This window comes from Bombus vosnesenskii, unplaced genomic scaffold, assembly GCF_011952255.1.
Source record: "Bombus vosnesenskii isolate JDL3184/JDL3185 unplaced genomic scaffold, Bvos_JDL3184-5_v1.1 scf7180000014105, whole genome shotgun sequence".
Classification (NCBI taxonomy): Eukaryota; Metazoa; Arthropoda; class Insecta; order Hymenoptera; family Apidae; genus Bombus; species Bombus vosnesenskii.
The window spans coordinates 4,967,343-5,468,876 of NW_022883371.1; the positions used below are offsets into that span (position 1 = coordinate 4,967,343).

At 36.1% G+C, this 501,534-nt stretch overlaps 15 protein-coding genes, 2 long non-coding RNA genes and 1 pseudogene across 25 annotated transcripts; 4 read left to right on the forward strand and 14 right to left on the reverse strand.

Annotated features, from left to right (window-relative positions):
- The first annotated feature begins 17,374 nt into the window (after positions 1 to 17,374).
- On the forward strand, positions 17,375 to 318,132 carry LOC117239573 (monocarboxylate transporter 10-like). Of its 5 annotated transcripts, XM_033505258.1 has the most exons (13): positions 17,375 to 17,547; positions 17,818 to 18,032; positions 22,270 to 22,538; positions 216,024 to 216,523; positions 218,030 to 218,195; positions 228,289 to 228,411; positions 229,429 to 229,602; positions 288,848 to 289,016; positions 292,276 to 292,440; positions 305,551 to 305,836; positions 307,756 to 307,930; positions 315,427 to 315,633; positions 316,526 to 316,944. In XM_033505258.1, exons 4-13 carry the CDS (start codon positions 216,353 to 216,355, stop codon positions 316,942 to 316,944), a joined length of 2,055 nt encoding a protein of 684 aa, XP_033361149.1. In that variant the 5' UTR covers positions 17,375 to 17,547; positions 17,818 to 18,032; positions 22,270 to 22,538; positions 216,024 to 216,352. The 5 variants fall into 5 exon arrangements, with proteins under 5 accessions (XP_033361149.1, XP_033361148.1, XP_033361152.1 ...); XM_033505257.1 differs by lacking the exon at positions 17,818 to 18,032 and having other exon boundaries at positions 316,526 to 318,132; XM_033505260.1 differs by lacking the exons at positions 17,375 to 17,547; positions 17,818 to 18,032 and adding an exon at positions 17,608 to 17,632.
- LOC117239576 (nose resistant to fluoxetine protein 6-like) lies at positions 94,133 to 100,426 on the reverse strand. Its single transcript, XM_033505263.1, has 13 exons — positions 100,201 to 100,426; positions 97,412 to 97,656; positions 97,016 to 97,209; positions 96,278 to 96,399; positions 95,891 to 96,133; positions 95,585 to 95,789; positions 95,343 to 95,508; positions 95,177 to 95,256; positions 95,009 to 95,104; positions 94,805 to 94,934; positions 94,555 to 94,729; positions 94,329 to 94,471; positions 94,133 to 94,258 (listed from the first exon to the last, which is right to left on the reverse strand). Exons 1-13 carry the CDS (start codon positions 100,424 to 100,426, stop codon positions 94,133 to 94,135), a joined length of 2,151 nt encoding a protein of 716 aa, XP_033361154.1.
- On the reverse strand, positions 103,822 to 107,763 carry LOC117239715 (nose resistant to fluoxetine protein 6-like). The gene is made up of 13 exons (XM_033505513.1): positions 107,468 to 107,763; positions 106,705 to 106,949; positions 106,275 to 106,468; positions 106,031 to 106,152; positions 105,643 to 105,885; positions 105,339 to 105,546; positions 105,097 to 105,262; positions 104,931 to 105,010; positions 104,763 to 104,858; positions 104,559 to 104,688; positions 104,309 to 104,483; positions 104,044 to 104,186; positions 103,822 to 103,965 (listed from the first exon to the last, which is right to left on the reverse strand). The coding sequence occupies exons 1-13, from the start codon at positions 107,688 to 107,690 to the stop codon at positions 103,822 to 103,824; spliced, it is 2,169 nt and encodes a 722-aa protein (XP_033361404.1). The 5' UTR covers positions 107,691 to 107,763.
- Positions 124,383 to 128,369, reverse strand: LOC117239578 (nose resistant to fluoxetine protein 6-like). Its single transcript, XM_033505266.1, has 13 exons — positions 128,066 to 128,369; positions 127,303 to 127,547; positions 126,873 to 127,066; positions 126,629 to 126,750; positions 126,247 to 126,489; positions 125,943 to 126,150; positions 125,698 to 125,863; positions 125,532 to 125,611; positions 125,364 to 125,459; positions 125,161 to 125,290; positions 124,912 to 125,086; positions 124,637 to 124,779; positions 124,383 to 124,553 (listed from the first exon to the last, which is right to left on the reverse strand). Exons 1-13 carry the CDS (start codon positions 128,286 to 128,288, stop codon positions 124,431 to 124,433), a joined length of 2,148 nt encoding a protein of 715 aa, XP_033361157.1. The 5' UTR covers positions 128,289 to 128,369; the 3' UTR covers positions 124,383 to 124,430.
- LOC117239575 (nose resistant to fluoxetine protein 6-like) lies at positions 132,828 to 137,857 on the reverse strand. The gene is made up of 14 exons (XM_033505262.1): positions 137,804 to 137,857; positions 136,484 to 136,712; positions 135,670 to 135,914; positions 135,385 to 135,578; positions 135,141 to 135,262; positions 134,792 to 135,034; positions 134,484 to 134,691; positions 134,231 to 134,396; positions 134,065 to 134,144; positions 133,897 to 133,992; positions 133,694 to 133,823; positions 133,434 to 133,608; positions 133,200 to 133,342; positions 132,828 to 133,116 (listed from the first exon to the last, which is right to left on the reverse strand). The coding sequence occupies exons 2-14, from the start codon at positions 136,707 to 136,709 to the stop codon at positions 132,985 to 132,987; spliced, it is 2,160 nt and encodes a 719-aa protein (XP_033361153.1). The 5' UTR covers positions 136,710 to 136,712; positions 137,804 to 137,857; the 3' UTR covers positions 132,828 to 132,984.
- LOC117239716 (nose resistant to fluoxetine protein 6-like) lies at positions 140,201 to 145,191 on the reverse strand. Its single transcript, XM_033505514.1, has 14 exons — positions 145,102 to 145,191; positions 143,844 to 144,072; positions 143,081 to 143,325; positions 142,651 to 142,844; positions 142,422 to 142,543; positions 142,034 to 142,276; positions 141,731 to 141,938; positions 141,486 to 141,651; positions 141,320 to 141,399; positions 141,152 to 141,247; positions 140,948 to 141,077; positions 140,698 to 140,872; positions 140,423 to 140,565; positions 140,201 to 140,344 (listed from the first exon to the last, which is right to left on the reverse strand). Exons 2-14 carry the CDS (start codon positions 144,067 to 144,069, stop codon positions 140,201 to 140,203), a joined length of 2,172 nt encoding a protein of 723 aa, XP_033361405.1. The 5' UTR covers positions 144,070 to 144,072; positions 145,102 to 145,191.
- Positions 151,165 to 154,782, reverse strand: LOC117239717 (annotated as a pseudogene).
- Positions 157,279 to 161,192, reverse strand: LOC117239577 (nose resistant to fluoxetine protein 6-like). Its single transcript, XM_033505264.1, has 13 exons — positions 160,952 to 161,192; positions 160,212 to 160,456; positions 159,782 to 159,975; positions 159,538 to 159,659; positions 159,150 to 159,392; positions 158,846 to 159,053; positions 158,601 to 158,766; positions 158,435 to 158,514; positions 158,267 to 158,362; positions 158,064 to 158,193; positions 157,812 to 157,986; positions 157,537 to 157,679; positions 157,279 to 157,453 (listed from the first exon to the last, which is right to left on the reverse strand). The coding sequence occupies exons 1-13, from the start codon at positions 161,172 to 161,174 to the stop codon at positions 157,331 to 157,333; spliced, it is 2,148 nt and encodes a 715-aa protein (XP_033361155.1). The 5' UTR covers positions 161,175 to 161,192; the 3' UTR covers positions 157,279 to 157,330.
- On the reverse strand, positions 170,093 to 171,360 carry LOC117239718. The gene is made up of 4 exons (XM_033505515.1): positions 171,307 to 171,360; positions 171,047 to 171,221; positions 170,813 to 170,985; positions 170,093 to 170,729 (listed from the first exon to the last, which is right to left on the reverse strand). Exons 1-4 carry the CDS (start codon positions 171,358 to 171,360, stop codon positions 170,598 to 170,600), a joined length of 534 nt encoding a protein of 177 aa, XP_033361406.1. The 3' UTR covers positions 170,093 to 170,597.
- LOC117239719 (nose resistant to fluoxetine protein 6-like) lies at positions 171,841 to 174,309 on the reverse strand (the record flags this gene model as incomplete). The annotated part of the gene is made up of 7 exons (XM_033505517.1): positions 174,084 to 174,309; positions 173,271 to 173,515; positions 172,986 to 173,179; positions 172,742 to 172,863; positions 172,393 to 172,635; positions 172,090 to 172,297; positions 171,841 to 172,009 (listed from the first exon to the last, which is right to left on the reverse strand). Coding segments are annotated over exons 1-7 (1,407 nt in total), but the record flags the coding sequence as incomplete, so codon positions are not given.
- On the reverse strand, positions 180,297 to 184,227 carry LOC117239572 (nose resistant to fluoxetine protein 6-like). Its single transcript, XM_033505256.1, has 13 exons — positions 183,852 to 184,227; positions 183,099 to 183,343; positions 182,818 to 183,011; positions 182,580 to 182,701; positions 182,231 to 182,473; positions 181,928 to 182,135; positions 181,677 to 181,842; positions 181,511 to 181,590; positions 181,343 to 181,438; positions 181,140 to 181,269; positions 180,890 to 181,064; positions 180,615 to 180,757; positions 180,297 to 180,526 (listed from the first exon to the last, which is right to left on the reverse strand). The coding sequence occupies exons 1-13, from the start codon at positions 184,075 to 184,077 to the stop codon at positions 180,377 to 180,379; spliced, it is 2,178 nt and encodes a 725-aa protein (XP_033361147.1). The 5' UTR covers positions 184,078 to 184,227; the 3' UTR covers positions 180,297 to 180,376.
- Positions 318,133 to 329,266: 11,134 nt separating the features above from the next.
- LOC117239524 lies at positions 329,267 to 330,536 on the reverse strand. The gene is made up of 2 exons (XR_004494472.1): positions 330,384 to 330,536; positions 329,267 to 330,311 (listed from the first exon to the last, which is right to left on the reverse strand). It is a non-coding gene; the product is annotated as an uncharacterized LOC117239524 (long non-coding RNA).
- Positions 330,192 to 370,416, forward strand: LOC117239522 (polypeptide N-acetylgalactosaminyltransferase 5). 3 transcript variants are annotated; one of them, XM_033505155.1, is made up of 8 exons: positions 330,192 to 330,325; positions 362,178 to 363,007; positions 363,709 to 364,027; positions 364,575 to 364,752; positions 365,787 to 365,967; positions 367,865 to 368,103; positions 368,186 to 368,320; positions 368,398 to 370,416. In XM_033505155.1, the coding sequence occupies exons 2-8, from the start codon at positions 362,389 to 362,391 to the stop codon at positions 368,545 to 368,547; spliced, it is 1,821 nt and encodes a 606-aa protein (XP_033361046.1). In that variant the 5' UTR covers positions 330,192 to 330,325; positions 362,178 to 362,388; the 3' UTR covers positions 368,548 to 370,416. The 3 variants fall into 3 exon arrangements, with proteins under 3 accessions (XP_033361046.1, XP_033361048.1, XP_033361047.1); XM_033505157.1 differs by lacking the exon at positions 365,787 to 365,967 and adding an exon at positions 367,050 to 367,230; XM_033505156.1 differs by lacking the exon at positions 330,192 to 330,325 and adding an exon at positions 330,769 to 330,900.
- On the reverse strand, positions 366,016 to 367,856 carry LOC117239525. Its single transcript, XR_004494473.1, has 2 exons — positions 367,629 to 367,856; positions 366,016 to 366,132 (listed from the first exon to the last, which is right to left on the reverse strand). It is a non-coding gene; the product is annotated as an uncharacterized LOC117239525 (long non-coding RNA).
- A 681-nt stretch (positions 370,417 to 371,097) lies between the features above and the next one.
- Positions 371,098 to 372,061, reverse strand: LOC117239523 (60S ribosomal protein L37a). The gene is made up of 3 exons (XM_033505159.1): positions 371,925 to 372,061; positions 371,350 to 371,478; positions 371,098 to 371,273 (listed from the first exon to the last, which is right to left on the reverse strand). The coding sequence occupies exons 1-3, from the start codon at positions 371,925 to 371,927 to the stop codon at positions 371,127 to 371,129; spliced, it is 279 nt and encodes a 92-aa protein (XP_033361050.1). The 5' UTR covers positions 371,928 to 372,061; the 3' UTR covers positions 371,098 to 371,126.
- A 1,459-nt stretch (positions 372,062 to 373,520) lies between these two features.
- Positions 373,521 to 377,582, forward strand: LOC117239557 (SH3 domain-binding glutamic acid-rich protein homolog). Its single transcript, XM_033505224.1, has 5 exons — positions 373,521 to 373,956; positions 375,600 to 375,782; positions 375,970 to 376,116; positions 376,329 to 376,369; positions 376,554 to 377,582. The coding sequence occupies exons 1-5, from the start codon at positions 373,912 to 373,914 to the stop codon at positions 376,717 to 376,719; spliced, it is 582 nt and encodes a 193-aa protein (XP_033361115.1). The 5' UTR covers positions 373,521 to 373,911; the 3' UTR covers positions 376,720 to 377,582.
- Positions 377,583 to 378,269: 687 nt separating this feature from the next.
- Positions 378,270 to 384,158, reverse strand: LOC117239556 (uracil phosphoribosyltransferase homolog). 3 transcript variants are annotated; one of them, XM_033505223.1, is made up of 8 exons: positions 383,932 to 384,158; positions 383,734 to 383,776; positions 383,371 to 383,415; positions 383,140 to 383,289; positions 382,940 to 383,084; positions 382,727 to 382,857; positions 382,359 to 382,422; positions 378,270 to 379,047 (listed from the first exon to the last, which is right to left on the reverse strand). In XM_033505223.1, exons 1-8 carry the CDS (start codon positions 384,066 to 384,068, stop codon positions 378,992 to 378,994), a joined length of 771 nt encoding a protein of 256 aa, XP_033361114.1. In that variant the 5' UTR covers positions 384,069 to 384,158; the 3' UTR covers positions 378,270 to 378,991. The 3 variants fall into 3 exon arrangements, with proteins under 3 accessions (XP_033361114.1, XP_033361112.1, XP_033361113.1); XM_033505221.1 differs by lacking the exon at positions 383,371 to 383,415 and having other exon boundaries at positions 383,932 to 384,154; XM_033505222.1 differs by lacking the exons at positions 378,270 to 379,047; positions 383,371 to 383,415 and having other exon boundaries at positions 382,050 to 382,422; positions 383,932 to 384,068.
- Positions 384,159 to 384,846: 688 nt separating this feature from the next.
- On the forward strand, positions 384,847 to 389,495 carry LOC117239606 (ATP-dependent DNA/RNA helicase DHX36). Its single transcript, XM_033505320.1, has 14 exons — positions 384,847 to 385,044; positions 385,352 to 385,918; positions 386,058 to 386,247; positions 386,319 to 386,493; positions 386,565 to 386,713; positions 386,792 to 386,924; positions 387,000 to 387,195; positions 387,280 to 387,544; positions 387,634 to 387,926; positions 388,033 to 388,459; positions 388,534 to 388,742; positions 388,861 to 388,943; positions 389,020 to 389,111; positions 389,188 to 389,495. The coding sequence occupies exons 1-14, from the start codon at positions 384,987 to 384,989 to the stop codon at positions 389,282 to 389,284; spliced, it is 2,934 nt and encodes a 977-aa protein (XP_033361211.1). The 5' UTR covers positions 384,847 to 384,986; the 3' UTR covers positions 389,285 to 389,495.
- Positions 389,496 to 501,534: the final 112,039 nt, after the last annotated feature.

Below are 501,534 nucleotides of genomic sequence, written 5' to 3' on the forward strand. Positions count from 1 at the left end.
AATAGTGTCTTCCGTTTCAATAATTCACTCGATTTGACCGCAATACGCAAAAGCAAACACCTGTATATTTGTACTTACTATGAGTAAGTAGACGCGCATACTTTGTACCATATCTACGAATTTCGAAAAAAAAAGAACAAGAAAAGAAAAAAAGAAACAATAGGAGTAAGGGTCATGGATGAAAGTCTTTGAAATCTACGGGACGAGCCATAGATGTAATTCCTATATGGTTCGCGAATAACAAATTATTTTTACAAACGTCGTCTTTTAATCTATCATCCAGAGAGTTGTATTTTGAACAATTTATCCGGGAACATTAACAAGTATTTTCAGACGTAGGTCAATTCGAAACGATCATGGTGCTATTTCTTAAAACGAACCGAAACAAACATCTCACAACCATAATTTTTAAATTCCCAGTCTGCATTTTATATAGAAACATTTTAACCAGATTTTTATTTCCACATAATAAACTGCAGTCCCCTGTGTCTATCGAATTAGAATCCCTTGCGAGATTTGAATATTTTTTACTTGTTAGTAATAAATTAAATAAATTAAATAGTTGACAGGCTTTCTGCAAAAAGCTATATATATATATATATATATAACTTTTATTACACAAGATGATAAATTGAGTAAATCGTGGCAGAATTTTAGTCCTAAAATTTGAATATTATCTACGTTTGAATTAATAATTACAATTCTTAATAAATCTTCTACGTAGAGTACCATTTGCATATGTTTATAGATGTTTTCTTTAGGAAGTTGTTCAATTGTTATGTATACAGAATCGTCCACGTATTTAGTAATAATTATTTGGACAAACAAAAATAATCTGTTTATTTATCCTGCACAGTGTGCATACGATACGATATATCGTTTGACGAGTGGAATAATTTGCGTACGTAGTTCTAATTCGATAGCCAGGTACTGTGAAGTGATTAAAGCATCATGTTGGGCTTTCCTTTGGAAATAAAACACGTGGCAGATAGGGGCCTTAGAACTCTGGGTGAAAACTCTAGAATCGTTACCAATAAAATGGCCTAATCGCAGAAACGTTTTAAAATTAACAGCATAACGCAAAAGTACCAGAACCATAGTTCTTCGATTTTTCATAAAACTGAAGAAGATTTACGATAAGTGAGTGGATTGGAAAGATGGGGAAGATCGAAGAACTTTTGCAAGTAATTTTTACCGATCACGTGTTTTCAGATTCGAGCGTGTACGATTGTTTCATTCGAAGTTGGCCGTGTTTGAAAGAGGAAAGTATAGTGTCTCGTAGTTTGCTGAACGACACGGATAGTTTTATTCAAAACATACTCGAGTACGGACCATTTTCTGCATTTACGTACATGTTAAATACGCCTATGTGTATGTATATGTGTGTATGTACATAGTTGTTACCAGAAATAAATGAATATTTGATGGCTCCTTGTCTTGTCGTGTTCCTCTTTTCTTTTCATATTTTTCTCCGCTTTCTTTTATCCTTTGAAACTTCTGTCATAGCTTCAGCAGTCTTTCTACTTGGCAGACGAACAGAGGAATACCATGTTCTTTTATCTCTGGAAGTTCTACGACAGCTTTCTTTGTCTTTTCATTCAGAAATTGAACTGACGAATCTGTTGGTATTTGAAGATTTGAATGTAGGAAATTTCATTTTAAATGCAACTCGATGTCATAAAGATTCAATGTGAATAAATTTTAGCTTAAATAATGATAGATGAAGCTTCAGCAATTTTAGAATTTACCATATATTTATTATATCCTAGAGAATACTTGGTGGAAAGAAGAATCTTCAAATTTCTGCAAATTCTACTATTGTGAATTATACTCCAATTATATAAATTGCTTGCTCCTTGACATTTTCGCATAAATGAAATTTTACTATCCTACAATACTCCAGAAATTATATATTTAACACGAATCCCTCGCTATTAATTATCATCTCTGCATCCAAATTCATTTGATCTTCTAATTGCTTCAAATAATAAAGTACCAACAATTCCATTAAACATAAACATCAGCAGATTGATCTACCACCAAAAGCAAAATATAATTGACACTATCACCATGAATGTACTCAAGAGAATTGATAGAAAAGAATACCATTTTTGTTAATAAAAGAATGAACTAACTACTTAACGGATATGTTAGGCAAAGAGTATCATTTTTGCATTTCATAAAAATGAATATTTTATATTAACCACGAGGGAAATAAATATCTAAACAGAGTATCATTCTTCAAGAGATTCATTTCATAAAAATTTATATTTTATATTAACCACAAGTAAAACAAATACCTAAAAAGAATATCATTTTTATATAATTTATACTGTACTTTGTGTTGAACAAAAGTAGAACAAATACTTCTATAAATAAATATTAAAAATAGTTCAATATTAAGACAGTAAATAAATGTGGGGGTGGGGGTGGGAGAGAGGAATTTAAAACTTTCCAAAATGCGTCCTCGCATCTCGCCAAGCCTTTCCACACTCCAATTGTAATTTACAATAACATGTCTTGCACAAAGCAAAGAGTGTTCACTATTGATCGTGCAAAGTTTTTCGCTGCAACGTGACGTAACTGCATCGGCGAACGAGTGAAACTTTTTGGCCACAAAAAATGTGTCGCGGCTGATTTTTGGCTTCCAAAGCACCTGACCTTGGTAAGTCGCACTGCGAATTTCTCGCGCCATATATCGATGTTCGTGGTCGGGAGCCTACCTCGTGCTTGCCAAGCACATTCTTCCGTTTGTAGGATCGATCAATCTTGGAGAAGAAATTTTCGATAACGAAATTTTTAATTATTTGACAAACTGACGGTAGAAAGTTCAGTGGAAAGCATAGAAGTTATTATTCTCCTCTGCGACGATTATATTCCCAATTATAATTATTGACTATAACATAAACTATAATTATTCCCAAATTTCTGACTTTTCGGCAGGTAGGCAGAAAAATACAAGGAAAGAACGGCAACACATCCAAACCAGGTGGCTGCTGAAGCGAGTAAAACTCTCATAGAAAAAAGAAAACACCCCATTGACCTCGCTAAAGAAATAAAATAGTCAAACTCAAAGATGGTATCCCGCTGGGGGTAGCCATCCGCATTTTATTTAGCAATTAAGTTAGAAAAATTGACCAAATGTCCAGCTGAACAAAATTGTAAATTACAAATTAAATAATAAAAAAAAAATTTTTTTTAACTCGAAAAAAAAATTTGTATTTATTTGACTTTCGTATGGAATTATAACAAATTGTTCTTAAGCTATAAAAAATATAATTAAAGTGAAGAAGGGAAAGTGTTTCCAGTGTCAAGTCTCTTAGTAGACATTACCCTTTAGATTTAAGCACTAGATTCAACTACAATCAAACATATTAAACACGACATAGTACCATGCGAGAAAAATTTACGTATAATTCTCAATGAGGATTGATTGCAAAATTCATCCAAATAAATAAAAAAAAAAGTCTCCTAGTGTTTTTAGTTGCCTTCTTTTAATAGAAACATTTTTAGTTGGCTTTTCGATTAAATTCTCTCGCGTCATCTTAAGGATACCAAACATTGGATCATTCAAGTCGAAAGATATTATGGTTCTTCGATGTTCAACTATACTTGTTATCGAACGAGACAGATAACTTTAGAAAATATGGTGAAATATCCGAAAAGAATATTCTATGTAAATATTAAATTGTACATCGTATATCTAAAAATAATTCTTTCTGAAAATGACATTTTATAAATAAATAGCATACACTCCGCGCGATTGTAACATATTTTCAGAAGAAAAGTTACGTGACGCGAGTCATATAAAACTCGTGCACAGATATTCTATTATTTTTGTTGCTTTCGACAATTCAGTTAAATATAATTCCTATGTATGTTTGTCGTAATAAATCGCAGATGACGTTGGAAATACTAACTTTTTCGGGGTCGGTATTTTAGAACGTGAGACACAAAATCCCATATAGTGTCATGCCCATCCTGTCTTTAAATCAATGAGGATAACGTAATTATCAACATGATAGTTAATGGAAGGTGATTAGCTAAAAGGCCTATTAAACATGGTTTTGGAATAATGTTGTACCGTAGAGGATGCCATAACGTGGAATGACATAAATCTAACAACCGAAGGAACTTCATTGTCACGAGAATTGAAATAGCGTCGCCACTTTGTGAAATCACCTTCTTCTTTTTTAACTTTCAAACAGACGAATTCGTTGCACGTTTGACGATTAACATCGATGAAATTAATGCAACTAGAAATCTAATTTTCTTCTCTTCCCATAAAATAAATATTTCAATTAATTAACATTTTTAGTTGATTGTTAGTTCTCATTCCATAGAAATTTAACACGACATATAATATAACAGAATTATATGCTTGAACATGATCGTCAGTATATTATTATAGGAATATTAGTCATTTTAGCTTAAATTTATATTTAATTTTATTTAATCTCTCGATGAATCGGCTCAAATTTCCAGCTTTAACGGGAAACAAGAATATTTCTGCTTGTTCTCGGAATAGAATATTTATCCTACGTTGACATGCTTCAAACGATAGATTGTACTTTAAACATTATTTTCCAGCTATAACAAGAGTATACTCGAGAGAAATATCAGAAAAACAGACCCTGATATTTGTAGTATTAAGCGATCGATTGCAGCTAATAAAACAGGGCTGGTATTTACTGGTTGGTTTTATCCGATGGAAACGAGCACAATGAAGTAAAAGCAAGTTCAAAGCTTCGACGGAACATCAACCGGTCTCATCCCCTTTCTTCAGAACCGATCGAAGCTTGGCGAAATTTCGTACCAACCTATCGGTTAAGAAAAAAGGGAAAACGAACATTGAAATAGATCGGAGTTTCCGATCGATTTTTGGCTGCATGCCTCGCGTCTCGCATAGACGTTCTGAAGGCTGAAAATTTGTTCAACGATGCGACAAAAATGAAAGAGAACTGTTAAGAAATATTAATTGAATTAATAAACCTTTTCCTTTGCCTTTTTTGTTTTCTTTTTGTTTTTTTTTGGAAGTTTATGGAATTTTTACTTTTTTCGTATTAAAGTGTTTTGTTCCAATATTATATTATTCTACGAATCTTCCCTTTTTTTTTTTAATGTCCGATACGAATGGACTTTTTATTCGATAAAAATCGTTTCGAGAAATATTTGATTTGATATTCTCCGGTTTCCCAGAGATTAAAAACAAAATGCAGTTTCAATACACATTTTTCGGCAATTGCTCGCACCATTTAAATATTGATGATTGCAAATAAAAAATAATATGTGTGAAATATTCTTTTAAGAACTTTACTTGATAGATGTATTTCTTAGATATTATAAAATTATTCAATTATTCTATTACGTTCCATACTCTATTATAAATTGTTAAGATTAATTTTGCATTATTTTTCCTGCAATTTTAAAATAAAGTATAAGAATTTCCTCGTGTTACGCACTTTAAGAATAGAAAATTTAGAGAAAATTATAAATTGTTTTCTGATTTAGAGATTAACAATTTCCGAGATGTATTGGGTTGGCAACTAAGTGATTGCGGATTTTGTCATTAGGTGGTATTGACAAAATCCGTAATTACTTAGTTGCCAGCTCAATAATTATTTCTGAGATCATAAATGAATTATCTTAATGTTCAAAGTTTAGATGGTTTATTTTCCATCTATCGTCTAAACAGTAACCGACATGTTACCGCCTCAAAAGAGTAATTAAACTCAAAGTGGAACCTACAACTTCACGGATGAAACTCATAGTCGAAGTTTCCGGATGCAAAATTAAGTGAATCAGGCAAAAAACAATCGTTAGTCCCTAAGTTCACCTATACAATGCCGCGAAGATCCATAATTTCGGAACTCTGAAACTCTATTCTAAACAATTTGCAAATTTTAAAGAAACCTAAAGCCTGAAGCAATAAATCAAACGTTAAAAATAGGTGCAGTAGTGTTTCCATCGTCAGAACATTTCTTACGTTTCAGGAAATTATGCAAAAAAATTGCGACAAACGTTGCATTTCTGTCTCTGTATTTTATATTTCCAATATAAAACAGTTTCAACTTTATTAACTTTTATCTTTATTTATTTTCAAATAGTCCATGTCTTTCGAATTTGTAGGAAATTCCGGTTTTACAATATACGTATACTGCGATATTTACCTTTCACTCGAACTCTTTGAATTTCACTTCAAAATCTACATTTTCCACTTGGCAAACGCCGATACGTGAAATATAAATCTTTCACTTCATAAACTGTATACATACGTTTATGATATAATTTGTCCCGAATTAGAATGTTCTAAAACAGCGTTTTTTTGTGATTTTTTTTAGAAGGGAAAGAAAGAAATGAAGTTATTGAATTTTGAGATATGGTTTTATATATATTTAAGGAATACAAAAAATTTTTTTCTAAAGTAAAAAAGAAAATTATCACAGATTTCTAAGCCTCTTGACTGGAACAAAAAACCAAAAAAGGATTAAATTATTATATATTTTTCTTCTGGGTGAACTAAACAAAGGCAGAAAAAAAGTTTATTTAAATAATTATTATAGCACCTTAAAGTTTATTGTTTTTTTGTTAAAACACATTTGTTTTTAAACCCGTCAAAATTTTTAATTTCACATTTTTTTCTGCCGTTGTTTAGTTCACCCAGAAGAAAAATATATGATATTTTAATCCTTTTTTGGTTTTTTGTTTCAGCCAAGAATTACGAGGTGGATCTTTCCCGCCGATTGAAGACTGCAGCGACAAGACGCCCATGAAATAGGCTTACTTTTATGCTTTTACTTTAAAAACAATTTGTTTATATTTGTCAAATATACAGGGTGGTTGGTAACTAGTGGTACAAGCGGGAAGGGGATGATTCTACGCGAAAAAAGAAGTCGAAAATATAGAATACAAATTTTTCGTTTGAGGCTTTGTTTTCGAGAAAATCGACTTTGAATTTTCGCTCGGTACACGAACAGTGAGATCCGTTATAACGTACCGCACGCGTACCGAGCGAAAATTCAAAGTCGATTTTCTCGAAAACAAAGCCTCAAACGAAAAATTTGTATTCTATATTTTCGACTTCTTTTTTCGCGTAGAATCACCCCCTTCCGGCTTGTACCAACCACCCCGTATATAAAACCATACCTGAAAATTCAATAACTTCATTTCTTTCTTTCCCTTCTAAAAGATATCACAAAGAAACGCTGTTTTAGAACATTCCAATTCAGGACACCCCCATGAAGCAACCATAAACATGTACAGCGAGAGAGAAAGCAAAAATGTTGCACTTTTCTATTCACCTGTAGCAAAGTGACATCGTCAAAAAACATATCTGATGTTACGATAAAATGTTGGGGTATCGACTCAAACATCACGCGACAAAATCTCACGAAGTTTAACTTAACCCGGGTACTCTGGTTCCACTGAGAATCGAAACGCCATAAGTTTCTATCGAAAATTCTATAAATTTCGTCCGAATGCAGGCGTTTAATCGTGCGAGAAGGCCAAGCAGAAAACGGCGGTGAAAACCACGTTGAAAGGAAATTCTGCCGCAACGGTTAGAGGAGAACGTTAAAAGCGGGATTTCCTCGAGAAACCGTTGCGACGATCGATGGGATTTCTATCCCATAATAGAAACTAGGAAAGAAACCGCGAAGCATAATGGCCACGGATTTTTCGAATGGACGATACGCGAGCGCGTACTTTGTGCGAAACTTTTCTTTGTTCGTTGTTGCAAGGGCATTCATCGAACCGCTATCGTTCGTGGAACGAACGGTGCTTCGCTGAAATTGTGACTTTCCACGACACGCCAACGACTTTCCTCACAAAAGCCAACTTCTCCGTGAAGTTGTGTCTTGAAACATCTATAACTTGTTTCATGGCGTAGGAAGCATTTGTTTTCTGCAACTCGATCGCAAAGTTACATTCTTTCTTGCGTAGCAAGGGAAATACGTAAGAAGAAATACCATAAAAAAATTTCACAGCGTTTAAAATTAATCTGGTGGAAATTGAAGAAAACCTTTTGTTTATTCCAACGCAGACGTGTTCAGTATGTAGACGATTTGTAATGAAAATCCTCATTCGATTATCGTGAGACACGCAACGTAATACCAAAGATATCGGAAAGGGGCAAATAAATTTTTCTATCACTTTCTCATTCAATACAAGGAAAGAACAACATTCAAACCAGCTGGCTGCTGAAGCGAGTAAAACTCTCATAGAAAGAAGACCGAGAAGAAAACACCCCACTGACCTCACTAAAGAAATAAAATAGTCAAACCCGAAGATGGTATCCCCCTGGGGGTAGCCATCCACATGTTATCTAGCAATTAAGTTAGGAAAATTTACCAAATGTCCAGCTGGATAAATTGTAAGGTAAAAATTAAATAAAAAAGAAAAACTTTCTCGTTCGATCTTACCTCTTCGAGAATTTTTGAGAATCTTCAGAAATGTGGCAATAACGAATTATTTATTATTATTTGTTGCTTCCTCGCCAGTCAAGGTACACAATATTATAATCCGAAAATAAGAAAATCACGCTCAAGTCGAGATTCTTTATCAGTGAAAATAAAAACTTGCGTAGAATTTACAAAAATCCTCAGTCTGGTTATAGTCGTACACGCTTACGTACCAGCGAATATGTTGATGTAAAAATCGTATAACGAGATTGCAAATTTCTACGGTATCGATCGATAAGAAAATGCAACAACCTTATCAAGATATCGGCGTTCAGCACGAACGAACCGAGTCTACCGTCGATATCGTTTTCTTCGAGCGTGCAATTAATCGTTCTCGATGGCCGCAATATCCGAGCATTTAATTGGTGGCCCACGAGCCACGAATTCAGGCCGACTCGAGCGATTGTTCGCCCTACAATGGTTAAAACATAATGATATTTGCTCGGCGATTAATCGCCGACTGGCCCGTTTCTCGAACAATGTTTCCGAAGGGAACGCGCTGTGCGAACAATGCACAGCCACGCAGAAAATGGACGTATTGTTCGATACTAGTATTCTTCCATCCAACGATCAACATGCTGATGACTTGTCACGTGGCAAGAAGCTTTCGTCCTTTCGATCGATTTCGCATCTAATAATTGAATTTTAAAAAGTAATTCATCAGAGAAACATGATAATCGTCTGTAAATATATGGTACGTAGATAATTGTAATTGTAGCGGAATAGAACTTTCCGACAGCTTCGCGACACAAAGCGCTATATCATCAAAGCGTAAGGCTGACATGCTCAATGTACTGTCACGTAGAATAAAAAAGAAGAAATCGAAGATGAAAATAAAAAAGAGAGAATTTATTTCCTGACACTTTGTTTACACTAATCACAGTTTTACTTTCAAGCTCCAGCCGTGACTTTCCAAGGCTGAAGCTCTTACAACTTGACTTTCGATCGGATCCGTTTGTTTTTCCTTTGTCACACCTCAATATCTCCACTATCCAAGGGCGTTTGTTAGGCGTCCGCAACATATCGATGGCTCATTAGGCACTTCAATCCTGCCCACAGGTGACCATAAATAATATTCCAATTCCGAACAAAGATACAGTCATATATCTGAGCATGATTGTGGACAGAAGAATGACATGGAAACGGCACATAGTAGATGAATCTAAACAACTGAAATGAAAAATAAAAAAATTCTACTGGCTCATTTGCAGACGCTCCAACTTAAACACGCAGAGTAAAATAATGCTATAGCATACTAAATGCTAAAGCCATATTAAAACCTGTTTGGACCTATGGGATCCAACTATGAGAAACAGCGAGTAATTCCAACATAACTGGAATGTTGGAAATTCTGATAACTGATATCATCATATTGAATGATAAGCAGTAAAAATTTGAAAAACGTATGGGAAGTTGTACGAAACGAGGAAACTGGTTAAATTGAGGTTCGATAAACAGATTGCAAGACCCTTTTACACTGTGATAAGTACCAGTCATTGTGACTGGTATTGATACAAGTAGCCTTGATACAAAATTATTTTCAGCTTGAATACATAAAAAGGAAAATAAAATTCATTATATTATTCTTTTAGTTATCGTTGTGAAAGTCAATATATCATTGCGGAAAAAAATATAACATGAAGTAGAAATTTGAAAATAAAATTGTAGAATCGATCAATTTGATTGGTTTGATAGATCTGGTGTTAAATTACGATTGATAGCGAATCAGATATTAGTATTTCGAGGACAGATTGAAAAGGTGAAACGTGGCTTTGTATGTAAATTCGATCGCAGTCTATAGTAATCTACGTATTGAGGGTGAATAGTAATTTCATATAGATTTCGATACACTTCCGTCTAAATAATTCCCCTAAATAACACAATTTTTTAAACAAATTTATTCTCTAATTTTCGAACGCTATAGAACACGTAACGATCCTATCAACACACGGTAATATAATTTCCTTTACTTTAATAGATGTCCGATTGAACGATTTTCGAACGTAACACGATTCTAAACCACTTTCCTCTGATTCTCGTATTTTATAAAACGCACAACGACGTTCTTATCGTACTGCAATATAATTTACTATACCGTACTGTGTATAATTACCACGTATAATTTAATATAATTAATGTACTTTACCTCGATAGATTTTTGATCACGCGATCTCACGAACATCACGATCTCATTTCCAATTTAATCTTAATTTAATTGCTCTAATTTTTCTACCATCGTATCTAATTTTCATATATTGCAGAGTAAAATAATGCTATACAAAGTCATATTAAAACTTGTTTGGACCTATGGGATCCAACTATGGGAAACAGCGAGTAATTCCAATATAGAAATTCTTCAACGATTCCAATCAAAAACTCTAAGATCCTTAATAGATGCACCTTGGTATGTTACCAACGAAACAATCCATCGCGACCTCAAGATACCTACAGTTAAAGAAGAAATATCCAAATTCAGCAATAGATATAACATAAGAATTAACGACCACCAAAACCCATTAGTTACCCAATTACTTGACACGATAGTTCAGATTCGCAGACTAAAAAGACCTTCAGATTGAAGAATTAGATTCAACTAGAATCAAACATACTATAAACTCTTGTAATCCAAGTTAAAGTACCACGCCAAAATAATTTACTTATAATTCTCAATGAGAATTGATTGTAAATAGTCTCCCAAATAAAAAAAGAAAAAAAAGAGTGACGCCACATCTTTATCTCCGTCATCGCCCCATTGGTTTTGAAACGTGACAGTACCATCAATATCCCTACGGTCCTTTCGCCGAATATTCCGAAGAATGCATACGCGGCAACCGTCACGGACGTCTAAGAAACGTGTGCGTAGTGGAGATATCGAGGGGCAACAAAGAAAAGAATCCGTTTGGTTCTGAACAAAAGATTCATTCCGTTTCGAACAGCCAAGTGCGAAAGGTCCAGCGTAACAGCGAAGCAAACACATTCGAGAAGCGTGATTGTTGATTGTTGATGGTTGATTGTTGACTGTTGATGGTTCAATAAACTTTTTTGTTGAATATCGAGAGTATTTCTTGGCCACTTACATCTAACGCCACCTCATAATTAATCTCTCGAGCATTATGCTTCGTTACTGAAGCTGTAATGTTGAACAGTGACACGAATTTTCAGTCATCAGCGTACGTGTGCTTACGTGGTAATTAATACGCTATCTCGAGGACTGAATTTGCTATGGAGCAGGGGAAGGTAAGATCGAACGGAGGATCGGTCGGTGCGACGAGATATTTCAAGATGCAGCCCGGTACAGTGCCATAAATCAACGTATGTCGACATAAACATCGAGACGCGCAACAATTTTCATAATCCGATTACATTGTTCCATTGCTGTGAATTTATTTTGCTCTTGATGCATACGTATAGTGTAGGTATACGACATAAACGTTCTAGGGGTTCAAAAAGTGGAATGAAAATAGACAAGCATACGTATGTAACATGATCTTTAAATTTTTCAAGTAAAATATTATAGGATTTATTCATTCAGAAATATTAGAAATTAGAGTTTCCAATGATTCCTATTCTATATGATAAATTTATTGATAGATGGATCTATTTCGTCATTAGGTGGTAATGACAAAATCCTCAATCCCTTATTATGCCAACCCAATATTTACAATGGATTAAACAGGAAACGATGGTTATTTAACGTAAACTAAATACAATAATGTGATAGAACTAGGGCAACTAAATTGATAATTCACAACTCACAACTAACAGTTTACAACTCATAACAACTCGACAACTCAACCCTCGACTCCTCACAACTCGACTTTCAATTCGCAACTCCTCACAATTCGACTCTTAGTTAACGACTGACTATTAATTCGTCTTTCTCCATTAAGCATCCTTTTGTCTTTTCTCATACCCCCACCACGTATGTTTTTGGTAATCATCATGATCATGTACGCCTTCTTCCGCGTAACTTTTCGACTGAAAGACCAACGACACATTTGTCACGACTGGCATACTTCAAATCCGATGGACTGACGATGGAGATAAAGATGTGGCGGCACTTGGCGACGATGTATATCGCTGAAGTGCCTAATGAACCATCAACATCCCAATGGTCCTTCCACCGAAGGTTCTAGAAGAAAGAGCACGTGGCAACGGTCGCGGACGCCTAGCAAATGCATGGACGGTGGGGATGTTGAGGGATGACAAAAGAAAGTAATCGGATCCGATCGAAAGTCAAATCATAAGCGTCTCAGTCTTAAAAAGTCACGCCAGAGTTCGGAAGTGGATTGTAAAGTGGATTGTTGTTAGAAAAAAAAAATAAAGTTTTCTTTTTTTTATTTTTCACCTCAAATTTCTTTTTTTATTTTGTTATTTTACGTGACACATTGATGGACCGCTTGGCCCATTGAAGTTTCCCGACCCTTTCGGCCTGTCGGTACTTAGGTTTTCTCGCAACATTGTTTATAGTTTTTTTTTTATTTGGTAGACTTTTTACGATCAATTCTCATTGAGAATTATAAGTAAATTATTTCGGCGTGGTACTGTAACTTGGATTATAAGAGTTTATAGTATGTTTGATTCTAGTTGAATCCAATGCTTCAATCTTTATCTTGGGTATTGTCTTTTTAGTCTGCGGAATTGTTTATAGTTCACCCGATATTTTTTAGGCAATCTGTTCACGATCATTAGATTCAGCTAGAATCAAACATACGATAATCACTTATTATTCACGTTATAATACCACGCCAGAATAATTTACTTATAATTCTCAATGAGAATTGATTGTAAAATTCTTCCAAATAAAAAAAAAAAAAAAAGATCTGTCCACGATACTATTGAGTTGGCAATTAAGTGATCACTTAGATCACTAATATCACTAGTTAGCTTAGATCACTTAGATCGCTAATTAAACAATCACTTAGTTGCCAACCCAATACACTATTATGCGAAAGGTGGAAAGAAACGTGGGTTCCTTGTACCATTACTATGAATTTGTTGCAAGAAAGCTCATTACGGAGTCAATAGATTAGACCTACGTTACGTATGCTGTTTTTGTCGTTTTTCTTACAGTACTAATTGCGTTAGGTATATTTTGTAGAGATCATTTCGTTGGATAGGAAGGAACGTTTATTTTCTAAAAAATTTTTAATTTTATCTTCACGAAAACCAGTGTCGTTATGATCGTATACGTACTTTCTGAACAATCGTATAAAATAAGAAATTTGAAATCTATCAGTTCGACGAACCGATAGTTACGATATTTAGAGCTTTTCTCGGAGAGACGTGAACGAACGTTGAGCGGTTGCAGCACTTAAGAGGATGCTTTCGTTCTTATTAATATTCCGGTCTTGTTTGTTGATGAAACTTTACAAGTTACCGCTACTAATGTAGTTTCTTGCGCGTTAACGATAAGTTTGATAAGAAGGAAAGTCGATTGGCGCAAGTGAACCTTACAAATTACGAGTCAACGATGTTTCCATCGATATCGTTAAATAATTATGATTGAAACGGTACGATCAAAGAACATTGGCGAAAGAAACTTCTCATGAAATTCACGTGAAATTTTAGATATTTCCAGGTTGCAGCAGTGCGTTTTACGTATATTTCGTTGAAACGAGCGCCGACAGTGTATAATGTTGAACACGTTGAATGTTGCGACGATGAATTCTACAATTTTGAAAAATGATACACGCAACGCGGCCCAGTTTCGCGTAGAATTCATCTCCTATCAGGTTGAAACTTTCGATATCAGCCTGATGACGAACGAAATTCTCGTTCGTACGAGAACCGCTCTCGATTCCAATGGAAACTATACGCAAGCGTCGATAACATTTGAAATTCACAAGTACGCACTGAACTCGATACCGGGATATTCCTAATTACGCCAGTTTTCCAAACAAAACTACTCTACTTAGTAGCGATTCGATTTTCATCAAACCACGCACGTCCATCGAATCGATCGTTCGTCTAATTAGGGGATGAACACGAAGGCCACAAAACGTGAACAGTAATTCCGATGGGTGAAATATACCGGAGATGGATTAATAAAATGTAACGATTTTAATACGAATGTAATAATAATATCAAATTTATAAATTATCGACACCGAATGTTATAAAATATACGAGCCGAAGAACATGATACCTCACGTTCTTCATTCGAAATTTTATTGTCGATTCTATATCGAAACTATCTTTTCAGTTGATTTTGTGATCAAATATATATTTTGCGATCCACTTGAACATTTAAAAAATATTCGTAATGTTAGTCACGTAGACTAATTCCTCGTTTCTTCCAACTATTATTATTATTATTATTTTATTTATTTATTTTCGGTTTCACTTAGCTTGGGAAAAGGACTTGGCTTACATAGTTTCAACTCTCACTCATTCCCATACTTCGTTTCTTTCAGATATTTCATATTGAGGTATTTCTATTTTTTCGCCAAGTGATATAAAATTGAGAAAATCAATAAAAATGGATTTACTTCTATAAGAAGAGAATGGAAATACGAGTATCGGGAAGAAAGAACGAGATTATGTGTGAAAAAGTTTATACTATTAACCCTTTGCACTCGGAATTTTATTTCAATTTCGTTACCAGCAGCACCCAACGGTTTTTAGTGTTTTATTTGAAATTTACTTTAACTAAAATATGAAACAATTTAAATAAATAAATGAAGAAAGAAATTCACTGAAACACCAGTTTTATTCACACTATTGTTGTATTTTGTAATTTTTAAGCGTATGATATATCTTGAAACAATTTCCAGGATGCAATCCTGATTTTCTTTGGCACGTTTCACAAAAAAAGGTGGAACTGAAAGAATGTCGAGTGGGACTCGATAAAGCAGCTCCTGAGATAAAAACTGATATCGAGTCACACTCGACATAGGAGTGAAAAGGGTTAAATGGTAATTAGTATCAATTAATAATGACTAGTGTAACACACAACTTTTGTAAGGCAGTTTCTGATAACTTCAACCCCAAGTGAGATATTCCACCGTTTCCAGTTAAATGGAACACCTGTATACATAAATAAAACTATTTAAATTAGATTGGACAGGAGATGGTAATTTAGTGTAACACTATTCGGGACTGCACAGATTTTAATGCGATGAAATTTATAAGTGGTCTTCAGGTACAAACTTGTCGATGCATAAAAATGAGAGGCTTTAACGTAATAGCGTTTCATGGCTATAAAATTTTTATACCGCGAGATTTATGAATAGTTTTCAGAAACGAACTAGACAACGTATAAAAATGAAAATCGCGGTTCTGATGAATCAGGTATACCGCAGGCTGATTATTAACGCGTAATGATTTCAATACAAATATAATTTCTATTTATTAAATTAAAAATTTAAAGTTAATTAAAAGATAAATTTAAAGTTAATTAAAAAAATTACAAAATTAATTCTCACTAATTCCAGAACCATCCTGGAAGAAACTCTCAGAAACCAACCACTTCCAAATCCTAATTTTAAAAATATAACTTCCCGTCACATTCTTTCCTTGATCGCCGCCCATTAGATCACACGAATTAAAGAATCACAAAATCGATTCCCACCAACCATAAAACTACTTCAAAAGAAGCTCTAAATAAAAAATCATCCACGTTCAATTGCTAATTCCAGAGGTCTAACTCACCTGCCACATTCTTTCATCAATCGTCCCCTTCATCATACCATAAGAACTAGAAAGTGTTACTGAAACCTTAAAAACCCACTCCAAAAAAAGCTCTAAATAAAAAATCATCCACGTTCGACTGCTAATTCCAAAGGTCTAACTCACCTGTCACATTCTTCCATCAATTGTCCCCTTAATCATACCACAAGAACTAGAAAGTGTTACTGAAACCTTAAAAACCCACTCCAAAAGGAGCTCTAAATAAAAAATCATCCACGTTCGATTGCTAATTCCAAAGGTCTAACTCACCTGCCACATTCTTCCATCAATCGTCCCCTTAATCATACCACAAGAACTAGAAAATGTTACTGAAACCTTAAAAACCCACTCCAAAAAAAGCTCTAAATAAAAAATCATCCACGTTCGATTGCTAATTCCAGAGGTCTAACTCACCTGCCACATTCTTCCATCAATCGTCCCCTTAATCATACCATAAGAACTAGAAAGTGTTACTGAAACCTTAAAAACCCACTCCAAAAGAAGCTCTAAATAAAAAATCATCCACGTTCGATTGCTAATTCCAAAGGTCTAACTCACCTGCCACATTCTTCCATCAATCGTCCCCTTAATCGTACCACAAGAACTAGAAAGTGAAGAAGTCCATTGCCACTAATTCCGAAACCATCCCGAAAGAAACTGAAAAATCAATTCCTCCATTACTTTGCTTCCTGGATGCCATCAACGCACTAATTAAAAGAACAAAAACGGATTGCCTACTAATCTTCGAATCAGTCAGAAAGAAACTTCGAAAAATCTCCCATTTCCAACTGCAAATTCCAAGAACCTAACCCCCTGCCACATTCTTCCCTGAAACATTGCTGAACCATCAAGACCACGCAAGTCGAAGAATCGCGAAATCAATTCCCAGTAACCTTAAAACCACCGGAAAAATAGCGTTCCTGCACAGTCTAGCCGACGATCTTGAGAAACCTTAACCCATCGCTATACGTTTCTCTTAATTATTTCTCTCGAAAGCCACCTACGCGCGGATTCAAAGCCACGATCAGAGCGTCACCTCTGCGTACTTTTCCTTCGAATCCACCCCCGCGTAATCCCACGCAGCATTGAATACGTCCAACAAAGAGGGAGATGGGGAGAGGGTTGACCGAGAGAGGGTGTTGTCGGTGAAATAAGAGGGAATCGCGCGTGCACGCTGGAAGAGGCTGAAAGAGCGGGACACGTCGACGAACGAAGGGGTGGAAAGGACAGGGATGCTGTGGGCAGAGAGCGGTTTCAGTCGCGCGACGGCTTTCGCCCAGGCCAGTCGATCGAGCTCCTCTCCACAGGAAGAGCTATCTCGTGCTGCACACCATGAGATCGTCGGCAGATTGCGTCGATCCAACGGCTCGCGACTCGCGACGTACGCCATCGATGTGATCGCGACCAGTGCGCATTCGGTTGGTGTCTCCGATTTCAGCAATTTGTTTCTCCTCTATCGAAAATATTTCATTCGAATGGGAAAAAGAGCAGTGGTCAATCCAAGTTGGTATTCTGGCTTGCCGTGGCTGGGTGACACTTGGGTGCCCGCAACCACCTGTGCTAGACAGCCTTGGGTTCTCTCGGTTAAATAATTTGTATCGCGTGGTTCACGAAGTTCGGAGTCTAAGGTCTTTTTTCTTTGGTTCTTCCGAGGCGGGTGATGTTTGTAATTAGATATTTTTTAGCAGATCGGATGTTTTTCAGGGGGATGCGTGGGACGAGTTTCTTTCACCAAGGCTGACGCAAGGGGATAAATGAATTTTCGCGCTTTTTCTATGGTATTCTTTCGTTATGGGTGATACCAGGGCGCTCGTAATTAGTTATTTTCGATGCATTAGACGTTTTTTGGGGGTTGTACGGAACGACGAGTTTGACGTTCGTTGCTTGAGATTCTTCGTTGAGGGTAACGCACGAGGTAGATAAATTTTGTCGTTTTTTGTTCGAGATTCCTTTGTAACAGGCGATGTTACAGTGCATATAATTAGTCACTTTTTATGGCTATTCTGCTGTTACATGGAATTATGAAATTCGTCGTTTTGTTCAAGAATCTTTTCTAACGAATGACACTAGGCTTCCCAGGACGAAATATTTCTGATAAATTGTTCTATTTGGAATAATAAAGCTTGCAATTCGATATTTACGATACTTTTGCAGTACATGACGCTTGACTAGGGTGCTTTCTTGGTGTTGCACGAAATTACGAAATTCGTCGTCCGTTTCTCAAATTTCTTTTCCAACGGGTAATAGTACAATTCCAAGGATTAATTATTTTTCATATGTTCAAATTTCTTACTATGTTATGTGGAATAACGGTGCGAGAAAAATTGCTATCGTTTAGTCGCTTTTAAAAAAGACGACGTTAAGATGCCGATAAAAATTGCAAATAATCTTTTAAATGTATGACTTTGAATTTCTTATTGCATAATTCCGATCTCTTTCTTGCGTTACGCTGCAAAATAAATTTTCCCGTTTCTTGTTTAACATTCTTCCATATTTTTGACAGATTTACTCCACGTTGAATAATAAATGCCGGCGTTGTTTAGTGGTCTTCCATAATGAGATATCACAAGTGCTGATGCTCGATAATTTCTTTCGGTATAATGGTGTTACGTGACGCGATGCAGCTTGCCATTCAACATTTATTATTCTTCTGCAATGTGTGACAGTAGGCTACATATAATCCCTTAATCTCGATAGCTCGGGCTTCCTTTGCTGAACGTAGAGAACGTAGATGGAGTTTGACGTTTGTCATTTACTATTCTTCTCTGAAGAAATACGACGAGCCACTTATGTTTATCCTCGATCATTGACGTTAGAGAGCATAACAGAACAGAATTTACCGTTCGCTCTTTAATATTACAAGCAGCAAGATCTTGAGATAAAAAATATGCCAAGGTCTTTAATCCCAACATTTCCTCGTATCTATTTCTGTCGTATATGTCTAATTTTAGTCATCCATGTATATTTATCATCTGTGTATAATATATTTGGATACGTTAGATTCACAATTATCATTTCGTTGAACGTTCTTCAACTCTGTGAGATATAAATAGCATTTTATTTAGCATTTCCTACTAATTGATCCGTATTTAAATAAACTTCTCTCCGAACTTATTCATTAATTCAATTAATTTTCATATCATTCATATTCAGTGTTTTACGTAACCAGTAACGTATTTACACCCATTCCTACTATTCAACTAACTAGTATTCCTACTAACACAAAGGCGAATTCGATGAAATACGGTATACAGTCTAACTCGATATAGAGTCACACAAGGCTAATTATAGCTACCTACATGCGATATAGATTGGCGGATATACAAATAGCAAGAATTCTTACTTACCATATTTCGCTTAACTTGGTTTCTAATTATCACCGAAAATGAAACTTTGTAAATCATCGCGCGTTTATAATTCTTCAAAGTGCGAGAAATATATTCGTAAATCCCGTATCAGATATACAGGATGGTTGGTAACTGGTGGTACAACCAGAAAGGGGGTGATTCTACGTGAAAAAAGAAGTCGAAAATATAGAATAAAAATTTTTCTTTTTAATTTTTCCATCGAGACAACGATCTACAGTGAGATACGTTATAACGAGATGCGATAAAGTGCACGCGTACCGAGCGAAAGTTCAAAGTCGATTTTCTCGAAAACAAAGCCTCGAACGAAAAATTTGTATTGTATATTTTCGACTTCTTTTTTCGTGTAGAATCATCCCCTTTCCGCTTGCACCACCAGTTACCAACCACCCTGTAGAAACGAAACTTCTCATGAAACGATTAATTGAATTTACAAGCAACAGTGGTACTTTTCAAATTATTGCAATTATATTCGAGTTTGAATTACAAATTCTACTGTTTTAATATTCCTTTAATATTCCTGCACCGATTTAACGACACAACCTGTCGACCTTTAATGTCCAACATACACTCAAATATATTCTACACTGAACCACGTAATGGTTAAGTAGAATTACAGTTAGTCGGAGATAAATAAGTACGTATATGTATCTAATCATACGTTTGTTCGAATAAAAGTTAACGTTAATATTACAAGAAATCCTATAGCGATAATTTTGACTGGTTCTATCGTCGAATAAAAGAATTCTACGTTCGTTAGCCAGCACTGTGGGTTGCACAACCACCTGTGCCCACGAACTTAACCTCTCGCAACAGGGACCTAGCTGCGTGGGTAGATAAACCGATGAAGGTTGCCACTCAGCCTTACGTTCTCCAGGGATTTCTTCGTTGCTTGTCTTTCCTCTCTCTTTCTCTTTCTATCCATCGACCATCCCAGCTGTGTAGAAAATTGACTAGCGGGATAAAACTCGTCGCTGGTCAAGGCTAGCTCGTTTCAACCTGTTCACAAGATTCTTCAGAATCCGATTGTCTCTAATTAAGGCCATTGACACGCGGAGTCAGACAAACGCGGCGTCTCACGGGGACGAATTGCGCGCGAAGAGGAAAGGAAGCATCGTGAATTAATCGGCGAGCATTAACGATTGAGCGGAGAGATGAGCCGGGGAATTCTTCAGCGAACGAGCAGCCAGGTCAAGGCCAGGGCTTCGAACGCATGCGAAACGCCAGGCTTTGTTCTCTTGAATTTATTCCCTCCATCGCCACATTTTTTCCCCTTTTCTTCTCGCTGTGGAACAGCTTCCACCAAGGGTAATGCCTTTCTTTGAGAAATGCGCCGTCTTCCGGGAATTCAAGGCCCTCCGCGTCATTCTACGGTCGCCAACCGTACGACCGGAAATTCGTAAAAAGACGGAGAACCAGGTCTGCAGTTGGTCTCGGTGACGCATTGGAATTTCGTGGTGTTTTGGTTTTTCTGTCGTTCTGTAAATTACCATTCGTTGTTCGTGTCGTTGGTAATTTTTGGAAATTGTTGCAAACTTGTGGCTTGCATCGGCGATTTCCAATCAGCCAGGATTTTTGAAAAATGACAACAGCTAGAACAACAATAGCCGTGCGGTATGAATGTCCTGTTTCGAATCAAATACGCGATACGTTTCTCCATGTGCCATAGAATTTTTACGATTACGTAGTTTGCGTATATTGCGAGAATAAAAAATGTTGGAAATCGCTATACATTACGACCATACGATTGAAATTCGCAAAAGGAGGTAGAAGATGAGTCGAACTAGAAGAATTCGGTTGAAATTAGCGACGTGCCGGAATTTCCAGATACAATTTATCTTTTGTATAATATACGTCATAATTAGCACGTCGTTCAGTATCTGCTGCTCGTTTATAACGTAGTTAATTATGGAAATTTTCGGAATTATAGCTGTGGGAATTACTGGAGGTCTTTTCATTTCTGTTTGTTTTAATACCGGCAAGATCGTTGTAGGAGAAGATGGAAACATTTTTCTACAGTTGGATGATTCTTCGTTAGCAATATGTATTATGTAGTTACAATACATAGACGTTGGATAAATAATTATAGTTAGAATAGCACAATGAAGATAAACGTTACTGTCGTAATAAAAGTCATCGTTATATTTCTCAAAAATATCTGCATCTCTTTAATAATCATTGCAAGAAGTTCCTAATTTTCGTCAACTTATTAATTCCAATATTATCTACGAGAGAAAATCTGTCGGTTCAAAACGAACAAAAATTTTTGTCCTAATCAAATACCTAATATAAGCGATAATTTGTAGCAATTATTACAAATTCTTTCTTACATAAACTAAGAAACGTTCTGATTCGAAGTTAAAGTCAAGTGTTAGCAAAAGAGAAGACAAATGTTTCTTCATGCTTTTCCCGTTTGATCTTCAATTATCTATCTGATATCGGGAACTTCCTGATTCGAGATTAAACACTATCAGAAAATGAGGAAAGAGATTATTCCTGTCTAATAGAAATTTTTACCATAAGTTGACTTGAAATTAGTGATCTATCTAACATGAAAATTAAGGTCATCGCAAACCTCACAGCAATCAATTCTAATCCTTATGATTCCGCTGCCAATTGCGTTTCTCCATGAAAACCAATTTTCAATATCGCTTTATAACATTTTCAAAATCGCTTTATAGTACGATTGCATAAAAAAACAAATATTTGTTCCACTGCATGAATCGTGTCTACCATCGTGCACTTGAAAGATCTCGATCGCCGGATTTTCCCCAGTGTATCCAGTTTCCGGCAGAAGTGTGAAACACCGTGTCGTGTCGTTTAAACGTGCGTCGAGCAAACATGATTAAATTGATGGTCCAGCGATCGTGCGCCAAGATGGACGAGTTGATTTCGATTGAACTGGAAATCGTGTTGCCGTTTTAGCGACGTGAAAGCATTCGAACAAGCTGTATTCATCGAAACTGGACGCGTCGTTCAAGGAGATCGCACAACGTCGACAGGATTCTTTTCCGGAAATGATCGCTTCCTCGGAGCAGTACGAGGTTGGTATTTTAATTAAGTTTAATCGAATTTTATTATTATTTGGCAATTGTTTTAGTAAGTTTTCAGAGTTACTTATTATGTATTTAGTTAATTCTCAATATTTATTGGATTTTTGTCGATTTCAATAAATGTCAACTGTGGAATATTTGTTGCCTCGGAATACACGAAAATTATACTGAAAATTAGCAGCCGATTACCATGATGTTAATGAGAAGGGTTATAGATAACACAAATTGTCAAGGACGAATATTTATGCAACGATACGAATTAATCCTCTCTACAGAGAATATTTCCACGAAGGACAATACACGTACACTAGAAAATAAACTAAACAGTATGAATCACTTTTGTGTAGAAAAATATCCTCTATAAAATAATAAACTATTCTAAATAACACGATAAACCTAGCTAACTTAAATAAATCAACTTAGATAACAGTCAATTTGATCTTCTTCGAGTAGAACATATTATCCCAGATTATTTCTACGTTAAAACACTGGAACATTAAAAAGCTAGTATAATAAATAAAATACGATTAAAGCAGTAACTAGCTAAAACGTAAATTAAATAAACTCCCTGAAAACTTAATGATGTCTTTCTCCCAATACAATTTCAGACATTACAAATTTATACTCTTCGATAAACGTGACAATTTACGATTTATCGTTAATTTAAGTTTAATCTTGAGAAGTGGACCGTTTCTCGATAAAAATAGAAAGTAGACGCTGCATGTACAGTGTGCTTCCAAACTAAACGATTAAATTGTACCGTCTCGAAGGCAATATTGGATGGACGAAGGTTTAAAATCGTCTCGCTGAGCAATTATAGAATAAAAATATTGAACGAAGGAAATATTATGATAGAGGGAGAGAGGTGGATGATATTTATTTGGTCTGTTTGCTCTCCACTTGCACGTTATTCGATATTATTGAAGTCGATGGATGTAGCTCGTATCGGTAATAACGAGACATATAACCTTTGACTTTTTGATTGATGAAAGGTTCTTTGAGATGGAAAATTGCTGTAAATCAGTTTGTTACTTTGTTCTAGGTATTAGCCCTTGGCAAAGGACTTGTTAATACTTTCCATTTCTTTTTAGCCTTTCTACGACGATATTAGAATATTTTCAGTTTTAATTTACTTCTACTCTACATGTAACAAGAGCCTTTTCTTAGAAATTTTCTCACGAGAGAAATCTTTTCCTTGTAGCGTCTGAACGATTTTCAAACTATCGAATGTTTTATTTTAAAAGGCTCTTAATTATTCCAAGCGAAATATCCTATCATTATAAATAGTGCAGGTAGCGGCCTAAGCAAGCGTAGTATAGGGTCCAATAAGTATAAATAATGTCCCAGCTAATAACGTTGCGTTATCAATAATGCTTTCACGAGGAACAAACCTAAACGTTCAAGACTGAATGAAAAAATTTCAATACTTAAAACGACAACTTTTATATTACATACACGATGGAGCTGAAATTTCATTTATTTCACGTTGCAAGTGTGACCATTGCATCGCGTTAAGTGGATCGTCAATGAGTCACTATGAAACACACGCGCATTAGATCCGTTAAATACATTTAACTGCACATTAACTGTGCATTAACGAACGATATTATGCCATAGATATTCTTTAATATCGTACTCAACAAAAGTACCTGCGTTTTCACGAAACAATCTTTTCTATGACTCACTTATGGTTCACAAACATCGAGCAAAATGAAACCTGTCAGAGTTTCTCAATGAACATTAGAAGTAGCTTTCCAAATGCTCAAAGCTATTGATGTGTACTTTTATTAAAATTTACTATGAATATCAAATAATGCAAGTAATCGAGCGAAGTGAAACTTGCCAGAGTTTCTCAATGAACATAACAAGTAGCTTTCCAAATGCTCAAAGCTATTGATGTGTACTTTTATTAAAATTTACTATGAATATCAAATATTTCAAGTAATCGAGCGAAGTGAAACTTGCCAGAGTTTCTCAATGAACATTAGAAGTAGCTTTCCAAATGCTCAAAGCTATTGATGTATACTTTTATTAAAATTTACTATGAATATCAAATATTTCAAGTAATCGAGCGAAGTGAAACTTGCCAGAGTTTCTCAATGAACATTAGAAGTAGCTTTCCAAATGCTCAAAGCTATTGATGTGTACTTTTATTAAAATTTACTATGAATATCAAATATTGCAAGTAATCGAGCGAAGTGAAACTTGCCAGAGTTTCTCAATGAACATTAGAAGTAGCTTTCCAAATGCTCAAAGCTATTGATGTATACTTTTATTAAAATTTACTATGAATATCAAATATTCCAAGCAAGGACAAAATAAAATAAAATATCTAAGGATAAGAAATTTTAAAGTTAAAGGTGAAGTATAAAGAAAATTGCTATATACGAAATATAGAAAAAAGAAAAAAAACGCAAGGGTGTCCCATGCATCGCGAATGACCCATAAGCCACAATAAACTTCGACGGAGTAAATTAATTTTGTCAGATGGGGCGCGCGACTTTTCGAAGGGAAGAAACCCACGGGGTAAAAGGGACAAAATTTCCCAGAGGGTGGCAGGGGAGGGAGAAAAAGAGCACGGAGGCTCGCCGGATATTAAAGCACGTGTACCTTTTACGTCTTCGTGTTGTATAGCGGTTCGCTGTTGTAATACGAAGACTTAAAAGTGCTCGTGGCTTTAATATTGGCTTTGTTTCCGATTTCTGCCTCGCTATCTTTCGCGAAATCCTTTCGCCCGAGCGTATTCCAACGGGCAGAAAAAATACATAAAAAATAGATAATAAAAGAAGCAGAAAAGCTTCGGTCGTTATTGCAAAAATAAAAGAGACAGGAGAAGACAGAAGGAAATATCGATTAATGGAGCGAACCGTGAACGTATATCGATACAAAGATCGATACAATCGTGTCCCTCGTTTGCTCGTCAATTTTTCTTCTTTTTCGCACTGTTTTCTTTCGTTTATTTGATGTACTTTTAACAAAAATAGGATCTTAATTTCCAGTGACACGGAACAAGCGGTATCATCGCGTTGATATTCAATTGATAGCGTGTATTTTAATTAAACATTGACGAACGATTCGCGAGTTGCAGATTGATTCGTGTGATTCGTTTATCGATTTCAATTTTTGTTTTCTAGCGATTGTTTGTTTGATACGCATTTGATATTGTTGTTATTCGCGGTGTTTCACATTCGCTTGCACGTAGTTTAATTGGATTAGAGAAGATATTCTGAGAAGCAACGCACCTCGTTTGTTTTGAGGTGATTCGTTATCATAACAAGATCTTCGATGACGGATTGATAACGATACTTCGGTGACCTGTTGTCGGTGTCGTTTATCGAATCGATCGACTGGATTATCGCCCTTTTTTTTTTCGACGGTGAATTTTCGTTTGGGAAAAACAAATATCGCTGAAAATGTTTCCGCGAATTCAAACAGATGGAAAACAACGGAATGTAACTGTTACGATGAAACGTTGCACAAAATATTGCGTATGATAAACTGGCCAAAATGGTATTAACGAAAAGGTACGGGAAATAAGAAAATGGCAACAAGAGTGTCATGATTTTATAATTGCACTTTTTTATAAGCAACCAAGGTCACGTGTCAAATCGTAAACAACAGAAAATCGTAAACCTGCATAAAACCATAAAACTACAGAAACGTCGCGGATTATCTTGCAAATGAAACAGAAATTTTCAAATTACGAAGCACAGGGTTGGCTAGAAAAATTTAACAAACAGCGAGCAGATACGCGCAACACTTTTTCCTCGAGTTTCAAACCTTCGCTTTACATTAATTGTTCTATCTTAAACCCGGCGACAGGTTCAAACCTATTCTAAACAAATGACAATCGTCATTAGTAGAAAGCCGCGAAACAAACGCTTACATGGAAACTCGACAACAGGTGGCAGGTTTTTTTTAAATTTTAATTCTTTACAATCATTTGGATTCGTTATTTCTCAGTTTAAATCTTCCAATAGATTTCCGATGAACGTCATTAAGGAAAATTATAAAGCAAGTCAAACCTGGACAAAAATCGCAGAAATTTCATAGTGTACATGGTAGAAATGTTCAAATCCTTTAGAATTACAAGCGGCCAGTTCCAAAATTTTAAACACCCGACAAACTAACATACAACAGAACCTGCTCTCATCCGAGTTTCCATGCTTTGCATTACGTTAATTAGCCCACCTTGAATCTGCTGCTAAATTTGAAACAAATCACAATCGTAATTAGTAGAGTAATTAGTAGAAAATCGCAGAACGAACACTTAAATGGAAACACGACATTAAGAGATGCATCGACGAATTACGACATTAACAGACAAAATTTTCTTTTCTTTCTTTCTTTTTAATGCGATCCTTTAAAATTTTCTCCAGCTGCAAACTCTGACGAAAACTCGACGGCAAAACAGAACCGTTTCTCCTCGAGTTTCAATCCTTCGCTTTGCGTTAATTACATCGCCTTTTTGGCGATAGTGTCGGGACAAACGTCATTAACAGAAAATCGCAAAGCAAACATTTATTGTAAATGCGAGCAGAACAGGCCGGAAACTCGACAATAGATCACCCCAGCGAAGCAGAAACTTTTTCCAAGCGATGGTTCCCACCGATAAAACAATAGACCGCGTGTGGCCGGGGTCATTAGCGAAACTGGGTTGCGTGGATTCGCGTGGTGTTGCGTGCCTCGAGCGCTACTCGCTCTCGCGTCCATTCCTCCCTCTTTATTTTTTCCCACTCTATGCACTTTCTACTCACCCCTTTCCTCTCGCTTCGACGATTCCGCAAGCCCAGCCGCACCCTATTCCACCCCTGGCGTTTCGTAGGTACGAAAAGTTGGCACAGTGTCTCTAGTGCACCTTGACACCACTCGCCCCTTGTTGCAGCCGCTGGGGTTTGCCAGCCAGGAAATTAGATTTCCTAATTTTTGCGCCACACTCAAGCACGGTGGAGGTTTTGTTAGGAAATTTCGGAGGAACTGGCTGTATTCTATAAACAGGACATTTTTGAATATATATATCTTAATATCTGTAATCTCTAATATTCTATTTTTATATGATTTAATATTATACTTGTTTATGAATATTCTTTTTTTTTTGAAAAATTTGTTTATTGATTTATTGGTTTCTCCTTGACTCGCAGAGGACGTTCAATGAATCAACTAATGTACTAATAATAATAATAAATCAAGTATAGGATTGGCAACTAAGTGAATGCGGGTTTTATCATTAGGTGGCATTGACAAAATCCGCAATCACTTAGTTGCCAAATAATATCGTTCTTTTGGTCTTTTCTATGAATCGAAGAATATTTCTCTGGCGCTTCGACGCTCAATAAGTTCGTTTTATGTAATTTTAATGGTAAAATTTCGTGAGGAAATTTTCGTAAAACAGACGATATTCTGCGAATAGCAGTGTATATCTTATCCGGTCTTTTTATTCACTCGGAGAATTGTTAAAGATTTTTCTTTTATACTCTTAAACTCGTAAGACTCGATGAATTAGATTTTCGAATAATAGTCGACATTTCACCTGGGGTTTTCCTATGAATTTTTGGCGAATCTCTTTGCGTTCTATACATAGCATACATTTTCACATCTTGTTTATTCTCTTAAGGTTTCTAACACTCGATGAATTACATAGTTTCGTGCAGTAACGATTTTGGGATAATAGTATTTCGTATTTAATATAAATCTTTACTTATACTCCGTTTGTTAGTAAGACAAACCGAAGGAATTTTATTTTTCCCTTCGTGATATTCGCCGTTTGGTTTTTAAAGCGTGTCTTTAACAAAGAAAATTGAAGCAACTAGTTGGAGGAGTTGGTCGGCCTTGCGAGAAGACGCGGAGTTTCATTGTTGTAGACTTTGAAGAGCATGGTACAGCGGTCGCGATAAAATTTTGATAAACAAACCGCGTTCCTTTGTGTATTTTATTCTTCCTGTTTTATCCTAGTTTTTACCGACTCTCTAGAGTACGATAATCAAGACAGCTCGATAAAAGAGTCAAGCTACTTTCACGCGTAAACGACTCTTCTAATTGTTTCAAAGGCATCTGTTTTTTCGAATAAGCCAAGTATGATTCAGTTGTTCTCCTATTTTAATAAAGATATTCCTTTACTTACGTCAACTTTTAAACGTTATTGTGGTTCTATAAATTTCTTAACGCTGATAGATCAGAGTAGTTGATTGATTTTCACGATGTAATTCGCGAGAGAAGAGAATCTTCACTTTGAGAAAATACATTTTTTAACCGCTACAATGACATAGGAGGAAAAGTTATCGCGTTTCCTTTTTCGTTATCAAAGGGACTAGAGTCTCTTAGGAAACTTTTATTGCATGAATCTTTTATCGCTTGAAACGCTGACAGATTTAAAGTTGAAAGCAACAGAGTTTTATTCTATTTCGTTTCTCGGTGTTTCTGGTGATCAATGTATCAAGCTTTCTATATTAGAAGATTTTTAATTTATACAAATATAAATTTTTAACATTTATATATAAAGATGGACAGATCTATTACACATGAAATATTTATGTGATTTAATGCGCGAGACCTAGTACAACTCATCACGAGTCAAAATTCGCCGTTCAGACTTTCACATTTGTTTCGAAGACCACGTGTTGGATCGATACATTCCATTCGATTAACACGAACATAAACATATTAATGTCTGTCTGCATAATTTGGTAATAATTGGTTGTCGTTAATACGTCGTAATTGGAGCTTAATGATGCGTTGCTGTCGATAAGATCACGTCGACAACATTCCACATTACGTGCTACAAAATAGAATTACTACAGCAATAAATATGTAAATCACTAGAAATCATACAATATTCGTGAAATTTCTAAAATTTATTCCCCTACAGTTCAGATGAAATCGTCGCTTAGATATGTCACCAGTTTGACAAAATTTATTAGCAGAAATTCAAAACTCATAGGACATAAAGAAATTTATTAAGTTGTGTGATACCTTATTACCTCGAACGATGATACTATTAAATTCCATCGACTAATTGAGTTTTAAGTAATAAAGTGTTAAAATCTCCGAGAGACACAATGTACAGTGACTCACGAAGGTATTAAAAAACTTTTATAGTTAGCAACTCTTTATGTTGTACAAAACGTTTGAAATTTCGTTAAGACTGTAACGAGGCACCGCTATCGCGATTATGTTGATCAAATTTCCAACGAATTTGAAAATCTATATACGCAAGTTACAAGATATTTATTGGATGCATAAGCTTTGCACGCAATTTGCACGCAAAGTTGCACGCAAAAATCACCGAAATATTTGAACAGTCAATTGTTCGCTATATTAATAAGCCACGATGTACAGTGAGATTAGTTTTAGCACTAATATTTATTGATACTTTATTTTAACACTTTAATACTTTATTTACTAATATTTATTTTAAGCCTAAGTTATCATATAAGTTATTATGAGTACAAGTTATGTCTAAGTCTAATTATATGTTTGCAATAAGTGTCTTACAACTTCTAAATACATTTCCTGATTGGTTGCAAATTTTATTATTATAACTACGATAATTATGCTTCATTGCTACCGAAATGTTAAGAAATTCCGTGTAATTCACGTGATACGTTTATAAAAAAATGTCTATGGTGAGTGTTGGAATATTTTCAGCAACAACGAATACTTAAAGCATCTGACTGGTGAATATTTATTTTGCTGATAAATCTAGATATCACGTCGTACGCTTTAAATTCGTCTTGTTTGGCGTTTTTATAAAACTTATTAGACGATACGAAGATACACCGGAAATATCCTGTCGAGGCTGGCTTCCGCATGTCAGGAGACTGTCGTTGCGTGAAACTCGTCACCGGTTTTCCTTCGCGCCCTTGGGGAGTTTTCCAAATTCGTTCCACTTTCTAAAGATATTTCTGAAACACGACGCGATGGACGTGTTCCTCGAACGCATTAAGGATATTAAATATCGAATATTCTACGAGTGCTGGAGAAGAAAAAAAAAAAAAAAAGAAACAAAAAGGAAAGAAGGAAACACGTATTCCGCCCTATTTTCGAGTTTACAGCGCATCTTCTATTCCCCGCGGTGCGTTTTCTTCTTTATTTCGTCGCGGTTGACGTTACACGTTGAAAATGCCTCCAAAGTAATACGTATATTAACATTAGAACTACCGATAGTTAACACGAAGCTTTCTGCCGAAAAGCAGTCAAAATGACTGGTTTTTAAAAAATACGTAATAATAGAACATTTTTATATTTATTGATTTATTACTTTCTTACAGAAGAGATTTAATGTTATGTAGTACATTTTTGGTATTATTAATCCATCTGGGACCATGGTCCCTAAACGAGGGTTGACACATTTGTAAAATTGTAGAACCAGTCATTTTAACCACTGTGGTATTTCTAGTGTTAGCATCTAGCGATCCAACGATCGATCCGGAATTTTCCTGATAACTGATATCATCATATCGAATGATAAGCAGTAAAAATTTGAAAAACGTATAGGAAATTGTACGAAACGAGGAAACTGGTTAAATTGAGGTTCGATAAACAGATTGCAGGACCCTTTTACATTTTGATAAGTACCAGTCATTGCGACTGGTATTGGTACAAGTAACCTTGATACAAAATTATTTTCAGCTTGAATACATAAAAAAGAAAATACAATTTATTATATTATTCTTTTAGTTATCGTTGCGAAAGTCAATACATCATTGCGGAAAAAAATATAACATGAAGTAGAAATGTGAAAATAAAATTGTAGAACCGATCAATTTGATTGATTTGATAGATCTGGTGTTAAATCACGATTGATAGCGAATCAGATATTAGTATTTCGAAGACAGATTGAAAAGGTGAAATGTGGCTTTGTATGTAAATGCGATCGCAGTCTATAGTAATCTACGTATTAAGGGTGAATAGTAATTTCATATAGATTTCGATACACTTCCGTCTAAATAATTCCCCTAAATAACACAATTTTTTAAACAAATTTATTCTCTAATTTTCGAACGCTATAGAACACGTAACGATCCTATCAACACACGGTAATATAATTTCCTTTACTTTAATAGATGTCCGATTGAACGATTTTCGAACGTAACACGATTCTAAACCACTTTCCTCTGATTCTCGTATTTTATAAAACGAACAACGACGTTCTTATCGTACTGCAATATAATTTACTATACCGTACTGTGTATAATTACCACGTATAATTTAATATAATTAATGTACTTTACCTCGATAGATTTTTGATCACACGATCTCACGAACACCACGATCTCATTTCCAATTTAATCCTAATTTAATTGCTCAAATTTTTCTACGATCGTATCTAATTTTCATATATTGCAGAGTAAAATAATGCTATACAAAGCCATATTAAAACCTGTTTGGATTTATGGGATCCAACTATAGGAAACAGCGAGTAATTCCAATATAGAAATTCTTCAACGATTCCGATCAAAAACTCTAAGATCCTTACTAGATGCACCTTGGTATGTTACCAACGAAACAATACATCGCGACCTTAAGATACCTACAGTTAAAGTAGAAATATCAAAATTCAGCAATAGATATAACATAAGAATTAACGACCACCAAAACCCACTAGTTACTCAATTACTTGACACGACGAATCAGATCTGCAGGCTAAAAAGACATTACCCTCTATATTTAAACATTAGATTCAGCTAGAATCAAACATACGACATTTTTTTTAATTTTTTAAAATTTTTTAAAAATTATTTTTCAAATTTTTTAAAATAATTTTTTTTAATTTAAAAAATTTTTTTTTAATTTTTCCATCGAGACAACGATTTACAGTGAGATCTGTTATAACGTACAGCACGCGTACCGAGCGAAAATTCAAAGTCAATTTTCTCGAAAACAAAGCCTCAAACGAAAAATTTTTATTGTATATTCTCGACTTCTTTTTTCGCGTAGAATCACCCCCTTTCCGCTTGTACCACCAGTTACCAACCACCCTGTATAAAATACACAATATCTCCATTATCACAGAGTAGTAATTTTCGTATCAAAAGTTTCTATGATTTCAAATAAAAAATTCTCGAAATTCCAATGTAATGATCGAATATATACCCACGATGATTCCAAGCTTCCCGCCAAACGTATACTTTTATCGTCGGTTATTTCGAATCATTTGTCTTGCAGCCTCTAAATTACGCAGGGCCGGTGCAAGGCAGGTTCAGCGCGTTCACCGGAATCCGACCTCGCGGTCTACGAAAATTTTCCAATTAAAAAACAGCGATTTTGATTAACTTCGTACAGAATGCTGATACCATTGACAGACATTTTTTTTTATGCAAGACATTTTTTTTAGTGACGATGATTCAGTTAGAAGGAGTGACAAGAATAATCAAAGTTCAGTGTAACTCCCTAAAATCCTCATATCCTGGAAACTACTTCAGATAAAAAAATCCAAGCGCTTCCGGAGAAATGTACTTTTTAGAGAAATTAAACTACATCAATAGTTTTTTTTTTTTTCAAAAGTCACACATGATTACAGATTTTCTACTTTCATTAAATTTTTTGCCCCTTGAAAGCGAATTATGGATGCGAAAAAATATTACTTGGATCTGTTTAAAAAAACTGCTTAGAAAAAATACATAATATGTAACAGCATTTGTAAATAAATAATTCCTCGTTGTAAAATTTAAGTGTAGGTCTTGAATGTGTATTCAGGCACCGCAAAAGCTCAAAAGCCGGCCCTGAAATTACGTTCAATTTTACGAATGATCAACAACGAATCGTTGCTCGGATTTCGCCAACTGATTGACAATGACAGGCAACGATCGAGGAAGATTCCTTGGATCACGTAACACCACGTGTCACACACGTATATCAACAAGAAGCTTCACGGTGAAGGGTAATCTTTCCGCTGCACTGCCTCGTTTATCGGCTGGATTACGGCGTATTTATTCGAGGCGCGAAGGAAGACGACTTTCTCGATAGCTTCTCTCTCTCGATATTTTCATCGGCCAGGGAAACTTACTACCCCCTTTCAATTTCCCTCCGTATTCCTCGAGCATCCGCTCGCTGCATCAGGAATTTCGATAATTCGTTCCCTCGTTTGTGAAATATATACACGCCCTTCTCTACGATTCTCCACTTTTCTTTTTCTTTCATTCTGCTGCAGCATCTCCTCTCTAGCATCTCATTTGTTTAGATTTATTTGCGTTCTCTGATAATTTAGCGAGATAGATGATCGTATATTTCAAATATTTTAGTAACGACGGAGAAATTTTGCGATTAAATCGGTGATAATTGATATCCTTTTTTTTTTCTTTTAATTAGAATTCTATACACAATATGCTATGTATAATACCGAAAAAAGCAAGTTTAAAACTGATACTTGCTTGGATCAGCATACGTGGAATTTGTATTAAACGTTTCTTCTGTACCTGACAATTGTCTGTTACAGGACAATTATATCACAATTATATTGTACGATTGTTTCTCTTGTCAGTCATAATTCAGTTTTGTACAATTACAGTGTTATTTCCTCCCGTTTCTCCTCTTGAAACTTTCTTTCGCTCGTTACCGTAGATATGAAGGTACGTAATTGAAATTGTTTCGTTGCACGACGCATTATAATCATTCCATTGTGAAACTTTAACTCTCTCATTGATCGACTCTTTTATCGACTCTTTAATAAGACTTCGCCTAAGAAATAAGAAGTAAAAACATTCGAGGTAAAAGAGAAGCTAATTTTAATCGACAAGAAGAAAAAAGATAATCGCAAAGTTCCAAAAATAAATAAAATATTCCTGATGCGATCTATCAATTTACGATGAACATAAACAACGATATAAAGTAAATTGCAATTCTTACAAGAGAAAGGGTTAATATTAGAATGATTCGCGAGCATCCACATTCGTTGCGCAAACAAAGCAACCGCTGGAAACAATGGAACGAGGTGACGACGTTATAATGGGAAAAGTCCAATCGATCTTCGAACACTCCGTTTCTCCTCGTTCCCGATTATTTCCAGCTACCTCTTTATTTCGCCTCGATTGCAGTGCAAACGATCCGTTCTGTTTTCGCAGGAACTTCGCGATTGTCCTTTGTTCATCCGTTCGAATGGTTTGCAGTATGAATAAAGCCCCGTTTACATTAGGCAACTTTTGGTCCGACGACTAAATAGATCGACCTTAACTCGTTCAATTAAAAGGTTTACGCTACCACATCGTTATTCGACATTTTGTTGTTTAATCATGGATTAGTGCAGTGCGTAAAAAGGTTGTACGCGTATTCTCGACAATTGCGTTAACACTAGAACTACCGATAGTTAAGCAATTTGCATCATGGCTCTACTTAAGAGAACTGGTCCCAATCACCGCGAGCAGTCGGTCGTAGGTGAAATAAATGACGTCCGAATTCTCCATGGAGTTTATCGAAAATTTACTGTTCAAAACGATTGATAGACAATGTTACTTCGCAAACATCGCATCTTACGTTCTTGACAACAGAGGAAAAAAGACAAAATTGTTTATTTAAAAAAAACAGAAATAAGGAATTAAATCATATTATTTCTCGTGGAATTCTTTAAAATGGTCAACGCAATAAACTGATATAGGCGAGATGCTGACAAACGGGTCAAATGTGATCTCTCACATCTGAAGAATACTTAGCGACTGAAATAAAAAGCATTCGCAGCGCGCGTAACAATCCGCGCTTGGTGATAGAAAACAGTCGTCCGATTGCGTAATAATCCGCGCTTGGATGCAAATGGTTTAACACGAAGTTATTTCTACCAAACCAGTCAAAATGACTGGTCTTTAAAAAATACGTAATAATAGAATATTTTTATATTTATTGATTTATTATTTTCTTACAGAAGCAATTCCGTTGCAATTCCGAAGCAATATCGTTGGTTTGTACAATCGGAACGAAGTTAGAAATAAACATATGGTTTTTTCTAGTTGATTTTTTCACGACGTGAAATGTGGGTGAAAAAATTGGTGGTTTAAAGAAATACGAAACAGTATCATATTTGTTTTTAATACAAACACAAGTTATAATTGTTTTCATCGAAAATCGAGGATCTTCCGGATCTTACGCGAACAAATGAATTGCGTCCGACCGAAAGTTACCTAAAATAAACGGAAGTTAAAGGAGACACGTGTTTTACCAACGAACGACTCTGCGTTCTGTTGAAATTGCGATCGAAACACGTTGTCTATGAGCGTCGATTTTAGCACTTTGCCCGTCGAGCACTTTTCATGTTTGTTTTCCTTTTTGCCATTTTTATTTTCATGGATAAATAAATATTAATCCACTAAAAGCCAACGCTGCGCTAACAAGTTAACTGTCACGAATTTTATATATTTTGCCCTGGAAGCTGCAACAGCTTGAAATATATTGCACCGTAACATTTATTCTTTGCTAAATACTATACTGCATTTACGTATTCTTTTTCACAATGTTGCGTAAATCATTCACATTGCTGAAAATTTCTTAGTCCATAAACATTATCTTATCTTATTATTATTATCCATAAACATTATCCGAAAAAAATGTTGTAACACGTTACACACACTAGTAGCACGATATTCCATTTTCGAATTTCTGATTCTCAGATCTTCGGAAGATTTTCAAATCCGTTATCGTGCGACAATATTACGTCAAAGAAAGGCTAATCCGTAATTAAATGTTGGAAGCGTAGGAGAGTGTATTTCTGTGTTTCTACGCTATCAATCTCACTACGATTGTGTAAACTTTCGAATAGAACGTCCTACTTGTTGTTAGAACTTCGCTTGCACTCCGGATCACCATGTCTTTCGAACTTTTCCAATTACAACACCTTCTAAATTCTAAGCCAACATTCGAGATTCAAAGCTAATCAACGCTTCAACGTTGTATGTATTTCGTGCAACAGCACAACCGTATTGCACCGTAGTTGAATAGCATTTTGCAAACCTGAAAGTTAGAAATAGAAATTAGAAATTATGAAAAATATTTTGACAATATTCCATGCAAAGAACGTAGGTGAAAAGTTTTAGAACCTGCAAACATCTGAAGTTGTTAAAATTATTCCACATAATATGAAAATTATTCGTTACTGCATAAGTATCGGATTGGCAACTAAGTGACTGCGGATTTCGTCATTAGCTGGTATTGACAAAATCCGCAATCACTTAGTTGCCAATCCAATATATCAATACACTGAGTCTATCATCGCGTATTACTGATCTGATCATTTTTTGAAAAATATTTGTTGCGTCCATGTATGCTGTACACAACGATAGTAATATGGAAATAAAAGCTATCAGCATAGCTTACTAAAAATATTTGTGTTGTCTCTTCATTTAATTTTATCACTCTCGATTGCAAAGAACTGATGATTTTTAAAGCGGTTACTGATTTGGAACGAGCATAGTGTAAAAGGACAGAGAAAAGAAGAAGGAGAAGATAAAAGTTTGCAGTATGAAAGAAATTAGAAATAAGCGAAATAGTAAAAATCGTAAAATGGTTGGAAGCAGACGAATATGAAAGGGAAGATAAATTGATACAGAGAGTATAGAGTGGAAAAATGGTGCTTTTATCTTTGATATTGTATAAAAAGTGACGAATGTCGAACAATCGGCGAATTCGACTGGTTTATTTGATATTTTTTCGAAATGGTATTTGGCTTCTGTTTTCGATTTGACGTGCAGTCAAAGGTAATTGCTTTGGGGGCTAGCAACAAGTGTAGAACGAGAACTTACCTACGAGAATTTAGGATAGAAATTATTTTATTCGCAAAATTTAAGCAAGATAACATGTACAGACGAAATAATATTCTCTCTACTATATAATCTACCAATTTATTCCTTGTAAATGAAAAACCAACATTTTTAATTCTAAGAGCTACAATAAAACTGTAGCTTAATATTACGTAGATTTCTCATATGAAAAATACAATTACAAGAATGAAAAATTCCCATATATATATATATATGTAATATTTTAAAAATACTAAAAAGTTTTAGAGTCGTGACATACAATTTCTAAACAAAACACATAGATAAAAATACCGGAATACGATAGATTTCGGATAAAAATTCAGAAAAGTTGCAAAATTTTTCAATTCAATACTAGGTTTCTAAGCAATAGTCATCTAATAAAAATGATTTCTCTGTTCCATTTTTCCATTCCACGTTTCATTTACTCTAGCAGTGAGACGCGAAGTCCTGCTCGTGGAAACTGACTTGCAACGTCGTTCATCTCACAGTTAAGTCTCTCTCCCTTTTAAGAAACTAGGCGAGGCGAATTGCAAATACCTTCATTATTCCGCGTTTTCTTTTATTCATCGAGGACAGCTAATTTTTCCAAGAGAGTCGTTCGTCCTGTGAATCGATCGAAGCATTCGCTTTTTCAACGCTCGACAGGCCACAAAGAATCCACTCGATCTCCCGTTACGTATTATTATTATTATTAAATTAACCATTTATCATATTCGAAATATTCCACTGTTCACGGTTAATAGATTCACGATAGATAAAGAAACAAGAATGTTAATGGAATCTGAAAAATTTCATGAATTTTATTGGATTAATAGAAAAGTAATGATTCTGTGTTAAATGGTTCATTTAATCGATCATATGATATCTGCTTCTTCTGATTGTATCATCGCTTTTGATATCTTCGTACAAGCTTCGTAAAAAGAAGCTGATTTCCATTTTAAAAGCATTGTACGTATGCTGTCCGATTTTAATCGATTTATTAACCCTTCGACTTTTGTAAAAATATTATTTTCTTAACATTAACTTTACCAGGCCTGGTCAAAATTTAATTAAAAATTCTACATTCGTTGTTATTTATTTTGTTCGTCTAACTTCATGTAAATCTTTATATTAAGAAAAATTAAGAAATTGATTAATCGGATAATATAAGAATGTACATGAAGTTAGACGAACAAAAGAAATAACAACGAATGTACAATTTTAACCAAAATTTCGAAGCCGTACACTTGACGGGGCCTGGTAAGGTTAGTGTTAAGAATAGTTATTTAAAAAACACATCAGAACAGATGTAAAAAATTACGAAGAAAATTCTCCTCCTCTTCAATTCTTTCATAAGGTTATCCCTCATCTAAGACACGTCAGGATAAAGGTAAAAAGTTACACAGAAAACTTGTTGCCCCTTCAACCCTCACAGAAACTTATTTCTTACTTAAAACACACGAGCATTTGAAAAAAGTTACAAACAAAATCTTCCACTCCCTTAATTCTCTCATAAGGTTGTTTCTCGTCTAAAATAAGTCAGGGCAAACGTAGAAAATATAAAGAAATCCTGTAGAATATTCTATCAACTCGTTGAAAAAATGATTTCTTATTCAAAACACGTCACGACGGTGGTGTTGTTAAAAAATTAACTACGTTGTACACAAGTTCGCGCGAGCACGTGCGCGGAAAGAAGACGAGGAAACGTGTCACATCGCGGCTATTTTCTTGGCTCGACGACCTTTAACGGCGGCAACAAGCGACGTCTTGAGGGCTTGTCGGCTGTTTAAAAGTCACGAAGGCTAGCCAGCATCCCCCGTGCGGCTTTGCTTCGCGTGTTTACCCTATACGAGAATCGTTATACGCGAAGAACGTGTGTTCTTTACACTCTTGATAGCCTCCGAACGAGTATTTTCTTTCGCTTTGTACTTCAGAATGAGTCGAGTGAAAGAAGCGTGCGCTTGAAACCTGCATAAGATTTGAGAAATATTCCGATACAAAGAGTGAATCGTTAAATATAGAAATGAAAGTTGAAGGGATGAAAACGGGATAGTTTCTTATTTTATTTTTTACTTTTGTCGAAATATACACCCCTCGTAAAAAAGATAACCCAGGTGTGTTATCTTTAATTTCTCAAAGTTTTGCAAAGTTTTTCGTCTGTAACGTGTAATATCAAAACATTATGAGTTAAGAATATGCAGTTCGTTGAAAATAATTAAAAATGTTATGAGGTTTAGTATGTAAGAAAAAAAATTGTTTTATTTTAAGAACGAAATGATAACACATGTACAATAAGAAAATAATAATCAACATAAATTGTAACTAACAATAATTACTTATCAAACATATATACTTATTTAGTAATAGGTACATTTAATAATAGGTCCTGAGAGTGTGCAGGCTACAGATGCATTATCTTGTTGAAAGATTTGGTCAGTTCCAGAAATACGTTCTGCATGATTATTTATTTGTTCTTTGATTACATTTATGTATCGGACACTATTCATTCTCCCATCGATGAACTTGATACTTGTCTTACCGAAATAACCATCATGCTAATAATAAACCATCACGCTGCCTCCTCCTATTTGTCGTTGAATTACTGACATTGTCTCTTTTCTTACGTCATGAAAATAATATTGGAACCCATCAGGACCATGCAACTGAATCTTCTTCGTCTGAAAATAGTACTCTTCTCCATTTCTTTTTCGAATGCATTCTTTCTTTTGCAAAGCGTAAACGTTCTGCTTTGTGTTTCGTTGTTAACGAAGGTTTCTTTTTCAATTCTAGCTTCTTGATATTTTTGCAGGATAGTAGAACTCGACGAACACTTGAAACACTGGCACTAACACTAGATTTTTCAATTATTTGCTTCGTTGTTAACTGCGAGTTGGAAGCTACACGCAAAATTGCCATAATCTTCAACATTTTTTAAGAAATTGTGTATTACTTTACGACATCTTTTTATTACTTTCGATATTTTTGCTACTGATAACTGTTGCTGTTTTAGTTTAAGAATTTGCTTTTTTTCAGACTCGTTTAACTTTTTTCCGCGTCCCATACTTATAAAGTTATATAATATTGCACTGTAATCTTTACTCGTTGATAGATCATGAACTACTGAGCAATTTCTAAACATATTAACAGAGGGTGTTATCATTTCGACCTTAGTATGGAATAGTTTTTCTTTGTTACACACTAAACCTCATAATATTTTTAATTATTTTCAACGAACAGCATATGCTGAGCTCATAATGATTTAATATTGTACGTTGCAGACGAAAAACTTTACATGCGTCATTGAGAAATTAAAGATAACACACCTGGATTATCTTTTTGACGAGGAGTGTATATATTTACACCGTTAAATATTTTATGTTTCCTTGGGAAAATTATAGAAATATTGGTTGGAAATTTTGTTTCTTAGTTGAGCTAAAGAAGACCATTTTCCTCAATTTCTACGTTTGACTGAAAGAAGAGATTGTGGACAATTTTTTACTGAGAAATGTATATATTTACGTGTATCCTGTTGAATATGTATGTGATATATTTTGTACAAATTTTGTGGAATTTCTCTTAGTATCAAGTTAAAGAAAGGTAGTTTTCCTAATTTTCATATTTGGTGAATAATAAAATTCTGAAGAGATTGTGAATAGAAAATGTTTTTGTAGCGTTAAAGAACGGTAATTATTTTATTCGCGTCCGAAGAGGACGATGAAATGGACAAATTTCCTGAAATCCGACAATTTGTTCTAGCGGAAAATATATTTACAAAGTTAGGTAAACAATATGAGAAACATATGCCGCATAATAGTGAGAAATTCCTAGTTCCTTTCATTGTAATAGGGGCAATTCGCCTGGCGGCATGCGATCAAAGGCAAATTCTAATTCGCAAATTACAGGCGCCTAAAGGTATTCGTTTTAAAGCAGCTCAAGGAATTAATCCGTTAAACCGACGGAACGGGGCTAACGAAATTAGACGGAATTAATTTAACGACTTACGCTTCTCCTTCGGTTAGTCGCCAAAGTAAATCGATATTCGCAAATTTTACCTCCACTTTCTCAACGCCAAACGGACCAAATTCTCTTTTGTTTCTATTGTGTCATAGTAAATCGATGAAACAGCAACGTCCGTTTTTGATCGTAAGAAGAAAACCGCTTTCATACAGACTTCTGCACTTCTGTTTGTAAATATTGCAACTCTTATAGAAACTGAAATAAACATGAAAAATCATTAGACTTAATAGACTTATCTTTATAAATATCAATTAATATTTATGAAAACATGATTCTCTTTACGTCTTAAAGCGTAAGCTGTGAAGAATTCATATTTTCTATGTTATAATTAGCTTCCAGTAAATGATAAAGTTGAACTCTTCTCTCGTTTATATCTCTCGTTTTTTTCTCATTCATTGTGCTTGCACCGAATTTTTTCGCATTCGTACTATTGGATTTTTTACTATGCTTATTATTCTCTACTTCCCTACAATCCTCTAGTATCCTACAAATGATTTCACGAGTCATATTTAAATTTCTGTAGATTTTATTGAATTCGTCGATTCTGTCAATCGGGCTCAGATGAAAAAAATCGTACGCCTCAACTTTTCCGTCCGAATACTTCCGTAAACTGATATATATATATATAGATAATCTAAGAAGACGAATAAATTATTATTGTCACTTCGTTCATAACATTTAGACATCGCTAATTTTAATTAGGCGCAATTGATTCGATTGTAATTAAATTACATTGAAAATATGTGAGCGAGTGTGGTATATATATTTTAAATTTATCATACAGAGAACAAACGAGTTTCTCCTCGCAAACTCAACAGCTAGAAAATTCGATAGCATCCTAGAAAATGCACGTTTCCGCGCCAAACGTTGTTTCACAATTAAAACTTGTCTCGTTCGTGGGACCCGTTAAAACCCAACCTAATTAACGATCGAAACTTTCCATAATTTCGAACGATCACCGTGAAATCAGTTGTTTTCAAGCGTTGTATTATATCGTAGCAACGTTTCTGCTGATTTCTTACTTTGGAATCAATTCCAGTTACTTTTCCAAAATCTAAAAAAAAAAAAAAAAGAAAAAGGAAGAAGAAAAGAAGAGTAAGGAAAAAGAAAAAGAAGAATAAGAGGAAGAGGAAACGTGGAATCGGAAGAGCCTATGGGGAGAGCGAGTTGTTTCGGCGAAAATTAAAAAAAGGAGGGAAAGAGAAAAAAGGGAAATAGACGAAACGTTCCTCGACGAAGCCACGCGGGACAAAAGTATTGCACTGACCCGATTCAATCGTCGATGTTCTCGTTCGAGACGAGCTTAGGCTACGTATCCTATGAAACAATGGACGATTCTTCAACCTGTTAACCGGGCAAAACGAGGTACAGATCGTTATTTGTTTTTACGTATCGTTTTGTTTCTCTTCAAAATAATTAGTATTATGTCCGACGCTTTTATCACCGTGTGGTACATCAAAGTCAACGTCCATAGCAAAAATTAAGAAACACTCGATTTTTATCGACGTTAGGAATTTCTATTATACGAATTTAGATATTTAGACAGCTGTTTTCAAAAGTTGAAATATTCCATATCCATATTTTACAGCTTGGTTTTTCATCCATTTATGAAAAATTGAAAGCTGCACAGACGAACGGAATACATATAATACAGAAATTATCTTTATAGTATTTAGTAAAATAAAGCTGTGAGTATATTCAATTTCTTTCATTCTATTCCAGTTTATTCGTAAAAATGTACATCGGCGTGAACATGCTATTCATACTACGTATGATTGGATTAACCGATCGAGTAATAGTACAAATCTAGAAAAATAGCATTTTCATGTATATATCGAAGAAGTAACTTTAATTCTTTAACTCAAATCGTACTAAAACATTTCCTTTCAGCCATCAAATAAAAGCAGAAAATATACAAAGATTGATATTGTAAAATATACATCGTAGAATAGCGTTTGTATATAATGGAAATGAATTGAGATTTTACAAAGATTGTGTGCGCTTAATCAATTTCTTCCTAAAGACTTCACATTGGATAGAGATTCTAGGCAAATGTAACGAAGCTGACGAAGTTTCTTGCTGATGTTTCCTTTCAATCCCTAGACAATTCCGAAGGACCAAATTAACCAAAGTTCAAGCTGGCGAAAGTTAACATTTGGCCAGCGAGAAATACGAAGAAACTTCAAGAAGGAGAGCTTAATTTTTGCTTAAAGATATTATTCATGCAAGTTGCAGAATAAATTTAGAGAAATCGTGAAGTATCCTAGACAGATCAGGATTGTTTAAAAGCTAAATTCGTAGGTTTAAAGCATCGCCCGATGGCACGCGAATCGGGAAAATATTCTGCTGCATTATACTTTACAAACGTATACTATTTAGCAAGTGAAATAGCTTGCCACGTAAAATTTCCGATTTGAATAGACGCAAAATTGCATAAAGCTGTGACCTGAATTTGCCAAAATGGCGTGTTGTTTCCCTATACGCTGCTGATATACTGATACATTCTATACCGAATCTCTAATTTTGTTATTGTCTACGAATACAATAATCTGATTTACCACGTTTACGTTGATAATTTATAACGGAATTGAACTTAATTCTACATTAATCGAAATTTAATGAAAATTATGTAGAGATTGTTTATATCAGAGTACGTTATGGGAAATCAATTTATGCTACGAATGTATTCAACTGGATGTTTTGAAGAAGAGCATTAAAAATATTCGATTATCATCAAAATATCAGCGTCGCTGAATTTCTTACTTTGTATCGATATCAACTGATTGCGTCGATCGATTATGCAAACGAACCTACGATTAATCGATATCACGAGAACGTGTTGGATTATTTCGAACCAAATTATTCTATCATCTGTTAAACAGAAACTTTTCTAATCTTAAAATTGTAAGTTAATAAAACCAAGTCAGTTTTAGTTCAATCGTTTTTAATTCTTTCACGTGTATATATTGTGAAATTATCATTTCTTCTTCATCTACAACATCGCTGTATAATATTCGTTGAAAGAAATTGAGTCGAAGAACAGCATGAATCCAACGGTTTTGATCTTATGTATTGAAAATTTACGGGACAAGATCAACCATAAAATTAATCCTTCCTTAATCCTTGAATTGGAAATTTCTATTGCAAATTCGCATTTTTATGAATCCGAATCTAAAGATAGAATTAAAACAGATATTTATAGAATATTTTATATATTTTTGCACATTACATTGTGAATTCTATGCATCTTGAACTACCGTTTTTCTTCTTAAATCACAGACAATTTTTAAATTCCAATTTTAGCATTCAACACAATTTTACTACTTTTTCTGTATCGCATTCTTTTTATCAATAAAGTTTTTCAAAAAATATATATGTGAAGAGACACAAACGTGAAGAAGAATCGAAGAGAGTAACAAGGTTCAATTTATTAATCATCATTTTCTCTCGCTAATTATCACCTCTGTCGTCACATTCCTGTTCTCGGATTTATCAGCGGTGCACAAAATGTTCAAACAGAAATTACACACACAAAAACGTCCAAGAATGTCCATAGCGTATCTCGAAAGTCCCCGAGAGCTTGTTCAGCGAGGGTCAAAGGAGAGATTCGTAAGCTTAGCGACGCGAAGAAGCTGTTCCCGTAAGATAAAGCGATTTAAGTTCGTCAGACGACGGCCCGCGTTTAGGTTAGCGTTTCTCACGCTCGTTAAAACTTGCTAACGGAGCTTGAAGGACTCACGAATCGCGTGCACGCGGTCGAACGGTGAAAATCGAGGGAAAAATCGTCGAACGACCGAGTAAGTCACGGTACGTTGACTTTTTCCAGGTGAAGCTCTGGCTTCCGTCAAAGATCTCTACGCTCGTTAGGTCTACGTTTAGTATATTACTACGAATATTTCTTGGCAATGTATCATAAACTTTTCGACGTAAACATCGAAATAAAATTTATGAACGTGTGATATATTCTTGGCCCGTTGGCGACGAACGATCTATTTGAATGACACGGTGAGACATTTTGTTTTGGTATCATCTTATCTTTCATTTGATATTCACTGTTAGTTATCAAGATAATAATTTACAGAATTAGCTCAACTTATTATTGATTTTTCTATCGAATGAAGAATCTGAGTTACGTAAATACAGTTTCTCGAATTCTGTTACTCGTAAATTTATTAGTAATGGCGATCTCGTGTTTTAAGGATTTTTCATTTAGATTTTAACGAAAATCTGGAATTTTCACGAATTGCGTATGCATGTCTTTAACAAAATTCCAACTTGCTTCCTGTAGCTTTATAAATATGCGATGCGTGCGGTACACAAATAAACTCAACTCGAATTGCTGCATGGGAAAGTTGGCGATGTAAAATTTTACCCTTTTATCGCGTTCCATTATCTCACATATCGTGATATTACGCTACATCGTCGATCTACAAACATCGTTTTTATTTATCTAACGAGGTAACTGTGATAAACTTGATGTAATTATCCGCCTCTTTCGTTAAATTCTTCCAAAGCATACTCATAACAAATTATAATAAAATACTCTTGATTTTCAACAATAACGTTTGTTAAACTCTTAACAATTAACAACAAATAACGATTAATCACGATTAACGATTAATAACAAATAACAATTAACACTGACTATCAAGAGTCAATAACCCGTTTCTCTGATTGTATTGGCTTCGCTTAACCTTTCGCACTTTGCAGCTCGGGGCAGAATGAATCTTTTGGTTCAGAACCAAACAGTTTCTTTCCTTTGTTGTTCCTCAATATCCCCACTACGCGCGCGTTTATTAGAAGTCCGCGACGGTTGCCGCGTATGCATTCTTCCGAATAGTCGGCGAAAGAACCGTAGGAATATCGATGATACATTAGGCCTTTCGGCCTTACGCTTTGAAGGTATAGCGCTTTGTGTCGCGAAACCGTTGGATATTTCCGTGGTCGAGTGCCGCCACATACGCAATACAAACCATTCTACATGCAATTATTTCCTTAACTTTATCGTTTGTTTCAACTTCATATTGGGTTGGCAACTAAGTGATTGCGGATTTTGTTAATATTACCAAATGACAAAATCCGCAATCACTTAGTTGCCAACCCAATATACAGGGTGGTTGGTAACTGGTGGTACAAGCGGAAAGGGGGTGATACTACGCGAAAAAAGAAGTCGAAAATATAGAATAAAAATTTTTCGTTCGAGGCTTTGTTTTCGAGAAAATCGACTTTGTATTTTTCGCTCTTTCGACTTTGTATTATCTCTGTCTACATAAAAGAGAATGTTCGAAGGACGCAAATGAAATTCGTCGAATGAAATTTCTGCTCTCTATTTTCAACTTGGTGGAATAGATCTTTCGCTATCTTTCTGTTTACAAACAGTAAAATATACACATTTTTACATATAATTTTTCAACACTCTTGTTGCTCTATAGAAACTCTATAAAATAGTTCTGAAATGGATCTATAAAAGAGTTCCAAGTGTACACAAGTCATAGATAGAGTTACTACTCTTTTATACTTAAGAGAATTTCCGGAAGAAAATCTGCGAATAAAACAACCAAGTTCGAATTTACCAGTTTCACTGTTTATCACCGATTCTTTATTCACCGTGTCATCTCTTAGCCGGAAACTGATCACAGACAGTCGGTTTCTTGCAACGAAAAATCAGAAAGTCGTAACGCGCCTAAATTCGCGCGTGTTCTACAGTGGCGAGATGGAAGGGAATAAAAAAAAAAAAAAAAAAGGGAAGGAAGGGAAAAGAGCGGGTGTCCAACGAACGCAACGCGCTCATATTTCATCATCGATACGCAAGCGACAAAAGCCTGGCTCCGTGATCTGTCACGGATAAGAAGACTATTGAGAATCGAAGCGAGCGGCATTTCTATGCGAGCTGCTCCCTTTTGTATCGTCATCCTTCAATGTGCACGCTCGATAATAGGATTTTTCTCTTCCTTCTCTTTTTTACACCCTTTTCGAAGGCACACCAGAGAAGGCAAGGCCAGAGAATACAATTTCTAAGAGAGGGTTCAATGTTTTTTCGAAAGAGTGCATTTTTATATTTTTGTTTAAAGCACGCACGACCGTGTCCCTCGCTAGAAGGAGGTGGACACCGCTGATTTCTTTTTTTAAGCCTGCTGTTCCTCTTGAGTTTCCACGACTCGAAGTGAAAATTGCGCTATAGTAATTACACGGTGTATGCTTCACGAATTTTTTGTTTCGCGCCTTCTTGTGCAGGATACAAGGAATTTCGTTGAATTCTTCGTGCAATTACGAAGAGCGTAGAGATTTGAGAAAAAGAATTCTAGCGATAAAAAGGGAATAGCCCATATAGTTGCAACTACGTTCGTCGCGTGCACGTGTACACAAACATAGAAATATTTTTAATATTTCCGCATTGCAAAAATTACTTTGCGAATGGAACAAGAAATTTTATCAAAGAGGATCATCCTTTACGATTAAAACTAAAAGTAAGCGAAACTCGTATGCTCATAATGCAATACTTTCGCAGAAGTAAAAAATTCTTTGTTAGTGCTATGAGGTTTTTGTAAAAGCCGGCGAAAACTGACAGTTTTTACAGCCAGTGGAACGACGATTGAAACTTTCCTCAGTTTTATATGAATCGCCATTTGAATTTGCATAAGATCCCAGATATACGTACAATAGTATAGCGCACAATAGCGATCGATTTCACTTGCAACAGAATATACGTATTAATGTAATTCAGTTTTCAGATTTCGTTTCATATATAGTGGCTAAAAAAATATTTGCACACCGTTGTCTTATCATAGCGTCTATTAGGTTGTCCGAAAAGTTTCTTTCGTTTTATGAGGAAGTAATAGACGCACAATGTTTTTTGTTTTATATTATTTTGTCGAATTACGTACGATCCATTTTGTTCTGTTGAGATAAACACCGCGACATTTCACACACTTGGTTTCACGTTTGTATGAAGGTGCACCGTTGTAAAAAACACGTTTGCGAAAGAAGGACACTTTTCGGACAATCTAACACATACTAATTAATTAGATCTAATTATATAAGTATAATAACTTCCGTATGAAAGTTCCCTATGATTCCTTTTTCCTACGAAAATATACTGTAGAAGCTAAAAAATAAATAAACTGTAGATTTTTAGGATTTTTATGCAATCTCATATTTTTATTTGCTATATTAAGGAACTAAAGAAATAGAAGCTACATAAAAATTTGTTTCCTTAACTGATAGTTACAAGAAGTATTCCTCTTTGAATATTTTATGTATTTATTATACTACATGCAATCTGTGAAACTTTGCACGTTTAAATTTATTATGGATGCATACAAATACGCAATCTACTGACAAAAGATGTTCTATTAGAAATGAATGACACCTATGTGCAAGTGCATTTTGCAGCCATTGTAAGTTTTTGCCAATTTTTTTGTTTGAATAGTCGATCATGCAAATTTTTATATGTAACCGACTTTACGATCTCATTACACCGTGGAAACTACTATAAAAATGGTCTTTCGAATAAGAATCGGAAGGGTCGTGTGCGCTTGACAGGCTGATTTTATCGCGCATCGATCTTAATGTTTGATACTGGCTTATTATCGGGCTGCACAAGCCACTTTTACCGGCAATGCTGAAAGTAACGAGGATTTGTGGAGATGATGATGGCGGGCTCGCGATATTGGGATACTAACACGCCTTTTGTGATTTATTGCGTTTGTAATATGGAAGTTTCTTGTTTTTGTATCGTTTCTAGCCAATGATTCTCTAACCAATGGCATAAAACTGTCGTATAAATAGGAAATGTAGTGTTTTGGCTATTTTTCTCGCCGATTGCAATCGACCGTTGGGTTTCGATTCTGGAGTTTCAAAGATTTATTCAGATTTTACGGTCCAAAATATTTTCTGTATTTGTCGGCAATGTACGAATATAATAATATTATAATATGAAAAATAAGTTTTATCTAAAATTGACTTTTCCATTATTAACATGAAAATGATACAAAGATAGGAGAACAATTGAATACTTTTAGTACGACAAGTACATGGACAATGAAACTCTTATTTTAGTTACAATGATCTAACCATCATCGCTAATCACTATCATTGTATTACAGTTAATAATCGAATTTACATTTTATTTCATAATCTCGCAATTAGATTTATTATCTTAAAATCATTTCTAATTTCGTGGTCTATAATTTACATGTACATTCTTTATGATTCTTTTATATAATACAAAATTTCTTTTATACTATAACTCTTCGAACCTTTCCCAACTGAATTCTCACCATAACACTAGATTTAACCACTAAAGTATAAAGCTTCTATCAAAGGGATGAAAATAAGAGACATATGAAAAAATATATAATGCAACGAAGAAAACGACCCTGCAGCCATACACTCTGCAAATAATCATTCGAGTCCCAAGGATCTCTAAACTCGCTACGAACCGCGCAGGAATCTACAAAATTACTATAAAAATTCCGGAAATCTCTACGAAAATTTCGACGTAAAATTTCAAAAATCTAAAATCCCTAGAAAACTCCGGTGAAATGTATGAAATTTCTATGGAAAAGCGGAAAAATCTAAAATTTCTATGAAATTCCTTCCTTCTAGGAATCTATAAAATTTCTACGAGAACACGAAAAATCTAAAATCTCCACGAAACTCGCGAGAAATCTACGAGATATCCATGCAGAAGCCAAAAAATCTAAAACTTGTCTGAAAAACAACGACATGTTAACCATTTTATTCGCTGTGACAGCGGCGATATTAAAAAATCTCCAATGTTGAAAAGAAATTTTTCATTAAAACGCTACATTATATCCTCCGTCGTGCGAAGATACCACAGATATTTGTAATCAAAAGATGTCTCTCGCTAATAACTACTATCCGTTTCCCTCGAAGCGATCGCGCAAGTCGTCTGAAATCCAAGTGCACGGTAAAATTAAACGCGCGACACTCGCCGAAGCAAAACACGTTATTACCCTGGGAGCCATCAGCATCATACTCCTCTAATTGCCTCCGCCTTGTGAACATCCTCAACCGGAACGTGCATCCGCATGTACTATGCACGAGCATCGATGTCGATATCGCGACGATGAAGGTGGCTCGTGCACCATAATTGGCCCGCTAACTCACACGGTGTTTGCTCATAAAGGAGTCACGAGGGCTGAAGTTAGGTGTATTCCAGGGCTCTCGTTGGTGCATCGCGTTAATTATGGTGGAACGTGCAACTTGCATCGATCCGACGATTTCAAGGGAGTTGGCCAACTGAATTCGACGGATTGATGATCTCCCTTCCCGTTCAAATCGATTCATTAAGGACGCTGATTTTAGAAGAGAAGAGACGAAGAGGGGGTCCCCGATGCTTAATCGACCGTAATTAATACGTTTGACTGACACGTGAATTTTACATACGATTACTCGCGTTAATATTCGCACACGGCACTATCTCTGCATTTGTTGCTTACGAAAGGGGATGATTTATATACATCGTGTTGATCATTCTATGAGAACATGAATCGTTTATCTTGCATTCAAAATATATGAACAGTATCTTTCTAACAATAACGTTTGATTGAAGGGAAGATTGTAACCTTTGATACAAAAATATTATTTTAATCGTTCTAAGAAATTTAGTGAAAGACGAATGATTAGCGTGATAGTGAACGTGTTAAACAATGCATCACGCGTCACGTGTTCCTGACCCCAATATATCGAGAGCGCTGCATCGACTCTTTCTTTGAGACCGTAGTCCAAGGGGGAAAACAACGATGTTTCGGCCTTTTACGTTTGAGAGCGCCGTTTGGTAAAGGGGAACGTTCGATTGGTGTACGCTAGAGTGCTCGGTAATTACCTGTGTAGGGTGAAAGTTGGTTTCGATAATGGAGAGATTCGCGCTTCGAACTAGAAAATATGTGCGGCGAATACATTGATTCACGAAAGTATTCGTATCCTTGTAGGCAGCTTTTACGAATATTATATTACTTGTATATATTTATGAAAAATTTAAAGGTACAAAAATGTACGAAATACACATAATATTACGTAATAGTATAAAAATACTTATATGAGATATGCAAAACGTACTCTACTCGTTACAGTACTTAGTAGGTAAAATTTTCCAAGTTACATTTTTAAAATTATTTTTATAAATATACAAGGTTGCATAAGTATATGTGTCTAATTATATGTGTTATGAATTTGGAATTTTAAAACGTCACTAGCACTGTGTCGTGACTTGTTTAAAGTTAAAAAAATGGTCATTTCGAAATGGAAATATGTACATATATTAAGAGATTTAAAATTGCTTTGTTTTTAACATCGTCAAATAATTTTATCATTATTTAGCACAAATAACCAAATGAAATTGATTGCTAAACTTTCTAAAAAATATCTTCTTTTTTGCAATCGCATTGCATCTTATGAACTAATGATATACATACACACATGTGTTTCTATACTTTTTCTATTCTATTCTAATATATCTATTCTAACGTACTACGTATATCTACTTTTTGGAAGGTTGGCTGGACTCGACTTAGAGCAGACTGGCTCTCTACAAACTTGACTCAATGGATAGTTAGCTACAGAATTTGATTTACTGTCAGATTTTGTGCAAGTTAAACTTGGCAGAGACTAATAACAAAGTGTACTGTAAACTAGTATGGTAAACTTAGAAGCTAATCTCTTTTAAATCCTTTGTACACCTATGTATCTTTATAAATAGAAAATTATAAAAAAGAAGAAGTAATAAATGATTATTTCGTTTGAAGTTTTTCTTTCATGCCTCTGCTTTGGATCATTTATAATTTTCGTGTTATATCACTGAATTGTTTCTTCGCGAATATCATTAACTTTCAACGAGAACAATGATCTATCTGATTTCCTGTTAATTATACATACAATTATACATACTTCTCCTCTACTTCTCTTTTCATTACAAATAGACATAATCTTTGCGAAAATATTTTCAACAAAAACAAGTAATACGTATAATCTCGTGCTACTCGTTTTCTTCTTTTACGTTTGATTAAAAACTCAAACGACTGTTTCGTTTTAAGCGACATCGACAATTAGACTACTATTTTGCCCCAAAGTACCGCACATATGTTATCAAATATCTTGTACAGCAATGTATAAATTACATATGCATTTCGTAATTAAATTCACGCAAACCACAAATTATCAAAACTCTCCGTTTATTGGGAAACCTACCGACAGAATCCCCAGAGACAATCCTAAAAATATTCCAATATTTACCACTGTGAAGGTATCAAAAGCTTCTATCGAAGAAGCCAACTCTAAACTATATTACAATCGACTGTTCTTCAATTTCCTGAGGATCGTGGCAGAACCAAAAAAACAAAAAAAAAAAAAAAAAAAGAAAAAACAAAAAGAAAAGGAAAAAGAAAAAGAGAATCTCCACCCTTCCTTCCCTAGAGGAAAAAGCAACGAAAAGGGACCTTCAACAAGTCGCGAAGAACCGGTGGAGTGGTCCCGGAAAAGGAAACACTCGACTCGCGAGTATTTTGTTAATTAACATCGAAGCGACGACAGGGTTGGAAAGCAACGTCGAACGAGAGGCAGAAATCCAACGTTAGGGATGGGATCCAAGGGAGAGGATCCAACGGACTAATCCACTTGGCCGATGGAAAAGCGAGCAAGGGAAAAGCCGGACCAGCAATTTACCGTATTCACCGTGTATAACGTAATAGCTTGGCCTGACTCCAATAAATGAATACGAGCGAAGCTACGCGCGAGCAAAACACGTGATAGAATAAAAAGCGAAACGTTATTTCTACGCGTCGGTCGATGAAAGTCTCGTCTCCACCGTACCGTTCTTTTCTATTCTTTTCATGCTTCTCTGTTCTTTTATTCTCATAATACCCTAACACGGGATACTGTAGTTCATTTCGTCACCATAGAAGGATGCGTTACGCGATACAGATAAATTTTGGTATCTTTCGATGGGAGGTAGCTTTCTCGTTTGGACATTTTCTGGCTTCGGGTATTCGCGCAATTTATCGCCACCGGAGATGTATGGCGTAAAAACAGATCATTGCTGCAAGGGTTTTTGTTCGATAGTATAAACGAACGATATATAGTCTACACGGGGAAACTGAAAATTGCATGATGGGAATATTTTTTGCTGGTGTTTGAGGTTTTGTTCCATTTCGTGAATGGAGATGGTGATTTCACGTTAGTTGTGGGATGTGGATGTTATACTAAAGTAAGTAGCCAATCTTTTGAGTGCTCACTAAAGTAACCAAATACGGTCGAAAAAGATCTTTACCCTTTTCATAATTGGAACTCCGACATTTGTATTTCACGTATATTGAAGGTGATGGTAACGACTTTACGTTAGTTACGCGATATGGATGTTATACCGAATAAACAATTGATTCTTTGAGTGCTCCTCTGAGGTAACCAAATGTAATCGAAGAAAATTTTCTAATTTTGTCTTTTTATAATTTCCACTCCAATGTATCTATTTCATATACATGGAAGATGTTGGTGGTGGTTTTAGGTTAATTATGATGGTTAAATATAGATAATTAAAGTAACCAAATATAGTGGAAGAAAAAGCTTTTTTTTAACTTCCTTACCCTGAAAACCTTCTTTCAATAATTTCCACAAATAGGTCGACAAAATCGTAAAATTCACCCCGTGAAGTATTATATAACTAAAGCAACAGAAAACGGTAGAATTTTCGCGAGTCGAATACGTAATCAGAAATCGATAAATAATATTCAAAGGTGTGAAATGGAAGGTTTTAGGGAAAATTAGACGCCATTATCGAAGGAACTGGAATTTGCCCGACGAAAGAATTGTTGCGGCATTTTCGTTGAACACGTTTCATCGCTACTCGCTCGTCGAATAGATCAGAACGCAGCGCATCAGGAATTTCAAATGGTTCGCGGTGAGAAATTCATCTTGCGCAGTCTGTTAGAGATGATGAGTTCTAGATGGAGGATTTTCGATACCAGTCAGCTTCCATTTGGACTAGTTCAGGTAGACGATTAGAAGGTAGTCTATCAAATATGAACCATACTAATTGTCGTATTGTAGATTCAGTTCAGAAGATCATCCTGAACGTTCAGTTTATTCTGTCCTATAATACTATTCTACTATCTGGAAATTATATCTAGATTAGGATTCTGTCCTCTTGTTGCGTATCAAACGATCCCAGATGAAAATCTAATTGTTCGATGAGACTTAATTTAGATTAGATTATTACGTTTTTCTATTCTGTAATTTTTCTGTCTCATTTCTGGATCGTAAATTCTTCGTTTTTCTTTCATTCTGTAATCTTGTAACATACGCTTCACCAAAATACCTATTTTTATTCTGTCGAATTGTGACTCCATACACAACATTTACATCCAAGTTCGTATCGTATCGTTTTTGCATTTTTAGCCAACAATTTTATTAGATATTACATTTTTATATAATTTATAAGATATTAAAATCTACTTTTTAATATTTTATCCTATCCGAGGTTTCGTTACCTATACACGTATTGTTATTCTTGACAGAATAAAATAAAATTTTGCTTAATGTATATGGTACTTAGTTTCTACGAAAAATCTTGATTTCTTAAAACAGATGTCGATCGAGAAGAGCTTCGAAGCTGTCGTTCTATGCAAAGGTAGCACGGAAAGATATGACAAATCCGATTTTATCGATTTCCTGACTCTTATGTCATTTGATAGTTAACACAAAATATTTTAATACAAAGTAGTTGGAAAAGGATATAATTTGACACTTTCCAAGATGTAAGACTTTCGAAACGAATAACATTATGTCAGTTTATCTCGGTTAGACTAGTCTATGTATTCTAATCTGTTCATATATATTTTAAACGTTCAAGAGAATGACATAAACACGTACATATTTATTTCTCAAAATCAAGCGGAAAGACAGCTTTAATATGCAATTGGTTAACGATATATTGAATTTTAATATTGCTCTTCTATAAAAGACGAGAAATGACTTATCATAGTTTTAACATCTTTATAATCATACAACAGATTTATATATATATATATATATATATATACATACATCTTCAAAGTTTTCATCATATAATCTCATCATCCAAAACAAATACACGAAATGTAGAATTCGTGGCATTATCAGACTCTGCAGTACCCAACTCGCGTGTTTCTCACGGCAAATGGAACGAATATTAATATTTCAGAAACTGTTGTCCAATTTGCGGACTAGCGTTACGGAAGCACGCGAAATACACCTGGAAGATTTGTTTAAAAATGTAAACGAGCTTTGCATACCAAAACGTTACGATTAGCGCGCGATAGAATTTTCTAGGGAACTACGTGTTGCATTAGAAAAGATATTGCCGTAAATGATCGTGCAGAAAACGCGACCTAAATCTTCCCCTAAATGATCTATGCTCGTTCTGAACGAAATGACACACGTTGAACAGTTGAACAAATGATGGATGGTGAGTTTAATGCGTTAAAATGATTAGATCAATGTCCGATAGATATTAAACAAGTGACTCAATGTCTGTCTTTTGTCTTCTATTGCAGTGTTCATTTTTACGAGCATATTTCATATTTGTCGCGTTGAGAGAGATCTTAAAATTTTTATTTAAGTTTACTTTAAAATAGAATAAGTTTTAATTTAAAATAGTTTTAAAAACACGTATTATCTTTCTAGAAGAACGATTATAAGATAATTTTTGTATTATAATATTCTTTAATATTCTAATTAGAATAATAAATGAAACAGAAATGCAAGAAATTAATCGATTTAGATTTCGAATAGACTAAGTTTCGAAAAACATTGTGCAAGAAAATTTCACGAATATAGGAGTTAAATTGAAAAAGTGACACTGAAAGTTTGTATAACAGAATAGTATTATAATTTTATTCATTTAAGAATTCCTCATTTCTGACGCCTTTTAAGAACGTTTTCGTTAAAGATATATTCGAAAATATTTCTGATTAACAAGATCTACGAGTCGTAACCACATTAACACTGTTGTTTTACAACAATTTGTACAATCTTCACTTATTGCGAATATGCAAGAGACATGTAAAAATCAAGTGAAATCGATTTCTATTTTAATCTGAACTTCCTTCGCCAATTATTCCAAGCATCGCACGTTCCACAATTCTTTTATCTCTTGTGTGAGAGCAAAACTCCCTAAACAACCTCGATCTTACCATCGTAAGAAGGTCATTAAATTAGATTCACCTCGATAACGAAAACTCTCCGATCCATTCACGAAATCGGATTCGACGAAAGTTTCGTAGCACGAAGTTCCTTTAGTACTTTTCGACTCTGCACGAGTCTCACACGTAATCGTTCGTAATCGTTTCCCGGCCGAACTCGAAGGGACGTGTGTTGACCAGGCGGAACTTCGTTGCTGTTGTACCGTTTTCCATCTCCCGCCGTCTCTCTGGAGACTTTTCTTCTAATAGCATCGGCTACTACTACTAGTCAATCACTACATTTCCAAGATAGAAAACTTTTATGTTATATCAAACTCTATGTTTTACATAATATAAAACATATATTATTTTATATGTTTTATATAACAAAACATTTTGAAATTTCATTAGCATCGCATGAAACCGAGACTGTTACGGTTATATCGATCAAATTTGAAAGCAATCTGAAAATGTATATAGAAGTTACGAAATATTCATTGCAAACACATACCTGGTAATTAATTAACGATATAAATGGCCATAATTAGGAACATAATAAATGTTAAGTACGATCGCACTGAAAGTTAAGGTTTATTAACATAATGACTGATGTTTATTGAAGTAATTGATCGTTTAAATACTTCTGTGCTCGCTGCGAAATATCTATGCGTATACATGTGTGAAATATCCTGCAATTTCCAGACTAGTTGCAAACTGTGATAATATAATCGTGATGCCTCATACAACACGTTTGACATATTCACAAAAGATTTCTAGAAGCGATCGAATATTATTGTGAGCTATTAGTGTGTGCTTCTGATTCTCTGTGAGACGAGTAATTGTAACGGCGAGATATTAACATGTATGCAATTGGTAATTTCACCGAAATCTTAGAACATAAAACACGAGACTGTGTTTGAACTAAAGCGACGAATAAATTCCGACAAATATCATTAGTCATTCCGTTTGTACATTCGTAATGCAACAAAACATGATTTAAACATGTCTGGATAACCACTTAATGGTTAGGAAGATGAGTTTTCTTGCGAGATCAAAAACGTTCCCACGACAGCGTTTGGAAAGCTGCCAAAAGGTTTTCAAAAGCTGTAAATTTCTTCGCGTCTAATGCATCTCTGACATAGGAATTCACGTCTAAAAACAATCGTCGGTATTTCAACTACCAAATATATTTTAGTCTTCGCGTGTACTTTCTAGAATAATAGCAATGTTTTTGAAGTCGTCGATGAGGTCACGAAATTGATCATTAGGCTAGTTCGACTATTTACTCATTGATTATTTCTAATAGCAAAATTATTTCTCTCAATTATTTTCCTATATATATATATGTATAGTATCAGCCATAAGCTGACAGAATATAGCGAGGAAACTAATTAATCTAGATCTGAATACAAAGTTTACAAATTAAATGAATTAATTGCCTATACACATTCTTGCACTTGTATTAAAATTATCTCATTTAAATCATCGTATTAGATAGGAATTTTGCTTTTCATTGTAGATTTGCAACAGATTATTCCTAAACACATATAATACGATGCCGACCATAATCATTAGGCTGTGACGTTAACTTAAATCGTATACCTTCCACTGCTTTCGCTTCTCAATTATTTTAGTATTAATTTTTATTCATATTGCCTTACGATGTAAAATACTAAACGAAGAAAAATTTGTTAGAATTTTGCTACAACTGTAACGAGTAAATAGGTAATCCTAATACTTACCAATAGCCGGCAGTATGTACGTGTGTGTGTGTGCATTTTAATGTAACTTAGAACGAACTAATGTTACAATTTAAAAATTTTAAAAATTTAAAATTTAAAAATTTAAAAATTGTTTTAGCATATCCTACTATATTCGTCATCCCCTAAAAACGACAAGAATATTCGACGTTGAAGGGGCTTTGCACTCGTAAAAATCACTTTTTCAAAACTAGTCCACCATCGTAAAAGTCCATAATGTCTTCCTGAGCGAGCGTGCTAGAGGTTTATCTCGAGTACAAGATCGCGTGGCACAGCTCCCAGGAAACCAATAGCAAACGTTAAACGGGATGGGTTACAACCCTCGTTCGAGCCGAATCGTGATCAAATACATCTCGAGCAAAGGCGCCCGTTCAAAGGGGCGATTTCGCTCGCCGTAACCTCCGTGGAATCTCTGCGGTTAACGAGCCCGGAAACCGATGACACGAACATCCCCACGGAAGACGCGTTAATTAATCGATGTAATTGAATATTGTTCGCCGCAATCCCCTAACGTGTTCCACAGACGTTTTACACTTATCGTGTAAACCTGATTGCACACGTGACCGATGAGTTTGTTTGTCTTCGTTGATAAAGAAGAAAGGAGAGAGAAACGAGAAAAAGGAACGGGGTGGTATACGGATAAATAAAAAGTCGATTGAAGAAAGGGAGAACATTTAATTGGACTAATTGGTGTTATGTAATTTTCTATTGTATTATTTAATACTGTAATATTATATTAGTATCATAACAAAGATTGGGAAGAAAAGAAACTTAAAGGGTAAAAAGGAAAGGGAAGAGAAGGAAGCAAAGGAAGATTTCCTCCATGTTTCATATACTAATATTATAATAAAACTTGGGAGGAAAAAGTTTAAGGAGGAAACGGGTGGAAAGCAAAGAATGCAAAAGGAGATCTTCTGCATATTTCGTATGTTAATATTACGATAAGAATTGGGGGGGGGGGGGCAAATTCAGTGATGAAAAGGGAGGAGACTACTTCTAATTATTAGTTTGTCATCAATTTGTACACTTTGGTAATATTCCTATACTGTTACTGTACATCGACCAAAATATTAAGTTGTCCGAAAAGTTTCTTTCGTTTTATGAGGAAATAATAGACGTACAACGTTTTCAGTTTTATATTATTTTGTTCTGTTGAGATAAACATCGTGACATTTCACAGGCTTGGTTTCACGTGTTGTAAAAAACACGTTTGCGAAAGAAAGACCATTTCGAACAACCTAATACATGCTACAATACTTGAGGATCCAGCAGCAGCAAGCAAAGAAGTTTCCAAGACAACGAAAATTAGCGAGATCCGTTCGATTTCACTCGAAAGTAGGAAATCCACGAGGCGTAATCCACGGCGATTATCAAAGTCAATTAGCGCCAACGGCAAGAGTCCATCAATAAGCGAGAAAGAATCGGGCCGTGTAATCCTTGACACCGTGCACCAGCTTAATGGTTTAATTTATAACCCTAACTATTCACCAGAAATTTCCACCCCTTCGCTGTGAAACATCCCAAGAGCGATATTTTAACGTGAGGACGCGATTCACCGCAAGAAATCTTCCCCTTTTTCGTGCTAAAGATTAAAAAGAGAAGGAGAAATATACGTCTTCTTGAATCATTGTCTTTGACGTGAATTTATCGGCGAGGCTGAATGGTGAATTCACTTTTCAGCAAGCTAGGTTTTGGTGTTTAAAATCTGCGAGCTTCGTTTGCATCGAATGGAAATTAAAGGCGTTACATATTCATGCCCTGTTCGCTGCTTCTCTTGTAAATACGCACCCTCTTTCGCTGTACTTTGTACGTGATTTTTTTTCTCTTCCGGTTCCTCCTTTTTCTCTTTGTTTGTTGGCTTTTAGTAGATTTCTTTTAGAAAGTAGAATAGCAGGGGTAGATAGACGTTTCGCGGTTCTTGCTTCTAATTGGCAGTACTGGCGAGCTTTTTGAATGTAGATTGCGAAATTGTATTCTGCTTTTCTGCTTTTGCTTATTTCTTCACTTAAGTCAATTCGTTTCGTTTGGCAAAGTTATGATTATTTTATGGAATAGATAAAGAAGAAGACTAAATCGAGAAGAATTTACAAAGAGCTTTCAGTTATGATTCTTCTACATTATACTTATATGTATAGTTCTGTATACTTATATGATGTTCTGCACGAGAATATTCTGTAATTTTGAGTTATAATAGAATGTATGAAAAGCATCGTTATTGCTTTCAAGGGTTTATATGAAAACACTGAAATTTTAGTACTGTGTAATTGATTAATCTATTTTATGCAACTATATTGATCATAATCGATTAATTTATTTCACATGTAGATATGCATGGCTAGTCTATGGTAAATCATATTGTAGCTAGAGAAAATAATTTTGGCAAACTGAAGAATCCAAAGGAATCTAATAGATATTGACTCATAATCCAGATCTAATATATCAACAAGCGATGATTAAATAATTTTCTGCTAAAGATAAAGAATTCCAACAAGAAAAAAAAAAGGGAAAAAATGCAACTATAACGAAAACACTGGAGTTTTAGCAATTCGAAAGTTTTGAGAACTGGTCCCTAATCCTATTTGGTGGAACCAGAAAGTGACGCTAGAACGTTTTAGGTCCATCGTATGTAAGTTCCAAGCACAATGCACGTACCAGTTGGAAAAGGCAATATTATTCCGTGAGAAACGTCGCGGTAACAAAATACCGACCCATTCGACTGAAAAACCAATTCGTACTCCGTTTCTACACATGGTCCACGGTCAGTTGTGTTTTATCTTGGACGTTGGAAAATGCTTCATTCCAAGATAGCCGCGTGTACGGCGAAAGAAAGAAAAATAGCAATTGCCTGGTGTCCACGTTTCCTATCCAGCGATTCCGGAATCTGATCTCGCGCTACAATGCGCTTTAAGCTCGTTTCAAAAGCTTAACAGCTAGCTTCATAATTCTTCTCTTTTGATAACTACAACCGACGTTCAAGAGTTTCCAGTCGGATAAAATTTCGTGTAACTGGTTTAAAAAAGTGGCTGAATGTATATTATATTTAAGAATTCTTTATATCTGAATTCAGAGATAGAATTATACAAATATTCTAAATGAGCGTGATAAATAAATAAATATTCAGCGTGATAAAATCATGCATTTCTTCCAATAAAAAAGAATACTATTGCAGTATCGGGGGAAAACCCTGGGTAATTAAGAAGGTCTATTTAACCATGGAACATGTGCGTGCCAGGTATACAGTGTAGTATCGGGGAAAAACCTTGGGTAATTAAGAAGGTCAACTTGACATGGGACATGTGTGGGTCAGGTATGCCGGAGCCAGGGTATAAAAGGCAGCCGTGAATGAATTGGGAAGCTTTAGTGTTGCCAATGTGGTAGGAGAATGTTGTTCGCATTGGGAGTGGTGTTGTTAGCGTTGTCGAGTGTGGTCGGCGTGAAAGAGAGCAGTTGTAACGAGAGGAATTAGTGACAAACGATGACTGCGTGCATATAAACTGACGAAGCATCATGCTTGATTTTGTGTTGGCGTGAACGATATTGAAATAAATCTGAGGTGTAAAAGTATTGTCCGTAATAATTGTAGCTGCTAGCTGTAGATGTCGCTGATAGGGTACTGCTGATTTTCTTCCGTTTTTGATGCGTAGAAGAAAAATCGGACTCCGGTCGCCGGGATTTGAACCCGGGTCCCGAACGTTCGTAGTAACCTAAGACGCTAACTACTGCGCTGCTGTCGTCTGACATTAGTGTCGAGTGGTGGTATTTGCTGTTGAGAGCCGCCACAAGTCATACCGTTAGCAAACCTATTAGCACCCTAATTAGTTTTTCCCACACTACTGCTAATGTGACTCTTGTGACGAAGGTAAAGTATCAAATTTAACGCGATCCAGTCGTCGCTTCCTGTACAAGATACGAGGATCATTTCTGAGGAAACTGCCCTACATAAAAGATGTATGCTCATAAAAAGCGGCATTATATATCCTTCCAGGTCTCTTTAGTAAGCGAGGAAGAAAGAAATCTGAGATTAAGTCTCTGTATAAGTTAGTTACGCGATCTCCATAGAATTCAAATCTTTCACAGTCTTAGTGGATTTCGAGTCATCAATGCTCGATTATATTATACATTTAAATTTCAACGATGTTGGCTGTCGAGCCGCTCGCAAAGACGTCAGGCATCCTCCTGATAGATCTCATAAGGATCGTCTGGTAATGCACTATCAACGATAATCAATCGATAAACGAATTTCCAGCCTAGCTAACGAGCGTATTTTACTTAACGAATAGGTGTAGATAGCGAACTAAGAACCCTGAGCCACGTGGCATCAAAGTGATTAATTAATGGAACGTGATGGATTAATGAAACATGTCAGAGGCACTTTTGTTCTTCACTCATTACAGGAAATATTGAATTATGGGAAATTAGTTGTCCTCGGTATCGGGGAGATCCGATAATTAAGGATTTAGGTAATTCTTCGTTAGTGATGAATTGTTTTCTGATCAAAGGGAGGATTAATAATTAAAGATTAAAAGAAGATTAAACGTTATTTTTGTTTCATGATAAGGACAATAACAATTGCTCACTTTTAGGAGCTAATCATTGAAGAAGTTATTTAACGCGTATGTGGTGTAACTGTGTGTTTTTCAAAAAGGAAATATTGTACCATCAGTCTCATATGGATTAAAAAATACCTCCCATTTTCTTCTATTTATTAAAAAATCTCATAGCTTGAATTTGATAAAATTGTTAACCAGGTATCAAATATAATACCATTCTTTAGAGTGTTTATGAATACAAGAAAATGGTACCAGCGCGGAAATTTCAAATCCGATTACGCTATTTAATTGCATCAGGCTAATTATCATTGTCTTAACAATGTTGCTTTTGTAATTCAAGAGCAACACGCGCGTGGATTAATCGTGCGAGTATATCAGTTACGTGTTGCAATAACTCTCCAGTAAAATGTTCCACGGGTGGCGTTCTGCTGAGTAATTACGTGCGGTCCAACACTATTGTTCTCCTTTTCATGCTTTCTTTCTCTCTATTCATTGGTGGTATGAATTTGTTTTATTTACAGCGGAACGTTAAATATCGAGTTATAATTAAAGAACGTAATTAAGCAATCCGCGTGTTATAAATATTCGTCTGGTCAAATAAAAGTGGTAGATACAAATTTGTGGACTGGAAGATAATACGTTGAAATTAGGATTTATTTCTGTAAATTTTTAAATCATTATTTATATGCGTGTATCTGAAATGAAATTTTCTTCTATCGAGTAAACTATACGAAAAATAGTAAATCAGAAGACTTTCGAGATGAGAATGAAATATCAGCTAATTTAATTAGTATGAAGAATTTCAATGTAAAATTAGTACAAGTCGATATTTAAATTGCAATATTTAATCGTTATAGATAATATTTAATATAAAATGTTATTTTCCAAATATGCATTAAATCAATTTATACAAAAATGAAATGAAGAAATTTGCTCGTTTTAATATATCTGAGTGTCAAACTAAAATGGACAATATGAATTTATAAATTAGAGGATACTACAGCACGTAGAAATTATTTTCTTATTGTAATATATTTTATATATCTCTGTAGATAAACAATTTTATATCTTAAACACTATTTGCTACCATTAACGAGAAACAGTAAAAAATGATATATTTCTTCCTTACTGCGGACTATTTTCCAAAGAAAGAATGAAAATGTTAATTTGCAACGATGCAGGGACGTGAAAACATAAGTGTACCTTTATACGGCACAATTTGGCAGGAAGCGTGTGCTTCCGGTCGAATTAATCAAAGGCAAGAATCAATGACATTTATATACCTATGGTTCCTCTAGTTAATTATATACGTACGCAGGTCAATTAGTTGGGACAATGTATATTTAATTGAATTAGGATGCTGGAAGCGTTAACATGATGTTGACTAATTAACTGAAACAAAGTAACGCGACCTTAATTGTTCAAAGAGTAATTAGACATACTAGCAAATCACGTTGTCCTATTTTGATATCATCTTTCCGAATGTTCGAAAAATATACATGTAGAATGATATAATTATTATTTTGCTAAATCGAATCTTTCATAACATAATTAACTTGTCGACTACACAGAGTCACTATAATAGCAGTTTATGAATTCTTTTCTGTATACGAATGATTATTATGTATTATGAATTTACATGGAGAAGAATTAAAATATATTAGTTTATACCAGTGTATTTCATTACTATAGTTTACTAATAAGCAAAGTATTTAATTTTTTACTCGATAAGATCATTCTTGCATCCAAGAATACAAGCTTTCAATAATCAGACCTAATAAAATTTAACTAATTGTAATAAAAAATATTCAATACATGAATAATATGCTATATATAATGTATATATGGTTGCAATAATAGAATTAACTAATTAAATTTTGTCATCCACTTTGTAGAGTTTGCAGAAAATTAAAATATATTAGTTTATACCAGTGTATTTTATTACTATAGTTTACTAATATGTGAAGTATTTAATTTTTTACTCGATAAGATCATTCTTGCATCCAAGAATACAAGCTTTCAATAACCAGTCCTAATAAAATTTAACTAATTGTGATAAAAAATATCCAATACATGAATAATATACTATATATAATGTATATATGGTTGCAATAATAGAATTAACTAATTAAATTTTGTCATCCACTTTGTAGAGTTTGCAGAAAATTAAAATATATTAGTTTATACCAGTGTATTTTATTACTATAGTTTACTAATATGTGAAGTATTTAATTTTTTACTCGATAAGATCATTCTTGCATCCAAGAATACATGCTTTCAATAACCAGACTTAATAAAATTTAACTAATTTTGATAAAAAATATCCAACACATGAATAATATATTAAGTATAATGTATATATGACTGCAATAATAAAATGAACTAATTAAATGTTGTCATCCACTTTGCAGAGTAAATAACACAGTCATGATAGCACTTTTTGATCACTTTCACCATAGTGCAATGGTTAAGACGCGCTTTGATTGCCAACATTTCAATGTGCCGATACGAATTTAGCTATGCCCGATAGCGGAACGCGTTTCGATAAATCCATCAACGAGCTTTTATCCGTGGGATCTCTGCCTGCCCGGCAATCCTCGTAAAGCACACTGCGTATTCAATGCGAAAACGCTCTCGCGCGAATAGAACGAAACGAATTTCGAAAATCGTTTTAAACGTGACACTATAGGACAAACAAAAAGTCGACCAGCGAAATCTCTGTACTCGATAATAGAAGAAAAACAGATCACAAAACAATGACTCAGCAGTCTGAATAAATTTTTGAAAGTATGCAGAAATATATAAGATATAAAACTGTACACGATATTTGAAACGATCTACGATGAGATTGCACAGAGATGAACATTTTGATTATTACTTGGTGAAAATGATTAGATATTCAGATTATCAGTACATTCTGTTTCTATGCGTTTCAGCAAAATCATTTAGGAAAGCAAAACGTGCAATGTGTTCGTGCAAATCATATTCATTTATTATATATATATGTCGTATGTATGATCATTAATTTTATTATTAAAATAAAGCTACTTTCTATTTAAAAATTGTTAATTCCATATGTGAACACATAGTAACATTTTCTAGTAATAAATGTATTAAACGATGTAAATTTCCGAGTGGAATTTTCTGGTTTCTGTTGCTAAGGATACAAGGAGCTAACTTTTAGCACACGAGTGAATTTTTACGATATCGGCGCGAATAATAATCCCGAATTTCTGAGTATTTTTACATAGAATTGCTTTTGGAAATTATCACGTGGCGAAGCGTAGCTCCACTTTCGGTTACTGATAACTGAAAACGTTGAAATAATTAACAAATCCGATATCCAATATCTGTGGTAATATTCGCACACCCTCTTGCGGTTAAAACGCGGGTCACGGTTAAACAAGTTTCCGAACTTGAAATGGAATTTCCGTTAATTCTTAATTTTTGGTCATTTGATCTTCCGACATTTAATATTAGCAAAACGACCGCTTCATCTAGTAAACGTACTTCATGTTGAAAATTTCAAATATTACAAATACTTATATAAATTGCGAAGAAGCGATTTAATTTCCATACAGTTGCGTTTCTCGACATGACTTACTTTTATTACAGGAAAATGATCTACTCACAGTTGTGTAAACAGACATTTGCAATACGATAAGAATGGTGAAATTGTTTCTAATAATTATACATAAATAGAGCTAAAAAAAATCATTTGGAACGTCAGAAAATACAATATTTTGCAACATTGTTAAGAATCGCTACAGGTTTGGAATTCTGTTGGCCTTGATATATTAACATTTTGCAATATAAGTTGAAACTCTCTCTAACTGATTCACATTGGATAAATTGCTTCTAGAATTTGATAATTTAATTGTATTTTCGTATTTTAGTAACCGAAAGCAAATACACAGTTTCAATTAATCTAAGTTTTCATGCAAAATAGTTGCCTGTCTTATGAAATCATACCATAAATTATTTGATAATCGATGAATTTCTAGTTGACCTTTACCCTTATGCAAATACCAATACCGAATATCACAAACTGTCTGATAACAGCCAGATGAACTCCTAATTAATTTCCAACTATATTTAAATGCCAATATTGAATCCAATTTGGGGTTTCTGTTAATGTGTACGTATTAGAGAAATTACAAAGATCGACGTGAAGGACTTAAGAAAATTGAAGCAGCTTCCTATTCTAAAAAGTTACATGATTAATTTTCTGGTAATAGATGAATACGTAATTAATCTTCAATATGGAATGCCGATACTGAATCCAATCTTGGGTTTCTATTAATGTCTAGTTATTTTGAAAATTATTATTGAATCAATGTTTAATTATTGTGAATATCAACCTAAGATATTTCTCTTATTCTAAAAAACGCATTCCATGTACGGTAAAAATGAAACAAAATTAATTGAGGTAGCATGTCGAGTTCTCAGACATAGGACGGCAAAACGACCATGACGGAGAGGAAACGCGTGCATCTAGCAATCCGATCTACCAATTAAACTATCTCTTCTGAAAAATGGCCAACGTCTACAGTTGCTGGATTGCCAGAGAAACCAACTATTAATCTTCATCGGTGTAGCGACAACTAATTCGCTTCTGAAAAGTAACGCTTGAAAGAAACATGTGCTGGTGGTACTATTGGGTTGACAACTAAGTGATTGCGGATTTTGTCAATACCACCTAATGACAAAATCCGCAATCATTTAGTTGCCAACTCAATAGAAAGAGAAAAGCATCTAAAGCGTCAGTTGTAGAAACTAATTTCTGGAATGTGTCGGGGTATCTTAAACCTGTTTGCCGATATGTGGGCGGCGTTGCGATTCGTGGTAGTTGTCGTCGCGATATTTGACCAAAAGTCAGCGGCCTTTAATACTAAATCGTGTCCATTGTGCGACTCAGCGTTGAAAGACGGCACAGGGACCATAGATGACACCTGGAACAATACAGAGATTGAATTATGTACCGGAAGAGCCCTTTTCATGGGCTCGTATGCGAACACGTTCCTTTTGTTTGACCATAATCGTAGAACAGCTTTTAAAGACTTTGATCTGAAGTTTAGTAATTTATAATTTGTACCGTGTCATTTGTTAATAACAGAAATAATTCTGTTTAGTAATAAAAGTCATTTGACGTACGGTAAGAACAGTCAGAAGTATCAGTGGTTTATTTCCGACAGGGTATAATTCAATCAGAATTTCTTCATGGAAAAGAAAATTTGCAATTATTTTATAGCGCATCATAGTTATTGCTGGAATATTATAACACGTTGAAATTGATTTCTAAAACTTAATACGATTAGACTTGCCCCAAGTTTAGATTTGCTCCAATTCAATTGACAAATATCACAATTAAAATAAAATTTTCAAGAATTGAAAATTCAATTTTCACGTTATCTGTTTAGATAGTAAATTTTAAAATTAAAGTTTTGAATATAATGAAGTAACTACAAATTGCAATTATTCTGGATTATAAGATAAAAATTCAGAAAGTATTATTTAGATCAATTAAAGTTATCTTATAAATAAATTCTCATTTTAATGTAAAAGTTAAAAATAATGGGTTTTTTGTATTTTTATACAAATTCAAATGAACAATAGATATAGTTAAAAAAGATACAGACTCGGTAGAAAGTTGTTATGCCTGCTAAGTATTATAGAAAGCCTCAAATTTTGATTTTATTTTTCATACTTATACTTTTTCATATTATGTGCATTCTGTGCAATTTTGCACTTTCAAATTTCCTATAAATGTATAAAAATCGCAAATTGGTACTTTTAATTGCTCAAATCCTTATCCGATAATTATTAATTTGTCATTTAATTTAAGAAGTTGATAGTTACGAGATAGCTGTTATCATGGGACTGCATGAAATAGATTTTATGAAAATTATCTCCGGGTGTAAAGATTAAAGTTTCTTTTGGGATGGAAACAGATATCCGAATTTTTGGACGGTTTGAAAAAGTAACGTCACTGGTGAGCAGAAAGATCGTAGAGATATTGGATATTCAGGGGATCCCAGTTAAATGTAACTCGAGGACTCTTGAGAAATTTCTCAACTTAATTCAACGTGTCACATGCAACTGGCGGCACGGGATCATTTTCCTTTGAAATTTTAGGTCATATACCGTGATGGAATTAATAAAACTCGGACATTTGTAACTAGCTGCCCGGAAGGAAACATTATGAGGAGGAAATATGCGAAAGAACCTCGAACCAAGGACTCATTTTTTTAAATGACGCAATTTTTCTTATTCTTGTCAGAACTGACAGCTTTAAATTATAAATCACGTAACCTAGAATCGAGGATGAGAATATTTAATAAGAATAGGAAGAAAAGCGATGAACATGAAAGTTAATAGTGATAATTAGACTATGAATGTTTATATAAATTCATATTTTATACTATGTTGCAAAATGTTTTCATATAATAGATACCTGTTAAAAACATGGCAGATTTTATTATTTATTATACAATTTAATATTCTATTACACGTAGTTATAATAATTGAATCATTTTATTTGGAAAATTATGTAAGAAAGATTAATTAAGTGTCTCGGTATTAAAATTCAAAAAATTTTACAAGCTGGAGTTGGCCTGGAAACGGCTCGCTTATAAAGAATGAAATCGTTATAATTGGATTGGATCGTAACTTTGTAATTAAAAAAATTAAAGAACATTTTGTCAGAAGTAAATGAAAACGTCTTTGCGCCTTTAAATTTTTCACCTGTAACATTTTCATAGTTTCTCGCGTTAAAAAAGACAATCCATTCAAAGAAGAGCTAATATTTATCTCTATCGAAGGATAATCGATGAAAAATCCAATACGATATCCTTTCTCTTCATCTGGATTCGCTCATAATCGATCATATCGACAGTCACGTCGTTTTAATTCCACCGTGTGCGAGGATCGACCAATGCAATCTCGTTGTCGTGCCGCGGTATTAATCACTGTGCAGGAGTTGCGAAAGGTTAATATTCCATTCGGGGTATTACCGGAGAAGTTTCAAGTTACAAATTGTAATGGAAATCCAGAGAGCCATGGATTCTCGGAAACCCTGAACAGGCTGGTTGCGGTTGCCTTGCACCAGAGATTCTCGAATAAAGACCGAAGTTCGATGGCGGTGCTTGTTAACGATATTGTTACCGATATACATATGTTGTTACTATTGGATCACCGATAAACGCGATTCTTATAATTATTTACATAATTAGAAAAAGGACATATTAAATCCAAAGGTGTACGAGTCTTTTAGAAATAGATATCTATGAATTTTATTAATAATCAATATATTGATGAAGCTATATATGTAAAAATATATGTCCAAAATCAAATAAAAGGAAAGTAAGATAAAGCATAAAAAATGTGAATTATTATACTTTTTCCTGTGATTTTTAAATATTAAGAATGTTAGAGAACATTTTTGCTGTGTAACGTTCTCCACAATAATCCATTACAATTTTTACATTTCTTCAATATACATATGCAAGTATTTGAATATTTCTTCAAGAAATAGTTAATAGAATATTACAGTAAATATTATTGTGGACTTATCCTTAACCATGGATATGATTAACAATAAGGTTAAACTTGGAGTAAGACGTCTTATACTATGTTACATAGAAACAATAGAAATAAAAAGCAAATAAGCAGTAATACATTTACAATTATTTATAAAAAAAAAATTAAGAAAGCTACGATTGTGGCACCCTGATGAATATTAACTTTGTTAACACGGACTCAGAAATAACTCTATTCACTTGGTAAATGCTATTCTAATAAAAATTAGCTTTAACAAAAATTACTTTTATAGAAGCAGTAAGTTAACAATAAGCTACGATATCGGTAGAAACTCATATTGTCATAGATTGTTTTCTATGATTCCACTGAATGCTAAATGTGAATTTGGCTTCCGATTACCAAAATACTTACATATATTGTTACCTAGAAGATCGAAAAATTTTACTAGAGTTAATTTTATTCCGAACTTCCCGAATAACAAGACGTTGCTTATCATTCTAACTATCATCTACTTCTTTTCTAACTTCAAACTTCCTTGCTTCGTTTTATAAATCCTAAATTTAATGTTTTTTAATTTAGTACAAAGAAAACGAACGCTTCTTACTAAATTTGGCCAATTTACCAATTGAAAAGTGAGTTATATTATATAATCAATAATAAAAGAAAAAAAAATTAGTGCAGAGAGTGCAAAAAAAAAAAAAGAATTCAACCCAATTAAATTTATGCAATACGTTGAACATTTCTAATTATACTCTTGGGAAGACAACCTTCAATGGAAAAGTAATTACTGTGTTAAATTAAAAGAACTCGAGCAACGTTATACTTCGTGTACGTTAATCGATAACCAATCGATGATCAGTGCCATTAACAACGCCAATGGCGTACGATGTCTCTGTATTCGCGTGGCAGAATACACAGCAGTGAATTTGGTCTATGGATTGTACGGTCATGACACTACCGATAAACTCCATCCATTATTGGCCTTTTAAAAAATTTATTTTAAAATACTTTGCGTACAAATCATGTTGCCATAAATAAAATGACTATTGAATTCAACAGTCCCGGGCCATTGTATTTTCGTACTGCAAAAATTTACAGAGAATGCGATTAATTCCATTGGTGAACGTATAGGAACACGAATGGAAAATTAATAAATCCCTAACATGATCAATGAAATTCGTGTTCAAATTTGTTCAATCGTTTCTTCTATCAGTTACTTGTACAAGAAATAAGAACGAATAAAAAAGAATGGAAAAATAGGATTAATATGATTTCAGATTCATCAAAAAATATTATGGTAATATTTCTATTTGAAATACGACGAACGTGTATATTCCACGAATCACAAGTCACAATTTATTTCGAACGTATCTCAGGAACGTAACTCGTAACGAACTAAAAAAAACAGGTTAGAAAAATACGATCACGTTTTATCGTAGTTTATTCGTGATCACGTGAATGATATTCGGTATCGACATCGCGTTTCCGACTCGCATTTCGCAGAGTAACTAATTACGACAAAGGGTGACTTATTCCGAGAGAGGGCCAAAGAAAATAAAAAAAAATACGCGCGTCGTTTCGGCGACAGTTTCAGAAGCAAAAGTCAGCACAACGGGTAAATGGTAACAGATGCCATTTCTCCCGGCTATACCTCCGGAAATGTGAGTGCTTGTGTACGTATGTAGGTATAAATCACGGATGCAGCAGTGGCATACACATTACCCGGCTGATGCTTTATGCATCTTGCTTTATTCAACAGGCAACGCTGGGATAATATCAGGGTGTTACGCAATTCTGATTGAAGTCGATATTCTCCACAAATCACAGTCGCCAGCGAATGATCTATGTGTAAATACCCAAACCACTCGTTAAAAAGACCAAGCTACGACGTTAATAATGTTATAAAATATTGCAATGAAATTATATCAAGGAGAGAAATATCGCGAGGTTAGGTTAAAGAGAATCGCAAAAACATCATCATAAATCGCAATAGACGCTAATGCAAGTGAAAGAGGGCGCGATATTACCTACTGTGGTTAACCTCACAAGCACAGGGGAAACATTAATCGTCTTGCAAGTGAGTGACCCAAAGAGGTTGAAATGGTTCGAAAGAAGTCTCAGTAGAATGGTTGTCGTTTTTCATCCGTGAATATTAAAGAAGAGCGAGAAAAGTGAGATTCTGAGGAAGATAACCTCAATTGCGACAGGTTACTGGTCTGATTAACACCCGTAGGAATATCGATGAGTCTTTTCAAATCTAAAAGTTAATTTTCTTTACTGATAACTGCCGATTTTCATTTCGTAAAAAGAGACTGGAGTGCAATAGATGATATTGGGAAAAATCCTGCATTGCATAATTAATCTCTTCTAAAATATGAATCGCAGATTAACAGATACGACAAGTCAATACACAACTCATAAATCGATCTATAAAATTCAATAAATTGCACGCGAGATGAAAACTGATTCTTTCCCTTGCGTTACAGATATCTTCATACATCATTCATCTTAAATTCATTACCCTATATGTATAGTGTATGTAGAGGTGGGAGCTACAGTCTATAGACTATAAATCCTCCATGAAAAGTACATTCTATTTTACGAGTATACCGACTGAATTATCTTAAGAAAGATTAAAAACAAAATAGCTGTGTTGTAAAAAACATAACAAGACATTTAGATATAATTGATCAGAGAATATATTCCATTTTTTATTTACGTAGATTCATTTCACTTCCTTCCTTATTTTATGAAGGGAGCCTCCGCTCGTCGATAGTCCCATGCTTCAATAGCTTTAATCCAGCACTGGCTACTGTATATTGGATTGAGTTAACAAATACGTAATGCAAAAATTTTTACGTAAGAAATCGTTTCTGTTCTTAAAGCAAGAGATTGTTCGTAACGTACAAAACGCACGCACAGTTTACAATCTGAGATTTTAACGCGCAATTTAAGAAGGTGTTCAATGTATTTCGTTAAATCTTTTTAGTTATTTTGATTTGAACATGAACAATGAGAAGACGTATTTTCGTACAGTTATAACTTTTTACTGTCGAAAAGATACAAACCGATAAGATGAAGGTAAAATAGTAAAAAAAACAGTAAAAAAGATTTGTGATGTGTATGTGTATCCAAAGGTCCTTCAAAACGTTCTATGATTTTAGTTTTACCGATCGTAAACATTAAACATTCTGGCGGATTTATTGAGATTAATAACGATCAAATTTCCAGTCTATACCACACGAGAAAATGTTGAAATGTTAGCAGTATCTAATCTTTAGCGTTGAGAATCGTTTGCATCAGTTTGGTATAGTTTCATATCGATATTATTTTTTGGCCAACTCAATATAATTTTTATACTTTCATTGGCGTCAGCAGTTGTATTAAATGACTACGACACTACGAACGAATAGCGTCATGGAAACCATATTCTTTTAGTGACTTACCTGCACAGTCGAAGTTGAATAATTATCATTAGTAGCGATAGAATGGTAGATGAACGTTATTACTTCGAAAGATTAATTTCCACGCTGCACTGGCTGCGCTAGATGGACGGAGTACCCGGTACATACTGCATACACATTATCATGAACTGAAGCCACGTCCTGTATTTCCAAGTCGACCTCTTTTGGTTATATTTCCGGTATCGAAAAATGATTTGATATCTTCTTCAAACAGGACTTCAAATAATTAATGAAATTCTAGATGAAACGAGCTGAACTGTGAATTAACGCGAAAAAATCATGACACAGTGTGGCAAATGGCATGCTGGGAAATTATTAATTACGACGCGACACAACGCGGGGAAATTAACCACATAGAAAATTGCTTTTACATACCTGTATGTTAAGTTTCTGGTTTGCTTATTATCCTTGTCAACTTGTGCTCGATCGTGCTTTTATTTTATGGAACTACATTTCACTGTGAAACACGTTAAAGAATTACTCGATCAAAAGTGCAAAATTGATACTATTACGATGATTAGAAAGTTCCGATAACTGACGCCATTATGAAACGAAATTACGAAACACTGTAACACTACGGTAAACAGCAATCTAATTATATTCAATAAAACTATTTATTGAATTTTAATCAAGCAATTTAAAAATTATATTGATAATTAATATAAATATTTTTAAAGTGACTGAAGATGATTATTATATTTAAATCGCGATTTGTAATATATAGACAGGAAGTTTTAAACTAACCAAGTGTTACAAATTCAGTTCGTCTCGCGGAATTACGTCGTTCGTAGCGTCTTTCAGTCTTTCCAGACAGTTTTGCAACTTCTTAGGTGTTGTTAATAGTGTTGTGATAAAAATTAATATGTGATGTATAGATATTGACAGCGAAACAAATGTGTGATAGGTTATAGTGCTAATTGTGAAGTGTATTGTTAAATTAAGTCAATTCCTGTGATGATTGCTGTATACAGACTGGATGCTGCCATTTTTGCGATTCAAGTCGAACAGGTAAATTCTTAATTTTTTATATATATAAAAATACTTAAAGTTAAGCTGACATTAGCGTTTGTTTACCATTTCTCTTTGTTTTTAAAGCTTTTGTTTCGAAATCCACTGTAATTCGATATAACTGTACATATTTCGTTATGATTTATTTGTCACTTTCTAATTGTCCACGAATATTTCATTTATAGAGAAATATTTGTTTTTCAGAGCAAAAATTCATTTTATATAATATAATTATGCTTATTTTATATAATATAATATAGCATAATTATGCTATAATTATGCTATATAATATAATTATGGAATAATTGAATGTCGGATAACGAAATTTCACAGGGTACTCCTTAGATATATTTTAAATTTAAAATGCATATAAAATTAAATTTGAAACATTTAAAATATTCATGAAAGTATTTTAATAAATAATCAATATATTTTACATATATATGTGCTTCTACAATTTTAATACGATTGTTAGAACCTATAACTCATAGGTATCATTATTTTATTAATACAATACTAGGTTAGGATTAGGCTTATGTTTTACTAGGTTCTTGTCTTATTGCCTTCAATCATACAATTCTAAATCAATTTAACTCGAATAGTATAATAAATAAATTGCGGATTTTTATGGACTAATGAAAAATTTGAAGGTATAAAATGAAGATATAAAAGCTATAAAGAAAATATATAAAATGTCTAAAGTATAATATCCCTTATAGTATTTAATAGTTCAAACAATATATATTATTTTAAAAGATCAGAGAAATTGTCTATTATTAACCAAATCAATCATCTAATATCTATTATCAATAATGGTTTTATTATGTTATTTCTATTATCAATAATAATATTAATTAATATACTAAATATTGGACGATATTATATATTGTCTAATATTTACTAAATATATAGTAACTATTAGTAATAATTGAAAAAAAAGTTATTTTTACGTTCCAAAAATATTTTGTTGCGAAAACATTAACTAAATTATGTGTATGTCTGTACATAGCTGTAGCATTGCTGATTTAAAATTATGGAAATTATCAATGTGTATACACATATTCGCCGTGATCCAGGTTTATCTCACATCGATACATATTTCAAAATTACAAGTGCCTAGCTCTATCAATGCGTTCGTAACTCTTGTATAGCGATAGTCATAAAGTGAAACACTCGAAAGACAAGCATATCCAGGTCTGGCACATTGAATATCCTCCACTTCCCGTGTATTTCTCCAGGGTTTACTGGCTCGAATTTTTTACTAGCTCAATACGAATATTTCGGCCGTCTTTTTACGATGTAACACGGAGTACTTCCTCATAAACTAGAAGTACCAACGAACCCCAAACGTTGAGCACTCTTCAAAGCTCGCTAGCTTAGACGTCCAGCCTGTTCCATCAGTAAAATCTGAGACTTTTCAGAAAGATGGTATGCAAGTAAAGGATCTTGATTTCCAATTTCAAGTACACCCTTCAACACTTTAATTTCGAAGCTTTGAAAGGTCTTTTAAGAAATTCAGATCCTCTGTCCTCGGGTCAATACACTTTAACTTTAGTAACACGGGACGATGTTAACTATGACTTTTGCTTTTTTTTCTGAGGCCACGTTAGTCTGTTAACTGGGTCATCAATTGAGCCCAAAATGTCTATACTCTTATTTTAAGAAATATTTTAAATATTTATAAATTTTAAATGTAAGAAATATTTTAAGAATTATTTTAAAAAGTTAAAGAATTTCAAAGTTTGAGTATTGATTCCTTCAATCTTTTTTCGTATCTAGCTCTATAGTATGCAAATGATAAGAAATAGTATTTTTTGAAAATTCTGGTTCATAGATACACCATACTAATCAAGACGTATTTTCAGTTTTCCTTTAAAATAAACAGAATAATGAAAACTGCGTCAGTCATTAGAACAATTTTTTAAGAAGACTCTACGTAATACAACTCACATGCTTTTCATTATTTTCACTTGAAAAGAATGGTCAATATTTTCCAATCATTGACAGATATGTACGCAAGAAAACCGACTGCAAATGTCCTATGATTCCTTTGAAAGAGAATCTCAAAGGTATCTGAAAAGTAACATTTTAAAGCAGAATGGCCCTTAAAAGACGAAGTCAAGGGAAAAGTGGCAATGTTAGTCGGTCAATAGCTGTCAGAACGCATTTCCAGTTGAATTAGGCGAACGCGTGGCGAATCGTTGATCCGTAAAAAAAATTCTTCGGTTCTCGTGATCGCAACGCGCCGCCGACGACGACGACGACGAGCAGATCTTTCCAGTCGATAGAGCAAAGATTTAGGTGAACCGGAACAGCGCCTCTGAAACCGCCGCTGCTAAAGGTCTTTAAAAGCTTGCACTCGCGCGAAAGCCTTGCAAAAAAACGAAGACGGGAAGAGAAAACGACAGAAAGGGAATTGAGAAGAAAAAAAAAGATAGAAAAAATAAAAGCGTGGAACCAAACCGGAGACAGAATGCAATGGCATCAGTAGCTGAAAGAGCCCGTTGCTCGGTTCGTGAAAATGCTCTCTGAGCCCTCTCGAACTTGGTTTGAAATTAAGATAAGCCGACTCAAAGTGATACTCGGGTCTATTGAAAAGTAATCCCGTTAAAACTTCATCTGTCTTGGAAAAAATGCGTCGCTTGACGACGGAAGATTCTCAGTTGAATAACTTCGTATTAAATAAGTTTTCACTGGTTGAAAATTCTACACTAGCGTCCGTAAGTATTTTTAAACACGTGGTGCAATTCGATCAAAATGTTTCATTGTCAGATGTTTATTACGTTAAATTGTTACATATGAAACGGTCGATTTTACAAACTGTGTAAAAAATTATTCAGAATTTAGCGACTGGAGGTGATGTTAAATAGCATTTGTTAAAGGCCAATTCAAAGCTTGAAGCTAACCGTATATATGTTTATAACATTAACATGTATACGTTCTAGAAAAGCTACATGAAAAGGAAAATACAAATGTGAAAAATGGATCGAGAAACTATCTACAAAGAACAATTAAACGTTTCAATTTTAACGATTGTCATTTTGTTTTACAATGGTCAATATGTTTTGAATCTGTCGTAATTGGATCGAGAACATTCGTTTGAAGTTTATTTTACACATTTACAATAATTTGGAACTGTCCAAATATGTACTTATGGAAGGTCGTATAGATTTGATTGAATAAATGAGTCTTCCGTAAAGTTTGATATGAGCCACTGTTAATGTTAGTAATTTAATTCAATAAAGCATTTAGGGGCACGTTATCAGAAGTTTGTTGTTAACTGTGTCGGAATGGCGATTGAACTTGCAGAGGGTTTGGCTGTGAACAGATAAATTTATGTCTTTGAAACGATCAAAGTTTAGTTTCGAGTGATCATGTATAACTGTAGATATGCATAGTACCTATACGACGTTATTTAGCACTGGTAAGTCTGAGTTTCCATTTGGTCCCTTTAGGCAGAGATATATTTCTAACGTGACAAAACGTTCAGAAGAAATAAGTCGAGGAGATTGCAAGTTAGAATATATTTCATTGAAACAAATCAAACAGAACAAAATTTATCATTTCAATTGAGATGAAACTGTAGCTTCAAATTAATCTGATTTAAATCAACTTTATGTTAATCCCGAATTCTCGAAGACTCAGATATTTAATACTTTAGCATAAATGATAAAGTTTCAGTTATCTTCAATTTCGAAATAATAGATAGAGCATTTTAAATCAGCATATTTAACGTGTAAAAGATCTGCTCAATTTAAATCCTATTTCTTCATTTCTTGTATTTATGAAAATACAAATTTACATGAACAGCATATTGTAATCATCATATTACTGGGAATCATGCTGAACACACATGTGCCAGTATCCCTAGAGAAATTAATGTGGTATCCAATTTTCAACTCAAATTGATAAGCTCATTCTTATAATTGAATTTCAGAAAACGAAATGCAAGGGGAATTGAAATTTTATTTAATTAAAAGCTGTCATAAACGTATGAAGAAACACGTGTCTCTCGTTTCGCGTGGATAGCAATTGCATTTAAATAGTGGGAATTTTCGATGACAAGTATCAGAATCATGATTTTGGCAGTCAGGCGAAAACACGTAAATGTGCTTGGACGCTAATCTCTATTTCCCGTTGATCTGCAGCTGATCAAATACACGATCAATCGGAAGCACGGCTAAGTACCGAAAGCCGACGAAATGAGTTGATTGCCGTACTACAAACGTTTCGAGGCCGATTCTATGTATCGATTAACGTCGGCTCCGCGATCATCGCATATTTACACGAGAAAATTATAGGCTACTATAATCGGCTCAATTAACTCTTTTCGATTTAGTGAAACGCTGCCTCACACATTCGCCTATGACACACCGTCACAGGAATTTCTCTTCTTCTTCTGCTTCTTTTCGTCTCATTCGCGACTGAAATTCCCAGAGTGGAGAAAATTAGAAATTTCCCTGTGCCTATCCGAGCTACTTCAGAAGTCTTCTGGAGATTTTCTTTTGGACGTAAAATTATTAAAACTAGGTGAGGCTTTTTATTTAAGTGGAAGGGAATTAGAAGAACCCGCATTAGAATTACCTAATGGAAGTTGCGTTTCACAGTGAATGATCACGTTTCATGATCGAGCTGTTCGTAAGATAGTTGCAACGATCAATTTTACAAGTTGAAAAGAGGAACGTGTTGAAGTAAATCATTCGTTTTTTGAAATATTGAACACTAATCCCGCGATAAATTACTTTCGTCTTCGTTTTTTATTCGCCCAACAGTTTGTTCGATCAATCCTTCAAGGGATTGATAAATTGCTCAGTAAAACAATTGAAAAATGTAAGAAAGCTTAAAAATTTATCGGTGTATCCCGCGATAAGCTTAATTATTGAAAGTTGAAATTTAGGATACAAAGCTTGATTAGATTGACTACTACGCTGCAGACTTGTTATGCAAATTCATACTTTTGAAAATGCAATTAAAAAAAAACAGATAATTGTCTCATCTTATGTTGTTAACTTATCACCTAAAAAATTTTGCATGAAAATCCCGAGTCTATCGATTAGTCGTAGATATATTTCTCGTTTCAATTTCTTCGATACAAATTTTATACAACCAACGTCGAACAGTTAGGAACATCCGAGAAGCACGTTTGAAAATCTTCTATCAGAATCAAAAGATCATTTGATCGTATAAGGCTATTAAATTAAACACGTGGATAAAAAACAAGGTGATCGATTGATCGCGTGCAGGTGGAAGCATTGGATAACGTTCTCGAGCGGATTACAGCCGAAGGATTGCATTCGCGAATTTCCCTGTGTTTACGAAACGTTCGATCGCCCATCCGCAAACAAGATGCAGATCGCGGGGTTGTGAACGAGCCCTGTTCCCTCTGTTAATTCCCCTCGTTCCCTTGATTGCACCCGCTCAAGAGAACCTACAGGAAGCTGTTAGCCCTGTGTTGTTATGCGCCAGACATAGTGCACACTGTGACGGACGGCAAATATTCTGCTTCTCCCGAGACGCCAACGCGTGTTTGATGCCTCAGCTTCTCTACACACAATGAGAAATTCCGGTGTTTCGGGTTGATGATGGTCAGAATACATGAAAGTTGGAAAGAATTGAGCGTACGATCAAGCAGATGAAGGTTGAAGTCCAGATGTGCTCAGATTTTAACATCGTTTTGTTGTGAAATTTTCTTTGGAGGTTTCTTAAATTGTTGAATACAAATATTGTATGGAATTGTATAGCATGTGCAAGTATATATCATAAAATATTAGAATTTAGGTATTGTTAGATAAGATGGTAAATGGATTTTTGGCGATGCTCCTTGGGAAGTTGTTAAATCGTAAAATGTAAATGGTATATTTTAGTAATGGTAATTTGTGAAAGTCAGCGCATACGGTTGATTAAGAATATGAAGATTGGATTGTAGGTGTCGAGGTTGGTAAAGTTTATTGGGAAGTTATTAAATTATGGCTATGTGAACAATGTGTTTTCGTTTCTGTGGAAGTTAAGATGTTTGATTAATTCAGCAGACGAATGTTGTCTTTTAGGTATAAGAGTGTAGTATGAAGTTATGATTGAGTTTTTGCCGAAGATATTTTTTCTTGTAAATAATGAAATAGTGAGATGTGAAAATTACAAATTCTGCTTATGTATGATATATATTCTTTTCAACAGTTTTCTTTGAAAACTGTTAAACGTTAAAATGTGAATTCTATATTTTCATAATGGTAATTGCTGGACCTTTAATATCATTATATCATATTACTATTACCATTGCTTTCTCTCATCATTTAATTATTTATATCATAAATTTCTCACTTCATAATAAACTCACTTCATAATCAATTCCATGGCCACGAAGATTACCAACCGTTCAAAGTGAAGCTCGTGAGATAAATTTCAGTGCTTGGAAATGCATCCTGCAAGGGCAAAAACCGAAGATCGTTTCGTGCAACAGTTCTCTTGTTCGCAGTTTCCGTTCGATTCCAGTCGCGTCCGACTAGATTCCATCGTAACGAGGAGTCGGACGAGCCATTAGGTCGACGTCGCGACCGACGACGTCTCCGGAAATTGGTTGTTTCGATCGGAGTTCGGGTGGCGCGCGTGCGGCAACTCATCGAGTACCGGGTGTCTCGTTCCTCGGCCGTTTTTACCGGTGCACCGATCACCGGGGAATCGTTGGAACGCCGGACGACCGAGAAAACGATATCTGTCAGAGGCACGTGCGACGTGACGTCGTTTCGACGACCAGGTCGCTGTTCCACGCTCGTTCGTTAGAATTTCGACGCCTCTGCCGTCCTACGATTGAATCGTCAGTCGTCCTGTCCTCTTAATATTTAGGAACGTCGTTTAGTTTCATTCGACATATCTATTATTTTTATTCTTAAAGCAGAATTTGGTTTCTTAGTTTCTTTTATTTATTTATTGGCGAGAGATGCTTCGAATTTTCCTTTTAATTTAATACAAGGATGCTTTTCAGTAAAATTTTCCCTTCTTCAATTTTCTTTCATCCTCTGCTTGCCTCTATATAATCTAATCGCGTATCTTATTCGTTTCAATCAATCAATTTATATCAAACAAACATACATATCCCTAAATAGCTTCGTTTCGAGCATTTTTAAGATTGTTCAAATAACAGGCTAGTATTTTCTCCGTACTAGAATATTTAATAAAAAGATACTTTATAACGAAATCTTTCACTTAACATTCTTACTCTTATTGCAGTTATATGAAATAAATATAGGCATTTCCACAATCTGCGCTATGAGAATCGTCGGCTCGTAAAACAAAAGAAAAAAAAAAAAAGAAAATAGCAATTATTTTTTTTTATAGGAATTAAACAATAATACAACAATATACAAATAAACAATATACAATAATATAATAGTTATATGTATAATAATAGTGTTGAGAATTGTGGATCTTAATTGCCGAAATAAAAGTAAAGGAACACTAAGGTTACACTTAGAATTCATATTAAAATAGTTATAGATTTATTTAATAAATGATTTCCAGGATCTTCGTCGATATATATTTGCACGCGTCTCAGCATTCTTTTTGTCTCGCCATCCTCCATACCACACTGCCAACGGAACAGTTACATTCATCCGTTTTTCATACACATATTTCCACACACTCATATTCACATACGTGTGTCACTACTACGCGGCCAATCTAGTCTAGCACACAAAATTATACATATCTCAATCAATAGTGTATAATTATAAACGTAATATACAATATTTTCTTTAATAAGAAACAACCTCCTATTCTAATGATAATTACGATGATAATAACGAATGATATTGCGTTGGCAACTGATTGCGGATTTTGTCATTAGGTGGTAATGACAAATAGCTCGTGTAAGCTTCATCTTCATCTTTCTCGATAAATGCGGATTGAAGAGCTTACAATCTACGTGGACTAATCGTGGAAACAGAAATTGTGTAGCTAAACCAACATTGTTCTATTTGGATCGTTCGAATCGCATTGTGTGGTCGTCGTTGTCGAACGATAATGAGCACGCGCCCTAGGGAATAATGCGATCTCCTCTGTTTCTATCGCGACGAATTTCGGTAATCCGTGGCGTTTGACGTTCAAGATATCGCGATTGGTCGGGGCTCCAGTTTACCAGCTAATTAGCGATTTCCGGAAGGACGACGCGTGCGTGTCGCAGCTGAATGCGCATTTCAATGCGTGCTGTTCCAATTAACCGGTGGCCCGGCCTACCGGGTTAATTGGCCACTGATGATCGATAGACGCGTTAAAAACGCGCCATGCTTCGACTCTGTAGAAACAGCGGATGCTAGAGAAGTTCACCGTGGAATAGAAAAATTGATTCACGGTGTCGTTTAGAATCATTCGAGCGGTTTTATTTAATATTTGTTGCTCGAATCTTGAACATTATTTCGTCGATTTTGTATTGAATTTTAATTTTATTCGCATTAATTAAATTGTAAGTTACAGGTTGGATATAGTTCGCTTTTATAGTTAACTTTTGTATATTTCTAAAAATGAAAACTCGCTATGGATTTGTGAAGACAGTTCACGTTGTTATTTGAATACGTTTAAAGTAGCTTTGTTTGATATTTGTTACTTTAATCTTGAATGTTATATTGTTTAGTTTTTGCTGGATATTTAACGACGAACTACATTTTTCAACTATGGACGATCAATTGCAAATTTTTTGCCGATAATCTGTGTAAACTTTTACGAGGTAGAGGTAGTGGATTTTAGATGGAAGATATTTAGTATATGTACAGTATATAGTATAAGGAAGATACGATTATCTGTGTATGTAGCAGTGAGAAAATTTTTCTTTCATTTTTTAATCTTGCTAATATTATTTAGATCTTTATCGTCTTTATTAAAATTTTGTAAAATGTTGCAGCGTGTAGCGTTTACTATTTAAAAAAGGGAAACAGTTTTTTATAAACACATTTTTATAAAATAATATTATTATAAAATAATTTCATGGAATAGTAGAACCTTCATTTTTGAAAACAGTTTACTTGTAAAATTAATTTTGGAGAATATCTAGATATTGTTCTTCTGATAAACGATAATATGATCTTGTCATAAATTAATCTATTTTTATAATTTAAATGTACTAGAATAATTAATACTTCTATATCATTTCCTTTATTACTATAAAAAATCGAAAATTTAAATGAATTAATCGATTAATTCTTATAAAAAGAGCTAATTGCTATTTTCTTTTTTTCTGTTTTACGGGTTGACGATTCTCATAGCGCAGATCGTTCTCAATTATATACCAATGGTTTCACGATGCTGTTTTATATGAAATTATTAACCTTCGTTTCCTCGTTGCTCTTGTTAGGGGAAAAGGAAGTAAGATGGAACTCTGTCGGGAATTAAATGATTTCTTTAATTCGCTATTTCGAGGAGCGCCTGGAGCAGTTGATGAGAAAAATACTTAATTTTCTGGTCGGAATTGAAGGAATGGGAATCACTTAGGCTATTATAAATTTGCAGTCTGATAACTAGTTTCTTTTTTGGTGGAAGATAATTCGAGAATTTATAAAATGATGCAAAGAAATAGTCAAATAAGTCACACTGTAATTCAATTAATTATTCATTCATATAAATTAAACTCAAATAGAGTAACAATTTAACCAAAGAAGTTTAGCAGCTGCTAGATGTATTGGTAGGTAAATATTAAAAATTGGCAATTTAACAAAGTGGCGAAAAAGTGGTAAACAACATTGATCAATCTCATAAATTGATTTCATATTTATGTCATCGTCTTACAACAAACCGATTTAAATAAACTATTTATTTCTTGACAATCGAATATTAATCGTATGCTTGCTTTGATTTTTGAGAGTGTTCTTCATAGATGACAGCTTAAGAGAGCTTAATGAGAATAATTCGTACACGAAAAAGTTATACAAAGTTTATATTTTAAACTATAAACGATTTGATAATATTTAAGACCATTATTTAAGAATCAAATGTAAGATTTCAATTTAGGAGTTTTTTCAATTTTTTGAGATATAATACGCATGATGTAGAAAGTTAAAACGCAACATTTCCAGGGACTGAAACTCCATTTCTTGAGATTTAAAATACTAAAAATTCGGATTAAGTTCTAACGTTCTGAGGCTGAAGATTAAATTGTATTAAGATCCAATTCCCAGAGATTTTAAAGCTACAACATAGAGATTCCAAATCCCTTTTACAAGTCTCTTTCCCATGTTGCTACTGCAATCCATCGATCACATCCTAGTTCTGTTCTTCTGCTATCCTCTTTACGAGAGTCTCAGATTCAACAATTTCGAACAACAGGCACGCAAACACGATAAAACAGTCTTCCTAGCAGTGAAACGCTTTTGAAATAACTCCATTCTCGATATCAGCATCCGCTGTGATAAGTTGAAAATGGATTTGACCGGTTAATCCAAATGTCCAAATTGTCTATTTCCAAATACACATTATCATCTTGCTTTAGTATCATATTGTTTTACAAGTTTAGTCAAAAGGTTGGCATGAAATTGTAGGAGAAGTATTATGAATTCAATCATCTATGTATTTTTCTTTGTTTCTTTATTATGTTTTTTCCTACGTAAAACTAATTCACCAACATGGTACTTTATTAAACTCTACTAACATTATAGTGTCGTATTAACAAGCTTTTTATATTTCTTCTTTTTCGTATTTTATATATTTTTGCACATTGGATATACAATTTTGTATCCTTTAATTTTACGTAAATACATCAAAATTCATACTTTCGATCGTAATATTGTACTGGGATTTTATGCGGCTCGTGTACAATTGAAATACTAGGTTGTCCGAAAAGAATCTTTCTTTCGCAAACGTGTTTTTTACAACAGTGCACCTTCATATAAACGTGAAACCAAGCCTGTGAAATGTCGCGGTTTTTATCTCAACAGAACAAAATGGATCGTACGTAATTCGACAAAATAATATAAAACAAAAAACATTGTGCGTCTATTATTTCCTCATAAAACGAAAGAAACTTTTCGGACAACCTAATAGACGCTATGATAAGACAACGGTGTGCAAATATTTTTTTAGCCACTATATATGAAACGAAATCAGAAAACTGAATTACATTCATACGTATATTCTGTTGCAAGTGAAATCGATCGCTATTGTACGCTATACTATTGTACGTATATCTGGGATCTTATGCAAATTCAAATGGCGATTCATATAAAACTGAGGGAGGTTTCAATCGTCGTTCCACTGGCCGTAAAAACTGTCAGTTTTCGCCGTCTTTTATAAAAACTTCATAGCACTAACAAAGAAGATTTTACCTCTGCGAAAGTATTGCATTATGAGCATACAAGCTTCACTTCCTTTTAGTTTTAATCGTAAAGGATGATTCTCTTTACTAAAATTTCTTGTTCCATTTGTAAAGTAATTTTTGCAATGCGGAAATATTAAAAATATTTCTATGTTTGTGTACACGTGCACGCGACGAACGTAGTTGCAACTGTATGGGCTATTCCCTTTTTATCGCTAGAATTCTGTTTCTCAAATCTAATACTACAACCTAATACTTAGATGGAGTTCGCGTGAACGTTGATTCGACGATATGTGATTTCAATAAACATATTCTTTGTTAAGAGCATTTAATTTAGTTGTTGAATTGAACACATTAAGAGTCGATGGTGCTTTGATAGAATACTTGATTTGAAATTCTTTCCAATCAATTTATGTTATTGTGTCGTGCTTTTCAACACTACGGTTATACAAGCAGAGACAAAATATTCAATTAATATCTTTTTCATCGCTGTTCTTTCTTCTAATTTAGATTCTATTGGGTTGGCAACTAAGTGATTGCGATTGTGATCATTCCTTAGGTGGTAATGACAAAATCCGCAATCACTTAGTTGCCAACCCAACATAATTTTACACGGCTCATGGTATCAAATATCTTTTGCATTCTGCAAATCTTTATTTTGTCGCCGATTTGTGCAATGTTTTTCTGCTGGAATATTTATTATTTTGATACGAGTTTTGTTCCTTTGTAAGACAATATACATAGAAGTTCTTTAATGACATCATATCTACGCTAGTTCTAAATTGAGTTAGTAGTGGACTAGCGATAAACTCCAGTTACAGCAAAGAAATGTATCTTCAAGAATCGACAATTATACAATATTAGTTATATTTGTAAATACCGTGATCACTTAGTTTACCACGTTATTATTGGTAGCTTTATTTAAACTATTAATTCGTATTTCAAAACAATAAACTATTCGCACGTAACTCGGTCAACTGAGAGGAATGCTGCAAAATTCACCTCTTATTTTCTAACATTACACGTTCCTATCTCGAAACATCCATCCGTTGGCAAATATTTCCAATATTTCCTGGAATACAATCACAGTCATCGCAAAACGATTCTATATTCCATTCGATCTCTGACTGGCATTTCGCATGGAAGAGGCAAGAAAACCGGCAGACATTCATCGTTATTACCGTGATTGTTGACGCGTGGTAATTTACACGGCATCGAAACGAAGATTTTAATTAGAAAGTGAACGAGAGCGAATAAATAATATAACGTCGTTGAACAACGAGGCTCTGATTATCGATTGACATTGGAAATATCGATGCTTCTGTTTACGTGCCCCTTTCGTTGCTATGTCATTAAAATAATGTCTGATAGCTGAGAGAAGGTTTAAGAAAAAAAAAAAGAAAAAGAAATATAAAAGAAAATATAATTCTAAAATGTTGAGATCAAATTTTAAAAGAATGTACTATTTGTCAGAGCAAGCAAAAATATTAATAAATATGTGGATATAAATATCGTTAGATTTGGAGCTATAACAGGTTCTTATGAGTAAAGTTTTACTTTCTTGAGAATGTTATATAAGTAGACTGCGATTGCTTACGAGTATATGAGAAATTTTAATGCGGAAGGATGTATAAAACTCATATAATATGCAAGAATGTAAGAGTAGAATATGTTAAGCGAAGAAGCAGCTATTTTAAATATAGAAAGATGAATGAAAGAAATTATAAATTCATGTAGTATCGGAATACTTAGACTGTAGTAGAAGATGCTGGGTACGGCCTATTTTTCTTCTCACTTTTATATTGTAGTATCGTGGAAATTAAAATATAAATTTTTCTTACAATTACTTACAATTTATTAACAATGAATTGAATATACAGGTATTAATTGGACAGAAAACGATGTTTGTTTAACTGAAACTAAATGCGATACTCGTATTTATCTCAAATAACTTTACAGTTATTTGGCAACTCTCGTCACAACGAATCTAACACTCTTTTCTCTCTCTCTCTCTCTCACTAGCACAACTCTCTAACACCTCTATAACACTGACACAACTCGATCAATTCTCTCAACCCTACTTCTCTTCGATGTCTCGATCAACTCTGACTCTTGCAACACACTCAACTTTTCGACACGCATACTCTGACCTCTCAGTGACCTCCTTGAAACACATCCCGTCCTTCTGCTCTAACGTTGTTTGTTGTTTTTCTCATATCTCTGTAAGAACTAGGTGATTTTAGACACATAGGCGCTCTTAAATGTAAACGAACCTCAGAAGGACGACGTACACGGTTTTTTCTATTTTCAACCGATCTCTAATTCAAATTACTTTACGATATTACAGTATCGTGAAAGAAAAATCGGACTCCGGCGCCGGGATTCGAACCCGGGATCCGAACGTTCGTAACCTAGGGCGTTAACCACTGCGCTGCCGTCGTCCGACACTAATTAGTGTCGAGTGGTGGTATTTGCTATCGAGTGCCGCCACAGGCCTTTTTTTTGCACGATACTACATTCATTTCTACGCTGATGGAATTAATTAACATAATAAATAGTGATAATAATATGCAAGAATGTCTGGAAGCTCGAAGGTATTTATTGTATTTGCCATAGTATTTAAAGAACGAGACGAATCTCTATTTTTACGTTTGCACAGATTTGAAGATAAAGAAACAGCAATTGGTTCATACGGTAACATAGCTAATTTTCTTCGACAATTTGTATTTGATTTGTCACCAATCCTTTGCAGAACTCTTTCTTCTAAGTGAATGCTATAATTATCGATCTTTAATGTAAACCTAGATATATTATACATAATAAATTAGAATTAAAGCTATGACAAAATGAAACATAAGAAAACAAAAATATCTTGCTATTTCAATAAAAGTAAACAACTGTACTATGGAAAACATTCGCGTACTTTTACTAATTGAAAAAGCAAACAGTCTGATATCAGTGTCTGATGAACGATAGAATTGGTTTATTAGAAAGCATTGAAATCGATTATTCCGAGCGCGATCGGTAGATGTACAAGATAGAAAAAGAGAGAAGGAAAGAGGACGCGTGCAAATCGACGGATCTATCTCGATTTTAATTAAAATGGATTCACGCTGCAATCAACCGTTTATTTATTAATTAACATCGTCGATGTTTCGGTGGTTGCGTGGTATACCGTCAGGGATCGATCGTGATTTCCAGGAGGCAAAAATAATTGAAAATTATGCGCGGTCGTGGTAACAAATTGAAATTGTGAAAAACGGAAACGATTAAACGGCGAAGATCGGAAAAAATCGGTGACCCGAACGTCGCTCAAAATACAACCTCGATACAGTTTCCAGCTATTTCGTCGATAAAAAATATGGATTATATTGGATGGGTTCTCAGAAAGTAAAACTTGATAGTATTTGAAATTTTTAATATTATTGTTCGATAGTTTGAAGGTATTTTCTGATCGCGTTTTGGATATTTCCACCGATTTGAATCAGAATATTAATCATATATAGAAAATAAAACTTGACGATGTTTGACATTTCTTGTGCCATTCTACAATTCGAATTTGAAACAGCTGTAGTTCGTAAGATCGATATTAATCGCATACGCACCTAGTTATGTGGCAATAAGTATAGAATGTTTATGTATTCACGTAAAATTTGAAGGTGAAAAAATGCACAGTACACGTGTACCTAAAGATGTTCAAAGTATTTTTGTACGATCTTCCATGTTTTGGAGTAAATTAATATAAATCGAAACAAGAATATAAATAAATCAGAATTGTAATTTATACTATTTTCTATGCAAAAATATATTATTACGATGTCGAATATCGCACTAAACTATCGTGCAACCCCTTCTCAGACACAATATCCAATATCGTCCGCGATATCCAAGAACAATATTCAATATTTCTTGGAAAGATCGCAATACATCCATACAATCGTCTCGTCTTCTCTTCATAGTGCTCACGCTTGTATATAACAAATTTCGGATTTGCTAGTTTATACTTTTCTGCGTGTTCTGTACGAAGAAGAAAAGAAGTGGAAGGGAGAGAATGGAGAGAGAAAAGTTCGAGGATGTCGATACAAGAGTCACTCGCACGCAGACGGCGATGACTTGGGGACGGGCAAGAGTCTCGACAAAGTAATTCCCATTGTACGCGAGCAAATACACGGGGAGGGCCACTTAACATCGCCACTTTTCAGCGACCCTTTCATCGCGCATTGTATCAGAAAACCGGCGCCGGATATACTCGTACGATATCCACCCTGACGCTTCCTGTTTCCGTTGGGTTTCCTCCCTTTTTTCGAACTTCCTAGGTTAGAACGCTTCAAGTAACTTTATTCAAGCTATTTCACGCTTTACGACGCGTTACGAATCAGATTCTGCTTTTTTGAAAATTTCTACTGGTAGGAAGTTTTATGGATTTATTTGGTTCGTTTTTTTCTAATTACGTGTATCTCGTTTTCTACGTAGTTCTATCTATTTCCATGTCATTTACGATTTTACGAAATTTACAGAATAATTTAATACGACAAATTTTTCTATATTTCTAATTCGATAAGTATAAAATATCTACTTCTTTTTTTTTGTATTCTGATATGTTTCTATAGCGCGATATAATGACGTGCAAGTTATTCTATTTCTCGCTACGATTCGTTGGTTCGAGTTGAGTCTGAAGCAGAGCAAGGGTAGAAGCAAAATTTTGCAACAAATTGCTCGTTGATTATGGAAATTGCTTTCCTAGCCGGCCACCACTACGCTTTCGCACGAGTTTATGTTGATAGAAGACGGAGAATCAATATTTTGTCACGCGTTGCTTCAACCTCTGAGAAATCTCGATTTTAAGGTAAACTAACAAACATTTTGCGTACGCGATGAGGAACGTGGGAGTATTTTCTGAAGTTTACTTGTGGTCAGCGAGTGAAATGGTAAAAAGATGTTTCTCATAAATGCGTTGTACATTAAGGAAAATTTGCATGCCAGATAAATTAAGATTTTAACTTTTATTAGTCATTTTTCTTGTAATTATAATTAATCTAAATTAAAAAAAAAAAAATAGAAACGAAACGACATAAGATAAAAAGATAATTCTGTCAAATATAGATTTATAAAATGTACCAATAATTTCTTCACGCGGATATATGCAAAAATTTATCACAATTCTTTCTTTTTTTTTCATAATTACAAACCGTAAATTTTCTCCTACGTATCTTTTATTATTTTATTACTCTTCGGATCCTTAACTACGTATCCGTATTCCGACTAAAAAAATATAAAAAATTTCTTTATTTCCTTCTTGCTTCGTTCCTTTCTTATCATATATTCGTTTGCGTGAATAATTTTATGACTCTAACTTAATGATATAATTTTCAAACTGAAATAGCGTCTTTTCAACTGTTAATTTCCACTAAGATCAATTTGATCCATCGAAAGCGAAATTTTAAAAGGAGATGGAATTTATATAGATATCTAAGTTTGAAGTGAATTCGTCTTGTCGATAATTTGATCAAAGATGCACGTGCTTTCCCAGGAATGTTGCAACAGAATTATGTACGATATATAGTTGGAAGTTGAAATATACAGTCGTGTCGGATTCACATATCATTTCCTGTCACGTTTATCTGGTTGAGAGTGTATTCTCGAGTTGACAAATTAACAGAAGCAGGATCACGGTGCGAAGTTATTCGATGATTCGACGAGTTAAGCAAAGTTTCGTCTCGCTTGAGACGCTTCGTTTTCCTGTTCAGAGTTACGAACGTATTTGACTGTCACGTTAAATGTCAAGACACGTAGTTCGTACCTTAGTATTCTCTCTCGATATCTCGTGAAAATTTGAAATAGATGCTTCTACGGTTAAGTGTAAAGGATTTTACAAATTTCGTGTATACGCGTTGCTATTCGAGGAAATTTCAAGGTGTTGAATGGAAAATTGTAAGTCTAAATTTTAGAAGATGCAAGTCTTTAAATTTCTTATTTCTCGATATTTCAAATCTTCCAAATCTTCGCATTTTTAAATTCCCGAATTTCCAAAATTGCTAGTACTCGAAGTTCTGTTACTTTCAAATTTTCGCAATTCTAAATGTCAACTCTTCAAATCCCGAAAATATCAATTTTCGTCACAAATGTCAAGTCCGACGTATGTTAAATTTATTTCTATTTTCCCGACTCTGATAGAAAAAATTCTTCTTCAGACAAACCTTCTTTCGTTTTGATTTTTCACCGATTATATGTGTCTCGAACTTTTAACTTCTCGTCCTATGTGGCTCATCAGCTTCGATAGCTGAATCAATTTGGTCAGCTAGGAAGTTGCAAAGACTCGCAAAACTCGGGACGTCACGTCGTGCGAACAATTGGGACGTGATGCACACCGATAAGCGTATTATCGAATTAATTCGACGCGGTCAACTTTCTTGTCGATGGTTTTGTTTTCTAATTTCTTCCAGTTTCGAAACGAAGCACGTGTCTCTGTGAAATTAGCCGCGCTAATTTCCAGAATAATTGACCAAAGCTCCGATCCTTTCTCCGACTCTTTTTATTACAACGAATTAAATTGATTCTTGATCTCGCTATTTAATTATCGAATTTTCATTAAAAGGAAGAAACGTAAAAAGAAAGAGCATAATAAAGCAAAAGGAAAATAAATTATGGAGGATTCTGTATCATATTTCCATGCTGCTCACCTTCTTCCCAATTCTACTTTTCCAATTTAATTTAACGAAATGTATCTACCGATTGGTCATTGCTAATTTTATAGATAAATATTCACAGTGCTGATTGATTAAAGTTGAGAATCATAAAAGTTCAGTGCATTATTATTGCAATAGAACAGTATAGGTATTTGACAGAAAATAATACGTTTCTTAAACTTGAAGTATCTTTACTATTCATAACTTTTTACAGTTACCAGTTCTAGCCATGCTAATATTATATCCATATTAGAGAATCATCAAAGGCTTATAAAAATAAATAAATTAATAGCATAGACACACGATTATATTAAGTATTATATATGTCCAACAAAAGTGATATGTAAGCCTAAGGACATATTTTGAAGAAGCGGCCATTCTGACCAACATCACAGTAACTTGGATAGATACCCAGCATATTTGCAGTTCATCGACTGCGTGTGTCAAATAAGTCGACAGGTTCCCATTGCGTTTAACGCACACTTTCTATCGATATCACGGTTTTTCGTTACTTATACCTTTGTACATTTAGCATATTTTCATTTAGCGGGTATATGAAACATCGTTGTACGTTTATTATAATCATCGCAGTCATAGATACAGAGAGATGTGGAATAAAAAACTGTCTAGTTATGATTCTACGTGAGTAGAGCCAGTTTTTATCGTACCAGTCTGTTTGCAGATTGTTCTAATGCAACTCGTTAGCATGAGATGTATCAAAGCATGGAAAAGTTTGTATCGTAGATATTCACACTCATTGCAGTATGCGACAGTTGGTATGCAAAACATTGTTGTGACTTGTTTTTCACGGGTGAACTTGAATCGTTGTTTATGCGTTTTTTAAATTGTCTTCTCCAAAAGTTTTGTTTATTTACGAACAAGAAAACTGTTAGTTTCAGGAATATCTCGAAAAACAACTCGAAGGAGGTCGCCGTGAACAGGCTACTCGTGGAAATCGATCAATGACGTTGCTGGCACTGCGTAGGACATATTGCTTCCTTTGCTCATAGCACAACAAACATTTTTTCGTATCTTTCAGTGATGTGAAATTATTTGTATATAAGCTTGGTGTTTTCGCTCGAATTACTTCGCTACGTACAAAACGATAGTTGATAAACAAAAACATTTGCATCTTTTGTGCGAATGATTTTATAAATTGATCCTCCTCCCCAAGTTTTTATTATGAAATATTGAATAAAATTGTGAATGTTTCCTGAAGCAACGAATCACATTACGCGCACAGAGTATCGTATTAGAACGAAATGTTTGGAAATTCCGACTGCTTGTGTAATGTGTGCGGTCGCACGAAAGAGCGACTTCTTTTCATTAGTTTACTAATTAGAAAGCTTGGAAATATTTATCACTATATATTTATTTATTTCGTTCTTTTCTGCGAATGATTGTACAGTCGAAGGAGCGACATAAACGGTATTTCCGTTGCTGCGGTTAACGGAATAGAGATGATGAAACTAATAAGAACTATCATAGAAAACATAGCGCCCTGAAAAATAAAGGACACGTTATTACGTCATGCTAACACGTGTTCGAATGATATTAGTGTATGTACTTACAAACAGGATCTCATCAGCGAGTAAAGGATAATTACGTACGGAATATATCGACATTACTAGAACAGGATGTATGAGATAAATAGTATACGATAATTTACTCAAACGAGAGAAGATATCTAGCGATAAGATCTTGTTCACGATACCTGCAAACATAAAGAATATATTTTTACAATACGAACAATGACATTATTGCATTAGATGGCTGACTTAAAAAATATCTACTTACCGCCATTATTCGTAGTGCATGCAACTACAAGCCAAGCAATACCTAATGCCCAGCATGTTCTACTGAGGGCCAAATAAAGAACGGAGAGACCAAAGGATATGTTCCTGTTCGCGAGTCCGAAGAGAATCGAACAATTACATAAAATTGCCACGGACCAACCAACGATTAAGGTTATCTGAAACATAAATTTAATCACGCTATTGAAAGATGCAGAAAAATATAGGTCTAACGAACAAACAGTATACATTACTTTTGAAAAATGCAATTTGTAATTCCATTTTGTAAGAAGGTGGCATGTGGCCATTCCTATGAGATATGGCGGTATTCTACACCACGGTCGTATATAAATCTCTGACATCGTTCTATATTGTCCGTCTAGTCTACGAAAGTTAATGTAACGTATATTTACAAATTCCTTATGTTATAAAGAATGTTAAACATTTTGTATGCTTACGTAGGCTGGTAATTAAGAGTGTATCCCGTGTAAACGAGTGATCCTATCGATGAGAGTAGCGTAACAATGCCTATGCCCATGGCGATATTGTAATGCCTGAAATAATTGATTTTAGAGACCAGGTACGACTAGACACTGAAGGATTAAAAATCGAAATTAGAAACTCACGTGATCGATAACATTAGGAGAAAAGTACCAAATACGAAGAACTGCATATCATTGGGCAAGTACCAACTCCATGTGAGACACTGCAAACAGTATTTCTCTCCGAAACGATTCTTTCGTAGTAACGCGAACGATGTTTGCAATAAATTATCTAAGAAAGTATACGTACTAGCTCATTCCACCTGTAGAAGTTGTTGAAGTAAAGTATGTTAGTCCACCAATATTTGGAACACTTAGCATTTGGATACTCAGTGGAAAGAAGTATGGAGACATGATCATGCCAGGTAAAATTCAATATCACTATTAGTATAACGACGAAATATACAGGTGTAAGCCTTCCAAGTTAATGTATTTATTTTATCATCAAAATCTCATCGATAGAACAAATTTAGCATTGATACTATACTTTACCTTATATATCGTTTGACAATCTTTTGAATAAATTCATTTATCCTTCCTGCCATAGGCGGGGTTCCCTTTTGTTTTCGTTGTCCGTTCAGAAATGTATATGACAATAGAAAACCACTGATGAAGAAAAACGTATCCACCACAAATACGAGGTTTGTTATGACATGCCCGAATAAATCATCTTTTGATGCAATGCGCGCTTTGTTACCTGTGCACGTGATTGTATGAAATGGATAAAAAACAAACTTGTTAGATTAGAAGCCGGATCGGGTTAGCAGAATTAAGGAACGATTAAAATTCATTTCTTACCCAAAACATGACCTGAATAGGTGGCTGTGTGGTACAGAATAAGTATCAAGGTTCCTAATATTTTCATTCCGTGGAAAATACGGAAACCATCTGCACCCTTTTGCTGTTTAAATATTTGCTTTACATTGGCGGTGAATGAAAAACACAGAAGATATTGGCCGATACCGTTCTGTTGCTTCGACTTTTCGGTTGCCGGTTCTTCGTCAACGGTTTCGCATTTATCTCCTATTTCGTTTTTCACCTCTGTTCGAAGTTAATCATACGTTACATAGATTATTATGAAATAGGCTGGAGGCGATAAGGATCAATAAGATTGGTTATTTGAGCGAAATTATTTGTTAAATAATATTTTAATACCACGTATCGATGTATGTATGTGTGGCTTACCGTGCATGATGTTATTTGCGACCGTAAGGCATATCCTTTCGTTCTTTGAACGCTTTCGATGGACGAAGACGTCGTATATTGTGGCTGCTACCACGATAACACATAACAATAGCAAAACTCCTCTGTAATAATTATTAAAATTATTTTATTAAATGTTTAAAGAGTTTTCCATCCACCTCCAGACACACATTTATTCTTGCGATAATAGCTTTGTTAACATTTCATAACATTGCTAGAGTTAGTTAGTTGGTGTCATTGACATCGCTTTTGCCCTTACGTAGCCCCATGAAACAGATCGACTAGTATTACATCAGGTGGCCTATCTAAAACCTAATTTTCAGTGCATAATACGTTTCTTTTAATATCTTTCAACACTTTCACGAAGCTAACTCCCCTTGCTTAAGGTATTTCCTCTTATAACTACTTAACTGTGCAAACTAAAAAAATATTTCAGACAAAGCTTGTAAAAATGAATTGATATAAAAGATTAGGTTGTTCGCGAACCACGGTTCCTTGCAGGTTTTTCATCTTCGTAATGAGTAACAATAAAAAGATGTTGACCTCAACAAACATTGCCACTCAATTTTACAAGAACATTCTTTTACAAATCTCCACCAATCCTGAGATGTAGAATCACGCTGCGGTAGCTTTACGCTTACTTTTTATACACCCTGTACATAGTACTTGAATCGTCAACAAAAATTCGAATTTGTAATTACTCGGTTGGAATTTACATACAGGATGGAGATGATCTTCGCAGAGAGAAGCCATTGATAATCATTCGTCAAGTCGGAGACTTCGATGAGCCTGAAGTGTATAGCAAAAAGTTTGCCGATGAGAAGAGTCTTGTCGTGCAATATTTTATCCACCATCGTGGCTACATCGCGTTTACTGCAGGATGCTGGTAAACAAAGTCCAAGCGTGATCAAATCCTAAAAAAACGCAATCTCTTAAATCTCTGATGGTCCATTAGGATTGTAAAGGGCTGTACGTGAATCTTATGGACTCTGTTAATCGAGTGCATCCTTAATCTGCTGTCTAAATGGGCTATATACTGATTGCAAGTAGCGTTACAGCTTGAATCATTGGAAATATAAATTTGAGATGCAACCTGTAAAATAAGAATGTGCTTACTTCGTCTTCTATTCCTACATGATATTGCACAGTGCTATAGTGCCGCATGCGTGCAATAAAAAAACGAAACTCAAAGGGTGGATACTCCTCGTTCGGGTTCTGGTATATCGAATCGTTCTTTTGTTTTTCCTCCGAGATAAGCAGCGTGCGATTTACAGAGAGGTTGGTGCAAACTAGACGATCTCCTAACCAATAATTGTTTCCGTTGATAAATCCCTCAGATGGCATGCCACTGGTGTCCAATGCTTAAAAAGACACATGCTACCATAATATACTCGAAACAGTTTGTGATAAAATTGGTGACAAGAATCTGAAGCGATGGGAGAATTAAGCTCACCGTTTGGACTTGCGTATTTAAAGCCATCAGTTGCAGTTGATCGGTAAAAGAACAACAACGGCGATCGCCGCTTCTACGCGCTTCGAACAAACAAATTAATTTGTTCTCAATCAAACTCAATTTTTCGCTTTGTTTTTGTGACACATCACCGATCCAAAACTATAATTTTCTACAGTTAAGACCTTTGTCGATCAAATACTCATAAGACTAAAATTTCAAAACCGCTTATTTTTGTTTTCTGGTCAAACTTAAAGATGGTATCTCGCTAGGAGTAGCCGTCCACATTTTATTTAGCAATTAAGTTAGGAAAATTTACCAAATGTCCAGTTGGACAAATTGTAAAATACAAATTAAACAATAAAAAAAGAAAGAAAATGTTTGTCTCTAATGATGGCAAGAGTTTTGCAGTCCGAATACTATACTTTATTCAAACTTAATTACAAACTTGGAATAATTACGAACAGGAATATACGCAGATAATTTCAACTGTCCATAATTATGAGATGCGCAGTAAGAGACTCAGTAAAAGCGATGACAGTTGACAATAAGATCTACGTCAAAAGTGTTAAAAATTCTGCATTCGATTAATACTCATTATTCTATACAATTCTATCAGTATACTATACGAGAAACGTTTTTGCAGGTGGGAAAATACGATTTTACATAATCGGAAATCGAGATTCGCTTCGCGAATACAATTCAGATTGATTCTTTATACTATTAAATTCGGAATATTCATTGAATAAATGAAACGTGAAAAGGACGAGTATAAAGCGAAGAGTTATATATATTATATATTATTATTTATATATTTCCATACATATATGCATGCTGTTTACCTAACATTCCAATTTTGTATTTTAAATTAATTTAATAAAACCTTCCTCGTGATTAGTCATCGTCGATATTCTAGATGAATATTAAAAGTGCTGATCAATTAAAGTTGAAAATCACAAAACATTGCTGCATTATTCAGACGATTGGGATAGAACAGAACGGATAGAATGAAAAAGCAACGAAGTGTGTTATTCGAAGTTAACCCTACGTCACATAAAAGATTCCCACGAAATAAACTCGAGGCGATAAAAATTAGTAACATCGGTTGCTCGAACGTGTTTAAATAATACTAAATACCAAGTACGTATCGTTTATCCTTCGTATTTTCATTCAGAAGCGCAACGATTTCATTTTCGTTGTTTACACGGGTTCGATGGCCAAAAATATCGTATGCTATGGCCGCTGTCACGGTAGTACACAACAATAACAAAACTCCTCTGTAATCAAAGTTTTAAGGTTTCTACTCGATGTTACTGTAAGATGTCTACTATCGATTAGGAGCTTGAAATTTACGTACATGATGGAGATGATCTTTAAAGAGAGGAACCATTGATAATCATTCACCAAATCAGTGACTTCGAGGAGTCTGAAGTTTATGGCAAAAAGTTTTCCAATGAAAAGCGTTTCATTATGGATGACTTTAGCTAGCATTATAGCTACATCGTGTTTGGTGCAGGATGCCGGTAAACAAAGTCCAAGTGTAATTAAATCCTTACAAAAACGTTCGTCGCAGACGTAAAATTCTGCACTATATATCTGATTCGTTATGCTAATCTGGTACATGAGATATGTACGTGCTTACTTCGTCCGGAATTTCTTGGTGATATTGCTCAGTGCTATAGTGTCGCATGCATCCAATAAAAAGAACGGAACGTAAAGGGTGGATGCTCCTCGTTCGGGTTGCGATATATCGTATTGTTCTTCTGTTTCCCCTCCGAGACAAACAGCGTGCGATTTTGAGAGAGAATGGTGTAACCTATACGATCTCCTAACAAATAATTGTGCCCTTTCACAAATCCCCCGGGTGGTACGCCACTGGTGTCCAAAGCTTAAAGAATATATGATACTGCGTTGGAAACATCTGATGATACAATTGGCGATAAGAATTTTAGGCGGTTAGGAAGTTGAATGCAGAACTTGGCGTTTCGTGTTTAAAGTCAGAAAATTCTGTTCGTTAGAATAAGAAAAACAGCTACTACTATGGCCGTCACCTTTCCGCACTTCAAACGAAGGAATAAGTTTCTTGCGCAAGGTGCGAAGAAAGTCTAAGGGTCGAGGTTCAACTTGACTTAAAATTATGCAGCTGATACAACCGCGACATAATCGTCGCTAGAAGAATTCTGGCGGTTGCATAAGAGTTGTTTTTACTGTTATTAATTTTTCACGGTGTAAATGCGTCTTAAATGCAAACAAGGGATGCGACATGTCACGAAACACAGCCACAAGCACGATGTATAGTTATTCGAATTCTATATCCGTTTATGTTTGTACGTTGGTATGTTATGGTTATACGATTATGTGTTATATATTTAATGTGATTTGTTTTATCCTTCCTTTTGTACGCAATTGGCCGGCAGTAGAAATTCATTCACACTACCTTAAAAGTTCTGTTTACCTCTTAGACCCCAAAATATCTGGTTGTCAACAGCATTACGAAATTCATCAAGCTCCGTCCGACATCTGCTGGAATTTAGAAGATCCACATTTTCCAAAACCGCGTACGCTGGAAGTACCTGCCTCATGGTCACTGGATCTAGCGTGGTCGCTTGTATTGACACGTGAAAGCTTGTTAAAGATAAAAGGGATAACCATATCCACGACGATAGTTTTCCGTACTGCATGATCTGGAATAGGATTTGCACTCGGATCATTGAAAATCTCTAATGAAAAAAATGGTCAACCATACAAATGACCATTATTCTCTCTTATACGATGAACTACATTGTAGCACTTTCGATACTATGGTCGATAATATGAATGAAAAGTTCAGTTTATCTATTGGGTACCAACATTTTTTAGGAAGATCGCGGAATAAGTAGCTGTATTCATCAAGGAACGCACAATTTATGACGTAGGACGCTGACAATCATTTCAATTATTTCATCTTCTTGATTATCGCCCAGTTACGGAACCCCAATTAAATTATTGCAGTACTGTTGTCGGCACGTGGCTTACCGAAATTATTAGCACGCCGATACTCTGTTGGGCAAATTTTCATTTTTTTCGGTTTTTCTCGGTCAGTATTTGATCGTTGTAGATATTTGTGACACAATACCGAACCTGCCAAACTTTTCTTTCTAGAACTAACGGTTCCCGAAATGCACCAATTTTGAAAAAAATTGTGGGGTGTCAACTTTACGGATGTTTTGTGCTCTTACAGTACCAGTTACCTCATTGCAGGAGTAGAATGGTATGTATTGTCGCTAATATTATAAATATTGATATGTGTGTGAATTGGAACCAAGGTGAGAAGAACAGCAAAGTGGGGCCATTTTCTACTTACATATTTAATTCATTTAAAAAATTAATACTCTAACAGAAAGTGTAACGACGGCGCGCGATACTGCAGACGTTTGTGCTAAGAGTTGCATCAAAAGAAACTTGGAAGTCGTGTTTTGTTTGCAATGTGAAGGAGAAAAACTTTGGCGAATTGAGCGATGGGGATGACATATACAACTTTATCAACAATATAAATTGAAAAAAGCATGATTTTCTAGTTTTCCTTGACGATATTCTCTGCAAAAATGTCTGCTTTTTTACTCCATGTCTGGTGGAGAGGATGTTATCGTAATAAGTAGTTTCAGTGAGACTCTATCTGTGAAAGTGAACTGTTCTTACGCAAAGTCTGGTGGAGAAGTTGACGATTCGAAGTCACGAACGAAACTGAATTAACCGTCTCTAATGTCGACACTAATCCTCCCATCGACGTTTCCATTTGATCGATACGAGGCTGCCGAATCTACTTACGCGGCATCCGTGCGCTGATTGGTTTCACACCGAATGCAAAAACTTCACAATTAGCATTTTATGATAAATTCATTCCTCAGTGTTCTTAGTCAGAATCACGATACTAAGTTCGATGGAACCGTCATACTCCGCTAAATTGAAAAATTACAAGATTGAAAAGAAAATTCGTCATAATGATGCATTTCGCTATTGAAACGACGATGCGCATAGAAATGCAAAATACTGCTATGAATGTTCAATGGAATGATTTTGGGTGTTACCGTGTCGTTCTCGCAAAGTTTTGTTTCTTCGGACGGAACAAGTTATTTCGGCCCATTTATTCTTGTAATGTTGGCTAATTCGAAGTGAAATTGTAACGCATAACTATTTAGGTGATACAGTCAGAGGTACAGACGGTAATTGAATCTTTTAAGAGACGCTACGAGAAAGATTTATTGCGATGTATATTATTATCCACTAATTGCTGGCGATAATGGTGTGGGAGTTTTACGATTTTATATAAGATTCAGTTTAAAAGATTGTATTTCTTTGTTGTGCAAAACGTGAAAAGTCGTACCACACAAACCACACCTAATCCGCGCTGAGAGTATGTCATGTAACCATCTAAATGAAAATGCGAGCCAAATTAGTTTTATGTATTCTTTCTGCAGACAATATTGACACGAATGAAGATATGCAGATACGTTGGGTTGGAATGATAGCACAAAACGTGACAGATGGAATACAATCATTTATTTTAGTAGGGATCATTTCGTTATATCTATGACGGATTGTGTTATTCTCTATATCTCCCGTAATTTTGATTCTTCTCGAATCAATTATCTGAAAAACAGCTTATAGAAACTTTTTTATCTCTCAATTAGTTGGGATAATTGACGTTCTCAAACTCCTGTATTGCAAGTAGTTATTCGTGACATTCATTTCCTTTCACCTCATATCTATTGAGAATCGCTTCTTACGAAAATAAGTTGCGAAGAGTTCCGATTGGATACCTGTTGATCCGTGACGTTATTGAAATTTGGTATTTTTACCTACCGTTGTATTGCTCAGTCTGTGTTCCATACTAATGTCCTGCATACTTTATTGTAGACCAAATTTAATACACCGAGGCAGAATTTCATCGTATACTTTATTTCATATTCTATATTTATATTACTATATTATTATATTATATTATTATATTATATGTTATATATTATTATTATATTATTATCCATTTATATAGATACATTTTTGCAATTTTTTATAGTTGAACCCACAAAATTCTGTCTCTCCTAGCATTAATAACGTTATGAAGCCATTGAACACTTATTCTATAGCTTAAAAAATTAACAGTTTTCTGCAATGATCAGCGATTTGTGACTCTTCTCTCTTTCTCTCACTTCTTATTTTGGCATGAATTTTTCGAGTCGCTACGTAACCCAGGTGCCAGTAGTAGTGGTCTCATCACTTGTAAAAAGAGAATGACTAATGACATTGAATCGAACATCCTCGCAAATTCCAAAACATTTAAATAACCAATCAGCGTGTCTTATCGTTGCCAACATGTCTCGTCCGAGATGTTATCGGACTTCTTTTTCGGATAAGTCTGCGCTTACGTTCAAATTGACATACCACATCAAACACTTAATATACCGTCCGCTTAAATTAAGTGTGACAGTTATTCGTACTGATAAATAATGTTTGTCAGCCTCCCTTCTTTGCAGCAAATAATCTTTGCTGCTACATCACTTTCTCGTCTCGAACACTATGTGCATTTAAATCCTGAATAATGGATTAGGTTTCGATCATTTTTTACTCATCTCATGGTTTTGTAATGTAATCTTGTATCATTATCCACGCGTTTTTTATTATGTTCTCTAAGGCTTTTGTTTTTAACACGCAAGGCAACTGGCAGTGTTAGGAACGAAAAACAACTGCGAGAAGGTCACCTGTGTACTGCACGGCAATGACTTTTTCTCCTTTTTCAATGATCTATATTTATTTGTATATGAGCTTATTTTTTCGTCAAAATCACTTTCCTATGTACAATATCCTCGTCAATAAAGAAGAACGTGTAAGATTTTGCCGCAAGTGATTCCCTTAATTAATTCTTCTTCCCAGTCATTTTAATAAATTAAACAACATTGTGAATAATGAGCCAGAAAACGTTATGAAACATTCAATTACATTAGGTTCAGAGATCACTGTCATAAAGATATGTTTTTCAATATTTCGACACATGAAAGGCTAAGTTCTTGTCATAAGTTTGATAATTGGACGACTGAGACTAATTTTTGCTACCAACTTCATTCGTTCTTCTTCGTGCACTAATATTCAATCGCAGAAGTGATATAAACGGCATTTCGATTGTTGCGGATAACAGAATAGAAGCACTGAAACTACAAGTAATCATTGCAATGGAGTAAATGCCCTGAAAAGCAGAAACGTTATTTCGTGATACTAACATTACGTCGAAATTACCGGAATGAAATAGTTTCATTATACTTACAAAGGTGACGATATTAATGTATAAAACATAATAATTTAAAGAGTAAGCCAAAAGTATAGTAACAGGGTTAAGGAGATAAGCACCATACGTTAATTTACCCAAAATAATGAAAATATCCAGCGATAAGATTTTGTTCACGATACCTGCAAACGTAACAAATATACTTGGGTGTAGTTCATAAAACGTTAAATAATTCGCATTATTCAAAGGGTGACAATGAATGACATTAACGTATTACTGAGTGACATGAAAAATATCTACTTACCGCCATTATTCGTAGTGCATGCAACTACAAGCCAGGCAATACCTAGTGCCCAGCATGTTCTACTGAGGGCCAAATAAAGAATGGAGAGACCAAAGGATATGTTCCTGTTCGCGAGTCCGAAGAGAATCGAACAGTTACATAAAATTGCCAAGGACCAACCAACGATTAAGCTTTTCTGAAACATAAATTTAATCACGCTATTGAAAGATGCAGAAAAATATAAGTCTAACGAACAAACAGTATACATTACTTTTGAAAAATGCAATTTGTAATTCCATTTTGTAAGAAGGTGGCATGTGGCCATTCCTATGAGATATGGCGGTATTCTACACCATGGTCGTATATAAATCTCTGACATCGTTCTATATTGTCCGTCTAGTCTACGAAAGTTAATGTAACGTATATTTACAAATTCCTTATGTTATAAAGAATGTTAAACATTTTGTATGCTTACGTAGGCTGGTAATTAAGAGTGTATCCCGTGTAAACTAGTGATCCTATCGATGAGAGTAGCGTTACAATGCCTATGCCCATGGCGATATTGTAATGCCTGAAATAATTGATTTTAGAGACCAGGTACGACTAGACACTGAAGGATTAAAAATCGAAATTAGAAACTCACGTGACCGATAACATTAGGAGAAAAGTACCAAATACGAAGAACTGCATATCATTGGGCAAGTACCAACTCCATGTGAGACACTGCAAACAGTATTTCTCTCCGAAACGATTCTTTTGTAATAACGCGAACGATGTTTGCAATAGATTATCTGAGAAAGTATACGTACTAGCTCATCCCATCTATAGAAGTTGTTGATGTAAAGTATGTTAGTCCACCAATATTTGGAACACTTTGTATGTGGATGCTCAATGGGAAGAAGTACTGAGACATGATCGTCCCAGGTAAAATTCAATATCGTTATCAGTATGACAACGAAATATGCAGGTGTAAGCCTTCCAAGTTAATGTATTTATTTTATCATCAAAATCTCATCGATAGAATCAATTAAGCACTGATACTATACTTTACCTTATATATCGTTTGACAATCTTTTGAAAAAATTCATTCATCCTTTTTGTTATAGGCGGAATCCCCTGATATTTTCGTCTTTCCTTCAGAAATGTATATGATAACAGAAAACCACTCATAAAGAAAAACGTATCAACCGATAATGTGAAGTTGCTTATGATTTGCAACAGTATAAGGTCGTCCATTGTATATACAAGCCATGTGTTACCTGTGTACATGAGTGACTGTATTAAAAAAATACATGATAGATCAGAAATCGGATCGGAGTAGTAAAATTAAAACATCGTTAAAATTCGTTTCTTACTCATAACATGAAATCCGAAGAATAATATGTGCCCCAGAATAATCCATACCATAGTCACCGTTTTCAAACCGTAGAATAAGCGTAGTTTATCTTCACTCTTTTCCAGCTTAAATATTTCCTCTACATTAGTAAGAAATGAAAAGCACAGAAGGCGTTGGCTGAAACGATTCAGCTGCTCCGACTCGCGGGGTGCCGATTCCTCATTGTCGGTTTCGCGTTTCTCATCTATTCCGTTGTTCAATGCTGTTGGAAGTTAGTCGTACGTTACATAGATTCCCATGAAATAAACTCGAGGCGATAATAGTCAGTAAGATTGGTAACGTGAGCGCAGTTTTAAGTAATAGTTAAATAATAGTTAATATAAAGTATCAATGTATGTGTAGCTTACGTATCGCGTTGTTACTTTCGAATGTAAGCTTTCCCCCTTCGTTATTCAAACGCTTTCGATATACGAAAACGTCGTACACTGTGGCCGCTATTACGGTAACACACAACGATAGCAAAACTCCTCTGTAATCATAATTTTAACGTTTCTAGGTGATATTTTATCGGATGCAGATCTTGACCTATGTAATATATATCTGAAGTGACAAAAATTCAAGTTTCAAATTGCGAGTTTGAAGTGTACGTACATGATGCAGATCATTTCCGCAGAGAGTAGCCATTGACCATCATCCACCAAATCGGAGACTTCGATCAGCTTGAGGTGTATGTTAAAAAGTTTTCCAATGAAAAGTGTCTCATTACGAAATACTTTATCGAGCATAGTGGTAACATCGCCTATGCTGCAGGATGCCGGTAAGCAAAGTCCAAGCGTGATCAAATCCTAAAATGGATGCAGTTTCTCAATTTTCTGATCGTCCGTCGTGACCGTAAAAATTCGCACGTAAATTTCATGAAATATTTTAATATTAATGATATCATCTATCAATATTATTTTAATGCGATAAATGCTTAATTGACTGCAGAAACTGGCTACATACTGATTGTAATTCGCATTGCAACTTGAATCGTTAGAGATATACAATCGAGATACTAATTCTAAAATATCCATTTGCTTACTTCGTCTTCTACTTCTATATGATATTGCACAGTGCTATTGTGCCGCGCACGTGCAATAAAAAAACGAAACTCAAAAGGTGAATACTCCTCATTCGGGTTCCGGTATATGGAATTGTTCTTTCGTATTTTCTCCGATAGAAATACCGTGCGATTTTCAGAGAAAAGCTTGCAACCTAGTCGGTCTCCTAACCAATGGTTGTTTCCGACGACAAATCCTCCGGATGGTACGCCACTGGTATCCAATGCTTAAAAAACACATGATCTCTCATTGGAAACTGCTCGTGATACAATTGGTAATAAGGATCTGATGCGGTGTTAAAATTAATCGCACCGTTTGAAGCCAACAGCATCAGCTGATCGGAAAAACTATGACAACGACGATCGCAGCTTTTACACGCCCTGTACGAAGGAACTAGTTTCTTATGCAACGTATGAGGGAAGTCGCAATGTCGGGAAATGGCTCGATAAAAAATTACGCATCTTACACAATCACAACGTAGCGTGATGGTACCGTGATCAGAAGAATCTTCGCGGTTGCACAGGAGTTGTTTCTATTGTTTTTGATTTGAATTTTCCGCGGTATAAGCATGTTCATCGAGAACATGTCACGAAACACAATCGCAAACACGATATACATTTTTTTGAATCACGGTCGGTTATACGTATTTCGTTTGGTTTGCCTCCTTCTTTCTTTTTGCTGTAATTGACTGGCGGTAGCTTCGCGGAATCGAATTCGGCTATATATCTTAAAAGTTCTATTAACCTCTTAGAGCCCAAAGTATCTGGTTATCCACTGCATTCCGAAATTCGTCTATCTCCGTCCGACATCTGCTGGAATTTAGAAGATCAGCATTTTCCAGAACCGCGTACACTGGAAGTATCTTCCTTGTGGCCATCGGGTCTAGTTCGGTCGCTTTTATTGACACGTAAAAGCTTGTTAAAGATAGCAGGGATAACCATGTCCACGAAATTCTTCCGCACTTCATACTTTGAAATGAGATTTACACTTGAATTATTATAATTGACTATCGAGGAATATCGGCAGCCACGCGAATGTATTTTGTTTTCTTTTTTGCAATAAAACAGGTTGCTGCTCTTTCGGTACTATGTGCGATTGCATATGCTGCTGTGTCGAACGGGGCTCGAATGTCAAATGAAACTAGAGAGGTTTCCGATAAGATTGCAGCCGACAATGCATAGTCGCTACAGGACACACCATTTATGATGTAAAATATCACAATTATTTTAATTGCTTTAGTTTTTCATGTTATTTCGTCTGATCCAATTTTGTAATCCAGTATTAGTTATTTGAAACGTTTGCCTCCGATGTTCGTTTCTTTTTACCTTATATTTCATTTTCCAAGTGAGGTTCCGGAACTGTCAGCCAACTAGGTTCGGCCGATATAATTACTAATATGTTTATGATTAAAGCTTTTGACGCGGAAGTCTGAGCTAGCCTCCTTCTTGGAATTTCCATAATTTTATTGCTCATTGCTGCTATTATAATGCGAGTGTGTTTAAATATATCGCTTTAAAATGCTTATTTCTTTCCTGGAGCCGCGGTAACTGAAGATCATCAATCTATTGCTTTATCTCGCGCCTTACATTTTTTTTTGGCCGCGGTCAGAAAGTTATAGATTAGTTTTCCAGCTTAGATATCGGCTTTGTATGTATGGCGTTGTATTCGATCAAAAAAAATCATAATTATAATAAATTCAATAATTACGCAATAATCTACTCCTTCTTTGACCAACTCTGTAGAGCATTAACTGAGCTGTTAAATTATATTACAAAATTATTTCAATTCCGATAGTCTGACTATTCATTTCCAAGTGAACAGTATGTTGCAAACCGTTAAATATGATAACATAGTAGCAATTAAAAACAACGTTACGAAATAGCATGAATATACGTCAGTGATAACCAGTATCGGGAATAAACATTTCTGGAATTTAAGACAATAGTAGCACAATGTATAAAGGTAACTCTACATTTAATTCACTTCCTTTTTCTGTGGGATTCTATCATCGAAGTGCAAATTTTTATAAAATACACACAGTACACCTTCCACGATTTATCCAATCAAAATTTCGCCTGCATAATGTCCAAAAGAAAGTAACGATTGTCCCGTTCGAAACGACCAAAACGTAGGAATCTTCCTAAGCAATTTTATGACGTCAGTTTCAGTGGGAAAGTTCCTTTTAGCAATAGTGACAACGTTTTTAATTTTCCATGTCTATCGTGTTCTCAATACCCAAGCGTATCGTAAACACGGCTACTTCCGAATAGTAATTTACCTAATCGAAACGTGGCTGCTATGATGGCAGCACATGAAAGTAATGAAACTCCTCTGTAACCAAAATTTTTAAGTTTCTAGTCGATTTTTCATTGGACGCAGATCGCGATATATAGCGTGTATGCCAATTAGTGACAAGAATTCGAACTTTCAATAACGAGCTTAGAATTTCGTAGGGAGAAGCCATTGTTGACCGTCCGTCAAATCGGAGACTTCGATCAGCCTCAAGTCTGTAAAAAACGTTTTCCGATTAAAGAGTTTCATTATGGAATATTCCATCCATCATAGTGACGACATAGCGTTTGATATAGAACGCAAATAAGCAAACTCCAAAAGTCATCAAATCATGATAAAAGCACAATGTCTCGAACCTCTGATAGTTCGTTGCAATCGTGAAAGGTCGTACATAAATGTCATGGGTTGTTTTAATGAGGTAAATTTGCTGTACAGATCATACTGATGATTACATATTGATTACAAGTAGCATTGCGACTCGAATAGTTGGATATATAGATTCGAGATGTAAACACTGAAACATCCATGTACCTACTTCGTTTTTTGATTTTATGCGATATTGCACAGCGCTATTGTGCCGCATGCGTCCAATAAAAAGTCGAAACTCAAAAGGCGGATGTTCCTCGTTGGAGTTCCTGTATATCGAATTGTTCTTTCGTACTTTCTGTCAGAGAAATGGCATGCGATTTTTAGAGATCTTGGAACAAGTCTGACGATCTCCTATAACGCCCATTTAAAACCATGTAAAGCTACAAAATCCTTATCCTTACGAATTAGAAACTATTATTTTATATAAAAAGAGACTATAATTATATGTTTACTCTGGATGCAACTACTGTAGGTAATATATAACAAAAATATATGTCGGAGATGAAAGGACATCGGGACTTCCCGTTTGGAATGGTAGGAAAACGCCTAATACCCTCGTACAGACTTTTACTATAGTTAGACTTAAGCAATAAAAATAAGAAATAGTTTTAATGTTCCAATCTGGCTTTATGACGATGTGTTTGGGCTCGAAGTGACATAGCGGGTCACTGGACGTAGCCACGGTCACGGGAGGGACGTGTACCTGACAGAGGCATGGAATGATTACACGGTTCTCCTTAAAAACAAAGATTGGCCCGAAAAGTGGGGACAGGAATATATAAGGGCAGTTCTACTTGGATTTGGGGTTGTTGTAGTTCATGAAGATAAGTTTACTTGTACGTGGAGTCATACGTGTATCACGTCGCATTCGTCATCCCGTGGACCATGGATTAGTTATCGAACCTGAATTCGTTGTCATCAACATCTCGACCATCCGATCGCCGCTATTACTTACAGCCTCTTGTAGTGCCCACATTTGTACCAATAAATATCAGCTATATCCGCGATGGTAAATTTGAGTGAAGGTTCATCGAACGCCCAATACTCCAACCCTAATCCGACATATATATTATGTAACGTGAAATTTGTTGAGGATACCCAGATAGAGATATAAAACTACAAGTAAAAAGTATAAATTAAATTAAATTTGATATGGTGGTTTGTTATTTCATGAACAAAAGTCATAGATAAATATACCATTCTCTTTGACATTCCATGCATTATATCTAGTTTCCCTTCTATATGAAATATACGTTGATTTCTACATCTGTATTAAACAATTATGCTATTATGCTAACAATTATGATTGCAAGAAATATACGCGTATACTACGAGATGTTTCCATTTTTTCCTAAATGTAGATAGATGTTCCATTTTACCTTATGTTACGGCTGGCGTCGCATAAACATTCAAATGACAGACGTTACGACGGACGTTGCAACGCTCATCTGGTCGCAGACGAGTGTTCGTTACGTTTATGGTCCACATAAGATACTTTAGTAAACGTTTAATGTTTACACCTCGACGTGAGACGAGGCAGCAGGTGAAACGGCCAAGTATAATGTATACAATCCACATGCTGTATCTATCGTTATAAATTTTCTAAATAAAAGTTTAAAAAATGGTGAAGACTCTAATGCATTATCCGAACTTCGACACTGTTAAAGTTTCTCAAAAATTTTTTTCTAATTTTGTGAAAAAGGTGACATGTTCACAGATTTATAGTTGATCATAAATTGTTATGAGTTGTGAGGATCGTTTGGTCATTGATCTCTCGTCACGTGACAGCAGCTCATTCCGGCATCGCGGAGGGCAGGGACGCGGCGTAGCACGTGCTGGAATTTTGTCCGGCGTGGGAGCGGTCCCGCTACATCCTGCGGCACGTCATAGGCGTGAGATTGACCCCGTCGGCGATCGTAGAAGCGATGCTGAGCAGGCCACGGGAATATGAGGCTGTCCGCCTCTTCTGCGAGCGAGTTATGCTCGCAAAGGAGCGAGCAGAAAGGGAAAGAAAGAGAAACTCTCTCTCTCTTGCAGGATAACGCGATGGTGAGGGATGGCGATCAGGGGGCCTAGAGCCGCTTCATCGCCGTCCCAACGGACCACGACTAGAAGGGGCAATGGCCCCACGTAGCGCCAAATTCAACAGTCAGGGAATTTTTAGGACTGACTCAATCAAGAGGACGCGGGAGGGGGGGGGGCCAACAGAAAGTTGCACTGCTGTCACACGCGTAGGATGGTCATCGTGGAATTTCAGTCGGTAAGAGTCCGACATTACTCTGCTATTGTCGATTATTAGCAGCAGCGGAGTGTCCATGAAGATTTCTGCACCTGCAAAAAAAAGCTCATTCGGAGCATATATCTAAGAAAACGTTGTTCCGTTTTGCCTTGCTTTCTCTGCTCGCTCCTACCGCATATTTCCTTATATCTGTTAATATACATATAATAACATATTTTGATGTGTGATGTAGAAGGGGCTTTCAGAGCGTATTTTATACTTGGAAACTATCTTCGTCGATATAGTACTATATAGATATGTTTGGTTTCAAGGAGGATACTATTGACTTTGCATGCACGATGTACCCCTGTAATTATCCCTTGTTTTATTACCTTTAATGTAATGTGGTTTGGCAGGGCTGTAGATTGTTGAGTCGTAGTCTACTTTAGGTCAAATTATGTAGTGCTTGGTATGTTTTTAAGGATCGATACAACTGCTCTCCTTCAGCTGTTGACAAAAAACATACGCATTTAAATATATTAAGCAGATGGTTCGTTCCAGATTTATGGAATTGTTTTAAAATATCAAATCACTTTTTGAACTTTTTCCGGCAAATGTGTCTGCACGTGCGAAGGCGGCGAAGAAGAGAAAGTAACCCGAAGGACGTACAAAATGTCATGCACGTGTTCTTTATGTTTGTTCCAAAGGACGTACCACTTCGTCACCACATGATGTTGCAGGTTGAAAGGTTAATAGCATGATGGGTAATATCAATTTTCGATTTGTTTTATGGATCCAAGCATAGCAAATAGATATAAATAGTCGGTTACATGAATGACGCAGCGGCGTTAACAGCGATAAATTTACCGATTTTATAAATTTCGATATCCCAAATTTTCTAATTTCCAGTTTCCGAATTTCCGAACTTCCGGGCTTATTAATTCTCAAAATATCAAACTTTTGAGTTATGAAAGTTGCAAATATTCATAAGCCCAAATTTACGAATCTTCGAATTTAGAAAACAAAATTCATCCCTGTTTTCACAACTTTGATGGAAATCACTCTTTTCCTAAAATTCCCGATATCCATCTTGTTCTTGGCATATTTTCACTTATTTGGATACTTCATTTAACTAACGTACGTATCTCGAACTTCTAATTTCTCATCGTAGCAGTCTTCGTACTCAGTCATTGTCGATTTTATTGATTTTTTTTTAAGATAAATTTTTACAACTCACAGTTTTTGCCATGATAATATTACATCCATATTACAAAATGATGAACAGTTTTTCAGTACTTATATAAGTGCTTACGTAAAGAAGAAATAGCTTAGCTTTACCTATAAATTTAATGCGTGGCGACCAAAATGATATGTAACTCTAAAAACGCATTTTAAAGAAACGATCATACTCACGAACATTACAGCGACGCGAATAAATACCCGTTATCCTTGTAGTTCATCGACTGCGTGTGTCGAATAAGTCGACAGGTTCTCAATGCGTTTGAGTTTAACGCACACTGTCTAATCACGATTTTCGTTTCACTTATACTTTTGTATATTTAAAAAATCTTTATATTTAACAGGTATTTGGAACATTTCCCGTAGATTGTTATACGTTTGCCATAATAATCACCATCATAAATACATCTACTACGAACGCGAAGAATTCAGGAAGAATTATGTCGCTTCGCTTTTCTTCGTGCACTATTATACAATCGCATAAACGGCATTTCGATTGTTGCGCATAAGAGAATAGAAGCACTAAAACTACAAACAGCCATTGTAACGAACAGGGTACCCTGGAAAACAGAATTGTTATTATTTTATTTTATATCCTATATTTATATTTTTATCCATTTATATCGATACGTTTTTACAAATTTTTATAGTTGAACCCAAAAAATTCTGACTATCCTAACAATAATAACGTTATGAGGCCATTGAACACTTATTCTATCGCTTAAAAAATTAACAGCTTTCTGCAATGATCAGCTATCTGCAATTTTCCTTTTTTTTTTTCACTTCTTATTCCGATATGAATCGACATCTCACATCAAATACGTAAATTTATATACCATCCATTTAAACTATGTGTTGTGTTGTATATCCGGTGTTGCAAATCTATGAAGTCATCGCCTTGAACTACAATAAACAAGTTCTTTTATATCCTGTGCAATCAATTACGTGTACCTTTCTTTCTCAAGTTTCACAAATTCGAACGACTCTAGAATTACCAAAAGAATCAAAATAATCATTTCACGTAATATATACTTGTATAAAAATATATATGTAAACACCACAGATAGTGCAGTTTATTTCTGTGTTCATTGTAAACGAAGGAATCTAATTATTTTTTATTTTTACGACTTAATACAGAACATGCGAAAAAGCCAAAGTTTTATTTCATATACAGAGTAAATCAAAAGTCAGAACCATCCCGAAATATTTCCACCAGTTTTTATCCAAACGATTTAGATTTGCAACTTGAAGGAAATGCAGTCAAATTTTTTCATAAATATTATTATTCGATTCTTTTAGTTTCTTTATAACTCTCTTTTACAGGGTAGGCAAACGAAAATTTTCGTTGGCTAAATGTGCACCAATTTTGGATAAACGAATGTCGTTTGTATGTTATAAAAATTTGCACTTGGAGCTGCCAGTTTCACAGGCTTAAAACCATCGTAGAAATAAAAAATATCTATCGGGTGATAGGTTAGTTCTCTTTCAGTTTAATTTAATTCAAGAACATTTATCCATATGGAATAGGTAGAAAAAAGTTTCTCTTTGCATGCAAAAATCCAATCTGCCAACAGTGTTGTCATTGTTGTATAACGAATACACATGGAATATTATCTAATAAATATGTATAGCATCATGTTAATGTAGTTTCTTATGTGTGTACATGAATTTGCGCGATGATATAAATAGTAAATTCCTATTGTGTTGTCAAACAAATTTTGTTACATAACACAGTCTTGTTAACATAAATAAGAAAATAAATTTTTATAATGGTTCTTGTCGTTTAAAGGCGAGGATAAATGTCACAGACAAAAATCATTCGTGGAATGTTGTCGAAAAAAGGTTTTTCATACAACGTAAACATATTAAATGTAACATATTAAATGTAATACACATTGAATGTAAACATATTAAAACCCAAGATCTTTTAGAAAGAAACTCTTACATCAGAAGTTTTTCCAACTCTGTCAAGTTTAAAACGACGACCGCCTAGTCTTTGCACTTAGGTTACCCTATTCTTCTCCATTCGCTTTTGTTTCATTAAATACTCATGCTCATATAGTTTGGTTAAGTAGTGGCTAGTTGGTTAAGTAGTACTTTTACAGCCTATTAAATGCTTCGGAAATTTCTTTTCTTGGTCTAGTGACATATCACTAGCTTCAAGTAGAATATCGTTGGTCATGCACGTGCGTATTCTATACATCTAAAAGCAGCGTTAATGCCGTGTTATGAATACAGGGTTTGGCAAAGATGGAACCGGTGCTTGGTGTGTTTCTAGAAGGATTTTTTAGCCTGCTCCACAGTTATTGTTGGTGAGTAATTCGATGACGTTCACCCTTTTCCTGCAAGATTCTCCTAAGTATTTAATACGGCGAATCCACATTAATTCACTCTGATGGATGCATCCAAGGAGTTTAACGTTACTTGCATATTTTATTTTTGTGCTTCCTAGATGTAGCCCTGGAGATGTTTGACAAAAGCCTTTGCTAGACTCCAATTTTACATTTTCCGTTCCATTAGAGTATCATTCACTCTCTGGTTTTCTTAGCTCTGGTTGATTCGGCAACTCTCTCTGTCCCAGTGTTGGCGATTGTTTGCCTAATCGTATCTGGTTTTATTTCATAATCTGTTCATTTTTTTAGACCTTCTACTATGCTTTTCTTGTGGCAAGGCTAATTTATTTTATTGATATCCTATTGTAGGATCTTTACCTTTTTTTTTCGTGGAGGGAACCTTCATAGACGCCTCGCGCCCTCCGAGGAGAGGACGCCGGGTAGAACCGGATTCGTACCGGTTAAGACCTCTACGGTGATCATCCTGACGATTAGTAGGAGAACTCCAGGGGCCATCTTTTCGTATTGCTGCTTGGGCACTCCTTCGTCTTCTCCCTGATGGTGTAATCGGGAGTCATCCTTGGTTGATTGGACCGTTAGGAGGGACCACTCCTCCTGACGCCAAGCTGCCTGGGCCGTCGTGCAAGTCCGAAGGAGAGACCAAACCCTCTTTGGCGTGACGGCACTCTCGATGGGTGTTGTCCTCTCGCCCTTTCTCTCTCGGCGCACTCCTTTGCGAGCATGACTTGCTCGCAGTAGGAGCGGACAGCGATGTACTCCTGTTGCTCCTTCAGTATGGCTTCTACGATCGCTTCGGAGGCCAAACTCTCGCCGATGGCTAGTCGTAGGGCACGGCGCGGTTCCTCCCACGCCGGGCAGAACTCCAGCGTGTGCTGTGCCGTGTCTTCCTCTTCCTCGCAGTGGTGGCATGTACTAGTCACCCCCCGCTGAATCCTTAGCAGGAACTCCCCGAACGCTCCGTGTCCGGTGAGCACTTGCGTCATCCTATGCGCCAGCGGGAGCCCGCCACGATCTCTCCAGGTCTCCTAGTTCGGTAGGACCGCTCCAACGGCCCGATGAGGCCGTACCGTATCCTCGGCGGCGAGCTGACTGCGCCACCTTTCCCAAGTCTCGAACCTTGCCTCCCCCCGGATGTCGCGGACCGACTGGCTGGCAGAGGGCGTATCTCCGTCCGAGCACAGGCCCTGCACCCGTCGGAACGCTAGGGCCTGGAGCTCGAACGGAGGGGACGCCGCCAGGACAGTCGCCGACGCATATGATATCGTCCGGTATCCCCTTACGATTCTGATGGCGGTCGTCCTATGAAGCCTCTTCATCAAGAGTAGACTGCGTCAACTTTTCATCAGATCCTCTGTCCACACCGGTGCCCCGTACAGGACCCGAGAACGGATGACTCCCTCATACAGTCGGCGTACTCCGACTTCTGCCCCACCGATATTCGGCAGCAGCCCACGACGTTGGCTGTCGTCATCACTTTGGGAACCAGGAACTTGAAGTGCGGCCCGAACGTCCATCGACTGTCGATGGTGAGGCCCAAGTATTTCATCTAAGGTTCTACCTCAACCTCCTCTCCGCTTATGTCCAAACACAGGTCGGGCGAAGGAGTCCCTCTACGTCGGTAGTCATGAAACCATATGGCCTCCGACTTGGCTGGGGACACCTTCAGGCCCAGCCTTCATATAGTCCGTATCACGCAAGAGGCGGCAAGCTCTCCGTGGCGCAGCGTCTCGTGCCATCAGCGTCCTCCGACCAAGACCAATGTGTCGTCCGCGTAACACACCATGCCCGAGTCTGAGGGCATGGGGCAACAAAGAACCGCGTCTTATCCGATGATCCACAGAATCGGACCCAAAACCGAACTCTGTGGAACCCCACGTTCAACGGGCCACCGCTCTTGTAGGATCTTTACTACAATTAATTTATTTATAATAAATGGATTAAACAGGTTGGTGTTGGTTAAACTAAATAGCTAATTTACAACTCTCGTCACCACGGATCCAACGCTCTCTCTTACGCGGATCACACTCTCTCGACAACGCTGGCAATACTATCTCCCTGACTTCTTGATTCACACTCTCTGGCTTCTCAACTCACAATCTGACTTCTCAACTAACACTCTGACTGTTAATTCGTCTTTCCCCCTTAGCATCCCTTTGTCTTAGCCCCACCACGCATGCGTTTCGCAACCGCTCGTGACCAGGGTCACGCAGGCCTTTTCCGCGAAACTATTCGATTGAAGAACCGACGATACATTGTTGGGCCTATTTAGGTGAAAGTAAGATTTCAGCGGAGATGCTTCTGTCTACATGGGTTATGTTTCAATGGTGAACTGATCAGCATAGTGTAAATTATTTGAGGCTTTCTATTTCATGCGTTCAGATAATATCGCACTGAGTATTGCTAATTCTATAGCGCGCTGCAGATTTAACGTTTGAAAATGTTAAGTTTGAACTTTTTTATTGGTCCGGTTATTTTACCTCTGGCATCAGCGGATTTGGATGATCTCCAAAGATTATAGCGATTATTGAAGTACTCGGCCAACAGCAGCGGTTTTGCGATTTGTTCACTGAGTTTTTCTAGTTCTTCAAGTTGTAAGCTGTAGCTTATTGTATATATGTTTACATTACAAATATGGATTTTCTGTGGAACCGTAGTTATTGCTACGCTTTTGACCTATTGACACACTTTTTATACGTGTCTGAAACTAGTAATTTTTCGTCATAGCCTTCACACTAGCTTGGTGGATCAATTGGTCGGCTAAGAAGCTCGAAAAGCGCAGAAAACTCGAGACGTCACGTCGTTCGAGGAATTGGGACGTGATGCGCGATGATCGGCGTATTATCGAATTAATTCAACCTCGCCAACTTTCCTGTCGATCGCTCTGTTCCCCCAATTTCTTCCAGTTTCTAAACGAGGGCCTGCTTCTATGGAATTAACCGCGCTAATTTCCTGGAAATTTCACCAAGATACCAAACCTTTCTTTTCCTCTCTTCATTCCAGCGAATTAAATTGATTCTTGATCTTATTAATTATCGAATTTTCGTTAAATGGATAAAAGGTAGAAAGGATAAGTCGTAATAAAGCAAAGAGGAAATAAATGATAGAGGATTCTGTATCATATCTCCATACTGTTCATCTTCTTTCCAATTTTACCTTTTCCATTTAATTTAATAAAATGTATCTAGCGATTAGTTATTGTCAATTTTATAAATAAATATTAAGAGTGTTGATTGGTTAATGTTGAAAATCATGAAAGTTTAGTACATTACAAGCAAATAAAATTAATGGTACAATAAATAACAAAAAAAAATAACATAGAAGATATGCTACAAGCAGTAAAATACAAATTAGAAGAATTAGATAAAATGTTAAACTTCCAACTTGAAAAATAAATCGTAAAAGATTTTTTGAAAAGTCGTTTGGATCTTCCAACGCCTAAAGAAATTGCCACAGAATATATAGAGGAAAAGAATCTCTAACAATTTTCATGAAAGGACCTTGTCCCTATTTCACAGATCGTATCGTCAAAAATCAATTGGTGAGTCTTTTCAACATTATTGAACACCCAACTTCAACCGATTTATGTAACAACGATCATTGTCCCATTTTTATGCAAATGACAAGAAGAAATACTTGCGCTTGAAGAATTAACCCCTTAACCTACGATTTACGTTCGAGAATTTACGTTTGGTCCGATCATCTACTACGCGCTATGCCCGTAATATTTACACTTGGCCCGATCATCGTACTACGGGCTATGCACGTAGTTGTAGGTTAAGGGGTTAATAACCGACACTGCAACAAAATTTATTACGAACGAACGAAAAATTCCAACACGCACAAAGGATAAGAAACACGCTTTCAAGGTATGTAAAAAGTGTAATTACAAAAAATGTAAGAAGTGTAATTACAAAAAATTAAAAAACTTTTTTAACAATATATTAGACTAGCTTCTTATGCGTGTACATAAATTTATTGTAATATCGGGAATATATATATTCTCGATTATTATTTATTGATGATTGATGATGATTTATTTGCAATAAATGGATTGTACAGATGTTGATTAAACAGAAGAACGATGGTTGTTTAACGTGAACTAATCACAATAACGTGCTATAACCTAGACAACTCAATAGTTAATTCGCAACTCCCGTCACAACGGATCCAACGCTCTCTCTCACGCGGACCACACTCTCACGACAACGCTAGTGTCACGTAAAATTAAGGCTTAGGATTTAAATACAAGAAGGTTGAGCCGTAACTCCACTTTATGTTTCTTTATTAAATAACACAAGTACAGTTTACCCGAATGATCGGAGAGATGTTGACTGATGAGAGTTTGTAGTTTCAGTGTCGAGGTGTTTTCGTATTATTACAGAGGAAAGTTCGGCGTGGGTGTGTCCCTCTGAACTAACAATGCGGATTCGTTGTTCACACTTTACGTTAGGAGAAGTGAGGGTAACGATCCGCGATGCCAATTGGTTATAGCTCACGTTAATAAATGAAGATAGGATGAGGAAGCCTCCTAACCAACGTGGCTCGTAGGTGACATTGTTTATGTGAAAAACAATTCATTTCCGTTAGCCAAATATTCGGTTTTCCCATTAGGTAACTACCTGCTTTCTCCGTAATTTGTAGGAACGTACAATAAATCTAAGGACTGTTCAAGAACCATTCATAAACCGACAAAACTTACAGGAATAAACTAAAAGTTTAAGTTTATGGTGGGTCCTTGAGGTTATTGAGGTTAAACACCCAGCAAACCTCACAAAGGACACAACTTAACAAACACGAAGATGGTATCCCACTGGGGGTAACCACCCACATGATAATCAAACAGCTAAAAAATTCTACCAAATGTCCAAACTGGACAAACTGTGAATGTAAAGAATTAAATAAAAAAAAAAAAAAAAAAAAAAAGAAACTAGCAACACTATCTCGACAACGCAACTCGCACTCTCTCTGACTTCTCGATTTACACTCTCTGGCTTCTCCACTGACACTGACTGTTCTAACATCCCTTTGTCTTTTCTTAGGCCCACCACGACGTATTTGGCAAATACTCGTGGCCAGGATCACGTAGGTCTTTTCTACGAAAGTATTTAATTGAAGGACCGACGACGCATTGATGGACCCGACGACGCCTCGGCTCTCACGACATTGTTTATGGTTTACCCGATATCTCTTAACCCTTTTTGTTTACGATACTACATTATATTGTCGCGATTTTACATAAATTTCCACTTCGATGTCACACAATTCATTACAGTCGTGTTAAAGTAAATAAAAAAAGTAATGATCTTCGTTTTTTATTCGAAAACATGAAACTGCCATTGAACGAACAAAAAACATGTTTAAATGCGTGACTTTGTATCTTAAAGGCATCGCATTGTCGATATCAATCATTGGTGACCTTCAATTTTCTTCTAAATATTCATTCCTTTTTGCGATCTTTGTAAAAAGTTGTAAACTTTTATAATGATCGTTTAAAAGAAATGAACGGACAATGTCATAGTCAAAGATAGGGGAGCAAAAAGTCAGCCACAGAGATATCGCAAATAACTTATGATAATCATTAGCAAGACAGGTTGCAGTTTTTCATACCACCAGTGCAACTATATTACAACTCGGGATCTTTCGTCTTTCTTCGTTCGAAGAATTTACCTGCGAAAGAAAATAACTTTTCCTGAAAATATCGATTTTGTAGAGGGGAGGTTAAAATGGAGCACGTATTTAAAACCATGTAAAAGTACAAAATCATTATGCTTATGAATTAGAAACTATTGATTTGTATACAAATATATGTTTGCTCTGGATATACACAGAAAAATACAAGGAAAGAACACATCCAAACCAGCTGAAGCGAACAAAACTCTCATAGAAAGAAGACTGAAATGGAAACACCCCACTAAACTCACTAAAGAAATAAAATAGTCAATAGAAGATGATATCCCGCTGGGGGTAGCCATTCACATGTTATTTAGCAATTAAGTTAGAAAAATTTACCAAATGTCCAGTTGGACAAATTGTAAAGTACAAATTAAATAATAAAATATATATATATATATGTTCCGTTTTACTTCACGTTGAGGTTGAAGTCGCACGAGCAAACGTTACGACGAACGTTGGAATGCTCGTGTGACCACAGCTTAAAGTGTACTGTTTTAAATATCAAACATTTAGCAGCGTGAGGTAAAAAATCACTTTGTCGCTATGAATCTTCTAAATGTAAATAATCCGATATGAGGTAGGTATGGTCAAAACGTCAATACAATATAGAGAAACTTCGACACTAGAAATTTTGCCAACTCTGTTAATCAAAAACTAACGCGTGATTTTCTTTGGCACTGTGCTATTTAGATAAAAATGAGATTCGGGAATAACTGTTTCCGTCTACGTAGATTATGTTTTAATGGGCAAATGATCAATATAATGTAAATTATGTAAAGCTCTCCATTTCGTATGTTTAACTAATTTTTTACTGAATATTGTTATGTCTGTTGCACCGAGAGATTTCTTCTGAGAGATTTCTCAGAAGAAGAGATTTCTTCTCTTTCTAAGAGATTGCACTGATCATTTCTTATATTGAAGTGGGTGCATGATTTAATGTTTATGAGTATTAAGTTAAGATTTTTATTTGTGGTTAGCAGCTTGTAGATTGTTTTATCGCTATTTTATTACATTATTATTTATCAGACATGTGAAGCGTTCCACATGGATCGTTGTATGTTCGTTATAATCATCGCCGTCATAAATACAGCAAAAGCGAAAGAGTTCAGGCAGATGTGGAACGCACAACTGTCTTGTTATAGTCCTACGCTAATAGCCTGTTATCATTGTATCAATGTATTTTACACCAGATTGCTTCCAATTACCAGATTGTTCAAATACCAATCGCTAACATGAGATGTATCAAACCGTGGAAAATCGTGTGATCGTAAATGGAATTCCAGTTTGCGACAGTTGGTAAGCAAAGTATTGTAATGATCTATTTTTTACGGGTGAATTTGAATTATTGTTTACTCGTTTTTTTAATCGTGTTTTCTAAGAATTCTATTTATCAACGAACAGGAGAACTGCTAGTCTTAGAGACAGTTCGAAACACTCACACATCCCTCGGTTTACTCATAGCACGGGAATGAGTCTTTTCCATCTTCCAGTGATGTGTAATCATATGTACGCGAGCTTCCGTTTTTCTCCCGAGTCAACCATCTACGTAGAAAATGCTGGTTAATGAAGAACAATGTTTACAACTATTCCGTAAATGATTCTACATCAAAATTGATTCACCTTTCTAAGTATTATGAGATATTTAATGTAATTACGAATGTTTCCTGAAACATTGAATGCCATTCCTCAACAGAGATTATCGTAACAAAATGAAAAGTTTGAAAATTTCGAACACGCGTGTGTATGTGCGCCCGCACACACAGTAATTACTTCTGTTCATTGGTTTACTAATCGAGAAACTAGTATTCTACAAAATAGAATAAGAATGAATAATCTATTCTGAGAAAGTAAATATACATACATTTACATATTCCTAAGGCTATAAATAGTACTAAATATATTCTATGCTTACGTTAGATGGTAATTAGGAGTGTATCCCATGTAAATGAGTGACACTTTCGATGAAACTGTCGTAACGACGCTTATCCCCACGGCGATATTCTAATGATTGAAATAATCGATTTTATAGATCGGGAAAAACTAAACACTAAAGCGTTAGAAAACGAAATTGCAAACTCACGTGATCGATAATGTTATTGTAGGAGAAAACCGCCAAATACAAAGAACTGCATTTCATTGTATCATGAAAAATCGTAAATTTCACGGGTTATTTTAATGAGGTAAATTCTTAATTCGCGGTATAAACGGGCTACATACTGATTGTAACTCGCACTACGACTTGAATCGTTAGAGGTATACATTCGAGGTACAAGTAGCAAAATATCCATCTGCTTACCTTGTCTTCGATTTCTACAGGATGTTGCACAGTGCTATTGTGCCGCGCACGTACAATAAAAAAACAAAATTCAAAAGATGAATATTCCTCGTTCGGGGAAGCTTGCAATCTTGTGGGCCTCCTAACCAATGATTGTTCCCGATGACAAATCCTCTGGATGGCACTCCACTGTAATCCAACGCTTAAAAAACACATGATATCTCATTGGAAACAATTCGCGATGCAATTAGCGATAAGGATCTGAAGCGGTGTGAAAATTAAGCGCACCGTTTGAAGCCAACAGCATCAGCTGATCGGCAAAACTATGACGACGGCGATCGTAACTCTTACACGCACCGTACGAAGGAACTAGTTTCTTATGCAACGCATTAAGGAAGTTTCAAGGTCGAGGTTTATACGCGGGCTAGGTAAAGTCTTGACCGGTTTGTTACTTTATCGACTTTTACCGTCACGTACTTCACGCGTAAAAAGTAAAAATCTTTTCCTGAAACGATGTACTTCTTCGACGAAAGGGCTTTCATCCTATAACGAACGACCGTTTCTTAGATTTGCATTCGTCTAACTAGATTCTGAGAGGGACATAAAAATTACTCGTGAATGAGTTTTATTTGACGCGAACAAAATCGTATTGTTCACTAATTGTAAAGTAGGCTTCTAAGGTCGTTCACATTTTACGTCGTTTTCCCCATTTTTGACAAACATCCGAACTTGTTTGAAATTTCGCCACCACTAAAACGAAAAATTTTTATTTTATATCTTCGACTTCTTTTTTCGCGTAGAATCACCCCCTTTCCGCTTGTACCACCAGTTACCAACCACCCTGTATAATTACCAGATCTGGTTCGTCTATAGCCCGGTACAGCATCCGTGCATGACATGTGCCTAGAAAAGGCTTTGAAGTTGAGATTCAAATTAATTTTCAATGGCTTGGTGGACTAAGATAATTAAATACTAGAGAAGATGTAGAGTTTTTCTAGAAGTGAGAATCACTTCAACAAAATAGACAGGAAGAGAAATGGGGAAAAAGGGGAAAGAAAGGAAGAAAGATAGATATGTAATATACTATTCGATATAGCATAATGCTGGACATCTACGTTAAACAACAGACGCTGTTTTCTCAATTGTGGTTCCAGAGAACATCATAATAAATAGAAATGTTTCAAGATTGAGGGAGAGAGACAAACAGACAGATAAAGAGCATATATCGAGAGAGAAATTTCATCAGTTTATTAACTGAGCGGCTTAGAAATATGTATTAGTATATGTTTATTTCATACTTGGCGGATTATTGTACAATCGGACGAGTGATATAAACGGCATTTCTACTGTTGCGGACAGAACAATAGCGGCAGTGAAACTACAAATAATCACTGTAATGGCAGTATAGGTCTGAAAAAACATAATATGTTATTATTACATAGGATTCATATTACTTTGAAATTGTTCGAATAAAACTACCTTATCATACTTACAATATTGGTGTAATAGAGAAAGAGAGAATAATTATCTAACGAATATAACGAAAGAATAATAATACAATTTATGAGATAAACGCCATACGTTAATTTACTGAAAGGGACGAAAATATCCAGCGATAAGATTTTGTTCACGATACCTGCAAACGTAACAAATATACTTGGGTGTAGTTCACAAAACGTTAAATAATTCGCATTACTCAAAGAGTATCTTTACGATAACTAGAATGACATTAACGTATTATTGAGTGACATGAAAAATATCGACTTACCGCCATTATTCGTAGTGCATGCAACTACGAGCCAGGCGATACCTAATGCCCAGCATGTTCTACTGAGGGCCAAATAAAGAACGGAGAGACCTAAGGATATATTCTTGTTCGCGAGTCCGAAGAGAATCGAACAATTACATAATATTGCAGAGGACCAACCAACGATTAAGCTTTTCTGAAGCATAAATTTAATCACGCTATTGAAAGATGCAGAAAAATATAAGTCTACGAACAAACAGTATACATTACTTTTGATAAGTGCAATTTGAAATTCCATTTTGTAAGAAGGTGACATGTGGCCATTCCTATGAGGTATGACGGTATTCTACACCACGGTCGTATATAAAAGTATGTCAGTGTCTTATATTGTTCGTCCAACCTAGGAAAGTGAATATAAGTATATTTACAAATTCCCTATTTTATAAAGAGTGTTAAACATTTTGTATGCTTACGTAGGCTGGTAATTCAGAGTGTACCCCGTGTAAACTAGTGATCCTATCGATGAAACTAGTGCAACAACACCTATACCCACGGCAATATTGTAATGCCTGAAACAGTCGATTTTAGAGCCCAGGTAAAACTGGGTTCTAAGGGATCAAAGAACGAAATTATAAACTCACGTGATCGATAAAGTTAAGAGAAAACTGCCAAATACGAAGAACTGCATATCGTTGGGCAGGTACCAACTCCATGTGAGACACTGCAAACAGTACTTCTCTCCGAAACGATTCTTTTGTAATAACGCGAACGATGTTTGCAATAGATTATCTGAGAAAGTATACGTACTAGCTCATCCCATCTGTAGAAGTTGTTGATGTAAAGTATGTTAGTCCACCAATATTTGGAACACTTATCATTTGGATGCTCAACGGGAAGAAGCTCTGAGACATGATGATGCCAGGTAAAATTCAGTATCGCGATTAATATAACGACGAAATATGCAGGTGTAAGCCTTCGAAATTAATATATTTATTTTATTATCATAGAAATCTCATCGACAGTACCTTTGAAGCATTGATACTATACTATACCTTATATATCGTTTGACAATCTTTTGAAAAAATTCGTTTATCCTCTTTGCTATAGGCGGAATTCCCTGATATTTTCGCCGTTCCTTCAGAAATGAATGTGATAACAGAAAACCACTCATAAAGAAAAATGCATCCACCGATAATGTGAAGTTGCTTATGATTTGAAGGAGTAAAGTTTCAGCCATTGTAAATACAAGCCATTTGTTACCTGTATACATGAGTGACTGTATTAAAAAAATACATGGTAGATCAGAAATTGGATCGGAGTAGTAACGTTAAAAGATCGTTAAAATTAATTTCTCACTCAAAACATGAAATGCGTAGATCAATATGTGCCCCATAATAATCCATACTATTGTCAACGTTCTCAAGCCGTAGAATACTCGCAGATTATTACCACCCTTTTCCGGTTTAAATATTTCCTCTACATTGGTGAGAAATGAAAAACACAGAAGATGTTGGCTGATAGGATGCTGCTGCCTCGACTCGGGGGGTGCCGGTTTCTCGTAGTTGGGTCCGCATTTCTCATCTATTCCGTTGTTCAATGCTGTTGGAAGTTAGTCGTACGTTTCATAGATTCCCACGAAATAAACTCGAGGCGATAAAGATCAGTAAGATTGGTAACGTGAACGTAGTTTTGTGTTAAGTAATAGTTAATATCAAGTATCAATGTATGTGTAGCTTACCTATCGCGTTGTTGCTTTCGGACATAAGCTTTCCCCTTTCGTTATTCAAACGCTTTCGATATACGAAAACGTCGTAAACTGTGGCCGCTATTACGGTAACACACAACGATAGCAAAACTCCTCTGTAATCATAATTTTAAAGTTCGTAGGTGGTATTTTATCGGATGCAGATCTTGACCTATGTAATATATATCTGAAGTGACAAAAATTCAAGGTTCAAATTACGAGTTTGAAATGTACGTACATGATGGAGATCATTTTCGCAGAGAGTAGCCATTGACCATCATCCACCAAATCGGAGACTTCGATCAGCTTGAGGTGTATATTAAAAAGTTTTCCAATGAAAAGTGTCTCATTACGAAATACTTTATCGAGCATAGTGGTAACATCGCCTATGTTGCAGGATGCCGGTAAGCAAAGTCCAAGCGTGATCAAATCCTAAAATAGATGCAGTTTCTCAATTTTCTGATCGTCCGTCGTGACCGTAAAAATTCGCACGTAAATTTCATGAAATATTTTAATATTAATGATATCATCTATCAATATTATTTTAATGCGATAAATGCTTAATTGACTGCAGAAACTGGCTACATACTGATTGCAATTCGCTTTGCAACTTGAATCGTTAGAGATATACAATCGAGATACTAATTCTAAAATATTCATTTGCTTACTTCGTCTTCTATTTCTATATGATATTGCACAGTGCTATTGTGCCGCGCACGTGCAATAAAAAAACGAAACTCAAAAGGTGAATACTCTTCATTCGGGTTCCGGTATATGGAATTGTTCTTTCGTATTTTCTCCGATAGAAATACCGTGCGATTTTCAGAGAAAAGCTTGCAACCTATTCGGTCTCCTAACCAATGGTTGTTTCCGACGACAAATCCTCCGGATGGTACGCCACTGGTATCCAATGCTTAAAAAACACATGATCTCTCATTGGAAACTGCTCGTGATACAATTGGCAATAAGGATCTGATGCGGTGTTAAAATTAATCGCACCGTTTGAAGCCAACAGCATCAGCTGATCGGAAAAACTATGACGACGACGATCGCAGCTTTTACACGCCCTGTACGAAGGAACTAGTTTCTTATACAACGTATGAGGAAAGTCGCAAGGTCGGGAGATGGCTCGGTAAAAAATTACGCATCTTTCACAATCACAACGTAGCGTGATGGTACCGTGATCAGAAGAATCTTCGCGGTTGCACAGGAGTTGTTTCTATCGTTTTTGAGTCGAATTTTCCGCGGTATAAGCATGTTCATCGAGAACATGTCACGAAACACAATCGCAAACACGATATACATTTTTTTGAATCACGGTCGGTTATACGTATTTCGTTTGGTTTGCCTCCTTCTTTCTTTTCGCTGTAATTGACTGGTGGTAGCTTCGCGGAACCGAATTCGGCTATATATCTTAAAAGTTCTATTAACCTCTTAGAGCCCAAAGTATCTGGTTATCCACCGCGTTCCGAAATTCATCTATCTCCGTCCGACATCTGCTGGAATTTAGAAGATCAGCATTTTCCAGAACCGCGTACACTGGAAGTATCTTCCTTGTGGCCATCGGGTCTAGTTCGGTCGCTTGTATTAACACGTAAAAGCTTGTTAAAGATAGAAAGGATAACCATGTCCACGAAATTCTTCCGCACTTCATACTTCGAAATGAGATTTACACTTGGATTATTAAAATTGACTATCGAGGAATATCGGCAGCCACGCGAATGTATTTTGTTCTCTTGTTGGTAGTAATGCACGTTGCTGCTCTTTCGGTACTATGTTCGAAAATGCGACTGCGTCGAACGGGTTTCGAATGGCGAATGGAGCTCGAGAGACTCAAGGGTTTCCGATAAAATTGAAGCGCGATAATGCGTATTCGTAACAGGACATATCATTGATAATGTATAACATCGCAATCATTTTAATTGCTAATAAGTTTGTCATGTTATTTCTACCGATCCAATTATGTAATCCGGTATTAGTTTTTTAAAACCCTTGTCTTTGACGTTCGTTACTTTTTACCTTATATTTTAATTTTGAAGCAAGTTTTTTAGGACATCCAGCCAATTAATATCGTTCGATATAATTTTTAATATGCTTATAATTAAGAGTTTTGACGCGAAAGCGTGAGCTGGCCTTCATCTTGCAATTTCCATAAAATTATTGCTCGCTGCTGCCATTAAAATGCGAGTCAATTTTAATATATCGCTCTGAAATGCTCATTGAATGCATCATGCATTATAAAAACCATCAATCCATTACTTTATTTCGCGCGTTAGATTCTTTTGGACCGCGGTCAAGAAGCTGCAGATTATTTTTCCTGCTCATATATCGTTTTCACATATATGGCGTTGTATTCAAACAAAAAAAAACAAAAAAGGAAAAAAGATTATAATTATAGTAAATTCGATAAATTAATGATTAACGTGCATTTTTTGACCAACTCTATAGAACATTATCTGAACTATAAAATTACAGGCGACAGTATTCAAAACCGTTAAATATGAATGTACATTAATGATAAGCAAAATCGGAATTAAACATTTCGCGAATTTAAATCAGCAGTAGCACAATGTATAATGATAATTCTACATTTAATTCACTTCCTTTTTCTGTGTGATTCTATCACTGACAGTGAAGGGGATACGTAAGGAATTGTAAGATACAGACCTACTCTCGTTTCCAGCTTATGTCATTTTGCCGATCGAAAATAGGTCAAGCACCTTCGCGATCTATTTTCGTTTAAAAACTTCTATTCTTGGTCGCGGCCTCGCGTTTAACGCTTCTTCGCTAGATTTTATGTTCGCTGGTTGCGGCCAATTAACATTCCACTTTCATATGCGTGGCTGGGTAAAGTCTTGACCGGTTTGTTATTCCATCGACTTTTACCGCCACGTAATTCACGCGTAACAAATAAAAATCTTTTCCTTCGTCGACGTACTCCTTCGGCGCAAGAGCCTTTACCCGTAACGAACGCTTGTTTCTTAGATTCGTATTCATCGAGCTGGTTCCTCAAACGGACATGAAAAAATGAACCGTGGGTGCGTTTTATTTGATCGACAAGACCGCGCTGTTTTCTAATTGCCAAGAATGCTTTTAGGATCCTTCAAATTCCTCGTCGTCTTTTGCATTTTCGACGAACATCCACAGAGCTTGATTGAAATCTTGTCGACTCGATCTCTACTCGATTTTTCATCTTTTTTCCTTTGTTTTGCACCCTTGCATCTTGTCGATCAAGATGTTAAGATGGCACGCCGAAGTGCACATTTTTATAAAATACACACAGTACACCTTCCACGATTTATTCAATCAAAATTTCGCCTGTTCAATGTCCAAAAGAAAGTAACAATTGTTCCTTTCGAAACGACCAAAACGTAAGAATCTTCCTAAGCAATTTTATGACGCCAGCTTCCGTGGGAAAGTTCCTTTTAGCAATAGAGACAACGTTTTTAATTCTCCATGTCTATCGTGTTCTCAATACCCAAGCGTATCGTAAACACGGCTACTTCCGAATAGTAATTTAACTAATCGAAACGTGGCTGCTATGATGGCAGCACATGAAAGTAATGAAACTCCTCTGTAACAAAAATTTTTAAGTTTCTAGTCGATTTTTCATCGGACGCAGATCGCGATATATAGCGTATATGTCAATGGGTGACAAGGATTCGAACTTTCAATAACGAGCTTAGAATTTCGTAAGGAGGAGCCATTGTTGATCGTCCGTCCAATCAGAGACTTCGATCAGCCTCAAGTTCGTGAAAAAGATTTCCGACGAAAAGAGGTTTATTATTGAATACACTATCCATCATAGTGACGGCATCGCGTTTGATATACAATGCAAATAAGCAAACTTCAAGCGTCATCAAATCCTGAAAAAAAAGCGCAATGTCGCGAACCTCTGATAGTTCGTTGCAATCGTGAAAGGTCGTACATAAATGTCATGGGTTGTTTTAATGAGGTAAATTTGCTGTACAGATCATAATGATGATTACATATTGATTACAAGTAGCATTGCGACTCGAATAGTTGGATATATGGATTCGAGATGTAAACACTGAAATATCCATGTACCTACTTCGTTTTTTGATTTTATGCGCTATTGCAGAGCGCTATTGTGCCGCATGCGTCCAATAAAAGGTAGAAACTCAAAAGGCGGATGTTCCTCGTTCGAGTTCCTGTATATCGAATTGTTCTTTCGTACTTTCTGTCAGAGAAATGGCATGCAATTTTTAGAGATCTTGGAGCAAGTCAGACGATCTCCTATAAAATAATGGTGCTCGTTGACAAATCCCCTGGGTGGCTCGCCGCTAGTGTCCAACGCTTGAGAAACGCATGATTCTGTAATGGTAGCAGCTGATCTGCAAAAGGGATACACTTGGGCGACAAAGGTCATCATTTTTATGGAGCCCATGCTTCTGTTTCGGCGGTTGATTCGATGAAAAATTATGCATGTGACACAATCGCGACGTAACGCGACGTAATTGCCTCCAGGAAAACTGCCGCGGTTGCACTAGAATTATTTTCATGTATCTTGAGTTTAACTGACTGTTTAATTTGTTGAATCGTGATAGATTGTGCGTATTTCGATTGATTTGCCTCCTTTTTCTTTTCACAATCGTAATCTACTTTCAATAACTTCGTCGAGCGAAGTTTGTCCAGGTATCTTGAAATTTACCTCTTAGTCCGCAAAGTATCTCCGATGTCAACTCGAATTTAGAAGAATGATGTTTTACAAATGGAATGTTGATTGTATAATTATTAGCATAACGGATTTCTGTTTTTCATACAACGTGTGTAACCATCACGCGATAGCAATTCATTCGGAGCATATATCTAAGAAAACGTTGTTCCGTCTTGCCTTGCTTTGTCTGCTCGCTCCTATGGCATAGTTCCTTATATCTGTTAATATACATATAATAACATATTTTGATGTGTGATGTAGAAGGGGCTTTCAGAGCGTATTTTATACTTGGAAACTATCTTCGTCGATATAATACGTACCATATGTTTGGTTCCAAAGAGGATACTATTGACTTTGCATGCACGATGTACCCCTGTAATAACCCTTGTTTTATTTCCTTTAATGTAGGTGGTTTGGCAGGGCTATAGATTGTTGAGTCGTAGTCTACCTTAGGTCAAATTATGTAGTGCTTGGTATGTTTTTAAGGATCGATACAACTGCTCTCCTTCAGCTATTGACAAAAACCACGTGGGCCCATACGCATTTAAATATATTAAGCAGATGGTTCGTTCCAGATTTATGGAATAGTTTTAAAATATCAAATCACTTTTTGAACTTTTCCAAAAAGTGCGTCTGCGCGTGCGAATGCGGCGAAGAAGAGAAAGTGTCGCTTATAAACCGAAGGACGTACAAAATTTCATGCACGTGTTCTTTATGTTTGTTCCAAAGAACTTCGTCACCACATGACGTTGCAGCTTGAAAGGTTAATAGCATGATGGGTAATATCAATTTTCGATTTGTTTTATTGATCCAAGCATAGCAAATAGATATAAATAGTCGGTTACATGAATGACGCAGCGGCGTTAACAGCGATAAATTTACCGATTTTATAAATTTCGATATCCCAAATTTTCCAATATCCAGTTTCCGAATTTCCTAGTTTGTCAATTCTCAAAATATCATACTTTTGAGTTATGAAAATTGAAAATTTTCATAAGCCCAAATTTACGAATATTCAAATTGAGAAAACAAAATTCATCTCCGTTTTCACAACTTTGATGAAAATGACTCTTTTCCTAAAATTCCTGATATCCATCTTGTTCTTGGCATATTTTCACTTATTTGGATACTTCATTTAACTAACGTACGTATCTCGAACTTCTAATTTCTCATCGTAGCAGTCTTCGTACTCAGTAATTGTCGATTTTATTGATTTTTTTTTAAGATAAATTTTTACAACTCACAGTTTTTGCCATGATAATATTACATCCATATTACAAAATGATGAAAAGTTTTTCAGTACTTATATAAGTGCTTACGTAAAGAAGAAATAGCTTAGCTTTACATATAAATTTAATGCATGGCGACCAAAATGATATGTAACTCTAAAAACGCATTTTAAAGAAACGATCATACGCACGAACATTACACCGACGCGAATAAATACCCGTTATCTTTCTAGTTCATCGACTGCGTGTGTCGAATAAGTCGACAGGTTCTCAATGCGCTTGAGTTTAACACACACTGTCTAATCACGATTTTCGTTTCACATATACTTTAGTATATTTAACATATTTTTATTTAACAGGTATTTGGAACATTTCCCGTAGATTGTTATACGTTTGTTATAATAATCACCATCATAAATACATCTACAACGAACGCGAAGAATTCAGGAAGAATTATGTCGCTTCGCTTTTCTTCGTGCACTATTATACAATCGCATAAACGGCATTTCGATTGTTGCGCATAAGAGAATAGAAGCACTAAAACTACAAACAGTCATTGTAACGAACAGGGTAACCTGGAAAACAGAATTGTTATTTCATTATACAATAGTAATATTACATCGAAATTTTCCGAATGAAATAGTTTCATTATACTTACAATGGTGACGTTATCAGCGTAGAAAGGATAATAACTTGAAGAAAAAGCCGAAAGTATCAGAATAGGATTTAGAAGATAAACACCATACGTCAATTTACTCAAAACAACAAAAATATCTAGCGATAAGATTTTCTTCACGATACCTGCAAACGTAACAAATATATTTGGGTGTAATTTACAATAAGAAGAATGCCATTAACGCATTATTGAGTGACATGAAAAATATCGAATTACCAGCATGGTTCGTAGTGCATACAACTACCAGCCAGGCTATACCCAGTGCCCAGCCCGTTCTACTGAGGGCCAAATAAAGAACGACTAAGTTTAAGGACGTGTTATGGTTCACGGGTGTAAATAGAATCGAGCAATTACATAGAATTGCCAAAGTCCAACCAAGGACTAAGAATTTCTAAAAGATTGGATTAATTACGTTATTGATAGATGCACAGAAATGTAGGTGTAACGACAAAACTGATAGAAACAGAATATGTTACTTTTGATAACCGTAATTCGTAGTTGCATTTGCTAAGAAGGTGACATGTAGCCATTCCTATGAGATAAGGAGATATTCTACACCACGGTCGTATATAAACGTATGTCAGTGTCTTATATTGCTCATCCAACCTAGGAAAGATAATATAAGTACATTTACAAATTCCCTATGTTACAAAGAGTGTTAAACATTTTGTATACTAACGTAGGCTCGTAATTAAGAGTGTACCCCACGTAAGCGACTGACTCTATCGATGAAACTAAGCTAAAAACGCCTAAGCCAATGGCAATATTGTAATGCCTGAAACAGTCTATTTTAGTGTCCGGGTAAAACTGGCCAATGAATGACTACAAAACCAAATTTCAAACTCACGTGCTCGATAATATTAGGAGAAAATTACCAAATACGAAGAACTGCATATCATTGGGCAAGTACCAACTCCATGTGAGACACTGCAAACAGTATTTCTCTCCGAAACGATTCTTTCGCAGTAACGCGAACGATATTTACAATGAATTGCCATAGAAAGTATACGTACTAGGTCATCCCAATGGTAGAAGTTGTTTATGTAAAGTATATTTGTCCACCAATATTTGGAACACTTAGCACTTGGATGCTCAAAGGGGAGAAGTGCTGAGACATGATCATGCCAGGTGAAATTTAATATCGCTATCAGTATAACGACGAAATATGCAGGTGTAAGCCTACAAAATTAATGTATTTATTTGAGTAGCACCGTATTTGCATCGCGCATAAATTAAAACACAAAGACATATTAAAATCATCTATACCTAATATATCGCTTCATAATTATTTGGAGGAACATATTCACTCTTTCTATTATAGACGGTACTCTCTCCATTTTTTGATGTTTCTTGAGAAAAATATACGACGTCAGAAAACCGCTCATAAAGAAAAACGTGTCCACCAAGAATGTCGTATTGAATATCATTCGCGCGGGCACTTCATCGATCATCAGGTACAAATGCGATTTGTTAGCTAAACACATGATTGGTGTCGTTAAAAAAGTTGAGCTATCATATATCAGAAATCGGAATGGGCTATTGAAATTAAAACGCAATTGAAATTCATTTTTTACCCATAGTATTCAATCCGTACATGATCAGATGTGCCAGTATAATCCATAGCATTCCCAACACTTTTATACCGTGGAATATACGCAAATTCTCTACATCCTCTTTTACTTTAAATATTTGCCGTACATTTCTGAGCAACGAAAAACAGAGCAAATATTGGTTCATGCGATTTTGTTCCCTCGACTCTGAAGGTGTCGATCCAGTGTGATCGGTTTTGCGTTCCCCTTGTGTTCCGTTCTCCAATTCTATTCAAAGTTAACCATACGTTACACAGATTCCCGTGAAATAAACTCGTGGCGATCAGAATCATTAACATCCGGAATACCAGGTATTATCGTATGTATCGCTTACCTTCCGTATTTCCACCTTGAAGTGCTATGATTTCATTTTTGCTGTTTACACGGGTTCGATGGCCGAAAATATCATATACTGTGGCCGCTGTCACGGTAGTACACAACAATAGTAAAATTCCTCTGTAATCACAGTTTTAAGGTTTCTACTCGATATTTAGTCGAACGCCGATCGTGATACTTCTATTTATGTCGACTGAGAATTGAAATTTGGACTGTCGATTAGGAGCTTAAAATTTACGTACATGATGGAGATCATCTTCGCAGAGAGTAGCCATTGATAATCATTTACCAAATCAGTGACTTCGATGAGCCTGAAGTGTACAGCAAAAAGTTTGCCGATGAGAAGAATCTTATCATGCAATGTTTTATCTAGCATCGTGGCTACATCTCGTTTGGTGCAGGATGCCGGTAAACAAAGTCCAAGCGTAATCAAATCCTTACAAAAACGTTCGTCACAGTCCAGAAACTCCACATTATAAATCTGATTCATTATGCTAATCATGTACATGAGATATGTACGTGCTTACTTCGTCCGGCATTTCTTGATGATACTGCATAGTGCTATTGTGCCGCATGCGCCCAATAAAAAAACGGAACTCAAAAGGTGGATGCTCCTCGTTCGGGTTGCGATATATCGTATTGTTCTTTCGTTTCCCCTCCGAGACAAACAGCGTGCGATTTTGAGAGAGAATGGTGCAACCCATACGATCTCCTAACCAATAATTGTGTCCGCTTATAAATCCCCCGGGTGGCACGCCACTGGTGTCCAAAGCTTAAAGAATATATGATACTGCGTTGGAAACATCTGATGATACTATTGGCAATAAGGATTTTAAGCGGTAAGGAAGTTGAATGCAGAACTTGGCGTTTCGTGTTTAAAGTCAGAAAATTCAGTTCGTTAGAATAAGAAAAACAGCTACGACTATGACCGTCGCCTTTCCGCACCTCAAACGAAGAAAGTAGTTTCTTGCGCAATGTGCGAAGGAAGTCTAAGGGTCCAGGTTCAACTCGACTAAAAATTGTGCAGTTGATACAACCGCGACATAATCGTCGCTAGAAGAATTCTGGCGGTTGCATAAAAGTTACTTTTACGGTTATTAATTTTTTCACGGTGTAAATGCGTTTTAAATGCAAACAAGGGATGCGATATGTTACGAAATGCAGCCGCAAGCACGGTGTATAGTTATTCGAATTCTATATCCGTTTATGTTTTGTACGTTGGTATATAATGGTTAGACGATTATGTGTTATATATTTAATGTGATTTGTTTTATCCTTCCTTTTGTACGCAATTGGCCGGCAGTAGAAATTCATTCACAGTACCTTAAAAGTTCTGTTTACCTCTTAGACCCCAAAATATCTGGTTGTCAACAGCATTACGAAATTCATCAACCTCCATCCGACATTTGCTGGAATTTAGAAGATCCACATTTTCCAAAACCGCGTACGCGGGAAGTACCTGCCTCATGGTCACTGGGTCTAGCGCGGTCGCTTGGGTCGACACGTAAATCATTGTTAATGATAAAAGGGATAGCCATATCCACGAGGAAACTTTTCCGTACTGCATGCTCTGGAATACGATTTGCACTCGGATTATTCAAATTCTCTATTGAAAAAAATGGTCAACCATACAAATGACCATTATTCTTTCTTATACGATGAAGTACGTTGTCACTCTTTTGATACTATGGTCGATCAAGAGTATGACTACTATAATATGAATGAAATGTTCAGTACATCTATTGGGTACCAACATTTTCTAGGAAGATCGCGTCAAGACTAGTCGTATCCAACAAGGAACGCACAATTTATGACGTAGGACGCTGACAATCATTGTAAATATTTCATCTTCTTGATTATCGCCCAGTTACAGAATCCCAATTAGATTATTGCAGTACTGTTGTCGGCACGTGGCTTACCGAAATCGTTAATTATCAGCACGCCGACACTCTGTTGAGCAAATTTTTATCTTTTTCGGTTTTTCTCGGTCAGTATTTGATCGTAGTAGATATTTGTGACACAATACCTAACCTACTAAGCATTTGTTCCTAGTAATAACGATTCCCGAAATGCACCAATTTTGGAAAAAACTGTGGGGTGTCAACTTTACGGATGTTTTGTGCTTTTACAATAGCAGTTACCTCATTGCAGGAGTAGAATGATATGTATTGTCGTTAATATTATAAAATTTGAACTATGTGTGAATTTGAACCAAGATGAGAAGGACAGCTAAATGGGGCCATTCTCTACTTACATTTTTTAATTCATTTAAAAAACTGAGACTCTAAGAGAAAATGAAACGACAGCACGCGATACTGTAGACGTTTGTGTCCAGAGTTGCGTCAAAAGATACTTGGATGTTGTGTTTTGTTTACAATTTAAAGGAGGAAAACTTTGGCGAAATACACTATGTGGATGGTATATATAACAATATCGACAATATAAATTGGACAAAACATGATTTTCTAGTTTTCCTTGTCGATTTTCTCGGCAAAAATGTCTGCTTTCTTCGAATACGCAAACTTTACTCCACGTTTGGTGGAGAAGATGGTATCGTAAAAATGAGCTTCAGTGAGTCTTTATTCTCTAAAGGTGAACTGTTCTTACGCAAAGTCTGGTGGATAAGTTGATGATTCGAGGCACGAACGATACTGAACTAACCGTTTCTAATGTCGACACTAATGCTCCGATCGACGTTTCCGTTTGAACGATTACACGAGACTGCCGAAACTGCTTACACGGCATCCGTGCGCCGATTGGTTTCACAATGAATGCAAAGAATTCACAATTAGCATTTTATGAGTAAATCTGTCCTCAGTGTTCTGAGTCAGAATCCCGATACTAAGTCCAATCGAACCGTTATACTCCGCTAAATTGGAAAATTACAAGATTGAAAAGAAAACTCGTCATAATGATGCATTTCGCTATTGAAACGACGATGCGCATAGAAATGCAAAACACTGCTACGAATGTTCAATGGAATGATTTTGGCTGTTACTGTGTCGTTTTCGCAAAGTTTTGTTTCTTCGGACGGAACAAGTTATTTCGGCCCAATTATTCTTGTAATGTTGGCTAATTCGAAATTGTGACGCATAACTATTTAGGTGATACAGTCAGTGGTGCAGACGGTAATTGAATATTTTAAGAGACGTTACGAGAAAAATTTATTGCGTCGTTTATTAGTATTAATTAATTGCTGGCGATAATGGTGTGGGAGTTTTACGATTTTATAAAAGATTCAGTTTAAAAGATTGTATTTCTTTGTTGTGCAAAACGTGAAAAGTCGTACCACACAAACCACACCTAATCCGCGCTGAGAGTATGTCATGTAACCATCTAAATGAAAATGCGAGCCAAATTAGTTTCAGGTATTCTTTCTGCAGACAATATTGACAGGAATGAAGACATGCAGATACGTTGGATTGGAATGATAACACAAAACGTGACAGATGGAATACAATCATTTATTTTAGTAGGGATCATTTCGTTATATCTATGACGGATTGTGTTATTCTCTATATCTCCCGTAATTTTGATTCTTCTCGAATCGATTATCTGAAAAACAGCTTATAGAAACTTTTTTATCTCTCAATTAGTTGGGATAATTGACGTTCTCAAACTCCTGTATTGCAAGTAGTTATCCGTGACATTCATTTCCTTTCACCGCATATCATTTATTATCTTTTCGACGGTTGTCCCCATGTCTCGTCAAGTAGAATATGCTCGCCTGCTACGAATGACGCCCTGTTTCGTCAAGTAGTACAGAGCATTTAAAACAGGATTTAAATATTTGTTGTACAGTACTATGTAAAATAAAGGTCAAATTCTGCGTTTTGCGTAGTATCCGGGTAACAAAATATTATGGAACAACGACGCTTTGATGTCTCTAACCGAAATTGAGGATCGCTTCTTACGGAAAGAAGCTGCGAAGAGTTTCGGTTAAATACCTGTGTATCCCTGACATTTTCGAAATTTGGTATTTCTAACTTACTGTACTGCTCAGTCTGTGACTTAATGTCCTTTATTCTTTATTGTAGATAAAATTCAATACACCGAAGCAGAATTTCTTCGTATGCTTTGTGTTATATTCTATATTTATATTATTATTCATTTACATAAATACGCTTTTGCAACTTTTTATAATTGATCCCATAAAATTCTGTCCCTCCTAACAATAATAACGTTATGAAGTCATTGAACACGTATTTTATCGCTTAAGAAATTAACAGTTTTCTGCGTTGACCAGCAACTTGTGACTCTTCTCTCTTCTCTCTTTCCCTCACATTTCCCTCATTTCGACATGAATTTTTCGAGTCGCTGCGCAACCCAGATGCCCGGAGCAGCGGTCTCATCACTTGTGAAAGGAGAATGACCAGTGACATTAAATCAACCATCCTCACGAATTCGAAAATACTTAATTAAGGAGTCAGTTTGTCTTATCCGTGCCAACATGTCTCGTCCGAGATGTTATCAAATGTTTTTTTGGATAAGTCTGATCTTACATTTAAATTAACATATTACATCAAGCACACAATGTATATACCATCTGTTTAAATTAACTCTGACAATTATTCATAGTAATAAATAATCTTTGTCAGCCTTTCTTCTTTGCGACAAATAATTATTGCTGCTACATCACTTTCCAGCTTGGTGTCTCGAACATTCTATGTGCCTTTGAATCCTGAATAATGGATTAGGTTTCGATCATTCTGTGCTTACCTTATGGTCTTGTGACGTGAACTTGCAACATTGTCTACGCGTTTTTTATCATGTTCTCCAAGTCTCTTTTTTTTTAAACATGCAAGGCAAATGTCAGTGTTAGGAACGAAAAACAACTGCGAGAAAGTCGCCGTGAACTGCGCGGCAAATACTTTTTCTCTTCCTTCAGTGATCTATATTTATTTGTATATAACCTTATTTACGTCATCCAAATTACAATATCCTCGTCTATAAAGATGAGAGAGTTCAGAGATCACTGCCATAAAGATATGTTTTTCAATACTTCGACGCATGAAATGCTGAGTTCTTGTCATAAGTTTGATAATTGGAAGACTGAGACTAATTTTTGCTACCAACTTCATTTGTTCTTCTTGGTGCACTAATATTCAATCGCAGAAGTGATATAAACGGCATTTCAGTTGTTGCGGATAACAGAATAGAAGCACTGAAACTACAAGTAATCATTGTAATGGAGTAAATGCCCTGAAAAGCAGAAACGTTATTTCGTGATATTAATATTACGTCGAAATTGCCGAAATGAAATAGTTTCATTATACTTACAAAGGTGACGATATTAATGTATAAAACATAAAAATTTAAAGAGTAAGCCAAAAGTATAGTAACAGGATTAAGGAGATAAGCACCATACGTTAATTTACTGAAAGGGACGAAAATATCCAGCGATAAGATTTTGTTCACGATACCTGCAAACGTAACAAATATACTTGGGTGTAGTTCACAAAACGTTAAATAATTCGCATTACTCAAAGAGTATCTTTACGATAACTAGAATGACATTAACGTATTACTGAGTGACATGAAAAATATCTACTTACCGCCATTATTCGTAGTGCATGCAACTACAAGCCAGGCAATACCTAGTGCCCAGCATGTTCTACTGAGGGCCAAATAAAGAATGGAGAGACCAAAGGATATGTTCCTGTTCGCGAGTCCGAAGAGAATCGAACAGTTACATAAAATTGCCAAGGACCAACCAACGATTAAGCTTTTCTGAAACATAAATTTAATCACGCTATTGAAAGATGCAGAAAAATATAAGTCTAACGAACAAACAGTATACATTACTTTTGAGAAATGCAATTTGTAATTCCATTTTGTAAGAAGGTGGCATGTGGCCATTCCTATGAGATATGGCGGTATTCTACACCATGGTCGTATATAAATCTCTGACATCGTTCTATATTGTCCGTCTAGTCTACGAAAGTTAATGTAACGTATATTTACAAATTCCTTATGTTATAAAGAATGTTAAACATTTTGTACGCTTACGTAGGCTGGTAATTAATAGTGTACCCCGTGTAAACGAGTGATCCTATCGATGAGAGTAGCGTAAAGATGCCTATGCCCACGGCAATATTGTAATGCCTGAAACAGTCGATTTTAGAGCCCAGGTTAAATTGGGTTCTAAGAAATGAAACAACGAAATTATAAACTCACGTGATCGATAAAGTTAAGAGAAAACTGCCAAATACGAAGAACTGCATATCGTTGGGCAGGTACCAACTCCATGTGAGACACTGCAAACAGTACTTCTCTCCGAAACGATTCTTTTGCAATAACGCGAACGATATTTGCAATAAATTATCTGAGAAAGTATACGTACTAGCTCGTCCCATCTATAGAAGTTGTTGATGTAAAGTATGTTAGTCCACCAATATTTGGAACACTTATCATTTGGATGCTCAACGGGAAGAAGCTCTGAGACATGATGATGCCAGGTAAAATTCAGTATCGCGATTAATATAACGACGAAATATGCAGGTGTAAGCCTTCGAAATTAATACATTTATTTTATTATCATCGAAATCTCATCGATAGAATTAATCATGCATTGATACTATACTATACCTTATATATCGTTTGACAATCTTTTGAAAAAATTCGTTCATCCTCTTTGCTATAGGCGGGATTCCCTGATATTTTCGTCGTTCCTTCAGAAATGAATATGATAACAGATAACCACTCATAAAGAAAAATGCATCCACCGATAATGTGAAGTTGCGTATGATTTGAAAGTGTAAACTCTCAGCCTGTATAAATACAAGCCAATTGTTACCTGTGTACATGAGTGATTGAATTATAAAAAACATGGTAGGTCAGAAATCGGATCGGAGTAGTATACTTAAAACATCGTTAAAATTCGTTTCTTACTCGCAACATGAAATGCGTAGAACACTACGTGCCCCAGAATAATCCATACCATTGTCAATGTTTTCAAGCCGTAGAATACTCGCAGATTATTACCACCCTTTTCCGGTTTAAATATTTCTTTTACATTGGTGAGAAATGAAAAACACAGAAGATGTTTGCTGATACGATTCAGCTGCTCCGACTCGCGGGGTGCCGGTTCCTCATTGTCGGTTTCGCGTTTCTCTTTTTTTATGTTCTCCAATTCTATTCAAAGTTAACCGTACGTTATATGCATTTCCGTGATTCCCATTCCATCGCGAGGCGATAAAAGTAATTAAAATTGGTTACGTGAGCGCAGTTTCGTGTTAAGTAATAGTTAATATCAAGTATCAATGTATGTGTGGCTTACCTATCCCGTTGGTACTTTCGAACGTCAGCTTCCCCCTTTTTTTAATTAAACGCTTTCGATGGAGGAAAACGTCGTATATTGTGGCCGCTATTACGGTAGCATACAACGATAACAAAACTCCTCTGTAATCAGAATTTTAAAGTTCTTACACGGTATTTTATCGGATGCAGATCTTGACCTATGTAATATATATCTGAAGTTTCAAATTGCGAGTTTGAAGCGTACGTACATGATGCAGATCATTTCCGCAGAGAGTAGCCATTGACCATCATCCACCAAATCGGAGACTTCGATCAGCTTGAGGTGTATATTAAAAAGTTTTCCAATGAAAAGTGTCTCATTACGAAATACTTTATCCAGCATAGTGGCAACATCGCCTATGCTGCAGGATGCCGGTAAGCAAAGTCCAAGCGTGATCAAATCCTAAAATAGATGCAGTTTCTCAATTTTCTGATCGTCCGTCGTGACCGTAAAAATTCGCACGTAAATTTCATGAAATATTTTAATATTAATGATATCATCTATCAATATTATTTTAATGCGATAAATTCTTAATTGACTGCACAAACTGACTACATACTGATTGCAATTCGCATTGCAACTTGAATCGTTAGAGATATACAATCGAGATACTAATTCTAAAATATCCATTTGCTTACTTCGTCTTCTACTTCTATATGATATTGGACAGTGCTATTGTGCCGCGCACGTGCAATAAAAAAACGAAACTCAAAAGGTGAATATTCTTCATTCGGGTTCCGGTATATGGAATTGTTCTTTCGTACTTTCTCCGATAGAAATACCGTGCGATTTTCAGAGAAAAACTTGCAACCTCCTTGGTCTCCTAACCAATGGTTGTTCCCGACGACAAATCCTCCGGATGGTACGCCACTGGTATCCAATGCTTAAAAAACACATGATCTCTCATTGGAAACTGCTCGTGATATAATTAGCGACAAGGATCTGATGCGGTGAGAAAATTAAGCGCTCCGTTTGAAACCAACAGCATGAGCTGATCAGGAAAATAGTGACGACGACGATCATAGCTTTTACACGCCGCGTACGAAGGAGCTAGTTTCTGGTACAACGTACGAAGAAAGTCTCAAGGTCAGGAAATGGCTCGATAAAAAATTACACATCTTACACAATCACAACGTAGCGTGATGGTACCGTGATCAGAAGAATCTTCGCGGTTGCACAGAAGTTGTTTCTATTGTTTTTGAGTCGAATTTTGCGTGTTATAAGCGTGTTCATCGAGAACATGTCACGAAACACAATCGCAAACACGGTGTACATCTTTTTGAATCACGGTCGGTTATACGTATTTTGTTTGGTTTGCCTCCTTCTTCCTTTTCGCTGTAATGGACTGGTGGTAGCTTCGCGGAATCGAATTCGGCTATATATCTTAAAAGTTCTATTAACCTCTTAGAGCCCAAAGTATCTGGTTATCCACCGCATTCCGAAATTCATCTATCTCCGTTCGACATCTGCTGGAATTTAGAAGATCAGCATTTTCCAGAACCGCGTACACTGGAAGTATCTTCCTTGAGATCATCGGGTCTAGTTCGGTCGCTTGCATTGACACGTGAAAGCTTGTTAAAGATAAAAGGGATAACCATATCCACGACGAAAGTTTTCCGTACTGCATGCTCTGGAATAGGATTTGCACTCGGATCATTGAAAATCTCTAATGAAAAAAATGGTCAACCATACAAATGACCATTATTCTCTCTTATACGATGAACTACATTGTAGCACTTTCGATACTATGGTCGATAATATGAATGAAACGTTCAGTTTATCTATTGGGTACCAACATTTTTTAGGAAGATCACGGAAAGAGTAGCTGTATTCATCAAGGAACGCACAATTTATGACGTAGGACGCTGACAATCATTTCAATTATTTCATCTTCTTGATTATCGCCCAGTTACGGAACCCCAATTAAATTATTGCAGTACTGTTGTCGGCACGTGGCTTACCGAAATCGTTAATTATCACCACGCCGATACTCTGTTGGGCAAATTTTTATTTTTTTCGGTTTTTCTCGGTCAGTATTTGATCGTTGTAGATATTTGTGACACAATACCGAACCTGCCAAACTTTTCTTCCTAGAACTAACGGTTTCCGAAATGCACCAATTTTGAAAAAAATTGTGGGTGTCAACTTTACGGATGTTTTGTGCTTTTACATTACCAGTTACCTCATTGCAGGAGTAGAATGATATGTATTGTCGCTAATATTATAAATATTGATATGTGTGTGAATTGGAACCAAGGTGAGAAGAACAGCAAAGTGGGGCCATTTTCTACTTACATATTTAATTCATTTAAAAAAATAACACTCTAACAGAAAATGTAACGACGGCGCGCGATACTGCAGACGTTTGTGCTAAGAGTTGCATCAAAAGAAACTTGGAAGTCGTGTTTTGTTTGCAATGTGAAGGAGAAAAACTTTGGCGAATTGAGCGATGGGGATGACATATACAACTTTATCAACAATATAAATTGGAAAAAGCATGATTTTCTAGTTTTCCTTGACGATATTCTCTGCAAAAATGTCTGCTTTCTTCGAATACGCAAAAATTGAACAGCTTTTTTACTCCATGTCTGGTGGAGAGGATGGTATCGTAATAAGGAGTTTCAGTGAAACTCTATCTGTGAAAGTGAACTGTTCTTACGCAAAGTCTGGTGGAGAAGTTGACGATTCGAAGTCACGAACGAAACTGAATTAACCGTCTCTAATGTCGACACTAATCCTCCCATCGACGTTTTCATTTGATCGATTATACGAGGCTGCCGAATCTACTTACGCGGCATCCGTGCGCTGATTGGTTTCACACCGAATGCAAAAACTTCACAATTAGCATTTTATGATAAATTCATTCCTCAGTGTTCTTAGTCAGAATCACGATACTAAGTCCGATGGAACCGTCATACTCCGCCAAATTGAAAAATTACAAGATTGAAAAGAAAATTCGTCATAATGATGCATTTCGCTATTGAAACGACGATGCGCATAGAATTGCAAAACACTGCTACGAATGTTCAATGTCAATGGGTGTTACCGTGTCGTTCTCGCAAAGTTTTGTTTCTTCGGACGGAACAAGTTATTTCGGCCCATTTATTCTTGTAATGTTGGCTAATTCGAAGTGAAATTGTAACGCATAACTATTTAGGTGATACAGTCAGAGGTACAGACGGTAATTGAATCTTTTAAGAGACGCTACGAGAAAGATTTATTGCGATGTATATTATTATCCACTAATTGCTGGCGATAATGGTGTGGGAGTTTTACGATTTTATATAAGATTCAGTTTAAAAGATTGTATTTCTTTGTTGTGCAAAACGTGAAAAGTCGTACCACACAAACCACACCTAATCCGCGCTGAGAGTATGTCATGTAACCATCTAAATGAAAATGCGAGCCAAATTAGTTTTATGTATTCTTTCTGCAGACAATATTGACACGAATGAAGATATGCAGATACGTTGGGTTGGAATGATAGCACAAAACGTGACAGATGGAATACAATCATTTATTTTAGTAGGGATCATTTTGTTATATCTATGACGGATTGTGTTATTCTCTATATCTCCCGTAATTTTGATTCTTCTCGAATCAATTATCTGAAAAACAGCTTATAGAAACTTTTTTATCTCTCAATTAGTTGGGATAATTGACGTTCTCAAACTCCTGTATTGCAAGTAGTTATTCGTGACATTCATTTCCTTTCACCTCATATCTATTGAGAATCGCTTCTTACGAAAATAAGTTGCGAAGAGTTCCGATTGGATACCTGTTGATCCGTGACGTTATTGGAATTTGGTATTTTTACCTACCGTTGTATTGCTCAGTCTGTGTTCCATACTAATGTCCTGCATACTTTATTGTAGACCAAATTTAATACACCGAGGCAGAATTCCATCGTATACTTTATTTCATATTCTATATTTATATTACTATATTATTATATTATATTATTATATTATATGTTATATATTATTATTATATTATTATCCATTTACATAAATACGCTTTTGCAACTTTTTATAATTGAACCCATAAAATTCTGCCTCTCCTAACAATAATAATGTTATGAAGTCATTGAACACGTATTTTTTCGCTTAAGAAATTAACAGTTTTCTGCGTTGACCAGCAACTTGTGACTCTTCTCTCCTCTCTTTTCCTCATTTCTTATTTCGACATGAATTTTTCGAGTCGCTGCGCAATCCAGATGCCCGGAGCAGTGGTCTCATCACTTGTGAAAGGAGAATGACCAGTGACATTAAATCAACCATCCTCACGAATTCGAAAATACTTAATGAAACAGTCAGTTTGTCTTATCCGTGCCAACATGTCTCGTCCGAGATATTATCAAATGTTTTTTTGGATAAGTCTGATCTTACATTCCAATTGACATATTACATCAAGCACACAATGTATGTACCATCTGCTTAAAATAACTCTGTCAATTATTCATAATAATAATTAATCTTTGCCAGCTTCTCATCCTTGCAGCAAATAATCATTGCTGCTACACCACTTTCCAGCTTGGTGTCTCGAACATTCTATGTGCATTTGAATCCTGAATAATGGATTAGATTTTGATCATTCTTTTTTTTTTTTATTATTATTATTAACGTGGAGGAAATCCGCACGGACACCAAGTCGCTTCTGGGGAAAAGCGGCGTGGCAGTGCCGGACTCCAACCGACTAAAACCTCCACGATGACCGTCCCGGCTGCGATCGAAAGGGGCCGGGAACCGGTGTGAACGATACACCCCCCCCCCGCTTGATGGAGCGGTGTGTGGCCATTGTCACACCGCCCCTCGTCGCCGGAGCCGCCGTGCCAGACAGTCCGGTTCCCCTACTGGGCTGGTTTGGGGCCCCGGAGCGCTGAGCTGCCAGCGCCTAAGTTTGCACCCCACCGCGGCGGACCTAGCGTACCTCACTGAAGCGCATCCATGGCCTTTGCCGCGCCCTCGCCGGTCAATCCTCTCAGGGTGAGAGTACCGCACCCTCACCCTCTCCGCGGCCTCTTTTCGAAGCATAACTTGCTCACAGAAGGAGGTCACGGCCCTCCTCCTTCTCTTGCTTACCAACAATGCCTCGAGGATCGTCAGCGGCGAGAGGTCCCATCCGATTTCCGCGATGAGGTCGTGGTGCGGCCGCGCCCACGTCTGGCAGTATTCCAGCGTGTGCTGCGCTGAATCCACGCTCGCATCGCAGTGGTGGCAGCGCGCGGTCGCCTCCTTCCCGATTCGGTGCAGATACTCACCGAAGCAGTCGTGTCCGGTGAGCACCTGCGTCACCCTGTACGTCAGAGGAGGTCCGCCGCCGTCCAACCAAACGTCCCAGTTTGGAAGGATGGCCCCGAAGACCCTTATCCCCGGTGCACCCGCTCTCGTGTCGAGGTTGGCGCGCCATCTGTCGAGCAAAGCTCGCTGAGCCCGAACCCTGACGTCGGCGCCCGCTGGGCCCACCCCGCCCGACACACCCCGAATGTGGAGGTAAATCTCGCGGCACCTCAGGGTCCTGCAATTCGAACGGGGGAAACCCGGCTAGCACCGCCGTTACCGCCGCAGAAATGGTGCGGAAGCCCCTCACTACCCTGATGGCCACCGTCCTGTGCAGCCTCCTGATCGCTAGGAGACTGCGACGGTTGGTCATCAGGTCCTCTGCCCAGATCGGAGCTCCGCAGAGGAGCTTCGATTGCACCACGCCGGCGTACAGCCGGTGCACTCCGACGTCGGGCCCGCCCAGCCGAGGCAGCAAACGTCCTAAGGTCGCCTCAACAGACGGCACCAGGCGCTCGAAGTGAGCGCTGAAGGTCCAGTGGCTGTCGAGGGTTAGGCCCAGATACTTCATGCTGGTTCCGACTCCGATCTCAGCCCCCTCCAACCTCAGGCGATAACCCGCTGGAGGCGTCCCGTGATCGGGCTTACGGCAAAACCACATTACCTCGGACTTCTCTGGGGACACCCTCAGTCCCAATCCCTTGATCTCGGCGACCACGCAGGCCACCGCCAACTCCGCCAGACGGACGGTTCTACCCCATGCCGTGCCCCAGACCAGCACCAACGTGTCGTCGGCGTAGCACGTCAGTGTCGAGTTCGGAGGCATCGGCGTTCGAAGCACTGCGTCGTACGCGATGTTCCACAGCAACGGACCCAACACCGAACCTTGCGGGACCCCGCGGTGTACAGCCCTCCCGGTCACCCCTCCGCCCCGAACGGTATAGACGATACTCCGGTCCCGGAGGGATGCCCGGATCACACCTCGCAGGTACGCGGGCACCCGATGGAATTCGAGGGCCCGGCATATCCTGTCCCAGGGGATGCTGTTAAAGGCGTTGACCACGTCCAGGGACACGGCCAGCGCCACGTAACCACGCCGCTCGGCCCCCTCGACAACAGAGCGGACGCGGGTGATAGCGTCGGTCGTAGACCGCCCTCTCAGGAAACCGAACTGGCCGTCGTGCAGTCCGGGCACACTCCGGGACAGATGCGACTCCAGGCCGGCAGCCACCACTCTCTCCAGCAGCTTGCCCGCCTCGTCCAAAAGGCACACCGGCCGAAAGGCGGAGGGCGAGTCCGGGGAGCGCCCCGGCTTCGGCAGCAGGACCATCCGCCCCTCCTTTCACGACGCGGGAATCCACCCCGAGACAGGCATCCGTCGAACAGACGCATTAGTCTCGGGGCCAAGACGCCGGCGACGTCCTTCCACAGGCGGACCGGGACTCCATCGGGACCCGGTGCTTTCCGCGCTCCGATCCTCCCGATGGTTCCGGCCAGTTCTTTCTCGGTGACCCTCGATTCCGGGCTCCACCTTCCCGCGGAGACACGTGGTTCTTCTTCTGGCGGTTGAGGCTCCTGCTCCTCCTCTTCGGTAGGGTTGCCATCTCCCTCGTTCGCTGCTCCCGGGAACAAGGTGCCGACGACCTCGTCCAGGAATCGAGGGTCCATGCTCTCCGTTAAAGGAGGTGACCATGGATGGAGTTTGTTCAATACCATTTTGTAAGGGCGCCCCCTGGGGTCAGAGTCGAGGCTAGCCAGAAGCTCGTCTCAGGTCCGCCTCTTCGCCTCCTTGATGGCTCGTTGCAGGAGCCTTCGCGTTTCGCTGTAGGCCTCTTACAGACGAGCCACCGTGTCTTCGTCCACCCGCCGCCTGCGGCGGGATCTGGTGTACTGGCGCCGGGCGCGGATGCATGTCTCGCGGAGACGAGCTATCTCCTCGGACCACCAGTACACAGCGCCGGCGCGGCGAGCGGCTCCAGACCGCGGCATACACGAATCGCGGATCGCGTGCATGTCGCGCCTCAGCCGGGTCGCTCCCGCTTCCGCGTCCTCGTCGGACCTGGATTCTTCCAACCAAGCGACGGCTATAGCGGCCGCCGCCATGGGTCATCGCCCACCGCGGGAATCTTCTTCTCCTTCCTGGTGGGCTGATGGGCCCGGGCGCACCCAACGAACGGTCGCCCATCGCGCTGCTAACCGGCACCTCCATCAAGATGTAGAGGTGGTCCGAGAGGGTCTCCTCCGGGAAAACCTCCCAACCGGAAACACGGATGCGGCAGGGTTTGCCCATGTGAGGTCCACTATGGACTCTCCCCGCCACGCCACGCACGTGCTGGACGACCCCCGGTTCATAAGCCGCAGGTCGAGTGCGGCCGCCCAGTCCTGTACGTCGCGCCCCTTTCCGTTGGTCCTGCGAGAGCCCCACGCCGTTGAGTGGGCGTTGAAGTCCCCGAGAACCAGTGACGGACAGGCGCCCAAACGCCTTGCGCAAGCTGCGAGCCCGTCCAGGAAGGAGGCGTATTCTGTCCGGCTGATGTTGGGCGACACGTAGACGGCCACCATTGCCAGGTCGCCCCATTTCACGGCCACAAAGCCCCGTCCCCGCTCGATCACCGAGCAAGAGGGGCTCCCTGCGATCCTGGTCCAGAACACGGCGACCGAACCGTTCAGATCCCCAGCGCCTCGTGACGCGTCGGGAATGCTGTACGGCTCGGCCACTGCCGTCGGAGCAATCCGCCGCTCCGTCAGGCTCTGGAACATTAAGTCCTGAGCCCGGCGGTTAAGATTGCACTGCAGGAGCAGCGGTCCTTCTCCTCTTCTTCCGCTCAGGTCGGGGAAGGCTCCGTCTTCATAGCCTCTTCCGGGCCGTTCTCCTCACAGTCGTTGTGTCGGACTTCTCTGTCTTCTCTTCTGTCCTTCATGGGGTCAGTTGACGGCGGTATCGTTTCCTTGGTTTCGATCATTCTGTGCTTACCTTATGGTCTTGTGACGTGAACTTGCAACATTGTCTACGTGTTTTTTGTCATGTTCTCCAAGTCTCTTTTTTTTTAAACATGCAAGGCAAATGACAGTGTTAGGAACGAAAAACAACTACGAGAAAGTCGCCGTGTACTGCGCGGCAAATACTTTTTCTCTTCCTTCAGTGATCTATATTTATTTGTATATAACCTTATTTACGTCGTCCAAATTACTTTCCTATGTACAATATCCTCATCAATAAAGATGAGCGTGTAAAACTTTTCCGCAAGTGATTCTCTTAATTAATTCGTCTTCCCAGGTATTTTAATAAATTAAACAACATTATGAATAACGAACCAGGAGATTTTATGAAACAATCACTTACATGCAGTTAAGAGATCACTGCGATAAAGATATATTTTTCAATATTTCGACACATGAAAGACTAACTTCCTGCCATAAGTTTACTAATTGGAAGACTGAGACTAATTTTTGCTACCAACTTCATTTGTTCTTCTTCGTGCACTAATATTCAATCGCAGAAGTGATATAAACGGCATTTCAGTTGTTGCGGATAACAGAATAGAAGCACTGAAACTACAAGTAATCATTGTAATGGAGTAAATGCCCTGAAAAGCAGAAACGTTATTTCCTGATACTAATATTACGTCGAAATTACCGGAATGAAATAGTTTCATTATACTTACAAAGGTGACGATATTAACGTATAAAACATAATAATTTAAAGAGTAAGCCAAAAGTACAGTAATAGGGTTAAGGAGATAAGGACCATACGTTAATTTAGCGAAAGAGACGAAAATATCCAGCAATAAGATTTTGTTCACGAAACCTGCAAACGTAACAAATAAACTTGAGTGTAGTGTGCAAAACGTTAAATTCTTCACATTACACAAAGAGTATTTTTATAGTATGGAGAATGACATTAACGCATTACTGAGTGACATGAAAAATATCGACTTACCACTATTATTCGTAGTGCATGCAACTACTAGCCAGGCAATGCCTAATGCTCAGCCTGTTCTACTGAGGGTCCAATAAATAATGGATAGACCTAAGGATATGTAAGGAAGGTGTGTTGGAGCTAGCTGAAAACGGAATGAGCGTTTCGTCCCGGGACTACCGGTGGACTCGTCAGTAAGACTATGCCCGGTAGTCGCTGCCTTAGACATAGAGGGAGTCTCGCTATGTGCGGTATTTATATCGTGCGCCCGTATATTCGACCGTGAACGAGACAGACAGACTCGTCATCGTAGTAACCCTCTGGTTTTGGCGGCTGGTACCCGCGGATCGCCCGGGAGGTGTTGCGCCGCGTTGATGCCTCGACCTGTCGGCGTCCTGTTGATACCGATCCGCCACAGATATGTTCTTGTTCACGAGTTAAGAGAATCGAACAATTGCATAAAGTTTTCAAGGACCAACCAACGATTAAGCTTTTCTAAAACATAAATTTAATCACGCTATTGAAAGATGCAGAAAAATATAAGTCTAACGAACAAACAATATACATTATTGAAAAATGCAATTTGTAATTCCATTTTGTAAGAAGGTGACATGTGGCCATTCCGATGAGGTATGGCGGTATTCTACACCACGGTCTTATATACCAGTATGTCGCTGTCTTATATTGTTCGTCCAACCTAGAAAAGTGAATATAAGTATAGTTACAAATTCCTTATGTTATAAAGAATGTTAAACATTTTGTATGCTTACGTAGGCTGGTAAATAAGGGTGTATCCCGTGTAAGCGTGTGATCCTATCGATGAGAGTAACAAAACAATGCCTATGCCCATGGCAATGCCTGAAATAATTGATATTAGAGATCAGGTACGACTAGGCACTAAAGGATTAAAAATCGGAAGTAGAAACTCACGTGATCGATAAAATTAAAAGAAAACTGCCAAATACGAAGAACTGCATGCCATTGGACAAGTACCAACTCCATGTGAGACACTGCAAACAGTATTTTTCACCGAAACGAATTCTTTTGTAGTAACGTGAACGATGTTTGCAATAAATTATCTAAGAAAGTATACGTACTAGCTCATCCCATCTATAGAAGTTGTTGATGTAAAGTATGTTAGTCCACCAATATTTGGAACACTTAGCATTTGGATGCTCAACAGGAAGAAGCTCTGAGACATGATGATGCCAGGTAAAATTCAATATCGCGATTAATATAACGACGAAATATGCAGGTGTAAGCCTTCGAAGTTAATATATTTATTTTATTATCATCGAAATCTCATCGGTAGAATTAATCATGCATTGATACTATACTATACCGTATATATCGTTTGACAATCTTTTGAAAAAAATCGTTCATCCTCTTTGCTATAGGCGGAATTCCCTGATATTTTCGTCTTTCCTTCAGAAATGTATATGATAACAGAAAACCACTCATAAAGAAAAACGTATCGACCGATAATGTGAAGTTGCTTATGATTTGCGACAGTATAAGGTCGTCCATTGTATATGCAAGCCATGTGTTACCTGTGTACATGAGCGACTGTATTAAAAAAATACATGGTAGATCAGAAATCGGATCGGAGTGGTAAAATTAAAATATCGTTAAAATTCGTTTCTTACTCAGAACATGAAATCCAAAGAATACGATGTGCCTCAGAATAATCCATACCATTGTTAACGTTTTCGAACCGTAGAATAAACGTAGTTTATCTTCACTGTTTTCCATCTTAAATATTTCCTCTACGTTGGTTAGAACTGAAAAGCACAGAAGATGTTGGCTGATGCGATTCTGCTTTGCTGACTCGGCGAGTGCCGATTCCTTGTTGTCGGTTTCGCGTTTCTGTTCTCTTACGTTCTCCAATTTTATTCAAAGTAATCCGTACGTCACATACATTGCCATGTAATAAACTTGAAGCGGTAAAAATCAGTAAGATTGGTAACGTGAGCATAGTTTTGTGATAAGTGATAGTCAATATCAAGTACCAATGTATGTGCAGCTTACCTATCGCATTGTTACTTTCGAACGTAATCTTTCCCCTTTCTTTATTTAAACGCTTTCGATGGGCGAAAACGTCGTATACTGTGGCCGCTTTTACGGTAGCACACAACGATAGCAAAACTCCTCTGTAATCATAATTTTAACGTTCCTAGGCGGTATTTTATCGGATGCAGATCTCGACGTATGTAATATAAATCTGAAGTTTCAAATTGCGAGTTTGAAGCGTACGTACATGATGCAGATCATTTTCGCAGAGAGTCGTCATTGATGATCATCCGCCAAATTGGAGACTTCGATCAGCTTGAGATGTATATTAAAAAGTTTTCCAATGAAAACTTGCAATCTTGTGGGTCTCCTAACCAATGATTATTATTATTATTATTATTTTATTTTAGTCCGTGCCTTTCGGCGTTGGACTACTTCCAGATTACATCTCTTACATTGTCTTTACTTATATTTAACGCTTATCCTTCTTTGGCCTTTGCTTCCTTGCTGTGCTCCCTCTCTGTCGTTCCTCTTCTGCTGCTCTTCTCTTCACTATTATCGCTTTCAACCAACGATTGTTCCCGATGACAAATCCTCTGGATGGCACTCCACTGTAATCCAACGCTTAAAAAACACGTGAACTCCCATTGGAAACTGCTCGTGATACAATTAGCGATAAGGATTTGAAGCGGTGTGAAAATTAAGCGCACCGTTTGAAACCAACAGCATCAACTGATCGGGAAAACTATGACGACGACGATAGTAACTCTTACTCGCGCCGTACGAAGGAACTAGTTTCTTGTGCAACGCATTAAAGAAGTTTCAAGGTCGAGGTTTATACGCGGGCTAGGTGAAGTCTTGACCGGTTTGTTACTTTATCGACTTTTACCGTCACGTACTTCACGCGTAAAAAGTAAAAATCTTTTCCTGAAACGATGTACTTCTTCGACGAAAGGGCTTTCATCCTGTAACGAACGACCGTTTCTTAGATTTGCATTCGTCTAACTAGATTCTGAGAGGGACATAAAAATTACTCGTGAATGCGTTTTATTTGACGCGAACAAAATCGTATTGTTCATGAATTGTAAAGTAGGCTTCTAAGATCGTTTAAATTTTACGTCGTTTTCCCCATTTTTGACTAACATCCGAGCTTGTTTGAAATTTCGTCGACTCGATACTTTGCCCCATCGTTTTATTTTCTTCCCATTATTTTTTTCTTTCTTAATTAAAGTGGCGAGTCGCGGGGTTTTCACGATCAAATTCTTTTTTATTGTTTTTCTTTTGTTATTAATAATATCGTATTGTATTCATTGTGGAGATAATAGATCTCAAGGGAACTGGGTCGTAGCAACTCAGCTGTTCCCTTGGAAAGAATTGTTAAAGTTTTAATTATTCTTAAATCGAATATAATTTATACATCGTGTTTTTACGTGTATGCTCACATTTAATAAAAAAGTATAGCGTTATATACGAAGCAACATAAAATCAGGATTTCAAGATTAGCTCGTAAAATATATCAGGATATAGGAATAATGGAAGAAGTGTAGAAAACAGTGCAATTTTGAGCGGCTGTGTTAATAATTCGGTGATCAAGGATTAGTACTGTGACACTTCGAATGCGAGCTTGTTTTGGAATATGTTGAGGTTTATCTCGGAATTGAATAAAGAGGAATGCGTGAATGAATAAATAATAGAAATATATTTGAATAAGTATAAATAGAAGTATAAGTACAGTGTATACTATTCCAGATTCGCACGCTACTAACGTTAGTTTACAATAGAGTTTCGAAGCCATGAACCTGTAACATCAATCCACATCAGTGACCAGCCCACACACAGTGACAGCGGGCAAGATGGCAGCCAGATATCTGCACATCCTTGGCGCGTATGTTCAATAGTCTTAAGGACCCACCATGGGTCTTGGCATTTTCATAATTAAGGTCCTTCGGACTAAACAAGTGTCTTTTTTGTACAAGTATCACCGCCCTTCTTATTATCCAATTAGAAGCGGTGTCTACTGCCCTCACTTTCCTAACCGAAATTGTCAACAAATCCGATGGTCCCGTGTCCTTAGACACACCCATCTCCAGATTTCCTCAGACACAGTATCGTCAGTAAAACTTCATTTATACTGTGTCCTTGGAATAGTCAACATATCTTTACCGGTTTCTACCCTCAGACCAGTCGCGTACTTGATCAGTGTATACTCAATTGTGAATATTATGAGAAAAATAGAGTTTAATAAAAAAAAGCAAAGTGTATAGATAAAAAAAATCCCGAAATAATTTGAATTATTGAAAATATTCCAAGAATTGATCCAAAATTTCATAAATAATTAATGTTAATTGGGGAACGTAAATTAATAAATAATAAAGGTGAATTAAATATATGAGTTTTATAAATTATTGAAATTACTTTTTTCATTTTATTGCTCGAAGATTTTTATCTTTAATATAACAAATTTTTGTTATAATTAGTAATATTATAATTAAAAAAATAATAAACATTAATAAAATACAATAATTAGGTTTTCAATATAATTTTTTAATAATATTTATTTTATTATTTTTAGAAAAATTTAAATTTTGTAATATTATTTTAATTTGTTTTATTTGAATAATTATAATAAGTAATATAAATAAGATTAATATTAATTTTAAATAATTATTTTTTTTTATATTTTATTAACTAAGCAAATAAAGTAAGAAAATATAATTAGAGAAACAATAATAAAAAGAATTAATAAAATAAATAAAGTTAATGTAATTATTTGTTTTAATGTTAAAATATTTATTATTATAAAAAGAATATAAGAAATTAGGTATATTAATTTTTTTTAATGGGGAAAAATATTTAAATAAAAATAATTTATAATTAGTATTAAATTAATATTTAGGTTTATGAATATTAAATAATTTAAAATCAGTAAAGTTTTCATTGTAGTGTATATAAATGTTTAAAAAGTTTAAATATAAATAATTTTTTGGAATATATAATATATATTAAATATGCATATATAAATAAATATTAAGTTTGTTATATTAATGAATTTGTTAAATTTTTAATTTACAAAGTTAGTGTTCTTTTAAACTATGTAACAAATATAATTAGATTTTTTAATATCAAGATATCAAAAAGTAGTTTAAATTAAAAACGTTACGGCTTAGCTATCTTGTTTTCATCATATAACTTTCAAGTTTACGTGACAGCTCTATGGGTATTTATATAATTACGAGAACTGGTTTGTCTATAGCCCGGTACATCTTCCGTGCATGACATGTTCCTATGTTCCTAGAAAAGGCTATGAGGCCGAGAGGCCCTTCAAATTGATTTTCAATGGCTTGGTGGACTAAGATAACTAAATACTAGAGAAGATGTAGAGTTTTCCTAGAAGTGAGAATCACTTCAACAAAATAGGCAGGAAGAGAAATGGGAAAAAAGGGGAAAGAAAGCAAGAAAGATATGTAATACACTATACGATACAATATAATGCTGGACATCTACGTTAAACAACAGACGCTATTTTCCCAATTGTGGTTCCAGAAAACATCATAATAAATAGAAATGTTTCAAGATTGAGAGAGACAGGCAGACGGACACACAGACAAAGTGCATATATCGAGAGAGTAATTTCATCACTTTATTAACTGAGGGGCTTAAAAATATGTATTAGTATATGATTATTTCATACTTGCCGGATTACTATACAGTCGAACGAGTGATATAAACGGCATTTCTACTGTTGCGGACAGAATAATAGCGGCAATGAAACTACCAATAATCACTGTAATGGCAGTATAGGTCTGAAAAAACATAATATATTATTATTACATAGGATTCATATTACTTTGAAATTGTTCGAATGAAACTACCTTATCATACTTACAATATTGGTGTAATAGAGAAAGAGAGGATAATTATCTAACGAATATAACGAAAGAATAATAATACAATTTATGAGATAAACGCCATACGTTAATTTACTGAAAGGGACGAAAATATCCAGCGATAAGATTTTGTTCACGATACCTGCAAACGTAACAAATATACTTGAGTGTAGTTCACAAAATGTTAAATAATTCGCATTACTCAAAAAGTATCTTTACGATAACTAGAATGACATTAACGTATTATTGAGTGACATGAAAAATATCGACTTACCGCCATTATTCGTAGTGCATGCAACTACAAGCCAGGCAATACCTAATGACCAGCATGTTCTACTGAGGGCCAGATAAAGAACGGAGAGACCTAAAGATATGTTCTTGTTCGCGAGTCCGAAGAGAATCGAACAATTACATAAAATTGCCACGGACCAACCAACGATTAAGGTTATCTGAAACATAAAATTAATCACATTATTGAAAGATGCAGAAAAATATAAGTATAACGAACAAACAAAGTATACATTACTTTTGAAAAATGCAATTTGTAATTCCATTTTGTAAGAAGGTGACATGTGGCCATTCCGATGAGGTATGGCGGTATTCTACACCACGGTTTTATATACCAGTATGTCGTTGTCTTATATTGTTCGTCCAACCTAGAAAAGTGAATATAAGTATAGTTACAAATTCCTTATGTTATAAAGAATGTTAAACATTTTGTATGCTTACGTAGGCTGGTAATTCAGAGTGTACCCCGTGTAAACTAGTGATCCTATCGATGAAACTAGCGCAACAACACCTATACCCACGGCAATATTGTAATGCCTGAAACAGTCGATTTTAGAGCCCAGGTAAAACTGGGTTCTAAGGGATCAAAGAACGAAATTAAAAACTCACGTGATCGATAAAGTTAGAAGAAAGCTTCCAAATACGAAGAACTGCATGTCGTTGGGCAGGTACCAACTCCATGTGAGACACTGCAAACAGTACTTCTCTCCGAAACGATTCTTTTGCAATAACGCGACCGATATTTGCAATAGATCATCTGAGAAAGTATACGTACTAGCTCATCCCATCTATAGAAGTTGTTGATGTAAAGTATGTTAGTCCACCAATATTTGGAACACTTAGCATTTGGATGCTCAACGGGAAGAAGCGCTGAGACATGATGATGCCAGGTAAAATTCAATATCGCGATTAATATAACGACGAAATATGCAGGTGTAAGCCTTCGAAGTTAATATATTTATTTTATTATCATCGAAATCTCATCGATAGAATTAATCAAGCATTGATACTATACTATACCTTATATATCGTTTGACAATCTTTTGAAAAAATTCGTTCATCCTCTTTGCTATAGGCGGAATTCCCTGATATTTTCGTCGTTCCTTCAGAAATGAATATGATAACAGAAAACCACTCATAAAGAAAAATGCATCCACCGATAATGTGAAGTTGCTTATGATTTGAAAGAGTAAACTTTCAGCCAGTATATATACAAGCCATTTGTTACCTGTATACATAAGTGATTGTATTAAAAAAATACATGGTAGATCAGAAATCGGATCGGAGTATTAAAATTAAAACATCGTTAAAATTCGTTTCTTACTCATAACGTGAAATGCGTAGAACACTACGTGCCCCAGAATAATCCACACCATTGTCAATGTTTTCAAGCCGTAGAATACTCGCAGATTATTACCACCCTTTTCCGGCTTAAATATTTCTTTTACATTGGTGAGAAATGAAAAACACAGAAGATGTTTGCTGATACGATTTAGCTGCTCCGACTCGTGGGGTGCCGGTTCCTCATTGCCGGTTTCGCGTTTCTCTTCTTTTATGTTCTCCAATTCTATTCAAAGTTAACCTTACGTTATATGCATTCCCGTGATTCCCATTCCATCTCGAGGCGATAAAAATAATTAAAATTGGTCACGTGAGCGCAGTTTCGTGTTAAGTAATAGTTAATATCAAGTATCAATGTATGTGTGGCTTACCTATCCCGTTGGTACTTTCGAACGTCAGCTTCCCCCTTTCTTTATTTAAACGCTTTCGATGGAGGAAAACGTCGTATATTGTGGCCGCTATTACGATAGCACACAACGATAACAAAACTCCTCTGTAATCAGAATTTTAAAGTTCTTACATGGCATTTTATCGGATGCAGATCTTGACATATGTAATATATATCAGAAGTGACAAAAATTCAAGTTTCAAATTACGAGTTTGAAATGTACGTACATGATGGAGATCATTTTCGCAGAGAGTAGCCATTGACGATTATCCATCAAATCGGAGACTTCGATGAGCTTGAGATGTATATTAAAAAGTTTTCCAATGAAAAGTGTCTCATTACGAAATACTTTATCGATCATAGTGGCAACATCGCCTATGCTGCAGGATGCCGGTAAGCAAAGTCCAAGCGTGATCAAATCCTAAAATGAATGCAGTTTCTCAAATTTCTGATCTTCCATCGTGACCGTAAAAATTCGCACGTAAATTTCATGAAATATTTTAATATTAATGATATCATCTATTAGTATTATTTTAATGCGATAAATTCTTAATAGACTGCACAAACTGGCTACATACTGATTGTAATTCGCATTGGAACTTGAATCGTTAGAGATATACAATTGAGATACTAATTCTAGAATATCCATTTGCTTACTTCGTCTTCTACTTCTATATGATATTGCACAGTGCTATTGTGCCGCGCACGTGCAATAAAAAAACGAAACTCAAAAGGTGAGTACTCTTCATTCGGGTTCCGGTATATTGAATTGTTCTTTCGTACTTTCTCTGATAGTAATAGCGTGCGATTTTCAGAGAAATGCTTGCAATCTTGTGGGTCTCCTAACCAATGATTGTTCCCGATGACAAATCCTCTGGATGGCACTCCACTGATATCCAACGCTTAAAAAACACATGATATCTCATTGGTAACAACTCGGGCTGCAATTTACGATAAGGATCTGGAGCGGTGTGAAAATTAATCGCATCGTTTGAAGCCAACAGCATCGGCTGATTGAAAAAACTATGACGACGACGACCGCAGCTTTTACACGCCCTATACGAAGGAACTAGTTTCTTATGCAACGTAGGAGGAAAATCGCAAAGTCGGGAGTTGGCTCGATAAAACACGTAGCGTGATGGTACCGTAATCAGAAGAATCTTCGCGGTTGCACAAGAATTGTTTCTATCGCTTTTGATTCGAATTTTCCGCGGTATAAACGTGTTCACCGAGAACATGTCACTAAACACAATCGCAAACACGGTATACATCTTTTTGAATCATGATCGGTTGTACGTATTTCGTTTAGTTTGCTTCCTTCTTTTCTTTCGCTGTGATTGACTGGTGGTAGCTTCGCGAAACCGAATTCGGCTATATATCTCAAAAGTTCTATTAACCTCTTAGAGCCCAAAGTATCTGGTTATTCACCGCATTTCGAAATACATCTATCTGGGTCCGACAGCTGCTGGAATTTAGAAGATCAGCATTTTCCAAAACCGCGTACACTGGAAGTAGCTTCTTCGTGATCATGGGGTCTAGTTCGGTCGCTTGTATTGACACGTAAAAGTTTGTTAAAGATAGAAGGGATAACCATGTCCACGAAATTCTTCCGCACTTCATACTTTGAAATGAGATTTACACTTGGTTATTAGAATTGATTATAGAGGAATATCGGCAGCCACGCGAATATATTTTGTTCTCTTATTCGGAATAATGTACTATGTCGGTACTATGTTCGAAAATACGACTGCGTCGAACGGGTTTCGAATGGCGAATGGAGCTCGAGAGACTCCACGGTTTCCGATGAAATTGAAGCATGATAATGCGTGTTCGATACAGGACACATCATTGATGATGTAAAATATCGCTATCATTTTACTTGTGACACTCCTTTCCAAAAGAATAGCGGAGGTGTGCTATCTTTAATTTCTCAATAACGCGTGTAAAATTTTTCGTCTGTAACGTGTAATATTAAAACATTATGAGTTAAGAATATGCAGTTCGTTGAAAATAATTAAAAATGTTATGAGGTTTAGTATGTAAGCAAAAAAATTGTTTTATTTTAAGAACGAAATGATAGCACATGTACAGTAAAAAAATAATAAACAACATAAATTGTAACTGACAATAATTACTTATCAAACATATATACTTATTTAGTAATAGGTACGTTTAATAATAGGCCCTCAGAGTGTGCAGACTACAGATGCATTATCTTGTTGAAAGATTTGGTCAGTTCCAGAAATACGTTCTGCATGATTATTTATTTGTTCTTTGATTACATTTATGTATCGGACACTATTCATTCTCCCATCGATGAACTTGATACTTGTCTTACCGAAATAACCATCATGCTAATAATAAACCATCACGCTGCCTCCTCCTATTTGTCGTTGAATTACTGACATTGTCTCTTTTCTTACGTCATGAAAATAATATTGGAACCCATCAGGACCATGCAACTGAATCTTTTTCGTCTGAAAATAGTACTCTTCTCCATTTCTTTTTCGAATGCATTCTTTCTTTTACAAAGCGTAAACGTTCTGCTTTGTGTTTCGTTGTTAACGAAGGTTTCTTTTTCAATTCTAGCTTCTTGATATTTTTGCAGGATAGTAGAACTCGACGAACACTTGAAACACTGGCACTAACACTAGATTTTTCAATTATTTGCTTCGTTGTTAACTCGATTTGGAAGCTACACGCAAAATTGCCATAATCTTCAACATTTTTTAAGAAATTGTGTATTACTTTACGACATCTTTTTATCACTTTCGATATTTCTGCTACTGATAATTGTTGCTGTTTTAGTTTAAGAATTTGCTTTTTTTCAGACTCGTTTAATGTTTCTCCGCGTCCTATTCTTATAGAGTTATATAATATTGCACTGTAATCTTTACTCGTTGATAGATCATGAACTACTGAGCAATTTTTAAACATACTAACAGAGTGTGCTATTATTTCGTTCTTAAAATAAAACAATTTTTTTTTTATTACACACTAAATCTCATAATGTTTTTAATTATTTTCAACAAACGTTATATATTATACGTTACAGACGAAAAACTTTACACTTGTCGTTGAGAAATTAAAGATAGCACACCTCGACTATCTTTTTGGCGAGGAGTGTACGTTCGCTGGTTGCGACCAATTAACATTCCACTTTCATATGCGTGGCTGGATAAAATCTTGACCGGTTTGTTATTTCATCGACTTTTACCGCTACGTGATTCACGCGTTACACATTTTTTTTTATTTGGGAGACTTTTTACAATCAATTGTTATTGAGAATTACAAGTAAATTATTTTGGCGTGATACTGTAACTTGGATTATAAGAGTTTAGAGTATGTTTGATTCTAGTTGAATCTAATGCTTAAATCTAAAGGGTATTGTCTTTTTAATCTGCGGATCTGGTCCGTCGTGTCAAGTAATTGGGTAACTAATGGGTTTTGGTGGTTGTTAACTCTTATATTATATCTGTTGCTAAGTTTGGATATTTCTTCTTTAACTGTGGATATCTTAAGGTCGCGATGTATTGTTTCCTTGGTAACATACCAAGGTGCATCTATTAAGAACCTTAGAGTTTTTGATTGGAATTGTTGGAGAAGTACTCGCTGTTTCCCGTAGTTGGATCCCGTAGGTCCAAACAGGTTTTAATATAGTGTTTATATAGCATCATTTTACTCTGCGCGCTTCAGATGGAAAGTCTACTAATGAGCCAGTAGAATTTTTTAAATTTTTATTTAAATTGCTTGGATTTATTTACGATATGTCGTTTCCATGTTATTTTTCTGTCCAGTATCATGCCTAGATATCTGATTGTATCTTTATTTGGAATTGGAATGGTCGCCTGCGGGCAGAATTATTTTTGCAGCGTGAAGATTATATAACTGAATTTATTTTTATTTATTTTGAAGCGCCATTCGTAGAACCATTTTCCCACAGAGTCGAGACCTTGGAATTATCGAATCTACGTGAGACGGCAATAAACCTATATCATCAGCAAATATCGCCGTGGTTATCTCTGTTAAAGTTGGAAATCGGCATTGTAGATGGTGAACGAAGGTCCAAGGATATTGCCTTGGGCTATGTCAGTTTCTATTGGAAATGTTGTGGTTGTAGCGTCTAAGTATCTCATCATGAACAGCCTATTGATATGATATTAAGATGGAGTAGCAGATGTGTGGTAGGATTTTCTTTAGTTTCAGCGAAATTTCTTCATGCCACACTTTGTCGAACGCCTGCTGAATGTCCAGGAATACCGCAGAGTAATATTTTTTCTTTTCTAAATCTTGGCTAATTTTACGAGTTCAATAGGAGGAGACATCTGGAAGGGAGAGTGCAAGTGAAGAGTCACATTAGTTAAGTGACTTGCAAATAAATTGGCTTTTTGCATAGGGCTACGCGCCCATCCACCTTGCGAACAGCGAATTGGAGGGATACGCATAATAAATAAAAATCTTTTCCTTCGTCGATATACTCCTTCGGCGCAAGAGTCTTTACCCGTAACGAACGCTTGTTTCTTAGATCCGTATTCATCAAGCTGGTTCCTCAAACGGACATGAAAAAATTAACCGTGGGTGCGTTTTATTTGATCGACAAGACCGCGCTGTTTTCTAATTGCCAAGAATGCTTTTAGGATCGTTCAAATTCCTCGTCGTCTTTTGCATTTTCGACGAACATCCACAGAGCTTGATTGAAATCTTGTCGACTCGATCTCTGCTCGATTTTTCATCTTTTTTCCTTTGTTTTACACCCTTGAATCTTGTCGAGCAAGGTGTTAAGATGGCACACCGAAGTGCAAATTTTTATAAAATACACACAGTACACCTTCCACGATTTATTCAATCAAAATTTCGCCTGTTCAATGTCCAAAAAAAAAGTAACAATTGTTCCTTTCGAAACGACCAAAACGTAGGAATCTTCGTAAGCAATTTTATGACGCCAGCTTCCGTGGGAAAGTTCCTTTTAGCAATGGTGACAACGTTTTTAATTTTCCATGTCTATCGTGTTCTCAATACCCAAGCGTATCGTAAGTTTAGTCGATTTTTCATCGGACGCAGATCGCGATATACAGTTACAGGTTGGTAACTGGTGGTACAAGTGGAAAGGGGGTGATTCTACGCGAAGAAAGAAGTCGAAAATATGGAATAAAAATTTTTTTTTAATTTTTCCATCGAGACAACGACCTACAGTGAGATCCGTTATAACGAGACGCGATAAAGTGCACGCGTACCGAGCGAAAATTCAAAGTCGATTTTCTCGAAAACAAAGCCTCGAACGAACAATTTTTATTCTATATTTTCGACTTCTTTTTTCGCGTAGAATCACCACCTTTCCGCTTGTACCACCAGTTACCAACCACCCTGTATAACATGTATCCCAATCGGTGACAAGAATTCGAACTTCCAATAACGAGCGTGGAATTTCGTAGCGAGAAATCATTGTTGATTGTCCGTCAAATCGAAGACTTTGATCAGTCTCAAGTCCATATAAGAAAGATTTTCGGCGAAAAGAATTTCATTATGAAATACTCCATCCATCATAATGATGACTTCGCGTTTGGTATAGGATCACATCCTGAAAAAGTGCAAAATATCTCAAATTTCTGGTAGTTCGTTGAAATCATAAGAAGTCGTACGTAAATTTCATGAGTTGTCTTAATGAGGTACATTACTTACTATACGCCGTGTTCCTAATCGTCGCTCGTGGTATTCAGTGCACAGATTATCATACATGACCGACAAAATATATACAAAGTAGCGACAAGCACATAGTTGTCGTCAAGCAACGAGTTCTAGAAACATCGATTCGCCTTTGATCCGTTAGTTTATGTACACAAAGAAGGTGGTATATGTGGTCATATGCGCGAACAGTTGCGAGACCCGAACGTGGTGGGGGTCGTCTCCTAGAGAAGACAAAGGAAAAAATCGAAGGGCAATCAGTATCATTTGAGGATTGGAATGCATTGAGAGCTTCAGACGAATAAGTCAAAGTTGCTTAGTCAAACGAATACATCGAGAAATATCATAAAGACGGGTCGAATTACAGTAACAAACTAATTGTATCATTGTTAAATCATTTGTGACGTGTTCATTATAATTCTAAATATTGTTGGAAATAGAAGCTTATATTAATCCTGTTAATTCAGCGTAACAATCATTTGAACTACCTCTGTTATCCTAATCGAAACAAGGGAACGACTGATTCGTGGCGTCGATTATCAGAATCGTAACGAGAATTTATGCCTCTCACAGACGCGTTTTCCTTGCGATCGCGTTTCTCCGCGAACGGTCGTAACATACATCGTTAATTTGCTGTATAAATCATACTGATGACTACATATTGATTGCAAGTAGCATTGCGACTCGAATCGTTGGATATGTGGATTCCAGATGCAAACATTGAAATATCCGTATACTTACTTCGTTTTCTGATTTTATGCGATATTGCAGAGCGCTATTGTGCCGCATGCGTCCAATAAAAAGTCGAAACTCAAAAGGCGGATGTTCCTCGTTCGGGTTCCGGTATATCGAATTGTCCTTTTGTACTTTCTGTCACAGAAATGTCGTGCGATTTTTAGAGAGCTTGGAGCAAGTCAGACGACCTCCTATCCAATAATTGTTCTCGTTGACAAATCTCCTCGGTCGTACGCCACTAGTGTCCAAAAACGACTTCAAAAACACATAATTCTGTAATGCAAGCAGATGATCGTGAAAAGAGATACACTTCGGCGACAACTGTCGTCATTTTTACGCAGCTTATGCTTCTGTTTCGACGGTTGATTCGATGAAAAATTATGCATGTGACACAATCGCGACGTAACGCGACGTAATTGCCCCCAGGAAAACTGTCGCGGTTGCACAAGAATTATTTTTATGTTTTTTGAGTTTAACCGACTGTATAATTTGTTGAATCGTAATTGATTATGCGTATTTTGATTGATTTGTCTCCTTTCTCTTTACGCAATCGTAATCGACTTTCAGTAGTTTCGTCAAACGAAGTTTGTCAAGATATCTTAAAAATTCTTTTTACCTCATAGTCCCCAAAGTATCTGGTTATTCGCAGAATTACGAAATTTAACTATCTCTGTACGACATCAGCTCGAATTTAGAAGAATGATGTTCTTGTATGTGGAAGAATGATGTTGGTTGTATGATCATTAGCATAACAGATTTCTACTTTTGTACGTGTGTAATCATACCAGAAAACGAGATGTCTTGTTTTTCTTCGTTCGAAGCGAATAGTAATGTATTCAAGTATTTGATTCCGAAGAAAAATATTCATTTGGTCAAAGTAGTGGAATAAAACTGAACGCCCATTTAAAATCATGTAAAGCTACAAAATCCTTATCCTTACGAATTAGGAACTATTATTTTATATAAAAAGAGACTATAATTATATGTTTACTCTGGATGCAACTACTATAGGTAATATATAACAAAAATATATGTCGGAGATGAAAGGACATCGGGACTTCCCGTCTGAAATGGTGGGAAAACGCCCAATACCCTCGTCCAGACTTTTACTATAGTTAGACTTAAGCAATAAAAATAAGAAATAGTTTTAATGTTCCAATCTGGCTTTATGACGATGTGTTTGGGCTCGAAGTGACATAGCGGGTCACTGGACGTAGCCACGGCCACAGGAGGGACGTGTACCTGACAGAGGCATGGAATGATTATATGGCTCTCCTTAAAAACATTGATTGATCCGAGAGATGGGGACAGGAATATATAAGGGCAGTTCTACTTGGATTTGGGGTTGTTGTAGTTCATGCAGATAAGTTTACTTGTACGTGGAGTCATACGTGTATCACGTCGCATTCGTCATCCCGTGGACCGTGAATTAGTTATCGAACCTGAATTCGTTGTCATCAACATCTCGACCATCCGATCGCCGCTATTACTTACAGCCTCTTGTAGTACCCACATTTGTACCAATAAATATCAGCTATATCCGCGATGGTAAATTTGAGTGAAGGTTCATCGAACGCCCAATATTCCAACCTTAATCCGACATATATATTATGTAACGTGAAATTTGTTGAGGATATCCAGATAGAGATATAAAACTACAAGTAGAAAGTATAAATTAAATTAAATTTGATATGGTGATTTGTTATTTCATGAACAAAAGTCATAGATAAATATACCATTCTCTTTGACATTCCATGCATTATATCTAGTTTCCCTTCTATACGAAATACACGTTGATTTCTACATCTGTATTAAACAATTATGCTATTTATCACAATTGATCGAATAATTGAAACAACGGTAGTAACTAAAATTGTATTTTACAATCTAATGATTGCAAGAAATATACGCGTATACTACGAGGTGTTTCCATTTTTTCTTAAATGTAGATAGATGTTCCATTTTACCTTATGTTACGGCTGGCGTCACATAAACATTCAAATGACAGACGTTACGACGGACGTTGCAACGCTCATCTGGCCGCAGACGAGTGTTCGTTACGTTTATGGTCCACATAAGATACTTTAGTAAACGTGAGACGAGGCAGCAGGTGAAACGACCAAGTATAATGTATACAATCCACATGCTGTATCTACCGTTATAAATTTTCTAAATAAAAGTTTAAGAAATGGTGAAGACTCCAATGCATTATCGGAACTTCGACACTGTTGAAGTTTCTCAAAAAACTTTTTCCAATTTTGTGAAAAAGGTGACATGTTCACAGATTTATAGTTGATCATAAATTGTTATGAGTTGTGAGGATCGTTTGGTCGTCGGTCTCTTGTCACGTGACAATAGCTCATTCCGGCATCGGGGAGGGCAGGGACGCGGCGCAGCACGTGCTGGAATATTGTCCGGCGTGGGAGCGGTCCCGCTGCATCCTGCGTCACGTCATTGGCGAGAGATTGACCCCCTCGGCGTCGTAGAAGCGATGCTGAGGGGGCTACAGGAATATGAGACTGTCTGCCTCTTCTGCGAGCGAGTTAAGCTCGCAAAGGGGCGAGCAGAAAAGGGGAGAATGAGAAACTCTCTCTCTTGTTGGATAACGCGATGGTGGGGGATGGCGATCAGGGGGCCTAGAGCCGCTTCATCGCCGTCCCAACGGACCCCGACTAGAAGGGGCAATGGCCCCACGTAGCGCCAAATTCAACAGTCAGAGAATTTTTAGGACTGACTCAATCAAGAGGACGCGGGAGGGGGGGCAACAGAAAGTTGCACTGCTGTCACACGCGTAGGATGGTCATCGTGGAGTTTCAGTCGGTAAGACACTACTCTGCTATTGCCGATTATTAGCAGCAGCGGAGTGTCCATGAGGATTTCTGCACCTGCAAAAAAAAAGCTCATTCGGAGCTATATATCTAAGAAAACGTTGTTCCGTTTTGCCTTGCTTTGTCTGTTCGCCCCTATCGCATATTTCCTTGTATCTGTTAATATACATATAATTATATATTTTGTTGTGTGATGTAGAGGAGGCTTTCAGAGCGTATTTTATACTTGGAAACTATCTTCGTCGATATAGTACCATATGTTTGGTTTCAAAGAGGATACTATTGACTTTGCATGCACGATGTACCCCTGTAATTATCCCTTGTTTTATTACCTTTAATGTAGGTGGTTTGACAGGGCTGTAGATTGTTTAGTCGTAGTCTACCTTGGGTCAACTTATGCAGTGCTTATTATGCTTGGTATGTTTTTAAGAATCGATACAACTGCTCTCCTTCAGCTGTTGACAAAGAGTACGTAGGCCCATACGCATTTAAATATATTAAGCAGATGGTTCGTTCCAGATTTATGGAATTGTTTTAAAATATCAAATCACTTTTTGAACTTTTTCCAGAAAATGTGTCTGCACATGCGAATGTTGCGAAGAAAAGAAAGTGTCGCTTATAACCCGAAGGACGTACATAATTTCATGCACGTGTTCTTTATGTTTGTTCCAAAGGACGTACCACTTCGTCACCACATGACGTTGCAGGTTGAAAGGTTAATAGCATGATGAGTAATATCAATTTTCGATTTGTTTTATTGATCCAAGCATAGCAAATAGATATAAATAGTCGGTTACATGAATGACGCAGCGGCGATAACAGCGATACAGCAACGATAAATTTTCCGATTTTATAAATTTCAATATCTCAAATTTTCCAATATCCAGTTTCCGAATTTCCTAGATTGTCAATTCTCAAAATATCATACTTTTGAGTTATAAATGTTGCAAACTTTCATAAGCCTAAATTTGCGAATCTTCGAATTCGGGAAATAAAATTTATCTCTGTTGTCATAACTTTGATGGAAATTATTCTTTTTCTAAAATTCCTGATATCCATCTTGTACTTGGCATATTTTCACTCGTCTTGATGCTTCACCTAACGTACGTACGTGCCTCGAATGTCTAATTTCTCATCGTAGCGGTCTTCGTACTCAGTCGATTGTCGATTTTATAGATGAATATTAATAGTGCTGATTAATTAAAGCTAAAAATCACAAAACTTTAGTACATTATTCAGGCGCTTGGAATAGAACAGGACGGATAATTAAAAAACTACGAATTGTGCTTTACTCTTAAAATTCCTTTAATATTCATAACATTTTACAACTCATAGTTCTTGCCATGCCAATGTTACATCCATATTACAAAATCATCAAAAATTCTTTAGTGCTTATATAATTGCTTATGTAAAGAAGGAATAGCTTAGCTTTACCCATAAATTTCAGTAGATATGCGACGAAACATGGTCAAATTAAGTATTATGCATGGCAATGATCGTGATGCGTAAATCTAATAATGCATTTTAAAGGAACGATCATACTGACGAACATTACAGCGACGCGAATTGATACCCGGTATTTTTGTAGTTCATCAACTGCGTGAGTCGAATAAGTCGACAGGTTCTCAATGCGTTTGAGTTTAACGCACACTGTCTAATCACGATTTTCGTTTCACATATACTTTAGCATATTTAACATATTTTTATTTAACAGGTATTTGGAACATTTCCCGTAGATTGTTATACGTTTGTTATAATAATCACCATCATAAATACATCTACAACGAACGCGAAGAATTCAGGAAGAATTATGTCGCTTCGCTTTTCTTCGTGCACTATTATACAATCGCATAAACGGCATTTCGATTGTTGCGCATAAGAGAATAGAAGCACTAAAACTACAAACAGCCATTGTAACGAACAGGGTACCCTGGAAAACAGAATTGTTATTTCATAATACAATAGTAATATTACATCGAAATTTTCCGAATGAAATAGTTTCATTATACTTACAATGGTGACGTTATCAACGTAGAAAGGATAATAAGTTGAAGAAAAAGCCGAAAGTATAAGAATAGGATTTAGAAGATAAACACCATACGCCAATTTACTCAAAACAACAAAAATATCTAGCGATAAGATTTTCTTCACGATACCTGCAAACGTATCAAATATATTTGGGTGTAATTTACAATAAGAAGAATGACATTAACGCATTACTGAGTGACATGAAAAATATCGAATTACCAGCATGGTTCGTAGTGCATACAACTACCAGCCAGGCTATACCCAGTGCCCAGCCCGTTCTACTGAGGGCCAAATAAAGAACGGCTAAGTTTAAGGACGTGTTATGGTTCACGGGTGTAAATAGAATCGAGCAATTACATAGAATTGCCAAAGTCCAACCAAGGACTAAGAATTTCTAAAAGATTGGATTAATCACGTTATTGATGGATGCACAGAAATGTAGATGTAACGATAAAACTGATAGAAACAGAATATGTTACTTTTGATAACCGTAATTCGTAGTTGCATTTGCTAAGAAGGTGACATGTAGCCATTCCTATGAGATAAGGAGATATTCTACACCACGGTCGTATATAAAAGTATGTCAGTGTCTTATATTGCTCATCCAACCTAGGAAAGATAATATAAGTATATTTACAAATTCCCTATGTTACAAAGAGTGTTAAACATTTTGTATACTAACGTAGGCTCGTAATTAAGAGTGTACCCCATATAAGCGACTGATCCTATCGATGAAACTAAGCTAAAAACGCCTAAGCCAATGGCAATATTGTAATGTCTGAAACAGTCTATTTTAGTGTCCGGATAAAACTGGCCAATGAATGACTACAAAACCAAATTTCAAACTCACGTGATCGATAATATTAGGAGAAAATTACCAAATATGAAGAACTGCATATCATTGGGCAAGTACCAACTCCATGCGAGACACTGCAAGCAGTATTTCTCTCCGAAACGATTCTTTCGTAGTAACGCGAACGATATTTACAATGAATTGCCATAGAAAGTATACGTACTAAGTCATCCCAATGGTAGAAGTTGTTTATGTAAAGTATATTTGTCCACCAATATTTGGAACACTTAGCACTTGGATGCTCAAAGGGGAGAAGTGCTGAGACATGATCATGCCAGGTAAAATTTAATATCGCTATCAGTATAACGACGAAATATGCAGGTGTAAGCCTACAAAATTAATGTATTTATTTGATTAGCATCTTATTTGCATCGCATATAAATTACAAAGACATTAAAATCATCTATACCTAATATATCGTTTGATGATTATTTGAACGAACATTTTCGTCTTTCCTGTTGTAGACAGTGTTCCCTTCATTTTTTGTTGTTCCTTGAGAAAAATATAAGACGACAGAAAACCACTCAGAAAGAAAAACGTGTCCACCGAAAATGTCGGATTATTTATGATTTCCATGAGTATTTCATCGCCCATCATGTAGTAAAGCGATTTGTTAGCTGCACACACGATTGGTGTCGTTAAATGAGTCGTGCTATATCAAAAATCGGAATGTACTAATGAAATTCAAGCGTGATTGTAGCCCATTTCTTACCCATAACATGAAACCCGAACATGAACAAATGCACGAGAATAATCCATAGCATTCCCAACACTTTTATACCGTGGAATATACGCAAATTCTCTACATCCTCTTTTACTTTAAATATTTGCCGTACATTTCTGAGCAACGAAAAACAGAGCAAATATTGGTTCATGCGATTTTGTTCCCCCGACTTTGAAAGTGTCGATCCATTGTGATCGGTTCTGCGTTTCCCTCGTGTTCCGTTCTCCAATTCTATTCAAAGTTAACCATACGTTACACAGATTCCCGTGAAATAAACTCGTGGTGATCAGAATCATTAACATCCGGAATACCAGGTATTATCGTATGTATCGCTTACCCTCTGTATTTCCACCTTGAAGCGCTATGATTTCATTTTCGCTGTTTACACGGGTTCGATGGCCGAAAATATCATATGCTGTGGCCGCTGCCGCGGTAGTACACAACAATAACAAAATTCCTCTGTAATCAAAGTTTTAAGGTTTCTACTCCATATTTAGTGGAACGGCGATCGTGATACTTGTATTTATGTCGACTGAGAATTGAAATTTGGACTGTCGATTAGGAGCTTGAAATTTACGTACATGATGGAGATCATCTTTAAAGAGAGGAGCCATTGATAATCATTCACCAAATCAGTGACTTGGAGGAGTCTGAAGTTTATGGCAAAAAGTTTTCCAATGAAAAGCGTTTCATTATGGATGACTTTAGCTAGCATTATAGCTACATCGTGTTTGGTGCAGGATGCCGGTAAACAAAGTCCAAGCGTAATCAAATCCTTACAAAAACGTTCGTCACAGTCGTAAAACTCTGCATTATATATCTGATTCGTTATGCTAATCTGGTACATGAGATATGTACGTGCTTACTTCGTCCGGTATTTCTTGGTGATATTGCATAGTGCTATTGTGCCGCACGCGCCCAATAAAAAAACGGAACTCAAAAGGTGGATGCTCCTCGTTCGGGTTGCGATATATCGTATTGTTCTTTCGTTTCCCCTCCGAGACAAACAGCGTGCGATTTTGAGAGAGAATGGTGCAACCCATACGATCTCCTAACCAATAATTGTGTCCGCTTATAAATCCCCCGGGTGGCACGCCACTGGTGTCCAAAGCTTAAAGAATATATGATACTGCTTTGGAAACATCTGATGATACAATTGGCGATAAGAATTTTAAGCGGTAAGGAAGTTGAATGCAGAACTTGGCGTTTCGTGTTTAAAGTCAGAAAATTCTGTTCTTTAGAATAAGAAAAACAGCTACTACTATGGCCGTCACCTTTCCGCACTTCAAACGAAGGAATAAGTTTCTTGCGCAAGGTGCGAAGAAAGTCTAAGGGTCGAGGTTTAACTCGGCTTAAAATTATGCAGCTGATACAACCGCGACATAATCGTCACTAGAAGAATTCTGGCGGTTGCATAAGAATTGCTTTTACTGTTATTAATTTTTCACGGTGTAAATGCGTTGTAAATGCAAACAAGGGATGCGACATGTCACGAAACACAGCCGCAAGTACGGTGTATAGTTATTCGAATTCTATGTCCGTTTATATTTGTACGTTGGTATGTTATGGTTATACGATTATGTGATATATATTTAATGTGATTTGTTTTATCCTTCCTTTTGTACGCAATTGGCCGGCAGTAGAAATTCATTCACACTACCTAAAAACATTCTGTTTACCTCTTAGACCCCAAAGTATGTGGTTGTCAACAGCATTACGAAATTCATCAACCTCCGTCCGACATCTGCTGGAATTCAGAAGATCCACATTTTTCAAAACCGCGTACGCTGGAAGTATGTGCCTCATGGTCACTGGGTCCAGCGTGGTCGCTTGGGTCGACACGTAAATCATTGTTAATGATAAAAGGGATAGCCATATCCACGAGGTAACTTTTCCGTTCTGCATGCTCTGGAATAGGATTTGCACTCGGATTATTCAAATTCTCTATTGAAAAAAATGGTCAACCATACAAATAACCATTATTTTCTCTTATACGATGAGGTAGGTTGTCGCTCTTTCGATATTATGGTCGATCAAGAGTATGACTACTATAATATGAACGAAATGTTCAATTCATCTATTGGGTACCAACATTTTCTAGGAAGATCGCGTCAAGATTAGTCGTATCCAACAAGAAACGCACAATTTATGACGTAGGACGCCGATAATCATTTCGAATATTTCATCTTCTTGATTATCGCCCAGTTACGGAACCCCAATTAAATTATGTCAGTATTGTTGTCGGCATGTGGCTTACCGAAAACATCAATCAGCACGCCGATACACTGTTGAACAAATTTAAAATTTTTTCGATTTTTATCGCTTCTTTAGATCGTAGTAGGTTCCTACGGCGTAATACCGAATTTGCTAACCGTTTCTCTCGAGAACTAAGGATTCTCGAAATAAACCAATTTTGAAAAAGATTGCGAGGTTTCAACTTTACGGATGTTTTCTGTTTTTACAATAGCAGTTGCCTTATTGCAGGAGTAGAATGGTATGTATTGTCGTTAATATTATAAATATTGAAATTGAGTGAATTGGAACCAAGGTGAGAAGGATAGCAAAATAGGGCCACTTTCTACTTACATTTTTTAATTCATTTAAAAAAGTAAAACTCTAACAGAAAATGTAACGATGGCACGCGATGCTGCAGACGTTTGTGCCTAGAGTTGCGTCAAAAGATACTTGGACGTTGTGTGTTGTTTACAATTTGAAGGAGGAAAACTTTGGCGAAATACGCTATGGAAATGATATATACAACAATATCGGCAGACGACTGCTACGCGCGTTCTGGTGATCAATCGTTCAACCATTGTATCGAGCATTAAACAAAGCCACCACCCGCATAGAATACCACTGGCGTTATTTAGTTTTGTTCTTAAATTGGAAAAAGACATGATTTTCTAGGTTTTCTTGACGATTTCCTCAGCAAAAATGTCTGCTTTCTTCGAATACGCAAAAATTGAACAGCTTCTTTACTCCACGTCTGGTGGAGAAGATGGTATCGTAAAAATGAGCTTCAGTGAGACTCTATTCTCTAAAGGTGAACTGTTCTTACGCCAAGTCTGGTAGAGAAGTTGATGATTCGAAGTCACGAACGATACTGAACTAACCGTTTCTAATGTCGACGATAATCCTCCGATCAACGTTTCCGTTTGAACGATTATACGAGGCTGCCGAATCTACTTACGCGGCATTCGTGAGCTGTTTCCACACCGAACGGAAAAAATTCACAATTAGCATTTTACGAGCAAATCTTTGCTCAGTGTTCTTAGTCAGGATCCCGATACTAAGTCCGATCGAACCGTTATACTAAATTGAAAAATTACAAGATTAGGAAAATCTCCTATTTAAACTACGATGTGCATAGAAATTTAAAAATATTGCCATGAATGTTCAGTGGAATGATTTTGGGTGTTACTGTGTCGTTCTCGCAAAGTTTTGTTTCTTCGGATGAAACAAGTTATTTCAGTCCAATTATTCTTGTAATGTTGGCTTATGCGCCATCACATCCACAGTCAGAGGTGCAGACGGTAATTGAATCTTTTAAGAGACGCTACGAGAAAAATTTATTCCTATGTGTATTATTATGTATTAATTGCGGGCGATAATAGTATGGGAGTTTTACGATTTTATAAAAGATTTAGTTTAAAAGATTGTATTCCTTTGTTGTGCGAAACGTGAAAAATCGTACCACACCAACCACACTTAATCGCGCTGAGAATATGTCATGTGACCATCTAAATGACAATACGAGCCAAATTAGTTTCATGCATTCTTTCTGCAGAAAATATTGACACGAATGAAGACATGCAGATACGTTGGATTGGAATGATAGCACAAAACGAGACAGATGGTATACAATCATTTATTTTAGAAGGAATCATTTCGTTATATCTAAAATGGATTGTGTTATTTTCTATATCTCCTGTAGTTTTGATTCTTCTCGAATCAATTATCTGAAACACAGCTTATAGGAACTCTCAATTAGTTTGGATAATTGACGTTCTAAAATTCCTGTATTGCAAATAGTTACCATGACATGTATTTCCTTTCACTCCATATCATTTATTATCTTTTCGACTGTTGACCTCATGTCGCGTCAACTAGATCATGCTCGCGTTTACGAATGATACCGTATTTCTTCATATAGTACACGACGTTTGTACTTTTCGTACTTAAATTTAGTTGAAATCCTTGTTATTTATAATTGTCGTAAATTGTAGGACGTGAAGGGTGCCAAAGGCGTATTAATTTAACAGTGCATTTATTAATGTTACTAGCGGGTGTTACCTGGACTGTATTCAGACTGTGGCTCCGAACTCGCTATCGAGTCAACCGATCACTTGCAACTACTGAACTCCTTGCAACTCGACTCTTTACTAACAACCGACTGTTGGCTGAGGTACTGAATGCACATTGATGGGCCATTAGTCCTATTGAAGCTTCTCGACCCTTTCGGCCTGTCGGCGCTTACACTTTGTCGCAACACTGTATATATTTCGTCAGTATTTTTTTAAGCAATTTTTCCGCGATACTACAGTATGGACCAAAAAAGCCGCTGAGAAGTGAAACGTTGTGTTAGTGCCGCGATACACGTCGCGTTCGTCGTTAGTTGTAATTTCAGCAAGATGATGGTTCCTTGGGATTATTGCGGGTCCCGGAACGCAACGAAGGCCTTGTATGGCTACAGTCTTTATCACAGGCGTCTCTAATTTGTCGTTTTACTGACAGCTAACTGTTCGGGATTTGGGTGACCGTCTGTTACGTGCTGTGACTCTCTACTTAAATCAGCCTCTATCCTTAAGCAAGATGTTCACCAGATGTTTAAACACCCTTATTGCGGATCCTCAAGAATCGTAAGAAGATTAGGGCCATCATAAATTTTAGCATTTTTTATAGTTAAGATCCTTAAGAACACACAAATATCTTTTAAAGTTGAAGAATTCCTTTGAGTTATTGTCTATTCCGAGAAAACACGGGAAAGCGGGGTTTCCATGTACAACGCCACCCGCAACCAACCGTTGATTGGCGGAAGCCAACACCCATCAGTTCATCTGTCTTTTCCCTATTCAATTAGTAGCAATGATCGTTGCTCTTGTCACGTCGAAGACACGAGGAGCGATGAAATTAAGAAATCACTGATCGTTTCCTCGCGTCGTTCGAATGATTTCACGTAGTTTCATGAGCAAGGTAAGAAAATTTCAGACTTTAGATATGCCGGCAGAGTTTATTATGTAAATTCAACAGAGTGACGGTTAAGAATGTTAGAACAGAGAGTGTCGAGAACTGATCTAGACTATGGGTTTGACCCTTTATGGAGGAGGTGTCGCCGGCTTTCATGTCAGAGGTGGCCATGCCGTTACTGTTTTCTGACCCTGGGATACTGTCTGCGTTGTTGTTTCGATGGCCTGTAGGATGTTCTTTAGGTCCCCCTGGGGTAATTTTCTATTGGTAATATATGGCTCTGTGACATTCCCACATTCCTAACCAAAATTGCTATCAACGAATCCGCTGGTTCCGTGTTTTAGACACACCCATTACTAATTTTCATCCGCGACAACATCATCATCGAACGATAGTAGCTTTCCAATCTTCAATCGGTCAATCTTAACTTGCTAGTGTATACTAAACGGTGCAAATAAATCAAGTAAGCATACCCTGCATCTTTAATTTACCTCTACCTTGAGTGTTAATAGCGTTCACGGATCGCGATATCAACCGATCAGTTGCAAACCTGACTTGATCGCTAATTAGTTGAGAATTCGCAACAGCTAACTACTCTGCTGTTTCGATGATTTTTGCACGTGTTGTAAAAATTGATGTTTTGAATAATTTTTCCGTATACATATAAGGAGAAAAACAATGAAAAGTTTCTTGGTATTCCACAAGTAAATGCTACTGGTTGTCACCAAAATGTTGTTTAATCATTTTCCATTGGGGGTGACATATTTCAAATGAATGTTACAATTACTGTTGGAATACAACGATATCACTCGCATGCGGATAGAGTGTTTGATCGTACAGATTCTTCCATTCGTTGCCTAGCGCCATTCCCACCAGCGTGCGTTCGTGAGATGCACCACGGCAGTTAGCACGTGCATGCTTTTTCAAAAGACGCCGGAAGAAGCGTGAGGATATGGATGGAACATTCTAGATGGGCACGTCGAGAAGCTACTAGAAGGTTCTGTGGTACATGTGACGCCACACAGACACCCACACAGGTCACACTCATTACTGCATAGAGAGTGGGGATCTAAACCTTTTCAAGGGCCATGGGTCACTAAGCCAGTCTGTGAATAACTAGCCAACTGTCTACATTCCAGAACGCACATTTATAGCTCTCGAAATAATTGTTTAATAAATATCACATTGTATTATTTCAACATAAACATTGTGTCTTCCACAGAATATTAATCCTAATTCCAAGATTAAATTCTAACAATTACCAAATTCTCAAATTTACTGTATAGTTTCGTCAAATATAGAGAATGAATCAACATATCTTTTAACTTCAAATTATGGACTTTGGCTTAATTATATGGACAATTTTTACAGTAGCGCCAGAATTTCCGAAATTCTGCTCCAGTTCAAAACTCATATGTGTGGGACTATACAATGTAATCGGGAATTAGTAGAGCGTGTGAAAAGTCTAAATCCTAAATCAGAGAAACTGATGTATTGTCGTATAGGTTAAACTGTAGCGAAATATTACGCTAAAACGACACTTTGTAAAGCTCTTTGAAGTCACTGACCAAAATTGACGATCGCTTCTTACGGAAATTAGCTGAAAATGGTTTCGGTTTTCTTGCTGATCTGTAACGTTTTTAACATTTGGTACACTTAATGTGTTGTATGACTTAGCCTTAGGCTTAGTTCCGTGCTAATGTCCTTCGAACATTATTGTATACAAAATTTTATACACCGAGTTAGAATTTCTTAATATATTTTATTTCACATTCTATATTTATATTATTATCCATTTACATAAGTACGATTTTACAACTTTTTATAATTGAACCCATAAAATTCTGTCTCTATTGCCTAGCAATAATAACGTTATAATGAAGTCTTTGAATACTTATTCTATCACTTAAGAAATTAACAGTTTTCTGCAATGATCAGCAACTTGTGACTCTTCTCTCTTCTCTCTTTCTCCCACTTCTTATTCCAGCATGAATTTTTTGAGTCGCTCCGTAACCCAGGTGCCAGTAGCAGTGGTCTCACCACTTGTAAAAAGAGAATGACTAATGACATTGAATCGAACATCCTCGCAAATTCCAAAACATTTAAATAACCAATCAGCGTGTCTTCCTGCCAACATGTCTCGTACGAGATTGACATATTACATCAAGCACATAATCTATATACCATCTGTTCAAATTAACTCTGACAATTATTCATAGTAATAAATAATCTTTGTCAGCCTCTCTTCCTTGCGACAAATAATCATTGCTGCTACATCACTTTCCAGCTTGGTGTCTCGAACATTCATGTGTATTTGAATCCTGAATAATGGATTAGGTTTCGATCATTCTGTGCTTACCTTATGGTCTTGTGACGTGAACTTGCAACATTGTCTACGCGTTTTTTATCATGTGCTCCAAGTCTCTTTTTTTTTAAACATGCAAGGCAAATGACAGTGTTAGGAAGGAAAAGCAACTGCGAGAAGGTCGCCGTGTACTGCACGGTAAAGACTTTTTCTCCTCCTTGAGTGATTCATATTTATTTACATATGAGCTTCTTTTCGTCGTCCAAATCACTTTCTTAGAAGTAATTCTCTTAATTAATTCCCCTTCTTAGATATTTGAAAATATTAAACAACATTGTCGCAAACATATATATTTTTCTATATTTTGACAAATGAAAGGTTAACTTTCTGTTGCTAGTTTAATAATTTAATAAAGACTCAGAGGAATTTAGCACCACCAACTTCCTGCTATTAGTTTAATAATTTAGTAATTTAATACACTCAGTGGAATTTATCACCACCAACTTCTTTCCTTTTTTTTGGTGCACCAGTACGCAATTTCAGAAGTGATGCAAACGGTATTTCGACTGTTAAAAATAAGAAAATAGAAGCAATGAAGCTACAAACAACGATTGCAATGAACAGAATACCCTGAAAAATAGAAACGTTATTTCATTTCATTTCATAGTACTAATACTACGTCGAAATTGTCCAAATGAAATAATTTCTTTATACTTACAATGGTGACTTTATCAAAGTAGAAAGGATAATAACTCGAAGAAAGAACCGAAAGTATGAAAATAGGGTTTAGAAGATAAGCACCATACGTAAATTTACTCAAAATAACGAAAATATCCAGTGATAAGATTTTGTTCACGATACCTGCAAACGTATCAAATGTACTTGTGTGTAATTTACAAGACGTTAAATACTTCGCATTACACAAAGAGTATTTTTACAATAAGAAGAATAACATTAACGCATTAATGAGTGACATGAAAAATATCGAATTACCAGCATGGTTCGTAGTGCATGCAACTACCACCCAGGCAGTGCTCAAGGCCCAGCCTGTTCTGCTCAGGGACAAATAAAGAATGGATAGACTTAAGGGTATGCTCTTGTTATCAAGCCCGAAGAGAATCGTACCATTAACTAGAGTTGCCAAAATCCATCCAATGATTAAGGTTTTCTGTAAGATAAATTTAATTGCATTATTGAAAGATGTACAGGAATACAGTTGTGACGAATAAACGGTATACATTACTTTTGATAAATGTAATTTGAAATTGTATTTTGTAAGAAGCAGACATGTAGCCATTCCTATGAGGTATGGCGGTATTCTACACCATGGTCGTATATAAAGGTCTGTCCACGAGTTATATAATTCGTCAATCCTAGGAAAGAAAATATTCATATATTTACATATTCCCTATGTTATAAAGAGTGTTAAACATTTTGTATGCTTACGATGGCTGGTAGTTAATGATGTATCCATTGTAAGCGACTGATACTATCGAGAAAACTATGCTAAAAACGCCTAAGCCAGTGGCAATATTGCGATGCCTGAAACAGTCGATTTTAGTGGCCGGGTAAAACTGGCCAATGAATGACTACAAAACCAAATTTCAAACTCACGTGCTCGATAATATTAGGAGAAAAGTACCAAATATGAAGAACTGCATATCATTGGGTAGATACCAACTCCAAATGAGACACTGCAAACAGTACTTTTCTTCGAAACGATTCTTTTCTAGTAATGTGAAACATGTTTACAATGAATTATCTCAGAAAATATACGTACTACGTCATTCCAATGGTAGAAGTTGTTGATGTAAAGTAGATTAGTCCACCAATATTTGGAACACTTAGCACTTGGATGCTCAAAGGGGAGAAGTGCTGAGACGTGATCATGCCAGGTGAAATTTAATATCGCTATCAGTATAACGACGAAATATGCAGGTGTAAGCCTACAAAATTAACGTATTTATTTGATTAGCGTCGTATTTGCATCGCGCATAAATTACAACATAAAGACATTAAAATCATCTATACCTAATATATCGTTTGATGATTATTTGAATGAACATTTTCATCTTTTCTGTTGTAGACAGTGTTCCCTTCATTTTTTGTTGTTCCTTGAGAAAAATATAACACGACAGAAAACCACTCATAAAGAAAAACGTGTCCACCGGAAACGTCGGATTATTTATGATTTCCATGAGTATCTCACCGCCCATCATGTAGTAAAGCGATTTGTTAGCTGCACACACGAGTGGTGTCGTTAAATAAGTCGTGCTATATCAAAAATCGGAATGTACTAATGAAATTCAAGCGTGATTGTAGCCCATTTCTTACCCATAACATGAAACCCGAACATGAGCAAATGCCCGAGAATAATCCATAGCATTCCCAACACTCTCATACCGTAGAATACACGCAAAGTCTCTGTACCCTCTTGTATTTTAAATAGTGGCCGTACATTTCTGAGCAGCGAAAAACAGAGCAGATATTGGTTCATGTGATTTTGTTGCCTTGATTCTAAGAGTGCCGATTCATCGTCACTGGCTTTGCATTTTACTTTTCTCGCGTCCTCCAATTCTATTCAAAGTTAACCGTACGTTATATAGATTCCCGTGAAATAAACTCGAGGCGATCAGAATCCTTAACATGCAGAATACCAGATATCATTGTATGTATCGCTTACCCTTCGTATTTCCATTTTTAAGCGCAACGATTTCCTTTTCGCTGATTACACGGTTTCGACGGGCGGAAATATCGTATACTGTGGCCCCTATAACGATAGTACACAACAACACCAAAACACCTCTGTAATCAAAGTTTTAAAGTTTCTACTTGATATTCACGCCGATCGTGATACTTGTATTTATGTCTACTGAGAATAGAAATTCGGACTGTCGATTAAGAGCTTGAAATTTACGTACATGATGGAGATTATCTTTAAAGAGAGAAGCCATTGATAATCATTCACCAAATCAGTGACTTCGAGGAGTCTGAAGTTTATGGCAAAAAGTTTTCCAATGAAAAGAGTTTCATTATGGATGACTTTATCTAGCATTGTAGCTACATCGTGTTTGGTGCAGGAAGCCGGTAGACAAAGTCCAAGTGTCACCAAATCCTAAAAAAAGTGTTCATCACAATCATAAAAACCGATAATGGAAATCTGATTCCATATGTCAATTGCGGATGATATCCACGTGCTTACGTCATGTGGCAATTCTTGGTGATATTGCATAGTGCTATTGTGCTGCATGCGTCCAATAAAAAAGTGAAACTTAAAAGGTGGATGCTCCTCGTTCGGATTGCGGTATATCGTATTGTTCTCTCGTTTCTTCTCCGCGACAAACAGCGTGAGATTTTGGGAGAGGCCGGTGCAAGCTAGACCATCTCCTAACCAATAATTGTGCCCGTTCAGAAATCCCCCGGGTGGCACTCCACTGGTGTCCAACGCTTAAAGAATATATAATATTTCATTAGAAACAACTCATGATACAATTGGCGATATGGATTTGAAGCGGTAAGGAAGTTGAATGCAGAATTTGTCGTTTTATGTTTAAAGCCAGAAGATGCAATTAGTTGAGAGAACCCACTTTCGCACTTCAAACGAAGGAACTAGTTTCTCGCGTAAGCTGCAAAGAAACTCTCGGGGATCGGAATTGATTCGATGAGAAATTATGCAGTTTATATAATCGCGACGTGATCAGGGCTAGAAAAAATTCTGGCGGTTACACACAAGTTGTTTCTGTTGTTATTGCGGTGAATTGAGGTGTACCACATGTGAACAACTGTGTGTCACGAAACACAATCGCAATCACAGTGTATAATTATTCGAATTGTACACCGTTATAGCCTTACACATATTTCGTTCGGTCTATTTCCTTCCTTCCTTTGCTGGCAATGGACTGGCAGTAGCTTTGTCGAACGAAATTCGTCAAAATATCTTAAAAGTTATATTTACCTCTTAGACCCCAAAGTATCTGGTTGTCAACAGCATTACGAAATTGATCAATCTCCGTCCGACATCTACTGGAATTTAGAAAATCAGCATTTTCCAAAATCGCGTACGCCGGAAGTACCTTCCTCATGGTCACTGGGTCTAGCGTGGTCGCTTGGGTCGATACATAAATCGTTGTTAATGATAAAAGGGATAACCATATCCACGACGAAATATTTCCGTACTGCATACTTCGGAGTAAACTTTACACTCGGATTATTGAAAATCTCTATTGAAAAAAAAAAATGGTTAGAAACTCAAATGTCCATTATTTTCTTTTATACGATGAAATGCGTTGTCGCACGCTTTTTACTATGGTCGATCAAGAATATGACTACTATGATAATATAACAATGTGAATTGAATGTTCAACTCAACTATAAGGAACCAACTTCCTCTAGGAAGATCGCCGGTAGACTAACCGTGTCCAGCAAGGAACGCACAATTTATGACGTAGGATGCCGAGAGTGATTTCACATGTTTCATCTTCCTTTTGATCTCCCAGTTACAAACTCCGGTTAAATTAACGTAGTAACCGCGTATGTTCTTATCACGTGGTTGTTCACGAATGTGAATTAGCATATAAATATTCTGCTGAGAAAATTTTTAATTTCTTCAGTTTTTTACGGTTCAATATTTGATCGTACTAGAGTCTTATGACGTAATGCCGAATCTGCTAAGCGTCCCCCCCCCTCCCCCCTCCCCCCCCAGAATTAACGATCCCCGAAATGAACCAATTTCGAAAATAATTGCGGGGTTTCAACTTTACGGGTGTTTTGTGCTTTTACAATAGCAGTTAGCTCATTGCAGGAGTAGAATGATATGTATTGTCGTTAATATTGTAAATACATAAATACGTGTGAATTAGAATCAAAGTGAAAAGGACCGCTAAGGGCCATTTTCTACTTACATTTTTTAATTCATTTAAGAAACTAAAAGTCTAACAGAAAATGTAACGATGGCGGGCGATACTGCAGAAAAAATTGCAGTTAAGATACTGCAGTCAAAAGAAACTTGCAAGTCCTGTTTTGTTTACAATTTGAAGGAGGAAAACTTTGGCGAAATACGCTGTCGGGATGATATATGTAACAATATCGGCAGGCGACAACTGCCCACGTTCTGGCGTTCAATCTTTACTCGATTTTTTTCGTTTCTGTTCTTTCTCTCTCATCTTCTTTCTTTTCGTAAAAAATCAGTAAAAAAATTTATCATCTGCGCGTGCCAGGCCAGTTCTTACCTAAACATGTACGAACTGTATTTTCTTGAAAACGAGACTTGAAACAAAAATATTTAGTTGTTCATTTTTTACTTATTTTGGCATGTCGAATAACCTTCTGTTAATTGTTTGCGATATAAAATTGATGTTATCTATAATATATTTACGTTTTGCAGTTAGATGTAGAGGAAGTAGACTATTTCTTCTTCTCTTTCTTTCTAGATCGATGTAATAGTCGTGCCAACTTCTAAGTGGAAGCAACGCTTTCACTTCAGCGAAAAATGAGTTAAAGGTTCAATGAGAAATATTATTGCAATTTCTTTGGCATCCATGCGCCTCAATAATATATTTTCATTTATTAAAGTCGTGTCATACGACTTGCAAACTTATTAACATAAGCAAAACGTAACGACCTTTGTCTCCTGTTCGAATGTAAATGTAATTGCATATTTATTCCTTTTCTCGATATTCACGAACGCTTATTTGTATAATAGTTCGGATCGTGCAGAGGATGTACGCTGTCAAAATGGGATCCCATTTCCTCTAATATACAATGAATTTTTTGCATTAATCTCATCTCTTGTATAATACACGTGGACGATTTATGGGAAACTTTCTCTAGCGATACTGATAATCCACTCGTTCAAGGAAAGACTTTGAAACTTCTCGTTAAAGAGATTTCGCAACAGGAATAATCAACATTTTATTAGCGCTTTAATGAGTACGGACGTCTTAAAATGTCATCTGTAAACATATTTGTTATAGACAATTTATTATTATTTTATATTAATATTAATTATTATTGTTATAGATGTATTTGTCTAGACGTCTATAGAATGTTATGTAATTAAAATTCCAGTGAAGTATTTTACAGGGTTTGATCAATAAAGTATACATTCTAAAATATTTTCTGAGGCACAACTAGAATAATTATACCATATAAGTCGTACAGCAATAACAATCAATTATATCGTAACGTATGTAACTTAGCAAAAATATAAGAAAAGTTTACGAATGCTAGTAGTATCGCTTTAGATCGTTCGGTCGCGGTTTCCATTTAAACGTTAAGAACAACATTCCGTTTTCTCGCACCAAAGAAATATTGTAATGCACTATTGAAATTAGTAAAACATTTGAGATATATCATATATGATTCACGGAATAATTATTAAAAGATTTATTCACGTTCGAATATTTCAATATTAATGAACATTTGCTAACTACGCACGTTCGTTCATGAATAAATATATTGATCATTAAAATGTTTCTTTTATTATTTACATGTGCGTACACACAGTGATATTTCATTCCATTTTTTGTTTGGTAATGTAGCGTTAACACCTCCGTCAGGTAGATCGAACGATTTAAATAAAAAAATCCAACTAGAGACTAGACGAAATTCTTTGACCGCAGTTTATTCTAACACTTAACTGAAATTAACAAAGTGCAGAGCTCAAGACTCGATATAAGAAATAACAAATTAGAAGGAAGGGTTGCACTCGTAAAAGATGGGCGCGACGACGACGTACAAGGTCGTACGGTTCGCAGCGAGTTAAAGACGAACACGATGAACCTGTAAATGACGAAAATGTTTGAGTTGTACGGCGAGAGTTGATTTATGTCGCTGCGTGCTCTTATCTCGTTGAATAATTTACGTCGTTGAACACGCAGCAGTTGAAAGCGCTACATCGTTTAAACTTGAAGCCAACAACATTGACCGTGAAAAGTAAAAAGTTTACTTACCAGCCTTGACGATTCGACAGGCAAAGCCCTCGAGCTATCTAACGTTTTCGAAAACATCACTGTCGTTGGAACCTCAGAATTCGCAAAACAACGATTTATGCCTCGACGTTGATATAAAAATAGACACGACGACGTAGACGACCGGGATGCAACAGTAAGTTGTTGACCAAGACGTAAAAGCTAAGTTTTACGCCAGAATATAGAAAGTAAGTTATAGCCCGAACGCTGTAATTAGCGAGGCAGAAATAGTCGCTGGAGATCTCATCTTCTGATTAGAATAGCTCGAAGCATAGTTTTTTTAAAACGTGTCGGCGGTTTTTATTTATAAAGATACATATGCATAACCGCGTTAACACGAGCAACGTCCAACCGGCGATTTTGCAAAAATTTTTATAGTAATAATAATAATAATAATAATAATAATAATAATAATAATAATAATAATAATAAGGATAATTAAAAGTAAGAGCGTTGTGACAACTTCTCCCTTAGATCGCCGAATAAAGCCAAAAATAGCCGTCTAATGTGAATGGTCTGTATCGAAGCAAACACAACGTATCGTTTCACGTGTTGCAGAGTTTTAATGTAAATTAGTTTGCGTATTTCTCAAGGTGAACAAATTTGATCTGTGCGCGTTCGTAACTCATCCAGGGCGATGGCAATTTTAAATAAAATTCCTATGCAACTGGAGTTCTGTTTTGTCTTAAAATGCTGTACTTCGAAGAGATAATTTCAGATTTCATAGAAGACGCAGCATGTTATTACCAAAATAATAGAAGTTCTTCCATCATTGTGTCTAACGTTACAGTGTCAATAAACTGTATAACACGACATAAATCTTCCTTATAAGTTATTCGTGTATTTCTCTCTCCTTCCTGGTACAAGAGATCATCTTCTTCTCGTTTGATCCTATAAATCCTTAGAATTTTTGCAATATTTGTCTGATTACGTTGGTTACGATATTGACTATTGACTTTCCGACCTCTTCATATCTGTCTGTACTTTACATCGACTGGTGCTACTATAAATACAAACTAATACGATAAACGGTGGGTAGTTTGCATAAATAATGGATCTTTGACATACTGCAACATTTTATGTAATAATTGTACTACTCTCTATTTGATTTCCGCTTAATATATTCAATTCAGTGAAAAGCTTTTTCACGAGACTGATATCCAAAAGTTATTTGCAACGCTTTACGTTTTTCGATAAAGTATTATCATATGCCCTTCGTAGAATTTTGACTGAGATTTTCGACCTGTCCTACTGGACAAATTGTAAAATCCAAATAAATAAATAAAAAAGAAAAAAAAAAAGAAAAAATTTTTCGACTTTACTCACTTTCTGTCAATTCGCCTTAACTCCTTAAACTATGATTTACGTTCGAGAATGCCCGTAATATTTACGTTTGGTCCGATCACCGTACTACGGACTATGCCCGTAGTTTTAGGTCAAGGGGTTAAGGTTACTTTGATATCGACGGATAAAATTTCTATTTTATATCCGTTTTACGCATATAAAACATCGCATAAAAAGTATAAAATGTTATTTGTAAATTAATTTTCGACGTAACAGCGAAATTAATGCACGATAAACATCGCGTGTAACCGGACCTGGATATAATGTACCATAATTATAGCAGCCTTTTTAAATGAGATTGTCTGTAAATGCTTGTAGTCGGCTCTTTAATCAGGCAGCTATTAACTCCTCGAATTTCCAACAAGAAAACGGATATTGTTGATTCAATCCATTTACCAACTACTTTATTACACATCTGTTGTTGTGTTTTGTCGGGAGACTACTTGAAACATCATTTGTCATTATTTCATTGTACTACATATGTTTTGAAGGATTACGCTTTATTCGTTGTAAGTAGCAAAAAAGGAGGATTTAATGGCTGCTACTTGATGCAAATTAAATGTACAGAAATATGAATTGTAAATTTAATGTAGAAGATTATCATTTTCCTGTCTCATTTTGAAGAAAATCTCAATGTTCGATGAATAAAATTTCTAGAAAGAAATACATCGCATTTCAGCAATTTTCTCCATTTTTCCTTCACCGACTTTACTTTTCTCAAACAAGGTCGATGGGATAGTTAGAATTAAACTTACAAATTTCAAATCTTTCTGGTTTCATGATTTTGAGCTGTTAGATTTACGAATCGCCGTTATTTTAAATCTTCGCAACTCTGAACTGTCGAACGATTCAATTCTCGTTTTTGTTTATTTCTTTACAAGTTCTTCTAAATCCAGAGTTTCGACCTTTCAAATTCTAAAATTAAATTTCATGTTTACAATCTAGTAGGAAGTTTTATATTTGCGACGAGCCGGGTAGTTTTTCAATATATCACGTTTCTCTTTTTTTAGATCTTTTATTATCCTTCCATCTCATTCCAACGAAAATATTCATTGAAATTTTACAACCTCGAATACTTCGTCCATTAATATTCATTTGCTAAAAAAAGAAAAAGAAAATGACCGGAAGGAGAATTTCATGCAAATTAAATGTAAAAAAAACTTCTTATCAAAATAAAATCGTTAAGCGGTAAATTTACTGTTAGTACAAGTCGGGGAATAAATTCGCATGTCCATAGTTTAGATAAGAAAACACTCGCAGCTATTAAGCGAATCTGTCCTCAAAGAAGGTCACTGGTCAACGTGTTTGTGACAGACGACTGCTCGAGCCAGGAACTGCTTTTCAGAATATCGAGAAAGGGGCGCACAAAGAATAAAGAAAGTTGCAATTTTTCTACGACACATGTTAGCGCATTTTGTTTCGTTCTCAACGGTTGCAGTCGCAGAATACGTTTCCAGTTCGCTAGGGACCAACTCGAAGCTGATAAGCCTCTTCTAACAATGTCTAAACTGTCTGGAACATCTTGCCTGTTCGATTAAAAATAAATGGCGATCTGTTATCAATTTTCTCGATATCGAACAGTGCACAGTGTGCTCTTGAGACGAGGTGTAGGATTTTAGGTTGAATGGTGTCTTGTTGAGCTGATTGGTTCCTTGAAAGGAGGACTTGCTTCTTCGTGTAGAATGACTTTGGAGGGACGAAAATATCGATTATTACTCGATATTGTATAAGTCGATGATTAATTCCATCTTGTTTATAATAGTTTTCGTCAGTGAATAGAGAACGAGCTGCGATTTATCAAATATTTAATAAACTGTGTTCATTATTTTATATATATTTCTTTACAAATGATAGAACAGAGAAACTATAACTAATTAACTAAAACTGTTTCGTAATAAACTAATAAATTACAAGTAGAGCAACTAAATCAATACAAGTAATTAACTCGTAACGACTAACGACGACACTTTCCCATCATACGCGCGTTTTTGTACTCGTCCATGACTAAATATGGTCGTGTTCGCGTTTCACCTTCCCAGGCACCTTTTCTTTGCAAAAGGACCATCGACGCGCTGGACCCTATGACTCATGGAGATTTGCTGTTCCTTTTGGTCCGTCAGCACTTTCACTTTTGCCTTAATTATACAATAATTAAAAACAACAGTTAAAAAACAATAATCATATTTATAATTAATTATTGTTTTCGTACTCCTTAAAAATTCATTGAGTTCTATACGATTATTTTACGATACTACAGTGATGGTTCAGCATTTTGTAAAGATGATTCTTGTGGTAGATGTGGATAAAATTTGCGTTATTTATTTAATATGTTATTCTCAAATTTCGTTTAATATATATACAAATTATAGATACGATTTCATTTATTATATATCGTTCTTTCGATATTGGGACACTTGACAATTGTATTATTAATTTGAAATTACCGCTACAAGTGTCAATAATAATAGCTTTTTCTTCGATAACATTTCTTAACAAATAGTTTTCTAAAATTGGATTAAATTTTATTGCAAACCATCTATCGGTAGTGTATAAATAAATTAAGACAAGAAAGCACAGTTTGAAACTAAAATTGATCAAACTACGAGCAATTTTGTAAAATATAATTGATCGCGAAATAATTATTTTAAAACATTTTTAAATGTGTATATAAATAATATTTCAAAAGAAATTGATGCAGGCTAACTAAAGTTATTAACTAAATTATTCTTTCTACGAAATTATCGTTGTCACGATTAGTTCTATGATACCGAAAGAATTTGAACAGTCTTCTTACATAAAGAATTTTGAAATAACTTACAAATTTCAGATCTTCCTGATTTCATGGTTTTGAGATTTTGGATTTTGAGAATCGCCGATATTTCAAATCTTCGTAGCTCTGAACTCAAACGATTCTCGAATTTGTTCACTTTACGAGTTCTCCTAAATCCAGAGTTTCGAACTTTTAAATTCTAAAACCAAATATTTTGAAATAACTAACGTTTAACAAGATGGAATAGTTTATTCGCCCATCAAAGTTTGATTTTTTTCTTTGAAAGATTTATTTACTCGTGTTTTCATTTATTCGACACATCCTTCGTGTATGATAAAATAAAATTGTGCGCATTAAATATCGAGATATCTATAAGGCAAATACACTATCTAAGTATTAGGTTGTCCGGAAAGTGTCTTTCTTTTACAGACACGTGTTTTACAACAACGTATCTCTTTGTACGAACATGAAACCTAATCTGTCGAACGTTACGATCTTTAATTTGATAGAACAAAGTGGATCATACGTAATTGGATAAAATAATATAAAACGGAAAATGTTTGTGCATTCATTATTTCCTTATAAAACGAGAGAAACTTTTCGCACGACCTAATATTTCACAGGTATGTAAGTAAGTAATTTACTTAGCTGTTATACTAAATTAACGTCTCGCGATTACCGAGATACATGCACGCTGGAAATTGTAATTAATTATGTTAGACACGAGCACCTTGCGATTTTCAACGACTAAAATCTTCACCCTTTGAAACCTGTCAAACGAAGCTTGTCTTTAATGCATCAATCTTCCAAGAGTAGGCACTTAGAATTTCATCATCAATTATTGTAAAAATTGAATATTTATACGATGGTAATAGCTTTATTACATTTCTGTATTTGATTAAACGACTTAGGATTAGATATTATCATCGAATCGTTTTATACAATATAGTAACTGTTTATTCATCCATGAAACTAGAAACTACTAGTTTTTGATATTACGTGATATTATTTTATACCACTTCATCCTGAGTATATATGATTTGCAATCCCGGAGAAATCATTTGTACTAAAAATATCAAATATAGTGAAACAATATCAATAATACTCGGTTTTACTTGAAAAGCTGAATACCTTGCAGCTTTTCGTGGTCTGTTGTATGAAGGAAGATAACGTCTAATTGGGTCTAATTCATTAATATGTAATATACCAGCAGTGAGTAGTTGAGCAATTATAAACATAGCTTGATTCCACAAATACATGGGTCCAAGTTCTGTATCTGTAGAACTTTTCAGTCCTCTTCCTTCAGCACTTGGTACTCGATATATACTACCAGGATCATTTCTTTCTGGTTCTAACCTATCCTCAGGTACATAGTAATACATAGGTATTACAGGATCTCCATTAATATCTTTGCACATTCGTTCTTTTAATAATTTTTTATGTTCTTCCACTTGTTCTAGCAAAGTCTTAAAAACGCCGTCGATGACCATAAATATGTAAAATAGTGGCCATTCACATTCTATATCATCAAATTCAATCAAATACATCAGAGACCTTGATTTCACCAGATTTGTAATATCGTCGATATTATTTTATGAGATAATTCCGTATTTCAGAAATTGTACTACACAATTATCAAGATGAATAATGTATCGTGTGCTCAGGATAATTAATCCTGTAGATGTACACAGTCATTTGCCAACAAATTCTTCTTCCAGATGAGAAATAAAAATAACACAAGACAATGAGGCGGATTTAAAAAATTACCTCCCTGCGATCTTGCAGCACGCAAATCAGTATTTCGAAAATGTTTTAATTTACATGCAAAAAATTTATACGTTTCTAAATTATCTCTTTACGACTTTGTGATTCGTAGATAATTAATCCATAATTGTTTAATCTACATGTATATGTCGGGTTAGCGTTAGATTTAGGGGCGTGTAACGAATCTTCATTCGGACTAGCCATCGTTGTTGTACGATAGAGGTTATATTTACTGGCATAAATATGATTTTTACAGAGTTTGACAAATAACCGTGGTGATTGGACACTCGAGATGTTAATGTCAATGTTCTTAGGTTCAATAACGAATCCACGGTCAACGAGGTAACTCTTTGTTAAACGTAGCATATATTTTGAAGCACAAAGTAACGTTTGCTGTGATGCCCGGTATAATACTGCACGTAAAGACTATGTGAAAACTCTCCAAGGTGGTCGCAAGAATAAAAGACTGATGGAAACTTTCCTCTACTTACGATCGCGTTTGTTCGTTGCATATTGGCCGGGGATGCCAAAATTCCAACCGCCGTTGCTAGGCAGCCCCCCCGCTTAGCGGCTTCTGTCCGGGGTTTGATTGTTAATACAACGTGTGTCCCATAATATTGGCACTTCTCTGTTAGGTTTGTGGCGGATGAAAAGAGAGTTTGCGTTTCGTCCCGGGACTACCGGTGGACTCGTCAGTAAGGCTATGCCCGGTAGTCCCTGCCTTAGACGTAAAGGGAGTCTCGCTAGGTGCGGTATTTGTATCAATCGCTCGTATATTCGACCGCTAGCGAGTTAGACAGACTCGTTGTCGTCGTAACCCTCTAGTGTTGGCGGTTGGTACCAGCGGATCGCCCGGGAGGTGTTGATGCCTCGACTTGTCGGCGTCCTGTTGATACCGATCCGCCACAGGTAAAAACGTCCATCCCGTGACCATGGCTACGTTCAGCGACCAGTCGTGTCATCCGAGCCCAAGACCACTGTCACAAATCTCGGGCAAACATAATCGGATTGAATCATAACAACTACTTCTAAGTTTTATTATTTAAGTACAGCTATAATAAATAGTCTAGGCTAAAGTATTGGGGATCTTCCCAAAAATTCCAAGAGAAAGGCCCCCATGCCCTTTTGTCTCCGACACGTATATATATGTCGGAGTTAGGTTGGCATTTTGGGGCGTTCTATGAACCTTTACTTACTTTACCGTCGCGAATGTAGCTAATATCTATGAGTACGAATGTGGACACTACAAGAGGCTATGAGTAATGGCAATAGGATGTTCGAGATGATGGTAACAACGAATTCAGGTTCGATAACGAATCCACGGTCCACGGGAGGACAAGTATCAACGTATTACTCGATTCGGGTAACTTCTCGACAACTCAATCAGTAATTCGTCCTACGATTAACTAACAAACTAACTCTCTCCTCATCCAAAAGAAACTGCCCTTATATACTCCTGTCCCCGCTTCTCGGGTGAATCTTTGTTTTTAAGGAGAGCCATATAATACGTCTAGTGACCCGCTATGTCACTTCGAGCCCGAACCCATCGTCATAAAGCCAGATTGGAACATTAAAACTATTCCTTATTTTTATTACTTAAGTGCAGCTATAGTAAAAGTCTGGACTAGGGTATTGGCGTTTTTCCCAACATTCCGGACGGGAAATCCCGCTGTCTTTCGATCTCCGACATATACATAAAATATGCATAATTTTTCAGGGACGTATGTAAATTAAAAAATTGTCGAACAAACATCGTAAAATCTTAAGGAAATAACTTAATACGAATGTAAAATAATATTTTGCATGCAGATTAAAACATTCTCGAATTATTGATTTGCGTGCTGAAGTTCGTAGAGAAATGTTTTGTTAACTTTGCTTCATCGTCTCGTGTTATTTTTAGTTTTCACCTGTTGACAAATAACTGTGTATATCTACGTATATTTACGAATATATTAATATATTATACAGAATATAAATAAGTTTGATTTACGTCTGTTGTTCCATTACACGATCCACTCATCGCACACTCGTCCATATCATCATCCATAATGATCTTTCGATGATTTTTAACTTTCTACAGCTGTCATACGACTATTTCTAGTTTGATTTGTTTGTTTACACTTTCCTTAACAGATCCATCGGAACAGCAATAATCTCCAAAGAGTTGTTACGTCAAGTGTGTTCTAAAAGAAGCTGAAGCTGAAGACGCGAGTTGTTTGCTCGCTGAGCGAGTTAACGGCGTAACAAGTACACGTCGTAAGGTCTTGATGATTTCACTTGGTGGTGTGTTATTGATCTCATCCACCGTGCACGCACGGGTAAAGGCTGAAAAGGAGAGAAAATTTTCCCTTCCACGGCAGCTTTCGCGCCTTTCCCTCCCCTCTGCCCGTTTCAACGGCGCCGCTGAAAGCACAGAACATTGTTACGCGGGCCGCTTTTCATTGCGACGTCGATGCAGCATCGCGGTGTATGCACCGCACACGTTTTACAACAGAGAATGGATACGCTGCGAGCGACACGCTCGCGAATCCACGACTAATCGTTCTACACTCTGCAAAACTACGTGCGCTCGCCGATGGCTGACTGAAATTTTCGAATTTCCTGCCAGCGACTGCACACCAGTTGTTTAGGGCTGTCGCTCCGGCGACAGCACGGTTTCCAATGTTGTTCAGAGAGAGACGAATAAATGAAACTTGGCAGGCTGGTTTGCGACATACTGAGTTCCTTGTTTCCCACTTCATTCTATTTCTTAATCGTTAATGTTATGCGAGATGAGCCAATAACAAATTCTATCTAAAAGCTAGTATTTTGTTAGCTATTGGTTTTACCAAACAACAATTTAAATAAATTATATGTCGCGTTTTAAGAAACTCGTCGAATGCGTCTAATTTTATCTTCAAATATCTTACATATTCTGAGATATCAAGGTAGCTTTTAATTTTTTAAATGGCGCCGTATATTGTTTACAACATTAGTCCAGCCGGGTATCATCAAAGCGATAAAGAATATAGCTAGCTCTTCTCTGCTGGTATATGTAGATTAGCTACAAAATAGCTGATTGGTTATTGGTTTTATCCACCACGGATCGAACGCTCTCTCTCACGCGGACCACACTCTCTCGACCACGCAACTCGCACTCTCTGACTTCGCGATTCACACACTCTGGCTTCTCCACTGACGCTGACTGTTAATTCGTCTTTTTCCCTTAGCACCCCTTTGTCTTTCCCTTTGTTCTAGTATCTACTAATAACGATTCAAGACACTGAAAACTTTATACATTAAATCGACAGTTACCGTGTCAAGGAATCAATGAAGAATCGCCAATACCCTAGACAAGTCACACGTTCGATGAAACTGTGTTCCTTTATCCTCAGCAAATAACTCGGCCATTTAAATCACTGTCGGCAAGTTTGCCGGGTAATTCGTGAGCGAACTTGCTTTTAATGCCGCAAAGTACCTTCATAACAGGGGTACAACTCGAACGGTCCATCATTTTGCCCAACCGCCTTTTTTTCGTGGAGGAAACCTCTCGGGTGAATTCTGTCGCGAAACAAATTTCACTTTCGATAGAAGAAAAAGAAGAACGATCGAGGTAAGTTTCCGGTACTTTAACCGATTCGCTGTGTTCGACGCGGAATAATTGTCGCGACGATAAAGTGAAGCAACATTCAACGATGGAGGAAGAAGGTGACGAGTGGTTCAATCCCCTAAACTCTGAGAACTTTTTTTACACGATCAATTGGCGACATCTTTTTGTGTTCAAGTTTTTAAGAATGTGAAGCTATATTTTGAAAGTGTGAAAATTATGTTAGGATTTTTATGCTTTACTTTCTTACGACACTGTTATGCAAACGAGGAAGTGAGAGTTTAATAGAGATCTCTTCTGTATATTAATTTTGCGTAATAATTTACATAATTTAATATTGGATATGTACACGTAGTTTACATGTTTTCATGTATTATTGTATGCTTTTATCCAAGAAACATTACCGTTAACGCTATCATCGCGTTAGATACAACACCGCAAATGAAATACGACACTTGACAAATAAATATTCCGCTGCAGCGATACCAGTTGAGCTATGAAAACGTAAGCTAAAGTGATAACAACTGGGTATTTTATAATATAATTTTCCATATTAAATACATTCTGTGCGTTTTTGCAATTTTAAAGTTTCTCATAAATACATACATCAAACTCCACAGTATAACGTCTATTTTGACGTCTCTTTTTCCACTTTTCCATCTTATTTCTCAATGAAAAAAGAATCGAGCAACTTATCAACCTCGTGAAAATGTAGTAAAAACGGTTAATGAGAAACAACGATGTCGGACAAACAACAATAAAGCATTGCTTCAAACTGTCGTGTGAATTAATTTAACGAACGAAACAACAGCGAGTCGCGGTTCTCCGGTATTCATCGTTCGACCATTTAAACTTCTCCGGCTGACAGTTTCGAAGCGAGCTGCCGTGAGACCTAAAACCCGTCTGCCTCGTCCATTTCTCTCGATGGACGTTTATTCTCGGTTGTTGACACTGTCGTTTATCCGTAGTTTTTTCCGCCAATTAACAGTGACCTTATCTGCTAAATGGACGTTATTATGTAATTGTTTCTGGGCTCACGAAATATCACGAATTATCCGAAGATTTATTTGATTATGATACGCGTATATATAACGTTAGTTTAGAAGGAAACTACAAAAAAAAAAAAGACTCGACAGTGTTGGAATTAAATTGCGCAAAAATTAAATTATGTTTGTTTGCTCCAAATAAAAATTATACGCTGAGAATAATAATTCTCTAACTCTATGACTCACTCTGTCGTACAGATCTCTCTAATCCAAATATTGATAATGCGGAAGCGATAGAATTTGTATGAATAGTAAAGTGATCGATAAACCATGGAATATACGAGTCGCGATAGCTGTGGTAAATCGTCGTGGTAGGAGTCGTTGGAGAATATATGCGGAATATTTTCACTGAGAATTATTATTATTATTATTATCAATTTATCTTCAATCCACTATTTCTACCGTGACCTGCACGTAAGTAACCAAGTACCCAAGCGAAAAGAACCCGAGCTTTATGTTTATTTCTATGGATTATTCTGTGCGGTCCTGTGCAGGCCTCGTCATTTTCTGAAATTTCTGAAACTATGGATTGGCAACTAAGTGATTGCGGATTTTGTCATTAGATGGTATTGACAAAATCCGCAATCACTTAGTTGCCAACCCAATATAATCGTCGCTGGAATCTCTACTTTCTTCCAAACTTATTCGTTTGGTTTAGTGGTATCTATTTCTTATTCTTTTTCTTTTTAATTATTTAATTTGTACTTTACAATTTGTCCTGTGCTGGACATTCGGTAAATTTTTCTAGCTTCTTATTCTTTCCATAGGAAATTATAATGTATACTCGTACGTCATTGTTGAAAAGTACGAGGAAACTTGTCTGACTATAACAAATGTCTAGAGAAATTTACAAGACCATTCGTCATGAATTTCATTAGATTTTGTACATTTTTATATTTACAATGAATAATTCGTTAAATAAATTATATATTTCTTTCATCGTTTACAATTTTCGCATCTTTTAACATACGAAAACGATACGTTTCGAATAAGTTTCGAAACAACGTAAAAATCCCACTAACAATTCTACTTTATTTAAACCTGTTGGAATACAACGGATTCGTACGGATTCTTCCGTTCGTTGCCCAGCGCCATCCCCACTAGCGTGCGTTCGTGAGATGCACCACGGCAGTTAGCAGGTGCATGCTTTTTCAAAAAACGCCGGAAGAAACGTGAGGATATGGATGGAACATTCTAGATGGGCACGTCGAGAAGCTACTAGAAGGTTCTGTGCCACATGTGACGCCACACAGACACCCACACAGGTCACACTCATTACTGCATAGAGAGTGGGGCTCTAAACCTTTTCAAGGGCCATGGGTCACTAAGCCAGTTAGTCTGTGAATAACTAGCCAACTGTCTACATTCCAGAACGCACATTTATAACTCTTGAAATAATTGTTTAATAAATATCACATTGTATTATTTCAACACAAACATTGTGTCTTCCACAGATTACTAATCCTAATTCCAAGATTAAATTCTAACAAAACCGATTATTCCAAACACGTTATAACACCATAAATCATTTCGCCAGATTGTTTTTCCTCGTTTTATGACACTTACAAAGTCGTATCACTATCACAAGTCCTCCAATCGCGGTTTCGATCGTTCTCCCTTTTACTTTTCCATTTCAACTACCGCAATCACTTAGTTGCCAACCAAATAGAAAAATAGGGAAAGACAAAGACCAATGTCTTGAACTCTATGACTCAAGATTATTCACGAACGAAAAGATCTAAGTTAGCATATGTGTCCAGTTCGCTGTGGAGTGCCGAAGCGTGCAGACGTGTCTCTAGTGCCCAGCGTAGTTCGAAAACAACACGTGTCGCCCAAACGTCGAAAGAGAACACAGCTAAGTGCCCCTTACCCCCTAGGGAGAAGAAAATCCCACGCACCTAACCCCAACACGAATACTAGCCTCACAGCCTCACGACTAGTTGTTCATTCCGAATTAACTAGCTCGATGATGGCCCAGCAACCGCGACCAGGCTCTCCGGAGCAGACTCGCAGCTACCCCGAGCTACCCCCCCCGTGGCAGAAGTGTAGCAGAACTTTCCGCACTAACGACGCCAACACTACAAAGAAGAGGAAAATAGAACCAGCAACGCAAATAAACACACACAACAGGTTCGCCGTATTGGAATCCTCAAACGACGCCATGGAAATCGTAGAACCGCCATCAAACCAACACGCACAGAGAATCCCCCCTCCCCCACCAATTTTTGTGGACGACGTCATTGACATACAGACAATGACCAAGTCCCTAGAGAGAGATACCAGCAAGGAGGAATATAACCTTAAGATAAGCAACAACAAGGTGAAAATACTACCGACGAACCCAGAAGCGTACAGAAAACTCACCAAGACACTCAGGACCCTGAACGCCAACTTCCACACCTACCAACTTAAACAGGAAAGGCCTTTCCGGGTGGTCCTACGAAACATACACCACTCAGCAGATATAGACGAACTAAAATACGAACTCTCAAAACTCGGCCACGAAGTCGTCAACGTAAGTAATATAAGGCATAGAGTCTCGAAAGACCCGTTATCCTTATTCTTCCTAGACATTAAACAAAAACCGAACAATAAGGAAATATATAACATCAGTCGCCTAATGAACGCGATAGTTAAGATCGAACCGCCGCTCGTGAAAAAAGAAATAGTGCAGTGCAAAAGGTGCCAAAGGTACGGTCATACGCAGAAATACTGCAACCATACTTTCCGCTGCGTTAAATGCGCAGGCTCTCACTCCACTGACCAGTGCGCCAAATCACCGGAAACCCCAGCGAAATGCATCCACTGCCAAGGGGACCACCCTGCCAACTACAAAGGCTGCCCAGCATATAAAACACTATACACGAACAGGTACCCTAAGCCCAGAGCAAAAGAGGTATCCAACCAAACACCCAGCCCGCCGAAATTCACGACTACCCCAACCCCCTCAACCAACCAAACGCACAGTCCTACCAAATTCATCTCCACCTCAACCTCCTTTGCCCAAGCAGTACAAGGCATCCAAAATAACCCGAACAGCCAAAGGAACCTTCCCCAAAACAGTGACCCCAACCCACCAAACACAGACAACTCCTCAAGGCTTGAAAAGCTAATAGAGAAACAATCGGAGCAAATAAATCACTTGCTATCGCTACTAACACTCATCGTGGAAAAATTAGCACGCCCCGACTCAAAATAAAATCAAGGCGCATAGCACTCTGGAACGCCAACGGTCTAGCGCAACACAAACTTGAACTAGAACTCTTCTTAAAACACCAGCAAATCGACGTAATGCTCGTGTCGGAAACCCACTTCACCGACAAGAGCTACCTGAAAATAAATGGTTACAAATTCTACCATACCCAACACCCCAGCGGAAAGGCCCACGGTGGCACCGGAATAATAATCAAAGCAAGTATTAAGCACTACGAACTCCCATCATTCCAGAAAGACTACCTCCAAGCAACAAACGTAGCAATAGAAGACTGTCATGGCTCAATCACCACCTCAGCAGTATACTGCCCTCCCAGACACTCCATCGCCAAAGAAGACTTTGATAACTTCCTGGACACCCTGGGCAACAGATTCATAGTTGGAGGAGACTATAACGCCAAGCACATCCAATGGGGCAGCAGACTGGTTACAGCAAGAGGCAAAAACCTCTTAAACAGCATAACAAACAACAACCTCAACTACCTCACCACATACGAACCCACATACTGGCCCACTGACACCAACAAAATACCCGACCTTCTCGACTTCTTCATAACTAAAAATATCCCATCAAGACACGTCCAGATCAACTCCTCGGCTGATCTCTCCTCTGATCATTCTCCCGTGATAGCAACAGTCAGTTCAACAATCATCGAGAATACACCTAATGGCACCATTCACAACCAACACACCAACTGGCAGCTCTTCAGAGAAGTCTTTACACACTCAACCTCAGCCTTCACCCCACTAAAAACAAAGGAAGATATCGAAGCAGCCACGGAATACTTAAACACGAGCATAATAAACGCAATCCGCCTCTCCACACCGACAAAGCCATCTAACAGCAAACAGGAATACCCCCATTACATACTAAAAAAATAGCAGAAAAACGAAGACTAAGAAGAGTATGGCAGACCCATAGAACACCGGAGGACAAACGCAAACTTAACAACGCAACTAGAAAGCTATCCAGAACCCTAAGAAACTATAAAAACGACTGTTTCCATAAATACCTCGCCAGCTTGTCCCCCACAGCCGACGCCAACTACTCACTATGGAAGGCCTCCAGGAAACTCACACGCCCCCCACAAATAATCCCACCTATCCGCCGTCCGCAAGGTGGATGGGCGCGAAGCCCCATAGAAAAAGCCGACCTGTTTGCAAAACACTTGTCAAAAGTATTCAAACCCCATTCCCCCCAAACCGCCGCGGACGTTACTGAATACCTGCACACCCCCTTCCAAATGTCCCCTCCTATCGAACCCTTCTCCTCTGCTGAGACTATAGAAACAATCAGTCGCCTAAACCCCAAGAAAGCAGCAGGACACGACCTAATAGGCAATAGAGCAATCAAGGAACTTCCCACAAAAGGGATAGCACTCATCACATCGATTTTTAATGCTATCCTTCGCCTGGAACACTATCCTAAGGCTTGGAAAATCTCATTGATTACCCTCATCCCCAAACCCGGTAAACCGATATACGAAACCTGCTCCTATCGCCCAATCAGTCTTTTACCTACCCTGTCCAAACTATTCGAGAAGATGCTCACGAACCGACTCCTTCCAATCCTGGAGAACTTGAAAACACTCCCAGATCACCAATTCGGCTTCCGAAAACATCATTCTACAGTAGAGCAAATCCACCGCCTAACGCATACGATCAGCCAAACACTCGAAAAGAAAAAATATTGCTCAGCGGTCTTCCTAGACATCCAACAGGCATTCGATAAAGTATGGCATGAAGGGCTACTATACAAACTTAAAAAGATCCTACCCCACCCCTACTACTCCATCCTAAAATCTTACCTAACCAATAGACAATTCATGGTTAAATACCTAGACGCCACTTCCGCAACATTCCCAATAGAAGCCGGCATACCCCAAGGTAGTGTCCTCGGACCCCTACTGTACTCCATCTACACTGCCGACCTACCCATATCAAATGATATAACAATAGCGACATTTGCAGACGACACAGCGCTATTAGCTTCCCACGCTGACCCGGTAATAGCCTCATCCACTCTCCAGCGAAGTCTCGACTCCATGGAAAAGTGGTTTCACAAATGGGGCTTCAAAGTCAACGAAAAGAAATCCACACATGTAACCTTCACGCTCCGAAAACAAACCTGCCCCCAGGTCACCATCAACAATGCAACAGTTCCTAGCAGGGACACAGTCCGATACCTGGGCATGACCCTGGACAGGAGACTAACGTGGAAGACACACATCTCAGATAAAAGGAAGCAACTAAAGGACAAACTAAAAAAACTCTATTGGCTCACGGGCCGACGCTCCAAACTAAATATACAGAATAAAATTACCCTCTACAAGACCGTAATAAAACCTGTCTGGACCTACGGAATCCAACTATGGGGAACAGCAAGCAACTCCAACATAGAAATACTCCAACGCTTTCAATCAAAAACGCTAAGATCCCTAATTGACGCACCTTGGTATGTAACTAATGAAACGATACACCGCGACCTCAAGATACCCACCGTCAAAGAGGAAATAGCAAAATATAGCAACAGATACAGCAAAAGAATCAACAAACACCAAAACCCCCTAATCACTGGACTACTCCACACGACGGACCAGACTCGCAGGCTGAAGAGGCACTACCCGCTAGATCTAAACGTCAGATTCACTTAATTATCCAAATTAAGCATATGCACTTACTTATAATACTTATAAATTATATCTAGCTATAATAGTATTAACTCATTGTAAATAAATAGCCATGTCACTGCGCCACGCCAGAAAAATTACTGAAAATTCTCAACGCGAGAATTGATTGTAATTTCAACAAATAAATAAAAGCATATGTGTCATAGGATTTGCTGATGATCGACGTTAGATTTGCCTAATCCTGGTTTTCGCCGGAGGCTTTGGATAAGGCACATGCTGAAATCCGTAAAATGCGAAGATAAATGTGAAAGAAATCGCAGTATAAAAGAGAATTTAGTTGGCAAGATCTAGTTTCCTATTTTTCAGTGTCGACTCTCGTGAACTCCAATTGAATAAAACATAAAAAATATGAAATATAATAAAGAGAAGTAACGTCATCAGGTAAGAAAAAATCAATGGATGCTGCGTTTGGAATAGTATAGTATCTGTGTATAGAAGTATCCGGATGAATCTCGTTAGAGTCCGGAGATGTCTGAAATAATTAAGTCGCATGATTGTGCATCGCGGTACGTTGAATAGAGACGTTGCTTAGCACTGAAAATTGTTCGAGGCTCGAGTCTCGTTACAGAGTTAGCATTTGTCCACGATTACAGTGAATTTCAATGAACTTCCGTTGCAAAAGGGGAAACCTTTTGATTGCTTGCCTTCGTGTTGTAAAAAAAGGAAGCTCAAAGGAAGCTTTTTACAACGCGTTTAAAATCGAAACAGACGCAGATGTAATAAAAATCTGATAAAAAACCTCATGCATATAATGATACGTTTCCTAAAGAAATGTATTTATCTTTTAACTATAATTAAACGCATTAAAGAACTAGAAAGACAAGTGATAAAATATTTGTTAATATTAAATGCAACATAATATCAGTTCGTTTGTCATTCGAATATTATACAAATTTACGCGCGATAGCTACAGTACGTAGACATACGAAATTCTTGAAAAATTGTAACATTCTATATACTTTCCTTTGCTTTTCACTGTCGATCAGTATGGCTTTTGAATGGTTCAAATTGGAGTTAGAGAAATCTGAACGAGCTTATTACACAGTCCAACAGCATAAATGAGCAATAAAAACCAGCTGTTTGTGTTTCAATTTGAATTTCTTTGAAGCTACTGCAGTGTTTCGTATGGCTATCGTTTCGCTGCTAACTGCAGCGATCGAATAGCCGCCATCAAGGTCGATTGGTGATAATTATCGACCTACGAATGGTGGAAAAAGGACCAAGAAACCATCGAAACTCCGCTGAAAAAAGAAGAAAGAAAGAAAAAGGAAAGAAACGCTCGTTAAGCCGGAATCCAATCTGACTAGGGAAGAAATTGAAATGGAATCTCTTTTATTTCTGGATTTAGAGGGATTCTGGAAGACAAAAATGGAGAATGCTTCGAACGGAAGTTCGAGGCACGATGCTGATACCGCGATTTCGGTATTTCATCCTTCGATCGACGAGGGATATTTAACTTTGTTTGACGTTTTGCCGATAAATCGATCACTGTTCTCTATAATACACTTCACCGCGAGATATTGCGCACAGATTAGAGAAGTTTATGGGCCAAATAATACGAACAGAATATTCTTCTTCTCAATGATGAATGTATTTCGCATACTCGGATATTGAATAAGACGATACGAAATTTTTATCATATACATCCTTTACAAACACGAAATAAGTAACCTACGTATACGACCTTTCAACGGTGTTCTACATTTGGTAATTTTTGTAATTTCTAAAAGAACTTCTCATCTAGGATTTTGTGTTGGAATACAACGATATCAATCGCATGCAGATAAGGCGTTGCATGAAGATCGTACAGATTCTTCCGTTCGTTGCCCAGCGCCATCCCCACTAGCGTGCGTTCGTGAAATGCACCACGGCAGTTAGCACGTGCATGCTTTTTCAAAAAACGCCGGAAGAAGCGTGAGGATATGGATGGAACATTCTAGATGGGCACGTCGAGAAGCTACTAGAAGGTTCTGTGCCACATGTGACGCCACACAGACACCCACACAGGTCACACTCATTACTGCATAGAGAGTGGGGCTCTAAACCTTTTCAAGGTTTACTAAACCTTTTCATGGGTCACTAAGCCAGTTAGTCTGTGAATAACTAGCCAACTGTCTACATTCCAGAACGCACATTTATAACTCTTGAAATAATTGTTTAATAAATATCACATTGTATTATTTCAACACAAACATTGTGTCTTCCACGGATTATTAATCCTAATTCCAAGATTAAATTCTAACATTTTGTAAGTCGAATAGTTCGAACGAGATTTATTATTCCTTTTAATGAAACATTGAAATATGATATTAAAGAAATAAATACGAAATTCGTGCTGTATATTTCGCAAACGAAATAAATAATCTGCATGTTCGATCTTCTAACGTAGCAATTTTCACAAGGAAATTAAAATTCACAAGGAAATAGCAAGGAGAGGAATTAAAATTTCTCTCATCTAACAGCGCAATTTTTTAAAGCTCGATATGTAGAAAAAGATTTTCTCCGGACAAGAATTGCTTTGAATTTTGCTTGGAATAACATTAAAAAGAAATTGTTCCTCCAGATTTTCTTCTACAAGAAAAACAACACCGAAAAAGTTTGCGAGGACAATGAACAATCTATGTATAGAATTTTTGATATTTATTGTATTTCACAATTGAACGAGTGATCTACGCGATTTGTCGGTTTTCGAACGTAGCAATCCTCACAAAGTAGCCGCACAAAAATCTCTCATCCCTGAATTTTCCAAATTCTACTCCGAAACGCTTTCAAAGAAAACCTTTCAAGAAGCGCAATCATCAACTTGCCAAATTCACCGTAAAAAATGTCCAGTAGCAACGCTTCCAAACTCGCAGCTTTAGTCAACGTTCTTGCAATTTCCGCTCGGACAACCACCAGCACGCCTCGACATTTGCAACGATTTGCAAAACAATCACGCGAGAAGCGTCTCCGCACGAAGCGTGGCGACGCGTGACCGACGGAAGCACGGGTTGTTGCTGCAAGCTGTTTGAAGCTGTTCGAAGCACGTAGCTTTCGCTTCAACTTCCTGTCTGACACTCGCCTCCACCCTCATCCCCAATGGAAGGTCACCAAGAGGTTTGTTAGTAACGATAAAACGTGTCTTGTTCGACGTTCGGCAGTCGGCGCACGCTTGCGAAGAAAGTTTCCCTGTAGAATCGGATATGGCCAGCTCCTACACAAGGAGTTATCCTTCGATGGCCAAGCGCCGAAATTGTTGTCTAAAAATAAAGTTGGTACACAATGGCGCATAAGAGAAATCTGAGTATTGACACATTATGAATTTTAATAATTTTTCTATTGATAATGGTGTATATCAGGTTGTGGCATAAATTTGTTCACATTTCGTTAAATAAATGTGATAAAATCTGCGTAATCGAGAAGTAACCTATGTCTGTTCTATCGAAAAGAACGAATAAAGAAATTCATCAAATAACTTTTATAACATTTCACGGAGTGCATACGCTAGCGAAAGACAAACGAATTTAATGACCAATCCAATTTTATATTTATTCGTTGCTCTTATTAAATATAAATCCGCTTTGTTAGATGAAAGCTTCTTTTTATACTTCTTATTTTACAAGCTTCTTTTGTTTCTTTTTTTTTTTTTTTTGTTACTATACACGTTGTGTATTTCGTTATCTCGAGATCAAAGATACGAATGTTGAACTGGTCCGTACGTTATTCGCAACAGAAGATTTTCATTTATGGCAAAGTAGGATTACTTGGACGAGCTAAGCTTCAACATCTTAAAATTCAATCATGAATTTCCCCTCAACTTTGGGCCGTTTTTATCTGCATTGTATTTCTCTGTCGTTAAAATCAATCTCTATCGAAAGTAAGCAAATATCGTAATCGATGTACGATTTTTCAGTTCACCTTTATGCTAAAAATTTTCCCGGATCTTTGTAAGCCTCTTAACCGACTAAAGCGAAAGTGAGATTAAAATATTGGCTCGTCGGATAAGACTTAAACCCTTCTGCAGTCACGTTTCTGCACGGAAACAATTTTACATACGCTAAACGCCACACACTAACTGACAGGAGATTATCGAACAGAACACCCTACGTTTTGTTTAATTGTATCATCGCAAGGTGTTGGAATAAAGTTTGTAATTGGTGGAAGAAAAGACCGAAGACCTACTCGACGATCCAACATAAGTTTTTCCTGTGACGTCACGTTTGGTCATTGGTGACCGGAGCGCTTCAACTTCTTACAATTGTAAAAATTGTATGAAAATTGACAATTTTGAATGTAACCGATAAATAGAAGATACTTTGAAATAAAAAGCGCCCCATTGAACAATTAGACATTTTTATTAGAACACCAATAAAAAAAAAAAAAGAACGAGGGCAAATCTTGCATCTAACGGTGCACTGTGTTTGATCCATATCTTAATCTACGAATATTATTATAAACACAGTTTAGAAAATAATCGTAAATGCTGCTTTATAATCATATAATTGAAGCTAGAAGTGTGAACATACCTTACTATTATATATAGAATGAGCAAATACTGTTTACTAAAATCTTCTACACGTTTCAACAATATACTCTGCACGTTCTGCTTACGACGAAATAACAAATGCGACTGGTTTGTTGAAATAAGCGAAGCCTCGTTATAATATGTTGCTATCAACTGTTACCAAGGCGCCACGGTGATCACCCGTGATCACCAATAAGATAAACGGTCCATTGGGCAAGAATGTTGTCTTACATCATCAATTTATTATTATTTTGCCATTATATGCTTTGTATAATAAAAATCCTGATGTCCTGAGCGAAACATGTGATTTCGACGTGGCAGTCAGAGTGGCAAACTAGTTGCGACTAAAATAAGCATCGGCGCAACGTCGGTACTTTAAGGGTTAAAATGGCGCGCACAGACGATTGCACGAGCTTGGTGACACGTTCGACAACGATGGATTCAATCTAGTCGGATTATCCGGCCCTACGACTGGCCATCCACGTTCCACGATCCCAAGTCCCAAGCCTGTGTCAACTTACCTCTTTCTAGCTGGTCTCTGGACCACTCTAATACCCGACTTCCGGTTGCTATAGGAGTAATGAACACCGATGGCGGTGTACGCTGGCTCGTCGAAATGAATGCCGCAGCTGTTTGATGCTCTTTGATATAAACTTTATGGGTATATTTTATGATTCTCTCGGGTTTCTATTGTCAGAGTTACGTCTGAGGAAATGTGGACTGTACTGGAAGAAAATGTGAAAAATAAGCTACTTAGGATTGTTCGTGATCGTGTGGGATGTGTAGATTGGTTGAGATTGCTTCTAATAGTATAAATGATGTTTATTTTGCATATTTACTGTTTATTCGACCATTCGACCATAATCGACGCCACGAACTGATCGATCCCCTGATTTCTGTTACGACAATAAGAGTGGTTCAATTGAGCTTACACTGAATTAACAGGTATAAATTAATGTTTATTCCGTCAACTTTGTAAGGAAGATAATTACACCGATGCGTATCTATAAACTAAGTAAGTGATTGATTTAAGGATAGAAACCCGGTAATGACATGTTGGCTATTCTAACGATGAAGAATAAGTAAAGTAAAGTGGCGATGCTGTGTCGGAGGAAAGCTAGCGATGGGTGTGTCTAACGCAAGGGACCATCGGATTTGTTGATGACAATTTTGGTTAGGAAAGTGAGGGCAGTAGACATTGCTTCTGATTGGATGAAAGAAGTTGCTAGTGTGAAGTATCATACGTAAGAAAAACAAACTTTCCCGTATCGTCCCGTAGTAAACAATAAGCTTCAGAAACGATTCAGTAAAGAGATGCTTGTTCGATCTGAAGGACCTTAGCTAGAAAATTCCTGAGATTTTTAATGGGTCCTTAAGACTATTGAGGGTACGCAGTAATGGGTCCTTCAATCGAATAGTTTCGCGGCAAAGGTCTGCGTGATCCTGGCCACGAGCGTTTGTGCAACACGTGCGTGGTGGAGCTAAGACAAGAGACAGAGAGATGTTAAGGGAAAAAGTCGAATTAACAGTCAGTGTTAGTTGAGAAGTCAGAGAGTGCGAATTAAGTTGTCGAGAGAATGTGAGAGAGAGAGCTTTGGATCCGTGGTGACGATAGTTGCAAATTAACTACCTAGTTGTCTTAATTATAATACGTTATTGTGATTAGTTCACATTAAACAACCATCGATTCCTGTTTAATCAACATCTGTGCAATCCATTTGTTGTAAATAAACTAATTGTAGTAAAGATCCTACACTATATACCATACTATTATGAATTTAGGTGGCGAAGTATTTAACCGGTTACGAACTGCTTCTGTGTGAAATTGTGGGTTACCTTAAATATTAAACTATGAGAGTGGATTACCTATTCATTAGGATAGTTTTGCTCATCGTGAATCGTCGGATGTACAGTACAAAGTAGATTTGGTTAGAATTTACGTGAGAGTTACTATTTTTGTCTGGCTTCGTTCTCTCAGCTCTCGTACCTATATCGAGTCAAATTTTGAAATGCTTGTCAATCAATCCTCGACAGCAATTAGCAATCGAGCAATTAGCAAACAGCAATCGAGTGATTCGTGTAAACTTACTATCTTCAAAAGTGAGTCGCGCTAAAAATAAAGGTTTGTGAGAGCTGTATTGCAGGCTATGTTATCTTAAATAAATAAATAAAATTGAAACGATACGTCAATTACAGTTTAATTACACGAGAAATGAAAGAAACATGAAAAGGCATTAGAAAGTTATCAAAACGTTCCTTCTACCGGTTTCTACATGCGTGTACGATCTGAATAGAAATTCACTGATTCTCTATCGCTATCTATAATTTCTTGTTTGTCCATTTAATAGAAACTCGCGTTAACATTCAGTGGTTTCCGTTTAACACATCGATTGCCACGATGTGGGTCGATGACACGAGTCTTACTGAATTTCTTAAATACGATTAAAATACGATAAACTTGATGAATTAAACAATTATCAACGACGTGAATGATTTAGATAACATCGCTGAAGAAGAAATGCGCGAACACGATATGAGATGCGACAAAAATGAAGTGTCATACCGTAGCGTATTTTATAGCAGTTCACGTGTCCATCGGACAGCAACTGAAATTTCGCTTCAATATTCTTTTTTTAATATTCAACGATATATTTTCGCACTTTCTTACAACGTCAGCGAAATTTATTTCACCAGGCAGGTGTACGTAGCGAAATGGTTCGGTGAGATGTGAGCTACGTTACAAGGTTTTGTCAGGTTCATGGCCAGGCGAAACATTCGCCTCAGCCTCAGAGTGTTAACGCAGTTTTCTTCGAGAAAAAGGACGATCTTGGGAAAATGTGCGATGTGGTTGGTTTTTTGTTAGTGGGGAAAAAGATGGTCTTTCTCTCGAAGAAAGGAATGTAAATGATGATTTGCATGGAACAGGGATTGTTTGCCTTGCTGGGGAAAGGTTCAGCCGGAGGATATAAGTGGAAGAAGGATTAGAAGGGATTTCTCGTGGGAGAGACATAAGTGTGGCGTTACAGAACGATGTTTCCATAGAGAATATGCAAATGTGGAATCACTAAGCGCAACTTTTTAAGAGACGTGCGTACTCTGGATATTCCGCTCTTGTAAGAAGAAGTTTATTATTTATTAGCAGGTTACGCGTGAAAATCATAGGAAAAGAACGTGATGAGCAAAGTTTCGTTGATATTCTACATTTCTCTGTCGCTTTATGTTAACTGGAATCAACGTCGAATTCGAATTATCTTTTTCTTTTTTTAAACAAAGCTATAAACTTTTCTATTCGACGCAGTAAAAGTGTGCGGAAGTTGTGATGTTAATTTAGCTTTCGAAAAATTATACTTCGGAAAAGCGATTAGGTGTGAACAATTTCAATGGAGGAATACGTACAGTGAATATTATTGTTTTAACGATTAAAACTTTTTCATTGAAAGTACCATTGAGATTTTGATCATTTCGTTTCGTGAAGATCTGATACGAATGATGTAAAAGTGGTATTCAGAAAGAAAACTTTAATCAACACGAATGTAAGTTTTGACATTAACTTTGGAAACTCTTTTACGAAATGCAGACTGGAATTTTAATCAAAGATTCGTATTTCTGGATGGGAATTGAAATGTAAATTTAAGAAGACGTACATTACAGGGAATTTTCCGAGCTTTGATCTACGAGTGAAAATCTTCTTGAAATGAGAAATGAGATTCGAACGTCTGAGTTTTCCCCCGCGTGTCGCAGATGTTTTCTTAAATTAAATTTATATTTAACTAACTTGTGACGGAAAGATTTATGAATAACAAGTTTAATCATCATTCGCGACAGAAGAGTTTTCTGAGACAATTTCCCCTTCCTTCGAATTTTTATGGTCCAATCTTTCTCGCGTTTCAGCAAGCAACACGACTTTTATCGTTTCAAGAGAAACTTTAACATAAAATTAAAACGAGAAAACGCGTATACAATGGCTCTTTTATATTTCCCTCGGACTTAAGAAACTTTCTTACAACGTAAAAACATGATTGAGTTGAAAACAAGTCAAAGACGTAACAGGATTAACGTTTAATCAATCTAACTCTCACAAGCAGGAATTTTTATGATAGGAGAAGGTAACATGTTTCTTTGCTCACACATTTACTGCAACTTGGATGTATCAATTTATTATTATTATTATTATTTATTATTATTATTATTATTAACTTTTATTAATTAGGTAGTTACCACGTAAATCTCAGAATAAGATTAACTAACAAATTGACTAACTAAATTAACTTAATATAACCTTAAGAAACATATTCTTGTAATATTTTTAACGCAAAGAATGAATCGAACATATTTCAGTAATTAACACACCAAGTGTATAATAATAAATATGAAACATAAATTTCAGTGTCACAAAGTCACCTTTTTCCAACCAGACTACGATTGCTCATATATTATCACAAGGAATGTACATAAATGTACAAATCGTTCGAAATAATTTATCTAAAGAGCAAAACAGATCTTTAATATATTAATAATTATAATAAATTTGCATAAACATCTGCAATTTACAACGCCTGCAGCGCGGAGAATTAATTAAACAATTTTCGATATCCGAACAGACTAAACATTTAGCAAAGATTAAACCGTAGACTTTCATACATTTTTATATCTCTGTGAACATAACTAAATTATGTACTAAATATTGTAATAAATATTTTAGGAACATTTTACTTATGTTAGGTCGTCCGAAAAGTTTCGCACAATGTTTTTTTGTTTTACATTTGTTTATTGAATTATGCACGAACGTAATAATAGAAATAGAACGAAACGGATCATACCTAATTCAATAAAATAATATAAAATTCTTGTTCATCGAAAATTTGCTAGAGAAATTATTTATACAATCTGATAAAAATATTTCATAATCGTAAGTATAATTCTTAATTAGAATACTCTATCTAATCCTCGCTATCTAAAATTTTCCGTTTTATATTATTTTATCCAATTACGTATAATCCATTTTGTTCTATCGAACTAAAGATCACAACGTTCGATAGATTAGGTTACACGTTTGTATAAAGACGCGTTGTTGTAAAAGACGTGTCCGTAAAAGAAAAACACTTTCCGGACAACCCAATATTCGCATATTAGATGCACGGTACGCATGTTGCGTAAAAATCTACAGTCTGTTAATAACAAATTCGTGCTAAATTTCTGCCCGATCACGTGCCGCGTTTAAAAACTTGGTCCCAACAATTCTTACCGCCGGAAAGCTAACTTCCGGCACGGGCGAGGCTGGCGGGTTTGCGCAAAGTGTTTCGATTAAAAAGCGTTTTGTAAAAAGATTTACGGCCCCGGCATGCTTTTGCATTCCGCAACGAGGTTCCTCCGCAACGTAGCGCCGCTAAAATTGAAATATATAGATTGTAGCGCTGGTGGTGCATACAAATCCGCCATTTGTTTCCGGTACGGTCCTTCTTATTGCGGAAGTTGCGCACACAGTCGCGACCGTGAAACCGCGCGAGTATCGAGTTTACGAAACGGCCGGTCATCGGATCAACGTCGGAAGTCGTAAATTTTCGGCCTGGAAAAAGGATGGATCGATAAAGAAACTTTCGTGAAATAATACGAAATGGCTGACTCTCGTGTGTATTACAACGGTATTGTTTCCAACTAGTATAAAACCTTAATTATTCCAACTATTCGTGGTACACGCTGGTCGGGTAATCGCATAACTTTGTTCTCGTATTCGTAAGCGAAGATCATTTATGTTAAACTACGTATTTTGTGTATGCTAACGAGGAAAAGCATCGGGCAGAGACCAAATTTCCCTGTAAAATCCTGTTATATCTGTTGGAATAAACTTTCCATTTGCGTGTTAATTCGCAGCGCGTTAATGGAAAAACTGGAGGTATGTAACTTGAACTTCCGTACGAACGTGATCCATTGCATACACATATCGATGTATAATAAATTTATTGAATTATATTTGTATGGAAAAGAAGCATCCAGGACTTGTCAAGTTTGAATTTTGATCAAAATCTTTGAAACTTATTGAACTGTTCGGTGAAATGATGTATTTGAACGTTAGGCTCGAACATTATATCTTAATTGTCATTCAGTAGCTATAAAATAAAAATAAATAATGAAAAACATACAATGAATCGTTTTCATTGAAACTTGAGGTTTCTATTGTTATAAAACTGGTACAAGAGTCGATTCTAAATAACTATTCCGAGAATTTGTTATAGTAATTTCTTTCAATTTTTATCCTCTTATAGTTTACGAAAACTCTGTATGAAGAATCGTGTTTCTTTTTTACAAATTCATAACAGAATTTCACAAAGAAAAATCGGTGTTTCTACCGATAGTTTGATCCATCGTCCTAAACTGCTGAAAAGAATCAAGGGACTGCGTTGACATTCTTTATATTTCTGTGTCTAAACATTATTTATTAACGATTGCCTTAAATATAACTCGTCTCACGCTGTAATAACATTATATATTATTATATTTTACGTTCCATATAAATAAACGGAATATTTCACGTTCGATATACGTATGTTGTAGTTTACCATAAAAAAATCAACTCAACTTGTTAAAAGGGTTCTGTAACCGTAATTTTTATATTCACCTAGGATATCAATATTCAACATTTTCAATTCACCTTCCATAAACACATGAACACGTCCAATCCCTTCTTTTCACGAACCTCGTTCGCTTTTTGAATATTCAGCGAATGACCGGTTAATGTGTCATTCATTTTTATAAAAAAAACCTGAAGTAATCTTTGTACCTATTGATAAAAAAAACAATTTAAATGCTGGTGATAGTTTGGCTTGGCTGGATAAGTACGCAACGATTGCGTAATAAATTACCGCGCCCTGAACAGACAGGTCAAACCGGATTCATATCGTCGGTCCGCTTACTTATGCATATGACGCGGATTAAACTTTTTAACCCATTTGCATCGTGGCCCTACTTAAGAGGACAGTTGAATACATCAGCGGCATTCAACTAACGTCTGGTCCCTACCACCGCGCGCGGTCTGTCGTAGATACAGTAAATGACATCCGATTTCTTCATGGAGTTTATTGAAAATTTACTGTTCAAAACGATTGGTAGACAATGTTACTTCGCAAACATCGCATCTTACGTTCTTTATAACAGTGGAAAAAAGTAAAAATTATTTATTTAAAAGAAAATTATTTAGATTAAAATGGAAATAAAAAAAAGCAGTCGCAGCGCGCGTAATAATCCGCGTTTGGTGACAGAAGGCAGTCGTAGCACGCGGATTAATCCGCGTTTGGATGCCAATCGGTTAACCATGACGACGGGCATTCCAGATGTAAATCACAGTTCGTTTCGTCTCTAGACCGGCGAGGAAACTCATTCCGCGAATTGTTTTATTCGCGGTCTACGCTTTGCTTTACTTTTTTCCACCACTCTGCCCCGTTGTCCAGTAGTTGAGATTATTTGCACGGGACACGGGATTAATTGCAGATTAATTCTGATTATGAGAACGTAAATTGCGGTGATATTGAAGTGGAGAGTGCTTTTAGTAAAGTTGTTCCGCTCGCTTGGACACTTGGTAATTCATCTTGGCTGGCGTTTAATAGCTTCAGCTTCTTTCTTGTCAGCGTAAACTCTCTTCTTCCGTGTTGGTCAAGATTGTTTTATTATTTTAAACAAACTGAGATCATCTAAAATCTTCTCTCAAGTCAAATTGACAAATGTGGTATAACGTTCTACAGGAAAGGAGAATCTTAAATGTTGTCTATGTGTATCTCTGTCGTAACATATAACGTCATTCGAATCATGCCATAAAAAGATAAAATTACTTCATCCCTAATACACACTTCTTCTTAATATCCTACAAAAAAAAAATGATCCTTAAATAGCCCCTTTATTCCTACCATAATGCGTAGCGTAATTTGGTGATTTCGTGAAACAATAAACCGTAGATGAGAAAAATAATATACGCGAATCTTGAATATTCTATTCTATATGTGCTATAGAATATCTTTAACGTAGCACGAAAATCTCAACGATATATAGAAAAAGAAATCGAACATAGTAAAATTCTTATCTCTCATCGTTCCGTTGGAATCCTCATCGAGTAAAGTACAGTTTTAATCCGCGTCCCATTTCACCTCTGCTACCTCTCTCGCCATTCCCATCCGCTTAATTACAGTTCTAATCGACAGCCAGCGCTCGCCAATTCTCTATTTCACCCACGTTTCATATTTTCTGCTTGCAGATCCACGCCTGAATCGAGACGATTGAATCCTCAGCAACGAAAGATGAGTTTCGCCAACAGCCACCGTACCACCGTCGTTCTTCGACCAATCTCAATTTCAATCTCAATCTCCACGTGGTCGATCACCAGCGTCCCTCAGATTAACGACAATCACAGGAAAATAGGAATTACCTTGAAGAATAATATCGAGGACAATCATTTCGAAGAATAGTTTTAGAACTACGCAAGCTTCCGCCGATAGAGCAGCAAGACGACGAGTGAAATCCAGGGAATTGCAGGTCGTCGAGTCGACGAAAGAGGATCAGTGAGATGTCCGGTCCGCTGTGAAAATGCTGGTGGACGATTGCGGTAGCACTATGGGGTGGACTTCGGCCAGCGTGCGCGGGGGTTGGTCCACCCCAGGCGGCTGTAGGAATTCCGCGATGAACTTCGGTGGTAGCGTGCCCTCCCTTCACCCAGCTGGCTCGATAAGATCGCTCCGATCACAGCATTCTATGCAGGTATTTAAAAAAAAAAAAAAAAAAAAAAAAGAAAAATCCCGTCGTTTTCGTGTCGTTGGATTATCATCGTTAGGGTGATCGTATCCGGAGAACGCGTCGGGTTATAAGCAAATTCGTGGATTAAGTCCGACATTAAAGTTTTAGTGGACCGTTTTGCAAGCTCTACCCCTTTTTCAGCTATCGGTTTTCGACCAGCTATCTTTTGTTTTATTTGTCCAAGGAACAATCGTTTTTCAATAGCTGGCTATTAGTTGAGCAATTGGCATTTCGATGTAGAATCTGTAATAATCGTGGAAATGTTCAGAAGATTTTCAGGTTGCTGAATAATGAAAGATGGATGCGAAAATCTGCCAAAGACGATTTCTTATTCGTTAAAAACGCGTTTCATTGAAACAAAACGTTTTTCAATAGTTGAATGTTTCCTTTTCATTAGTAGTTAACCCCTTAACCTACAATTACGGGCATAGCCCGTAGTACGATGATCGGGCCAAACGTAAATATTCGGGCATATCCCGTAGTAAATGATCGGACCAAATGTAAATCGGCCCAAAATTCTCGAACGTAAATCGTAGGTTAAGTGATTAATCTGTAACAATAGGTGGAAATTTTAGGATGATTGACAGAATGGTAAAGAAGAAGATGAAGGGTAGGTGTGAGGATGTGCCAAAGACGGTCTTTTGTTTATCGAAAGCGTATTGTTTTGCAGTGATTGATTATCGACTGATTAATATCTCGTCGAGTAGCAAGTGCAAATTTTAAAAAGATTGACAGGGTGGTAGCTGATTTAACCAAATTCTGAACCACAGGAATCGTACAAGTTAGGGATAGAAGAAAGATTAATTGTTAAATGGAAACGAATGATAGAGTTTGATCTTTGATGTTTTAAAGTCACAGAAAAGAGGATGATCTAACGATCACATTTTTTTAAATTCACATTGAAATTCCTTATCACTTAGGACATCCTCTTCATAAATATTTATCCAAGTACGTTGTTTGTTTCCCCAAAAGTTCAATACTAATCACGCACTCCTCCAATAAAATTAACAAATCGACAAAAAATAAAATTCGTCAATTTACCTTTTAATTCTCCTCTCATTAAAAAAAAAAAGAATATTTATACTACGTTTCCGTTAAGAATCTAATTAGCCTATGTCATGATCGTCTTATCTATCCTCTTATCCACTCATACAAAAGAAAATCATAAAGATCCTATCCTAATGTTCCACGAATCAGATACGATAGATTGATTCGATTATCGACACAGAAATCGCGCATTTTACAGGTAAATGTAGAAGGTAGGCGTCGTCGATCAGTTTGCGAGAATTGCGTGGGGCGTTCATCCCCTAATTGGTATTCGGCCAGCGACACTTTCACCCTGTCGGCGGATATCCAGCGACGTTTAATTCTCAGGCTGCGTCGTCGATCGTCGCGATTTATCATTGGTTCTCGCGTGCCCGATCGCTATTGCCTTTCTCGATGCATTGCAGACATGTTTCTTTTGTCCAGGGCGTGCCGGAGACACCGCGAAGATGTATGCACTGCCATCCGGTACACGTGCCGAGCACCCCGAACAATTACGTGCATCATCCAATGCAGTATTACACGCCGAGCCACTGTCCCGAGCCCAGGAACGGTATCTACACTCCTCATCGGGGCAGTTCCTATCACGGTGGTGAGTACACCTTTATAAAAAATGAATTCTTCCTGTCGGCTATGAAAAAAGACTGCTTTCATCGACTATGAATAAATATGATAAACATAAAATATGTTTTATCAAAATATCGGGAAAAAGTTTAGAAGAAGTTTGTAAAATAAGAAACATAAGGTGACACCATGATTTTTTAACGTGGATTTATACTTGTTAAGAGCAGCGAATAAGCGTAATATACGTACAACGTAGCATGCTGTGGATGATTGTTATCGATATGTGAAAAATGTGTAGCATAAAGGTTACTAACATACACAGCGTATCAATTTTTAACATTTTTTACGTTATATATCCTTCACTGTATGATATTCCACATAACTCTATAGATATACATCGACTACTGCTACGTGCTTTCGATCATCTTCCACCCAATGATCTTTTCCTAGCGCTGAAGAATATCTTCGGTTAGAGGGCGAAATATGAAAAATGTCTTGTTGTTACGCATGCTTTTTCGTTCCAATTTTACCTTGCAGTCTCTCACGAAACATTAGGAATCCTGTTTGTTCGCTAAAATGTAGCAGGATCGAGCACGATTAAATTGTTTCGTTGTTCAAAGTTTGTAAGGATCAGCATTTCTAAAACTGAGATAATCTTGGAATGAAATTAGAACGAAATTTTGTATTTACAATTGAGGATAACGTATACTATAAAATTGTTTAAGCGAAACAGAAGAGATTTTTCATCTTCTGCAAATGCTGAATTCATGTTTCGAGCAACTTTCACGACACTATGTGGAAAGGATATTTCCAAAGTTGAAATACGGTGTCCTCTCGTCACACACATACGACGATTCTCAATCTGACGCGTTGAAAAAGTCTCTCTGGTCCTCCCTTTTTCTTCCTCTCTCGGCATTCACCTGCTGTTGAATATTGAACGTAGTCGCGAAACTTGACGGAAACGGATTAGGCCGGTGTCCTGGCAAGCAACGTCGCGCCGTGAGAACGAAAACAGAAGCATTCTGAGATTATGAGCAAGTTTACCAAGAGGGCCGAGTGGATAGAGTCGTTCTTATACCGACTTTACGAGAAAACTTGCGCAATCTCGCTGAAAGATGCCCCCGAGAAATCGAATAAAATGCAAAACGCGTTAAATGAAACAGTACTTCCTCGTATACAAAACAAGTGGAAATATCTCAGAGTTTTTAAATCGTTTAACTTTATAGGCCTTTGTTCGTACTAGAGTAAGATGATCCAGCATTGTATACAGAGTGGCGGACAAAAGAAAGTTTAAAGAGCTAAAATTAAGAAAGTATCATGAATTATAATTATTAAAAACAATGAATGTGTAATATGATATATTATACAGGGTAGTTGGTAACTGATGGTACAAGCGGAAAGAAGTCGAAAATATCTTTTTTTAAAAATCTTTTTTTAAATTTTGTCTTTTTTTTTTAATTTTTCCATCGAGACAACGATCTACGGCGTGCGGTACGCGTACCGAGCGAAAATTCAAAGTCGATTTTCTCGAAAACAAAGCCTCGAACGAAAAATTTTTATTTTATATTTTCGACTTCTTTTTTCGCGTAGAATCATCTCCTTTCTGCTTGTACCACCAGTTACCAACCACCCTGTATATTTTAGAATACACGGTTGTTAGCAAGGTGTTTGGTACAGACAAAATTTAATACAAAATTTATTCTCACTTATACATACAAATATCAATTTTAATTTTTCTATTGTTCTCTACTGTAAACTGTCTAAAAGATTTTCCTGCTATTATTCGCATTTTTCTAAGAAATATCGGCGATTCGTTGCGAGGAATCTTCGCATCGTCGGACCCTAAATCAGCTGAGAAGCCACGACGAAACGGTACAGGTCATAAAATTAAATTAGTCGAGCAACGTGTATCGACTTCGACAGTCGCGTAAACTCCAACAATTACGAAGCGCAGTATAAATAAAAATATATTCGCGTTTCCCAGTGCAATATATCTACTGTGACGAAAGGTGTAAAAATTCTACGTATTGTTCTCCATATAATCCAAAAGAATAACAGTAAAATTCTATCGGAATTTTCATCGTCGCTGTCACAGTGAACAACGAAATCGCATACGTTTTAATGAAAAATATCGCAGGAATTTCGCAAGTGGCCTGTCAGCTGGCAGAGGCGCGTGAAAAAGGGAAACAATTCAACAAGTTGACAGTGGCGAATGTCAACCGAACCGCACGTGTGTTTCACAAGGAAAAGGTGGGAAAAATCAAATTGACGAAATGAACGAGAGAAGGAGAGAAAGGTTCACGGTACAGTTACGATTTTGCTGAAACGATGAAATTCGCGCACGGCCACGTTGACTCGTGTTAATTTGTCGTGTCATTTACAAGCTTCGAAGCTGACCACGACGCGCGACCCACTCATAGTTTTCGAACGAATTCGCGTTACGGTTAAACACGGTGGACACTTGCGATTGGACAAACCGACCCTTTCCAATTGTATTTGCATGGTAAACCCTCTTTCGCCCTCTGCGAAAGAATCGATTTCGAATCAGTTGCAGGCATCGCCACGCTCGCCTTGTATTATGCAGATGACCCGCGTGCACGCAATCCCAACCGAAATATCCGTGGCGATACGAAATTTCCCGATTTTTCGCTCGATTTACCGATATCGCAGCTTTTCCCAGTTGTTTTATTTCTATTGTTTTCGATAAGCTGGTTCATTCGTTTTTTTCTTTTTTCTTTTCTTTTTCTCTTTTCTTGTTGACGATATAATGCTAACGCGACAGGTTGAATGGTAATTTTGGGGGCAGATGTTAAAGATGATTTAGGTAGTTAGGATTTATCAAGGGAGAAATTTATGATAGTGGATATTACTGAAGATATATTGTGTGTATAAATGGGTTTATGTGGAATATGGTAGTGTCTGCTGGGGTTATGGGATGTTAAGATATTTTTTCAGAATTTAAATTTGATAGCATAAAAGAAATTTGTATAATAGAAAAAGAGGGAAAAGATCAAAGTTGAGAAGAATATTTACGATATTGCTATGTTTATTAACGATAGGAATGGAATAGTTAAACAATTCAAATTTTTACTAATTTCCCAAGTGTGACTTTTTATTTTAATAATTACAAAATAAATAATTCAACAATTTTCAAATAATTGTTTCATTGATGTTATTATTAAATAACTGCGTATACGATATACTATGAGATATTGATCACTGTATCGAGTGCAAGATATTGTCTGACCACAGGTAGATCATTACTACTTACTCTACTTCTCGCTTTCTTTCTAATTAATATCAAAAAATATATTGATTGCGACGTGCTGAACGAGATGTCTGACCATAGACGAACTTTTACTACTTGTACTGTTTCTCGCTCTTTCTCTAACTTCTAATTAATAGTATTCTTTTATAGTTCTTTATGAACATTCCATTTTATGATAGTCATTTTATATTCAGTTTAATAAAACGTCAAATTGATTTGCAAACCTATAATTATTGTACACAGAGTATTTAAATAAACAATTCCACTTCTACCTCCATTGGTACTTCCATTGGATATTTTCAGACAATGCAACTTGATAAAACAATAATCTCTTAATAAGCTGTTTTTCGTACACCGTTCCACTTTTCGACAACAATGTAACAGTACATTCCATTAATTTCCCTCTACGTTTATTTTATCGAAAAGCGAGAAACCAAACTACAAATCTTCACTGAGACATTTCGTCAGTCGTTTTACTGGGATCGATACTATTTTAACTGCAGTGAGAACACATCGAAACTCTCAGTACAAAAGTGCCACTAAACCGCACAATCATAAAAATGAAACTCGAACCGCAGTTAAAAAAACCGCTGCTTGTTTTCTATCGAAGAAAATTACTCGGGCTCGCGGTTTTCTTCGGAAAACAATTATTACAGGAAGCGACGCAATTGCTGATATCGTTTCACGGATCGGCAACAACGTCTCGATCTACTTTCCGGGACAATTAAATCGTCGGACTCTTTTAAAATCCTTCGACTTTTTGCTATTCGTTCGAAGAGACGCGTGTTTGTATCTCGCCCACGATCGATTTTTGACAAATCTCCCGTGTAACCGGCACATATATCAACCAGAAGCTTCAATCGGGACGAGTGTTTTTCTTTGTTCCACCATGGCTGCCACAGAATAGAAACGGAAATATGTCGCTGGATTTTCTTTATTGTGGTCAGTGTTTTGTGACTTCGTTGCCGGGTAGAAGTAGATACTGTAGTTCCTGAAATAGGAAACTTGTTTTGGAAGAGAATGTTTAGGAAAAAGAATGTTCTGCTATTTTTTTTTATGATTCAAACTGATATTTTTTATATATGCTTTTTTATATAGTTTACTATATTGTGTTACAATAATAAAAATTTAGAAAAGAATCTTGAGGAAGGAAATTGTTTTGCGAAATTTTTAAATGAGATTGGTATTTAAGGTCTTGATACGTTGATATACTTTTTCATAATTTATTAATACACATTAATATACAGTAATAAAAATAATATTCTATTATACTTTATATTTTAAGAAATATAATAGATAATAAAATATCCTGAAATATAATACTTGTTCATAATGCCACTTTGTATAGCTTTTTAAGAGCTCAACTGACGCCATACATTTTTCATAAGGCTCGCAACTTCATTACTTAGGCTTCACCCACTACTTGATTAATTAATATTAGATAATGTAGGTAAATTTCACTATCAACGTAATTAGTATACATCTCAGGAAGCAAACCACTTTCGAAAATCTTCTCAAGCAATCCTCTAATTAAACTCACTCTAATCAGACCATATACCTCAATCACGTCTGACCGAGACCGTCTCATTTTACTTTCATCCATTTCAAGATGTCCTATTAATATTCTTCCTCCTAGTTTCCGTACAAGAAAACCTTTTGGAAAATTGAAAGAACAACCTTACCGCATGAAACATAACCCGTTCCTCTACTCTACATATTTTATCCGACAAAGTAAGAAAAAAAAAAAAAGAAATAGAAGGAAGAGAAATTCGGAAATTCACGGCACAAGATCCTCATAAGTTTTGCATCAAAGCGGTAAGTTACGATGGCGGCGAGATCTTAGCAAAGCGGAGGAAGCGTCGTAATTCCTTTTCATGGCAATTTCGTCGTCCGCAGTTTTTGTTTTTCAACCTGGTTCCGATCCATTTTTCACGAGCAGCCTCATTTTTCGGCCGACCCACGCGCCTATCTCCTTCGTTGGCTCACGTTCGTTCTCACTGTAATTAAGAATATTTCGTCCCTTTGATTTCTCGCCTTTGCGTCCGATCTCCGGCTATTGTGCACTATCAGCCAATGGAAAGAGAAGTTCCTTTTGCAGCTTTTCCTTGCTCGTCAGAACTCGGTGCGTTAATGAGTGTTCCGTTTCGTATCTCAACCGCTTGTCGTGGAATAGAGGAAAGAGAGATTATTCATGGTAGAATCGATGGAAATTTAAAAGGAAAATAGCGAATCTTCGTTCTCGTCGACGGAGAAAAGAATATCGAAGGGAAATATAAAATTGTCTCTTTGATCGCCGAGACAGAGAGGATTTTAAATTACACGTGAACGAACGTTGAAACGTTCTCTGCAAGAGACGAGTTTTGTTCTGCCAGTCGACTGTGGAGAAAATTAACCGTAATGTGCCTAACTCGTGCGATCCGGTAATTAATTATGAAGGTAAACTAGTTTTGGATATCCTGGCTTTGTCCTTTTCAAATGGAATCGAGAGAAGAACAGGATGATAAATTGGAAAGACATTTGACGTGGAAATTAATTCCGTTTCATTTCCACACCAAGTTATAATACCATTTATTAGCTTTACTTTTGAATCAGCCTTAGTTCAGTCATTATTTGTTTGGATTGTTCCAATTTCTTGTATTTCCAGGAGACTCTAACTTGACAATCGTTCAAGTTGTCTGTTAAAAATTTTCTGCCCGTCGTCCAGCAACCAATAGGATTTTGTTCCCAAACAAAATCACTTCGAAATGAAAATTATTAAAAACATTTTCGTCATTTTAGTCTGCCACCGTTGAAGATCTACGAACACGGGACAAGCACCGTACGATTACAATCCAACACTATACAATAATTAATAATAATTAAGTTCTACTTATACAATAGCTGCAAAAAGTATTTTGCACGCGTTATATCTGTTATAGCACTTGAATACCAATCTCTTAAACTGTATTAAATTTCCTACCATTTAGTAGTATGATTTCACGTGACTACAGAAATTGAAAGGTGCATCCATGTTTTTCTTATTTCGAGAAAAAAATATATTTAACTTGACCACATTAGATCTAATTGCGTTCTTTCGAGTAACAGAGAGAATTGAAATATCTGCAACGACGTGTCATCGCTGCTCTTTATTTTTACGCGGTGGGAAAGCTTTCGATGGGTCCAGGAGGAAAGGTCATTTTCCAACAGTGACCAGAAGAGCGTAATAAAAATGCAAACAGCGAGCGTCGCTGAAATTCTACTTTAAATTGCTTAAAACTTCATTAGCCCTGTAAAGACGAATTTTACGAGGAACTTTTGCTGTTTGCGGAAACTTTGCCGTTGTACGTTGTAATTAAGAGGCGAAAAGAAGAGAAAGGAAAAGAAGCGGAAAGGAACGTTCAGCGATGCCGGCACGAACGGTCATGCCACAATTAAAAATACGTGTCACGCCCATTCCTGTTCTTTTTTTTTTTTTTACTTGCTCTTGCTTTGGTTCGCGCTACTTAACTTTTTCTTTCTACTATTTATGTTTCTACAATTTTTTCCATCCTTTTTCCTTGCAAGCTGTGCTCACGCGAGCTCGTTTGCGAATCTACGTTAAGAAATTGGTTCCCGTGGCCGAAAGACAGATGGAAATTCAAATTGCGCGCTTCTGCTTCCTGTGGCTTCTGAAAATTTCTCTTGCTTCCGAAAATGTTCATCGAAGAGTATTATAGAAGAATATTATATAAAACAATTAATAAAAACGTTTTGACTTGTGACGTTTTCACGTCTCACACTACGTCAGTTGATTCGCTAATTAAATTTTCTATACGAATTATTTTCCAGGTTTAATCGCACGTTTCATTAGCAAGAAACGTGTTTATCGCACACATATCGCCTGTCCACGTTTTTTGAAATTTGAATTTCTCCGCATGGATGATAGTTCTCCGGTTAACAGTTACTTTTTGCGCCATAAAAGTCATATTTATGTCTACTTCGTAAATTTGTCAAAAGTAATATTTTTGTATTTCGTATGTACAAAGATATATTCAAGAACCATGATCCACCATCGTCATTTTGTGTTTCTAAAAAAGGACAAATGCACAATTTCTAGCCAATTTTATAATAGCATCGATAAATGCAATGTAAAATGTTTTTATTTAATTATAAACTACCATCGAACTTTCAGAGCTGTTTTTCTCGAGAATGCAAAACGTGGACGAACAATATGTGTGCTGTAAGTCATCGATAGATGCGAAATTACGGAGGAACACTATTTTTCCAAGATTTTTTCTGTACATTTCTTCGGTTGAAAATCATCGACCCGCTTTCGTGAACCCTCGACCACAAGACTGCTGGCCCTCGTTCTCACCCCATAGCAACTAGCATCTCCTTTTCATGAGCACTTTTATCTAACCCACTTGACTCTCCTTTTTCCTCTTCATTTCTTTCAACTCGTTTCATCCCCGGTCCGTGGCACAGGGTTGCGATGTTGCAAGATGGAAACATCGTTGATATACTGAATACTTGTCTCTCTCTCTCTCTCTCTCTCTCTCTCTCTCTTTGTCCGGAATCAATTTTGTAACACGTTGAAAAATTTTCCATTAACCTCGAATTAAATATTTCGCGCGCTGTAATGGAAATTCTGATGGAAAATAGAAAATATAGAACGGATGATGAATATTCGTGTATGGAGGTTGTATAACAATAAAAAGTCGAGAATTAATGAAGTTTATTACGTACAGTGATAACAGAAAAATTGGAGAATTGTCAGAATAAATAGGAATTAAATTTCATGTTATTGGGCTTTGTATGCGTATCACAGAATTTATTTATTATTTGTTTTACATTGTTACGATTCAGCATGTGTAGTTTGCAGGATATACAGTAAAGCTCCATAGGTATAGGAAATACGAAAATTTTATACTACGTAGAAGCTATATACCCACAACATTTAATTTCTTCAATTAAAGCTCCTTTTTCAATGTAATCATTTTAACAAGACTGTGCTTGTGAACTTGGCAGAATCTACAGTATAAGTTCTGTGTCGTAGCCTTAACAGGCTACTTAAGAGAAACAGAAATTAGTATTTTGAATATTCTTGAATATCGAGATATCGTGACTGGTATCAATAAACGTTGGTTACAAAATCCGTGATTGTAATAGAAATATCATAATGGAAACAATATAAATGAGGAATAAGATATAGAAATGGTAGAGATTTTTGGGAGCTAAGCAAATAGTATAACAAGGAAAGCAAAATTTGTATTTTCATGCTGTGAAATTTAGAAAGACTTTGCAAAATTGTAGAAAACGATGGAAAACAACTATAACGATAACATTGTTTGACAGTGGAAATTTCAAACTAGTAGAAATTCGTGACATTTAATATCGAAATGACAGTAGATTCGGAAGACGTAGGTTCCAGTAGCAACAATTCAAGCTTATAGGATTTTCCAGTGATAATTTCGCGAATGTTGGACTAGATAGCGATAATTCTAGGATCAGGGAACTCGGTAATGACAGTCGTGGGGTCGTACAATTGGATAATGCTAATTTTGAGATCACGGAGCCTAACATAAATCAATACTATTAATAATTATTTCAAAAGCAAAAATAGAGCATAAAATTAAATATCGCTAATTATTAAATTAGCTAATAATTAGATATTATTAATTATTTCACAGTTATTTTAACGCGTTGTAACTTTCACGCATTAAACTATCACGCGTCACTATCACCTAAAATATAACAATCTCTTAAATTCCAATTTAAAATACTAAAAAAACTCTTCTATAATTCCTAAGAGATAATCGCAATTCATAGTACAATTTCAGATACAAAAATGAAATAGAAAGTCGAGTAACAGGGATCCACATAATTATTCAAAAAAATAGAAATAAAATGCACGAAGCAAGTAACATTAACTTCGCTGCAATAGTTCTAAATCTATTCAAAAGCTGTGAAACGAAATTCTAATTGAATTAAATCCTCTTAAATTCTAATTTAGAATATTAACAAAGCCTTCCCTATTTCCTAGACACGTTACGCACAATAAAATACCGCAATTCGCTATATTAAGTTCACGAAACGTAATTTTAATCAAACTTAATTTCAATTTGCCTCTTTTTCGTGGAGAGTTCGTCTTCGACGATACCGAACTCACAATAAACAGCGTTTATCTTTATCGCCCGGCTTAGCCAGCGCACAAAACGGGTCGTGCCACGTAAATTCATTGGACGCATCTGCGAGCCAGTTCTCGGTGTAATTAAGTCCTGCAAATATATCGTCGAATTACGCAAAAACAGTGGTGCCTAATCCGCCAGGGGTTAATCCGCGCATAGCCTTCTTAATTTACATTCAAGCGAACGTAGCGTCGATTGCGAAAGTCACGCCATTTCGTATACACATAGAGCTTAGATGCCAATCAGTGTAAGACGATTAGCACCGAAATCGAGATAAATATGGTTTTTACAGATTGGTTTTGAACAAAATTTACGACGCCAGTGAAGATGCGAAGAACGATTTTTATTACGATTTTTATTATGACGTACAGATGAACTTAACTGCAAGAGACACAAAAGAAAATCACCATTGTTCTTTAAAAGAAATCAGATCGAATTAAAAAATTGTGTCTTGTGTCAAATGTCAATTGAAAAATTTGAATATATCGACCTATGCATTTTGATTTCCCTTTGAGGTTGACGCTCGTGTTTGTTGATTTATTGCTGGTAAAAGTTTTAATTGGAAACAGTTTAACAATAAATTAGTTTTTAAATTGTCACGTTCATCCCCAAGGCAAGTTAAATTTACGCTGATTCGTTTCTCAATCTGTCATATATATATGTAAAGTATTTCTGTTCTTTAATTGTTGTTTCTCTTCTGATTTTAGATACTCGAATGCGTTACATGGACACAGAGGGAAGCCTGCATGATGGCATAATCGGAAATAGTAATTGGGTGCTCGGTGATTTGAGAAGTCTTCATCGTTGTGTGCCAGCCTTTCGTCGTCCAGGTAATTAAATTCATATCTTTCATGCTAGAAGGTATTTCGATATTAAATACAAATTCAATACTATTTCAATACCAAATCGGGCTAAAATACTATCGTTAGATCGCGGATATTTGTGCAACTTTTTTTTTTGATTTCACTATTGCTTATCCGTGAAAATCAATATGAAAACAATCTCATATCTATATCAATGTATTTAAACAGTAGAACGTAGTAGTGGCGAGCGTTTCTCTTTGGATACTTGAGGTATTCTTCCTGCGTATTACATGCATTCTATACATTTTTACAATTTCAAATTTCATATATAAATGCACAAGCATCGACCATGCAATGATCATAATTAATAAATATCGGTGCAAAGACTTTCTCTAAGGAAAAAAATTATCTGCAACATGTTAATCTCGGAAGATCAAAAATCTTTTTATTCGTTCAATAGTAAAATTTCATAATGAAATTTCTCCCAATTAATTTTTAAAATCAATTTTTAACTTACGAGACTTTCTAATTCAAATGGACATTCTAACTCATATATTATCGAAATACACGTACTTTCTAGATATCAGATTTTAATATAAAATATTACGAGATTGGATGTAACAGGGTTACGATAGTGTCTCGCTCTTGCGCTACAGACGAATCGAACTTTTGTACCCTTTATTCACAATTCTCATCCAACACACACACACACACATGCATGTACCTATGTGCGCAGTTTGAATTTGGCACAACAGTCGGTTCGATCCAGATAAAACCCGACACAAAAGATAATACGCGCACGTATCCTTTTCCGTGCACGCTATAGTATAATTTTATTATCCTTTGTGTATATCATGCTTTTTACGGATAAGGTATTAAAAAGAAAAAAATATTTAAAAATATAGAAAACCGAGAAAAAATCGAAAAGAATAATAGAATTAATTCGTTAATTAATTACTGTGCTCATGGCCAAACGAACGAAAAAATTCGCTCACACGATCCATGTAAAAAGCAATCGTAATTAAGGCTAATCTTTCTCTTCAGGCATAGACGTCGCCGCCATGCGAACGCATTTCTATCCAGAGGGTGGCTGGGGGTGGCTGGTTTGCGCAGCCGGGTTCCTCGCCCTGTTGCTCACCACTGGAATGCAGCTCGCTTTCGGGCTTCTTCATGTTCACGCTGTGCGACGATTCGGCGAGGAACATCTCATGGATCTGGGTACGTTTTCATACATCTTACACTTTCTCCGTCGGACAATATTTCCTCCTTCGTGGACCCGTGACAACCAGAGGAAACTTCATCCTGATAATTTTCCTCGGTGAAACTTTTGGCTTTCGAATAGTACGTTCTAAATTATGCTTCTTTCTAAAGTCCTTTTATTGTTTGCGGCTTATGAATTTCTGCGGGAAGAGGAAGAAAATATTGTTGCGACGTTGATCCTGGGAATTCTTGGGGATCTCGTTTTGTAAGTGGGAAGCCTAAAGTGGGAAAAATCTATCCGCTAAAAATAGAAATATTTTTCAAAATGTCAAAAGGTATTTATCTTCTTAACCGATGCTAATTATACGCTGCTTATTTATTACGATGAAACATAAGTGTAGCATACGTAAACGCTCATAAAAGTACTTGAATTTTTATTATAGAAATCTTTTTGTGGATATATTGGGTTGGCAACTAAGTGATTGCAGATTTTGTCATTATCATCTAATCCGCAATCACTTAGTTGCCAACCCAATATTACGTGCGTTGTACGAAACCTTTCGAAATTTTGTTAACACTATAATGAAACACGTATGGTGATTGTAATAGTAAAATTTGAAACCAATGCTATCTTTCAACTTGTACAGATACTTGCAGATCCGTTTCAAAATTTATCAACATAACCACGATATTATAATATTTTTAAATGTTCGAATGAGCGTAGATCGATTGTACCCGAAATTATCCTAAAATCGAAACGCAAAGGTATACTATAAAAGTAGCGAATGAAAAAATTCGCACAAGTATATTTATGAGCAGAACGTTTCTTGAAAAGTTAGACAGCTTACAGCGCAGCGGGTGGATACTTTCTTTGAAGCAACTGTGAAAACTCCGATCGTAAGGTTACAAACTCATGAAAAATTCATACGTAGCGACAAGCGTTAAGTGCTGTCTGCTGTTCCACCGTGGGATTGATTCGATGATTCTTTCGTAATCGCGACGGATCGCATGAAACTTTCATTTCGCTAGAATCGAGTCGAGCTCGGATGATATCGTCCGTTTAAGTTTCTTTGTAGATGTTACAATGTACACATATACATACAGTCTATTATCAAATTGATTTTCTATTCAGTCGATTAATCCTCTCTGTAATCGACATAATAATTCAACGAAATACCTGTTACAAGAATGGCTTTTTAATTAAACTTCTCGAGTAGTGTTTGGTTCGAAACAGTTTGTTAACCAAATTAACTCTGCTCTCATTTTGAAAACAAAACAGATTTGTGATGTTTTAAGAAAATGTTTTTCTCGTCCAAATTAAAACGAGAAGTCGACAATTGGATAACAGCTTTTTTAAAATTCCATTCGCATTTATAATATCTGTAGCATTTGGGCGAAAAAGTATAGAAAATGAAATATAAATCTTGTAGGGATACGCTCATAATATGTAGAACAAAATATAATGTAAGATCAGGTGTTGAACTTTGAATATACTATGCGAATCTTAGGTAAAAGAGCGAGCAAGAAATGAAATCGACTTGTCTATTGGAATCATAAGCAAAAGGCAACAATGTAGAAAATATTAAGAGGGAAAATTTACGACGAAAATTCTATCGATGTTATTCTATTGACCAAAATGTCGCTTACATATTGAAGAATAACATCTGATGAAAAATGACGCAACAGAGTTAGCCTAATCGACCGCAATAAACCGTTCCGCTCTGCTTTCAATTTATCGCAGAATAGAACGAACCTTTCGATACACCATATTTCTCAATTTACCGCCAAAGACGTCAGAAAGTATCAGGCATCGGTATTCGTATTGGCCCGCTTTTCCGCTTCCTTTCACTGAAATCGACGTAACAGTCTCTCGAAATTTGCCTTTCGTTCAACGCGATGAATTATTTTGTCAAAATGCCGCGCGAAATAAAGCCGGCGTCCCATCGACGGGGATCTCGCCGTTGCTCCAGGGATTTCCAGCACGTCTCGCCGAACACCGTCGAGGAAGGATCCTTTCTTCGGAATATTTCAAACGTAAGAGCCGGTGCTCAGCTCCGAAACGAAGATCTGCCGAGGATTTATTCCCGTGGAATCGTGCGTTTCTCTCCGCCCAGTTATTTCATAATGACAGCCAACTTGAATTTAAAATAATCCCTCTGTTCCCGTTCTGCTCTTATTCTTTCGCTAGCCGAGGGAAACCGAGAAGGTAATCAAAGAAGGAAACACGAGATGAATTTCCTAGTTCGTTTTCGAGGCTCAGTTAGTCTGTATCAAAGGAATTTTACATCTTTTTGGGGAGGTTGATGAATAGCGTCGAGAATTCTTGCAGATACTTCCAGGAAAATTCGTTGGGGAAAATTTGGAGGGAAGCTATGATCGGTGTAAGCCTCGGATTCTCTCGCGATGGCTTTGTTTTGCAAATTGCTCGACAAGTTTCTTGAAGAGGGCTATTTGCAAGCAATTCGATGGACTTTCAGAGATTTATCATAGCATCTCACGTTTATTATCGCAGTACAGTGATATGAGATAAATACTAGATTGCAACATATGAAATTCTCAATTTTCAATCTGTATTCAACGATTTAATCAAGATGTATGATGTTGATTTGCACTTAATATCATGTTGATTTAATACCAATAGTAGATTTACCATAATATTCCAATCTCCAGAGTATATACAATATTGACATTACATATATTTGATGTAATATTTATTATCGAGCAATACTACGTATAATGTAGTATTGCTCTCTCTCTATATGTATATATATATATAACATAACTCCAACCACATATTTCAAACATCAAAAAATATTCCTCATCGATACACACTGCTGACCGTTGGTATTATTGCTCGTTACAGTTATTGCAAAAATTCAACAAATTTTACCGTATTTAGTATTTTACATTGTGAGGCACGTATGATACGAACGATTCAACAGATTTATAAAATAATAAAAAAGAAAAGCCATAGGAAACATTCGATTCAGGTTAACATAACAAAGTATTTATATATATATATACTTATGAGCTGCAGTGTATTTTCAAAAATTTCCTCAATCACGAACCACGTGTTAGAAATGCAACATACGTCGTTAGATTGCCGTGTCAAGTCAAAAGAACGTGATCTTCTGCTTCAATCCAGTCACCGCTACCAGATAACCGAAAAATAATTTGTCTACGTATACGTTAAATAAAAAATCTGTATCTACATTGAAACAGAAAATATAACAGTGACCTGATCGTTAAATACTAAAAGTCGTTTCTCTCGAAACCACCTTTTGACTGGATACGCCTATTTGAATCAACACGGCGATATATTAAACCATAATAATTTTTATATCACATTTCTGTGATAAACCGTTATCCCTCTCGTGGCTTATAGCAAACAGTATCACTGTTGGAAAGAAAAAGGTATTAGAGTGAAACGTTAAAAGTAACCCTGACAAACACGAGGCCTACCGAGGGGAAAAGAGGCTTTCCCTTGCGGCGCGACATGAAATACGGAAGTCCCCGATAAGTCGAGGTTTATTTAAAGTCTGTGGGAAAATAATGGCCGCCGAGAGGCTCGCGAGAAAACGATTTGATCGAAGACTGAAGAAGCTCCGTGGACGGGCTGATAGATACTGGCGTTGCGGCAGCGGCGGTCGGGCTTATCGTTGACCTACTCTACTTAGTTATCTAGTATACATCATAGGCGGCGATGTGGTTGAAAAGTTCGATCGATCGATCGGTATATTTACGTGGTTTCCGCGTCCGTGGACTGACGACGGTGTAATTTATGGCGACCAGCACCGCAAAAATTACGATATTTTCAATACACTGCGCCAGCAGCTAATCTATCGTGACGTCTCGGTCGCCGCGCCAGTCGCCGATCAATCTTCAAAAGGTGTCGCGTAGAAGATATATCGTAACATCTGGTGGCGGTGGATATTTTATGTCGGCGAGTTTCGGTCTCTTGATCTGTCGATTTGCACGCTAACGCTCATAAATATCTGAACACTTTAGTTGATTTATAGCAACAGTATACGAATGTTATTGTATTGTATGAAAGACGAACGGGTAATTGGAAGCAACAGTTACTACTTTTTTATGGAATCGTCAGACTGTAACGTTGGATGAATTATTAATGAACGTGGCAATAATATATTTTATTGTTTACCATATATACTGCTACACGCAGACAATAGACATGGAACAGTAAAGTAAAGATAGAATAAGATTGTGTGTACAGATGATTAAGCGAGAGTGCAAGGCAATAGGGAAAATAATTGTAAACCGAGTTCCTCTTATGCTCGGGAAGCTAAAAATAAATTCTACCTACTACTACTACTACTATTACACACATTTACTACTTAAATATATAATAAATATAAAGTGATTCTACCGATATTAGAAGTCTTTCCATCAGCATAGACGACCATTCATAATCTGATTTCTAATTGAAAGATTAAAGAATCTGAAGATAAAGAATTTATCCAGTGACAGAATAATTCCGTGAGATTTGACATTTATAAATACCAGTTTCATTGCTACATATAGGCGTGCAAAGATCACTTTAGATTAGACGCGTCTATAATGATTATAAAGAATAAAATTATCACAGTTTTATTTATTCGTGCTCATATTAAATACCGCATTTTTATCCGAAAAGACATTTTTATACGTCCTAAAAATTCTATTTGACGAATCGAATTAATTGTTGAAGCGTTAATTTCGTTAGATTAGAATCATTGAACTAATTTTGGTAAAACTGGAAGCAGAGTATTAGAGTCTCGTTTACGAAATATGTTTTAGTCAACAGACGCAATGCCAACACGACGAAAGATGAAATTTAGATGGAGCAAATCGAACTAGGTTTCAGAGCGGCTCGTTTCAGGTATCATTTTCTAATATTTACGACTTGCCTGGCGCTTGATACGTACGTGACTTTGAATACTCGTAGTTTGCTTTAATGCAGACCTAACCATCGTCATTTAACCACGCGTCCCACATGGAACTACCACTTGTTCAACCCCCTGGAAAGTCATAAATTTTGCGAAAGTCAAATAACATCGAGCTTCGTGTTGCTCGAACGAACGAACGCTTCATGAACGCTAGCTGTGAATGAACTTTCTATTGAATGTTTCCGCGCGTCTGTTTTAATTCGTTTTTAGTGAGATTTCGGAAAACCAACGCTTTCGATCGATTTATTTAAACCGAAGTTTTATCGAAGTTTCAAACAGTTCGACTCGAATTCTCTTTTTCATTCTCCGCGTTACCGATAGATTTTATATGGTGGAAATAACAACTTCCGAATAGAAACAGAGACTCGAAGCAACGATGTTCAAAAACAAATCTCAAATTAATGAGAGAAAAATGAGTTTGAAAGATTGACGAACGATCTCAAACAACAACTCAAATTGTTGATAGGGAGACAAGTTTGAAATGTTGGCAAATGGTCCCAAACAACAGTCTCTAAACAAGAGATTACCAACTAGAACTTGGAAAAAAAGATCTGAAACTAATCCCTCCGCAATTTTCTTCTGGAACAAATAATTCCCGGGACATTCTCGGGTTGCGCAACCTACAAAACTGCGAGAGCAAGAAGCGTGTGTCGTAGGGTCTGTGAGAACACGTATCTCGATTCCACGTCTCTCCAGACGTAGACAAGAAAAGTCTGGCGGGTCCCAGAGCGTACCGTTTTCGCGGCATTGAGTGGAAAGTTGGACGCGGTATCCGCGTTTCTCGATACCCTTTGGGCAAAGTTTAGAAGATGAAACAAGGAAAACGAACGAAAAGATTCGCGAGCCTGATGCACGTTGACATTTTTCAGACTGGCGCCGATTGGTTCTATATTTTAAGCGGCGACCTTTGTGTCTGACGTTGTTGTACAGGTTCAGTTGCTTTTATTTTTCCATGGTTTATTTTTCTCGCACTCTTGCCACTCTTGCCACGCTCGTCTCTCGCGGTACAGTGCAGCTTCGATCACGCTGAACGAGCCACGCGTCGTTGAATGTTGATATAAAATCGGTATCCATCAGAGTACCACGGTCATTGCTTTCTTAATTAAATGTTTTATAGATAATTTTAAACATTTTGATCGTTATCGGGCTTATTATTATGCGTGTTATTTCTACATAATCTAATCTGAAATCTTATCATTTAATATTAAATATAATCAGATATATCTGCGATATAATCATAAGTAGTATCCAAGTTAATATTCCACTCATTTTTACGTCTAGAATAATCCCCTGTCGATTATTTAGTCCTGTCTAGTCCAAAATTGGCCATGTTCAAGTATACTTGATAAATGTTGAAACTTGATTTTCTCGTAAACTTAAATGACAAAATTCTATTTTTTCATAAACAATCAGCTCGTGCCTGCTTGTACATGTTATTCGACCGCACGATTAAACAACATTAAATTTTTGCAGAATATTATATTGCACTTGCACGCATATGCTTCACGATGTTTTCGAAATTATTCACATTGTTGAAAATCGTTTAATCCGTGAAATTTATTATATTCTAATTGTCCTAAGAAACGTGGGGAGAAAACGTACTGACAGCCAACGCGTTTAGAAAGAGAACGATCTTGATAGTTACACGTCTAGTTGAGTTGAAGAAGGTTGGCGAGTTTTCAGTATATGGTGAGAAATAAGAGAACCCTTTGATGGATATATAGTGCACGGATATTGTGATACAGGTAGTTTAGCGAGGTGTTGGCGCTTTACTTTCGAGATGGTTGCCTTGAACTTTCTTCCTGTTAAGGGCTGCAATATGGAGTCGTTGGGGTTTATGGGACTACGTGGTTGCGATCTAAGCGATAGTGGATTGCGAGCGTATTTGCGATATTATTTGAGAATTGCAGCGGTCTGTACTACATACTTTATGTACATATATTGGATTTTGAAATAAATTCGTCTTGTTTCTCCTGTATATATTACACATATCGTATATTAGATACAACAAATATATACAGGGTGGTTGGTAACTGGTGGTACAAGCGGAAAGGGGATGATTCTACGCGATATTATTCTATATTTTCGACTTCCTTTTTCGCGTGATGATGAATGATGAGGATGAATTTACGTCCCAATTTAATATTCTTTATATACAGGGTGGCTGGTAACTGATGGTACAAGCGGAAAGCGAGTGATTCTACGCGAAATTATTTTATATTTTCGACTTCTTTTTTCGCTTAGAATCACCCCCTTTCCGCTTGTACTACCAGTTACCAACCACCCTGTATATAAAGAATATTAAATTGGGGCGTAAACTCATCCTGTTTCTATACGTGCATTACGTACATTGTAACAAATATGAATGAAAAGAAAATATAAAGACAGGACGAATTTATGTTACAATGCAATGCAGTATACAAAGCCAACAAAACAACCTAACTGCTTTCTAATGAAAAATTTGACGTTTTCTTCCCGTTCACATCAAACGTCGGAAATTAAATCAGTCACAGTAGAAAGGAAACGTTTCTTAATTAATGCACGCGTCGTTAGAAGCCACTTGGGCATCAAGCGTGATCTTTTCGGGGCAATTTTCCTAAGCAGCTGAGTGTTAAATGCTGCTTAATTTGCACGACAGTCAGGAGTGAAAGGTGAAAGAGCGGGCCACAGAGAACTAGCGTGATTACCGTGTCGCCAGAAAAGTGAAAGCCTTTCATCACCACAGGCGTGACATTTTCACGATCCTGAAACTGGACGTACCTCTCGTCATACAGATGCAAACACGCATAAGCATAACCTACGCGTTATGTCCTCGTATCGATCGTCTTTTTCTTCCCTCTTCACGCTGCTCTTGGCTCACCATCGAAGAAACCACGCGGAAGTGAATGGAACTTTGTCGTTTATAACGTGTAAAAAAATTGCAGACTCCAAGTTCTTTGTGAATTTCCTTTCGTATAAAGATGGCCTTGATTTTTCTTCTTTCCTCCTATTTCTTCTTTTTTTTTTTTTTTTTTTTAAGAGAGGAAGGGGTTTTTTTTGTCGCGTTGCGAAGATCGTTTGATGGGATTTGTTTGTTCTTGGTTTTACTTTCAAAGTAAATGTTACACGCGAAGGAAGGTTTAGTTTCTTAATGCGGTGTCTTCTTTCTTTACACTTTCGCACAAACCAACAATTTTCACAACGTTCGTTGGAGCGATGCGATGAGAATAAATTAATTTTTTTCCCCGCGTGGTTTTCCAAAGAACATAGCACCTGCATATTTTTAAAACATAACGGAAATTATAAAAATGATGAATCTGGAGTTCTGTTATTTTTTATTATTAATCTTTATTACTACTATTTATATTTTACGTAATTTTTCATTCGTAAAAGTTCGATTACAAAAGATTGAATTATTAATTCCTGTTTTATATATTTGACAGATTATTTTGTAATATTTCGTATCGACGTTTCCGTGAACATCGGAATATAAAATTTTAACTTATTATATCGAATGAGTGATCGTCTTGTAAACTCCGATATATCGCGCGGTGAGCTTCTGTAATGTCAATAGCGTCTAATCTGTAATCTTTAATTAAAATCTACGGGAAACTAGAACGTGCAAAAACATTACAAAATATAGTATAAAATGTATAATACACTACTTATTCCAACATTTGGCAGATATAACAACTTTCTATCCCTGGATTTCATTTTTTAATTATTAATTTTTTTTCGTACAGACATTTTTTAATTCGCACAGATATAAATTTTCATAAATATCTGAAATCTAGCTATAACATAACTTCACTAAAATTCCTTAATCTTCAATAATACATCATTGACGAGAATATCTACGATATTTAATGCATAGGTGCAAAAACATATATGAAATGTCTAAGTTTCACTTATTACAATATTCGATAAACGAAACAAGCTTCTGTGCCTGGATTCAATTTTTTTTTTCATTACATTCATAAAAATATAAATTTGCATGAATTTACAATTGAAAGAAGCTTCTGTGCCTGGATTCCATTTTTCTTTACATTCATAAAAATATAAATTTGCATAAATATCTGCAATCAAACTTAACTTCATTAAAATTTCTCATCATGCCCGATAACAAACATTCGACGAATGAAAAGAATACAATATTCTTTCAATTTGCGATTCTTTCAAAACTGTTTGAAAGACCCGGCTTTTAATTTCAACTTCTCTTCGGTGAAATCAACAGAACCGATGGAGAACGATTTCCAATACGATTTATAAAAATTTCCATTTCTCGTGGCGGATCTTGCGAAACGGGGTCGCCTGTATCGTCGAATCGAAATGGCGCGACACGCTGTCGTAATTCACAGTATGGAGACCTGGTTGCAGCTGGAAGTCGAGGCTGCATGCTCGCTAGTTTTCATTAAAGTATGACGAACGCGACTCTGTGCTCGCTTTTAAATATCGCGTGCCGATTGTTCGCGCCGCGGCGTGCTTTTGTTGCCCGATAGCTGCGGTTACATTTTTCCACCGATGTTAATGGCGTTTCCTGATCACTTGCCTTCCCCCGTGTACCTGTACGTGTATCCTTTTTCTCCTCCGATTACGAAAAAAACGACACGCGACGAATGTCGAGTTTGCTCAACACTTGTCAAGTTTGCGGAAAACTCGTAACGAAATGAAATCAGCTACGCGCTTCAGTTGTGTGTAAACTACTCTGTTTCTTTTTTGTTAATCCTTCTTCTCGGTTACGCGTGTTTTTTGCGCCTGGAAAAAAAAGTATAAAGCTTCTGCGGTGCACAGCACGAAAGTGGAACGAGAGGATTTTTCGAGAGGCTGTAGAAAAATGAATTTAAAAAATTTTTCTAGGAATTCATAATTAAGGAAATAACATGGTTTCTAAAACATGGTCCTATTGGTTCGTGTGTAAACAGCCACATAATTGTATTATTATTGAATTATGTATGTACCAATTACGTATTATTGTCCGAAAACATACAGATGGTGCAATAAATACTATTATATATATATCAATTATTGAATTATATATACGATTGAATGATTATGGAATTATATTGCTGGCAAATAATTAAATTATTATGAAATTTTTATTCGTTTTAGAAATATATGAAGAACGAAGCTTTTTCACACTCGTTATAGTTGTCAATTTAGATGTAGCTTCATTAACGTTAAATTAATTCTTAATTATTCTTACTTTGTTACGTAATATTTTCATCACATTCTCCAATTGCTTACCTACAGAAATACAAAGGAAAATTTTTATTCCCAACACATCGTTATATAATACATTAAATTTCATAGTAATATCATGACACGTTTGTTCACAACTTTCTAATAAATCTGTTCCTTTGCATTTTTCATTCGTCAAAGAATCACCTCCGCGTATTCGCTGATTTATCTACTGAATTTGCAAATTTGTCTAATTTGCCACTCTCATAGATTATCGTACAATGTTATATTTCTATTCGCGAGCTTTATCTGAAAACACCGTATTAAATATCGCGATTTGAAATATTGTCAAGCACTTCCCTTCTTCCTTTTCTTTCACCCCAGACGTTCTCATTATTGAAAGCAACCTGCAAGCTGAAACTTAACTCACGTGCATCCTCGTTGTGTCTTCTCGGTATTCTCGGAATCTCGTGCCACGAGCAAGAAATTCCAAGTTCAATTCGCTCGACAACTCGGGGAAGAAGACGTCACACGGCTTCGCTACGTTTATTATTTATACATCGCCGTGGTGCTCGTTCTCCGTTCGTCACGAGGTATCCCAGCAGCGACTCGTGACATTCAATTTCCACCACGTCCCCTGGTAAATGAGATTTCCCTCTTCGACCCTTCGATCGCGGATCCCTGAGAAGCTGTCTTCGTAATCTCCAAGCGGCGAGAACTCGACAAAATCGAACGATTTTATTTTTCAGTTCAGTTTCTTTCGAGTTTTCGATTCGACGGTTTTTTAATTTGAAGCTCGGGCGCTAGTGAAAAAGAATAATTCGCTGGAGTTTTCTATCGAAATTGCGAAACTTTCTGCAGAGTGACGTTGCGCAGAAAAAATGGTTGGCAATTGAAAAAGGATTTTGGGAAAATTTCACGATTTTTCTGACCGGATAGAGAGTTTCAAGGTTTTAGAAAGTTTTATAGAAGAGAGGGATGAAGAAATTCTTAAAGGCCACATCGAAGAGGCTGATGAAACAAATTTTCTCTGATAATAATAATTGAACTCCAATTCGTTCAATTATTGAACTATTTAGCACTTTGAAAATTCAACGTTTAATCCTCCCGCAAATTGTTCGAATAAACTAAATAGAACAATTTGTAACTTTTATCGTATCATTGAATTATCAAATTCCTTACTAAATTCTAAAAACAATAAAATACTGAAACACTAAATTATATTTTACACTGTTCAAATATTCAAATTCACTTGTCAATTCAATTGTGAAAAACTGCATAAATACTATATAATAATTATTTACTAACTGTTTATTAACTGACTATTGACTAGTACTATTTAATAATTACTTATTAATTTAATAAAAATTTAATTTAATAAAAAAATTGCCTAATATATATTCTGTTTCTACTAACAAGTACGAAATCCAATGTTTTTCTACTGAAATTCGCGCAGATCCACAGTTTCGGAGAACAAACAGAGAATATCGTGTTCAAAGGCGTAGTTCAAACAAGAGAGTCAAAGAAGCGGAGCGTGTGGCTTATTACAGCGGCTGAAACTCGGCTCTCGAATAAGTTTTCTACCAGCAGCCAGCATCCTTAATGACGTTCTACAGCTGAATGAATATCCTGATCGCGTGAACCGCATATTCAATCTTCGCACATTGATTAAGGATGCAATACACGGCGTATCTCTGCCTGCGCATATTGAACTGAACGTAAAGCGTCGCGATTCGATGAACGTCGCAACATTTTTTTTCTGTTAAATTATAGCCACTGGGGTTTATAATGGGTGCAGCTGTGTGGCGCTACGCATTGTCCATGCTTTGGAAATTAGTCGGATATTATATTCAGAGGTACACAAACGTAATTAATATGTGAAATCCTTTGCGTGGTTAGTCTCATAATCATTTCATTGTAAAGGACGCACAGGCTAAGTTAATTAATTAATTACTGACTGTTACGTACCGAACACTCTGTTTATGTGTATACAAATAACTTTTATAGATTAGATACAAATATTCCAAGTAAGAATTAGAAATTTTGAAAAAGCACAAAAATTAGGTAATGGCGAAATTTATAATTAGACAGCGGATTCGTCAGCATTTGTACGAAATTTAAAGACGTAAGAAAACGCAGAGAACGCGTACGATATACAGAAATATATAAAATCCCCTAAAGCATTATTCTTTACATTGTTCGATCGATAAAACGAATCTCTGTTCGACGCTAGAACTGGCGAACTGCGAAAATGATTGTTTTCGAAAAATTGCTTCCCTTTCTTACAAATCGCTGGGAAAATACTGGTATTCCTGACAGAATTAATATCGATTTTTATCTCGATAGAAACACGGTTGTATCGATCTATTTATTTCGAATTACTGATACCTTAATATCCTTGAAATTATATCAATTTATATGGAAATTCACAGATCGCTAATTGTATTGTCAAGTTCCATTTTCTTAACACTAGAACTTGACACGAAGCTATTTCTACCACAACCAGTCAAAATGACTGGTATTTAAAAAATACATAATAATAGAATATTTTTATATTTTTCGATTTATTGTTTTCTTACTGAAGGAATTCCATATTATGTAGTACATTTTTGGTATTATTAATCCATCTGCGACCATGATCGACCTAAACGAGGGTTGACACATTTATAAAATTGTAGAACCACTCATTTCCCGGAATTTTCCTGATAACTGATATCATCATATCGAATGATACGCAGTAAAAATTTGAAGAACGTGTGGCAAGTTGTAGAAAACGAGGAAACTGGTTAATTGGGGTTCGATAAACAGATTGCAGAACCCTTTTACATTTTGACAAGTATCGGTCATTTTGACTGGTATTGGTATAAGTAGCCTTGATACAAAGTTATTTTGAATTTGAATATATAAAAAACAAAATAAAATTCATTATATGATTCTTTTAGTTATCGTTGCAAAAGTCATTACATCATTGCGGAAAAAGAGGTAACATGAAGTCGGAATTTTAAAATAAAATTGTAAAACCAGTCGATTTGATTGGTGTGGCAGTTCTGGTGTTAATTAACTACAGCCAGCGAAATATAAATTTTCGTAAAAATCCGCGATCCAGTTACGAACATCTGCCGCTTAGACAGTGGTTCTAACACACTGCGAAATGGTTTCCCATCGAGTGCATGCGTGTCGATAATCAAACGCGAAAGGCCTTTCTGGAGGAATCGATGCACGCGCGTTTCGCGACCTCGATCAATGACGAGATGCGGAAGAAGCTCCATTGTGTGCGAGGAGTTCGCGACGTCGTTGTCGTTTATCGCCTGGCGAATATCGCGTCTGCTAGACGGACAATGGCAGCGGGTACGTGGTCTTGCTAAACGAGACACGCCACGAAGATCGTTGAATGGCGTGTACGCCGTTGATCGAGGTTCGTAAGCCGCGCTGACGTTCGTATCTTTATCGCGAGCTAACGCGATAAAGGCAAACGTGAAAGCTGGTTACCAGCTGGAAGATTGAATTTGCGGAGATCGGGAAGTTTATTGTGAAAATTGCAGGCGAAGGAGAAGGAAGTTTCCGGTGGCTGTTGCTTGGCTGATTGGAGTCGAAGGGCAACGTTTCAGCGCAGGGAAAGATGCTTTCTGAATGTTTTATTTTGTAAGATATGGTTGTGGGATTTTATGATTGATGGTCTTCAATAATGGAAATGTTGCAAAAACGTTGGCAGATTGAGAAGCTGTTTGGGGAAGTCTAAAGAATGGAACTTTGAAGTATCGAGAAAGCTACTTGTTGCAGTAATTGGAGAAGACTTTGTTATTCTGTGTTATTATTATATTGTTCTATCGAGTATTATAAGTTAGGATATTAATTTTCAATTCAATTCGAGTCGGATCGAAATTTCAAGGAATTTGTTACGTGGCAATGTAGCTTTTAATTCTCCGTCATATTTATGTTATATATATGTTTGGGAATATTTAGAAAATGAAATCCTAGGTATCAGGGAAATTACTTGTTCTAATTCCTTAAATATAAGATAGCGAGCATTAGATAGAATATTCTAATTAAGAATTATACTTAGGATTATGACATTTTTTTATCAAACTGTATAAATAATTTCTCTAGCTAAATATTAGATGAACAATTATTTTATATTATTTTATTGAATTAGGTATGATCCATTTCGTTCTATTCCTATTATTACGTTCGTGCATGATTCAATAAACTAATATAAAACAAAAAACATTTTGTGTCTATTATTTCCATATGAAACGAAAGGAACTAATAATATTCTAATTAAGAATCCTTAAGGATTCACAAACCTAAAATATCTTACAATTGAGACTTTTTCTCGGTTGAGACACTCTTTCTTTAATATGATGTGACGTTTATTATGCAGCTTCTTCCACGTCTCGTGGTTGATCGAGTTCCAAACGCATATGCTTCATCGATTCCAAGAGAAAGGCCTTTCAGATTCGATTATCAGCACACACGTACTCGCATACCGTGGGAAACCGTTTGCGAATCGCGGATTCCACGCAGTTACGTGGATAAATTATCGATGTAGACTGCGGTTAAAGTCTGCTCGACGGTGAGTTTCCGCTGATTGGGCGAACAGGAACCGAATGGATTGAACGCTGATCGAAGCGGATGATGTGATTGATTTCTGGGGTTTGAGATTTCAGGGGCGGGGGATTTTTGGTGATTGTTTAAGCTTGTTTGATTATTTGCTTCGTGGATATAGCGTGAATTGTGGTCTTGTATTGGTTTGGATCGTTAAATGTTCCAGAGACTCTTCAGGTAATTTGTTTTATTGGAATTTAAATGGGATTAAGGATTTTAAGTTTATTTAACCATTTTTTAATGAAGAGCAGAATATACGAGAATTTCAGTGGAAGATTGGTAAAGATAATTTCTCTCTCTTTTTTTTTAATTAAGATCAAATAATAATGTAAATATAATATACTTATAGTGTAACGTCAAAATACTTAAAGTTCAGAAACATTATATCCAAGTACATAATCATTGCCATTTTCATTCATCGATTAATCAACCCTCTGACTCAATCACCAACGAATATCTCCAATTACTCAAAATAACAATTACTCAATCATTGAAACAATATACGGATATTGAATTAAATTGCTTTTATTCATCGATGAAACAATCAACTCTGTTTTCTGCCAATCGCGCCAAAATACTGAAATTTCTGGAAAAATAGATACACAATGATTCAACAAGTTGTTTTAATCTGTCAGTCAAATCCATCGACTGTCTATTAATCGAAACGAAAAACATTAAATCATAACAAAACATTTTTTTCTCCTAAGACAATCAATCTTTTAATTCGCTACCAATCGCCAGGTAATATAAATCTCGAAAACAGGAAGAAAATTTATTTGATCACGTATCTTGCAATAGAATTACGATTACAAAATCAAAATAAAAAGTCTCCTAATATTTCCACACAATATACTCTCCCTACTAACAATACAAATACACAACGAGAACATATTTTCTCGTAAGATAATCGATCTTTTAACACCCTACCAACCATCAGAAAACGTAAATCACGAGAACACGAAGAAAATTTATTTGATCATAGTTCTTTTACGTATTACCACCGTCACTGGTTCAATATTGTCCCGAAGAACAGGTCGCATCCACGAAAGTCTTATCGCCTTTGTGATCCTCCCGATGCTTGATACTTGCCGGGTAGCAAGCATAGTATATGTATGTATATATAACCGATGGCTAGGTAAGAAATCCGAAGCTTTAGGGATTTATTTTCAGAGACGTGCAACGATACGCCATTGGCCACGCGTGTAACTCGTATTCACGGGATTCATGGAATAGACCCAGTTTCCATTACGGTTCCACGTTGGCCAAAATTAGGGAAACTGTACGTTGTATTTGCTGTACTCTCGTTTGATAAATCGTGTAGCTTGTTGTATTCAGGATTTATCGTAGTTTTGAAATTATTTCCTGTGGTTTCATGGTTGCAGTACGAGGTTGTTAGCTCGAATGTTAACGGGTTGTTGTAGCTTTCTGATATTACACGGAATTTTGTTGGCTTCGATAACTTTTGTATCGTTCAATTATGATTCCTTTATACTAATAGGTGTTTATTTACGAGTATACTGCAGATTTTTATGCATTTATACAAATTTTCTGATTGCATAGAATACACCTAACAATTTTCAAAACAATTTTCTACTAACGTTTCGTTTCTTTTAATTACATTCACAAGAATTTGAATTTTCATAAAAATTCCTAGTCAACTCGCGAGACGTTATGAACTGATGGATACCGTGATTCTGGTACAGTGAAGCAATTAGCGCCAGGTATTTAACGCTAGATCTATAAATCATGAAATATTACGTTACTAAATTTACTACATTATCACTCAAAGTTTTTCATTTAAACGTTTGCTTCGTTAACCAGTTCGTTAACCAGAGGGATATAATTTAACGACTATTTCGTCCCAATTACTTTACCAACACTAGAACTACTGTGTATTTCCATAAAATGCGAAGGTGGACGAGCAAACAACACGAGCGAGGGAAACAGGAAAGGGACGAGATCGAAAAACTGTGTTTCCAGCTTGCCCTAATAAGAAATTAAAAACTTTCCGGTCGCTTGGTTCCTCGCGCGAAAACTTGTTCGCTGTTGCAAGTTAACAACGTTGTCTAACGTCGTCTATCGATTACGCGCCGCCTCTTGCTACGCTTCTGCCATTATTACTCGAGCTCTGAAAGTTTCGTTTCTTTACGGCTCCTTTCTCCTCGTTCTCCCCCATTTTTCCTTTTCTCACTTTTTCCTTTTACACGTATACATGTACAAGGCGACCAAAAAGACAATTCAGGACTTCGAAGATACATTATGCAGTTGACTGGTGGTACAACCAAGCGAGATACGATTCCTCATAAAAAAAAAGTCGAAAATGTAGAATAAAATTTTTGCATATGAAGCCTCGTTTTCGAAGAAAACGATTTTGAAAATCTACTTGGTATACGCGTACGTATTAATTCCAAGTTTAAACTTGACGATGACTGTTTATGATGTTCTATCAAGCCAAAGGTGTAGGTTAGAAATAACAGGAGTATCGAACAGCTAAAATTAATCCTTGTTTTCAAAAAATTACAAAATACAAATAATACGTTGTACAGGGACCGTACGATGGTCATTTAGTTCAAAAGGTACATTTTTATCTATAAAATAATATGCACATCTCGAACGGTTTCTACATCGACGAAATTATTTTTAAAAACTAATACATAGTTCTATCCTCGTCTGTAAAACCTTCTGAATCAAATTCAACTGGAGAAACATATAGTACCAATCGACAGAAAGTATAACGATACTTTATGATAATCGTAAGAAGTAAATAATTATATTGCCCGTTTATATTAGTGCAAGCACACCCGTTGCTCCATTGTGTCATCAATTATCCAACATCCGCACCGTACGCCGAGTAATTACGTAGAAACTTACTTCTGTCACTTGTAAAATATGAATAATAAAATAGTTGAAGCAATTATTTATCTTCATTTCAACTGAGATCTGTCCAAGACTGCGGTATCTATCAAAACTTTCTTCCTCCATATAGCCGATGCTATCTTCTTTCAAAGCTAACATAAAAGTTTTCAATTTTTTTTCACCACCCTGTACATCCATACAAAACAACAAGGCTCTGCTACTGCTCGTCCACTTCCGTACGCTATATAAATGGCGATCGTTTCAAGCTGCTACGGCGAACATCGTAAATTATACAAGGCGCGTGTTTCATCGTTGTAAGGAACGTACTTAGTTAGAAAAAATAGTAGGTTGGAAAATAGACTGGTAGCTCGTTAAATATTTGGTAAGAGCAAAGGAGCGTAGTCGGTCGTAAATTGAAAATCACACCAGGGCTTTGAAGTTCGTATCGAACTGGGAGTCCTTTCGTCCAGTGAAATATGAAAATTCCATAAATGGACCTTGCCAGTAGAAAACTGGTTAATCCGGAAGTCGAGTTTAAATTAGGTTTAGTTCGAGACTCCTGACCTCCTCACTGAATTAATTAGTATTAACGGAGTTTTCCTGTATTTTTCAAGCCCTCCCCCGCCCCCCCCCCCTAACGATGCTTCTTGTTTGAAAACCTCCATGTTCGTTTGGATCAAAGCTTCAACAAATATTTAAACATCGTAGAAGAAAAGACACGATAAAATAGATTTTTATTTGATATTTGATTACAATGTTAAGCGCATGATTCGAGACTAGGAGGATTTTCTAATCGCCTTTGATCTTATGATTCCATCACACTCTACTTGATAATTTTACTAGACTCACTTGCTGTTACATATAGCATCATGAATTTCCAAACGAGCGTAGATCTTTAACTAAATCTTTAATGTCCAGTGGCATGGAAACGTCTCACTTAGAATTTAAATACGATCTATCTCTGTTGAATTTTAACTGTGATCCGTACATCTGTTACGATCAATTGAATTATTTTACAGGGGAACAGCGTTTGTTCTTCGAAATTATTTAATTTCAATCGCTGTCGGATGATAACGTGTATGAAACGTTGCGAGGAAATTTCTGTTTCTGATAACAGGCTAGAAAATATTTGAGATATTATTTCAGAAAACACCTATTCCAGAATAAAATGTCAAGTAATGTAAAAAAAATGATTTCGTTTCGCGGCTAAATGGTCAAACAATTCGGAGAGAAATGATTTTCTTATGTAAACGAACTAATTATTTCGAAATATAAATAAAATTCAGTTAAATAACATAATCATTGTTAGCTAGACGATCACTTTCTTTTTTTAATGTTCTATTTAACTAGTTCCCAAGTTTAGCTTGCGCATTCCCCCTCCCCTCTCCCCCTTATTTACTTTTTAATTAAATTTCGTCGGTGTTTTGTTTGGACGAAATTTCCAACGCTGGAAATTAGTTTGTACAAGTTATTCAAGTTGGGATTAAAAAATTCATTATCGGAGATTTTCTGGGAAACAGGGTGTGTTTAGATTTTGCTGTTCGAGCTAAAAACAGGAATATCCAGTTTTCAAGAGCTGCTTATAGTAAGCGCCTGGTTACAGGGATATATAAAATGGATATATAAAATTGCAAATAGGTAATGGTGCGGTATCAAAGGTGTATTTATGTATAATAGATTGGCAATGAGTATGCATATGGGATAATATATGCTATCTGGTAAGCATGAAAATGCTAGGAAAATTTCCTGTTACGATATAGGTATTCTCCATTGAACGTTGACTGGTTATTTTAATACGAACTTTTATTTTAGTCACGTGCAAGAAATACTGTGTTGAACGTGACGTACACTTACATTTGCTTTCAAATGCTTTTATATTTGATTATTTTTACCAATGTAGCTAGTCGAATAAATCTCTCATTTTTGTCTTTTATAAAATATTCATTTACTTGGTTTAATTTATTGAGAAGAAGGCGTGTAAACGCAACATTGCTGAAAAACGTAGATTATGTAACTTACATATTATTTTGTTACAATACAAAAAATATGCGAAAGAAGTTTACTGGTCTAATCAAAAAGGAAAAAAGAATCGCCATAATTGAACTCTGATACGTCCTCGAATCTTTATGTTTCCAATCTCATACTTTGACAAATTCCACGAGGAATTCCAGTTTTCTTCATCTCGTTCATCTTCCGTATTTTCTATCGCATGTTTCGACGTATTCTCATAATTCAGCCCGTAAATTTTTATAAAATAATATCTCCGTTTTAAAGAAAATGTCGCAAATCAAAAGTAACGCCATAGGAGGAATTCCATTGTAGATTTCTTCATATCCTTCGTTGTTTTTCAACTAAATTCCATGAATCTATCCCCTAAGACTTCATAAAATAATATTTTCATCTAATGGAAAATATCGTAAACATAAAATAATCACTTTGACAGGGAAGGAAATCCAATTTTCTGTCCTCCGTTATCTGATTTATCACAATTTTTCGCTCCGAGAATTCACTCCCTAAAATTGCAGGATAATTATTTACAGACAAATCCTCTGTAGGATAAATCCCACTACTTTCGAATTACTGAAAATTCAGAATTGCAAAAGATATTTTTATCTCGCACAGAATATTGCAACTATTCTAAAATAACGTCCTTGGGCAAATTTTCTCTCCGAGGAGTATCGTTTTTCCTTACCTCGTTCATCTTCATTCCTTTATCGTATTCATCATCATTTTTCAACTGTACCATGAGAATCCAGCCATATCGTTACGAGCCACCCAGTATAACTTCAGACACGCACGAGCTAAAGACGAGAATAATCTGTCGCAAAGCTGGAAGGTTAAAGATTCAAGGGCGGCTATAATGTGCCCGATGACCATTACAATTTTACTATCGGGACGCATAATCCGCAGTGCACCGCTTTTGAAGGGTAAAAAGGCGGAAGCACCTAGCTCATCCCGACGACCCCTCGAACGTCGACGACGTTCCACGGCTTCCTGTAATTGCCTCGCGTTCTTTAATCGCCCATCCATTCCGTTCACCCATTCAAAAAAATCGATGAACCCTTTATCATCGTTGGCAAGCTCTAATATTCAACAAATTTTCCTACTACCTTCCCTCGAGTTTAAGCGAGAAATCGTTCTATTGGAAAAAAAAGTATAAGTGTTTCGATGGAGTGTGGGTAAATGGAGCAAGATAAAAATGGCATAAACCTTGTCTCATCGATATAGTGGTGAATATATAGCCTGAACTTTGCCAAATGGATGATAAATATGTTGCAAATTATCGACTAAAGAGCAACCGGTCAGGTCAAATCGATCGGTCGATATCGCGTTCCTCGAATAAATTAACGCTCAAGGTGGAGGAGGTTTAATAGATCGAGTGTTAGAGTAATCCAGCATTGTATTTGCACTTGTTGTATAAACGTAAAGTGTGATGTTAGGAACACAGCGGTGGTAAGATCTTGTTGAAAGTGAAATATTTCATCCGTACGGTACGATGTCTGATGATGAACTGGCCTCGTACGTCAATTATCCGCGGTAGACAAAATTAGAGATATCCTATCCTTCGTTTGTTCAGATTCCTTCCGTTCGATCGGATGCAGTGGATTAGGATTTACAGTTACATGCGTATGTAGCCATCCTGCTTCATTGTGTCGATCTTTATCCAATGCTGTATCGTTCCGAAGTTGTCCTGTTGATATTGTCGCCGCCTTGTGGGTGATAGCGTCCGCTGGTTCCGCGTAACTCGGACTGTTATGCCTAGACTCTGGTTTCAGGGGCCAGTTGCGCTCTGAATTACCCAGCATTAGGCCTCGTTGCTTCCCGGGAGGTGTCACCTTGCTGGGTGTCACCTTGCCAGCCTGAGCGGCGCACCCACTTATTTGCCAGCCTGAGCGGCGCACGACTTAGTTGTCAGCCTGAGTGATTTTTTTATTTACTTTATCTCTGTTGAAGTTATTTGATGTGTAAACAGAGAAACTCGTGGATAAATTGTAAGGTAGAAAGTATATTTCAATAGAAGTGTAATTATAAGTAAGAATACAATTTGAACTGGTCCAGATCCGCACGCTAGCTGCGTTACCCAATAACTGAAAACCCCGAAGCCAACGTCGCCTGTCTACTGTTTATGGTCTGTCTTGGTCGCAGTCGTTTGTCTATACGCTATCGATGGGTTCAGTGCTTGAGAAAACTAAAAAGACCAGATGTAGAGTTTTCTTAGAAGTGGTGACCACTTCAACAATCTCTTTATTACCTTTCGTTCAGAAGTTTCGTCAGTATTTAAATAAGAAGACACTAATGGCAATTGTAATTCTTTTTTTCATAATTTTCTGGCCATAGAGAGTGAACATGATGATCTTATACGGAAAACTTTTCTTTTGCGAGAAATCTATATATTAATCTTCAGTTTTTTTTATTTAAATTTACAGTTCTAACGAGATTACAATAAGCTTGAGGTTACTAAAAGAATATCGATCGATTTATATTAATGAAACGTGTGAATGTTACTAAAGTGTACGTACAAAGAGGATGAATGATAACATGAAATATAAATTGTTTATTCGAAACCTTATTAATGGTATATTAAAATTAAATATACCATTTTTCGAGGTGTTAGATGATTTTAAACATTGTTAATATATTAACTAAAATTCAAATTAATTGCGAATTACGTGTACATCGACGTTTCTATGAACACAACTATAAAAGATAAGATCTACATAATGATTTCACATTCCAGATATTATAATGAATATTGTATATCATTATACATATTATAATGAACGTTGTCCTTTCAATATTTTATATCTGTTTGCATATTATATGCGTTCTTACATCCCCGGATACTCCATAAATGCATAAACATCAACAATCTATTTATAATATTTCGCTAACTATGACAAAGAATAAAATCACCGTAAATCTATTTCTAATTCTACGACTAAATAACATTCTTCTTCGAACTATTCTACCATGTCTCCACGTATTTCTGAGTACTGCCGCACGTTACAGACCGGTAGTTCTAGTGTTAAATCTTCAAACTTCCCCTATATCGTTTTCCGGGGCAATGAAACCCTTAACCTCTAAACCGCAGTGCACAATGCGCGACGAAACTTCCTTCTCCTCGGTTTCTTGGCCACTTCCGGCGCAAATGCATCGAACAGGAGGGACGAGGATCTCCGGTATCGGAAGAAACATGGTCAGTAGCCCGATGAGGTCGCGAGGAGCTGCGAAAAGAAGCTTTTCCATCGTCCGACTCGTTACGCCGGCATTCAACGGGATCTGGGTCAAAGATTCTGAAACGACCGGGTGCACCGAGGCGCGGCACGATGTTACGATAATTAAAACAATGCGACGAGAAAGTTGTTGAAATCGTTTTGTGCGCCGGCAACGACAATGGCCGGCACAACCGCTCTGTGCCTTGCTAGACTGGAATACGAAGTTTAGGATGAATTTCAAAGAATGGACGAAACGAGATAAAGAACGAGAGAATACAATCATAATGAAAAATAGAATAAAGTTACGATGAGGAATAAGATAAAATTGTAATAAGAAAATATACATTTTAAACAATCTATTTTTATTTCGGCTGGCTCAGCCTACAGTAGAAATGGATCGGGCTTACAATTCTTTTCACACATCTCTCCGTGCTTTTTTACAGTCTGAAACAGCTGCATTGGTCACAAATTTATTTAACACGCTTTAACCATAACTATGCTTTTATCTTATTGACCCCGTTTTTCTTTTTTTATTGCGGCTGAGAAACTATACAAAGAAATAATAAAGGAGACAAAGGGTGAATAGAAAGAAGAAGTTCCTACCACGAGCAAGCTATCTTCGATTTATTGTTCGCGATGAGCAGAAAGAATGTAGGAAAGTGAACGTTCCATTTTATCCTCTCGGAAGCTAAATTAATCAACACTGCTTTTCGTAAATTTGTCAATTTTATTGTTCAAATGTAGAACTAGTACTTCGATTCGAATAAAATGAAGGATTTATTTCTTTCAGATTATTTATCACGTGACGATGGCGTAAATAATATCGAGTTACAAGGCGAATTTTAAAAAATAATGGTTACAGTTGTCATTCATCGTGGTTTTCAATTGACGAACTTGATCGCTACTTCAGACGGTTCATTTATCGATTGTAATTCACTATTGGATTTCTAAACAACATAAGTGGATGGTGAATATTTTTATGGAAATTCAGATTAATTATTTTACTTGATACGTTTTATGTATTCTCGTAATCAATAACATCGTTGTATCTACGCATTTACGTTGTTATACTTTTATCGAATTCGAGTTTTCTGAAAAACTTGAGATTAAAAATTGAAAAATCCGTGTCTAATACAATGAGAGATATGAGTATACATACACTTGGAATATAGAAATATAAAAAGCATTATTTCCTATAATATTCGACATACTCACAGAAACTTACGATAATAAACATTCATAAATAAAAGTTAACGACACTTATTAATACAAATATCTGTGAATAGTATACTATTACATATATTTGAATATTATTAATAACATACAAAAATTGTTTCTTCTTTTATTTCTACGTTCCAAATATACGAATACTTTTGTCCGTCACTGTGCGTTTAAAGATACAAAGATATAGAACGAAATATATTTTTTGTTTGCCAAAAAATGTTCGAGGTTTGATCGTAGTAACAGTTTCGAATTATTATTTTATCTTTACGACACCAAATACCAACGAGGGAAAAGAGATCGCTTTTAAAAGGAATCCTACGTTGTCCAGGAACGATTTTAGCAATTTCTTGAACAAAATTAATGGAACTCGTGCATCGGACAGCCGCAGATAATGACGGACATTTCGTAGCGAAAAATTAGATGACGGTGATTAAAGGAAAGTAATCTGGTAAATGTATAGCGCTCCTTTTATTTTCCTTTTCTTTTTTCCCCTCGTGTTATTTCGTGTTACGTTATTTTTCTTCGCTTGTTCCAGTTATCCTTCTGTCGGTATCTTTTTGTTCCATTTCTTGCGCGTTATCTTTCTCTGGGGTTTTCTCGATCTTTTAGCGTGTACCTTTTGTTCCTTCTCCTGGCTTTTCACTCGGTTTCTTCCGTGTATATTTCGCATCCACTGTTGCTTTCTTACCTGTTTTTCTGCTTTTGTCCCACGATGGGACTTCTTTGTGCTTCTTCTGTATGCATACCACTGTTACTGATTTTTCTTTCGGATCTGCTCGTTGCTTCTCGATGAACAATAACCTTTCTTCGTGAGCTTTCTTTTCCACAGACAGTGTAATTAAATGTTCCTCGAATTTATTCCTAGTTTTACGATGGTGCTTTTAGTGCTTTGAGGAAGATTTCGTGTAATTAAATTGAGTGAATGATTGGAAATTGTGGGAAATCGTATTTGAGAACATTAGAACGTCTTTCCACCTTAAACATTTGAATTTAAATGTTGCAGTTCGAGCTTTTTAATACAAACTTTTTAATTCGTACATGCAATCCCGAAAAATATATAAAGTAAAGAATGGGAATACACATTGCTGATCAAAATGATCCGACGTTAATTAGCAAAAGCTAATTCAATTAGTTGCGGATGAAAAGTTTATACGATGTATATGTACTTTTTCTTATATTAACGATACTATGATAATTTTTATAAGAGATCATCGTTCGAAATCTTATCGTTAAAAATGTAAGAAAATTGCAATTATTTGGGGAAATATTGCATTGATACGAAATTTCTCGCGAAATGTGCGAATTACAAATCAGGGATTATCGATGTGTTGGAAATGATGTACGAAAAGAATACCATGAATTATCAATAATTTATGAAAATTCATAAGAGACATAGGTCTCAGTTATGATCGATACAAGCATACTTTCTTTATTCAATTACATTTAATTCGAACCGCGAACAAAGACACAAAGAATAGCAACGTTCTCGACACTCGATCGTATTTCAACTTCAGCCAATGCTGCAGGCTGTCTTCTTTGAAATATATCTCTCCTTACTTTCTGGCGGAACTAAGAGAATAGATGGACGTAAAAAGCCTGTCATCGAACCTCTGTCTAGCAACGAAACATGTCCAAAGATAGACAAAGTCAGGCGTCCGTTCGTGTTACTTTCGTAGCCTCCTGTGCCTATTAAGACGACTTTTTCGTCTGTTACACCGAACTGAGCAATATCGTCGCAGCTGAAGTTATCTCTCCTTTCACTTTTTCTTTTCTTTTTTTTTTTTTTTTCTTGAAGAGGGAGCAGAAAATTATAATATAGACATCTTCAAAACCATATAAATTTTTGTTCAACTGTATTCGAAATAAATCCACAGAATCCAATTAATTAATTTAAATAGAATCAGAATAAATTTAGCAGTAAAAATGATCTTTATCTATGAATTATATAACTAAAATCATCATTAAATATTATTTGACTAATTTTATTTTGAAATATCGGGGAGCCAAATTTTCGATCATTATTCTACATTAAAATCTACCATTAAATCTAATTTCTTGACCATTATTCCACATCAAAAAAATGCCATTAAATTCAATTTCTCCACCATTAATCTACATTTAAAAAGTACCATCAGCTTCAATTTCAAGATCATTATTCTACATTACAAACTACCATCAGATCCGCTGCGTTTTTTACGCTTCCCTTTGAACGTTATTCTACAAACCACTGAAATCCTCGAACGAAGCTTCCAATTGGAAAAAAGGAAAAAAGGTGGACGAGTGAAATTGTCGATAATCAATTTCCAAATGAGTATCCAACAGGGTCTACACGATTCCTGGAACACGCTAAACTAATCAAATTAAGCACGCTGGAAAACTCTCAAAAAAATCTTCGCTTGAATCTCGGCATATTACCAACGTTACGCTAGAAATCAATCACTTTTACGCTCTCTTATCGCCATAAAGTGAGTGAATGTCGGTCGTTATCGCCGCGTGAAACGGTGCTTCTTACTTTGAAAAAGAATCCTTGCCTGGCTTCGGCATCGAGTAGGGTAACTCAAAGAGGTCCATCCGAAAGGACCGCACGTTCTCGATGATTGGAAAAACGCCGCTTGGGAAATACTCTTTTCACTTCATCGAGCAACGTTCCGTTTCCCTCGTGTTCCATCGGCGAATCTGAAACACGCGAGTCGACGATAAACGGCGACACGGTGCGTCACCTTTGCCTCGCTAACAGATGACCAGGTACTAAATGTCATTAAAAATACTTTTCATCGATTGGTCGTGAAAGTTGCATCGTGAAAGGCTGAACAAATTACTGTGGATACTTGATACTGTGAAATTCATGCTGGTTTTTATTGTATTAGGTTGTCCGGAAAGTGTCTTTCTTTCGCAAACGTGTTTTTTACAACAGTGCACCTTCGTACAAACGTGAAACTGAGTCTGTGAAATGTCACGATGTTATATTTCCTCATAAAACGAAAGAAACTTTTCGGACAACCTAATACGTGGATTTCTTTGCAAATATCGTAAAGTGATGTGTAAATTTGGATAAAAATGGATCACAGGATATTAAACTTATCGTTAAAATACGCTTTATCATCTAAGCATCCGGTGGTCCTTAGTTTTTGTGGAAAGTGGAACCCAGAACAGTGGAAGTCGTTACTATCGAAGTTTCTATACAATTGGAATAGGAAATTTAGTTAGGGAAAAGGCAAAGAATTGCAAAATATAGGAGAAAAATGTGTGAATTAGTTCACTTTTTTTGAAGCAAAATTAGCATTTTATCCATCGATAGAAAAATATTGAACGTTTTGTCAAAGTAGATTTCGTCATCTAATTATCGAGTCATTCACATGAGTAAATAACGTAATTTGTCTGAAAAGTTAAACTTAAAACAATGAACTATGCACGATGTTACTATCGAAACATTATAAAATTGTAATACAGCGAACCTGACAGAAAAACGGAAAGAATTATATAAAGAGAAAAGGGGAAAAATTAGAAAGTAAAAATTAAACATTATTTAAAGGAACAGAAGAACTGTGATGAAAATGTAGATATTATGAAAAACGTATTGTTAAATCGCGTTGATTAATTAAGAATTTCCAGGAACTTTCATTCACTGTATTTCAACCTTCAAAGTGAATTGCATTTATCATCGGAAATTCCCATTTCTAAGGGATCTCTTTCAAAAGAATTTCACGAAAAAACGAATCGCACGTATGAAGCGCATATGACGAAGGAAAACGTTGCAACATTTCTCTCTGTTTCACGGCTGAATCTTTATTCTGGTTACATCGGCGATGAAACTTTATCGTTAATTGAGTTACGAAATCAAACTGAACTGGGAAGACGATCAGTCAAGATGATGTATGGCTTCTGTCAAACGAAATCCACGTTTATTCGCCATTTTTCATATCGTCGAGGAATATGTATTTCCATCCTTTTCGCAATATTCAAACGTAGATATCTCAGCGTATAGTAAAATTACGCGCGATCTTCAATACCTTCGGGAAACTATGCAAAAATCGTGACGAGATTAAAAAGATTTGTCGAATAAATTTCTGTAATGATCCAAGCGACTGTGCATCGCCAGCAGCACTTTAATGAATTCGTTTCTATGCATGAATTCATAAAAGAAATATCAAACTGAATGAATAGAAGATTCAAACTGTATTTGTTTAATATGACCGGAATTTTAATTACGCGAATATAAAGTAGCATGCAAATGAAGCTGCTATCGCTTTTTACAGTTGAGATTTGGCATGAAATCGTAATGTACATGTCAGAATTTTGCTTGCGCCGATTAACATCGAATTGACCACTTTTTATTGCTTTCAGATTACGAATAATCCTTCGATCTCTGCCGTAAAAAAGCGTATTACATTTTGCGACCAATCTTCATATTTTTTCTCCAAACGTACGGTACAAGTAATACGATAAAGATAATTAGGTAAAACACGTAATACAATAAAGCATTTTACATGCACAAAAATTTTGCAATTTCTACTCCAAGAAAAAGGAAAGAATACGAATTGCGCTACATTTGACGATATTCTAATCCCGTAAAAAACACAAAAGACACCAAATTTTAAAAAGACAAGCAAGATATTCTTCGATCGCTTCTCTGATAAATACAAGCTTACAAAATTTACTATTAGGTTGTCCGAAAACTGTCTTTCTTTTACAGTGACGCATCTTTATACAAATACGAAACCTAATCTGTCGAACATTGTGATCTTTAGTTTGATAGAACAGAATGGATCATACGTAATTCGATAAAATAATATAAAGCAGAAAATATCGCGCATCCATTATTTTCTTATAAAACGAAATAAACTTTTCAGACGACCTAGTACTTTTCACGAACGCCATAATTTCCAATTTATCAATTAATAATCGTCATGCTGGCCAATCAACCAACCGAGAAACACGACCGGCCTCTCATAAACGCTTCAACTTGCCCGCCCCATTCCGCATCTCCACAGCCCACAAATGCAAATTTCATTCATGGCGTATCTGAGCAGCGTTCGGAAACGTCATGCATAAGCTAATCAGTGCAAGCCAGCGAAACTAGAACCGCAGCAGCCTCGATAGCCGCGTTGTTCAGCAAGTAACATTTCCGGTCGCGGTGTTCATACCTATATTCGATATTTTATGCGACGCTGCCAGCAACAAGTGTCCTCTCTGTTTAGACATACTCTTTGCTTAGCGAAGACAGGGCGTAAAATCGAACGTTTTCGATGCAAATATTGCGGGCTTCCGCGATGATGATCGATCCCCTTGTGTCGAGCAGAGGGTTGTTTCCGCTGGTAAACAAGCTTCGTTGATTTTGGACGGGCCACTGAGCCTCTGATGGATCGATGGGTTTAAGAACCATCGCCATGGAACGATGGGAATCTGGGACGATGAAGAGCGAAAGGGTTGAAAAGTGATGGCACGTCGCGCACTGTACACTTAGTTTCCTGATAACGCGGTTGCTTGCTTTTTCAGTGGATATGGAACTTTCGACGAAATAATGGAATGTAAAAATATCGAGGAATTAGAGGACGTTGTTCGTTTTATCTACAATTGAAAGTTTAATTGTTCGCTCTGCAGAGAATTGTTTCGGGTTTTCTGTCTGTGTATATCGCATTTTTACGAAATGAGGGTGAATAGTAAAATATCGAGGAATTTCCTTCTATGTCTTCTCAAATAAAATTACTCTCTTCCTACTTGCATCATCAATTATGGTACACCTTGTATATTTGCGTATAAATCGTTAATGGAATATTTAGTAGAAATTTAGATGAATGTGCAATGAAATACTAAATTCGATGGTTAACGAACGCTAATTATTTTTAGCGTTACAGAGAATAGCTTGCTCATATAGAAATTAGATTTTTATTTCCACTCTAATTACTGTTTGGTATAGATTTTTCTAATTTAACGATCACCGGGTCTATAATTGGCCAGAGCTCCAATTCGGTTGTACTCGAAATTATTTCGTTGATTTCTATTTTCTACAATATTCCAGTATTAATTAGCAAAGTAGAAATCTCCACAGACGAAAAACCTGCTTCTTCCATCGTAAACTGTGTTTCTAATTAAACGATCAACGACACGACTCGTCACACGCCACATCAATAGAACCTTGAACATAAAATCAAACATATCTAAGATGATCACTGGTACTCGAATATCATGCAACACTGAACTAACTGGAACTTTCGTGAGCTAACTGGATTTTTAAAACGACAAGAGCGGCTGGCATATTGTGCTAAATTGCACAAAGAGGGATTCTTCAATCCCATTCGAATATTAATAAAGCTCACGCGAAATTCAATTTAGCCGATAAAAACGTTCCTCGGATAAAAGTTCCTAGGAAAGTTAGTTACTGGCGCTTTCAAAGAAACCAGCACGCCTCGTTAACAGCAAATCTATCCACCTTTTGTCTCGTCCACCTTGCCCCAGAAAAACGAGAACAGTGAAACCCATCAGCTTCCAATCAGAAGCATCGCACGACACACAACAAAGCAAGAAATAAAGTAGCAACATCCCGCAAGACACACCACTCGATCTCTCTTTTATCCTCGCACGAGTGCAACCCGCCAGTCGATGTTCATCTATCGTGGATCTTTACTGGAACGTGGAACGAAGTTTTTCCTTGACCCAGCTACGTCCCCGTTCGAGATCAAAGACTTCACCCACGACAACTCTGCCTATTCCATCGTCTGCTAAACATTTTCTCTCTCCCTCTCCCTCTCTCTCTCTCTTTCTCTCTTTCTCTTCCTCGATTCGTACTCCATCCAGACATCGAGAACGAATGGATTAAACGAGGCCGAAGGAACGGAATTCAACCACCCCTTGCGACTCTCTAGTTTTGTTTCCTTTTTCCTCTTTTTCTATTTTTTTTTCTTTTTTTTTTGCGGCCCAATTTTCATCTCCATTATCGTGAAAACTTCGCAGAAGTCAGATAACGTGCAATTATTGGAGCTTTCGCGATTTCGAAGTGTGCCAACAATTTAGAGAACTTTTTTTTCTGTGATATTTCAGGTGGGAAATTTCGACGAACTGTTGGAAATAATAAGAAAGCATCGAATATTAATAAAGCTCACGCGAAAGCAATTTTTGTTCGTGGAAATACGACAGTTATTAGCTTCTCGTTGGAAATAATGAAAATTCCGTTTCTTTTCTATCTTGAGAATTGTCTTTCATTTGTTGGAAATTATGGGAATTATTTTCTCACAGATTATGGATCGTGTAGGTTATTTTGCTCCTTTTCTTCGAAATCTCTCGAGTAAAATGTTTAGTAACGTAATTTATGGTATTCGAACTATCGAACACTGATTTATAGGCTGTGCACGCATCGGATCGAACTGCATGGAATATCAAAATTAATTACCGATAAATTATCGTGGATCGAACAATACTGTGTTTATGAATAGATTATTCTGTTGGAGAGCCGAAACTTGTATGGGGCTCGTGCATCGTTTGGTGAATTTATTTGGTAAATTCACTCGCGCCTATTTAGCCATAATATTCTCTCGGGTATTATATCGCACGAAAATGCAAATTTTTATGTAAAGAAACCAATTTTTATCGATTTGTGGAATTCTCTATTGCTTTTTTTATTGTTTCTAATGCTATGTCGAAAAGTATATGTAATACTATTCGTATAATGGCAATCACAATATTAAATTAGTGCAATTTGCTATAAATTTGTTATAGATAAAAAAATATGATGTAAATTATAGGAGTGAAATAACATTGTGTCTCGTAATAGCCTAAACGTACATTATACTTTATAATTCGATTCTAAAGTGTCTAAAATTGTGCAAAGAAAGGAAGTATGTTTGTAGCTCTTGTAAGAATGAAAACACAGATATCCATAGGGCATGTACGTGTCGTAAATTTCGTGTTACAAAAGTGTAATGTTTCTTTAATGGGAACGAAATCAGGTGGGATTCCAAATTACCGTAAAATTACAGAGCGATAGTTTCTGTTTAGTAACGAGAATCGAACGAGCCAGATGTTTCGAAGTAACATTCGCGTATTTCGAGGAAATTTATTCCGGGCAAATTGGACAATTGGAAAATTAACAGATAATCTCTCTTTTAATTTGTATCGTGATGATGATCGAAAGATTGAGAAATCTTGTAATCTTAATATATTACATTTGTAATTTTACAATCTTTTATTTCGCTAGATCTTTTTATTGCTAGAAAGCAAGTGCCTACAAATTTAGAAATAATTCTTGTTAGAATTTAATCTTAAAGTTAAGATAAATAATCTGTGGAAGACAATGTTTATGTTGAAATAATATTAGGTGATATTTATTAAACAGAATTACAGAACCAAATGTATTTAAAATATAAGTGAATGATATGGTATAATTAACAAAGTGTGAAGGTAAAGAATTTATGGATTGTTAACAGTTGGCCAGTTACTCTCAGACTGACAGTGACCCATGGTCCCTTAAAAGATTTTGAACCCCACTCTCTGTACGGTAGTGAGTATGACTTGTGTAAGTGTTCTGTTCAAATGCCTGTGTAGGTGTCTGTATAAGATTATCTGTGTCCATGTGTGTAATATCGTTGTATTCCAACAATTCTAAATTAAAGTGTTTTTGAATAAACGTCTACGACGTATAAAAATTTATCTATGCAACTCGATGCTTAAATTAGGTGAAAATCTACGTTAACAAAGCGAGTTTACAAAGCCGAAATAAAATTAGTTTAAATCGTAAACCAAATCGATAAAATCAGAAGTCTAACTCCAGACTGTAAATATTCTACAAAATAAAGTAATATCGACGGAGTCTAAAATGTAGGCAAGATCAGACACCATAAATCACTGCAAAATAAAACGATACCGACAAAGTGTAAAACTGCTACACAGGCGAAATTTCTAAATACACCATAAATCACGTGAAAATAAAATAACGTCGACGAAATCTAATATCTCAGTATTATCAGCAACCCTTACAAGCGCGTCCATAAAACACTTACAAATCGCTAGCATCGTAATTTATGGAACCTTCCATAGCAATCATAAATCGCTCCAAAATAGAATAATACCGACAGAATCTAAACCTTAAACACCATCAACAACCTTTGGTCCCTTGGACCAAATTATTTTGCAAGAATCTGTCGAAGATTCCCGAATTTTCTTACCGTGAGTGTAACAAGTTCTAACAAGTTATTTTGTTCAATAACGTATCATGATTAAATTACAAAAAGAAAAACGATTTCAAAAAATATCGCTCCTCTGAAAACAGGAAAATCCCACAAACCGTGTTAATTCGTTCGTAGGACAAACGATAAGATGGGAAATTGTGAGACAAATATTCCAACGTAAACTTTATTGCAACCTGATGTTTATGAAGCCTGTTGTATATTTAGATTTTCGCGATTAGCGTTTATATTTGATTTATGCCGTGATATAAACGGAAATGCGATGCACAAAGCTGCGCTACGATCTTTGCAACGATACCACAATTCTTTTCATTATAGCGGTAAAACCGAAAGAGTAATATTTAATCGATACGAGTATACTTAATTTCGCATAAATTCAAACGATAAGACAAGGGGTTAAACAGTCGAAGGAGCATCCATAAAATACAAATCACTACCGCCGTAATTTACAAAACCCTGTCTGGTATGCGAGGTTCGCGGAGGATGCAAGCTCTAAAAGTTAAGCTGCTGGCGTATCACGGAGGCCATTTAAGCTGCACTGTCCTATACACAGAGCAACGATGCCAGCACGAGACAGATAATTATCCAGGCAGACGAGACCTGGTATCCACGTCATGGACTGCGGATAATTCTCTGGGAACAGTCAGACGGCAATCCGTGCGCGGTTAGCCTGTTCTCGAAAGTTGGCATTGCTGGGATTCGACGTGTCGTCGTTAGAATTTCCGAAACTCGCCCAAGCTGACTGTCCCGTTGTTTTCGTTCCCTTTGAACGACACGTGAAATGCCGAAGGGCTTGCAGCTCCTCCCGGAACCTGGTTAAAGCCGAGGGATGAAGAGATCGAAACGAGATAATGGGAACCGACGCTGGTCCGTACAGTTGCTTGATAATTTAAGAGCCACGATAATCGGTTGAAAATGACACAACGTGGACCATAAGGTGGTTTAGAGTCCTATGACCACTCTAATACTGTGTATGACTTCCAACGATGCAAGTTGGGGCTTGAGTTTAAGAATACGTGTAACTGGAGCAGATTAGAAGTACACTGCGGTTTGGTATTTTGTTAAGTGTGTTAGATCTATGGATGATACATATTGCGTGGTGTTAAAGAAACGAATGATTTTTTATAATTATTATAATTACTGTGATGTAGTTTTGATGATTTTTTAATTATTCAACGATTAGTCGGCAGTGAATTATTTCAATGATGTTTCTTGAAATTTGAGAAATCAAGATTGCAAATAAATTCTTTGACATTTATATGGAAATTTAAATAAATCTGCATAGTTAGGTGAATAATTCTTCGTTCGTTGCTTGATTGTGAATTAACCGTTTCCCGATTATCCTTCGATTATTCTCAATCAATCTTAAATTATTTCTCTTAATTATATTTTTCTTATGTTAGGGTCGTCGAATTAAACTGAACAATGAAAACGCAAAAAAAGAATATGGAATAAAAATGAATAATATGAATGATAAATAAAATGAACGATAAAAATATATCGACATAGCAATAAACGAAAAAGACTAATGAAAGGAGGCAAGAACAAGGATCAATTTCTAAGTCGTACAAAGTAGTACAGAATAATAAAACCTTGGTATAAGTCCAATACTTCGATAAGATACACGTTATCTTCGAAGAAGCTTATGTCCGCCACGCTCGTAAAATGAAAGCCTAAGCTGAACTTCCATTTATGTCGTGCAATAAGCCTGTAAGACCCTCGTTAATCTAATCTAGTCAGGCAGAGATACGTTTGAATTAAACGAAAGTGTAACTTCACGACGTTTCAAGCTTGTGAAACTTCATGCTTACTAAGACGAACAAAAACATGGTTGAGTCCGTTACATAAACCATGAAATCTCGCAAACAGATCTTCTTACCGATCTGTGAACTATTTTTTAATAGAAAAATAATCGCTGTAATTACAACGAGATTATGGGATATAAGAAATAAGAAAGAACTTGTCGATATTTGGTTTGATTCGTTTGCAATGTTCGTTGTGAAATAATTTGTTGACACACGTATAAATAAAGAAATACCAGATTTGATTAATCGTATTACGAAAAAATTTCATTTCTATCTTCGTTCTCTATACTTGAGATGCGTAGAACTTAAGATCCTGGCATTTTCGAATATCTAACCTTTGAACATAACTTTCGAATGCTCAAAATACGAATGTGATAATTTTGAAATATTCGAAATTCAAATATAGTAACTCTGCAATTCGTAGAACTTGAGTTTCATATTTTTCCGATATAATAATGCCGGATTCTCGACGACTATAATAATCTACATAAAATTCTACATTATAAGATTTACAAATTTCTTGTACCTTAAAGCGATGTAGTCCAATTTTGAATTTTTCCTCTACGATAACAAAATTCAAAAATTCTTTATATAGAAAAGTTTTCTATATTTGTAATATTTATTCGCATTATTAAGAAACGATTAGAAACCAAATTAAGTTAAATCCATTATTAGAACTTTCCCTATTATCCTATATGCACAATCGTATAGTGAAAGAAATTAATATACTAAAATTTGTATCTGTAGCAAACCTAAAAAGACAGCTTTTCTTCTGGCAATGTAATTTCCAAACACGATGTATTTATAACATCTTTGAGGAAGGGAAGAGAATGTCAGGCGTCTAATTTGCGGAAAAGTCTCTTGCTAGGAAATTTAAAACGCGCAAGGGTAGTTTCGCGGACGAGAAAGCAAGGGAGAAAGGAGACGCGAGCATGATCAACATGAACCAGAGAAAACCCAGCGAATTGGGGTTGGCGGTTGAATATGAGGATAGGAAAAACAGCAACAGGAGCTGGAGAAAGAGGAATGCTTCAAAGTATCCTACAAATTCAGCGGAAATGCGTCCTCAGGGCCGCCGCGAGACTTGCTTTTTTCCACCGATGAAACTTACGAAAATGAACGTTCGCAGATGCAACCGAGCAGAAAATTTAAGATATGAAATGTCGTTATAGAAGCGATATTTCGAGTGGAGTTTAAAGCAGTGATTTTATAAGGTGATTTTATGAGATGGTTTTGTGGTGGAAGGATAAAATGATATAACAGTTGGAAATGGAGAATTTCCTGTAAGATTTCGTTCGAGGAAAGCGGTGACTTAATATAAAATGCAACAGAACAAATCGTTTAAGAAAAATTCCCTCGGTTCTAAATGAAGTCCGATATTTATTCCAATATTCGATATCCAAAAATCCAATATTTATTCGAATATTTGATCGCGCATGATGGTGGCAAATATTTTTCGAAACTTTCTATAATCGTACAAATTCTCCAATCCTATAATGAATAGCGTAGCAATGAAACACCGGTGGGGCAAAGTTTTAATTCGAGGATTGACAAACAGAAAAATTATATTTTGTTAAACAACCAGAAACAGGCAGCGTACGTGGCCGGACAAAGAGAATGGAAATGGTGCATTGTTCAGTGACCGGAAATGGCAACCGTATAGGGTCGGACAAGTAGAATAGGAGGCCATACATATTCACGGGAGTAGAACGGAATTATGTATGGCTAAGTAAAAACTACGATACAAACTTATTGCAGTTAAAACCAAAAAGCTCAAAAGGTTACCTACATTGTTATCTGAATATTACGAAGCTCTGTTTTTGTATAAAAGACAAGAGACAGTTCCTATATCCAGGTGGATTTTTATCGAAAAAAAAAAAAAAATTAAATGAAAACAAGACAAACGTTGCAAAGCAAACATTTTATCTACAACGTTCCTTTTGTTCCTTTTATATCGATTCGAAAGTATGTCATGCAATTTCGCGTTGATTAAATTCACAAAAACATTCGATTATTTGGTCGTTCGAGCGTTTAACGAGCGGACATTTTCTTCTCGCTGCTCTTTTTCCGCCAGGATTTGTAGCAAAACTGATTCCTATTAGCGACATAAATTTTTGATATCAATTTCAGGCTTGACCAGAATTCGAATTTATACGAAACGTTCTAAATTCTGATTTTTTTACAATTATATAACGTCCATGAAATATCTGAAACATGAACCGGATAAAATTATTCACGCTTGTGTTCGCGTATTTTAATGATGACGATTGATTTCCGAATGTTATAGCGCGTTGATATCTCTACATCACCGAACCTCTGGTTACGTATTTTTATCTCGTTATAGGGAGGCGGTTTTTTGTTAGTCAGCAAACATTTCCTCGTTTCATTCATTTGCTGTAGATTCAGACAGTTGCGAAGCTAATATCAGGGAAAAAGTTTTCAGCAACTACGTAAAACTGAAATTATTATCTTCTTTTGTATGGATTTAATTAACGACCACTTATCTCTGTACAATGGTTACCTAGATAGGTAAGGAATTATTATTACCTGTTTTGTTGAACAGTAAAAGTATTAGGTTGTCATAAGGTGATAACAGATGAACAACAATTTCTGTTTTATATTATTTTATTGAATTAAGTATGATCCATTTCTATTTCTATTAAAAAACATCGTGCGTCTATTATTTCCTTATAAAACGAAAGAAACTTTTCGGACAACCTAACATATACAGAGATATCGCTTCCAATGTGATAAACTGAAGATTTTAATTTTAAAATAGGGAGAAGAAAAAGCTAATAAAACGATTATTATCTCGAAAGATCATTTGATCTCTGACATTTAGATGTTTAGATATCATAGCTAATTTAATTCTATAAATACATATTTAAAAATTAATGATGTAAGGTTTTATCATCAACGATTTAATTCTTGAAAAATGTAAAATAAAGGAAAAATTCTTTATAAAAATAAAACGTCCAAATTTTTGGTAATCGCTAAATGTATATATTTCATTTGTAGCTTCGAACTTATATATCTACTCATATACATATATATATTTCTCTGCTTTATTTTAGTTACTCGTCGCTATATTGTTGTATTTTATTGGTATTTTATATCCATTGCGTCAGAATAAAATCATCTTTGGTGTTTCTTTCGTGAGCAAATCAAATTCTACTTTACTTCTTACCCTCGTTTTTCCTCACAACAATCTCTTCTTTCATTTAATCATTACACATGTTTTCATACTTAATTCGTTCGCAGTTAAAGCGTGTATTAACACTTTATACTACACTAGAACCAAACAATCCTTTCAATAATTATCATCTCTCAGAAATTTCATATTATAAAAATTCTCTCGTGAAGAAATCTCGTAAAATTTGCTTTGCAAAGCAAACAGAATTCTGTTCCAATTCTAATATACCTTTATCCCAATTCTCCATTCCAATTTCTCTTCGCAATTATTTCTTCTCTTATATAATATTATACAAACATGTCACAAAAGATAGATTGAAAATTAAGATTTGGAGAATTTTGATATTAATCGTGTATTTCAATTTCTAGGTGTATCGGCCCTTAAAACAACGATCAATTGTGTTTTAACTTTGTTCTCTGCTGCGACAGGTTTGCATGGCTTGAAAAAACATAATGAATTTTCCATAACAACGAACTTAGAACGCCGCTTTATAAGAAGACAGCTGAGAGCTCACTTACGTAATTATGATTCTCAGCTCGCCGAAATAATCGTCGATAGAATTATTGAACTTTAGACGATAACAAACTACAAGATCCAGCATTTTCTGCTGTTAAACCATAACCGTTGCGCTAGCTATGAATCTTGCAGGCTAACACGCATGTATAGTATAACTCGCAGCGCGGAACAACGTCTAGGCCATAAATTTTAACTGTTTCTTCATTGAATTATACGTGGAGGCTACCGCACCGCTCACGACAACCCTGGGAAACGCTGTTAATTTGCAATTTAAAACCTGCAGTTCGTGGCGATCCCTAATTTTTCCCGTTACTCCGTCCGTGTTCGTTACGTCCAAGCAAGAATATGAAACTCGACGTTGAGAACGCGAATTTTGCAGACGTGTCTCTAATTTTACTGGCTTTCCGTTTTCGCAATTTCCTTTCTGCTCTGCTTTGCATTTTACTGGCTTATTTGTTATTTTATTCATGGCATACGTATATTATTAATATATAATATAATACTAGGTATATTATTATACTAGATGTATTATTACGTTAATTATTTTGTTTTACAATTAGTACACATTGGTATTACAATTTTCATTGGCAATGAATTTGTTAGTTATTTATGTATTTCATTATCCATTATTTGTTTCAGTATCACCCTATGAATGTTTCATTTTTGGCGCGAAGAGATATCATCCGCTGAATCTTCAATTGGAAACATTGTCAAATATTTTTGTTAACTTCTTTATGCAGATACTGTATCGTTGATATTATTATTACTCATTCGATCATGCTTGACATAATTATGAGGATAATTCTTTGATATAATTGGAGACGAGGGTTTGTTGTTTATTTTCGATGATGTCTTTCTTTCTGATATTTTATCGTTCAAGTCGTTGAATTACATATTGAATTATTTCATTGTTCAAATTATTGGGTTCTCGTTTCGTTATAAACTTTCCAAAAAGAAGTTGAACATGAGATTCTATTGTCGACGACAAACGAAAGACAAATTTCTCTACAACTCCAAAGACAGTCAAATCAGTGCGAGCCTTGTTACAAACACTTGTTTCTTCTAAACATTTCTTTCTCTTTCTAATGACGGTTGTTTTGTTAGTCCATTTATTCTAATAAATAGATTGTTGATCGTAATAATATATATTAGAAAGCCTATAAAAATTCTGGTTTCGAGGAGAAGGGAGGAATTTTTCTTGATAATGGAATTAAGATATTTCTCTCCTTTTGTCAATCAAAACTGATCAATGATTTTTTGAACTGATTAATTCCTGAATATTTCGAATGTATGAATCTTGTGTATCGAAACATATCTCAAGTCAATAAATTTGTCATTTCTAACTATTTTGAACTACATGTTCTTTGATTTCAAAATATATTAAATCTACGGCTTTTCGATAATGTTCGAACAAACCAAGCTTCGAATTTCATTTTATATGAAATTCTGTTAGTTACGCGCGTTTAAGCACTGAATCTTGTAGATAAAGAGCCAGGGGTTGGAGACTTCAGGGACTTTTGGAGAACGGCCAGAATAATTTTCCAGGTGCACGATATTCAGTGAAATTGAAATTGTTTAAACGAGAGACATCGAATCGACCAATCTTGGAAATATTATTAAGCAGGGAATGAAATTGTCGTTAAATTTGTTGAGGAAAACTCGTAACTGTGTTTCCACGACAAAAGTAAACTCATAGATTTGTTCTGAGAAGCTGGCTAAAGTAACCAAAAGCTTATAATACCTTTTCTCGTTTCATTTGCTTATTTTATTCTATTAAAACTCCAACAAACTTATACTTAAACTCCAACTTTCTTTTCTAAATTATTAATAACGAGTTTCGTATCGATTCACATGTATGCGTTCCTTTATATATTTATATATTACTTTGTTCTCTTCTATATTTTTATTTCAGCTGTTTCTTCTGTACTTTTACTTTACTCTATATTTTCACTGCAATATTCCCTGCATGCTCGATATTTTCATATCAATTGTCAGTCGAGCAATTAAACATGGAGAAACGTTTTTTTACATAATTGTTTTTACATAAATGGATGTCACGAAATTCCTTTAAATTGTGTATTTTGTAAAATACAAAATTGGATTTTATTCCCTGCATAATCGATAAATATCTTCCGTACATCGAGCCTCTACGTAATCTCCAAGTAAACCCGTACAATAGAAAATTTACTCTGATATCGAAGACAAACAAACAAATGTTATTTTCACTAAAAAAAAAAGTAATCTTATATCGAGGAAACCAAACGAATATTAATATTTCAGTAGAAAATCTAATCTTATATCAGATGGCGTCAAAAACCAATTCTTGGTCAGCAAAACCAACTTTCCAAGCAAAGAATTATAATTTCATATCGACAACGAACAAACACATACGCAATTTTAAGTATAGAAAATCTAATCTTACGTCGATAAACAAATAACAATTTTTGAAATTTAATCAAACAAACAAATGAACAAAGATTTCAAAAAATAGTGTTCCAAGCTATTTTTCAAATAGAATCCAAAGTTTCACCAAACTTTTTTCAAGCACACCGGAAGTTCAACGTATCGTGATTAGGTTCATATGTCCTCTTCGGCATCTCGTTATCGAAGTATCGTGCCACGAATCCCGAGGCCGGTTTTCTATGCAATCTGGCCAGGCCGCGAAACAATAGCCACGAGCGATCGTCGAAAGTTGCCACGACCGAAGAACATAGCGGTCAGTAAATCTTGTTCCACTTCCGGGAAAGCTTTGCCGACTGTGAGCCGCGTGTTGGCCGTGCACGAGGCGTGAATACGGCCAGGCCGCAATCAAAACTTTCAACTAATGGCCCATGTTGGAAAGTACCGTTGAATAAGCGTTATTTTCCGCGTCGTTTCAAATATTTTTCATTATCGAGCTTATTCGTACGCCGTGATATCGATTACTGTGGATGGAAGGGGCAAATACAGATTCGTGAATTCTGTGAAGTATCGAAGTTTGTGAAATCTTTCTTCAATAGGAGAATTAAATTAGAATTCTATCAGATGGCATAAGTGGTCGACGAAAGAAAGTTCGAAATTGGTACGTTACAAGTATTGGGTTCGATAATAAATTCGTTCAGCTCTCGTCGGTGAGGTACACTGAGAAGAGCGTTATAAAACTATTTGAAGAATGTAAAGATATAGCTGTTTGAATTTTTTTTATGCAAGACAAACGTATATTTATCGCTGTTAGCGTAGCGCGTTAGGCGACTAGATTTTAAGGATATAGACTTTAGATTTAAATAATTTGGAATTTGTAAACTTAATTGTTTTATCACGAACGATGGCCATATTGAAAAATCGCATGTTATGGATGGAGAAGACAAATAATTTTAATATGCATTTTTATAAAGAAATAAATTACTAGAGAAATTTTATATGAAAGACATAACGCTTTGTATATTATTTGAAGAAAACGTGAACGAGCTTACTACTCAACCTAAATAAATAACTTCCACGCTGCTATTAAACAATTTTCATGTCTCTGATAATCGCTTATTTTGGGATATTATACTCGTCGATTGCTCTTGTCAAATATAATTCCATTTCGTAGAATCATGGTACATTGTCATATCGCTCATCTTCTCAACTTTCTTCTGACCGACACTGTATTTGTGGTTGTCAGATTTAAAATTGTTTCCAATATGCCCCGAAGAAACAAAGTTTAATTTAAAATATTCACGCAACACCGAAACAAAACACAAGTATTAAGTTGTCGGAGAAGTTTCTTTCGTTTTATGAGGAAATAACAGACGCACGACGTTTTTTGTTTTATATTATTTTTTCGAATTACGTACGATCCATTTTGTTCTGTTGAGATAAACACCGCGACATTTCACTGACTTGGTTTCACGTTTGTACGAAGGTGCACTGTTGTAAAAAACACGTTTGCGAAAGAAAGACACTTTCCGGACAACCTAATAGAATATCCGCGTAACGTAGGCGCAAATATCGCTTAATTTACGATTCTAATAAATCTACAATTAGAATAGAACAGAATATAAAAATATAAAAAATGTGCAAATAGAATATGAGGATAGTTTTCGAATTGTTAAAAATCAAATATACTAACTCTAGAATGCATAAGTCATCCGAATATTTATTATTATCAATCTGAATAATTATCAACTGTAAAGTTAAAACAAGCAACTCTTTAAAATCATAAAGGTCAAACACGTTGGTCTTCGAGTTAGCTGAACTCGATTATCTTCGTGACCCTTCACTTTGTAGACCCCAATTACGATGATCGATGGTCTCGTAGAATTCAATTACATCGTCCCACAAATTACCAAAACTCGATTACAATAATCTCTTAATTCCTACATCTCGCTGAGTTTCCTCGCGTTTTGTCTCTTCTACGAAACCATCGACAATTTTTTAAATCTTATCTATAGAGCTACTACCAATACTTACTCTTGTAATATTATAACGTTCTTCTGATAAATTTGTTCATTACGCAAATCTATGAGTACGATACGAATATTTTAATTGATTTAATCTATAAAATTAATTAAAAATAATAAAACACTGGCATTGTAAGAATTTAGTAATTTAACGATTACACAAAACCACGATATAAATATTGTAATTGTTTGATCTATAACATTAATGAAAAATAATAAAATAATTATGACAATTTTCTAATTTAACGATTACACAAATCCCGATAGAAGTATCCTAATTTTTCAACCGCGATAGAGCTAATGGAAAATACTAAAATATTAAAATTACAAGAAATTGGCAGAATCTCGTTCATCGTTCATTTACTTTTCATTATATCTCGTAAAATCATGACAGTTCTTTTAAAGCGACGAAGGAACCAATGTCCGATCAGACTAATTGAAGTAACAGCTACGGATGGTTCGAGGGTGGCGATCGATTTACGAAGAAAAACTACACGGAAAATGAATATGTATTGGCCGGGTTTACGATTCGAAAGCGTTTCCTGGGCGACTTCACCGATCGTCCGTTTCAGCTTCAACAGGTAACCAAGCCCGGTGGTTCGATCGGCCGAGAATAATTCAACGTGCGGACATTTTTAGCGCCATCGGCGAATTGGAGCAACCAGTCCACTTCGTGGGATGCCTTGTTCTCACGAAACGATCTCGTATCTATGAAATACATCTACGTGGAAATGTCACAGTGATAAAAGTAATTTATAGGAATCTTTTTTATCAGCAACGGTAAGTGAATTTGTGCTTGGAAAAGAAGTCTCTGTGATATAATGAAGCGAAAAACAAGACGATCGAAATGAAACATCGAAGGATCCTAAGGAAACATCCGAAACGAACGCCGATGAATCTGTCGATCTGCTTCATAGATTTTAACGCAGCATCTTCTAATTATTTTTTCCTGGTGTGCATATTGCGATAAATGCTATTGCCATAAGTGCAAATTACGTATAACGAGAAATGTAATAAAAACAGGCGGCCTGAGAAGAATTAAATAGATTTAAAAAAATGGCGAGAACGTTTCCGCGTGTGTACCGATATGAACCGCGAGGAGGTTGTCTGCTGCATATTGTATTTACGTCAATGAATTCGGCGAAAATTATTTGCCACCAGCGTGATCGACTGGGAAATAAAATATTGGCTTGCCAACTAAGTAATTGCGGATTCTGTCATTACCACCTAATCAGTTAGTTGCCAACCCTATATATCCAGCTCAGACAACGTAACACGCGTTGTGTCTTGTGATCTGTTACTTCGTTCACAATATGTCCAATGTGTAAAAAATTAAAACTGACTTTTCCGTGGAAGCTGCTTCAATTAACAATCATCCAATTTATATCCATTTTATATCATCGCCAATGAATCTGAATCGCCATGATAAGAACCATATCGTGGACGATATTTTACTTTTTCAAAGTCGTTGGGGTCTGACCGTTAGAACCCGTTACATAGTTCATAATAAATTGTGTAAAAAATTAAAATTTACTTCTTCATAGAAGCTGCTTCAATTAACAACGTTCCAATTTTTATCCATTTTATATCGTCGCCAATAAATCTGAATCCCAACGATAAGAATCATATCGTGAACGATATTTTACTTTTCCAAGGTCGTTGGGATCTGACCGTCCGTTTTTATTGCCTTTCTTGTTACATGCACGTCGTAACAAAGTTATTAAAAAAGGTCTCGTTAAAACCCACAAGGTCCAGACCGATAAAGTTGACCCAAACGCTACAGTGTGTCGAGCATATGGGATGAAATTCATAACATGTAAACTAATCAATTTTCGACCTAAGACCCTTAACATCATTTTAAAGAGAATGTAAAGATGCGTCGATTGATACATCGAAAGAGGTACAATTTCATTTTAAAAGAAGAGGTGATATTTGTTTTTCGTTTAATAAGAATTTCTCGGTCAATTTTTCTTACTGCAATTTGATCTCAAATGAATAAGTTTCGTTTGAAAGATTTGCTTACTAGTTTAGCGAAAACGCTTTAAAAATAGTAGCCATCATTTCGATTGTCTGGGTTTCAGACAAAAAGATCATAAATTTGCATCTGTATAATTTACGAAGTTTCTTATAGTTTTTTTCAACTAGTCACGTGTTATTGTCTTTTTTTAAATATAAAAATATGTAAACATATTTATGTAAATATGAAGACTGTACTAAAGGTCTGAATAATGACTTGCACCGCGATGCGGTAAATGGATTGACAATGATTTTCACTATTCTCTCTGGTTTGGCCAGCTAAATTTTGATATTAATATATAATGTTTAACGTGTCCTTGATTAGTATTCGAAAAATCACGGACGTACTTGCTGGTACTTTCCTAAAAACTCAATTCGAACTTGATAAACGTTTAACATAAAAATTACGACGAATAGTTAATTTCGTAAAAAAATTACTCGCCAGTATGAAAGATAGTATAATATTAAACGTAACTTGTAAAAATCAAATTAAACGTATAAAAAATCGGCGAATGGCGACGCGTTCAAAAAAAGGGGCCGAAAATTCCAATAAATTTCAAGCGTCGCTTTCTATAACAAAATTGGTAAAAAATTTAACAAACATTATACACAAAAATATAAAAAGTTATTCGTAAACTTCATTTTTTTTTTTTTTTTTTACTTTTGTCCATCGCTCGACACACTATGAAGCGTCTGAAATGTCACTTCGTGTTATTTAACTATCTTCAGTGGATACTCGGTCTAAAAGTTATTCGATCCGCGAATCGACGTAATTAGAACAAAACGTTTTAATCGAAGAGCCTTCGATCAACTCTCTCTCTCGCTCTCTCTCTCTCTCTCTCTCTCTCCCTCTCTAGAGGATATTCTACAGGGAAAGAAGACATCTGTTTCGAGGTAAAACGAGAAATACGAGCTGCTGGTATCTCGTTTAATCGACGCAAATATTTTCCATCGATTTCATGTTGTTTGCCCAACAGCAGCAAGAAACGAAAGAGGTGGTGGAGAGGCCGGGCGGTCATTGGTCCGACAAAACCAACGAACGCGATAGGAAAACAAAGGGGCTTGAAACGGTCGACAAGAACGAACAGATTAATTAATCGCGCAATCACGTAATTAATCCAAAAACGCCACAATGCCTTACAATATACCGAAGAAGAGCAGTCGATGGAACTGACGTTTTCGACTTGTTTCTCTTGAGGCAAGTTCGTAGAATGAAAAAGAAATAGAGTACAATTTGCCTCGTCGTGAAGTAATGTAAAGTCTTCAGGGCAATTAGGTAGATTGTGTAGAACTGATTCGAAAATTAAATGAAAATTTTTCCTGTTTTATTCAACTGTGTTACCAGATATCGTTATTTATTTATTTTTGAACATCAGGTAGATCTTAATAGCGTAGAAATGGCATTTGATAAGAAATTCGATTTCTCTTAGTTCTATAGTTTATAATCATGATTTTCTAATAAGAGAAATTAAATCTTTAAAAATATGTCAATTCTATTCCCTTGATAATCGATTAAGCTTGTTAATGGAATGTTATAATCAATAAAAACTTTATTCTCTCGATACTCGATTAAATAAATAAAGTGTAAATTGCTCGGAAATTTAAATTCCATCCTATTGCGATCTATTATTCTATTCAATCTGTAAACCTGTTTAATCTATTTTAATCCGTAAATTCTATTAAAATCAGTCATTTAAACAAATATCTCAGAAAGATAAAATTAATCGAATGCACACGAATGGCGCGTGCAATTCCAACCCTGTGTCATTCATCTGCAAAAGAATCAGCGTTCATTCGACTTCGTAAACTCGCCATTCCCGTCTCACACCGCCACGTCGAGGTGACATAATGAGCGTGCCGTCTCGCTGACGAAGCAGGAATATCGAAAGCCATCGATTGGGTCGCTCCATCGATTCAAACCCTGCTTTTCTCAAACTTACTCGCTTTCCCATTGCTGAATTTTCCACTGTAAATCAAGCACCTTGCCTCGTCGACTGTTATTCCCCGAGGGTAACTCGACGTCGAAATAAAAGCCGCCATTTTATCAGGAAAGAAGAGGAAAAAATAGTCGGCAAACAATTCCTCGAGAAGCGTTCGTTCGCGATAATAATCATCCCCGTGGCGAAGTCGCCGCCGGAAACAGCAGTAATATTCAGACCGCATTGTCCGAAAGTTCGAGTGCCGCGAGAAATTCTTCGCCTGCCAGATATTTCCCGGTTTCCACCGGTGCAGAATGTTCGATTTTCGATTTTCGCGGCGGAAGCTTCGAACCAGCGAGAACGATGTTCCGCATGGAACTGCGTTCGTGTATCGAGTTTGCGGTTCCTGAAACCATACACGAGGTTCATGGGCGATCTAAATGATTGTTGCCTGTAGGGAGTGAATGAATTTTGGTACCTGGTGCGGTGGTTAAATGTTACAACTTTCCAATTACGATCGACCAAATTGTATCTGCTGAAATTTCAGAAGAACGTAGATTTTTAATTGTTTGAGTTTAGATTCTTTACATTGAAATAGAAATTTTAATAAATCCAGTGATCTTCCTAATCTTCCGAAATTTCAGGAAAATTTCGATTTTTCATTCTTCGCGTTTAGAAATTGCGTGTTTGAATTCAGTTTTTCAAGTTAAATTAACACGCTAAGATGGAAATCGATATTTCAGCAAAATTTACTTCTAATTATTAATCGAACAAAATTCTGTCGGCAAAGGGGAATTTTTGTGGTTCTATTAAAATATCAATTACGGAATCGTAGACACGTGTAACGCTGAGATATTTTCCGCTTTCCACCGGTGCAAAATGTTCGATTTTCGATCGTCGCGGCGAAACCTCTAAACTGGTGAGAACCATGTTTCGTATCGAACTGCGTCTGCGGTTCATGGAATGGTAAAAGATCCACGGAAGGATGAAATGACTATTCTTTTTTAGATAGCGAGTTGATTGAATTTTTGTGGCTTTTGTGGTGGTCACAGTTCTACCTTTGAATGTATAGTTAGTGAAAAGTGGAGATACGAGGATGCAATATGAGTTTACATGTACGCAGTGTTTATGTAATGTAAGACGTTTATGTAATGCAAGAGATATACTGAGCAATATAGCTGTTGAAAAATAAAGAATGTGAGGATGAAAAAGTTTTCAATTAATAATAACGTTTAAACAACACAGGTAAAGGTTAAATAAATGTAGAAATAAATAATAAAAATTTCTCTGACTTGTTCCTTAGATAATATAGATATTAAAAAACAAGTTGCATGTAAAGGTTGGATGAATTTTGAATGTGTAACAATCGTAAATAAAACCCTTTTCATAAAGATGATCTTCTTACAAACTTACAATCATTTTGTAGACGTACCTCGAAACTTGTCGTTTTTACTCCCGTCATTTTATGTTTTAGGACAATTTCTTTCATTTATTACTTTTATTCTCTATTAAATTCAAAAGAAATTTTTTCCTTGGTTTTCTAATTATACTTAATTGTACCTATGATCGTTACACTGAAGTAAAATATTCGCTGTGTGTTCCATCAGAGACAACCAAGGAACCACGCGAGGTATTCATCGGTGAAATTTACAGTACGAAAGAGAGCTACTTTTGAGTTGGAATCTTAAGATTTATCAAGGGGACGTGAGCAATTGCATTTGAGATTTTTAGTTTGTTTCGCACTCAATAGCCTGGAACGTGTTATGAGCTTTATATCTTCGAAAGATACTTTAAAACCAGGAGAAGGAGCTGTCGATTGAAAAACTAATTTTTAACAACAACCAATCGCCAGCACGTGTTCTGTACAAACTTAAGAGCTCAGATACTCCGAATATTATTATAATACATATTCTAGCTTTTTATCGGTATACATATTTTTATCAGATATGGCTTTCCATCAGAGCACATCTTCGAGCCTTCAATCAGTTTAAACATATTCTGACATTCAATCAGTATACATATTCTAACAGTCTGTCAACACAGACGTCATAGTATACTTTTTATTTGGTGTACATTTTAACACATGTTTTTCATGCGTTTAAAACTACCGCGTTTAAAAGAGCGTTAACTTCAGTTTCTCTCAGCCAATCTCTCCCGTGGTCTGATAACCATAGTTATGTCAGCACGTAACATTCGCGTGCGAGTCGATGATCCATCGGAGACAGACGCGTCCGTGCACTTTAATCATCAAACGAGTCGCTCATGTCGTGCAACTGGATAAATTGAAAAGTCGAAAAAAGTGATATTTTTGTTATCTGTTTTAATAATAAATAAATTCGTGGAAGTTATATACAATCAGCTGTCGCGCCTTAAATTTTTGTTTTAAAAATTCTATTCTAATCGCGGATACAAGTAAAAAGATCGACAAATTTCCGAGAAATGGAGTTGATCGGTTTGGCTTCTGAAAAGTCAAGTGATAGTCAGATGTGTTAAAAATGGGATTCAAACGTTACACGAACGAAATTTCATATGCGGCAATCTCGCATTTCCGAGAAATTTCAAGGTACGAAAACGCATAGAATGCACATGATACGAGAAAATATATAAAATATTCGGCTCGTGTTACTTTTAACGATACTTAATGGATAAAACAAATTTCCATCAAAGTGCTACTCCTGCGATCGTATTCCTCAAGATACTGTTCAGCTTTGGAGTGGCCGTCAGTTTATGACTCGGACAACATATCTCTGTTTTTTGGGAAGTCCGAATTGCCTATCTCCCCAAGCTGTAAACCTTACGATGTTGACATCATTAAGAAGCTAAAAAACACCCTAAAAGCAAAGGTAAACAATACCAAGGTGGCAATACCAGAGAGTACAATTAGACCAGAGAAAACCCAGAGACGGAAAGTCAGGATGTAAGGACGAGACGAAGCTTCTGATGAGGGTAGCAACAACATCCCACCACAGTCTTCATCAGAGCGTCGTACTGTTCGTATTCAATCTCAACCAGACCGTACAATCGTCCGCATCAGAACGTCAAACTCTACGTGTATACTAAAAAGTGCAAATAAAAAATTTGCATTTTGAATGCACGTTAAATGGCCAAACCGTACTAATACTCGATATATTTAATTTACCTCCACTTTGAGCGTTAATCTCATTCAAGGTTCGCTATATCAAGCGATCGGTTGAATCTGACCGATCGCCATTTAGTTGAGAATTCGCAGCAGATACGAATTTGCATAAAAATTCGCAGTCTACTAATCAAGATTGCAGAGCATAGTGCGAATGAGATGTTTAAAGAATAAGGATTCGAGGGTGGGAAATAAGGACAAGTAACTTCTTCCGAGCAAAGTGTCTGCATGTATCTACGGACGAGTGAATCCTCTTAAGCGCGCAGCGAGGAAAGTTGAGAGTAGAGGAAAGAAAGTTGCGGAAAAAGAGTCCGATGGGAGACAGACTCGCCTGTCATGGACCTGTGAAAGAGTTTAATGAGTGCATTCAGAATACTCGTTTCTCTGCTTCTACTCTTATCCCCGTTTATTTAATACGATACAGCCTACACGAGTTTCCAGAACTGTCGTTCGAGATAACAAAGCACCGACGAGAGATTCTCCACTCGTAAATCATCTGTAATCCTCCGTTGCAGCGCTATTACGCCTCTCGTCACATTTCTGTCCTTCGTCCTCGATATGCAGGTCGATAATACTGGATCGCCAAGATCCTGAGGTCCTTGGAATTTGATTACAAAGTGTCGTTACATTCGACGATATACAATTGTCGCTGGAATTTCTACTTTCTTCCAAACTTATTCGTTTGGTTTAGTAGTATCTATTTCTTATTCCTTTTTTTTTTTTTTTTTTAATTATTTAATTTGTACTTTACAATTTGTCTTGTGCTGGACATTCGGTAAATTTCTCTAGCTTCTTATTCTTTCCATGGAAAATTATATTCACGAATTAGTCACATACATTTAGTATATTCTACGTTGTAATTTATTTTGGAATAAATATTATTCCAAACGAATGTATACTCGTACGTCACTGTTGAAAAGTACGAGGAAACTTGTCTGACTATAACAAATGTCTAGAGAAATTTACAAGACCATTCGTCATGAATTTCATTAGATTTTGTACATTTTTATATTTACAATGAATAATTCATTAAATAAATAGTAATTATATATTTCTTTCATCGTTTACAATTTTCGCATCTTTCAACATACGAAAACGATACGTTTCGAATAAGTTTCGAAACAACGTAAAAATCCCACTAACAATTCTACTTTATTTAAACCGATTATTCCAAACACGTTATAACACCATAAATCATGTCGCCGGATTGTTTTTCCTCGTTTTATGACACTTGCAAAGTCGTATCGCTATCGGAAGACTTTCTCCAATCGCGGTTTCGATCGTTCTCCCTTTTACTTTTCCATTTCAACTGGAAGCCGCAAGGAACTCGAAATCAGCAGGTAGAAAAGTTACGAGGACGGCGACTTTTTAATAGAAAACTCGGAGGAAGAGTCGAAGGAGTAATCTTATCGGAATTATCACCGTGATATTTCACGTTCCAAGCGACTATGGCCGTTCATTGACGAAACTTTGCTGTTCGTCGGTCGATTTAATGGCCTGCGAGCTTTCGTTCCGAAATTCACGAAGACAGACGATCCGCTTCGATGATCGGATTCAACATTTTGTGTACTTACCTCTCAAACGCTTCTCTCTGTAATCTTATTAAATGCTGTTGCGGTACTTTTGGAAAGTACATCGGATTTTGTATCTATCGAATAAAGGAACGTAAGGAATATAAAAATGTTATTTTATCGAAAAAACAGAATTTTTAATTTCAGATTTATTGGAAATTTTCATCGTAGACGAAGCGTGTAACAGAGTGTAAGCGAATTTTTGTTGCTTTAATTGCTTGTTAAGTTATTAGATTTTACATTTTCATTATTTTGTTACTTGTATGTATTGGCTTGGCAACTAAGTGATTGCGGATTTTGTCATTAGGTGGTATTGATAAAATCCGTAATCACTTACTTGCCAACCTAATTGAATGATTCTATAGTACTGGTTTTATTGATCTTCGCTGGAACTTTACGAAGCTTCAATTCAAATTGTATCAATACTAAGATTTTTATTCTTCTATTCAGTGTTCCACGTGATTTTGTTTCGATGATTTCTAACTTGCAATTATCATTTATATAATTCGTAACATTATCCAAATTCGAAGAGGTCATAAAGTAGCACAGAGCGGTAAATCTGTTCCAGGAGAAGCTTCTTAGAAGATTGCGAACACAGGTGGAAAACAGATTCTCGAATAACTTCCTGAGTTCTATATTTTTAAGTGATATATGTAGGGACATAATGCTATTACGTGTCCTTAATTTCAGGGGCGGCGGGCTGAAATTCAGTAATCCAGCTCTAAGCACCAGAGCTGGCACCAGATGCGTTCTCGGATTTGCACCTGCCTGTACATTTCGATAAAAAATGTCTGCTTTCAGTTCGCATCTAATTTCGAATTAATTTCAGTGAAATATCGATTTTAATCAGGTTTGCTCGTTTTACGTTAATTTCGATAAAAAGATTCTAAACCTAATTAATTCCAGAATTTGTGAACACTGAACGAAGCTAACCGATTTAGTAAAATTTGATTTTTATTGCGTCGATTTCAGTTTTAAAGGTTTAAATTAAAGGATTTAAATATAAGAAATTTAAGGATCGAAATTTCCGTGAAATTTCTACAAATTAGGAAGATCGCTGGATTTAATCAAATCTCCACTTTACTACGTTCGTTCTAATCTTAAAATTTTAATCCAAAGTAATAAAAATTAACGTACAAAATTTAGGAGTCTAACTTCCGAAAATCTAAATTTCTAGAGATAAGAAAATTTATAAAGTCGATTTCAAGGCTTCTAAAGGTGTCGTTTATGCTTTCTACGCTACTCCATATTATTTTGATTGAAATTCGTTTGCGTATCGGCGTTACATCCAACGTTTTATCACTTAAAGAACTTCAATGACGATGTGTTTGAGTTCGATAAGCACGCTCTCGTGTTTTCCGCTCTATTAATCGGTCGTTTTTGAAAAATCTTGTAACAAATTCGACAACCCTGTTCATGGGATTAAACGAAGGGAAACTCGGTGTACGTGACCAATCCACCTTTCCTTGGCTGATTGATTAAAATCTCGAGATTAGACACTTGTCGATGTAAAGGGTTCAAGATCGATATACACCACGATATTCCTTTTGAAAATACCGTGGCCAGTTTCAAACTCTCACGCAACTTTTAATTGATAATTATTTAAAATTCTGGAGAATATAACATATATATATTTAAAAAAATATTATAGAATATTTATAATAAATAAAAATAAAAGTAATATAGAATATTTAAAAAACCGTGCGTTAAACAAAAATTTCTGTTTTAAATTCCAATTTTCAAACTTTCATGCAATCTTTAATTGTTACTTAACTATATACTGGAATTTTCATGGGCTTTTTCCTTACTTAGTAGCATAAAGGTTTGCTAAAAAAATATCTTTAATATATCTTTCACCTCAATCCGATATGCAATAAGGAAAATACATCAGAAAGCTTTCAAATTTCATGCAACATCTAACTGTCGTTTACGTACCAATATGTTCGAGAATATTACAATTTTGCAGAGTATAGTAATTACGAAGAGTACTGGAATATTCGAGAATGCTCTAAATCTCAAGCATTTCCCGAGAATATTTTCATTTTTAAGAACGTTATTCTCACTTGTATTGTCCAAAGGATGACAAGAAGATGTTCCTAGAATTATTCCATTCGAGCCAGTAATTTTACTCGTGAAATTCTCACAGACGAAAACAAACACTTGAAATTCCATTTTACATGCGCTCCAAACGCTCCAAAGTGCCTGTAGTTCCTCTTTTAATCTACTCATTATTAATTACAACGAATCATTAATTACACGCAAGCGAACAGTTGCGTGTTCCGGATTCCAACAACGTGGTTCATCGAAATCGAATAATTACGAGCGAATCCGCGTGTTGTTATTCGTTGGACGCTAAATGGAAGTTTTATCAGAGGCCGGTGGTTTCCTGTTAGTGAAATCTTCCATTTACACGACCGTCCGAGCGTAAAGTGCGCGAATCGAAAATTATTGGAAGGCGATGCACGTGTTACGTCGATTTAGCAGGTTTGCACCGCGAAATACGTTTGTTAGCTGATGACTCAGGATGGTTCGGCCCCTCTTCCGGTCCCTTCTCCAACCTCACCTTTGCACGACTGGAGACGACGCTTTTTAACTTTGTTGGCTGGCAAAATTTCAAACAGAATGCGAATCGTGCGTCATTGGTGTAAACGTGCTGTTCATACGGCAAACAGTATGTGTTACTGCGGAAAGATTTTTACTAAGTGAAATTGTGGAGGGCGTTTGAGGAATATTTTACTTGAAACGCAATTAACAGTATTTATTTAGTTATTCGTTTATTTATTTGTTGATAGGACGTGTACAAACCCAATTTACAGGATATGGCCGGTATAAGTTTCAAAAGTTCTTAACGTTCTTAAACTTAACAATAAGAAAAAGAGAGTTTTTAAAAGTTTATTCGATTTTGCTGCATTTTGAAGAAACAACAAAGTTCTAGTTCTTATGCTTATTTGTTATTTATATTTATGCTTATTTATTTATGTTGTCATGGATTTAATGAAGATACTGTTAAAAAGGCTGTTGAAACAGTGACCACTCCAGTTGCAGTTAGACATCGCTCCGGTGATATTTTATACACTGCAGCTACGATTCAGTGTCACCTTCGTTAAAGAAGTGTAAATAAATACACATGAAAATGAAGAAGTTTCTGTTTCTTCTCTAAAATACAGCAAAAACGAGTAAATCCCTAAAAGACATTTTTTTTTTAGTTTATCAGTCCCCTATATGTTCCCGAAATTTTGACGTTTAAATTGGAACACCCTGTATATACGCAATTATATATATATCCATACGTACAGTGTAAAAGGTAAAGGACAAAAGATAAAAAGAGAAATCTAATCGATAATATTCCATATAAATAAAGATTACTTGAAACAATGAATAGAATAACAAAAAAATTATTCGATTGATTATTAAAAGTAAGAGGGTGTTTAATTGAATTATTTAGATGTTAAATCGTATAATTTTATGTTTAAATACTAATCTCTCAATGTAGTTCGATTTGTCAAAATAACATGCAATACCAACTATTTGTTGTTCATCTTCTTACGTATACAAGAGGACTAATAATTCTAAATGTTCTGATAAAAAAGAAGAAATATAAGAATTGTATGAAAGAAGTGCTCAGTCTTATCTTTCTCCTTATTAATATTAGAACTAATGAACTATACGAATAAGTAGAATTGCGCGAGACGATAGCGAAGGCGACGAGAATAGTTAGTTGGCCAGGAAATAGGAGCAAACAATGTATTATGACACCGCAAAGTACAGAGAAAAGTGTAACATTGTAAAAAGCTCCTGAGCTGTACATGTAACCTCTATTAACTAAATAAATACCAGAACTATCAGCAATTAAAATATGAAATTTGTACGAACGGAATTAAGTAGCGAAGGATGAAACAAGAAATAGAGCAAACCTAAAGAAAAGTAAACATTTCTAAATCTAACAATAAACTAAATGTATTCTATAAAAAAAAATCGTTGTAAAATATTCGTATACTACAAGAAGCCGACCAAGCAAGAAATATGTGACTGACAGAGGAGAAATAGGAAAACCTTTAAAAAGGATAAAAAAAAATCGTAAACCTAATAATAAACTCGATGAAACCTATGCTTCCACCAGGAATTCAAAAGCAAATCCTAGTTCAAAATCCCTCGAGACGAACAGCCATTCGATTCTCCGACCTCGATCAATTTGATCGCAGAAGAAAAATTCAAAAATTCCAAGATGCTCGACAGTGTTGCAAGCACAAAGAACAGAAGCGAAGGAAGGACCGGGCTTCTTGCATTATTCATCAAGCGGACTCGAACGTGCTCCCTTTGTTCACGGCGTGCCTCCGTTAAAGTCCTATCCCGCCATTTTTCTTTCAACGAACCGTGGAACCCGAACGGCCATAACTTGAACAATAATTTTCGTTGGTATTAAACCGGCGCGGACTCCGCGACGTGTCCCTATCGATTTCTAGTTAGACGGTGAGATATGACACTCTGCCTGATAACGGTGATAAGCGAGTGGCCTCGATGAAGTTGGAAAGTTAATGAGCATCCCTGCGACCTCGTCTTTGTTCAGCACCTATTTTCGACGGTTGCACGGCTGCATACCTTGAATTATAGTAGCTAAAAATGCCACTGGCACATACCTTTATCTTCCATTGAAGCACTTTTCTTTAGCATATTCTATATATCAGTTTAAATATAATAGTATCGAATTTTTGCAGTGATACGAAAACACTATTAAATGATATGAAACTTCGTATACTTATACTTGGACCTAATTAATTGGCACATATGTGTTGCAATAGGTACAATGATATGCAAATAATTTTTGTAGTAACTGTATATAATTTGATCTAACTTACTGTCGATATGCATAGCGACGTATGATGCTTTCTTCATCGGTGTATATCTTCAGGTACAAGTTCCAAACTTTACCGATGTAATCGTGATAATCGAGACTTATTGCTAGAGTACAGAGTTTTATGTATTTACAGAAGCTTCGAGAGTGCAAAATTGCATTTGCAACTGCAGAATACGCATAATACGAACATATGAAAAGCCACTTTTCTATTCAAACTTATATACTTAACGTGCGTTTGCACTCCCATAACGAAGCTCGTCGAACTAATCCCGCAAGAATCTTTCCATTTATGTACCAATGTAATCTTCCTTCGAGAAACAAAATAAAAATCCACCTACGGCTTTAATAAAAGCCACCTAACTACAAAACGAAATCACAAACTTCCTCCGTTCCCCTATTTCTCTTAAGACATTCTGATTCAACAGCAAATGCTAGGAAACAAGCTAAAAGTCAACTTCTAACATGCTCCTACGAGTGTCACCTAACTGCATCGTGAAATTTAACGCTATCTCAACTTCACTGGCATCCATAGGATTCGCAAGCTTCGTCGAAACGTTAAGTCCTTACTACGGTTAATTAAGAAGCCGACGGCCTGACCCAGACGGTTAATTCGAGTAATTAAGAACGGTCCAAGCTCGTTCGTGTTACGCTCTCCTTATTAATTAAAAAGGCTCGCGAGCAGCTGTATCTCCTCATCGTGGCAATTCCTCTCGGTTATTTCGCACGGCGATCGTTCCGCCAAGTGGGCAAACAGAGTGCTGGAACGTCGAGGAGGATCATGGCAGGACAACAGGGACCATTTGGAATTTTATTGTTCGATGTCCGCCCCTTCTATTCGCCCGACAGAATGGGGGTTGCTGTTTCGGAGATTTCTTGGTATTTCGTGTCTAATAGCGCTGAAATCGACGACTCATGGATTTTTATTATAGCGATGAACCGATATTATTAAATCGTCCAGGATCATATAGTTGTTGGTTAATAGACTGCCGATATTTATGCAAATATTTATGCATATTTTTACGAAGATAATTAAAAAAGTGGAATCTAGATATTGCGTGTTAAATATTACAATGAATACTATGCTTTGGTATTTGATATATTTTTACGTGTTATATATATGTCGGAGATGAAAGGACACCGAAGCCTTCCCTTTGGAACTTTGGGAAAATCCCCTAACATTGTAATCTAGATTCTAATCACAGCCGTAATTAAGCAATTGTCGTCATTCGATCCGATTGTATTTGTTCGAGATTTGTGATATTGAGCTTAGGCTCGAGGCGACAACCTTCGAGACTAGCATCCTTCTCTAACCACCAACATGGAATTTGACCAATTAACAGCAATGTCAATTTCCCTCACTTTCCGAACGAAGGCTTTTCTTGACGAATCCGATGATCTGGTATTCTTAGACACACCCCATCATAGTTTTCCTCTGCAGCATCATCGTGACGGAAAGTCATTCTCTCGTGAGGTCTCATTAGCGAGTTACATAGCGTCTTTACGCTTGGTGAATATTTTGCGTTTTAACAAAGAGCTAGTTTAGTAATACCTGTACCGTAAACAAGTAGATCGAGTCCGACTTAGACTTTGGAAGAAAGTACATTTGTTATCCCGTTGTCCGCGAATTCGTTATCAAACCTAAGACCATTGTCATTAGTGTCTAATCATCGTGGTTACCTGTCAATTCTGCAATTATGACTCTTGTACTAATAATCATATTTGTACTAGTAAATATCTTCTCTATTGCATAACAACAATGTCTAATCCAAATGAAGATTCGTTACACGCCCTTAACCCTAATCATAATGTGAATCCGACTTGTATATACATTCCGTGCATTTATATAGGAAATTTAAAAGTGCAAGATTGCACAGGATGTAGATAATACAATATAAAAGAAATATGTAAAATATCTGGTAAGTGGAACAATTTTGTACCCAGCTCCTATCTTTTTAATTATATTGGGAAAAATATGAATTCGCATAAAAGTCCGTAGCCTGGTTATTATTTATTAATATAATCGCCCTACGATTTATTTCAAAGCAAACGTGGCTGTTTGGATTATTTAATTTTACAATGAGCTAGCAATTAACGCTTGACGAATGTTCATTGCCTTATGAATTTTTATTGATGATTTCTATTCTTACGATTAATAACCATCGAAACGGTATTAATTGTTAGTCGATTCTTTGTCCTACGATTTATTTTAAAACACACGTGCCTGTTCAGATTATTTAATTTTATAATACTACGTCGATCGATAACTGACGCACTTTTCTTTCGCTTAATCGCGAATAGCAAGCAACGTGTCGAGCTAACAAAGCTCCAAGTAACATGTCGTTAATCCTTCTAAAACCAAATATTTGTCCATTGAAAGGAGTTCTCTTCGTCATCTTAAAATCTCGTTACCTCAACGATACAATAAACCTTTGCCGTAACTAAAAACTCTCAACAGTTGATATATTATCTTATGGAAAAATAAAAAATTGTCCGGTAATAAGAACTCGAGTCGATGGAAAAGCATGGTTTCCAGGAAATAGAAGAGCAACGTTTGTCCTTCGTGATAAATACACTGGAGAGAAGAACTCCAGCAAGCAGTCCACGTGTTTGGCCTTTTCCAAGTAACCATCGAATTAACGTTTCAGCGTGGGTTGGCGCATTGAGCACTGCGGTCTCCCGTGGATCGGCACCCTTGGTCGTTGGCGCGTGTCGCCGTGGAAGTACAAGGCTTACAGCGGTGATCGGCGGTCTCGTGCTGGCATTGGCCTCGCTCTTCACCTCGTTCGCCGCGGAATTGCACCAGGTCCTCCTCAGGTGAGTGACAAACTGCCTCGTTCTTTCAAAGATACAAGATGCAAGATTCAAAGTTCGTATTCGTCCAATTTACTTAAGAAACACGTTGCTATCGGAGTAAGACAAGCTTGGACAGATGTTTTGCGTTAGGTTATTTATAGATTGCATAATATCGTAAATAAGCTGCGTATGTTCAGAGCCAAGAAATAAATCAGATAAGAGGAATAAACGATACTTTGAAAAAATTCTGAAATTGATTTTTAAGCTTTATAATTTTCTGCAATTTTGTAATTATTTCTTTCAACTTTTTAAGTTGCTTAAAGTAGATTTTCCAAATCAATAAGTCACAATTCAAAATCATAGTTAGGAATTTCCTTGTTGCTTCTGAATTTTCAAAACTTGACGTTGAAAAGTGACGCTTTACTATAGAATACATAAAAAGAAACGTAACATTAGTATAACGTGAAAACGATAGTAAGATATTTATGGAATATTGTTAAAGAATTAAGAAACGAAATATAACATTTGAAAATGATCAAATACATTCATTGCTGGTTGAATTATTTATACCTCTGTCATTTCTTTTCATATTAAATTTACATAAAGTATGTGTTTTATATTATGCGAATTATTTCTATTATATTACTGTGTTGGTGAAAACTACAATGCTTCCTTGAAACAAAAATTCAGATGATCTTTAGACTTTGGAAACGATTGAATTAATTCAAACTATTATACTTATTAATTCCAATAGCATTTGAAACGACTTTCTTCGTCGTAAACAGGAGATAATCATGAAAAATGACGATTATTTTATGTCCTCGTTCTACTTCAAAGAATTTTTTGAAACGTACATTTAATTAAAAACTTTTTGCCGAGTCTCAAAGATAATTAATTCGCGGATCTCCGGTTTTTATTTTCTTTTTTCTCTGTATTCCGCTTTAACTTTTAAAGTTTATGCGATTCCAGCTACTTGAACTTCCACTGAGAACCATCCAAGAGTTACTACGCACTCTTGTAAAGAATTAATAATTCAGTGGAAACGCAACAAACGCTCGCGATATCTCGCTTTAAGTCGCTGGAGAACACAACCACGTTCTCATACTAACTCTCATCAACTCTCTTTCAAATAATCAGAAACTCTGAAACGCATATCACGAATTTACTCATATTTTATTTAATCTTCTTATATTAAGCTTAAAAGCTATCATTAGATTGCCGACTTTTATGCATTTGTGGGAAACTTAAAAGTGTAAACATTCATAGAAAGCTCATGACACATCGTCTAAGTCACACAATATATAAAACACTTCAAAGTATAGTGCTTTTTATAAAATTCGAAAACAATCTTTTAATAAATAAAACAATACAACAATCTTTTACTTACAATTATGTTCATAAAAGTATATATTTGTATAAATATTCGCAGTCTGATTATCATCAAACAAAATCATGTTTGTATTTTTAATATTATTTATTTTGTTTATGATATTGTTAGTGAAATTTCTTCCAAGTACATATTTTTTATTTGTCTTACAGATTAATAAAATCAAGTAAATGTAATGTTTTATTTTTATTTTTATTATTATTCAGTGTTAGGTGAAAAGTAGAAAAGTTACTATTTTTAATGATAACGTACAACGTCATGATAGTGTCATCAGAGGATGATTACATGAAGCCGAAATCCGTAAGAAACTCATGATTCCTTCTAAAGATTAATTCAAATGATTTCAATTTTATACAACATTTCCTCGAATCCTTAAACCATTCGCGTTTCCTCATATTCTGACGAATTAATTCACGTTTCCTCGAATTCTGGCAAATTTGTTCCAATTTTCTTAACAATTCCTTCTGAGTTAATTCGTATTTCCTGGAATCGTATTTCGCTGATTACGAAATTCCCGTTTTCCACGATTCTGTGCGAATTACGTAGTGCGGCATAACGAACAATTAATTTACCTTTCTTTCCAGTTTTAATAAATCAGTAACTTAACGAAAAATTAATGTACGTTTTGTCCAATTTTAACAAGTTTGTATTTTGCTGAAACGTTGTGCGATTTTCTTTTGAAGAGCGATGAAGACACAGATTTTGTTTAATGTTTGAAGCGAAAGTAAAAGAGATTAAAATTGTGACATATTTTTTTCCTTGTACGAAACGCAAAACTGAGCTTTTCCAGGAAGTGAAAAATGATAGGGGATAGGCGGAAACTAGCAAGGTTGGACCTGTGGCTCCCTTGAGATACGACCCTTCGATGTCCGAATCGAAGACGATCAGTCTTCGTTGAAAGCTTAGATCCTGAACTCTGCAGGAAAAGAAAAAATTAACAGGATTTGTTCGAAGAAATATATGGGACATATAGCGTTAACAAATGATGCAACGTGATTAAAGCAGAAAGCGGAAATGTGAAAGTTTTGATAGATGATTCTCTTTGATCGTATAAAATTTTTATTCAATGAAATATCAATTTTTTTCAAGAAATATCAAGAGTCAACTTTGTGTCGTTTGTATGATCTAGCATTTTATGTTGTATTAAAAACTAATTTATTTTTTATTGTTATTGGAATAGTTATTGGAATAAAGAAAAGATTTCTCGAGATTTAGTTTCCATTTTTTATTTTGTTTTCCTTCAATAGTATTAATTTGCCTTGAAAATGGCATAAAGAGACAGTGACATTTGCTCTAACACAAATTTAAATCGTATTAAAAAATTCCTTTTTCTTTATTAATTGTATACAAATTTTAATTAATTAGTTAATCTAGTTGAATTAAAAATTCCTTCGACCCTTGAAAGAAATCGGACAAACAGCGTTACCAAATTACTAACACCTCAAACAAAATTTAAAACAATCTTAACAAAAGTTCTAAAAAATCTCGAAAAATCCGTAAAATATAAAAAAACATTCTAATAGAATCTTGCAAAATCCTACAAGTTGCAAAAAGATCTGACTCTGCCTCCTCGTAATCCTACCCACTGCAGCTGGAAAATCTCGAAATCTCTAGTTTCTTTCCCCCTAAACTATGATAACATCTCTCAATCTTTTACGATCAATCAGCAGCTTCAAATTTGCCAATATCTCAAGGAAACTCGCCAACATTTGTAAATCTCAATTGGCTCGAAACTTGGCTCTGATTCGCGTATTTCGCGTATGCCCTCGAAAACGTATCTAACGCTTTTCCTCTTTCATCCTGCCCACTCTCGCTCTTCTAACAAATCGTTAAGCTATTCCCAGTGCTCGCTACTGCGAAGTGAAACGATTCACCGTTTGCAAAATGTAACAGCTACGGCGTGGTACTGGGCACCGGTGCTGGCCTCGTGAGAGAAACTGCCGACCTGGTGCTGGGCCATTACTTCAGAAAACGGCGGGAGTTCGTCGAGATGGTCGTGCAAGCCGGCACGGGGGTGGGAATAGTGCTCTTCAGCGTCTTCTACAGGGAAGCTGTCGGGTAAGTTATTTCCGCTAGCAGATAAGAATAGCGTCGTCTACCTCGAACACGAGACAAACAGAATATTGGCATAGTTTTAATTTTCAAATTTCATGAAGATTTAATCGACGCGCGATGGATGCTTTGGAGGATGCTTTTCAGCATTTTTAATTTGGAATTATTATATATATTTGTTTTTTGGCGTCTTTGATTATAAGAGGAAGCTTGGAATTATAAATATCTTGCAATACTCATCGTCTACTTCGAAAGTGATGCAAGTGAAATATTGACATAATTTGAACTTGGTAGAAATTTAATTGGCGCGCTGTATCTTTGATTACGAGGGAAAATTTAGAATTATAAATTTTATAATGTTGTACCTATAAGTCGACATTTTGTTGGTAGCAATATGTTTGGAATTTCGTCGAAGACAAACAGATCGTTTAAGTAAACATTGAATATTTACGATATTTACAATGTAATTAATTTTGATTTCATTAAAATCAAAATATTAAAAAAGCAAGTATTGGATTGTATCATAAATTTGTTCTGTTTCTATATCTACTGCGTAAACGAAGAACAGAACGTTGAACAAATACGTTGAACGAATAGTGTTAGAAGCTGACAGAATAACTGAGACAAGATACAAAGTAGTATATGGAATAATAATCAATTATGATACATAGTAATTACGCGTATAGACACGCAGGTAGAATACATCATTGTTGAAACAGGAAAATGGAATTTGGACGCGTATGATCAGACAAGTAGAACAGTCGCGTATCAGATCTGACGGGGCCAACTGAATAACTACGTTAGCCCAATAAGTAGGATAGATACATATCTGGACGGGCAAATAGAACACCTCCGTGTCTGGTCGTCCAAGTAGAATGGGATTGAATGTAATCAGACAAGTAGAGCAGTTCGCTATAACACGTGTGACAATATTCGTATCTGATCAAACAAATATACAATATTATCATATTTAAAAGTAAACTGATATCAAACAATTTCATATTTGATCAAGGAATTAACAATTCTCTTTGTTTAATTAAACATTACCTTCATATAATTTAAAAAATAGAAAGCGTAATATCATCTGATATGAATAAATTATCGAATGATATAATTTCATATTTGTTTAACAAATTAACAATTTTTATATTGAATTAAATATTGAAATTAATTCCACTTAATTAAACGAATGATAAATAAAATAATCAGTGTAACAAATCCGCATTTATTCATCAAATGAACAATTTTCTGTATAATTAAGCATTAAGTCTCTATTTAATTAAACAAATAAGGAACGAATATATAACGTATGTTTAATTAGCCATAAAGACACACACATAAAGATTGTCAAAATAATTTCACATTCATTCGTTAAATCAATAATTTTTCTCAAAATAATAAGGATAATATCTAGACTATATATATAGCTATGCAAATTCAAATTTTTTTGCGATCATAAGTGAAAATCTGACTGAAACCTCGGCAAAGATTTCTTTTACCTATTAAATGTATTATAACGAATTATCTAATATTTTATATATTTTTGCTTATTATGCACGTTCTGCGTATTTTTCCACCTTTAGATTATTAATAATAAAAATAATTAATAATGAAATAACAAAATTCACATGCAGTAAAGCGTAAAGGAACGCAAGAAAATTATAATAGGAACGCAATTATCACTCCATCAAGTATTTCAATACCGATCATCTCGCTCCAATAGCTCCAATACAATCGAACGAGACAAATCAATCGATTTAAAACGAGACTACCAATCTTATTGCGTGATATCACATTTCCATTTGGCGAACAGTTTGAGCATTTTATCGGCAACGAATAATTTTTCCATCGACTATGACCGATTATTATTCAAACGATTTTCTGCTGCGTGCTATTGAAACGAAGGAAACACGAAAATCGTACAGAGGTGTCTATTAAGTATCGACACGCAACGACGAACAACGTAAATTGCAGCCAATAAAATTCTTCTGAAGATCGTATAAAGGTTTTTTGCGATGTCCATCTGTTGAAAACGCCAGACAGATTGGAATCTAGGTGGACGTAGAGATAATTGCACGTCCAATTTTCTCGATGCTGGTATAGTCTCGAACAAATGGAATAGTTCGTTCATTCGAACGTCGATCACAACTGTATAACATATCCTCTAATCTTTTCAATTTGTTTAGATATTCCACGATCGACGAATGGATTGATTTCGAATAGTGTTATAATTGATATATACCTTTGTCTCTATACGTTTGAACTTTTTGAAATTAATTTTATTTTAAAGTTACATTCATCTCGATCGAAAGGTATTTATTGAAATCCATGAAATACAAGGCTATAGAATTATTTATTCTATATTTTAATAAAATTCGGTATTCACCAATTTTGTGAAAATTTCGATTATTGGTTCATTCGATCGAATCTCTTCCAATGTTAAACTTTTTCGTAACAATGTATTATATATTTCTAAAAACGATTAAAAAATATTTATATTTTTCGAATTGAAAGGATTTTATAGTTATTTAAGAATTTATTTAAAAATATGAAAGGTGTCAGGCATAATTTATATTATAATATTACTCGTAGTTGTTTGAAAATTGTTAAAAAATTCAGGAATATTTATTATAGTTCATCGTTGTAGAATAAGTCAAACATTTGTACGTATAATGTTTGTAAATGCTGGTGAATAGAAGGGAATTCCGAGTGTCTGAGCTTGAAGTGGTCTCACTATGCTTAAAAACCATGTTCATTTGCCATAATTAAAGCAATACTACTCTCTGAATCAAATATGATCGTGTTCTACTTTTGTAACCGTGTAATTTTCTCGTTATATCAAGAATTTCGCTGACCTGGCTAGATACGAACCTTTTTCACTTCCTCGAACACCCTAATCACGTATGCGTGCACATGCATATTTTCTCGTTTTCAAATATGAAAAATTCTCTCCTCGTAATATTTTATAAACAAAATACCGGGTAATGTTTTTTCCCGTGTTTGGTGGTAATGTTTTACCGTGTATTGTATTTTCAGGTTTTTATCAAAATTGAGTTCTCTTCGTAAAATAATAATAATTCAACTTCAAAATTAGATTTTTGTAAAATTCTGATATGATTTTTCATTGAACGCGCTCCAATTTCATTCAAATTCTGAACTCCTTTCTTATTCTTTATTTATTTTTTTCCTAATTGTTTTGGACAATATTGTCACGGTTGTCGTTAAAATATTATTTTCATTAAGATTCTCAAGAGTCCCACATTTTTCCTTTTCCACTTCTATTTTCCTAATGTAGTTGTTCTATCTTTAATTAAATCAAATTAATTACTCTCGGTAATATTCAATATCTTAAATAAACCAAAATTAATTACCTTGCATAATATTGCCACAAACGTCTTCAAAATTTTAATTTCACTGAAATTACTCGAATTCCGAAAATTTCGAATTGAACAAGTTCCGAATTTGGTAAGTCACAGGATTTTCTAAACAGTTTTCTAAATAATCAGAATTCAGAGAACAAGCAGTTAAGATGATACATCCTGATTCGACTGAACCGCAAGCATGGATTGTGCTTAATCTCGAAAACCCAAGAAGGAAAGTTGGTCGGAACGCGAATTACTTTTCCCACTGTTCTTAATTGTGTTAATGGATCGATCACACTTTCCGGCCGAATATTAAGCGGCGATGACGAACGAAGAAATAGCCCGTTTGGAATGCTTTTAATTAAACGAACGAAGGAGAAGATCGTAAATTCAGCGTGGGACAGTGCTCATAATTAAATCTCGAGCGGAGTAATTCGAGGGTAAAAGTCGAAGTTGGGAACGCCAGAATCTAGTTTGGCAGATAAATTCATTTCGAAGGATTTGCTTTGACGTTCAAACGCTCTTAACTTGGCCTCTGTCTTTTCATTCTTCATTCCTCAAATACAAACACTTGCACACAGGTTTTCGTGTGCTTTATGAGATATCTTCTGAAAAGAAATCAATTAATATATTAGATTGTCTGAAATGTTTCTTTCGTTTTATGAGGAAATAATAAATGCACCATGTTTTTTGTTTTATATTAGTTTATTGAATTATGCACGAATATAATAATAGAAATAGAACGAAATGGATCACACATAATTCGATAAAATAATATAAAACAGAAATTGTTGTTCATCTATTATCACCTTATGATGCGAAAGAAACATTTCGGACAAGCTAATGCATGTAAGTTTACAATACATAAGTTTTTAATTACAATAATAATTTTTAAGACGATATTATAATTGTGAGACAATTGTTCAAGAAGAGAAATTTGGAATTTAATTTTTTATGTTTTAAGCTACTTTCTAAAAAAAGGTAAATCCATGTAGGTTCATAATTGGTTTTATAAATAATGTTGTAGGAGTTGAAATTGGAAGAGAATTTTTTTCAGATTTGGCAAGATCGATTTTCATCAATCTACGTTTCCAGCTTTTAATTCCCAAAATATAAATAGTTCGATGATTTTCGTTTAATGGGTATTCAAGTGTTTTATAAATGACACCCACCAGCGATTGAAACAGGTCGAGATAAGCGAACTCATATATTACGCGCTATATTACTTTGTGGTGGTATGAAAAAAATATTTACCGAAAACATATAAATGAAAATTCTTCATTCACGATGATACGAAAAATATTTTTCAATCGAGAAAATTGAATCCTCCCGTCGAGTTGAAATTTTGATAAAACAGTGTGCACATGGTTTCGATGCAGTAAAATTTTCACTCAAGTAACAAAAGCTCAATAGAATTTTTATTACTCGTAATAACTGCACGTGATAATTTTCGAGAAATAAAATTCTCGACAAATTTTCAGCGCAGAAGTTCGCTAATCCCTAAAAAAATTCTCACTGAGAATTCAAAAGCAATGAGAATTTTATCAAGAGAAAGGAAAATGAGTGAACAGCTGACGGAAATCCTGGAATCAGCAAATGACTTGTTGCATCGTTAAGATAGCCTAATCGTCAGAGATGAGACGCGACTCCTCGCCATTTGCCAGCGGACTAATGCTTTTCCCGGATCCAGACAAGTGATCCATGGATCGCAGGTGAATCCACTGCATTGCAGGTGCGTCGTACCGAGTACCTTCATGCGAAAATAATCCAGATACAAACTCGATTTCGAAACTACTACTACTTTTTTTCAATTATTTATTAATAACCTTTTTAGCAAGCAAACAATACTAATCTTACTACGACTTTACTACAACTATTCTTTCAATTATTTAGTAATAACCCTTTGCAAGCAAATAATACTAATCTTGTTAAAAGAGACAGAAACTACAGAAGAGAAGCTACATGTTTATGTACTGATGGAAATTAATTATGTCAATAATATTTGTATCAAATTTATGTGAAACATATTTTTTTAATTATTTTGAAACTACGTTGTTTCTAACAGCACGTAATTTAATCACAAAATTACGAATGAAATTATATTCGTTATGATCATTGCGACCATATAGATGCAACAAAACATGATAATGATAAGATCAGTTTTAGAAGCTAGTATGTAGTATTTAGAAAATATAGGTCATGTTGCAAACCTTGACGTTATGTATTTATATATTAATATAACGTAACGTTATATTTAAATAGAAAGTTGGTAATCAATTGAATTGTATTAACTATATTGTACATAGTGCACGTACACTAATCTTTGTTAAGGAACTTAGGAAAGATTCAAAAATTTTGAAAGTAATTGCAAAAACGAATTAAAAGTGTACGATTGATATGGAATAATTGAAAAAATATATAATTAATGTAAAAGTAATTTATAGATAATTTGATATGATAATATACCAAAACCTATAGTCCATATAAAATAATAAAAGGAAACATATCATTGATATAAAAATTAAATAGAAAACATAATTAAATAGAATATAATTAAATAGAATAAGTGAATAATTTTATACAATGTTGTATAGAAACGTGAAATCGCTCGATAAATTTATTCATAGTGAGTCTATTATGCCACTTTACGAACTATAGATTTAGCCAGCGCTTTGTCTGTAGAAATTTCAGAAGTCTATTAGAAATTTTTCCATAGTGCGGGCACACTTGTACGATCATTAAATAAATGATAACAGAGTATCGAACGAACTCGAAATTACGAAATTAGAGACGAAACTCGATTGTTATTAGCTCGCGTACCACGAACCAAGCAGGCCAAACGTTCGTTCTGTTTAGGAAATTGTAGGAAATGAAATCGTATCGTTCGTAGCCTGTACGCTCTGCTTGCCGCTAATTGAACGAATTCGCATTCGCCTCGTTGTCAGAATATTTAGGGAACCGTGTAACCTACGCGAGATTGCACGGTTACCAGTGAATTTTATTTCGCGAAGCTTGTTCGAATATTAAAAAGCCTGGTGAACATACCACTGCAATAATTAATACCCGTAACTCGTTCATCATTTTCATTTTTCTTTTGCAAGTTTTTTTCTAAAACTTTTGTACGGTTGAACGTAGGTAATGCAATTAATTTCATTATCAAGTTGTTAATTAAATTAATATAATGGTATTCATAATGGTCTAATGATATTAAATTATAATAATATTTATTAACTTTTAAATTGGAAAACAACGTAATCTATATTTATTAGTATAACGTGTTTTATTCAGAAATAAATTATTTTTCTGTTTTATTATTATCTCTGTGGTCAGTTTGAATGTCTCGATATTATTCATAATTATTAACTTCTTTTATGTTTAGAGTTATCTTCTTGTTTTATCGTCGCAACAATTAGTTTGCCACATAATTTTTTTATGTTCTTCATTACGGCAATTCAGCAACTGATTTCTCTTCCAAATAAGAAAAAAAACATAAAACAAATGTGGTGGATATTTTGAATTATTTTACTAAATTTTTATGGTACATAAATTAACATTCTTTAAATGTTACATTATATTTGTAATATTTATTACACTAGCGTAAAATCATTTATTTGTAATAATTATTATCAAATATTCGTACTCAGTAATCAAAAAAAATGAAATAAAAAATAAAAATGACTAATCTCCAATCTTCGAATCCAATTGAAAATCTTCTACCCCTTACACTTTCCTTCGGAAATAAAATTTCGATTACAGAAGATCAGTAAAAAATATCCATACTTAATAGCCGAAAAACAATTTATAAAAATTACCATTTTCAAATCTGCGAATCAAAGCAAAAGCTTCTTACCGCCTATGTTTCCCTTCATCCTGAAAACATAAAATTCCATTTATAGGGGACAAATTACATTCCCATGAGAAACACCCGAACCAATTTTCTCCGGAAAAAGATCATTTTTTCCATGAGCCATTCTCGCGATATCCAGCCGTAAGCTGCCTTGAACGAGATTTCATCGATCGGCTAACACCGTGATTGGTTCGATCATTGATTGATGGACTGTCGAATGGCGATTGATTGATGGCGGCTGGCCTTTCGCTAGAGTCTCTGTATCATTTGGACGTTTGGTAACTTGTGCGTGGTTTCAGACGCGCAATACATCGATTAATGTTCTTTTTTTCTTCTTTTTTTTTTCTTGGTACAGTAACACGTTGAATAGTAGCCAGCGGAGTTATAGGCCAGAGAGTTAGATTTATCGGATGCGTGGGACTATTGCGCGAAAAATCGCGTGGGCGTGTTGCCCTTGGTTACATGAAAATGCGTGGGCGTCGAAGTCCACGCGCGTTCCGTGGAAACATCTGCGTAACTCTTACAGACGTAACGTTTTATTGTACCGTTGACTCGCGCGATGCAATTCTCTAACAGAATTTTCCTATTGGCAAAGCTTATTATTTATTGGTAGTTTAGAGGAAGTTTTGTTCCCATTTTGCGAAAACTATTTCATTGTGTCGAGAAACGGTTGCTTTGGAATTTTGTAAGTCCAAATTAGGTTAATGATTATGAATATAAAGTGTTATTCTTTGTTAGAAGTTTGTAAGATGAACAGAAGAAAGTTGGTTCCTTTTTCGCGAAAAGCGTTTTATTCTTTCGAGTTCGTAATTCTTACTTGGTTCCTTCTTGTTAGTAATTTGGCAAGTAAGCAGAAGTAACCTGGTTTCCTTTCTGCGGAAAGTATTTTATTCTATCCTTGTTAACATTATTATTCTTGTCCTAGGTTGCTTCTCAAACTTAATTATTTCGTCTTAAATGTCACAGATAGTTAAACATGTACATCCTAGTTATAACTTAGGGGATTATTATCGAAACAACATCTTAGTATGTTGATAGTAGAAAAGAATGTACAATAAAAATAGTACGAAAGAAACTCATCCTGCAATTGAAACAGCTACAGAATTAATTACCAGTCATTGTAACAGAATGTTAATCAGAGTGAAACAAATATTCCAAAGTACCAAATAATCCCATTTCCGTGTATTTCCACTGTACGGCATTCCGACTTTTCACCCTCAAATACTCAAATAACCAAATCAAAAGGACTGCAATCTACCTGAACAAAAACCTCCCTTAACCACAGTAGCCACCTTCAGTGAAACATTTCCAAGAACAGACATTAAAGCAGGATTTAGTGACATGATTCGTTAGCAGGTATAAAAAAGGAGAAACAAGGGGAGAGTTTAATTGCGTTCCGTGTAACCGAGATGATGAAACCATTAAACAGGCGAGCATGTACACGTGCTTGAGACCAGGCTGCATCGTCAGCCAGTGGTATAAGCACGGTATTAACGCGACACGTGTTACGCGTACGGAGTACAGTCAGCCGTGTTTGCCAGGCGATCGTAATACCTCGTCACCTGTTATTTATTGTGCCTGTAACAAAGCAGTAAGGCGATACGTTCTCTTCGTATGAGGAAATACGCGTGCCAGAGAGAGAATAAAGGGGTTCGTATTCGACGAAACGTGTAGGAACGTCGTAAACGTCGGCTGACGGTTAGCCTGCGACTTTCACTCGGCAATAAGCGACGAATAAAGATGGTTATTGTTCGTGGCTGACATGCAAGAACGCGTCGAAGGAACGACAGTGAACATCGCGTTCCTTTAAAACGTTTCTCCGTCATGCACGAGGATTTTATTCTCAAAGAGGTTTTTATTTGTGCGCGATGTTATGTGGACGTTGGAAAATTTGCTTATTGGAATTGCAGGTAAATAAATTACATTTTATTATTTCGTATTAATTTATTTTATTATCGATTAGGTTTCAGAGATATGAATTTTAACGTAAATTCGAATGTTTCGCCGGGAAGGCTGCGTGAAATAATCCCTTTGGCATTTTAAATTCCCGTGCGAGTTTTGACATTTCACTCGTGAATCTGTTTAAGCCTGTGAATTTTAAAATACGAATCTTTCAGTTGTTTAAATTGATATTTCCAATATTACAAATTCGTGTATGTATCTCGCGGTATACACGTTCGTACGAGTTTCGAAGAATCGCTCAAGGGAACTATTTTGAAAGCATATCTTTGTATCTACAAATATATCTTTTTCATCGTTTGAATGGAAAATTCCGATACTACAAGCTTACGTACGTGTTCCGAAATTTCGTTTTAATTGATTGCTTTGCAATTCTACACGTTCGCGTATGTTTCGTAAAATTGTTCGAGTAAAATTATTAAATAACTGTTTCGACGTTATAAATCCAAATGTGAATTCTTTTATCGCTACATAATCAAAATTGATTCGCATACACTAACGAACAAATACCAAAATAATTAACTGGAAAAGAAACTGGCACAACATCGTAAATCTGCTCTTATTTGTCCGATAAAGTAGAAAGGATGTGCAATTACAGGACGTCTGAGTAATTAAACGAAACGAAGACATGCGCCAATAAGCAGTTTCATTTAAAATTCAAGAGCGCGTTTTCCCTACCGTATCTAATACGGATAAGTATACCGGATAAGTAGTACAGGTACACCTGTATACGGGCAAGTAGAAGAGGTCAACATCTGTGCAAGTAAAGCGGTAATGTACCGACAGGCGAAGAGAATAATCCCGTATCGAGTCAAACACGATCTACATCCACCTGACCTGGCAGGATATAGTCTCGCATGGGGTTCTATGACGCTTGTAGATTGTACATATGTACATATGTACGTATTCAAACGACGTTCTAGACTTTGTAAACAGAATATTCGCGTATTTCGACGAGCAAGTAGAATAAGTTCGCCCGTGGACGGATAAATATGTATCAGGTCTTATCAAATTATTAGAATCTTTCAGATATTATTCAAATATCTTTATTTTAATATTAATATATTAATATCGATGAAAGATTCGTCGTAAGACTATTTACAATTGTTATTTTTCATTGTTTACATTATTACATTGAAATTTGGTTTTTCGTAGATTTTTAAGATTAGAACTTTTATATTTTTTGTTTTTTATAGTTTACATCAGTATTCTTTATAATAATGTTATTATGATAATTAATACGCTAAAGATTCGTCATAATTAGACTGAGGGCTTTCATGCATTTATGGGAAATTAGGAAATGGAAAATTATGTAGACTGTACGTTATATAAAAAAATATACATTTCATGTAATATAAATATACATATCATAAAGATAATATGTGATACATGAAACAATTTTCACGTTGTATGAAAATATACAAGATATCCAAAATATAATATGTGGCAGGTAGAACCATTTTCTATTATATTTTCGAAACTATAAATTTCCATAAAAATCCGTCATTTTAGTCATAAGATTTTTTATATTCTATGTTTCATTATTTACATTATTATTTTTTGTAATAATACATTATCTTCCTAACTGAATCTAAATTTTTATATATTTTGTTCCTTTATTATTTATGAAAACGACGAACAATAATAAATAATTTATTTTTATGAACGATCATGTTGAAAACTTAAGTTTCCAAGTTTACATTTCGGAGATCAATTCTTTACGAAAACGTCCAAACAAGAGCTTTATTCGATCAGAACTTTTGATCGGAGTAAACTTTCCAAGAAAAGTGCCCCTATTCTTCTTTCCCCATTGAGGAATAACTTTCTTCTTAACGTATTGGGAACTTCTTCTTAATCTAAATTTTTGTACCACTCTACCGTAAAAGTCATCGATAACAACCTGATTGGTTTATTAAGAGCGAAAACTTATCTGCGATTCTTAAAAACTATATTTTAATTAGAAAATACCATCACGTTGAGAATTATCGTCGTTATTTTGCAAAATACGTAAAAATTCCCAAAATTCCAAGAATTCTCCAAATAATTAGAAGAAAAAGATGAATTAACACCGAGAGAAATGGGCGGTTCGTTGTATCCTATTAATGAATCTGTAAATTATTCTCATTAACAAATATAATTACTTGCGATGTTTTGATTCTTTTTAATTTAATCCCAAAACTTTTCTAAAATATATTTAAAACGAATATTAGCAAACAGGAACTCTAATATTCGCAGCATTTAAAATGAAGATATTAAATGTCTAGTGGCTAAAAATACACTTTAGAAAAATAGCAATACAACAAGTCAATAAATTCATATGACCTAATCGTTAGAAGTTTACTTAAAAAAAATAATCTACAAGATAATAAATTCATATTGTCTAATCGTTAAAAATATACTCTGCATTCTTTAATTACAAACGTACATTTAATGAAACAAGTAGAGCAATTAATTTGCAAACCGAATAAATTGCACATCTTCACGCGCAAGTAGTACGAGTCCATACATCATCGGACAAGTACAAAATTCTGTTTCTCGTTTAAGTAACACGTCTATCGAGTCAAACAGACATCACAAGTGCCATTATTTATCGTAACGTGTTCGAAAAACGCGAAAGTCACTGCGAAAAAGACGATCGAAAACGTTTCTTCCGTTTAAAAAGAAAAGAAAGAAACGAAGAGATCTCCCTTGTCATAAAATTACAAAAGATTCACGGTTTAATGTCTCGCTGAAACAAAAGCGTGTAAGACTCGCTGAAGTTGGATTTTACAGGCGCCAGTTGCGGCGAAACGTCGCGTTATGAAGTTTGCGGTCGCTTTCAGTGAACGACGAAACAGAAACTTTCTCTGTTCGGTGAATGTTGAGAGTCTGCGAATCCATCGTGCGTAATTTCGCCTTTTCTTAATTAAGGATTCCTCTTTCACTGGCCACACTCTAACGAATTCACGCTCCCGAGAGTGAGAATATGAAACTATGAACAATTTTCTCTCTCTGGGTATAATGAAATTTATTCCCTTTTTATGTGGCTTTTTATTTAGTAAGAGCCTTTGAATATATCAGGTGTATACGAAAGTAATGACCGTGTTTCTTGTTGCTACCGACTTAAAGTTAGCGGCTGTTACTTTCGTATACGCTTAATATGTAGCTATTGGGTTGGCAACTAAGTGATTGCGGATTTTGTCATTAGATGGTATTGACAAAATCCGCAATCACTCAGTTGTCAACACAATAGAACCATCGGTGTGACTTTATTAAACTTATTGCGAGTAGAATTTATTGAATGAATATCGTGGTACATCGTTGTGAATAGACTGCAGATTTTGACGCCTTTACGAAAAATTAATAATTGCGAGAATGTGCAAAATGTATGATACGAATGTTACAATATTTAATGGATCGAATAAATCTTCACGCAGATTGCGTTTTAACAGTTCCGTTAATAAAAATATGAGTTTGTGGAAAAAACCGCAGTCAAGTGATCAATAATTAAAAATATTTATGGCATCGTTGCAATTATCACTTTACGAATGTACATCAAAAGATAGAATTTCAACTCCCCTGTGTCCGTTTTAATTAACAAACAAAGTATTCAGAAAGTTCGTAACAAAGTTTAGAAAAACAGATTGAAGATCTTATATGTTCGTAAGAAAAGTGAGATTACACGACAAGTATAATACAGTGGAATGAATCAACTGGCAAAAACGTTGCGAATTTTTTCCAACAGTCCGATATTTACGAACAGAGGTATATAAGAATGGAATTACACGAACAAACGTTTTTGACCGATACAAAAAATTGACAGTTACGATAGAAATACAAATAGAAGGAGGGAAAAAAGTAATGGAAGGATTTGATGGCGAAAGGAGGAAAGTTGCGTAAGAGTGGATCGTAAGCAGAGAAAAGAAAAAAATTCTATTCTGTAACCATAACGACACGGTGTTTCCGCAGAAAGCTGGGCTGGGAGCGTGGCATGCAGTCGGTAACCGGAGCTCTGTCGTTGGCCTTCTTCCTGGGCTTGATTTACAGAAGCGCCTCTCTCTATCATCCGCAACGACGGGCCATGTTACACGTGAAGAATCAACGAGGTGGCAAGTTGAAAGAGAAGAAGACCGCATCGAAGCCACCAAGACAGCCATGGGTGGATCTCAGCCCTCTAGGTAGTCGGCCTGTCAGGATGTTGATGCTGGCCGCTGGAGCAGCCGGTTTCGGCCTTTATACGCCCGCCTTTTACATCGTGAGTACCTTAATTACTCTACCAAGCAACTGCCTTTAGGCTGGTTCCTGTTCTTGGCTCTCAGAGTTGAGAAGTTTGATATTGCAACGTTTCTCGGCTGTATATAGGCTGGCGATAGTATTCGAACGCCTGTAATTTTGCCAATGCATTACGTTGTTAAACGAAAATTCAGGTTTTTCGTTGTTCAGCAATTCGACGAGAAAAGAGACGATAGCAACAATTACGTCGCGAAATATTCTAATTTACCTGTCGTTACGATGGATCGTTCGTTTCTTTTAATTTTATATCGCGTGTGTTGCGCGAAACATTTTCAAGTTTCATTAGCCCTGTTGCGAAACTCGACTGTTAATCAAGCCTCTGAAAAAACCAAATTGATCATGTTAAGGTATAGAGAGAATTTGGAAAGGTATTACAAAGAACTTTACTTGGTGTTTCGTACCAGGGAGAGGATACATACTTGTGTGTGTTTTCGCTCTACGTTCCCTCACTCTCGCATGTACAATACGAATGTACTATATATTCGACAGATCAATTTCACTCTTTGTAAATTTTTCAATTTTATTACATACATAGCGTAACTGATGTTCATTTCCTAAGAAATATGTGATTTATTTTCATAAATCCATTTATAGCAAATGCCAAAGTCAATTTAACGTTGTACTAAAGTTTGTAACATCAATTTTCCCTATTTCTCGACTTATGCATTTGAGTCAGTGTGGCTTCTGAGTGCTTCGATTGCCGAAATTCTTTAAACATTAAACACCTACAAACATTATCTTCATATTTCGCATCTGTATAGGCTTTAGAAATCGAGAAATAATGGAATCATGAATTAATAGAAGCATCGCAGGTTTTATTTGTCACCATAAAATAGATAGTAACTGATGATACGAGACATACAACGATTCAGCGGAGTTAACTTTTCAACAAAAGGCTAACTAACCGATCACTGGCCAGTTTGTAATACCATGGCCGGACCATCCGAAAGGCTGAATCGTCAAACTGCCAGAAACACGCGTATTACTCGGTAGCAGCAATCAGAGAACGGGCCACAGTTGGCAACTTCATTCTCGAGTGAAGTTTCGGCAAAGTTAGGCGGTTTACACGTTCATAATCGCGGTTGACCTCGCTTCTGCGCGCCCTGTCTCAATTTCTGCACGCCTACACGCGTCAGTTAGTATTTCTGATCTGATAGGAGTTCATGAAACTGCTTCCAACGTGATATTCTTCGCAGTGGATGACGTTGAAAATCGATGTGAACAGAAATTTAATTCACAGATCGTAGAACTGTGAAAACTGTATATTTGAAAGCATACACGACGTAGAATTATTAGAATCGAGACAGGAAAACGTAATACAGCTAACAGACTTATCTTTCACACAGAATAATTATAATCCCCTTTGAGTTCTCTCACTTTGTATGATACTAACAATAACTTTCTCCCTTTGTCGATTCCGTAAATCTAAAATCCGATCTAAATCCTGAAAGATCTTCCTAGCCTTGGATTCATTTCTCTTCCGATTTTTCTTCCACGTTATCAAAAGTCTTGGTCAGATCGTATAGGTGATAGGAAAAATATATAAAATATCCAAAACACGGTTCTATTTATAATGTTTAGCAGATAAAACAATATTCCACCTAAATTCTATTTTTGAATTACCTTCATAAAAATATGAATTTGCACGAACATCCGCAACTTACTGACCCACCATGACGATATTAAACGAAAAACCTCGTAATTAAACACGTACCATCACCTTTCTTTCTGCAACAAACTAGACCAAACCTATTCGTCAAACGTCTCTCAACACTATCGATCCGACAGACCCCTCTTCAATTAACCACTTATTCAATCTATTGTACGTTCAGATCTGTCTCTGTCGTAGCAATCAGCTAATGAAAAATACATCGGTTTCAGGCTATCCAGGGCCACAAAGATGGTTTGGAGGCGAGCGCAGTGGTGCTTTTGCAGACTTGCCTGGGTTTGGCAGCGGCACTCGGCTGCGCAGCTTGTGGTGTCGTTACCGCGAGACCATCTGCCCAATGCCTAGTGTCCAGGCAATGTCTCTGTCAGGCAGCACTACTCGGAGTTGGTCAGTATACAACGCGTTACGCTGTTGTGGCGAGGGTGCTCGAACCGCGTTGCGGATCGCGAGGGAAGGTAGTTTGGTCGAGAGACAGAGAGAGAGAAAGAGACAGAGAGAATGGAGGATCGCGTGACTGAGGAGCGTTCTGCGGTGTCGAGGAGTTTGCTTTGGTTTGAGCGAGACGACGTTACCTACAAATCCGCCTTGGATGGAGAATATCGAGCTTTTAATGAAAATCGAGGGAATTTTGGAGGAACGTGAAACGAAGTGTAATTTCGTTGGAAGTTTCGAGAGATTCGAGGAGAGCGTGACTCTGAAGCCGTTTTGTACAGTGGTTTAACGATTAATAATATCGATTAACGAATCACAAGTTTTAGATTATGGAATTCTGTTGTATAATTTTATCATCCTTTCGGGGAACAATCATATTATTTGGAGTTTGTAGAATTTACTTGTGAATTTCATGCGTTTCCTTATCAAATTTTGTCGGTATTGTGCAAGAGTATTAGAATGTGTAGCCTGTGACTCGTAAAACTTTGCTGATATTACTTTAATCGTGCGACAAAGCGCAGGTGTGAATTTTAGAGATTCGTAAGAATTTTCTTGAAATTAGATAATTTTGTAGTATCGCAAGGAATTTGCGAAAATTTAGAGGAAATGTATTTTGAGGAACTTTAAAACCGTAGCACGCCAAATTCTATATCGCTTGTTAAGTTCATGAATTTATTTCTAAAATTGTTTCGCAACAAAAGTGGAAAGCAATTCGAGCCATTCGCGTGATATTACATTGTAGGTTTTTGAACGTGTATCTATTACGTTTTATCAACGATTATAACAACCTAGGAAGCTTAATCAGATGGCAGCTTGTATTCAGATGGTTTCTAGTACCGAACCTCGCAACATTGCTACGTTATTCGCGAAACGACGAAGCTCTATCCCAAAAGGGCAGGAGTTAAGCGCGCAACCTCAAACAGTATCAACTGTAATTTCGGTGTTTCGCTAGGTTTGACGTTGCTACACCTGAAGGTATGCTCGGAAGAGGATATATACGAAATGTGATATACATTGTACTACAGCGAGCAATATCCTGCAATTACTCTCTTAAAGCATATAATTTGATTACTGTATTATAGTCGCGTTCTCAAAGAACGTCATTTTCCTACCTTGTAATTCGATTTTGTAATTCTAACATGTATACGGTTATAGTATAATATATTACAAATTACGATCTTCTTACCCGCATCAAACATACCTTGTGTACATTATACATCAAGCAAACTTCGGCTAATCCTTTGCAATATTCTAGATTTGATTATCTCATAGACAGAAACGATCCATCGATAAAATCTCTATATGAGACGCAAAACTTCCCTAAAAATTCCCATAACTCTGTACAACTCACTGACAATCTCTAAATCCGATTCAAATAAGAAGAATAAAATTTAAACTAGAACCGATCTATCGATAGAATCTCCATATCAAAATCTCTCTAGAAATGTCCATAATTTATGCAACTCACCGACAAACTCTAAATCTAATCCAAACAAGAAACAGAAAATTAAGCATCAATCAGGGAAGATCCATTCTTCCACGATCAGAACGAACTTGAAATCCGATCCAAATAAGAAGAAGAAAATTAAATATAATTGTAGAGAAATTATCCATCTTCCCACGATGAAAAATATTTTCGAGCACCCAGTAAGTAGAAAGGGTAACCACGGTCGTTGGTGACCGTCGTGTGTGTTATGCTTTCGTCCAGAAGGTTCGTCGTCCGGAGGTTTCTAAACGTATAGCCCCCATTCAGTCCTGGGGTAGACTTCAACCCCCGTCCACCTTCCCTTTACCGGTTGTGTGCACCCTTTTGAAGCGGCCTGGGCTCTTCGAGTGTCAGCCGCATACACGTCTTTGCCCCTCATTCAGCCGGCTTACCCTCGACTCGAGTTCTCGACACAAAGTATTTTCCATTCTGTTCTCGAGTCACCCCCTCGATGGCTTCGCCACTCTCCTCTCTCCTCCTCTCTCTCTCTCTCTCTGTTACATATACATGCGCGCACATTTTCTCTCTCTCGTCCCTTCCTTCCTTTCTTTCCTTTGGCCACGCGGAGACGAATATCGCTGCGACAGAGAAAGAGAGAGAAAGAGGATCGTTGCAATCGTTAATGGGGTTGCTCCTGGACAGAGGAAGCGCATTTAAAACGCAACGTTAAGCCCAGGCTCGCAGTGATTTCGTTAACGAAGGAGAAACTAATCTACCAATGCTGTGCAGGTTCCACCACAAGGGATATTTCTGTCGATTTTCGATCCGAGCTTCTAATTGGCTGGATAATGGGATGGTAGTAAAATAGGGGTTTAATTCAGCTTGAGGTTCTCTTTTGGTACTTGGTATGCTGTTTCATTGACTTCTATTGTAGTGTTTTATTTTAATTTTCGTGAGGTGTACGTAAACGAGGCTTGGATTGGTTTGCGTGATTTTAACTCATTCTTAAAGCGATAGAGATAAATTTTGATGGGAAAGTCAGTTAGAATTTTTATGTGTATTTCTGGGTTTTCTAATCGATCAACCTTGGACCGTATTATTAATTTTGAGAAAAATATAATTCCTAAAAATAGAAAATTTTGGAATGGATATTTTGGAAAGAAGAAAATTCGTTGTATATATGGTGCTCGATACTCTTCTACAACCAGGATGAAAAAATGGTAACTTTAAAGCTTTGAAATACCAAAATACACAGCCCGCTTCATAAATTGAAAAATAGAGAAAGGTAGTAATATTAAAAACATTCTGTTTTTAAATTTACCTTGAAATTTACGATTATTTATACTATCTTGTTGCAATAAACGCATCTACATAAGCAAGACATATGTCTCTTTTTTTTTTTTTTTAATCGAACACCAATCATAAATTACAAAAAAACACACTTAGTCAATCTGTCTTTTGACGGGAGCGATAAATTTCACGAGTGAATTTTATCAACTACTATCGAAGTTGATAGCCTAATTAATTAGTTAGTAATAATAATCATTGTGCAAGAGAATCTAAAAAATAAATCACAGTAATTCGTAATAGAATAATTTCTCCTCTCGCGAGCAAAAAAATTGTTTAAATAAACAACTAAAACAACTAAACACAGTCGTTTCGAAAGAGGATAATAATTTCTTTCCAGATAAATATTCCAAAATATTCAGATAACCGAACCGAAAGTCGTTTCATAACAAAATTCACTTGCCATTGATTCAGTTCGATATTCGTCACTCGCTCGTTCACAAGTGGAAAATTACGTAAAAAAAATTGAGCTGAAAAAAATGGGAAAAAGTGAGCTTTGAAAAAACTACTTGCATTTAATCGCACTATGTACAGTTTAAGAGACGAAATACGTGGAATTGGTTGGAATCGCGGTTATCTCCGAGAAAAAACGAAACCCCCGCGTTCGTCGAATCGTTCGGTGGATGTTTGAGAAGCGCGGAATATTTCATCGCGGCCGCGCGCTCGAACGTGAAATTTTAATCCCACGCTGGGCGAACAGTCGATTGACCGAGCCGGTTCTACCAGAATCCGGATCGTTCCCAGGAATCTGAGAATCGCGACGAGACGCAGAGACGAATCCAACCTGAGGCTCGAAACTCATTGTTCGAGGAAATTATGGTAAAAAAGAAGACGACTGCTGTAATTTCAGTCGACCGTTGGTTTTAATTGGGATGAGATCGATCGTGGACGAATATGTTTTATTGTCAGAAGACGGTTTATTGTTACCAATTATCTAGAAACGACGATTATCGTGAAGCGATTATTTCGTATCCGATGAAATGTTTCAGTAGCGATGAGGTTTCTGAAAGGAAGAAAAAAACGATTTGGAACATTTTTTATTCGCTGTGATGTTATCTGGGTATTATAATTGTTTCGGAACGACTTTGGATCGTAATTGGATAATTACGGGTTATAAACTTCAACAATAATTTGTAAAATAGTTTCTGAATTGTGACATTCTTCTTGTTAAATAGCGTAATTTTATTAGGTAAAATACAGTGACTTTGATGTTAAACAATAACTCACTGTTAGAATTAATGGAAGAAATAAAATGAACAAACATTTAATTGTTAATATAATGAAATATCTTTTTCCTTTCTTTGATTGCTTTTTAAAGATCTTTTAGATAAATCTCGCTTCGTGAGCAATTATGTGCATAATTTAGATACACGAAATATTTAACATATAATTACCGATTTTATATAGAATAGCGGTTTCATTTATTGGAGCCAGAACGCGTAAATTTCATAGCAATCGCACGGAGACATTGGCGCAGAACATTAAACAAATCGTGCTCAATTAACGACCAATGAAAATTAATATAACATTTATTCTCTATAGAGTCATCAATTACCTGGTAACTTCGAGACAGACCCAATCATTATAGAAATTAATATTTCCAATATCTTTGTAAAATTTCACTTTTTAATTAAATATTAAAATTTAGCCGTACAGAAGATATTTCAGAAACGCAACGATGATACAAATATTAATTTTAGCTACAATTTTACATTGGAAAGGATATTCTTTGGAATCAATTCGTTATTATTGGAAAGTTTATTTAACTATAGTAATTAAACATACGTAAATTGGTAAACGATAATTAACGGTATAAACGTTATTTTACACGCAGGTTGCTACGAAAAAATTGTCCGAAATTAATCACCGCGTGTCGAATTCAATATTCATCACCGAAATGTTGCCAAAAAATAAACGAGCAGAGCGAGAAGCCAAATATTCATTAACTTTGGTTGTAAGCTTCGATTCACGGAACGTTCGAAATTAATCACTTTCTGCCACACGAATCCGAGTTCCATCTTTAAAACAGCTGCCCTAAAAAATATCCTAAAATATGGAATATGATACGATGTAACAAATTATAGAAGGGCTCAAACAAAGTTGATATAAATATCGATCATAATAAATAACGAAAGGATGATATTACGATTGCCTTGAAACGACAGAATCTGTAAAACAATGTAACTATACTACTGGTTGAAAAATTATGTTCTTAATTACGTATAGATATATTGAATTTTCTACTAGTTTTATTATTACTTAATTGGAAATTAACGCTATAAACATAAATAAGAATTTCCCACAGGTGTTTTGATAGAGTTTTAAGGAAATCGTTTTCTAAGCCAACAGATTGCTTTAAATCTACTTTTTCATATTTCCATAAGAATTTAGATTGGGTCGCTTGATTTCAGAATATTTTATTTCATTTCTATCTTATGTTCTATCTAATAAGAAGAAATCAATATTAGATATCCTACAATATAATTTATCAATACCAGTTAAGAATTAAGATATTTATAAAAGCAGAAATCATGGTATTCGGAATAATCCACGCCTCTAAATTTTCCCAAAAATGAACCACCCTCGACCACTTAAATTTCAATTACAACTTTAAAACACGTATGACCAATAAAGCGTCAAAAGATACTTCACGCCACTAACATTAACGTAAATATCGTCCACGAGGGAAATAAAACCGGGTAAACTCGGGCTGGGAGCCGTACTAATTCCTGGACGAGCATCACGACGCACATGAACGGGAACAAGGGTTGAAACGTGGGGCGTAGCAGCAAAAATTCCTGAAAACGTAACTCGTAATCAACGAAGAACCATATTTTCAGTCGACGACCCTAACGCATACAGTGGCTGCAACAAATATCTCTACACTGTACACGCTCTTATTTTCTCATGAAGAATTTATTTATTACCATTCATTTTTTTTTATTTTACACTTAATTTTCATAATAACAAATTTTTGTAATCGCATGAAAGTACTGCTAAATGACACGAAATTTATTACTGTTGGCTCTAATTAACACATTGACTGTCGTTTTTTGTCGGTTTTTGGTGATCCACGTTCTACTAAATTTCTTGAAACGCTTGAAATAAAATAAATTTCATGGACCGAAAAATATTGAACAATATGTATGGCTTCGATAATATTGTCAAATAGAATGTCCGTAAATACGATATTTTGCAAAGATTGAACATTATGGCGCAGTAAGTGATAACAGTTCAAATGAAATATTCAAACGTGTACTATAACGAATATGACGCTTGATGTAAAATATGATATGAAATGTGATATTCGCGTGGCAGCCAACGTGTTAGCTACAATTACAGTTCAATTAACTAATGTACTCAAAGTTGCTAACGTTTAATAGTAGTTTTTACATTACATATTTTTCACCACATCGCTAACATCTATTACAGCGTTCTACATATATTAAATTTATCCAATGCTTTGATCAGATACAATCACACATGTTTCATAAAAGTATAGTACTTTTTGTACCAAATTCTCCTATTTAAACCTTCTTTTGCCATATAACTCAGTAGTAAACGCATTGGTGGGCGCAAATACTTTTTGCAAGCCAGTGTAGCTCGGGCGTGCACACGTGTACGCGAAAACGTCCTTTTTTCAACTCCGTGGAAACGGCTAGAGGAGATGACAAGCGAGAGCTAAATATACAAGCGCGACCAGGAAGAGTTGCAACCCACCAAAAAAGCGGCTTATCCCGGTGGCTGCTGTTGGATCGAGTTTGTTGCCAACGTTGCTGCTATTCACTCGCGACAGATAAACCATCCGACGAAAAGAATTTGCAATTTCCTCCGAACGACACGAAGAGGACAGGCAAGGAATGTGCCAGCTTCGTCGCGTCGCGTCTTTATCCTCTTCCCGTGTGGGAGTGACGTGCATGGACGTGGAATGTTACGATAGTTAAAAATATGACGATTTACAGATGGTTTAGATTGGTACTGATCGAAGAGGGTGGGAGGAATTTATGTTCACTCCTGTGTTGTTTATTTATGTCTGAAGAAACATCGTTGGAAGAGGATACACGCGGAGGTGGGAAAGAAACGTTAAAAGGGGAGAACAAGGAGAAGATTATGAAAAAAGGGAAATATTAATGAGATAAGAGATTATACAGTAAATTTCGAAGCAGTTATATGTGGATTATCAGGTGCTTTCAGGAAACTTCAGGACAGTTTTGAGGAAAAATCGAATGTTGCTATAGCCATTTCTCTTGACGAAATTTGCCAACATGTATGTCTTCTGCGATGACATTTATTTTGCCTGGTGATATTAAAAATTGATGAGTTTCTTTACGGTGGAAATTAGGCGAATAGGTGTACAGTTCAATTTCAAATTATATAAAACTCGCAGATATTCCAAATGTTAATTTAAAATTCAGGTGTATGTGTGTGATGAAGACACGTTTCATGAATTTGCAGTGTGTATCTTATACGTGTTTGTAAGTTCTATTAAAATATTTTTCTTATGATTTTCATTTTCTCGAATGAACATTAAACAATAGAATATTTTAAAATTCAATTAGATATTCCGCAACTAATGGCCAAAAAGATATTCCGAATTCCTCGACTCAATAATCATCAAAGAAAATACTCTCTGTTTTCTTCAAGATCAATGACTGAAGATACATCGCTCATTTTTCAGCCATAACTCAGGTGGCTTTGGGCAGCGTGCAAGGTTACCACGGGCTGATTCTGGCTTCCGGTTTGTACGGCGCATCCCTCGGCGGTGCACTTTACTCCCTGAAAATGCTGGCCCTCGAAAGACTGAGGGCAAAACACTTTGCACGCTCCTGGGCACTCGTGCAGGCCGCAGAAGCTTTACCTATTCTTCTCGGAGTTCCTCTTACTGGTAAACCGCGTTTCTTTCAGATTTATTTCGTTTATTTACTTTCGTATCTTTTTGTCAAATGCTATTATTCACTTTATTCGAATCTTCCAATTATTATAATTCATACGCATATATGTATTTTTCGTAAAATGGAAATCGAGCATTTCTCAATAATCGTACAAAATGATTCATTCTACATTCTAAAAAGAATCGTAGTGCTCTTAAATAAATATATTTTATCAAATAATCGTTAAGAGACACGCTCGATGAATTCTCTTTATTCACGTACAAAATTCATATTTCTTTCCATCGATCACCTCCCATCGACGATATTCAATTCCTAGATTACGGATTTAAACGGAGAAATTTGATTGATGGAATTTTCCAGTTAAATAATTCTCACGAAAAGACCTGTTTTTCAAAGCAGAACTTGAAACTCCACTCTAATGCATTCTCTTTGCTCGCATACATAATTCATGCTTCTTTTCGCTGACCGATAACGAGACATACTCATTTTTTAGATTAATATTTCATGGACGAAGCTTTCAAATTTCATGATCCTCTTTAGGAATCTTTGTGCCTGAAAATAGAACTTGAAACCGTGTTCTAATGGATTCTCTTTACTCCCATACAAAATTCATGTGTTCCTTCATTGGCCAATTCCCATAACGATACTCATCTGGAAAATCACGGATCAAGAAATAAAATTCCAGACCAAAATTCCTGTTTATAGATTAAAACAGAACATTTTTATCGACCATACTTGTAAATTTCATGATATCCTTTGAGGAACACTATTTTTCAAAACGGAACACGAAACTCATCTCCAGTGCGTTTCTTTGCTCACGTACGAAATTCGTGTTTTCTTTCGTTGATCAACCTCCGCTAAAAGCACCTAATTTCTAAATTTCAGGTTACATGAACGCGAACAGCTCGAGGGTGGGTTACTACGCGTGCACGTTAAGTTCCTTGTGCGGTGCAGCGTTGCTCTTCCTGGTTGGCTGGGGTCGCCAGCCGGCGTCTCCTCTACTTCCTGGCTCGCACCTCTCCAACGTGACCATACCTCCGCCGTGTGCCTGTCCTCCGCCGCCAAGGCCAAGGTTGCCAAAATCACAATCGTTACACGTGCCCTTGGACATGGAGGAGAATCTTCGCGACAGAGAAATGGAGAGGATGCACACTGCCGAACATTACTATCAACCGCAATTCTACGGGCCTCTGAGACCTAGCAAGAGCGTTCCAGAGGGTCTGAGTCATCAGGATTCCTACAGGAGTCGGCCAAGACGGCACAGAGACGTCACGGTGATCGAACAAATCACCACAAGCGTTTGAATCAATTAAAAATTGGAAAAACCAGGAGAAGGAACGAATATAGTTGATTGGTTGTTGGAGACAGTTGGATACGACGATGATCAAGCTTGGAGCTGTGATGGAGAATTCTTGGGATTTGTTGATTGTTAGTTGTTTGAAGTTAGGTCTGGTTAACCGTTAGGATGTTGTACGTGACGAGAGAAATTTTTCATTTAAAGTGTGCGAATTTCGTTCAAACGTAGTTCTTAGCTTTTTAGTTTAAAATTTAAATGAAATGTAAATTTGTATATAACAAATTTGCCATCACTTTTTTATTTGTATCATCTACACACAAAATTGTCTAGTTTTAGAAGATTTAAGTACAATTTTTTAAATGATTAAAACTAAGTTTATTATTAATGTGGAATTGTGCCAGAAATGTCATATATCAGTATTATTGTATTAATATTAAACAAGTTTCTTACGTCTTGACATATAGCTGAATGACCAAAGGATTTTTTAAGTTATAATAGAATTCTAAACTAACTCTAATCTTTTTATGTCCATACATTTTATAGAGCACACAACGATTTCAAACTTTTGATTAAAAATATTGAAATAAACTAACAAAAATTAAAGAAATAACAAATCTCCTACTGACACAAGTTTGCAATTCGTTTACGTATAAAATAGATTCTTATGATATTCGTTTCTAAAGAACACTTTTAACTTTTAAAGAATATTATCGTTGTTACATTCTTGGTCTATGGAACAATTTGGGTTAACCAGATCTATCTTAAGTGGTCGAAAACGGTTCGAGTAAGAAGGATATTGTCGAGGATATAATTATCGCGGAATTTTTGATCGTTATTTACGTGAATCTGTACGTGCTCTGCTCAGTTGCTTTCACGAAGAAGGAAAGAAAAAGAGAAAGACTCGCAACAGCTTGCCTTAAAGACTATAATCTAAGACAGTGAAGGATTTCACGATAAAGGAAAGATCTTTACGACCGCTGTGAATCCGAGATTGTACCGTTTTCTGTAAGATTTGAGAATCGCAGAGTGGAGAGCACGTTCTTTTCCTGGGAATTTTTCACGCCTTCCGGTGAATAATCGTACAGAGTTTGAGCGTGTTAAAGAGCGACCCTTTTACCAGTTTTAAAGTTACTGACTCTACTACCGTTTCTATTTCATTGAACCATAAAATTGATTTTCTTTAATCGAACTATAAGTTTGTTGAAAACTAGATATTACAACTTCCCTAAATCTAATTGATTATTCGAGATCACAAAGAAATGGCCAAATTTTTACTTGATTTTAGAGCAATTAAAAGAACTCAGGAAAATATTAATATATATATTAGAATTTACAATACTTAAATCAAATAATTTCTTATAACATAACGTTATTTAAAAATCACGCACCATATCCATATTTTTTTGAGTTTCCTTTTTGTACTGTTATTATTATTTGATGTTTTATATTAATTTATACTACTTCATTATTAACTAAATATTCTATTTATGGCAATTATTAATATACTTTCAAAATTAAAAATACAAACTTATTTTCCCGTATAGTTAAAGACGTTAAAAATTAAATGACGTTAATCAAATTCGTCTTAAACAACTTCACAGCTTTTTTTTTTATCTTTACTTTTCCTTTGAAGGTAGGCACAAAGGGGAGACTCTATCCTCTGTCTATTCAACTTTCTCTTTTACTTAACTTTTAACCCCCGTATTTCTTTAAACCTCTCCCATTCGTCGGCAAACAAAAGCCAGATTACGCGTAGGCTTTGAAACGCCAGAAAACGTCGTTCCCTAAACCACTTATCCCACCTTTTCGTTCAATATCCGAATTACGTGCCCGCAAACAAATGCGCCAAATGATTCTCAATCGTTCATTATACAGGGTGTTTTCAAACTGGTGATTCAATTCGAAAAAAGATGAATTTACGTGAGAGAAGAAATCACCGGATTCATGAAAAATCGTATTTGAAGTACTCCATTACACAAACTTAAACTATTATATTAAAAACGAAGTACAAATGTTTTTCGTTTTGTCTTGTTTTTATCCTATACACTTCTCTTTCCTTATCTTTCTTTTCTTGTTTCGTTCCTTAGATGATTTTAGTTCGAATAGCAAAATCTCCTGTAGTAACTGTCTTATTACGAATATTTAACGCGAAGAATTTTGCACAGGCATATCCTTACAAATTTAATTAAAAAACTGAAACTTAGGTAGACGATTGTTCATTTACCAAATACTATGACGAATGCTAAATCTCAACTTATTTATACTTTTCCGCTTATCACGTGCATTTTGTACATTTTGCTGCCTTCGAATCTCCCACAAATGCATAAAAATCTAACAACGAAATTATAAATCTTCTCGAAGGTGAAGTTGCGTGATCATTTTAGCCTACGAGAAGCTCATATTATTTATTTAATTATCTACTTTCCCACGAACGCATTCAATCGCATTTCTCCTTTCTATTTTCCCAACGCCCAAGCTTCTCATCTCTCGTACTTAGCTCCTACTTAAATCCCACAACTTAAACTTCACCTCGCAACATCTACCTCTTACGTTGCTTATTCTCTACATGTCTTCGCTGCTCGTATTCTCGCAGCGTCTACACTTCGATAACATACGAATCCGGACAGAAACGTATCTTTTGAGTTTGCTTTTTGTACTGCTACTATTATTTGATGTTTTATATTAATTTATACTACTCCATTATTAACTAAATATTCTATTTATAGCAATTATTAATATACCTTCAGAATTAAAAATACAAACTTATTCAAACAAACAAATATTCTATTTATAGCAATTATTAATATACCTTCAGAATTAAAAATACAAACTTAAAAAACGTCGTTAAATACAAAGTATGAAACTCCAACGATTCTGAGATTGTATCACCGTTTGGGTAACACCCTGTACATCATCATCCTCCCAAGCCACCCCCACCGCATATTTCCATAAATTTAGCAGCGAAGCCACGTGGAAACACGAGCCCTCATCGTTGCTCTTTAAAATCTGACAATTATTGGCCGTTGTTGCGCGCGGCCGGAAAGCGGAAGAGCAGAGCGCGGACCGGCGCGGAGGGAAACGCGTAATCCGGCCTCGGTTCGGTTAATCGAAACGATCTTTTGTGCGCGCAATATCCGTGAACAATACGAGCGGCTATTATCGCGACGTCGTCCCCGGGTATATATGCTTGACAACGCGCGCCTCGGCTGACATCGAAATCTCGTTGTCATCGGAAATTCTATTCAGCCGGGCCCGATTGGCAGATGCCAGGCAAACGATGCGTGTCGACAACACGATGGCCCGCGTTCAAGACCGCCCACGGCCGAATTACGCCCGCAACGTTCCATCGCCGATCACTAAATTTTCGAGTTTACATCGATTATGCCAGCGATCGACGCTTAAGTGGATGATTACCGGGATCGGAACGCTTCTGGCGAACGCGAGTCACCGATCAAGGCGGAGAAAGCTCGAAGTGACTTCTTTCGGTGGTTTGCTTTGTTAAGCGTCAATTTCTTATTTTTGCCACATTGACGTTCTGCGTTCTTTTAACAACTTGTCCATCTTAACTTTTTTTTAATTGTCCATTTTAATTTATCGACGGTAGAACGCGAGGATTTTTAAAAAATTTCACTTTTGTAGGGATACCTGGTGTTTTTCTTTTAGTTCGTTGAACATCGAGGGGAAATACGACGATGCAGAGTTGGATTTCTATGGTCGTATTTATCGAAGGACGATTTCAGCTTCTTTTAGTTTCTCGAGTATTGGAGGAAACGTAGGGTAACGAGAACTGGAGTTTTGTTTCTCAGTTGTTGAAATATTTGGACATTTATTGGGTACTGAGCAAGGACAAGATGATAGACAGAGGTCTTTTAATTGGATCTTTGTTTCATCGAACTATAACGCGATATTAGAGAATCTATCGAGCGTGGCGGAAAGACAGGATGATTGAGATGTGAATCATTGATTGAATTTGTATGGTTTAGTAGACTGTTGCCACGTTAGAGTATTTATCGCGCATTGGTGAAACGCAGGATAATAGAAAGTGGACTTCTGCTTGTTAGATGTGGTTAAAATATTATAGAATTTATGGAATATCGAGGAGAGATAGGATAACAGAAAATGGGTTTTTAGTTGGATTCTTATTGATTAGTAGCTGTTGAAACATTAGAGAAAGTTACTTTTAAAAATTGTAGCTTCGACTGAAGTAACAATACCAGCTGTATCTTGAAGAATTGAATTGTTACTTAACTTTTGTAATAATGATAGTAATATGAACTTCTCAAGGAATTTTTTTAAAACTACTTTAACTATAATTTTTTTCTTTATTATTGGTAAATGGTCGATTTACCTGAAATAATAAATTTATTCGATATTGAAGCACGATTCGTACAAGATTGTCAGAGTCGATTGTGTGAATAAATTGTTAATTGTTGGCTAATAGTTAAATAAATAATCTAGATGATCATTGAACCAATAACATGATGTAGCTATTTTAATCATTATGATAGTAATCGTTAATACACATAATAATATTTAATAATAATAGGTAAATATGTTTAGTTAACGAATTACTAAAACCATATTCTCCTTATTTATACTATCGATCGTTGAATTCAATTATTTCATTAATAAGAATTCTATCCAATTATTGTTTAACAAATTATTAAATTATTCAATATTCTATATACAGGCATAGAAAACGTAAAAATTATCATCTGGTGAAAGGAAACAAAAATCAAAAGAAGACACTTCGAGTTCCTCTAATAAAAAGAAAAATACGACCGATTATTTGGAAAAGATAACTTCGTTGACTCGAAAACGCGAGATAAGCGTGAATGTTAATAAAAACGACTGGTAGAATGAAACGTGAATGCAAAGAGTGATTATGGGTGTTCAGAGAAACGAATCTTAAAATGCACTATGAAGAGGTTTTATGCCACTCGTTTTATCGATGGTAGAAAGTGAAATGTGTTAAAATGTATGATGTATGTAAATGGAATTTATATAGTCTATCTGATCTATAATTGAAGTATCAAAGTAAGTTAGGGAAATACTTATTCGTGTTAATGGTTTCTTAGTTACGATGTTACTGTGAGAGAAGTATCTGTCTATATATTTCCTTATTTAATCATCGTCCTACTATTTCAAATTCCTCAATTTTCGATATCGAAAAACATTGTTATGCAATTAAGTTATCTTCTCGTTGTAATTTTTTAACAAGTTCCAAACATCCAAATACTTCGATGCAGAGGTTACAATTTGTCTTTCCTCGTGACTTGAAAGAATTCTAAACTCCCAAACGTTTACACCTGAATTATAAAAAAAGGAAAAGAATTATTCAAATTGTTTTATGCTTTCGATATTAATAAAACAGAGTTACCCCTGTTCGTAGCTTTAAGAAATAGCAAACTCGTAAACGTCTCAATGGAAAATATTCCAAAAATGTCTAAATATAGAGAGATAGGTCATATGTTTTCTCGTTTGTGTCGTTTAAAAGGCACTCGCCCATTAACAAATGGATCGATACTTCCCTCCCGTGTGTGTTCACGAAATAACATTTAGAGACTTAAAAGGAAGAGAAGCACAGAAGGGCGAAAGCAAAAGGAAAGTGGAATGCAGAACAAAGTAACAGAAATATCGTGGCAGCATGAGAAAAAGAGATTCGAATTTCTAGAGATATAAAATATAGAGGATGGAGCTGGTCTCCAGGATCGTCACATTACAATCGTTAGAAACTTTGCTTATGTTTTAATATACAGTATCGTAGAAACCTGGGAAAGTAAGTACAATTTAGGAACAATTGAAATGTACGTATACCTACGATGTTAACGATTTAACGAAAAAAAAAAAAAAGAGTCAGAAAAGGCACACTCATGATCGAATATGTCGACGAATCTTGTGTAATTCGTGTATAATATATCCAAAAGCTCAATTATTGTCTCTGTTAGAGAGACGATCGTTGTTTCCTTTCGAGTTTCTAAGTAAGATGAAAGAGTAACAGAGGAAGAATAGACTTTTAATGAAAGAAAAGCTTGTACAGCCTGCAAACAAGTATTCAACTTTAGCAGTTCACTAAACTTTTCATTCAGATTGTAGTAGAAATTCCTATTAAAAGGGAATCCTTTATTTGAGGATCCAGGACGAACAATCGAGAAACACGTGAAGTCAATATTAATCTTCGGCTGATGTCACTCACTCTTTTATTTCATGATAGCGAATAGCATGCTTTGTCTGGTAACAAAATTTATGGTGTTATTGAAATCTTCTTTTGCACGCTATGGTAGTGTTTTAAAAGTTTCAACGTGCCAAGTAGAAGATTTAAGAGTGAGTAAATGCTGCAAGAAGGTTGCAACAATGATTAGAAAATCATATTTTATAAGATTAAAAAGGAAGATAAGTTCGTTCATACAATTCTGTTATAAGAGTTAAATTTAATTCCTACACTTAATTGCTAAATAAATACAGCTATTTCGGATTTTATCTTGCACCTTGTGGACGCTCAATCTGGAAATTAAACGATCTTTAGAAATTTATATTGAGAAATGTTCATTTAAGTTAAGTGAAACGCATACGAACGAGTTTTGCGAATTCAAAAAAACAAATAGCTGTTATAAAACTGCTACGAAGCTTTTAATTTACTACACTGAATCTGATTCTGAATTTTCCACGCTATTCGCCTTTAAATGGCCACGATTTAGAAACGTAACCGATTCTATTAAGAAATATAACTCGTTTTGTATCGAATCAGAACTATGTAAATTAATTTGTTGGATCCTAAAGAACGGTAAAACTACTCTAAGACACAAAGAAGAATGAAAAATCCAGAAGAACGTGTACGATGTTTCGTGAAAATAATTTCTCTCTCAGTTGATTTTTTCACCTAACTCGTGCGCGATTCGAGGGGATCTTCGTTGTGATAGGATCTCGAGACGACAGGAATCAAAACTAGATTACAGCAAAGTAATTGCGCGATCGAATCGACGAGAATCAAAACTAGATTAGGAGAAAATTGTCGCAGCAATCTGTTCGCAATGTCTGACGACATCAGCCAAAGGTTCAACCATTCAATTCCTACTAGCTCTTAAATAAAAACAACTCATCTCGAAGACTTTGATACACAGCAAACGAGTCACCGAATGATAAAGTGATTAGTACCTGAATATTAAGTGTTCTAGGTTTACGCGACGATTCAGCCACGCGAACATCGTTTGTTTATCGCGAATCAAACAAAAATATCAACTCCCTTTTACGCGATAGACTTTACTGTGGGTTTTTTCGGGATCGGCTCTTCTGAGACCATCGCAGTACAAGCTTGTGAGATGGAAAATTGGGAAGAAAAAAGGGAATTAAAAAACGCCACGAAAACGATTACAAAGTTGAGAAGAACGATTCGCTTTGCTAATTAGATTAGATAATCCCGTAAAAGGGACACAATATCGTCACGCTTCCGCTTCTTGCTGTCACTTGTCGCGCTTAAATCGCTGTCCAAGTCCTTTCGAAAGTCGCCTCGTTACTTGAACGTTGCTAATTGTAAGTAAAATAAGTAGACTGTGGATAGAACTACCAGACGCGTGTAAATTACGCAGGATGTGCATATTACGTAAAAATAATATGCCAATTTTTTCGGACAAACATCGTGAGGACGTTGGATGGACATAAACGAAGGAAAAATGTTCATTCGAAGGTTGGATAAAATGTTACGAGAAAGCTCGAAAATATCAAGAGAATAATACGCTTGAGTTTTCGATATTGCTCGATCAAACAGTAAACTTTTACGTTGAATGAGAAAATATATTCGATAAGAGACAGAACGCACGATGAACAGGATACGAAGAATATGAGAGAAGATGAAATGAGTTGAGATGAAATACAATTGAAATGAATTTTATAAAACGATAAATTCAATTATTTCCTTTTTGTCGCTGATACTCTTGTATCTATCGACAGAAACGATAAAAACTTCCGTATTTTCGTATTTCTTATCTAAACTAGGACAAAATTTGCCCGGAAAAATTGGACATACTATTTGTTGTAATGTTCAATAAATAAAACGAAGCTGTACTTAAATTATATTATTTCAGTTATCTTAAAAATTTTATGAATCTACGTAATCGTCCACAGTCTACTAACGAAGAAAGTGGAAAATATTTGGTGCGACTAACGACGTGAAAAATCGGAGGATCATCGGCGAACTTGCAAAGCTTCAGATTTTTCAACTGTATCGTAATTTTGGTAACTCAAAGCGTAAAACGTTCCGCTGTATTTAAGATACCTTGCGTTTGGGAAATGATCGTCTTATAATCGCGGAAGACACTTTACGTTGTTGTAAAAGCAAACTTATCGTATCGTAAAAGCAAATGAATATTTTACTGCGATTGTTAACGAAGTACGTTGAACAGCCATAGACTGATGAAACTTTCAACGACCAATTACTGCAATCAGCGAGATGTGTAACGTGAAATTTTGTTTGAAGGAAGAGATGAACGAAAGCATCACAATTCATCGAAGCGCAAAATCAGTAGAAATTTATATCTACTGCAGCTTCTTCGAGTAACATAACAAACGTGGTATCTTTATTAGAAAAACAAAACAGATAATTCATAAGTACCAACGATATAAAAAGTTTAACGAGTCGTTTAAGAACGTGTCGTATAGTTTTTAATGTACGAAGTTTCGCCTAGTTAGATGAACGATATACGAAAATTTCCGAGTGAAGAAAAAAGAAAAAAAAAGAAAAGACGAAAGGTCGATGTATCGTTCTTTTTAAACGATCCCTGTTCCAAGATGTTCATACTCTTCGTTCATTCTCTTTGTGGTGAATTGTTTGTATACTGCCAATTTTTATAGAACACTGTTCGCATTATAATTCTTCGACACACTTGTATCTTCTTGAACGATCAAGCGTTTGAAGTGTAATATCCAAGAGTGAGAAGAGCGAATTAATTAACCAAGCAAAAAGAACTCACTCGTCGTAGCATTAATTGTCTTTATCGAACACTTTGCCGTGTGTTTTTTCCACGACTTATTGTATTTCGATCAATCGCGACGAACGTTGATTGGAAAGCCGGAGATGCGAATTCTCAACTCTTTAAAGCCGCAACTTCTTTCTGTTAAGGCTCAACATTCTGTTGATACAACGTTGTTTAATATTCGAGTTTGATATAATATTAGGTAAATATTTGAAATAGCAAATTTTGTTTAGCACCTTAAGGTTTATGTAGATGCTTCGTTGATCCAATTGCTTTTCACAGATAGAAATTGCTATTTCGTCTTCCACATAGACCGCAGAATTTCATGGAGTACGAAATATTGAATTTGATCAATTTTGATGAATTTGATAAATTACGTTTCTTAAATTATTGAAACGTTTTCGTATTTCTAATCTTTCGAATGAACTTCAGTGAAGCATTTATTAATCTAATGAGTTTTCATAATTTAATGAAACAAATTACTTTGTTTTTCGATAATATTCTATCGTACTGGATCGTTAACGAACCAAAAGAAAACCATTCTCGTGTTATGTTCCATATGCTTCACAGCGCTTTTTTATTCCCCGTAAGGAATTTTTAAAAGTTTTTAAACATTTTCGAGAAATTTCACGTAGGTTTAATCGAACCGAACGAGGAGTTTGAAATTTGTATCTTCGAAATCGAACGATCAAACGACAAACGCAAATTAACGAAACATAAATGATAGGAAGGAAGGTTCGCAGAGACCTTTTAACAAGCATCGTACGACAGTTCCTCCCTTCTCATTGTCCACGAGTATCTCGAGTGTTTTTTCTACAATACAATCGTAGCTTTCTATCCACGAAGAAACATAGAAGACCAGAGTCTTTTTCTAATCTTTACGGTCCATCAGATCTTTGTTATAGCAAATGTATCAATTCAGCAGACATGTACACTAACTGGTCAATGTATGCACATATTGATTTGATAAGTTTACATGTATTGACAAATTTTTATATATGCATAAACAAAAATGCATTAATTTGAAAAAGGATATATATTTATTTTATTTCAAGTAACTGAATATTCATAGATTTATCAAATAAAATGTTATTAAGTTTTCATTTTCATTCTATTGGTATTGTTACAACAAAATGTGATCAAGGCATCGGCAATCTATTTCCACAGAAATTTTCTACGTTTGCAGTGCTATGTTTTAAGGATTTGGATGATTTTTTTTATAAAATATACGAGTAAATAATTCTATTCTTTTCTCTATATACAGGGTGGTTGGTAACTGGTGGTACAAGCGGAAAGGGGGCGATTCTACGCGAAAAAACAAGTCGAAAATATAGAATAAAAATTTTTTCTTTTTTTTTAATTTTTTTAAAAATCTACAGTGAGAACCGTTATAACGAAACGTGATAAAGTGCACGCGTACCGAGCGAAAATTCAAAGTCGATTTTCTCGAAAACAAAGCCTGAAACGAAAAATTTTTGTTCTATATTTTCGACTCCTTTTTTCACGTAGAATCACCAGTTACCAACCACCCTGTATACGTTTTTTCATATACTTTGCATTTCCATTCGCCCGACACAGTTTCTATACTTGTCACGCTGTTATTATACCGCTACTAATGTGTCGTACTAAGTAAATATATTTATTAATTGTTAATTAATACTAATTACAGGCATTCGTGTGTTTAATTCCTTTTATAATTACTTGCTATCGACTACTGATAATAGAAACATATTATCGTTAATATCTTCGCAGAGAAGATAGCAAATTTAACTTTACGGAAAATAAATAAATTTATCGTTTGGTTAGTTAACAATCGACGCGCATATAAAATCAAACGATAATTGCATACATTAATTACCAGTGTTAGGTGTAGTATATAGGTTCACCGAATTTCACAATTTTATTACGACAAATCAAACATAATCCTCCCACGATATTGAACGAACAGTCTCGAGCGCGAAATTCAAAATGCAGCAGCGTGAAATCGAGTTTTATACCTCGTACCAATTTTAGCGAAACGTCGTAAGAACTAAGAACGTAGAGACCAGATTTTTCGATTTCTATTCGTGTACCATTTTCCATTCGTTCGTAACTACTAAATGTACGCTTAAAGGGGAAAAAGAAAAAAAGAAAAAAAAAAAAAAAAAGAAAGAGATTCTGCGTGTAAAGCGAGGCTACGAACAAACCTATAGATATTCGAGCGATTCTCGGCGCTCTCGAGATATCGTCGTCGATGGCCGTTTAAAGGGAACTTTTTCGATCCGAACGGCAAATTTTCGCACGAAAGTTTCATAGAGGAACAGAGGCTGGGATATAGCGGAAAGTATTTGCGCAATCACGATAGACTTGGAGGCGGCAAATTGCTTTCAAAAATCCGCTATCCGCGAAACTCTGTTCGTAGATGTATCTCGAGGAATTCTCTGATAACCTGTTGTACATACGCATACATACACGTACACGTACACGTACACGCGTAAAGACACGTATACGGACACACGTAAAATGTAATACTTGATCCTTGTGAAAGCTTCTTGTAAACCGACATTTACGGGAAATCGTAACTTCTTTACTTTTTAAAATACGAGACGATTGAAGAGGAAGAGGGGAAGAGAGAAGGAAATACGCAAGGTCTCCCATTACGAAGCGTTGAGCATTTTGTAAAAGTTTTATAAATAGTTCTATGTAGTTGAACAGCTGGACCAATAAAATGTATATCCGATTGTACGAGTCAATTATTTTTACTCGTGCAAACCTGTCACGCCGTTCCAACGAATATTTTGCGGTTCGCAAACCGCTTCATTTCGCATGCTATCGAACAAGTTCGATCTACGATGTTAGAAATCAATGGTAGTTTCACGAACGGCTTAATAAGTTTCTTATAATCGACTATATAAAATGTCACGGAATAAATAGTTCATATGACTGAAATTCATATAATAAGATCTCATTGATTCTCTTTATTACTTACGATTTCTCGTTCATAAAATGGTACTTCACATTCAGATACATGAATTTAACCACTAGAAACTAACTTAATCGAGCATTAATTAAAATTTTATTTAAATAAATGGTCTGCGTTTAAATAGGCTAATTACACCCGACGCTATGTCATAAATTATAGAGAGCGTAGTAATACCTCTGAATGGTCGGTATTACAGAACGTGATGCGATGCTCTGTAAGCGCCAAGTCCATATTTATCGCTTTCTTTATTCTTTATTCTATATAGAATTGCGAGTTTTCGACTCGTACCTCATTTTACTAACATGCATTTTATTTCTTTCATTGATTGCATTAAATATAATTCCTATATTCGTCGTAGCAATTCACAGAGGGCATAAGAAACACTCCGATTTTCTAGATCGGTATTTCAGAACGCGACATATGATTTATTTTTTATTTTTATCTATGTACATGCTTAGTAAATGGTTATATCCAAAATAATAACGTAATTACATGTTTAAAAAAGATACTATAATTTCTATACAGTGTCTTCTGTTTATGGTAAGATAGATATTGAAAGAAAAATCATACTTTACCTTCAGACGATAAGATAGTTGCGAAAAAATTACATATATAATAAAATATAAAGCGTACATCGTGCTTGAATGTATCACAATTAAAACTAAAAGAAAGATCAAGTGACAGAATTTTTATACATACAAAATTGTATTTCTACTACCACTAATTAAATTTTCCATTAATTCTATATATAGACATTGACCATAGATATGTACATATATCTAAACGAAATGCATACTAAAAATAACGAAAAATGGAGAAAGAAATAATTTCAGAATTATCTTTGTAATACGTTTAATCCTATCCAGCGTTTAAAAACTGCTATATAAACGATGAAACGAAAATTTCGTCAATATGCGATATTAAAATCTTAACCAAATTTGAGACGTAGAAATCCCTTATTGGCAACCCCATCTGGTATTATATGTACAATTTATCTTTTTCATTTTTTTATGTTCGAAAGAATCGATTTATAAAAATGTATCCATGCCTGAATGTTTCAAACTTCGTTACTGACCCACATACGATTACAGAAACGACTACAGTAATTCCTGTAGCAGTCACAAGAGGTGCGCCGATCGTCTTAGTGGAATCAATGAGAACGAGTCGAGCGTGAATGGAGTCGAAGACTTCAATTGTTCGCGTCCGATAAATCTCGATTCGGTCGACGGAAGCTCTCGATAGTGCGTATATCGGCGATCGTGGCCACTATCGATATCGGGAAGCCACGCACCGTCGTCAGAGCGTAGAAAGTGCTGCTACGGATGTCGAACAGGTGTCCCCACTACGATAGCCTAACCTCGGCGCTGCTTTCAGTGGCTCTGCAGTGTCGGATGTACACGTATGTGCGATGTACGGCATGTGCACCTGGAGGCGTTCTTGTTACTAGGTCATAAGAGGTGTGTATCAATGAAATTCGTGCTAATCAGTCGTTGCTTACGAAAAGTAGATATTTACAGTCATGAGAACCGCGTGTGTCATGTAGAACGCCGTCGTGTGAAGTGCATTCATCGCCGTCGTCATCTCGAGAGAGAAGTTTGACCGATCGTTTGCTTCTAGCACCTGGCGTCTCTCGCCAGTCTGATCCATCACTACGTCGTGTGTGTTGCATTCCTCGTCCCGCTTTCTTTTCGTGTTGCCACAAACAGTCCGGTGCTCCATGAAACGTTTCATTCGCGTGTATAGCATTACAAAAAAAGATCGCGTGAATATACCTATACGTGCGTCCGGGATCGCAGTGACGTATCGATACCTCGTTACGTGCCGAGATGACTTCCACGCCGGCTATTTCCACTATGGGCTTCTAATAACAGACTTTTATGTGGTGCCTCGTAGAGCACGAAGTTCGACGGTCGTTTATTTCACCAAGTAATATCACGTAGTGTTGCCCGGGACGAAAACGAGACCGAGGGCGAAACGGAGGCTAGCCAAACAGCGATCGAAAGAGCGCGGTCTCGACCGAGGATAAAACTGGGTAATATCTTTTTAGCTCGTGTCACGCGACCGATACTCGACCATGTGGTGTTGCAATGTAACGGTGCTGCGTGGATAGGTATATATAGGTATAGACGGGACAGTTTCTTCGCGTAGACGCGACTACGCAACTAATTATGCGACTTTTGCAATGATGTGTGTTGGCTATTTGGTGGATACAATAGATATACGGAAATTGTATATCAAAGCATTTACGGAACATCCATTGATACAACCGCAAGTAATATACACATTTTCTTGAACCATTTTAGATCTTGTGGGTTGATGTTTATCTCACAATCTTTTACTAAAATCGTTCCGTATTACGTTGTCGTTGTCGCTTAATAATAGTGATTGTATTAATGAAAATTAGCTTGTACGTTTTAAACTTATTATAGCATACTATCACGCTATGTACTTTATTCGACTTTTGAAAGAGACAAGAAGAAATAGTACTTCAGATTTGCATCTCTGCCAGTCCTGATAGGGTCTCGTGGCCCGTATCTTCTCAAATACATCTCAAATTACACATTTCGAAACAGTCGAAACGTATAAACCTTCGATTTCCCACTGATTTTACGGCCTCTCTATATCGTTTTCACCTATTAAGTACACATATATCGTTTTAGTGCGGCGTGCGTTACGCATTTCCGATTCACCGTAGAACCGTACCGCGCGGATTCCATCTCGTTCTTGCCAGTCCGGTCGTGAAGCGAGTAATCTTATTCTACCGGCTATGTCGGTATTCCGTTTAAAGGAATGCGGCACACCTGCTCGTCTTTTACTGTATTCCCAAGGTCTTTCATCGAATCCCCATAATGTATTAACCCTTGCCCCTTGACTCATTTTCAACCTAATTATTCTTTTTTTCTTTTTTTGTCATTAACAAATTCTCTAATCTTATCTAAGATCAAAAAGAAACATTAATACACACGATTTCTTATTTTTCTTTTTAAGAATCTTTATCTATTGAGACGAGAGCAAAATTGAGATATAAAAATTCGTAGACAATATATTTGATGGATGGACGAAAGGGTACATACGTTATGTAAGTCAGATTTTGATCAACGGAATAAATACGCTAATATCGTCCGTATTGTTGTCTTTTGGTCTTTTGGTACAGGTCAGTTTCATTTCTTTCTCGCTCTTTTACCTGATATTCTAATTATATATCCTGTAAATCTAACACCTAACCTTACTTTGGACTTTAAACTGTAAAACTAATACTTCTGACACTTACACTCTTTTGCCCGCCCACCAGAGATATAAGAGCTTCGAAGCACGCGTGAAAATGTCGAACAATAATAATTTCTTTTTCCTGTCCTTACGTGGAATAACGTACGATCTATACCGCGGCGGTTCGCCGCGAATAACCTTCATTAACGGATGGATAAATAATTCATGAAGACAAAGCCGGTTCTTTCCATCGAAGAACGTTAAATAGGTAAATGCAGCATACCTCGGTGGTGATTAATAAAACGAGTGAAAGGTCTGGCCGTGTAAAGTTCTCTCTCGTCGGTTGATGAGTGAATTGGCCAGTTCAAGACGATACGTTATTCGACCTGCAAGGACACGTGTACCGATCGGCCGGACCCCTATGTGCAGTTAGAACAAACGATTGCCATTGCGGTAATAGTCTTGGAAAACGTGATCGCGGGGCTAACGTGTTAAAATCACGTTTTGTCGTTCCGAGATGGCATTCACGGAATCCCATACACCTGATAATGCCAATGATTAGCATATTTTACTTTGAAGCAGCGCTTTGTAATGCTAACGATAAATACACGAACGATTTGCGTTTGGCTAATCACGTTATGATGAAATTTCCTGCCGGCATAGCGTGCAGTTCAGGAATTTGGAAAATTGGGGGCGCATCGTGCGCAGCGGCTCGGTAAATCTCGTTTATCTCAGAGGTTAGAATAACAGCATTATCTTTTTAGAACATAGTATCGGCATTTATAGTAGCTCGCGGAAGTACATATTCGAAAATTTTGTAAGGGAAACTTGCGGATAGGTATATCATGTGCGTTATGGGAAACTTTTTAAAACTTCATTGGTACTATAATGAGGCATGGCTCAAAATTACAAAATATTTATTTCAAACATATATTTTGTTGAAAATTAATATACAGTGTGAACAGCCATCTGAAACACATAATAGGAAATGAAGATAGTCAAATTGAATACTATAGCTTACTAATATAGTGGATAAATTGGATGTACAAATAATTTGTCTACTTTTGTTAAGTATCTATATGTTTGCAACAAATATCTTGTAATTTCTATATACATTTTCAGATTCATTTCAAATTTCACCAATATAATCACGGTAGTCGTGTCTCATTATAGTACTAATACAATTTTTTAATGTTTTGCATAATATATTTGTAAAAAGCTTCCATAAATGTTCAAATACTTTCTTGAATCACTATATATATATTGCTTTCGTAACTGAATATATATATTGCTTTTAGACGATCCAGTTACAAAAAAAGACCCTGATTTTGGTAACATAAAAAACGAAGAATATTTTTGGGAAAGATGCACTGATTAATTTTTAATATTTGATAAGATAAGATCCATTAATAGATACTAATTTCTACAACTATCACGATCTTCGATAATTTTATATCAGGCAATAGATAAGGTTAATATCTGCCATTTATACCGAAATGAATATTTCATTGTCGTCTATTTGGAAATGGGACATCCTGACTCAATTCAAGCTTGCTGTATAATTGGTTCTAAAAGGATTTTTCTTTTTATGGACGCCAGGAAGAATATAGTTATTAAACGTTGCTAATTAATCCGTTTTAAACCCGGCTGTAGCATCGCGCGATGAGATTAAATGGTTCCAAGCAATTGCGGTAAGATTTTATTGTTAGAACGTATTCCCTTCTCTGTTTCTCGCCTTAATTATGCACGAAACGGTGAAATGTCGACTAACCTCATATTTTATGCACTACATCCCCCTCGTTTTTGAATTCGATACGTGTCGAACGATATTCGTCGCAGGGTATTTCGATTGCAGGTGCTAGCTAGTGAAAAATATTTTGTGATAATTTATTGAAAACAAATGTGATTTAAAAAATTGAATATACGTGTTTCGTTTTATTTTTTCAATATTTATTAACTATTTTTCATTTATAACTGAAAATAAAATTCTATCAAACAGTTTCATACATTTAATTTATTACGGTTAACAAAAAGTTACTTCGACTCCACAATTTAAATACGGAAGATAAAAGAGGAATTTAGATAATAAAAAATAAATCCAACGATACAAAGAATGGAAAACAATATCATAAAAATATTTTTATTTCCCGTTGAGCTCACGCCTTCATAAAGATGTAGAGAATATTATCCAAATATTGACACAAAAAGGAATACTACAAATAATTACCTTAATTAACCTAAAAAAAATGTCATCTCAAATTATCAGTATAAATCATAAGCTTAAGGTGAAACACACCGAATTCACAACCTAATTTAATAGGATTTGTTTCTGCTAACATCTAAGTAGTAACAAGAACTCTTGAAGGGTGTTCCACCTAAACCTATTATTCCATGTATACTAATACTACATAATTCTGAAGAAAAAGCTTGTTAAAAAATATTAAAGTTAAATTTGTCAAAATATCAACACATTTCGTATGCTTTTCAATTCAAGCCACGTGTATTAACTATTAATGATCCATGTAGCATAGATTGTGTTCGATACATTAGTACCTTAAGTACGAAATACAATTTTTCTTACAAAATTGAATTATTCTTTTTATGAAACTAACTTTGCTTTGTCCAGCAAATTATCCTTTAACAAAGCAATGAGTAATGTAGTTTAATTCACGCGAAGGGCTCTCGAACGTGAAACATTAACGCTAAGGTAAGCCGGTGTGTCGCGACAGTCGCAAGTGCTGTGATGCATTCGACAAAGAAAAACGATGGGAGGGAGTGAACGAAACGGGCCGCGAGACGACGACGATGACGACTTTCATGAGTGAAATAAACCGTGAACAAAACGTGCATTGAGTGAAAAGAGTAATTTGTAAATTCACGAAGTCTTTTACGTGGACGTGCACGCACAGGTCTTTCGTAATCGGCGGATAAGCGGCGCGTATTATTTTTTATTTGAAACAAGCGATTTCACTGGAAGCCTCTTAGAAACCTGTGCTACGCCGCTGGTAGTGCGTCGTAAAATTCGCGACCACGATGACAATTAACCATTTACAGATATACGCGCAATAACTAACTTGGCACGAATAACCTCCAATTTTTCTATTTATTTTTCATGTCTTTATCATACAATAGGCCGGGGATAATACATATTTATCTGTTACTATAAAGAGATTTTATAAATATAGAGGTTATGTATTATGCAAAAGATCTTGAAGCTTGATTAGTACATTTCGCTTTTGTTTCTTTGGTACGTTATACTAAAGATTTTGAGACTTGACTAGCTCATCATTATTATGGTTTAGAATTATGGAGTTTAGAAGAAATGTGTAGGTACGGAGAAGTTGTAAAACATTTATTGCAGGCGTACATTTGGTAAACGTCACAGAAGTATTTGATCAGCTAATCAGACATTTTATTAAATAAGTATTATATCATATATATTCGTGAGACCGTTCTGGTACCAATGGATGATGCATAAATTACTTTTGTGACTTACACGAAATACATGTAATAGAATAACATTTATATACATTTTTATATTTGTTTCATACTTTAGCAACATAACTAGGATAATCGTATCTCATTACGATGTTAACGAACTTTCGAAAAATTGTATTAATACGCATAAGATAAGTAAAAATGTTCTTCGATGAATATTCATAAACTTTCATAAATCAGTCTGATATGGTAATCCAGAAATGCATCGTTAGCCTCGGCGTTAAAATCCCTAGAATGTCGTACTCTGGAAGATTCGACGACGATTTGATCAAATTTCGATCTCATGTTTCAAAGCAAAAAACGAAGATAATGGACCGATACGTTTGAACTATAAGGCATGTTTGCAAAAGCAAATACGCCTAAGCGAGCTTTATGAAAACATGGTTCGCATGTACATATGTGCAGTTTATCGATGCTCGCACGAGAAGCCTTTAAAGACTGCTCGTTGTACTGTAACGAGAATTGTTCACGACACTCGACCCACACGATCGCGGCTTTCAACGAGTCACGCGGACCTCTTGTGATTGGATTTGTAACACTACGTGCTCGAACATTATAGTCTCGCGTATATGCGGGATGCTTGATACACTGTATGGATCGATAAATTAGGTATACCACTTATATACGATAGCCCCGTGCTTCTTATCATTTCGTGCATTTAATAGCTGTTTAGTGGTAGCCTTTTTTGGGCCTTTTTCCTTTTTCTCTTCTGCTCGCCCCTCCCCCTCTTCTTTCTGCATTTCATTGATCGCTAGGGACTTTTAGAAGTTAGAAAAGCTTGAGATGTTAAGAAAATTAGTTGGCTAATTTGTATTGTCAGTTTGTGTTTATCATGTGATTGTAGATACCAGAAAACGTGATTCTTTCTACTACTTTGCAAATGCTATACATGTAGTAGTGTGCGAAGTCTTAGACCATCTATGATAGGAATCTAATAATTCATGTATGTATTATATCTGTAGGAAAAATCCATTGGTAGAAATATGTATATCTATGAAATACAGAGTAAATTATGAATAATAATAGTAATAGCAATTATAGCTAAGAAATATTTCTATATAGTGCAAAAAGACACGAGTCCTCGAATCTCGTCTTTGTGAACATATTTATTTGCAGCTTGTCTTGATTTTGAAAAATTGTTTGAAATATTAAACGTAGGATGATAAATAATAAAAATAAGAAATATTAATTATTTCGAATTAATCGATGTTCCTTATTAAAATGGAATTAACGATAAATTTAAAAATAAACATCAAGCGTTTTTACATTTATTATTCATTTGTAAAAGCAATTTTATTTGATACATAGCTTTGCATGGTAGTGTATATGTGCCTAAATTAGCGCGCGAAAATTTTAAGTGACTACTAGAGTCAAGTACACCGGAAGTATATCCAATCTTGCAATTAATATTACAGTTAGCTTTGAACTAAACAAATTTTCTTACTTCAGCACACGTACGCATGCACATAAAATGCATATACAGGGTGGTTGGTAACTGGTGGTACAAGCGGAAAGGGGGTGATTCTACGCGAAAAAAGAAGTCGAAAATATAGAATAAAAATTTTTTTTTTTTAATTTTTCCATCGAGACAACGATCTACAGTGAGATCCGTTATAACGAGACGCGATAAAGTGCACGCGTACCGAGCGAAAATTCAAAGTCGATTTTCTCGAAAACAAAGCCTCGAACGAACAATTTTTATTCTATATTTTCGACTTCTTTTTTCGCGTAGAATCACCCCCTTTCCGCTTGTACCACCCTGTTACCAACCACCCTGTATATACATATTTACATTATGTAAACATTAGGAAAAGTTAGCGCGGCTATATTTTTTTTGTTAACTATGAACTAACATGGAATTTCGGTCGGTGATTTCTAAATATAATGCATAAAGTTTAATATCAGCGGAAACTTTGATCTATGCAGTTGGTATGCAATTCAAAAAAGTTCAACCGCCACTCAAAAGCAAGAAAGGTGATCTTTCTTTACACGATAACACTCGGCTTCGTGTTCCTTTTTCAATTTGTCAAAAAATAAAATATGTCAGATAACAATTTCGACCGCATCCTCCTTACAATCCAGATCTATCCTCTGTAACTACCACCTATTCTTGATCAGTGTCAAACTTCTTTGACAATTAATTAACAATTTTAAAAATGATACACAGGTCGAATCAACATCAGTTAGTTCGTGTTTTGCAAGTAAATGTCGAGCTTTTTACAACGAAGAAATGCACGAGCTTGCAGAACAGAGTTGTCAAAGTAAATAGTAATTATAGCGTTAAATGAAATTACGTTACGAAAAGATTCGGAATATTTGATTTTGCTCCTGGAAATCCTCGCGAATTTTTCCCGGTACCTAAGAAAAATAATAAAAAAACAAGATACGATAATATTATAATAATCAGGCAAGATACAATAGTATTGTACAAATTTGGGTTGGAGTATGCGTGATAATGCGTCGTGATATTCCAACTAATCTGCAGAGCATTTAAAAAAAGATATACAATCATTCGATACATTTCCTGTATAAATTCCGTTGTTAATTTAGTCGCTATTACCCGGAAAGGTTTCTGCCGGTTTTGTGACCCGTATAAAACGGCGCGTAATAACGGTATTCGTATGATACTGCGATCTTCATTGTATCGCTTGTATTGTCGAGGTTCGCCAGCCATAATTAGAAATATAATACTTCCGACGTTACGAATTTAGAGTGCGAGATAAGAGGTTTAAAAATTGCACCGTAGTGAAGGATTATATTATCAAAACTATGATATAGAAGCTGTGAATACGAATCGATCGATACGGAACTGAGAAAATGTTAAAGATAATGGTTGGTCAGGAAAGTGTAATGCTAACTGCGCGTTATGAAAGAAAATATTATTTATTAGTAAGAGATAAATATTGACAATACTTGTTTCGTTGATATGTGTGTATTTGTATATATATATATATTTTTTTATTTTTATATTATTATCATTACATTATTATTATTGCTATAGTTATATTACTATAATTATTATTACATGCGAAATTCGATTATAATGTAAATTGTATCTTCAGTATAATCTAACAATATTTATTTTTGTTAAATGACATGATAACGAACTCCATTTCAGTCCATGTATTATTTTTGCAAATAATATAGCACCACGCGTAAGCAAATATTTATCTTTTATTATTAACACCTGTGCAAACGAGAGCTTTTAGTCGTGAATACACGCGGTGTTAAAAAGTGACAGCTATAAAATTGCGAAAGTTTATATTTGTTGAAAGGAATAAAAATTAATTAACGATTGATAATATTATTTTACTTTTTGAGAGATATTAATACACGTACACATATTTAGCTTTTCAGACATGATTTAGAAAAAAGAAGAATTATTGCAACTACTACCTGTACTATCATAGTTCATTCTATGCTGCCCTGTTTTTGTGCGAGCTTTAGTTCAAGCCATTGGCTTGCACACCACAGGCGGTGCACATTGTCGTTTATTTTACGTACCTTAAATATGTACGTGAGCGACTTTAATGAAAAGTATAGTGTGAGCATATGAGATTCATCAGATATAAAGCGTCTTGATAAACGCCCAATTTCTGCATATACAGGATGTTAAACAAAAATAGGCAATATTTATAAAGCATGAATTTAGACATCAAGACAACGAGGAAAATTTCTATACAAAAACGTCGTTTAAACTTTCTGCGTTGTCTTAATATCTAGAATACCTTGCTTTTTAACACACCGTATATGCAGTATCTTTTCTTGGAAAAGTAGAAAATAAAAATAAAAAGAGAATAAATATTCCTATAAGAAATTAGACAAAAATATTGATCGAACATTTAGTATTCCTTGCGGTGAATATTATGAACTTTTAAAAGTATTCTCAACCGAATCATATTTTTCTATGGTTAACAAATTTCTCAAATCTGACAAAAATAAGAAAGAATTGTTATTAATATTAGCGATTTCTCGTTACAATTTCATGTGGTTAAATTTTTCTTAAAATGTTAAAAGCCCGTCTTGAACTAAGAACAAGCTCGACACGTGAACAATTGAAGCATCGTAATAAAGTCCAACTATTTTCTATGACACCTTGTATATTCCATATCGTAAAAGCGTATCTGCAAAGCGACATTTTCTCGCATATACACATATATTAGACTGCAAAGTAACGATACTTAATAAAGGCCTCGCGTGCATATTATTTTAACCTAGTTTTATCACCTTCGCGACGACGTTAGCCGGTTTCTTCGTCGATAAATTACTCGGTCGGGACGAAGAACGAATGGAATGACGCGGGCAGACGCGATTTTCAATGGAAGAATTTCATTCGCGGGCCAAACAATGAACGGACGCGAGGACTTGAATCGTCGCGCGAGTTAATTACGCCAGGAGCACTCGTGTCGCGAATTGCATCGCTCCCGAGGATGCTTTGCCATGAATTCTCTCGCGTATATTGGATCGGCCTTGCTTTACGGCTCATTTCGTGCCGCAGCAACCGGAAATGGAGTGGATCCTCACGCGAAAATAAATTGGACAGTCACGAAATAATATTTTCTCTGTCTTTCTTCCTCTTCTGTGTTTTAATTGAGTGAAATTTTATTTTTTTTTTGGCGAAATGGCATTTTCAGAGTCAATCGAGAATGGGAACGGTTTTTCGAATGGCGTGATAAATATGTGCAGAAAATTTAATCGAAACGTGATTCGCGTTGTTTGCGAGAAATGTTATTTCGAATTTTATTTATTGTTCGCATGTAGCTTCTATCGGCACGTTTCGTTGATTCATATCCTTCGCTTCGATTTACGGTTCTGTTGCGGTGTTTCGTATCTGGAAAAATTGTAATAATATTGTCGTTTATTTATAAATGATACAACAGCGTTGTTATCGTTAGTTACGTTTCTAGAATACTTCCGTGACAGGAAACTTGAAAATACGTATTATCGTTAATTTTGCATATATAATATTTTCCTGAACCAGCTAAATTCTTTTTTTCTCTCTTAATTTTCCAAGTCACAGATACAGAATAGTTTTCTATTTCGGAAATGAATAATAAAGTGTTTATTAATAAATCCCTGGCCTGTTCTTGACGTTTTTAATGTTCGTGTTTTCAACATATAGAGATACAAATTCAATAGAAATTTGGCACGGCAATTCGAAACAGATTGTTGAACATTCTGAATAAAGGAATTTAGAAGACAACGCCTGCATTGAAAGAAAAAACATATCCAACCAATCGTTTTGTCCAATAGAAAGCTTTTCTTCTGAGAAGCTCACAGTAAAATCATTTATCCGGGCGAATGGAACTTTAATTGAAATTCCTTCAATAGTTTGAGAAAAATAGGTCGCAGAGTTTGAAACTATTCCTATAAAAAAAAAAAAAAGGACACTCAATTATAGATTTCCTCAGAATACATAAAAGTTGAGGATATTTGTTCATTATATACATACTTGAAGTAACTTTGTCACAACTTTGCTTTGTTATCCAAAAGCAAAGATACAAACGTGATAAAAGGTAGGATACTCGAGATGAATCGCAAGATTCGCGTAATAAAATCAATTCGCTTTCCAGAGGGGCACAGAGAGACAAAGTTACCCTTGTAATTCGCGTTTAATTTTCTAGCAACACCTAGTTTCACCGGCAGAAAATACGGCACGGTACATTAGAAACTTGTGCTCCAGCTCCCAGCAACGTCGTTTAAGATTCACCGCGATTCCGTCGATGGAAAATCGATGTCTCGAAGGGAACAAAGTAGCACGTTGCCCCATTTACGATGCACGCTGGTGCGTTATTGAACCGTTAGCTCTTAAACAATGGCAAATCCCCGGATTTGTTTAGTAATTCCCCGAAAGCAAGCTCGAAAATGTGTTTTTAAAATGTACGCTGCGAAGTATACACCGACTGATGAGGATATTTGAAAAATTTACCACAGAAATTTTTTTGGAAAGTCTCGTTAGCACTGTAATGAGACAGGATTACGATGGTTGTATTGATAAAGTTTGAAATCTGTCTACAAATGCACGCATGAGTTACGATATATCTATCGCAGACATTTATTTATTAAAAAGTCAGTGTACAGTATAAATAGTCATTTTAAGCGTATAAAAGGTAGCAAATATTGAGGTTTATTAATATAATGGATAACATACGTTGGATATTCAGAAAAGGTGTCTACAAGGTGTACGAATACTTTCGTGAGCCTGTAAAATTGCAGAAATACGAATATTGGATCGATAGGTACTGACGATTACAGTAGAAACCCAATTACATAAATTTCATTTAATTTGATGAAATTACGGTTGGTGCATGATTAATTGAATTCCTGGATTGAATCTACATACTTATCTAAATGTGAGAAATTTTATTATAGTCGCTGGCGCACTTCTTTCGCTATGTTGATGTACGAGATCATTGAAATTCTTGAATCTTTAGATTCGAATCCTTCAATTCACAATTAAGCGAGTGGAATTTAGATTTAGATCGCGATGACCATACACGCTCGTTGTTCGATCGTCTCAAGGACTCGATTCACATGACAGTTTCAAACGCTCTTTAAAGATTCTTCGTTTGTTCCGCATGCAGTAAAATTTCATTTATTCACTCAAATGGACACCTGACTATTGGATTTCAGATATCCAGACGTAAACTTCCATAAAATAGAAATGAAAAGCAATAGACGATGGAGGAAATCGATGAATTTGTAATTCCAATTATGCGAATTGTCTGTCTCCTCACGGATTCAGTATCCGAATTTACAGACGTTAGATCTGATTGATAAACTTGAAATTACTAAAATTTAAATGAGTTCCATTGTGGTCGTAAGTTCTATTACTTTCGCAATATTTATATACATATATATATACACACACACACGACTACTACGAAGTACTTTGGAACCCTTTTAGAGAAAACGTTCCTCCAATGCATTACGTTTTCACAAATCGCACAAAAGAAATCGTTGTTCCAGAAGGGATGAAAGGGGTTGATCGAGAATTCGAAGTTATATCGAGATCGAAGAAGGGAGTTATAGGCGTGGAAACGATATATCGATAGGACGTCGTCGCGCCACGGGCAAGTTGAAAAGCTCTTTTGTAAAATCCATAACGCGTCCAGCATGAACGTTTTGTACGTGTTTTAGGAAAAGTTATTGCAGCCGCCCGGCGAGAGAAACACAGCGCGAAACTCTCGACCGAATTCGCTGCGGAACGGATGAGACGTGCCTCGAAAGTGGCCGAACATCCATCACCAGGATGAAACAGAGAAATGGAAATTGCGTTTGTTAAATTCAACTTCTGACCGATATTTCTGACGAAACATCCTGCTTGTGATCTATGATCGATCCTAGCGATGCTTTGATCGTTCGTGTTGAAGTATCGATCGATTAATTAAATTTCGATTTTGACAAATGTGTTTCGAAGTATACATTGTTAGGTTGTTGGAAAAATTCTGAGCGAAAGCTGAGGAAAATTTAACTAGAATTATACGCTCTTTGCCATCTACGATTTACAGTCTTACGATCTTTTTTTTGACAAATTTCTAATGCTTTGGCATGGTTTTCATCAGATACGTTCTTCTCTTTTCGTGATACACTTTGAGTATCATTCTGAATCAATCTGAATAGAATAAACCAAAGCGTTTCCTTGGTAATTTTCATAAGAATTTCATAAAGTAATTTCATAAAGAATTGAACGAATCAAAATGTTTTTATCAATCCGTCAAGGGTTAACGTTGCAACGTTTCTTCAACATTGTGTTCTTAGGAAAGAAAACTCGGAAGATTCGCTTAATAATTTTTTTGCGTCACTATTTCTTCCAATTACTATGTATACTATGCCTCATGTAGTTTAAGGAAGTTGGTGTATTTATAATATGATAAATTATGCGTATATTACCTGGTTCTTAATGAACTGGATATTCCAATCGTTCTTAAGCTCATAATTCCATTTCAACATTGTGAAGCTTTTCATATATTTGTTCTTTATAACGAATTCTCTGAAATGTCCTTTACAAGCTTCTACGATATTTCATTTCCTGTCCATTGAATAAGTCCATTAGCCAGATTTAGATATCTTTTAAATAAGTTTTATAAACACCTCGATAAAGAATAATGAGATTATACTACACACAGCGATCGCATGATGTTGTTTGAAGCATGCATTTGCTATGTGCATGTAATTGCGTTGAAATATTGTTGGTTTATCGGTGCATTATCTATTAAAAATTCAAGTGCACGTTGTACAGGCGTCACGCTTAAAGTCACAGAAAATGAAAGAAACATATAAAGAATGTCATTTACGTTTCCATCTATTTATTATGATTACACTTTGAAATGATGTTTTGTATTACATCATACTATTACAGCATTATCTTGTGATAAGAAATATCTGCGTTTATATAAATAATTCCCATTTCCAAACGTATCAGTTATTGCAGGTTAGATTATTTAATAAACTATATACACGTAAGCATATGTAATAGTAATAATAGTAAAGTGATTGCGGATTTTGTCATTAAGTGGTTCATTAATGTCAAAATAGTGCTGCCATTAATAGTTTCTTAAGACTCTGTTTGGATGCTCAGAATTGTGATATTAATATCATTTCTGGTATCAAACGTTAGGAAGGAGAGTTTGAAAATGTAAAATTTTTAAGGATGAATTAGAGCGAGAGAAATTTGTGCAAGCTCAGGATTGCAAATATAAGAGAAGGATTTTTAGAATTTCAAGGTAGAATCGTCTTGTGGTTGAAATTCGAGGAACAAGGCAAGAGTGTTTCGAGACGTCAGATTCGTGTGTGGAATAGAATTTTACGTAAATTCGGGTCCCCAGAAAAAGAAACCGACATAAAGAATTCATATAAGATAATAACGTTTACATTATTCAATTTCAAGCTCGATGTTTTTAGCGGACGAATCGAAAGACAACGTCGAAATTTTGTTACATCTCCCACTTAATATACAGAATGGAAATTAAACGAAAAGAAATGATATTCAACTCTTTGTTCTTCCATCTAAACGGTCATTCGATTCTCTCTAAACTCATTTTCACAAACATTCGAGATCCGGATTCAACGTGAGAGTTTCACGTTTATGAAAGTGGAAGTTGTATCATTAAGTTTTATTCCCGGCTGCTATCTCGCCGCGTTCGGAATGCTCGTTTCGTTTAAATTCAGAAACAGTTCAGTCCTGTCCGGTTTCTTCACGAGCTTGAAGACCGACACGAAACAATTTTTATTATGTTAAGAATTCATTCTTTCCCATTATAAGCGCGTCTGCGTGTTCGGTGCTGTTTCGCGAGCTGTGACTTGAAAATCCTTAATTGTGAATTGTAAATATTATTATTATTAATAATAATTGTAAATAAGATGAAAGATGGATTAGACGTTTTTCAATATTTCACCTTATCAAAAATGGTTACATGCATAATCTTTTTAGCCCCTTGACAATGATATTCAATTTTACATTTCAATTAATCTTTGTTAATTTGCGATATTTTATGTTATCAGAAATGACGTCGCATAATTTCGCTATCTTAAGAATTATTTCGTTTAATCAATTTAATCAATTCATTATTCATTGATTATTCATCAGATCCTCTGCGCAATTTTAATGAAACCAGAATAGAATTCTGATAGAGGAATGAACTTTGCGCTTTTATATATAGAACATGTATTTTATCGATTAGCATCATATGATCGCTTTCTATTTTTTTTGTTTTTTTTTTTTTTGCTTTTTAAGATTAACGATAAACAATATCATTGCATAACATTATCGATGATAAAACGATAAACAATATATTTTCGAGATTAAATTTTTTAAATCGGAGAATGTTCAAGCATTCCAAGTTGAAATGAAGTACATGATAAGACAAGAAGTTTCTTCTCTTCTCTGCGTTTTAATATTTTATATTTCCATTCGATGTTATCCAATTCTAGAGAAAAGTCGCGTGCTTCGGCATTCCAATTAATTACCTAGCCGTCGCCATAAATTTCAATTGTCGTTTATTACTCTTTCCTATCATATGTTTACATGAAAAAGCTTTCCGATTAAAAAAAAAGGTATTCAAAAAAAAAAAAAGTGAAAAATGACACGATTAACGCATTAAAAGCATCACGAGGACTGTTGCACACGTGAAAGCAGAAAACGGAACGAGTGCCGTTCGAAGGTTGATTTCCATTCACTCTGGTGCACGCAATTTCGCTCGAACAATCGAGGCAACGTAAACGATCGAATAATTCCCGTTTGTACGATTATTTGTTCCGAACTATGCACGCGCTGCTACCTACGGTTTAAATCGTTTCGAACTGTACGCCGCTGGCCACCGTAAAACCAGATTCACTTTAATTCCCATCGACGCGATGAAACGAACTGCAAATTAGCCCATGTACCATTTTGTATGGCAACGGTTCTCAAACTATTTTATAAATTCACTTACAAAGCAAGAAAAGCAGCGAAAAGTCGCAACAGCAAGATTCGAAAATGTCAATGCTTCTAACAAAAATTTATTTTGCATGAACATCATCCTATCAGTTTCGTACGTTTCTATATGGAAATTAGAAGTTAAGATAAGAAGGTATTATACTTATCTGTAATAAGTATTAACTTAATATAAATAATCAGCCACGTTACCGCGCCACGCCAGAAAAATTACTGAAAATTCTCAACGCGAGAATTGATTGTAATTTTAATAAATATTTAAAAAAAAAAAAAAGAAAGATAAGAAGGTACAGCGGTGAATAGACTTGTGCATGTGCATGCGAATATGCAGATTTACATTTTGGAACGAAAGAGATAAAAGCCGAGAGTAAAGATTTTTATCTCGAAATATTATAACGAGTATTTTACTTTGGATACTTTATATTTTATATTTATTGAATATTGTATGCATTCTGTACATGCTTTCGCACGGGCTTAATCACCAGGCTGCGACTGTTCATGCAAATCCATATTTTGTCAATACAAATGGATCTTAAATAGATAGCATTAGCAACTATTGCACGAAACTGATAGCCCTACTATTTTTGGCTACAGTTACCAGTTCCTCGGTCTTAAAACTGTTACTTTGTCGATTCTACGTTGGCCCGAGAATTCTTGTAGAATTAATTACAGCAAACGATGGATTTCTGTTTTCGCAATTACTGAAAACGTACAGGTATATTTGCCAAAATTAATATTGGCTTTTATTTAGGCGCAGACATGGCTATATAAATCTACTTATAATTAATAATCCCTCGAATTATAATGATTTATACGTGAGACATTTAGATATATATTTTAAACCGGTTCTAACGATAAATCTTGTCATATATTTTCTACTATTTATTGTACTTTAATAACGATGATGAATTACGACATATTTAATCTTTATATTGGAAAGTTATATTTTACGAGCAGACTAAAGATAGAATCGTAGATTTTAGAGATAGAATCAGATTTTACAGGGAAATCTGATCTATGTCGACACATCTGTTCATCGCTACACGAATTATTCACGTAGAACCAGTTATCTCTTCCATATTGAGAACCAATGTCCTATTTCCCTTTTCTCTCTGTCTGTTACTAATTGGATAAGAGTTACACTCACGAATCGATAGAATCTCTCTGACGATATCAGATGATGCTCGAATATTAATTTGACTAGAAATATACAGAGATACCCTATCCACGAGAAAAAGCTTCTTTTCATCAGCATTCCTATCGAAATGCACGTGTTATCGTCAAAGGATCGTCGATACAGAGCGATGCTTCTCACACCGCATCGTTGCATCTTGCGAATAGGATCTCGTGAAATTGCATTCTGGTAACGACTAGTTTGTACGCGAGCGGATATTTTTGCAAGTTGAATATATGAAACGAGGAAAACGATCAATTTTACAAGAAATCGATTTCCCGAAGTTTTCCTTCTTAAGATAAATTCGTTACTAGTAGCTCTTTAGAAATTTGATATGCAACGGTATGCAAAAATATGTAAAATGTTTACAATTTAAAATAGAATTGGCAGATGAAACAAATTTCTGCTTGGATTACATTTCTTTAATTATGTTCATATAAATATGGAAATATACGCGATCTAGATTTATTAAAATCGAGAATGGTTTGTTTGGCAAGATTGGACGCTTATTTTTCAATTTGTGAACAATTTTTAACGATACGAAACTGTACATTCGATAAAAATACTGACTGTTCGATTTTCTAAGTTCTGCTGTTGCATGATAAATTTTTGTCTAATTCCGCGATGTATAAATTATTTGTCACAGTTTGTGCAAACTTTGAAATAGATACAAAAATCCAGGTTTCAGCGATATTTAAAATTTAAAAGTATTCGAACGCCAAGTTAAGAATTCTATTTATTTGTAGAAAAGAGAGGATACCGTCGCGCGAAGGATAAATAGGGTTTTCATATTTTATCATCGGCGTCGAAAGCGGATGTTTCTTTCGTGAGAAATTTCATTTCTCGCGCCCGACTGTATCAAAGGATGAAAGATGCAGATAGAATTTTTTAGTCGGTGAAGGCGCTGTGACGTTATCAGACAAGTCGCGCGTTATCTCGTGTTATACAGCGATATGATATTCGATTGCACTGCGATTCTGTGGAGAGGAAGGTAGAGTAATATTCAAGGACGCTGATAAAGTCAACTTTTCTACCGACGTTGATGGAATTTGAAACGATTATGTTCAAATTTACTTAAGAGTCACTGCTGATAGATAATCGCATTCTTTTAGTGATTCGATAGAACCAACTAATATAAAAAATTGGTAACGAAATCGATAGAAAGTCATGATTAGGGTTGTCGATAATTCCATATAATTACATAGGTACTTGAATTTCCGAAAATTATGAGATCATCTCTAATAAAACTGTATCAAACTTATTACATATAAATGACGAAAATAATATTATAAAATAATCTTCCGATGATATACCTGTTGTTCCAACTATTTTTTACTCTAAACTATTTACTTATTTGCCTTTTATCGAGATTTCTTGTGTTTTTTTTTTTTTTTTATCGAGATATTATATCACTCGAATTCTGCTCGTTTGTGAGAGAAGCAGGATTATAATTCGTCGATTGAATTGGTAATAAAATTATTACCATCACTCCGTGATTAATATTTATTAATTAATTCCTGACGTTTTAGCAAAAGTCGAATGGGAAATACAACTAAAATAAAGCTGTTTTTATCATCGAAAGTACTTTTACTTTTGTAGTATCGAGAACCATGTAACATTTGCAATTCTTTTTCATTTCACTGCTCCAATCTGAAATCAAAGAAACGATAATTAATACGAAAAAATTCCGATGTTGTTAGTTAAATACAAGAACAAACAGAGATAGAATCTTTGAAGCAAAAATATACCGATGAACTATAGAGAATCGATAATTATGATAAAACTTGGAACGCCAAAAATAAGGACAGTGGGTAAAGCAAAATATCCGGAGAAGGATGAAGTAGGAAGCAGCTACGAACTAATAGCAAGGGACAGGATACGAAAACGTTGAGGGACTTTAATTACTAATTGGCAGAGGAACAAAGAAAATGTATTTTACGTAATTTAGAAATGAGCACGTTAAAATATTTATCAAAAGCCTGCTATAGGTTCGATGCTAGCGTATTAAGGAAGAAAGATTTATAAAAAGATGGAATAAACGAAGCAATGATAAAATAGTTAAGTTTTCTGAAAAAAGCAAATATAGCTATTGAACTAATTGTTAGTCAAACACAAGTATGTGATGATATACAGGGTGGTTGGTAATTGGTGGTACGAGCGGAAAGGAAGTGATTCTGCGCGAAAAAAGAAGTCGAAAATATGGAATAAAAATTTTGTTTTAATTTTTCCATCGAGACAACGATCTACAGTGAGATCCGTTATAACGAGACGCGATAAAGTGCACGCGTACCGAGCAAAAATTTAAAGTCGATTTTCTCGAAAACAAAACCTCGAACGAAAAATTTTTATTCTATATTTTCGACTCCTTTTTTCGCGTAGAATCACCCCCTATCCGCTTGTACCACCAGTTACCAACCACCCTGTATATAAAATCAAATGTTGAACAGTGTAAATAGGTGAAAGAGAATAAAGATACATATTGATTTTTAGTATTAGATATAAAAGGGAATATCTATGTGTGTTTGGAATTTAAGTGTAGATGAGTGTGAGTCTTTGGATGTGATGGGTGGTTCTTAGAGTTATATGGGGATGAATGGAAGTTAGAAATATGGGAATCATTCCCTTTTCCAAGCTGTAAAACCGAAAAATAAATAAATAAATATATATATATATTTATATACAGGTGGGGAGAGAGGAAGAAAATCGATACCTATGCATTTTCCAAACATTTTATTGGACAACTGACAGAAATAAACGCATAAAGGACAGAGAAGTTCGTCGATAAAAATTTCTAAACGACCCGGTTTCTCAACGAACCATATAAAAATACGTTGGAAAGTCTCGTTTCGATCGTTGTAACTATTTTCATCGAACCGCCTTCGATATGTTCCTCTAAAAAAAGGCCAAAGACTCATAAATCTGATGAGGTTGCGGGTCGATCGTTTAGAACACGAGCCATAAAGAAACGACGATTAAGATGGTCGATGGCACGGCATCGAAACCGCTATTTCGCCGCAGTTTTAAAAGTTTCGCGTGTCTCCGTGAAACTTACTAATCCGTTATGTCAGTTATCGTAGTTGATCAAAGTTCGGAACAGATTTTGTAGGAAATTCAATTAAGTGGTTGAATTTAAAATTCTCATCGAGTTATTAATGATACGTATACCTTAATGTGTCATCAAGAGGTTGATAATAAATTGATACGATTAATATATATCACCTTAAATGTCACGTTAAATATGTAATGTTTACCTATATTATTTATTTTAAGATATTGATTAAGATACGTAGTTCGTATTCTTTAATCAAATAATCTAGATTTCAAAATTACATTTCCGATTTTAATCTAAAGCCTTGATACACAGATTCCATACCTACTCTTACAAATACGTACATGATAACTTTATCCTATGTTTTAGTACAGTAGCACTGTGTATAACGTCGTAACATTAGAATGAAGATGAAATGTTTCTCGAGGAAATAGTAGGAAATACCAAAAGAAACTGTAAACTGTAATCTTTACAGGATCCAATTCACATTCACGAACCTGGTGTTCTGTTTGTTAACATGGCCATTGAGGTGAAAATAGACCGTGTCTCTCATCGGAACAGCGTTGGAAAAATTAATTGCGTGTGCACCAGTTTCGAAAATAAAATTCAGTTATTTTTACTCGTAGCTCAGCCGTGAATTTTTCCATTATAAATTTCCAAAAAACAGACTCTGGAAATCTGTACCTAACAAAAATTAAATATATATACTCACGATAGAATAAAAATTGTACGTGTTTTAAATAGGAAAATAACATACGAGTTACCCTTTATTACACGTTCAATTCTCTTGCGAGTTTTAGAAAATTACACTTTACACTTTAAACTTTCTTATGGTCGTCACTGTATCTCCTGCGTTATGGGGGGTCCTATCGTATTTCGCGTGTGCATTCATAGGACCCTACGAAACATTGAGCAACCAGGTTCCTTTCCGTATCTCATTTGCACAAGTGCATTGCACCTCGACTCATTATTATTCCGCTAATTTGCCTTCGTAAATGGCCGGTGCTCCACCATGGGGCTGCACCTTGCGAAACACGATTCCTTCCACGAGATATTCGGCGCCTGATTCTCAACCTGGCGATTTCAATTTTATAATTAACTGTTCTCTGTTGCAACATCCGATTGCGTATACTTGTTATTTTGAAGAGATTCGAGGATTAAAAGACACGGTTCCTAAATGTCTCGATAAATTCGCATTCTCTGGAAGATGTTACGGAATCGGTGATTATTATCTGTTGAGTAATCGTTTCAAGATCTGCTGCTGTTGCCAAAGATCGAATTATTACGATGATTGGGACAGGTTCTCGTTGAAAATTACCATACTATTCGATCCTGTAATCGAAGATGTATTTCGAGAACAATGGAAAAATGCTTGTAAAAAATATCGTATGTGCGAGAAAACTGAAAAATGTTTTTTATTGGGAAATCTACATACCAGTGAGAATGCTGTATCATAGAATTTAAGTGGAATTTTCCTTTCTACAATAAATAGTTTTTAATAACGTTAGAAGATAGTGTCACAATATTGCCTTTACAGAAAAATATTTAAGTAGCAATAAATATTAGTTAATTGTTTTTTTAGTCTTTGTCTGTGCCATCCACTGAAATTCTAAATGAAAGGAATATTGAATTTTTTTGCAACCAAGAGATGGCACAGACAGGATTTTCTACAGATTTGACTTGCCTTCCTCAAGAATTTATTGCTACATTAATGCAGAAGTTTTCTTTTCCATCTGAGAAACTTGTTTCTTGATACTTGCAGCGTTCTCTGCAAGCGCTCTGCAATTTTAGAGTCTGATAAAATTTACGTTCTCTAAAAGATGGCACGATTGATCGATAATTGGCAATTACAGTCTGTTAGGTAATCGTTTCGCGACTTAAAGATGTTGGCAAAAATCAGGTCATTATAAGTTTTAGATAAGAAGTTTTGCGAAGGAAAATAGTGGGCTTTTGTAAATTGCACGTCTTTAACTTGCATTATTTATTATAATTGTTTTGCGATTCGAATATACTGTCAAAATTGGAACAATTTTTTGTAAAAATCTTGGAACAGTTCATTGGGAGATTCTCGGCGAATTTCGTATTTTCAGATAATTACAATCTAAACGAAAGTTCTAAATATCTCAATGTCCCAATAAGAGATTACTTCACCTGTTGAGTAATCGTTTCACGATTTGCAGATGTTGCAAAGATTTGGGTTACGAGATTTCTTGATGTAAATTCATCGTTGTAGGTGTTTTGATACATTTGTTAGTTGAAGACGGCTGTAATATCAAGAGAATTTCGAATATCTCGATAAATTTGCATTCCAGATACAAATACATATATGTCCTCTTAAATGATTACTTTGTCATCAGGAGAAAAACTTATTGAAAAGAACTTAGAATAAAATTGAGAAATCTCGTATAATTAGGCGATTAAATAAACTCATTCTGTTTTTAAATTTCGAACTTTGTATCATCGTAATATGGAAGAAATTCCCAAGTCTTTAAAATTTAAAATTCTATTCTTTATTTAACATCGGTAAAACAACAACTTCATCGCCTTAGATAATCGGGTCTGGACTTAAGAAAAATGTTGCGAAACGATGTTAAGACCATGAGAGTTTTCATGCAAATTCAGGATTTTACGTTGGATGGGTAGATAAACTATCGTTAGCGCTTTTGTTTTACTATTACAGGAATTCTCGAATGTTTCAATAAATTTGCATTCTCAAAGGACTTCTGAATAGTTCTGAATGCACAATTTTAATCTCATGGGTAATCGTCCTACCGTTTAGAAATGTTACGTGAATATATCGGAACCGTGAGAATTGTGCTATAAATAAACTCGTTAGCAAAGATTCTGTCAGATTTTATAATTGAAAGTAATCGTAGTATAGAGGCTAACGAAAATTTCACAGCGTTAGAGGAGAATTAGGGAGCATGAAATATTGTAGTTAATTTGCATCGCTACGTGGCTAGCCATAACGTTGTTGCAGAACATCTGCGACTCTGAATTCCTGTTTAATACCGAAACGTTAACAACAATTTTAAACTGCTGTTAGCGAAATTTATCCAGAAATAAAGATCGTTCGTTATATTTCAATAGTTTGTGATATTTTTGGAAATTTAATAATTCCAAAAACTTTGTGTTTTGTCCCTTTTCCTTCTTTTCTCCCCTTTTGAAAATTTACGAATATACAAATTTGTATTTGTATATTCGAAAATTTTACAATTTTGAGAACATACAACTTTATCTTCTTAATTTTTGATCTTTAAAACGATTCGTATAAAGCAATAGAATGTTTCATGCAATTAAAGGAACGATCAATATTTGCTATTCGATTACAGCTGTGATTACAATGTTATCAAGAATTTGTTTTAACTTTGTATTTCTTTATTCTTGTGTACTTTCAATGTCACAGTCAATGGCTTATTAACTTCGGAATAAGGAACCTAGAAGTATTAAAGTGGTATTTGTACGTACTTAAAACACTCGAAAATATCCGAAGATTAACCTTTATTATCGATAATCGTGGCATCTCTTCAATTGGATTTGAGATATAAAAATACACAAGTACTGAATGGCCTTCATCAAACGAAACGAAAATTTCTTTCGTATTTTTAGTCATTGAAAATTCGTATACACATAATTAAACACATTCTTCGTTCCATTTAAACAATTTATTCATGCATAAATTATTTTATTATATCCATATGCATCAACGTAATATAATAATTCTATATAAAGTAATATGTAAAACAATTATATTACATATTATTATCGCCAAGATTTTCAATTAAAAAAAAATTCTAAACGAATATCCAAATTTCGTCTCAACCTCAAAATTCTCGAGTATCCTAGAAAACTATAAAATACGAATTATTCATTCTATACGACAAAACTACACCTTAAAGTATCTCGTACTGCGATCAAAAACAATTATTTGAAATGTTAACCAAGCCAAACTTCCATCGATCCTCGTGTATCACGATTTCGAATTTCTCGACAGCGCTGTGTCAATTAAAATAAAATAGTTTCCGAGCAACTCCGGTTGTTCCTACCGAAGAACCTTTCACGGGGTTGCTGCGCGAAATCAAACAAAATTCCGAGAAGCCAACGTAAAGCGTAAAGTATCGCGAATTCGCTGGCGGAGCTCGACTCCAGAGTATTTTGTTTGACATTCCCCATCCATAGGGTCGAAGTTCGTCCAGCCGCTTATTGCCTGTGCAGACTTGGCTGCAGCCTGAAGCCGAGTCCTCGAGGCGAGTACTCATCAAACTTCGTGCATCCCACCGGCTGTGGCTGGTTGCTGGCTGCTGCGCGAAACTTGCATTCCTGAATGACAAACGACTAGAATTTTATTAATACGAGCCGCTTTGTCTTTTAGCAAAATTGTCCACATGAGTGGATGAGTTTGAAATGAAGGACTATAATGGAACTTTTCAAAATATCGTAGTGAACTTTTTCACGGAGGTCTCATGCGGAGGGTTTTCTTTTAACCTTTTTACAGGTGAATTTCATAATTGCAGAGGGGATGGCTAATTCTCATTTGAAATATGTTTGTGAATATTAATATTGGTATTTTGAAGAAAATCCAGCTCGCTTGTGATCGAGTTTAAAATTAATTGGAGCATAAAGAATTGCAATGAAAGTTGTAGAAATTGCTGTGATTCTTTCATGGAAGTTTTGCTTGACATTCCTTAAGAATTTTATTCTTTCTTTCTACTTGATATACGCATCTCTGAATACTTTTAACAAGATTTCCCTCGTCAGTGGACGAAATTAAGATAGAAGAATTGCAAGGAAATTTTTCTGAATTCTAATGAATCCTCTTGCGAGCATTAGATTTTCTTTTAACCTTCTCACAGGTGAATTTATTAATGTCAAAGACGATAATTAACTTTTTGCTCGAAGAAATCTGGATTTTATTGTAACGCGTCAAACAAGCTTTACCACTCTTGCTACTTGCATTAAAAAAAAAAAAAAAAAGGAAACCTCGCGTGGTAAGCCCGTTTCCGTCGCATGAATTTTCTCGGTATCAAGCAATTATCAACAGTTATTTACCGCGACACTCTATATCCCGATCCCGATGAAAGTGAATGATATGACTGAGACTTTAATTAATTAGCATCTGCCAGGTCTGCCATTGGCTGCTGCTGTCTGCTCGCGTCGTTTTCCCAGCTACGTTCTCGTTAGACTATTCTCTCGTGTGTCGAGCACAAGCACGTGCACACATCCACGCATAAATTTGCCAGTTACTCGTTTGTTTCCACAAATTTCCACGGAACACATGCAACGTGTCACGATCGCTCGATCATTATTATAATGGCGACAACGAGCTCGAGCTTCTCGCTTTCTGTGCACGCTCTTCTCGCAATTCTCTGGATCTCACTGCAGGCGGCCTTCTAAGCAGCTTATGAACTGTATAAGTAATAGACCCCATTCTCCAGTTCTGCTCTTCCTTCCGCTTCTCTTGTTGCGCCTCTTTTATCTTGCCTCGCAGCTACCTCTGGGAATAGAAAATTGTTTCTACGCTGGTTTAGACTACGGCCAATCAGGCGTCTGAGAAATGGTTAATTTAGCGAGACGAGAAATCTCCGGATTTCGTAAGAGCTATGGGATGAGCACTTTGAGGATAATTGCTAAATTGGCTTTTGGCTTTCTCGTGATCTCGCATGACTACGTTTCGAAAGATCTTGTTTCCTTCTTCGCTTTTTAATACGAGTCGTTGGTATTTTTACCGGCTTGACGGAAGGATGAAACAATCGATGAGACGAGGAAATCAGGAAGTTCTTACGTTTACTGTAGAAATTGGAATAGAACGTTGACGATGGTCGATAACCTGGCTGCGAGGTTCGTTGCTTTCTGTGGATATGTATCTCGTTTATCAGATTTTGCTTCTATTAAAATTTCATCTGTACAGAAAAATGGGTACTTTAGAACGATGAGAAATTTTTTGCGATCGCTTTTCTATTAGGTTGTCCGAAAAGTGTCTGTCTGTTACAACGATGCATCTTTATATAAACATGAAATCTAATCCGTGGAACGTTGTGATGTTTATCTTGATAAGACAAAATGAATCATACGTAATTGGATAAAATAATATAAAACAGAAACTTTTCGGACGACCTAATACTTTATACTTATTTCTCCTGATTTTAAAACGTCCTACATTCTTCTGGTAGATTTGCCGAACTTTGGAACTTTCTATTTAATGAATTCGAGAATACGTTGAGATAGGAATTGGTATTCTTAATATTTGTTGCTTTTCTAACAGGTTTTGAAGAAACACGTATTTTTTGCGAAACTAACAGAGAGCTAACTAGATTTATTTAGAAATTCAGTTAGCAAGAAGAATCGAGAAAAGAACATCCTCTTCAGATCGATATCACGTCCCTAGAAGTCTAATTACAAGACAAAAATGCAACGCCACTCATATTGAAGGAAAACTCGATTACATCAATTGCGTTACAGATTTATTTTAATTATACCCTTCCAATTAACACTTGTTCCTGCTGTATCTCTTCATTCCACTTCATAACACTTGGCAAACAGAAAATTCTCTCTCCTGTCCTCTCGTAAGATCAGCAACAGATATAAAGTCGTGCGGTGAGACTTGAAAATATTCGTAAACTGGCACGTGTGATACTGTAAATTAACAATAAAAATCTATTTATTATAACAATTTTATATCGCATCTAACTGAGATAATAATCTTTCAGATATAATTTAATTGAATTCTGTTTCTATAAGAGTCTGTAAACTTGGATCGCCGAAGCAAGATTCTACAAATTAAATCGAGCTTCGTTTAGCTGGATTATGTCGAACAATATTTACAATTCGTCAAAAGTAATTCTTTAAACGAATTCTTTACAACTATATAGCATTAAGATCAAACGATTGTGTTCTTAAATTATCTTGAATTTTGCTTAATGGATATCTTATTATATCTTGCTGTTATCTTCTTTATCGTACATATACTGTTAGATATGGTTAATTAACACATTTTATTTCGATAAAGTTAACAGCTTTTCTAAGATTATTTGTGGAACGAATTTCTTTAAACTATATACGATCTACAGGATCTCGTAATGAGTAAATTCTGTTCCAACGTCATTTTTAACTTTCTGCCTGGATATCTATAAATCGCGTGCTCCCGCTGTCAATTAACTTGCTCCGTTTCGATAAAAATAACAATGTCTCTGTAAAACAATTCTAAAGAATTGTATAATAATGTAGAAGAAACGAATATCTATAAATCTGACGATGCTGATAATAATTTTATTCCATTGTCGGAACATCGACGAAATAAATTTCTCTAAATTATATAATATTTGTCATCGATTCACTTTCCAGTCTATTTCAAGAAATGTTATTTTTAATATTACACGTCCAATCTTCGAAACAAACTCCGATAAGTCTGACAGTGTCGTTAATTAAACTACTCAACCGTTCTAAAATTATCAAAACGAATTGTTTCGACGTGTGATATTTATGATCGGTTCGCTTTCCAATTTTTAATGCGATTCTTTGTCTCATTTTCCTTTTTTTTTAATATTTTTATTTTTTTTTTAAGTAAACCCTAAATTACATGATATTTTTCGTCACGTCGTTTTATTCCTACAGATTTATCAATTTCGTTAACGAATGTTTACAACTTATCTCGCTTTGCGATCTAATAAAATATTATTACGTGCATTTTTATGCCACTATACAATAGTGCCATAAATCTGCCAAGTCCATAGAAAAAGTAGGTTTATGTATATAGCAGAAAAATTAGAACAATGGCATATCTTCTTATATCTTTAATTCGTAAGACTTATTGCTGGTCGCATTCAAATAAAGTATAGATATGGAAAGAATAATAATAACAATGATAAAAGTCGCTTATGGGTTTTCATCTATTGCGACATTATCTCGACAGCTACAAAGATTTTTCTTCTTCAATTTGTCTTCTTACCAAAACAACAAACGAGTTATTATCGTACTATAGTAACAGTATCAAGTATTATAATTGAAATCGAATAAAAATCCATTTGAATACCTTACAACGTTACTACGCTATATATTTTTAGTTTCCATAAAATTTCAAACTCTTTTATGCTTCGTGTTGCACATACACAACATATTGTACTTTATTTTACGTTGTACATTAATAAGTTTTTAATTGATTAAACGATAAATGTATTTGTCTTCGGTAAAATTAGTCTCAAAGTGTATTGCATTATTTATTTTCTAAAAAAAGAAACTTCGTTTTAGAAAAAATTCTATTGCCTTGTGTCCTCTTTGAAAAATTTTACAAGAGAAAACCAATATGTTCCAGCATGTTTTTCTTATCGATAAATAATAGAAAGAAAATTTAGTAACAATATTTAACAGCAATTTTAAAACAAAATTACTTGCCGCGAGGATTAATTAATACTAGAACTACCACACCAGTCGAATTGATTGGTTTTACAAATTTATTTTCAAATTCCTACTTCGTGTTATATTTTTTCCCCCAATAATGTAACGAGTTTCGCAACGATAATTAAAAGAACAATATAATGAATTTTATTTTCTTTTTTATGTATTCCAACTGAAAATAATTTTATATCAAGCCTACTTATACCAATAGCAGTCAAAATGACTGGTGCTTGTCCAAGTGTACAAGGGTCCTGTAATCTGTTTATCGAAACCCAATTAACAAGTTTCCTCGTTTTCTACAACTTCGCACACGTTTTTCATTCGATATGATGATATCAGTTATCAGGAAAATTCCGGATCGATCGCTAGATGCTAATACTAGAAATACCACAGCAGTCAAAACGACTGGTTCTACAATTTTATAAATTTGCCAAGCCTCGTTTAGGGACCATGGTCCCAGATGGATTAATAATACCAAAAATATACTATATAACACGAAATTCCTTCCGTAATAAAGTAATAAATCAATAAATATAAAAATATTCTATAGTTACGTATTTTTTTAAAAGACCAGTCATTTTGACTGGTTTTTTGATGCTTCGTGTTAACTATCGGTAGTTCTAGCGTTGAACCGTTTCGTTCTCGTACTATTTTTTTTTTATCAGGATTATCAGGAAAAAAGTCGACAATTCGTTGGAATATAGCTCCATCAGAAAAATCGCAAGTTAGCCAATTTCTTGCTCAGCTTTTACCGTCCTCTTGTTCCTTTCTAGAGCCATAAAAAAGCTGACCAGCCGGTGAAACAGCCTCTCGATCCATCGCCGATCAAAACGCATAAAATGTGGCACAGAACTGTCTTTGTTCCACGCACTCGAAATCCCGCTTCGTTCAGGATGAGTTCGCCTCTTTTTCTGCCCATTCATCCGGTGTAATATTCGCGGTGCATCGACGAGAACACTCGCTACGAACCGCGAGAATGAAAAGCCAAAGATATAAAACGTAAGAACGAGCACAGTGTGCGCTTAGGTGTCGCAGAAGTCTGTTTCACTTTGTTTTCTCTTTCTGTCACGCGTGCAGATATCGTTTGAGTGATACGGTGCTTGAGTTTCATGGACACTTGTATAGTTGTGCAAAAAAGTTGTAATGACTGATGAATAAGAGATACTTTAATAATTAAAAAAATAATAATACACGGAATATGATTCGAGAACTATAATACAAGTTAAAGGAACGTAATTTTTCACGCAAAAATGATAAGTCGATTTTCCGTTCTATGGTTGCCTTTCGACAAAATTGAAATTGATAATTTGTCGAGTACATTTGCATTTGACTAATTTCTCACCGAACAAGAATATGCAATTGGCAACAAATTATTCCGAATGCAAAAGTAAATTGAAAATGTAGATAGAACGAGATTTTTTCATTTGATGTCTCGTTTATAAGGAAATTAAATCTGAGACCGTGTCGGGCACGTGCGATTTTCTGAAAAGCAAGGCATCGTACGAAAGCATTTTATTCCGTGTTTTCCACTTATTTTCGCGTCGTTTCTCATTGTATCGCGATTTCGAAATCACTCTGTATATTTGGTTTTCGTAACGTCAACACTGCAAACTAGATCTCGCATACCGAACCTAATTCCTCTGGTAGTGTAGCCTTTCGAAAAAATTCTCCAATGCTTACGAATGATTTCACTGATGATAAGTCAAAAATTTCACTGCACAAAAAAACGAACGAAACGTCAGTAAATAAAAAACTATTATTCCATCTATTTACCCGATACTTGTGTAGGAAAGAGGCAATGCCAGTAACTGAAAAATGAAAAACTATTGGCTTGGCAACTAAGTGATTGCGGATTTTGTCATTACCACCTAATTATTATATTATTATATTATATTATATTATATTATATTATATTATATTATATTATATTATATTATATTATATTATATTATATTATATTATATTATATTATATTATATTATATTATATTATATTCATATTATATTATATTATATTATATTATATTATATTATATTATATTATATTATATTATATTATATTATATATTGTATTATATTATATTGTATTATATTATATTATATTATATTATATTATATTATATTATATTATATTATATTATATTATATTATATTATATTATATTGTATTATATTATATTATATTGATATTATATTATATTATATTATATTATATTATATTATATTATATTATATTTATATTATATTATATTATATTATATTATATTATTCGACGTATGCATATATTTACACAATACCAATGAATATAACTAAACAATAAACAAAGTAATAATAAATAAAAGAATATAAATTTTATACGAACTTTAATTCAACGCTATTCAAGAGATACTTATGTAATACATATCGCGAGAAACGAGTAGAAACGAATCGATAATGGTAAATGGTCCCCCATATATTATGCACGTGATAAAATAAACGGCCTCGCGTGACTTCCGGTTCGATTGTAACCCGCAAGAAGTCTTACAGGAGTCGAAACGACGTTTAGCTGGCCTAGCGTTACACACGAGAACGAATTATTTGTGCAGCACATTAAAATACTTATAACAGGCTGTTTAACTTGAATGGCTGGAACGAGTGTTCTATCTATTTTGGCGAAAATCAATGGCTCGATTGCAGCCTCTGTAGCGTTCCAAGATGAATTTCAAGCTCGTTTAGAGGATTCAGTTTGCTCGAAGGATTAATCTCGTGGGGATCGAAGTTCGTTTTGGGTTTGGTGATTCGTTGGGATTGTATCGTGCATTGTATCATGAGATTCTGATACATCGATGGACGTGTACTCGTCTGTGTTAGACAACTATCTGCAATCTGGATTATGCGAGAATTAGTGAAAATGGTGAGTCAGTTACGAATAGATTTCGGAATCGTGGATTGTCATTTACTTAAAATTCTGTAGGCGTTAGAATAGGTTCAACCTTGATGTTATTCTTACTTCTTCTTCGCGTCTCTATGTCACTTCAGATATCTTCCTTTTTATAAATACTTCGTTCATAACAAGCGTGGAATACAGAAGAACTAGCGAAATTCTATGGAATACCAAGAACAAATATTTTGAAATTATCTATATTTTAATGATACCTATCGAAATATAATATTCATATCGGATTATACAGGATAACAACAATTTAAAGAATAAGGAAAATAAAAATTAGTCGAATTTTCCATTTCGAAGCACAACAAATTTACACGAAAAATTCTTAATCCCAAACTACTGTAGTCTTCAAACTCTTTCAAACTTCTAAATACATTCCTTCCATTTGAAAACACGAGTTCTCTCTCTTCGCTAATATCTTCACACATCACCCAGTGCAACGTTCAGAAAAAATAACCGATAAAATCCTTAACCAACTTAATCCATTTCCAAACTACCGTATTCTTCGAGTACCTTGAAACTTCTGCAACTCTAAATGCCAGTACGCATTTTGTTCAGCCCAGAAACATCGCACAGACCACACTCGCAAACTACAATTTCCTTCAAATTCTCCGTTTCTTTCTTTCAGATCACGAAAGTCTTAGCCAGCGTAGTCATGTAATTCGGTGGATCACGATAGCTCACAGTGTGTCTGATCTTCCCTGAGTGACGGGTAGCCGAACGGTCGTTGAACGGCCGGTGCACAGAACGGCCTGGTCGGACAGGAAGCTCGTCGCGTCTCCAACCGCGAAGGATCGGGTGATGAGCTCAGGGTACCAGGCGACCGGCCCCGACACAACATGTTCCGCTCTAAAATTCGCATTCACACGTGTCGAGTGATACTGCTCACGTCGCTGGTATGGTTCCTGGTGGACGTGATGGTGCTGATGCACTATTCGGATTGCATCGGAGGGTCCGGATGGGGTTGCACGGAGAATAACAAACAACAGCAAACGTTAACCGAAGAAAATTTACCTCATTCGAAAGAAGCTTTAATGAAAGAAGAGGAACAGATACAGTCGGCTGGACAAGCGAGCAAAAGCCGATACAAACAATCGGAATTACATTTATGGAGGCCAGCTAAGGTCGTCCGAGAGAACAAAGGGATGCCTGGCGAGGTGGGTGCGGCGGTACACATTTCGCCGGAAGACGAGGCCAGGCAACAGGAGCTGTTCAAACTGAACCAATTCAACCTGATGGCCAGCGATATGATCTCGTTGAATCGGTCACTCAAGGATATTCGATTAGAGGGCTGCAAGACCAAGAAGTACAACAAGTACCTGCCGGATACTAGCATCGTGATAGTGTTCCACAATGAAGCATGGAGCACGTTGTTGAGGACTGTTTGGTCGGTCATTAATCGGTCTCCGCGTACATTGTTAAAGGAGATCATATTGGTAGATGATAAGAGCGAGCAAGGTGAGCCTGAGAATGGTTGGTGGTAGAGGAACTGGGATGGTCTGGTCTTGGGAGTGGTCTGAATAGATGGGTGCGGTTTTGAATGAGTTCATGAGGTTTTGTGTTCGTGCGCTTCTCCAATAGAGAAACCATTCCATTGGTGGGTAAATCTAAGGTTAACGTGTATACGTTGGTTAAGGAATATAATAACATTTTTAAGTTTAGCATCGTGTTAGATATTTTTGTTTCGCTTTCTTTGAAGAAGTGAAAGGGATTATATATTCTATATATATCTTATAGATTCTAAGATACTTTTCTATATGCTTTCTTATTTATATAATTGCCATTCTATTTTTTTTTTATCTTTCTATATTTTAAAATATCTTTCATTCGGTCTAAGCAAATTGTGTAAACATTCTGAAAATCTTGGACGATTGCACGCTTTTCTTTCACATTCTACTTTCAAATACTCGATCCTTCTACTGATTTCTAACATTAGAAACTCAACTCAAATGATTCACAATAAACATTCACACCAAATGTCTAGAATGTGAAAGTAGCAGGGAAACGTAGCGTTATATAGAATTTAATTATTGTCAAGTCAACCAGTTCCTACTGCCGCAATGGATGTATTATTTTTCAATATTCAGTCATTGTGATCTAGTAAACATTGCTTTCACTTCTCTACGCTTTTTTGCTCACGCCATGCACTCGATTCGTAGATCACTTGAAGCAAGACTTGGAGGACTATGTAAAAACGTTACCGGTCCCTACATATGTGTACCGTACAGAGAAAAGATCTGGTCTGATCAGAGCTAGGCTCCTTGGAGCGAAACACGTGACAGGACAAGTTATAACGTTCCTAGACGCTCATTGCGAATGCACAGAAGGTTGGCTGGAGCCTTTGCTATCCAGGATCGCTGAAGACAGGACAACCGTTGTCTGTCCCATCATTGATGTGATTAGCGACGATACCTTTGAGTACATTCCGGCCAGCGATATGACGTGGGGTGGTTTCAATTGGAAACTGAATTTTAGATGGTAAGGACCACTCAATTGACTTTGTGAACAAAGTTCTGTGGCTGAAGACTGGGATTTCCCGATGTGACAATTTCCAAGAGCCGAGGTCATAATCACTTGAGTTCATATCTGTACATCATTACATAGCTATTTGTTATATTTGTTTCATGCTTGTTTAATAAACAATTTAATGTCGAACGATTTCTAAAAATTAAAGTTCTAATGACTCGAACTACATTAGATTATGTTCAACTTTATATTTAAAGCAAGGCCACTATTTCTATATAATTCCTATGTATTTTATCGTTTTAAAATTATCTCCTATATTTGTTTTACATTTGTTTGTTAAACAGCTTACTTACTACGAGACGATATCCAAAAATTGTAATTCTAATGATTTAGGCTATGCGGATTATTTTTCAGATTACCTTTAATTTTTAACTGTTTAAAAAGAAAAGACTAGCCTTTGTTCCACAAGCCTTTATTGTCATCTTCATGACAATATTTTCTACCGATAGATTGAATTTTTTCATTCATTTACTGACGCGAAGTTTCGTTAATCTTCAAGGTACAGGGTGGCGCAAAGAGAAATGGACAGAAGATTAGGGGATAGAACAGCCCCTCTGAGAACACCGACGATGGCCGGCGGTTTATTTTCTATTGATAAGGATTATTTTTACGAATTGGGAGCGTACGACGAGGGCATGGATATTTGGGGCGGTGAAAACCTCGAAATGAGCTTCCGGGTGAGTATTGATCGATGACAGTATTTACTTTATGCGGTCAGACTATTTAAATGAAAATGAAGTTATAAAACGCGAATAAATAAAAGTGTTTTGGTCATGGAATACGTGCGTGTGCTATTCAAATTCATATCTAGTTAATTAATAAAATAAATAATAATAGCAGTAAAATAATAGTTAATAATTTATATATATAAATCGTTTCTTTTTTTTTTTTATCATTTGCTTTCACAGCTAATTGCTCGTTCTTAATGCTGTTGGCTCGATGAAAAACTTTCCTTTCTCTGTTATCTATCTGTAGCTGTTTGTTCGATCCTCTCTTGTGTGGCAGAACTTTTTTATTCGATAATTAACGCGAGAATTTGAAGAAATTAAAAATACAAAGGCTCCTTGAAAGTTCTAGAGTTAAAAGTAATCGATAATTTTGATCAGAATTGGGCGCTTTGTCTAAAATAATTATCCGAATATTATTAATTCCATTTCATCGAATAATTCATCCGGATAAAACTTGTTCATTATATCCATAACAAATTATCTTCTCCATTTCATTATCATTTATTGAGATAATTAACAGGATAATTATTGTAAAATTATTCAAATCATAATACAAATAATCGTTAATTGTTTTTGCCCCTCCACTTAATTTTGTAAGCGTCTCTCGCGTTTCACGCATACTTAATTAATTGCTGGGTATTATTATTGATATTATTTAAATAGCACTAACTTCTCATCGCCGCAGTGGTTACTATAACTAATTTAATAATAACAATTCGATCAAATTCGTAATCGAACAAAGTCTAATCCGGATAAATATCTATTCGATCGAATAATTTTGATTTGTTACTTGCAATTAAAATTTCTCGTTTTTTTATAATAAATTATCGTGAAAAGATTTTGCCCAACACCGTTTGTTACACACATTGGATTTATTTATTAAATAATCTAGTGAAACGTTTGAGTTTGTGATCCCAAAATACACAGGGGGTTTAGCTATGGACATTTTCATCTTCATTTGTGAAGTCATAAGTACCTTGTAGGTATGGCAATGCGGTGGGACGTTAGAAATCAGTCCATGTTCACATGTTGGACATGTGTTCCGAGACAAGAGTCCGTATACATTCCCTGGTGGTGTCAGCAAAGTAGTTCTACACAATGCGGCTAGGGTGGCCGAAGTCTGGATGGATGAGTGGAGAGATTTTTACTATGCCATGAACCCAGGTTAGATAACAGCGTGTATCATTTCATTTGTATACTTTGTTTTCTTTCTTAATTCAAGTATCAATTAATAGACAGTTAATTATAGCTAGCCAATTGATAGTCAATTTGTTGAGCCTCCTCGAGTTTTGCCGTAGAGAAGTGTGCATTTTTCTTTCTTTTAATTATCTACAAACGAAAATATATAACAACGATAATGTACTGTAAGAAAGATAAAGAAAGTAAGAACAATTGTAAGTTTAACGTTTGCCATCACATGCTAAAAAATTGTATAAACTAAAAGTTACATAAAATACATTAGTATGTATAACTTAATTAAGAAGTAAGATTGCGAGCATTTACATGTACTTGACGGGTATCTGATACAACCAATGCTATAATATTATTCAGATAAAAACGTTGTATTATAGCACACTTTTTTATTTACTTCGAATAAAACATTTGATAGAGTATTAATCTAGCGTATCAAAATAATTTCGTAAATATCTTTATAGCTAGTAACGGTCTATACATTAGAAATATTAACACCCATAGCTATATGTAGTTGATTTATATTTGACTCTAAAATTAATCTCAAGTGTGTTTTTTTTTCTTTTTAGCGTGATATTAACCAAATTATCTTTTAGCATTTACCTTCGAATTTTATATTAACATAAATGTATATCACATATTTTTATCTAAATATATAGTATATTTTTTTCTCTCTGTGTGTGTGTGCGTGCGTGCGTGCGTGCATGCGTGCGTGCGTGTGTACGCGCGTGTGTGTGTTAAAGAATTCTGAATATTCTAGTTACATTTAGCCATGAGATTTAATTTGCAGGAATACTGTTGATTTGTTTGTGGATTTACAAATATATTTTGGTATAGTCTTAACCACTCATCCATCCAGCCGACTAACAAAATAAGTTTGCTTGCTTCTTTGTTTGATACATTTTATAAGCAACGATATTATAGGTACCAAGAGAGGAGAACACGAGCGTCCATCTAATCTGAACCTTTTTAATGTATTAGATCTTTTTGTTTCTTGTTTGTTATAAACTATCCATTTGTAATTGCTAACATACTAACAGAACTGAGTTGGTTAGATATGGATGTGTGGTGGGACATTGGAGATCGCAACGTGCTCGCACGTCGGTCATGTATTCCGTAAGTCAACACCATATACATTCCCTGGTGGTACCAGCAAGATAGTGAACCACAACAATGCGCGACTCGCAGAGGTCTGGTTGGACCAATGGAAGTACTTCTATTACAACATTAATCCAGGTAGCACTAACACCAGCATTTCTGGAAAGAGAATAGACTGCAATATCGCTAACATCATCTTAAACTTTCTTTTTTCTTTTTGGGATTCTATCTCTATCTCGCATGAATTTTTTTCTATCGGGTGATTGGTACGCTTTTATAAGTTGCATTTAACTATAAAGCTTAAGTGCAGTTGGATACCAGCTACATGCGCATATATCAGATACCCGTTAATATTAGGAAACTAATGGAGAAGTTCCTTTTTGTTTCGTCCATCTCTAAAGCAAGAAAATGCTCTATATAATAGATGTAATCTCAAGAAAGAGGGTTATAATAGAAAATAAAAGACACAATGAAGATATTACTCTATTCAATCTAAAGTTTCCTTACATTTTATCTTGAAAGAGGTACAGACTTACTTTTTCAAATTTAACATGTTAAGAAAGGTCAATGTATGATAGCACAATTATTTCCAATAGCAAGCATATAGCATCAGTACAGCACACATGGCAATGTCTTTATTTTGGCACATACTTTTAACACACATTCGTCTTTCAGTGAACAGTTATATGTATAAGCACACTATCGCATTATAAAGTTTGTAAATATTAATCAAATATTATTATTATTATTCAATTGTTCCTTCTGTTCATAGGAGCCCGAAACGTAGCTGTTGGAGATGTATCTGAAAGAATTAAGTTAAGGGAACGTCTTAAGTGTAAAAGCTTTAGGTGGTATTTGGAGAATATTTATCCAGAATCTCCTATGCCACTAGATTATTATTATTTGGGTGATGTACAAAACGTTGAGACACAATCTTGTTTGGACACTATGGGTAGGAGAACAGGTGAAAATGTTGGAATTAGTTACTGTCATGGATTAGGTGGTAATCAGGTCAGTAACTAAATCTTCTTGATTTCTTTAAACGTAGTAGATTTTTCAGTATTGTTGAAATATAATTTTTTGTTTTAATTAGGTGTTTGCTTATACTAAACGACAGCAAATTATGTCTGATGATATGTGCCTTGATGCAGCTAGTCCCCAAGGTCCTGTCAAAATAGTGAGATGTCATGGTATGGGTGGAAATCAAGCATGGGTTTATAACGAAGAGGTATGATGTAAATAATTTAAACGCAATTTTTTTAAAAAAGTAATGATATTTCAATAAAATATACGTTTATTTTTTAGACAAAAATGATCAAACATACTAATACAGGACATTGCTTGTCGAAACCTCGTTCAAACGACGCAATGCAACCTGTATTAGCACCTTGTGATCCGCATAACATCGGCCAAAAGTGGATTATGCGCAGTAAATTCAAATGGCAAGCCAGCTAATACGAGGTGTTTACAAGTGCAACATTTATATGTAATACTTGTTGATTTATTTAATACTACATTGAAGGACTGATACTCAAGAGACTTCCATACATTGAAAAATCAAGGAGAAGCACTAGTATTGTACTTCATAAAAACAATTCAGTATCACGTTTTGTCGATCTATTAAACGTCGATGGGATTAATAGTGATCATAAACAAGAAATTGATTACACCTTGAAACTGAGAGATTGAGGTTGATGCTTTTTAGTTATATAGGATTTATTTACTGTTACTAGCAGTATCGTGTATTTACTGTCATTTTTCATGGTATGCCTTCATTGATAAATGCACAAGTGTTGAAAGAAAGAAACCTATTTCCGACTGTGTATGGATATACACAAGTGATACAAAGAGACATGTATGCGGACATTCTTCTTTTTTTTCTTTTCTAGTAAACAGTAGAGAGGAAAGCATATCAGACCATTGTTATAAATAAATAATTGTTAATACAAAAGAGAGACATATTTGATAATATGGGATGAGTGCAATGCTGGATGACTGGAAGATATATCAGTGCACTGAAACACAGATATGTTAATAGTATAAATGACGTATTACTACAGGGAATGAATGATGGAATGCTAGTGGAATTATTGTGACACTACCGATTACGATTTAGAACTTGTATTGTACAATTTTCTAGCAATTAGGGAAGAGCACTGGATCTTTTTATACTGATATTTCTAACAGTTCCTTGTTGCATCTCGTTCATATATATTTTAGTTGTTACTTTCTTTTTATTCGTTTAAAAAGATAAATGTACTTATACCTGAATTCGCCATAGCAATATGAGATTAACGAGATATCGTTTAAGAGTATAAAAAAACTACTATTGACTGTTATTCACTGTACTGTTATACTTTAAATACTTTCTTAAATTCAAGACAAAGTGTCTTCCGCATTTTCTTAACAAAAAGAAATGCTAGATATCTTTATGATGTTCTAACATTTTACATAGCTATAATTCTTCATAGATTTGGACCATTTTTGTTTTCTGCATATTTAAAGCGTGCTAAAAATTTAGAGTGCAATATTCTTGTCGAATAAGACATAACGGAAAAACATTTCGTGTAACTAATGTAAAAATGTTGTTATTAGATTCTGGCGCCCTTCCCTTGCATTACATTAAACTAAAATTAAACATCTTTCGTACTTTGAAAGAAGAGGAAAGGTAGTCAACAAAGTAAAGCAATGTTTCTGGAAAATGTTCGCTAATAGTTATACTTACATTCAAAGCTGGGGGAAGAAATTAACTGATTCTATAACTTTAAACGCGCGCGCGCGAAGAAACGCATTAAACTACATTTATAATATATTAAAATATATATGACACTAAAATTTCAATTTAGGAACCTTAATGTCAAGGAATATACTCAATCTTAAGTTACATGAAAGAATGGTGATGGTGCAACAAATTATCGCGTCTTTACAGCTTAATTATATATTTAATTATTCGTGCAAGGCGATAGTATTTATTTTTGTACAGCAGTTAATTTTTATTAAATCAATATATTATTTGAATATGCGTTTAATTGTATTAGCAGAATTTGTAGATAATTTGTTAGTCGTTTAAACTGATAACATTTAGTTAAATTCAAGTAAGTGCACAAAATATAGAAAAAAAAAGATAAAGTCAATAATAATTTGTAAACAAATTTTTAATCTTATAAATTATCCATCGCATCGTGAATTTATACGTATTGTTTTATCATCTTTATTTTACTTCATCTTAGGCTTAGAATTAGAATTATTTATAAAAATTATATTATTAACAAAAATAATTGTAAGAATTACATTGGAACATTAAAGATTACTTATTGGCACACACATACGAATTAATAAAATTTATTTTTAAGAAATTTTCTGTTTCATCAGAATATTTATGCATATGTATGTAAATACCATTTAAGTAAAAAAATCTACTTTTTCTATCGTTTATAATAAAGTTAAATACTAGAATGAACATACCTTCAAAGACAATAAAATATTCTATATATGTTCTATTGAATTAAAATAATATATGTGCATAATATTTAATTTCAACAAACAGTACTTTTAATATATTTTTTTTAAATTCCATACTTCTTTAAATATTAGTTAATTTAATCGAGATAATATGTATTCCTTTTTTATGAAAAGTTCTCATCAAATAACCAAAAGAAAAAAATTTATGAGAATTATAAAATTATTCTAGCGGAATTTAATATACATTATTAGAACAATGAAAACATAAATATAAGTAGATGTATCATAATTTTGATGTGCCTCCAAAATAATTTCTAAATATTCTTTGTAATAAAAAAGAAAAATTCTACCCTCATATTATCAAATATTGCTTCAAAAAATTTAAGTCTTATGTATTATGTTAAATTGTCATGAATCTATTAAATACAACACAAAATAATCTTGTTTTTTAATATTATCCCTTTACCAGAATAAATCTAGTAACTAATATCTTACAACTAAGTAGTATTAAAGAATCAAAGGATTAAAATAAAATGGACAAAATATCATTATGAACTACATATTACATTTATTTACTGTTCTTTAACTTCACGTAACCTCCTGACAGCAGATCTGACAGAAGCAGCAGCTGTTGTTGAATATACCCATGCACCTCCAGCAACAGTCCTCTTGCAACGTTTGCAGGACCAGATACCCACTACACTCCGTTTCATAGCATCCTATAATAAAAGAAATAAAATAGAAATTGTAATCTTTATTTACTTCACATTACTGATTATAGGATTTATCTCTCACCTTGCCACAGAAGGTGCAGGTGTATTTGCTGTGTTGGGTAATTTCCATTTTCTTAACCATCTTTCTGAGAGAGGCACCATATCGAGTACCATATTTACCAGTGATTCCAACCTTCTTCGTGCGTTTAGCCTAATAGATAGACATAATCGTATTTCATACATTAAATACATTTATCATTTATAGCCTAAATATATTTACAGATCACAACAATTGAAATGATAAAACATTTATTTACAAAAAAAACACTTGTTTGACACTAATAGGTTAACCAACCATAACCATGTTTATAATATTAATCTTTCTGACAAACTTTTATTATAAAAGAAATTAAATATATTGCATTATTTTGTTTCTATTTCATAATAATTAAAAGTTTATTGCAATATGACAATTAAATAGCGATTTAACTGTAAATGCAAACATAACCTCAAATCACTATTTCTACACAAATTATTTGCAATAGATAAACAATATATACAGAAACATTTTGTCGGTGATCCTTTTCAACGCAAAATTATTAACTTCATCAATATTTTAACAAGATTCACAAAATATTACCAAATAACAATTCTTACCATTTTGCACAAATATGATATACGTTCCAAAAGAACCGGAAAAGAGAAGAGACTTTAGAATCCGATATTCACTACACGTCGTCACCGGAAATCGTAATGCAATGGTGTATTCACGAAAGGCGCGAAATTAAATCGCGCGTTACAGAAAATAAACAAAGACATCCTCGAGCGTACTCTTAAATAAATACTAGAATAAGTTATCACGATCATTTTCATCGTTTTCGAAATACCTACAGCGGCTACAAAATGTATCGACAGACCATTGTATTTATTATAGTATTCACCTACTAATTAAATAGGTTCAAAGTACATTAAATTTCGTATTACGTATTTAGTAGTACTCTCATACAACTACAAAAGTTGGAATGACAATTAAATTTGATACTATAAAAATGAAATGCAGAACCTAACAAATTTCAATGTTTCCATTGAAAAATAAGGATGTGTGCCAATACTTTTTGTCTAAATCTCCTAATACAAGAACATACGTTTAGGTACAGCGGATATGCAATCTCAAGTGACCAAAAAATTTTTATATTATATATATATTTTTACTATATATATTATATATATATATTTTCCATGAATCATCTGCGTTGATCATGCAGAGTGAAAAGATGTAAATTCGGCTTTAAAAACATTTCTCCTTCTATATCGCCACCTGTATTCTTATTCTGCGCGCCATTTTCAAACTTTTTATTCCTCATTCTTATTGCACAAATCTGAATTGCTCTTTGAAGTCTGTCTTATATCGATTTTTACATTATGTTCTTATTCTGTTCGATAGAACGATCTTACAGAGTAACTACGGTTTACATACAGAGTCTTACAGAGTACTTCTTACTCAGTTGTTCTTATTTTTATTTACTTAAATGATTATAGAATTATTCGATATTGTGACATTATAAAATTACAATATGTCGTAAAAAATATATTTTTTCTTATATTTAATTAACGTTGTTATGAATTCAAGTATAATATAGATATAAATATGAATATACAGCGGCTGACAAAAGTATTCGAACATTTACCATAGATGATTTTTATAAATATATTATGTGTATTGTACGAAACTTTTTAAAATTTCGTTAGCACTATACTGAGACATAACTATCGTGATTATAATAGTCAAATTTGGAACCAGTCCGAAAATATATATAGAAGTTACAAGGAATTTATTGCAAACATATGCTTAGTGAAAAATTAGTATACAGTATGAATAGTAATCTTAAACATGCAATTAGAGCTAACGACAATATCACTACATATTGTGGCTTATTAATACAGTAAATAATTAACTGTTTAAATATTTTAGTGGCTTTTGTGAAGTTTATGCTTTCAATAAATATCTTATAACTTTTATATTTTTATAACATTCCCAACACTGTTTTAAATTTTACTAATATAATCACGATATTCGAAATTCCAATACGTAATTTATATATAATGAATAATTTCAATATGTTTCGTGTAATATAAACATAAAATGTTTCTAAGAGTGTTTGGATACTTTCATGAGCTAAGTATCTAGTCTCTTTGTCAAGGCTGGTCAAGGATTCGTCGTGTACACTGTGCAATGACGTGCATGAGAACGTTCCTATAACTGCCTAAATAGTATTATTTGTTTCAGTGTCCTTCATAGTTTGGTCAATAGTAGACTCTACACTACTCTGCAATCTTTAATTCATCACAAGCCACAAGCACCCCGCCTACAGAAAAAAAAGAAGAAAAAAAATAGAAACAGTGACGTGTAGACGAACATTGAGAACGCTCGAAAACTGGCCTGAAATGACGTAGCCAGTGGATCCCAGACTAAGACTAGCCAAACCCGTGCGCGTTAAATCAGTGTTGCTCACTGTTGGCGATCCGCGGGCTAATAGTCTATAGTGATTCACTGATCGCTTATCACTCCGCGAAACCGCTAACCGTGGCACACGTCGAATAGAAGCGCGAGAGTGTCAATTGGTAACAAAAGCACCGGTTAACGATGGTTGTTAAAGTCTACATATCGGGTATCAGCGGCAACAAGGAAGTGAGTGGAAAAAGAACGTAACCAAAGAATATCAAGATATTTTATCCCCGAGACCGAGTAACGAGAAAGAGAGAATGTGTGCGTGCCTGTGTGTAGACCTATTATATATGTGTGTATGTGACTTAGAAGAGAATGCCAGATTTACGGGCACCTGAATTCTTATTCGATATTTTCACGTTGGATCGAGTTACGTCGGAAAAACTTCACGGTCGAGGCGTCGATTAACGACCGACAATGTCATCGAGTGAAAATCCTTATTGAACGTGACACACTACACGGTTTATCGATCGAAATGATTCATTTATATACGCGTCTAACGAAATGTAGTTATCCTTTGATTGGGTGTATTAAAGAACATATATATGTTAGATTCAGTTAACACGATTGCCACACGAATTTTATGTACATATTTTACACTGTCAGTCGTAATGGATTAAAATATACTACACTATAATTTTTGCTGAATATTGTGTTGTATTTGCCCACTTTCTCTCTGACAGTGTTATCAAAGTCATTCACATTGTTGACAATCTCTTAGTTCATGAAATTTATTTTAACCTCAAAAATTTAGTAACGTAGATCATTGATGACCATCGTGGCAATCAACGTGTTAACAAACTAATTGTACCTCGTAATTTTGTGAGAAATGTATACATACAACGAAGAGATACACAGAATGCCGAGGGATATGTATTCCTGGAATATAGCTACAGGTTTTGGGTAATCGAATCTTTGGATTAACAATAGAATTGTTAAAATGAATCTATTTGAAATCGTTCGTAGATATTTAGTAGATTACAACGACGCAGTTTCAGAGGTCTGAATGATATTTTGTAAAATGAATAAACGCTTGCTTTTTTTGTTTCGCTTTCCTATGTATCTATTATTCTAACTATTTTGATACATATTTTGTACTTTAGTCGTGAATGATTCTATAATGTTTACGTTTGACGTTGTAAGGAGAATTTATGTGCCTTTGATCCTTTACTCGATTTTTACCTCAATCTCGATCCATGATCAATTTGTACCCATTTTTTCGGTACCATTTGTAATACCTTTAGATTTTAATAGTCGCTGATAAGATTATAATGGCATACGTTCTTGTTCAAATCGATACCTTACTTCATGTTGCACCAGAGACTGAAACAGATGAAGTTTCATTTACAACTTTCGAAACTTGGTCTTTTACTAGTAGACTGCGGATTGTTATGCATTTATGAAAAATTAGAAACTGCAAAACGTACAAAATACGTATAGTATGCAAAAATACATATAATATCTAAAGTATAATAATCTGTAATATTCAGTGGATGAAACACTTTTCTACGCAGGTTCTATTTATTTAGTTGCATTCATGAAAATTAAAATTTGCACTTGTCTACTTTTCTTAGTGGACTACTAATGTCCATGTGTTTATGAAAGATTTAAATGTGCAAAAGTATACATTATGAAATATAGGAAATATTCAAGTATTTAGCAAGTGAAATAAATTTTTATTTAAGTTCTATTTTTTATTTATGATAAAAATTAGTATATGAAATAAAGATATAAATTTGCATAAACATTCATAGCCTACTTATTAATAATTAAGTTTAGATCGTAAAGAAAATATCCAAGCTTTATATTTAACTGAATTCTTTTAGGTAAAAAAGAGGCAACAACGAGTATTGATGATATTAGATAGCAAAAATGTAGAGTATGAGACAATTGATATAACAGAACCAGGAAAGGAGATGGAAAAGGAATTTATGCAATCTAATGGTATTGCGAGAGATAGTAAATATCCATTACCTCCACAGATATTTAATGAAGATGAATACTGTGGGGTAAATGTCATTATATCAATTCTGACAATTTATAATCTAAGTTATAATAAACAATAATAATGATAAAAGCTAAGAAAATCTAGCTTCAGAAATTAATAGTAGCTTATACAAGATTCTAAAACTTAAACTAGAAATTCTCTAAATGTCACGCTTGAACTATAAATGATTATCATGAATCATCCCACAGGATTATGAAGATTTTGATTTGGCAAATGAAATGGATGAATTGGAAGAATTTTTGAAAGTGGAACCACCTGCTAGTGGAAAAGAAAATGTTCCTGATTCAAATCAAAGTGAGGAAATTCAAGAAAATGGAAATACTACAAGTCGAGAGGTAAATATTGTTGGTAATAGAATTCTGTTTAACAATTGTAAGGAGAATGTTAAATGTACCCATATATGTTATTTAATCTATATGTATATATTTTTTTAACATTATTCAAAAACTTGATCTGTAAACATCTTAGTTATGTTTATTTGCCGGTGTTTTGTCCTTGGTACTAAATTTGTATCCTGTCCATACTAACTACTACATGTTTATTTTAGCCTTCCACAGACAAAGAAGCAGCTGCAATACAAGCAGAAAGGTAAGCACTATAGATATATTGATTGCATAATTTTGTGATCAATCGTTTAAATTGGACAATTGCTATAGCTGTAAATATGTGTAATTAAAATTATTTGTTTTTATTTATACATAACAAATTGTTTAAAAAATAAGAATTGTTTTATTATAGATATTTTAATTGCATTTTTTATTTGTTACCTTAGTGTTGAAGAAAGAACAACTTTACCAAGTGAAAATGTACAGTCAGATGAACCTAAATCTATAGAAAATGATGGTGAAACAAAGCCTGAAGAAGATACTACGGAACATACAGAAGAAAATGTTGAAAAAAATGAAGAGAAATCTGGTGATCAAGAGAAAGAAGAGTAGATGTGAAATAAACCCATATGATCGTGGGACATTTTATATTTCTTTAAAATCCTTGGTTTTCCACTGAAAAGGATATTTTATAAAAGCTATATTTATCACACTTCTAAGGCTGAGTGAAGGTACTGCCAAGATAATATTTCTGCTTTCTGCAGAAAATATAGTTCACAGTATAAATGAAGCATAAGCGATACTTTTATAGAAATATTTTATATTTGAAATCGAGCATGTTTTCACCATCAGATTTTTTATCTGACTAGAAGATAACGAATTTCACTTTTCTTCATATCAGTAGATAATATAAATTTTTTAATTTCTTATGCTGATATTTTACATTGTTTATATTATATTTTATTCTTTACTTTTAAACGAAGCTCTAATAATGTGCTAGGAGTAATAAATTTTCAGTATTGAGAACGCTTTTTTGTCCTGTTACTCGCTAAAACTATAGCAATGAATTTTAGATAGATAAATCCTACTTAGAAATTTATTTTTTTGTCTCAAATTTCTTATTCATTAATTATTCTTAATCATTTTATAATTACATTAAACTGTTTTTAAGAGTTTATTAAGTGTCCTTGTATATTTATCAGTGGTCCAAGCTATAAATTGTAGACTTACCATTTGTACTGAAGAATGGCTTCCATTTACAATGATTTGGTCTTAAATTGTACTAGTGTCATTTGATTGGTTTTGTACGAAATTTCTTAGTGTGTAGTAAGTTCGGACAGTACGACACTCAGTTTTGTATGAAATGCAATTCTTATAAAAGACGACACGAAATTAGTTATAATAGGTTGTACCGATGATGTCGTATGCACTAACAATTTTTTATGGTCAAATGCATCTTAAAATAATTCTCGCTATTACTTCCAAAAAACGTTAGGCTTAATATAGATCAGATTTCTTAGTTGCACGTGATATATCTGATAAATTTGTTTAATTTGTTACGATTATATTTATAATCTAATTCGTATAGATATTCCATAATTGGAAACAGGAATAGGGTAACTTATAGCTGATTTCCTTTTCTCATGCTGAAAATGTTTACTTATGAGATCAAAAATGAGTGAAAGTTTAATGGAGACGTTAAAACCCTTTTATCAAAGGCCTATTCATTATTGTTTGTACAAAAAATTTAATACTGATTACATATATTTATGCAGTGTTACTCATCCAAACAGCTTGACATAGTTTGTTTTACGATATACACACTTACTGATCAGGTAATAGACGGGTATTAATCACGAACAAATTCAAAGCTTTATGCGAGTGTTATGAACTGTTTTATTATGAAATGAAGGTGTAAAGTATCAAGTTCATTACACTACGTTTATGCATGAGATAAAAAGCCTGACTAATTTTAATATAACGTACCGCAGCTTTTGAATATCAAATATATGCTATTAAAATCAGACTAGGAAAAAAAGAGAAATTAAAAAGCTTTACACATACAAATCAAAATGTCCACCTCGTTCTTATTAGAGAATGATATATTCACGAGCAACAGGTGTTGGACATGAGCATCACAGTTAATAAATTTTAACATTATATGTATTGAAAATATATATTTACAAGAACAATGTTCATTATACATGATATATATAAGTCATGCCAATCATTGTTACATACATATGAAAATTTACTAATAAATACCATAATAGAGAAGTTTAAAAATTTGTCTAATAATTCCACATATACAACTTTGTCATCTATGAAAATGTATCATACGAATCTATCCTATGTACCTGTCACTAATCAACATTAGCTGGCCATTAATTGAATTTATACATTCTAGGAATGTTTTTTGGTAAGTAAATTACTTTAACTTTATAAAACCTGATATTTCTCTTTTTAATAAAAAGCAATTTAATATACTTTGTAATGTTACACGTCAATTTGATGTTCAAAAATCGATCTAACTATCGTATTAACAATTTTACATATATATTTATGTATTCTTCGTAGCATTAATTTTTAAAAATAAATATTTGTTTTCCATATTAACAATGAATAAAAGACTAGCATTAACGTTAATAAATACGAAAATAAAACATCGAGTATGTAGAAAGCAAGTTTGTCAAGTTTAATAGATAAATTAGCTATTTTTATGTAATAAACTGACTACAGAAATATTTTAAACGTATGGCATAATTACATTAAAAAAATATATTCCTTAACATTTTGGTAATTATTTTCAATTGAAATTTGTTAAAAAATGAAATTAAACTCTAACATCTGCATAACGTATGTGTGTATTCGTAACACAAATTCTTCAAATATCTTTCCCTTGTATGTTTGTAGTCTCCCCTACGACGAAACGAGAACATCCTGGAAACAACAATTGTCGTGTTTTTGAAGTTTTTATGAAGATCATCTACAAGATAACTGTATACAATGAATAAAATTTTATACACATAAATTGTTGAAAAATATTAAAAATAATATTTAAACAAGTACAAAATTTTTCAACAAAATCAAATTCTTTTTAAATATTTAGTAATAGGAAGGAATACTTCAGCTATAGAAAGATATCACTTTATTTAAAATAAAAGGCAATGTACCTTAAAACATTTGCTTTTAAAGTATGTCTTTGTATTCACAAACGAATAAAAAAATAAATCACGTTTCATTTTTGTAAAGTTTTGTTTATTTTAAATTGTTTATGTTGGGTAATTAGTACTTGCTGTGAAATTTTATTCATATTTCTCAAGATATACATATTATACAATATTTTCACTAATATAAATTTATTGTGAATGCTATAAACGTTGAAAATTACTCTGTGGTAACTTACAGTATAACAGGTGTACAAGTATTGTTCGTAATAACAGACATCTGTGTACACTCAAATGATATAATATAATGCACATATGGTTCTTAAAATCACAGCTCTAGATACTGTAATGCAGCTCTCTTTATAGGCACGTTTCAAGGTAAATTGTTTTTTGAAGGGTCTACAGACTTTCAGAGTTTAAACCTTGTATGTCTCATAATAGAAAAAGGAGTAAAAAAATAAAAAGAAATAAAAAGAATGAAATCAGTAAAGAAAAGTTATAAAAGATAATATATAATAATTATACTTTTAAAAAAGATTATTACATGTAAAAGCTGCATCATCAATTCTAGATACCATTCAACAGTCACACAAAAAATCTGATTAATATGATAGTGATATAGGTAGTGATAAGCTTCATAAATTTACATTTTTTTAACATTTTCCATAGTTAGAAAATTTGTATGTACTTTAGTAATACATAATAATTATAAAAATGGTTCTTCATTTTATAACAAATGATTTTAATTTGATATATGTGACTATTTATGAAAAATGAAATCACATATTAGTATCGGTAAGTAACATTGTCATACATCATTTTGGTGTATGTTTTCAAAAACTTATGTTTAGTACTATGTTGAATATTATGTTAATATTTGTACTTATTCACACACTATTAGCATGTATTAAAACAAAATTAAACTCAACAGTTGACACTATTATAATGAGAATTAGGAGAAAATCGAAATACTAATGCCAAACATATTGTTGATGCAAAATATCATGTTTCGTTATGCAGATATTAAATGTTCTCATATCATTAATTTCATTGATCCATGATGATCCATGTTTACAATAAAATACATATCTATCTTGATATACAATACTATTTATATACAAATTGAAGAACAAGATGTTTAAATAATAAATAAATAATATTACTTAAATACATCTTGCAATACTTATTAAATTCAATTTAAGACGTGTACTCAAAAACAAAGTATTTCTATAATTTCCTTATTTATTAATTATATAATTGCTTTAACGACAAATTTATCCCAAAACAATTATCTAAACTTGTAGAGTGACTACCACATTATTATGCAAATTGCATTTTTAACTATTAAGTAAAAATTCTGTTTTATCATTCAGATAATGAAATATTCTGCATTATTTTATATTTTTTTGCTACAATTGTATGAAACTATTGGAAATTATCAAATAACTTACGTTGTATACAAAATTTCCAATATCATAGTTCACATTATAAATTAATATCATTTTTATAAATTTTATAAGTTACTATTTATAGCAACATGAAAAAACTGTGAGAAAATTAATATTCTTTTACATAGCATTTGAAAGACGTTATATATTGTTACTCTGTAACAAAATCATACTTTGTGAAATTCACAAAACATTGGCCTAAAATATGCTTTAAAAAATTAACTTTTTGTTGCTATTAAAATTGTAACAATCACTGAACTATAATTTTAATAAATAATTACATAAAAGATATTTTTCATTACACTTTGCGCATCATATAATGCATGTTTTACTGTGGGATTACTTGTTCTGTTGAAGTTCATAGTTCACAGTATATAGAGCAAAAAATAGAAAAAAGATTGTAATTGTTATATTATGCAGAGAAGATAAATCAATCTATATATGATTGATTTATCTGAATTAAATAATAATAAAACATATTACTTACAACTATACATTAAGAACAGAAAATCAATCTACAGAAGGTTCACATGATTTCTTAAATACAAATATAAATACACAGTTTTTAAAGTATATACTCTGAATACATGAGAACAAAATACATACATATCTGTATACATTCACTCAGGTATTAGTTGAAGAATAAACATAAAGCGTTCTTTCACGTTTTTTATACAATATTTCGGGAATATTGATTTAATAAACAAAGGGGTTTTTTATTATTGAAGATTATGAAGATTATGAATATAAATCGCAAATTGAGAACCATACATGAAAAGTGTCTCTAAAGTACCACACCTTTAAAATCTATATTTATACATTCTGCAATACCATAAAAATTAATTTGTAAACCATACATAAGATTATAAACAAGATAAATGCTTTTACAAAACTTGAATTACATAATACAGTATTGCCAACGCTATGTAAAATTCTCAATACTTTTTAAGAAACACTTTTCTTCTAGATATAACTTGTACTATATTGATTTTTTCTGTTTAGGTATATTAATAAAATTTTATATATATGCTATTTAAGCGTAATAATAGATATCAATACTGAAAATTATTAAATAATAAAGTTAATTGTAAGTAATAGTCAAAGCATTTTCTTTGACTATTTTGATAAGTAACTTAAACATTGTGCAAAATGTGCACATTTTTACTATGTGCAATTTTAACAATTGCGTGGAGATTTTTTGTACTAAAACTTATGCAATAACCATGTTTAATGAATTTTCATCTTTTTTATGTATAAATATTTAAATAAAAAATTAAGAAGGTATTTGCAAGTCAGAAGTGTAATGATAACAGAACATAAAAAATGATGTTGCTATTTTAAATATGTACTTCTTGTATGATGATGAATTATGTATTATGATTACACAATTGATCACACTGTTTGATATTTCCTTGCAATAAATCAAAAATAACTTACAAAAGTTAGCAGTGGTAATGATATAAACAAAATATTAATATCTTTTTTCCTGTAGGACTTCTTTCTATAAACTGTATTATGCTTTATGATTATACTTTAGAGAAACATGTTACCTTCTGCACCTGATTTTCTATCAGTTCATCTATTGTAGATACTAACTTATGATATAATATGCTAATAAAATATAATTAATCCGTACCAAAGTATTTTTGTCCAAAATGATTTGGAGCAATGCTATGAATCTCTGATGTTAAAATTTTCATCTGTAAAAGAAAATTTATTTTCATTCAAACAAGTAAGATATGTTTACAATATAAAAATAGTTCGAAATAACTTAATTAATACATTCAGTAGAGAATGTCTTAAGGCAGTTCACTTTTTTAAAAGCTGTTAAAAAGTTAATATTTGTTATCAAGCCTATGATTTCAGGATCGGCAACTAATCTGCCTTTTGGGCTTAAAGTGAACTTAAAGAAAGTTTAAAGCCTAATGAAATAATCTTATGATTTGTGTTTGACAGAAAGAAAGCATCTAATAAGATACTGTTATAATCAGAAAGTATACACACCTGAGGGAAGGCAGTGACTAGAGACTTAGCTGCAATTGGTGTACAAAATAAATTTGATAAAATGATATTTTCTTCAATTACATTATGTTCTTTTAGGACAGCAATTGCTTTTATCACAGTATTCCCAGTACCTTTCATTTAAAATAAATCATTGGTTTTACAATATTGTACACAAAAGAACTTAGATGTATGATGTAAAGCTGTTACACTTACTCATTATTGGATACATAAGTAAGACTTTCCTTTCAGATATATCATCTGGAAACTTTGCATAAACTACTTTGGCTTCGTGGGTGTCTGCATCACTTTCAACTAATATTTTTCCAATTCTTATACTACGACAGCAGTCTCTTAAACCCTGAAAATGCATTATAATTAATATGCTTTTACAAATCGTTATTAATAAAATATACCTGTTCCATGGCTTCTCCGCTTCTTACTATAGACACTCCACAATTTCCTTTCTGATACTTCAAACCATTGTATTTGGCACCAGTTGGTGTAGTTACCACACATTTCGAAAAAGGTAATTGATTTAAACTTTCTTCTATCACTAGCCTTATCTAGAAATGTTTAATTTGCTGTGTACATGATCCCCAACTTATCATAGATATGTAAGTCATAAAATTAAAAAATACTATTACCATAAAAATATCGATTTGATACAATTCAATTACTTGTAATAAATTCTACAGAAAAAATATCAAATTAATATCATCTCTAATTACAGAAAATACAAAAATAGATTTCATTAGATAGAATTAACTATATTTTTCGGTGAAAGCATGAAAACACGATGCGTACAGTGGAAGAATGGCCACGTCTGACGAAACGATTTGTTCTCGAAAAAGGGACAAATATTATTAAATTTCTACTCATTATAAAACATATGTTTCACTCATGATGCATGCAGTTTTAGTCGTAAGTGCTTAAAACAAATAAATATTACCTCGAAAATACATGACAATGCGTCAGAACATATAATTAAATAGAAAAACAAGACTCACCAGACGGTCGGCGTAGAACTTGAAATCGCTCCTCGTGGTGTTTCTGTAAACGGATATGCATTGTGTCCATTAAATTGTTTAATTGGAGGCAAACGACACAATGACACAATGCGCCGGCATCATGCCGGCATTTTAAAGCTAAAAAAAAATCTTTGTATACGTCGATACACGAATCATTTTCGCCGTCGGTTTACTTACTTGTCTCGCAATATAGTTTGCAGTTCCTTCACTTGATTATTGCATGGAAGGATTTTTAAGTTCGGCCCGTAAACATCACCGATATCGTTGCTTTCGTTTAATTTCTTTGGGATCGGTGTTACCTCCGTGCTACCCATGCTGATTTCTTGTATGCATGTACTAACTTCGTACTATCAGGTACTATAGTAAGTACTATGCGTAGCACTAGATACTATTATATTATGTAGAGATGAGAAGATGGGTAGGCAAAGGAATGTGGGTCTGATTGGTTATTTCTTGTAGACCCAATGCAATCGTAAAGATACGCAATTGTATTGGTCAAAAGTGTTATATATATAGATACGATAATGTAATAACGCGTGATGGTAAGCTGGGGGATAAATACTGATATATATATTTAGTATACGATATAATATGTATACATACTAGACATGTACATATCAATGGCGATAAAGAGCTGTGCCTCCCATTTTCTTATGCCGATCCGTTGCTCAACTTTTCATGTCTTTACAGATTAGTATAGGTACTTGTCTAGATGTTGAGTAAACGATGTTCACAGTATACATTCGCAACAAAATCCGGCAGACCAGCCATTAACGTGTTAACTAGAGTATCTATTTAAGATTTTATATTGCAATGAAATAATAATAATAGTAAAAAAATCTGACATTCAACTTATTTCCCAACATTTTTTCCTACATTTATTTTATTTAAATATAATTTTATATTACCTTAATTTTGTTTACTACCAGATCTTGGTAGAAATAAAACAATTTCTATTTAATCTTTTAAGAATAATTTTTGTGTGTTAAGTTAATTATGTATCGAGACATATAAATTAATAGAGGATATTTTTTGAAATTAATAAATACATAAGCTAAATGTTGATTGGATGTAGCGTGCACCAATCAACCAGCTTTAGAGTCGCTTTTAGTGAAAATTGAGGATATAGTGTTTCTAAATAGAGCGGCGAATTTGTCAATATTTAAGTAGTTAAAAAAGAATGTGTAACGGACAAGTAACATTAATGATTTCATACGATTAGTTAAAAAAGAATGTCCCGTCCTTACGGACTATTTTCAGCACAAAGAATGTATTCGAGACATAGATATGGTAAATAAAATTATTTTGAAGATATGACAATATAGTTATATTTGTGCAATTACTCTATTTCTTGGAATTATGTTCCATATATTGTATAATTTCATTTAAAGTTAAAAAATTGATAATATATAGCATCTGATATATATAACATATCTAATTATTTTTCCCAGATTTGATGACAATGTCGATTATTTAGAGGTTAGATTTTTTGAGGTTTGATACATACAAATAAGATGTTACAATTAAATGTAATAATTTTCTGTAGTTTTTAATAGGATTTTATGTTCACTGCATTTTATATTTAATTAATATTTAGGAGATAGAGGTGAAAGTTCTCAGTCAGGAGGATCACATTTTGAACGTGATAGCCATGGACGAGGCAGAGGAGGAGGACATCCACCTTGGTTGAGAGGCAAAGAAATAGGGCTTTATTATAGAGATAAGGCCAAACAAAAGTCCAAAAAAAAGGAAACTCGAGGTATTAAGTTACCCGAACATCTTCAAGAAAAAATTGAACACGTGTTAAACAATTCTAAAGGATATTATGAAAAATTATATAACAATGCATACACTGAGGATACGTATGATGTGTTAGAAAATAAATATGTGCACATTCGTGACTCCCAATTTAAAAGAAAATTCATGAATATGGTATCTGGTAATATGCAAGAAAATCTTGCCAGAGCTTTGCTAGTTAAATCAAAATTAGAAAGAGATATTGAACTAGATAAAAAATTATTAAATGAACATAGGACATTGCAATCAACGCAGGAATATGAAAACATGAAACAATTCAGATTAAAGTTACCATCATATCATAAAAGATCAAAAATATTAGATTTGATTAAGGAAAATCAGGTTATTGTAATAAGTGGAGAAACTGGTAAGTTTTTTGTATTTCATTGCAGAGTTCATATTAATAATACAATTGATTTTATATAATGCAAGGTTGCTAATATAACATATTCACAAGCTTTTTTGAATAGTTTATTACATACAATTATTATACAGATGCATTTCAGGTTGTGGAAAAACAACACAGGTTGCTCAGTATATATTGGATGATCAAATAGAACAAGAAAATGGTAGCATTGTGCGAATTATATGTACTCAACCTAGGAGGATATCAGCTATATCTGTTGCTGAGAGAGTTGCAGCTGAGAGAGCAGAAAGGCTTGGTAAATCTGTTGGTTTTCAAATCCGACTTGAAAAGTATGTTATTTCTTATTTCTTCTGTTAATTCAACTAAAGGTTGGATTGTGTTGTTTGTTTTTTATTTGTAGAGTATTACCGAGAGATAAAGGCAGCATAACATTTTGTACTACTGGAATGTTACTGCAATTTATGCAAGGTGATCCAGCCTTAAAAGAATTTTCTCATATTATATTAGATGAAATTCATGAAAGATCTACTGAAAGTGACTTCATCCTTGCTTTACTGAAACTAATTATCCCTAAAGTACGTTTAATTACATCTAGATTAAATTTAATGGTATTAATTCCCGTTATATAAAAAAATTCATTTTTTAGAGACCTGATTTGAAAGTTATTTTAATGAGTGCAACACTTAACTCTGAAAGATTTTCCAGTTATTATAATGATTGCCCAATGATTCATATTCCTGGCTTTACTTATCCAGTAACAGAATTTTATTTAGAGGACATCCTATCCTTTACAGAGTAAGTTCATATTCGATAAAAACAATATAGGTAAACAATTGCGGTACAAATAAACTGAATAATACAATTGAATTACAGATATCAATTTCCCGCATCAACTGCAATACCTCAAGATCATAGAAAACATATCAAAAAATATAAACAGGAACAACGAAAAAGGGATGAGTTTCACGATGTGCTATATCCTTATGTACGACAGCTTATAGCTACGGCAAGTATTCTTATTCTATGATTATTTATACTATATTTATTCTTTCTCTTATTTGTTTAATTTATTGCATTATAGAAGAAATATTCAAAAGAAGTAATTGAACAATTACGGAATCCAAACAGCGAGAAATTGTCTCTTGATCTCATAGAACAATTAGTTAGGTACATTTGTAAAACTAATGATCCTGGAGCTATTTTAGTTTTTCTTCCTGGTATGATGGATATAATAAAGCTACATAAAATTATGCTGGAAAATAGACAGTATCCACAAAGTAAGTATATTTGATATAGCACTTAATATAAAACTCTTATTTTCATCATAATTTTGGTTTAAACAAATTATTTAATGTTTGTAGATCAGTATGTTATTTATCCTCTTCATTCTCGTATGCCAACTGTCGATCAGAAGCTCGTATTTAAAACACCACCTGAAGGAGTTCGGAAGATAATAATTGCAACTTCGATAGCCGAAACTTCTATAACTATTGAAGATGTAGTATATGTTGTTGATTGTGGAAAAATGAAATTTGGTAAATTCGATCTCCAAAAAAATGTTCAAACTTTGGAACCTGAATGGGTATCGTTAGCTAATGCTAAACAAAGAAGAGGTAGAGCAGGCAGGTAAGACATTCAAAGACAAAATCCTAAAAAAAAATTTTCTTGTTATTTAAAATATTTATTATAATAATAGTATGTTATATTCTTTTTAGAGTAAGACCTGGTGTCTGTTATCATTTGTACTCAAAAGCTAGAGAAATGGCACTAGACCAGTATCCTTTACCCGAAATGTTAAGGACGCGTTTAGAGGAAGTTATTTTACAAATAAAAATGTTACAATTGGGAAAAGCTAGAACTTTCTTAGCAAGTGTTATGGATCCCCCAAATATGAAAGCTATAGATCTATCTTTAGATTTACTCCGAACTCTCAACGCGTTGGATGACGAGGAACAATTGACTCCTTTGGGGTATCATTTGGCTCAATTACCTCTAGATCCACGTACAGGTACTATTCTTATATATTAAATATAATTTTACATAATTTATATCTTTATTAATATTTTTTATTAATAAGTCTATATAATAATCATTTTATTGTTTATTCTTACTAGGGAAAATGATCATATGGGCATCATTATTTTCGTGTGTAGAACCAGTTTTTGCAATCGCGGCGAGTCTTAGTTTTAAAGATGCTTTTTACTGTCCACTTGGAAAAGAGGAAGACGCACGAAAAAAGAAACTCGAATTAAATATGAATCAATTTAGCGACCACATCGCGTTATCTGAAGCATTAAGAAGATTCGAGATCGCGTATAAAAAAAGTTATGCAAGTTCTTTTTGTAGGGAATATTTCCTCTCTTTTAGTACGCTCAAACTACTTTCTGAAATGAAAACTCAATTTGCTCAACATTTGTGTCGAATGAAATTTATGGACTCAGAAAATCCCGCTGACATTAATGCTAACAGGAACTCCAGTAACATAACCTTAGTGAAAGCAGTAGTATGTGCTGCATTGTATCCTAATATTGCTGTTATAAGGTATGTCTAGTTTCTAGTACAATAATAAGGATAATGAAAGCGGAAATATACCTTAAATTTTATTTTATGTTCAGGAGAGTTACAAAAAATGGAACCAGAGCATGGACTCCAGAAGATGGCAGCGTTACTATACATCCGTCAAGTGTAAATGATAGAGTTAGGGAATATCCCAACCCATTTATTACATATTTTACAAAGCAACTCTCGACAGCGATATATTTGCATGATACTACATGCGTTAGCGCGCCAATTTTATTATTTACTGCTCCAAAAATGTCTATAAGTATGTGCCTTCTGTTGCTTACATAATTTTTAATCGTATATATAACACAATATATATTGTGTATATATAATTTACAATTGTATATATATTGTGTATATAATACTTTCAATTGTTTCAGGAAAAGAAAGAGGAAACTATTTTATCAGCTTAGCAAACAATCAAATGTTTGCTTGCGATTTGCAAAGTGCACAACTTATTCAGGTATAAAAATAGATGTATCTGTAAAATAAAATTTGTACTTAATGAATTTGCACAATTATCTATAATTTAATTACAGAAATTACAAGAACAATTCAATAACATGTTAGAGTATAAAATAACACATCCGGGAACAGTATGCTGGAATAGCTTTGAAGGCGATGTATTAAAGTAAGTTTTATGTTTTAATATTTCCTTCGTTTTTTATGTATTTCTAAAAAGCGCTAATATCATTTGTTGATCATAGTGCTATCATAGAACTGGTTTCTCAAAAAGACGAGGAATTGGGATTTTCTAATTCTGATATTCAAAATTGTGAGGATGATATTCATGATAAAGTTTGAATAGGATTTAACAAACTATGATAATTATGGCTTTGAAGCATAGCGAAATAGCTAGAGGAACTTGGTTTTTTAATTGTCTGAATTAAGTGAACCCCTAAGATATTCTAGTAAAATAATTCCTTCTATAGTTTTATCTAATTATAATAAGTAAAAATATATCAAGTTTGTAATATATATTCAGAAAATAAAGTTTTGGAGATAAAACAAAAAATTATCAACCTTGCAAATTTAATTTTCAAATTTACTCGAATCCTACTACATGATTATGATATATTAAACACATCGTTACACGATTTGAATATAGAAGGTATGTCTAACATGTATAGAATTTCATTTATTTATACATATATATATATATGATTTATATATATATATATAAATCATAAACTCTCCCTCTTCAGGAGGTTAATGATTTGTGGAGAAAATGCAGTCATTAAAAATATTCTATGCATTGTTTTACTCGACGTAAATTCATTGTGCTTGAGATCGTATCACACACACCGTTTCTAAATATTCTGTCATCTACCTCAAATTTTCAAAAATTTAATTCAAATTTCAAATTTTCATAAAGAAAGAGAAGAAAAGAAACAAAATTAGAGGGACAATTGAATTGTGCGTAAGAACACGTATATCTTTCCTAAATACTTTTTCATTGAATTCAAACTTTCAAGAAGTTAATTCAAATGTACAAATCTTCGTAACGAAAAGAAGAAAAAACATATTAATGAAATTTGCCAAAGATTGAAATCAAACAAAAAAGATAGTCGTTTGGTAACGGAGCTTGACCATTTAAATATGCGCCCATTATGTCGTCGGCCCATAATCCATAGGAAAAGTAGGAAGCATCGTTTAACAAAAAGATTTTGAAATTTCACGAGCGAGTCGCCTCCCCTCCGTTCTAGTTGTACGTTAGCGCGTCGCCGTCGCCAGTAAAAATGAGCCTGGGGTCTGGCACGAGCTGATAGCCACCGTGAAGAGAGAAGTAAATAGGGGGAAGAGAAAGAGGAACGAGTGAAAAAGAGGGAGGGTGGATAAGGGGAGGGACGTTCTGGCAATACACGAGCGAGGCACGTAGCGTCCGATTCAGTCTGCATCCGACCGCCGCGAGTGTCGCGTCGTGAAGCTGTGGTCGAACTTCGGGGGGGACACGAGACTCCAATACGAGTCAGAGTCTATACGAGTGCTCATAGTACAACATCGCGATCCCGTATCCTATATCTAAATCGTATACCTATCGGTTATACGTCGTATTCGCTTCTCAACCCTTGAGTCGTGAGCCGTAATACGAGAGAGAAAAGAACTGGTGAAAAATCGTAGTCGCGTGTATTGGTGTTATATAGAGAGGGAGAGAAAGAGAGAGCGGGTCACTGAACGACCGTACGAAGGTAGAAAGAGGGAGAACGAGAAAATAAAAGAGGGACGGAGAGGGATTTTCGTCGCGACGTATACATACGTATATACACGTGCGAAACCGAGGAGAGACGTGAAACACGCGCGTGCGCACCCGCGTATCACACATATACACATATATACGAAAAAGAGGGAGAGAGAGAGAAATAACGACGACACGGCGCAGGAAGAGGTAAGAGAACCAGTGACACCGGGAGGGTCGGGTGTTCCTCGTGCAAAACCGCCACCGGAATATATGTCGTGAGTGTGCGGCCGAAGATCCGCGGATAGAGGCCGGCCGATAGTGCGTTCCGGGGTTTAAGAAGGGAAAAAAAGGCGAAGACTCTCTCGGTTGAAAAGCAATGCGGGTTCATTGACTGCGTGCCGCGCAATGGCCGCATGTTCGTGGCCGATGCACAGTGCATGTGTGACAGGAGCTACGAGGAGGACGACGCCGAGGACGACGAGGCCGAAGATACCGGCTACGACCAATATCAAACTCGAGACCTACTGAAAGTTCTTCTTCTTCTCCTTCTTCGGGTCCCTACATGATCGAGAAACTCATCTCGATCACAGGCAGCGATAACAGAGAGGAGCACTGGAATTTTTCGTGCTTTTTACGTGAGTAGCTTTCATACTACCACCTTCCACAAACTGCATACATATTTAGTTACTGTTCTCTGTTTTTCATTCGTTTCGCTGGAAAGTTGTAAAATCAGGAAACCAACCTCCTGCTGATATTCGAATCTCGATAAACACGTCCGGAATTTCGGGACGAAACTGCATTTTCGAATTCTCAAATATCTTCGACTTATGATTATCGAGATCGGTGGGAATACCAACATTCGGCGAGACGTGCAATGCGCTGCTTTAACACTAGAACTACCGACGATTAAAGTACGAAAATTAAAGACATATAAAATTTTATAAAAAGTCATTCGAATCGGCAGAAATGCAACCATCCAAATCGATAAATTTGCGAAAAATTAAAAAATGATTATTTTATGCATTATGGTGGTTCTAGTGTTAAGAACACTAATTCTCAAGATGTTGCAATGCATTATAGTAACAGCGTTAAATTTATCTAATTTTATCGCTGCTTTTACGGTATTTGATAATTGAGGAATTCAAATAGTACTAAATTTTATATTAGATACAGATTTAAACGTTGCAAGTGCTAGAATTTGTTTTAGCTTTTTAGGGTTATGGCAAGGTACAGTTAAAATCGTTAGCGGCATTATCTTGAACCAGTACATTTCTTGTTTATATTGAAAATCTGCACTTCTGCCACTTACATCATTTACCATTTCAACTGTTCAATTTTCCCTTTCGCGTTGCGCGAGTACTCGTTTTAAATGTGAGTTTCAAACGGAGTGAACGTGTTTCGAGAGTATCAAGGGCGTAGGGTCATTCACTGCAACCGGTGTTTTCTCGTTCAAAGGTTGTTCGTACGTCAATGCCCTATTGTAGGAAAATATCTTGATCGGAGAATATCGATATTGTTTTTCGAATATTGTTTCACATGAAATTATTTATCATAATAATTTCACTGTGCGAACGACAATATATTTGACCCCAAAATTTGTTTGTGACATTTAAAAGTCAAATTGAAAATGTATAGTGGCTCACTAAAGCATTTGAACATCTACCATAGGAAATATGTATATATTATATAAAACATATTAAAATTTTGTTATTACTGTAATATAATATAATTGATATAATCATAATAGTCAAGACTTATTATAGCGCTAATAAAATTTCAAAATGTTTCGTATAACACACATAATATACTTATAAAAGGTTTTTACAAGTGTCTGAATATTTTTGTGAGCTACTGTAAGCCAATTTTTTTTGTGTAAGCTTCAATGAAACCAGATATTTTCTCATTAAAAATTAATTCCTTTACATTCGAGGACGAACAGCCGAAGGACGTGTACGTCATTCTTGCAATGACCTTATCACCAATACGCTGACCTTACCTACCGTAGGTATTATAAACATCGTACTTTCGTAATAACACTTAATCGGGCGGTTTTGTCGCAGTGCAGCCAATCTTCTTTCAAAAAATATCTTCTGTACACTGAAAATCTATAGAACATGTATCTTATGCATGTATAGAACATGTATCTATTAACATGTACTGTATCTTATTAAGAAGAATAATAATATAATATTTATGATTTCTTTAAACGATTGATACCGTAGCTCTATTTCGCCGCTTTGTTCGTTAAGTTCACGAACCTTTATAATTTCGTATCTAATCAACGAATGCTAGACTTTGCCACGAGTCGGCAGCATCTTATCTTCCAGCTTGTCGTTTCTATAGCTATGGTTCTTTTCTCGAAATTCGAACGAACTATTTAGACCAAAAATAATCACGAAAAAATTTTGAATATATGCAGATAATCTAAATATAGAGTTTGTACTCGTCCTTTTTTTCTATATCGAGACAGTTCATTGTTCGCGAGTGCAGAGTAATTTTCATCACCGATGTTCGTTGAATGAACAGTATTATCGGTGTCAATGACAAGAAGGGACGATGTTGGTCCAAAGAATCGCAGACATGTATCTTTAGTGGTGGTTATGCGAATTAAGCGTGCATTTGATTTCCTATGCTCGAAAACACCGATTAGGCCGGATGGTTGTACCGTTGAAAGGAACAACTTCGTTTTGGAACAAATCCAACCGGTTGACTTGTGTATTCTAATCAAGTAAATCAGGATAAGTACGTGTTTTTGCCCTGTTCGATATTGTGGTAATTAACCAGCGTGGAACCGGAAAAATGAAGTTACACACTGGTTGCCGGCCTGACAAACGGCTATTTGCATTGTTTATGTTTCCTTTGTTCGTGCCAAATTAGTTTTTCCCGGTGTATTGTCATTCACCTATTCTTATCTTACGTGTTTGAGCGCGCACACCTTTCTCTTTCTATCGTTCCATTCGTAAGTTTAATTATGTGGTAAGTGGCTTGTTCGTGGGTTTCGATATAAGTCTCTTAATGCTGTTGGAAACAAATCTGAAACAATGTTTATTTTAATTTACTTATTCATAGCGTCTGCAACGAATAGGTTAGGTGACACTGATAAAGTTTGTTTATGATTCAAGAAATGAATCAATTTATGATATAATAATGTTTCTAATTACTTATGTGGTGTTTTATAGAAACTAACAAATTCTATAATCATTTCGAATAAAAGCAGTCAATTTTACAATTGCTTTTTCATAGTGTAAAAAATAATATTATGGTGGATTCCTTAAAACGACATTTTTAAATATTGATCTAGTTCGATCGATACGAAGTTAATCACCGAAATTCGAAATCGTAATCTCGTACGCAGTTATCGGTCGGTCGGTCGTGTTCATTGATCTTGCTGTTTAACAGACTGAGATCGTTGCACCCGTGACATGAAACGTACTACTCGCGATGAGATAATTGTTCTTAATCATCGTGTATATTCTCATTGATAGTACGCGTGACTAAATATATCTTGAGCTTTCTTAAAAATTTCAAGCGATACGGATCCTATTTCTCTTTTCTTTCCGAGAAAAAATAAACGACATCGAATCTGGTTCGCACGTCAAAAACGTTGCCAATATAATGTACGAGCCATTCGCCCGGTATAAAAAATTCAAATTTACCGCTCACGACCGTAAATAAAACATCAACACTATACGAAAACTGTAAAAAGAGAGAAACGATCAGCTGGAATCGGTCGATTCTGGATACGTTTATCTATTTTTCGATATTGTATTTTCGGTCGGCATTCACTCACGGCCGAATTAGCGACCGTTACTTTCGGTACCGGCGCCATAACCTTTCTCAACGTTGTCGATTTCGATCAGCGCCACTAGGCGCGTCGAGGGAACTGAATATCCCACAGTGACCTGTTCGCATTAAAAAATTTAATTATATCTAATTAAGATAATTTATTACTTTGATGTAGAATGAGGAGGTGGAGCAACTTTGTAATAATAAATTATACATACATAGAAGTTTTCTGTGGTAAGTGTTCAAATTCTTTCGTGAGTGATTATATATGTACATATGTATTTATGACCGTGATACCTAACCCTTAATTGGATTTAACCCTCGTCTGGTTGTAGATGAGATTAGAAACCCATAACGATTTCAATTAACATAATTTTAGTTTACTTAATACGAAGTGTTTTCTGTATTCTAAGTTATGAAGGCTATCAAAGCCATTGAGAAAGATACAGAATATAAATCGAAATTAAATATTCTAAAATTAAGAAACTTGATTCTAATCTAACCTAAACTGAACGGTCATCTACTATATAACTCAGCAATATCAATTAAGAGTTAATTATCCCTGAAAGTTTAAAAAATCGTCTTTTGACCAGTTTTTCGTTGTAAATACTACCTACCCACTCTATAGTGGAATAGGTTGCGTGACCACGTCGTTACTAATTTCACGTTCGAAGGTTGACGCATCGACAAAATCGTCGAACGGAAATGAAAACGTTAGCAGGCCATCGGTGGTTTTCTTGCACGCGAGGCCATGAAAATTAAAACGGTGTTGGTTGATCGCGCCTTAGGCCTGTACAATTCGCCTCGACTAATTAGAGACGCCTGTCAAAATCATCTTTGACCGGAGCGAAGGAAGATGTCCACGATACACCAGCGTTTCTCGTATACTTGCCACTCATCCGTGACTAATGCCTAACAGTTGGCGGGTGAAAATTGGCGCGATGTAAATATGGGACGAGTTCTCATGCGCACAGCGTATGTCCGCTCGATTTACTTCGTCAGCTTCAGACGCGACATACAGTGCGACTCGTTCGCCCCCACTGTATTCGTCTTTGCTCGTGATCGCGGCTACTTTGCGACTTTCAGCGACTGACAAATCTCGTCGATAAATAACCGACTATCCAGAGTGTAATGGCGGCGATTCGGATTATGCGAAGAATTCGGAAGTCGATCGCCGCAAACATGCAGCCGCTGCTAGTCCGCGCGTTGTTGAACAAAAATAGGTGACCTATATATGTCGCACGTATATGTATCAAATGTGTGTATACTGTATACGTAAATGTATGTATGGTGTATGTATTTTTGTTTCGCGAAATTGAAGCAGATTTTTTAAATGCTTCTTTGTCATCGAGCTTCGGAAGCTGTAAACGTTGTGTTGCGAGAAATGTTGGCAGCATTTTTTATTTACATTTCGCGCGGTCTGTTTGGAATAACTTCTGGCTACAATAAGCCGCTTCGACGTAAAGTTCTTTACGTCTCAGTTTCGTGGTGCAAGATGAATCATGTTTTTTTGCGAACGATAAAGTACATAGTTCTTCGTCTGTTTTATAAATCTATGAAATCTTGCTATATATACATAGACATATATGTATAAAAATAATTTTCTTAATATTGTACATGTACTTTGGCTTTTGAAATGAGACTAAAGGGATGGCGCTGCAGTCGTCTAATTAATTTACGATACAATATACAGAGGGTGTTCCAAAAGTCTCTTCTATTTCAGTTACGTTACTTTTTGCAGTCAGTTCAGTGCGAAATATTAACAAATTTACCAAAAAGAGGAATATTAATGGTTACGTGGTTTCTTAGAACAGGCAAGAGCCGTCAGAAAAAGAGCAAGATGAGAAACAATAACAAATGTGCGGTAGGTAAGGTTGAAAATAATATCGAAAATAACAACGCCTTCTTTAGGTCTTCTTTATGGCTGTTCGATCAGAAAGCCGCTATTTTCGCGCGAAAAGCTTGCTCGTCCCGTTTTTGTGCCGACCTCGTCTCTGGTAACGGATTACCCAGCGGACATGATTACCTTCGGCACTGCTAATAGACGATCATGAATGAACGCGTGAACGCGAGTCGTTCTCTCGCGCGAGTACGGCGTATTCCAGATATTCGTTGCGCGAATATTAGTTATACGGGTCGCAAGTAGCTCAAATATGGCGTAATCCATACGCCATATTAAGTTACGATTATACTACGGATATTTACGCATTTTCGAGAAATTTCATATTATATTAATAATTAACATTATAAATCCGTTTTGCTAAAATGAGAGATTAAAATATGAAAATTCGAAGACCATAGCAAGGTTAAGAATATAGAAGTCTATAGAATACGTAAAATATCCGAACTAGAGGACTTGTTGTAATATTCAGCATATGAGACAAATTTCTACCATATTTAAACTCGCAGTCAGGAAAGCTCCTTATTACGAATAAATAATAAATAATGCACTTGAAAGTAGAGGAACTAGATATTCGCTGGCAATTTTTCTCCGGTTTCCTTTTTTCTATGATTCTTTTCTTTATTTTCTGACGAGAATTGAATTGGATTTTTGCAGAGGTTATAGAGCATTTCCTGCTGTGTAGCGGTGAATTTTGGTAGACACAAAGTAAACACGTTTCGATGTGAATATCGAGATGTAACTGTTCAAAATTGACTGATTAATTTTGACCTGAATTTTTGTGCATCCGTCGCCACTGTATAGTGGTCTACAAATATTGACATTACCTAGTTGTACCATTTTACCGCGTCTCCTTCCGCCATGTTTCTTTTATTTTCTAGAAACTGAAATTACGTGTTTATATTGGCAATGAAGACTTCTGACGATTGCAGGGATAAGCATTCACTAATTTAAATCTTAATTGACGAATTCCCGTAACATCTCTATCCTAAATTTCATCGTAAACACCAGAAATGGTATCATAAAATTATAATCTCCATGAAGTAATAAATTTTCATTAAATTTTCAAACTTTTACTATGACAGGTACATTGTAGAGAAAATAGAATCAGGTTGTTCACGACCAGAAAAAGCAACAGGTTATTAACCAAACAGTCTGTGTTTGCTTATTCCACGAACTATATTCTATCTCGCTCTACTCTTCAAAATTCGTATCATTCCTTAACACAAACCTTTAAAGCTTGCTTTATGATAATGTTCCAAAGACGTTAGGTATCCGTGATAACAACTCCTATACTTACCATTAGCTTTGATTCAGAAACGTAAACAACTTCCTCTTAAATATACCACTAACTCACGTTTTGTTTTTTTAGACGGTCGCAGCCGATCTCCGCAGAACTCTTCCACGGAACGCTGCACCTGCAAGGATACTGCTAATTTACCAGGACTCGTCAACAAACGCAAAACTTCGCTACGTTTTCGCTCGAAATTTCACGAACTTTCATAGTTAATCTCTTGATCTCCGATTCCGACGACTCTACCAAAGACACAAAGAATTCTGACGAGAACTTGAACGATCTCATTTAAATTATCTTTGAGAAAAGATCACAAATAACACGCTGATTCACTCGGAACCAGTGCACCGTGCACCGTACATCAGCTTTATATCGATCGGTTCGTTCGCTTCTAAATTTTATTCGGACTTAATGCTCGCGACTAGGTGTTTGGACAGAAAATCGGCACGGAGTCGCGGGAATAGCTGGCGAAAATGTTCGTTTGCTGACGAGAGACAACAGCAGGGAACTGATCGCGGTGGAAAATCGTCGTTGGAGATCGCGTTGAACGTGTCGAGGTGGCGGGACTTAGGTGAGGATATTCCGTCGCGTTTGACGTCGTTGTCGTCGTCGTGGTGCGTTGTTCAGCCTGTGGTTCGGCAGTGAGAGAAAGATAAGAGAGAGAGGCGGGCAGCTATAACCGACAACCACACGGTGGACATGATTATTTCAAAGGATCTGTTCCTCTTTGGCGACCAAGATTACCTGCGCCTTCCCAGCAACGAGAAGCGCCAGCAACGGGCAATGGGCCGACCGATCATCAATGCTCCCAGGTAAGTGATTCTTTTATCGATACTTCGTAGCTAGATTTACTTTTTTCCGATATTTTTTAGACGACGGTGTGGAAATAGTTGACTGACGTTTGCTCGAAACAATTGGAAGGCTCCTTTCATTAGATCGATGTTTTTTAAAATCTCGACGATGATGTTGGACGGAGTAATTTTTTACTGCGAAAAGATTTGAATTTTTATGGTTTCGATATTCCAAATGGAAATAATGATTTGAAGAGCAGAAATAATTCTCGGTTCGAGAAAGAATAGAGTGTAGAGTAGCGGATTTTTGAAGATACTTTATTGTTTTCTACTTTGTTACTTTATTTTAATTAATTAACAATTATTGTTTGTTCAGGCTTGTCAAGTTTCGAAAAACTAATAGTGAATTGTAGATGTTATAAGTTTGTCGTGCTATCGTATGATATATGTAATAGTTTTCGATCATGTTAATGTTCTTAATTTTTGCGAAAAGTTTATGTGGTTATTTTAGCTATTGAGTAGATTTTGAAAAACATTGAGCAGGTTGTGCTTACAATTGTTTCGAGCAACGTAACCACAGTACACATCTATGAGTCTAAGACAAGAATATCTCTTCCAATTCTATTTAGTTCTATTATTTAGTAAAAAAGCTTTTCTTATATCAATATATACAGTTTTCTAATTTTTGAAAAGAGAAAGAAAGATCAATTTATCAATAGCAAATGAATTATTTTTAAAGACTGTATGATATTAGGGTTCATCAGATTTAAATTAAAATCAGATAGACGATGTGTTATTGTTAGATGAGTATTTGGAAATTAAATACAATTTGAACAACGTATAATTCAGCAAACAAAGTGAACAAAGTATACAGAACAAAGACAACCAGAGCTTAAGATAAGAGGACATATCACGTTTCGCGTATCATGGAAGGAAAAAGTCATTATTATATTTGCGAAATTCTAAATTTAAACACACGCCCGTAGTTCATTTTCTTCAACTCAAAACTCGATCTTTCTTCGCTAGCTTCTTCACTATTTTACCTACTAATCAAAATCTCCAAATTATTCTCAACCTCTCGAACACATCACAAGAAAAATTCACGATTTCCTAATGCTTATCAAGAAAATCAAACTACTCGAAAAATTAGTATGATATCAATGTCTTGCATATATTTAGTATATTTTCCAGTATAGTGTCGTTAATAACATGTGTAATCGATACGACATTGAACATTGGTAATGAAAAAGGAAGAAAAGCAATGACTCGCAAATAAAAGACGAAGAAAAAGTAAAGAATAAAAAGAAAAATAGCAATTAACGTCATGTACGCTCGTGCTCGCTAAATACCTTATCACGACTGATACAGTCGATGATGTCTTTCGAAAGAAAGTGCTCGCCCCTTATCTATTCATGTCGTAAAAAAATATATCATCGACTAATACGTCGGCAAATCTCAGCGTGCAATAAAAAGCGTCCAGCATTGGCAAAACCATGTCTCGTCTCACGACCTTCCGCCGTGTCATCATGTTCCTCGATGATTTCCAGCTCCTCTTTTCCCCCATTCATCAACTTTATATTCACATTTTCACATTTATCGAAATCACTGTTGTTACAGTTCTATACATACAAAGACTAGAGCAGAAACACGCGATAAATCGCATTTTTCATTTTCACAGAGCAGCAATTTTAAAATTCACATTGTCCTTTTCTTTGATTTTAAGGCTAAAGTGTATCTTTCCACTCTCTTAATAACTTTAAAAATATTGTCCGTCACAATATTAAAATATCAAAGACGCATTAAGGATCAAATAAAGAGAGAGAGAGAGAGGTTTATCACCGAGTTATAAATTATTTCGATTTGTTCAAATTTCACAAATCTGTAGGATTTATTGTGGAAACAATAGAGACAAGAAAAATATTAAACGAACGTTAAAAAACAGAATTTAATAATGTAAACCGTCTGAAAAAAGAAATTGCAAACGAAACGTTGCGTTTAACTCGACATCGGTCTTCAAAAAGTTCAAATACCGTTTGTTTGAATAGTTACATCTTTAGCTTCTACGAAACTTCACCAATTACATCTTTGGCCCTTGTCCTGTCTTTTTCCGCTTTTAGCGGCGTGCTTTACACGAACATATTACAAAGTAACATTGAAATTAAAAGATCAACAAAAATGTACTTATCATATCTTTTGCCTGTGATCTTTATATACACATTGCTTCTCTATCAAACAAGGAAAAGAACAAAATCATCCACCTCATCTTTTCCTATCTTCGTTACTTAGCATCTCCGTCTCTCTTCTTTCGGTAAAATTTATTTATAACGACGCGGTTGTTTATCGTGGTTGATTTAACGAGCGTCGACAGTGCTTGCTTGTTTGCGCACGTGTTTGTTTGATCGTGCCTTTTGTTCCGTTGCCCCGTCGTTCGATCAACAGTTTCGTTAATACTAAATAATGCCGGAACGACGTTCGGGATCTTGAAATGTTCGTTCCTCCTTCTCCCTCCGATTGTTTCTCGTGATTTGTAATTCGTCATGTGACGAAGCGTTTTTACAAACAATATTGTATTTTAATTGTTCATATATTAACAATCCTGTCTCGCGATCGTAGAAAGCTGCGGTGAACTGTAATGATCTATAAAAATACTTAATGTTACTTTACGAAGTGAAAACACACAGAATAGCTTTAACCATAGCGCGAGTAAAACAATGCGCTTTAGCATCATCGGCTGGTTCTTCTTCAGTCAATTGAATTGATCCTTTTTTACCACACTATCGCCATTTCATCTTCAAATTGGAAAAAAGTATCTCGGACCCGTCCCTCCTTACTATGTAAACGTACATCCTTTGTGTTCAAACGTGACATTACACTTCGTTTGTTTTACTTCATAATCAATTTAAAGAAACTATTGGCCTGGCAACTATGTGATTGCGGATTTTGTCAATACCACCTAATGACAAAATCCGCAATCACTTAGTTGCCAAGCCAATATTTCTCAATAATCTTACGATAATCTTCGTTCGAAATTCCTTTGGAAACATTGTGCGAATTTTTTCAAATTCTTTCGATGATTGCTACTTAATGAACCATATATTTAATATAATACGCCTTAAGGGTACCATAGCCATGTTCACATAACACACATTTACACGGTAAGGACTAATTGGCTGCATTTTGAGTCTCAGGATGTACATATTAGCGTATTTCGACAATTACAGAGGAACGATTGTATTAGATGAAACGCAGACGAACGTTGACCGTAAATTTTCATTACGATTTCGCTGCGGTTTGCTAGGTTTTCGTAGGGATTCCGCAACTTTGGGCGACCATTCTTTTGATTTTAGGGTTTCTACGGCTTTCCATGGGGATTCTGCAATTCTTAGTGATTCCGTGTAGCGACTCGGCTGCACTCCGTAAATTTCCATACGCATTCCATAATTTCCTTCGCGAATCTTAGAATTCTCGTTCTCTCGTATTTCCTGCTAGCGACTTTGTAGCATTCTGCGACTACTTTTCCAAGAGTTTTGGATTTTTAAAGATTCTATAACCCAAACTGACGTAACAATCTTTTGATATTTCACGCGTTCCCATAGGAAATCTCAGAAGCTTCTTTGCGGATGTTGAAATCCTTGGCGATTCTACAGTTTTGTGTATTTTCACGTGTCTGCTGGGTTTCGTAACTTTTCATTAAACAGTCTCGGAGGTTCTTGAATTTTTAAAGATCCCATGACTTCGCATAAACGGCGTATCATACTTTTCCATAGGAATTTTATATTTTTCTTCGCGAATCCTCAAATTCTTCACGATTTCATAGTATCATTCATAGCACAAGGATCAATTTTGATTATGCTTATTTTTATTATATGTATTATATGTATTGTATATATAATATTATATCATATGTAAATTTATATTTATATTTATTATATTTATATTATATGTAAATTTTGACTACGTGGAAGCTTTTATCTTGTGATTTTCCGCTAGGATCCTCGAATGTTCCAAAATTTTACATAACTTTGTACAGACTCACGTAACAGTCGTTTAATACGCCTTTCACCCCATAGAAATTTCATACACCTCATCTTTACCTATCGGCTACGTAACTGGTATCAATTGGGTAGTTTCTCTTCATCAAATTAGTTGAATTGACTTGTTCCGGCGTTTGGTCGAGTGAAATCGACCACTTTTGATCAGCTTTTGGAAACGGACCCTTGAATTACCACCAACCTTACTGCATTTGTGTTTAAAGGGTCTTCAAGAGAAAAGAAAGTGGAGTCCGCAAGCCGGATACGCGTAAAACCGCAGTTCCCAGAAACGATATATAAATCGTATTTCGTCGATCACCAGAGACCTCTTCTTGCTTTCCGGATCCAAGTTTCGAAAGTATTTCGAGGTATCGATTACCACTTCGCGTCTCGTCCTTTCGAAATCGTACGCAGGTTCTGTATTTTCCTGCGGTTGGTGAACGAAGCGAGGTTCGACGCAGAGGAGAGCAAGCGAATTTTCTCGAATATTTCACTCGCGTTCCAACGGTCCACTGTCCGTACAGAACTTCAATACTGAAATCTAGTCTCTCTTTAACATTTGATAAAGAGTGATTTCTCTGCTAACTGACAATTCTTCGATGTTTCGAAATCAGCGCATATTTTTCCTTTCAAAACTGCACGCAAAATGTAAAAGCATGTAAAATACCAAAAGATAAGATAAAATAAAGAATTAAAGTATCAATGCTCGTTATAATAATTGATAGATAAAAAGACATTTTTCATGAACATTAGATCACAAGTTCTTTTCCATTCTCTTTTTATCTCAATCTGCTTAAATCGTGATTTGTAAAATAACACTAATAATATTCGTTCAATCGAGTGAAAGAGGACCCAGAGGTCTGACGTTTCTGGAACGTGAAACTTCAAAGAGAGCAAAAAAAAAAAAAAAATGAGGAAAAAAAACAAACTGGAAGTTGTTGTTACTATAATCACGTTTCGAAAATGTGAGTGTCAAGAGATTAGTTGCTGGATTGTTTATCGGTGTGAACGCACCAAATATAAGCTGATACAGAGAACACTGTCTTGGCAAATTGTAAATAAAAAAAAAGAAAACGGAAGGAAAATAACGTGTTGGAAAGCACGACGTTATCGTAAAAGCCACGGGATGTGGTCCTTGGTCTTTAATTTTTCCAGGAAAACGTTCGTAAATCAAGCTTTGTTTCGGTAGAAAACGACGTGACTGATAACTTTCGTTTTATCTGTCACGGCTATTATCAATAATGCTACCAGCAAATCAATATCCAAAACTTTCGTGCAACTCTGTCCGCTTGTGGTCATTTAGCTTCCTGTGATTAATTTTATTTTTAGGTTTGTTGATCTTGGATAATCAACTTAATTATTGTTTTTTCGTTTTCCTAATCAAATTTATGGGATATCAATATTTAGTAGATTTCACCTGTTTGTACGCTAAAGTACAGGTATGAAATCGTGGAATGAAGTAAATTATATTATACAAGACGGTGCATAAATCAGAAGAATAAACAAGCAAAGTTCGAATTGTACCTAAATGTGTAAATATCGCTGCGAGCAAATATTCCATGTTGTTGTTTTAATTCGAAAGTTAATTTAAGAGAACGTTAATCAATTGTAGCTTCTACAATACGAGTAAACGAAAGAATGTGTAAATACAATGAAGAAAAATTCCTCGCTGTCAACTTCCAAACTAAAACAGACATCGTATTCCCTGTCACAAATAAATAAACAAAATTCCAGTTACGAATACGAAAAAGCAGCTCGTTTAAAACGAATCTGTCGACACGTTTGACGTTAAACTCGTTCCGCTAATTGGTTCTGCCTTAACCAATTCCACCATTCATTCGAACATTTCCGTAGAAAATCTGTCCATCTAACACGCGACCATAGAAACGATGTCGTGGCCCGCAAGAAACCGATGAGATATCAGATCTCCTGGACTTTCAACGGTTCTCAATTAGAACATCCTGCTACCTGGCGAGCAACGAGAAATCCATCGACTTTTCTTCCTCTTGGACCGGTTCACGCCCCTGTTTCGCCTGCTTACTTACTAGCGCCGCTGATAAGGAGAACGCGAGCGTGCACGCGCGTATCGCGTTCCCTTCCCATCGCCGAGAGTGGGTCACGCATGGGAAACTGGAACGGTTTCATCTTGAGGCGGAAGACTCGATTTTTCTCCGGAGGAGAAACCGCCGATTTTTCTTTCGATCGGTTCACAGTTTCTAGGTTAGGCGCCTGTAAATGTTCCTATATATATATATAGGGTGTTTTGTAATTAATGGTACAAGGGAATGATTGTACGCCAGTGGGATAGAGTAAAACGGTTAGACACGAGGCTCCGTTTCTGAGAACATTGATTTCAAGTATTTGTCTAATCCGATGTGATAGGTTTACGGTTTTCAGGGGAAGCGCGTGTAAATATTCGTAAATATAGGGTGTTTTGTAATTAATGGTACAAGGGAATGAATCTACGCCAGAGAAAATTGATTTGAAATATTTATCGAATTTAATTTCTTTCGATTAGCTTACGATTTCTAGGTTAGGTGCGTGTAAATATTTATATATAGAGGGTGTTTTGTAATTAATGATATAAGAGAATGATTCTACGTCAGAGAAAATTGATTTGAAGTATTTATCTAATCCGATGTCTTTCGATTGGTTTATGGTTTTTAAGTGAGGCGCGTGTAAAAATTCGTATATATAGGGTGTTTTATAATTAGTGGTACAAGGGAATGATTCTACGTCAATGGAATACAGTAAAGTGGTTGGTTACGAGGCTTCGTCTTTGAGAAAATAGATTTGAAATATTTATCGAATTTAATTTCTTTCGATTAGCTTACGATTTCTAGGTTAGGTGCGTGTAAATATTTATATATAGAGGGTGTTTTGTAATTAATGATATAAGAGAATGATTCTACGTCAGAGAAAATTGATTTGAAGTATTTATCTAATCCGATGTCTTTCGATTGGTTTATGGTTTTTAAGTGAGGCGCGTGTAAAAATTCGTATATATAGGGTGTTTTATAATTAGTGGTACAAGGGAATGATTCTACGTCAATGGAATACAGTAAAATGGTTGCTTACGAGGCTCCGTCTTTGAGAAAATAGATTTGAAATATTTATCCAATTTAATTTCTTTCGATTAGCTAACGATTTCTAGGTTAGGTGCGTGTAAATATTTATATATAGATGGTGTTTTGTAATTAATGATATAAGAGAATGATTCTACGTCAGAGAAAATTGATTTGAAGTATTTATCTAATCCGATGTCTTTCGATTGGTTTATGGTTTTTAAGTGAGGCGCGTGTAAAAATTCGTATATATAGGGTGTTTTATAATTAGTGGTACAAGGGAATGATTCTACGTCAATGGAATACAGTAAAATGGTTGCTTACGAGGCTCCGTCTTTGAGAAAATAGATTTGAAATATTTATCGAATTTAATTTCTTTCGATTAGCTTACGATTTTTAGGTTAGGTGCGTGTAAATATTTATATATAGAGGGTGTTTTGTAATTAATGATATAAGAGAATGATTCTACGTCGGAGAAAATTGATTTGAAGTATTTATCTAATCCGATGTCTTTCGATTGGTTTATGGTTTTTAAGTGAGGCGCGTGTAAAAATTCGTATATATAGGGTGCTTTATAATTAATGGTACAAGGGAATGATTCTACGTCAATGGAATACAGTAAAATGGTTGCTTACGAGGCTTTGTCTTTGAGAAAATAGATTTGAAATATTTATCCATTTTAATTTCTTTCGATTAACTTACGATGTCTAGGTTAGGTGCGTGCAAGCATGTATGGCTTTGCATATATATGTGATGACTTGTAACTTGAATTACAATAGTTGAAAGAGGCGATTCTATTAATATTGAAAAAATAAATTAAAGATGTGGAGCGAAGCGTTTGGATACAAGGTTTGGTTTCAGAAATATTTATCTAACCTAATTTCTTTCAATTGGTTCACAGTTTCTAGGTTATAGACGTGTAAATACGTGTATGTCGAGTGTCTTGCGGCTGATAGTTCAAGAGGATAACTCTATGTGAAAAAATAAGTCGAAGATGTAGGATAATGATTTTTATGATTCTAGAGAAAAGTAATTCGGAATATTTATCGAATCTAATTTCTTTCAATCGGTTCACGGTGTTTCTAAGTTACACGCGTGTAAATACACGTATACATAGGGTGTTTTATAAATAATATCTTAAAGGGATGATATTTACGTGAAAAAATAAGTAAAAAATGCAAAGTTCTTAGGTATAAAAAAACCAATATTTCTTTAAAAAAAGGAAGCATATCATGTATCTGAAAGGTGGTTGAATTTGCAATTTTTCGGCAACTTATGCAACACCATACATAAAGCCACGGGGACTATTTAAAGAAACGCATCGAGAGCTCGCGTTATCTCACGAACGAGCGCAACCAACGCGTCGGGATTCAAGTTCAATTCGGTCCGGTGCAATGCACTTTGGCCGTGTTCTTTCGAGAGTAGATGGAATGATTCATTCGACGGAATTAGTCAGAGTCGCAAGAGATCGATCGTTGGAAACCGCGCTCGATTTCACGGCACGTTTCGACGTCTCGGAAACCGTCGTCGATCGTGTCTCCAATCGTTTCTTTGTATCTCCTTCATTCTCCCATCTGAATCGATTCCTTTCTTTCTTCGATCCTTCGAAACCTAATTTTTTCGAGTTTCCACGATATTCCACCGATCGATCAAATCCATTTTCGGAAAATCTCTCGTTTAAACGATTACGTTTAATTTCTATTTAACCGATAACGATGATCGATTCTTCAGAAATAAGACGATTAAAAGAGCAACTGAAGGATAATCTGTTTCAGATGATACTTGAACGAGCAAAGGAATGAAAAATATAAGAGTAGATTATTATTACTATTATTTGTTATTAACGCTTTGTCTGTGCGTTATCCAAGATGATTCATTTTTTAATTAATTCGTAGGTATTTATGATCGAATCTTTCTGAAAATCATTACGTATTGTTACATTTAAATTTCTCGCGAAGCATCAAAGATCGAGACGTTGATATTTTTAAAGACCATTATAGGGTTAGTGGTATATGGCGTTAGTTAATATCAAGAAAGAGCGATTTAAAGATAATACATACGAAAAAAAAAGAGAGAAATGAAAAGAAACGAAGAATAAAAGAAATAACTGAATTATTCACGCAGTGTAGAACGTGAACGAGGAATTCGCTTAGTTGGAAAAGACGCGTGTGGCGTTTCGCTGCAGCAGCCACGACCTCTCCATAAAAGTCTCTCGATAACTGGGTTTCTCTCGACGTTACTTCTCGCGACATCGCATTCAAAACATGATCTCCTTTCTTTTTCGCCTTCTCCGAAGCGCTTGGCCATTTTTCGTCTGCCTTTCGCGAGCCTTTTCGTGTGGCTCGGCCGCATAAAATCGACCATAGAACCTGCTCCGATGCATAATGCTCAAACATCAACGTTAGCTGCTTAATTACTTTGTCAATCTTGCGTTATACAAGTCGTTTATTGTGTTAATTTTCTATTTTGCGTAGTTTCTCGAATTTGAAATTTCATACTGACATCGTGGTCCATCGAAGTATGAAATTTGTACGAAAGAATGGAAGATACTTGAGAAAATGTATCGTTCGAACGACGAAACAAATATTGTTCGTTTACTTTGTACGAAATCGTAGACAACTCTCGAAAACGCATAAATTTCGAGAATTTCTATTTCTTTACAGAAATGAGGAATCTTGCTTTCTTTTCTATGGTTTCCATATGATTGTGGAACTTTAGAGAAAGGATCTATGTTGGACAGAAAATAGGGAAGGTATAGAAATAATGGAACGAAACAGATTTCTTCGTGAGAAGGATTTCGTATAGAATTTCGTTCATCCATGCGAGGTACGATTTTTCGATTTTGATTTCCAGTTGTTTTGAAAATTCCTCACAATATTCGTGATATTGATTTTATCCGTTATCCCCAGGTTGCTAAATCGTTCGTTATCAACAAATATATATTAGACCTCTGGAATATGTTAGTCGTAGGAAAAAGTTCGAGGTATTCGAGTCTGGATACCTTGATAAACAAGTTTCAGGCTCAGCGACCGAGTCACTTGTGTACACAGCATTAGAAAATGATTGTGAGAGCCACGTTGAATATGGCGATATAAGAAAATAAATTATTTTCCAATTTCAATACAATTTTCTTTTTCTTTGCATACTTTTCTCAACGGTTCTATCTATATGACATTCGGAACAAAAATCTCTTGATCCATAAAGCTAAAAACACATACACCAGACATTTCAAACGATTCCATTTGCAATCGATCAAAGTCAGAAGAACATTTTTCAAAGACTTTCTAAATCCTTTCAACCGCAGATAGTCTTCAAACGTTTCGATACCATTTCCAACCTCCGATCGTGTGTTACAGCGTTGAACAGTCGTTCGTTAGATTTCCTAAATATTTTCATTCGTAGTATCAAACCAATGGTCAAAACCATAGGAATTTCTCAGTATATCGTGTAGATTTTTCGATAGAACCAGCGTGACAGGTGCAACAGTCTTCAACCTCGTTTACAGTGGCGAAAAGATAGTGACTTCTCAAACAAATTTCCATTCCACGGTCGAAACGAAATTACAGAAACATCGCTAATGCGTTTCTTCGAATTCTTCCAACGAAAATTGATCAACAATTCTCAGCCTTCATTCCTATTACCGCAAATCTAATCACGAGCGATCGACCCACCGAAACTTTTAGTCGAACGTTTGCCAAATTTTCTAGACATTTCCGTTGTTAGCTAAAAGAAGACCATACAAATCGTCTCTCGAGAAACTTTCCAACTTCTTCAAACTATGAGAGAACCAACAAGTGTGTTTCATCGTGACAGAGATGGTAATGTAAATTAATAATAGTAACAACAACAACAACAATAATAATAATGATATAAGAAATATAATATAATATAATAAATAATAATAATAATAATAGTATAAGAAATATAATATAATATAATCTGAGTGAGTGTTTCGTCCAAGATCTGCTAAATATAATATAATATAAATAATAATAATAATAATATAAGAAATATATAATATAATAATAATAATAATAATATAATATAACATAACAAATAATAACATAATATAATATAATATAACATAACATAATATAAATATAATATAACATAACATAATATAAATAATGTAATATAACATAACATAATATAATATATATATATAATATAACAATAATATAATATAATATAATATAATATAATATAATATAATATAATATAATATAATATAATATATAACATAAATATAATATGTAATATAATATAATATAATATAATATAATATAATATAATATAATATATAATATATAATATAATATAATATAATATAATATAATATAATATAATATGATAAATAATAATAAGAATAATAATCGTAGAAGGAAACCGCGTTTTCCTGAGGCAGAGTAGGGAAAAAAGCAGCGTGTGGAAGCGTGGCGGGGAGAGTGTTTTGCATAGGCGCAAATAATAATATAATATAATATGATATAATAAATAAGATATATAATATAGTATAATAATAAATAATAATAATACGAATAATAAGAATAATAATTGTGGAAGGAAACCGCGTTTTCTTGAGGTAGGGTAGGGAAAAAAGCAGCGTGTGGCAGCGAGGCGGGGAGAGTGTATTTTGCCTAGGCGCAAAAGTGGAACGAAAAAAGAGCCACTGAGGCCCGGTATTCCAACGGCCGAGACGGTGAGATGAAATCGAGGACGGTGCACGCAGGCAACCGTGCCATTAAGTAGATTGAATATTACCCTATATTCGGTAGACGCAATCAATAGCCTAGAAAAATGCGCTATTCTCCTCCGTAGCCTAGCGCGGCCTTGAATGAACTATCTGCTTCGCGTCTAATTTACCACGGAACAGCGTCTCTCGCGTGCGTACGCGATCTTCCTCCACGGAGAGACGCCTTCGATTTGTAGCGAAGATCTGAACACAATCTTAAAGACACTTGAGCTACATAGAAGCCAAAAAGTCAATAGGTTGGAACTTGATCGTTCTATTTCCAGAGAAAAACAATTGTTTCAATAGAACTTTGTGCCGAGATATCTGAGCTACAGAGAAATCACACTGATTTACCTTGTCGGTTACTTTAGCTGTTTTAGAATACTATGTGATTGCGTATTCTGGGTCTAAGATTAAGATCTTCTTGAAAAAGTCGAGCTATTCTTCACTTTGACGTGTGAACTCGGTTTTTACGATTTTTTTCGTGTTTTCAATGGTTGATGGGAAATTTGAAAGATCAACTATACGCATACGCTATTGTTGGAAGTTTAAAATTGGTTTTCCTTGTATTTTCCGATTTTGAAAGGTGTAACTCTGATTATGTATACCAAACGTAACATCAAGGGCTTGTTGAAAGACCAGAATCGATTTGGATTCTGAGTGATTCGTTTAGCTTTCGAGTTATTCTTCTTATAGCGTTCGATGAACTGTTATATTTAAGTTGGAGCAGTTGGTTAATAAATTTTCCAATGGGATGATTCTACCGGAAGAAGTCGATTTAAAGTGTCACGATAATACCACGAAACTTGTATACTTTCTCAATATTTACCTTCTGAAGGAATATTTATATCTGGAAATTCGATCTCGATTAATCCTTGCTATATAAATCTTTATCTGATTATTTTCTTAGAGGATTAAGAAATTAGAAAAGCATCGCAAAAAAGAACAAACGTGTAACATGTACATTTTCCACAGAAGAAATCTCCTTAAGCTTCCAAAATAATCTCATCGAAATTCGATCTCGATTAATTCTTGCTATATAAATCTTTATCTGATTATTTTCTTAGAGGATTAAGAAATTAGAAAAGCATCGCAGAAAAGAACAAACGTATAACACGTACATTTTGCACAGAAGAAATCTCCTTAAATCTCCTTCCAAAATAATCTCACCGAAATTCGATCCTCTTCTCATATTAATTTCTCCAAAAAAAAAAAAAAAAAAAAAATTCAATTTTTTAACATATACATAAGTCTCTTGTTTAACTATATCTTCGAAGAAATAATCGCAAGAAATACGAAGAACACCCCAGGGAGGAACGAACTCGAGGAATGTCCGATGTGAATGAACTTCTCGTACGTTGCCTATGAATGACGAGTGTTTGGAGTAGCGTAGAAGGGATCGAGTGGCTGTTTAGGGTTAAGCTTTGGTTTCCAGTGAAATCTGCGACCCGAACGACTTCTAGGAACGCACATGGAGCATTCGGCTTAGACTTAAACCATAGCCAACCTTGTAATCAACTATAAATTATCGTATCGAATCACAATTAGAATCAAGTTACGAAAGGATTCTTGTAGTTGGTGTCGCTTTCACGTTACACTTTCCAGCTTATTTTCTTTCGTTCAAACGCGCGCCCGAACGTTTTCTACGTCGGCTCCCTTTACACACATAGGAAACCACGAAACCTGTTTCGTTCTCACACGATGGTAATTTTCGAGTTTGGAGCTTAGACACGTTTTTCCCAACGACAACTCCTTTCTAAGTGGCGCGCTGATTACGAATGCAAAGAGCACTGTTAGTCGTGTTTAAATGGTAATGAGAGTAGTAATTGAATGATTTATGAACGATTGGCGTTGCGTCGCTCTATAATTTCTCTGTTATAAATATTCCAAGCTACGAGTCCGTAATTATCGTTCGGGATCATAGGCAATGTGATATTTCGAAAAATTAGTGATATTTTTATCTCGTACATTCGAACCATGCTATTTTCTCTGATTTCTAATTGTGTCGTTGATATATGTACGTATTTTCGTTCGACGTCGTTCGTCTCTGTTGTTTCAATAGAATTTTACACTATCGTTTAGCTTTTTATCCGGAGAACCGAGTATCACGAGTGGTGTGAATCAGTTCGCTGCTATTTCTCGTAAAATAATCCCGCGTATCGTTAGAAAAATTTACTGATATTCTTACAAATTATGAAAACGTGTCGGTTGATTGATTCAACCGTTTAGAAGTGATCGATCGACTCCATAAATTGAAACGAACAGCGACGACGTTAGAAACATTGTCTTTTCAGTTTGTTTTAGAATTCTCTATTTTTCGTTATTATATCATATAATTTATAATTTAATTATAATTTAATATCATTATCCTCCCGCGATAAATAAATTTACGGGAGCGTAGGACATTCCTCAGAATCGAAACTTTTCGTTTTAAAATTGCCCAAGTCTTCGACCGTTCCTGAATTGCCAGTCATGAGTTTAATTTGTGGAAGAACAAACAATTGATGCGGCTGGACGAAAATACTCGCTTAAATTGTAGCCGTGCTCCTATCGAAAATCGATTCATCGTCTCGTTCGCGAAACTCTGCAGACGCATTGTTAGATCGCTGCTTTAGCTGAAGCATCGAATGAATTTCATGCAAGCTCAGTCCGTTTGGAACAGTTGGTTTTACCAACGAAATCATCCGCTTTATCCCGTACCCCTTCTCTCATTACAATCCACGAATTTTTCTGATTTTTGTGAAATTAAAAGCGTCGGAGAACTTTCATTTCATTTCCGGGAAATAAACATTCGACCTTTCTATTGAATACATACGAATTCTCTTGCGATTTAATCTTCGAGACGAAAGGAATTTTGAGAAATTTAAATTTCTATTTAACGTAGACCAACCTTCTTTCGTTATTTTGATTTATCCGTAGAACTCTTATTTTCCATAAGACCTTATTTTATTCTATAAGATTTTCTATATGTCTTATTGCTTTAACTTATTAATTTTATTACTTTTTAATTTAATTTTAATTTTATTATTAATCTTATTACTTTCTATATACCTTAAGCTTTGCTCGATTCAAAGATTTATTCGTCGATTTAATACGAACGACGTTTATTTCATATCGTCTTTCTATCGATCCAGATCATGTTCGACATAACGAACGAAGAGTATGAATTTTGTAATCAACGTATGATGATTCTAAAGATTCTGGTAGTCTCGAATTCTTCTTATCTTTTGATATCGATACGTAATACGTACATTATGATGTGTGCATTATGATTATCGTTCCAATATATTCTATCGAATCGCCTATCGTAAACCGTGGCCATTTATTTTATTTCTCTTTCGATTGGTCTATCGACGATCGAAAGCAGCAAACAAGAGATATTCAGTTTAATCGATATATAACAATGCAGTTATCTCGGTGCTCTATTTTCTGATCTACGAAAGAGACACTTCAAATTTCAGATCGAATGTAATGATAAACGGAACATCAATGATTACTAACCTATCCTCTTTTTTTTATCTATCGTTCTATCAACAATTATGTTCCAAATTCAAATCCTACAAAGAGTATTTAAGATCGAATCGATCACGCTGAAAATTTCGCTTCTTATTTCATTCAACACAAGTTTCAGTACTTTAGAAACACGAAATTGCGTCTATTCCTTGTTTTATCTTATTATGCTATTACATCTATCAGAAACATAAATTAAATTTCATTCTGAGCGATAATATTTGTTTTAACGTCATTGCTCGGTGTATACTTTTTTTTTTTTTAACGATATTTTCTTCTCTTTCTGATAATATATCCTTCGTTTCGGTATTTACGTATTTGCATATATTTAATATTTCCATCTTGAACGCAACACGATATGCAACATTCGTAGCAGCGAATGTATTCAAAGATTCACATATTTTACAATAATCGAACATGTAAACGTGAAATTTATATGTAAAATACTACACATCTAGCTGGCTAATTGCCAACTTGTGAAACCCCATGTTTTCATGCACAGATTCTAATGGCACGATCGAATCAACGAGCGTACAGTCCAATCGGCTACTGTACAATCTACCTTCTGCTATTCGCTTTATTTACACCGTTCTCCATTCACGGTTATCGCGGCAAATGCGTACAAATTCGACGCAATCAGGCCCGTTCTTGAACCTGTATTATACCCACTCCATTTCTATTTACTCTCTCGGTTCCTGTGCCTCTGTAATCAGCAGTCGAGTCGCGTTCCTTCAATGTAACTCGAGGGAACGCACGTCCATTCGAATCGACGATAGTTTCAAGGACTATGGTAGTCTTCTTAACTCGCCAACAATCAATAGTTTATCATGAAATGTGTTCAAATTGTGTGGAATTTTTTTTACTTTCTTTCGAATATGATCGAGGACCAAAATAGCGTAAAATAGTTTATAGTCGCCAATGACCAGGCAACTGACGCGATTTTTGATCGCTATGCATGTAAATTTCTATTTTAATTGTAAAAATATTTGAATTTTAAAAATACGATGGAACCTCGATTGTAATGTGATCGGATAACACGGGAAAGTCTATCGTAGAATAAAATCATAGAAAACATTTTGATAACGCAACGCTGCGCATGTATTTAGATTTAATTAACTATCTGATCGGTTGGAAATGTTTGTTTAAATGGTTTTACAATAGCTGACTATTCACGCTTTCGTATCCTTCGTGTTAAAATTTCCTAAAAGATGGAATTATCGTAAAGTTGGAAGCAGTTCGAGCTCGGTTTGTAATGGAACTTGGATAATCGAGACTCTGCTTTTAGTTTCCTTAAATTCCATAAAATTAAAGACCGCGCAACAATTTACCGCGTCGTTGAAAATGTTTGTCGATTTCCTTAAGTTTCGATTTATCATAAATTTCATATCGTCTCTTTGTCGCTGTGTCATTTCACAATGACGTTGTTTTGCTCTGATAGCCTTTTAGGGTTAAACTTCGCAAAACTGTAGAACCCAGGTGGTAGAAAGAACGACGAAAAGAAAAAAAGACACGACAATTCAATAACGTAAAGCGATAAAAAAAAAAGAAAAAAGAAAATTACAAATGAAATATTGCGTTAATACAAGCGACGACTTAGCGCCGAAGATCCAGTTTTCCATCTAGATAACGCCTCGATACCTATTTACGGTCTTCGCGATCTCTACTCGATATATACTTGTCTACTTTGTTGGTTAGCAAGGGGCAAGGAGACGCCCTGGTCTTGGAAGATTCATCGCGAACTCATTACAGTTAAAGCTATGATATATGCGTGCTCGTTTCATGGGATTATTTATGCCTGGATGCAGGTGTCTTTTCTCTGTGTCTGCAGACGTTGCATGCTCGTTCCATACTCGTACGCTGTTATTTTTGAGAAACGCTTTTAACGAATTACGCTTCGCTTTTACATTGCTCATTGAAAAACGCTTTATTATCTCTGATCGCTTCGGATGACCTTGGTCGGATACATTCTTTAATTATCCCGATGCACCTCGAGCATCGATAGAATAGAATAAAGCAACACGCTTTCCCCTCGTTACGCCTTGATATTTCTTTTCATTTTGCCCGTAACACACGATAAGTTAAGCTTCGGACATTCACAAGCTTCTCTCTGATCCGCATAAATAAATGCTCGTTAAAGATCCACGATTGAATCATAAATTACGCTAAACTGAGATCTATAGAAAATTCAAGAGTGCAAAATTATTCAAAGGGATATACCCATCACTATATTCGTTGGCCTCTGCTACCACCGTTTCACGTTAGTTTCTCGATCGTAGCCACGGAAACGCGTACGTTCGTGAAATGCTCGTGTAGGTCTGCTCGCAGACCTACGAAAGCCCACAGACCCAGTTCCTCCTAAAACGTGCTCCACGTCCTATATAAACACACGAAACGTACAAAATTCCTTGTTTGCCAGTCTCTCTGGAATTCCGTGTGCGCACCGGTGGCGAATCAGGGTCCTGCGAGTCAAAAGCCGGTCGACGGAACGACGTCCCTCGTCCGGACGAGTTATTAACCATAAATTTGTTCCACGGCTACGAGGCACGACTTGCTCCCTGAATAAGAAGCGCCTCGAACAAAAGACAAACACCGAATGCTTGAGCATTGTTCGGCTGCACCTTGTGATTTTCAGCGTGGTCTTTCGCTACTTCGGCCTGGCCTCCGTGACGTGATTCGTCTTAAACGAGGCATTTGCATTCCTCCCTTGGCCTCTGGCTCGTCTGATTTAAGAAGGGAATATACGCCCGGGCCCGTTCCTCGTCCCGGACGTTTCTCGATCGCCTGTTTCGAGCGAGTGCGCGCGCGAGCTCACGTTTGAGTAGCCTTCTCTTTCCGGCGCGCGTAGAAACGAGTCTGTCTCGAAGAGACAGAGGTAGAAGGAGTCGCGTGAGGCAGGTCAGGCGTCCTCGGCCACGGAGAATGATTCATTTTCAGAATGGGCCTCCTCTTCATCGAGGTATTCGCATGCCTGCTGCCTTTTCTTCCACGTCGACCAAACGTATACTGTTGCCGATGAAAGTATCGCGACATTCGTTCCAACCTTTTGTCCATATACCGCCTGCGTTTCGTGAAACTTTCTTTTCTTCCAGGTGTCGTTTGTTATCCACGTGTAACTGTCGTTTATTATACAGGCACAGCTGTCGTCCTACACTCGTGATATTTTCAAATATAATACGATGTTTGGAGACTCGGAACGGTAGTGTTAGATGCTTTTGTCAAATATTTTGAAATTTCATTAATATTGTAAAGTGAGACGCGCCGATAGGCGTATCGGTTGATCTTCGAACGAACGTAAATACGTACAGTGACTATAAAAGGTGCCTGTATGTACTTTTATTATTTAATGAAACTTTTTTTTTATTTCTGTGGTATGAAATTTCTGTGGTCATACGACAGTAAACGAATCGTCCACAAAATGGTAAACTCTACTTTTTGAAACTTCGCTACTGAAGCACTTGACTGATGCTTATCTCGTGATTCCATGGATTTTTTTTTTTTTTTTTTGTATTGTGTGCTTTGTGGAATTAACCGATTCGCCAAATAGGAGGATCAAATGGTGGGGAATTTAGTATACTTGAAGTTTGGTAATTAGTGTGCAGATATACAAAGGTGTGCTTCGTGTGGGCATTGTACACAGGTGTTACAAGTCATTTGTTAAAAATATACTGCTCCGCAGAGATTGACCAACTATTTTAACTGTTATTTATTCGTTGTGTTAATAATAAATATTTTGTAAATATTCTTCTAGATACATGTATTTTCAGATTAGTTTCAAATTTCAATCAGTATAATCTCGATAATGTTTGTGGCGTTTTAAAATGTTTCATACAACGCACATTGTCATATTACCGCCCTAATGAAATTTTAAAACGTTTTACAGAACATGAAAGCATTTTATTTTTTGTATATTAGGTTGTCCGAAAAGTTTCTTTCGTTTTATAAGGAAATAATAGACGCACAATGTTTTTTGTTTTATACTAATTTATCGAATTGTGCACGAACGTAATGATAGAAATATAACGAAATAATTCGATAAAATAATTTGTTGTTCATCTATTATCACCTTATGAAACGAAAGAAACTTTTTGGACAACCTAATACTTTCGCAAACCATTGTATTTGACTATTTGCGAATTATGTTTCGACTTTCTTCCCGATTCTACGTTTTCTTTTCTTTCTTTTGTCCTTTTTGCTATCCTCTTTTTTCAAGACTTCTACTTTGGTTTCTTTTGAAAAAGTTTCCTTTGCGTGCGTAGTGATTGATGTTTCGCAGGTCTCAGGACACTTCGTTTTGGGAGAAATTAATTTCAGTGTCCGTTTTTAGGTCAGTTTGGTGCAGATTGTTCAAAATTATTTATTAGTGGATAAGCGATGTTACAGAGAAGAATAGGAGAATTTGCGTCTTTCGACTCATGAACGTGTCTCGGAAGGTTTCTGTTAATGTTAATTATTTGACTGATGAAAGCTTCGATTAATTATGATTGGAATTCGTGACACGCAGAAATGTAGAACATTTTATACTACGTAGAAAGAAATGTCAAATGGAAGATTGCGCTCCTGGAATTTTCTCTCTGTAATTGAAATTTTGCTTATCAAAAAACAAGCGCATCGTTTTAATCGTATTGTTTAATTTTTTATAATATTACTATTAAATTAATAATAAAAACTAGGAATCTAATCCCTTGAAATTCACATACCGTGTGTTCATATTGCTCTGTCGTTAATATATTATTATGTCCTATTAATGTATCGTTGCACAATTGTAATATTATAACAGGAAGTTCTTAAAGAAAATTGACCTTTGATTAACGATATCATTCTCGTTGAAACTTCGATAATGAACTGTCGAAATTTCGCTTACGTTCAGTAGACTTGCTCATTAAATTTAAACCTTCGTAATAGTTTATACGTTTTATGGATCTTGTAATATTTATTAAAAAATAGCAAGAAAAAAATGTTCCATCTCTTGTTAAAATCTTTCGTAATATGCCTATGTCACGGTACAGCATGTTCATAAGAACGTAAAAATATACCAAGTAACATAGAGAGATATCCGTAAAAAGTCAAAGACCAATCATACTTATTCACTTTTGCTCGCTCTTCTCTGAAACAATTAATTACCTGTTCTCCCCATGAATCCAGCTTTTCCTTGAACGACAAAATTACTTTATTTTTAGTGCATACGTAGACAGAAATAGCGTAGAATAATTGCAAATGATAAGGGCAAGTATAGAATTATTCTTGTACGACTCGGTTTGCAAGGAACATAATTACGGAGATAGAAAAATTCGTTTCGGTGAAACGACCGTGGAAGGCCGTATGTATCTACCTTGGATTCGTTTCTTCGATGGTCACTCTGGATGACACCGTGTGATTACTCGGAATTTTAATAGTTTTGTCATACGAGTGAAGGGTACCGAGAATGATTTCTCCCGTGAGAGTGACACTGACCCGCTTCTCGACTAATCCGTCCCGTTAGAGAGTGATTTTCCTCGTGGAAAGCAACGAACACGAGGAATCGTCCAGTTTGATGTAGCATCGAAACAGGAACTATCACTGTGTAGTTAAATGTATTAAATAGAAATGTCAAAAGTAATTTGTTTGAAGCAAAAAAAAAAAAAAATAAAGAAGAAGGAATTGGCGTATACATAAAAAAAGAAGAGATAAGTTACATAGCTGAAATAAACCTACTATTTTTTACATCTAATAATACATTGGTATTTTTACTAAACCGAAACCGAAAATTTGGTAAAACAATTTGCTACAAGTTGTCAAACACTCATCGTTATGAGAATCTTTAAAGAAAACGCGATCGGACGTTAATTATCCTTCAGCATCTTCTGCCATTTACATTACAATGGGACATTAGTAGAATACAATAATACATTAACGTTAACAAGCAAACTATATGAGATTCACAAAATATAACAAAAATATAACAATAAATAATATAATAAAAATATAATAAACAAATATGAAGTATTTCAAGGAATAAAATAAAATAAAATAAAATCATCAGAAGTTTAGCAAGAAAATGATCAACAAAGTCTCCAATATAGTCCCTATCGCGCGAAGAATAAAATTTGACAAAATTTAACAGAAAGATGTGTCAAAAACATTGCTAACAACGCATTGACCGAGGAATAAAATTTAGCGAAAGAAACTATCAAACGAATATCCAATACATCACTCATCATGCAAAGAATAAAATTCGATGAAATGGAAGAAAAAGATCTGCCAAAAAATGTCTAACAACGTCTCGTGCGAAGAATAAAATTCGGCGAAGGAATCTTCCCAAGAATGTCTAATGTAAACACCTGGATCCAAAGAGTAAAATTCGAGCAAAGTATCTCGTAAAACTGTCAAAGGCTCGTCGTTAGAGGAATCGTCAAAGAGACCGGCGAAATAATAACCGAACTGCAACTAGATTACTGAAACTAGTATATGGTGTCTCGTTCTGGAACGAAATAGGAGTGTGCCAGGGATTCCTCCGGCATCGAGTGTGGGACGCTGACCTACCTCACGCGAGCCACGCCACACACGCTCTTTCCTCTTCTCTCCGTCTCTCTTAGGAGAGTGTGGCGAGTTTATTATAGTTATCTATCGCTCGTTGTTACACGAGCACGTTGTGCGAGCGCACACGCCTTCCGTTTCGAGTTCCGCGGAGAGGATCCCAGAGAGAAGTCGAAAGAGGATGAATAAAACGAGGAAGAAAAAGATAGAAGAAGCCAAGGACGCGTGGCAGAGAGGCCGAGTACGAAGAAACGGAAGTCACGTTCCGTCGTGCTGCCAAATTCGAAAGTGTAACTCCGCCGAATTTAGTCGACGATTGGCGTTCGACTGTGATTGGCGTGTGCACTCCGTCGTCGTTGTTCCATCGTCCACGTCTGTCGTTCCAAGTATTTTAAACGAGACTCTGTTCTCCGTCCGCCGCCAAATTTTGACGACAGAAGTGGTCCGACCTATACGTAAGAAGATAATTTAAAAAAATCCGCTATCATAGTTGTGTAGTTATTAAACGGGGGATGTTTGTGTATGGCAAAATGAAAAATTTGAAGATATACAGAGCGCGTATGATACGCAGCGACGAATAAAAATAAAATACTCGAAGTAGAAGGTAAGACACAACGGATAAAATAAATTTCTATGTAAGAGCATAGGCTATAACGATAGTGGTATTTTTATACATAAAAAAAAAATAATCGCGTACGACGAATGATTAAAAAATCATTGAAAAACCATTCACCTTTATTTAAAGACAAAAACTTGCGAATAATTATATCTGTTAACGAGAACAATAACTTAAGTACACTGTTTTGAAAATAATCGCTAAAGAACATTTGTTACTATTTTAAGTAAACCGTAGAATGGAAAACCTGCGAACAATTATATCTCTTAACGAGAATAATAATTCCTGTCATTTTATTAATGACAGAAAATGAGGCAATTTTTCGATATACAAAAAGGCGCCAACCATAAAAGGAATATCCTTTTATCCAGAAGTCTATTTTCTTTCGCTCTTCCGTTCTATATCATCATCTCCTCTCTGTTCTTGTTTCCTTGTTTCTCGTTACAGTACGTACGTACATCTTCCTTAATCATGTACTATCATCCGCCACAATAATGAATCCATTCGATTACGATGCGAATGTGGTGCAATTTACACGCGAAGCGAACCAAATTTCTCGCAAAATCATTGCGCTACATACGTACGTTACAGACCTATCTTTCGCAGAATTATTTACGAGCCGATGCCGCGTCCTCGAGAAGTCGCGTCGAGAATGAAATTATGACACGAGAGTTGCCATGCTTTCGCCCCGATTTACGATATCATCGTGTCGTGCCGTTAAATTCGGTCTCGCGTCTAAAATTGTCTGTCTCGTCGTCCCACACGATCAGCTTATTTGTATCGCGCGACTTGCAGCCTTACGAACCGCTGAACCTTGCTTTCCAATTTTTCCTTCGATTGATAATTACTCGTTTGTTAGAGATACGGTGTTTTTCTTTTTTTTTTTTTTCGTTGTTCGTTAATGAGAGTTGAGAACAAGTCTGTCGAGGATGCTAATTATGTTTGAAATATGGGGATGATACGTTCTTTCGGTTATTTTATTATGCAATTATATTTTTCTAACGTTAAAAGACATCTTCGTACGCAATTTGGACGAAATACGAAGATGTTATTGGCGTGCGTGATTTCTCGTTGCAATTTCGTGCCGAACATCTTCCTAAGACGTTGCAATTTGTTGGAGAAAATTGAGAGCAAGATAGAAATGTAAAAATTGCAGGATCGTAGCAGGGAATGTTCAGTTTTTGAAGAAAGACAAAATATGGTCGAAGATTATCAAGATTATTTTATAAGCTTATTGTTTAGCAGAAGTTCGATCGTTTAGAGTTCGACGAGATTAAATTTTTATTTACGAAACGTATCTATAAAGCGTCAATTAGCTACTATCTGTATTATTATTTCAAAAGAAGATTCAGATAATTTGGAAGAAACATACTTCTATTGGAGTAAAATTCGCTTTTAGCGACGAAATCTTTGAAAATATATTTTCGTATCTTTAGACAGATACGAGGCTCAGTTCGTTTAAGATATTTCTTCTTCAGGACAGAGGTAGACGTCGTAATTAAGCGTGAGTTCACTGGGTAAAGTGTTCCACCACGGAATAGACCAGCCATAAACTAGTATTAACGCAACTAAGATAACTAGAAAACCGGAGTTACCTTATCGTCGGGTCGTTATCGAATCCCTGTCCCTTCTACGACTCGCCGAGCTTTTAACTCCGATAAGTCAAGGTGTATTTTGGAACGTTACTACATAACGATCCTTTGCTTTCAGCCGAAGTCCTTCAGTTTCATTCAGTTCCGTTCCGATTTCGCGTTCAATCTAAAATGGAAATGAAATTTTGTTTCGGTAATTAAATATCCGTTGGGAGGAATTATTCAGAGAAACGTTGCCTAATTAATCGAAACGTTGAAACAAGAGACGTTTCTTCGAAACAATCTCATTCAAATGATACGTTCAAAATGATTCCGTTCATTTGCGTGTCACGTGAACTCCGTGCACTTTGCATCTTCGAATTTCCCATATGCTAGTTAATACCAACTATCGCATGTGTACATTTATTCGTTTCACCACTCATACGATACACGTGTTTGTGGACACATAAAACTTATTTCTAACTTACAAACTTGTCTAGACCTGTACGATTGAATATATCTTACCCATTAGCGTGAAATTGTCAGCGGACAAATATTTGTCCCGCGCAATTGGAGTTCACTGTACAACGCGTAACTGGCCGCTGCAACTACCAATTCTTCTCCTTCAATTCACATCATATGAACCTCGATGAACGGATTCAATCAGCAAAAATTCGTTCAATCCAGCACTGACAAATATAAATATGATTCGTATAAAATGGTGTTCTATTGGCTTGGCAACTGAATGATTGCGGATTTTGTCGTTACCGCCTAATGACAAAATCCGCAATCACTTAGTTGCCAATCGAATGCTATGAATAAAAGCAAAGAAACGTTCGCAGTCTACCAAATTCAAAGGCAAAAGCGACCGTTTCTGGAAATCGATCGACCGGCGTCGGTACACGCGAACTTTAGAAAGACGATCGGCAGGGAAACTACAGGCGCGGCGTGAAAAACCGGTAAAGAAAAAGAAAGTTAGCTGGTGGAAGGAAGGAGGAAAGACAGCCACCCAGCGGGGGGACACGCGACGCGAAGAATAATGCCCGGGAGCGCGACTCATTATGATTACGCGTAGCTGCGAACGTCGTCGGAACACGTCGTCCCGGCATAAGAGTAAGAAAGAGACCGGTTGATATCGACCGTCCCTAATACACGCGCAGCTACGTTAGTGCTTGCACACATTCGCGTTGCTTCACCAAAGCCGCTATTTATTCCGTGTGCGTATTCGTATGAACGGGCCAACGACAGAGAGCGGAATACCAGACGTCAGTGTGGCTCTGGTGCGGACGTAGAGACATCCGATGACCGTATGCAAATCGCATCCTTGACTCGGCGAATGCAAGTACATAACACGGACGTGTACACTCCGTTAGGCGTTGGTGTATATACCTGCGTCAACGGGCCAACGACCGGCGCCGTGGACGTCTCTCTTTCTCTCCAAGTCTCTCTCCTCTCTCCTCTTCTGATCTCTTTGCTCTCGAGACTTTGCTTCTTCCCTCTTCATCATCATCGTTTTTTGTCTTCGTTTCTCTCTTGCTCGGCTGTCCGTGGTCTCGAGGGCTCGAAACCAGCAGTGGAAACTTTCTCCCTCGTTTCAGATATACATGGTGTCCTGTAGTTGTGCTCCTATGCACGTACAGTATACGCAGATTGCAAGGGGGAATTTCGTTTTTCACGAAAAACGAGAACGGAAAGTTGGGACGAAGTTTGATTGCGTAGAGGGTTGTTTCCCAGAAATTTACTGTCCTACGTTCGATGGGTATGCGCGAGTTCGCGATTGCTCGTTTTCGCATCTTTGCTGTTTCGCACGTGTTTGGTGGATTTAGTTGGTTGTGAAGCGAATTTTTTACCCTTTAATCGTATTTGGATGTTTGAACGTGCGATTGGATTTATACGTTTGCTGGGTATGTACGCGTTGGATCTTTCTCGCTTGGCATTTTTGTAGCGGCTACTTAATGGATTTGGTTGGTTACTTAATGGGCTAATACCGAGTTTGATGCGGAATGGTGAAATCTTATGTAGAATTTGTATTTGAATGTTTGCACGTGCGATTGGATTTGTATGTTTGCTGGGTCTGTACGCGTTTGATTTTTTCCTTTACGATTTCTGTATTAGCTACTTGGTGGATTTGCTTGGTTACTTAATGGTGTAATACCGACTTTGATGCGAAATAGTAAAATCTTATGTGCAGTTTGTTCTTGGGCACGCGTGATCCATGCGATTTCATGCGTTTGTCGAATCTGCACGTATCTGATTCTTTGCTTTAGTATTTTTGTAACAGCTGTTTAGAGGATCTGGTTGGACGTTTAATAACGTGATACTCGGTTTAACCTGAAACAGTGAAATTTTACGTGTAATATGTATTTGGCAATCGTTAGTTTGAAGAACTAAGAGTGAAATTGAAATTGAAACCAAATTTTCTCGTAGACCTTTCGTTTAATCGTTACAATAATCCGTAGCATATGAGAGCTAAGATATTACAAGCAGTATATTAAAGAAATATATTAAAATATTACCTGCCTCGATAACTATACCATCCGCAACCAATTCTTCGATTATTCTTAATATAAAACTTACTATACATTACAAACGTTAATAAAATAAAAATTATTTTGAAAAGCTCGACATCTTCGAACCTAACAGATGATTCTCATTCTCCATTATATCATGATACTAAAATCCTACTGTTTGACAATAAATCAACGAAAATATATTTATCGCGTTGTTCTTCTCTGATCTTCGTACGCACCAGTTACAAGACACTCTGTATACCACGTGACGATGTAGTTTCTCCCAAAACGTCGACGTTCTTTCGTAGCTGGTCGAGATACGGGCGGGCGCCGCTCGTTTCTACGTGGATATACCAGCCACGGTTATTTCTCATGACTTTTATGCGTCGTAACTTAGCCCGGGATTAGGACCTGGAGCCAATGTTCGTCGCCGTCGCTCGTCGTAGGCAGAGAGTCGGGTTTCTTCTTCCTCAGGAGCACCAGGGGAACCATCGTCGCCTGTGCCAAGTGCGCGACAAGTGCGCTCCTTCTCCGTTCGTTGCCTCCAAGCAGGGCCACGAGACTTCGAATAGAGGGTGGATAAGAGGGAACGTGGTTTTGCTTCGTTGTAAATAAGTCTGGAAGGTTTAAAGACGGTAGAACGATGGAGCATCGAATTCCATTGGGATTTACATATCGTCGTTCTAGTTCTTCACCGTTCTATCTCCACCAGCTCGTAAACCGAGAGAATTAAGTTTAAAGTTGATGAGGCAGATGAGGTTTAGTATGATCAAACGATTGGAATTAGGACTCAAGCGAACCGAACCTTTGATGCTCCCTGAGTAAAACTTTCGACATATTGTCATAAGTTGAGATGTACTTGGATTGGTTAATTGCACTTTTTTTGTAGAAATGAAATTAGAATGGTTGAAATTAAAAGCTAGGGCGATGATACGAGGCATTGGAAAATCACGTCGGTCGATTGTATGAATCTACAGCGGGAAAAGGATGATGGTGTGGCAAATGTAGCTTTTTAAATTTGCTTTAGAATGTACTATCGTTCGTGTTATCTTCTCGCGATGAACGAACTTGCGCAAGCAAGTCTGTTTGTTTTATCAGAGTTTTCGGCTATACGTAATAGACGAAAACAGAGTAGTCTATTGTACGAATATCGAGATAAAACGCTTCCAATTTACAAAAGAGAAGTTTCCCTAACGATCAATCACCTTTCCAGTTGGCAATCGGCGGGGAAAAAAGAACCGCTAACAACCGAGTAGAATCGCCGCGACTGTTCAAGAACTGCCGGAAAAAAGTGTGAACCACGGTGACCGATTTCGTGCGTCGTTTTTTCCATTCTCAGATACAAGAACCGTGTATTGCAGTCGTGCGAACAGTCACATAACGTAGCCGACTCATAGAGCCAGTCGTAGAATGAAATTCATTTGATTTTTTCGCCACGCAAACCTATTTAACGCATCGAAAGATTCAAAAGAAACGGATTAGTTTACGAATCAATGGTAGAAATTTACAAAAAAAACTGCGTGTGTAAAAATGTAAATGCAATTTTCTGGATCGTTCGAATTGATCGATTAACGCGATCAACGATGGTAAGATGGAATTTTCTTCGGTTTACTGGGATCTTCGAATTTGTATTCGAATGATGATATTGCGAAGAACAAAAACAAGCTTCATCGTCATCTTCCGATTTTCTGATGGAACGTAGTGATAAAATAGCTGTTATCTATTGAATGATGATCTATTGTATGAGATTTTGAAATGTTCGCTTGATGGTGTTGCGAAGATCAATGTTCTTCGTCTTCCAATTGTCTGACAAAATATTACAAAATATTCTCAACTTTAACGAGGTTTTTACAATTTTCGACCGTCGATCGCTGGAAAAATGCTCGCAGCAACAAAATTTGACGACTACTTAGCTCTGATTGCTTAGCTCGATCCAATTTCTATTCCACTGACTCGAACAATCCTATCTTGCTCTGTAACGCGCGAGAGAGATTCGCGACACTCTGTCAGCGAGTTGTCGAAAAAGGAAAAATATTGAACTAATCGGTTCAAACGGTGACGTACGACTATCGTCGGACGGATCGTGTCATTGTTTCAACGGGCACGGCTCAAAGCGACAGTATTGTGCGCCAGTATTGAAACGCACTGCGTGTATCGGACCGAAGAAACTGGGACGGCAACAAGAGCGATAACAAAGAAGCTACTGCAACATACAGCGAGCTTGCGACCACATTTCATGCACCTATATATCTCTAATATGTTATATTATATGGAGATACTGAGCAGCGATTGCTTATGAGTTCAGACGATAGGTGAACAGACAACCTTATTGGTGTTGTCGCGACTGGCGTAATTCTCCGATGGATCTGATTACTTTGGACTAGGTTTAGGGGAGTTACGAAAAGTTTCTACTGCAATATATATGGAATTTCCTTGGGTTTACTGAGATTTTGAAATCCTCATCTCAACGAAGACGTTGGAAGGTTCATTTGATTTCATGTAAATGAGCCTGGTCTTTTCCTTTTTATAATTATTTATAGCAACCGTGTAAATCTTCTTTCGTGCTGATAATACTTTCAACTCTATTCTTACGATCTAACAGCGACGTAAGAATTTTTACGATAGCTATACACTGTCCAACATAAGTGTTAGTATACTTGCTCATGTCCATTACAAGCTCCGTGCTTCTAACTCTTGTTTACTTTCCAATTACATTGTTATCAATCGTAATCGTATGAAAAAAGCGTGATCGTCGGTTATCCTTCATAGTTTCACGGGATAATCAGGTTGAGATGATCCAACGTGTATTTTCAACGATCGGCAAGCTAAAGGTCAGGCGAAGATGAAGCGATTTAAAAATGTCAGTCTAACAAACTCGATGAATTTCTGTCAAGCGTTACTTCTCTTCTGGCTTCTTGCTTGTTCCTTTTTAACTTCCAAAAGTGTTTTGTTCAACTTCTTCAAATATCATTTCCTCGCTTTCCGTCGCGAAGAAGAAAAGAGACGGACCGAGTCGTTGAACCTGCGATTCTCCTCGAATGCAAACCTTTCCCTTTCGGTTCCGTAATCGCGAAAATCTCGAGCACGAGGGATAGGAAGAGTCCTCCCGTGAGGATCGTGCACAGAAGGATGCAGGATCGCGGGAAAGCAAGCGGTCTGCCGAGCAGCGGCACACCGATAGACCGCATAACACGTCGGGCTGTAAGGCTATTTCTGTACGGGCGCGAGGCGGTCTCCGGCATGTAAGAACCCCTATATACAGGGTGGTCCATATAAACGATATCGTGTCTAAACATGTGCGTTATTTATACGAATATTTATATAAATATTTGGCCGAGAATATTTCGTAAGATATTGTTACATCGTTGACGGTGCACCGTGAAATAAACCTTACCTCATTTTCCGCATATTTTTCGAGAATATGTCAATGTCTGTAAGATGAACAACGTCGACTTTCTCGCGTGTCCATCCTTGACGTTTATAAAATGGGAAACGTCAATATATGTTTCTCGCTTTCGACGTTTAGAGACGTCAAACCGTCGATTCGCGTTATAAATATCGTTGCACAAATAATCCAGAGATTAATAAAAGTAGATCATGAATATTTATATGCAAATGTATTACGTTTTTATTAAACGTACGTTTGCAATGAATACATATCTTGCAACTTTTGTATACATTTTCCGATCGAAGTTTTATCAATAGAATCGTGACAGTCGTGTCTCGTTAAAGTGCTAATAAAATTACGAAATTTGTACACAGCGCATACGATAAAAAGATGAAACTTTTCTGTGCAGTCGTGTGACAATAATAGGCGTCACCGAATTGAAAGAATTTAAAAAATAGATTGCATATCCTCTGTTAGATGTTAAATACCTCGTCCACGATTCTACGCGCACCAAAATCAAACATTCACCGGAACTCTTACATCATCGTGGAGAGTCATATTTGAAAACGTTCGCCGGGAAACGTATCCACTGTTTATTTCCAAGCGAGGGGAATGCGTAAAAGGCACGAGTAAACCACGTTTTAATCAACGTTCGAGTCTCGTTCCTTCGTCATCAAATTCCTGACCAGTTCCGAAAAGCTGGCCAGCTGGAGGCAATAAACGTTCCCGTTGACACGATTATTGCAACGCAGCCGACGTCCAACTATTAAAAGTCTCGTCGATGATGCGTATCTCGTCGCATCCCGTCGTAAAACGTTTGTTTACGAGAGCAAAGACGCGGTCTTCGTTCGACGTAATCATTAGGGCTGTGTTTCAATGGGTCGGAGGACGCGCTACGTTTCTAACCCGTTACGATCGATGCAAAGGCAATAAAGTGCAAAAAAGAGAGGGGACAGGTTAGCTGGAACTATTGGTAGGCTGGCTCGCGACACGAAATTCATTTCCGGCACGGTTAATCCGGATCCAAGGCGAGGAATAATCGCTGGCCCATTGTTCCCACGCGACGCTTTCAATATTCGCCAACGATTGCTGTTCTCGTTTAAACGTCGCTACGTTCCCAATGATGGAAAGATATTGGAAAGTCACTGCGGTTTGGCTATGGAACTTGATGGGCTTTGCGAGCGACAGCAAGGTTATTTAGGTTGAATTGTGTTTGGTAGCTTTGAAAGTGGCTGCAGTTTCAAGCTTACTGATGTGAATTTTTGGATTCTGCGTGGATAGATAGATAGCTAGGTGTTGGAAAGGTATTGCAGCTGGTTGAAAAGTTACTGGGTACAAAACTCGATGCACTTTGTGATTGAAGATATGGTTTTTCCGGTTGATTTATGTTTGGTAGCTTGGCTGAAGTTTCAAAGTCATTGATGTGAATTTTTGGACTTTGCATAGATAGGTAGGTAGCTAAGTGTTGGGAAGTTACTGGATACAAAACTTGTGATTGAAGATATGGTTTTTCAGGTTGATTTATGTTTGGTAGCTTGGCTGAAGTTTCAAAGTCATTGATGTGAATTTTTGGACTTTGCATAGATAGGTAGGTAGCTAAGTGTTGGGAAGTTACTGGATACAAAACTTGTGATTGAAGATATAGTTTTTCAGGTTGATTTATATTTGGTAGCGTTCAGATTGGCTGAAGTTTCAAAGTCACTGAAGTAAATATTTGGCTTTGCATAGATAGGTAGGTAACTAAGTGTTAGGAAGATTGGAAAGTTACTGAATACAAAACTCGATGGATTTTGTGATTGAAGATATAGTTTTTCAGGTTGATTTATGTTTGGTAGCTTGGCTGAAGTTTCGAAGTCACTGATGTGAATTTTTGGACCTTGTATAGATAGGTAGCTAAGTATTGGGAAGTTACTGAATACAAAACTTGATGGATATTGTGATTGAAGATATAGTTTTTTAAGTTGATTTAGATTTGGTAGCTTTCAGATTGGTTGGAGTTTCAAAGTCACTGATGTGAATTTCTGGACTTTGCATAGATAGGTAGGTAGCTAAGTGTTGGGAAGTTACTGAATACAAAACTTGATGGATTTTGTGAAGATATGGTTATTCAGGTTGATTTATGTTTGATAGCTGTTAGATTGGCTGAAGTTTCAATGTCACTGATGTGAATGTCTGGACTTTGAATAGATAGATAAGTGATAGCTACTTAAGCTAGCTGTTGGAAAGATAGTCACTGAACTTTAGGTACAGAATTTGGTGGATTTTGCGAGCAAGAATATGGTTATTCGATTTGAACTGTGTTTGGTAGTTCTCAGATCGGCTGGAGTTTCAAAGTGATTGATGTGAATTTTTTGTTTCTGGATAAATGTTAAATTTAGTTAAAAATATAGGATTGGATTTTACAAAAGAAATCAGTCGCTAAAAGATGCTTAGCCTAGGCTACAAACATCAATCAACCAAAATAAATCAAAACATCCAAACCAATATATTATTCAATCTTCTACCTTAAGCAAAGAAAAGAGAAACAAATGTTAGGTGGAGGCACGGAATTAGAAAGTGGCGAATGCTGTCAACGGGCAGCTAATTATTTATAGTAGCACCTTGATAAATCAAGCTCGACGCAGTCGGTGTGGGGCCGCGTCTTCTGTAACCAGACCCACCAGTTCGTCGAGCAACCAAGATTGTTTTCAATCAAAAGAATCCGTTTGATTTACGATGTGATTACGAGCCGCGAAATTTAAAGGATCCTCCAGCTTTCTCTTCCTTACGTACGACGAATAAAACAGATGTAAAGAGGTATGTGTATGCGTGTGTATGTGTGTGCAATCGGCTCAAGGAAGAAAGGCGTGCGGTGTTTCGAGAAGAATTTTCATTCCGGTTATCGCGTTGGTTTGAACTTATCGTCGCATCGGTTAAAATTCTGCGCACAAGGCCACGCCTTCAGCACAGCCTGTGGATCTGGGACGAAAAACGTGCGCGAAAAAATTGGGGAAAAGAATCTGCTACAGGCCGTGGGACACGAGGACGGTCTTATCAGATACTATTATAATGTTCAACAAAATTTTTCCATGAAACAATTGTAGCATCTCTTGGTTCAACTTAGGTAGTGTTTTTTTTTTTTAACAATTTTACATGTAAGTTTGGGATGCAAATTTGCCTAATAATCTACATCAAATACTGAAATTTTATTAGAAATACAAGTTGTTCTATAATTTTTGAACAGTATGTTATATGTACAAATATATCGAGGATTTAGAATAAAATATTTATTATAACATTTAGAAGGTGAAATACGCCTTTAGATAGATTTCCATTTACGGTAGATACGCCATAGATTTCCATTTTGTTGTATTTGTACTAATAGAAATTTGCATAAATTTGCATCTGTAGTCTAATTATAATACGTAGGATATTTAAGAGATGATGTTACTGTGTGAGAGTGGGTTGGTTTATGGTGAGTTTCTTTATGGCGGGCTAATGTCTGAATTTTATAGTATTAGGTCATCACATAGGAAAACGATGGTTTGTTGAACTCATCTTCGCACTAGCCACGTAGAAGACTATAAGATTCGAGTTAAAAACAGAACATTGATGACCTTGGAAATAACATTGAAAATCACGTGAAACGAGAAATTTATTTATACATTATTCCATATTTGTCATCTTGAATAGTGCAACTTTTTTCGTGGAGCATCTTCGACGGAGATATTTAGGTGTCCTGTTTCTCGTGACTCATACCGTGTGTCTCATTTTGACAGGATGTAACTTAATTACAAAATTACGGATAAAAGGATCTGTAATGATCTCGTTCTTCGTGGCCATTGCAACTATGTATAGCAGAGCATCATGAAGCGGTAAATTTAATTTATAAAAGCTGACCTACAATAATAAGAAATGGAATTCGTAATCGCGAAAAACCGTTTGAACCCTTATCTTCGCGACATTATTGAGATATAACATTGAGATTTAATTATATAGGTTAAATTATAATTCGGACAATGAAGAAATAATTTTTAAATTATAATTCGAACGATGATAAGTCAATATTCTTCAATATTCTTTCGAAGTGACAACAAGGCTGCCTGCATTATTTCAAGAAAATATTTTCTAAATTTAAGTACCACTCGAATTCCTTAAAATGACTTTTGCAAGACACGAGCAAACGATAGACGATATGAATTACGAGTTCCACAGAGAGAGAGTTTGGAAACGTTGATCAAAACCAAACACAGCTGTTCTTTCCACTTCTTGAAACCGCGTCTCCAATCCTTTGCAGAACGTTGCATCCAAAGGAAAGTAAAATTAACAAAATTCTCCTTGGAATCATATCGTAATACCACGAAGTATGCGCGAATTTGTGGTAAACAAAGGATTAGCCTTAAATTATTAAATTAATCTTAACTTAAATCTTCGCATAGTTATAAATAATGAACCAATAAATGTATTTGTTCCCGTTGAAAGGATTTTAAATAACGATATCAACATTGGTGTATTTTTTATGTCTACTTGGTAAAAACATCAGAGAAAATACGTTATGATTATCCAAAACCGATAAACAAATATCTTTTCCCGAATGCAAAACAAAATTCGGTTCTGAAAAAATGAACTACAAACAGCAGTCTTAGACTGTTTCTCGGAAGAATCTCAACTTTTATTTCATTACCATATTCCAATGAGGGAACTTAAACGGAAAAATTTCGTCATCTGTGTACCTTGTAAAGAGAAATTTCATGGTTCGTGTGTACCTCGCAAAGGAACTTTTCATCGCTTCTGTGCATCTTTCATTATCAAAAGCCTTAACAAACGCTTAAGACAATTTATAATACAACATGGTACAATATTTTAACAAACAAATTCACCAAGTCGTATCAGAGATCATCAAACACTGTTCTGTCCTATTAGAAACACCCTTTAACTAGCTAGCTATATTAAAAAAAAAGGAATTTTCCCAGTTGTATGTGTTCAATCGTCGAAACGACTGTGTTAACTTCACATTGCATTAATTTAAAATAGCTTAATAATATAGCTTAAAATAAGACGATAATTTAACAAATCAACTCGCCAAGTAACATCACAGACTATCAAATATTCTGAGCTAATGGCAAAAACACGGACGTCTGTAGTTAAGGGTTAAACTCCAACGTTTTACTGCCAGGAGTATCTCAATTTCTTCAATTTCGCCCCCACTGGCGAGGTTGTCGACGAGAAAATCGAGCAGAGAAACGATCCCTCGACGGCGACGAAAGACGACGACGACGACGACGATGACGATGACTATGGCGGCGGCGCGAAAGAGTCACGAGGGGAAAGTGATAGGATTTAATGCCCACGGCGCGCCGTTTGATAAGATGGCCAATATATGTACAATCATGGTGGTTATCGAGTCGTTAGCACCGCGTCGCACTGACCTTTAAGCGCGGGGGTCAATTCTGGCTACTCCTCCGGGCCCGTGTCACGTACGTACGTGCTTATTTTCTCATAACGCGCGGCAATTGACGCGCCTTGCCTCGATTCCGCCATACTTTCGCTCGTCGTCGAGATTTTCGACCGGACGTTCCATCGTCGCCATTCATAATAACACTTTTGAGGAACAGAAAGAGAAAGATCTCGCATTGACTCTGCTTGACTCGAATTGATACAGCTTGAACCGTCTATTATCGCGCAGTTTCTAGTTGTTTGATAGTTTTTCAAGGGTTTTCGAGATTTTCATCTTTGAATTAATTGTGTAAATTACGTAAATATTTTATTTTTCGTATATCGTATATCGTACATATACGTATTTATATAATTAAGTATTTTTTATAATTAAATACGTTATGCATTGCTTGCCAAAAGATTTGCAACATCCCGCGTACGAAATTGCACGAGGGTGTTGCAATTTTTTTGGCGAGCGGTGTATATTTATTTTAGAAAAGCCTCACTATTTTCTTACGTCGACTTTTGCTCGTGTTTCGGCGTTCAGATGCTCTAAAAGTGGCCCACATATTTTTTAACACCCTGTATATTATACTACACATAGTCTTTATTCTGAGTAACTTTGAGATAATATTTGATTATTTAATAAATTTGTGAAAGTATAGTAGTAGGAGACAGTTTTGGTTTTTGAAGGTTTTTTGCTACGAAATAATCGTCGCATTTTATAAATAGGTAAAGTTTTTTCTTGGTTTAAAATGGATTTAAAATACTTTCCTTTTAGTCAGTTTCTGTTCTCATATCAAGTTATGTGATCTCAATGTTTTAATGCTCAACGCAAAATTGTCAATTTGCAATTCATATCTAAGAAGAATCGAAGCATTGACATTTATAGCGCAATAAAATACGATTTTGAATGGGAAAAATCTCGTAACCGTGAATATTAAAATTAATTGCAAAATCTTTTATCTCTCGGCATTGAAATAAACCTTGTTCGAACCCAATTCAAACCTAATTCTTCTTTCTAACATCATTTATTCTAAGCGTTTCCTTTGTTTTTAGAAAAGACATCACTTTCTTCCCAGTTAAACATTTTTCGTTGTGAACAGTTTTGATCATTTTTTATCAGTAAACAGGAGAAAAATACGTATCCTAAGGGCCTAAGTTAATTGGTGTTTAACAGAGAATATTAAGTTCGTAGCTCGACGGAGATTAGAGTTTCTTGTGCTCGAGCTTCGTAACCCAATTAGTATGCATGGAATAATTACTGTTAGCGAATGCACTAGAAAATCGAAACTGGTACATCATGAGGAAATATGGTTTTATGTACTAAAACCGAACGACATAATCCAACTAGACAAAACGGTGATTCTACATGAAAAAATAAATCAAAAACATGGAATAACATTTTTCGATACAAGCCTTTGGTTTTGAAAAAATTCGCTTCAAATATTTCACTGGTATGTCCCATCTAACTCCGCTCGATTCCCTAATTGTAATACTAGCAATACAAAGAGGATTTGTAATAAAATTCATAATAACACTTTTACAACAAAACTTTATACAAAAACATTGAACAATTATTGAACAATTTTTTATTCAAACAATAGAAATAGGAAATAGACCACCAAATACCAAGTACCATTACTGGGACACGACGACGTGTTCACGTTGCATACCTGCGACTCCCACGTCGCGTCGCCTCGAATCCGATCCACGATCAGCTGCGATAAAGTTGCACCGGACGTTTCAGCTGGTCGCGATGCATCGACTGCATCCTCGTGGATGCAAGTCGTCCCTTGCACACGCGCGTATCCACATGTCCCGTACGGTGTTAACCAGGTGAATATACACGAGAATATATACATACAGGGTGTTCTATAATGAAATTGACAAGTTTTATTAATAGGTATATTTGGGGAGTTATTCCGAATAAAAAATGTCATAGATGCAATAGGTTTTTTCAAATTTATCATGTATATATGTAATAGAATATTTATTAAGTAAGTTTAGAATCCATAAAATTATAACTAATAGACTGCGAAGAGTTATACCTCTATGAGCAATTTAAAGATACAGTAGCGTCGACGATGTATATAATATGCAGGGATATATAAAATATTCATAGTATCTGGCGTTAGGTTTACAATAGGAAAAACAAGTTTCTATTTAAGTCTTCTCTCTTTCTCGTTTTTGTTCATAAAAACGTCCAAGCTACTGACGATGTATTTGATATCTTACAGTTTTGTCGTACTAATACTAAATTCTATAAGAATTTTATAAAATAATTTTATAAATACCTAGGTTCTATTATAGATCTATTTCATCGAATATTTTTCTACAGGATAATACAAAATCAGTGCTGTATCGTTGATTTATGCATCGATAATTTATAGTTAATTAATTCTTTATACTTCATTGACATAGGTACGATGATATGGAAAATCTGAAACTTCTTTCTTTTATCATTCTCACTAATAAAAGATAAAAAATCTACACATAAAAATGAACCAAAAAGAAAGAATAAAGTTTTTTCCTTTAAAGCTTCATTTTCGAAAAAATCTAGTTTGAAGATTCGTAGGATATGTATAGCTCTACAAAGTGCCAACCTCACATATTTCAAACTCGATTATCTCCAAATCTAGCTTCTATACGAAAAAACTTTACTCTTCTTTTTCGACTTGTTTTTACGTGTAGAATAACCTTCTGTTGCTATACAATACCAGCTACGGAACACCCTGTATATAAACACGCGTAAAAGTACATATGACGTGTACACACGGTCGATAGAGGAGCTAGCTAGCAGCTACGTTGCCTTTTGTGCGTGCGCGTATCTCGTCGTACTCTCACTTTCGACGGTGTTCGTGGCACGCACACGATCACTCGAACAGCACGCTCGCCGTTTCACGTTGTTGCATTCCGTCACATCGGCCTCCCTCCGAATATACGCGCGTTTTATTGCCGGCCGAGATGATTAGCGTGCGCGGCGTCTATCGAACGACGTGGCTGGTGAAATGGAATGAGGACGCGGTTCGGACAGATAAAGCAGACGCGCGGTGGCCCCTTATCTCCCTCGAAAACGCGTCAACCGACCAACTCGGAGAAATCGTCGACTTTCGCGAATTTTAGAGACCCGAATTTACGAGAAGTTAATTTTTTGGAAATATTCAGGAGTAAAAAGGGTGAAAAGAGAATGGTCGGAAATTTGGTGCGTTTTTTTAGGTGAGATCGAAGACTTTCCTGGAGAAATTTTTATATTTCGTATATCGGAATAGGAGAGTTAAACAATGTAATTTTCTTTAGAGTATTTTTAGTTAGTATTTATTTTATGTACGTGCGTCATTGATGAATGGAAAATCTATCTCTTAACAGGAAGAGCTAAGGAGCTTTATCTTATCCTTTATACTAAGATGAGTTCTTCTGAATCTCCTCTGGATCTGTTGCTTAGATATTGTTACAGTGAATTGCTTCTATCGATTCTACTTCCATATTCGATTATTGCTTTGATTACTGGCGCGTTGTGAGTTTGCGGATTTAATTTTATTTTTCTACGTCAATAAGGAAATTGAGAGGATGATGAAATAATGATATGATAGTAGTGAGATTGACCAAGTGATATAGGGATTATCGAAGTTCTTGTCAATTTTGTTATCGGTTTCTTAATGTTATTTATATTAATTAAACCAGGCTATGGAATCTTTCAAGTTTTTCCAAATAGAATTTCTGCTCCGTGAATTACATCAATTCTTGATAAGAAATATACTATACTGTATATACTAGATATCAGTGAATTTTGCAACGAATTAATTTGTCTAAAATATACGGTTTATACGGGCAAAAATTTCTTGAAGGAATTATATAACGACATTATAAGCGATACAATAATTATTCGAGGTGTGTTGTTTCAAGCATCTAAAAAATTACACTTCAGTGCAGTCATAAAAAAGATTATACCTTTATTTATTTAGGGGAAAGAAAAGAACTCAAAACGTAACCTTGTAAAACTTCAAAGAAAAAGAGCACCTCGTAAAGGTATACCACAATCATCTTAAACGTCCCTTTTCAAAGCATATCGAACGACACAGGAGAATTTCGATCGATCCACTAACGACGGAATAATCCCAGGTAATCACGTTACGCGGTTCACCCTGTATTCCTGTGAGCATTAATTACGAATCGGTATATACATCGGTCTGATCAACGACTGAAACTATTTCCCCGATGCTCGAAAAGGGGGAGGCCTCGAGTATACCCGCCCCGAGGACGGACCGAATCTCGATCGGCCTCGAGATCGATTCCAGCCGGATCATCGAACTTTCCCGCGGTTCAGGTTCCGCCGCCGGTGTGCTGGACGGACTTGGGTCTCGCGCGATCTCGCGCGCCGCGGCTCGATTCGATCCGATCCCGGCCGACGGTTGCCCCTTTCCTCCTACGAACTCGAGGGGACGAAGGGGCAACAGCAGCCAGCCAGAGCAAGCAGCAGCCCACGGAAAGGTCCATTATCGGTCCTCGATATCCCATTCCGCGTTGCGGCCGCGAGAAAGGGGGTCTCCGGTTCTCTCCTCTCAGACATTGCACTCTCGCGCTCCCGTTCGACTGCACCGAGGGCGCGTTGCGTTCGCGTGAAAGATGGTGAAAGAAGAAGGGAAGGAACGAGAGTAGCCACACAGTGAACCGTGCGGCGGGCGACCAGCGTGGACGAGTCGTGGCCGTCGAGAGGGAAAGAGGGGCGGGAGGGAAGGAGGCCAGAAGGAAAGGACGAGTGACAGGAAGAGACAGAATCGACGAGCGAGTATAAGAGAGAGAAGCAGGGGAAACGGTGAACCGAAAGAAAAGGAGGGACTTGATGGCGGAGGAACCGAGAGGTGGTGTACAGAGGGAACGGAGAGATATATCCAGCGTGTAGAAAGAGAAAGGCGGACGGTGTAAGGAGGAGGGAACGAGCGATACGAAAGAGACACGAAAAGTTAGCGAGAGATAGAAAGTCGTGTGGAGAACGCGCCAGCGCGAGTGAGCAACGGAGATGGAGCTGGGGGTGGGGGGAGCAAACGACTGGGCTCAGGTGGTGGGGGGGAGGCGCGAGAGGGACGAGTCAAGGGATCGTTGAACTCCGGCAGTGATCGCAGTCTGTGCTCAATGCGCGGCTGCGTGAATGTGCGCGCGTGCGTGTATGCGTGAAAGTGCATCGGTGTGTGCGTCGTCGCTGCCGCCGTCGCTGCACCGAGTGCACCGTGCATACGCGCGCGCGAGCACACAGCCACATCTCTTTGGTCGTGTGTTGCGCGGCTGTGAACGAGAATCCACGAGAGAGAGAGAGAGAGAGGGATGGAGAGAGAGGAACGACGGAGGAATCGGAGAGAAGGAGAAAGAGAATTGGCGGAGGCCGTGAGCGTGAGCGAGAAGACAGCATAAGGCCAGGCCAGTCAGTAACGATGTCATTAGTTTAGTCAGTCAGCGAGTCAACAACTACGCTGTTTCGCGGCCGTTTCGTGTGGGTCCCTACGGTCCCCGGGCTTTTTACCCCGCCCCCGGACGTTAGCCCGCGGATCTCTCGAAATTCATGACAGGCATTGTGTCCAATTGGTGGGCCAGTTTTCGGTTTCGAGAGCAGGGAAACCGCTACGGGGCCTCGCCGTGTAGTTTCACTCAACCCGGTTTCTCTATTGAAAATCATTTTCTTCCTTTTTATTACATTCTACGTTTTTTGCACCTGTTTCGTTTAAAGATAGATGGAGGTTTTTTGCGTGGAGGTTGGAAGGACTCTTGTTGATCTGTTTGTTGGTTCGCGTGGCACGCGATAGATATTGAAATAATAGAGTTAGAGTACCACAGAAGCGTTACGTTAGCTGGCAATTAGAGCTGAGTCGCTCCGCGGTTAACCCCGCAATTTCTTAATCGACCACGTTTTCGCAAATAGGACACATGGCACTTCCACGATGCCGATCTAACGTTTGTTTGTTATCGTCGCCGATCCTGCGTCGGAGGTTGAGTTGGTCTCGATTATAGCCCGACTTTTTGAATTTTATTGTTTCTTAACCTTCTATAATTGGAATCCTGTCTGTTTCAGAAGAGGTTCCCGTTTTAACTTGAAAATTGAGAGGCAACAACTGTTATAAATAGATTGTTTTCTAAATATGAAACTACGGTCAAAAATGAACGAAAGAAAACGTTAAAAACTCCGTTATCGATAAATACACGTCGTAAAAAACAAATTTTCTTGATTGATTACTTTATCCATTAATTGTAACTGAATATATCTAGTATCTAAATAGCTCCGATAAACAACTATTCCAGAAATATATATGACCATAAAGAAATTTTTCCATGCGTTAATTCGTAATAGAGTAACAGAGAGGCACGCACGGAAGGTGTGCACGCAGCGCGAGATAATCAGGGTAACGCCTACTCAGACAATTACCGCGTAGATTCTAAATAGAGCCAGGTAGCTGCACGCGAATATTCCGTCGAGTTGAATCACCGCGGCCCTATACCTACACCGCTCAATATAATTAAAAGATCCCTCTGCCGTTCACATAACTCAGATGCCCGAGGAAATACTAACGCGTTAAGCGCGCAGTATTTCGTCGCTAACATTCAATCTACCCTGGCCGAATTGGCGAGAAACGCGATCCCCCTATTATTCTAAGCGATTCGTCTTATTATCCAGCTTCTGGACCTTACGAGACTATCATTTCGTAGCAAACAGGTAGTATGGTTAAAAATAATTCCTCTACCTAGCAACAATGGCCATTTGATCTTTCCTTAAATCAAAACCGTAATTCCATTTCAAAGCTATAATTCAAAACATCTTCCATTATCGGAACTGCTTGGTTATCCCCTGTTCTACTGAAAACAACGATCTACCGTACATTTATTCGTTCATCGACCTTCAAATGTTTCATTCGCTAAGATAACATTCCGTCAGAATACGCATCCACTGTCCACAACTAAAAGCATCGCGGTATCGACTGCGAGACTCGACATTGCATTTTCTATGTGATAACATAATATTGCGTATAATGTATATATTCAACCATATATGAATATATTGTACTATAGTTTGCTGTTAAAATATTGCAGTAGCAGAAAGCTGCACAGTGATTGACAGAGACTGACGAAATGAGGGCGGATGGATTGGAACAAAAATTCGAAAATATCGCGGACCGCAAAGGGTCAAAAGAATGAGAAGTCCACGGTATATTCGAATCTTTTGATCGTCATCGTAGGCCAGCGAGGTTTCCCAACCTCGCGCGCCACGTTTTCGCGTCTCTCTCCGCGTCCGTAATAATAATAACTGCGAGAAGAACACAATCCCCGCGAACACACGATCCCGCGTTGTGCAATGCTGCAACTGCAGTGCACTGCACCACCACCACTCTGAACGACACCGCCGCCCCCCACCACCGTTATTTTACCCCCGCCATCGTTATTTTACTCCCACCATTAGTAACGTAGCCGCCGCCCGAACGACCAAGCGACTCGCGAACGTATGTATGTATGTATGTATGTGTAGGTGTTAACGCGGCCGTGTGAGTGTTTTATACGCGGGTCAATGACTCGTCGAGTGCATAGTTTGCGCATGCGCCGTGCTGTGTGCGTGTGCATATCGGCGTGGCGCGGATTGCACGTGCAACCACCGCGTTTCAACTGTGTACCTCGCGACACTAGCTCGGATATACACGCGTGTGTATATACGTATGCGCTCGCCGCATTAAATATGTTAATGTATGGTGGCTCTGACTCAATAGTACGGCCAATATTCCATTGGCGTATCGACCCGGCGATATGCGCGCGTATTTTTGCACCGACCACCCTCTCCGACTTTCTCCCTCTCTTTCTCGCTGTTTTTCTCTCTCAAGCGTCGTTGCTCCGCTGCCGGTGCACCTGCAAAAATCACAGACCGGCAGGATGCGGAGGAAGGACGGTGCACCGGTTGTTGCACGGAGGGTTCTGGTGGGTCTTTGCTGCGTGTGCTACTTACTGGGTTTTTGCAGTAAGGCGGATTGGATTTGAGGGATTGCAGAGATTAGATTTGGCTTAGATATATGACACATGGTGGCTACGGGAAGTATTAGCACACCATTGTGTTTATCGTTGCATTTATATACTGACTAATTGGTTCCAAGTATATTAAATATCGTATCGTTTAGTATCGTTTTCATATGACTAGTAGAATTCGATAACGGGAAATGTAGAGCCTAACAAAGGAATACTTCATTAGATAATAAGGATGTGCTAGATGTGTGAACATTTTTTCCGTATGACTATACATGAAAAGTACAGAAAAGTAACGATGTTACAAACGTGGTTTTCTAGATTTATGTCATCTGTTTCGTGAGAATCGAGTATTTATAGTGTATACCTATGTACTAAAATTAAGAAATTGATGAATAGTGGAGTCGATCATGATCTGAGAGGTTTAAAGTCCCAAGGTTTAACAGTTGAACTTTCCAGCTGTATTCTATGAGTGTAATCAAGCAAAAATTATTCTTTGAACATATGTAGGTCATTTAAAGCTTCATCGAAAGGTTACGATACAAATATGAAATACAGAGAGAGAGAGAACAGTAATTGGCAAAACATAGATGACAAAAAGTCAAATTTTATTTAAATCTTTCTTAACTTTTACTACGAATTTTTCGAACTTAATACTCGAAGCAGAATGTCCCGAACGATTTTCTTTTTGTGCGAGACTTAATCGTCGATCCTATTACCCAAAGTGTTCTCGGTGCCAGCGAAACTCGTCAAGATCGACGCACTCGGTCGTTGAAGAAACGAGGCGCGCAATTGTCTCTTATGTAAAGCGAGACGACAAATTACACGCCGCGCGTTCCGTAACGTAATCTTCCCTTTCCCTAACGATGTTGCATCGACTTGCTGGCAAAACGGTGACGCTCGTCGAAAGGTGTACAGTGTGCACGGTCTCGCGCGCTCGTTGACGCGCGTGCGAACGCGGACTTGCGCAATTTTTCGGTTCGTAAAATTCAGCGGGATGAAAAAACGTCGTTCCACCGTCTGAACGGTACGGTGGGATTTTGAAAGGGAGTCACGAAAGCAAAGCGATACAAGGACTTAGTTTCGTTTAGTCCTATAGCCAGTAATTTTTCGGTATTTAAGATCCGTGGATTAGAAAAATCAGTGCTTTGGAAATTTACAAATTGAAATTTGCATATTGAAATCATATATATATATATATATATCATAGCAATTACAAATGAAATATTTTCACCCTCTACATTTTATTTATTATCGATTTGTTATATTTAGACTAAATTGTTAATTATATTCGACTAATATATTATATTTCAACTATTTCGATCAGAGAAATTGATATTGATGTACTGGAAATGAAAAAGTAATACATTTGTTGTTAGAAACGTAGCATTTTGCAGGATGGCTGGCACTTAGCGCCAATCACGTCATTAAAAATGAATCAAGTCAAATCTCCAATACTAATCCGTGCATGTAAAAAGCAGAAGATATCCAACAAAATGCGATAAATTATTATATCTAGGATACTGATAATCCGGACGACTGTAACTCATCGTTCTCAATTGACCAAACAAAATTACGTTATCGATAATATATATTCATATATTCCTATAATTATGCGAAAAAAAAAAAAAAAGAAAAGGAAGGAAGAAGGAAATTGGACATTGGCGCGTTAATACCTGGTGTTTTTCTTCAATTAGTACACGATAAGTTATCTTAAGAATGATCGAAAATCCCGTTACTAGTAATCCTAATGACGCACGTCGTTGAACAAAATTCATTCGATTGGAGTTTCTTTCGAAAGGCCGAAGTAGGACTTGTCTGTTTCTCTGGTTTGCGATATAGAAGGTACGCCATTAGCCCCCGCGGGCATGTGATACACATCGAGCATGCAACTGCCGGTGCGTACGCATGCCTCTTATATCACGGCTCATTAACGTGGTTAATTAGTTTACTAGTACAACCGTAACACGGCTGTACAACTCGATTCACGTCGTCGCACGTTTCATTGGGAATTTATAGCGGTCGCTTGTGAATAAAGTTCCGTCGTAGGATTCGCGGCATTCCTTTCTTTTGCCCTCCGCGTTGCCTCTTCTTTTTGTACTTCGCTGCATCTTCTGTTCTCTACGCGACAAAAGTCTCTCTTGTTCATTTCGCCACGTATGTGTTTGATATTGCAGAAAAGATGGAATACAAATTTTCCTTCGAGAACATGAAACAGTAGAGAAGATGTGATCTAATGAGGATTTTAATTAGAATTGAAATTCGCAGAAGTAAAGAACAAGTAGGCTACACAATGTATTTTTGCATCTATCGATTTAACCTGCGATTCTTTCTTTAGTATTCGTTGCATGTGTTTTACTGGTCATCGCTGATGTCCTTGCTAAAATATTCTCCGCTAGCATGTTAAACGCATTGTTGAAATCAAAGGGATATATATATATATATATATATATATATATATATATATATATTTAATGTAATTATTATAAAATTTCTGCGTAGTATATAGACACCTAAAATAGATATTTAGCGATTTTCGTTTATCAACTACTGTAGAATACATAGTGCAGCGTCGCAGATGTCCAAAACAAATACATAAAACTTTAATACCCGAACTCCAAATTTACATCCGCCTTCGTTCTAAATTTATTCCCGTCTTTGACCCAGCTCCACTAATCTTTTCTTTCTCTCAAGTCACATAATGAAATCCTGTTTATTTCCTATACGATATTTAGTCATAGACACTTGTCTATCTTTGAGAAAATTCTTATTTTTGTCGCAAAATTATGGACAAATATAATTGCAATGATTTTATCCTTTATAGTCGTCATCGCGATCCGATTAAATTGATAATTAGAAGCGAATATGCAATAACAAAAATGGCGTTTGCAATTGTCAAACGTGGCAAACTCTTTATACGCAGATTCCTTTTCTCTAAATTATAAGTCAGATTAAGAAGGTTCTTTCAACCTGATAAAAATACGCTATGATGTAAGCAGTGAAATTTAGGTCAAACTAATCAACTTTGAATTTTATTAATTTCTTGATTTCGACACGTATATGCGCGATTAGTGTTCAACTTTCAAGAAACAAATGACTCGTGTACTTCTACGGGTTCGTTCGTCGCAAGAAAATCACATAAATAATAGCAAATTCGAAGCTTAGAAAATCGTGTGGTTTCCAAACTACTACCAGTACCTACCAGATATCCAGTTCGCATAGTAAATAGCAAAAAATATATTACTCCCATGTTTACTGATAAGTAATTTCAACGATAAAAAGATAATAAATGTTGCTTCTAACTACCGATTCGTTATTAATTTGTAGACGTTGGCCAGATTCAAATACTGTTATTATAAATCGAGTAAAGTATCCATTTAAAGTACATACGTATATTTATGAAGAGTAGTATAAATCAAGCACATTAACGTCGATACAGACAACTGTCCAGCGCTTGAACTCTGTCTCGAGTGATTTTCGCCGGAAGGGTTTGCTGTTTATAGTTGTTGCACCGAGTCGTTGATCGATGTTGTTATTCGCTGGTTGCAGCCGGTTTTCCTTAAAGATTATTAAGGCGGCGCGTACCGACGTCGTCGCGCACCGTCGTCTAATGAACCCTTCTGCTCGAATATTCCAACCAGAAGGTGACTGACCTCCATCAGTGCCTTGAACATTCGACCAACGCGTTCCTTCCGTCTAACAGTCACGACGTGGTTACTGTTAGTTCGTCAAATTTGCCCGAAACACCGTGGCCTCGTTACGCAACCAGGGAACCACCGAACGAAATCGTAAATCGCCGTTTCAAAAGGCAATCTCGACGACTGTGAATCGGTGGAAGAAATGGTCGGAACAATGCCTGGAATGTGTCAGCCGGTGTGCGTTCCGTTTCTCTCCGCAATTTTTTAACCAGGTTTTGTAAACAAAGAAAGAAGGAGGATGATTAATGGAGACTCGTCGTGGAATCTCGTTTTTGTTAATGGCTTTTAATAGCAGCGTTTTTCTCTGTTTTTGACGATCATTTAAAATTAGAGGTCTGGGCTGAGTACGGAAAGTTTGGTTTTTAGGTCGTGTTTTTTTTCCTGTTTTTCTGTTCTAGTTTCTACCTCAATTTTTGCTGGTTACTCGATCGAGAAATTTTTATTACATTGGTTTATTCAATTGTCTCGAGATCGTGAATATTTACGATCAAAATAATGTAGTTATATAAATACGAAAAGATGTAAGGCTACGTGTAAATATGTAGGACACGTGTAAAATGTAGATGTAGATGTAAAATATTGCCAGTATTAATAATAATCATATATTATTCCGTAAATGAGATACATTTCGTACAGATTGTACCTTTTTACGAATGTCTGTAATGTATGGATTTTTATAAAAATTTGAAGTCCAATTCTTGTCATCTTCTCGGATGAATATTTAGTGAAGTTCCAAGAAGAGTTTAATTTCGATGACATTTTGTAGAACGAGTCGATAGGATTATTATTCTTCCATATAATATTTGAAGAGAAATTCCTCCTAACATTTCACCTTTTCCTCGCCTTTTACATTTCACACACGTCGAAGCTCCAAAGATTATTACTATTCTAGCTTTAATAAATTAATTCCTGAAAATATATGAAAATATTCAAGGAAAGAACTAAAACGATTGTTTCCAAGTAAGCAGACTGATTCGGGCAGACTATTACACGTCGTTTTTCATAAATATAATTCGAAAACATTGTTTAATTATCACTTTCTTAATAAACGCGTCATTAATTTTCAATTTCTTCTTGCAGTATCACGCCTTTTTTTTTTTTTGTTTCAACAGGTGTTTATCGTCACACGGTTACAAAACAAATTTACGTGTTTAATTCTTAAAAAAAAAATTCCAAAAATTAATCTATATATATCGCGCAAAGTAGATTAAGTTTCTCATTAGACAGTCGTCGACTTAAGATTCAGAATCTTTCGTTGTATCAAAAATAAGATCGACGGACACGTATGATACGTCGATCAGTAGGAGAAATTAGAAACTGGAAGTCGTATCGAAAGTAAACGACCAGATAGATCGGCTTATCGATTTGAATGAGCGTTGAGTGTCAAGATCGAAAAATCAGTTGCGAGACAGTAGCGGTTGGATAGAAGGAACGAACAGAAGCTTAACGTAATCCTCGTCTGACTGGTATGTGTACCTAACGATACGAACACTGCTAACAAAACCTGCCTGGCGGAAGGTCAGTGACCCCTTCAAACACTCGAAGCCGCCGCCTAATGACTGGAATCACCGCGAACGGATCAATTACTCTGCCCCCCTGGTGCAATTAAATCACGACGTGGGGTGACGCGGTGAAACAATTGCCACGATCTGTCTACCTTTAACGTTACATCGTTACATGTAGTGTTTCAAGGGTGGAACAGTCTCTTAGTTATTTCAAATTGGTTTTGCAGGTCGTTTATAAGGAATTTTGATTGCTTGCGAGGGAAAGAATTATAGGATCAAATTAATCAACAAGACGTCAAAGCGTAAAACATTCCGTATCTTCAAAACTGAACTACCTCATTCGTCTAAACAATGTTTTGAAATTTATGAACGAATAATTAAACAATCGTGCTGAGGCGTAAGGCGTTCGATGTTTAGGAAACTGAACTACCAAATATTTCTCGCTACATACGAATTCAAAGAAATAATGTTTCCAGACTTGTGAATTAATTGTTAAATAAGGATCTTTACTCGAATTAGCGTTAGATGTCTAACATGCAGAGATCGTGTAACAACGTTCCTTTATATCGATTTAAAATTTCGTCAATCGTTTCTTGATTTACATACAAATATCTCGAAGTCACTATTTCCTAGGATTTAGACCTTCGATAAAGGAAAAAATTTAACCGAAGCGGAGAAACTTCGTGTCAGAACAACTAATAGTTTCATTAGAAACAGTAGAAGGGAATATAGTTACAGTCTACGCCTAAAACGATTAGAATATCGAAAAGACACACGAAGGGATAAATTCTCTCCAAAATCTGCTCTAATTCAACCGATATTCCATTAAAAGTTATCGAGACTGTAACTAAAATTCTCCTGGGAAGTTCATCTTAATTCGATCGAATTTTCATTTAACATCTTCATTCTATCGACTAAAATTTTCCAACCTTCAACAGCCGATCGCCCAAAGAGTCACGTACACGACAAAATTCAACGACAGTCGGACGAAACGACCGACGCCAGAACATTCGCGTCGTACTGAAAACGAGGCTGGCCTCTGTCACTCGAATCGCGCCAATTACACGTTTATTCCGGTTTTGAAATTCAGATTGCTCCAGCCGGCGGCTGTAACAATGTAAGCGTCGCTCGCTGTCCGCTCCGCCTAACGCCAATGACTATTGAACCTCGACGACAGAGTAGACCGAGAGAGAAATAGAGAAAGAGAACACACACACACATTTAAACATACACATACATACATACGCACATGCATACACATGCACACACACGGTCGTAAACTTTAAACTCTAACAGGTCGGTGACCCGACGCGACGACCAAGTTGGAGCCGCAACCGCGTTCATTTCATTAGACGACGGATACTTAGTGAAATTAGTATTAACACTCGAACGAGGCGGTCGACTCTCACTCTCGAGCTATTGTGGCCGACGTTTTCCGGAAAAGAAAGCTCTTCGCGTTGCCTCGCGGAAACCAGCGCGGCCAACGAGTATCGCGAGCGCGCATGCGCCGTTGCGAATCGATTCGTTGCGCGCCGTCCTACAACGCCGATTTCACGCGTCCCGAGTATTTTCGGAGGTCTCTCGGTATTTTTAGGCGGATTTTTAAGTTTATACGAGACGTTTCGGGGATTTTCCGGCGATATCACGGAAGAAATACTTATATGTGGAAGGCCGATGCTGGAAAATTTGGGAATTTTTAGTTCATCGTTCGGAGGTGGTGAGAAGTTTCCTTTGCTCTTCGGCTCTGAAATTTGATATTTGAAATTCGACGCGCTGAAATTTGAAACGCGAAATTTAAGATTTCCAGATCGAAAATTTGAGGTCCCGAAGTTTCTAAATTTGTGATATTTACATTTGGAGTTCGTCGTTCGCGTGTTTAAAATCGGAAATCTAGAAATCTGTATGTTTTTACACTCGATATCTCGGAATCAGGGCGACTGAAATTCGACGCTCTGATATTTGAAACGCGAAATTCAAGATTTCGAAATTAAGAATCCGAAATACCAAACTTTGTAATACTTGGGTCTGAAGTTGCTCGTTCGCGTATTTAAAATCTGAAATTTTGAAACCTGAACGTTTGACATTCGAAATCCTAAAACCTGAGCGATTGAAATTCGTAATCTGTAAATAAAAGTAGGCTTCAAATTTAAATCTTTTGTATTAGGAATCTCGAGATTTAAATGTCTAGAACTTGAAAATTTGATATTTGTAATCTCTTTTGAAATTAAACATTTGTAAACTTGAAATTCGGATTCATCGAATTTTTTCTTTTATTCTCGCGCAACAAAATTTCCTGCATGTTGTTTCAGTAACCGCACAAGGACTCGTACCGCCACCTCGCACACTACGATTTCTCGCGTATTTGTAAAATCTTTGAGATCGAACATCGAGGACAAAAGAAAAGAGATTTGATAGGGAGGTCGAGTGTACGAAACGAACGTTAATGTACGAACTTATACGGCAGGTCAGTGACCTCGTTGGACACTTGGAAGCCCGTTCTCCTGTCTAATAGTCACGCTATGACTGTTAGTCATACGAATAGCTTGCATTTAATTTTCTTTTCCTCGCTTATTATGCACCCGCGTCATTAAGTCCTTTTTTTCATCTACGATCGTTACGGGAAAAACCGTGAACATTGTCGGTCGTTACTGCGATTTTTGCGAGTAGTTTCCCACTCGAAAATTTCCACCCTGTTTCTTTCGACCGATGCAATTAAAAAATCATTACCATTTTGAATAACTGTGGAGGATATCTACAGAGAAGAACGATTTAGAAATTTAAAGAAACTTAAACAGAGATAAAAATTTGCTGTGTTAAAGAAAATAGAATAACATTGAACTAATAATTATCATGGAGAAGCTGATCTCGGTCTTCTTATAATTAGCATTTCATTCTTCGTAATTGTTAGTGATTTTTATGGTAATGCGTGATTTTTTAAATATTTTACACGACGCGCTGGTACACTTTTAAGAGCAAAATCGATTATTTCGTCATAATCGGTGGACGTGTAAACTTTCTACACTGCCGTTTTTATATTATTTTCTCGGATGTTGTATAAGCGACATACCAGCAGGCAAGAATAAACGTATTAAGTTTGTAGAGAAACCTGTATTTTCTTCGTAAATATAAAATGCAGCATACAAATAAAAGAATAATGTTCATAAGCTTTATTAAAACACAGCAGGATATTTGTGAACCAATTTCTCATCGAAAAATTATAAAATCACATTAAAATCCTACGTTTTATTTAAAAAATTATACGAACCCGCGTACATGCATAGAATCTTAAAAAAGGTTCTCCGATATAAACAGGTCAATAACTTTTTATGGGAACGACTAGCCGCATCCATCGATGCATTAAAACATATGCGATTTCGTTTAGTGGAACGTAAACAACTTTCAACTAACCTTAATATCTCTATCTAATAACACCTTATTTGTATCTTCTACATCCCTGTATCTGTTGTACGTCTCTAGAAACATCATTTTCCACCTATTGTACTTGCCAATATATTTACTAGAAAATATGAAAATAAGACATCCTATATATTCGATGAAAATAATCGCTAGACCGCGGGTATTTATGCAAATTCAAAGTCTCGCGAACACGATTAAAACGTCAGAAGCTAGATAAAAAAAAACGCTCTACCTACTAACTATTACAGAAAATAATATACTTTTCATATTTAATACTACCCTGTGCGCATATCGTGTATCTTTCGATCTTCAAGCTCCCTATAAATGCATCCGCAGTCTAATCACTGGATCGCGGATTTTTATGCATTCGCGGGAAATTCGAAGCTTCCAAAATGCCCACAATTACGCAAAGATACATAAGAAATTCGAAACCAAGTATTTATTACGATACAAATTTCTATTTACGCTCCATTTCTTTTGTTAGTATGCCTATAAAAAAAAAGAAAGAAAAATATATAATAAAGCGCCTAAAAAACAGTCTACTGATTCGCTATATCAGTTACGGACCAACCAAAATGGAACGTTCTCTATAGGAAGACAATCGAGAAGGTTGGAAAACCGAATCGCGTGAAAGCTGTACAGAAGCTCGAGCTTGTCGCGTCCCGCGCGCTGGCGCGTGCAACGTGCCGGCGACATCGATCGGAGAACTACTTTCACCAAGGGTGAATGCCTTTCGACTTTATTCTCGCCTTTATCCGCGTTCGCGACCAGGCCTTCGAGAGCAGAGAAAGATATACGGCCAGCGTATAGAGAGTAGGTACATACGTCACGCGGCTCTCTTGATTCCCGGGCTGCTGCTTGCTTAGAGAGCAGCGAAACCTGTTGCTCTTTAATGGCTCGAACTCGGTCGTTGAACGTACGCTGATTCTTTTTTTTTTTTTATCCCTTCCTCCCTCCCTTCTATCTCATGGATATATACCGGGATCGATGCAAAAATCTCAGCCACGCTCGGTTAGTTAAGGGTAGATAGGGATAAATAGGGTAGCCCGTGAGAGCATATTATTCTAGTGGATTATGGTTTTTATCAAGGAGTTCTTGGGGTCAGCGTTGACAATCGTATATAGTAAAATGGATTGATGAAAGAAAGGGAAAGAAAGTACACTTTGACCATACATATCAGCACACTGGCTGAGGTACAGTACAAACTAAATGCTTTTCGCTGCTTTTATTTTTCAGTTATACATCTGTTATTCGATTCGCGTTATATGTACCTTGTAACGTAGAATACCATGTAAAATTTGCGAATTTGTTAGTGGACACGGTGTAGAGATTGATTTAGATCATTTAGGTTTATGTAGAGGAATTTTGACAGTTAGTTTAAATTCTTATTTTTATATATAGAGTAAAATATATTTCATTCAATACACGCTGATATTAGTAGAGTATTTATATTGAAGTATTATAGTATTGACTATTATATTTTGTATTGAATGTACATCGACATCTCTGGTATTCGCATTTTCTAACTAATTGTATGGTACGTAATACACAGTGCACATAATTTACGTCTGATACCTGCGCTCTTTACTGTTTCCTCGAATATAGATCTTCTGATTTCTAAATCAAATATGTCTTCAACTGTTAGATATTTACTCTTAGGTATATCTTCCTGTTGAAATTTCACATATACTTCCAAAATTCCTGCAGACACATGGAACACACGAAACAGGTCTTGGCGTTTCAAATGACTCTTCGATCCCTTCTAATGCCCTAACGTTTGTCATTCGCACCTAACACTCTAACGGTCGTTCACACCAAATAGACGAAAGGTTCTCTCTTACAGTAAACATGGCTAAGTTATAACCATGATTCCAAGCTATCACATGTTAACGTGTTTCCAGCAATTTTCATTAGACATATACGGTATTCTTGAAGCTTACAACATTGTCAGTACAGTAGGATGTCGACTATGCGAATTGATTATGACGCACTTCTCTTTGGACAATCGAATCTTTCAAATAATCGAATAACTTTGATTTCACACGAGAGAAGGTAATTTGTTTTCAATTGCTTTATAAATATTAATACGTCGCTTACAAAAATTGAAAATCGTCACTACGAACCGTTTCATTGCGCATTAACCGAGCAAACAGAAATACAGAAATCCAGTAGATTTAACAAATCGACATGTCACTCGTACGATGTTCTGATAAAAGTTGTGTATAAAATAAGCGTTAAAAAACTGGACAGACACGAGTGATGGATATAAAAGTCAAAGTGGCGTTGTTAATAAAGAATGGAAACTTTTGAATAAATGTGCAACAATCTTCTTCAGTTTCTATTTATGTTTCCCAATTCTTCTCACGACACTCCGATCACAAAGTATTTTATTGATCTGATAATCGATTTATGTAATTCGTTCAATTTTCTGAACAGGTGTACTATTTCGTTTGGTACTCTTTCCCATTAGAAGACAGTGGAATTGTAGGTATTTTTTGAGGATATCAATTGGTTCGAAAGATTGACCAATCAGAGACCTATTTTCGTATTCTGATATCCTTGGCTCACCCACTTCCAGCCAACTGTGCGCCATTGTAGCACCGGTTTCCGACCGTCAAGGTACGATTCCCTTATTAAGCTATATCCGTCGAGACTTCTGATTTTCATCGACAACGCCGTTCGAATGGGACACGCTCGTGGACCGTTTCGTGTCATCTCGAAAAGAATTTCAATATCGATCCACGTTGAAAGTAAAACTCGCTCCACGATTGAGCATTATAGCGTGAACGATTTTCCAATAGATGCGCCACATACGTACTTTCGTCCATTTCATATCTTCGTCACGACTGTACATACGTATACACACAAGTACTTGGACATTTGATGCAATTTCATCGAAACATTGATATTTGTATTACGTTTTCAACATCATGATAGAAGAATGTCTCTCTATGGTTTACTCTTTAATTCTTCCCATGACTCGGATCAACTGTTCTGCTAAAGTACGTGATTATTAATATTGGCTTGGCAACTAAGTGATTGCGGATTTTGTCAATACCATCTAATGACAAAATCCGCAATCGCTTAGTTGCCAAGCCAATAGTTCCAATGGTTCTGATACCAGTCCAGACGTTAAACGTCAAAGTTAGAAGGAAAAAGAAATATAAAAAGGAAATCAGGCAAGAATAGTGGTGTACGTGAGTTAGTAGCTTGCTGAGCTAACGGGTCCTCGATATTTCTCGCGTCGGCCTTCGGTGTCATAGTCGGAAGCGGCATAGTTACCCGAAAGAGAATAGCCGTATCCCGTTTTGCCTGGAGGCATCGTTTTACTCAGCCTTCGCCTAGGTCGCTCGAATTTTTGCCAACACGTGTATTTTACTGTGTTACTCGTGCATGCGCTCAAGGACGTCCGTAAAATATGGACATTTTTTATGTCACAGTAACGAGAACGAACGTTTTAGTGTCATTCGGAGATTTTTAACCAAAAGAAGGAAAATACTTTGAACGTGTGTTTTATTATTATATCATTAATATTCATGCTTAATAGTCTTGCGTTAATTGAGCCTCTTAGAAGTTGAATTGATCAGAAAATATTACAATCTTCGAAATTTTGTCGTTCCGTCTGAATGAACATCTTCGACCATGAAATGACCCACTCAACATCGTAACGATAAGACAAAGCTGCATTTTAATAATTATGGTGTTTGGTCTGTGGAACTTTTTTCTTTTTTTTTTTTTTTTTTTTTTGTAAGGTGGAAGATGTCGTTTGTTAATGGACGAAAATGATGGGGTTCGAGTCGCGGAATAAATATGAAAGTTTTATTATAACGATGAAGTACGTTTCGGGTTTCATCGTCCCTGAGACAGCTTAAAATTTAAATAATCATGCATCTGCAGGGATTTGCATACTGTCAGTGTTAATGCTGTTTTATTCGATAGGCTAAAAGGATGAATATCGTGATAATTTGGGATAAGTGACGATACAGATTTGCAATTATCGGTCCATTTATCATTTTATTAAGAGGAATTACATAGCAGTGTCCAAGAATCCGTTTCATCTATGTTCTGTCGTTTTACCGCTACATCTACGCTAAAACAGAGATTTTTCTTTTGTTAAATCTGTTGATTTCGCAATTACTAAAAGCATTCAGATGTTCACTTCTATCGAGATAGCTTGTTATAATTATACACACTATTCTATTCATTTTTATCATTTTTATCACTGTGATTAGATTTTTTGTGGATTAAATATGATCTATTTAAGTTACCTCAATTCTATCGAGATGAAACATTTGGCTCTTAATAAGCCAAACACCATCCATTCGTTTTTTCAAAAATTTAAAAACTGGTCAAAAATGGTTTGTTTCTTGTAAAATACCACGTAGCATATTTCATTATTAACGGTTTTAGCGTTAAAGTTTAACAAATCTCCGTTAATATCACGTTTTATCTGCAGTCCGCAATATCTGCATATCTAAAAAATAAATTAATAGATCGATGATATCGAATAATTAATTTATAACAATGAACTAATAATATATGCAAATAAATAATAAATAGACTTATATCATGAAATATTTTTCCATTCTCGTACTACCAAATTCCTATCGATATCGCGTTTTATCAAGTTTCCAATATCTTTGGCGACTGAGTCAAGAAAAGATCGTACATTTATATTAATAAATATCTTTCCATCTGGAATCGAGCAGGCGGGATTTCAATGTCTCAAAGAAGGCACCGGTGCGCGTACCCCTGGAACCTCGTTAAACCCAAATCCTTGCATCAGCACGGAGAGAGAGCAAAAGAAGAAACTCGAAAGCCAAGGTTCCACCGTGGCCAATCCGCACGCAAGCGAATCGCGGACGGCCCGTGACAATGCAGAACGATCTCCCGCCAGAAAGGGGACGTTTTTTCCCCCTGTCGCGTTACGTAAACCCCTGGAAAAGAAAACGGTCCTTATAACCGCTTTTTCGTTGCTACATCGCATCCGCAGTTTCATCGAACGCGCGAGATCTCGTCGAAAAGAGAATTTTGGCTGGATGGATCGATGAAAGACATTTCGATGAACTTGGAGATGAACTCAGAAGATTCTTCTTTCCTACGTCCGTAAGTCGCGAAAGAAACTTTGCTGGTTTTAACGTCAACGTTTTGTTAAATAGATTTGTAAAATAGATTAACGAGAAGTTGAAAATACTAAATAATTCGATCTACCTTATAACGCAACTCTTTTTTTAGAATGTTTCATTGTTGCGTATAGAAGTTGCATGTTTATTTCATGACTGGGATCCTATCATCTGGACCCGTTAAAAAAAGCATCGTTAACTTTCAAATTTCAAGTTTGCTTTGAAAATAGCCTGAACTGAACCGTAGCCCAGGGATCTTCACGTGTCGTTTCAACACATGAACTTGCGAACTATTTCAAGGAAAGTTTTAATATAAAACGAAGAATCGCTCGTGTAAATAACAATATTGTTGTACTTTCTTCGAACTCGAGACAATTCTGAACAATAGGAAACGCATCTTAGAGATTGAAACTTAAGAAAGCACGTCAATGGCAATTTTCTATGTAAATAACAGTCGATGAAGAATAACCAAGCGTCCGATGATATATTTTCTGTCCAAATTTCGGTCCTATTTACCCCAAAAACCGACTCAGCACCGAAGAAACGAACCACGAAAAGAGGCTAACGTAAGAAGAAAAAAGCCAGGCAAGAAAGGAAAAAAAGAAGGGAAGGAGAAAAAGGAAGCAAAAGGAGGATCGAAAAAGGCATCAATCCTCCCAGGGGCCGATGGATCGACGATCGTTGCGGTGCCCAGCGCGATGATGATCTACGAGCGTTTTCTGGAAGGCCCGGCAGCAACGATCCGGCGATGAACCGCGAGAGACCGCAGGAGAAGAGAGGAGAGGCACGTGGCGAAAAGAGAGGCGCCTCCGACGTTTGGATTAGTTCGAGAGAGAGTCCTTGACTTTTGGAATGCGGACCACTGGGGTCCAGGTACATCCAGGTAGCCCAGTGCCGCGGTTCATCGTCTGTATATATGTATATATACATATATAAATATATATCCTATATACTGAATCCTCTATACATACACTACCTCTCAAAAGTTTTTGAATCGTTCGTTTGACAAGAGAGAATTTTTTCGGATTTTTTTTTTTTTTTAGAGGAAAAATATTCCTGCTGTATTGGACATTTGATGCATTTTTACATACTTGATGTGTAGGTATAATTACGCGAGTTACTTGCGACGTTACACTCTGACCATTTCTTCAGGTCGGGTAGAAATAAACAAGGGTATTATAAATATTATTTTTTGATTTACTTATATCTTTAATATACCATGTTTGCTATATTATTTTCTATATTATTTATAACACTTGTATTTATTTACTTTTAGTCGGATAAGCTAAGATACTATACTTTCCAAAGGAAACAGCCAGGCTTATTATTACGAGTCACGAATACGTATTAAAAATGAAAGAAACAGGGAGTCATATGATTTTTGAAATTCGCCTTTCTGTCGTAATTAAATCGCGAATATCTGCAGTGACCCGAAACGAACCAACAAACTGTGTTATTTCTTATTTTACTCTGTCTTATAAATAATATATCACTGTATAATTTCTCATTCGTTTCATCTTCGTTCACAACCTATGAACATCAGAAGTAAGGAATATCTTACATTTCTGTGCGATAATATATACATATGTATCTCCTTCTCTCTCTCTCTCTATATATATATATTTCTTTGAATGTATACACGGGCCAACACATCCCCGTTATTCGTGGGCCGACAAACCAAGATAAAAGGACCTGGTGGCTGTTGTGGGGTGTAACACTCGCTGCACTGCACCTGCTCCTCTCTCCAGGCTTAATTATTGCCGTGCAACGCCGGAGCGAGGATTCCCGGCGCGTGTGTTACCACGTTCTATGTCTCGCTTTGGAAATGGTCGATGAAGGTAGAGCGAGAGAGTGGGCTTCGAGGAAGTTTACCCCGGAGAGGGATGATTGACGAGGCTTTTCGACGAATTACAGGCCGACCTCTGCCGATTGTGGGAACCGTGGCTTGCGGATGGACGTTGATAGTAGGCCGAATGTGGGCCACTGGCTTGGAAAAGCCGCTTTCCTTTCGTGGTGAAGGGTTCGCGGTTCTACAATGACGTAGATAGACCCGGTTCGATGCAGCGCAGCTCGATGAGCTCGGATAGGACGTTCAATGGGGGGTTGAGCTTGAATTTCGACTTGTTTCGGCTGGGTTACGTTTCCAGATGTCGACCGTTGGAATTTGAAATAGAGTGCCGTAGTGGTAGGAATGTGCATTATAATGTACAGGGTGTCTTGTAACGATGGGAAATGCGATACGTATAAATAATGAGGGTGAGGTGAAATGGAAGAAATAGATCAAAAGCTATTGGGATTTGAGTGCTTGGAACTTGAAATTGAATATTGGCGTGGTGAAATGATAAATAATGATAATGTACGAAGGTGCTTTGTAATTGATGACACGACTGCAAAGGCAATGGTATCGGTGTCTTTTTGGCTGCACTAGGTTCCGAGATTTCGGCTGTTGGAATTTTAAATAGAATACTGGGCTGCTTGAGAGATCGATCATGATTTATAGAGTGTCTTGTAAACAATTGTACACTGGAGGTAGTACAGTTAATAAGAAATGCATAAAATGGAGAAATGAATTATTAGGTGTTGAGATTTGAATCGGTGGAGTTTGAAATTACGTGCTCGAGGGTGGTGAAATTACGAAGAATAATACAGAAAGGTGTCTTGTAATGAGTATATAAGGTGTAATATAACTGTATGATAAAGATTGATACAGGAAAATAAGTGGAGAACTTTGGAGATTTTGGTGAAAGGTTATAAATTCGAACAAATTATTATTCTTATCCTAACGAAACTTAGATTCTTAAATATACGATATTGCCAAGTTGAACGAATAAATCTATCGACAAGCTAGAAATAATTTGATCACTGCACAGCGTAAAATATCTATTACGAATACCGAAACAACGAACAATGACACATTCGTGGATAATAATCTCAGCACAAAGAATTCTGATACCACGTAGGAGAAGAAAAATGACGAAATCGAACAGATGAAGATCTTTGCAGTAAAAGAGCCTTAAAGAACAGCTAATTCGCGGTTCGTCCGTGAAAAAGTGCACGAACGTTTTTGCGTAACAGGTGTAAAAATAGTCAAGAGACGATGTTTGCCTAGCTGTGTTGCAAAAAAATCGGACGAATGAATACACCACGTCCGCGTCTCCTCGCTATATGCACAATTTCTTTTCTTATTCTTCTTCTTTTATTTCTTTCTAAAACTAAAATTCTTGGCGTACGAACGATCGAGATATATTAACCAGATATTCGTTGTGTTTTTTCTTGTTTCAGGTAAGAATCCAACACGGAATTACATTAACGTCTTCATCGTCGATAACGAGTAAGTCGACAGGCGGCAAATTAATTATTCTCTTTTTTTCATTTTATCGATATACCAGCAAAAGTTGTAGCAAAAAGGATTAATATATTGTCGTTTAAGAGATTACGTTCGTTAACCAATACTCGTGAAATCGTTGGACAAATTGCACGCGATATTTAATGGTCTAAAAGGATAATAGCGTGTTTTTATCGTGGCCGTGCTAAACGTTTGCAGAATCGTTTATCGTGAATGGCGGGCCGTCTAAAAACTGCAGAAAATTGATTTGTAGCGTCTGCCATGACGCTATTATATTATACTAATTATCTAATTTCGACTTACCTTCGAAATCTCCTCATAAATTATTCGCCTTTTATTCTGACGATTTTATCGGAGAACGACTGACGTGTTCACGGCTAATTTTGACATTTTTTATTAGTTTTGCTTTTTAGGACGTTCCTTGGCCCATTGGAATATTAAGTTTCTACGTTATTTTATAGTAGAAGCATAAAGTTAATGATATTTAAATAATAAAGTTGCTATATTAAGAATTCACCAACATCGCCACTATTTTTTCGTCTTTTCTATTTCTTAAATTGGCCAATTAAATAGGATGATAATTCACACTAGTGAAGCGGAGGAAAGAGACGTTCGTGAATTGAATTGTTATTCGTTCGTGATCCTTGTACTTATTTTTACAAACAAAACTCGCCACCTTTAATCGATAACGTTGAATGTTCCGTCTACCGTGTGTCCCAGATTAGCATCTTCATATTATAGAAGAATATTTTTAAGAAAATATTCCAGTGGAAAGTATACCGAAAGGTAAAATATTCGAATGGAATCTTTCAATCCCATCGACTAGAATGAGAGAGAGAGAGAGAGAGAGAGAGAGAGAAGGAGAGAGTAGCCACGAGGGTTGATTGGTTAACGTCAAACGTCAGTTTGCTAAACGCGGCGAAGCTGCATAGCAACTCGTGGTGGACGTTGCTTCCAGGAAAAAGGCTGATTATTTACCTGACCAGGTCAGCGGCATGAGGTGCTAGAACCTGATGTCCAGACATTGCTAAACGATCGAATTTTTATCTCGGACAGATTGGCGAAACATTCAGAAGTTTCGTCTGCGTAACTCAAAAGATAGGAATTAAATGGATATTTGTGTTTCTCTTATAAATATATTACACGTTATAGCGAATACCTTATCCCTGTTATACGACATATTTTTATATATCATACGTTTTAATTAATTATGGAAACGATACACTTTTTATGTTATACGTTGGTTCGCTTCTACCACAAAAGGTAATTTCCACAAGCGAAAAGGAAATTTAAATGGTTAAAAGCGAAAATCTATGCGAGACAATTCGATAATATAACGCGCTCCTTCGCAAGGAACATAAAAAAAAGTCCATCTAAGAAGACTCCATGGTCATCTATGATCCTCCAATTCGAAAATTCTTCTGAATTCTTTGGAATTGTTCAAATTTTAAAATTCCTCGTAAAAAAAGAAGAAGAAGGAAAGGAATGTCATATGCGAAACTCGATTCGATCATATAATATTCTCTTAAGAAAAAAAAAAAAAAAAAAAAAGGGAAAGATCTGTGCAAAATGAATCGATCATATAACGTGCTCGTAGCCGAAAAAATGATAAAACGTTGCATGCAAGATGATTCGATCGTATAACGTGGTTTTACACAAAGGAATTAAAAATAGAGAGACAAAAAGAAAAGAGAGGAAAGAATGCTCGGAACAAGATTCGATCTTCGATACAACGGAGAGTATTCTCCGATCTGTGAAAGATTCCGTGGAAGAAGGTGGATGAATGAAAACGCGAGATCGCTTATAATGAATCAGCTTATTTGCGAATCTAGTATGCAGAACGGGTCGATAAATACCGTTCAAGGCCGAGCATTTACAGCAGCCTCGGTGCTGGAACGCAAGGTGTTCGTCTGCGTTTTAACCGCGTTTCAACGCATAGAATCCTCCTCTGCTCTCTTCTTCCTCTTCCTCTCGCGAATCTCCAGAGATCTCGTGATTCGTCGGTGAAAAATGAAAAAGACGATTCCAATCTGTAGTTCGCATAAAAAGATATTCCTCTGGCAAGGTTTTCATACGGCAGTTTCATTCTCGCTGGGAAGTAAATTTTGATTTACGCGCGCTTATTTCCGCTACGAAATAAAGTATAAGAAATCGAAAGAAAGTCGGTTTTTCTTTTCTTCTTTCTCTCTTTTTTTATTGCTGCTTTTGCTCTTTGTATCTGCTCGTGTTAGACAGATTTGTCCGAAGGATTAATGGTTTAAACAAGAGTTCTCGTATCGCCGCTTTGAAGTCTCGACGTTGTTGCTGGAATTACGTGCGAGAAAAAAAAAAAAAGAAAAAAACACCAGTTTGCTTTGACGGCTTCCATCGAATGCAACGAACGAACAAGATTCCCGTGCCAGAAACTCTGTAGATCGTGGAAAACCGAAGCATGATCTAACGTTTCGGCGTTCGTCTGTCGGATCGTCGTCGTGAATTATTCATAAAACGACGAACAACGAGGCTGTTGCTGTCGTTGGTGACGGATCTGCGGTGTAGGGAATTTGGTTTGACACGGTCAGATACTAGATTAGATTAGAGTAATTTATGGAGTGGATTAGCGTTGAGATTTTCCAATAGATGTCACTAAGCATAGATATCTTTTTAGCATTAAATTGCTGAATTTTATGCAGTTTCATATTGCTGTTTTAATAACAACAGTCGAACCTTCCAAACTCCTTAATCCTTCAACATTCTTCAACGTTCTTCGATACTTTGATAGTTCAGTATGTACTCGGTTTTCCAATATTCTCGATGCAACATTCTAGTATTCCAACTGGACACTTCAAAATTCTCAATACTTCAACACTCTACTACTCAGTATTTTTACATTCTTAATCTTTCAACATTGGAATATAATATTCCTAATATTTCCCTAATACCTTCAGTCTTCTAACATTCCACTGCTCGATTCTCAAAAATTTTCAATTCTTCGTTACACGATACTTTGGTATTCTCAATGCAACATTTCACTGCTGGATATTCTAATATTTGCAAGCTTTCGACATTCCAACACTGAATGAAATTTTGATATTCTCTATCCAATATTGCACTACTCAGTTCTCCAATATTCTCTATGCAACATTCTAATACTCGATACTTTGTACTCTTAATCTTTCTACATTGTACTAGTAACTCAATTCTCCATTACTCGATACTCAACAATTTCCATCAACATTCCACTACTCGATACTCCAACATTCCTAGTCCTTCGATCTTTCGTTACAAAATACTTTAACTTTCTTCATGCTTCTACGTTCCACAGCTCGGTATTTAAAAAATGCCCGATCCTGCAACGTTTCATTAATTCAGTAATCGTAAGATATTCCTTAGCCTCAACATTTCGCTACTCGATACTCGTCTAACATTCCTAATCCTTCAACGTTTCACCGCTCGATACTCCGATATCCTCAATCCCCACCTCCCGCAACCACGTTTGCCTGTTTCGCGTTAACTTAAAATGTTATAGCACAAGAACTACACAGAGTACAGCTCAGTGTCCACGTCGTCGGGGCCTCAAGGTCCAGTTTCGCCGTTTGCTCGGTTCTCCTGAACAGAAAAAAATAGAAAGACAAAAAAAGAAGAAGAAAAGGAAAGAAGAAGAGAGAAGAGAAGTCTGCGTAGAGAAGGAAGACTTATGCGGTGGGGCGCTGGGGATTTTGACGAAGCCACCGTTTTTTGGGCCACGTCATTGCCTCCCAGATTACATGCATACTCCTCTCTGGTAGCGTATCGCGTGGTCGTGATGTTTGCGTGCAACGAGAGGGGCCCCACGGAGACGGATACAAGCGCGCCATCGCGCATAGACGCGGCAGAGACACGCGCGACCGACCTTGCATTTGCTTTGCATATATACGACATGGCTTTGGGCATGGTCACACGGAACACAACCTTGGCGAGAGCATAAACGAACGAATGTAAAGCGGGTAGAGAGAGGGAGATAAGGGGGGAAGAGGACAAAAGGGGGAGCAACGGGCCCACGTCACGCTACTTTCGGTTTTATCGTCGTATATCCGGTCGCGGCGCGATTTCCTCGCGGCCTGGTCCAACCTGAGCATCGTGTTTTCTCGCTTTTGCACATAGTCATTCACGGATTTCGAATCGAACGATGGTCAAATTGCTTCGTAGAAAAATCTGTCATGAGGTTTTCGGACGATTCATTTTTTCATGATTTTCCTTTTAGCGAAGGTATGATGGATTTTACACCATTTGTGATAACGTAGTGTAGATTCGTGAGAGATGTTGGAAAAGTGTCTGCCGGATCTGTGGAAAATTGTTGGAACAGTTCTCGAATATCGAAGATTTTCCGTAGTAGATTTCACTCGTACGCGGAACATCTGGAAGGTGTGCTCGATGGATCACGACCTTGACGATCTCTCTGGAAATTGTTGGAAAATTTTGTCAAAAATCTTCCAACGATCTCTAATGCTACTCTACTAGATTTCTCTCGTATGCGAAAAATGTCGGAGGTCTCCTCTTGATGGAGACCGATTTCTCCGGAAAATCTTTAGATTTCTCTCGTATAAAGTAGATCTGGAAGATGTTCTCCTCGTGGAAAACCAATTGATGATTTTTATTTCAGCGAAATTCTCTGTCCGATCGACACACATTGCTTTGACATTTATTTCTCCGCATAGATCTTCTTCGGGAGATCGTTGGGATGATTTTTTTCTCTCGTATGCGAAAGATTTCAAAGATGTTATCTTGTTGGAGAACGATCAGCTTCTTCGTAGATTTGTCTTACGGCGCTCGTGAAAGTTTCGATTATTTTTAATCAGCTGTAATTATTTTTTATCGTCTCGATTATATATTCGAGTTGTAGGTAGATGGCGAAGTAATTTGCTAGAGATTTTTGCAGGAAGTTTTGAATTTTCTGAAACATTCGAGAGGTTGAATACCTGGAAAGGATTTTTAGATGAATTTAGAGCAGTTCGATGGCGAAAGAAGTTATAAAAAAGATACCTAATACTGTTATTAAGAAGATTTTGAGAAATTTATGTTGTGAAAGATGGATGAAATATTTATGAGGGCTGGTTCCAGATACTTCGATCGATCGCAGGTAGTCGTCAGTTCCTTGATCCTTTGGAGAAAGTCAATGCATTAGCGAACCTTTAGTCATTCTCAGGTAATTTTTTAGGCGGCTCCAGGTATTTCGAAATTTTCGTCCCATGTCTCGAAAGTCCTCAATTTTCTACTGTGAAAGAAACTACAAGCTACGACATATCTTCCGTATGATAGTTAATTTTAACAAACTTGTTCGTGCCATATTATTCTCAAAAGATTATGTCATCAACAATTTTCTTTAGGGCAGAATGATAGGAAATGGCCAATTGATGTATAGTTCAGAATATGAAAAATATTTATAGGACGTCATTCTCTAAATTCCAAAGAATTACAAAAGCACAATTTTTTACCACCAATATCATAGAACAGTTGTGAAAATAAGCAGTTGGAGGACAGAGCGAAAAATTGGATGAAACAGATGGATGAAATCTAAAAACTCGAACGCTACTTTGTGGATGAAAGCTGATATTTGTATTGTACATAAAAAATAATTGACACAAATATCTTTCGATATCCCTAAAAAGCTATAATTTATAATAACGAGAACAAGTTTGGATATATTTGATATTATCGATTACGAGAGAAAATTTTGAAAATTTCCAATAGTTTTTCTTCATTTTAGGTGTCTGTAATATTTATAAAATTTCTAATATTTCCAATATTCCAAGTATTTCTAACCTTCCAGTATCCTCAGAGTTTCCATTACTTTGAATATTTCTAGTACTCTGCATTTTTCTATATTCCCAATATTCTCCAGACTTCAAGTATTTCCACTGCTTTTACCATTTAACTTTCTAATGTCCCTAGTATTTATGTTATTTCCAATATTCTGAACGTTTTCCAATGATTCAAAAAACATTCTCAATTTTCCAATATTCCTAGCATTTATGTTATTTCCAATATTCTGAACGTTTTCTAATGATACAAAAAACATTCCCAATTTTCCAATATTTCTAGCATTTATGTTATTTCTAATATTCTGAACGTTTCGAATGATACAAAAAATATTCCCAATTTTCCAATATTCCTAATATTTATGTTATTTCCAATATTCTGAACGTTTTCCAATGATTCAAAAAACATTTCCAATTTTCCAACATTCCTAGTATTTATGTTATTTCCAATATTCTGAACGTTTCCAATGATACAAAAACATTCCCAATTTTCCAATATTCCTAGCATTTATGTTATTTCCAATATTCTGAACGTTTTCCAATGATTCAAAAAACATTCCCAATTTTCCAATATTCCTAGCATTTATGTTATTTCCAATATTCTGAACGTTTTCCAGTGATACAAAAAACATTCCCAATTTTCCAATATTCCTAGTATTTATGTTATTTCCAATATTCTGAACGTTATCCAATGATTCAAAAAACATTCCCAATTTTCCAACATTCCTAGTATTTATGTTATTTCCAATATTCTGAACGTTTCCAATGATACAAAAAATATTCCCAATTTTCCAATATTCCTAGTATTTATGTTATTTCCAATATTCTGAACGTTTCCAATGATTCAAAAAATATTCCCAATTTCCCAATATTCCTAGTATTTACATTACTTCCAGTATTTCCAATATTTCCAGCATTCCAGTAATTTCCTAGTATTCCAAGCGTCTTAATATTTGTTGTTTTCCTAGTTTCAGTAAATTCGTAATATTTCCACCGTCTCGACCAATTAATATCGATTCCAATATTCCAAATCGAATGATTCGGCGGTTAGCCAGGTGAGAGAATTCTCACCTAAACGGCCAAAGAAAACACAGCATCAGCAGCCATTTACTCGAATCTCTTCTCACCTCCGAAAATCTCGCCGGTCTGTCAGTGTTGCACAGTCGCGTCGTCGCAACAACGTTCCAATCTCGAAGTCAAGGCTGATGGCAAAGTTATCGGTAACCGGAACCAATTGCTGCCAGTTGCGCATTTTCGACAGCCTCTTTTACTCAATGTCTTCTATTTATACCGTCTATATATTTCCCTTGCCCCTGACGACAATTTCAATTACCTCTGTAACCTTTGTTTAAATATAAGAAAAAGAAAAAAAGGAAAGAAGGAAAGATAAAAGAAAAGAAATACATTTAAATTCCTTTGGAATCCACCGCGTTCGATTGTTGGACTTGGAAATCTGCCTTTAAAGAAAGAACCTCTGAAACGTGGAATACATTTAACTGGAAGCGATATTGAGAGAGACGTGGAACATGGTGGAATTTAATAATTGAAGGGTCGAGTAGAAGAATGATACGCGTGTATTTTTTTTTTTATTATTGAATATGTATGTATAGGAAGAGTAGAACACATTTGATGTAGTTTCTAGTCATCGAATTAGATTCACCGGCAACTTTCAATTTTTTACAATATCTTTCTATTCCTTTATTCTTCGTATTTTCTATTCTCCTATTTTTCATATTTTTCAATTAAATGATCTAAATTAACGAACCTTGTATACTATTGTCTACGTATTTGATAATAATCCGGGTATTCAATTTTCACATTTATTTGCCATTTATGTTATACCATTTGTCGCGTGTATGGTACATAGAAATTTTTGAAATATGACACAAATATCTTTTCACTAAGGTATAGAAAGACTTGTATCAAACTTTACTTTACTCTTCCATATGAGCTTTAATTATTATATTAAATTATACAGATGATATCAAACTGAAATTATTATCCATAATCTTGCAAAGTTTGCTAGTGCCAATACAAACTTTGTTCATCGATGACATCTAATATCTTGATATTTCTACCTAAACATAAGATTCTTAGAAAATACCAAAGTTTAAATTTATACTACAAATCTTTTCAAATTAAAAGTCTCGTCACTTTCTTATCACTTTTTGTCTGTACTCTTTAAATTATTGAATTATACGGATGATATCAGAATGGAATAATCATCGATTAACCTAAAAGCTTGCTCGAGCTATTACGTGTTCGTGGTGTTGGTTCAGATGAATTGAGATTCCTCGAATTCTTCAGTTTTTCCAGTTTGATGGCTCGTGTGTTTGAAAAGCCGCGACGACCAGTCCTCGTAATTGGTAGGAAACTCACCAATAATCGAGCTCAGCTGTTATTGAGGACGATGAGAGTTATATAGAAACGGTAATAATTTAGAAACTGGTCACTGACGATTCCACGACTGCCATTTCTCGTTTGACGTTTCTCGAGATCTGACGCGTTTCTCGTAATTGTACACATTTTCGCAAATCACTTTTCCGTCGATAGACACGTGAATCTTCGTATATATTACGCGTATTATATTAATATCAAATATATTAAACTAGTGTTATATTACTCTCATACATGGATATATTTGTAGCTACAGTTACATTCAATTCAGAAGAAGAATTTTCTATCGAAATTCTCTGATTAAAATTTTTTTTTTTTATTTATTTATTTGCATTTTACAATTTGTCCAGTAGGATATTTGGTAAAATATTATAGCTTAGTGATATAGTATTATAACATGTGGATGGCTATCCCCAGTGGGATACCATCTTCGAATCTCTGATTAAAATAAACGAGAAAAAAGCACAGTTTCTGACGAGAACATAGCGAAGCTATTGGGTTGGCAACTAAGTGATTGCGGATTTTTCCATTAGGTGGTATTGACAAAATCCGCAATCACTTAGTTGCCAAGCCAATACAATGACTGTTGCAATCAAACTGAAGTAATTTTTTCATCGTCCCTTGCTAGTATCTTTTTCAAATTTTATACGCAAAGTCCTTATAGTTTCCTATTAACTTCGACTAAATACAATTTCAAAGAAAATTAAGAATTAATAAAAAGAAATTAAGAAATAGTATAATATTTCAACTACAACGATATCGTCATTATTTTATAAAAGAACGAGTTTGTATATTACATATATAACATTAATTATATTAATAAATAATTAGATAATTAGAATTAATAAAAAGAAATTAAGAAATAGTATAATATTTCAACTACAACGATATCGTCATTATTTTGCAAAAGGAGGAGTTTCTATATTACATATATAACATATTTCATTCAGCTAATATTTTATTTCATTTTATTTAATAAAAGTTTCATGTACGGCTCAGGATTTTTCTACGATAATATCCTTCTTCCTTTACTTTTCGATATTTACCGTACATTATAAGACATTGTTTTCTCCTCTTTTTTAATTAACTACATCCATCGTCGTCGTTATTTTCTCATACAGTCTTAGATATTCGCATAGCTCATTGTCAAACTAACGCGATTAATATAACTATATATATATAAGCTAATAGAATTTTCGAATCTTCTGTTCCCAATGGTTGTCCGAAAAGTGTCTTTCTTTTACAGACACGTCTTTTACAACGACGCTTCATTATACAAACGTGAAACCTAATCTGTCGAACGTTGTAATCTTTATCTTGATAGAACAAAATAAATCATACGTAATTCGATAAAATAATATAAAACGGAAAATATTGTGCATCCGTTATTTGCCCAAGGCTATCCGCAAAGTCTGTACACAAAGAGTTACATAATTTTCCATTTACTTGGATTTAAGACCGAGAGCGTAAAACGGAATTCGATGCAATGGCATCATAGCTATTTTGCAGAAGGAAGTCCGTAGGTGTTCACCGATACGTAGAGCGTGCTGTTCGCTCATCGCGTTAACCAAGACTGAATTTCGAAAGAGCATTCATATTTTGTTGTCAGCCAGCAACGTTATCTTCAACCTTCGCATTGAGTTATCATGCTCCTTTTGCAGGCCGATAGCGTATCAGGTGCGTGGTTAAATTGCATTGTTTCAAAGCGCGTTATTTTCGTTATCTATCTGGCAGAGGGCACGTTTTTACCGATAACCTTGCGAAAACTCATAAAATCGAGCGTCGAACACCGAACGCTCGCCTCTGTGACGCGCGTAGCTTCGTGAAACAGAAATTCACAACTTTTTATATTGCCGTGTTTTACGCTCTAAACTTTGCCGAGGAAAAAAGTCGAGAAGAAAAGGGGAATATTTTACAAGGACTTATCAATGCATCTTCGCATCCCTTTTAAGAGTATCGAGGATACAGTAAACGTTAGAAAAAGATTTACAATTACAAGCTTCTACATTCAATGAGCAACGATTTTTCTTCCATGCTTATAGGTTTTTGAAATTGTCTCGATTTTCTCTGTTTTTCCTCCAATTGACGTTTTAATCTACCGCCCGTGACCGAACTTGCTACGAATTCACGATACGTCGTTAGTGTGGTAAAAAGTCGATTAATATGCTCGCGGTCGATGAGCGTTGCCATCGAAAATCCTATTAATAGGCTTCCGCTGGGTAAAGTGTTAATTGTTCTTTCGGTCGAGTATTTCATTAAACGAAGAATATTGGAATATACAGAAATTATACGTAAATCGTGTTTCGAACGAACTGGCATATATTTTCATTAATTTTTTTTATTGAAGCAATTAAAGTTAAGATTGGACCACAATTTTATTGAGAAACGTGACTTCATGTTACGAGATAACATGTCGCAGCTATAAATTTTCGACGAAGCAGAAGAAGCTTCAATTGTTATCAGTTAAAATAAAAATTCGAGGAAGAAATAAACAAATAAATAAATATACACGTATCGATAAAATATTACAACAGAGTTTAAAACTACCAAATAAGAAATCCAATATAGAAATTAGAGGGTGAGATAAATTCTATTAGCAGTCTACGCTAAAATCATTGTACATTCGTATTTTATTTCTTTAGAAAAATATATAAATTTACATAAACGTGTACGATGTACCGGCGACAAATAAAAGAAAAATCCGCAGATTTATTTTGCTTTGCAAACAAAAAGGTAGAACGTCTCCATTCTTCTAGACGGCTGGATGTGAACGAAAGAAACGCCGACGATTAAAGAATAAACGAGAAATGGTTGGCCCGTTGGTCGGTTCTGGCTATTGCTCGTCGCCTCCTATGTGTTGTGTGTATCCACATGCACACAGCACCGGTTTATTTTCGAGTCGTGGCGCAAAGTTCGCGTCGATAAAATCTCTGGCCGTCGAAGAGTCCAAGCTGTGTGCCCGCGTCTCTGATTGACCTATCCCAAAGTGGCCGTTTATCACCTAGGTTGCTGTCTTCTCGCTGAATAGTTGGGCAAACGTGAGCGCAGCGAAACGTGCGTACCCGCCAAAGTACACACAACCGAGAGATCGTCTGGCGGACGTGCTATCGTTCGCTTCTTTTCTCCGCAATATCTCGGCAAAAGAATAGACGAATAGTTTTTTAAGAAATTTCCAATGGAAATAGCTTTCCGTATAATCGAGAAACAGATGTGTTTTACGTGTTGTGACGAGGGATGGAATTCCGAGGAAGTTTAAAGAGAATTGATTTCGAGAAATTCTGTATAAAATAGACGAACGATTCGTTGGAAATTTTCTGTATGACAGAGAAACGTTGGATTTTAATACGATAAGGGATGCAATCTCGCTGCAGCTTGACGAGCTAAGCTGAAGGGAATCGATCCAAGGAATAATCACGTAAAATAGACGAGTGGTTCGTTGGGAATTTAACGAGGAATCATCTCTTGATAGAAGGAAAATGTATTTTAATATCTGGCAAGGAATGGGATTTTGAAATAGCTCAAGGTGTTAGGTAACGGAGGATTAATATAAAAACAAATTATGCAAGATTCCTTCGTCATTGGAAGCTATAACCAGTCCAATTAAAATTGATTCACGAAACATCACAACCACGTTTATCCGCGGATTGTCCTCCCCGCGGTAGACTCGTCTACAAGAAACACGGTTGAGCTCGCGAAGAAGACGAATCGGTGTATCATGGTTAGCCCAGATTCGTGGACGCGGACTGTACGAGTCCCAATTTGGTGAATCAGTGTCCGGAATTTCGGACCGGGCAGACGGGCCGACCTCAACGAGACCGAAAGTGAGAATTTTAGCGCCTACCAAGGCTGCCGAATCTCCGCCGATAAACACACGAACCGTGGCCGTCATTGACATTCAAACACGCAACACACACCGGTGGTACGTTCCTTCTGCCAGTCGAATAGAGAAAGAAGATAGAGAATGGTAATGGTAGAAGAAAAGAGGAAGAAAGAGAGAGAGGAAAACAGAGAAGAAAAGGAAGGAAGAGGAGAAAAGAGCGTGAGAGGATGGTTGTGGAGGAAGGAACAAAGGGAAAGGAGAAAAGGAGGAGGAAAGCAAAGGTCGTCGTTGACCGGAGGAACCAGCGGAGATGGAAGAGGGACAAGGAGGTGACTCGCGCCGATTTCCGACCTTGAGGGGAAAAAGTGGCGAACCGAGGATTCCTCCCGTGGCCGCCATTTTTCTCCTCCAAACGCGTCGATTTTTCGAGTTCGATGAGATTCACGCTATATTTATTACGTAATATTCCATGGAATTGTCGTTTTCTGTTCACTGGTTTGGAAGATTCACAGGTAGGCGTCGAGAAAGATTTAGGGTTGTTTGAAGCAATTAGAATTTTATCGCATATAGGTGACTCGGATCGAGTGGTTTCTTGATTACTTCTTCGAGAAGGTTCACCTTTCCCTGTTTTGGCGATGGCCTGTTTTACGTATTTCGTTAGATCTCAAGTCGTTAGGACGAACGAAACAGTCCGCGGCTTAAACCGACTTCACGCAAGCCAGAACATCTTGTCGCTGAAATTAAAATTCCAATCCTATAAAAGTCAAAATACAAAAGATAGCCGTCAAAACAGACAGAAGAGTAAACAAAATAACTCACCCCTAAGTCAACTGTATACAATCCTAAGCAAGAAGACGATATGTACGTTTATCAAAGACGCTAGAACCGCCAACAATTTCCAAGCAAAGAACCGAAGCACAAGAAGATATGTTCGGAAGAATAAAAACAGACGTAGTATCTCGTCGTTCTAGAAGATTTTCTAGAAAAAGCGAAACACAAAATATATCCGTTAAATGAACGGAACAACTCACCCTTAAGTTAACTGTATATTGTATAGGATCCCAAAGCAAGAAGACGATACCTACGCTTATCAAAGACACTGGATTCAGTTTAGGTTTGCAAATTGGGATTAGGTCTCGAAAGATTCGCAAGCAACCGGCCGAAACGCAAGAAGTCACCCCCAGAAGGACAAGAAGACCGGTATTCAGTTGTTTTGTCGGCATGCATCGTCGCCTCCTCCCTGCTCGCCCCGAGAATAAGCATCGTAAAGATCGGAATTGCTTCTTGGAACGTTCTCCGGCCCCGCCAGATGGATCTCTTAAAATATACCCGAAATTCCACGTCCGTCCAATATTTGCACGGGCCGACCGGCCACGGACAGGATATATATCCGGAGACGCGGGATGCATCGGGGTTTAAGCTCGCGACCGAGACCCGTCTGCTCTCTTCTTGGGCCATGTGTACTTCGTTTCTATTGTTGGAAACTTTCCTCTCTTTCCTCTTCTTCTTCTTCTACTACTACTTCTTCAACTTCTTCGTCCTGTGTTTGTTCCATGGAAAAATGAGACGCGGGGTGGATCGTTCCTCGGGGAACGAGAAAGGTTCGCGGCCGAACGAGGGGAAAAGCTGTTTTCTCGAGGGGAAAACCTTGTTGTGAAAGGAGAGCCTGATTTTTAGGATACGTTTTAGGGGCGATTTCTTGGGGTTCTTTTTAATAGAGGTACTCCCGGAGGACGAAAGGGTGAATCGAGCAGCCTTATGCTGGAAGCTTCTGGCCAAGTTTCCTCTGTGTTGGACTATTCTCGATAGCGTTGAGGTCTCGTCCACGAGAATCGAATTACACAACTGAGTTACACAACTGACTAATAGATCGAATTATAAAGAAGATTTTGCATATTTATTCGAGTGTTTATGTGTCGAGCTGAAGTCTAGAATATCGTAACGGTATATCGTTGAACATACGTTACGTTCAAATCCGATAAATTCGAACACACGTTCCACTGCTGTTTCTAATGTTTTCATGCTTAGGATCTAGAGTATACTGTATAAATATAACGTATAAATACTATATAAATAGTATTTTAGCTTTAGTATTTCCTCTTAGAGAATTGCTTTTATCGTGGGAAGACCACGTCTATGTTTGAACTTGTTTGAAGTGGTTGCTACGTTGATAAACTCGAACGCACGTTTAACTCTCACGTAGAATAGCTTCACGGTTGCAGTGTACGGTATGCTCTGTATATATTTTTCTATATTGCGTAATACGCTACAGTACATGGTATTTCAGGTTTAATATTCCTTTTTAGAAAATTGTTTCTCGTCAGAAAATTCGAGGCAAGTGGATCGTGTTTGTGGAGGCTGCGAGGATGTTGAAAGGGTTCTTGGCGAAGAAGCTGGCTCAATTTACCGCTTTTCTTCGAGACTCCGGGTAGAGGGGTCACGCGAAGTATACTTTACGGTAAAAGTTTCGGAAAATTCTGTCTGAACTACTTTTTTCAATAATTTGCCGAGCTACGCCGACGAAGGCGATTTATCAGTGTGTATACTGTACTCTTTAATCAACAGTTTGGAGCAAAGTCGACGTACAAGTATCCCGGTAATTAATACTCCTTGTAGAAAAGTTGTTTTCTCGGTAATGTCGGATGGGCTTTAACGAGAATACGCTTGAATGAAGTTTTCTCGTTACAAAATATTTTACAGCGGCCGTTTGAAAAGTCGATAACCAGGTCTCGACAATTATTAGGAATCGCCTGGAAATTTTAATCGGATCGTTTTCCCCTTTAAGTTTAACACTTGCTATTTATGATAAATAGTAATTAATTTGTAGTAATTTATAGTAGAAATATACAGGGTGTCTGGTAACTGGCGGTACAAGCGGAAAAGGGGGTGATTCTACGCGAAAAAAGAAGTCGAAAATATAGAATAAAAATTTTTCCTTCGAGGCTTTGTTTTCGAGAAAATCGACTTTGAATTTTCGCTCGGTACGCGTGCACTTTATCGCGTCTCGTTATAACGGATCTCACTGTAGATCGTTGTTTCGATGGAAAAATTAAAAAAAAAAAAAATTTTTGGTACCACCAGTTACCAAACACCCTGTATAGAATATCTATGTTATAATAATTTGTAATATAACGAAGAAATTGTGGCATTATTTATGGAATTATTAGTATATTATAGCATGGTATAGTTATTTTTTAATTAAGAGGTAATTATAGTATGTTTATAGCGTAGTAATTTAATTATAGATAGAAATATAATTATGAGAAAGTTGAGGCGCGTACGGATAATTAGTAAGTCGATGGTAACCAGTTTAACAAACGTGTCAAAGGAGCGGTCAACTTTATATCAGGACAAAGACGAATGAACTGTTATTGATAGCACTTAACGTGTCGGTCGGCGAACTACCACCGCTCTTCTCGCCCCATGTTTAACACGCTGATGCTTAGCGACGAGTAAAATTATTTATGCGTCACTGACACTTCAGAGAATTCGTAAATCACCAGAAACGCGAATATTATTCACCGATTTCTCCGCGAAAGTGCTCCAACGTTTTTGTCGTTCTTCATTCTTTCATCCAACTATCGTAGATTTTCCCTTTCTTTTAATTTCGTTTACTAAAAAATCGTCTCAAATGAATTTGAATCTTTTACTATTTTAGTTTTAATTTTTACCATTTTCCGTGCTTTGTCAAGTTGCCATTGATTTTTTCAAAAATTGTCTTCCTTTCTTTCCATTTCGTTTATTATAAAAGCGTCCCAAGCGAAATTCTACATCCTCCGATATTTCCTCAGTTTTCTCGGCCAATTGCATCGCATGGTATTCGTTTCTCCTGACAAAAATTTCTTCTTCCTTTTCGTATCTACTTTTTACAAATATGTAATCGAATTTCAATTTTCTCGAAACGTTCCATCGCCTTTAATTATCCACCGTTTTCCTCGCGTCGTTCAGTGTAAAAATATTTTAATCGAGTTTTTGCTTTTACGCTCGATCGAAGCTATTTCGATAAACGTGGCCATTTTATCTATTTTCAACATTTCCAACTGACTTCTCTCCTATTTTTCTTTTTTAACACAGTCGTCCCTTGTCGCTGTTAAAATTGCATAAAGAAGAATAATTTTAATTACGTAGGTGAATATATAAATCGACTTTTACTTTCAACAATTTCACGATGTGCGTGAATATAGAAGGTCTTCAGAGATATAACTTATCGCGTCTAAGACAGTGACAACCTGAATGACGAATTAATTTGACGTTTAAGACTCCCAGTTGATGGGTTGACACTTTATAATTTAGCGAGGGAACTTGTTTCTTCAATTTGCCAGAATACGCGTATATCTTGCGTTAGATCTGTTAGATCTGTATAGTTTCAGGCGTTTTTTCTCCGCTATACGCATCGGTTTCTGACTATGCATTTGGAACTCTGCCATCTCGATAATGGGATAATTAATTTTCGTCGTGTTACGTTCACGAAGTCGCAATATTTTATGCTACCACGGAATTATTTAGCAAGCTATTACTTTGTTACAATTTTTACAACGATTATCCGAACAATTATTCTGCAGTTCTGAAAAATTCCATTTAACTTAGGTTTCAATTCAATTCCCAAATAAGTCACGCTATCTAAAAATAAACATACTCGAACTTATGGACTAACCTGTGACAATTGTATCACATTTTCCAAGAAGACTTTTCTTCTCTGCAATAAAATCGCCAAGAATCGTTGTTCTTGAGCCCCGAAAAACTCGGTTTGGCTTAGACCCTCAGGATCGCGATAGTTTACGTTGCGACGATTATTTAGCAGAGACAAACGTACGCTTGTTTCACCGGCCAATTTTTTACGCCTTTACGACGAAGCCCCGAAGGAATTACACCGAAGTGGCGAAAAATTCGGTTCGTTTCGCGATCCAAACCGACAGCCGCGCCAATATCTTCGATACTATTCTATTTCTGAATCAACGAACAACGCAGACACTTTAAAATAACAATGCCAGCCACTCCACCCCGTATAAAAGATTTCACCGTTTGCAATGTGGCCGCGTATCTTCGAAAACAAAGAGCCGAAATAAAAGAAGGAACCTCCATCGTTGAATCATTCAGCAGAAAATCGCTTTTGAATCGCAGACAAATTTCAATATTTCTTCCTTCGGCCCTTTACCAACCTTCGAAAGAAGCCAATAATAATATTTTCCAATACCATACGCTATATGAGAAATTAAAGAATCCGAGAACGTACAAAATGTACGTAACGTGGAGAAATATATCAAAAGTATACAAAGTGACGCAGTTGTTATAATTTTTAATAGCTGAAACCTATCTTTGCGTATACCATCGTTCGTAGGTATTAGGACATTTACAGAAAAACTAGGCAAAACGCGAGAAACGGTCGAATAATAATGGTAGAAAACGCTGTAATTGCGAAGAAACAATTTTTCAGGAGAAAGAGAAAACATACGTTTTAATGTAAATAGTCCAAGTTCGTGGAAAATAGAAGTTTGCCTGTAGAAAAGCTTCGTATGTGCCAGCTTTTAATTGTAAAGGAGACTCGATGTTCCATTCATTTAGACTCAGATGGATGGCATAGACAAAAGCTGAGAAGTAATTAACTGACGTTTATTGCCACTTATACTTCTTTTTCTGCCTTCTGGCATTATTAATAATTATTTAGAGGGAGAAAATGCACTTCAATTCTCTACTATCCTCATTGGTACGTTTTTTACAAGCACTTCAGTTAGTTCATTTAACCTAGTTTGGAACCTCAAGCTTGGCGAACTTGTATGTCAATATCGTAATAAATATTTCTCTGCAATCGTATAACAAACATCGATTGTTTTCAACGTTTCTATTCATTGCATATCTGTCGATTATTATTTTAGTCAATTTTAACATTATTGTATTATTACGTATAAAAATATTATTAGAATATTATTAGATTCTCGACTGTATTTGCTATATTTGATTTTCTGTCATATTTTGCGTTACGTTTTGTATGTTGTTATTTGACCACAGGCTGCTAGAAATGCTTCCACAAGCCAGATTTTAATTTTGGCCAATTTTGTTCACTCGGTGTTCTTCTAACATAATTTCAAGCAAAAAATTGTGTAGCCGCCAGCGTATAATTCGTAATTCACTGCAACCCTGTAAAATTCCTGCGAACTTTTCATCGTGTGTTTAGAATCGTCTTTTTTTGTGCAAATATAAAATTCTGATCGATTAATTACTCTTCCAGCAATCTGGATCAACGTTCTGTATGAAATCAACAGATGTCGCAGTGTTTAAGAACAGGAGTGTAGATTCCATTTTTTTTTTTTTTTAATTGTGTTAATAAAAATATGAAGCTGCATAAAAATCTGCAATTTATTGATCACGGTAGATCGACGAATGGTACAGAGGCTGTCATCTCCTGGTCACAGCTGGCCTCTGGCACCTCTATTTCACGGTGTTCCATTTGTCGGTGGCTAATCTGCTCGCGTACGTGGCGCATCGCTTGATTTATCGCACAATTTTTTGCTTAATTTCGTGCTGACCCAGGAAAATTCGGTCGTTTCGATCGACCTCGAGAAAATTTTTTTCATCGACTGTTCTCCATAACGAATTCTTCATAATGGAACGTAGCTCAGTGAAAGAGCTAAACAGATTGTTTTATGAATTACGATATCGAAATAAACACTAAATCGAACACTATTTTGCAGTACAATCTATACACCTACGTATATTCAACTCGTAATCATCTGTGTTACTTGTTTTCTGCTAACAAAGTCTTCTCAAACATCATCAAACGGCAACAAACCTTACCAAAGCAAACAGAATTATTTCTCTAAAACTGCCATATCAAGTGCACTGCAATTGTAACTACGGAATTTTATTTTCATTGCAAACAAACTCACAACGTCGACCAACAAAGCATCCACAAACACCATCAAACCTTATCAAATCGGAACAAAAACGTTTTCTCTAGAAGAAGCCGGCCAATCGTTCGATCGGTCGGCAAAAAGTAACGATTCAGCGTATCATCGAAGGGAGAAAAAGAGGAAAGGCGTTGGTTGGCAAGTGATGGTTACTTGGAAAGGGGGCGTAACGTTGGCCAACTGTGTCGCGGATGCGGGTCTTGAATGAACCGGAAAGAAGGGACATTTGCCACGGACGGATGTAAGAACGCGAACCGACCACGAGGTAAATAATAGAAGAATCGACGCTTATACGTCGTCGGCGGGATCGGTTGGCACCACTCGGTGTTTCTTCGTGTCTTGTGCGACCTACTTCCGGCGCTGGTCGCCGCATTCTCATCTTCGTTCGCTATAATAAACGCGACGCGACGTGTGTTCACTACGATGCACACGAAATGGAAACATACGTGCCACGTGAACGACTAATTACGAAAGCGAAACTACCACCTTATCTGCCGTTTTTCCCCCCCAACAGAACTGCGCTTGGAAACGCGACGCAACGATGTCGTCGTTTCTTTTTGCACGCGCGAAGTTGCACGTCGTCGAGTGTAGCCGCCCTTTCCTCGTTTAAATCGTTGTTCTCGATCTAGAAACAGCGGACGAATGTTTCGCAAGAAGCGGAGAATCGCAGTGTAATTGAAATGTTTCGAATGATCGAGATTTAGAGTAGTTTGATAAGGTTGCGACGAAGGCGAAATTGCTCGAGGTATGGAAGGACGTTCGCTGGGCTCGTTTGCAGACGTTTGCCGAGGTTTGCGGCGCGGTTTTAGCGATCTGGTAGTCGCCTAGCAGGTCTTCCGGAATTTATGTTTGTCTTGTGTACGTTTAGTGTCGCAAGGTATCCGTGCGTTTGGTTATTTTCAGTAAAGATGCACTTTTTTTTACAAAATCGTATGGACAAAATAGCTTGAAGGGCACGGGAGAAAACATGACGAATCTATGTCAGGTTTATGATCCTGAATGACATTTTATGATTACAGATGTTTGGTATTTTACCATAGAAATTTTACCATATTTTATCATTTGTTTCCTATGTCATTTCGAACGTTCACGTCTCCGAGACGCTAAGCATCGTACGCAGCTTTTAAGTCGAGCTATATTACACGATATTTTTAGTTTTGTTTGTACGTCAACGGGCTAATATGACATAGCCGAAAACGGAAACAACCTGTTAGGTTCGGGGATATAAGCTTCTTAGGGCTAGCTTTTCAGTCGACCAGGTTTTTTTAAAAAACGAGGACGCAGCTAATAAGACAAGAAACATTTTAATATGTTCGATAATTTTGATATCGCGAGAGGCAACGCTTCCGAAGCTACATAGAAGCTACATAGCAACGTGTGTTCAACTACAGAACCAAGTAAAAAGGTAATTTCCTTAACGCGCGCAGCAACCGAGTTTTAAAACTAAGCTGAATATATTACGCAGAATAGAACCTAGATCCCATCTATCTCATCGCTCTAAAGTTTCGCTACCAGCCAAACAATCAGAAAATTTACAACAAAATCACCAATTACGTAATTTGAATGGAACATTATTCTGAAATGAATTATCAGAGAATTATCGCGGAGACCTAACGCCTAAACGATGCCATTACGCGATTACCGCGAATTTTACGTTCCCAACCCACACGTTCACCTCCATCCTCCTATTGTGTTCACACGCGTGTCATTCTACGCTCGCACAAACGCATAAATACTGGTGGTCCATGGTCAGACCTCTGTGAGAGAGAACTACAGGCAGAAAAACACACACACACACTCATAGAAAGAGAGGTAGAGGTCTGGCCGTTTGACTGGAGGTTCGCGTAATCACCACCTCCCATGTAAACGGCCTGGCAATGGTAATAGCTCGTTTAGAGCACTTGCATGCAGTTAATTTCGCCCTCCCGGGGAGAACACGTCTGGAGACGAGAGGAGACGGCGACGAGATCGCGACGTTTCTTTCCGATCCGCGGCGACACGCTCCGCGAGAAGGACGAGAACCACCGCGCCTCGTCCTGCCGTTGTTCTATTTCGGAAGCGACGCGTAACATCGCCATCGAACGCGGAATCAAGCTTCGTCGATTATTCCTGCGTGTTCTTTCGCGATTGACGTTTAATTGGTTAATTGGTTTGTTCACGTTGCTTACGTCTGTTCGATGGTCGGATGACGATGGTTTCGCAGATCTGCTTGACAGTAATGCAGATTTCCATCCGATTCGATTTCCAACGTTAGTAAATTATAATAAACACGAACACAATTATCTGGCGAAATAGAACGGCTAGCGTCTCCGATCATAAAATCCCTGAGCTTTTTCGTCATACGAGACTGACAGATGGAACGCCGACTAACAAACGATACCTCTTTATTCCTAACCTGTGCACGGTGCGAAAAGACTCATCGACTTGCCTCTGTAAGTCTCACCCTGTACATTGTACATGGTCCTGCATACAGAAAGCAGGACCTACAAAACGTCCATTCAACGAATTCACTGCCACACTCTTCTTTCTCGGTCCTTCCGAAGCCGGGGATCCAGCAGAAACCAAAGCGAAACTAAACTGTGCTACGTTCCAAAATATCTGTTTCAATTCGTACGACACGCGGAATCGCTTTAACAACAAAGCTTTGGCTAAGCTGAGCCGAGCTAGATTCTAGAAATTCGTGCAAGCAAATATTTGAAACCTGGCATAGCATTACCGACGATGGGATCCGAAACACTTTGAATCGCTTTGAGTCTGTATATACAGATATAGCGAAAGATTGAAATCGCCGAGTCGAACGAACGAACTGAACTGCACTGAAACGCGATTCGAAGTTTAAAACTCTTGGAAATCTTGGTAGTTTTGAAACTGTTGACAGTTTAGATATGTTTCGAGACATTGACGAGCGTTCTATATTTCACGAGCTTCTCGATTAGTTTTCTCCAAACAGGGTTATCGACGTAAAACGTTAGGCTCTGGAGAATTCGAGTTACGACAAATACAAGACCCAAGACTTATCGTAGTTTAGGATCACGTTTGCATCGATTGGTAGCTCGAAATTTCCCCCGATAAGTGTTCAGTCTTTTCGAGATTCGAAAATTCATGTCCGAAGTGATTGAAATTTGTCGCAACGTATACGATACAAATTCGAAGTGATTCGTTTCGTTAAACCCAGTGACGGACGAACGAAAGTTTAAAAGATTGTTTCTATGTAATTTGACGATAATTCTACGACGATCCCATTTTACAAAAACAAACGTAATAGCGTGTGCCAGAGCGGACAATTGTTACTAACATAGTGAAAAATACACAACGTTGCTCATAGTCACTTGCAAGCTGCAACTTTAAACCTCCTTGTTCCCGGTGAATCGCCGTAACCCCCGTGGCAGCGTTGTTCTCCACCAAGAAATTCATCGGCACGGATCGTTTCAAGAAGTCAGCCTTGCGAGAGAAGAGAAGATAGTTTACGCGAGGAGAAACACATCGAACGAGCGGTCAATTATGCTCGACCAGTTGTTCGACGTATGCACGGACTGTTCATCCGTCTGCATGGGGTCCGGATGTTCCGTTCTTTCCCTCCTTGTCGGCGTGTCGACGATGCTTCGTTCTCCTCGTCGGTCATTCAGTTGCTTGTCCACCTATCGCGAGAGAGCCAGTGACGAAGAATTAATTGCGGCTGAGTCCTTGGCGCTCCTCCTCACGGACGCGACGTGGGGCGATCCTCTTTGTTCGCCTGGACGTGGCTTCCCGTATCAGCATGCGTGCTGCGTACAAGTGTGGGTTCATCGGGTGCAGGAATGCACGCAGCGCTGCGCTGCCTCCGCGTGCGGCGATCGCACGATCAGCCAGAACACAGTTTGCGGAATATCGATGGGTCACAGCGAGGTTCGCTGCAGACCAGCGATTTCCAATCTTTTCCAATCTCGCGGCACACGTACCACACTGCCGGCCAATAAGTATTACCACTTATTGTTAATACTAATTTCACTTTCTTTGGTATTTTACGCGTTTTAAGGCGATACGAATTGATTAGCAGATTCGTTATGAATTAATTAAAAAGTATGAGCAGTGGACAAGCAGTGGATTCAAGCTAACGTCACGAAGTGTCCAAATATGTACTTAGGGCCGCCAGTGCAAACTATTAGGTTGAGTAATAAGTTCATTCGCGTTTTCTTAACCCATTTAAAAGGAAGCGAAATAGTACGTAAAAGTTGTACGCGAATGCGACATTATCGAGCAATAAGTAAACGGCGTGAGTTGCTGCTTTGCCAAGATGTGGGGAAATGTATCAGGAGTAATGGATACGTTACAGAAGCTCGCTACCGGAATTACAAGGCACGAAAAGAAGTTGTATAATTCGAAGAAAAATATTGTAAGACAGTAGTATAAATTATTTCAATTTCTTTTATTGCTGTCGAGAGTCGATTGACGAGCAACGTTAACTAGACAGAAACAGCGATTCTCGTGCGATCTTTGACAGACTCGACTTTGAGTTCTTCATCCGATGGTCCTCGATGAGAGAAACTCTGCCGATAGTGTCGAAAGGATACTCGTTGGAATTTCGCGAAAAACCTTGAGAAATATCGATAGCGTGATTTAAAAATTGATGGAAAAGAAAATTTCTGCCGTTAGAAATTCACGAGCAATCGAAGTCCTGTTCACCACGCACAGAATTCGCGATGAAGTTAATCACTTCGTTTGGAGATTAGCGAAACGTTGAAATTCCTCGCTTCGGCAAATTTACAGCCGATCAAATAATTTCGCTGGGAAATTCTTCAGGACTTTGACGAGGAATTCTACGTGAAGATGCTTTAAGGATCCGTAATAATTTATCGGAAACTACACAAAACAAGCTATACTACTCGGGAAAAAGTGAAAATACTTCAATTTCAACTAGAATCTCTTGGCGAAGTCAGGCATTCGCTTGGATAATTGGCGAGAAAAGTTGTTCGCCTACTCCAAGAACTCTTCGACGAATATTATTCCTATCCTTAGGTTATACTGGTGTCTTTGATGAAGTTATCAAAGAAATACATAGCTTCGTTCAGAGATTAGCGAAACATTGAAATTCCTCACATGAGCAAATCCACACAAAAGGTGGAATAACTTCACCGAGGAATTCTTAAGGAATTCAACACTTTTGCTCGAAGATTCCTTGAAAATCCATGATTTACTGAAAAACGCGCGAGCAGACTGATACAGCCCCTGGAATTAAAAAATTCCGAAAATATCGAAAGTACTTTAGTTTTAACTAGAATATCTTAGCAGAGTCAGACGTTCGCTTGGATGATAATTGACGAAGAAAATTGTCCACCTTCTCGACGAACTCCTCGACGAATATTATTCCTAGTCTTAGCTCATATTTGTCCCGACGTACGTCTCGTGCTTCGACAGTGGAGGCAAAAGCCACATCTGGAGTCGTCGCGAAGAGAAGATCGTAAACGACGCAGGGGTTCGAGCGGGCCAAGGAACAAGAATGTCTGGTGGTGATGTAAGCGCAGTTAGGCGTGTTAAATCGAAAGAATAGTCTGAAATATCTTGTGGATTCAGCAATTCCGTACTTTCCAAGATTACCTTTCGTCCTCGCTTCGACAACTTCTTATCTACCTTTACGTATTATTGCATCTTCTTAGATAAACACGCTTACAATCAACTTACGAGCAGACTACCTGCAGCGTCTCAACGTGGAAGATGAATTTTGTCTACAGCTATCAAACCGTTAGTACGATTTCCCTTTTTTTACAACTATCGAAACGGATATTTTTGCCGAAATGAATACTATCGTCTACAGAGAAAAGTCTGGCTTCCCAGTTATATTCGTCGTTCTCAAACACGAAATTCGTTCGTTCGCGTTTCCATCTCGGAAAGTACGTTTTCCCAATGCCAAATCGAAGAACTGTTTTCACTGCCTAAATGTGAGTAATTGCCAATAAAAAGAAAAAAAAAATACCTGAAAAATACGAATATTTCTCGCTACGTTGTACACGTGCAAAGTCTCGTGAAAATCGGCGAGCCACGTTTCGGTTCTCGTATCGACTTTGATCGATAGTTCGGCATCGATTCGCGTAATCAGGCGTTGTTGGTAAAAATCGACGAAAGTTTCCACGTACTTATGGGCGACGGTGTATATTCCGAAATGAAGATCGGATTTGCTTCGGTTACGAGTCCGTGCCAAAAATCCGCCGACGACCCTGACGCTGAAGGGAGAGAACGCAGGAGAGGCTGAGGGCATCATCAAAGCTCACCGTGGCCGACCCGTGGGTCCCAGAAGAGGCCAGCAGAGTCTCTCTCGTGATCCTTGGAGGCGGCAGAAAGGGGGATGAGGGCGATCCATTGCAAGGCCCTCCCCATTATGCCCGAACAATGTAACAAATAACCTCATCAGACTATCTCAGACGCCATTGTGAGGCGTCGTTCAGCGTTCGTCGGAGAATGCACCTTCGCCGCCGGTCCTTCTGTTTTCTTTTCCCTTTTTTTCCCCTCATTTTTCTCCCCCTTCTTTTATCGTCCCTCTTTCTACCTTCTTTTCTATATATTTCCTTTTTTGTTATCTTTGGATTTCGCGTTAGTCAGAGAAACACGGTGGTTCCAGTCGAGAGAGACGGATGTCTGCAGGTTTGAAGTTTGAATAAGCAGCCAGAAAACGTTCTTCGTACTACCCCCCGGTAGTAGGTTTCCGATCAAACGTGGTAGTAGCAAACTATGATTCCAGTTATAAGTATTAGGATACTTGTCGATACTCGCTATAAATCCAATACTCTTCTCTGATCTCTTTTTATAATTATCGTATTACAAATCCGTTATATCGTTTCTATATAATGATAAATATTAGGGTACTTGGTCGTTGCGTTGAAAAACTTTGACAAATTTTACTTTATTTAGTATCGTAGGTTATAAAACAGGAACGAAATACTTACGTTAAAATACGTAGGAAATAAAAGTTACGAGAAGCGTACAGTTTCTACTAAACATCGACTGGCGCGTTAAGCTACCACTTGGTGTTGGACTGCAGTGACGTGCCTTATAACGTAAAGCCTCGTCTCCACCGAAGCAACGTCCAACCACCTTTCGCTGCTGTCCGCGTTTCTTGAAAAAGTCGCTGCTTGCTTTTCACTCGACGTCGAAATGTCTCTTCGGTGCGAACAAAATGTTTCCACAAGCTATTGTCCCTTTCAAATATCTTGAAACGTTCGACAACACGAGGCAACAAAAAGCGTTGCTCGATGTTGAATGATGAAAAATACTATTCTCTTTGGGGTACAAAGTATCGTACGAAAACACCCTATTCTACGTATTCGACTGATCTTTTTCACCGCAGAATCGCCACCTTGCCGGTCGTTCCATAAATACCGGGACACCTTGTATAGGGCCATGGGGCCTGGCAGTTTTGTAATTCCCTCCGGAGGCAGATTTGTCAAGTGTCCTCGCGTAGACCGTTCAAAGGGAATAGAAAGAGCCAGAGAGATTCTTCTTTTGATGTCAGACAGGATTTTCCTCCCTCGGAGATTAATCCGAAGGTCGGTCATTAGGCGACGTTGGCCAGGAAAGCTTGGAAATTGGCCGACTAGCTTCCGCACGGTTAACTCGCGTCTCTTTCTATCTTTTGCCTTGCCGCGTTCCTTCTTTTTCTAGTTCTTTCACCGGCCCACCCGAGAGTGCGGCTGTTTAAATTTAACCCGGGCTCGATCCTCCTTTCTTTCGCTTTTTCTTTCTCTCGTTCTTTGCCCCGAACAATAAGGTCGGTGTATAGAACAGCCTTCCCTGGTCGACGAGGACGATGTACCAACCCTTGTTCCGGGATAATTCCGGCCGAATTGGCGCGCTTCTTACGTAGACGACGTCTTCAACTTCCGTCGTCGAGCACGTTTTTTTAAAGGCTGTCTCGGTTTTCGGGTCTCTGGAAGAGAGCACTCGAAGGAGATGGAGGGAGGTCCTGAATTCGAGGGCGAAGGTTTATTTTAGGACGTATGTTTTATGGAACAGACAGTTTCGGCGAACCTTCTGTGGAAGGATTCTAGTTTATGGCTCGAGTAGTTTTTTCACAAGACTTTTCTTCTTTTTTGTTCATCGTCTTTATATTTTTCTTTGTTTATTAAATAGATTTACGAATACGAATTGCAATTGGTATCGATCAATCTCTTTTAATTGAGAGAGTTATCTAACTCGCAGAAAACATCCCACATATACAATGTAATAATGTCACCCTACTTTCACCAAAATCGACCCAAATAAATTTCAACGTACCACGGTATTTCCAACGTTATTAAATTTATCTAGAATTCCACCTTTATCTACCAGGTTTTTTTATTAAAGAAAAAAGAAATGCTTCCAAGAAACATGCAATTTATACGACAGGTATAATAATCACAACCTATTTTCAGCAAAATGAATGGAAATAAATTTTAATACACCACGATATTTCCAATCTTATTACTTAAATTTATCTAACATACCACCCTTATCTACCAACTCTGTTACCAAACAAAATTTCCAAGCAAACTACTCTATTTATACGCTATTAATACTCATTAATCGTACAAACCCGAATAAATTCCAATGTACCGCGATATTTTCACCCGACATTCTTACTACTTAAACTCGTCTAAGATTCCATCTTTATCTACCAGCTCCCATATCGAAAAAATCTCCAAGTAAATTACTCTGTCTATACGCTATTAATACTCATTAATCGTACGAACCCGAATAAATTCCACCGTACCACGACATTTGCACCCAACGTTTTTACCACTCGACTCATCTCAAATTCCACCCTTATCTACCGACTCGTTCACCAAAAAAAAAAAAAAAAAAGAAAAAAAGGAAGAAAGAATTCCAATAATGAAATCACGCTATCATCGCGTGCATAAACGCACATAAACGGCGACGTATTATTTAAAATTGTGAAAAATCCCGCGACAGAAAAGATGGCCAAGGACACCCTATCTATACGGTACAATAATCGCCAAGCTTTTCACCTCTGCCTGTGTGGGCTCGATTGCATGCAACTATTGACACTAAACGTTGTTTAGGTCGGTCAGTCCACTGGTTTAGCCAGGAACAAGAACTCGGCCCTGGGTTTTGGCTGTGGTCCACGAACGTGGTCCGACTAGCCAAGCGGACTAGTCCGATCGATTCCAACCGCCCACGCGTCGCGATTCCCCGGTTCTCGTGTTCGCGGCCTTTATCTCGGTTACGGTTTTTTACGTTGGCCAACCTCGTTCCACCGTATATAACCGTTTGAAACAAGCAAGCAGCGCCTAGTTTTTCCCCTCTTCTTGCCGCGCTCTCTGTTCTCCTCCCCCCATCGCTTTTATCGGGTTTATCGCGCGATTTCTCGCGGGGTGGCTTCGTCCATCCACTTCCACTCGCCTTTCCCCCCGCGCGTAACCGTGTTGGATAAATTTTCTTTTTTCTTCTTTTTTCTTTTTTAACCACGCTCATTATGCGTCCTGCGTTCTGCTAGCCGATCGGCTAGTCGCGTTTTACAGCCTCTTTTTCCTTCGCTCTTTTCGACGATCTTAGATTTTTAAGGCCTTATAAAAATGTCCGAACTCCGCGCGAATTATACGACGATTTCTTTTTTGTTCTCCGGTTTAGATAGGTCTCGTTGGTTCGTTTCAGTGGAACGTTTTTCCTGGGATTTCTCGACGGTGTTGGGTTACGTGGCTGGCATTGGATGCCTTGGATTGGAGGAACCATGGGGTTCGTTTTTGGGGAATTCAGTTTTAAGAAAAGAACGTGGAATTCTGGAATGGGAGTTTCCGACTATTTCCGAGTTTGTTAGTTTTCTGACTCGTTCATTTGCGAATATAACGTCGGCTTTACTTTTACGTGTGATAATTATTTGAAATAATAGCTAGGTATCTTGAATTGCTCGAGCAAGGTTTATTCCATTCGTTAATAATAATGCTAATAATAATTCATGCTCTGTGTGTATACGTTTTATAGACTGTAAATGTTTCTATAAATTCGGTATTTATCAGTAATTATTGAAATTTCCCAAATCTAGAAGCAGTTCAATTAACAATTAATAATCAAACTTTCCAAGCTTTCGAATAATTTACTTAGTAATCGATAATAAAAATCTACAAACTCTCCAACAATTTATTTCCCAAGGAAAACATAATCCTTCGGTAATTTCATTAATGAATTAATCGTTAAACCTTGCAATGGTTTATTAATCGATTCAATTAAAAGAAAATTAACCGATAACTGGATCGACAGTAAAAGTTTATAAAACTCCAAGTAATTTGATTAATAGTCGAAACTGTCCATATTCTAATAATAATCTAGTGAATAATCAATAGCGACATTTTCCAAGAAACTCGCACAATTACGAACGTTTATATTAGACGATCGATGTTAATCGAGATTCGCCCTGACATTGTTCGTTAATTTTGGAAAATTTGCACGAAGATTCCCATGGAGAAGGCAAAGTTCTTGCAACCTGTGTAATATTTCTCGCCCTCCGCTTTTATCCTGATAAAGAATTCCCGCTACCGACGCGACGCGTTAATTCATTCGACAATTAAATTAATGCAAATCTGTCCGACTGCTCATCCATTATTCTCGAAGCATCGCGATCATGACAACGATCGATCGTTAATCGTCGAATCCTCCTGTTTTTCTAAGAAACGCTCCACGATGAAACCATCGATGGAAACTCGTAAAAGCTGAGCTATTATTTCATGACGTTACTCGGATGATGTGCAAGCGTGTCTCTGACTGAATGTTATTATGCAATGATGACACAGTCGAGCTGTGATCACCACGAAAACGGCGACGGAATTACAGAGGCGGTCTTTCATCGTTGCTAAGTCTCGAAAACCTGCAGACCGATTAATGACAACGATCCAGTCGTTTCTGACTCTTCATTACGGTCTTTGTTTCTCTCCTTCTTTGCATTTTTATCCTTCTTTTTTCTTTCTTTCTTTTTTTTTTCTTTCTTTATTTTTCATCGATGAAAACGTGATCGCGATCGTCGACTATCATCGATCTTGATATTGTTGACATCAGTTGCCAACCCAATACATTTTTCCCTCTGTACAGGTAACTCGAGGTTTATTTGATCACTTGAATTAATTAGCCGATGCTCAGATAGATCATTTTCTAGATGATCTTGCGAGCAAAGTTATGACCACGTTTGACGCGATCAAGTGTAAGGAAGTAAACGTGTCGTTATGTGGATTTATAAGAAGATTCGTATTTTCCAGAGTATAATTAAACGAGATAGAACCTCGGTAGAAAATTATTTCGCCTATCAAATAATATAAAAATTCCTGTACTTTCGACGTTTCATATATTTTTGCTTATCACGTGAGTTCTATTTAATTCTGCTCTTCCAGGTTTCCTATAAATTCCACAAAAATAAATCATTCCAATGAAACTAGGGAAAAATCATAGGAAATCAGAGAGAGAGAGAGAGAGAGAGACGATGAATGATTGAAAGAGTACTATACTTTCGGGCACGATTGCATTGTTTTCTAAGATAGGAATATATTTTTTGTTTAATTCTGATCTCATACTCGTCATACTTATTCTCGCTGTCTTTTCTCTTCACATTTTTCCTCGTGCTTTTTTTTAAATTTTCCCTCAACGAGAACGTGATCGTGGTGGAATTATTTGTTCAATGTAAGCATAAGTGTCACTGGACACGCAACGAAGCGACCTTTCTTGCACGACACACACACGTGTCTGGTCGTTTTTGCACGATCATCAGGTCAGATATTTGGGTCAATTGGTATTTTGTTAATTAATCTATCGCCGCCGTTAGCACGCAGGGATTAAAGCGAAATTAAAGTCGCGGGGTTGAAATATCGAACACGGTGAACCAGTTTGAGATGGATTTCCATCAAATGATTGGACTCTGGTTTTGCACTTTGCTTTCTGTCCAAAGCAAATGGATAAGTTTCCACTGTGATACTTGTATATCACTTTATCGATTCTTAATCTACCATAAATTAAGATTTCAATCTGTCGCAGGCAACTGTTTTATCGTTTTACAAAATTTACAGAAATACATTTACGTTCGAACTTAACCAAACGATCTGCATTTGCTTTTGAATTATATTTGAAGAACGTTTCGCATAAAGTCGATCGTTCTTACGTATTTAAAATTCCAGAAGCACCGTAATCTTAAATCAAATCTATTTGACAAATTTTGCCAAAAATTGCGTTCCTAATGAATCGATAAATAAAAATGAGAGTTACTTATCCGATTTTCCAGATAAACATAAACAATCTCGCTCTGTTTGAAATGTCCGTTTTCGATTACGTCGATATTAAGATTCTTCGCTTTAATCGTAAACCGAGAGAAAAATCAGGAAACCAGCGAAACTGTGTTTAATCGTATTTTTTCGTGGGAAAAACTCTGCTCTTCGGTTGTAATGGTTACACAACGATTGACTCGAGTTTCTACGAATCGAGTGAAAGGGTTAAAGCAGAAGGGAAGAAGAGAGCAGCGTCCGCCACTTGGGAAAATACGTCACGTACGATCGATCTAAGCCAAAAATCATCGATGTCGAACGACAGTCAGGCTAATTTTAGAGGCATGTTTCAGGATCGATTCGACCGGCAATTTATTCCTTTCACGCAGCCGGCCAACGCGGAGAAAACAATAGTGAACGTGCGCGCGCGCTATCGTAAATAGCCAGGCGTGATTTGCATAAGCGCCGCGTTCACAATTTACGAAGATTCAACGTTCTTTGGCAGTTTGGCGGCAGTCGCGGATCGCTTGAACTTCTGTTCCATCAAATATTACGCGTTAAAATCGATTCACGCGAAGTATCTTCACTTTCTCTTTCATTTCCCATCGTATTTTCCGCCCTTCTTTTATTCACAACAATTTTCGAATTTCGCGAGAAACACAGAGAAACTCGAAAATTTCAGTTCGTACGCGACCCAACAGTGGTCACTTTTTCAAGATAGAAATTTCTTCGTAGCTGAACGAAGATTCAATTGGTATCAGGATTAATTGCATTATATTCGAAGGAAGTAAAATGCATTGAAACGCGAGCGTGAATATTAAAAATGTTGCATCACGTTCCAATTTGCAATTGGTTTCGTGTAATTTCCTATTCAGAGATTTTGGAATATAGGTAATACTAATTGGATGTATAGTGAACAAGCGATAGTTAACACGAAGCTATTTCTAGCAAAACCAGTCGAAATGACTGGTCTTTTAAAAAATACGTAATGGCAGAATATTTTTATATCTATTGATTTATTACTTTCTTACGGAAGGAATTTCATGTTATACAGTACATTTTTGGTATTTATTAATCCATCTGGGACCATGGTCCCTAAACGAGGCTTGACAGATTTATAAAATTGTAGAACTACTCATTTTGACTGCCGTGGTATTTCTAGTGTTAGCATCCAGCGATCGATCCGGAATTTTCCTGATAACTGATATCGTCATGTCGAATGATACGCAATAAAAATTTGAAAGACGCGTGGCAAATTGTAGAAAACGAGGAAACAGATTGCAGGACCCTTTTACACTTTGACAAGTACCAGTCATTTTCACTGCTATTGGTATAAGTAGCCTTGATACAAAATTATTTTCAGTTGGAATACAGAGAAAAGAAAATAAAATTCATCACATTATTCTTTTAGTTATCGTTGCGAAAGTCATTACATCATTGCGGGAAAAAATATAACATGAAGTAAGAATTTAAAAATAAAATTGTAAAACCTGTGTTAACAAGTATCGGATGGGTTCTGTGTAGTGAGCAATTGTGTTTCAAGGTGTTGTTTGTCGTAACGCTTACTTTCTATTTTTAAGCCTAACTTACGCATCCCATTACCGGGACGATTAGCGTGATTATTCCTACTTTTTCTGAAAATATTTATTTCCCCCAAAATTATATTTAATATACGATGTGACATGCTACATTACGTCAGTCGAGGTTTGGCCAAGAAGCGATGCTTTCTACGATATTATTATCGAAAGATAGAACAAATTATTTGCTTCTTTTTAATAGAATTAATTCACTTTTGAAATCCCATTATTTTCCTTGCAATTTAATCTGCGTGAATTTTGACTGCAATGCTTATATGAAAATAACGCGTTTTTAAGTTTTTTTTATTTTTTGTCTAATTTGTACGCAACTCCATCGTTTCCTATGCGGGTTCATTCAGGAAATCTTTGGAACTTTCGTCTGTTAGTAATTTCAAAAATTAACGTAATTTCTAAATTTAATTGCTTTCTGTATCAATGTATACAATTTTTAACTATCGGACATCCAATTGAATTTTTGCATACATTTTTAAGAAATTGAAGAAAGTAAAAATTCCAGAAGACTCTGTTATACGTCTGGTTAGTAACCACTTAATTAGCAGTTTAACAAATTGCACAATTTTACGCACAAAAAGGAAGCCAGATTTCCTCACTTTGTCGGAACGAAAGTTCTTAACGGGCGTTTAAACAGCAGAGAAAATACACGGAACACGGTGGTCGGGATATTTGTCGAGCAATTATTTATTCGCAGAGAAAATGTGCACATAATGTTCGGGAAGAATTTCTGAAAAATGTCTTCCAAGTTCCTCGTTCAGCTAAATAAGAGTTTTTCAAAGATTGTTTCTCAGCAATCGAATGATTATAATTTGGACGGCTGTAAACAATGAAATAGAAAGTTCTTGCCTTTGCTTTTTTGAAATAGCCAAATGTTACTCTTACCTTGTCAAAATCGTTCTATATTAATTATTTCTTAATTATTTAATTAATATATATTAATTATATATATTAATATATAATATATAATATATAATATATAATATATAATATATAATATATAATATATAATATATATATATAATATATATAATATATAATATATAATATATAATATATAATATATAATATATAATATATAATATATAATATATATATATATAATAATTATATATATTAATATTATTTAATTAATTATTCTTTCTTAATTATTTAGTTTCCTAATTAACAGATATTTAACATCTAATACATGTAAATTACAAAAAGATTGATAAAGATCGATAGAACAAATAATAGAACGACTAATAAAGTCGTCCGTGACATTGCATGCTTTGTGAGCTTTCTAATACAAATTGAAGCAATAACAACCATAAATTTTATCGATGCAATCAATGACAAACAAAGCACAACTAATAAAATAATAAACTGATTGTCTATCTAAATTCCGTCTTCTTAGTTCTATTCAGAAAGATGCAAATTTCCATAACTATCTGCGATTGTCTTGTGAAAAACTTGTGAAACTTATGAAGCAATCTAGTGTTATCTGATCGCAATTAAAAACCATAATATCCTTTTTCTTTTCACCGGGGACGAAGATTTAAATGAAAAGTAAATACAAAGTGATGGAAAAAGACAATATAGGTAGGGAAATGGCATTTTATTACGAACTTTAAACGAATCTCTCGCTAAGATCTCGTCATCGGTGCTTAAAGAGAAGAAGAGAACCTGTCGTCGATCAACAGAATCTTTCGCAAGCCGATATTAAAACCGATCCCAGTGCTGCCATTAACACTTATCTCATCGAATCGGCGCGAAACAATGGCGAAAAGGAAAATCAACGACACACGACTATCATCGTCGCGCTGTCGATGCAATGTATTTTCATCGATGATGACACGGACGAGCGTCGTCTAGTCTGGAGGGAGAATGAAACACTTCCGTGGAGGGATCATTTTCATTGATCCGCGTGTTGGCAAACGTTTGCGCAATGTTTTGTACACTGTCGGCTATAAATATTAGGACTCGTTACATTCATTGAAAAACTCCCATAAATTCTACTTTATTTATTATCTTTCATTCTAACACACGTATATACGAATGAAATAACAGATTCATAATAAAATATCTAGAAAACACAAGCAACGAAAGGCATACAATTTCCACTGGATATCGGATGCCGGCCTATAATAGTCGTTTCATAGTTATGGTTTGTTATTCTATTGCCCTAAGCTGATAGTATCCTACGGAAATTTCACGAAATCAGACGAAAGTGAAATTTTCTTCTACAAAGGTAGACATATACGGTGGCTACAGAAAGGCATTTGAGCGTTTTTTAGCAGCTTTTACATTTCATTTTCATAGTAGTAGAAGTATTATCAAGTGACACGAAATTAAGGTTTGATATACTTGGATCTGATCAATTAAATAAATATTAATATTAATAAATATAGTGATGAAATGTACCTTTCGTGTACCTACTGTACAATCTCGATCAACAAATTTTTTGAAATTTTGGAAAATACGAGCGTGATCCAGCAAAGAACGAGCCGTATTGGATAATTTAGGGCGAAAAGAAGATTTTCCCCAGCCTTGAAAAATTGGTGAGCGGGAGAAGTTTTTACAGGCGATGAAGAATTGCAACTTTCATCTGGACTTAAAAACTCGCGAACAAATATGGTAAATTCGTTGATATTATTGATCGATGAAATGACTTGTGACTCTCTGAAGTTCGTGTACGACACGAAAGATGAATTTACATGAACAGGTGAACGAAAGTTACCCAGCGAGATTTCTCCACATAAACAAAAATCAGGAAAAATAGAGTTTCAGTCGCATAAATTGTCAGGAATACTCGCACCTACAAATAAGCGTCAATTTCTAGTAAATTACAGCTCAATTAGCATAAGAGCAGCAGCTAAATTACAGCATGAAATAAATCTAGCGGATTATATATCTAGAGAATCATAAACTTTATTCCTTAACACCATTAAACCAGATATGACCGTTACAATCTTCTGCCTTGTATCGGATAGTGCCATTATCTCATCCGCGCAGAATTTCCATTGTTTCTCAGCAAAATCATGCCCTTGGTAGGGTTTAGCCCTTTCGCTTCGGCTGTCCAGACCACCGAAGTACTGTCACGAAAACACGCGCCAGAAATACGCACAGTGTGCGTGGTTGCTGTATATACGTTTTCCTAAGTCTTAAATAACAATAATTCTTGTAAGAACCGTATATGAAATATCGTTTCACTGTCAATGGATTTAATAGATTTTCTAGCATGAAACAGTACACGATCGTTTGGATGTTTCAAGTACATTGCGTGAAACGTTTTCATGTTGTTTCAACAATGAGTAATTTTAAGAAGTGATTAATCCAGTATGTCAATAATACAGAAAATGTTCTGTCGATAACGAAAAAACATATTATCGACTACAGATAACATTTGTATATGCATCATTTGAATGCCTGGCTTAGGAGCCGTCGCGTGGTTGTCACATAGCAGACACTAGAAATCACGAAAATGATAGATCACCGGTGATCTCCTCGCGCCGCACTTCGAACGTTTCACAAATAAGGCGAAGAAATGGAACTTCGTATATGGTAATAGAATTTATTATGAAAATCCAACAGAATGATTCAAGGTGTTTCAACAGACTGGTGTGGAGCGCTTATTTTGGAGGATTTTTATACTGAGGTTTCAGTGTCTCTGGAGGGTTTGTCGTCTGGTGTATCTCAGAGGCGGCTGTTCCGTTGCTATTTGGTTATTGTTTCGATGGCTGTGGCATGCAGGACGTCTAGCCTATCCTATTATCGTTTCTGAGCGTGTGGCTTTCTTGAGAGTGTGACATGGTCGCTGCCTATATGCGGCGCTCGAGGTGAAAGGGTTAAACGACTCAGAAACCCAATATTTATATTGTAGTATCGTAAACTATTATGATTAGTTTTATTGTTTTGGTATTTGACTAGGTTAGATGCGTAGTAGTGATACATGTATGTAAATATCAGTGTGTGGAAGTATGTTTGTCTCGAAAACAAATGAACGTAAACTGTTCGGTCGGTTAACAGCCGGGTATGGAAGAAAGTGTTGAGACGCGTGCATGTGCGTATCCATGAATATCTTTGAAATCGCTTATCAAATAAATATATAACTATTCTAATATGAATTCTAAGTGTAAATTTAGTGTTCCTATACCATTATTTCGGCTATTAAGATCCAAAATTCTCAACAAGTTTATTTATAATGAATGGATTAAACAGGAAACGATGGTTATTTAACATGAACTAATCGCAACAACGTATTATAATTAAGACAATTAGACAATTAATTAGCAACTCTCGTCACCATGTATTCAACTCTCAGCAACACTAGCAACACTATCTCCACAACGCAATTCGTACTCTCTGGCTTCTCAACTCATATTGCTGTTAACCCCTTAACCTACAACTACGGGCATAGCCCGTAGTACGATGATAGGGCCAAACGTAAATATTACGGGCCAAATGTAATATACAGGGTGGTTGGTAACTAGTGGTACAAGCGGAAAGCGGGTGATTCTACGCGAAAAAGGAAGTCGAAAATATAGAATAAAAATTTTTTTAATTTTTCCATCGAGACAACGATCTACAGTGAAATCCGTTATAACGAGACGCGATAAAGTGCACGCGTACCGAGCGAAAATTCAAAGTCGATTTTCTCGAAAACAAAGCCTCGAACGAAAAATTTTTATTCTATATTTTCGACTTCTTTTTTCGCGTAGAATCACCCCCTTTCCGCTTGTATCACCAGTTACCAACCACCCTGTATAATAGCTTGTTTACGTTCTCGGCGCAAAATTCTCGAACGTAAATCGTAGGTTAAGGGGTTAATTCGTTTATGTCTCTCAGCAAGCTCTCGTCTTTTGTCTTAGCCTCACCACGCACATGCTCAGCAACCGCCTGTTTATAATTCGCACGACACCCCCTCCCAGGCCCCTCGTCCACGATACCACAATATACAGCTACAGTATTCTCATAGAAGAAAATGTTACCTTCCTCGCGTACGTTCTATTCCTCTGAATCGTTCATGAACTCTAAATAGCTGCTGTAACAGTTTAACGTGTGGACGAAACGCCGCTAGTGTGTCCGCTGGTAATTCGCGGCTATTTCATCGGTGGAGGCGTGCGTACGCGGTCGAATAGCGAAATGTAGGACACTCGGGTCTAGGCTATGTTATTCAGATTAATTGTCTTTTAACTTTGTCCAGGCAGAAACGATCCGGTGGTAGCGTGACAATGCCAGTCACGATGTCAACGCGATCGCTTTCGCGACTCGTTTATTTTCATTCGAATCTGTCGCGGTTATTGAGGAAGCATCGATAGACCAAGGATAACCGCGATTCAGCGGTCTCGATCATATTTATGTTTCACGGGTTCAACCTTTCGACCCGGACACTTGCCACTATCTTTTGTTATCTGGTGCCTTTTACGATTCGAAGGCTGAATTTTTACACATCTTCGCTTGGAATTTATTTATTTTCTCGCACGAAATGATCATGGACGAATGGTAATTCTTTAAATAGTTTCTTAATTTGTATTTATTTATTTTGTCTTTTTAAAGCTTTTCGTGAATTCTCTCGACTATATCGACGAGGACAATCAAACTGTTCTTCGATGTTCTTTCTTCAAATACGTGTTTTGGTATAATAGAGTTTGACAGTTTATGGATATATGTAACAATCGGTGGTTAAAATAATTAAATCGTAGTAGAGCAGGTGTGCCAGGTGTGTGAAACGCGTGCATTCACTAAATCACTCTATTTTTAAATCAATATTTAATTTCCTTCGTTCTCGCGTTACATTTCGTACATTAATATCCAATTTCATCTCTTTTTAATCGATTTTTAGTTGAATTTAAACGTTCTGACAAATTTGCTAAATAGATAGAATCACGAGAATCGACCACTGCGGAGGCAATTCTCTGCGATTGTCCACGATGGGACGAGCATTCTCGCGAATATAAAACTGGCGAGAAAAGAACAGCTAAATATTCGATATCGCTTTTAACGCGTGTAAAATTCAAATTTTCGCTGCCATACGCCTGAAAATTTACCGAAAATCGCCTCTTTCTATTCAGTTAATAGTCGGCTGGACCGCGAGTCGCCACCGATTATCTACATATTACCATGAACGAAAATGGTAAATGGCGATAAATTTCGGATGGAAGGAGGCGAGCCACGAATATCGGCGCGGCGCGAACACCGAAAGTGGGTCAGACGTGTCCAGCCACGGTGGAATGTTAAAAATCAGCATTTGCAATTCGCGCGCGACCGTTACTTCTCTTTGATTCATTAAATTAAGCGTAACCAGAATGATAGTCGGATGCTCGATGTGATTGCGCAATCTCGTGAGACTTCCGTGTTTTAGAAAGCAGAATACGAACGCGTTCGGCAAATATTTGTTCCATTTAATTGGTCAACGTTCGCACTTTCTTTTTCGCCGCAGCTTTTCCCTTACGTTTGCTTTTTGTAGGAAAATTACAATTATGTCCTAACGTCGAATACGACAGGTTGATACTCAAATCTTTCTTTCTTTTTTTTGCGCTAGTTTTTAATTCTTAAATCCTTCGAGAATTTTTGCCGAAATTTTGTTTTTTCATTAATTATTATACCAGCAGGAAGATTTCTGATCTTCTGTGTAGAACATGTACTAAAAATTAGAATTTATGTCTTATATATACGGAAAAGATCATAAAGAATTGTTCAAAATTTCTGTCCGAGATCTCTGAGCTCGATAACGAGATATCTAAAATCTGTCAGTGACTGTATAGCGTAGAAGTATAACTCGCAGAATTCTCGTATGAAACTTCTGTTCCTATCTTTCGAGATATCTGGAATTTCTTTCGATCTGGTCCATTTAAGAAGCGATTAAAGGGAGCTTTCGAAGGGTGAAAGTGGTTTCGTTGAAGTTAACGGGTTGGAACGATGTTGAGGCTGTGGCAGAGTTCACGGAGCCGGTTATTCAGCGGCCAATCGCTACTGTAATTTATCAAGCAATAACAATTTTATAGTCGGTTGAGCACCGCTCGTTTGGCTACATTGTTGTGTCACTTCTCGCGCGTAAGTTTGGCAGTATTCCGCTTTGCGCTCTGGCGATTTTCAACATTTCGATAAAATTATGAAATTTCGCTGAAACGAACTCGTAAACGACGTCGGACTAAAAAGTAAGATAACCGTTGAATATTAATAAAATATACAGACAAATTAATGAGAAATTAATGGCTCACAGCCATCTTACTTATCGCCCTATTATACGGTCACTAAATACGATAAATTATAATTATTCGGTTAAAAGCTGACCGACGTCATATTAAAATTCAACAAGCTATTATTCGTCGACGTAACTACTTTCATTCACGTCGTTTTCATTTAAAACAGGCGTATGAAAATTAAATCGTTTCGCAATCGTAACGACCATTGAAACAAAACAGCAAGGTTCTAATAAAAAGCTTTAAACAGACTCCTTAAAGAAAGATTTCGCAAGCGTAATCCCTAACATCTGTTGAACTAATTACTTCAAGAAAAACTCTACACATTTTCTTTTGTATATCCGCCACCTGGAAACCGCTGTTACGAAGAGAATAGAATTTAATGAAACAAAAATATCCGAAGTCCATATTATTATGCCATTGAATATAAATTATGTTTTGGGTTACAAAGTCTAGAAAGCTACAAGTAGATTTCTATTTCTTGTAGCCTTCGGCTAGAAGGTCAACTTTTTGGTAATGTCCTTTGCTATAAATATGATAGGTTGTCCGGAAAGTGTCTTTCTTTCGCAAACGTGTTTTTTATAACAATGCACCTTCGTACAAACGTGAAATAAAGTCTGTGAAATGTCACGCTGATTATCTCAACAGAACAAAATGGATCGTAAAAAAAACAAAAAATGTTGTGCGTCTATTATTTCCTCATAAAATGAAAGAAACTATTCGGACGATCTAATATGAACGTGCTCCCTATCATTTTTCCTATTGTACTGTAACACTGTAAGAGTGAGAATCTGGATCAGCATACACTATACCTGTACTTACACTTATTTCAATATATTTTTCTATTACAAATTCACCTATCAGCCAATCTCAATAATATCCAATTCACGCGTGTTCAATTCGCTCAAAACCATCTAAAAGCCGGAAGAAACGGAACACGCAGGAGAAAATTCCACTGCGTCGTGCTAAAACCGTAGATTAATTCAACGTAGCCATACCAACAATTGAAAGAAAAGAGCGATCGTAAGACTCGTAAGATTCGTAAAGTTAAATAAAAAGTTTCATGGTTGATAAGAAGTTAGAGACGTTTCAAAGAGTATTTCAGAAACTTAGTCCCCGATGTAATCAATTCACAGGTGTGTTTCAAAAGCATCGAAACGTAGAAAAGATGGAACGCGAAGGCGGAACTGCGTGTTCTATCCAGGTCGTCGTAATATCATAACGCCGTGACGAAGGACCTAGGAAGAAGAAGAGGCAGGGCCTTCTGATATATTGCGGACTCCGGTCTCCACGTAGCTTAGAGAAGGGAACGGGGGAGGCAGTGTGACGGCGGTAGCAGTTATAAAGATTTGTAGGGACAGGTTTCCGACTACCTACGAGCAGCTGTTGCGTCCTAGCTAGGAGGAGATCGCAGTAGATCTTCGGCGGTGGTTGCTCGAGAGACCGGGTCCTCTTCCTCGTGGTCTTCGTTCTCCTCTTCGTGGTCTTCGTCCTGTCCGCGTCCTCAACTCTCGTAGGTCGTTCGAACGCGCACGTTCACCCGTGTATACACCTACACTTCTGCGGAGAAGCACGCCACAGCTACCCGGCAACCTACCTACCTACGTGATCCTGCCCGGCTAACACACTGCCACACTAACAACCGCCATTCTGTCTCGTAACGGTACATCAGTCCGCTCCTATGCGGTCCTTTCGGACTCTGTCGCTCTGCGGAGGATCGTGCCACGGAAACTTGTGCACGAGATCACGAAAACATGCAGAGTTGAAGCTCGCGATAGGACTTTTGGCGGGTTTTTGGAATATTGGAATATTGGTTTTTTAGTGGATGACAATTTTAAATGATAGTTAGAGATAGGGCGTAAAGTCTTTGGGGGTGAGCAGACAGTCTTTGGGTGATTTTTGGAATATTGGAATATTGGCTTTTTGGTGGATGACAATTTTAAATGATAGACATAGGGCGTAGAGTCTTTGAGAATGAAGAGACAGTTTCTGGGTGATTTTTGGAATATTGGAATATTGACTTTCTGATGGGTGACAGTTTTAAGCGATAGTTAGAGATAGGGCGTAGAGTCTTTTGGGACAAGGAGACAGTCTTTGGATGATTTTTAGAATATTGGCTTTTTGGTGGATGACAATTTTAAATGATAGTTAGACATAGGGCGTAAAGTCTTTGGGGATGAGCAGACAGTCTTTGGGTGATTTTTGGAATATTGGAATATTGGCTTTTTGGTGGATGACAATTTTAAATGATAGACATAGGGCGTAGAGTCTTTGGGGATGAGGAGACAGTCTTTGGATGATTTTTAGAATATTGGGTTTTGGTAGATGACAATTTCAAATGATAGAGATAGGGCGTAGTGTCTTTAGGGATGAGGAGACAGTCTTTGGATGATTTTTAGGATATTGGCTTTTTGGTGGATGACAGTTTTAAATGATAGTTAGACATAGGGCGTAAAGTCTTTGGAGATGAGCAGACAGTCTTTGGGTGATTTTTGGAATATTGGAATATTGGCTTTTTGGTGGATGACAATTTTAAATGATAGACATAGGGCGTAGAGTCTTTGGGGATGAGGAGACAGTCTTTGGATGATTTTTAGAATATTAGGTTTTGGTGGATGACAATTTCAAATGATAGAGATAGGGCGTAGTGTCTTTGGGGATGAGGAGACAGTTTTTAGGTGATTTTTGGGATATTGGCTTTTTGGTGGATGACAGTTTTAAATGATAGTTAGACATAGGGCGTAAAGTCTTTGGAGATGAGCAGACAGTCTTTGGGTGATTTTTGGAATATTGG

What these genes read in the sequence shown, in the direction of transcription:
- LOC117239556 (XM_033505223.1), bottom strand. Translation starts at nt 384,068, where the DNA reads ATGGGTAGCACGGAGGTAACACCGATCCCAAAGAAATTAAACGAAAGC. An exon ending in AGTTCTACGCCGACCGTCTG is followed by an intron (nt 383,416 to 383,733) that starts GTGAGTCTTGTT and finishes TTTTTTCTGTAG; the next exon opens with AATTTATTACAAGTAATTGA. An exon ending in GCGGAGAAGCCATGGAACAG is followed by an intron (nt 383,085 to 383,139) that starts GTATATTTTATT and finishes ATGCATTTTCAG; the next exon opens with GGTTTAAGAGACTGCTGTCG.
- LOC117239716 (XM_033505514.1), bottom strand. Translation starts at nt 144,069, where the DNA reads ATGCAGTACGGAAAACTTTCGTCGTGGATATGGTTATCCCTTTTATCT. An exon ending in GATACTTTGGGCTCTAAGAG is followed by an intron (nt 143,326 to 143,843) that starts GTTAATAGAACT and finishes GTGTTTTTTAAG; the next exon opens with CATTGGATACCAGTGGCGTA. An exon ending in CTCTTAACTTTATCGATCAC is followed by an intron (nt 141,248 to 141,319) that starts GTGAGTTTATAA and finishes CGACTGTTTCAG; the next exon opens with GCATTACAATATTGCCGTGG.
- LOC117239578 (XM_033505266.1), bottom strand. Translation starts at nt 128,288, where the DNA reads ATGAAGTGCGGAAGAATTTCGTGGACATGGTTATCCTTTCTATCTTTA. An exon ending in GATACTTTGGGCTCTAAGAG is followed by an intron (nt 127,548 to 128,065) that starts GTTAATAGAACT and finishes GTGTTTTTTAAG; the next exon opens with CATTGGATACCAGTGGCGTA. An exon ending in TCTACAGATGGGATGAGCTA is followed by an intron (nt 125,612 to 125,697) that starts GTACGTATACTT and finishes TACTGTTTGCAG; the next exon opens with TGTCTCACATGGAGTTGGTA.
- LOC117239575 (XM_033505262.1), bottom strand. Translation starts at nt 136,709, where the DNA reads ATGCAGTACGGAAAAGTTTCCTCGTGGATATGGCTATCCCTTTTATCA. An exon ending in ATTATGAAGCGATATATTAG is followed by an intron (nt 134,397 to 134,483) that starts GTATAGATGATT and finishes TTAATTTTGTAG; the next exon opens with GCTTACACCTGCATATTTCG. An exon ending in ACGAATTACGGTTATCAAAA is followed by an intron (nt 133,609 to 133,693) that starts GTAACATATTCT and finishes CCAATCTTTTAG; the next exon opens with AAATTCTTAGTCCTTGGTTG.
- LOC117239576 (XM_033505263.1), bottom strand. Translation starts at nt 100,426, where the DNA reads ATGCAGTACGGAAAACTATCGTCGTGGATATGGTTATCCCTTTTATCT. An exon ending in CTCCTAATGTTATCGATCAC is followed by an intron (nt 95,105 to 95,176) that starts GTGAGTTTCTAA and finishes CAATTATTTCAG; the next exon opens with GCATTACAATATCGCCATGG. An exon ending in ATGCACTACGAATAATGGCG is followed by an intron (nt 94,472 to 94,554) that starts GTAAGTAGATAT and finishes TTATGTTTGCAG; the next exon opens with GTATCGTGAACAAGATCTTA.
- LOC117239523 (XM_033505159.1), bottom strand. An exon ending in CCTGCACCTTCTGTGGCAAG is followed by an intron (nt 371,274 to 371,349) that starts GTGAGAGATAAA and finishes CTTTTATTATAG; the next exon opens with GATGCTATGAAACGGAGTGT.
- LOC117239557 (XM_033505224.1), top strand. Translation starts at nt 373,912, where the DNA reads ATGGTTGTTAAAGTCTACATATCGGGTATCAGCGGCAACAAGGAA. An exon ending in ATGAAGATGAATACTGTGGG is followed by an intron (nt 375,783 to 375,969) that starts GTAAATGTCATT and finishes ATCATCCCACAG; the next exon opens with GATTATGAAGATTTTGATTT. An exon ending in GAAATACTACAAGTCGAGAG is followed by an intron (nt 376,117 to 376,328) that starts GTAAATATTGTT and finishes TGTTTATTTTAG; the next exon opens with CCTTCCACAGACAAAGAAGC.
- LOC117239606 (XM_033505320.1), top strand. Translation starts at nt 384,987, where the DNA reads ATGTCCCGTCCTTACGGACTATTTTCAGCACAAAGAATGTATTCGAGA. An exon ending in AAATAGACAGTATCCACAAA is followed by an intron (nt 387,196 to 387,279) that starts GTAAGTATATTT and finishes TAATGTTTGTAG; the next exon opens with ATCAGTATGTTATTTATCCT. An exon ending in CCTAATATTGCTGTTATAAG is followed by an intron (nt 388,460 to 388,533) that starts GTATGTCTAGTT and finishes TTTTATGTTCAG; the next exon opens with GAGAGTTACAAAAAATGGAA.
- LOC117239715 (XM_033505513.1), bottom strand. Translation starts at nt 107,690, where the DNA reads ATGAAGTGCGGAAGAATTTCGTGGACATGGTTATCCCTGCTATCTTTA. An exon ending in ACAAATTGCATTTTTCAAAA is followed by an intron (nt 104,484 to 104,558) that starts GTAATGTATACT and finishes TTTATGTTTCAG; the next exon opens with AAAAGCTTAATCGTTGGTTG. An exon ending in ACATTAATATCGTCACCTTT is followed by an intron (nt 103,966 to 104,043) that starts GTAAGTATAATG and finishes TCTGCTTTTCAG; the next exon opens with GGCATTTACTCCATTGCAAT.
- LOC117239577 (XM_033505264.1), bottom strand. Translation starts at nt 161,174, where the DNA reads ATGAAGTGCGGAAGAATTTCGTGGACATGGTTATCCCTTCTATCTTTA. An exon ending in CGAAAGTACCAACGGGATAG is followed by an intron (nt 159,393 to 159,537) that starts GTAAGCCACACA and finishes AACTTTGAATAG; the next exon opens with AATTGGAGAACATAAAAGAA. An exon ending in ATTGTCAAACGATATATAAG is followed by an intron (nt 158,767 to 158,845) that starts GTATAGTATAGT and finishes TTAACTTCGAAG; the next exon opens with GCTTACACCTGCATATTTCG.
- LOC117239573 (XM_033505257.1), top strand. Translation starts at nt 216,353, where the DNA reads ATGCTGGTGGACGATTGCGGTAGCACTATGGGGTGGACTTCGGCCAGC. An exon ending in GATCACAGCATTCTATGCAG is followed by an intron (nt 216,524 to 218,029) that starts GTATTTAAAAAA and finishes TCTTTTGTCCAG; the next exon opens with GGCGTGCCGGAGACACCGCG. An exon ending in GGGCAGTTCCTATCACGGTG is followed by an intron (nt 218,196 to 228,288) that starts GTGAGTACACCT and finishes TTCTGATTTTAG; the next exon opens with ATACTCGAATGCGTTACATG.
- LOC117239718 (XM_033505515.1), bottom strand. Translation starts at nt 171,360, where the DNA reads ATGGCTACATGTCACCTTCTTAGCAAATGCAACTACGAATTACGGTTA. An exon ending in ATGCACTACGAACCATGCTG is followed by an intron (nt 170,986 to 171,046) that starts GTAATTCGATAT and finishes CTTATTGTAAAT; the next exon opens with TACACCCAAATATATTTGAT. An exon ending in ACGTTGATAACGTCACCATT is followed by an intron (nt 170,730 to 170,812) that starts GTAAGTATAATG and finishes TCTGTTTTCCAG; the next exon opens with GGTACCCTGTTCGTTACAAT.
- LOC117239572 (XM_033505256.1), bottom strand. Translation starts at nt 184,077, where the DNA reads ATGCAGTACGGAAATATTTCGTCGTGGATATGGTTATCCCTTTTATCA. An exon ending in GATACTTTGGGGTCTAAGAG is followed by an intron (nt 183,344 to 183,851) that starts GTAAATATAACT and finishes ATATTCTTTAAG; the next exon opens with CGTTGGACACCAGTGGAGTG. An exon ending in ATCATTAACTACCAGCCATC is followed by an intron (nt 181,270 to 181,342) that starts GTAAGCATACAA and finishes TTTCTTTCCTAG; the next exon opens with GATTGACGAATTATATAACT.
- LOC117239522 (XM_033505155.1), top strand. Translation starts at nt 362,389, where the DNA reads ATGTTCCGCTCTAAAATTCGCATTCACACGTGTCGAGTGATACTGCTC. An exon ending in TGGAAACTGAATTTTAGATG is followed by an intron (nt 364,028 to 364,574) that starts GTAAGGACCACT and finishes TTAATCTTCAAG; the next exon opens with GTACAGGGTGGCGCAAAGAG. An exon ending in TTACTATGCCATGAACCCAG is followed by an intron (nt 365,968 to 367,864) that starts GTTAGATAACAG and finishes TTCTGTTCATAG; the next exon opens with GAGCCCGAAACGTAGCTGTT.